The 458,622-nt window shown below is 43.4% G+C and overlaps 6 protein-coding genes, 1 long non-coding RNA gene, 1 other non-coding gene and 1 pseudogene across 21 annotated transcripts; 5 read left to right on the top strand and 4 right to left on the bottom strand.

Annotated features, from left to right (window-relative positions):
* Nucleotides 1-6,038: 6,038 nt before the first annotated feature.
* On the bottom strand, nucleotides 6,039-7,451 carry LOC121476462 (proto-oncogene FRAT1-like). Its single transcript, XM_041730508.1, has one exon. It carries the CDS (start codon nucleotides 7,415-7,417, stop codon nucleotides 6,572-6,574), a length of 846 nt encoding a protein of 281 aa, XP_041586442.1. The 5' UTR covers nucleotides 7,418-7,451; the 3' UTR covers nucleotides 6,039-6,571.
* A 14,691-nt stretch (nucleotides 7,452-22,142) lies between these two features.
* ARHGAP19 (Rho GTPase activating protein 19) lies at nucleotides 22,143-87,273 on the top strand. 2 transcript variants are annotated; one of them, XM_041746006.1, is made up of 12 exons: nucleotides 22,143-22,230; nucleotides 49,234-49,499; nucleotides 50,789-50,869; nucleotides 52,809-52,916; nucleotides 55,093-55,319; nucleotides 57,946-58,032; nucleotides 67,462-67,527; nucleotides 69,129-69,320; nucleotides 74,476-74,574; nucleotides 78,183-78,293; nucleotides 78,941-79,019; nucleotides 82,938-87,273. In XM_041746006.1, exons 1-12 carry the CDS (start codon nucleotides 22,175-22,177, stop codon nucleotides 82,946-82,948), a joined length of 1,383 nt encoding a protein of 460 aa, XP_041601940.1. In that variant the 5' UTR covers nucleotides 22,143-22,174; the 3' UTR covers nucleotides 82,949-87,273. The 2 variants fall into 2 exon arrangements, with proteins under 2 accessions (XP_041601940.1, XP_041601938.1); XM_041746004.1 differs by having other exon boundaries at nucleotides 52,707-52,916; nucleotides 82,938-87,272.
* A 34,752-nt stretch (nucleotides 87,274-122,025) lies between these two features.
* SLIT1 (slit guidance ligand 1) lies at nucleotides 122,026-292,642 on the top strand. The gene is made up of 37 exons (XM_041746170.1): nucleotides 122,026-122,541; nucleotides 144,959-145,030; nucleotides 147,317-147,388; nucleotides 152,293-152,364; nucleotides 235,388-235,459; nucleotides 236,561-236,632; nucleotides 237,268-237,339; nucleotides 237,882-238,045; nucleotides 239,389-239,536; nucleotides 240,018-240,089; nucleotides 240,579-240,650; nucleotides 243,041-243,112; nucleotides 243,838-243,981; nucleotides 249,233-249,396; nucleotides 250,106-250,129; nucleotides 250,267-250,411; nucleotides 250,670-250,744; nucleotides 250,922-251,065; nucleotides 253,465-253,608; nucleotides 253,894-254,060; nucleotides 256,543-256,675; nucleotides 259,373-259,441; nucleotides 262,169-262,240; nucleotides 264,804-264,875; nucleotides 265,676-265,747; nucleotides 274,585-274,748; nucleotides 276,256-276,380; nucleotides 276,646-276,743; nucleotides 279,685-279,824; nucleotides 279,979-280,072; nucleotides 282,639-282,776; nucleotides 284,113-284,350; nucleotides 285,819-285,949; nucleotides 286,541-286,695; nucleotides 287,764-288,052; nucleotides 288,385-288,596; nucleotides 289,378-292,642. The coding sequence occupies exons 1-37, from the start codon at nucleotides 122,345-122,347 to the stop codon at nucleotides 289,614-289,616; spliced, it is 4,605 nt and encodes a 1,534-aa protein (XP_041602104.1). The 5' UTR covers nucleotides 122,026-122,344; the 3' UTR covers nucleotides 289,617-292,642.
* LOC121485593 lies at nucleotides 283,432-289,268 on the bottom strand. Of its 2 annotated transcripts, none has more exons than XR_005986318.1 (4): nucleotides 289,137-289,268; nucleotides 284,573-284,789; nucleotides 284,300-284,432; nucleotides 283,432-283,746 (listed from the first exon to the last, which is right to left on the bottom strand). It is a non-coding gene; the product is annotated as an uncharacterized LOC121485593 (long non-coding RNA). The 2 variants fall into 2 exon arrangements; XR_005986319.1 differs by lacking the exon at nucleotides 283,432-283,746 and adding an exon at nucleotides 283,962-284,042.
* A 2,716-nt stretch (nucleotides 292,643-295,358) lies between the features above and the next one.
* Nucleotides 295,359-444,488, bottom strand: LCOR (ligand dependent nuclear receptor corepressor). 12 transcript variants are annotated; one of them, XM_041745461.1, is made up of 10 exons: nucleotides 444,266-444,481; nucleotides 443,157-443,230; nucleotides 442,765-442,829; nucleotides 371,764-371,829; nucleotides 371,344-371,423; nucleotides 343,071-343,203; nucleotides 337,306-337,593; nucleotides 334,110-334,203; nucleotides 330,594-331,598; nucleotides 321,924-327,943 (listed from the first exon to the last, which is right to left on the bottom strand). In XM_041745461.1, exons 3-9 carry the CDS (start codon nucleotides 442,808-442,810, stop codon nucleotides 330,629-330,631), a joined length of 1,677 nt encoding a protein of 558 aa, XP_041601395.1. In that variant the 5' UTR covers nucleotides 442,811-442,829; nucleotides 443,157-443,230; nucleotides 444,266-444,481; the 3' UTR covers nucleotides 321,924-327,943; nucleotides 330,594-330,628. The 12 variants fall into 12 exon arrangements, with proteins under 12 accessions (XP_041601384.1, XP_041601383.1, XP_041601385.1 ...); XM_041745450.1 differs by lacking the exons at nucleotides 321,924-327,943; nucleotides 330,594-331,598 and adding an exon at nucleotides 295,359-309,951 and having other exon boundaries at nucleotides 444,270-444,488; XM_041745449.1 differs by lacking the exons at nucleotides 321,924-327,943; nucleotides 330,594-331,598 and adding an exon at nucleotides 295,359-309,951 and having other exon boundaries at nucleotides 444,266-444,488.
* Nucleotides 345,054-345,158, bottom strand: LOC121485898. Its single transcript, XR_005986404.1, has one exon. It is a non-coding gene; the product is annotated as a U6 spliceosomal RNA (small nuclear RNA).
* Nucleotides 355,671-356,173, top strand: LOC121485289 (annotated as a pseudogene).
* LOC121484522 (60S ribosomal protein L30-like) lies at nucleotides 377,612-378,052 on the top strand (the record flags this gene model as incomplete). Its single annotated transcript, XM_041743905.1, has 1 exon — nucleotides 377,612-378,052. A coding segment is annotated over one exon (396 nt), but the record flags the coding sequence as incomplete, so codon positions are not given.
* On the top strand, nucleotides 413,036-414,301 carry LOC121485288 (eukaryotic translation initiation factor 4E-like). The gene is given in 1 exon segment (XM_041745462.1): nucleotides 413,036-414,301. A coding segment is annotated over 1 exon segment (672 nt). The 5' UTR covers nucleotides 413,036-413,053; the 3' UTR covers nucleotides 413,726-414,301.
* Nucleotides 444,489-458,622: the final 14,134 nt, after the last annotated feature.

Below are 458,622 nucleotides of genomic sequence, written 5' to 3' on the forward strand. Positions count from 1 at the left end.
AAACTGCCTGAACAGCCTATCAGTTGGGGGTTGTGAATTTTGCCTCCTATGAGTCAGTTAATTGATAAGGGGGAGCAGTTCATAAACTCCTTGATATGAGACTTAGCTTCCATTCTACTGTGGCGTAAGTTGCAGAGAAGGATTCCTTCACACAAGAACCACAGGCATACCGAGCAATCCCAGGCACGCACAAGGGTCTCAGCAGCCAACTGTCAGGCTCCTGGCCCACTGTGGTAGGACAGTTTGTGACAAAGTGGGACAGCCATCCCTATAACCTCCCTGACCCCTGCCGTTCAAACCTGGCCAGACTGGGCACCTGTGCCTTCCTGCCGCCTCAGGCACCCTTATCCCTTAGAGCATCTTCCCCTTGGTTTCTCCCCCTGCATGTCCCCTGGTGACAGTCAGACATGCACAGATCTCTCCTGGTTGAGCAAACCCTTCCGTTGGCTGAGTTTTTCTTTTTTAGCTGCTGTGCTTCCCTTTCCATCTTCTTTGAACTTCTAGGAACCACAACTCCTCACCCCAAGCACCCCACTCCTCCTACAAGTCTGTTGAAATTGCCCCGTTTGTTTGCTCTGCAAATATTTATGAAATGCCAATACCCAGGCAGCGTTACTAAATGCAGCTCTGTTTCAGGCAGTGGCCTCAGCATTTTTACTAGCATTAGCTCAGTGAATCCTCACAACTCTGTGAGACAGAGACTTGATTACCATCCGAAATCACAGATGAGGAACTCAAGGTTAGGTTAGGTGAAGTCACCTACCTGCCCAAAGTCACAGGAAGGAGCTTTAAAGGAAAGCGCCAAAATTGCCCCCCAGGCAGTATGTACTGCTCTAGAAGAGATATTTTAGAGGCAACGGGGTACTATATGGAGGCCTATGGGTTTTTTTTTTTTTTTCTTTTCAAAATGTGTCTTTCTTGTCTTTTCTTCTCTCTTTCCACCAAGGCCCTTATCACCTGGTGCCTGGATGTTATAACAGCTGACCATAAGTGTTCTCCCCAACTTCAGACCATCCCCCATGCCCAGTGGCCTGATAATCTGCCCAACACATCCTCCTCATCTTGTCCTCTGCCATCAAAGAATAGCTAATCTCTTTGGGAAAAGAAGACATTCATATATGAGCTCCTAAGATAACCCTATGATGAGTAAATAAAATGAAGAGTAAGAACAAAATGAACTCTGAGATCACTCACTGCGAAGAAATTGCCTGCTTTTTCTCAGTACAAATTATGAACAATAGTGGACAAGGTGGGCACACAGAACTTCAGCTGAGTGTTGAATCTGAATTAGAAGGGAATGGTTTTTCTGATGGAGGCATTAAGAGCTGTTGTCCAAGGCTGTTCTCAGCACAAACCCTCCCCTTTGTAATATTTCCTGCTCCTCTGGCTCTACCAGCCCCAATCCTGATTGGCTTTCAAGGTTTGGGAGGAAGGGGACTGCCACCCTTTGAGACTAAATCTCTGAGTATAGACTGAGTATTCCCTTCTTCCATTCTTGCCTTAGCACTTACCTTTACAACAAGGGTGTGTACTCAAGCGACTGGTCTTCAGAGGAAACAGGTTTATGCTTTTTAAGAGACAGACTGAAGAAGTATTTAAAAGGTAGGATTTTCCACAGAAAACAAAGTAGTGGCCTTCATGCAATAGCTTCCAGAAACGATGTTTTATTATTTGAGTGTTTATTATTTGCTTCCCTTACATTATCTTTTTTTAAATTTTTTTTAAATTTTTATTTATTTATGATAGTCACAGAGAGATAGAGAGAGAGGCAGAGACACAGGCAGAGGGAGAAGCAGGCTCCATGCACCGGGAGCCCGATGTGGGATTCAATCCCAGAGCCCGATGTGGGATTCAATCCCGGGTCTCCAGGATCGCGCCCTGGGCCAAAGGCAGGCGCCAAACCGCTGCGCCACCCAGGGATCCCTCCCTTACATTATCTAATTGAGTACTCACATCATTTTTCAAGATAAGGCTCTTTTCTAACCCCCATTTTGCAGATGAGTTCATTGAGATCATTGAGATTAAGGACCCTGCCCCAAATCACACAGATGCCTGTGTGGAGGCAGTGGACGGCTGCCTGCAAAGCCTGTGCTCTTATCTATCATGCCTTCTGGGAAACTGTTAAGGGTAGGTCACTTGTTCTCCGGTTCAGTTATGGATGGAAGACCAGGAGGACGTGCTGCATGGGAAAGGTTTTGTCCCTTTGCCTGTACCAGCCTGCACGGTGTTCCGGGGAGCGCACCACTCTGGGCTTCCATCGCTAAACGAGGCATAGCACTAGACCGCCTAAGGCTGAGCTCTCCCTGGGCTGACATTCTGTGATTACTGAGCATTGGTGGAAGAGGGGGGAGCTAATTGAGTGAGTTAGTAATTTGGTTGCCAGGGTAACTCTTTCCTGATTGGAAGGAAGGGATCACAGGGTTCAACACAGACTTTGCTGGATAGGAAAGTGGTGTCTGATCTTCGTTCCATGTCTCTGCTTATGAGCTGAAAAAGGAAGGGTGAAAATTGAATCCAAATATTGTAGCATTTTTGCCTAATTTAGAATGGAATCTTGGGGTGGCAGTCTCTGCAGTCCTCTCAGAGGCATGCCATTCTTTTCTTCACATCATTTATTTGACACTTTCTGTGTTTTATTTATTTTCATTGACTTTCTAGCTTGGTCTTTTATCTCATCCAGGTCATTTTCTGTGGCCAGTTAGCTGTCTTCATAGGATGCTGAACATATTTTGAAAGATAATGGTTGTGGCATACCTGGCTTTCCCTAAGTCAGCCGAACAATCTGGGGTAGTTTCTTCCAGGTTCCAGTGGCAGGGCTACCATGTTGGACAAGAGCAGGGGTGTCATTCACATTGTAGTCTATGTGTGGAGTTGTGCAGTGAACACTATTGGACTATGTGTGATGGTATTAGGTACTGGAAAGAGGCCTGAGCTGGGAGCCCAGAGACCTGTGTTCTGGACTCTGATAGGCCTTTGGCTTCATTAAGTGACTTCAGTAGGTCACTCTGCCTTGTCCCCTCCCTGGACTATTTTTCCACCTACAAAATGGTCTAATATCTTAAGGGGCAGCCTGGGTGGCTTAGCAGTTGAGCGTCTGCTTTCAGCCCAGGGCGTGATCCTGGAGATCCAGGATCGAGTCCCATGTCGGGCTCCCTGTGTGGAGCCTGCTTCTCCATCTGTATCTCTGCCTCTCTCTCTCTCTTTCTCTCTGTCTCTCATGAATAAATAAATAAAATATTTTTAAAAATCATTTGTGTAAACCTTGACCTATTCCAAAAAAGGATTTTGGGGTGACTAGTAAGAGCTGCAAGAATATTTAAAAGATGGACAGTTAGGGTCATAGTGTATTTAAAGTTCCTGATAGCCTGATAGTAGACATTAGTTTTCTCCAGTCTTTTTTTTTCTTCTTTAAGATGTATTTATTCATGAGAGACACAGAGAGAGGCAGAGACATAGGCAGAGGGAGAAGCAGGCTCCCTGTGGGGAGCTGATGCAGGACTCATCCCAGAACTCCAGGGATCAGGACCTGAGCCAAAGGCAGATGCTCAACTATTGAGCCACCTAGGTGCCCCTCCAGTCTTTCTTTTTTAAGGAGGGAGTAGTACTGGGTGAGCCCCATAGTTGAGTCTAGCCTTAATCATTACAAGAAGCCAGCACAGTTTGTGCAGTGGCATGGAATCATGGCCAGTTTGGCCCTGGATTGCTCCTAACCCTTTGACCTCCAGGAAATCCCATGCCCACTAAAGTAGTGGGGCTGAGGACCTCAGGGATACCCCAATGCCAGGGAAAGTCAGCACCTGACCACTTTCCACTTTTTTTTTCCACTTTTGCTCAGTGCCCAGAGGTGACAGCTACCTGCACTGTTGGACAACTCCCCCCCCACACACAAACCCCATCTTCCTCAGTTATGTTAGAGTCTCCATAATCACCCTTCCCTTGCTGAGTGGCACTGGACAAGCCTCCCACACTTCCTGCATAGGTTGTGGGAAACAGCTGGGTGTGCTCTGGAGGTACTTCTTATAGACCATCAGGGGCTGTGTATATTTGAATGGGGAGATACAGACAATAGGCATGGAACCCAAAAGGGTGTTAGAAAATCAGGACTGTAACATACAGTAGTCAATCTAGAAAGCATTTTTGGGATCATGGCATGGTCTTCTTTTGTGATAAACTGAGGACCTAGTGGTCTGCCTACCAAAAGGCAGTCCTGGGAAGGAAGGAGGAGAGACTAGAGACTGTTCATCTTCAGTATGTGCCAGTCACCATAAACCTCTTCCTCATCCCATTTCTTGTCTATTGTACGGATGAAGAAACCAAAGCTCACAGGGGTTGAGCAACTTGTCCAAGGACCCCATTTAATAAGTGGCCTTGAATCCTGGATCATCTGTTGCCTAGTGTGGCTCCTTTCTGGAGAGAACAGACTGAAGTAACTCAGGGAGGGGCAGAGATGGGCTGTTAGGTCACCGCTTAGGGAGAGCATGGCAACAAACATGCCAAGGGCAGAGAGAGGAGTCCTTTCAGACACTGCCAGCCAGCTTTCCCACTGTGGGTTTGTATCCTGATCAGCCTCTAACCAAGAGCTGTCCTAGCCTTAAGGACCGCATGTGAAACAAGTCCACTTAATGACCACAGTCAAGAGAAAGAAAAAAAGTCCCAGTTTGCAGTGACCAGCTGATCTGATGCCCTTTGCTAATACAGTCAGAGGCAGCTTCATAAAACATCTCCATCACTGGTAATCCAAGGGGCTCTAAGGTTTTAGTGAATGGGATTGGTCCAAAACCTGACCTCACTTTCATTTAATTTCATGCCAGCACCAATACACACCCAGCCACGCAGACCCTGCTTAACTAGTGAGCTGCTCAGACACAAAGGCGCTCTAATTACCATCCACAAGCCAGGCTGACAAGGATTTCAAGTGTTTTTAGGTTTATGGATTAGAGAATTGTGCTCTGTGCACCTTTCCCACCGAAAGCCAAGAATAAGATAAAACCAAACAAAAAACCCCAACCAAAAAACCCAATGCATTTATTAAAAACAAGTATTTCAGTTAAGTTAAAATCCTATAATCAGGATAGCCACAATTCCAGACACTCCGGTGCGAAGTGTAGATACCTCAATAGCCACATCTGGATGATGAACAAGCCATTGAATCTTTTAAAACTTAAACACCAACAAAACGGATTTAGATCCCTCAAGAGTAAGTGAAAAGTATGCTAAACGCACTTCACCACGGCTCACAATGGCAAAGCCTGCAGCTTCTCCGTTTGGAGGGTCACATTTTCTACTCGGTTTCCTTCACTTACAAAGGCGAGCTGGCATGGCTGGGGGAGGGGCGGAGGGAGGAAACCAACTCCGTGTATCCAGGGAATTGCAGCTGTTATTGCAAATGGCCCCGGAGAGTCCATTATAAGCTGCTGTGCGAGCCTGTGTCCCCGGAGTGCCCGTCACGTGGCGTCTCCCCAGCCCCCAGCCCGGGCCCCTAGGAGCGCCAGCGCCACCCGCTTGGAGTGGGACCGCGGAGCCGAGCCGAGGCGGGGAGGTGGGGGTGGGGTGGGGGCTGCCCGACCGAGGCTGAGGCTCCGGGCACTTTCTGAAAGCCCGGGGCGCGGCGGGCCGCGGTGGGCACCGGCCCGGCTCGTCCCCTTCGGCCCGCAGCCGCGGCGGCCGCGGGGCGCGCGTCCTTAGGAGACTCCAGCACTTGCACAGCACCGGGCGCTTCTCCCGGGTACAGGCGGAACCCGGCAACTCTTCCGCTCTCCTGGAGCCCCGCACCCCCGCGGGCGCTGGGGGAACCCTGACCTTGAACCCGAGGAGGGGGACGGCAGTGAAAATCTCCCAGAGAGGAAGACTTCGCCGACTCCCACTTCCCCGGGCCGCGGCACCGCGCCCCCGCCTCCCCTCGCCGGCGCGCAGCCCCCCCCGCCCCCCGCTCGCACAGCGGAGGCAGCGCGAACCTTACTCCCATTCAACTCCCAAAAAAGGTCCTTTGATGGCACCGCGTGTTTTGCGTTAAGAACCAGCACCCACAAGACACAAGATGGGTTTTTTAAAGAGTCGTAAATTTTTCAAGTCTGGCAGTTTGAGGTTCTCCCTGAAATGATGGTCTGACTCATGTTCCCCTCCCCCAAAGTGGATCAGGAACCAGCCCCGAAAAGGTAAAGCAAGTAACTGGGGCCATCCTCGTCCTCTGGGCGCGCGGCGATCCAGAGACGCGTGGAACGTGGCCACATGGTCGCTGGGCTGGAGGGTCCCACTGGCTCGGCTGCGTGGCTCTGCTCGCTGCACCGCTGGGGCTGGCCACGCCGAACGGGGAGTACCACTGGATGTGAGCTCGGGGTGCGCTCTGTAATCTGCCTCAAATAGGGCACCCAAGTTCTTCTGTTTTTCAAACGCATCGGGGGCCCTCCGTTAGTTCCCCGCGAAAACATTCGCGGTTTTTCCATTCCTCGTCTGCATTAGCTTATTTTCCCGCTTCCAAAACGCGAGTTCACCAGTGCGAGTAGGGATGTAGCCCTCAGGGGGCTCCCCGGCCCTCCAGGCAGAGGCTGGCGCTGTGGCCACTCCCGGGGTGTTAGCTGCCAGGGACAGGAACGCCGTCGCCAGTTCGGGGCTGCGCCCTCCTCCCGGACGCGCCGGAGTAGCTGCAGGCCGCCCGGGGGCTGCGGGGAGAAGGGGGCTCATGCACCGGGGCCGACAGCGGCCCGGAGAGCGGGCGCTGGGGAAGCTTTGCGTGTATCTGCAGCCGTCGCGAATGAAGCCTCCGCACCGCCTCCTTGATGAGGTTCCCCGAGAGCACCAGCTGCTGCAGGAGCCGGTGCGGGTCGTCGTCGCCGGTGCGGGATTCGGGCTGGGGCCCGCGTCGCTGCTGGAGGCGGCGGGAGGCGGCGGCGCCCCGCAGCCACCCTCGCCGGCACGGGCCCGACAGCGGCTGCGGGGCGGCCCGCTTGTCCGCTCCCGAGGGCCCGTCAAGGCCGGGCTGAGGGGCCAGCGGCGACGACGCGCTGGGGCCCGCGGCGAGCTCGGCCACGAAGTAGGGCGCAGCCCGACCCCGCACGCGGCCGCGGTCCCCGAGGGCGCAGCGCAGGGCCCCCGGGGGCGCCGGGCCCACCGCCTCGGCCGGCGCGGGCGGCAGGAGCAGCGGCAGCGCGGGGGGCCGGGCCTTGTCCGCCCGCACGGCCGCCGGGGGCCGCGGGGGCTGCAGCGGCGGCCCCGGGGGCGCGCACGGGGAGGCCGGGCTGTCCTGCGCCGCGTCCAGCTGCAGCGTCTCGCCGATCTGGGCCACCAGCAGGTCCACCTCGCCCGAGCCGCCCAGCGTCACCGACTGCTCCAGCAGGAGGAAGCTGTCCTCCTCCTCCTCCTCCGCCTCCCCCTCCGCTTCCTCGCCGGCTTCCTCTTCCTCCTCCCTCCGGCACGGCATGGCCCCCCGCCCGGGCACCCGGCGCTGTGCGGCCGGCGGGGCTCGGAGGGCCGCGGCGGAGCGGGGCGCGGGGCGCGGGGCGGGGGCCGACGCGGGGGCGAGGCCGGGGCCGGGGCCGGGGCCGGGCCGGGCCGGGCCGGGCCGGGGCGGACGCGGAAGCCGGAGCCCGCCAGGCACTCGCGCCGCGCGCCTGCAGCAGCGGGAGCCGGAATCCTACCGGCTCGGGTTGATTTGTAAACAATGGGTGACGTCGCGGCCGGGCCCTACCACCGCGCGGGGCCGGGGGGGCGGGGTACGGCTGGGGGGCGGGGCGCCCGCCCGGCCGGGGCGCAGGGTGAAGCCCAGCAGCTTCGGAGCTGCCCCACCCGGAGTGCTGCGTGCACGGGGGCGCTGGGGTGCGGCTCGTCGCTCTGTCAGCCGGGCGTGGTTGGCATTTCCCGAAAATGAACACCCGCGTGGACTCGGTTGGTTTCTTCCACACACCAGCACAGACACTTACACCCACACACTCTCCTCGTCTAGGCGCGTCAACTCGTCTGGTTTTGGCATTTGCACTTTGGAGGTCCGGGTGCCAGCGTCTGGGAAGGGCTGACCCGGCGAGCGAGGCGCGGACGGAGATCTGAGGCTAGGGATCGGTCTGGAGATTAGGGAAACAAGGCTGACAGGGACGAAAAGGAAGACCGGACCTCGTAGTTGGATGGGGGTCGGGGCGTGGGGAAGCGGTGGCAGCGTTAGAATTGGCAGAGAAAGGCCCGATGAATGCTTCTTGACCCGGAGCATGGGTCTGTGCGGGCCTGGACTGGGGCTGGCCTTCCTGGAGAGGAGGAGGTCGTTGGTCTTGGGCGGGGTGTGAGCTGAGCTAGAAAGTTCTTTTAAGAATGCCTCAGCAGCTGGGGAGTGTCTTCTCTGAAGGGGAAGCAGGAGAGGAAAACGAGTTGTTTGGATGGTAATGGAGATATGGATCCGTTTAACTCTTCAAGATATCATGGTTGGCTTAATGATCAACCAAGACTTCATTTTTTTTTTTTTTAAAGGAAGAGGGATGGAAAAATGATCCTTTACTGTCTTGTTGCCTGGAGGTATTAGACTTATTCAAAAATCCCAAATCAGTGACGCCTGAGTGGCTCGGCGGTTGAGCGTCTCCCTTCAGCTCAGGGTGTGATCCCGGAATTCCCAGATGGAATCCTACATCTTGCTCCCTTCAGGGAGCCTGCTTGCTTCTCCCTCTGCCTACCTCTCTGTGTCTCTCATGAATGAATAAATAAAATCTTTAAAAATCTCCAATCAGACCTCACTTTCAAACTCTACACTTGTAGATGGACTTTTGGTGGCCCAGTCTTTAAGAGCCAACCAGGGGAGATACATTATTAGCAGGATAAATATATTCAAAACCGGATTATGGTGATGATTGAATAACTTAGTAAATTTACTGAAAATCATTGAATGTTCTCTTAAAATGAGTGAATTTCATATATAAATTATATGTCCATAAAGCTGTTTTTAAAATTAGCCACGATGGGATGTGTATACACACAAATACAGAAACCAGGCTGTAGGGAGCTACTTTATTTATTTTTTTTTTTTAGGATTTTATTTATTCATGAGAGACACATGGAGAGAGAGGCAGAGACCCAGGCAGAGGGAGAGGCAGGCTTCCACGCAGGGAGCCTGATGTGGGACTCAATTCAGGGTCTCCAGGATCACACCTTGGGCCGAAGGCGGCGCTAAACCTCTGAGCCGCCGAGGCTGCCCCGGGAGCTACTTTAGAACACCCAGCAAGAGAGGAGTCAAATTGATAAAGGGAGTGCAGAGGAAGAGACTGGAGCCTGGGGTCCAGATAAAGAGAAACAGGGGTCTTGGTGGGCAGTTTCAAGATGGGTTATTACAGGAGCAAACCTTTAGGGAGAGATGGGATGGAGGCAATAGTTGGGTAGTGGTTTATAAAGAGTTGGAATAGGGACCCCTGGGTGGTTGAGCGGTTGAGCCTGTCTGCCTTAGGCTCAGGGCGTGATCCATATCCGGCTCCTTGCATGGAGCCTGCTTCTCCTGTCTCTCCCTCTCTCTCTGCCTCTCTCTGTGTCTCTCATGAATAAATAAATAAAATCTTAAAAAAAAAATAAAAAGAATTGGGGTATTCTTGCCAAGTGAGGAGAAGAATGTAGAAATAAAGGAAGAGGCAGTTTGTTTTTTTTTAATAACTTTTACTTATTTATGATAGTCACACACAGAGAGAGAGGCAGAGACATAGGCAGAGGGAGAAACAGGCTCCATGCACCGGGAGCCCGACGTGGGATTGGAGCCCGATGTGGGATTGGAGCCCGACGTGGGATTGGAGCCCGACGTGGGATTGGAGCCCGACGTGGGATTCGATCCCGGGTCTCCAGGATCGCGCCCTGGGCCAAAGGCAGGCGCCAAACCGCTGCGCCACCCAGGGATCCCAGGAAGAGGCAGTTTGAAGAAAGCCAGTGAATTTTTAAATCTTGGAAATCTGGACTTCTACAGACTGTCATAAAATTCATTACCTCTTTTTAGTAGATGCTGTAGGATTTTCTCTATGTATATGATCGTAACATCTACACATAAAGATAGTTTTACTTCTTTCTTTCTAGTCTGGATGCCTTTTATCTTTCCTTCCTAGTTGCAGAGCTAGAACCCCTAGAACAACAAGGAGTAGAAATGGTGAGGGCAGATATCCATGTCTTGTTCCTGATCACAGGGGAAAGCATTCAGTCTTTTATCATCAAGTATAATGTTGGCTGTGGGTTTTCCTAAAAAGATTGGCTTCATCAGGTTGATGACATTCCCTTCTATTCCTGGTTCGCTGATAATTTTTTTTTCATTGTGAAAGAGCCATCCTCTCATTTTAAATCATTATTCATTTGAAAGTATGGTCAAGACAGACATTTATTAGCTACAGTATTCTGAGCCTATTTATTTAGCCTAATTATTTAAACATTTAAGATAGTTATAGAAATAATTAGTAGCAGCTTACAATCTGTGCTTTTATTTTTTGGTTCAAAATTTGTAAGCCTCATCATCGTTTTGGATATGAAAAATAGTACAGCCACTTTGGGAAGAGGCCTGGCAGTTTCTTACAAAGCTCAACGTACACTTATCCTCTAACAGAATTTCAATCCTAGGCATTTACCTAAGAGAAATAAAAGCATAAGTTCATATCCTGGCCTATGGCCAATGATGAGCATAGCAGCTTTGTTCATAAAAGCTGGAAACAGCATAAAAACAGCAGCTCCGGTGTTTATCAGCAGGAGAATGGATAAACAATGGTACAGCCACATGATCATGGTGGCGGAAAACTCTTCAGCAACCAAAAGGACTGAAGTATTGCTACATGTGGTAACATGAATGAATCTCAGAAACAGTATGCTGGGGCAGCCCGGGTGGCTCAGGGATTTAGCACCGCCTTCAGCCCAGGGCCTGATCCTGGAGACCCAGAATTGAGTCCCACACCAGGCTCCCTGCCAGGAGCCTGTTTCTCCCTCTGGCTATGTCTCTGCCTCTCTCTCTCTCTGTCTCTCATGGATAAATAAATAAAATCTTAAAAAAAAAAACTAAAACCAGTATGCTGAGTGAAAAGAAGGAGCACATACTGTATGATTCTGTTTATACGAAGGCAAAATTAATTTTTGGTGAAAAAATCAGAAGATAGATTGCCTTTGGAGAGGGTGGGGTGGGGGCAAAGACTGATCTGATAGAGGCCTGGTGGTTGGGTTTCACTGTGTTAAAACTCATTGAATCAGGGCAGCCTGGGTGGTTCAGCGGTTTAGCGCCGCCTTCAGCCCAGGGCCTGATCCTGGAGACCTGGGATTGAGTCCCACATCAGGCTCCCTCTGCCTGTGTCTCTGTCTCTGTCTCTCTCTCTGTCTCCCATGAATAAATAAATAAAATGTTTAAAAAAAAAAACTCATTGAATCGTACTTTAGAATTCATAGTATGTATATTTTACCTGAAAAGAAAAAACTAAATAAATACTGGAATTCTAGTCAATAGACATACTAGTGAGTTTAGAGGTGAGGTGTACTGATGTTTGCAATTTGTTCTCAAGTGTACACAAATTGAGATGGAGTACTGTGCTGTTAGAAGGATGCTTAAGAGAGAAGACAATAGATATATGGGAAAGCATGAATAGTGAAATGTTAATGTTACATATGACCCAGCAATTCCACTCCTTAGATATGTACCTGAGAGAATTGGAAACATATGTCCACACAAAAAAATTGCACAGAAACATTCATGGCAATATTTGGAAGAGCCAAAAAGAACAACCCAAATGTTTATTAGCTACTGAATGGAAGAATGAAATATTGTCTGTTTATATAATATACTATTATTCACCATTGAGAGGGAACGAAGTACTGTTATATGCTACAACATGAGTGAAACTTGAAGAAGACTAATGCTAAATGAAAGAAATGAAACACAAAAGGCCTCATACGGTATGACTCTACTTCTATGAAATTTGCAGAAAAGACAAACCCGTAGAGACAGTAGATTAATGGTTGACAGGGGATGGGAAGAGGGAATTAGGGCTAAGTGCTAATGGGTAAGGGGTTTCTTCTGGCGTGATGAAAACATTTTGGAATTGGTGATGATGTATGTATAATGCAGCAAATATATTAAAAGCTACAAGTGTATGCTTCAAAAGCATATATGTCATTTTTTTTCTTTTTAGATTTTATTTATTCATGAGAGACAGAGAGAGGCAGAGACATAGGCAGAGGGAGAAGAAAGCTCCCTGTGGAGAGCCCGATGTGGGACTCGATCCCAGGACCCCGGGATCACGATCTGAACCAAAGACAGATGCTCCACCACTGAGTCACCCTGGTGCCCCTATGTCAATTATTTAAATACTAAGAAATATTAATGGTAGAATCTAAGTGCTGGGTAAATAGGTCAAAGTTCATGGTCAAAGTCTTTCAATTCTGTTGACTGAAAATTTTTAGAATCAAATGCTAGCAAAAAATAAGCCACCCATAAGAGCTGATTAATTTTATGACTTTAGCTCTGCCCAGTGCCTGGAGGGGCTTAGGGCTAACCACTGGGAAGGAAGGGAGCGGGGAGACACCCGGCTGCCTATCACGTTGCCTGTCGCCCAGCAGGGGAACTGTGTAGACTCATTTTCCAGGGCAGAGAGGATGATGCTGCAGGTTGATTAAATTCTTGCCCCCACTATGGAGGATTTCAAAGTAGGTGGCAAGAATGGGGCTTGACACTGTTTTCAGAGGCCAGCAGTATCCCTGAGTGCTGAGCCATGGGCCTCTGCAGCATCAAGGCAGACCTCTTTCCCAGTCCCTTCCTCGCTGCCCTGCGCCCAGAGCAAGAGGCTCTAGGAGCTGAGCTGGTTGGGGAGAAGGGATTTGCACAGAGATTTTAAGAGATTAGGGGATTCACACTGTGATGCAAAGAGGTACTAATGAGATATTAAACACCTCACAGTAGAGTAGCACCTGAGGAAACTGCAAACAGAAATCAGAACTTGAAAATGTGGGCAGCCCTGGTGGCGGAGCGGTTTAGCGCCACCTGCAGCCCAGGGCGTGATCCTGGAGACCCTGGATCGAGTCCCATGTCAGGCTCTCTGCATGGAGCCTGCTTCTCCCTCTGCCTGTGTCTCTGCCTCTCTCTCTCTCTCTCTCTCTCTCTGCATCTCTCTCTCTCTCTCTCTCTCTGCATCTCTATGAGGAAAAAAAAAAAAAGAAACTTGAAAATGTCTTGAGGCTGCTGATAGGAAGGGAAAGATAACTGGCCCCTGGTTAAACAGGGTGCTGGGACCAGTGGGGTCTGTAACTTGGTAGTCACAACGGATACACAGCTTTGAGCTCACATTGATGTAGCAGTGTGAAATATTTTGCCATTTGTAAAAGTAGAAAGGACTCAAGACAGGATGAGGTTGAGAGAGACACAGACCAGGTGGAGGCTTGAGTAGTACACTGAGTAGGACGGGGTTCCCTCCAAATTCCTGTCTGATGGGAACCTGGAAATGGGACCTTATTTGAAAAGATCTCTGCAGATGTAATTAAGTTGAGGTGAGGTCAGAGTGGATTGGATGGGCTTTAATGCAGTGGCTAGTATCCTTATAAAAGAGGGAAATTTGGACACAGAAACAACACAGGGAGAATACCATTGTGTCTATAGAGGCAGAATTTAGAGAGATGCTGCCACCAGCCTGGGAACATTAAGGATTGCCAGCAATCGCCAGAAGCGTACAGAGAGCACGGAGCAGCCTCTCCCACGGAGTCCCTAAGAAGGAACCAACTCTACTACCTGACACCTTGATATTCAACTTTTGGCCTCCAAAACTGTGAGAGAATCAATTTCTATTGTTTTAAGGCACCAGGTTTCTGGAAATTTATTACAGCAGTCATAGGGAACTAAAGAGAGGAATTTTAAGAAACTGTGTACAATGTATAAGCCATGGAGAAATTTATTTTTATTTTTATTTTTTTTAATTTTTTTATTATTTATGATAGTCACAGAGAGAGAGAGAGAGAGAGAGAGGCAGAGACATAGGCAGAGGGAGAAGCAGGCTCCATGCACCGGGAGCCCGACGTGGGATTAGATCCCGGGTCTCCAGGATCGCGCCCTAGGCCAAAGGCAGGCGCCAAACCGCTGCGCCACCCAGGGATCCCCCATGGAGAAATTTATTGAAGCTTCTGGGGAGTTCTGAGAATCAGTGGAAAAGTGAAGGGCTGAGGGCCTCTGTGCTAGCTGTTGGGTTATGCTGGACCCAGCGACATCTACCATTGGAACAGGAATAAAGACTAAAGAAATAAAAGACAAGGGGGCCATAAACTCTTATTGTGTGTTCATCATAGGTAAAAAGTGATCATATCATATTCTCCCTTGTTGATGCCAACCAGAAACTTTTTTTTTTAAAGATTTTATTTATTTATTCATGAGTGACAGAGAGAGAGAGAGAGAGGCAGAGATACAGGCAGAGTGAGAAGCAGGCTCCACATAGGAAGCCCGATGTGGGACTCGATCCCAGGACTCCAGGATTACACCCTGGGTGGAAGGTAGGCACCAAACCGCTGAGCCACCCAGGGATCCCTCAGAAACTTTTTATAAAAAAATATTTTATTTATTTATTCATGAGAGACAGAGAGAGGCAGAGGCACAGACAGAGGGAGAAGCAGGCTCCCCGCAGAGACCCAGATGTGGGACTTGATCCTGGGATTCCAGGATCATGACCTGAGCTGAAGGCAGACGCTCAATTACTGAGCCACCCAGGCATCCCAACTGGAAACTTTTTAACAATAATGCTAGCATAATCAGAAAATCTGCACGGATCCCTGGGTAGTTCATTTAAGCATCAAGCTCTTGATTTTGGCTCAGGTCATGATCTCGGGGATGTGCGATTGAGCCCTGCTTCGGGCTCCATGCCAGCAGTGGAGCTTGCTTAAGATTCTCTCTCTACCCCCTTACCACCTGCTCTCTCTTTCTCTCTCTCAATCTCTCTCTAAAAAACAACAACAAGGAGGGATACCTGGATGGCTCAATGGTTGAATGTCTCCTTCGGCTCAGGGCATGATCATGGGATCCTGGGATCCTGGGATCGAGTCCCACATTGGGCTCCCTGCAGGGAGCTTGCTTCTCCCTCTGCCTATGTCTCTTCTTCTCTCTTTGTGTCTCTCATGAATAAATAAATAAAATCTTTAAAATAACAACAACAAGGAAATCTTCAAAGGTGCTTTGGGAGCAGTGCCGGCCAGGCAGGCCTATGAGAAGTACTCAGATCAGGAGCTAAAGCAGATCATGATAGTAGCTACCACATACTGATTATTCTTTTTAACAGTTTTATTGAGATATAATTTACATACCATAAAATCCACCCATTTAAATTGTACAGCTCAATGGCTTTTAGTATATTTCTGGAGTTGTGCAGCCATCACCATAACATAACTTAAGAACATTTGGATCACCCCCAAAAGAAACTTTGTACCTACTAACTACACCAAAAAGTACTTTACAGATATTATTTCCTTTAGTCTTCCAATAACCTCTGAGTTTGGTTTTATCCTCTTTATGGCTAGGAAAACCAAGACCTACAGATAAGAAAACTTGCCCACAATCACACAGACTTCCCATGCCAAAACCAAGATTCAAACTCAGTTTTGGATGATGCCAAAACCAGCCCTTCTCAAACCACTACCCACATGCTGTTACCCAGGTCCTGCAACCTGGTCTTTTGACTCTGTCAGTTTTTATTCCTCCAGGCCTTTGGTGCCTCTGTCAGTAGTCATGCCCTATTTCTGGTCCTTTCGCTGATGTCCTTCGTGTTTCCTTGACAGGGCTCATGCAACTTGTGTCTGGACCCTAGCCTCATATCCTTTAATCCACTCTTCTGGTAGATCAACTTTCTAATGCCCAATGCTGCCACTCTGAATATGTCCACATTGGCTCCTGAGTAAAACCCTCAGCTCCTTAGCACAGTATCCAGGACTCTCAGAGACCTGCCCCTGATCTACTCTTCCAACCTTCTCTTGTCTCCCCCCACCCCTCCACACACAGAAATTCATTGCTACAGTCAGACTGGGCCCTTGTCAACTTCCAAACACACCTAATATGTTCCTGTCTCCCATGTTTGGGCCTGTTCTTTGTACAGAGAATGCCTTCTCCCAAATCTCCAGCCATCTAAGTCTTGCTCAGGCCATGAAGCTCCTCCATGAAGCTGTCTCTATTCTCCCAAGTGGGTGGTGGTTCCTCCACCCTCCACTCTCCTATCCCATTCAGTTCCCTTAATGGTGCTCTTATAACATTCTTCATTTCAATAGTTACTTGGGCTGGTCTCAACTAGAAGACCCTTGAGCCTGGAGGTTAGAGTCTTCTGATTGGCTAGGGCTGAGTTGTTTGCCTACCTCTATAGCCAGATCCAAAAACTCGTACTGAGATAGGGAAGCAGAGGACCCTTTAAAAGATTCTGGGTACATCAAAACAAAACCTACATCCAGTATTGGCAGGACGTGATTTTTCCTCAAGGCCTGAGTAACCTCATTGTTTCATTTATTACTTCTTTGATTTAATTAATTCATTTTGTTTCTTTATTCATTCAACAAATAATTGGATAAACAAAACCAAATATAGTCCTTAACTCACAGAGCTTACAGTCTAGTGGGGTAAGCCAAAACTAATAAAAAAAAATCTATAAACAAATTTAGAAATGCAGTGATGGTAATCTGAGACACAACTGAGTCTGCCAGAAGGTTTTCATGTTTCCTAATCCAAATGGCTATGTGAAGTTGTATTAACTGGGCAAATAAGCCTTTTTATTTCACAATTAGAAGTGGTCCTTTACATTCACATGTTCCAAAAGAAGTACCCTTGGATTTAATTCACAGTGAAGTGTGAATAAATGAACGAATGAATAAGCAAGGCAGTTCTGTCTTCCTACATCCTTGAAAGAAGATGGATCATATCATTGGGGATGATTGTACAGGCCTACAGAAGGCTGAAGGACAGTTTCCTTTACATTCTGATTTTGAATGGGGGAATCTTGGAAGCTGACTCTGAAGCCTCCTGCCTAGAGAACAAATAGGTAGGAAAAGCCTTGGGGCCTTTTCTGACCTTCACTCTGCTTCCTGATAGGTATAGACTTTATGTGCAAAGTTTCTCTCCGGACCAAAACAATCCCCCTGAGAATGGGTTATAATGGCAGCAAAAAGGATCCCTCTGGGCCTCAGCTCACATGACTGTGGAGATAACACCCAAAGCAGGGAGTTCATAATGTACCTGCCCGTTCCTGAACATCACATATATGTTACTGCTTTGAAACTTACCAACACTGGGGCCTCCTGACCTGAGGTCTGGATGTTTTTGATTAGAGGGCCAGAAAGATAACAATTCAAAATGATTTGGTCAGTTTTCAGAACTTTCAACTCACCCTGCAAGACTCAGGACCACCCCAAGTTTCCCTCAGATCCAGCCCCTGCACTGAGCCTGGCTGCTTGCGGTACTTTCATAATGCTGCTCTGAGTTTGTTTCTTGCCTCTCTTGAGGCACAGGCAGCAGGGCCCTCTTACCCCCCAGCTACAGCCTGAGGTAGGATTCCTGGCTCAATGTTCAACACTGAGTTCAGTGCCTGACAGATGGTGAATCACAATCACAAATGCTCTGTGACTGCATGTACTTCCAGTGTTTTCTCTCTGCCAGCCTTTTGCCAGTGATCTGTTTCCCAGCTTGTTATCCTGGCTGGGGCAAACGACCCCCAAAGTTTTCCTCCTGGGGTTCCAGCCCTCACCTAGGTCATTTTTGGCTGCACAGAATTGGTTCCTCTTCTCTCCACCTCATTGAGTTCCCTCCACCACTCACCCTGTGGCCAGTCTTGAAGAGAATTCTGCAGCAAAGCTGAAGATAGTTTTCTTTTTCTTTTCTTTTTCTTTTTTGCATATGGAATAATATAGGTATTAGTCTATGGTGTGTCTGAAGGAGACTGAATGGTTAAGCTTTGCCTCAGTCCACAATAAACAGGTGTCCCAGGAAGCAAGAAATTGGGAATGATTTGTAGCACACATTTGTCTTTTAAAATTTTCCCCCTTAAAAAAAATAAAAAATAAATAAAATAAAATTTTCCCCCTTTTGTGGGTAATTCCCCACTGGAAGAACTTTGGTGGGAAAAGGGCTCTTTTTCTGGCAGAAAGGTAGAGGCAGGTGACTGTGGTCCAGCCAATCAGATGTTCTCACCCATGACTCTTTCTCTCCAAGAAGTGATGCGGAGACCCAAGGACGGATGGGAAAACAGTAGAAGGGTGACTAGGCTGAGTCAAATGGCACTGAATGGTGTGAACTTGGCTGGGTTTCTGGCTCCCTAGCCCCCTTCTTTCCTGCCAGCTCTTCAACCTAGTACCCTTCCAACAAATCCAGTTTCCATTCTGTGAGCCAAAGTAAGTTTCCAGTGCTTGCAATCCAGACTGACATAAACCTATTTTATGTCTGGAGGAGGTGGTTTAAATAATTTGGGGAGCATCTGTGAAGTAGGATACTGGGGCAGCCCAGGTGGCTCAGTGGTTTTGTGCCGCCTTCAGCCCATGTTGTGATCTTGGAGACCCAGGATTGAGTCCCACATCAGCCTCCCTCCATGGAGCCTGCTTCTCCCTCTGTCTCTCTCACTCTGTGTCTCTCATGAATAAATAAATAAATAAAATCTTAAAAAGAAAAAAACGAAGTAGGATACTACACAGCGGTTCAAAAGGGTAATGACAGGTCTCTATGTACTGCCATAGATCTCTGAGATGCACCTGTAAAGTTAAATATATCACAATTTATCTAAAAATTAAGGGGTGCCTGGCTGGCTCATTTGGTAGAGCAAGACTCTTGATCTTGCCGTCATGAATTCAAGCCCCATGTTGGGTATATAGATTACTGAAAAAGATTAACTTGGAAAAAAAAAGGAAAGAAATGCCTCAAGAGAAGGACTTTGTTTTGTTCACACCTATATTTCCAGGCCTATAACAGTGCCTAGCACATAGTAGGCATTCAACAAATATTTTTTGAATTAATGTACTATACAGGAAAAGATCTGGAAAGACACATATTAAACTGAAAATGGTGTTTTCTTAGAGGATGGACTATAATGTAGGGATGGTTGACAAGGGAGATTTTATCTGTGTTATTTCTTTTTTCTTTTTTCTTTCTTTCTTTCTTTTTTTTTTTTACAAGGGAAATGTCTTCATGTATTATTTGTGTAACTAAACAATATAAAAAGATGTTTGAAGTTCGTTGCGGGATAGATAGATGGATGTGTGATGACATTTGTGGCAGACTCAAATCCATGCCCTGGGTCTTATACCTTCCTTTGGAGCCCTGGCCTTCTTCCTTTCTCCATACTTCTGAATTCCTCAGGGTCTTTTTCTGCTTTAATATTTAGTCCTCTAACCTGCCTTCTGTTGTATGCAACTTATGTGTGTGTTCATTTTATCTCCTCGAGTCTGTAACTCCTGGAGGGCTGGGGCCACTCTTCTGTGACCTTTTTGTTCAGCTAGACTGTTGGAAACAAGATGACTTCCTGAACTTTTCACGAATACCTGCTGTACAGCCATGCTTATCACCAGGCTGGCAATCAGTACTTAGATAGAATAAGGATGATTTCAGAGGAGCCATGACACCCTTGCAGAAACAGGTCAGGCTTGTTGGCTGGGGAGTACTTACAGTACTCGGCAACAATACTTGTTTTTAATCAGAAGTCACAGCAGAATAGTTGGTTTAGAGGAGAAACAGTCTCCTCTCCAGGGTAACTGATTAAACTGTAACTATAAGTGTAATGTATGGTCCTTATCACACAGCAATGGAGATAGAAGTGTTATCTGAGAAGGGAGTTTAGCATTCTTAACATTCATCACATTACCTTGAACATATATCTAGTCTTAGTATGTGCCAGACACGGTGCTACTAAGCAGCTTTTCAGAAATTATCTCACCTAAATTTTTACAATACTGCTCTGAGAATTATTATTATCCTCATTTTACAGAGGAGGAAAAGGAATCAGAAACTTAAGTAAATTTCTGGTCACACAGAAGTAATGGAACTAGGATTTGAAAGCAGGCTTACCGACTCCAGAACCCAGGCTCTTAACTATGTGCTGCATTCCTTCAAACATGAAGGACTTTGTATAAAATGTCATCCAAACAGATAAACCAGAAATAGAGCTGTGTGGTGTTCTACCCGGTTATAGCAGTAATACTTTAAAATTTTGAACATTTCTTCTGTGTGAAAGCATCATTTTAGTCCAATCAGTCAGTCAACTGATGCTGGGTATCAGGGTGTGAGGACAAAAACTTGTTCATACTTTGGAGAAATCCTTTGCAGAATTTGAGCCTTGTATTCCTTGCTTTGTATATGACCAAATATGCAGACTGGATTTTTCAAGGCTCTCTCGGGTTCAATGAATAATTTCACTGATACATGTTTGTTGAATTTTGTGTTTCTTTTCATGTATTTGCTCAATAAAGATAATCTGTTAAACCTAGAATGCAGGGATGCCTGGGTGGCTCAGCGGTTTAGTGCCTGCCTTTGGCCTAGGGCATGATCCTGGAGTCCGGGGATCAAGTCCCACATTGGGCTCCCTGAATGAAGCCTGCTTCTCCCTTTGCCTCTCTCTCTGTATCTTTCTTTCTTTCTTTTTTTTTTTTTAAAGATTTTATTTATTTATTCATGATAGTCACGCACAGAGAGAGAGAGAGGCAGAGACAGGCAGAGGGAGAAGCAGGCTCCATGCACCGGGAGCCCGACGTGGGATTCGATTCCGGGTCTCCAGGATCACGCCCCGGGCCAAAGGCAGGCGCCGCTGCGCCACCCAGGGATCCCTCTCTGTATCTTTCATGAATAAATAAATAAGATCTTAAAAAAAGAATCTGTTAAACATAAAATGCAGAATAAACATAAAATAAAGCAATTTTATTTTGACACTTTCATCAAACTTTTAATATGAATTCATCAATTGAAATAATCTATTGGAACATGTGATTCAATTTTTGTTTTGGATCATATAATCTGAGGACTTGTTTATTCATTTGTTTAGAAACTATTTATGAAAGGTGACTATGTGCCAGAAACCATGGGAAGCAAAATAGATGCAGGCCTTGCCCATGTGTGATAGGAAGGCTAGTTGGGAACCATCACGTGAAGTAAGTAGGCACACAAGGAACTTTACAGGGAAGTTTGTTCAGACACTAAAACACAGGCGGGTAGAGCTTAGTGAAGGAGGAGAATCCTGGGAAAACCTCAGGTGAAAGCAAGTCAGAAGGAATTCCAGGAAATATATCCCTAGAAAAATCCAGCATGGTAAAACAGTACAGAAAAAAAACTTAATGCTTTAAGTTTACAATGTTCTCACATCTGTTGCTTCCGTTAATTCTCACCAGAAGCCTATGAATCAGGGAAAGCAAGCATAATTGTGATTATTTCTATTACTAAACATTAAAGCTCAGCCAGGGACAAAGCTATGCAGCTTTTGTATCCTTGTTTCAGACAAGGCAAAGCCTGTGGGTTCTCTGGGTAGCCAGAAGGGAGCGTGTAGAAAGAAGCAGAAGTGACAACCCCTACTCTGCTGTGTGGCTATCTGAAAAAAAGCAGGCTGTGGAAGGGATTATAGGCGAAAGGAGAGAAAATGAGTGGGAAATATCATGACAGAACATGAAGGACTCCTAATTCTGGGGAACGAACTAGGGGTAGTGGAAGGGGAGGTGGGCGGGGGGATGGGGTGACCGGGTGACGGGCACGGGGGGGGGGGGGGACACTTGACGGGATGAGCACTGGGTGTTATATGTTGGGAAATCGAAGTCCAATAAAAAAATATACAGGAAAAAAAAAGCAGGCTGTGATATAATAAATAGTTAAGTACTTCTTGGTGGCAGTGTTATACCTACTCTTCTTGGCATCTGTGTCAAGACAGAACACGAATCTAGCATTTTAGAGAGTTGTTCAATTTTGACAGTTGTGTAATTCTGATATTTCATATCCAGACATAATCTGAGCGTAGTCTAGGGGCTTGTGACCAGATCTTCATGGGTGGAATTAAAACAAGACACTACAACTCCCAGCAGGCCTCGGGGGCAGCGTCTCCTCCCTGACCCTTTTCCGCCCCGGCTGGGGGTGACCAATAACCGTTAGTTATTTGAATAGACCAATGATACCATGGAACTGTTTAGCCATCCAATCGCATGGAAGAAGGGGGAAACACCTTAGCCAATCCAAAGGCGAGGGGGCGGGGCCGGAGATGGGGGCCGTGAAAGAAGTTTGCTGACTAAGATGGCGACTGAGGCGCAAAGTGAAGGGGAGGTGCCAGCCCGCGATTCTCGCCCGAGGTGAGCCGAGTTCTTGGTCCAGCTGCCTAGGAAACGAGGCCGTGGGCTGGTCGTACTGACGCTTTTCCTTTGGGTCCTGGTGACCCAGTGGGGCCGGGCTTTGTTCCTTCCTCCTCCGGCGTTTCGCCTCCTTACGCCCGCTCTCTGGCCCAGGAACTGAGATCCAGCCTGGCCTCGGCGTGGTCCCGCTGATGCTGGACCGAGGGCCGCCCGTGTGGTGGCGGCGGACCCTCCCGGTGCCGCTGCGCTGAGACCCTGCTTGGTGGTGAGGAAACTCACGTCCAGAGCTGTTAAGCGGACTCCCTAACGTCACACAGGGCTGGGAGACAGCTCTATTACACTTTCTCATCTGCTTCGAGGCAGTACGTCTTGAAGTCGGATCAAGGGTTGGACTGTCCGTTGGAAATGGGTCTGAGTTCTTGGGCCAATTAAAACAAATTTTTAAAAATTTTGTATTGTGGTTTCGAATGCTTACCATGAGTTCTACCCTCTTAGGAAATTTTTAGTGTGCCTGACAGTATTGACTATAGGTGCAGTGTTGTACAGCCTATCTCAAGAGCTTAGTCTTGCTTAACGGTTCCTTTATGCCTCTTAAGTAGGAAGTCCCCATTTTCTCTCTCCTGGCCCCTGGCAACCAGCATTCCACTCTCTCATTCAATGAATTCGACTATTGTAAATAATCTCCTATCAGTGGATACCACATATATATAAGTGGAATCATTTGCCTTCCTGTAACTGGCTTATTTTACTTAGCGTAATGTTCGTAAGGTTCATCCATGTTGTCCCCTATTGCAGAGTTTTCTTCTTTTTCAAATAAAAAAATATTTGAGAGAGCGAGGGAACAAGAGAGCATAAGCAGGGGGAGGAGCTGAAGGAGGAGAAGGGGACTCCCCTTGAGCAGGGAGCTCCTTGCAGGGCTCATCCCAGGACCCGGAGATCATGACCTGAGTGAGCCAAAGGCAGACGGTTAACTGACTGAGCCACCCAGGCAGCCCACAGAATTTTCTTTTTTAAAAGCTGTAATATTCCATTCTATGTATATACCACATTTTGCTCTTCCATTCATCTGCCCATTGCCATTTAAATTGTTTCCAGGATCCCTGAGTGCCTGCCTTGGGCCCAGGGCATGATCCTGGGGTCCTGGGATCCAGTCCCGCTTTGGGCTCCTTGCGAGGATCCTGCTTCTCCCTCTGCCTGTTTCTCTGCCTCTCTCTCTGTGTGTCTCTCATGAATAAATCAATCTTAAAAAAAATAAGTTGTTCCCATATCTTGGTGATTGTTAATTGTGCCTCAGTGAACACGAGAGTGCTGGTAAATTGTTTGAGATCCTGATTTCAGTACTTTTGGGTAAATGTGCAGAAGCAGGATAACTATAAATAGTTATTCTATTTATAAATTTTTGAGGAACCTTCATACTGTTTTACATATCAGCTGCACTATTTTGCATTCCCATCAACGATATACAGAGGTTCCAATTTCTCTACACTTTGGTTGTCTTGTTTTTGTTTTTTGTTTTTGATAATAGCCATCCTGACAGGTGTGAGGTGATGACCCACTGTGATAAGGAGCAAAGCAAATAGTCCCAGCCAGAGCAGTTAGGCAAGAAAATGGGTTAAAAAGGCTACAAAATTGGAAAGGAAGAACTAAAATTGTTCCTGTTTGCAGACAACATGATCTTACATAAAGAAAAGACGAACAGACAGAACTAATACATTTAGTAAAGTTGCAACATACAAAGTCAACATACAAAAATCAGTTGCATTTCTATATATTTGCAATGAGCTATCTAAAAAGGAAATTAGGAAAACAATCCCATTTACAATAGAATAAAATGAATAAAATACTCAGGCCAATTTTTAAACCTCCCTCAGCTTCACTTTCTCAACCTATAATGATGTCTACTCCAGAGAATGTTAATATTAAATTAGAGAGTCCTTTTTGAAGTGCTAGCCCTGAGCCTAGCAGGTAATAACATTCAGTACGTGATAGATTTTCTTTTTCCTGGTAGAACTAAAGAACAGATCAAAGGGATCTGCAGTTTAGAAAAATCATAATTTCTACAAGCATACCAAAATGTACCTTTTCCTAGAAAGAATTTCCAGGTAGTCTTGTTACAGCCTTGAGACCTTAGTTGTCTTAACTGATTAAATACATATTAGAATTTATTTGTTTATTTTTTAAAAGTTTTTTTTTTTTAAAGATCCTATCCATTTATTCATGAGAGACCCGGAGGGAGAGAGAGAGAGAGAGAATGGCTGAGACCCAGGCAGAAGGAGAAGCAGGCTCCATGCAGGGAGCCTGATGTGGGACTCCATCCTGGGACTCCAGGATCATGACCTGAGCCGAACAAAGGCAGACGCTTAACCGTTGAGCCACCCAGGTGTCCCTATTTTTAAAATATTTTATTTACTTATTCATGAGAGACACACAGAGAGGCAGAGAGATAGGTAGAGGAAGAGGCAGGCTTCCTGCAGGGAGCCCTATGTGGGACTCGATCCCAGGATCCAGAACCACACCCTGAGCTGAAGGCAGAAGCTCAACCTCTGAGCCACCCAGGCATCTCTATATTAGAATTTATAATAGAGTGAGCTTATTTTCATTGTCTCAGTGTAAAGTGTAAACCCTTTGGTTTGATGTCATTTGGTGCCATTTGTATTGAATAGGAGATTCCAGGTCTTGGGAAGCTAGGTTTATGAGTGGAGATTGGATTCCTTCCCTAGCTGAGATGGACATGTTTGATTGAATGTGTTAATATCTTATAAGGCAGAATTTTTCACCACTGGAGGTGCCTATAAAATGGTCTATCATTTTTTGCCTGGAAATTGTAGAGAGGATTGATAAATTCAATCACCTCATCTCTCATCCTGCTCTAAAATCTTGAATTGTGATGAGAACCTGAAGACAAAACATTATTCTGTAGCAGGTGGAGTTTGCATTTGCCAACTGAATTTAAAATTTTTAAAAAGATTTTATTTATTTATTCATGAGAGAGAGAGAGAGACAGAGGGAGAAGCAGGCTCCATGCAGGGACCTGGGACTCAGTCCTGGGTCTCCAGGATCACACCCAGGGCTGAAGGGGGTGCTAAACTGCTGGGCCGCTGGGGCTGCCCTGAATTTAAATTTTAAGTGCTGGGGATCTCTGGGTGGCTCAGCGGTTTGGCGCCTGCCTTTGGCCCAGGGCGTGATCCTGGAGTCCCAGGATCGATTCCCACTTCGGGCTCCCTGCATGGAGCCTGCTTTTCCCTCTGCCTGTGTCTCTGCCTCTCTCTCTCTCCCTCCCTCTATGTGCATCATAAAAATAAATAAATAAATAAATAAATAAATAAATCTATCTTTAAATTTTCAGTGCTAGTATTAGTTACATGATCAACACATATTCACAGAATCTCATCTGAATTTGAAACTTTTATTAATTTCATGTTGTAAAAGAGAATTTGGGTTTATGTAAGCCTTTTTTGAGGGCAGGACATATATATTATTATATATTCCCAAAGCTTAGCTTTGTGTAGATGGTCAATACTGAATAAATAATAGTCTTTTGTAATACGTAAAATATTCCTTGTGGTGATAAATACCACACAAAGTATTTTTTTTCCCTGCAGATATTAATCTTTCTAATGTTCTGTTGGTGGTGTGGCCCTTAGTATTCATTCCATAAAGAAGAGGAAAGAATGGTCTGATTTGCACAGATCAGTTTTTATTTGCACGTTGAATGGAGAATTCTATGCTTGTCCATTAAGAACTAGTTTTCTATTTCTTCATCATTATTTTAAGCCTGCTCCTAGTAATTAGCAATACTTTTAATTTTGTTTTAGTCAAAGAAATAAGAAAAAGTTGCTCTGGGGGTGCCTGGGTGGCTCAGTCAGTTAAATATTGACTCTTGGTTTTGGCTCAGGTCATGATTTCAGGGTGGTGACATCAAGCCCTGCTTCCCACTCCATGCTCAGTGTGGATTCTGTCTCTCTTTCCCTGATCCTCCCGCTTGTGTGCTTTCTCTCAAATAAATAAATCTTAAAAAAAAAAAAAAATTGCTCGGCCTGTAAAGAATTCTATTTTGACCTGTTGATGGTAAACAGCTTTGCCCCTCTTTCTGGTCTTCATCAGGTGGAATAATGCTTTAAAATTTAACTAACTTTAGTTATACCTTCAGGTTACTTTTAAGTGAATAGTTCTAAAGAGGAATCCACAAATAGAAGCTATCCTCTCTACCAATAGCAATATAAAAATAGTTAAGACTCTCTGAGGCCAAAGAGAGAAAAAGCTAAAGCAGGAAAGGAATTAGAGCCACCTCCCCACATAATTGGCAGTAGAGAAATACAGCTCAGTACTTTTGGATTGAAAAGATATATAAAAATTAAAGTGCTAACTATTATTAGATGAGGAGGGGAAATTGATGACAAAGAGTCACAGGCTTTTTAACCTCAATATTCACAGGGAAAAAAAGAAACCTGCTGTGAACCAGGAAAAGCAAACAGGAGTATATACAGGGTTGGAGGGAAGAAGCAAAGCAAGCCGTTGTAGTGATAATATTTGTCATAAGTTGGTGACAGCAGTGTCCAAGTTTTGGGGCTCAAGCCTGCTCCTAGAATTTAGGAACAGCAGGAAGCTTAGGAACAGACTGCTGGATGCTTGCATGCCATTTTGAAAGTGTTTTTGGAGGATAAAGAAGGTGCCTTTAGATCTGTGGGGAAAGGGTCCTGCATTCTTCTAATTTACATACACTGTAGAGTATGGAATAGGGTTACTAAACACATAATTTCCTGAAGACTTCTTCTTTTTTTTTTAAGATTTTATCTATTTATTCACAAGAGATACACAGAGAGTGGTAGAGACATAGGCAGAGGGAGGAGAAGCAGGCTCCATGCAGGGAGCCCGATGTGGGACTCCATCCGGAACTCCAGGATCACGCCCTGAGCCAAAGGCAGATGCCTATTTGCTGAGCCACCCAGGGGTCCCTCCTGAAGACTTTTTGTTATATTGTTCTTTACCTAAAAAGTAGTGTGGCATTCAAGAAAAGTGATAGATGGAACCTTTACTGATCCTAGGAAGACTTCCCTGTTCTCATATGCACAAGTGGGAGAACATGATTTAAAATATCTGAATCTGGAGGCAGCCGCGGTGGTGCAGCCTGCGGTCCGGGGTGTGATCCTGAAGACCCAGAATCAAGTCCCGCGTCGGGCTCTCTGCGTGGAGCCTACTTCTCCCTCTGCCTGTGTCTCTGCCTCTCTCTCTCTCTCTGCCTCTCATGAATAAATAAATAAAAATCTTAAAAAAAAATCTGAATCTGGTTTTGTATTTGTGCTGTCAAATCTTACCTGAAGGGTAATGACAAATAGATTATTCAGTAGTCTTTCTTGAACCTGAATAGTTTTATTTATTTATTTATTTATTTATTTATTTATTTAATCAATTACCTGACCTAGAGTGTTTGATCATTATACTTGTAGATAGGGCCAGCCTTGCTAGAAAGAGAGGGGAAGAAGAAATATAATTTTAAAATTAATCCACATAAACTGGTAAGTAGCTTACATTTCTTTGCCTTTAATCTTTGGTAGAATTTGTGAAATTAACAAGTGATTAAAGATGGAGGTTGCTGGTTGGTTGTGTGTAAGGTCATCAGAGAGTGGCAGTCTGTTTTTGTTGTTACTACAAGTCCAAGACACTATTTTATCCATTGGATGGGTTTGAGGAGGGATGCCTGGGTGGTTCAATGGTTGAGCAGCTCCTTTTGGCCCAGGGCATGATCCTGGGGTCCTGGGATTGAGTCGGCATCTGGCTCCCTGCATGGAGCCTGCTTCTCCCTTTGCCTGTGTCTCTGCCTCTCTCTGTGTCTCTCATGAGTAAATAAATAAAATCTTTAAAAAAAAAAAAATGGGTTTGAGGAGACTCACTCCATTCAGGCTCACAAGAAGCCAATTGATAAATGCAAATTACCAAATATACAAAGTAGGTATATCAGCTGGTCTCATTAAAAAGAAAGATTTTAAAATTAATTAATTAATTAATTTGACAGCGAGATAGGGAATGGGAGCTGGGGGGGAGGGGGGTAGAGGGAGAGGGAGAAGCAGACTCCCCATTGAGCGGGAAGCTCAAAGCTGCTGGATCATGACCTGAACTGAGGCAGACCGTTAACCTACTAAGCCACCCTCAGCTTGTCTCATTTTATCTTTGGGGCACACAGTTGATTAGATTATTGCTTTTTCTTTTTCTTTTTTTATTTTTATTTTATTTTATTTTTTATTTTTAAAATTTTTATTTTATTTATGGTAGTCACAGAGAGAGAGAGAGAGAGAGGCAGAGACATAGGCAGAGGGAGAAGCAGGCTCCATGCACCGGGAGCCCGACGTGGGATTAGATCCCGGGTCTCCAGGATCGCGCCCTAGGCCAAAGGCAGGCGCCAAACCGCTGCGCCACCCAGGGATCCCCTCTTTTTCTTTTTTTAATCAACAATGATCATTTTCAAGATACCTCTGGTTATCTTGCCTGAACCTTCTTCTTCTTCTTTTTTCTTTTAAGATTTTATTTATTTATTTATTTGATAGAAAGAGAGAGAACACAAGCAGGGGGAGCAGGAGAGGGAAAAGCAGGCTCCCATGGAGCAGGGAGCCTGATGTGGGGCTCTATCCCAGGACCCTGGGATCATGACCTGAGCCGAAGGCAGACACTTAACTGACTGACCCACCCAGGCTCCCCTGGACCTCCTTAACTACATTTTTTATTAGCCATCTTTTAGGATGGTTATTTCTAGAAATGCCAGTGCCCATCTATTTTGTGCTGATGGTTTTCTAGTGTTACTTGATGTATCAGTCAGAGTTCAACTAAGACACAGAAACTAATATAGTAATTTGAACAAAGGATTTTTTTTTTTTAAAGATTTTATTTATTCATTCATGAGAGAGAGAGAGAGAGAGAGAGAGAGAGAGAGAGGCAGAGACACAGGCAGAGGGAGAAGCAGGCTCCATGCAGGGAGCCTGATGTGGAACTCGATCCCGGGACCCCGGGACTACGCCCTGAACCAAAGGCAGAAGCTCAACCGCTGAGCCACCCAGGCATCTCCAAAGGTTGTTTAAAATAAAGAATTATTAAAAAATAAAGAATTATTAACTATAATGGAATTAGGGTAACAGGGATTAGCTAGTAAGAACTAAAAGAGATTTTTTTTTTAAATTTTAATTTATTTATGATAGTCACAGAGAGAGAGAGAGAGAGAGTGAGAGAGAGGCAGAGACATAGGCAGAGGGAGAAGCAGGCTCCACACACCGGGAACCCAACGTGGGATCCGATCCCGGGTCTCCAGGATCGGGCCCTGGGCCAAAGGCAGGCGCTAAACCGCTGCGCCACCCAGGGATCCCCTAAAAGAGATTTCTAAAGATTATACTATATTATATAGTAAATATCAGAAACAGCTTTTATATATCAAACTCATTCTGTTGTACATTTTAAATATCTTGCAGTTTTATTTGTCAATTATACCTTGATTAAACAAACAAAAAAAGAATCCAGTATAATTTTTAGGGCTGAGTAGAATGTACCAGGAAGAGGTCCAGACCTTGTTTAAGGCTTGGCTGTGGCTCACATAGAATGGCAGAAAAGTTGCTGTGGTAGAATTTGTTGGAAATTCACCTCATAGAACTTCATCCACTCTTTAGGGGACGCCTGGGTGACTCAGTGGTTGCGTGTCTGCCTTTAGCTCAAGGCATGATCCTGGAGACTTGGGATCAAGTCCCACATCAGGCTCCACACAGGGAGCCTGCTTCTCTCTCTGCCTATGTCTCTGACTCTCTGTGTCTCTAATGAATAAATAAATAAAAATCTAAAAAAAGAAAAAAAGAAATCCACCCTTTAGGGTACTGGGGAAAGCTGTTCATAGGGAGGTGTCTTGGAGGGAAGCTACTGGTTTATGGATGCTGCTGAGTGCTGAGGATTGCAGGAGCAGGAAGCTATCACTGGAGAAGCTGCCCTTGCTGTGAGAGCTGGGAGCTGGAGAAGCTGTGCATATTTAGGAGCTTACCTAGCCCGAGTGCCCTGGAACTAGAAAGGGAGGGGTCTTCTTCCTGCAGTGTCTCTCCAATGTTCTTTATTAATAATGCTCAATATTGTGCTAGCTGAAGGAAATATAAAGGCTCCAGCTCCATTTTTGCAGAGTGGCCAAAGATGGGTAAGAGGCATTAAATCCATAACTGGCATATGTGGAGAATCATCTCCCTCCAGTTCTGTGCTTCCCTTGCTGCAGCACTTCCTAAGACTTTTCTAGAGGAGTGAGTATGAGATAGTGTGTAGGATCTGAATGAATGAAGAGGGACCGAAACAAGTCAGAGAGGACAAGAAAGTGATTGGTGGTTAAATTTGTATTGATAGACTTATTTGCATGTAGGCTTGTTTTTTTTTGTTTTTTTTTGTTTTTTTTTATGATAGGCACACAGTGAGAGAGAGAGAGAGGCAGAGACACAGGCAGAGGGAGAAGCAGGCTCCATGCACCGGGAGCCTGATGTGGGATTCGATCCCGAGTCTCCAGGATCGCGCCCTGGGCCAAAGGCAGGCGCCAAACCGCTGCACCACCCAGGGATCCCTGCATGTAGGCTTGTAAAAGTCTATATGCTTTCCAAATAGAATAACTGTTTCCTGGATTAAAGAATCTGGAACAAGTTGTATTTAACCTAATAACTATCGTTTGTCTGAATTTTATTTTTTGAGGCATGCTGGTGTTTAAAGTATTAGTAATACCTTATTGATCTTGTCAGTTTCAAACTTTTAAATATCTCGGAGGGGGTGTTTATTGATACCTTTCTCTCAATTAAAGCCGTGTGTGTTTTTGAGCAAGCTACTTTTACATTTCTCTGTCTTTTTACCTAGAGCTTCTGGTAGGTAGTTATATGAAGTTTTAGAAATTGGTGGTTTGTAATGATCTTGAAATATATATAATTTTAAAAGAGTTAATGCATTTCTTCCAAGGTCTAATGTACAGTAATTGCACCTGAATCTTTATTAAAAAATATATTTTTAAAAGATCTTCTTTATTTACTTGAGAGACAGAGAGTGAGAGAGAGCACAAGCCAGGAGGGGGGCAGAGGGAGTGGAAGAAGCAGACTCCCTGCTGAGCAGGGAGCCCAACTGGAGTGGATCAGGGACTCCTGTACCATGCCCTGAGATGAAGGCAGACGCCCAACCAACTGAGCCACCCAGGCGCCCTGCACCTGGATCTTTTGAACAAGTGTAGTTTTTAGTTATAATTACTAGAGTAATACTCTTTTATCCTGAATTTACATTTAACATCAACATCAGTTATTTGGCATAACACAGCATTAAGCTAGAAATTTTGCTACCTTTTTTTTTTTAATTTTATTTATTTTTTCATGATAGTCACACACACAGAGAGAGAGAGAGGCAGAGACATAGGCAGAGGGAGAAGCAGGCTCCATATAGGGAGCCTGATGTGGGATTCGATCCCGGGTCTCCAGGATCACGCCCTGGGCCATTGGCAGGCGCTAAACCGCTGCGCCACCCAGGGATCCCAAATTTTGCTACTTTTTAAAAAAGATTTTACTTATTTATTTGAGAGAGAGGGCCTGAGCAGGGAGGGGCAAAGGGAGAGAGAGAAACTGATTCCTCATTGAGCAGGGAGCCCAGGACCCTAGGATCGTAACCTGAGACGAAGGCAGATGCTTAACTGATGAGCCACCTAGGCACCCCCAGAGTTTTGCTGTTTTTTAAAAGAACCTTTGAATAATGTGGAACAATGAAAATTGCTGAAATGAATTGAGCTGAAGAACCAAAAGTTACATGCTGTGATTGGTGTATTTGGCTGAACAAAAGTTCACATCTGTAAGGAAAACCAAGATTGGTTTGTGAAAAACTGAGAAGCATTGGGAAATTGGTACAGAAAAGAGAAGCATAAGAGATAAGACAAAATTTAAAAAGGAGAATATGGAGAAGAGGAGGTGACTTTTGAGTAGAGGCTGCCAGCCACAGCCACAGGGGTAGGCTTTGGAGGCAGTGGTGATAATGAGCCCAGCAAGAAGTGATCTTGGAGAATAGAGATTTCCTAAGTAGGAGGTAAGGAAGTAGAATAATCAAAATGACTAAAAGGGACTGGGACTTATTTATATAGTGGGACATTTTAAATATTTGTATATATATATTTATATATAAACTTTAAGATTTTATTTATTTATTCATGAGAGATACAGAGAAAGGCAGAGACACAGGCTCCCTGCAGGGAGTCCAATGTGGGACTCAATCCTGGGACCCCAGGATCACACCCTGAGTCAAAGGCAGATGCTCAATCACTGAGCCACCCAGGCGTCCCTATGTGACAGAAACTTAAGCTAGCTTAAGCAAAGAGATGACATTGATTGGCTCAAGAAACTGAAACATCCTAAGGGTAGATCAGGAATGGCTTAATCTGTATTGAAATTCTCAAATCTTAATGTCACTAGGCATCTGCTTCTTGCTTTCTTAGATCTGATTTTCTCTGTATTTGCTTTTGGAAAATGCAGGTTCTTCACTAAAGATGGCAGTAATGGACCACCATTGGTGGCATTCCACAGGTTTAGCAATCTTAGTATCCAGCAAGAGTCTTGGAATTGGGTCTTTTTTTTCTTCCTGATTTGACTTTGTGGGCCTTTGCCTCAATCAATGAGGAATACAGAATGTTTCGATTAGGTAAGCCTGTGCTCACACTTGCTATTAGGGAGTAGGGTCAACCCACCAAAACACATATACTGAAAGATGGGACGAGGTTATTGCCCAAAGGAAAATAAGGGTGCTGTTACCAGAGGAAGGGGAAGATAGATGTTGGGTATGCAAAAATAACATGTCCACTGTACTATCTTAGTAACCTCTCTGTACACCCTCCTTTATTTAAGATTATGTTTTGCAAAGGGCTTGCCACTAATATGTGGAGAACACGTTTTATCTTCCTTAAAAAACCAACCAAACAAACAAAAAAATCAAACAAAAAGGCCCCTTATTTAAGTATTTATTTTTTCCACTAAACAAACCCTTTTCATCTTTAAGACCTACCTCAAATCTCAACTCCTGTATAAGGGTGAAAATTTCTCTTCTCCTCCTGAATTTGTACATCGTTTATTGTTTCTACTATGGATTTGGCAGTTAATGATCTTTTTTATCTTTTGTGCTGTAGTCTTTAGCTATTACTTAACATCTTGTAGGAAAACTATCATTCTTTTCTGTAATTAAGTATAAAACTACAATGATGTAAGTGAGGGGAAAACAATTTTGTCAGATGCTCACAAGTTTTATGATCTATCATAAGTAATTATTCAAGTATGAAGTGGGTTAATGATAGAATTTTTATATTGGGAAATGTATTAGTGTCAATTCATAACTAACACTATATAAAGCATAGCTTTTAGGATAATTATAACACTATACAAAGCCATAGCTTTAAGATAATTGGATGAAAACATAATAAATAACAGTATCAGTTGCCAGCTTAAATACAGGTTATTTGTCAAGATGAATTATTACCTGAAAGCTAGACACAGTTTTTGGTTACTCCAAGAAAGAAATAGAACCACAGAAAAATTCAGTCACTTGCCTGCTGAATTTAGTTGTGCTGAACTATTAATCCTTTGGCTTTTGAAAAATTAATACATAACTAAAACATTGCTTGTATACACAAGTATGGAAATGAAATGTTTCCTTTAAAGGCAACATAGATCAGTTTCAAATAAATTTAATCAAGTTTGGGTTTTATTTCTCTTGCTTCCTGACCAGAGTGTATTACACAGTATCAAACTAATTTCTTGAGACTCAGTAGGATTACGGAAACACAGTAATAGGGGCTCCTGGGTGGCTCAGTTGGTTGATGGTCTAACCCTTGATTTTGGCTCAGGTCATCATCTTGGGGTTGTGAGATTGAGCCCCATGTCAGGCTCTCCAGGCAGTGGGGAGTCTGCTTGAGATTCTTTCTGTCTACCCCTCCCCCTGCTCATGCTCTCTCTTTTTAAATAAATAAATAAATAAATAAATAAATAAATAAATAAATAAATCTTTAAAAAAACTACGATAATAATCTGAGCCAATCTATAACAAATAAACCTCCCCCAATTAAACAGAAAAGATCCAAGAGGTCACATAAAGCTATATCCACTTCAGACATATTCCTGATTATATGATTTCAATTTTCTTTTTTTGTTCTTCTTATTTTTTCCCCTAGAAAATTAAAATGGCTTGGTTGTTGATCTTTGTCCAAGTTTCTACGATGTGTTATAATAAAGAAGTAAAACATTATTTGACAGCTTTAAGATAATAGGTCATCTGATTAGAGATAAGGTCATCTTAGTTGGATTCTATCAATATAAAAAAAATTCATGAGTATAGAAATCACATAGTTGTAAATATTAAATTTTTATTTATTTATTTATTTATTTATTTATTTATTTATTTATTTATTTTTAAATATTAAATTTTTAATTGTATGCCACAATAATGAGAGCTATGTTTGCTAAATGTATTTTAATTATACCTTTGAGAGGGGAGAAACTCATTAATTTAGCAATTAACCTAAAGGTACTGGGATAATATAATTAAAAAGTTCTTCATTTGTTTTGTTTTCATGCTGAATATAATTGCAAAATTAAACCATGTAAGTAATAACAATGAAACTGAAGAATAACTCACCAAATAACAGGAAACTTAAGAATTAGGGGAAGATCAGAAACTGAGAGAGTACACAGTGATACAATTTAGTAATATTATACTTGATATTATCATCAGATACTTTCCTTTAGACTTTATTTTTTTTAAAGATTTTATTTATTCATCGTAGACATAGAGAGAGAGAGGCAGAGACACAGGCAGAGGGAGAAGCAGGCTCCATGCCAGGAGCCTGATGTGGGACTCGATCCCGGGTCTCGAGGATCGTGCCCTGGGCCAAAGGCAGGTGCTAGACCACTGAGCCACCCAGGGATCCCCTCCTTTAGACTTTAATTGGAGAGCACTACATGCACTATAAGCTGTGCTTTGAAGTATGGCTAGTTTTTGTATATGTAAGTCCATCTATCATTTTAACAAATTTTTGCATCAAATTTTTACAATCCTTCCATTGGTTGCAATAATAGTTTCTTCACTGAAGTACCAAGGCCTACTTTATTTTTTTTCTTTGGGTAAGGTCATTTTGTGGGAGCTGTCCTTGTGACCAAGCTCTCTCAATCGAAGTCCACTGATGTGAAACGTGTACTTACATCATTACATCATTATATTAAGATTGTACAGAGGATAAAGCCTAAATTTTATTAAAGCATAAATATTTTAACTGATACAATAGATTCTTTTTAGGTGTTGAGAAATAAAAGTTTTGAAAAGACATTAGAATATTTAAATTTTTAAAAAGTATTTTTTCAGATACTTCAAAATTTTCTTTCTTCCTTTCTTTCTTTCTTCCTTCCTTTTTTTTTTTTAATTTTTTTTAAATTTTTGTTTATTTATGATAGTCACAGAGAGACAGAGTGAGAGGCAGAGACATAGGCAGAGGGAGAAACAGGCTCCATGCACCGGGAGCCTGATGTGGGATTCGATCCTGGGTCTCCAGGATCGCGCCCTGGGCCAAAGGCAAGCGCCAAACCACTGTGCCACCCAGGGATCCCTCTTTCTTTCTTTCTTTCTTTCTTTCTTTCTTTCTTTCTTTCTTTCTTTCTTTCTTTCTTTCTTTCTTTCTTTCTTTTTTAAAGATTTTTATTTATTCATGAGAGACACACGGAGAGACAGAGAGAGGCAGAGACACAGGTAGAGGGAGAAGCAGGCTCCATGCAGGGAGCCTGACGTGGGACTTGATCCCTGGTCTCCAGGATCAGGCCCTTGGCTGAAGTTGGCGCTAAACCGCTGAGCCACCCCAAAATTTTCAAAATATTATATACTCTATGCACCATAAAGTCTCATATATTAGAATGCTATCTTTTCAACATTACATCATCTCAACAGTTGGTGTCATTCAGACTGAATGGGAAAAGTATATTGTGTTTCCCCAAAGTGGGGGTTGCTTAAGACTAACTACAGTGAAAAAAATCTCATAATTGTGTCCCATTTCAAAGGATTTTTAGCAGTTACCCAAAGATCTCTTTAAAATAGTGCTGCTTCACAGGCTAATACATATATATATATATATATATATATATATATATATATATATATTTGTGTTATTGGTATTTTTTTATTTTTTTAAATTTATTTTTAAAGATTTTATTTATTCATGAGAGACACAGAGGAGAGAGAGGCACAGACACAGGCAGAGGGAGAAGCAGGCTCCATGCAGGGAGCCCGACGTGGGACTCAATCCCGGGTCTCCAGGATCAGGCCCTGGGCTGAAGGCGGTGCTAAACCGCTGAGCCACCAGGGGTTCCCGGTACTTTTTTTTTTTTTTTTTTTTTTTAAGGATTTTATTTATTTATCCATGAGAAACAGAGAAATAGAGAGAGACACACAGGCAGAGGGAGAATCAGGCTCCGTGCAGGGAGCCTGAAGTGGGACTCGATCCCAGGTCTCCAGGATCATACCCTGGGCTGAAGGCGACGCTAAAGCCCTGAGCCACCCAGGCTACCCCAGGTGTTATTGGTACTTGGAGGAAGTGTAATTATTTTCTTGAGTGAGAAAACATTGTGTGTCATTCCATAGGGCAAAATCTTAAGTCAGGTTTCCAAAAAATGTTGAGGTGAGGAAGATCAGGAATTCTTTAATTTCTAAATAGTTTAATTCAGATTAAGTTTCTCTAGTACTTCGAAATTAGTTTGGAATCACATATAGGCGTCAAATACACTTTTGGAGACTTTTGGAGTCTTAATTAGAGGGAAGAGGTTCTTTTTTAAAAATATTTTATTTATTTACTCATTCATTCATTCATTCATTCGAGACACACACAGAGAGAGAGGCAGGCAGAGACACAGGCAGAGGGAGAAGCAGACTCCATGCTGGGAGCCCGATTCGGGACTTGATCCTGGGACTCCAGGATCACACCCTGGGCGGAAGGCAGGTGCCAAGAAGGCAGGAGCCAAACCGCGGAGCCACCCAGGGATCCGCAAGGGAAGAGGTTCTAATTTAAAAACCTTGGACAGCTACTCTAAGGGCAGACCTTAGAATGTAAATGTTTCACAATTTTTGTCTAAGAAATTGAATATAATTCCTTGAAATATTGTGGTACTACTTACCAACTTTGAACGGTTTCTGTTTAAAAATCCTGCCAGCTTGGGCACATGGGACCTGTTTTATCCTTTCTCTATATATAAACTTTCATGACACCAGTACACCAGTTTAAATTTGATATATAGGAAAAGAAAAAATAATAGCTTCTTGTTTAATACTTATATGTATTCCTGTCTAACAGCTCTCCCAGAAAGTGACACAATGAAAGCCATGTTTCAGAGCCAGAGGGTTGAAAAAGTAGTAAGAGAGTGCATACTTCTCTTAGGGTGGTAAGTCAGATTTAGACAACATTAAATATAGCTCCTATTTTGATAGATGTTGCCAAGGTTGTGGTTCTTGGAGAACAAATCAAGTTAAGCAATTCACTAGGGAGGAAACATTTAGTTTTGTGGGTATGCAGTTTTGGTAGCAGTCAGCCAAAAAATACATCTGCAGGATACGTTTTTTCCCCCCACTGCCTTGAATTTTGCAGATTCATGGGTTCAATATGCCTCAAAAGCACTTGCATTTCATTATTCTATAATTGATTTTTCAGCTGCGGATTCTGTTTGTAGTCCTTTCACTAAGCAGATCACCTTACATGTAGAGTTCCATCTAGTGGTAAGAGTAATCATAGCAGATGATAGGTAGGTTATACAAATTATCCTATTCTTTTTTTTTTCTTTTCTTTTCCTTCCTTCCCTTCTTCCTCCCTCCCTCCCTTCCTTTCTTCTTTCTTTTCTTCATTTTCTTTCTTTCTATGTGAGTTCTACACTGAACTTGAAGCTTAAACTCAGGATCCTGAGATCAAGAGTTGCATGCTCTACTGACTGAGCCAGCCAGGTGCCCCCAAATTATCCTTTTTGATAAGCTTTGCCTCTTAACCTTCTTTGGGATGGTTGCCTAGTATATGCATTTAAATACAAGCCCTTGCTCTCTCTTTATGCCTACCTACATACCTAACTACTAATTCTCCTGGTTCTGGTCATCTATGCAAAAACTTTTATGATGAGGAAATTAACCTTTACTATTAACTTTGATTTTCTGTGATACTTTCATCAAGTTGTAACAAGATTTAGGTTAAAGCTACTTGTTTTTTTTTTTTTTTAAATTTTCTTGAAAGACTTGATTCTACATACAAGTATGTAGAATAATATAATCAATATTTTCCCAGCTTTAATAAACCTTAACATTTGCCATATTTACTTCAAATTAATCTCCCTTTTCCCGCAGCTCCATGATTTATTACAAGAATATTGCTAGCACCCTAGATATTCCCCTCATGCCCTCTTGCCTCCTCTTAATCACTATCCCCCCAAAATAGCCATTATCCTGAATTTTATGATAAATATATCTTTCGTTTTCTTTGCAATTTTACCACTTAAGCAAGTATTGCTAAAGAACATGCTTTTGTCTATTCTTAAAATTTGATGTAAATGTCATTGCATACTCAGTAAGTAGTGTGTGGGTGGGTGGGTGGGTGAGCGTGTGTGAGACGTTTTTGCTCATCATTATATATGATTCATCCATGATGGTGCATATGACTGGATTTGTCCATTTTTGTTGCTGTAAAATACACCATTATATATGCCACTATTTAAAAAATCATTCTGCTGGATGTTTTGGCTGTTTAGAAATTAATGTTTCAGTGAAGATTTTTGTTTGTAATTCTTGGTGCACTGTGGCTGCACATGTTAAGCATGTTTTAGAATTCATGGGGTCATAGGACAGTTTTGTTCAACTTTAGTAGATAAGACCAAGCAGTTTTTCAAAATGATTGTACCGATTTATAGCCCCACTATCAGTATAAAAGAGTTAACCATTCGTTTCTCTAAACCTTGGTATTGTCATTCTCTTAAATTTTAGTCCTTCTGTTGGATAATTGTATGTTATTGTTTTAAAATTTGCAATTCCTTGATATCTATATATATTTTTAAAAGATTTATTTATTTTCGAGGGAGAGAGAGAGCATGAGTGGGAGGGACAGAGGGAGAAGGAAAGAAAATCTCAAGCAGACTCCACACTGAGTGCAGAGCCCGACATGAGATCAATCCCGTGACCATGCAGTCACCTCCCAAGCTGAACCCAAGAGTTGGGTGCTCAACTGACTGCACCACCCAGGCATCCCGATATCTAATGATATTGAGCAGGTTTTTTCCTTTGTCAATATATCAGCCATCTAGCTACTCTTTTTTTTGAAGATTTTGTTTATTTATTTGAGAGAAAGTGAGAGTGTGTATGTGCGAGTGATTCGGGGAAGAAGGGTAGAGGGAGAGAGAGAATCTCAAGCAGACTCTGCGCTGACCCTGAGATCATGACCTGAGCCAAAATCAAGAGTTTGGTGCTTAACTGACTGAACCACCCATGTGCCCCTATGCTACTCTTTTTTAATGAGATTTTTATTGAAATTTCATGCCTGTTTTTCTATTGGGTAGTTTGTTTTTTTCTTATTGATTAGTAGGAATTCTTTTTTAAAAACATTTATTTATTTATTCATGACACACACACAGAGACAGAGACACAGACAGAGGGAGCAGGCTCCTCGCAAGGAGCCCAGTGTAGGACTCTATCATGGATCCTGGGATCACGCCCTGAGCTGAAGGCAGATGCTCAACCACTGATCCACCCAGGCATCCCAATTAATAGGAATTCTTGGGATGCCTGGGTGGCTCAGCTTTGAGTGCCTGCCTTTGGCTCAGGGTGTGATCCTGGAGACTTGGGATCAAGTCCCACATCAGGCCCTGTGGGGAGCCTGCTTCTCCCTCTTCCTATGTCTCTCTCTCTCTCTCTGTCTCTCATGAATAAATAAAGTATTTTTTTTAAGTTTGAAAATTTATATGAAATACACAAATTCCTAGAAATGTCCAACTTACCAAAATTAATATAAGAAGAAATAGAAAAAAAATTTAAAAAGATTTTATTTATTTATTCATGAGAGATACAGAGAGAGAGGCAGAGACATAGGCAGAGAGAGAAGCAGCTCCATGCAGGGAGCCCAATGTGGGACTCAATCCTGGACCCCGAGATCACGACCTGAGCCCAAGGCAGATGTTCAACCGCGGAGCCACCCAGGTGTCCCAGAAATAGAAAATTTGAATAGTCCTATAACATAAATTGAATGTATATGTAAAAAACTCATAAAGAGAACTCTAGGTTCAGACGGCTTCATCAGCCAATTTGAGCAAGCATTTTTTTTTTTAAGATTTTATTTATTTATTTATGAGTGACAGAGAGAGAGAGAGAGAAGCAGAGGGAGAAACAAGCTCCCCACAGGGAGCCTGATGTGGGACTTGATCCCAGGACTCTGGAATCACGACCGGAGCCAAAGGCAGACCCTCAACCACTGAGCTGTCCAGGTGTTCCTTGAGCAAGCATTTATTTATTTATTTAAAAAATATTTTGTTTATTTATTCATGAGAGAGACAGAGAGAGGCAGAGACATAGGCAGAGGGAGAAGCAGGCTCCCCACAGGGAGCCAGATACAGGACTCAATCCCGGAACCCTGGGATCACACCCTGAGCCAAAGGCAGATGCTCAGTCACTGAGCCACCCAGGTGTCCCTTGAGCAAGCATTTGAAGAAGTAACACCAATCTCATCTTAAACTTTTTCAGAAAATAGAAAAATAAGACATATTCCCCAACTAATTTTATAAGGCCAGCACAACCTTGGTATAAAACCTAATGAAGATAATATAGTAGTCTCCCTCTATCCTCTGTGGATGTATGAACCTGTGGATAGTACTGAAGCCCATATATACTTTTTTCCTACACATACATAGCTATGATATAGTTTATAAGTTAGGCACATTAAGAGATTAATAATGATAACTAGATAAAGGAGAGCAATAAATAATAAAATAGAACAATAATAATATAGTATAATGAAAGTTAGGTGAATGTGGTCTTTCTCTTAAAATACTTTTTTGTGCTATACTTAAGATCATGCGAGATGATAAAATGGCTGTGTCATCAGATGAAGTGAGGTGAATGATGTAGGCATCTTTGATAGTTTTTAGGTTGCTGTTGACCTTCTGATGGTAGGTCAAGGGGGGATTATCTGCTTGTGGACCACAGAAAGTGAAACTGTGGAAGGGGGGTCGCACTACTGTACATGTATCCCCTGCTTTTTGAATATTTGTGTTAGGTTGTTTTGATTCTATTTTTTTTTTTTAATTTTTTAAAATTTTTATTTATTTATGATAGTCACACAGAGAGAGAGAGAGAGAGAGAGAGAGAGAGAGAGGCAGAGACACAGGCAGAGGGAGAAGCAGGCTCCATGCACCGGGAGCCAGACGTGGGACTCGATCCCGGGTCTCCAGGATCACGCCCTGGGCCAAAGCAAGGCGCTAAACTGCTGCGCCACCCAGGGATCCCTATTTTTTATTTTTTAAAAAGATTTTATTTATTTATTCATGAGAGACACACAGAGAGAGGCAGAGACATAGGTAGAGTGAGAAGCAGGCTCCCCAGGAGAGCCTGATGCAGCACTCAGTCCCAGGACCCTGGGATTAGGACCTGAGCCAATCCCAGACCTCAATCACTGAGACACCCAGGTGCCCCTAGGCAACTTTGCTTTTAGGAAGGACCTACATTTGTATCTGGTTTCACTAACCTAAAGAAATCCAAAGAGGATTTCCACTTTTTGAAATAAGACAAAAAGTGAAAATAGCATTTAGCATTTGTTTACCAATGAGCCATTATAGAGGCAGCTCAGACTCTGATCAAGGAGAGTGGCTCCATCAAGCCCCTTCCCCAAGAACTATGCTCAGCATACTCAGCATCTCAGCAGCAAGCTACGGTAATTTGAACTGTGTGGGCATCTGTGCTTTATCTTGATTTATTTTGTGCATCCACTAGCAAAATAGGTCTTAAGGGATCAGAAAAGGCTAAGAGGGTTATTTTTGGGGTATGGGGATGCTAAATTTTCCATATAAGTTAATGGTAATTACTTCTTCACTTTATGCCATTTTGGCTTATAAAAGATTTCACAGGAACTCTACTTTCAGAAAGCAATTCCATGACAGTCTCACTTATGAATGTATATGGAAAAACCCAAACTATTAGTAAACCAAATTCAGCAATATATAAAAATGATAATATAACAACATTCAGTATTCTAGAAGTGCAAGATTGGTTTAACATTAATCAGTGTCATTCACCACATTAACAAAATAAAGGAGAAAAATCATATCCTCAATAGATGCACAACAAATTGATAAAATTAAGCACTGACTCATGATAATAAATAAATAACCCTTAGCAAACTAGGAATAAAAAGATATTGCCTGAATCTGATAGTTTTTCCCAAAATGATGGACAGGGAAAGATACCATCCTTCAATTTGCTAATCCTTGTTTTTTTTGTTTTTGTTTTTTTGTTTTTGTTTGTTTTTTTTTGTTTTTGAGAGATTGTGTGCACTCATGTGAGTGAGCGAGTAGGGGCAGAGGGAGAAGCAGAAGCGGACTCCCTGCTGAGCAGGGAGCCTGAGGCCCCAGGATCATGACCTAAGCCAAAGGTAGATACTTAACAGACTGAGCCACCCAGGTGCCCCAGAGAGAGAGAATCTTAAGCAGGCTTCACCACACAGCACAGGGTCTGGCTCGGGCTCAATCTCACAATCCTGAGATCATGACCTGAGACGAAATCAGGAGTCAGAGGCTTAACCAACTGAGCCACCCAGGTACCCCTACCCTTGTAAGTTTTATTTAATTTTTTTTTTTTTTATCTTTTAAAATATTTTATTTATTTATTCATGAGAGACATACAGAGAGAGGCAGAGACATAGGCAGAAGGAGAAGCAGGTTCCCTGCAGGGAGCCTGATGTAGGTGGGACTTGATCCCTGGCCTCGGGCACTGAGCCACCCAAGTGCCCCCCTACCCTTGTAACTTTTATTTTATTATTTTCCCTTGTAACTTTTAAAGTTGAGATTCCTTTCATGTTTGTTAGTCACTTAGGGCTCCTAATTAATTATTTGAATTAATTGATCATATCTTTTGTGAATTATTTGATCATATCTTTTGTCTAATTTTCTTTGAGTGTATTTTTTTTTTTTTAAGATTTTATTTATTCATGAGAGACACACACACACAGAGAGGCAGAGACACAGGCAGGGGGAGAAGCAGGCCCCTGGGACTCTGGGTATGCGCCCTGAGCTGAAGGCAGACGCTCAACTGCTGAGCCACCCAGGCATCCCTGAGTGTATTTTTCTTATAAATTTTAGACTGATAAACTCTGAATACTAATCCTTTTTTTTTTTTTTAAAGATTTTTAAAAAATTTTTATTTATTTATGATAGTCACAGAGAGAGAGAGAGGCAGAGACATAGGCAGAGGGAGAAGCAGGCTCCATGCACCGGGAGCCTGATGTGGGATTCGATCCCGGGTCTCCTCCAGGATCACGCCCTAGGCCAAAGGCAGGCGCCAAACCACTGCGCCACCCAGGGATCCCTACTAATCCTTTTATATGCATAACATTTTTTCCCCCAGTTTATGCCTTTTTTATTTTAATGTTTTAAATCATTCATTTATTTATTATGAATGGGTAGTATGTTCATATGAATCAAAAATCCAGAAAATACAGGGGGATCCCTGGGTGGTTCAGTGGTTTAGCGCCTGCCTTTGGCTCAAGGTGTGATCCTGGAGTCCCACATCGGGCTCCCTGCAGGGAGCCTGTTTCTCCCTCTGCCTGTGACTCCTCTCTCTCTCTTTCTCTCTCTCATGAATAAATAAATAAAATCTTAAAAAAAATAATCCAGAAAATACAAAAGAACATACAATGAGAAATTTTTCTCCCACTCCTGTTTTTTTCATCCAGTTCCTCTCTCCAGAGGCATTTTGACTTCATTTTTAAAGACCTTTGTTCATAATGTCATTTGTTTTACACACATTTAAAATTTTAATATAATTAAATGTATCAATCTTTTCTTTGTGGATTGTGCTTTTTATGCCTTAAGACACATTTCCGCTGCCTCATTTATTCTTCTTTGCTCTTGTCTAAACTTTTTAAAGTTTGGCTTTTCTTTTCTTTTCTTTTTTTTTTTAAGATTTTTATTATTTATTTATTCATAGACACAGAGAGAGAGGCAGAGACACAGGCAGAGGGAGAAGCAGGCTCCACGCAGGGAACCTGATGTGGGACTGGATCCCAGGTCTTCAGAATCACACCCCAGGCTGCAGGCAGCGCCAAACTGCTGCGCCACTGGGGCTGCCCAAAGTTTGGCTTTTCAAAAATATTTAGATCTTTATTCTATCTTTTGTATGTGATGTGAGGTAGGGATAATCCTTCCTTCCATACTGTAAGAGTACTTGTCCTTATTCTCTTACATTATGTGATTGTTTTGTCTAATACAAGTTTTAGCATGATGGAGACTACTATTGAGCTTCATCTACGCGTTGGCAAATACAATGAACTGGTCCAGTTTTTTACTTCTGTTTTGTTCCTACTTGCAGATGACTGCCTAGAGTTCTGATAAGTACTGCCTTTCAGGCCCCATAATGTGTCCTTGTGTCCTCTAACATGTCTGGAATTTCTGTAGGCTGTGATGGGGCAGGGCAAGGAGGTTCCTTTGTCACAACAAACAAGGAGAAAGCTTTTTTCCTGTCTCTTCGATTTACCAATGCCTCATCAGAAGCTTTCAGCACTTATGTAAGAAATTAATTTTTTTTCTTGAACTTAAGCAAACTTAGACTTTGTTTTAAAATAAGATGCTATAGAGTAGGAAGTTGTTCTTGCTTAAATATAGGGTTCTTTTCTTTGTCCTAGAAGTCTCTTAAATTCTTAATCATGTTCCTTGGTATTCTCAGCTTTATGTTGTGATATTGTATAATCTGTGGAACAGGATTAACAGGCTGTGTGGTATGGAAGTAATTAAAAAATGTAACCCAGTGTATCAGTCTTTTCCATCTCCCATCTTCCATTTTACTTCTTTTTTAACTATTTCTCTGTGTTACATCCTGGCTTACTAGATCCTTCACTCAGAAAAAGTGAAGAAGGGGAAATAAAACACTGGGTTAAAGACATTGAAATGGGGCAAGGGGCAAAACAAGAGTGAATGATCACAGGAAGGAAAGAGAAAAGCTGAAGGAGAAAAGAAACAGATTGCTTGTTACCTGTGGGTTAGCACTCCAGGGGAACTTTTTCTGGTATTTGTGAACAGATAGGGGAGCCTTGAACTTACTTATTCTTCTACCTGTTTTACCTGTTTAGGAGAGGGCGGGCTTGGGGGTGATGGCTAGCTAGGAAGGACTGTATTGAGAAACTATTAGTTATTGCTTTGTGCATCTAGCTCCTTATTTTTGTATTTGATCCGGTTTAGTGCTGAAAGGTCATCTGTGATGGAAGTTTTAGAATCTTAACTGAATATTGCTCCAGATATTAATAAAATAAAGGTCTGAAGGTTATATGTCTATATGTGTTTCTACTTCAGGAATATAATGGATGCTATTCATGTATATTTATGTGTTAGAACTAATTTGATCTGAAATCTGTTTTTCAGAATTAAAAGGGATTTGAAGTCCATAAAATGATAGTTTATTTTTTAAAAAAGATTTTACTTATTTATTCATGAGAGACACACAGAGAGAGGCAGAGACACAGGCATAGGGAGCCTCCATGCAGGGAGCCCGATGTGGAACTTGATCCCAGAACTCGGGATCACAACCTGACCCAAAGGCAGACGCTCAACCACTGAGCCACCCAGGTGCCCCATAAAATGATAGTTTAGACTCAGTAAATTATAAGACTCTTTTCAGTGCTAACACATTTCATGATTTTTTTGGCTCTCAGAGTAGTGATTTCTCATTGGCAGTGATTATAAACAGTAGTTTTATATTGACTCATGTTTCTTAAAACATGTTTCTTAAATCAGCTGACACTAAAAAAGAGGTTTTGTCAATGGCTTAGGATACAGTTGCTTTTGATTTTAATTGCTTTATAATCATTGGCACCTTTATAGGGAAAATAATCTTTCCTTGTGTGTAAAAAGGTCAAGTCAATAAGCAGTTTAAGGTCTTTCTTTAATGATTTTTTGGTTTGAGAATACATATTCATAATTTAAAATTTTTTTTTTTTAATTTTTATTTATTTATGATAGTCACAGAGAGATAGAGAGAGGCAGAGACACAGGCAGAGGGAGAAGCAGGCTCCATGCACCGGGAGCCCGACGTGGGATTCGATCCCGGGTCTCCAGGATCGCGCCCTGGGCCAAAGGCAGGCGCCAAACCGCTGCGCCACCCAGGGATCCCTAATTTAAAATTTTTATGTGAATTCTTATATTATCATTTCAGAGAAAAGGAATTTAGTAGCCACCAATTGAAGATTTGGACTGTTGATTAAAATTATGTAATAATTTTTCAAGGAAGTAGTGACAAACTTTGAAGCTTCCCTGTGCTTTGTTTTCATTATACCATTATTAAATTTCTTTTTAAGGTTTTGTTTTTTCATGAGAGACAGAGAGAGAGAGAGAGAGAGAGAGAGAGAGAGGCAGAGACACAAGGCAGAGGGAAAAGCAGGGTCCATACAGGGAGCCTGATGTGGAACTCGATCCTCGCATTCCAGGATCACGCCCTGGGCTGAAGGCAGGTGTTAAACCACTGAGCCACCCAGGGTTCCCCCTTACTAAAAATTTTTCATGTAGTGCTGACAAAGGAGATTTAGGTTACTGATATTTAATATTTAGAATGTAATTTTTTCCTAGAACAATGTTTTGGTACCTATGATGTTGTGGAAGACTTTTAAGTTGTGATATTTATTTATTTATTTATTTATTTATTTATTTAATTTATTTATTTATTGGAATGTTTGTACTGTCAGGTGAATTTCAACTTTGCCTGACAGATGTGATGACTTGTCCTTTTTGGCTTGTGTTCTGTCCACTCATTGGTTATATAATAGGTGACTGTTTATATAATAAGGATTAGAACAAGCCGTTAGAGATAATTGATAATGGATACAAACAAGTGGTGTTTTATCTGCTACCAGAGATGGAATAATATAATTCTTATATGTAACATGTTAAAAGTACAAAGGAGTATAGCAGTTAGGCATTGGAAAACAATGAATAGGGAAGAAAATATTTCTTGAGAATCAAGGGAGTTTTGCTAGGAATATAGCCTGAGTAATGTAGGAGAAAACCAGCTAAGATCAGGGGCCAACAGAACATATCTGCTTAGTATTATTCAATGACAGAAAAGTGAAATTAGGAGCAAGATAGAGTGCCCTAGAGAGAAGAATGTGTCTGAACAAAGGTTGGACTTAAATGATGGACAGAGGCATCAAGCGTTGAAGGATTTTAAAATAAAACCAATTTCTGGACCTGGTTAAGGTAGAATTAATATCTATTTATTCTATTTTATTGTATTATTATTATTATTATTTTTTATTGTATTAGTTTTAAACAGTTTTTTTTTTTTTTTTTAAAGGTTTGGTTTTTTTAAGATTTTATTTATTCATGATAGTCACACAGAGAGACAGAGAGGCAGAGACACAGGCAGAGGGAGAAGCAGGCTCCATGCAGGGAGCCCGAAGCGGGAGTCGATCCCGGGTCTCCAGGATCAGGCCCCGGGCCAAAGGCAGGCGCCAAACCGCTGCGCCACCCAGGGATCCCTATTTTTAAACAGTTTTTGAAAAAGATTATTTATTTATTTGAGAGAGAGAGAGAGAGAAAGCATAAGCAGAGCAGAAGGAGAGGGAGAAGCAGACTCCTTGCTGAGCAGGAAGCCTGACATGGGGCTGGATCCCAGGACCCTGGGATCATATCCTGAGCTGAAGGAAGACCCTTAACCAACTGAGCTACCCAGATGCCCCAATATCTATTTTATATAACTATAAATGCCTTCCATTCTGGTGAAGGCTTTTCAATTATGAGAAACAGAATCCAAGGGCAGCTGGCTTAATTAAAACCGGCTGATACTAGAATATGCCTATGTATGCTCCCTGGTTGGAAGGAGGGTCTGCTTCTTACTCTCCCTCTGCTTGTCCCCCCTCGCCCCTCCAACTGGTGCTCTCTTCCTCCTGCTGCAAAATAAATAAATAAAATCTTAAAAAATTTTTTTTCTGTGTAGGGACCCAGGAACTAAAGAACCTTATGGGTAGAGTAAATGTCTTCAAAAGGTCTACTGCACTGTTTAGATGTAGTTTTAGCTGTTATATAAGCTCATACTATTGTCATGTGGTTTCTGTGGCATTTGAGACTGGCCTAAATATGGTACTGTCAGCAGTTGGGACACTACATGGGAAATACTGTGTAGTACTGGCTGTATTTCCAAGAAGGCTTTAATTTGATATTACCCATTGTTGTGTTAGGGGGAACAGCTGTAGGTCTAGTGTCTTACAAGTATTTAACAGTAATAATTCAGGCTTTGACTGTTTTAATAAGGAAATATGATCTATATGACTACCAAATTTAATATACTGTTAGACTTGGGAGGCTGTAAGAATCTATATCTTTTTATGGCATATGCCTGAATTAAGGGGAAAAATTGGGTCATATTTATTAATTAATTTATTTTTAAAGATTTTATTAGAGAGAAAGAGAGAGCATGTGTATACGAGCATGCATGAGCAGTGGGGAGGGGCAGAGGGAGAGGAGAGGTAGACTCCACACTGAGCAGGGAGTCTGGTCTTATTCAGAGGTTATTTGGTCTTTTCATTAAATGAACTTCCTAAGTATCTAGATGAGTATAACCTAAATAGCAACAAGCTTAAATTGTCTTCTTTTGTACAGTCACTAGATTAAGGATTAGGTTTTTCAAAAGACCAATATATAGATTAACCCACAGAAAGAGTGAATAATTGTATGGCTTAAAGAGCGGGAGAAACTTGCAAAAGCGATCCTCCTAAAGTGTCTTCTGTTTCATTTTTTTCAGTGATGCCATCTGTAATTTTGTTATCTGCAATGACTCCTCCCTTCGAGGGCAACCCATTATCTTCAATCCTGACTTTTTTGTGGAGAAACTCCGACATGAGAAACCTGAGGAGTTCACCGAGTTGGTGGTCAGCAATATTACAAGGCTCATTGACTTACCTGGAACCGAGTTGGCTCAGCTGATGGGGGAAGTGGACCTTAAATTGCCTGGTGGGGCCGGCCCAGCATCTGGATTCTTCCGGTCTCTAATGTCTCTTAAGCGAAAGGGTAGGGGATGTGTCTGTGAAGGGTGAACAGGTCTCAGCTGCTCCCTGGACTTAATCTCCTAACATTTGCACATTCACTGAGTTGCTATTATGTACAGTATTTTTTTGGTCATTTTTCTCATTTTCATAAGTAGTAAAATCTTAAATTAGCAATAAAAAATTTAAAAAGTAGATAAATTGAAGTGAGTATATCAGTTCCTGAGAGAGATGACATGATTTAGTTTAGGTAGTTATCAGGGACACCTTGATTTTTATGCCCTATGACATAGCTGGAGGGTACAGTAAAGAAAGTTTGAACATTTTTTTATTGCAGTTCTCAAATGTTTTCATTCCATAGAATGCTTTGATAAGGCAAATACCTATGAGTCACCCAAAATATAAGCCTTCCTAGAAAATTAATTATAGCACTGCTTTTGATAAGATATTAAAGAGGTACTATCTTATTAAGCATAAGAAAAAATTTTATTTTTTATTTTTATTTTTTTTAAAGATTTATTTTTATTTATTTATGATAGTCACAGAGAGAGAGAGGCAGAGACACAGGCAGAGGGAGAAGCAGGCTCCATGCACCGGGAGCCGGACGTGGCATTCGATCCCGGGTCTCCAGGATCGTGCCCTGGGCCAAAGGCAGGCGCTAAACCGCTGCGCCACCCAGGGATCCCAAGAAAAAATTTTAAAGTAGAAAAAAAAATTAGCAATACATCAGGCCCTATACCAATGCTAGTGGATAATTTGTAATACTTTGACAATTGTGGCTCTAAATTCTATTTGTTTCTTTGTTTATTTATTTATCTATCTATTTTAATGGTTTTATTTATGATTCTTAAAGAGTATGGCTATGAGCTGGGGGAGGGGCAGAGAGAGAGGAAAAAAGAGAATCTCGTGTGGACTCTGCACGAGTGCAGAGCTTAATGCAGTATTTGATCTCAGGCCCCTGAGATTATGACCTGAGCTGAAATCAAGAGTCAGATGCTCAACTTCCTGAGCCACCCAGGCACCTCCCTGGTTTTCACTTTAAAGTTAAACATCAACAAGCATCAACATTGCTACTTAAATAAGAAGATGGTCTTTGCCTTTAAGGAACCTATAGTCTAATATTAAACTTGCAGAGAATTGATTGAAAGTTGTTAAATTTTTGGATGTACTTCCAGCTTTAAGGTTTTTGTTTACTAAACTTGTGAAAGTATTTGCTGAACTGTAACATAGGATGCTTGAGTGGCTTTAAGAATGATGATTTTTGTGCTATTTGTGGAAAATATAGCCCTGTTCTGTCATATGATTTTTTTTTAGAAAAAGGAGTGGTATTTGGATCCCCGTTGACAGAGGAAGGCATTGCCCAGATATACCAACTGATTGAGTATCTACACAAAAGTAAGACTACTCAAGATTTTTGTTCTTTGTTAATGAAGAGTTGTTAGTTTTGTTGAAAGCTAACTTCCTTGAGTTAGTAGGTGGCAATGAACAAAAGACACTAACCAATGATAATTTTTAAGTGGCATGTTTCTAAATATATTTCCTTTTATTTAATTAATTTTTAAAAGATTTTATGTATTTATTCATGAGAGACAGACACAGGCAGAGAGAAAAGCAGGCTCCACCTAGGGAGCCTGATGTGGGACTCGATCCTGGGACTCCCAAGATCACACCCCGGGCCGAAGGCAGGTGCCAAACTGCTGAGCCACCCAGGGACCCTCAATATATTTCCTTTTAAATTTCATCTCATGGGCAGCCCAGGTGGCTCAGCAGTTTAGTGCCGCCTTCAGTCCAGGGCCTGATCCTGGAGACCTGGGATCAAGTCCCACGTCAGGCTCCCTGCATGGAGCCTGCTTCTCCCTTTGCCTGTGTCTTTGCCTCTCTCTTTCACTCTCTCTCTCTCTCTCTCTCTCTGTTTCTTATGAGTAAATAAATAAAATCCTTAGAAATTTTTTTCATCTCATATATTGATTTGTTTTATACTCTCAAAGATGTAGATAAATTTGATAGTATCTATGAAATCATATTTTCCCCTTGACTCAGGTTTTTTTTTTTCCTGGAAAAATACATTGTTCCTAAGAATCAATTCTTTACTCAAGGGAACATGATTTATCACCAAAGATACTTTTCATTTCTGTAATTCTATAATTCAAATACACTCTTTGCTTAATTCCTATTCATTTTGTGGTAGTCCTGCTGGTTATGCCATTGCTCTAGGTGCTTGGTACAGTTGAATGTATGTGAAATGTGTAGTATATGTGATGCTTTGATAAATTCAATACAAATGTTTATTTATGACATTTTATGTGGGGCACTGTGGTTGGAGCTAGAGCAGAAGTTGTAAACTGATAGTGTAAGGACTGGAGTCCTCTGTGTTCATGTTTTGTTAGGTTGGCAAAGGATTAAATTAAAGAAAAATCAGTTATCAGTGAGGAATAAGGAAAGTCCAGGTTTTTGAATTCTTTGGATGATAGGAAGATCTAGTACCTGGGGGCCCCCACTTGGACACAGTCAGCTAGAGCACAAGTATGTGCTCTCTAGTTTGTTTTGATTCCCTTTCATTCATTTACTATTACCTGTCTGGCCCTCTGGGCATTTGAACTTGAACCCCTGAATTAGGGGGCTATGTAAAAATAAATACATGCCTAAGCTGAAAACATGAACTCTCATGGTTTTCACAGATTGAACCAAAACTATCATTCCCATCTTTTTTTATCCTCTTATATTAGCTTAGAACCTAGTTGGAAGGGAAGAACAGTTTGGTTGGAATGATCCTAAGCTTCTGGAAATCTCAGACCAAAAGGAGATCTGGTAGGTTAGAGTTCTAATTTCTGGGGCAGTGCAGAGGCTCTCAATTCATTTTGGACTGGGAAACCATTTAGAGGAGGAGCAAACTTCTACAGATGAATTCATCCCCTCCAAAGTCTGAGATGACCAGAGGGGAAGGGACCTTCTAGGAGATTTGGCTTTCTTCCAACTTATTTTTCAAGCTCATCCAGTCATTCAGTCTCCAGATGTGCCTGGTCCTGGGCAGACCATTTTCAGGTACTCAGGGATGTTCAGATAAGTCTTGGGGGCTAGTAGGTTCAAAATTTTTCTGGGAAAAGGGGAAAAAAGCCTCCTTCAAGATCTTTATAAAGGGTCTTTCAAATATAAAGTAGTCTCTTAGATGACTTAATTTTAATTTCTTTTTGCTTCCTTTTTGCATGTCCTCTGTTTTTTCCATGCTAAACAGACTTGAGAGTAGAGGGTTTGTTTAGAGTACCAGGGAATAGTGTCCGACAGCAGATTTTAAGAGATGCTCTCAATAATGGAACTGATATTGACTTGGAATCAGGGGAGTTTCATTCAAATGACGTTGCTACCTTGCTGAAGATGTTTCTGGGAGAGTTACCTGAGCCCTTGCTGACTCATAAACATTTCCATGCGCACCTCAAAATTGCTGGTGAGTATGGGAGATGAGAAGAAGATGTAAATAAATATCTTTTGACTGAGTAAAGTTGTTTGGAATTTTCTGTTGTTTGTACAGCAGTACTTCTAAAATTGGTTAAGACTTCATGATATTTTGGGCTCTCTGGATAGTACTGGCCAATGAAGTTTGATTTAATCAAGTGTTTTTCTTGCTAAATCAATTTCTTTGATGATAAATTCTGGGTTTTATTTATTCTTGTGTCCCTGGTGGATCCTAGCGTTGTGCTTTGAACATTTTATTTGCTCAATAAATGAGTACTTTTCATTGGATTGATTCACATACTCGAGATGGTTACAGATTTGCTATATTTGCCTTAGTTTGGGGCTTTTGCTAAGTATTACTATGCCTTAATTGAGATAATTTCTAATCTTGGAAACTCGGTTTTTGAAAATAACTTTGTTTTCTAAATAGGCAATACACTCACATGTCTCAAAATTCAAAAGATTCAAAAGAGTATACAATGAAAAGCCTGTCTCCCACCTCTGTTCCCCAATTACCCAGTTTTTCTTCCCAGAGGCAACCAATACTATTGATTTCTAATGTATCCTTCCACAGGTATTTTATACATTTACAAACAAGTACTTACATATATTCTTTTTCCCTCTTTTTATGCGATAAGAGGGTATTAGATACATGGTTCTGTGGTTTGCTTTGTTCACTTATGTCTTGGAGGATGTTCCATTTTCAGCTCATATTTTCCTCATTCTCTTTTATGTCTGTGTGGTAGGGAATTCATTCTTAAATTGCATAGCTCTTAGGCTGCTATAGGCTCTAAGTGCACACAGCATCAAAATCTATACTGCATTTACTTGGTTTTGTGCCCATGGGCATTTTCCTCTTCTAATTTTAAGGAAAATAGAAGTTTTTTTTTTTTTTTTATGTTGAGTAATTTTTATTACTTAACTAGCTTTAATTTCTAAAATCTAATGAGATTTGATTTTTTTTAGCACTCTCAGTGACAATCTGGATTATATAAATGAATACATGTTATTAGAATGTTATATAACTTCATAATTATTTTGGAGTGAAAAAAGTTGGATCTTGAAAAGATATGGAAAATACTGATATGTTTTTGATAAGTGTTAACACGAAGAATGTTTATTCTGATTACTTTAGTACAATATTTGAAATCCTCTGCTCCACCACCCCATGACTCAGTGTTCTTTGTAATCATATTGAGGTGTGGCACAGTTGTAACATTTGCTATGCCTTGGTGATAACTGGGAGGGAATTTTGTTTTCAATTTCATGTCAACAGGGAATAGTTTCTAGAAATATTACCTACCTTTCCTAACATTGGAATTATTATTGAATTTAAATAGTTTAAACAACACACTATAATCATTTTCAGGTCTACATGAATTATATCCAAATCATTATTATTTGTGTTCTTTGAAGTTCCGATTATTCAGGGGACTGTTTTTTATTGATAACCTGTATAGCCTCTTAGGGGAGAAACAGTGATTCTGATTCCTTGAGGAGCTGTGTGGATCATCCCCATTATCAGTACATTATTCACTGTCATACTTCTTTTAGCTGTAAAATATCTGGGTGAGGAAAAGTGAAGGGGGTGGCATAATCAAAGATCTGTGTGGACATGTTTTCATTTCTCTATATACCTAAGAATATATCCACCTAAGAATGGAATTGCAGCGTCATATGGTAACACTACTTTTAGCTTTCTGAGGAACTGCCAAACTGTTTTCCAAAGTGCACCATTTTAAATTCTCACCAGTAATGTAGGAGGGCTTAATTTTCTCAACATTCTTGACAACACTTTTTATTTTCAGGTTTTTTTTGGTAATAGCCGTACTAGTGGATATGAAATAGTAGCTCATTATGGTTTTAATATACTTTTCCCTGATAAGTAATGATACAGAGTAAACAAATGCTTATTGGCCATTTGTATATCTTATTTATAGGAATGTCTATTCAGGTCTTTTGCCTATTTAAAAATTTTTTTGGTCTTTTTATTATTGGATTGCATTGACATTATACTTTGTTATTATATTTTGCAGTAATCTCTGTTTATGCCTGATTCTTTTTTCTTCTTTTTTTGATTGGAGTTGAGGGGAGGATAATAGTGGACATGTTGATTTTTCTTACTTGTATTTTTATCCTCCTTTGCAATAATTTCTTTTGTTCTCAAGATTTGATGCAGTTTGATGATAAAGGAAACAAGACCAATGTACCAGATAAGGAGAGGCAAATTGAGGCTCTCCAGTTGCTCTTCCTCATTCTTCCTCCACCCAATCGTAACTTGCTGAAGTTATTGCTTGATCTCCTGTACCAGACAGCAAAGAAACAAGACAAGAATAAGATGTCTGCCTATAACCTTGCCCTTATGTTTGCACCCCATGTCCTGTGGCCAAAAAATGTGAGTGTTGAGGGGAAGAGCAAATACTGCTTGGTTTTCTTGGGCTGGGCCTCATCCTCTGGCTATACCTTGGTGAGGTTATCAAGGGTCCAAGGTCTACTCTTCAGCTTTGCAAGGTTAGAAACATACTTTATTGGCTCATTTAGGAGTCATCAACTGGAAGGGGCCAGTTCTTGTAACCTCATGTATAAATCAATCTCATAAACCTGAAATACAGTTTATTAGTGGAAGCTCTTAGTGGAAAATTATAGCTACTAACTAAACTAGAGGACTCATTTTGGCTGGTCACTATATATTCCTTCTTGATAGGAACAAATTGATTTCTGAAGATTGCATGGTATAAATTTAGACTAGAGCCATACAGTTTTACAGGTTAATGTTACTAAGCTTTTAGGTAAGGTGATATAGAGCAATCCTGCCTTATCCTAACTTTTCTATTTCCTGTAGATATGCTCTCCTTGGATAAAGCTGAATTTTTTTTTTTTTTTTATATCTGAGAACATGGCTTTCTCACTGACTTATGTGAGAAATAAATGATTAGAAGTCATTTATTTATTTATTTATCTTTATTTATTTATTTATTTATTTATTTTTTAAATTTTTATTTATTTATGATAGTCACAGAGAGAGAGAGAGAGAGGCAGAGACATAGACAGAGGGAGAAGCAGGCTCCATGCACCGGGAGCCCGACGTGGGATTCGATCCCGGGTCTCCAGGATTGCGCCCTGGGCCAAAGGCAGGCGCCAAACCGCTGCACCACCCAGGGATCCCTATTTATTTATTTTTAAAATTAGAAGTCTTTTAAACTAATTTTTAACCTGGAGGGACATAGCTTTATGTTCCTGCCCATTCATAATATAGGCTTTACTGTGTAATGGAATCGGGAGCCAGAATATTTGCGTTGGAAGTTGCATCCTTTACCCTTTTTATGCTTAGGCTCTTCCTCTGTAATCTGGGCATAAATTAGCACTTTAACACTTATAAAGTTGTTAGAATATAATAGAAATAGATAGGATATAGTAATTTATAAAAGATTTTTGGGATTATAAGAGATGAGAAAAAGAAGATTAAGGAGACTAGTTGTGGGGTGCCTGATTGCCTCAGTTGGTAGAACATGTGGCTCTTGATCTTGGGGGTCGTGAGTTCTAGCCTCACGTTGAGTTTCGAGAATTTACTTTATTAAAAAAAAAAAAAAAGGAGGACAGTTGTGTGGAACACTTTACCTAACAATTAACTAGTGAAAAAATGTAATGTGAAAAAATGTCATGTTCTAGGCGGGAAGAACCTCTTCCCAGACGGAGGTGGGGTGGGGTAAGAAGAAAAGGACACATCAACATTTATTCATGTTAAGGAGATCAAACCTCCTAATGAAAGAATTTTAGAGCCAGCCAACTGAAATTTTGAAAAAAGAGTGAGTAATCTGTGCCTATACAAAGAAATATTAAGAGATCTTGGTAAAAGCAAACAGATTAAGTAATAAAGATGGATGTTGAGAGTGAGGGCTTTGGGACAATAGAGATGCTCAAATACTTTTAAAAAGAGGCAGGAGAAACAAAAAGAAAATGATTGACCATTTGTGTTTTTAAGAAACAGATGTCACGTTTGGTATCAATTAGTAGTGACAATTCTCTAAAACCCTTGGAGAAATTCCAGTTTCTCCAAAGATGCAGTGTCCTTGGTGGTTGGTATAGATTCTGTTCTCCCTGCCCATTAAAAAAAATATTTGGGGGATCCCTGGGTGGCGCAGCGGTTTGGCGCCTGCCTTTGGCCCAGGGCGCGATCCTGGAGACTGGGGATCGAGTCCCACATCGGGCTTCCGGTGCATGGAGCCTGCTTCTCCCTCTGCCTGTGTCTCTGCCTCTCTCTCTCTCTCTCTGTGACTATCATAAATAAATAAAAAAAAATATTAAAAAAAAATATTTGGGGGGGAATCCCTGGGTGGCTCAGCGATTTAGCGCCTGCCTTTGGCCCAGGGCATGATGCTGGAGTCCTGGGATCAAGTCCCACTTCAGGCTCCTGCATGGAGCCTGCTTCTCCCTCTGCCTGTGTCTCTGCCTGTCTCTCTCTCTGTATCTATCATGAATAAATAAATAAAATCTTTAAAAATAAATAAATAAAAATAAAAAGAAATTTAAATTTATTTATTTGTGAGAGACAGCAAAAGGCAGAGATGCAGGCAGAGGGAGAAGCAGACTCCTCGAGGGGAGCCCGATGTGGGACTCGATCCTGGGACTCCAGGACCACACCCTGAGCCAAAGGCAGACACTTAACCACTGAGCCACCCAGGCGTCCCAACTTCCTGCCCATTTTGAATCCCAGACTAGATTTTCTTTACCAACTCTGCTTGCATGTATTCTCAAGCAGAATTAGGAAACAAAGATTGGTTCTCAAGGATTTCTTGAGATTTCTTGGTGATTTCAGGGATATGTGGTTTCTCCTAGTTTATGTTATATTCAGTAGAAACCTGCTGAACCAAAAAGCCTTTCCAGAATTATTATTTTAGAGGCACCTTTGTTAGAGAAGGAAACCACTATACCTCTGAAAGACTTATTGGTAAGTAAATGGAGTATCTCTTCTACCTCCCAGCTCTTAATCCCCCTCTTTTGGTTTCTTTTCCTCTGAATAGGTCACAGCAAATGACCTCCAAGAGAATATCACAAAGTTGAACAATGGGATGGCTTTTATGATTAAACACTCACAGAAACTTTTTAAGGTAGGTTAAGTGTGATGGGATTTTGTTGGTAATAAGACAAGGAGGTTGAAGCATGGTGGGATCGTCAGCAGCACTAGAAGGATGACTAATAAGAAAGGTCTTGACTGGGACTTGAAACCAGATTGGACAGTGGCAAAACCCAGAGAAAATAACCAAGGTGGGGAAGAATAGGAAGGTACCTGGAGGCTGAGTAGGATAATTGGTTCTACCCTGAGTCATCCTTCTTTTTTATGAAAGTGGGTGTGTATTGGCAGTTGAGTGAGTTTATCCTGGTTACTTGCTACCAGTAGAATTTTGAGGGTCTGTACTAGTGGTCTGACAAGTGTACATTGTCTCCTTTCATTTTGTACCCTTTGTCCCTTTTAGTCCAAACTTATCAGTGTTTCTGCCCACATAGTTTTCTCAGCTGTGTGGTTCTGTCGATTTCAGAGGGATTCACTCCATTAGACAAAAGCTACATATACAGATCTTTTGAAGACAAACCCTTTTCCACCATGGTCTCTTGCAGAGAGACAGGCTGAAGTTGAGGGACAATACCTTTCATCTTCTTAGAGGTCCTCTAGTTTGATTGAGAGGATCTTTATTCTCTTGAAAAGTTCCTTTGTATGACTGAAAGTTGTGACCTTTTGATGTTTATAAGATTCAAACAAAAAGTTGTATAGTCATATCCTTGGCCTTTTCTTTATAGCACACTTTCTTATAATGAATTTCTTAATTTTAACATCTTGCCATCTGGAAAGATTGAGAATTAAGAGAGCATTTCACTAAGTACTTCAATAAGTAGAATCAATTTTTTGTGATTGGCTTATTTCATTTAGCATGCTTTCATCATTTAGCACAGTTCATCCATGTTGTACCATTTGTCAGAATTTCCTCTTTTTTTTTTTTAAGGATGAGTAATATTCCTTTCATTCTATGCACCACATTTATCATTTGTTAAGGACACTTGGATTGCTCCCATGTTTTAACTCTTGTGGATAATGCTGCTATGAACATGGGTGTACAGATAGCTTTTTTGAGACACTGCTTTTAATTCTTTGGGGTATATACCCAGAAGTAGAATTACTGGGTCATATAGTAATTCTATTGGAACTGCCATACTGTTTAATATAGCAGCTGTATCATTTTACATTCCTGCCAGTGATGTACAAGGTTTCCCATTTCTTCACATCCTCACCAATACTTATTCTGTTATTTTGTGTTTTTTTTTCTTTTTTGGTAATAGCGATGAAGTGGTATGTTGTAGTTTTGGTTTGCATTTCCTTAATGATTAGAGAGGTTTTAAATATCTTTTCACATGCTTATTGCCTATCTATATGTCTTCTTTGGAGAAATGTCTATTCATGGCCTTTCCCCATTTTTGAATTGGGTTCTTTTATTGTTGAGTTGTAGGAATTCTTTATATATCTGGATAGATATATGATGTGCAAATATTTTCTCCCTTTCTGTGGGTTGCCTTTTTACTCAGTTGATAGAGTCTTGCTATACACAATTGAAAAACTTTGTGAATTCCCCATTTGTTTATTTTTTTCCTTTTGTTGCCTGTGCCTTTGGTGTCATATGCAAGGAATCATTGCCAAATCCAGAAGCTTTTGTCCTATGCTTTTTAAAAAGAATGTTATAGTTTTAGGTCTTATATTTAGGTTATGAATCTATTTTAAGTTAGTTTTTCTTTATGGTGTTAGGTAAGTGTCCAACCTTATTCTAATGCTGTATCTAGTTTTTCTAGCACCATTTGTTGAAAACCTGTCCTTTGTCCATTGAGTAGTCATGGCACACTTATTGAAAATCATTTGACTGTATATGTGAAGGTTTATTTCTGGACTTAGTTTAATCAGGTAGTCTGTGTATTTGTCTTTATACCAGTACCACAGTATTTTGATGACTGTAGCTTTATAGTAATGTAGGGTATGAACATGGAGGCCACCCTAGGATTTATCAACTCTAGAATGGGGAGTGATCCAGGGTCCAGAGTTTAGAAATGAAAGATCAGAATCTTAGTAGGCTGGAAAATAAAGGGTCAGGGCCACATCAGGGGCTTGAGTGCTGAGGTCAAAGATTATCATCAGTTAGAGGTCAAGATCTAGATAGATAAGTAAATTAGAGTAGTAGACAAAGGACAACAGGACAGAGATTTTTTTGTTTATTTGTTTTTGTTTTTTTGAGAGAGAGAGAGCATGAGCACGCAGTGGGGGTGGGCAGAGGCAAGGGGAGAGGGAGAGAAAGAATCCCAAACACATTCTGTGTTGGGCATGGAGCCTGATATGGGACATGATCTCATGACCAAAATCAAGAGTTGGACGTTCAGCTGATGAGCCACCCACGTGCCCTGAGTGAATGATTTTTAATGATGAACAAAGATCTTTCAAACCTGTTCTTTATATACTTCCTATTGAGGGGAACAACTAGTTCTAAAGCATGTGATTATGGAGAGGAAGGCAGTTACCTGACAGTAGTTGTGAATCAAAATGGGGAATTTCTAGTACCTAATAGAACTCTCCTTCATCAAATTCTCTTCTTACTATTGCTATAGGTTAACTTTTCATAGTCTACCACTCATAAGTTAAAAAAGAGGTGGGATCTCTGAGATCTCACTGTACCCCAGGGTTTCTAGCCTTCCACCTTTGGATCTCTCTACCTGTGGAGTCCTTTCTCCCTTGTCCATTGTCTAGTGTACATAATTCAAGTATACAATGGAGTTGTACTTAACTATGAAGGATTTTAAGTGACTTAACACAAATTTGTTATCCTAACAGTTCTGTAGGTCATAAGTCTATAGGAGTCTCACTGGGCTAAAATCAGGGTTGGCAGGGCTGCATTCATTTCTGGATGTTCTAGGAGAGCATTTGTTTACTTGCCTTCTCCCAACTTCTAGAGGTTACCTACATTCCTTGGCTCATGGTTCCCTTCCTTTGTCTTCAAGGCTAGCAATATTGTGTCTATCTGTTATTTCTAACTACAGCTGGGAATGTTTCTCGGCTTTTAAGGACCCATGTGGATAATCTAGGTAATCTCCCCATTGCACAGTTCTTATCTTAAAAAAAATTTTTTTTTAAAGATTTTATTTATTTATCCATGAGAGCCACAGAGAGGCAGAGACATAGGCAGAAGGAGAAGCAGACTCCTTGCAGGGAGCACGATGCAGGACTTGATCCCCAGACCTTGGGATCATGCCCTGAGCCGAAGGCAGACGCTCAACTGCTGAGCTACCCAGGTATCCCACAAGGTTCTTAACCACACCAACAAAATCCCTTTTACCATATAATATATCACTGTGAAGGGTTTTTAGAATAGAAATCATACAAATCTTAGAAATAAAACAAGAGTATGGTCTTCTAGATGTAATTCAGCTTGGTATAGTTCTAATTATTAGACCCTTTCAAACATTCTGTTTTTTACTCTTTTTTTTTTTCCTTTTCTAAGATCCCTGTTTCAGCCCCTCATCTTTTGGGCTTTGGTTCTTGTTTGCTATTTTATCTTTGTTTCCAGACTAGCATGAGGACTCTATGAGCCTCTGTTGATCTCTGAAGGAGAGAAAGAACATTTCTTTTGAGGTTTATTTTGGTCTTAGGTCTCTCCTCTTTGATATTCCCATCAGACCTGTTGTCCTTATGGGCCCCTGCCTCACTACTTTGTCTGATTAGGTTCTTCCCTGAGCTTTTCCTTTGGATGAAAAATGATTGATTGTTCTCTATGCTCTATCACTTTTTCTGAGGTCCTGTTTTATCCCAGGTTTGTTGTTCTTGTGCTTTGTTGTGTCTTCTTGTTCTCAGGCTTCTTTGGATGGACTTTTTACCTCCTAATCCTCAGATTCTGTGTTGCCTCATTCTGTGTTCTTTGTATTTTTTTCCCTTAAAATTCTTCCTATTTATAGTTCTAGCCTCTGCTATTATCAGTCCTTGTGACCAGCAGTTTGAAGTTTAGTTTTTAGTTGTTTTTTTTTAAGATTTATTTATTTATTTGATAAAGAGTCCCCTTCCCCCATCCCATGCTTTCAAGGGGGGGCAGGAAAGAGATTCTCAAGCCGATTCCCCACTGAGTGCAGAACTGGACACGGTGCCGGACTTGGGGCTTGATGCTTGATCCCACAACCCATGAGATCATGACTTGAGCTGAAACCAAGAGTTGGAGGCCCAACTGATTGAACCACCCAGATGCCCCTGACCCAGTCTGGTTTTGTCTCCCCAACCCAAGTCACAGTATCTTTTCTTAGGGACTTATAACCATCTACATTTAAGGCTAATTCCCATTTTATGTGGGAAGGCCTTTTGTTGATTCTCCCTGAACAGTAAAATACTTAACACCTCCAGGTTTTCTTTTCTTTCTTTCTTTCTTTTTTTTTTTTTTAAAGATTTTATTTACTTATCATGAGAGACACACAGAGGCAGAGACACAGGCAGAGGGAGAAGCAGGCTCCATGCAGGGAGCCCAATGTGGGACTCGATCCCGGGTCCCCAGCATCATGCCCTGGGCCGAAGGCAGGGGTTAAACTGCTTAGCCACCCAGGGATCCCCACCTCCAGGTTTTCATTTAAGCCCATCTGCTGGGGCACCTGGGTGGCTCAGTGGTTGAGCGTCTGCCTTCAGCTCAGGTTGTGATCCCGGGGTCCTGGGATTGAGTCCTGCATCAGGCTCCCTGTGAGGAGGCTACTTCTCCCTCTGCCTATGTCTCTGCCTCTCTTTCTGTGTCTCTCATGAATAAATAGATAAAATCTTTAATCCTTTGGTTTTTGAGCTCTACCTTATAGTTTACGAAGGTAAAAATTAAACTGTAGATGTCATAAAGTTTTTGTCTCAAGACTCTTTTTAAAACTTTATTATGAAGTTTTTCAAATATAGATAAAAGTTGAAAAACAGTGAATACTCATACAACTCTAAGATTTAACATATGTTACTATTGGCCATATTTGCTTTATCTTACTCCATATATTCATGCTTTTGTTTTTGTTTTTGGTTGAACCCCTGATGTAAATTGTAGATATCATGGAACTTTACATCTAAGTACTTAAGCATATATTTCCTAAGAATAAGAACATTCTTATAATGGTTAGAGTACCATTATCATGTCTAAGAAAATTATTAAGAATTTCATATTAGCTAATATTCAATACAGATTCAAATTCCCCCAGTTGTCTTAAGAGTGTATTTCATAGCTCCTGTTTTTAATTATGAAAGCTAATCGAGGTTTATGTATTGCTTTTGATTATTATGTCACTTTTAATCTGGAACAGCCCCTATGCTTTTTCTTCATGTTATTGATTTATTGAAGCATTCAGGCCAATTTGGGTTATAGAATTTTCCATACTTTAAATTTGTCTTATTTTCTCAAGGCTTGTTCCTCTGTCCTTTTCTTTGTAGTTCCTGTAAATTGTAAGTTAGGTCTAGAGGCTTGATTAGATTCATGTTAAACATTTTTGGCAATGATTCATAGGTGATGTTTGTGTACATCATATTGCATCACATTAGGAAGCACAGAATGTCAGATTGTCTCACTCTCAGTGATGCTAGTTTTGCTAACTGCCACATCTCAGTTATAAACGTACATTTTCCCTTTTGCAATTAGTAAGTAACCTGCAGGGTGATTGCCTAATGTAATGATTTTAGCATTCATTGGTAATCCTGCTGGAATCTATGATTATATTGAGTGTTACAAAGTAGCATTTTCTAATTCTATTGTTTAATCTCTATTAGCTGACTTTTTTCTTTTGTTTTTTTTTTTTTTGACTTTTTTCTTTTGAATAGAGCTTTCCTTTCCTCTGTTTCATTCTCTTTTTTTATTAATATCTCTATAGACTCATAGGTTTGTAGTTATTCAACGTGTTAGTCAATTGTAGTTGTTAATTTTAATTTTCAAATTATCTCAAATTTGGCCAGTGAGAGCCCTTGCAAGCTCTTCCTGCTGTGTCTTTTTGACAGGACTCCATTAGTCTGAATGTTTCCTTCCTGGCATAAAATGTCCTCAGCTCACTTTGCTTTTGCTCTGCCCTGGGCCTGAAATCAATTATTTTCTTCAAGGAGCCCTGGTTTCTTTGAGTAACACGAGATTTACCCATTGTTTCTGGGGTATCATTGCTCTTAGGCTCTTTGAGGGCAAAAAATCGACTAAAATATTTTTAAAAAAGAAATCATTAGTTCATATTAATATTTCCAATTCAGATTTAACATCCCAGAGCTTTTTATTGACTTCTTTTACTTTATTTTTATTTATTTATTTTTAAAGATTTATCTGTTTATTCATGAGAGAAAGAGAGGCAGAGACACAGGCAGAGGGAGAAGCAGGCTCTACACAGGGAGTCTGACGTGTGACTCGATCCCGGGTCTCCAGGATCACGCCCTGGGCGGAAGGCGGCACTAGACCACTGAGCCACCCAGGCTGCCCGACTTCTTTTACTTTATATTTGTATCTGTTTTGCACATTGCAAATTCCAGATTTTAATAGCATTTATATGTTATTTGCATTATCTTGCAATATATAAAATATCAATATATGAAAAATTAGTTTTGGGACATCTGGGTGGCTCAGTCAGTTAAACGTCTGCCTTTGGCTCAGGTCATGATCTCAGGGTCCTGGGATTGAGCTCCACATCAGGCTCCTTGTCAGCTGGGAGCCTGCTTCTCTTTCTCCTTCTACCCCACCTTTGGGTATTCTCTCTCAAATAAACAAAAGAATTAAAAAAAAAAACTTTAAAAAATTAGTTTTAAAAGTAAGCCTATGTAAACCTGCTGATTGAAGTTCACAATTTAAGATTTGCTTACAGTTCCTTTTCCCTTGAATATATTTCACTAAGGATATATAGTCAGAATATAATTTTCAAAAGTTAGGTGGAATAATTCTTTTTATGTGTTTATCATATACACAGATATTATCATCTACACGTGTTATATATATAGATATATTCATTTTTTTCCTGTTTGTTTTCAGTTTTAGGGTTTGCTTTTTTTCCTTTTGGATTTATTTATTTATTTATTTTTAAGATTTATTTATTTATGATATACAGAGAGAGAAAGAGAGAGAGAGAGAGAGAGGCAGAGACACAGGAAGAGGGAGAAGCAGGCTGCATGCCGGGAGCCCAACATGGGACTCAATCCCGGGACTCCAGGATCGTGCCCTGGGCCAAAGGCAGGCGCTAAACCGCAGAGCCACCCAGGGATCCCCTCCTTTTGGATTTAATTGTATTTTTTGAATCTTTAGAATATTTACATGGTTCAAAAGTCAAAACTACACAAAAAGATATACTTACAGAAAACTCAGTCATTGTCATAACCATTTTCATTATTTTCTGGTTTATCCTGCTTCTGTTTTTTTTTTTTTTTTTAAGATTTTAAAAAATTTATTCATGAGAGACACAGAAAGAGAGAGAGGCAGAGACACAGGCAGAGGGAGAAGCAGGCTTCTCACAGGGAGCCTGAAGTGGGACTCGATCCCAGGTCTCCAGGGTCACCCGTGGGCTGAAGGCAGTGCTAAATCGCTGAGCCACCTGGGCTGCCCTATCCTGCTTCTTTTTGTGTTTCTTTTTATAAAATCAAATAAGTGTGTGTGTGTGTGTGTGTGTGTGTGTGTGTGTGTGTGTGTGTATGTTCCTTCTCTCTTACACAGGTACTTTATATACCATTCCATAATTTTCTCACTCAACAGTAGATACTGGAAATCACTCCTATAAGATCATAAAGCATTTCTTCCTTCTTTCCTTTTCTCCCTCCCTTCTTTCATTTTTAATGACTATCTAGTTCTGTGTTGTATGAATGTGTAAAAATTCAACTCATTCTTCTATTAATAGACAGGTTATGTTTAATCTTCTGCTTAATCTCATCCCATTATTTTTTGATTTCTGGAGTTGGATAATCAGGATAGTTTTCTAGAAGTGACATTTCTGGGTTAAAGGGTAAATACAAATGTAATTTTCTTAGATGTTACTGAATTCTCTCCCACAGTGATTGTATTATTTGACATTTCTGTTAGGAATGTATCAGGGTATGTGTCATAGGATTCTGGGCAATATATCAGTAAGCTAAATTCTTTCTTGTCTCTTGTTACCCCATAGTAATTCTAAATGGTATTTTTCTCTGTAGTGATTTTAAAATGTGACTTAGGGACTACTTGTAATTTGTAAGGATTTGGGGGGTGGTTTTTATTTTTATTTTTTTAAGATTTTATTTATTTATATCTGTCAGAGAGAGACAGAGAGCATAAGCAGGGGAGGGGAAGAGGCAGAGGGAGAAGCAGGCTCCCTGCTGAGCAAGGAGCCCAATGCAGGACTTGATCTCAGGATCCTGGGATCATGACCTGAGCCGAAGGCAGATGCTCAACCGACTGATCCACCCAGGGACCCTATTTTTTTTTTAACTTACATGTTAGCTTGCATGTATGTGTGGGGAGGGGCAGAGGGAGAGAAACTCAAGCAGACTCCCCACTGAGAACAGAGCCCCACATGAGGCTCAATCCCAGGACCCTGAGATTGTGACCTGAGCTGAAATCAAGAGCTGGCTACTGGGACACCTGTGTGGCTCAGAGGTTGAGTGTCTGCCTTCGGCTCAGGTCGTGATCCTGGGATTTGGGATCGAGTCCCACGTGGGGCTCTTGCGAAGAGCCTGCTTCTCCCTCTGCTTGTCTCTGCCTCTCTCTCTCTCTCTCTCTCTCTCTCTGTATCTCTCATGAATAAATAAATAAATCTTAAAAAAAAAAAAAAGAGCTGGCTGCTTAACTGACTGAGCTACCCAGGTGCCTCTTTTGGGGTAGTTTTTGCCAAAGATAAACATTACTACGAATGTCTATATTTTTGTTTCTGGTTCATTTGAGTATATACATGCCATACCTGATTTTTAAAATTACGGTAGTGTCGGGATGCCTGGGTGGCTCAGCAGTTGAGCGTCTGCCTTTGGCCCAGGGCATGATCCTGGAGTTCCCGGATTGAGTCCCACATCGGGCTCCCTGCATGGAGTCTGCTTTTCCCTCTGCCTATGTCTCTGCCTCTCTCTCTGTGTCTCTCATGAATCAATAAACAAAATCTTTAAAAAAAATTACAGTAGTGTCTTCTCAAAAACAGTTTTCCTGTCAGATTTGTTGAAATATCATTTTGGTGGCAAGAGAAAGGAAGCTAAAATAGGACATTTTGAGGATCCTTTATTTTTCTGAAATAATCTGCCAGCAGATTATTTTGAGAATCACTGTTCTGGGACGCCTGGGTGGCTCAGTTAGTTGGTATCTGCCTTTGGCTTGGGTCATGATCCCAGGGTTCTGGGATCGAGTTCTGCATTGGGCTCCCTGCTCAGCAGGGAGTCTGCTTCTCCCTCTGCCCTGCTTGTGCTCTATCTCAAATGAATAAATAAAATCTTTAAAAAAAAAAAAAAGAGAATCACTGTTCTTGTGGTCTGAAATAATTTTAGATACTGCTAACTCCTTGTTCTTGGTTTTCTTTTATATTCTGCCCAGGCTCCTGTTTATATTCGGGAATGTGCCAGGCTGCACTATTTGGGCTCCAGAACTCAAGCATCAAAGGTAAGAAATGGCTTTTAGCCCCAACAAGGAAAGAGTTAATTAAGATTAATGGAGTTAAAGTGTGAAATCAAAGTAAAGCCATGGAAAATAAAATGTGTTATAGTTCAAAATTATCTAGTCAGTTTGAGATGAGGAAAAAGACTGAGAGGAACATTACATGTTGAAATAAAAGTGCCTCTGCATAGTCTTGTTTCCTTTCAGAGGTGCTCCACTGGTAGATGGGATCCTCTACATATGAGTGATGGCATAGATTGCATGTTTAAAGATTTTCATAAAGCCCCTGTGCATTCTTAAGCATATGATATAACAGTCTGTAAATAGCAAATGTATTAAATATTTTACAGCAGTAAATCACAGTTTTCTTTTCTTTTTTTTTTTAAATATTGTTTAATTTATTAAAATAAGTGACTGCCAAATGTTGTACCACATTCTTAACTTGCAGCTATGCAACTTGTCCAGGAAAGAAGACAAGTGGGAAGGAACATCTGTCCTGCAGGCAGCGCTCGGCGGGGGGGGGCTCCATGGGCCTTTCCTGGGAAATCATAGTTTTCTATAATACATTCTTGTTTCAGGTTCAGTGGTAACACTGTCAAACATTTCAAAGACTTGAGACCATGTGAGCTTGGAAAGCAAATGTGTGATGCTTATTAATAAGATTATATATAATTATTAAGCTTTAAAACTGAGAAGTCTAAAGAACTTCACAAGTACTTTTTGATGATCTCTTATTTAGTCTGTCTTGGTTAGAAACTTAAGCTGTTGGGGATCCCTGGGTGGCGCAGTGGTTTGGCGCCTGCCTTTGGCCCAGGGCGCGATCCTGGAGACCCGGGATCGAATCCCACATCGGGCTCCCGGTGCATGGAGCCTGCTTCTCCCTCTGCCTGTGTCTCTGCCTCTCTCTCTCTCTCTCTCTTTGACTATCATAAATAAATTAAAAAAAAAAAAAAGAAAAAAAGAAACTTAAGCTGTTGTCTTACGCAGTTGTTTCTGTTGTTTGTTTCTGCCTCTCATTCAGTAAATATTTGGTGTGACCAGGACAACAATATATGATTTCAACTTGTTTCAACTGGAGTGTAGCTTCTCTTAGAGAGTTGTTTCTGTTCCTCAACCACTGTTGTGTAGTTATCCCATTATGTTCCTGTGTGTAGGAAAGAGCACTGGCCAAGAGTCTGTGCACTTGGTCTCCAGGATGAGTCTGTCACTTTAGTATCCAAACGACTTTAAACTTAGAGTTTAACTTCAATTTTTTCTTCTATCAAATGGGAATGATGATACTTTCTCTGCTTACTTCATAGGATAGCAGTGAGAGTTATGTGCAATTAAAAGATGCTTTGAAAATTGAACTCTTTATAAATATAATTTTTGGTGGTAATATTCTAAATGAATTTAGGTTCTCTAGGCTGTCTTGGGAGTAGGCTATTTATATAGTCTATAATTACAGATTTTTCTTCATGTGATAATTATATTTAGATTTTTCTTATTCCTAGGTATAGGAGTATACCATGCTCCCCACTTCTTCCTCTTTTTTTTCAGGGTTGCAGGAACCTGAAAACAAAGCTGGCAGGATATATTAATTTGCTTTTCTTTAAAATTTTCTCTAGGATGATCTTGATCTGATAGCTTCATGTTCTACTAAGTCCTTCCAACTGGCAAAATCTCAGAAACGGAACTGGGTGGATTCCTGCTCTCACCAGGAGGAGACCCAGCAGCGTACGGAAGAGGCATTGAGAGAACTGTTCCAACATGTTCACAATATGCCAGAGTCAGCAAAGAAGAAACAACTTATTAGACAGGTACCTGAAGGCAGGGAAACAGTGTCAGGGCTTTAGCAATATGATTGAGGTTGTAGAATCCCTAGGGAATGTTGTTAAGCATCTCATTTAGAGAATAAGATTCTCTTATTGGCCCCAGCTTGGCTCAGTCAAGAAAGCAAACTAGTCAATGGAACCTCAATGGCAGTCTCTGTCCTCCTACCCCACTACAGAAAGGAGTGGAGATCTAGGATTTCTAGAATTAAACAGAAAGATCTAAGTATGGTTAGAGTTTCTCGGATTTTGGTCATGTACCAAGCATGCTGAGAGAGAACCAGCAGTTGAGATATATTGTTCCAAAGTTTAAATCCTTCAGATTTTCTTAGCAAATAATTTAATCTTTCTACATTTCAATTTCCTTGGTTTTTTTAAAGAGGTAATTGAAATGTCTATGCTTCATGACTATATAAAGATTAGAAGGAATATGTAAAGTGGCTGGTGTAGCAGAGCAAAAGTGGTAGCTTTTACTAATGAGTTGTTTGCAGTTAGAAAACACTATAAATTCAGGGGCCTAAGTTGGTGTTAGAAAGTAGGAATTCTGGTAGCTAAGTTTGTTTATTTTGGGGTTATGGAAGTAAAATTAGGTCTCCATTTGCCATTTTGAGACTCAAAGTGTAGTTTGAGTAAATCCCAGTGACTTGGTTAGTTTCTTTCTTGGGAAATTTATTTTGTCTCAATCCCTCTTGAATTTGAGCTGAACACACAGGTCAGCCTCTTGACTTCTTAGTCAACTGGGCCCTTCTTGAGGGAAGTCTCTTTTTATTTATTTTTTTATACTTAATCTGAAGTGTAGGGTCAGACATAACCATGTGCTTAGAAAACGTTGAACTGAGCTGTTCTTAACAATTGACAGTCCTGGGGGATCCCTGGGTTTGCTCAGGAGTTCAGCGCCTGCCTTTGGCCCAGGGCGTGATCCTGGAGTCCCGGGATCGAGTCCCACATCGGGCTTCTGGCATGGAGCCTGCTTCTCCCTCTGCCTGTGTCTCTGCCTTTCTCTCTCTCTCTCTCTCTCTCTCTCTATGTCTATCATGAATAAATAAATAAAATCTAAAAAAAAAATTGACAGTCCTTCAAGAGAAGTTTTCTGTTAGATGCTTTGAAGTTACTTTGAGATCTAGCAAATTGTGTTAGGACTCGAATTTTCAAAGATGTTGGCCTAGTATTATTGTAGATTCAAAGCAGTGTAGTGATTTAATTCTTGATAGAAACTAAGAGCAATTCAGGTAGGACAAGTGTCATGACTTCTGTTATCAAGAATAGAATGTTAAAGACATTACAAGGAAAAACTAACATTTTTGCTCTTTTTAGAAAAATAGGAAATTATAGAAAAGGTTAAGAAGAAAATAAATCATTCATTCCACCAGTGTTTACATTTTGGGTGTTTCTTTCAGGCTTTTTCATAGCGATAAATTTCTGCATAGTTCGGACCATGCCACATACTTTCTTTTATTTTTCTCATGCATGCTTATAAATTCTTGCATACATTTAAAATACTGCCCTTTTGGGGGCATTTGACTGGATGAGCACTGGGTGTTATACTATATGTTGGCAAATCGAACTCCAATAAAAAAAATACAAAAAAAAAATAAAATATTGCCCTTTTGTTTTGAAGAAACTATTAATTTTACTATTTCCTGATTTTTCTCTTAGTGATTATAAAAATAATAAATATTCACTGTAGAAGCAGCATGACTTCCAGTAGAGTATAAAGAAGAAAAATCACCTGAAATCATCCTGAGATAACCACTGATAAAAGTTTTGGAGTATTTTCTTCTAGTGTTACTTTCCATGAATATGTATTTGACATTTTTTTCTTTTGCTTGAGATCATAATATATGTTCAGTTTTTAATATTCCTATTCTTTTCATTTAATATTATATCATGATCATTTTCTGTATTGTTAAAAGGCTGTGAACAGGGATGCCTGGGTGGGTCAGTGGTTGAGTGTCCATCTTTGGCTCAGGTTGAGATCCTAGGGTCCTGGGATTGAGTCTCGCGTTGGGCTACCCACAGGGAGCCTACTTCTCCCTTTGCCTTTGTCTCTGCCTCTCTCTCTGTGTGTCTCATGAATAAATAAAATCTTAAAAAAAAAGAGGGGGCTGTGAACATTTTTAACAGCAACTGGACATATTTGGGAATTAGGTTATTTTTTATCTTATAAATTTTTGTTTATAGGTATTTTCATTGCAGATTTTTTCCTAGAAGTGACATGACCAAAGAGTGTGCTTTTTTTTTTTTTTTTTTTTTTTTTTTTTTTTTTTTTTGTGGATACTGCTGTTTGGTCCTTTTTTTTTTTTTTTTTTAAATTTTTATTTATTTATGATAGTCACAGAGAGAGAGAGAGAGAGAGAGGCAGAGACACAGGCAGAGGGAGGAGAAGCAGGCTCCATGCACCGGGAGCCCGATGTGGGATTCGATCCCGGGTCTCCAGGATCGCGCCCTGGGCCAAAGGCAGGCGCCAAACCGCTGCGCCACCCAGGGATCCATGTTTGGTCCTTTTTAATGTATAGGTTCCTCCTTCTCTCTCCTCTTTTTCTTTTCCCCTAAAAAATTGCCAAACTGGGACACCTAGGTGGCTCAGTGGTTAAGCCCCTGCCTTTGGCCCAGGGAGTGATCCAGGGAAGGAGTCCCGGGATCACGGCCCACATCGGGCTCCCTGCATGGAGCCTGCTTCTCTCTGCTTGTGTCTCTGCCTCTCTGTCTGTGTCTGTCATGTATAAATAAAGTCTATTTAAAAAAAAATTGCCAAAAAAAATTGGCAAACTTTGTTTGAATCAACTTAAATTTGACATAATTTAGATTTAGAGAAAAATTGCAAAGATAGTACAGAGAATTCTCATATACTTTTCATTTCTAATAGTAATATTGTTAAAACTAAGAAATTAGCATTGATGTATTACTATTAATGTGAGAGATTTGATTCAGATTTTAGCAGTTTTTTGCTAATATCCTTTTTCTGTGCCAGTGTCTAATCCAGGTTATCACACTGCATTTAAACATACACATCCGTACATTCTCTCTCTCCCTGCACTTTATTTGTGAAAGAAACTATATAGTTTGTTTTCCACAGTCTAGTTTTGCTAGTGTCACCCTTGTGGTGTTAACACATACCTCAGTCCTCTGTATTTATGATAAATTTGTAGTTAGATCTAATTCTAGAAGCTTGATCTGAATACATTAGATTTTTTTTTCTTTTTGGTAAGGACTTCATAGATAGTGTGTATTTTTCTAATGCAGTAGTTCCTGCCCTTTATCTGTGGAGGGTGCATTCCAAGACCGCTAGTGGATGCCTGAAAACCATGGATAGTATTGAACGCTATATATACTGTTTTTTTTAAAAAAAATATATATATATATTTATAATAAATGTTTAATTTATAAAATAGGCACAGTGAAAGATTAACCACAATAGTTACTAAGAAAATAGAAGTATGTTATAGTTGTTCTATTATAATAGTATACTGTGGTGAAAGTTCTGTGAAATAAAATAAATATCTCTTAAAATATCTTACTATATTGTACTCACTCTTCCTGTGATGATGTGAGATGATAAAATGCTTGTATGATGAGATAAAGTGAGGTGAATGATGTAGATATATATATTGATGTAGATATATATATTGTGACATAACGTTAGGCTACTACTACTAGGCTAGGAGAATCATCTGCTTTTGGACTGTGGTTGATAACAGGGTACTGAAGCCACAGAAAGCAAAGCCACGAATAGAGGGGGACTACTGTATGCATTTTGAAAAGACTGGGCAAACATTGCTAAATAGCTTCCCAGAAAATTATTAATGCTCCCACCAGCTAGGTACAAGACAGCCCCCCTGTTGCATCTGGCCAACATTATCAGGAATGATATATTGGAGGGATGCTTGCTTTGTAAACTCTTTAGAAGTGACTAAATTTTCTGGTAATTAACTTTGAGAACTTTTTGGTACCTGTATAATATGTATGAAGAGTGTCATTTTTTTTTTAAACCTCCAGAACTGAACTTGAACTGGTAAAAATTTGCAAAATTACAATTCACATATTTAGAAACTACAGTTAGAAAAGGCAGACAAGTAGAAGAGTTTTAAGTATTATTTTTATTATTTTTTTTAAGATTTTATTTATTTATTCATGAGAGACACAGAGAGAGAGAAAGAGGGAGAGGGAGAAGCGAGGGACTCCATCCTGGATCCCGGTCACGCCCTGAGCCAAAGACAGATGTTCAACTGCTGACCCATCCAAGTATAATACTTCCCAAGTATTATATTTTTTAACTGAGGAGATAAATTGCTAATCAAAGCATTATAAATAAGACTATACAGTGTTTTAGGTTTTCTATTTTTCCATGTTAGATACCATCAAACAAAGAGTTGATATTGATGAAATTGACCACTTTTTATTTTATTTATTTTTTTATTTTTTATTTTTTATTTTTTATTTTTTATTTTTTAAAGATTTTATTTATTTATTCATGATAGAGAGAGAGAGAGAGAGAGAGAGAGGCAGAGACACAGGCAGAGGGAGAAGCAGGCTCCATGCACCGGGAGCCTGACGTGGGATTCGATCCCGGGTCTCCAGGATCGCGCCCTGGGCCAAAGGCAGGCGCCAAACCGCTGCGCCACCCAGGGATCCCCGACCACTTTTTATTTTGATATATTTCTTCCATTAATAGTGCTGACAAGCACTCATAATAAATGTCCATTTAAAGAGCTTTAGTAACTTTTTTATTCTGTATGCAATTAATGTTAAATTAAGGATTGTTTTAGGTTGTGCTGGTCACTCTTCATGTCCAAGATATTTTCTGCAAAAAATATTGATTACCAGCTGGAGATCTTGGGCAATTTGCTTAACTCTCTGGGTCTTGGTTTCCTTGTTTATAAAATAGAGGTGATGCTACCAAACTTACAGTACATAAGAAAAAGGAAAATGAAGTACAGTCTCCTTATAGTAATTTAATAAATTTGAATTTTTTTGGCAACATCATTTCTGCTTTTGAAATTTGCTTAGTAACCTACTAATCCATATGTGTACAGACTCACTTATTCCTGGACTTTTCTGCATATTTACACTTAGCTGTTGATTATCACAGAATCCTATCTCCTGGTAGAGTAAATAATAGTAAAATGTTTATGTTTTCTCTTAGTTTAATAAGCAATCTGTGACCCAAACACCAGGGCGAGAATCTTCTACTCCTCGGGTACAGAAAAGAGCCCGTTCACGTTCCTTCAGTGGCCTTATTAAGGTAGGTATGCTGTGTTCTCATTTTTAGCATTGACTTAGAGAAAATTTAACAGTCTGACTTTTCAATGCATAAACAGTTTTATTCTCTTCTTTGGGATCCTATAAAGGGTTTATTTGTAAGAGGATAAGGATAGAATTTGGAAAAACTTTGTGTTTTTATAGCATTTTGCTGTGTTTCGAATTGGAGAAGGAGCTGTATGATTAGAGAGTAAAAGAAAGGTCCTTCCTTCTCTTTGGGCCTGAGGACAGAGTCCCCAATGTGGAGAGTTCTTTACTTTGTGCTACAAACCCCACTGCACAATTTGCAAAAGCTATGAAGAAATGGAGTTGACAGACTTATGGAAATGGTTAGGAAATGGATTTTCTGAGCCTAGCAAATTTTAGGTGACTTAAATTTTTTGTAAGCTTAATATTTTAATCAGTTGTATATTCTCTTCCTTTGCAGCAAATTACTTAAAAACCTTGTTTTAAAAACAAGTACAATATCTACTGGTCTGTTGCTGTCATCACTATACTTGTGGATTCAGTTCACACGTCCTCGCGGATGATATGAACTTGTAGTTAAGGCATGTTGCCATCAGGTGGCAGTAGATAACGTAATAATGGGATTAGAATTTTCAGGCATAAAACTAAGGCAAGGTTCTGGTTAACTTGGAGAGAGATTAAGCACAGTTCTGTGTTCTGCTGTGTTTCTTTTAAAATTATTTTAACATCTATAAATTTAAAATCTATAAATACAACAACAGTAAGGAGGTCTGATTAAAATGGAAAATAAAAATAAATACCTTGTAATATATATTTTTTCTTTAAGCTGCAGTTGTTAGCCTGCAGTTGTTAGCCTGTGGGGGCCATTAGTCTGTGAGACATTAGTCTTGCTTGACATCAAAATGTCCTTTGTGATCAACAGAATGAAAAAACAACTCAGAATGGAACAAAATATTGTAAAATATATATCTAGTAAGGAGTTAATGTCCAGAATATATAATGAACTCCTACAAAAACGGGAAAAAAATTTAAAATTTTTTTTTAATTTTATTTATTTATGATAGTCATACAGAGAGAAAGAGAGAGAGGCAGAGACACAGGCAGAGGGAGAAGCAGGCTCCATGCGCCGGGAGCCTGATGTGGGATTCGATCCCGGGTCTCCAGGATCGCGCCCTGGGCCAAAGGCAGGCGCCAAACCGCTGCGCCACCCAGGGATCCCGGGAAAAAAATTTAAAAATGGGCAAAGGACGTAGATATTTCTCTAGAGAAGATAAACAAATGAAAAGATGCGCAATATCTCTTATCTTTAGGAAAATGCAAATCGAAACCACAGTAAGATAGAAAATAACAGTAGGATGACTATTATTAAAAAACAAATAAAACAAAATAACAAGTGTGGGTGGGAACATGGAAAGAGTGAAACCCTCATGGGCTTGCTGGTGGGAATATAAAATGGTGCACCTGCCATGGATAACAGCATGGCAGTTCCTCAAAGAATTAAGTAAGATTACTACAGAATTCAGCAATTCGGCTTCTGGATATGTACCCCAAGGAATTGAAAGCAAGGATATGAACACATATTTGTACACCCATGTTTATAGCACTATTATTCACAGTAACCAAAAGGTGGAAGCCATTCAAATATCTATTGACAGATGAATGGATAAACAAAATATTGTGTGTATATATATACACACACATATACACACATACACATGCAATGGAATATTATTTAGCCTTTAAAAAGGAAGGGAATTCTAACATATGCTACAAGATGGATGAGCTTTGAGAACATTATGTTAAATGAAATAAACCAGTCACAAAGAACAAGTACTATATGATTCCACTTATGTGAGATACCTAGAATTGTCAAACTCATAGAGAAAGAAGTAGATTGGTGGTTGTTAGGGTCTAACGATTTGGGGGAATTGGGAATTATTGTCTAGTATGTACACAATTTGGGGAATTAAAAAGTTTCTTGAGATGGATGATGGTGATGGTGCTCAACAATATGAATGGAATTAATGATGCTGAACTATATACTTAATATAGTTAAAATGATAAATTTTGTGTTATGTATATTTTACTATAATTAAAAGGTAATTTATTTTGCTAGAACCCCTGCAGTACATTCACCTCCTTGGGTATAGTTCATTGTTGGTTCATTTTACTTGGAAGTCTTTCATTCTCTCTGACTTCCTGTCATTGAGATGATTGATAACAAGAAAAGTTATTAGTCAAATAAAGGTTTCTCTATGTGTCAAAAAAATATTTCTTTAACTGGAGCTAGATGGGTGTAGTTTTCTCTGCCTAGTAAGTTCTTCTGCAGTGGCTTTAGATGTATTGCTAAATGTTGATTTGAAATGTAAATATGGGGGCAGCCCTGGTGGCTCAGTTTAGCACTGCCTTCAGCCCAGGGTGTGATCCTGGAGACCCAGGATCGAGTCCCATGTCAGGCTCCCTGCATGGAGCCTGCTTCTCCCTCTGCCTGTGTCTCTGCCTCTCACTCTCTCTCTCTCTCTCTCTCTCTCTCTCTCAGTGGGGAAGCTTCTTCTCCATCTCCTGCCTGCTTCTCCCTTTCTTCCCCGCTTGTGCTCTTCTCGCTCTCTCTCTCTCTCAAATAAATAAATAAAATCTGAAAAAAAAAAAGTTCTTTGGAAGCTTTATAGCCAGTCTTTTGGCTCCTAGCATCCCCCTTTCAGCTTAACTCTGAGGTGACAGCTGATTTCTGAAAGGAAGATGTAGTAGTCTCATTTTTCCAGCATTCCTGCATTTTAGCTATTTTATTTATATTCTGCTTTGATTCCTTTCGTGGGCTAGACTTTTTCCTCCAAAATTTCTCTTATTTGACATTGAAATATTCTTAATATTGTTGCTGATTCATATTATAGAGTTTAATGTTCTAGTTTTGTTACATTTTTTGGGATTTAAACTATCCTCTAAGAAGAAAAAGATAAGAATTCCCCAAAGATGGTAGAATTGTCACTATCAGCTGTTATAGTAGGTTATGTCAGCTTCTAAGCTGTTCAGGTGAAAGGTCTTTTAATCCTGCTCTGAATGACAGTATAGTCATGTGAACCTCTTAAGAAGGCCTGTACACTCTTGTGGCTATATTAGAAACTCTTAAAGACTTTCTTCAAATTTTCTAATCCTATACAAGGACATGACAGGGAAGCAGCCTTAAGGTGGACCCAGAAGAAGTTTCCCTGAGTAGAGAGGGGACTCTTAACAGCTGCCAGAGACAACACATATTTGGGGAAAAAATTATACTGGTAAATAACTGGTGGTGGTTGTGTTTTTTTTTTTTTTTTTTTGACTTCAGAAACACACTGTAATTGGCCTGTTTTGCTAGTTTAAATCAACTATAAACCTGCTTCTTATATTTCAGCTTTTTTTTTTTTTAAATTTCAGCTATTTTAAATATAGAGGAAAAGTGATCACCTAAAGAAAGGCAATAACTTCATAGTTTTTGGTAACATGCTTTGACATCTCTTTATAAGATGGCCTTGGAGAATTTACCAAAAAGCTGAAATTTTTTTAAACTAAGGAACTATAGATTTAAAGACCAGTAGAGCTGTAAATAGTAGATCTTTATAAATCACATATTTTCTCTTCCTAAATCAGCGGAAGGTCCTGGGAAATCAGATGATGTCAGAAAAGAAAAACAAGTACCCTACTCCGGAATCTGTAGCCATTGGTGAATTGAAGAGAACCAGCAAAGAAAATATGAACTTAGTAAGATATTGTTCTTTGGACTTCATCTTTGTGGACATTGGTAGAAAGGAGAAATATTGATATACCGTCCTCTGTTATACTGTGTTTCTCTAGGTCATTCAACTGTGCCTTTTCTTTAATCCTTTAATTTATGTTGACAGTCAAAAACAAACACATGTGGAGTTCCAGGAAGCTATAGCTAGTATGGTACAGCTCTTCCTCTGAAGAAGCCATGTGGTCCCCTGGGAGGACCAGGGGATTTGCCGTTAGACCTGATTTGAGGCCAAGGGAAACCATTCATTCTCTCTGAGCCCGTCTCCTCCTCTGGAAATAAGGATAATAGTTATATATGTCATATGCAGAGATGACAAATAGAGTGAAAGAGCTCCACAAAGTGCTGGAGGGATAGTTCTTACTGGCAGGTAACATTTGAGCTGGGCCTTCTTGGCACTGCATTATATGTTGGGTGGCACTTCTAGTTATCCCAGATATGCTGCTTCATTAAGTCAGCAATAAAATCAGTTAAAACTAATGATGTAAATACAATCAGCCTCAGTAAAATGCTTCACATTGAAATTGAACAAGCAAATAATTCTGTTAATAAAGTCTGTCTGTAGGAATGACATTAATTAGCACATTTAAGCCACTATAAAATTTTCTTGTTACAGTTATTTTCTGGCTCTCCAGCTGTCACGATGACACCAACAAGATTGAAATGGTCTGAGGGGAAGAAAGAGGGGAAAAAAGGTATTGATTGTACTTATCCCATGTTCTTACTGAATATAAGTCCTTTCTGCCTCTAGTCCATCAGTAGCAGTTTTTGAATTCCCACTGTCAAAAGCAATGTAAAATTGCAAGGCTGGTCAGCAGATGATTACTGATCATCTACCCAGCACTGTCCCAGGTGCTGAGGGGTAGAGCTGTGAAGATGGACACACATGGCCCCTGCGTTTTTGGGCAGATGGGACACATATGAAAAAAATCTTAAGAATACTTGTTGAGTAAATTAAAAGCAAGTGTAAACTAATTTGAAAGACCAAGTACAGAAATGCTAAGAATATGCTCAATAAACATAGAATAGTTACGTTCTTTTTCTGTGTAGACTTTCGCCTTGTTTATTCAGTGATGCTTCCAGCTAATAAATAGCTGCTGGACCCTGGAAATCATATCATACAACATATTTTTAGGACAAAAAAGATTATGGTGCTGGGACTGCTGGTTGCAGCAGGCTGTTCTGGTAAAAGGCAGCCGCTGCTGTGCTTTTTTCTGAGGAAGCCATGTGGTCCACTGGGAGAACCAGGGGATTTGCTGTTAGACCTGATTTGAGACTTCATTTTTCTAACCAAGGAAAACCATTCATCTCCTCCTCTGAAAATAAAGATAATAGTTATATCTAGTTCACAGATTTCTTATGAGGCTTAATTGAAATAATGTCTTAGAAGCATTAACAAGTAGTGATAGTTATGACTAGAGAGGACTGGCAGAGACTTGTCTGTTTTGTAAGGCTCACGTGGCAGATGAAGCGATCTCTGGCTTGATGTGTGCATTTTACTACTGAGACATGAGCTAATTACGATTTGAGACATCAGCAATAGAAAGAGAACAAAAGTCCAGCCCTTACGGATGAATCTTTTTTCTTTTCTAGAAGATTAGATTTCAGTGTGGTCTTGTTCCTTATTCTTGAATGAATTATCTGAATGCTCTTTGTTTCCATCTTGCTTCTGACTGGGCTGTCAGAAGCAGAGCTGTCTTTAGGCAAGTTGAGTGTTTGAGTTATGTGTGTCTAAATATTTCTACGTATATATCTGTAAATCAAAACTAAGCATAAGTTATTTTTGTAGGATACATTGTTTTATATAAATTATACCTTTTGTGGCTCTCGTTTTTGAAAATAATCAAGAGGGGCACCCATGTGGCTCAGTAGGTTGTGTGCCTTCAGCTCAGGTTATGATCCCAGGGTCCTGAGATTAAGCTCTGCATTGGGCTCTCTGCTCAGTGGAGAGACTGTTTCTCCCTCTCCCTCTGTGATCTCTTTTTTTTACTCTTACTCTCTCTCAAATGAATAAAAAAAAAATCTTTATTTTTTTATTATTATTTTTTAAAGATTTTATTTATTCATGGAGATAGAGATAGAGGGAGAGAGAGAGAGAGAGAGAGAGAGAGAGAGAGAGAGAGGCAGAGAAACAGGCAGAGAGAGAAGCAGGCTCCATGGCAGGGAGCCCAATGTGGGACTCAATCCTGGGACCCCGGGATCACGCCCTGAGCCGAAGGCAGACGCTTAGCCGCTAATAAATAGCTGATGGCATCCCTAAAAAAATCTTTAAAAGAAAAGAAAAGAATCAAGAAATAGTAAGTCTTTTTTCTACTTTCAGAAGGGAGAAATGCATTAAAGAAATAAGCCAAGTTCATGTTTTACCAAGAAGATTTAGAGCAGAGATTCTTGAGCTGTTATGTATGGACCTCCTAAAGGCTTTAATCAAGTTCTTGGTATTGTTGATGTCATTTTATGTGTTGGTGCCTATGTACATTTTTCTGAAGGACAGAACATATAGTTTTATTAGATTCTCAAATTAATGAATCAGGTGTCCCAGCTGTCTTGGTCAGCAGAGCATGTGACTCTTGATTTTAGGGTCATGAGTTCAAGCCCCATGTTGGATGTGGAGCCTACTTAAAAATAAAAAAGTTGGGATCCCTGGGTGGCGCAGCGGTTTGGCGCCTGCCTTTGGCCCAGGGCGCGATCCTGGAGACCCGGGATCGAATCCCACATCAGGCTCCCGGTGCATGGAGCCTGCTTCTCCCTCCGCCTGTGTCTCTGCCTCTCTCTCTCTCTCTGTGACTATCATAAAAAAAAAAAAAAAAAAAAAATTAAAAATAAAAAAGTGATTCAGAAAATTGGGGGCCCACACATAATGAACACCTTTGATTGGATTAGGCAGTGGCATGTTCATACTGCTTTCTCCTTGGTCACTTCCTGTATTCTGAAAGGCCTGCCTTGGCTGTCATAATGCTGCCCTATTGTTCTTCCTTCTGAATTCTTTTCCATCTCTCTGGTAGCTTTCCTGTTGCTGGCCCACCTCTCTTCTTTCTTCTTCTTCTTTCTTCTTTCTTCTTTCTTCTTTCTTCTTCTTTTCCTTCTTCCTTCTTCTTCTTTCTTCCTTCTTCTTCTTTCTTCTTTCTTCTTTCTTCTTCTTCTTCCTTCTTCTTCTTTCTTCTTTCTTTCTTCTTCTTCTTCCCTCTTCTTTTTTTTTTTAAGATTTTATTTATTTGAGAGAGAGGACACGTGCATGAGTGGGGTAAGGAGGAACAGAGGGAGAGAGACAAGCCGACTCCATGCCAAGCATGGGGCCCAATGCAGGGCTTGCTCTCACAACCCCAAGATTACAACCTGAGTGAAACCAAGAGTCAGATGCTCAACCAACTGAACCACCTAGGTGCCCTTCTCTTTGTGTTTTAAGCGCTCTATCCTGAGTTTCTCTGCTTATCTCTGCTCTTGCTTTTTACCTCTCAGCAGCCTGGGCTAACCCACAGCTTTATTCTCTCAGTTGAATAACTGCTCCTAAACGTGGCATCTCCAGATGGTGATTTTATAAAAAGGAATATTATTTGAGGGAAATAATGCAATTTTATTATCATCAAGAGCATGCTCCAAAAAGACATTTATTTAGCATAGGGTTTCTCAACATGGCACTGTAGACATTTGGGGTCAGATAATTCTCTGCCATGGGGAGCTGCCTTGTACATTGTGTCATAGTTAGTAGCTTCCCTTGGTAGCACCCTTCCCCGGTTTTGACAACCCAAAATGCCTCCAAACATTGCCAAGTATCCCCTGGGAAGGAGGTGGCAAACTCACCCTCAGATGAGGACTGCTGATTTGTCACCTTCTTATTATTGGGCATTATTTTCAGTAGTGAGAATCTTACTTCCTTCAAAGCCCAACCTAAACCACATCTCCTCTTTGAAACCTTTGGCTAACCCAGCCAGATGAATGTTTTCCTTTGAACTCGTACTGACGCTATTAAAATGTTGACATATTTAGTATGATTTATTGTGGTTATTTACTTCACATGTGTTGTCTGATATCTGTAGCTAGTTTCTCTTCTGGAAGACAAAGGCCAGACCTGAGAATATATTTGTGGCCTCCTGTCTTCTGTTCTTCTCTTCCTCCCAGTACTGACAGTGCCTTGTAGGCATTTAATAAACATTTGCTGGTAAGAGGCATAGTTGTGGTAAGGCTTTGAGCTCTGCATTCAGTTATACTTTGGTTCAATTCCCAGCTTTGCTGCTTAATATCTGTTAATCTTGGAGCAAGTTAACTTGTGTAGGCTTCAGATTTTTCACTTGTAAAATGGCAAGAGCATTACCTCATGCACAGATTGTTGTGAAGATAAATAAGATAATGTACATAAGGAGTTCAGAGTGGAGTCTGGTGCAAAATATGCACTTAGTACATTGGTAGCTGTTATTGCCATTAAGTTTTAATGAACTGAGATTAGGGTACATGGACAAAGAGATACTTACTTGATAGAAAGTCAAAAATTCTCAATTAAGCTCTTTAACCCTCAGTTTGTAGAAATTAAGTATAGATTCTCTAGCTCTTATGTGAGATGTTTGCAAAAAGAGATATTTATAAATATGCTTAATGTTTTTGTTTCTCTTTCAACCTAGGATTCCTCTGAAGGATCCAGAATTCTCCTGTTGTCCATCCAGAATTTTCTCATTAGTGGACCAGGCATCATTATTGCTCACAGAGAAGCTTGGACTTGCAGCTTGCATGCTGCATTTTGCATTGTGAAAGTCAACTAATCCTATGAGCTGACTGATACCTCTAACCCCACTCACTGGATGTCTGCAAACTCTGTCTACTGAATGGGTGCTAGCATCTCTCTCTCTTTTTGAAAATATTGTGGAGAAACCACTAACCAGCCAACCAGCTCACATAGCACAGTAAATGGGCAGAACCAGGTGGGCTACAGTGCTCATTCCATGTATTTGTTTGATATTATTTTTTAAAATATGAAAGTTGTATTCAACTACCAGTGATTTTTTTTTTAAGTACTGTCAGTCCTAGTGGATTAATATTATTTTCAACTGATACTTGAGGCTTTTCTCTGTTTTGATGGTATGGGGGGGTATTTTGGTTGTTTCTTGTTTATTTGTTGTTGGTTTTTTTTTTTGAAGCCATTTTTTATTTATGTCATCTAAATTGCATCTAAGACAGATGTATTTCCCTTCTTTTTCACCTTAAGCTTTGGGAAAGCTTTTTATCTCATGAGGCTGTATTCCTCAATACCATTTGTGTTCAAAGAACTTACAGCTTTCCTAGAAATAGAAAAATTATTTCTTGGACCTGAGTTATTGAAAAAGGAGAATTCAGAATGATACCATATTTTAACAAATGTCAGTTTTTAACTTTGTCCCTTCCTCCCTCCTTTCCTCTCTCCCCCTTCTCTTTCTTTCCCTCTCCTCAGTGATGACAAAGTAATTGTGTGGTTGTGGAACTTGTCTCCTTCATTCAGTCTTTCCTCACCTAAAACATCTCTGGTGCCAGTATTTCTGTGCCAGATCACTGTGACTCAAGGAAAGTCACCAATGGCTTGAGAGAGATTTACTGAAATATCTGAATGTACTGGAAACTCTGGAGTGTGACTAGGTTGGGGCCAGCTGGCTTTATGTCCAGGGTGACACCTTGTGGTTGGGATGATCTTTCACCTTCTAAGGGATTGGGTGTGAGGCTAGCCGGTCTCCTGAGAGTAGGAGTCATGGGGGGGGAAGTGAGCATCACTCTCTGCATGGCTGAGAGGATTTCAAAGAGCATATTCTCCCTTGGAAGCTGTTGTGGCTCATCATCAGTGTTTGAGGAGGGTTGCCGCACCGCCCCCCTCCTTGTCAGGATGGGCGCAGGAGTAGTTTGGAGGTGGGGCTGGGGCTTTGACTGGGTTGGGGATGTTCACGTGTGTTTGAGGTAAGCAAGCAGTGGCATGGCTTTGATCTGTTGTATATACTCACTGCCTAGAGAGCAGCATGTGGCAGGCGAGAGCGTTTGGAATGGGCCTGCTTTCTTAAGCTGTGTAATGGCTCAAACTCTGTGCAGGAGCTCAGTCAGGCTCTGTGAGGAAGCAGTGCCCAGCAAAGTATGACTTGCTGACTATCTTGAAACTCTTGAAAGAGCTGTGTTTCTGCCGAAATGAAAGATGACTCTGGGGGTTCACAGTTTGGTTTTGTGGCCAGCTATCCTCTCTTCCATACTTTCCTGTTTCATTTGCTGCTTAATAGCAGTAGTGAAGAGAAATGTAAAATTTGGCCTTCCAACTTGGATTGTGAACAATAGATGGTGGGGTATATAAGCCTGCTTAAAAGCCCCTTTCTCTAGAGCAATTTTATATCATTCTTAAAAATACTTATTAGCAAATATATTTGTGTAGGTTTCTATTTGGCTTTTTTATTATTGAGAAAATAAGGACCAACTACCAGTGAATGCACAGAGAGACTGCTTTTGATTCGACCAGACTGGAATAGTATTCTCCCTTAACCTGATACTTCCTTTCTTTATTTGTCTAAGTGTTTCATCCCATAGTGGTATGGTCTGTTAAACATGCCTGGCATCAGGTGGAGACAGCAGTGCAGTGACCTGATATCTTCCTGTCTTCGGCTTTGTTCTGGGGTTCTATTTGAGGGAGAGGTAGCTGAGATTTAGAAGACTTTGGTTGAATGGAATTGGTAACCTAGGTGTTGTGCCAGGGCTAGGGTGGTGAGAGAGATGCTTACCACATGCACATGCTTTTGTACAGCTTGCCCTCTTGGGCACTTTATGTGTGAATTTGGGTATGCATGTTTCATTTAAGTTATTTATTAAATATACTTTCCCTTGCTTAAAGGGTGGGATAGGTCATTTTTAAATAGAAGTTGTGATCCAGTTGGAATCCAAATTTGAGAAATAAACAGCATAACCTTCTGCCTTGTAATATGTGAGTGTTCTAATCCTGTGGAATCTTTTGGAGAACTCAAAGACAAAAGCTCTTTATCATTTGCCACAGCAGGATACTGTCTCCTTTCTGACTTGGTGAGGGGTGTATTTTTGAGCCAGTATTTAACAGTTTTTTTTTTTTAATCTATAAGATGTTGTTGTTGTTTTTTTAATCTGCTATGTTTATTTTTCATGTTGGAACAGTCTCTTTGGAAATGCTTCCTTTTATGGCTTTTAACATTTCATTTCTTTCTGGGGTCAGTTGTGATGGATTCTGATGTGATGTTAGTACAGGACAGTAGACTTGTGCCAGTGGGCATAAATGTGAAGACACAGAGCACCTCCTCGATTCAGGTCCAGGGTGAGCTACACTAGTTGAATCAGTGAAAACCACAGACACTGGAATTTCTAACTTTTTATGATAGACTTTTGCACTGAGACCAGGAAATCTGGTTTGAAAGACTCCACTGCCACAGTGAAAGATTAAAAGATCCTGATTGTACCTGAGTGCCAAAACATGTTAAAGGAGCTGGTACTTAATTGGTTATAACTGAAACCACAGTTGGTCCTCCACCAACTCTTCACCCTGAATATCCTTCTAGGGAGCACCCTTGGGAAATGGAGTAGTGCAGGGCTGTTGACTGTGGTGACCACTGGGAGATCTAGAGGTGGCCGTTTTCTTGACCTGTAAGGAAGCCAGCAGATCCCAGAGTGTCAGAGCAGAGCCTTTCTTTCCTCCCAGATACAGTGTTTTTGTGTAGTTTCCCTCACAGGAGACTCTGTTAGGATATGGTTTAAAATACTGCCTTCTAGGAGAACCTATGATCATTGTTCCTGTGCCCTACAGTGACCAGCTGTGTGGTCCATGCATAACTGGGGAAGCCGTCTTTGGGAACAGACTTCTCTAGACACTTGCTGCTTCCTTATATCGTACAGGGCCTCACACACATGCTGGAAGGTCTTTTCTAAATAGAACTTCTTTTCCCAGAGAGAGCCTCATCCCTGTCCCCTTCACCCTGAAGCTTTTGTACTGAAGATGGGACCTTGTTCTAAACCTGGATATTGGCATTTGGCAAGATTGCTCTAGAATTTGGGGAAAATTTGGGTTCCTAAGATGCACAAGCTTTTCAAAACCAATCTAAAACTCCCCTGGAAAAGCTAGCTTTCCTACACAGCCAGTACTGACATCTTTCCACTAGTGGAGAATCAGTGTAGGGGCTAGTGAGGTGAGTACATAATAGCCTGAGTGCTTGGGTTGCCATGGAAACTGGAGTGTGCGAGGCCACAGCCGGGGGGCTGAAGAGCCATTGAGCACTCCCTCAAATGCTTGGAAACTGGCAGAGCCTGTTGGGAAAAACACTCCCACCCGGAGCCCTCCATAGTAGGGGTCGCCCTTGGCTCTCCCTGATCTTGCTCAACAAGAGAAGCAAGGTTCCTTAACTGTTTCACCATTTTTTGGTATTTCATTCTTATTTGACTATATATCAGATATATATATATATATATATATATATATATATATATGTAAGTATAAAGAAACAACCATATGCATTGTCTTTCTTTGTTATTCATGTAATATTCTGAAATTAAATTTCTTTTGTTTCATATCCATAGACTCTGACTGGTCTCTTAATTCCTGTTTTGACTGATAGGTTATCTTAAGGAGAGGTTGCTTCTTTAAAAATACCCCCCCCCCCGGTTTTATTGAGATATTATTAACAGGTTGCTTCTTGTTCTGAGGAATATGCCACTGTCTAAGAAAAGTACCTCTGCCTTGTTTTTCATCTGAGCAGGTGAGTTCAGGGGGAATGGGCCTTTGGCTGATAGGAAATGAGACTGGAACCTCTGGGAATTCTAACCTTTCTCATGTCCTGTGGCTGAGTCTAGAATGTTTTGCACAGATTTCAGTTTCTCACATAATCTTATTTCCTTGTTTAAAAATAAGGAGTGAGGGGGCAGCCCCGGTGGCACAGCGGTTTAGCGCCGCCTGCAGCCTAGGGTGTGATCCTGGAGACCCGGGGTCAAGTCCCACGTCGGGCTCCCTGCATGGAGCCTGCTTCTCCCTCTGCCTGTGTCTCTGCCTCTCTCTCTCTCTCTCTCTCTGTCTCTGAATAAATAAATAAATAAATAAATAAATAAATAAATAAATAAATAATCTTTCAAAAAAAAGAGTGAAAATAAGTAGTGACAGTTATAATAACAGTAGAAACCAAATGACATTTTCATCTAGGGCAGCAAGTAGTGTTTAGACAACCCTGGTTGAAATGTTTCTGCCACTTATTATGTATGTGACCTTGGGGATGTCCTCTCATCTGTAAGGTGGGGATAATGGTATCTTGTCTCAGTAATGACGTGCTCTTAGATATAAGGGCTTAGCACAAAAAGTTTTAATCTGGAGTCTGTGATTGTGCTTTGGAACACAGTTTGCCCTTGTGAGTCTATGTAAAATTTTGTGTACATGTGAATTTTTCTAAGGGAGAGACTTTATAGCTTCCATAGGAAGCCCAGAGGAGTCCTTGACCACTAAAATACTGAGAGCCACTAGCCTTGCACAGTGCCCGGCAGATGGCAAGTATTCATTAGATGTTAATTCTCTCTCTCTGCCAGAATATATTTTATAATCAGCAGGTTATTGATGCTGACGTAGTTATTTTTGATAACAAAGGAGTTACTTAAATCTGGAGCACAAATAAAAACCCTCCGGTTGTCTTTACTCCATTACCTACCCATGCGGTCCTTTTTTGCCATGTTGGCTCTCTAGGTGCTGCTCAGAACTATCTGTCCCTTTCCTAATCCCCCAAGGACCAGCTTATTATTTACTGTAAAGAAAGGAGTCATGTCTTGTTCTTGAGCAGGAAACAGAGGGACTCTTACAGATAGCACACGGGAAACTGAGTAATGCAAAAGAAAAGAAAAACGGGATGGAGGAGATAAGAGTTACTTTGAAAAAATAGGGCGATCAAAATGCCTAGTACAGTGCTGAGCACATAATATGTGAATTGTAGAAAGGAATGAAGAAGCAGATCTGCATTAAACAGTAGGAAGGGAAGATGGAAAAACAGGAGTTTCCCCGGGAAGAGTTTTCCTTAGTTTCCTTTTCTCCTGAGCCAGTTCTGGGGCCTCTGTCCCCTGTGGCTTTTTTTTTTTTTTCTTTCTCCTACCTACATTTCTGAATTTAAAGTCTATGGGGGTGGGAATGAATAGTAAGGAAGGCTGAAGCCCAGGTTAGAGGGTTGTAGTATAGCATTCATCATGACTGTTTAGATATTTTAAAGTCAGCCTTTTAATTTCCCCATAAAAAATGAAAAAAAAAATAAAAATAAAAATTGGGGTTGAGCAATAGCCAAGTCTTGGTCCAAATTGGTCATTAATTTCTTTTACTAGCAGCATCCAGTGCCCAGATTCAAAGAATCTTCCACTTTGGAACCAGAATGGAGGTTAACAGGAGAGGCCACTGGTGTCATTGCTAGCTTTGCCCTTTCATTCCCAGATATAAGCCATTTAAAATTGTTAGTGCCTTGGTACTGAAGACTGCTTAATTCAGTTGAATTAATACCTGTGGGCAGCAGAAAGGAAACAGGTTGTCTAAAAATTGTGAGTGTAGAACCCATTCCTCAACATCTATGTTTGCAAATAAATGAAGGTTGTTTTTGAGAGCTGCTGCTATGCATGTACTTCTCAAATTTCCCATATTGAAATAGGACCATGGTAAGGGCTCTAAGGAATTCATGCCTCCTGTGAATGAAAACTAATACCCACAATTTACTGGGTACTTACTATGTACCAAGCTTTGTGCTAGCCAGTTAATTCCTTATCTCACTCAAGTTAAACATCTCTGTGAAGTATTGTGATCTCCAGTTTTATAGTAGAAGACATATGAAGAATTGTGTATCCAATGTCAGCTAAAAAATGGTAGAGTCGAGATTAACATCCAGGACTACCTGACTTCAAGAACTGTGTGTGTAATTTAATATTACACATCCAATGTCTATAAGAGCCAGGAAGGAAATATAAAGCTATGAAAACAACAATTACTCCAAGAGATTGAAAACACTGTGGGAGCCAAACACAACTCCTCCATGGCCTGGATTTGGCCCATGAGCTCCACTTGGCATCCTCTGTATAGGACACTGTGTGGTGCATCTTCTGGCTGGGCTCTGGATCTGCGCAGGACATTCTCCTGAGCTGCCCAGGGTTGTCTCTGGGAGACAGCAGTCTCTGTGCCTGCCGGGAATGATGTTGAGCTGCAGGACGATGGTGTCCACATAACCACTGCACTCCACCCCCCGCCCCCAACTCTGGGAACGGCTTAGGAAGAGTCTATCCTCATTTCTTTGCTCTCTCATATGCACTGTCCAATATGGTAGCCTCTAGACATGTGAATATTGATTACTTGAAATGTGGCAATCTGAACTGAGATGTGCTCTCCATGTGAAATACATGTTAGTTTTAAAAAAAGTTTAATGAAAAGCTAGTGTGAAACATGTTAATATAAAAAGAAAAGAATGTAAAAATGTCTCATTTTTTATAAATATTGCATGTTGAAATGATTTTTTTGATATATCAGGCTAATAAATTATTAAAAGTAATTTTGCTTATTTCTTTTTACCTTTTTAACATGGATGCTGGAAAATATTGAATTACATAAATGGCTCATGTTATATTGCTATGTTCCAGATCCACTGGGGCTCTAATCCTAGGCTGTCTTCTCCTCCAGAACCTACTCCTCAATTCCACTGGCACTTGTGGCCACATCTTCTCTTTTCCTTGAGTCATGAGACCACCCTGGAGAGGGGAGGGAAGGTTGCGAGAAAGGTGGTAAAAGGTTTATCCACCAGCTTCTCTGGAATTGGCTTGTGCCTGCCATGACTGGCTACGGGAATGCCTCAGTGTGATCTAGCTCCTGGGAGTACACAGCCGTGGGGACTTCACATAGCTCCTGGGAGTACACAGCACTACAAGGGGACTTCAAGTCAGGGTGTGCACTGCCTGCCTCTTCTAGAGGCAATGCTGTCCTTCAGTGTTTGTGTTGTGATCTATCAAAATATTTTTAAGTTAATGAAATCATAATAGCATGTGTGTGTGTGTGCGCATGCGCGTACACACTATAGTTTCTATATGGATAAAAATGCAGCTGTAAAGGGTAGAAACTAAAATTTGTGGGTGTTAAGAAGGGTCTTCATATTCCCAGATGCAGGGAACTAGTGATAAATTCTCTAAAAGCAAGATGACCACAAGTTAGGCTGGTCAGAGCAGAAGAGGAAACATTAAAAGTGTGACCTCCCTCCCCATGACCAACTATCATGGGCATAAAGACCCATTAATTCTTCTCTTCATCTTAAAGGCCTGGGGCCAGGGCCTCCTGCCTTTCCCTGATGAAAAGGCACTAGGATTTACTGGAAACCTAATGACCCAGTAATCCAGGCTTTATTAAATACTTTAATGTAACTGGAATTGACCATTAATGAGAGGTTTCGTGTTGCAGCCACTTCTCGAACACGCACGGTGGGTATTATGTGGAATGAATCAGGAAGAGGAGGAGAATGGAGAGGAGAGGCATGGCCCTCTTCCTTGTCTCTGCTTCCCTCTTCTATGGGAGCACAGAAGCCTGTTCTTTCCAGAGGAATCTAGAAATCATATGGTATGGAGGAAAAGGATATATTTAGTCTGAGGCAAATCCTCAGCAGAGACAGAAGCAGTGCCTATCAGAGCTAGTTGGGACTTAGAGACAATGGCGCCCTCTCACTATGAGGAGGAGAAGAGGTTGGAAGGACACCATCAGATTGCCCGTGGCCACTTCAGCCAGGAAGCTAGCTCCTTTGTCTCTGGTTTACAGTAAGAATTTACTTAAATACGGGGCCTGAAAGTCATAGAATTAGCTCACAAAAGATGTTTTACAAATAGAAATGGAGATTTTGAAAAGTCGCGACTTAGGCCCGAGGTGGTGACACATCTCATGAGTGGCGGTGAGTGCATGCATATGGACAACCCATCTTCCCTTTTTTTTTTTAATTTATTTTTTATTGGTGTTCAATTTGTCAACATCAGAATAACACCCAGCGCTCATCCCGTCAAGTGCCCCCCTCAGTGCCCGTCACCCATTCACCCCCACCCCCTGCCCACCTCCCCTTCCACCACCCCTAGTTCGTTTCCCAGAGTTAGGAGTCCTTCATGTTCTGTCTCCCTTTCTGATATTTCCCGCTTATTTTTTCTTCTTTCCCCTTTATTCCCATCTTTCCTTTTAAAGCAAGTCTAAGCATATGGTTTGATAAGATGTGTACATCCTGTAACCACCACCCCAATTAACATGTACATTTCCATCATTCCAGAGAGTTCTCTCATGCCACTTTATAGTCAATCCGCCATGTGCCTGCCCTAGGCTACCATTCTCATTTCTATCATGGAGATTATTTTTGTCTTTAATCCTATTGCCTGATTTGCATTTGGAGTGTTGACTATATCCTTTCACTGCCTGGATGACTTTTTTTTCTCAAAGATTTTATTTATTTGAGAGAGAGTGAGCAAGAGAGAGTGGGCAAGAGCTAGAGCGAGAGAGAGAGAGAGAGAGAGAGAGAGAGCGAGAGAGTACATGCATGAGCTGGGGAAGGAGCAGAGGGAGAAGCAGACTCCCTGCTGAGTAGGGAGCCTGAAGTGGGGCTTGATCCCAGGATCCTGGGATCATGACCTGAACCAAAGGCAGACACCCAACCAACTGAGCCACTCAGGCAACCCCTGACTTTTTTTTTTTTTTTTTTTTTTAAGATCTTATTTATTTGGGAGAGAGACAAAGCAAGCATGAAGGGGAGTGCAGGGGTAGTTAGGACAGGGTAGAGGAAGAGGGAGAAGCAGACTCCCTGCTGAGCAGAGAGCCCAGTGTAGGATTCCATCCCAGGACCAGGATCATGATCTGAGCTTAAGGATCAAGACATTTAACCAACAGTCATGCAGGCACCCTGCCTGGCTGACTTTAAATATCTGAGTGTTCCCATGTGGAGGAGGAAATGTTAAATGTTTCTGTGTCTGAGGCCAATGGCAGAAAGAGTGGCTCTAGCTTGTGGAAGCTCAGGTTCCTTGAAGGTAGGAGCTGTTCCTTATTTCTGTTTCTGCCGTACTTAAGATAGCACCTGGCACATAGGATGCTCTTAGTAAATGTACTGAACTGAATCAGATCTGTCCAATAATGGAATACTCGTCAGCCTTCCTGGATGAAAATGTGTTGGTAGCAGTGGTGCCCATCACCAGTGAACACAGGTGAGTTTGAGCTTTCTGACCTTGAATGATAGATGTAAGGGCAAGAGCTATGTCCAATCATCTTGGTTTGACCCTGGTGGTGCAGGGCAGTGGAAGAGATGATGGGTTCTAATATGGTGTGGTAGGTTCTAGGTAGTGCCTTGTGCTGTGGAAGCAGAGAGGAGGGGCACAGAGTCCAACTGAGAGATTTGGGGAAGCTTTTCTGGAGGGCACATGCCATGAAGGGCAGTGCGAAGTAGGCCTTCGGAAAGGGATTTTGGTGCTGGAAATACAGTCTAATAAAGGCGCAACAGCTTGAGAGACCATGGTACCTGTGACATAATTGCTCTGAGTGGGAAGATGGAATACACATGGTCCCTAAAATTGCTGTCATCCTAAGATATTGTACCTAATAGGTTTACCTGAATGGCCACCAGTGCCCACAAATATCCATATAGATTTGAGGTTCGGGTCAGAAAATGCCCTGAAAATGGCCATTTTCTCCAACAGCAGTCTTCCATCCTGGGAACAGAAATGGAAATGAATGGATGGTCAGGGTGAAACATTGCTGGGCCCTGTAGACATGAAGGCAGGCAGAGTGGTAAGGAGGTCCCTGGTGTCAACAAGAGCTGGGGGGAAACGCCAAGTGTTGCAACATTGAGCACAACTGGAATTCGAATGTGGCTGGTGGGAGTGTTACATGGGTTCAATCACTTTAGAAAAATTGGCAGCATCTACTAAAGTGGAACATCTAGGCTATAACCTGGCTGTCCCCCTGGATATGTTTAAACCCAATGGAAGTATGCTCACCACAGACTTGTACGGGAACCACCCAGATGCCCAGCAGCAGTGCCATGGATACCGCGCAGTGGATGTGGGAGGCAGAACAAGGCTGTGCTATGGATGTGTTGTGTTACTTAGCAAGGGAGGATTGGGTAGCAAATGGGAATAACAGGTCTATCAGCTGACCTTAAAATAAAGAGATTATCCTGTATTATTAGGGTGGGCCAAATGTATCACACGGTTCCTTAAATGAGGAAGAGGGAGACAGAAGAGTCAGAACTGGAGGCAGCAGTGTTAGAAAGACTCAACTGGTCATTGCCGGCTTTGGAGATGGAAGAGGCCACGAGCCCAGGAGGCGGGTGGCTGCGGGAAGCTGGAAGAGGTAAGGAATCATTTTTTCCCTAGAGCCTTGGGAAGGAATGCAGCCCTGCTGATACCTGGATTTTAGGCCAGTGAGACCCATTTCTGACCTCTGACCTCCAGAACTGGAAGATAATAAATATGTATTGTTTTATGCCACTACATTTGCGGTAGTTTGTTACAGCAGGAATGAGAAATGAACACACGGCACATTCATACAGTGGACTACTACACAGCAGTGAGAACAAATGATTTGCAATTACATGTAACAATATGACTGAGAACATATATTGAAGGTTTGCTAATGATAGGGTTACTCAGCATTACTGTAGGTGGAGTGGGCAAGGGGAAGAGTGTGGGATGGTTTTAGGTGCCGGGAGAGTTTCTCCATAATAAAATGGGGGGTCACTGGATGGAGGGGGTGGCAGGGAAGGTAGGACCTGAAAGTGGGACCCAGGAATCTAAGAGGAATAGGCCTGGTGGAGTGGGGGGCTTTGTAGAGCAGCAGTTCTCTAATTTCATGTGTCAGAGTCACCTGGACAACAAGTGGCAACATTGCTAGGCCCTACCCCTGGAGGGGGAGGGAGCTTCCAGACGAAGGCCTGAGGCCAGAGGGCATCTGCAAGCTCTGGGATCTGAAAGCCTGGGTAGCAAGTGGGCAGAGAAAGTAGAGATGGGCTAGAGGAGGAAGTGGGAATAGCCCAGCAGATCATGTTAGAAGACCGTCCTTGATACAGAAGACCTGTGAGCACGGAGCTCTTATTCAAGGGACTCAAACAGGGCATGAGCCCTCTGGACTGGGAGAGGATAAGAATGACAACAGGGAAGATTAGTGAGATATGATGGGGTTTAGGTGCCGGGACCCAATGGAAGTATGCTCACCACAGTTGGTTGATCTGAGGCTCAGGAAGTTTAATTTTTCTTTCTTTCTCTTTCTTTCTCTTTCTTTCTTTCTTTCTTTCTTTCTTTCTTTCTTTCTTTCTTTCTTTCTTTCTTTCTTTCTTTCTTTCTTCTTTCTTTCTTTCTTTCTTTCTTTCTTTCTTCTTTCTTTCTTTCTTTCTTTCTTTCTTTCTTTCTTTCTTTCTTCTTTCTTTCTTTCCTTTTTCTTTCCTTTCTAGATCTTATTTTATTTGTGAGAGAAAGAGAAAGAGGCAGAGACACAGGGAGAGATACATAGGCAGAGGGAGAAGCAGGCTCCATGCAGTGAGCCTGATGCTGGACTTGATCCCAGGACCCTGGGATCACTCCCTGAGCTGAAGGCACTCAAGCACTGAGCCACCCAGGTGTCCCATGAAGTTGCATTTTAACAGGTTACCGGGTGATGCTGATATTGTTGGTCCAAGGACCACCCTAAGAACTGCTGATGTAGAGGTGGCAGTGGGTGAACAGTTTGTGACCTGTCGTGGGTATGGAATACGGGGGCTGGAGGGGCAGCTCCCTGTAGCAAGGGGAGGAGCAGGTGTATGGGCCTGGTGACACATAGGCAGAATGTGGAGCGAGCTGGTGCTGGTGTGGGCACCCAGTCAGCACCGAGTGGGGTCCCCAGGAGGGCTGCAGCTGGAGCTGGTCCTTTGCAGTTGGGGAAACTAATACCCAGCCATGGCACCCGCAGCTTAGCAATAACAGGAAAAGGCAAGTAAATCAAGAAAATCCTCTGCTGGTGCCTGGGGAGACTGCTTGCTCTAGTTTTTCTCCCATTTTGATCAGCTCTGAGAGAAAGAGAACCAGCTTCTGAGCACCCACTGTGTCTGAGGAATTATATATGCCTTATCACATTTAATCACAATTCCATGTTACAGGTATCATTAATCCATTTTAAGAATGAGGAAACTAAGGCCCTGAGAAGTTAAAGAACTTTCTCACTGTTATTTAGGCACAGCTTGTTACAGTCGGCCCTGAGGCTGACCAATTAAATCTCCTGGTTGTTTCCCAGGCACCACCACCCGCCCCCCCACCCCGCAATATTATCATTTCAACACATGCAATCCATTTTACGTTCTTTTTCTCATATTAAGTATGCGTGCCTGTAATCATCACCTCTACCAGTAGATGGCGCAGGTGACCTTCCCGCAGTTAATGCATCAGGCCTTAGCGGTTGGGTGGGCAGGGACCAACCACTCAAATCTCCGTGTCTTTTTCAATTTACTTGTTTAAATTTTACTCAGAAGTGAGCTTGAAAGATTGCAAACGTACTATAGAAATAAACACATACAGCCGGATCTGTGTGTGTCTGAGGCCAGTTGTATAAGCTGGGTTTGCTCCAAGTTGACAATCATGTAAAATGCAATGTTTATTTAAAAGATAGTAAAAGTTTGCTTATTTAGAGCTTATAAATATATTACTATAATTTAATAGTAATGGTAGTGATTGTTTAGAACCTAGGCATACAAAAAGTTTCTTATGGGTGAGGAGTATTCTTTCACTGATACTCTTTAGAGTTGCAAGTACATGGTGACAATAAAAATGTAACTAGCAGACCAACTGCTAGTACATTATTTAAAAAAATAAAAATAAAAACTATCCATAAACAACTGACTCCCTGGTTGCCTGCACCTAAGGGGAACCAATCTGATCACCCCAACTTTGGTACTGCTGGTACCTTCTATCCTGGGGCTTTCCCTCTGTTTGTTTCAAGATTTATTTATTTATTTGGGGGGGGGGCAGAGGGAGAGGGAGAGAGAATCTCAAGCAGACTCCTTGCTGAGCATGGACCCTGAGATCATGACTGAGCCGAAATAGAGAGATGGACATGTTACCGACTGAGCCACTCAGGTGCCTCTCACTCTGTTTTAAGAATGGGGAGACTGAGGCTAGCAATGTGCCTCTATTCACATGACAGGAATGCTGAAGGCTGGTCTAGAGCTAGAAGTCAGGTGCTCCAACTACCTGTCCCGTGCTCTCCCCATCACATCACTCTGTTTGAGAAGTGGTGGCAGCTGCAGCCATCTTGTATTCCTGTCTCTGTGTACCACAATCTACCCGCCCAACCCAGCCTGATGTCATGGCCAAGAGCTCAGCCCCTGCTGTGCCATTTATAGAATAAGCATAGGGCTGTGCCTGGACCCCGGGGGACACTCAGAAAATTATTGTAGAATGAGGAAAGGAAGGAAAGAAATGCCCTCCATACAATTTAGAAGCTTACCACTCCTGGGGGGGCGGGGGGCATCAGTTAGCCATCTGGTGGCAGATTGATTATGTTGGATCCCTTCCATTGTGGAGGGCATCAGTTTGGTCATCACTGGAATGAACACTTATTCTAGATGTGGATTTCCGCTCTTTCCTGAATACTTCTGTCCGCCCAACCATCTGTGTGCTCACAGAATCCCTCATTTACCATTATGGTATTCTACATAACGTTGCCTCTGACCAGGGATCTCATTTCAGAGCAGTGTAAGTGTAGCAACAGATTTGTGGGCTCTTACCCACATGCCCTTATAACCCAGAAGCAGTTGTTACTGATGGAACATGTGATGGCCCTCTAAAGGGTTGGTTATGGTACCAGTAGCCTGGAAAGGTTGAGCTCTGTCTTATAGGATGCACATTGTATGCTCTGAGTTTGTGCCTGTCTCCCATGGAAATGGAAGGGCCCTTCTCAGTCCTTTAACTTACCTGCAGAAACTTGAGCTTAGCTTTTTTGAATGCCTCAGTTCTTTTTTTTTTTTTATAAATTTATTTTTTATTGGTGTTCAATTTGCCAACATATAGAATAACACCCAGTGCTCATCCCTTGAATGCCTCAGTTCTTTTTTTTTTTTTTGAATGCCTCAGTTCTGATGGAGGTATGCTTTCTTTCTTTTTTTTAAGATTTTATTTATTTATTCATGAGAGACACAGAGAAAGAGAGAGGCAGAGACACAGACAGAGGGAGAAGCAGGCTCCAAGCAGGGAGCCTGATGTGGGACTCGATCCCGGAACTCCAGGACTGAAGGCAAGCGCTAAACCACTGAGCCACCCAGGGGTCCGCCTGGAGGTATGCTTTCATTAGGGGACACGACAATGAGTCTATTGAATTGAGACAGCCATCCAACCATGCTGGGCTCTTTGTGCCTCTGAACCAAAGGGAAACTGGATTGCTGTTAGAAAGTGGGAACAGAAGAGCTATATCTGCAACTTTGGGGTACCTCTGGGTACAGTTGATCCTTGAACAATGTGGGAGCTAGGGGTGCTAACCCTCCTACACACACACAATAGAAAATCCATGTACATAATATGAAGTTAAAAAATAAAGTCCTCTTTAACCCAACATTTCAATTGTGGTGATGTCAGTCCAGTCCCCATCATATCTCACTAATCTTCCCTGTTGTCATTCTTACCCTCTCCCAGTCCAGAGGGCTCATGCCCTGTTTGAGTCCCTTGAATAAGAGCTCCGTGCTCACAGGTCTTCTGTATCAAGGACGGTCTTCTAACATGATCTGTTGGGCTATTCCCACTTCCTCCTCTAGCCCATCTCTACTTTCTCTGCCCACTTGCTACCCAGGCTTTCAGATCCCAGAGCTTGCAGATGCCCTCTGGCCTCAGGCCTTCGTCTGGAAGCTCCCCCACCCCCAGAACTGCACCTACTCTTCATCCCATGGCAAGCTGGACGTCAGCTCACGGAAGCCTTCTTGGGCTCCCAGCATCCTACATGATTCCTTCATAGCTCTCACTACTTTTGGTAATTATAAACTCTGGGGATTCTTTGTTTTTCACTGATGTCTGCCTCCTCTACTAGACCATGGGCTCCCTGAGGGCAAGAACTGTGTCTGTGTGTGATTTACTGTTGCATCCCAGAGCCAGCACAGACACTGGCACATAGTAGGCATTCATTATTTAGTGGACAAGTTAATATAAGAGGAGGGCATGTGTTGGAATAGTCTTGGATGAAAAAAGTGTATGATGTCCTGGGAAAATCCTGCATGGTTTCCTGAGAATACGTGGTCAGAAATGTTAGGGGGGGGGGGCATATCACAGGGGTCTTGTTGGCCACATTAAGGGGACAGATTGGAGTTGTTCAGATCCAGAGAACCATAGGAGGTGCAAATGGAGGAGTGATGTGTATGCCAGGTAGCCCCTTTGACTGTCTCTATGGTGGCAAAGGGGCCAGGAGATGAGCTGGGCTGGCACCACAGTCCTGATTAGGGTCCCAAGGGCTTGAGTTGGGCTCATGGCAATGATGATGGCATATAGAAATGGAGTCAGCATTTGTGGCAATTAATCTAGCTTAGCAGCTCTTGGCTCCTCTTCCCTGAAAAACCAGTATGTCTGTACAAGAGAGATGGGAGTGGAATCCCACAGGGGCCTGAGTGTGTTCTACAGACACATCCGTTGATCACAAAGAGATTTTCGCAAATGGTCCCTCCAGAGGTGGTCACCAGGACATGATTAGAAGCCCGGAGGCTGGGGACAGAGGCAGAGGCAGGGGCAGGGCCCTCATCCCTAGGCCAGAAGCTGTGGGGACAGCAGAACCTGGCAATGGTGAATGGAAAGTTGGCTTGTTAACGCAATAAATCTCTCTCCAGCACTTCTTCATTTAGGGTTTGACACAGAGCCAGCGGAAGGAACCCGAGAGACCCTGGAGCCCAAGAAGCCCCTGGAGCCTCAGCTGGAGCCAAGAAGGGGCTGCTGAGAGCTGGGTGTGTGCCATCCACCAGGAACAGGCTACCCTGGGACCTGCTGTACTTTGCTGTCCCAACACATGCGTCACACTTTCTCTCCATCTCCTAGGAGGCTTGTAATTGGTTGCAGAGATGGAGAGCAGAGCCACTGGTTCACCTAGCTCTTCTCGTACTAAGGCGCTGTGGGCATGAGGTGACTGGGAGGATGCCAAGGGAAAACTTATATAATAGCATAGACTGGATGCTTACTCCACACCTGGAGTCAGGCTTTTTAATGCTATGCATTCAATCTGAGCTAGGTTCCTTTCTTTCTCTCCCACTGTGTTCTGTATTTATTCTTTAGAACACTTAGCAGAGTTGTAACAGATATTCTTTCATGTATTTGTGTAGTTAATATCTGTCTTTCCTGCTAGACTGTAAACTCCATGAGGGCAGGGATTGGGTCTCATTATCCTTTACTGTCACCCCAGCACCTACTACACTGCCTGACATGTAGCTGGTGTGCACAATGTGTTTGCTGGACATATGAATGACCCTCCCCATAGCCCAGCAAAGCCGGTGCTGTGACTCTGCTTATTTCAGGACAGGCAAACTGAGGCATAGAGAGGTTGGAGTGGCCAAGCCACAGAACCCAAAGGTGGCACTCAGGATCCAGACTTATAGTGAAGATGTGGGGACCTGCATTTGGCTGATAAAACTCAAACTGGGGAAAGTGAGACCCCTGTCCTTTTTGGCCCGTAGCCTTTGGGATGTGAGACCAAGGCTGCTGGTGGCCATGATTCCAGCCTACTAGGGAGCTGGTCTGAGGGAATGGTGTCAGAGAGGAGCAAAGATAAGGGAGAAAGTGTTTCTGAGTTCCTGGAGACAGTCATCCCTTTGCCCTGACTGCTCTTGGGAATGGAGTCAGTACATGCCTTTTAAGCTTAGGCCGGCCTGGCTTCCGCCCCTTATACTTGTAGTGGAGAGTTCTGACCAACATGGTGACCAAACCCATCTTCTCTGGGCTAGTGTGGCCGAAGGAGAGTAGACAACCTGGGTTTTAGCTTCAAGTCCACCGGCAGTCAGTACATGACAAAGCAAGTTCTCCTCCACCTCTGGGTCTCAGCTTCCTCAGCTGCAAAATGGGCACGATCACTCCAGCTCTCAGGGAGAAGTGGGAGGTGCTGAGAGAGGAATACTGAGAGAGTTGTACTCAGAGCCTGGTATCCTGCAACTGCTCAGGAGGTGTTGGCTGCCTGGGCTGCCTCTGTAGGAGGCCTTTGGCTACAAAGGACAGAAAACTCATCAGAGGACAGCTTAAACAATGAAGGGTTTTAGCACCTCGTGCCACGTGCCACGAGGAGATCTGGGCCAGGGTGGTTCCAGGGTGGTGGATTCCAAAGCCAACAGCGTTGTCAAGGATCTAGGCTCTTCCTGTCTTTCAGCCTGTCATTCTCAGAGTGTCAAGGTGGTGAGATGGCTGCCCCTGCTGCAGGCATGACCCAATGTAGGCCTGAGAAGGAGGTGTTCCTTGTTTGTCTTGCCTTGTAAGAGTGAGGAAAACATCCCTAGTAGCTCCCCAGCAGACTTGCCCTCAAGCTTTGTCAGCTAAAATTGTCATATGGCCTTTGTTAAATCAGCATCTATGAGACACGTTTGTCCACTGAAGTGCCCTGTCTCCCATGGCACCTGGCCATAGCAGGTGCTATGTCCTCACTGAACAAGTGACTCTGGGAGCCCTCTGCTCTAGCCATCAGAGTCGGGTGGAAGGAGGAGGTTCTGGGATTATTTATTCACGAGAGAGAGGCAGAGACATAGGCAGAGGGAGAAGCAGGCTCCCTGCAAGGAGCCCGATGTGGGACTCAATCCCAGAATTCGGAGATCATGACCTGAGCCGAAGGCAGATGCTCAACCACTGAGCCACCCAGGTACCCCTGAAATGTCTTTAAAAAGAGAGCTTGGCTCAGGGTAAGTGCTCAGTGCCTGTCCTTATTTCACATAAGGGCACAGCCCCAGGCTCACAATGGCCAGGCCAGAAAAACAGGGAAGAGAGGAATCTATCCATCTAATATAATAATAAATATAATAAATAAATAAAACCTTTTAAAAAAGAGACATATGTCAGCATGATGAGGCCCTATAACAACCCTATAGAATAAATACTGTTACAACCCCCCACTTTACATATGGGAAAACAAGTCCAGGGATTGTAGGGAGCTTGTGGCGTGAGGTCAGGGGGCAGAGCCCAGGTCTGGACCCAGGCAGTCTGAACAAGTCTGCATTCTTATCCACTGCTGAGCACCCCAGCATCCTCATATGCATGCTGGGGGCTGTGTTTGTGTGAGCATTAGGGACTTTGTGCTGGGACACTTGTCACCACAGGTTGATAAAAAGCTGTTCCAATCCTGACCCTGTGATGGTACATTATGGTGACACAAAGATTTTAGCAGAATTCACATTAGCGAATTTGGGAACCAGAAAATGAAATTGGACAGCTGACGACAAAGGCGTTGAGTCTTAACTTTGTGTACTCGTGGCTGAGACCCTGGGTTGTCCTGCTGCTGAGTACTGTTTTCCTGTGACCCCTTGGCAGAGCTCAACTGTTTGGGCTCTGTGAAAAAAGTCCCCAGGGGTAGGGGCGGGCTGAGCACAGGACCTGGGGTTCGGATGCAGGGAGGAGACCCGGTACAGACAGGGCTTTGCATGAGTATTCAGCAAGGGAGAGGTGTGGAAGAGCTGGTGGGCCCAGCTTCAGGCTGCCTTGCTCCCAAATTCTCTTTTCATTCAGATGAAGTGGTTGTTTTACCCGAATATGTTGGCCTGACAGGATTGTAGCAGCTTTCTTTCTTCTCAGGTTTTCTCCCCGCTTACGTTTGAATTATACTTGAAACAGAAAAAAACCACAGATGGCAAATGCATAGCATAGTGAATTTTTATAAGGTGACTACTCTGGTAAATCAGCACCTGGATTGGGTGCCTGGGTGGCTCAGTCAGTTAAGTGTCTACCTTCAGCTTAGGTCATGATCTCAAGGTCTTGGGATCTAGCCCCACATTGGGCTCACTGCTTAGTAAGGCATCTGCTTCTCCCTCTGCCTCTGCTGCTCCCATGCTTATGCTTGTTCTCTGTCTCTCTCTCTCTCTGTTAAATAAATAAATAAATAAATAAATAAATAAATAAATAAAATCTTTAAAAAAAAAAATCAGCACCTGGATCAAGCAGTAGAGCTAGAGCAGCCTCTCTGTGCCCTGTCCCAAAGACACCTCCTTTCCTTTCCCCAGAATGTAGCTCCCCACCCCAACATTTATGGTAATCACTTCCTCACATTTCTTTGTAACTTTACTACCCAAGAGCACCTACTTCGTCTCTACCATTTAGTCTTACTCACTTTTAAAAATTAAATAAAAATTTTAAACTGGGGATCCCTGGGTGGCGCAGCGGTTTGGCGCCTGCCTTTGGCCCAGGGCGCGATCCTGGAGACCCGGGATCGAATTCCACGTTGGGCTCCCGGTGCATGGAGCCTGCTTCTCCCTCTGCCTGTGTCTCTGCCTCTCTCTCTCTCTCTGTGTGTGACTATCATAAAGAAATAAAAATTAAAAAAAAAGATTTAAAAAAAAATTTTAAACTGTAATAAAAAACACACAGCATAAAAGTCACCATATTAAGCATTTCAAATGTCCAGGTGTACAGTACAGTGGTGTTAAGTACATTCACATTGTTGTGTAACCATCACCACCACCTACCTCCAGAATTTTTCATCTTGCCATACCAGAATTCTATTATCTATGTGACAACTCCCCCCGGTCCTTCTTCCCCTACCCCTGGTAACCTCCATTCTACTTTCTGTCTCTATGAATTTGATGACTCTGGGCACCACATATAAGTGAAATCACATAGTATTTGTCTTTTTATGACTGCCTTTTTCTACTCAGCATTCACGTCCTTAAGGTTCATCCACATTGCTGCATGTGACAGGATTTCCTTACATTTTAAGGCTGACTTATATTCCATTGTATGTATAGACCACATTTTTTTTGTCCACTCATCTGTGGATGGATACTTGAGTTGCTTCTACATCTTGGCTATTGTGAATGATGCTGCAATGAACATGGTGTGTACTTACCTACTTTTTAATTTGATACATCTTTTTTTTTTAAGATTTTATTTATTTATTCATGAGACACACACACACGCACACACACACACAGAGGCAGAGACACAGGCAGAGGGAGAAGCAGGCTCCCTGCAGGAAGCCTGATGTGGGACTTGATCTGGGGAGTCCAGGATCACACACCATGGGCTGAAGGCGGTGCTAAACCGCTGAGCCACCTGGGCTGCCCTTGATGCATCTTTAAAGTCTCTTTTAACCCAAAGATTCTCCCTCCATCCCTTTTGCCCCCTCTTTTAATTACATGTTGAAGATTCCAGGGCATTGGACCAGTAGACCTTCCCCAGTTCGGATTTTGCTGACGGCCTACTGGTGATGCATACAGTTCAGCATTGGTATTTCCAGTAATTGGGTTGTTGGACACAGAGGATTGATCAATTCAGGTTGTGGTATTTTGGCAACTATAGGTGGTGGTGTGTTCTTTCATTGAAAGATGCACACAACGTCGTGTTGTCATTTTGTGTGCATGCAAGGGGTGATGCTAACAGCAGCTGATACTCAGTACCTAGATCCATTAATTAATTTATGGGTACAAAATGGTGTTGTTCTAATTTGTCCATTCCGTTTTCATTAATTAGCTGCAGCAACTTTCTTAACAGTTTATCAATGGAGAGAAACCATACCACAACCAACGGTGTGTTTTAGATATTTGTTTTTTACATTAAGATTTTGTTTGAAAAAAAAAAAAAAGATTTTGTTTGAAGACAGGATCCGTTGCTTTAAAAATAATGAATAAAAAAGCAGAGAAATTCTGGATAGTGATAATTGACTGAATATATTCATTTTCACCCTCTTAAAATTCTACTAAATTGACAGAAAAATGATATTTTGAAGGTGCAAGATCTGTAGAGACAGAAAAGAGAAGAGGGATAACAGTGACATAATTGTGAATCTGTTATAAAGGATTTGGCATTTTCCGAGAGCTTCCTGAGAAAAAGGTATGCGAAAAGTCAATATTTTGAGACATTTACTATATGAAAATGTCTTTATCTTACCTTCACATTTGATTGATAGTTTGGCTGTGTGTAGAATTCTAAGTCGGGAATCCTTTTCCTTCACAATTTTGAAGGTGTTGTTGCAGTGCCTTCTGTGCTCCAGTGTTGTTGCTGTGGAGAGAGCTGAGACCGTTCTAATCCTTAGCTCTCTGTAGGTAATGTTATTTTTACTGTTTCTGGAAGCCTGTAGGATCTTCTTTGTGTTCTCAGTATGCTGAAATTCCACAGTGGCTTAAGGAGGCATGGATCTATTTTCATACATTGTGGAGATAAATTCCAAAATGACCAGTTGTTAAGAGGTGAAAGTTGGTAGCTCTCTGGAGGGGAAATGATGGTGGGAGTGGGGGTGGGGTAGGGGATGACTGCCATTTTCATAACTAATCTTACAGAATGATTTGACCATTCTTATGCACATATAGCTTTGATGTTAAAAAAAAAAAGGAAAAAACTACAAAGGAAAAGACAAAGGAGCATGGGTTTAGGAAGGCAGAGCTGGGTGTGAATTCTTAATCCTTTACTTAGTTAACAGGGTCTTTAAACCACAAACCCCCAGGTTTGTGGGTCATACAACATCTCTGATCTCTGAACCTTGGTTTTCTTACTTAAAATGGGAGTGGGTATTCCCAGTCTGTCCAGATCACATGGTTGTATGATGAAGGATGGAGGGGATTTTGTAAGCTGCGAAGAGTGAACCCACAGGAAGTCAGCATCACTGAAAAGACCTGACGGGAGACTATCTTTCCAGCTGCTAGAGGACTTTGCACAAATGAAGAGGCAGTCATTTCCTGCAGTCCAGACTGTGCTTCCATCCTGCTCTTCTCCTTTCCCTGCTGCTAGAGAAAAGCCAGTTTGTTCTACATTGTAGAACGCGGGCCCCTGTCTAACTATAGCCTTTGCTGGGCCCCAGTGTTAGCTGGGGTGCTGAGTTAATCACCTTACTCTGGATAGTTTCGTACCCCTCATGCTCTCATTCTCCAGCTTCCCAGCCTGTCGCCCCGAAGCCATCTCCTCCTGGGAACTGCACCTGGAAGTCAGGGAACTTGCCGCCAGCTAGCTAGCTGAAGCCAGTCCTCCCCAAAGCATGGCCAAACATCGAAGATCATGGCATATCTTAATTAAGGTACTTGTGTATACATGAGAAGATGCTAATTGTTTCTGATTCAGGTCAACCTGGCTGGAGTGCTGGATTGAGAGCAGTTCTAAAGCTGAGTTCAGGGTGGCTCAGCGGTTCAGCGCCGCCTTCAGCCCAGAGCATGATCCTGGAGACCCAGGATCAAGTCCCACATCGGGCTCCCTGCATGGAGCCTGCTTCTTCCTCTGCCTGTGTCTCTGCCCCCCTCTCTCTCTGTATCTCATGAATAAATAAATAAATAAATAAATAATAAATAACAAACATCTAAAAAAATATAAAGCTGAGTTCAGTGGAGTATGGTGGTTAATCAGTACTGATGGATGAGGGAGGGGATAAGGCACCCCACCCACCATGAACTGGTCATCCCCCACAGAAATGTTCTTTTCTTTTTTTCTTGGGGCATAACCGTCATAAAGTACATTAAAGTTAAGTGTGCTATTTGGTGTCTTTTTACACTCACACACACATTACTACCATCTAGATAAAAATACAGAGTATTTCCGGAAGCCCAGAAGAATTTGAGTCACTCCTCTTTCAGACACAACCATTTTTTTTACCTCTATCACCATAAATTAGTTTTGCTTGTGTTTTACTTCATATAAATTGAATTAAAAAGAGGTGCTCTAGTGTCAAGCTTCTTTCACCTGGCATAATGCCTGTGTGATTTATTCCTGTTCTTGCTCATTATTCCATTGTATGGATACACCACAATTTGTTTATCTATTTCCCTACTGATGAGCACTGGAATCCTTTCCAAGTTTGGGCTATTATGAGTGAGGCTGCTATAACTATTCATGTACATGTCTTTTTTTTTTTTTTTTCATGTACATGTCTTTTGGTGGACTAAACCCCTCTGTTTCTGTTGGGTATTGTTATGGACTGAATGTTTATATCCCCCTAAACTCATATACTGGACCACTAAACCCTAATGTGATGGTATTAGGAGGTGGAGCCTTTTGGAGGTGATTAAGTTAAGATGGGGACAAAGGGGGCAGCCCCCATGATAGGATTAGTGTCTCTATAAGAAGAGGAAGAAACTCCAGATGTTCCTCTCTTTACTGTGTGAGGATACAGCAAGAAGGCAGCTGTCTGCCGGCCAGGAAAAGGGATCTGAGTGTGCAGGCACGTTGATCTTGGACTTCTCAACCTCCAAAACTATGAAAAATAAGTGTGTGTTGTTCAAGCCACCCACTCTATCCAGTCTGTGATATGTTATTGTAAGACAATACTTTATCTCTATCCATATCTAAATCTGTAGTTCTTTCTAGATCTATAGTTCTACCTAGAAGAGAACTAGCTGGTTCACAAATTAGGTGAATGTTTAGGTGGATTTCTACTCAAAGCACCAAATTGCATCAAATGTGAACAGAGACCGTGCATATCAAACATGGTGCTGGGCTCCCAGTCTACATGGAGCTGTTGATCTCTGACTCTGAGACAAGGCATCAAATTAGCACAAAACTTAAAAGCAAACCCTTATACAACCAGGCAGCTTGTTCTCTGACCTTTCACTATTTTAATAGTTTTATAATATTTCATATTTTCAATTATGTAATTGAACTTTGGTTTTCTGCAGGCTTGAATAAATCTTGAATTCCCTCTACTTCTCTCTTGACTTTTGAGGGGGCTTGTCTAGGTTTGTTTTGCCAGATGTCAAATCTTCAGCTCTCTTCAGTTGTCCTGATGCAGATCTTTCCTGTATTTTCTGGAAAAAGGCTTGGGATACTTCCCCAGCCCACTAATCAGCTCTTTATACCTGGAAATTATCATTTTTTTCTATCCAGGAGGCAATACTTTCTCTAAAAAATGACCCCTTTTAACCTTAACTCTTTGCTTTTTGAAATAATAGCTTCTGTATGTACCATTTACATTGAACGTTTAATACGTTTGCTCACTAAATACTTCTGGTTGTAGAACATTCCTGAGTTATAAACTTGCGTCTAATTTTAACAAAGATTACACTTCTTGTTTCAGCAATACAGACCCTTGTTCATGGTGGATGGACAATAAATATTTATTGAATAAATTAATGAAAATCATTTAAGAAAACATTACATAGAACTGTAACTAGAGGCTGTGGAAGCTTCCTTCCAGCTCTAAGGTTTTCAGGTAAAGTCCTTGGGTGATTTCCTCACCCTAAGTCCGTGGAGTTGGCAGCTGGAGGAAGAGCTAAGTAACTAGTTTTCACAGCGGGATGGAGTGGAGCTGCCTGGGCAGCAGTCCAGGGTTGGTGGTTGGGCACATTTATCCACCACCAGCTGCTCTGGCTCTTACTGTTATTATACCTGGATTCCTAACTTCCATCTTTCCTCCAGGATTGAGGACCTGAGTTTTCAGCTCCCATTCCAGTTCATTTTGGCTTCACAAACATTTATTGAGCATCTACTAGGTCCCAGATAGTGGACAAGGTGCTAGACAGCAAACCTGAACAGTAGGCAAGCTGATAGTCTACAAGCTCTGGGACCCTGGGCTAGTGATTTCTCCTCTAGAGAATCTATTTCCTTATCTGTAAAATGGGGCTAAAGTGGGGGGATTGCATTCAGCTGATACTATGCATCTGTCCTCACAGAGGGAAAGAGGACAGGGTGGCTGGAGTCACTGGACTGGTCACAGAGCTGGACCAATTTGGGGCTTCCCTGGGTACAATCTGCACCTCGGCTCCGGCTCCTCGCAGATGGTGCCTGAAACCTCCCCGAGGGCCGCCGCGCCCATCCCCATTCGTCCAGAGGCGCTGTCCCGATTGATCCAACAAAAGTGCGCGCTTTCCGGTTTGTGGGGAGCCCCCCTCGGGGGACTCCCCCCACCCCCAGGGGGCAGGTCCAGATGGCCCCACCTAGCCCCTCGCATCCGCGCAGCCAGGACCAGTCTCTCTCCCTCCCGGGAACCCCAGCACCCGCAGCAGCACCCCATCCGTGTCCTCCCGGGTGGAGCTAGAGGGGAGCGAGTGTCTGCGAACCCACTCAGAACCCGGGCAGCCCAGGGCCAGGGGACACACCCTCCAAGGACTCAACCTGGCTGAGCAGAAACCCAAAGCAACCTCATAGTTGATTTTAGAAACTCCTTCTGCCTGGCCTGGAAACCCTCCAAGCCTCTTCCAGTCCCACCCCCTCCCTTCTTCCAGTCCCCCCCTCCCCCTCCAGTCCCGCCCCCTCCCCCTCCAGTCCCCAACTCAATTTGAATACTGCGTCGGTTGTTCTGATCTGCATCACTCACCCACACCGTAGTTAGGCCTTTGCAGGCTGCGGCCTGGGTCTAAGAATGAAACTCCCCTCCCATCCCCCCCCCCCCCCCCAAAGCTGGATAACTCGGCAAGCAGCTCGCTCTGAGCCTCAGATTTCTGTCTGTAAACAGAGCAGCACTTCCTTGCAAGGTTACCTACAGACTATTCGTGTCACATGATATCGACAGCAGACAGTTCTGCCTTGTGGAGTGCAATAACACGGTTAAAGGTGTGACATCTGGAGTCACATTGCCTGGGTTCAATCCCCTGTCCCGGAAGGTGAGTGAGGGTGAGCAGCTTATTTACCTCTGGGCAGCAGTCGCTTATTGTTAGTGATAACTGCTGTTTTCATCATGTATTGAGTCCATCCTGGGCAGCTGGTGACAAACCAGTGTTGGACAGGCATTCTGTAACACAGCCTCTCCCTTCACTGAGCCATCACTTATTGTGGTATCTATCTATCCATCAATCTATCAACTAGCTCCATAGTAACTATTTTTAAGTGTACAATTCAGTGCCATTAATTACTTTCGCAGTGATGTGCAACGTCATCCCTAACTGTGCCCATTAAGCAATAACTCCCCATTCTCATTCCTCCCTCCCTCTGGCCCCTGGTGACTTCTAATCTGTTCTTTCTCTTTGAGTTTGCCTATTTTTGATATTTCATACAAGCCATCGCTTATTTTTAAAGCATCCTTTGCAGATTTATAACAGCTCTTCAATCCAAAAATGTAAAATATATGATTTATTATTTCATTTGCTCATAAAATAAATAAATTTGAAATGTTAAGTTTAATGGTAATTTTATTCAGGCAATATCTATAAATTTTTTTTTAATTTTTATTTATTTATGATAGTCACAGAGAGAGAGAGAGAGAGAGGCAGAGACATAGGTAGAGGGAGAAGCAGGCTCCATGCACCGGGAGCCTGATGTGGGATTCGATCCCAGGTCTCCAGGATCGCGCCCTGGGCCAAAGGCAAGCGCCAAACCACTGCGCCACCCAGGGATCCCCCAGGCAATATCTATAGATTTAAAATTACATCTTTATTTCTAAAATAATGTTTTTTTTTTGTTATAGCCTGTTTATTGCAGAAAATATGGAAAATACAGACGAGTATAAAAGAAGAGGCTATCCCAGTAATGTTAATATTTAGTATGTTTTTTTAAAAAACAGATTTCCAATTACTTAACATAGTACTGGAAGTCCTAGTCACAACAATCAAACAAGAAAGAAATAAAAGGCATCCAAATTGGTAAGGAAGAAGTAATACTCTATTTGCAGATGACATGATACTATGTATAGAAAACCCTAAAGACTCCACCAAAAACTATTAGAACTGATAAATGAATTCAGTAAATTTGCAGGCTACAAAATCAATATACAGAAATCTGTGAATTTCTTTTATACACTAACAATGAACTAGCAGAAAGAGAAATTAAGAAAAAAATCTTGGGGCACCTGGGTGGCTCAGCGGTTGAGCGTCTGCCTTTGGCTCAGGGCGTGATCCAAGAGTCCTGGGATCGAGTCCCATATCGGGGGAGCCTGCTTCTCCCTTTGCCTATGTCTCTGCCTCACTCGGGGTCTCTCATGAATAAATAAATAAAATAAAATAAAAAGAAATCATTTATAATGCATCAAAGACAATAAAATACCTATGAATAAATTTAACCAAGGAGGTGAAAAATCTGTACTCTGTAAACTGTAAGACATTAATGAAAGAAAAGAAATTGAAGATGATGCAAATAAATGGAAAGATATACCATATCTATGGATTGGAAGAATTAATATTATTAAAATATCCATACTACCCAAAGCAATTTATGGATTCAATGGAATCTTTCAAAATACCAGTATTTTTCACAGAACTAGAACACATAATCCTAAAACTTATATGGAATAAAACTCTCTGAATAGTCAAACCAATCTTCAGAAAGAACCAAGCTGGAGGTATCACAATCTCAGATTTCAAGATAAACTACAAAACTATAGTAATCAAAACAGTAGGTACTAGTACAAAAATAGACACATAGACCAACAGAACAGAATAGAAAGCTGAGATATAAACTCACATTGATATGGCCAATCAACCTGTGACAAAGGGGACAAGAATAGGGATCCCTGGGTGGCGCAGTGGTTTGGCGCCTGCCTTTGGCCCAGGGCGCGATCCTGGAGACCCGGGCCATGTCGGGCTCCCTGCATGGAGCCTGCTTCTCCCTCTGCCTGTGTCTCTGCCTCTCTCTCTTTCTCTCTGTGACTATCATGAATAAATAAATAAAATCTTTAAAAAAAAAGAAAGGGGGACAAGAATATGCAATGGGAAAAAGATAATCTCTTCAAAAAGTGGTTCCGGGAAAGCTGGACAGCTACATGCAAAAGAATGAAACTGGACCAGTTTTTAACACTATATACAAAAATAAACGGAAAATGGGGGCACTTGAGTGGCTTAGTTGGTTAAGCATCCAATTCATGATTTTGGCTTAGGTCATGATCTCAGGGTTGTGAGATGGAGCCCTAAGTCAGGCTCCACGCTGAGTGAGAAATCTGTTTAGGATTCCTCTCTCTCCCTTTCCCTCTCCCCCTCCCTTCTACCTGCTTGCTCCCTCTCTCAAATAAATAAGTAAATAAATAAGTAAATAAAGTTCAAAATGGATTAAAGACCTGTATAAAACTAAAGAAAACATAAGCAGTAAACTCAGACATCAGCCTTAGCAATATCTTTCTGGATCTGTCTCCCCCAGACAAGGGAAGCAAAAGCAAAACTAAATAGTTGAGATTACATCAAACTGAAAAGCTTTTTGCATAACAAAGGAAAATATCAGCAAAATGAAATGGCAACCTACTGAATGGGAGAAGATATTTGCAAATGGTATCTGATAAGGGGTTGATATCCAAAGAATATAAAGAAATCATATAACTCAACACCAAAAGAGTAAGTGATCTGATTTAAAAATGGGCAGAGGACCTCAATAGACATTTTCCCAAAGAAGACATACAGATTTCCTACAGATACATGAAAACATACCCAATATTACTAATCATCAGGAAAATGCAAATCAAAACCACAGTGAGCTATCCCCTCACACCAGTCAGAATGGCTAGTACCAAAAAGAAAACAATTAAGTGTTGGTGATGATGTGGAGAAAAAAGAACCCATATGCACTGTTGGTAGGAATGGAAACTAGTGCAATTACTGTGAAAAACAGGATGGCATTTCCTCAAAAAATTAAAGCTAGAAATACCACACTGTCCAGTAATTCCACTTCTGAGTATTTACCAAAGAAAGCAAACAAACAAAAAAACAAATTCAAAAAGATATATTCATCCCTATGTTTATTGCAGCATTATTTATAATAACCAAGGTATGGAAGCAATCCAAGTGTCCATCAGTAGATGAGTAAAGAAGATGCCATCTATACATATGTTTGTATATATGTACATATATGGAATGGAGTATTATTCGGCCACAAAAGCAAATGAAATCTTGCTGTTTGTGGCAACATGGATGGACCAAGAGGGTATTATGCTAAATGAAATAAATCAGACAGAGAAAGACAAATACCATATGATTTCACTTATATGTGGAATCTAAAAAACAAAACAAATGAACAGATAAACAGAAACAGATTCATAAATACAGAGAACAAACTGGTGGTTGCCAGAGGGGAATGGGTGAAATAAGTGAAGGGAATTAAGAGGTACAAACTTCTAGTTATAAAACAGGGATACCTGGGTGGCTTAGTGGTTGAGTGTCTGCCTTTGGCTCAGGTCATGATCCTGGGGTCCTGGGATTGAGTCCCACATCAGGGGAGCCTGCTTCTCCCTCTGCTTATGTCTCTTCCTCTCTCTGTGTGTCTCTCATGAATAAATAAATAAAATCTTAAAAAAATAAGACAAATCATGAGGATGAAAAGTACAGTATGGGGAATATAGTCAATAATATTACCATATATACCAATTATACCATAATTACCAATACTACCAAAATATAGTCAATAATATCACCATGACTTTGTATGGTGATAGGCAACTACACTTATCATGGTGATCATTTAGTAATGTTTATAATTGTGCTCGCTTCGGCAGCACATATAGTAATGTTTATAATTGTCAAATCACTCAGCTGTACATCTGAAACTAAAATGATATTATGTCAACTATATTTCAATTTAAAAAAGGCTCAAGGGACACCTGGGGGGCTCAGCAGTTGAACATCTGCCTTCGGCTCAAGGCATGATCCTGGGTCCTGGGATTGAGTTCTGCATTGGGCTCCCTCCCAGGAGCCTGCTTCTCTCTCTGCCTGTGTCTCTGCCTCTCTCTGTGTCTCTCATGAATAAGTAAATAAAATCTTAAAAAAAAATAAAAATAAATTTAAAGGCTAAAAAAATTAGATTTACATTAAATTCATTTGATGTTTCCAAGCTATAACCTGCTGAACTTGGGTATTTTGCTGGTTTAGAAGAACTCTCACATTTGAGGTTAGGAGATCCTTGTACCCTCCAATGGCAAAGAAATTTTTGAGGATATCGGGTCTTTGTATGGGTCATTCGCCAAGCAGACTCAGAGGGCATTCATTTGTAAGAGCTAAGGAAAAAGGAGAGGAGGGAATCCTCCAAAATTATTTATCAAAAGAAATGTTCTCTAGATAGACTTTTCTCTAAGCTGTCATTATTACCAGTTTGGCTTAAAAAAAAAATGAACACACTTCCCACGGGTCAGCACAGCATAGGTGCTTTCATTCATACTTTTCATTCAGTTCCACTCCCGTTCCAGGAGGTAGATCTTATCCCCATGTTACATCTTGCCTCTGCCACTCAAATGTTGTGTGACCTTCGGCAAGTTCCCAAACCTGTCTGTGCTTCCACCTTCTGGTCTGTAAAAAGTACCTACCTTATAAGTTTTTGGGAAGACTAAATGATTTATTATGTAAAACTCTTGGAATAGTAGAATGTATAGGCACAATGGAAGTTTTTGGTTAGCTGTTAACAAATGACACCTCTGAAACTTGGGAGGTAATAATGAGCTCCCTGATGACAATTTCTTTCATCTTCTTGGATTTTGCAGAGAATAGTTAGAGACTACCTCCCCCTTTTCATGTCTTGATTTGGGTGCAGGATGTGCTTCCAAGCAGGGCCTTTGCTCTCCCATATGCCACAGGAGGCAGAAGATCTGAATCAGAGGATGAGTAGAACAGAGAAATGGATCATGTCTCACTTCTCAGCTTAAACCCCCCAGATGGCTTCCCATTCCCCTTGGGATCTGGCCTAACTCCTCAACAGCCTTTCAAGATCTGCCCCTCCTGGACCACCACTCCAGTCTCATCTCCAACCTGGAAAGCTACTTCCAGTTCTGCCAAAGGCCGTGTGCCTATTTTTGCCTCTGGATCTTATCTTACCCTGTTCCCTCTGTCTGGAACACTCTTCTCTCATTTTTGCTCAATCGACTAATTCCTAATCACCCTTCAGGTCTTAGCTTATACTCATTCCTGGAAGCTTTCCCTGGTTCTATGGCCTAGCTGCCCATCCTGTGGGCTCCCCTGGCCCCATGCTACTCTGTAAATGGTACTTACATATGTGATATGGTGGATGCTCTGCTGCAAGGCCCAGATCTACCTTCAGGAATGAAGGACTTACCCCAGCTGCTGGCAAAGTAGCCTTAGGACATACCTCAGCTGTCAGCCCTGTCTGAGGGTTGCCCTTATGTGAAAAACTGCCTCACACAAGGTGACACCTCCCTTTAGGAGCAGCCTTGGTCCAGTGACTGGTCAATGCCATGGGATAAAGGCCTAGCATTCTTGCCACAAGTTGGGACAGTGACAAAGTATCCTCTCTTCAGAATTCTCTGTGGAGTTTTACGATCCACTGAAATGGTATTGCGATCAGCATTGCCTCTGTGCAGTCTTGCCCTGTTCCTCCATCAACCTTTATCTCGACAGTATCCCAAATAAATGCTCTGTAGGCTCTTCTTCATCCCAGAGGCTCTTCCCAGAGAACCCAACCTATGTCCTATGGTGACTGTTCCCATCCATCCAGTGGCTCGTGAATGCCTCCAGAATGACATCCAAGGGTCTCAGCCTGGCTTCCAGGTCCCACAGCATTCAGCTCTCTCCCCAGCAGCCTGACTCACTGCTCTCTGGGGAATTCTCTTTCTAGCCAAACGTGACTCTTCATTGCCCTGAATTTGACAGGAGACCTGCCTTTTTTGCAGCTTTATTCTCAAGATGCATCTCTGCTGAATGAGCCCCCGTGTTTCAGTAAAAAATATTTATTCAGCATTTTCTATGTTCCAGGCCCTAAACCAGGCATTAGGGAACAAGATTGATGGGAACCTGCCCTTGTGAGCTCCAGCCTAGGAGGGAGAATAAACATTCTCTCTATCTCTTATATATAACAAGTCATTATCAAAGACAGTATCAGTGCTCTGAAGGGGGCACAGGGAGCCAGGAGATTGCATGACTGTGGAGGGGGCAGACTCAACCCAGGGTCAGGGAAGGCTTCCCTGAGTAGGGGCTATTTAGGATGAGGATGACTAAGCCAGGTTGAGAATGGCAGAAATAGCATGCTGGCATAGGGACTGTCCTGAGCATGGAGCGTGAGGTGCTTTATGAACTGAGAGAAGCCTTGTGTGGCTGAGACTCTTTCCTCTCTGGCCAACTTCATGGTACTTGTCAGAGTCAAGTGACTGTTTGCTTGGCTGTACCTTCCTAGCATGCTGGGAATGTTTAAAGGGTACAGAGTGTTGCTAAAAATCTTTTACAAACTTCTGTTTCTGTGCAGGATGGAGTAATGGGCCAAATTTACCCTTCCGCCTTAAACAACTGAAAAAAACAAACAAAAAAATGAAACAACTATTTTCAGAAATTGGACAACGGGTAATGTGGGATGATAACTCCTCTGAGAGGGAAAATAAGTATGGTGAATGTAATAATTGCCCTGGCTTATAAGCTAGAGAGAGAGTTTACAGGCCAAAGAGCAAGAGGGGCACCCAATGATAACCCAGCATGAAGCTGAGTTGTGGAGTTGAAGCTGAGAGTTCAGGAGGCCAAGGTGGCTAGAGTTCTCAGGGAGATGGGAGAGGAAATTGCTGCAGAGAGAGAGCAGACAGGGATTTGCAGATGGTTCCTCCCTGTGATCCATCCCACTCCCAGTCTTCAGCTGAGCACCAATTACAGCATGCTAGCATGCTGTAAACTATCTGTAGCTGGGGAAAGTTCCAACCAAATGGAATGGGCAAAACAATTCTTGGAGCTCCTACAGAGTCAGTGTCTGCACTGGCTAGAGTGGAAGCTTCTGAATTCACAGGCATTAGGTAGAATATTCAGAAGGGTATATCCTCAGTAGTGGGAAATTGGTCAGAGACTAAAGGTTCCTCTGGTCTTAAGAAAGCTTAAAAGTAAGCCTTGAAAGGATCAAATATTTGACTTGACTCTGTTCTAGACCCAAGATTATTTTTTAAAATACGAGAATATCCAGGACACAATAAGATAAAATCCACAACATCCGGCATCTAATCTACAACTAACAGGATACAAAGTAGTAGGAAAATGTGACCCAAAATGAAGAAAAGAAGAAAACAATAAAAACTGACCCAGAAATGATGCAGATAATAGAATTCACAGACATAGTTATTACAATTATATTCCATATGCATGAGAAGGCAAGGAAACATAAACACATAAAGAAGATAGATGGAAGAGAAAAAAAACACCCAAATAGACCTTCTAGAGATGAAGACCATGATGTTTCAGATAGAACTCTGCTGGATGGGCTTAACAGCAGATTAGTCACTGCAGAAGAAAAGATAATGAATGTGAAAACACAGCAGTAGAAACACACCAAGATGAAACACACAAAGAAGACTAAAAAAAAAAAAAAAAAAAAAAAAAGAAAAGAAAAAAAAGAAAACATCAATAAGCTTTGGAACAACTTCAAGATATGTGTAAGTGGGGTTCCCAGGGGAGAGGATAGAGAGGAAGGGATTAAAAAAAAGTTTGAAGAAATAATGATTGAAAGCATCACATCTGATGAAAACCATGAGCAAAATACAAGAAGCCCAATGAACCCCGAGCAAAATATCTCTTATATTCCAATAGTCAGCATGCAATCAATGTTTGATGAATAAATGAACAAATTGCTGCCTACACAGACTCTCCCTCTTGCTTTCTCCCTTTGTTTCCTTTCCTTTCTCCTCTCCCCTCTTTGCTTCTCTCTTGCTTCTTATCTGTCAGAGTCATCCTGCATGCGTATGGTAGCCTCTACAAAAGCCACTGATCTTAAATCTGGGAGCTTGTTTCTGCTTTAGGCTTTGTCATTGAAAGCCACAGCAGTCCAGCCAGCCTCCTTCGAATTTGAGTACATTAAGGGGTTTAGAGATTAAAGCTAAAATATCCTGAGCCCAGCTGACACTACTTCCCCAGGACCTCTGGTTTTTCAGTCCCTGTGGGGGTTGCAGGGGCAGGAGGAGTGCCCAGTGTGGACCGATTGCTGTGTTCCCTCCAGGTGTATGGCCCAGCAGAGCAAGATCCACCTCATTCATGGCTCACCTCTGCAATTCCTTTGCTATGTGAGATCAGGCTGCTTGCTTTACTTCCCTGGGCTGCCAACTGTACACAACTGTACATGGTGATTGGATTTGAGAATTTCTTTATCCCCTTCCAGCTCTGACATCTTGTGATAGAAGCTTCGATGCACCAGTGTCACATGGCTCTGTCCCCTCCCCTCCAGTCCCCTGTGGCTTTTTCTTTGATGTGTCTCATCCTTGCTAAGAGTGTGTGGAAACTGGAGAGGAGGAGCAGACAGGCCTCAGACCCTTTGTCCTTGCTGGTCCCTTTCCTTGAGTGGTTCCCAGAGTTTTTATTATTTTTTTTATTTTTTATTTTTTATTTATTTATTTATTTTTTCCCCAGAGTTTTTAGATCCAAGTTCAAACTCATTAACCCTGAATGAGGCACACCAGGCCTCCATTCTAGAGCATGATCTCTGGAGCCACATTTGTCAGAATCATACTGCCTCACTCCCCAGTGTGTTAATAGTGCTTATAGTGAAGATTCTTTCGTTTTTTTTCTTTTTTCTTTTTAAAAACATTTTATTTATTCACAATAGACAGGCAGAAACACAGGCAGAGGGGGAAACAGATACCCTGCGGGAAGCCTGATGCGGGACCATCCCTGGACCCCAGGATCACCACTTGAGCCGAAGGCAGACACTCAACCACTGAGCCACCCAGGCGTCCCAACAGTGAAGATTCTGATTAATCTAGTCTAGGTGGGTCCTGGGAATTGGCATTTATAATAAGCATCCAAGGGGATTTAAAAATGTATTGGTGCGGGCAGCCCCGGTGGCCCAGTGGTTTAGCGCCGCCTTCAGACCCAGGATCGAGTCCTGTATCGGGCTCCCTGCGTGGAGCCTGCTTCTCCCTCTGCCTCTGTCTCTGCCCCTCTCTCTCTCTGTCATGAATAAATAAATAAAATCTTAAAAAAAAAATGTGTTGGTGGTAAAAAAAAATGCATTGGTGGTGATGGAGAGGTTAAGGCATACTATACAGGTTTTAAAAAAATCCTGGGCAGCCCAGGTGGCTCAGCGGTTTAGTGCTGCCTTCAGCCTAGGGTGTATCCTGGAGACCCAAGATCGAGTCTCACGTCGGGCTCCCTGCATGGAGCCTGCTTCTCCCTCTGCCTGTGTCTCTGCCTCTCTCTCTCTCCCTCTCTGTGTCTGTCATGAATAAATAAAAAATAAAATATTAAAAAAAATCCTAACAATGGAAGCATATGCTGAGACTGTCCCCCTGCCATTATCCAGGCCCTTCCCTGGGAGTGACCACTGTCACCGGTTCCAGGGATAATGTATTGCAGGTACATACATATATGGGCTTGTGTTTTAGCACAGCGACAGATGAGGGAATTCTACAAGCCCAGTAAAGCCAGAATAGCTGCAGGAGGGCATCTGGGATGCTTCCTCTCCCCCTAACCCAACTCTCTGACCTCTGCCTGCACTTCCTACTTGAACCCCTGCCACATTCCAGCTTTGCTGAACTTGGACCAGCTCAGCCACTGAGAATACCCACTGTGGGCCTTACCTCTGCACTTCTCTTTGCCCAGGAAAGCTTTTCTTCCTCTTCTACTGCCCAGCCAATTCCTATTTATCCTTCAAGATTCAGCTCAAGTGCTTCCTCTTCTAGGGAGCTTTCTGCTACCCTGAGCCCCACATTCTGGGTTCTCTGAAGTTCCACACTCCCTGTTACTAGACTCATCATGTAGCGTGGGCTTTCGTCTTTCTGCTCCCCTTGGACTGTGAGCTCAGTGCAGGCCAGGGCAGTTCTTATTCCCTGTTGGATTGCCAAGTCCCAGTTCCCTGTCCACAAATACTTCATAAGTGGTGTTTAACAAATGCCCAGGCAAATGCCCAGGTACTTCTTTGTCTCATTCTTGCCTTTTGCAGGCCAGAAATCCAAAGCACAGTGCTCTACAACTTCCCCCAGGCTCTCTGCTTCTCGGTGGGCGGCTGGAGGTGGAGCAGAGGGCACTGAGCAGAAAGCTGGAAGAAGGCACTCCCCAAAGCCTCCCCTAGTCCCAGGCAGGAGGTGGTCCTCAACTCCTGAGCAGGCTGAAGGGACTGGAGAAAATTCACACCACTGGGATGGGGACACCCAGTTCCAAGTGGAGCCCTCCGCGACCCCCCCCCCCCCACCAGCATGTTGCCCTGATGGTGGCCAGTGGGCTTTGACAGAGCATTCCTGGCAGAAGCAATGTGACAGGGCTGCCTCCTCCCCACCCCTGCAGAGGGAGCAGGTGGCCCTGCTGTTGGGAGGGGGTAGGGAGATCCAACAGAGGGAGGGGCCTGGGAGAGGAAACTGAACTAGCAAGACAGTGTGGGGGTGGAGGGTGAGCTGCTGGCCAGGCGGTTGTTTCAGGAGTAAATGTGCTAGGAACGCTAATGAGCTGCGTTCATTCATGGCTAGCTGCCTCCCAAATTGGGGAGCCAGCCAGGTTCTGGGGTGGAGGAACTGGGGATAGGAGCCAAGTTGGGGAGCTGCCTGGCTGCTGGGGCAGAGCCTCCCATGACTAGGCTGTTGGGGGGGGGAAGTCTTTGTCCTGGGTCTGAGGGGTCCTTCCTTCCTCTCTTCTCCTTTATAGGAAAGGGCAGGCTTTGCCAGGGGCGTGATAATTTGGGATTCACTGTCCAGGCTAGTCTAGAAGCTTCCAGGGCACTGGCTGGCTCTTGGGAGACACAGGCAGAGCTGATCTTGCAGCCCCCTGCCCTCTCCTATCCCTCCTTCCACCACTTCACCAGAACATTCTGAAGCCCCAGGGCATGTAGCCCGGTTAATCAACACTCTCCCTCTTCCCCACATGGGTCCTGGCTTCCGAGGAGCCCTCTGAGGTCTGAGGAGGCACCGCTGGAGCCGAAGGCTGGAAACTGGGCATCTTCGGCACTCTGAGTGCAGCCTGTGATGGGCCTACTAAGTGCCAGGTGCTGGGGTAAGTGCCAGAGTGAGGGAATGAGTAAGCCGCGGGGGAAGAGGCAGGCTCTGCCCCCCAGAGGAGTGTCAGGGAAGGAGCCACATGTGTAAACAGCTCCAGCCAAGAGGGGATAAACAAAGCAGCAGGCTCAGAGAAATGAGGATTTAACTCTGCCTCAGGCAGCTGGGGAGGCCCTCAGAGGCTGAGGAGCTCTGGCTTGTTCCTGGGAAGCTTCTCTAAGATCACACCCCCTGGGGATCCGTGAGAAGGCCCCGTCCCCCTGAGTTGTCATTGAATTGATGCTGAAGAACCCATGGCCTTGGATGGAGGTCAGGACAGGAGTGTGTAAAACTTGTAAAAGAACTGTCAAAAGCCCATAACACCAGCCATATTTGTTGTGACATGCTGGCCACAGTTCTGTCTGTACTATGTACGACAGTAGAAATACTGTAAAATCATCATGATGGAAAAGGAAAACAAAGAAAACCCCTGCATCTTGGATACCTGGTAGATAAGGCTTTAATCTTGTGGCGATTCTCCGCATCCCACCAGCCCCCTCTGACCAGCTGTATCCCTGCTGTGCCGATCCCTGGCATCTCTTGGACCAGTTACCTCTCTTTCTGGTTCCTCCCAAGGGGAAACCCAGGGAGCCAACTCCTGGGAAGGGAGGTGCTTCTTGAGCTTTCTTGAGCTGCTCAGCCATTTTTTCTTGTCAGCCTTCCTGTAGGTGGCCTGGAATCAGAGGGACAGATGGACAGAGGATGTCTGGGTCCTAGATGGCACAAGCGAACCATGGCTGTTCTTGGTTTTGGGGAGGTCCTTCATCTTTTCTGGGCTGGAGGCTCGTTCTCTCCCTATCGATGTCCTGTTCACACACATATCTACACCTGCCTTAGAGTAAGAAAAGTCACTGCCTGAAGGAGGCTAAAAGTTTGGAGTCTGACAATGGTGTCCCGTGGAGCTTCTCCCCCAAGCAGGCCACCCAGCCTTCTTCCAGCCCTCCTGCAGTCCCTGATGGCAGGACTGAATACTCGTTTTCATCTGCCAGAAACGGAAGAATGCTGCTGTGAGAGGAAGAAGATATTTGCTGGATTTCCAAACACCCCCCCCCCTTGATACTCTGCAACCCCCACCCTCCCACCTGGGAAGCCAGGGTAGCCCAATGCGCAGAAATAACATCTCCCCGGGGTGCCAGCGTCCAAATCAGAGTCATTTTCATCTGGGTGCAGCTGGCTTCGGTCTTCTCATCGGACAAGTGGGGCTGCTGTCATCTTGGTGGAGGGGGGCGAGAAGACAGTACTTGGCTTAGGGCTTTTGTGCTTTCCCTCCCCCCACCGCCAGGCTCCGTCCCTCCAAGTCCCAGGCTAAGTAAGGTAGGTGGCTTAGAGACCCGGGGCAAGGGGTTTGCTTTCACCAAGTATTGACAAAGCCTCCCAAAGTCTGGGAGGCCTGGCAAGCATTTCTGCCGTCGGGGAAAGCTTATCTATGGCCCCGGGACGGGGTGCGGGCGGCCGGACAAGCTCTCCCTCCGCACTCTGGCCCAGCCGCCCAGGCTGCGCGTGCTGGGTGCGTGCGTCTAGGTGTGCACACACTCGCGGGGTGTGTGTGCGTGTGCGTGTGCGCGCCTGCAGCTGGCCAGGGCCGAGACTGAGCAGGTCCGGCGGGGGCCTTCCTCTCATCCCCGCCCCCTCCCCCGCAGCCCCTCGACGGCCCGCGGCGCCCCGGAGGTTCCACCTCTGAAACCGTACGCTGCTCGCCGCAGCCGCCGGCGGTCGTCGGGAGGCGGGGGCGGGGTGTCGGGGGAGGGCGGGGAGGAGTCTGGCCTGGGTGTGCGCCTTCCGATTGATGGATGAGTGCTGGGCGAGAGCGAGCGTGCGGGGGTGAGTGTGTGCCTGTGCGTGTGTGCGCGGGGTGCGTGCGCGCGCGGGGCCTGCCCATTTTCCTCCTCGCAGCAGTCGGTGGGGAGCTGGAGGGAGGCAGAGCGGGAGACGCCGCCGGCGAGAGCCGAGGAGGAGCCGAGCGCCCTCCGCCAAGGCGCCCTCGCGCGGGCCGCACAGGGCGCCGTCGCCTGGAGAGCAGGGTGCCTCCAGCCGCTGAGGGCGGCGCGGCCCGGGCTGCACCTGGAGGCCCCCGGGCGGGGATGGTAAGCGGCTGCCGCCGGCCGGCGCACGAGCGGACGCGGCGAGGGCACCATGGCGCTGACGGCCCGGAGGGGGCCCCCGGCGCGGCTCGTCCGGCCCGAGCTCTGGCTGCTGCTGTGGGCGGCCGCGTGGCGCCTGGGTGCCGCGGCGTGCCCCGCGCTCTGCACCTGCACGGGCGCCACGGTGGACTGCCACGGCGCGGGGCTGCAGGCCGTCCCGAAGCACATCCCGCGGAGCACCGAGCGCCTGTGAGTACGGCCCCAGCCGCGCCGCCGCCGCGCCGTGGCGCTGCCCCCGACGCCGAGGGGCTGGGGCGGGGGCGGGGGCGGGGGCGGGGGCGGCCCGGGCCGGTGCCTGCGGGGCCCTTCCCGACCGGGCCGGCGCGTCGCTCTTTCCCTTCCCCGGGATTCAGAGGGCCCCGGCGGGGCTGCCAGCTGCACCCTCACACCTGCACCCTGTGCTCGGCTCGGGCGGGCCCTCCCCGCCGCGCCAGCACTTTATTCCCCGGGGTGCCCGGGGATTGGTGCCAGGGAGCCTTCCTGGCCCCCGGGGGGAGCTCCTCACGCTGCCGGGCGCCGCATCTCCTTTCGGGCACGTGGGGCTTGGGCTGTGTTCGGAGCATCCAGCGCGGCCCGGCGCGGAGAGCTAGCAGGCAGGGGATGGGCAGCAAGATGGGATGGAGTTGAAGTTTCCAGCCTTCCCCGTCCTCGCCATTGTTTGCCCCAGAGCCTTAAGAATTCTTCTCTTGCAGGTGTCAGGCACTGGCCCCCCACCTCACATCCAGCCAGCCCCAACCCAGACAGACAATGGGACCTGAGGGGTTTGGGTTTGGGGTCTGGGGTTTGTGACATCGACACCCCGAAAGGGGTAGGTGTGAGTTGGTCTGGGAGCCCTGTGAATCATGCCGGGAGATCAGGAGCCTGCAGTGGAGACACTGACCATGAAAAGTCATTAAAAAAAACCCCCATTTCTCTTCCCCTGTCTCTTACTTCTAAATTCTTGAGGAAACTCAGCCCTTTCTAGACCCAGAGAGCTTTGTAGGGTGTGTGTGTGTGTGTGTGTGTGTGTGTGTTTATGGACCTATATAATTTGCTTTCCGAGATTCTCCTGCAGAATGTGTGATGTGTGAATTCCTAGTATCTGTAGTGTCACCTCAGTAACGGGAGGTTGTAAGAGTCCCTGTACGTGGGCCATGCGTGTGGATTTTTGGTCACATGCAGAGCCTTTGTGCTGCCTGCAGAGGTGACTGCCTCAAGAGATTTTTGAACCGGACTTTGGAGAAGGCTGCTGGCTCCTTTGAAACCTGCATACTCCTGCCCACACTCCTGGGCGATGGCAGTGGCTCTCAGGAAAGGCATACATATTTCGATAACTTGAGTACATTTTCATAGCTTCTAGCTGGCCAGAGCAGAAATTTGACCCTGGGGAGAGCTGTCTCCTGGATCAAACTCTCTACCAAGGTCAGCAATTAGTGAGCACACATTTGCCCCAGACTCTTCTTGGCTGAGTCTGAAAAATGCCCGTGGAGGTTTCAGAGAATTTGCAATCTAGATGCAATCTAGATGGGAATTGGTGTGTGTGTGTGTGTGTGTGTGTGTGTGTGTGAGAGAGAGAGAGAGAGAGAGAAAGAGAGAAAGAGAGAGAGTGTGAGGCCAGTGTGTGTTGTGGGGCTGGGGAGAGATGCTGTGTGGAGAGAGGTTGGACCAAATCAAGTTTCCTGTGCATTATCCTATGTGGCCACGGGGCAGCCTGTGCATTATGCTCTGTGGCGGTGGAGAGGGACTGAGGGGCAGAAATCTACCCAGAGGAGCCTTGAGGTTGCAGGGTTACCCTCCACACCTGTTCACTGTGGACCTGTTCTCTGTTGCTTTGCCTCATCCACAGGGCATTTCTCCTTCAGTTGTTACCCTGGTAGCAGCCTAGGTCTGACACACAGTAGCCCCTTGCCTTTGCTTCTGGATCTGAATCTTGAAATTATCTCATTCCTTGCTCTATCTCTCCATCCTTAGTTTTGAGGACAGTATCTGTTTTGATGTTCAGGAACTCTTGGGCTCTCTTATAATCAAAGTGGAATGGAAGTGAAGTTTCCTAGTGCAAAAGAAAGAGTCGGGGCAGCCCTGGTGGCGCAGTGGTTTAGCGCCGTCTGTGGCCTGGGGTGTGATCCTGGATACCCTGGATCGAGTCCCACATCAGGCTCTCTCTGTATGATGCCTGCTTCTCCTCTGCCTCTCTCTCTCTGTCTCTATGAATAAATAAATAAAATCTTTAAAAAAAAAACAAAAGAAAGAGTCGGGGCTCCAACTGCTAGGTTTCTGTGTGACCTTGGGCAAGTGACTTAACTTCTCTGAGCTTAGTTATTTTCTATCCAGAAAATGGGGCTGCTGATACTAAAGTCTCTGGTTCAGTCCTCTGGTGAGGACTGAAGATAATATGTGGAAAGTGCCTGGTTCATGATGATGCTCACTGAGTGAGAGGCATTATTATGATAGGATCAGGAGAAGAGTCTCATTATTTAATTCAGCAAATGTTCACAGAACCAGGAACTGCCCTCAGCTCTGAGGCTCCAGCAGGGAGTGAACATGTCCCTGCCTTCAAGGGGTGTACAGTCAAGAGGCCTGGGCAGGGGACACCAAACTGAAAGCTTTTGGGAGAGGGTCAGGCTGGCAGTGTGATGGGGAGCACTGGGGTGGGAAGCACTTTTCTTGAGAGGAAGGTGCTTCTTAGAGGATGGGCCATTTTATCAGCACTTGGTGGGACCCAATAGTGGTTGGCGGGAGCCTGCTAAGCAGAGAAGGCAGGCAGCCCAAGCTGAGGGGATGCATGAGCAAAAGGCCTGCAGGTGTGCCTCTGCCAGCCTGATGGGTGAACAGACTAGCTTTGGCCCTGGGCTGCAGCATGCTGTGTCTAGTTGGAAAGTGATGAGGCTTGAGGCTGGGAAGGTTGGGAAGAGTCAGGAAGCCTTCCCTGGATTTTCCCTTTGGGGACTTCAGAGATGGAATCCATGGTGCATTATTGTAGAAGAGCCAGGGGTGTCTGGTCTTTGCTATTTGCAAAACTTCTTGGGTGGGGAAAGGATATAGAAAGCAGAGGGAGCCTGCCTTTGCAGCAGGCAGGCCTTGAAAGAGCCATTTGAGGAAGAAAGGAACACCCAAAGAGAGGGTGAGAGCCCAGGCAGACTTAAAATAACTGTAGCAAATGCTCTCTCTAATCGATATGGGTGTCTTGCAGTTCTGGGGGCCGAAACAGCAAGTCTGAGGCTGTGAAATTTGGAGAGACTGCAGCTGTGCATTCGCCTTTTGTCTTCTGGGCAGTGTCTATGACGGCCTGCGAGGCCCCACAACTTTATGGTCCTGTATCCCATAACTCTGGGTCCAGGCCTATCACCCCAAGTGGGAAGAAATTGGTGTGCTGCGGAGACTTCTGGGAAGAGACTGTGCAGGCCCCAGAGCTGTTGAGGAAATTGGCTCAGCCAGAGGGGCTGTGGGGCTGGTGGGCTGGAAGACGAAGGGATGCTGAATAATTCACTGTGATGGAACAATTAAAATACAGAGTGAGGGTTAGGGGTGTGGTGGAGGAGGCCTGATCGCTTCATCTCTTTGTAGAATTCAGGCTCAGAGGGACCTAGCCATGGCCACTATTAATTGTCTTTTCTTCCACTCAAGGACTTTGACTTTCAGTTGAAAAAAATTTTTTTTTAATTAAAAAAGCCTTTCAGACTAGAGCATCCAGGAGTGTGTGGTAAGAGAGTGTAGTATGGGGGGGGGGGACACCCCATCTCCCTTCCACCCCCAGGCACTTGTATTCTAGGCTTACTACAGATTCCCCTTGTAGGTACAGGGTGCAGAGAGGAGAGAGGCCTGAGGATGGTCAGGCCAGGACGGGCCCTGGGGAAGATTTACTGGCTTCCATTTGCACCCCCAGCCCAGTATTGTCTGCTGTTTGTCAATTTCTGGGGCCCACTCTCTTGCATCCCGGCCAGTTTGTCCACTGCCCTAGCTCCCTGCCTGCTGCAGGGGCATGGAGGGTCCTTGCCTTTTCCTGGCTCGGTCCCCTAAAACTGGAAGCCCCATTAGATGGGGCTTGGTGGTCATGCCCAAGGAAGACTTCCCCGGACTGATTGTTTGGGAGCCTGTTTGGAATGCCAAATAATGATTGGGTGGTGGTCATGGAGAGGGATCAGGGGGCTGGACGGAAGCCATGTCTACACTGTGGTGTTCTGTGGTGGAGATCTGTGCTGTGCAGGGGTGGCTGCATCTAGGTGGGACTTGTGTCTCCAGTAGCAGGTGCTCTGGGCTCATTGCTGGGTTCTGCATGACTGGTGGCAGGCCCCTGGTGCTGTTACTCCATCTGCTATGAGACTCTGTTTCCCCATCTGTAAAAGGGAATGATGACTGTGTTGTGGGTTGATGAGGGTTAAGTGAGCAAAGGCATTGTAGAGGGCCTGGTGGCGTGCTTGGCACAGGGCTGGTGTGTGAAAATGCTTTGTGATTTATTTTAAAAATTTTGTTTATTCATAAGAGACACACACACAGAGAGACAGGCAGAGACAGAGGCAGAGGGAGAAGCAGGCTCCATGTAGGGAGCCTGATGTGGGACTCGATCCTGGGACTCCAGGATCACACCCTGGGCTGAAGGCAAGCCCTAAACCGCTGAGCCACCCAGGGATCCCTATGCTTTGTGGTTTAACTAGATGATGTTATTATTATTTTTATTACTTAAGAAGCTCAAGCAAAGGTTTGAGGATTTGGTGGGGCAGGAGAGAATTTGGGAGGTAAGTATGTGAATTGGCCATGCTGCAAGCCGCTGTCCTGGAGTCTGGCTGCGCAGAGTGCTTGTTCCTTGTCCCTGGGTATCTTTGTCTCTGGCTCCTGCAGTTTGGAAGAAGGAGCAGGGTGGTAGCATGCAGGGATTCTCTGCAGGGTAGATGGTGTGATGGCATGGCTCTGGAGCCAGACTGTGTGGGTCGTTAGCCCCACTCTGCCACTCAGCAGCTGGGGGGACCTTGGACAAGTTATGGAGCTTAATTAATTCATTCAACAGATAGCTGTCTATCGAATGTCTGCATGGCACCAAGTGAATAGTGCCGCACAGAAACCCAAACCGCCTGTCTCTCTCTGAATTTTAGTCCAGCAAGGGAGGAAATGATGAATGGCACAATGTGAGAATAAACACATTTTGCAAACTGGGGTAAGTGCTCTGGAGGAAAGTGTGACTTCTCAGCACTCATGTTTCCTTGCCTTTAACGTGGAGACAATGACAGGACCTGCTTGCCAGGCTCATTGTGAGGATTAACCACAGCAGTGCTGGAAGCAGTGCTTTGCAATGGGCCTGGCACACAGCAAGTGCCCCGTAAATGGTAGTATTATTATTGTTATTAAGGTGACAGGATTGCAGGGACAGGAAAGGAACTGGGGTGCCACTCAGGGCTGGATCCCAGCATGGCCCTGTTCCCTCTTCCCTCACTCTGCAGCCACTGGTGCTCCAGATCCCCTGCGAACCCCGCCCCTGCCTCCGAGGTGTGGTCTTTGAGGCAAGGGGCTGGTGCTTGGTGGCCCTGGCTGCCAGAGGCTGCCAGCAGGGGTGGCCGAGCCCTTTGGGGCCGGGTGAAGGGCGGCCGGGACAGGCAGCTCCTGCTTTATTGGAAGCAGACGGGAGCTTGGCGGACTTGCTGCCTCCAGTTCTGTGCCGGCATTAGCAGCTCGGCAGGGCTCTTGCTTAATGGGATTTTCTCCCCAAATGCTGTAATTATCGCCATACAAATACTTATTACCCAGAGCAGATGACGGCCGGGCCTTGGGCAGTAGCCAGGGAGCTGGGCTGTGCTTGGGGGTGGAGAACTGGCTCCTCTTTTTGATGGAGTTTACGACCCCCCTCCTCTTCTTTCTGGAACCCAGCCTGTGGCGGACAAACAGCTGTTGGGCACCTGCCGTGTGCATAGTGTTGAGAGAGGTCCAGAGTGTGGATCCGCTCCCCAGGGAGCTTGCAGGCTGGTGGGCGAGAAAGGTCTGTCTGCAGAAGAACAAATGTGTAAAGATGTCTGTAGGGACGCAGAGCACAGTGGCTACCAGCACAGGCTTTGGTGTGAGAATGGCCTACTTTGAATCCTGGCTCCAGCGACTACCACCTGAGAGATCCCAGCTGGCTCACTAGTGACTCAGTGTCTTCATTGGTAAAGTGGAGCCAATGATAGCACTTAGCTTGCAGGGCTGTGAGTTTGAACAAAATACTCTATGCAGGGGCATGTGGGTGGTTCAGTGGTTGAGTATCTGCCTTTGGCTCAGGTTGTGATCCTGGGGTCCTGGGATGGAGTCCTGCATCAGGCTCCCTGCAGGGAGACTGCTTTTCCCTCTGCCTATGTCTCTGCCGCTGTGTCTCTTGTGAATAAATTAATAAATCTTAAAAAAAAAAAAAAACCTCCGTGTAGAGTGGTTAGAATAATGTTGGCATGTAGAAAGTACTCTGTCAGTGTTAGAGATGAGGAGATGGGCTTGGGGGTGGGAAGGAAGGGCTGAACCCCTGCGCTGATAGGGCTTGAGGCTGGGCAAGACCCAGGGACAGACAGAGCTAAAGTGAGGGTGGGGGAATCTGGGGCATCAGAAGGTGTGTGCCATACATTTGAGGAGGAGAGTAAGGAGCGGATCCAGCCGGTGGGGTGCACATTAGTATTGGTGAGTTCTGAGAGAGGAGATTAAAGTAATGGGTGAGCAATCAGGTCATGGGGCTGGGAAATAGGGAGCCATCAGAGGGAGTATGTGTGTATATACAATTTTTATAAAAATGCTTTTTTTAAATTCAGGGATTTTATTTTTTTATTTATTTTTTTTTAATTTTAATTTTATTTATTTATGATAGGCACACAGTGAGAGAGAGAGAGAGAGAGAGAGAGGCAGAGACACAGGCAGAGGGAGAAGCAGGCTCCATGCACCGGGAGCCTGACGTGGGATTCGATCCTGGGTCTCGAGGATAGCGCCCTGGGCCAAAGGCAGGCGCTAAACCGCTGCGCCACCCAGGGATCCCTAAATTCAGGGATTTTAAAAAATCTCCAGAGTTGTGCAAACATCACCACAATCCAGTTTTATTTTTTTAAAGATTTTATTTATTTATTCATGAGAGACAGAGAGAGAGGCAGAGACACAGGCAGAGGGAGAAGCAGGCTCTATGCAGGGACCTGATGTGGTTCTCGATCCCGGGACTCCAGGATCACACCCTGGGCCGAAGGCAGGTGCTAAACCTCTGAGCCACCCAGGGATCCCCTCACAATCCAGTTTTAGAATTTTTTTTATTACTCCAAAGAATCCTTTGTGCTTGTTGTAACTTTTTATTTTGCTAAAATTTCAAATTTGTAGAAAAGTTGCAACAAAAGTATTAGGAACTCCTATATATCTGTTGTCCAGATTCAATTGTTTATATTTTTCCCCATTTGCTTTATCATGTATTATGCACATGCACAATTTTTTCAGAACTATTTAAGATTAGGTTGGGGGGCACCTGGCTCACTTGGTCAGTAGAACATGTGACTCTTGATCTCGAGCTTGTGAGTTCAAGCCCCATATTGGGTGTTGGGCATAGAGTTTACTTAAAAAAAACATGAAAAAAAAAGATTAGGAGTGCCTGGGTGGCTCAGTTGGTTAAATATCCGACTTTTGGTTTCAGCTCAGGTCATGATCTCATGGATCATGGATGGAACCCTGCATCAGGCTCTGTGCTCAGTGGAGAGTCTGCTGAGATGGTCTCCCTCTGCTATCAACATCCCAAAATTTAACACTGATACAGTACCGTTATCTTCTTCATTGTTGATGTTTGCATTACATCAGTTGTCTCAACAGTGCCTTCTGGGGTGATCAGAAGGTGTGTGTGGGATCACACGTGACATTTACTTGTCACAGCCCTTTAGTCTCCTTTAATTTGGACTAATTACTTGGCCTTTCTTTGTTTTTCTTGACCTTTATGCTTTTGAAGAATACAGGCCATTTATTTCATAGAAGGTCCCTCAGTTTGGCTTTGTCTGCTTTGTCCTATCATTACACTGAGGTTATGTCCTTTTGGCAGGCGTGCTAAGTTAGTGATGTCCTGCCCTTCTCAACGGGTCATGTCACAAGATACATGATGTCAATTCGTCCAACACTGGTGATTTTCATTTTGATCACTTGGTATGTGGGTGTCTGCCAGGCTTCTCTGCCAAAAAGTGACTATTTTCCCCTTTATTGTTAATAAGTCATTTGTGGGGAGGTACTTTGAGGTGATGTAAATATCCTGTTCTTCATCAAACTCTCACTAGCGTTAACACCCATTGCTGAGACATTTCTAATTTTCTCATTTCTTCTCTGTTTATTAGTTGGCATTCTACTGTAAGAAAGAACTTTTCCTTCTCCTCCATCTGTTTTTCTGTTTATAACATTATGGACTCATGAATTATTATTTTATTCTTTGAGTTATTTTTATTTTGATGTTTGGCTGGTGGAAGCCCCTTCAAGCTGCCTGTGTGTCCTTTTGAAAAGATCCTTTGAGCACGTACCCCCAGGGGTTTTGAATGAAGGGGACAAGTGCAAAATAGTGTTTTAAGACATTCTGTTGTCTGGCTTTGGTGTGGAGAATAAACGGAGCAGGAGACCAGCTGGCAGTGGGGAGACCAGTTGGTTATGGTGACGGTGACTATGATTTCTGGCTTGTCTATGACAGTGGTTTAGCTGCCATTGCTGTATTTTTATTCTTTAAAAAAAATTGAAGACTTGTATTTAAAAATAATTTTAGACTTGCAGAGAATTTCCAAAAATAGTGCAAAGAGAGTTGCCATGTACCCTTCACCCAGCTTCCCCTAGTGTTCACATCTTTCTTATCTAGAGCACAATGATTAAAACTAAGGAATTAATATTAGTACAAGACTATTAACTAAGCTACAGACTTTATGTGCATTTTACCAGCTTCTCCACTAAATGTCCTCTTTCTGTTCCAGGATCCAGTCCAGGATTCCACATGGTGTTTAGTTGTCATTTCCCCTTATTCTCCTTTTAGTCTGTGAGAATTTCTTAATCTTTTCTTGCTTTTCATGACATGACCACTTTTGACAAGTACTGGTAAATTATTTTGTAGAATGCTCTTCAGTTTGACTTTGTTTGGTGTTTCTTCCGGACTGGATTGAGATTATGGATTTTGGACGGGAAGGACGTAAGGATGGTGTCCTCAGGGCATCCTATTGGGATGACACTGATACATCTCATTGCTGGTGGTGTTAACTTTAGTCTCTTGGTGAAGATGGGGTGCAGCCAGTTTTCTTCCCTGAGTTTGCATCTGAAGTTACTAAATATCTGGGGGAGATATGTTGAGACTGCCATGGCCTTTTTTGTCCTCATATTCTCACCCTCTAATTTTAGCACCCATTAACGGATCTTGCCTGCAACCATTATTATCCAATTTTGATTTTCCATTTCCCTCATTCCTTCTACATTTATTAATTGGAATTCTTCTGTAGGGGAGAGCACTTTATTGCTTTTTAAGAAGCTGATTTGTTTGATGGGTACCTGGGGTTTTGATTTTCCTGAGGGCAGAGGCGGTGTCTCATGTACCTTTGTATTCCTATTGCCTGGTACATGGTAGGTGCTTAAAAAATGTGTGTTCAATGAGTTTTTTTTTAAACACTTGCTAAGACATTTTATGTTTCTGATCTTTGCTTTAGAAAATAAAGTTGTTGTGGGTTGAATCATGGTCCCCAGAGATGTCTGTGTTCCAATCCCTGGAACCCATGCATATGTTGCCTCACATGGCACAAGGGGCTTTGCAGATGCAGTCAAGGATCTTGAGATGAGAGATGACCTTGCATGATTAAGGTAGGCCCGTCATCCCAGGGGCCCTATAAGAGAGAGGCAGGAGGATTAACCCTGGAGAAACGGAAGCAAGAGGTGGGAGTGGTGACCGGAGGGACCACAAGCCAAAAGAGGCCTCTAGAGCTGTAGGATAATACATTCGCGTTGGTTTAAACCCCAAAGCGGGTAGTAATTTGTTACAGCAGCAGTAGGCTATGGCCACAGCCCTCATGGAGTTAGGCCACAGAGGCCGAGCCGCAGGAGGAAGCAGATCTGGACCAAGGTAGAAATGCAGAGAGAGAAAATAGGAGGGTTGTGGGGCCTCAAGGCTCCAGCCTGGGAGAATGATCTTGTGAATGGAGTAAATGTAGGGAAGGTGGCTGATCCTGGAGGGGAAGCCACTAAGCTGGCATCTACCTCTTTTGTTTGAATTGCCAATAATCAGCTACGTGAAAAAGATGTAGGGGTTGGTTACTCTGTAGAGTATGTGGACTAGAGAGACAGTTTGGCAGGGCCTCCTGGGGAGGAGTTGGAACAGAAACTTCAATGGGAATAAGAATTTACTGGGGTGGCGGGGGGGGGCACCCAACTGGCTCAGTTGGGAGAGCATGCAACTCTTGATCTCCAGGTTGTGAATTTGGGCCCCATGTTGGGTGTAGAAATTACTTACAAAGATAAAATCTTAAAAAAAATAAAAGAATTTCCTGGGAAGCTGGTATGAAATACAGATTCTGAGACTCATTCCAGAGATGTTGATTCAGCAGATTTTGGGCGAAGGCAGTTCAGGTGATTCAGAGGTAGGAGGTGCCCAGAACACAATCTGAGAAACACTGCTTATTTCTGGGGGTTTCCTGGTGAGGAAAGTACATCCTTGGTTGATGCATGAAATTACCTTTAGTTTTTGCCCACATTAAAGTGGTAGGAGGTGTAATGGCTGAAGGTGGGCAAAAGGTACTGATTTCCAGTTATAAAGTCAGTAAAGTCCTGCGAGGTAATGTATAGCATGGAGACTGCAGTTAATAATACTGTATTGTATATTTAAAAGTTGTTAAGGGCAGCCCAGGTGGCTTAGCGTTTAGCGCTGCCTTCAGCCTAGGATGTGATCCTGGAGACCTGGGATCAAGTCCCATGTCAGGAGGCCTGCTTCTCCCTCTGTCTGTGTCTCTGCCTCTCTCTGTGTAAGTGTGTCTCTCATGAAAAAATAAATAAAATCTTAAAAAAAAAAGTTAAGAGAGTAGATCTTAAAAGTCCTCATCGCAAGAAAAAAAAATATTGTAACTATGTGAAGTGACAGATGTTAAGTAGACTTACTGCGCTGATCATTTTGCAATATATACAGATATCTGATCAAAATGTTATATGCCTGAAACTAATATAATGTTGTATGTCAGTTGTATACCTCAATTAAGAAAAAAAAAAAAAAAAAAAAGAGGGCAGGCAACAAGAAGAAGGTGGAGAGGCTGGAGGAGCTCCTGGCCGTTTGTGGGTCTGGACCTGGCTCGGTAGTTGCTGCCCAGGTCAGAGGAGTTTGGAGGTGGGGAGGCTTAGCCTGGGAGAGCAGCCAGGCTGTCTGAGGACGAGGACTGAGGACGGCTTCTGGACCTGTGGTGGGGTCACCAGCCAAGCTGGGCAGCCGGTTTCCTGGGAGAAGTGGGAGGCGAAGGCAGATGGTTGGGGAGCGAGTGGGTGGTGAGGAAATCTGTGGGAGGACAGAACACCAGGAGCTCTGAGGGGGAGCGGGCTTCAGAGCCAGTAGCTGGCAGTGTAGGGGCAGGTGGGCCAGAGCATGCAGGGGAGGGGGGCGATTTGGAAAGGAGGAGCCAGACAATTGGGGGTGGAGGATATGGGTCAGAGGAGGAGCGTGGCAGTGAGGGATTGTGGTGGTGTCAGCAATCACCCCAGAGAGCCCCCCACCCGGGCCAGGCCCAGAGTGATGCTTTACCCTCCACTGCCCTTTCCCTGCTCACAACAGTCCCGGGAGGAAGGTATATCAGCACTCTGCTGCTGAGGAGAAGGTTGGGGAGGCACATCATCTGCTCGGTGGCACAGGCTGGTGAGTGGGGTGCCTAGGGTCCCCGAGCCTTGAGGCTCTGAGACGTGTACATGTTTAGTTTTTAAATCTGACTACTGCACCACGTATCTGAATAAGGCCTGGCTTCTTTCATTCATTCATTTATCAAACATTCATTCAGCACCTATAAAACCCCTATAGGGCTTAGCACAGGAGCATAAAGGCAAATTGGCCATGATTGAGCCCAACCTATACATGTTTACAGGGTGGACCCAAGTGTAGGCTGGCATAGGGAGGGGTGTCCAGCTTCAGGGTAGGGCTGGTGAGCAGAGTTGGGGGCAGTGGTGTTACAGGTGGAGGTCAGTGTCAGGGAGTTAGGAGCCTGGGGTAGGCGGTGAGTGGAGAGAGGGCTGGCAGGCAATGGACACAGAGGCTGGTGGCTGACAGTGGGGCACTGGCTGTAGGCTGTGCTTTAGGGGTGGGCCCCAGACCTGGAAAGGGGATTGGCAAAAGCAAGGGCAGGCCTTGGTAATGAAGAGACTGGGGTGCAGTTTGAACCTCAGAATAGAACACACCACAGAACTGGGGTTAACACCTGGTCCCTGACCACCTCATACCCATCAGGATGGCTGCTATCAAAAAACAGGAAATAACAATTGGTGGTGAGGATGTGGGGACATTGGAACCCCAGTGTACTATTTCGGGGAATGTAAAATATGCAGCCCCTCTGGAAAATATTCTGATGATCTCCCCCAAATTAAATAGAATTACCATATGATCCAGCAAATCCACTTCTGGATATACACCCAAAAGATTTGAAACAGGGTCTCAGGGATATTTGTACACCCATGTTCATCGCAGCATTATTCATAAAAGCCACCAGAGGGTGGAAGCAGCCCACGTGTCCATCTACAGATGAATGGATAAACATAATATGATATAGACACACAGATAGTGGAATATTCTTCAGCCCTAAAAAAGGAAGGAGATCCCATCATATGCTGCAAAGAGGACATTAATGCTGAGTGAAATAAGCCAGTCATAGAAAGACAAGTACTGTGTGATTCCACTTATATGAAGTATCTAAAATAGTCAAATTCACAGGGCACCTGGGTGACCCTGTCGGTTAAGTGTCTGCCTTTGGCTCAGGTAATGATCTCAGGACCCTGCTCAATGGGGAGCCTGCTTCTCCTTCTCCCTCTTCCTCTGCCCTTCTACCCTGGTTGTGTTCTCTCTCTCTCACGCTCTCTGTATCTCTCTCTCAAATAAATAAAATCTTTTAAAAAAAATAGTCAAATTTGTAGAGACAGAGAAGCAGAATGGTGGTTGCCAGGGTCAAAGGGAGGGAGAAATGAAGAGTTATTGTTTAATGGGAACAGAGTTTTGGTTTTTCAGGATGAAAAATCTCTGGAGATCTGTTGCACGACAATGTGAATATGCTTAACACTACTGAACTGCACACCTAAACTAGTTAAAGTGGTAAATTTTGTTATCTATATTTTATTGGAATTAAAAGAAAAAAAAAAAAAAAAGGATCTGGGCCCTGGAGTGAGACATGCTTGGGCTTGACTCCTCAACCTCCTTACCAGCTAGCTGATCTTGAACGAGTTACTTAAATGCTTTATGCCTCAGTCTCCTCATAACGGGAGTCAGAACTGATAATAAACCTTTGAGCCAGGTGCTATCCTGAAGCTTAGATTAGCTTGGTTGTGATAGTACACATATTGCTGGTATTCAAGCCAAAGTGACAAGACAGGTCCTCAGGAGCCCAGGGCAGAGTGGGACTGTAGCAGCTCTGCCCCCTGCGTGGGGCCCCTGGTACTCATCCCTGGGGCTTCTTGACCAGTGGTGTGCTGGAGGCCAGTCCCAGGGCTGGGGTTGATTCCGGGCCTGTGGGCTCTGCTGGGTGTGGGGGGTGTGAGGGGCTTGGGGGGCTCCTGACCCTGACCTGCCGGTGCCTGAGGATTGTGGGCAAGGCTCAGCCAGCTGATGGGAGTGTGTGCTGCACTTCGGCTGAGATATGCCAGCAGCAGCTGGGCTTGTGGGCAGGGTCGCTCCTTCAGCCTATTTTCTCTCTGTTCAGTGAACATTTACTGTGTTGAGGGTGCTGGGCTTACACAGGGAGCAAACCAGATGTGGCATCTGCCCCTGTGAGCCTGGCAGGAGAGACTGGCCTTCACAAAGGACTGCATGTTGCACACAGCTCCAGATTCCAATCCTAGCTCTGGCGGAGGAGCCGAGTGAACACACCCGGGAGGCTGGTCTAGAACAAGTGTCTCAGGGCAGCCCAGGTGGCTCAGCGGTGTAGCGCCACCTTCATCCTGGGGCATGATCCTGGAGACCTGGGATTGAGTCCCACTTTGGGCTCCCTGCATGGAGCCTGCTTCTCCCTCTGTCTGTGTCTCTGCCTCTCTCTCTCTCTCTCTAAAAAAAAAAAAAAAAAAAAAAAAAAAGAACAGGTGTTTCAACTGAAGCCCTGAAGGGCGTTAGGGATCAGTCAGGTGTATGTGTTGGTGGGCAGGACTGTTCTGGGCAGTTCTGGGCTGAGAGAGCAACGTGGGCAAAGGCTCCAGCTGAGACAGGAATGCTGGTGTGTTGAAGGAAGCAGAGGAGCAGAGCAGCTCAAGTCCTGAAGGCTGGTATTTTCCTCTGAGAGCTGCTGAGGAAAAAGCAGTCTTTTAACCTGTGGGCTCTGTGGGAAGTCATTGGTAACACAGCAGCATCCTCTGTGTGTGGAGCTTTTCTTGGTGGATATCCATTTGGGGAGAGCATTTCTTTTTAACTTTTATTTTTTTATTTAAAAATTTATTATTTAAAAAATATTTTTAGGTAATCTCTACACCCAGTATGGGGCTCGAACTCACAATCCTGAGATCAAGACCTGCATGCTCTACCAACTGAGCCAGCCAGGTGCCCCCCCGCCAATTTATTTATTTTTAAGTGAAATAATTGACATACAGTGGTAGATTAGTTTCAGGTGTACAACATAATGATTTGATAAAGGAGAACATTTCTTTTCCTTTTCCTTTTCTTTTCTTTTTTAAATAGTTCCCAGCGTGGAACTCAACATGGGGCTTGAACTCATGACTCTGAGATCAAGACCTGAGCTGAGATCAAGAGTTGGACACTTAACCAACTGGGGCCACCCAGGTGCTCCAAGGAAGAACATTTCTTTTTTTTTTTTTTAATTTATTTTATTTTATTTTTTTAATTTTTATTTATTTATGATAGTCACAGAGAGATAGAGAGAGAGGCAGAGACACAGGCAGAGGGAGAAGCAGGCTCCATGCACCAGGAGCCCGACGTGGGATTCGATCCCAGGTCTCCAGGATCGCGCCCTGGGCCAAAGGCAGGCGCCAAACCGCTGCGCCACCCAGGGATCCCAGGAAGAACATTTCTTAATTAGTGTAGTTTTTTTTTTTCTTTGTGTTGGGGGGCAGGGAAATGTAAAACCCCCACAGCACATCCTGTTTGGAATATGTCCATTTTAATGCAAATCTGTTCATGCATTCAAGAACTACTTCTTGCAGCATCTGTGAGGTGCCACTTAACAGTGTTAGGCCCTAAGGATACAATACTGAGAAAAAACCAACAGGGCGCACCTGGGTGGTTCAGTCAGTTATGGTCTGCCTCCAGCTCAGGTCATGATTCCAGGGTCCTGGATCCTCGAGCCACATTGGACTCCCTGCTCCGTGGGGAGTCTGCTTCTCCCTCTCCCTCTGCTGGCCACTCTCCCTGCTTGTGCTCTCTCTGTCTGTCAAATAAATAACTAGAATCTTAAAAAAAAAAAAAAAAAAAAAAAAAAAAAGAAAGAAAGAAAGAAAGAAAAGAAAAGAAAAGAAAAGAAAAGAAAAGAAAAAAGAAACCACAATCCATGTCCTCAAGTAGCTTATAAATTCATGTAGGGGCTGAGATAGCAGTCAAGGAAGCTCCCAAATCCAAATCTGTTTGGTGCTGCAGAGGAGGGGCTTGGGGGTGTTCTGCAGGCCTGTTATAGGGAGTTTGATCAGCTGGAAGGAAAAAGTTGGAATCAGGCAAAGAGGAAGGACTATTCTAGGCAGAGGGGATGGCAGTTCAAAGGCCCTGCCACAGGAGGGAGCGAATCAGAACGGGATGGGGGGCAGGGGGGCGGCAGCGTGTGGGGCAGGCCACGTGGGCCTTGTAGTTCTTGGTAAGGAGATTTTTTTGTATCAATTCCAAGAGCAATGGGGATTCATTGAAGGGCTTAAGTGGGAGTGACACGATCAGATCTGCATCTTGAAAGGATGCCTCTGGCTGTGGCTAGGAGAACAGATTGGAGGGGAGCCAGAGGGGATGTGGGGCGCCCAGTTAGTTGGCTCTGTGGGGGCTCCAGGCACTCCAGGAGCAGTGGCATGGGTGTGCAGCTGGGCGGCCTGTAGGTTGGGGTGTTCAGCCTGTCATTCAGGGGGCCCTGGCTGGGTAGGACCCCCTCCGTTCTCCCTTCTGACTGCAGGCTCTCACTGCCCCGGATTTGGCCAGGTTAAGATTTCAAAGGACAGAGCCGAGGTGTACAGTTCCCCAGCCCAGACACCTGTCTCAGCTCCAGCCAGAGCTGCATGTTTATTTTTTGGAGATCCAGCAGGGAGGGGTTCGGAGCATCCCTGGGCCTCAGCCTCACCATGGCCACACAGGCTTGGGGCACTGTGGAAAGGTTCTGGTCCCTTAGGGAACTGGTGCTGGAAGTGGCGGAGCTCTAAGAGCAAGAAATGCTCGCAAGGCATGTGGGACCCCCAGGACACGCCAGGAGGGACCCAGGCTGTTTATTCCTGCAGCGTTCAGAAATCCGAAGGGGTTCTTTCCGTTTATCACCAAACACCCAGATGCTGGGGATCAGAGTTTTGTTTCCTGAAAGGATTTAAGAAATCCTTGTGTGTTTTTGTTTTTATCTTGGTAACTTCGCCTCAGAGGATTTTCTCCAAAACCTTTTACCACTGAGGCTTTTCTTTCAGGGTAAGACCACACAGGAGCTGATGGATATCAGGGCGATTTGCCACTGGAGTGTATTTCCTTCTGGGGGAGAAGGATGGATGCACACCCCTCACTTTTGGAAGAGAGAGAACTGTCTTAGGCCATCTTCCCTGGGCCTTACCGTCCTGGCACCTGCAGGGCATGGGCAGCTGCTGGCTACCCCCGGCTCAGTGGGCTGCCTGTCCTGCACCAGCCTGAGCGGAGCCTGGGGCACTGTCCTCCTGGTGGAGCCATAGCCCTTGAGGGAAACCTCCGCAACAGTAGTAGCAGTGAATTAATCACAGCACATAATACTGATGCAAAGAGCCCTTGTGTGTGCCAGGCATTGCTCTCCGTGTTTTAGAAATATTGTCATTGAGGCACCTGGGTGGCTCAGTTGGTTAAGTGGACGACTCTTGGTTTTGGTTCAGGTTGTGATCTTGGGGTCCTGAGATCAAGCCCTGTGTTGGGCTCCAGGCTCAGTGTGGATTCTGCTTGAGATTCTCCCTTTCCCTCTGTCTGCCCCTCTCTAAAATAAATAAATAAATAAATAAATCTTAAAAGAAAGAAATATTACGTTATTTACATCTCACCATACTTCTAAGAAGTAGTTACTGTCATTATCCTCATTGTGCAAATGGGGAAACTGAGGCATAGAGCATTTAAGCAACACACCCAAGGTTACACAGCTAGGGCAGGAATTTGAAGCTGGACAGTTTAGGCACAAAGGCTAAGCTCTTAGCCACTAGGAACACACATGGCTCAGCTGGCTGAGGACCCCCTGATGTTGCCGGTTAGGCAGAGCACATGGTCTTTGTACAGAGCCCCAGTGTTTCCTACCCAAAGCCTCCAAGTTGTTTCTCATGAGCATTTGGGGTGAGGGGTGGGCTTGACAGAGTTGGCAGGAGGCATCATGATTGGGGGGAAAGAACATGGAATCACATCCGCCTGGGTTTGATCGCAGCCCTACCCCTAGTTAGCTAAGTTGCCCTGGGCAATCGCTTCACCAGGTCTGTGCCTCAGTTTTCTCGTTAGCAAAGTGGAGAGAACACGACTCACCTCACTGTGAAGGTGAGGATGGAGTGAGATGAAGGGTGTGTGGAATTAGGCTCAGAACCTGCACATAGTGGGTGTCCAGGGGTGAGGAGAGGTGGATGTAGACTCTGGTGGCGAGAACCTCAGGGAGCCTGGGTAGCTCTTGGTCAGGGTTCTTCCTGGAAACCAGGCCTGGAACTGCACTGGAGGCCCACCCCATTTGGCTGGTCTGGCTGCAAAGGTCTTAAGGTCATAGCAGCTTCTCCCAGCTTCTTTTTTCCCCAGGCAGCTCGCTGGGGAGGGAGTCTCCATGGCAACACTCAAGGACCACCTGTTGGAGGAATCAGGCCCTGGAGAAAAGTGACCTCCTTGCCTCATTCCCGCAGCCTCTGCTGAGGTTTTGAGGGGAAGTGGTCGGCCCACGTTGGAAACTCGGTCCAGATGGGCTGCTCTGCAGACCGAGTGAGGGTGGGCTGCCCAGGGGAGGTCATTTCCTGGGCCCAAGTGGTGACAATGCCTTTTTAGCAGCAGCCCTCTGCCCTGGTGCCTGATGGGAGTTGCCTCTGCCTCCTGGTCTGCCTCCAGAGTGCTCTCCCCTGAGAGGAGGCACTTGGCTCCTGGGTTAGAGAGCAAGGCTGATGGGATGGGGTGGGCAGGGGCCTGTGGGCTTAGGTGTCCGTGGACATTCTTGTCTGGAAGCAGCAGGGCCTCCTGAGAGAGAGGCTATATTTGCCTCATTGTTTGCCTGTCTATCCCACGTCTTTTCTTGCATAGGGGTGGAGTGGGGTGTAGGAAGTGAGGAGGTGAGGAGGGGTGGGGAAGAGGGTGGGCTAAGGGAGGGGTCCAGAGTCTGAGCAGTGGGGCTGGCACAAAAGGGTGAGAAGAGAGGCATGTGACTGTGACATGACACCAGAAGTCCCTGTGAGCCCTCCATCCCACCCAGACCCACCTCAGGGAATTCCATCCTCAGGGATTCCTTCCTGACTTCCATGTTGGGCCTTGCCTTGTTCAGACAAATCTTAAAGTTTCTCTTTGCCTCAGTTTTGTTGTCTCTGAAGTGAACAATTATTGAAGTCAATTGCCTTATATGTGGTTGCCATGAGGAGGAATGAGCCAATTGTCAGGTCCTCATGACTTGTGACTGAGTAATTCCATTTCTAGGAATGTATTCTTTCCACCATACTTTGTGTGGTGGTGTTTATAATTGAACGATATCAAAACAACTCAGGTGTCCAGTAACCAGGGATCAGGGAATGCCCCAGTAACTTGATAGATCTAAATCCAGGGATAATTGATGACCAGTCAAAAATCATCAGTGGGGAATGAACAGGGTAGAACCTTGTGGAAGGAGTACATACCATGTATATCTCAGTCATCCTCATATCTTCAGGACCTTGCAAAATGCTTTACAAACAGTAAGTCTTCAATAAGTATTTATTAAATTATTTCAACCATTTAAAAATTGTGTCCAAAGAAAACAGGGTTGGAAGAAACTATTCCAAAATGTTAACAGGGGTTAATTCTAGGTGATGAATTTATGTGTGATTTTTTTTTTTTATTCTTCAGAAAATTGAAACAATTCAACAATGTATACGTATTACTCTTTATTTTAATTTTTTTCTTTGAGAGAGAGTGTGCATAGGTGGGCGAGGAATAGAGGGAGAGAGAACCCCAAGCAGGCTCCACACCTAGCATAGAGCCCAATGTGGGGCCTGATCCCAGGACCCTGAGATCTTGACCTGAGTGGAAATCAAGAGCCAGTTGCCCAAACAACTGAGCCACCCAGGCACCCCATATTACTCTTTTTAAATGCAATAACTTGAATATTACGTTGCTTATAAAATATAGATATAATTTAAAAATTCAAACAGTGCAGAAAAGTGTACAAAAGAAACTAAAGTCACCATTTAGCAGTTATAGGCATGAATATGTGGTAAATAGCCACCAGGGACCTCGCTCTATGCACATAACAGGATGGACATGCGTGGGATTTTGCATTAATGAGCTCATAGAATACAAGCTCTCTTGTGATCATTTTACCACAAACTGTATCATGGACATCTTTCCCTGTCAGTACAAACTGATTTGTACTCTTTTAAAGTCTACGTAGTGGGCAGCCCGGGTGGCTCAGCGGTTTAGCGCTGCCTTCAGCCCAGGGCCTGATCCTGGAGACCCAGGATTGAGTCCCACATTGGGCTCCCTGCATGGAGCCTGCTTCTGCCTCTGCCTGTGTCTCTGCCTCTCTCTCTCTGTGTCTCTCATGAATAAATAAATAAAATCTTTAAAATAAAAAAAATTAATAGACATCAGAGCAACACTCGGTTGACCTTCCAGCACATCTGTGAAACCAAATACTATGTAGAGTTTTTTTTTTTTTAAGATTTTATCTATTTATTCATGAAAGACACAGAGAGAGAGAGGCAGAGACACAGGCAGAGGCAGAAGCAGGCTCCCTGTGGGGAGTCTGATGTGGGACTCGATCCCGGGACTCTAGGATCATGCCCTGAGCTGAAGGCAGACACGTTCAACCGCTGAGCCACCCAGGCATTCCTGTTGACATCCATTTAAGTTTAACATTTTTGCTCTTGTGATCAGTGCTGATGGATCTTTATAATCAAAAAATTAAAACATTCAAAAATTCCTTCTGGTTTTGGGTTTGGGGATGAAAGTTTTGGCAGGAAACCAGCTCTGCTTGCAGAGGGAACCAGTTTGAGGGCTTGTTGAGGAAGTTCTCGATGCTTGAGGCACGACTGTGTGCTGAAGGGGTGGGTTGGGGTGCAGTGCAGGTGAGGCCGAAGGGTGGCTATTTCAGGAAAGAATGTTTGGTTCAAGAAAAAAGACCCTCAGGTTGAAAAGAACCTGTCTCAGGTGGAGAGGGCCTCCTCACAGCATCTAGGGTGGGAAACAGCTTGGTCTGGGGTACTCCTCAGTGGCTCCGTTTCCTTAGAGAGGCCTCAAGCCCCTCTGAGAAATCCTGTTAGAAAAGAGATGAGCAGGGAATGAGTTTTTCCAGGTGCTCCTCAGGATCAGGAGCCAGACTCAGGGGAAGGGCAGCAAGACTGATGGGTTGAATGAGTTATCAGCTTGTTACCAGGCTGGCCTGCTGGAAATAGCCTGGGCCCTAGGATCAGACGGCATGTCCAGAACTCTGCTCTGTCTTTGACCAGCTGGTGACCTCTGGAAGACACCTCACCTCTCTGAGGCACAATTTCCTCATCTGTAAGGTGGGTGCTGTAATTACTTTCCAGCCCCTTATGAGGCTGGAACACAGAGCCTGGTTTCTGGAGTATGTGAAAACTAAAATATGTGGTTTGTTTGTAGTAGATGCAACTCTAGATCATTGTCTAGGCCAAACACACTTCCTACATGCTTACAGGAGAGGGACCTTGCTGTTTTTCAAAGTAGCTGGGATTTGGGTTGACCCATGTTGGTAAGTGAGGAAGCTGGGCTGCAGGGGAACATTGTGTGTGTGTGTGTGTGTGCGCGCGTGCGCGTTTGCTTGTGCCCTTGTGTGCATGTGTGCGCTGGGATGGGGGTAGTTACGTTGTTGCCAAGCACATAAGTGACTGTGACGTGGTGAGAAAGTGGAGGAGGTGGCGTGGATGTGAACACGGAGCTGCCACAGGGAGACCGATGAAATGCGGAGGTGACAGCTGGGTGTGGGGCAGGCCTGATTGAGATTTGCTGTGTGAGGCCTAGTAGAAGAACTTTCTGGGGAGTGTAGTAGCTGCCTCCTGGGAGCACCTGCTTTTCCAAGGCTGCACTAGCTCCCTGTGAAGAGAAGTAGCCTGGCAGAGGCAAGTGAGCTTCCCTGGGAGGCTCAGCAGGGGCCAGATGGCCTTAAAGGTGGGGTCCCTGTCCAAAGTGCCCAGGTCATGGTTTGATAGGGCCAAGGAGGAACATGTGTAGCCTTGGAAAGGGGGATGGGCCAGAGGCCAGGGTGGTGTGGGGGGAGGAGCCCCTGCAGTTCAGGGCTGGCCTTGGGATCCAGACAATGGGCCCCCTCCCCTCCTTGACCTTGCCCTCCTTCCCTGACTTTGTGGTGGGCTCCTGCCTGCAGACCTCCCTGGCTCCCTGGCTCCTCTACTTGCTTTCACAGGCCCCTGTGATCTGGACTCTCATTCCCCCAACCCTGCTTCCCCCAGTTCCCGACGCCCAGCCTGTCTCATCCCTAAGCCCCCAGATACTCTGGGGTGTTCTTTCCTGGAACATCCACCCCATCCCTCTCACTAGGCACATCTGCCTAGTGTTGTAGGCCTTAGCTTGAGTCCCACATCCTCAGTCTCCTTAAAATGACCCACCAGACCCACCAGGCTCTCTTCTGCTCAGAATCTGTACAGCTCCAAGGAGCCTGTGCCACGAGATGACAGCATTGGTGTCTGTAGGGGGCCCTTTCCCAGCACAGGCCATGCTCTTTACTGGTTTAGGCCCCATGCTACCCAGTGAGATAGTCACAGTTTTTATCCTCACCTTATAGATGGGGGGATCCTCTTGAATAGCCTCCAGTTGGCTAGTTTACAAATTCCTCCTTGCATGAATGTCTTGGCTGTCCAATTAGCCTGAGCTCTTTCTGGGCAAAAGCCATGACTTCGGCTCCCACAGCTCTCCCAGCAGCAAGCCTGTGCCTTGTGCATTTCCCTGGCTGGACGTCTGCTGCAAAGATGGGCCTCAGCTTTTTGGGCCTTGACATAGACTTGAGGGCCCCAGGGCTTGGCTGGGAGGCACCCAGCCCTTGGTGAGATGACAGGCTGGAGTCTGGTGGAGAGGGAATGTGGAGCTGAGCCCTGGCTTGGTGGCCTGCCCTGGGCATCTCACTACTATCTCACTATTTCATTTTCTTTCCTCCACCAGGGAACTCAATGGCAACAACATCACTCGGATCCACAAAAATGACTTCGTGGGGCTCAAGCAGCTGCGAGTGCTGTGAGTATGGGCTGTAGCCCCACTTGTTACCTCCCTCCTGCCCCCTCCCCCCTTGACCATGGCCCTGTGCATCTGAGGCAGAGCCATAGCTGTGGGTTGTAGAGTCATAGGCCACCATGGGCCCCTCCCTGTGGAGTCAACCTTCGGAGGCCCTGAGGGAGGTGGAATGGAAGTCATGGTGAGTCCTGAGCCCGAGCAGCCATGACCTCGTACATGGCTGAAAAATTGGGCATGGCATAGGCACCAGTGGCTGCTGCCTAGCAGGACCTGGGCTGGACAGATAGGGAGTCTTGTCCTGGAATGAGGGAAGACTGGTCGACCGTGAGGAAGCTTTAGGTCTCTGGCTTAGTCTGCTGGGGCCACCAGCACAAGACCACAGACTGAGTGGCTTAAACACAGAAACTTATTATCTCACAGTTCTTGACACTAGAAGTCTGTGATCAAGGTGTCATTAGGGTTGTTCCCAGTGAGGCCTTTCTTCTTGGCCACCTTCTTGCTGTGTCTTCACATGTCCTTTCCTCTGTGTATGTATAGAAAGAAGTCTCTATGTCTTTTCCTCTTCTTTTTTTTTTTTTTTATAAAGATTTTATTTATTTATTCATGAGAGACACACACACACAGAGAGGCAGAGACACAGGCAGAGGGAGAAGCAGGCTCCATGCAAGGAGCTCAACGTGGGACTCGATCCGGGGTCTCCAGGATCACACCCTGCAGCACTAAACCACTGCGCCACCGGGGCTGCCCTCTTTTCCTATTCTTATAAGGATACCAGTCCTATCAGATTAGGGCCCTACCCTTTTGACCTCATTAAATTTTGATTACCTCCCTACAGGCTCTGTCTCCAAATCACATTGGGGGTTAGGGCTTCAGTGTGTGAATTTTGAGGGGATGCATTTCAGTCTATAACAGTCTCCATAGTTCTTTGGATGCTGTGCCTCAGAAAGACTCCCCAGCGAGGCCACAACTACCCCTGACTCACCCATAGGTGAATGGGGACAGTTGAGGATAGAGGTGGCTGTCCTCAGGTGCCTGACAGTAGCAGATATTGGAGGTGGCAGGTGTGGGCTCTTTTGGGGTTGACCACTAGGCACCAAAGGAGCCATCTGCAGCATTTCCCTTGTCAAACTGGGCAGGGGTGAAGAGTGAGGAGGGGAAGGAATGGATCCCTTCATCTCTTCCTTGGTCTGTGGCCCTCAGACACATGCATACATTCTGACACATTCAACATCAGACAATCATAGGGTCCTCACTCCCTACTTCCAGAGTAGTGCAAGGGTCCTTGGGCTGTAGTTTTTCAGAACTACTTTGCTGCTTTGAGAATCTTTGGTGGGGCTGGGGACTCTCTATCTTCTCTGGGGTCATAGCTGTCAGTCACTAGGCAGGGGTCTCTGCTGCTCTAGAACCCACTGACCTTTAACTCCTTCCCAGGCTCCAGGAATCTCTTCTGAATCTGGGAAAACCCTCCCTCCCTCCTGGCATCTCTCACCCACCCTATCCTCCAACATGAGTTCCTTAACAGCTCAGGCTTTTGGAAACAAGGTGGAAGAAGAAAAGTGTGTGGTTGAAGTTTCTGCCCCCTGCACTACCCCAGACCTCATCCTCTGAGGTCCACGTGGGACCTTAAGCCACCTGCTTAAGAATGGACAGGGGAGAATGAGGGGAGAAAAATACACTTGACCATTCAAAAATTACCACACAACAAGCAAACTGCTTGCCAGCCGGATGTTCTGGGTTGTAGGGAGCGTTGGTGGTGAGGAGGTACAGTCTCATGGAGCCAGGTGATTGAGTTGGCAGCAGATGGGGCCAGGCGGTGTAGGGGTGCAGGCAGAGGGGGTGTTGTCTGCCAACTGCAAAGTGTGTTTGCTTCATGTGTGGGCTTTGCCCAGTTGGCACAGACTCCCCTCCCCCTGTTACTGACCCATCCCCCTGCTCTGCCCCTCGGACATGGGCGGAAGGAGGGCACGGGTGCCAGCAGCCTGGAGTTGGCCCCTGCTCCCTGGGTCCCAGTTCCTGGAACATGGAGCGGTGGCCTGGTATTCTGGTGTGCTGTGGCCACGGTGGCTGCAGAGAGGTCTGCATGGGCTCAGGGGCTGGAAGTACATCTTGCCGTCAGGGCTGGGTATGCTGAGGATATCTGTTGGGTTTGTGGGGCAGTTTTGTCAGCTCAGGCCAAGACCCGGGTCTGTGCATGTCTCGGGCCTTGCTCCGGCTTCACTGCCTTGCACCAGATGTTGCTGATAGTCCTTGTCCAGCGTCCTGGAGCTGTCTTTGTCTCTGCTTCCTCAGGCAGCTGATGGAGAACCAGATTGGAGTGGTGGAACGGGGGGCTTTTGACGACATGAAGGAGCTGGAGCGGCTGTGAGTATCTGTGGGTGCGGGCTCAGGGTGGAGGGGCCGTGCTGAAGGGATGCAACAGTTGAGCCTGGCAGCAAGGGCAATGTGCAGGGAGGGAACCGCATGCCCCACCTGCCTCCCACCTGCTGCTGGGAGCCAGGGGCAGCCACAGCCATGGAAGTGGTCACAGCATCATCACAAGGTGACGGCGAGGACAGTGCAACTAAATGCAACTCTCTTTGTTGTTTTTGTCTGATAATACATTATGGCAAAAAATCCATGCAGTACAGAGGAAGTGAAATTCCTTCCTATAATCTTATATGCTGGGTGTGACCACTGTCCACACTACTGTTTGTGTGGCAGGAAGGAAGAATTTATGTGCCAAGGGGACTGTCAGGGAAGACCCAGTGGCCACCTGTGAAGCTGTGTCTTGGGTGTTCAGTGCTACAGTACAGAAGCTAGAAGGTGGAGATGTTTTTGATTTACATGATTTGCTCCATATAGGGCTTTTGCATTTGAAAATGGGTCTTGATCTAGTTTTGCATTTCAGATTGGCAATAATGAAAAAAAAAAAAGGGGGAATGTGGTATGAGTGAGGTGAGGGGTCACACATTCACAGGGGTCACTGGTTTCACTGTTTTGCTTTGGTTTGGCTGTCAAAAGGTGCCAAGAGTCCTTGAGTTTGTATGCTTTGAACCAGAAAGTCCATTTTACTTTAAGGAAGGAATCAGAGATGTGGCTAAAAATTAATATGTCAGGATTTTCTATGCACATTATTTAAATACAACAACCAAAAAAATGGAGAAAGCCATTCTTGTGGAGACACAGGATATCAAGTCACATTTTTGAAGAATATTTAAGGCCATTAGAATGTTCTCACAATATAATATTACACGGAAAGGGCAGGAAATGACATATTTAAATCACATCAACTTACATGTATATAGAATACAGGAGGAGAGAAATAATTGGGAAGATTAATTTTCATTACATTGAGTGGTGGGATATCAGGTAACTTTAATTTTACTCTTTGGGCTCATGTTTTTTATGGTTTTTTTACAGTGAGTTTATAAGTATGATTATAGCTACAACTGATTGCCTTACTCTGTGCCAGGCACCAAGATAAGCTCTTTGCCCCACAATATCTCGTTTAATCCTGAAAACAACACTGTTCAGTGGTATCTTACAGATGAGAAACTGAAGTGCTTGGAAATTAAGGCACTTGTGTTATTAAGTGATTAAGTACAGAAGAGGGAATTAGAACCCAGATCATTTTGCCTCCAAAGCCTGAGATCTTGATGACTATGACCTAATACCTCACTATTGTCTTTTACTTCAAAGGAAGTAAGATATAAAATAAAGGGAGGAGAATATGGGTATCTCCTTGCCTTCCTGCAGCCTGGAAGAAAATCAAGTGGTCTTTCTTTTGAGTTCTTCATCCAGGCCTAAAAGTGAGTGATAAGGAGCCTGCAGCTAGAACAGATGATTAGTGCTGTGTTTGTTTTCTTTCAAAGGCTCCGAACAAAGTACATATTCCTGACCTGGCTGTGAGGGCCTGATTGGGACTGAATCCCCCTGCAGCTCTAGCCTTGGTGCTGCCATGCCCTGCAGGAGGAGTAGGAGTGGGCGGGGCCTTCCTTGTTGAGTCATGACTTGCCCCTGTAGAGTTTGTCCTTTTAGTTCCTTTCTTCTGGGGCAGGTTTTCTCCCCAGCAAGTTCATAGCAGGTGGTCCTTCTTGGGGTTTGTGACTGCCATGTCCCTGAGGCTGTCAAGTGCTTACTGCGGATGGCTGGCACCCTCTCCAGTGGTAGATCTGTTAATCGTAAAAGTTGGGTAAAGCAGGCAGTCATAAAAACCACACATACTCTAGAAACATTCCATTTTAAGCTCAAACATGTAAGTGTGCATTTATTGACCCTCTTCCCCCACCTTTTTTTGCCAAGTCTTTTCTTCTTAGTATGAGACTGGAGTTCTATATTGTTTTCCTTGCCTCCACTTCATACAAATTACTTGCTTGTGATTTTGGTTTTGGTTTCTTTAAGGTGAAGTGAGGTGTTTAAAAGGCCCTTAGAGGGGCACCTGGGTGGCTCAGCTGTTGAGCATCTGCCTTTGGCTCAGGGCATGATCCCAGGGTTCAGGATCGAGTCCCAAATCAGGCTCCTGCAGAGAGCCTGCTTCTCCCTCTGCCTATGTCTCTGCCTTTCTCTGTTGCTCATGAATAAATAAATAAAATCTTAAAAAAAAAAAGGCTCTTAGAAGCAATTTGGGTGAAGAATTCTGAGTTGCTTCTCTTTTTTGAGATTTTATTTAATTTTAAAAATATTTTATTTATTTGAGAGAGAGAGAGAGAGTGAGAGAGCACAGAGGGGCAGTGAGAGGGAGAAGCAGACTCTCTGCTAAGCAGAGAGCCTGACTTGGGGCTCGATTCCAGGACCCCAAGATTGTTACCTGAGCCAATGGCAGATGCTTAACCGACTGAGTCACCTGGGCAACCCCTGAGTTTCTTTGTGACCCTCCTCCTGCCCCTGACCCAGTTTTTTATTTAATTCAACAGCTCTTCAATGAACAGCTTTTGGTTTATTGACTTTCTCCAAAGAGTCCAATTTAATTTTCACAGAGATGGCCTCTTCACATAACTATAAGCACCTCTGGTGTAGAGAGGTTTGGGAACCAGACGTACCTGGCTCTTGTAAGTGGTTACTGCAGACTCAAGTACAGAAGTGGAAGTGTGCAAGCCCTCTGGCCATGAGGGTCAGTGTGTCCTGGGCACAGAGGGAGTGTGGGATGCTCAGCCACCCTATGCCAGCTGTGGGGCAGTTGGTGTGTAATGTGGGGGAGAAGCTGTCTCCAGAACCTGGCTCTAGTACTTGGCGGTCATGAGGGTGAGTCACTCACCTCTTGACATCCCAGTTCCTTCAGCTGTCACAGAGACAGCTCAATAGAGTCCATGAACATTCAGAGCACATATAAGAGCCAAGCCATGTGGCAAGATGGTAGCAGTAAAACTTGCCCTCAGTGTTATTGCAAGGAAGAGACAGGAGGGTCTGTGCATGAATGGAAGCCGTTGTTGTCATACTCAAAAAACAAAACAAAACAAAACAAAACAAAACTGCACCTGTGCATTCTGCTTTCCCTCTGATGGTAAGATAATGTCTCCAAAACACTTGTCCCAGTGCCTGGCACATGGGGAGGGCCAATGGGGACTGGTGACCACTACCACTGTCACTGTTCTAGCTACCATGCTCCTTCACCATGCTGGGCCCTCCTTCAGTGTCCTTTGGTTTTCTCCTTTAAACTGGCTGTTGAATTTTTTTTTCCTCTTCAGTGTTTTCAGAAATTGAAGCTGGAAAAATGAGAAAGTCTTGGGGGAAAACAAAACAAAACAAAAACCAGTGATTACCCGGCAGTGTAAATACAGGATTAATTTATTGGACAAGGTTAAGGAACTTGGGGTGATCTGATGTCCACTCCTGTTGCTTTAAGGATTATATTGGTGGTCCCTTTTTTCCCAAGGCAGTGATGTGTTTCCCTAGGAGCCTGCCCTTTTGAGTGAACTTATTCCAGCTGGTCTACTTGTCTGTGCCATGCTGGAAAATGGTACCTTTCTCACGTATCAGATGAAGGGCGACCTTCTAGGAGGTAACCATAGACCAGTTACTGTTGGCCACAGACAACTTCATTACTTCCTCCCCCCCACCCCCTCGCACTTACCCAGCAACAGAAAGCTTTTGCTGAGTTGGTTTATCATCATCTGGCACTGTTAAAGGAGATGGTTGTATGAGATCCAAACTGTGCTGTAGTCTGGAGGGCAGGGGGTTGGATTTTACTGTTGCTTCTCTAGCCTTGACATGCACTTGGGGATCTTGCTGAAATGCAAAATATGAGTCAACAGATCTGAGGTAGAGGCTGGGATATTGTGGCTCTTATCAACTCCCAGGTGAAGCACTTGCAGATTCAAATGGACAACAGCATGAGTACCAAGGTTCCATACTTGTAGGTGTCACACCCTGGATGGGCTGGAGTCCTGTACTGCAGTGACAGAGAAGTAGTTGCTGATGGTGGCAAAATGAGTCTGGTTAGGTGTCATGGCTTTCCTAGGACACATCTGGGTTCTTTATAAATTATATCTTCTTGTCTGGGCCACATCCAGAACCAGACTTACTACTCCTGCCTGTGTTTATAAAACTGAAAAGTTGTTCTGTCCACCAGTAGAGCAATTAGAAATGATGGACATACTAGTCAGTCACTAAAAGTAAAGGAGTTATTCTCTATTGTTTAGCATGAGGAGACATCCACAAATTGTTGAGTAAGGAAAATGCAGGTGGCCCAATACTTTTTCTTTTGTTATTTAAGGTTTTTAAGGAATTAAGTATGTGTTTTCATAGATAATAAAAAAATCAATAAAGTTATTTTCATTTTGAAAAAAGACCTAAAGCAAATAATAAAAGAGAACTAAGTTGCCACTGAGTCAAATGTGGATGAAAGCAGTGAGGAATCAGAACCAGGGGGCTGGTCTTACCCATTAGGGTGTATCTCATATTTCAAATATAGTCAGGTGTTCAACCCATAAGCCAAGATAATATTTCAATCAGTGCCTTATGAATTACAGTGGGTCTTGCAAATGTAACATGATGATGGCGATAAGCATTAGGAGGAGACCATTTAAGGCGTTTACTGCCCATCAGCTTCTTGGCCAGGAGCTTCCACAAGTAATCTGTGCTTGTCCTCCCCAAGTGTTGGATGGTGAACTCCCACTTTATAGAAACTGAACCCCAGAGAAGGTCATTTCCCTGGGGTTACACAATGACCTTTTTAGGATTTGAACCCTGTGCCCCTATTGCTCCAAACCCAAGGAGTTCTGAAAAGTTTTTTGATTTCCTGGACACCGAGGCACCTTCCAACTCTTCCTTTCTTCTTTCTTTTTTAGACGACTGAACCGGAACCAGCTCCACACGTTGCCAGAACTGCTGTTCCAGAATAACCAGGCTCTTTCGAGACTGTGAGTGACACTGTGGCCAAGGCTCTGTGTGTGGTCTTGTCCCTCACCCTGTGGGAGGGGCAGTGTCTGGTCAGAGTGCCCATGACCTCCAGCTCCTCACCCATCAGGAATCGTGCCAGGCATCAAAAGCCAGGCCCTTTCTCTGGAAGGTGCTGTGCAGTGTGTTTCTCTGTGGTTGCACCTGCCAGAATCCACAACTCATTCAGTGCTGTGTGTTGCCCCTGACAGTGCGGGTGTGAGAATGTTCTGGGGCAGGGGCAGGGGGAGGCATTCTTGTCAGCCATGATGCCAGGCTTTCCAGGGTTGAATATTTATTCATTCAGTGAAACCCTTCTTGGACCTATTTCTGTTTTCAGATTGGAGTAATGAAGTCTGGAAGCTTATCCACCATAGCATAAATTCATACTTTTATTTGCTGTCAGCATACTTCTTTCAAACTTAAAGGGTAGTCGCTAATTCTGCTGCTCTATGATTTGCTAAATGTGGCTATAATTGTTTTACCATCTATTTCATTTTGTGGGATCTTGGGCTGGACAGGATCTCAGAGATTATCTAAGGAATCTCCTCTGCAGTTCCTTAGCCTGTGGTCCTTCAGTCTTTGCTTGGCTACTTCTAATGATAGGGAGGGAGTTCATTACCTCCCCAGACAGTCAGTTGCATTATTGGACAGATTTGCATATTAGAAACATTTTCTAATTAGATTTGAGCCCTAAATCTGTTTCTCAACAATTTATGTTTTTTTAGCTTTGCTTTCTGTAAATATCTAGAACAACTATGTACTCTTGTTAGATTTAAAAAAAAAAAGATTGATTTATTTATTCCAGAGAGAGTGAGCACACAAGTGGGGTGAGGGGCAGTGGGAGAGGGAGAGAGAATCCCAAGCAGACTCCACGCCGGGACATGGTTTTACTGCTGAAGAAAGTCAAGACAAAAGTCAAGGCTGGAGAGGTGAAGTGACCTCCTCGGGGTCAGTAGTAAAGCCCCTGTTGGACTCCCCACCAGTGCTCTTCATGGCTTCATATTTTACTGGAGAAAAGTGGTTCTATGCTTTAACAAATATTAGATAACTGGATTTTATATCTAAAGCGTGGCACAAGGAACTCCATTCAAAGAGTGGAAAAGCCATTGAAGAGGACAGAAGTCGGCTTGACTCCTGGGCTGGGAACCAGGGGAGGCAGTGGCCTTTAGAACCACTGGATGTCCTCACCCCTGCGGCCTGGGGTTGTCTTGGGGAGGGGGCCAGTCACCACTGAACAGAGGGACTTCCAGGATAAAGGCCTGCCTGATAGAAGGCTTAGTGGTTCTTTGGGGCATATTTCCAGGCTCTAGAGCCAGAACCTTTCCCCTGTGCCTGTTGTTTTTTCTCTTTTAGGCAATTGGTCCCTAACTCTTGGCAGGAGATGTTTCTTATCTAGGAGCATAGCCGGACCTGGTGGAGGGAAACTATTTTCTCTAGCTCTGCTTAATATGTCTTAAGCTCATCTGTAAGTACCAGTGTGCCAGCCAGCAGGACTTTGGGGAGGACTCCTGTGCAGTGTCCCTGCTTACGTCAGGCTGGGACTTGAGTTCATGACTGGGCCCAACCTGGTTCAGGGCAACCTGGCACCCCTCCAGTGCAGGCCATCTCAAAAGAGCACATCCTGGGGGAAATGGTTACACAAACCCTTTTACTGATCTAGTTATTTGTCCCTGGTGTCTGGCTCACTGAGTTTTTTTGTTTTGTTTTGTTTTTGTTTTTACCTTTGTCATTGTTATAGGGAAGGATGGAGGAGCAAGTGCTTAAAGATTTATTTGCTAATATTCTTTGTCTTACCTCCATCCTCAATCTATTGACTTGAGCATCTGGCATTGCCAGGCATCTCTGTTAACTCTCCCAGTCCACTTGGTCTGGCTGGGGAACACTTGGGCACTTCCAGTTCCAGAAGCAAAAACCCCTGCAGGCTGGTGATGTTAAGAGTGATCAGGTATTGTAAGGGAACAACTAGAAGACTTACAGGTTTCTTAGGACAGGAAGTGAAATATTGCTGGGACCAGACTGAGACGTGAAGGGTGTTTGCAGTTCTTTCTGAATATCTAATTATTGTCCTGCTGCTCCCTGCAGACCAGTGTCCTGGGCTTATGGGCAACATCTCATTTCCGCCATGATTTTGGTTAGCCTAAATGCATACTCCCCTCCTCCTTCCTGTGACCTTAGAGTTAATCCCCATGTCTCAGGTCTCAACCCCAGATTTCTGAGGAAAGAACCTGATTGGTTCATCTTTGGTCATGCAGTCATTCCTGGGCTGTGTTGGGGGTTTGTGGGACTGCCTGGTGCAAACTTAATAGGGACCCCACTCCTCCTCCAGGAACTAGAGGGGGACTACATTTGCTTTGGAGGCAGGGTAAGAGGGGAGACAGGGCCTGGTGCTTCTGGTCTCTCACCTGTTGACCTCCTCTCTGCTTTGAGGGAATCCGTTGCTAATCCTTTCCACCTGGAGCAAATCATGGACTTTCAGCAGAGACCGTTATGCTAAATCAGCATGAAACAGGTTTGACAGAGACCAAATGCGTCGGTAAGGTATGGTCACAGAATGTGTCAGGTGGTGCAGTCCATATTTAGGCTGACTTTGTGTGTGTGGCTGCCAGATGTTAAAATCCTGTTACTGGCCATTCTGCAGTTGTATTTCTGCAGAAATACATGTTGGGTTTATCTGTCCATTTCATTCTCCTTGTGGTACCTGAGGCCTAGAGAAGTGACTTGCCTTGGACCACAGAGCAGTTTGGTGATAGGGTTGGAATTAGATACCAGGCCTTCCAGAGTCCTGAAATCTCACATTTGGGGATCTAGCCTAAGGGAATAATAAAACGCAAGCACAAACATGTTCACTGCAGCATTATTTAGATTTTTGAAATATAAAATATTCCTATTTTGATATATAGAATATGCCTATATTGAAATATAGAATATTGATTATAGAAATATATGTCCAGCTTTAGGGGAACAGTTAAGTAAATTATGGTATATCTGCTTGATTAAATACTTATATCATCATCAAATGTGTGGTCTTTATGGAAGATGTAAAGTAATGCAGATAAATGTTTGTGTTATCAAAAGCCAGGATAGGATGCAAAATTGTACTGACAATATAATCACTAAATAAATCACTCTAAAGAAGGCATGGAAAAGACTGTGAAATGCCAACGGGGGTTGTCTCTGGGTGACTTTTTTCTTTTCTGTGTTTCCCAGATGTTCTGTAAAAAGCATGTGTGATTTTTATGGTAGGAGACCTCCCAGCTTTTACAAGTGCTGGAAAGCCTCTGTGGTTGGGGTTACAGTAAGTGCTAGCTAGGTGACGTTGGAGGCCTTCCTCTAGCCCCATGGAGCCCTATTTTGCTCTTCTATCAGATAAAGAAAATTTTGGCTACCTCACAGGCTGTTGCAGGGATTTGAGGAAGTTGTAACCCACTCCCCTCGCAGGTGTAGACTCTGTGGCCTGTAGTAGATGCTCAGGAAATGTTAGGTGAATCCACATGAGAATTGCTTTGGAGGCGGCACTACAGCCTCCAAGCTGACCCTGTACTGGAGCATTTTGTCCACTGCTGGTGGTTCATCTGTACCTGTCTTTTATTTTTTTTAAGATTTTAATTTATTTTTCGAGAGAGCTAAAGAGAGCGAGCATAAGCATGAGTGGGGCAGGGGCAGAGGGAGAAGCAGGCTCCCCACTGACCAAGGAGCCTGATGCAGGGTTTGATTCCAGGACCCCGGGATCATGACTTGAGCTAAAGGTAGATGCTTTACTGACTGAGCCACTCAGTGCCCCATTCAAGTCTGTCTTAATGTAGAACCACCCCCTTGATTGGCAAGGACCTCCCGCAACAGGTTTAAACTTTTTCTTTTCACGAGACGCTGTTTCTCATGAGGTGCACCTTGCAGAGGTACCCTAAGGGCTATCGAGGGAGGCTAGTGTGCTCACCAGCCTGCAGATAGCCACTTAAATGTGGCCTGGGACAGTCATTGCACAGGCTCGGGAGTTAATCTGCCTTTTGTACTTGTGGGTACTCTCCTGGGCAAGCATGGAGCAAGTAGATGAAGTCACCTCAGAAATACTTCTTAGGGCCCTGGAGTTACCTGTGTGTTCCTTGCTTCCTTGGAGATGCCTCCATTGAGGGTGAGCCCCGAGTTCCTGATCAGCACCCTCACTCCATCACCTCTGTAGAAGAGACCGCCTGCCCACCTCTTGTCTGCAGGTGGAGGGAGTCAGGGCCCTTGCAGAACTGTGCCTATCCTGTGATGTCCTCTTACTGCCTGGGTCTCCCAGGACTGCCACGAAAGGTCTTAGGAACCACAGTTACAGTAATGATTAGAACAAGTGGAAGGTCATTCTGTGCCAGGCTCATGAGAGACAACCTACAAACATTATCTGATTTCATCATCAGACCTCTCTGAGGTCAGCATTTTCCCCATTTTACAGATGAAGACATGCCAGCTCAGAGGGTTTGTGATATGCCTAAGGCGCTAAGCCAAATTTGAACCCTGGTCTCTCTGATGCTAAAGCTCATCCTTCCATAGCTTTCATCCATCCTCCTTCACCTATCCAGCCTCTACTCACCATCCATCCACCTCCTGCATTCCTTTACCTACTTATTTACCCATCTACCTACCAATCCTCTCAACCCCATCAACCTGTCACATACCCACACCCCACTCAGCTGCACTCCTGCTTACCTATCTACCAGCTCACGGGTAAACCCACCCATCTGCCCATCTCTATACCTGTACCATTCCTCCATCCTCCCATCTCCTCCCACCCATCCTCCCATCAAACACACTCCCACCCACCTAATCCATCTGCCTACCCATCCATTCTTCCACTCATTTACCCTTCAACCTCCCTCCCCCTATCCAGCTCCCCACCCATCCAACTTCTCCCTACCCATGTACCAATCTACCTATACACCTATGCATCCACCTGCCCACCCATTCATCTAACAGTTACCCACGGCCTCATATGGGTGAGGTGCTGTTCTCGGTGCTGAGAACACTTGGACTGGGCTGTATAAAGCAGATGGGTAGGCACTGTCTCTGCAGGAGGGGAGAGTTTATCACCAGTGCTTTTTGAGAGCTATCTGCTAGTCTCTGACCAACAGCAGGATGGAGTGGGTGGGAGAAGATTCTTCCCTGGCTGGACCCCTGTCTCCTGCCAGGGTGGTTATATCCTGGTGGCAGGTTACTTGGATTTGGGCTGAACTTTATCACCTGACAGTCAATCACAAGAGAGTGTGGAGATGTTTCGTGGATGCACACAGGGGTCAGACATATTTGAACCTGACAGCTTCTCTTACATAGTAAAACCCAGTCTCCATGTGTGTTTGGATGTTGGAGCACAGTGAGTGGCACCCTCTGTGCCTCTGTCCTCCCCGATCTGGGGAGGGGTCTGTGCTGCTGCCCTGCGATCCCACCTCTCGTGGTGGCATTCCCTTCCTCATCCAGAAGCCACTTCTGGAAGCCCAAACCCAGAGGAACTGGGCTTCTTTTTAGCCTTGAAACCAATATGCGTCCGGACAAGATCAACCTTTTGTGTCTCTGCTGGACCTGGAAGGGGTAAGGATGGGTGATTAAGGGCAGCAAAGGGCATTTATTTCCCCTTATTTATATCCCTGCTGTAAGGACCAGGATAGCTCATTAACAGGGCCCTGGTGGCTGGAGAGGCGTGGATGTGATATTCTGCAGGAGTCCTGTTGAAGAATGCCTGACCCTGCTGACCCCGTCTGGAGCTGGGTTTAATTAAACTGTCAGCACTGGTCAGAAGAACAAAGCCTCCCTTCCAGTCTTGGTCCCCAGCCCCCATCAGAGGCGAGAGGGCATTCTCTGCTGAAATGAAGAGCTGTTAAAAATGGATCTGTCTTGCCTCCAAGGGAAATTACCCGAAGCAGGAAGGTGACCTCGCTATTGTGACACGTCCACTCTCGGCAGCAGATCTTTGGAACTGAACCAGCTTACTGCTGAGGACCCTCGTGCATAAGGAATGGGGCTCCTGAGGCTGCCCCTGGCTGACTGGGGCCTCCTTCCTCCCAGAACCATTGCCTTAAGATATTGTCCCTTAGTCCCTAGGCTTCATTTTTTCCCAGGAAGGACGACCTTTGAAAGCTTTTCTCATGAGATATTAAGTCTGTGAGATGTTTCTGGTATTAACAATGGAAAGAAACTTCCTTGGTTCGACAGTTTGGGAAGTAGTGGGTCAAACAGGGTTCTTTGTAGAGGGACTATTCAGCCCCTCTAATCAGCTATGTGCCCTTTAAAGCACTTGTCCTGGGGGACATGTAGGGTGTTGCAATGCTCAAACTAGATCTTATGGGTCTAGTGTCAGGAACTTGCTGAGTTCTGACGATAGGGGTCAGGGCTGACTCAAACTCAGGTCCTTCTGACCTCAAACCCATGCATCTACCTCTAACTGTTAGTACTCTAATTAGTGAATAAGAGTTGTCTAGGGGAGTTGATTAAAATGCAGTTTATCATCAGAGATGCTGAGTTAGTAGATGTAGAAGGGCCCAAGAATCTGCATTATAATCAAGCCCCTCTTTATCTGGTTCATACTTTGAGAGACCTTGCTCTCAGCACACTTGGATGAGTCTTAGGTAGGTACTCTTGTACGATTAGAGCCATGCTTAGCCTCTGCCCGGCCTGGTTCTGGTGTGAGAGCCACACTAACAAAGACCCTCCCAAGGGCAGACACTTTACCTCCCGCAGCCACACAGAGAACAATTTGGGGATTATGAGTTAGCAATTATGGAGCACTCTGAGAATTCAGAGTGCTTTCCAATCATTAAATCTGTGCCTGCTGTCAAGGCTCAAGTGAAAAAGGCAAGCGTCCCACTGGGCTGGCCGGGAGCCTCTGCAGAAGAGGGCAGCCAGCCCAAGATTGACATCCTGAGTGCCAGAGAGGGCTGATGCGCCCAGCATGGTTTAATGTCCTAAACACAGTGCTGGCCCCTGGGTCTGACCCCGCTGCTTCAGAACCACACAGGCCTTCACAAATGAAGACAGCCAAGGCCTGGAGGAGGGCTGTGGGGAAGAGCAGTGGATGGGTCACCCCCTGGGAGAATGGAGAGTGCTCTGCTGGGGGCGTTTTACAGAGACTCAAAGGAATGAAAAGTCCTCTCCTACACCATTACAAAAATCAGCATGGAACAAACTGAATTCATAAGCATTGAGAAGATTCTGAACAGAGAAGAGTGCACACAGAAGGGGGCTGTTGTGAATAACTTTTAGGGGAGTGAGGGTTTTTTAAAGCCGTTTCAGAAATTTTATAAATAATTTTGCCATGCAGAAAGATAAGGCTTTAAAAACATTAAATAAAGCATTTACAAATGCTTGAGCTGCCATTCAAATATTTTTTAAAAGTAAAGTTTAAGGGGGGCCTGGGTGGCTCAGTTGTTTAAGAGTCTGCCTTTGGCTAAGGTCATGATTTTACAGTCCTGGAGAAGAACCCCACGTGGGGCTCCCTGCTCATTGGGGAGCCTGCTTCTCTCTCTCTCTCCCTCTTCCCCTCCCTCTTGCTTGTGCTCTCTTTCATGCTCTTTCTCTCAAATAAATAAATAAAACCTTAAAAAAAGTTTAATACCAAAGCAACATGTAATTGCCATAGAAATAGTATTTAGCATTTGTTAAGCCCTTATGCACCAAACATTTTCTGTGGATTTTCTCATTTTAATAGTCACAGTCCTATGCAATTATTATTCTGTTTTACAGTGGGGAGAATTGATGCATAGAGGGATGAAGTAATTGGTCGCATAGCTATTTGTTGGCAGATCCAGGCTTTGAATGTAGGGCATGCTCTAACCCTCCACCCTCTAACCTTCCTATTGTTATAGGAAATAGAGAAATGGGAGGAGGAAAGAGATTCCCCAGAGTCTTCTGGGGAGATAACTTTTGAGTCAGGTGTTGAAGGATGTGGGAGATATGGATGGATGGAGAGGATGCAGTTGCCCTATGTGCAGGGGCCCCACAATTCTGGAGTGTTTTTTTTAATTTTATTTATTTTTAAATTTTTATTTATTTATGATAGTCACAGAGAGAGAGAGAGAGGCAGAGACATAGGTAGAAGGAGAAGCAGGCTCCATGCACCGGGAGCCCGATGTGGGATTCGATCCTGGGTCTCCAGGATCGCGCCCTGGGCCAAAGGCAGGCGCCAAACTGCTGCGCCACCCAGGGATCCCCAATTCTGGAGTGTTATATGGACCTTGGCCCAGAAAGAGGTATAGACGGTCTCTATTTTCTAGAGTGAAGAGTTTGGAATGGGTGCTAGGCAGAAGGGGACACAGAGGATTCTTATGAGCAGAGTGACTGAACAGAGGGTAAATGTCATCTTTCCTCAAAATCCCACTCCTTCAACGAGGGCCTCTCCTCCTCCTCTTTCCCCTCCCAGTTTCTGTGCCTGAGAGGTGAGGGACAGATGTGCCTCCGTCTCTCCCTAGGCTGGCCTGAAGTGCCACTTCCGAGTCACAGATCCTCAGTTACCCCCTCCCCAGGCAGAACTGACTATTCCCTCTTCAGAGCTTTCTATGTTTTCCTTTATAACTTTTTTTTGGTGGCAAAATAAACATAACCTAACACTTACCATTTTAACCATGTGTAAGTGTGCAGTTCATTGGCATTAACTACACTCACATGTAGGGTGGCCATCGGTGTCTGTGGCCCAACTGCCTCTTCACTCCCAGTAGAAACTCTGCGCCCGCTAAACTCCCCATTCCTGCCTCTCCGCCAGCCCTGGTGGTCTCTCTCTGACTTTCCATCTCTATGAATTTACCTATCCTAAGTACGTCATCCATGAGGAAGCAGACAATATTTGATCCTGGGCCTGGCTTATTTCACTCAGCATGGCGTTTTCAAGGCCCATCCATGTTGTAGTGTGTGTCAGTCTCACTCCTTTTTACCACTGAGTTATCCCCAGGTGGGCCCTACTGTATTTGGTTTCCACCAGGTACAATTGCTCGCACTTGTCTGAGCACCCCTCGCCAGGTTCCTCATGACCCCTGTGTCCTGCTTCCTCTATCAGACGAGGCAGGGATGAAGGCCTGCCCGTCCTTATTTCCACAGCACAAGTGGGTTTAGCAGGGCTGGCAAGCCGTGTCTTTCTGGTGGCAGACACTGTCCTGAAGGCGGTGGGAGGAGAGTGAACATCTTCTGCTCATCGTACGGGGCGCAGGACTTCCTCCCTCCCTTCTCAGGGCTCTGTGCTTGTGTGTTGTGCCGCCGCTTCCTGGATTTGAATGACTCAGTACCTGCCAGCTGATCCCTGTTCTCCTTGACCTGTGTTTTACCTTGACCTGTGGCCTGGAAATTTGAAGCCAGTTGTTCAAGGGCTTAATGATGGTTTGTAAGAGAAGTAAAATCTACGGAGCGTCGGCTGGGTGGAGTCTCTGGAGAAGCAGGCGGGGGTAGCCCTCTGCTTGAAATGGGATGTGGAGGGTAGTTATAGGGAGCCCCTACTTCCTGGGAGGAAAAAGTACCCAAGAAAATTTCAGGAAAGGGTGTTTAACTCCTCAAGAAATATATGAACATGAGCGTAAATGTGTATATGTATACGTATGTGTGTATATGAATGTATGTGTATATATGTGTATGTGTATGTGTATATATATGTATGTGTAAACACATATTTATTTTAAACTAAACTGGGAAAATGTATTAAGAAAAATGTTGAGAATAAAATACAATATTTAAGATAGTGTTCATATGCTGTTTATGTGAACTTTGACCTTTCAAAATGAATGAATCAGAACTTAAGGGAGGAGGAGGGCATTAAGGGGGGAACATGGACCTTTTGGCTGGTGGAGATGGACATGAGTTGGCAAGAAGCTGCACCCAAGTGACACATGGCAGGGTTTGACTGACTCCATTTTTTATTAGGATGGGCCAGGACCCTGCATGTCCTGGTGAGACCCTCCCCTACACTGAACACTGTGGCTTTGGTGGTTCTGTTTACTACTTGGGATTCTGGCTGGGTGTCCACAGGGCTTGAGAAGCTCAAAGAAGAAACCATGGGGTTCCTTAAGCTCTTTGTGATAGGTGCAGTCAGGCCAAATGAGCTAACTCAAATAGATTTCCTTTGATTTTTGACTGGAGTCATATATCTGGTGTAACACTGGCTGTCTTTTTGCTAAAGAGAAGCCCTGACTGGCAGTGGATTAGTGGCTCTTGAGTAATAATAAAAATACAGAAAGATATATTATTAATAAAGATATTTTAATGGTCCAGACATTTCAAATGTTTGGAGGGTGTGATGGGGAGGCATCAAAAGGCATCCTTTCGGTGAAGTGGTTGGGAATCATTGACCTACACATTTGGACCTGTTCCTGCCCCCCACCCCCATCCCCATGCTGGAGGGCTGGGAGTCCTTGATTGTTCTTCTCCATGGTTAGTCTGGCTTTGGCCCCAGTGTTAATGTGGAGCTTCTGGCAGAGGCTCTGTCTTTGTCCCAGGACAGCTCTGGGTCTCCTGCTCTTTTGTGGGGAGCCTTGGAGTGGGGTGGGTAGAGAAGTAAGGAGCTGATAAACCCATTCCAAGTCCTTCCTAAATCTCTGGCTCTTTCTCTCATAATTCTGTGGGGTCCAGAATTTCCTGAAGAGATGCAGCCTTCTACCTGGCCAGTTGTTGGCACTGAGCAGACCCTTATGTAGACTGTGGGTGAAAGAGTGGATTCTGGCCAGGGAGGGAGGGGTTGGGCTTCTTGGATCAGAACTGGTCCTGACCAGAGACTTTAAAGGTGGGCACTAACCTGAAAGGAAATGCTTGTCTTTTATGAAAAATGGGCATCATAAAGTTAACATTGTATATTTTTAGACCACTTAACACTTTGCAAAAATACTTCTTAGCAAAACTTGGAGTTGGTATATGGTATATTTTTTCACATCTTAATGAGGCAACTTGAGATTGGCTAAAGCTTGCTAACTCTGCTGAGTGGATAAAGAACACGTACACCATCTCCTCATACTGCCTTGTCAGTTTAATGAACCTGGAGCCACTTTGGCCTTTAAGGACGGTGACTTGCTGGATTTTCCTCACTTGGCCAGGGCGGAGGGAGGGGGCGGTGGTGGGATGTGGGCACAGCTACAGGCAGCTCTGCCCTTTTGTCTAGGTTTGTTTCCTGTTGCTGCTGTGACGGATTGTCACAAACTGAGTGGCTTAAAACAACACAAATGTGTTATCATAAAGCACTGAAGTTCAGAAATCTGAAACGGTTCTCAACATGAGGCTCAAGTCAAGGTGTTGGTAGAGTTGTGTTTTCTTCTGGAGGCCCAGGGGAGAATTTGTTCCTTTTCTTTTCTGGCTTCTACAGGTCAAGCACATTTCTTGGCTGCATCATTCTCTCCACCTACTTTAGCTGCCTTCTTTCCCTCATAAGGCTCCTTGTGATTACATTTGGCCTACCAGGAAAATCCAGGATAACCTCCCTGTCGCAAGATTTATAACATAGGCACGTCTGTAAAACCCATTTTGCCATGTAAGGTAACATTCATGGGTCTCAGGGGATAAGGACAAAGACATCTTCTGGGGACATTATTCTGTATACTGCATTGTGGCTTCCCTTTGGAGGACAGTAACTCTCAATGACCAGAAGCGTAGTGTAGCTCCTTCCCCTGCCCGGGGTTATGGAATTATGGGCACACACCCTCATAGTTCCAGAAGCCCACCAAAGAAGTGCACCTCTGGGCAGCATTCCTGGCTCTTCCAGGTTGTAGGTAGGCTCACTGGCATTGAGTCCTTTCTTTCCCTCCAATGATCATTGGTACTGATGAGCTGTGACTCTGGGTGAGTTACTTAACCTCTCTGCATCTATTTCATCATCTGTAAAATGGGAGGGGGATGTTGTGAGAATTAGGGGTGATTTGTACAGACCACCCTGTTCAAGTGCTGTGAATGCTATCATCACCCAAACCATTATCCTGAAAGCAATGGAGGGAGTGGGCAGGCATGCCCCAACCAGCCACATTACTTGGATGTAGAGGACAATCTGCCATTCTAGAAGTCTTCATGGGTTGCCCCAGGCTGGTGGGCTTCTCTGGCTCCCCTTTCCTCATGGCCTCAGTGGGAAGTTCAGGGTAGGCCTGATGTGAGGGTCCTGATTGCCTTTTTGCTTGTCTCCTTGGCTCAGAGCAGGGCCAGCTCTCAATCCCAGCACCTGTCTTCTCTGTGGACAGAGCTCTTCACCTCCCTTTGCAGCTTGCTGCAGCTCACTCTGGATTTGGCAGGCAGCTTAGCCTGTTGCCTGAGAGTTTTACTCATGCAGTCTCTTCTTTTCTTGGTTTTTGTAGACAGAAAATGAGATGATGACTTCATCCATATGGAGGAATTATTTCTATAGCCTCTTTCTCTGAATGCATTCCCCAGGAGTTGACTATAATGTAGAGCTTTTTAATAGATTAACTTGATGTGACTATTAACATGATTGAGAACTCATTACATTTTAATTTTTGATCTGTAATAGCACAAGATTTAAGGAAATTATCACTGGATCTTGTGCATTACCTTTTTCTTTAATTCTTGATAGGTAGCAATCTCTGCTTAATCTAATCTTAACTTTAATAATGTCGAGCCTCTTAGCATCAGGAGTTTTTCCTAGAACACACACATGGTTTTATTACTTTGGGACTTGAGGTCATCATGGCACCACAAGTCCACAGGGACAGTAAAGGTTGTCTCATGTGAATAAAGGATTGGTATTGATATTCCAAAAGACTCCCCGGCTTTCACGGATGTATCTGTAACTTGGTTCTGCTTCATTAAAATCTAGGCTCTCATTTGCCCTTCTCAGTTCTAGTGTGTCAGATAGAGCTTTTTCAAAAAAAAAGTTGTGACTCAAAACATGTAACATAAAGTTTACTATCTTAACCATTTTTACATCTACAGTCCAGCAGTGTTAAGTATGTTTATATTTTCGTGAGACAGAGCTCCAGAACTTTTTCATCTTGCAAATCTGTACCCATTAAACCCCTCCTCGTGGCTCCCTTCACTGGCCCCTTGTAACCACCATTCTGCTTTCTGTCTCTATGAAGGCAACTACTCTCAGAACCTCACTGAAATAGACTCATACAGTGTTTGCCTTTCTGCAAGGGTCTTCTTTCACTCAGCATGATGTCCTCAAGATCCATCCATGTTGCAGTGTGTGATAGCATTTGTAACTTTTTAAGGCTAAATAATGTTCCATCACATATAGAGACCACATCTTGTTTATTCACTCATGTGTTGATGGGCACTTGGACTAGTGCTGCTCTGAACATCAGTGCACAGATATCTCTTTAAGACCCCACTTTCCATTCTTTTGAGTGTATCCCAGACGTGGGATTGTTGGATCATATGGTAGTTCTATTTTTAATTTTTTGAGGAACTGCCAATGCTGTTTTCTATCATACTTATACCAGCTTCCCAACACTTGTTATTTTCTGTTTTTTTTTTTTTTTTGGGTAGTTGCCATTCTAATAGGTGTGAGAGGATATATCATTGTGGGTTAGATTTGCATTTCTCTGATGATTAATGATTTTGAGTATTTTTCCATATGCTCACTGGCCATTTGTATGTCATTGTTGGAGAAATATCTTTATATGTTCTAGATATTTAACTTTTTGTCAGATGTATGGTTGGCAAATATTTTTTCCCATTCGATAGGTTCTCTTTTCGCTCTATTGATTATGTCCTTACATGCACAGAAGTTTTTAAGTTTGATGTAGTTCTGTTTGTCTGTTTTTGCTTTTGTTGCCTGTGCATTTGGTGTCATGTTGAAGAAATCATTGCCATGTATAATTTGGTGAAGCTTTTCTCCTGTTTTTTTTTTCTGTTTTATAGCTTTAGGTCTCACGTTTAAGTCTTTGATCTGTTTTTAAAAATACTTTATTTATTTGAGAGAGAGAGTATGCAAGAGAGAGTACAGGTAGGGGAGAGGCAGGGAGAGAGGGAGAAGCAGACTCCCTGCTGAGCAGGGAGCCCAATGTGGGGCTTGATTCCAGTACCTTGGAATCATGACCTGAGTTGAAGGCAGACACTTAATCAACTGAGCCACCCAGGCACCCCAGTCTTTAATCCATTTTGAATGAATTTTTATATATGGTGAAAGATAAGTGTCTGACTTCATTTTTTTTGCATGTGGCTATCCAGTTTTCTGAATGCTATTTGATGAAGAGACTGTCCTTTCACCATTGGATGGTCTTGGTATTCTTGTTGAAGATCACTTGACTCTACAGGAGAGGGTTTATTTTTGGGCTCTCCATTCCGTTCCTTTGGTCTATTTGTCTGTCTTTATGTTAATACCACACTGTTGTTTTGATTACTATGGCATTATATGTTTTGAAGTCAAGAAGTATGAGTCTGTCAGCTTTGTTCTTTTTCAAAATCATTTTGGCTATTTGGAGTCCAGTGATGGCTTTTTACTTGGAAGCACAAGGGATCTGTCACAGCAGAAAAGAGGCTACAGAAATTTAGAACCTTGGATTCAAGTGAGACAAAAGTCATTTGCTCCAACTTCCACTTAAATGCTTTGCTGATGGGGAGCTCACAAGGCAGCTGGTCTTGTGGTGACAAGCTCTGATCATTAGGAATTCTCATACTAACCTTGACCTGTTTTCCTGGCATGTTCACCCTGCAATCTTGATGTTTCTCTCTTGAATTATACTCAAAGCAAAGAGGTATGCCTAAGGTCAATCCTTTAACTTATCGTTATCATCAAGGGACCATGCAAGACTTGTTTATAAGAGGCTATAAGGCTGAAGCTATCTTTAAGTGACTGTCCATTATATAGATTCTTTCTAAAGTTCAGAGCTAGCCTCAGAATCTTTGTAGGCCTCCTATTCTAACCCATTCATCTCAGGCAGCTTTCATCCCAGGACCTCTTTACTTTCCCAGTCCTGTTTGGATTAGTCTGTTGGGTGGGCTGCTTGAGGCTCCCTTAATAGCATAGAGCCATAGCTGCAGGAAGCGGGCATAATTTAACAAACTAGGATCCTTTAGGTAGGGGGTAATTTCCCCATCTTCCTCTCAGGAAGCCAGTCCTTACAAGACCTTCCTGTCTATAATCAAGGTCTCTTGGGATAGACCAGTAAGGAGGTGGGGTGGTAGAGGGCTGGAGAGAGAACAGTCTGAGAAGTCCTGGGGACTTTTTGGCAGAATGTGACAGAAATGAGCGTTGGATTGAGAGCCAGGACACTTGTGCTATAGACCTGGCTCTGTCCCCATCTGGCTGTGACACCTTGGACAAGTCATTAGCATCTTTGGACACTGCTGTGTTTATCATTTTATTAATGAATTGAATGAGCATATGTAAGGGATACTCAGCAGATTTGCAGGTGGCACAAAACTGCAAAGGGATGGTCATTGTACCCAAGGTGACAGAGGATTGAAAAAGAACTCCATGAACTAAGCTGGAATCAATAGGGTGAAAGTAAATACTGATAAACATGAAGACAACTTGAAAAATGTGAATGAGGGAGACCTGGTTTGGGAGCACTTCTTAGAAAAAGGGCCTGTAACTTTAAGATGGGGATGAGTTGAGTGTGGTAAGGTGGCTAAAAGAGGGAATGTAGTCACAAGCTGAATTAATGGGGGCAAGGTGTCTTCTCTAGGGGAGGGGATAGACCTGTTCTAGTCTGTGCTGACTTGAGTACATACAGAGAACAGCGTTCGGTACCCGAATCTGCGTTTTGTTATGGATGGCTGAGGAAGGTGGCTAACACCATCTGGAAAACATTTCATATGAGATGTAGTCAAGGGGCCTGGGGCTGTTTGGTGTGAAGAAAAGAAATGTAGAGGAACTCTGAGAGCAATTTTTTAATCTATGTGAAGGGCCGTCATGAGAACAAGGGAGCTGATTTGTTACAGAAGCAGAACTGGGTATAGTGGGTAGAAGGTGGGGAAGTGGATTTTGTTCTGTACGAGGCAGGTTTCCTGAAGAGCTGGCTGCAGAAGGGTGGGTTGCTCTGCTTGTTCCCTCATCCCTGGAAGAGTTCAAGGCAGAGCTGAGTTGGCATCTGCTAGGACTCTGTGCCCAAGATGCCTGGGAGACTGGATGTGATAGCCTCAGGTGCTTGTAGATGTAGTGCCACGGGACCAGGTTCATGTGGATGGCCAGTGAGCAGGTGAGAGGCTTGCTCTGAATGGCGTTCCGATGGGTAATCTGCTTGCAGACACATGCCACTGGCAGACAGTGGGAGCCTGGAAGGCCCTTTGCCTGAGCCTCTGTGCTGGAAGCTACCCCTTTACAGCAAAGTGCTTCCAGCGAATTCTGTAACAAAATATTTACCAGACCTCGGATTCTGGCCCATGTTTTGTAGTCAGTTTTGGAACTGTAAAAATCAACAGATAGCTCTGAAAAGGGTGTTGCTCTGTGAGGAGACACAGAAGGTTTGTCCTCAGGAAGAGTCTGGTCCTAGAGGTGATCCGAGGGGTGGCTCTCCCCATTGTCTCCCCTCCACCCCAGCTTGATGAGCAGTGACTCATTTCCCCCTTTGAAGTCAATATGTTGTCTTCAGAGCCCTGCTGTTTGCACCCTCTGCTCCTTCAACAAAGGCCCTTCTGTCAGCAGATCTCAGGGGCCAAGCAGGGAAGGGTCAGAAAAGGAAGGTATTGACTGAATACCAATAAGGAAGGGAAGTGTGTTCATGGAGGATGAGGGGTGCCAGGCAACTCAGAGGCCCACTCGTGCTGTGCAAACAGAGCAAGAATGCCCTTCGGTGGGTTTGTTTTACTCAAGGCTCCGGGGTGGAGGGGGTGGGGATGGGGCCCTGGAGTGAGGGAGGAAATATTTCCCAGTGTGGGTTTCAGCTCAGCCCCTGACTGGGGAGGGCCAGCCTGAGAGCCTGGGCTAACAAAGAGGCAGTGTGGGCTGGTGACAGTCAGGGGGAAACACAGGGCAACTAATGGGGTAGTAATGGGTGGGGAGGAACCTGGGAAAAGCTGGTACAAGGAGAGCTGGCACATAAATTCTGGTGGCGTGACATCCCCCTTGGCAGGGAGACAGGGCCCACTCTTTCCCCTCCCGGTGCCAACACCAGAGATGTTCCCGCTCCCAGGGATGAGGCCAGGGTGAGGGATGACTGGAAGGGGAAGAGCCCACTGGAGTTTCAGGGCCTGCAGAGCCCCGGGAAAGGATGGATAGGAAGGGGAGAGTGTTCTCTGCAGAAGCCAGAGCCCTGGGCTGAGTGCAAGGAAGAGTGGTCCACGCTGCTGCCCCTCCGAGCATGGTAAAGGGCTGATGCGGCCCTGCAGATGCCTCAGTCTGTGCTGGTGCCACTGCGGACACCCACTGTGATGGTTCGCACCCAGGCCAACCCTCAGGAGTCCCCATTTGGCCAGGAGGAGCCAGAGGCCCATGTCCCAGGCCCAGCACTGTCATGGAGGAGGACCTAAGACACCAGGTTCCTATTCACCACCCCCATAACTGTGGCCATTTCTACAAGAATCTTTTGGACATGTCAACTCTCAAGGGAACAGTACTCATTTCCTGGGGACTTTTGGAGGAAGCCGTTTAGCAGGTGCTATGGAGACTTTTATGGCTTCCATGAGATTCCCCAAACAAACCAGGGGCATCCTGGAGTCCCGAATAGTGGCTCACTGATGGAGGTTTTAGTTCTTTGTCTGTCATAGAGCAACCATTTTTTGATCATGTAGTATTCTTTTGTTAGAAAACAAAACAGTAAACCAACTTATTTTTTATTTGGGTGTGTGACAGCACTGCTCTTCAGAACATTTAGGAAACATATAAGAAAGAAGAGAAGACCCAGGATGGGGGCACATCTGCCCCAGGTGCAGGTCTGGAGCATTACTAAAGGGGCATCACATTGGGATCCTCTCCTCCTTGGTGCTCTGCTGTGGGTGGGAATCCTTAATGCAATTTCTGGTTGATATTTGAAAGCAGCATAGGCTCCTGAGTACTTGCAAGTTCTTATGGTGGGTGTCCTTCCTGAAGGAAACAGGAGTTCTGGAGACATCCCCAAGCCTTGCTGCCTGGCTGAGAGGCAGCCCTCCTTCTGCATGTCACTTTTCCCAGCATGGCAGTGGGGACTCTGGGCTTAGCTTCTCCTGATGGATGGATGGATGGATGAATTCACCCAACAAACTTATTACAAGCCTGCTGTGTGCAGTGATTTGTTGGGCTCAAGGAATATCAGAGTGAATTAGCTATGGTCTAGGGCTTGGCTGGAGCTTGACTGGTGGTTCTGTGATTGCTGATTCCTCAAGAGGCTGGTGTGCATGAGCTGTGAGAATTTAATGGTCGGAAAAAGCCTGGCTTTTCCCCTCTCTGTGCCCACGAAATGGAAAAGAAAGAAAAAAAGGAAATGTGAAAGAAAACTAATAGAAGTGAAAAATCATATTTCATGGAGACAAATGGACATATATCCATTATACTGCTATTCAAACATAAAATTCCCCACACTGTTCGTCTTCTGTCTCGGATGTATTGAAATGTCACCACACCTGGGCATTTGAAGGTCTCATTCCTCTAAAGGCAACTGGAAGAAAACCAAAACCATTTCCTACAGTCATCAACTCCACTAATAGGAAACAAAGGATAAGAAATCATTGTTGAAAGGTCCATACAGTAAACTGTGTAAGCAGAGGCTGGAACTCATTTATCACTGACTTTTAATAGCCTCTTTCACAGCCAGCTGGACCTGGCACGAGACCTCCATTGTCTCTGGGGGAGAGCTGTGGTCATTTGAACATTGACCACAGGCTGCAAAGGGCTCTGTCCCCCGGGGCTCCCTGCAGGAGTGCAGGCCTGGCCGGTGAGCGCCATCTGTTGACAGCAGGGGTGCACACGGGTGACCTCAAGGCCCTTGCGTGGCCTTGTGCAACTTCCCTTTGGACTTCTGTGGATCCTCTGGGCTGCTAAAATACCCAGAGTTGATGGAGCAGGCATAACATGGAAGTTAAGAGTTTGGACTCTGGAATCGCACAGCTCTGCTGTGGCTACCTAATTGAACTGGGCCCATGGTTTAATCTTGCATGGACGCTGTTTGCTTATATGGGAAAAGAGCGTAATAAAGACATCTCAAATCGCTGAGCACAAATTAAATAAGATGATTCCAGGGATGGGGGCTGGGACTCTGGCCCACGTTCTGTGTGCGGTGAACCATCAAGAAACACTGAGCTTGTTCTTTCCTGGATAGTTAAGCCCTAGTTCCTGGAGCAGTAGGAAATGCAGGAAACAAAAGAAAAGTTACATCTATATTACCTGGTAATCAGCATCTTAGTATCATTCTATACCTAGAATTTGTCAGAGCAAAATTTCCCAAAGGCATTTTTTTTGCTGATTTGTAATTTGATTTTTTTTTTTTCAAACGAAGATAATTGGGCAGCCAAAGGGGGCTGAAATTATGGAAATTCATTCTGGATGGTAAACATGTTGGAGTCTTTCAAGCAAGAGGGAAGTGAGCCATAAAGACAATGCCTCTCTCCAAAGTGGTTCTGTTAATACCTAATGTTTCCTGACTGAGCGGCATGGTAAAAAGAATTCTCTTTATTATTTAGGAAGAGAAAACCACATTTTTAAAGAAATAAAAATGTGGTGGTTTTTTATGCTGGCCATGGGACCTGGAGCTTAACCAGCAAAACAGTTCTTTTTTTCTAACGTGACTTCACAAGGCATCCACTTGGCCCAGGTTAAAGGATGCTGATCTTTATAGCTCACTGAACTCTGAGAGCATCATGCGTAGTTGAGGTATAGGCCTTGACAGTTATGTTTGACTCTAACAGGGAGGACTTGGCCTCGTTCGGTGTGTTCCAGTCCCTGTCCCCATTGTGAACATCAGCTTGCGCCCAGGAGGCACTGGGGTGACGTTCCTCCTGTGTGATGGAGGCCACTGCCTCCAGGGATGTCACATCATGCCCTGATGACACGGTGTTGCCTCTTCTACATCAAGAATGTGCCTCCAAATCTTGAAATTAGGGGCTCTGTTAACATGGGAACATCATTCCTTTCAGCTCACTTTGCAGCCTTGGCATCCCTTCATGGGGAGCAAATCATGCCCCTCAGCACTCTGGGAAAAGCCCAGCAGAGATGGTTGGTTTGTATTTTCATCTAGGGAGATGGGTTGTTTTCTGAGTATGGTTTTATTAGTGTATCCCTGTTCTTCATCCGCAATGCCAAGTGCAGATGCTGAAGCCTCAGGCTAGCGAGCCCTAGAGTCCTTTCCAACATGTGCACCCCAGGGACCCCAGAAATTCAGGAGTCCATTCAGGGGTCTGGAGTGTCTGTCCAGCCACTATCTCTGCTTGAAACCCAGCCAGGGCATGCTGTGTCAGTTCATGAGGCGTTTTTCTGAAGGGCAGGCAAAATAGGATTGTTGAAAGGAAGCATTTCCCACCCCCAAACAGCCCCAGTCATTGCCATTTTTGGAAAAACTCCCATTGGTGGAGTTTAGATGCACTTTGGAGCACAGGGTCCAGTGAGATCTGCAGAGACTGAAGGCGTTCCTCAGCTAAGGTACCTCCCGCACTCCTCCTGGGTTTATCTCTGCTCAGGTTTTAGATTTGGCCATTGCCACCCAGAACCTCAGTGCTGCCCACCACCGACTGGGCATTGTCACTTTTGCTCTAGTTTCCAAGGTGTCAAACTCATTCCCTCATCCTTGTTGATTCCAGTTTGTCGTGGGATCTCTGCTTCTCACTCTCTGCCTCCTAAGGGAATCCTACACTGGGGCCCAGGGTGTGGGGGTTGCCAGAGAGGGCTTTGGAGTCAAGTTCCCTGGCTGCCAATTCACTGTAGCAGTGTAATCCCCCAGCCTATATCCTCATCTGTGAGGGGGGGATAATAACAGACTTCCATCCTAGGGCGAAGTGAGGATTTGGGGGGCACTGCCTGGGTGTCTGTCAATGCCAGCTCTAGTATTATTAGCTGTGGCTGTTCTGTAGCCCCAACCCTTCAGGTCCACTGTGGTCTGTAAGGGGCTTCCCTCCTAGGGAAGAGGCTGGAATGGGTTGGTCTCTTCTATATTCTCCCAAGGAAAAGCTGATGGGGTCATATGGTGGATGGCTGTGGGGCCTCTGTATGCTGGAACATACATGGAACAGCATGTTAGCTGGTTGACTAGTTACCATCAAATGAAAACAGGGGGCACCTGGGTGGCTCAGTGCTTGAGCGTTTGCCTTTGGCTTACATCGTGATCGGGGATCCTGGGATCCAGTCCCATATCGGGCTCCCTGCAGGGAGCCTGCTTCTCCCTCTGCCTGTGTCTCTGCCTCTCTCTCTGTGTGTTTCTCATGAATGAATAAATAAAATCTTTAAAACAAAAGAAAACAAAAACTTCAGTTGGCTGGTTGTATGGGACTGTGTCACGAAGGGCCGAGACAGCCATTCGTCTGGCACTTTAAACAGTAATGGTGCAACAGTGAGGGTGATGAAGGCAGGGACTGCAGGATGAAGGCAGGAGCTAAGGCAGGGATGCTGGAGCTGAGGATGGGCCACAATGTTGAGGTCCAGCCCTCTGTCTTCCTGTTCATTCGAGCTGCTCTTTCTGACTCTGTTGCCTGTGCATCCTGCCTTGGGAGGTCAGATCTGTGACACCTGAGGTCTTGTCCCACCTTCACCAGCACTTCAAGACGCCCAGAGCCATCCTGCTTCACTACATCCTTGGTCTTGGCATCTTCTGACTATAGCACTTTTGCTGCTTGTTGCTGTGTCTGTGATTTGGGGGTAGGCTTGCTCCTCTGGTCCAGGCTGCTGCTGTCTCCCACTCTAACCTGTGCTCTGGGCTCCTGTCTCTGCTCCTGGCACTCTCTGCCAACAGGATGATGGATCCATGTGTGCATGGCTGCTGCCTGGTCCCAGCTGTGACATTACCCAGCTGAGATGCTGCTGGCCTTGAGGGTCCTGTACTCCAGTATCCCATGTGTAAAATAGGAGCCACGCTGATACTCCCTCCTTGCCTTCTTGGGGATGGGTGGCAACACCCAGTCCCAAAAGCTAAAACAAAATGATGGCTAGAGAGAAAAGACATTACTCAAAGTTCAGTTACTTGATGTTGCAGAAACTGCCTTGTGGGTTTCAGTCAGAAGGAAGTTTTTAGATGAACAGGACTTGAGTGAATTAAAAAAAAAAAAAAGTGTCATCTTTTCCTAGCATGTAGGCAAGAGTTATTTCACAAATAGCAGCCTTTATGGCACATTAGAATTCATTAAAATTCCTGTTTTATTTTGTTTTTTAAGATTTTATTTATTTGAGAGAGAGAGCAAGAGAGCAAAAGCAGGGAGGAGGGGCAAAGGGAGAGGGAGAAGTAGACTCCTAGCTGAGCAGGGAGCCTGATGAAGGGCTCAATCCCAGGACTCTGGGGTCATGACCTGAGCTGATGGCAGACACTGACTGAACCACCCAGACTCCCCAAAAGTTCCTGGTTTTGAAAGGAGATTTCTGAGACCCTCCTCAGAGCCTCTTGCCTCTATGGGGAGCCTGTCGGCTGTGATTCTGCACCCAGGAAGTTCAGCCCCGCCCCAGATGTCTGCACATTGAAGGGCAGATGGTGAAAGGCAGAGGTCAGTGGAGAGAGGGCAGGCTCCTCAGTCTCTTTCAGGGTACTGGTTCTCTGCTTCCACTGGGAGACAGTTGTTACTCCAGAAACCAGAAAGTGGTCTTGACAACAGCTGGTCTGTACTGAGCACCTGCTGTGCACCTGAGTTGTTAATCCTCTTAACACTCTTTGAGGATATTTAAGGGGATAAGAGAATGTGGCTTCTGCAGGCAAAAGGTGACACTGGGAGTCACCAGAACAGAAGTCTGAACGCTTTGAGTCAGCTCCGGGAACCAAGTACAACTGGGGCCTGGCAGGGAGGGCTGCCCTGGGGAAAGGAGGGGCAGTGAGTCTCCTCAAAGGGGCTTTTGTCCCATTAAGAGGCAGCCCCAGGTGGGTGAGCTCGGGCTGGCCTGGGAGACTTCCTGCTGCTTGGGGTTCGGGTGGGGAGGTGGGCACGGGAGGCCCCAATACTCTCATGGCCTGACTTTCCCTCCAGACTTTGCCTGCAGAAGTGGGGAGTTCCCTGTCTTACCCAGGGGCGCAGAGAAAAAAGGCTGCCCTTTCCCAAACTGTGTGTGCTTTTCCCAGGGGCCATTGTTCCCAGTTGCCAGGAAACTGGGGCCTTCAGGTGTCACCCGGGAGACTGGGGCCTGGGTATTTGGGTTTAGGTCAGGCACAATAACGCCTACAGAATGAAGTGGCGTCCCCGGGACCTCCTCAGTCATTTGTCACGCAATTGCGGTTCCCAACGACAGTGGAGACACGGGGGTTTGGGGGAGGAGGTGGGTGGGGGCTGGATGGGGCGAGGGGCACGAGATGGGGCAGGCTAATGATCTCCCCCCAGAGAGAGCAAACACACCCCTTTGAGAAGAGGAAGTGAGGCCACCCCAGCCTCTGAGGACTTCAGGAGGCCTGTGAGGGGTCTGACGAAGGTCCAGGACTGCCTGCTGGGAGCTGGGGGCTCGCCAGACCTCAGGCCTAATGATGCTCCAGGAAATGCTCAACCACTGAATGGGACCTCTGCTCCCCGGCCAGATAGCCCAAGGGCACAGCTCCGCAAGACACTGTCCAAAGCCACTAGGCTGTACAAAAATGATAGCGAATCAGAGACCCAACAGTGGGCAGGGGCCGTGGGAAAGCTGCAGTAGTACAGAGCCATCGCATTATAGCAGGTGCACGGCATACCTAGATCCTCCGCCAACCCTCATGCATAGCTTCTCATAAATGTGATTTAGAGGGCACAGAGAAGAGGTAGGGTATGTGTGATCACCTTGCAAAATAGCCCTCTCCCCACTTTGATTTTATTGTATTTGTCTAGATTTTTAATTGTGTCAAAATATACATAACATAAAGCTTACTATCTTAGCCATTTAAAAGAGTACAGTTCGGCAGGGGCAAGTGCATTCCCATTGCTATGCAACCAGTCTCCAGAGCTTTTTTATCTTAAAACGGACACTCTGTCCCCATTAAACAACTCCCCATTTTCTCTGCCCCCAGCCTCTGGCAGTGCCATTCTACTTACTGTCACTGAGAATTTGACTACTTGAGATACATCCTCAAAAGGGAATTTAGAGCATTTGTCTTTTTGTGACTGGCTTATTTCACTTAGCAAATGTCCTTAAGGTTCACCCGTGTTGCAGCATGTGTCAGAATTTCCACCTTAAAAAAGGTGGGAAAATATGCCATTGTATGGGTATACTACATTTACTACATTTTATTTATCCATTCATCTGTTCATGGGTTGCTTCCATCTTTTGGCTGTTATGAACTTGCTATGAACGTGCCTCTCCCTGATTTCAAGGCTCACTCTGACTTCCTTTATGACCTAGGGACATGAGCAGGTGACTGTTTTCCTTGTTCCTTATCCAAACACTCAAGCCTTCCTGAAAGCAGGCCCATCAGTAATTCCTTTCTTGCCGACCAAAGATGCTCATCTTTGGCTGTTTCCTTCTGCTTGACAACTTTTCTGTCTTAATTCAGGAAGGGAAGGGGGGTGGGCTAGGAGGTGGAGTGCTGGCTCAGCCAACTGGGGATGTTGGCAGGTAGACAAGGCACTGCATTTCAGGCACAGGACTCCCTAGCATGTCTGGCAGGTGCCAAGGAGCGTGGTAATAGCTGAGCCCCCTTTAGGTAGAGGAATACACAATAAACAGTTGGGGTGTATGTCCCTTGGAGATACAGTGACGGGGGGGCTTTTGTTTTTTTATGGTTTTGACCAGTGATAGTTTGGAGTTTAAAGAAAGGAACAGGGGCGAGGAGGATGGGCTGGTTATTGGACTGGTGGCCAGGGGTGAGAGGCAAGGTGGAGCTCACATGAAGAGTTCAAGTACAAGGTCTTGGCCGTGGGACAGTGGCACAGGCATCTGTTATATGGTGGCAGCTTTGAAGGTGGCCCGAGGTTAAGGAAACCTACTTTTAGGGGTCCAGGCTGGGATGTGGCACCCTGGGAAATGAAGGGGTCAGCTTTGGGACCCCTAAGAGGGCAAGCATGCTACAATTCTTTTTGTGATTGGCTTATTTCACTTAGCAAATGTCCTTAAGGTTTACCTGTGTTGTAGCATGTGTCAGAATCTTAAAAAAGGTGGGAAAATATGCCATTGTATGGGTATACTACATTTTATCTTTTTATTTTGCCATGGTGGAGAGGGAAGGGGCTGAGGCTGTAGGGGTACCCCGAGTCGGCTGTCTGGGAATTGGGTTTCCCTGAGTTGCAAACTCAGGGGCCAGCCTGGAGTCTGGAGAAGGCAGGGAAGTCAGAACCTCGGTTCACCATGCTTAGAACCTGAACTTTGAAGAGTTTGGATGTCCTGGGGCCAAGTCAGGGAGCCAGTCTGGGTATGCAGTCAGTCATAGGGCTAAATGGGGCAATTATCCTGGAGCTTCAGTTTTACTTAAAAATTTGGGGGTGGGTGGGCATTTAGTAATTAAACACAGTTTTGCATATTACATTTAGATAGTGGTGAAAGAAGTGCCCTTGGGGGCCAGGCTGGGTTCCCCATCCCTGCTCTGCCTTTTGCAAGATATGTAACCCGGGCATGTTGCTTGACCTGTTTGCCTTGGCGCCCCTATCTGTACCATGAGGGTGCTAATAGTGCCTGTCTCACAGTCTTCTTACAGCAAATGAAGTGATACCCATGCAGAGGTCAGAATAGCACCTGAACAAAGCCGGTTCTCCATGGATAGTGGTGGTTAGTGGTAGGACTATTGGTAAAACCAACTGGGACATGGAGGAGAGTGCAAAATGGGCTAGAATGTGTGAGATAAAACACAAGACCTCCAAGAAGTTCTGTACTTGGGGTGGCTGTCCTTGGCCTTGAGGGCATTTTGGTGGAGCCATCTGAGAAATACCCCAGGCTCCAGAGGGCGTGTTGGCAGGGGCTCTCCGGTGCCTGGCTCTGAGTGGGGTCGCCGCAGATGCTCGTTGCCTATGATGAATGTGCCATCGGCCCATGTCCCGCATGACTGGTGGCAGAGCCGGGGCCTGTGTGCCCAGGGCTGCTGCTCAGCCCTCCTGCCCCATTCAGGGCTGGGTGGGTGGCCTGAAGAGGCCTCATTTTTGCCTTTTCCTGGCCACCAGAGGCAGTCAGCACCCAGGTGGTATCTGTGGAGATGAGCTGCTTGAGTGGGCCTTCTTGGGAGCAAAGTGTGTGGTGAAAGATGTTGGCAGAATTTGACAGGGGTGTTAGGAGGTGCCCCATCGGCCCTGGAGGGACAGCTGTACACACAGTGAAAGGCTTTTTCTGGCTGAGTAGCCCGTTGGGACAGAAGGAAGTGTCCTGTATGGTGCTGATAGGGAAGGTTACAATTGTCCAGGATCCCCTCACTTAACCTGCTCTGTACTTTGACCCTCACCTGACACGGTCTGCTTGGGCTCCCCGGACTCCATCCAACATCCTGGCCACCCACAGTCTGATGGCCAGGACTGAGTTTGTCCTTGTGGCTAAGGGCTGGCCCACTCAGGGAACATGGGCTCCTTGGGGGTCCGCACCACAGGATGGGTGCTCTGAGCAAATCCAGGGGAGAAGGAAGGAAGATAGAAATGCCCTATCCAGACTCTGGGTAGAATGACTGTCACCACCAATCACAGGAACAGTGCTGGTGTGGTGTTTCCATGTCCTTCATGTTCTAAATGCTTGATATACATCAACTCATTTCATCCTCCCATTGCCCTCCAAAGTAAGTGCAGTTATCCTTGTTTTATAGGTGGTGAAGCTGGGGACCAGAGTGGTTAAGTAACTTGCCCTGGGTCATACAGCTAGAAAGTAGAAGAGCCAGGATTTGAACCCAGGCAGTCTAGTTTGGCTCCAGGATTCATGCTGTTTCCCATTACATCTCTCATTATTTCTTTAATTTTCTTAACACTTCTCTAGAGTTGGGATCATATTCCCTGGTTTTCAAATGAGAACAGTAAGCCCACAGAGTAACTGGCCTCTGCGGTCACCCAGCTGGGTGGCCTGTGAGCCCCAGGCTGGGCTCTTTGTGCGGGACTTTTGGAGCTCTGTCTGTGCGGGATTTCCTGGAGGGCACTCGTGCCTGGTACCTGGGCTGCTTGCTTAGCAAGGACTCTCTGATCTCCCTCTTGCTCCCTTTTCTTACCGTCAGTGGCCAAGGACACTTGTTTCCTGCTTCTAGCTACTCTGGAGGATGTGGGACTTAGGAGTTGGGCACTCTGTGAGCTTTATTTGAGGGACGTTTTCTGGAAGTTTCCATTTCACAGGTGCAAAATGACCCTCTTGTATTTTCTGTGCTATTCCCAAATGGCCTGTCATTTGAGTCTTTTCAAGAAGGGTACGTGATCTGGTTGGGAACCTTTGCCAGACTGTTTTTGCATGTATGGTAAAATGGATATAACATAATATTGACCATTCTAACCATGTCAAGTGTACAGTTCAGTGACAGGAAGTATATTTGCATTGGTGTGGCTGTCACCACCATCCATCTGCAGGACTTCTTTCATCTTCCCTGGTTGACATCTGTACTCATTCAACACTGACTCCCCATTGCCCCCGTACTCCCCAGCTCTGGGCCACCCTATTCTACTTTTTATCTCCATGAATGTGACTACTCCAGGTACCTAAGTAAGAAGTAGAATCACACAGTATTTGTGTTTGTGTGACCAGCATAATGTCTTCAAGGTTCATTTGTGTTGTAGCATGTGACAGGATTTCCTTCCCTTTAAGGCTGGAGAATATTCCACTGCATGTATTCACCACATTTTGCTTATCCATTCTTCTGTTGACGGGTCCTTGGGTTATTTCCACCTGGCTGTTGTGAATCATGCTGCCATGAACATGGTGTACAAATCTGTGTGAGTCCCTGCTTTCAGATCTTCTGTGTCTATGCCCAGACATGGAATTGGTGGATCAAATGGTAACTCTATGTTTAATTTTTTTGAGGAACTGCCACACTGCCAGGCTTTTTACACACACAAAAAAACATGCATCAGAGAACATGCCTGATTAAGGATTTAGAAGCTTCACTTACCTGGACTACTTGGGTGCTGTCCAAAACCTCTCCCTTTTTCTTGGAGCTGTGTCCTTGCCCTGGTAGCCAAGAGATGGCCCTGACAGGAGTGTGTGTCCTTCCAATTTCCCTCTTCTTCTTGCCTTCACTGCTTTTGGGATCTAGGGACCATGCCAGGGCCAGGCAGGTGTGTGTATTGGCTCCAGATGTGCCCTTAGTCTTGGCTGAGGGTCTGGTTGGGGGATTGGTAGTAGCTGGGCTGCATCTAACTGTAAAGGAACACGTGCAGGGTTCATCAGTGGTAAGCTTGTGGGTAGGGATCAGAGCTGTGTCCCATTCTTCCCATGCCGTGCCCAGGGCCAGATGTGGTGTCAGCTGGGCAGAGATGAAAAAATGAAGTGAGGAGATCAGGCTCTGGTGGTAGTGGCTTGGGGTTACCTTCTTGACAGGCTGGGGAGATGGGCTGCTGCCTCTCCCAGGAAAAGGGAAAGAAGGTGGAGTGGTATGGTGGCATGGTGGAGTGGCATGGAAGCAGCCCTCCCTTCCCTAGCCTGGTTTGCATCAGTCACAGCACTCCTGGTTTGGACTTTTAAGCTCAGATTCTTCAGCTCAGAATAAGGAGCCCTAGAAGATCCAGCTCTGACAATCCATGTTTAATAAAAGTGAACATCTGTTGGTCTTAACTGAGAACCAGGGGCTGTGCTAAGTACTTTACATGGGTTACTGGATTTAATCCTCACAACACTTATATTTGCTCCATTTTATGTAAGTGAAAATTGAGGCACAAGATGGGTTAAGCAGTTTTCTAAAAAACACACAGCAGTAAGCAGAGAAGCTAGGGTTGAATGGAGACCATCCAAGCCCATGGATTGGACTTGAAGCTACTTCTCTGCAGCACTGCACCTTGCCAAATAGAATGACTAGCTTCTATCCCCTCCTAGGATTTTTTGGGGGTGAGGCAAAGGGGCTTAGTTTTGGGGGGCATATATTTGAGGGATAGGGAAAGAATGGGGCTTATAGCTTTTTCTGCTGCCAGAAGGCTAGAAAGACGGAACATCATTGGGTATAATTCCAAGTGAGATCTTTTCTTCCTTTGGCAGGATCTGGTGGAGGCTGAAATTCATCACAGCGAACACGTCCTCTCCTTTCCTCTTCATCTTGCTCTTACACAAACAAGAAACCTCAGTCACGATTCCAGCTGGGCATCCTCTGTCTCTTAGCAACCACCATCAGCCCTGGGCTTTGGGCTCCAGGCTCCAGGCGTGCCTTTCTTTGCTCTAATACTTTCTGTGGATTCTACACACACAATGCAGGTTGTGGGCTCCCTCTTGGAGTTAGAGTGGGGAGGGGAGGGCCTGCTGGGAAGTTAGGACGAAGAGCTTTGGGGGAGGTGAGCTGATGGGCACCCACTCCCAGCTCTTTGCTGAGGAGGAGCAGGACTGGAGCTGTGTGTGTGTGCAAGTGTGTGTTTGGAGCCAGGGCAGCCTGGGCTGCCTGAGGCAGGCATTGTGCCAGGTGAGAGAGGCAAACACTCCTGGTTCTCCTGCTGGGCCCATCTTTACAATTACACATGTCTGTTCAAAAGGCTTGTTTCTTAAATGCAGTGAAGAGCCCCTTGGGACTCTGGCTCAGGCTCTGTGTGGAGGGCCGGGGCCCTGGGACTGGAGAGGTCTGCTGAGAGAGGGCAGTGTGGACGGAGGACCAAGAACAGGGCCAGGACTGAGGCTGGCTTCACTTGGGGGAGGTAGTAAGGCAGAGGGCCTGGCCTCCTGATGGGTGGACTCTTCCTGATGCTCCACAGTCAGTTCCCAGGGGCTTCTTTGCATTGTTTACGAGGCTGGTGTGGGGCTGGATCTGTCCAGGACCATAGCTCGTCAGTTCAGTGCAAATCTTTGCCCTTGGGGTGTCTATCTCTCATTGTTGAGGAATCGCTGCTTTAGTCTTATATGAACTGGAAAGAACTTGAGAGAGGTTCTAATCCGTATCCCAACATTACAGATGCAGAAACAGAGGCCCAGAGATGTGATGTGACTTACCTAGAGTCTCCTTGTGTAATGGGAGCAGAGCTGGGAGCTATACCCCAGACCCACATTTCCACGCATACATAAAAGTGAGCCAGTAGAGCCTGCTGGGCTCATCTTTGTACCCAGAGGACATGGTTTCTGATGGGGCCCTTACAGGGTTGTTTCTATACCTTCAGGTGATCTGACCCTGTTGGGGAGAGACCTTGAGTCCACCCCTTACAGAGACAGTGAGCTGCACACCCTTGGTATCTTGCGGGGCCTGGGAAGACACGGTCTAGTGAATGCACTGTGTGGGATGGCCATAGGATTTCCCTAGCCTTTGCCTTTTTAAATAAGCCCAGGTCGATGACTCTGGTGGGTCTGGATGCTTTACAAAAATCTCTGACTGGAGACCAACTTAAAAACCTCTAAAGCCAGGCAGCCCGCATGGCTCAGCAGTTTAGCGCTGCCTTTAGCCCCAGGCATGATCCTGGAGACCTGGAATCGAGTCCTGAGTCCCACTTTGGGCTCCCTACAAGGAGCCTGCTTCTCCCTCTGCCTGTGTCTCTGCCTCTCTGCCTCTCTGTGTGTCTCTCATGTATAAGTAAATGAAATCTTTAAAACAAAACAAAACAAAACAAAACCCTCTAAAGTCTGAGGATGTGGTGGGTGGAGGGAGCATGTTGCCTCACGTTGGATCTGGAGCAACATGATTTCTGTTGACACTCGGGGAGCAGGCAGGGTAGGAAGCTTCGAGGAGGGTTGCAGATCATGGGCTTCAGCCTTGCCTCTCTCTCGTTTTACTACTGGTCTTGAGCAAGTCACACAAGCGCATGGGGCTCAGGGGCTTCCAGAAAGGCCTTCCAGATCCGATTGTTTGTGAGCTCCTAGGCAGGTTGCCCACTCACGGGCACTCATTCATCCGTTCTACAGATATTTGCTGGGTGGGTGCCTGCGCCTGGCACCGAGCCGGCTGTCGGGAGCTGGGGAAGAATTCCTGCACCAGCCGTAAGGTGGCACACACAGGCAGCCTGGTGTCGGCGTCCGTCAGCCGGCAAGACAAAACCCTCAGGCATCCCTGCACCCTGCGCTTTGGGAGCCAGCCTCTAGCCTGCAAGTGGGTCCATCAGATGAAATATATGCCTCTCCATCCCTACTGGAACCTGGTAAGGGACAGTGCAGACCCTTTCATTTTCAGTGGCTCCTGAAACACCACTGGGGATGAATGAGGTGTGAGCTCCAGGAAGCATTGAACAGTCCATCCGAATTCATTGGTCTCCTAGATGCTCAAGTGGTTTTCTTCCTTAAGAAATGCCCATGTTGCATGTGGGAATTGATGTGTGTGTGCAAATGAATAGCACTCTGCCTGTACGTGGTCCTTTACAGTTTATGAAACAACTCTCATATCAGCTGCACTTAATTTTCACACAGGCAAGATGTTCCCTGTCTAAGCAGAACAAAACCCTCCTGTCTTTAAGTTATTGAAAATTCAATACCTGGTTTAAAACATGAATTAGGACAAAAGCATATAAAATGAAAAGAAATCTGTCCCACTCTGGATCTCCTGGTCGCCTTCCCAGATGCAGCTACTGAAACAACCTCATGTGGAGACTTCCAGAAATATTCTGTGCATGTAAAAACAGATGTACTCCTCTCCCACTTCTCTTTTTCTGCCCTGTTCTTTTCATTGCAGCAGAGCTCCGGGTTGCTTCACATCAGCGCATTTAGAGCTGCTGTTCTTTTCCTTGGCATTGTGAACTCTCATTGTATATTCATCGAGGGTCACTAAACTGTTTTTAGTCTTTTGGCTTTTATAAACAAAACAAAAAGAATATCCTTGTCTGTCTGTCGCCCTTATATCAATAAGTCTACAGGATAGACTCTTAACAGTGGAGTGCTAAGTCACAATGCATTTTATTTTATGGTGGCTGTTGCCAAATTACTGTCCAGAAAGGCTGTACTGTCTCCACCGTATATGAAAAGCTGTTTTTCCACACCCTTTGGGCATCATTAATGTTTTTCATTTTGGCCAACTTGATGGGCTAAAAAAAAAATCTTGTTTCAATTTATATTTCTTTAATTTTGAGTGTGCTTGGACATCCTTTTTCATGTTTTTAAGGCTGGTTGTGTTCGTTTTTTGTTAAACTTCCTGTTTGAGTCCTTTGCCCATTTTTCTATTCCATCTGTATTTTATATAGTACACTGAAGCTCAGAGAGGTTAATCTAGTTATCTTAGGCCACACAGCAGGCACATGGCAGAGCTGGGACCTGAATTCACTCTTCTGATTTCTGATCTAGTGGTTCTTCTAGTTCCCAGGCTGCCTTTCTGTCCGAGAGCTGGACTAACCATACCTTGTGTTCCTGGGATGGGGATAGATCTCATGCTGGGCATTCTCAGGAATGAATACCTTTGGCCCTGAGAAGAATGTAGGGGTCTTTAAGAGTGTTTCCAAAGTTAAGCCTTCTCAGGCTGGACCTTGACTCTTAAAGTGCTTTTAGGTCCTATCCCTCTCTGGTAGGCAGAGTGGGCACATGTGTGGTTGTTTGCTTCTAGTGGTTAAAGGTTTATCCTGCCAGCCTCCTCAGAGGCCCCTCCCCCACCCAAAGAGAATATCCAGCTGGCACTATTGTTTGTACCCGTGAATTATTGATAAGGCATGAAATGGCCTCAGCCTTGGAATAGCAGGGCTTGAGGGGGGACAGCCGCTGTGCTGAGGAGGAGCACAGGGCTGAAAAGCCCCCTGTCTGGGTCCAACCTTCCCAAGGCCAGGGGTCTGTTCTCAATGTAAAGAGACTTCACAGACCTTCTTTTCACTGTCCTGTCTGGTCATAAGTGGACTTGGAGCATGTATCATTTCAGAAAATGCAGGAACAAAGCTACCATGAATTTAATACCATTTTTATTTAGATTATTTAAAAATTTATGGTCATACATACTCATTTAAAAAATTTAGAGATCCCAGAACCGTACCATATAGAAAGTGAAATCCTGTGTGGTCTCATCCCTGAGGCTTCCATTGAGGAAAGGCTTTTAAGGGAGTTTGTTTTTTACTCAACCCCCTGAGTCTGTGTATGTGTGGAAGGCGTACTGTTTATTCAGGTGACACTGTTTGATGGAAGGATTCAGGACTCCTTGGAGTGTGTCCTATGCTGCCTCAGGGTTGGTGGACCTCTGAGAATGAGGCTTTAGGGCTTTGCTTCGATGTGTAAGTATTTCTCGTATTTTAGTTGCCAGTGGTTAACTCCTAATGAACAGGGCTCCTGTGCTAGGTTTCTCCTCTGTCTCCCACTGTGCCCGGAACTGGGCTTTGCACGTAGTAGGTGTCTGTTCTGGATTGTCCAGACTTAGTCCAGATGTTCCAGAGAAGTCTAATTGTCTAGTCTTCCTGTGCGTTATGGTGTTTGTCAGATGAAGGGAGGTCACATCCCTTCTGCTTTGCTGAGTGGTTCACCCTTTTACATTCCACAGAACTTTTGAAGGAATCCATTTGTTTTGTTAAAATGTGACATGCTGATAAGTGATGTCAGGTTTTTAGGGAGAAGCTGGTTAATGTCTGTGACTTTTCTGCGGTCCCTTCAAGGAGGACAGGACATTGGCTTCTGCAGATCATTTCTTTGGGAAAGATGGAACAAGGAATGCTGGGAAGAGCATGACCAGCTCTGTGATGTGGTGCAAACGTCACCCAGTTCCCTGAGCCTCAGTTTCCGTAAATTGAGATAACAGGCCTCATAGGGGCATTGTGTGGGTTCAGTGGAGGGTGTTAGAAGGCCCTGGTGCAGGTCTGGCTTTAATGAACATTATTAGCTTGGCTCCATTCCTGGGTTAAGGGGCTGTGGCATCTGTTGACAAGGACCAGCATTGAGGTTCTAGGAGGTGTTGGAAGGGATGACTCTGGAGACAGAGACAGAGAAAATAGACTTCAGGGAGACCTGTGAGTGGGTGAGGCACAGACTCAGAGACTGTTTGAGGAGCCCAGAAAGTAAGGCAACTCTGGACTGCCTTTCAGAGCCAGACCAAGTTTGCCACCTAGCAAAGCAGCAGTCAGACAAGAAAATCCCAGGGAGCATTTTTGACACTCGATGTGACACTCAGTATACATTTGTTGGATGAATGAACAGGCTCTCCTGCTGCTGCAAGGTGGGAGCAGCCTCCTTGGGTTCCTCAGAGGTGCCATCCTTCTCAAGGCTTGCTTATGCTATTCTCTTGGCCTGGAATATGCAGTTCCCTGGAGAGATGCACTATATACTCTCACAGATACACAGAAAAATTCACACACTCACATACTCACACACATCATCTGGACAGGTTCTGTCATCCTCTAGGTCTCACCTGAGTCACTGCTTACTCAGTGAAGCCTTCTCTCATCACCTTGTGGGCTAGGTGGGATCCCCCTAGGGACCCCCCTAGGGTCAGGGATGCCCTGACCTTCACATGTGTTCCCTCAGTACTCTTGACTTCACCTTTTTATAGGGTGCATCAGGCCTTGGACACTTGTTTTGTTTTTTCAAAGATTTTATTTATTTATTCATGAAAGACACATAGAAAGAGGCAGAGACATAGGCAGAGAGAGAAATAGGCTCCCTGTGGGGAGCCTGATACAGGACTCGATCCGGATCACGACCTGAACTGAAGACAGAGGCTCAGCTGCTGAACCATCCAGGCATCCTTAGGCCTTGGACATTTGTAATGATCTGTCCAGAGTCTGTGGCCCCTGAAGGATGGAATGCACATCTATTGTCCTCAGTGTTCTGAACACCCAGTGTAGTCCTTGCTCTCTAATGGATATTCAGTAGATGTTTGTTGAAGGAATGCTCTAGAAATCTTCCCTATCAATTATTGTTCACTTGATAACAGAGATTCATGTGCCCATAATGGAGTTGTGGGAGTCTGTCTGCACTCACTTCGTGACATGCTTAGACCCATCTTCCTTATTGATCAGGGTCCTTATGTGTGTAGCAGCCTCTCAGAAGTATAGTTGGTTCTTTCCTTGTGAGGGAGGATGGCTTAATAGACTGGAGTCAGAGTGCTTGGGTTCAAATCTTTGTTCCATAGGCTATTACTGGATGACCAAGGCCAGGGCTTCATCTCACCTTGTTGTCAAATGGGTATGATAATGCCCATGGTCACATGCCTTATAAGAATGTTGTGTGGATTAAATGAGATAATCTAGGCATTGATGATAGCAACCTCATAGAACTATAGGCACACATACAAGCATGTATAAGTAGCATCTACACTGGATCTGGCACCAGGATGGGCTGAGTAAATGTTTAAGAGGACCAAGATGGCAGGGGCTCCCAGAGCAGGGTGGACCAATATACTTGTCCTGGTAAGAGATCATGTAAGTCTGAAGAAAGGCAGGGTGAGCCGAATGCGTTCAGCATGGCTTCGCAGGGTGACACCACTTATTGTGTAATTAGGGAGCAACTTGCATGAAAATGAAAATACTGGTCCAGATGGCAGGCCTTCCATGCTGTTGAGAGGCAGAGCTAATGAACTTAACAAATCACTGATAATTAATTTTCAAAAGCCAAAGGAAATGGGCGAGCGATGAATAGGTCTACAGAAGGAGAGAATGTAGAGTAGTGCCAACTGTCAGTTGGGAGAAAGGTGTGAGATGCTGGCACTTTCAGGCCGGTGAGACAGATCTTGATGTCTTATAGACACAGAGGAAGGTGGAGGGAGAAGGCTTGCAGGTAATGTAGTTCTGACAATAGCAGCCAACCTTGCCTGGGCCCTTCTATAAGCCAGGGACTGTGTGGAGCATTTTATCTGGACCAGCTTTGTTTCAGATAGGCAGCTTCTCCTGCTGGGTAGGGACGGGAGGTCAGAGGGTCGGGCCAGAGTCGGGGCTGATGGCAGCCTTTATTTGAGCACCACGGGACAATGAAACAAAACAGTGATAATAGGTACTATTTCCAGAGCACTTGCTGTGTGCCAAGCACTCCACTGAGCACTTCCATAGGTGTTGTCCACTCAGAACGACAAACGACCCAAGTAGGAGGCACAGCCCATGAAAATGTAATGTCAGGGAAGGCCTGCACCTCTCTTCAGAGCTTCCCCTGGACATGGTGTGAAGCACAAAGGATTGGAAACATGGGTTTTTGTTCCTGTCTTCCGAGACAAGTCATTGCACTCTCCCATATTTTTGTATCTTTCACTATAAAATGTGAGTAGTAGATTTGAATCAGCAGGGCACAAATTTTATAGGTGGCAGCCTGTTCGTTCAAAAATAAATCTCACAGGGAAACTTGTAAGATAAAACAGACATTGTGGGGAGGGCAGGGGCCTGGTCCACTCCTTTGGTGCCCCTCGGCCTCAGGCCTACCTCCGAAGCTATGTGGATTATAGTTGGATGGTCACTGCTGATCTCTGGGGTATCCTCAGCTCTCATTGGTGACTCGAGCATCCCCACCGCTGGCAGTCACAAGGAAATGGTTGTAGGGAGCTACGTGTGTTAACAGGAGCTTGGTACATTGCCCTCTTTTGCCTGATCCTGGGCTGAAATCTGGCTCTGCACTTGTTAGCTGTGCAACCCTCACAACTAGCTTAACCCCTCTGGGCCTCACTTGGCTCAACTATAAAACGGAAATAAGACTTCATTATGTTGGTTATAAGGATTAAATGTTGTAATGTATGTAAAGCTCTTAGCTCTGTGCCTGGTGCCTAGTAAGGATCAACTATGAAAGCGACTTACTGATAAATGATTGTTAAATAGCTAAGTACTTGTGTATATATATGATTTTCTTGTTTTAACTTTTAAGGCTATGTGAGGAAGAATTAGAAGTGAGGAAGATGTAACAATGTGCCGGCATCAGGCCAGGTGGGAACAAAACGACTGCTCTGGCTGATGGGGCTGAAATGTTTGGGTCTCTTTGTCTGCCTCTTTGGCTGCCAACACAGAGCAGGCGGGCGTCAGCTGGGCCCCTCCCAGCTGCTGCTGGGCCACCTCCTGCCTGTCCTCTGAGGGTCAGATGACAAAGCCAGGCGCCATCTCAGAGCCCTTCTGGACACTCCCAGTGACCTCTGCACCCGCCTGCCACACACTACCTTCTGTTCACGGCCCGTCAGCCGGCTTTCTCCCTGACTGCGCTTGGATTTGAGCCTTTGTCAATTCATGTTTCCAGATTAATTAGCGAGGCCCCATGTCAGATGCTAACTGAAACCCAGATGTCGGCTTGGTTCCTCTCATCAAATCATTTTGTACCAGTAATTGAAGAACACAGAGGCAGTAGTTAGGTTGGCCAGGAGCAGCTTACTTTCTCCCTCCCGTTTCAATTAAAAGATAAATAGACCCCCCCTCCCCCAATCCCTGAGAGGATCGTGGAAAGGGGATTTGCCTGCCATCTCGTGTAATAATAAAGATGGTGAAGAGCTGATGCCCTGACCTTCACATTGAAGGTCGGGTTCCCTGGAGAAGTTTCCTGTGGGTTTACAAGAAGGTGACAGGGGCAGTGGGAAAGGGGAACTCTTTCTAATGTTAACTTTAGCCAGGAAACCTTTTCCCAGGCTATGAAACTGGCCCTCTAGCAGACAGATGTGAATCTAGCACAGTGCCTGCCCATAACTAACACAGTGTCTGCTCAGCAAGCATCGTTGTTGGGTGTGTGCATCCTTCCAGCTTCTGGGGGACTCTGTGTATGTCTGGGTAAAATGGACAGGTCAGAGCAGGGATTTATTTACATTTCTGTCTAAGCCACATGTTGTGAATGTGTGTGAATATTTTTTTTAAGCTACCATTTATTGAGTACTTACTATATCCTAGTTATCATGGTAACACCTTATGTATATTATCTCATTGAAATTTTTTTAAAAGATTTTTATTTATTGGAGAGACAGGGAGCATTAATGGGGAGAAAGGCAGGGAGAAGCAGGCTCCCCACTCAGTGGGGATCCATGGGGTTCGATCCCAGGACGCTGGGATCATGACCTGAGCTGAAGGCAGATGCTTCACTGATTGAGCTACCCAGGTGCCCCATCTCATTAAATTCTTACGACAACCCTGTGAAATCAGATTTCTTAATTCACATTTTTTTCCAATGAGGAAACTCTGGCTCAGAGAGAGAAAGTTGCCCAAGGTCACATAGCCAGTGTGCAATAGAGCTGGAGTTTGAATCACTAAGCACATTGCGTCTATCTGTGAAGTATAGACAGCTATTGTAGGAAAGACTAGCCACGTTTTCTTCCTCAAGTAATGTGTGTTCTCCTGGACAGATGAGATGAGCACAGGTTTTGGTTATACCCTTGCCTTTCTCAGTTCAATGTCAAAACCCACAGTGACCACTTTGGAGCTAGAGGAGTGCTTTGAAGGATGACATCAGTTGCTGATGTTCTGTTGGCTTGGGCTGGAGTCTGAAGTATGTCCTATAGAGCTGATGAAAGCTCTTGAGAGCTGGGAGCAGGCCCTGAACCCAGTGCTTGCTGGGAACCCCAGCCACACCACACTGAGAAATGGAGGATAGAGTCAAGAAGGCTTTGGGTTCCTTGGCAAGTTGATGTATATTCAAAAAATGATTTCAGACCCAGCTCCCTCAGCTTGTGCTCTTGGGCCATTCATGATGGCTCTTTGAGCCTCAGTTTCTCCATTAGCAAAATGAGCCTCTAGCTGTCTTACACTATAGAGTCCTTATGAAGCTGCATTGAGTATTGTGTAATATTCAGGCTCTCAGGAAATGTTAGGGTGTCATGATATGCCCAGACATCTCAAAATTTCTAGATTTAATAAAGGAGCGTCTTAAATATTACATATGAAGACTTGGGGTAGCCATTCTCAAACATTAAAGAGATAAGAACCTGCTTGTTAAAAATGTGAATATTGGAGCCTTTCCTCAGATATTATAATTTAGAATCTGAGGCTGGAACCAGAAATCTGCATTTTAACAGACACTCTTAGAGGTTCTGAAATACATTCATATGACTTCCAAATGTCAGAGCCAGCAAAGATCTTTAAGATCTTTATTTTATAGACAAAGAAAAGGGTGGGTTGTAACTCAGAAATAAGTTGCCTTCAAAGGTCCCTGAGAATGGACCTTTGTTTGCGGAATTTTTTTTTTTTTTTAGATTTTATTTATTTATTTATTTAGAGAGTGAGAGGGGAGGGGCACAGAAAGAGGGAGAGAGAGAATCCCAAGCAGACCCCAATGCACAGAGCCCAGTGTGGGGCCCGATCTCACAACCCTGAGATCATGACCTGAGCTGAAATCAAGAGTCAGCCACCCAGGATCCTCAGTTTGCTGATTTTTCAAAATTGTTGCTGGTAACTGAGGTGTGACCTGCATGTAGGTGATATGACAAAAGCCTCATGGCTTTTTTCAGATATACTTCTCAAATTCTGTCCCTCCAATTTAGGTACACTGCCACGAGGTGGCAGTAGTGTGCTCTAGGCTCTCAAGGGTTAAAATACTGGAAATAGTCACATTGCGGTTTTTTCTGTTATTGTTAAACACAAAGATAAATAGCTTTATTAAACTTGCAAAATGCAAGCAAACATCAATCAAATATTGAAATGGAGAGTATGTTTATAAGCAAGTAAATTATTAGAGGCAAGAAGCTGTCTTTCGGTATGATTTTTTATTAGATGTTCCCAGTCTTCTCCCTGTATTTAGTTCCTTTTTTAAAAAAATTAATTTTATTTTATTTATTTGACATAGACTGAGAGAGAGAGTACAAGCAGGGGGAGCAGCAGGCAGAAATAGAGGGAGAAGCAGACTCTTCTTCACTGAGCAGGGAGCCAATGTGGGACTTGATCCCAGGACCCCAGAATCATGACCTGAGCTGAAGGCAGCTGCTTAACTGTCTGAGACATCCAGGCTCCCCGGGTTCCCTTTTTTGCCTAAGTAATTTTTTGCACACTCCATTCGTGGTTTTATTCTCAGACTTGCCAGGGTAGATTTCTTGGTATCAGAGCCTCTTTTACTTTTTTTTTTATGCCAAGTGTTTTCCTTTCAAGCTGGTCTCTCAGAAGCAGAGATAAAGTTGCTTTTCTGTGTGTGCTTCTCTCTCTGCAAAGCAAGGTACTGGCATGTTTCTGCCACCAACTCTAAATAGGGATGAGAAGGGGAGAGAGGAAACTAGCATGTCACTGGGTCCTGACTGTGGACCAAGTTCCAAGCCATGTGTCTTCATGTTACTTTATGACAACATTGGGCAGAGCGTGCTATCATTTTACAGGTGATAAGCTGGGACCAGCAGTGAATCCCAGGTCTACTCTTTCCAGAGGCCACCCAGTGTCTTGTCTCCATGGTGTGCATGTCACAGAAGGGATGTGGTTGCCAGATGCTCCCCTACCCTTATAGAGGAAGCCCAGATGCCCTGGGGTGGAGCCTAGGCCTAGTGGCAGCCCTGTGGAAGGCAAGCCATCCTGCCTCCTCCACTCCTTGGCAGCGCATGGGACCCCCCTAGCCTGTACCTGAGAGGAGGCAGGAACACCTGATGGTTCTTTGAGCCTCAGTTTCTCCACTAGCAAAATGGGCCTATAGCTGTCCCCCTCCCTGGGGAATCCAACTGCCACCTCAGCTGCTCCACTGGCATTCTTGAGAGTGTTAATTTGGCAGGGTGCCCAGCCCCTGGTCCCACTGTCTCCAGAAATGAGCTAGCCAGGGAGAGAACCTCATTGCCACCACAAGTAAGGGAGCCAGGACAGGCTCCTTCCTGGTCAGCAACATTGGGGAGAGGGTCCAGGAGGCCAGGCTTGGCCTGTGGGGAGTGAGTGCCTGCTTGTCAGTGGTCTCCACTCTTCCAGCATCTGTAAAGTGGGGTAGGAATTTTGATCCCAGGCTTCAGGACAGCTCATTGTGGGGAGGAACCTGGAATGTTTGCAGTGGGCTTCCAGCAGTTCAGGAAGCAATCCTCTCCAGTGGGGGTGGGGTGGTGTGATGTGGAGATGAATGATTATTTATTTTCCTTCTCCTTCTGGTTCTTTATCACCATCACACTGGAGACTGTTATTCAGTGCCAGTCCTAACCTGGGCCAGCCAATGACTCTCCATACATTATATTCCTACAACAGCCCTGTGAAGTACATTTTGTTGAGTCTCCTTTCACATTAAGGCTCAGAGAAGTCAGGCGACTTGCCCAAGGTCATACAGCAAGGAGCTGACACAGCCAAGGCTTGAATGCAAGTTTGACTCCAGAGCCTATGCTAGGTCCACTCACCCATGACACTCACACTCTACTGACAAGGACAGAGCCCCTGCAGCCTTCCCGAGCTGCCCTGTAGTCCTTTGAAAGAAGTATATGTTACTTTAGTTGTCAAAAACTTGGAATTTGACACAGGCTTCTTCTCTGAGCCTTGGCTCCTTAGAAGGAAGGGCAGAAAAATACTATTTCCACAGTGCTATGGGAGATTGGGATGGTTCATAGATGGGGATTAGATTTCTAGGAGAAAGGTCCCAGCACACCTGGGTGTCCAGTAATGGGTGTCGCTTATTGGTTGTCCCCCCATCAATGACCTGAGTCATTGACATGACATTGACATCGACATGACCATGAGTGACAGAAGACCCCTGTACCCACAGAAGGATGGGAGATACTCAGGGAACAGAGTTTGTAAGGGTATTCCCGGCCTGGGACAGGGGTCAGGGAGGCTGGTGGGGAGCTGAGGGCTGCCAAGGAAACCTCCTTCCCTAGCATGTGTTACCAGGCTCCATACTCTCTCCTGGGAAGTTTGCCAAACCCACAGGCACCCAGCATCAACCTGTGAGGGGTCAGTGAAAAAATTGGAGAGATTGACATCTCTAGTCATCACCCAATGACTAGAAGGTGAGGGGGTGGTCCCCAGGGCTGCTGAGAGCGTTTGAAGGAGTGGGTGCCAGGCACAGGAGGGCATGGCTTATTTCATGTTCTCCAGAAGTAGGATCAGCACTAGCAGGTGAGCTGAGGTCAAGTCCGAGGAAGAGCAACCTGAGAGAGGGTCCCTGGCCTCCTGCAATAGCGAGACCTCTGGCCCTGGGCACGTGCATGCAGAGCCTGGGTGGGTAGCCCATAAGCCACCTCCCAGGAAAGCCAGGAAGGGGCTCCTGGGTCAGGCTAGCCCCCACACTCTGTGATCCATGTATTTCCTCCCAGGCTGAATGGCCTCTGGTGGCCTGATGGTTCAGTCATTTGCTATTTGCTGAGCACCTAGTCTGTGAGCAGGCATTTGATAGTGACAAGGTCCCCATTCTCATGCAGCGTACAGCTAAGAATCTTGCCTGTAACAGCAGAACTTCCAAACAGTAGGAGACACTCTTTGTTAGGGGTCCCCCATGTGCTAAGGGATTTATATGCCTTGTCTCATTTAATCTTCTCAAAAGCCTATGAGGTTGGACTTGTTTGTTATTATCGGCATTTTATAGAAGAGAAAACCCAGTCTCACAGTAGCCAGGGATAAAGGAGGCTGGGAAGATGAGCCTCCTTGGGACTCTTTCTGAGCTAAGGCATGACTCCAGGTGCTGGCCATAGTTCTCCCAGGCCTTTGCTGTCCTTACTGGAAGATTTGGGACTGTACAATAGTGATTCTGTCTCTGCGTCTGAGCTCACTTGGGCCCCCTCTAGGTGGGCCCTTGGCCAGGCCCCAGAGTTGGTGCTTCTCAGGTGGACATACCACCATTGCCTTGGCCCTAATGCATCCTGTGTCCAGCCACATTCATTCTGCAAGGGACTTGGGGCCCTGGCCACCCCCACGTTGACCCCAAGGATTGTGGTGAATTGCTCTGCCTACCTGTCCCATGGGTCCTTGGCTTATGCTGCTGCTGCCATGGACAGTCATACTGTGAAGTGGTCAAGAATCAGGCAGATGGTGCTCCTCTTCTGAATCACTCATCCTTATCTCCTGCCTTGCTGGGAAGGTCCCTGGTGTCCTGAAGGCCCAGGAGGGGTGGGAGTGGCCTCAGGCATAGAAGGCCCAGAAAGCTGGATGGGGCGGGTTACGCCACCATCCAGCCCCCACCAGGCCTCACTGCCATCCTCTGTCTCACCTGGAGGGATAATGAGAATCTTCATGTGTCTGTGGGCAGGTCTTTGCATTGGCTTGTGCCACCCTTGGGACAACCTATAAAACCTACCTTAAAAGTCCTCAAAGGCAAATTTTCAGAAAAGCTGATTTAGATAGAAAATCCTTTGAAATTACAAGGTGCAGTACAAAATCTCTAAGGTGTTGTCATTAGTGCATCTTTGTAGATGATTAAAAAATTAAAAAAAAAAAAAACCTCTCAGGGGTACAAAAATGACCATGAAAATTTGTAACTGCTTCCCAATGTGCTTTTCAGGGCTTATATCCTCTGACTTCCAGATTCTGAGGGCATTCAATTGTTTATTCCAAAAATTAATCACAGATCATGGGCTTTGGAGTCTGATAGGCGTGGGTGGTTGGCTGCATGATTTTGTTTCCGTCACTAGACTCTTTGAAAGCTCATCTCCTCGTTGGTGAAGTGGGGATGGCTTTGCCTCACGGTGTGGTTATGAGGATTAAGTCAGATAATGCTGTCAAGCAAGGCTCAGCACATTGACATGGATTACCTGTCCCTACCCACTGTTATCTTCTGTGGCCCTGGGGCAGGAGGCTCAGGTGACAAGGTGCATTTCTTTATAGTGAGCTCTGAATTCATATCTGCCCAGCCTAGAGGCTGGAGATGCAGAAAGAGGAGCTCAGGGTCTGTGGAGAAGGATGGACCAGAAAGCAGAGCTGGTGCAGAGGAATGAGTACCAGGGGGGCAGTTTGTGCAAGAGGGGTGAGAGCTCAGCAGTGAGGCTCAGCAAAGCTCCCTCCTGGAGGAGGCATCACTGCTGGGCTCTGAGCATGCAGTGGGTATTGACTAGCCCAGGAGAGAAGTGAAGTGGAGAGGGCGGAGGGAACGGCCGTGCAAAGACAGGTGGCGAGAGGGAGCACAATGCATTTGAGAACCTGCCCCTGGAGCCCAGCCTTCCGTTCAGGGTGTGGATGTGAGCCGTGGGCAGGAAGATGTGAGTTCAGCCAGGACGTGTCATTCTGCTAAGGGGTTTGGATTTCATTCTGAAAGCAGTGGGGAGCCTTTGGCAGATTTTAGGCAGCAGAGAGGCATGAATTCCCTCACAAACACGGCATCCTGTGGTCGCTGAGCACCCGAGTCTTATTTTCATGGTGTGTTAAATTGATGATGATGAGTAACGGGGCAGAGGGCCATCTGTGTAGGATGTGAGCGCAGACGTAAGTGTGCATTCATGGAAATGAGTTAATGTTCCCAGGTGAGCCACAGCCTGCTCCCACAGAAAAAGCCCCGTTTGTCTGACGCCAGGCACTTCAGAGAATAGGCCTTATCAAAGCAAAACATTTGGTTATAAATATTTATAAATATGTGTTGGATTGAATTGCGCTTTGGTTCATTCACCATTTATGTCTATAAATATTTGAGAGGCTGCTTGGCATCATGGAAAGATGCGGTCTTTGCAGGCACGGACAGATGGGGAGCATTTGCTTTCTCACTCAGCGGCAGGACCAGTCTGATGACCCTGGCCTTGTCACTTCACCTCTCAGAGCCATATTTTCCATGGCGAGAATGGTACCTATCTTCCACAAATGGGAATTAGAATAATCTCTGTAAAAGAGACTAGCATGTCCAATGACATGGTGGGCACCAATAAAAGCAGCTTTTATGATTGCTCATTTGTCTCTATGGTTTTTATAACCTGAACTCTCAGCAGGCTGGATGTTAGTGATCATCTGGTTTGGCTTCAGGGTTCCTTGGAGCTTCAGTCCCTTTTTGCCTGCATATGTCCCTACCAGTATCATTGCCAGCCCTCTTTTTGAAAATGATTTTTAAGTGAATTTTTCATAATACAAAAGAATATTTATAATGTGTTATAAATAGTGTATATGTTAATGGCAAAGGATAATAGTAAAACAAGTATCCATGAATTCACTGACTTATTTAAGCAAAAGAGCATATGGTGCCATTGGAAGGTCCCCCTACCTTCCCCATCCCATCCATGCTCACCCTAGTCTCCCAGGAGCAGAGGGGGAACCACACGCTGATTTTTGTGTTTGTAATTTTCTTCATTTTCTTTGTATTATTACTACATGTATATATATTTTTTAAATTTACTTATTTGAGAGAGAGAGAGAGAGAGAGAGAGAATGAGCAGGGTGAAGGTCAGAGGGAGATGCAGACTCCCCGCTAAGCAGGGAGTCCAATGTGGGGCTTGATCCCAGGACCCCGGGATCATGGCTTGAGCTGAAGGCAGGCACTTAGCCGACTGAGCCACCCAGGTGCCCCTACTACATGTATATGTAAACGTGTTATCTTAAGTTTTGCTTGCTCTTTAAGTTTTTATAAAAGGAACCAAACAATGTATACTCTTCTACGATAAGGTTTTTGTTTTTTTTAAACTTAGCATTATAGGGACGCCTGCGTGGCTCAGCAGTTGAGTGTCTGCCTTTGGCTCAGGGCATGATCCCGGGGTCCCTGGATTGAGTCCCTGAATCGAGTCCCACATCGGGCTCCCTGCATGGAGCCTGCTTCTCTCTCTGTGTCTCTGCCTCTCTCTGTGTCTCTCATGAATAAATAAAATCTTTAAAAAAACCTTAGCATTATGTCTCTGAAATTCACCCATGATGATGTGGGTGGCTGTGGTGTGGCTCATGCATTTTCACCACTGTATGAATTTCTACCATGTATCCATTTTCTTGCCAGTGTATATTTGGCTTGTCTCCAGGTTTTTTGGCTGCAAACTGTGCTGCCGAGAACATCCTCATGTGTGCTTCCCGGTGCACCTTGGAGAGAGTTTCTTAGGTGAATTCCTGGGAGTGGGGTTGCTAGGACATGGGCATGAGCATTGTCAACTTTACTGGCTCTTAGCAAATTGTTTTACAAAATGGTTATATCAGTTTGTCCACTTTCACCCTTTGTCATTCTCAGGGTTTTCAGGGGATCCTCTGTCACTGTGACTGTTTTGACTGCACCTTGAGTGAGGGGCCGAGGGATAACTTTGTATGGTTTCAGGCCATAGAATTGCCTCTGTACCTTCTCCCCAGGCGTGATTCTCAGAGGGGCAGAGGATAGAGCCAACAAATATTTTTATAGGTAAAATCTAATTGCCATGGTTGTTGAATGGCCAGTGGATCAATGATCAAGCGATTGATGCTTTTCTGTGCCCCTGGGAGGTCAGTAGCTATCTGACCTGATGAGCAGACTGGGCTGAGTGAACACTGTTCTCTTCCTCCCAAACCCTGGCCCGTCCAGTTTGACAGAGGTCTGCAGGAGGAGAGGCCAAAGCTGTCTGCATCTCTTCCTGAGAAAGAAGACAGAGCTGCATTTGAATGCTGGCTCATCTAGGCTGGGGCAGGTTTGTCAGGGATGTCTCTCTTTCATGTGCTGCGGCTAGAAAATGAGAGATGACTGACCAGGCACAAAAGCTGTGGGGACCACACATGCCGGCTCCGCCCCACAGCCCTCCTCTGTGCTGGGGCTCCCGCTCTTGCCACTCTTGCCCCTCTGAGCGGAAGCAGGAGGCAGCACTCAGCCAACATTGACTTTGAAATGATAATTTCCAGACTCCAACCTTTCACACCTTCCTCTCTGCGTGACCAGGCTAACAGTGTAAGGAGGGAAGACAGCAGAGTTAGCGGAAGAGGTGCAGGGAGCTGCAGGGGCCCACAGCTTCTCCCTGGAAAGGGTCCTGATCTGGACCCTGTGTAAGCGAGTCTCCTCTCTTAGCATCTCAGAGGCAGTCCTTCGGTTCTGCTTTTTTTCCTTTAAGTTCCTCTTGAGAGAGTAGCCGTAGCTGCAAATGACTTCAGGGTAGTTAGTGTTCATTATTGATAGTAACCCCGCATTATTAGTACTAAAAATAACAGAACCCATTACATGTATTGAGACTTACTGTGAGGGGCAGCCCCGGTGGCTCAGTGGTTTAGTGCTGCCTGCAGCCCAGGGTGTGATCCTGGAGTCCCGGGATCGAGTCCCACATCAGGCTCCCTGAATGGAGACTGCTTCTCCCTCTGCCTGTGTCTCTGCTTCCCTCTCTCCTCTCTGTGTATTCTCATGAATAAATAAATAAAATCTTTAAAAAAAAAAAGAGAGACTTACTGTGGGCTAGGTACTGTGGTAAGTTCTTTAGAAACATCCTTTCATTCACTCCTGCAGTAACCCTGTGAGGTTGTCACTTTTATCTCGGGTTTAGAGATGAGTCCACTGAGGCTCAGAGACCTGCTCTTGTCACAGCACCTGAGCCCAGACCCATTCGGAGCAGGACTGTGGAGTCCACTGTGTGGCTCTTAGTTATCACTTGTATCCCTAACTCCACTTCTGACCTTTCTTGATGGCCCTGTGGAGTGGTCGGTTGTTCCAGGTTGCTACTGGGGAAGTGGATTTGGCTCTGGACTGGAGACACGGGTGTGGGTGACACACAGCCTACGCCCCTGAGGAGCTCTCCATTCTGTGGAGGAAAAGGACAAGTTAGAGATACAAAAACTCACGTTTATTGCATAAACTGGGCGCTGGGCCAGATGCCTCCCCTGAATGATTTCATTCATGCCTCAGCGCCATTCTCCCCATTTTACAGATGAGGACTGTGAGGTACAAGGAGGGTAAGTGGCTTGGTTAAGATGATGAAGTGGCAGAGCTGTAGTGTGGCCCAGGTAGCCGAGGAGAGCCCACCTTCCTACTTCTTCTGCTTCTTACCTTCCAGAAAGTGCTTCACATAGGTACTACCAGGTGCTGATGTAGCCCTGGTAGAGGGAACGTGCGGAGGGGCTGGGTAGAGAGATGAGGAGGGTGGAAGGAAGGATCTCCTGGGCAGATGGGGGAGGAGGGCAGTGCCCCAGGGCAGGAAAGACCCACACACAACTGTGCCTCACTTAGGATTTGGTTTTCTCCCAATTTCTGCCTTCAGTTTCTCTTCACACATCAGTCTCTGGCTCTGCCCTCTTGTTAGCAATTCTGTACATTTCTCCTGTGGGTGAAATGTGGGTGGGGTGCTTGAGGCCCCCTCTGCAGGGGGCTGGGACCTCTCTGCCCCCAGCCCGGCTTCTGCTTTATACTGAGGACTGGCCCTACTAGTGGGCTCCCTGTCCTCCCTGGCTCGCCCCACTCTTAGCTGGGATGGCAACACAAGGGATGGGGCAGGGCCTTCCAGTGTTGGGTGGGGGTAGGGGGTGCCATCAGCAGGGTGGGTGGCCAAACTTTCCTAGCCACACCCTGGAAGAGGTGGCTTCTGTGTGTCCTTGCTCTTTCCTTTGTTTTTTTGTTTGTTTGTTTGTTTGTTTTGTTTTGTTTTGTTTTGTTTTTCAGTCTTTCCTGCAGTTCTTGATTATTCCTCTTTGGGCAGTAAAGAGCTCCATTTTAGAGAATAAGAACTGGCCCAAGACCAAATGGGCTTGAATGTCAAGGGGAATCAGCAACCCTTTGGGGGCTTGGTGATATAGTTAGGTGTGAGGTACCCAGAGACAGGGGAGACCCAGGGAATAGAGGTAGCCTCCTTGGCAAGCTGCCCCTGCCCTCCCCAGGGAAAGACTGCAGTATCATTTTAACAAAGAGGTTGAGTCTTCACAAACCAAGCATAGAGTTAAAATGCCACTGCCTCACATTTTACAAACACATGCGGTTGTTGGAACACACTGCCAGTGGCATTTCCTTCTCCCCCACAGCTGATGGGGCCAGGAGGCACATCTTCAGTAGCAACAGGGTATTTTCCTCCCCCATGTAACATGCTTTGTCTTTTGTTTCTGACACCTTCCTGTTGCTGTTTACTGCTTTGTGACTTTTCTGGCTTTGGCCTGTATCCTTGGCAATCTCCCTGGAAGACACTGAGAGCTCCCTCTTGCATTATAACTGATGGCTCTGAGTCACTGCTGTTCAAAAAGTTTAGCTTATTGCCTACTCTGTACCAGAGGACTGTGTGCATTCTCACTTGTCAGTGGCTCTTCTGCAGGCTTCTGTAGCCCAGAGAGATCTTTCTGAAGCATATTCCAACATATGTGGCATTTGTCTCCTAAAGAACATTATGCCTGTTAGTCCCTCACGCAGATGTTTCACTGGCAGCCCTCCTCTGGCTCAGTTATCAAAATGTGAACTCCCCTGGGTCCACAGCCCTCTGAGGATGCTCACCAGAGCTCTGGCCTATCAGCCCAAGGGTAGAGTCACACAGCATAAAGATCATAGCCTTGGAGATGACCATTGGTTGTGGTTTCACCTATAGTGAATCGGCTGACCTGGGAGTGTTTAAAAAAACCTTTTTAACTTCAGTTTCCTTGTTTGCAAATTAAAAAAAGGGGGGAAAGAAGCCTGTCTCACAGAGTTATTGTGAAGACTAAATGCAGTGACATTTATACCATGTCCAACAATAAATACTCAATACCCATTAACTTCCTTCCCTCCTTTGGAATCGGGTAGACCTGAATTTAAATCAGATGAGGCCTGATCAGGGGCTCAAATGATGATACCAGGGTGTTTCGTTCAAGTAATGATTCATTCATTCATTCACCTATCCATCCATCCATTTATTCTCTCTGTCTCTGTCCCTCCTCTCCTAATCTCTTCCACACTGGTCCAATCCTCAGCACTTTCTCCATTCATGCTCTAAGGTGGCTACAGAAGCTCCAGCCTCTAGCTCCAAGTCCACCAGGAAAGAATGTTAGCCTCTGTCCCAAAAGTCTCACACCATTATATTGGCTTTGATGGATTCTGTGGCCATCTCGAACCAGCCCCCATGGCCAGGGACATGATGGGGCGGGCCTGGAGTTGACTCATTTCTACCTGACCATGAGAGCAGAGCATGGTAGGGATAGATTCCCAAAGAAAAAAATTGGGATTATCACTGGGAAGTAGAGTGAGCAGATGCCGCAGATAAAAACAAACAGAACAAACCCCACAGGATGTCCATTATAGGTGCCATTTATGGGACCAGGGATCTAACTGATTGTCCTTTGGTAGGGCCTTTTGATCATATTCTGGGCACCAGTTACTTGTCTGGCCGGTTGCTTTGTCTATTGGGTTCTTGGCCCTGGGCAGGGGCTAACCTGGCAAAATCGCTTGAGAGAGAGGAGCTGGAGCCTCCCTGAGAGGCCTGAGTAACAAGAGTTCATGAGTCCTGGCCCCATTTTCACCTTGAGTTCCTTAATTCAGACCCTCTGGAGGTTGCTCTATGGTCCTGTGATTTATCTGCATCTGGTTAAGCAATCCTCTTGAAGATTCTGACCCCTGTTTGATCTACCATCTCTTCTGCCTGCTTCAGAAAACCATGTGGGAGTTCAGAGCTCTTTAATACGTCTTCTGTAAAGACAGGTGGTGAGTTGTGTTCCCTCTCCTCATTACCCTGTGGTCACTGGAGGCCTCTGTGATATAGATGAAATGCTGCTCATCACTGACTTTGCAAGGATGGCCCCACTTCCTTTTCATCTGGTTCATGCCTGGTGGCAGCTTCGGGACTTCCTGGATGTGTGAAGAGGTCTTTTCTCCAGAGGCAAGAGCTTGGCCTGTGCATGTGTCTGCGTGTGTGTGTGTGTGCATGTGTGTGTGTGTGTGTTTGGAACCTCCTCCTCCTCTTTATCATGGCTGTTTTTTATCTTGGGAAATACCTGCATCTGTGATCACAGGTGGGGGCCGGCGCCTTTAGGCTTAAGGGGTGATGAGAATAGCTCCAATCTGGGCAGCCTGGGTGGCTCAGTGGTTTGGTGCCACCTTCAGCCCAGGGCCTGATCCTAGAGACCCGGGATTGAGTCCCATGTCGGGCTTCCTGCGTGGAGCCTGCTTCTGCCTCTGTGTCTCTTATGAATAAATAAATAGAATCTATAAAAAAGAAATGGATCTGAGCAGTTGTTGAATTTATTTTTCCCTATTGAGTTTTTATATTTGAAGGAAGAGAAATGCCCCCTCCCACCTTTTTTATTTATAATTAACTGGCCTGTTGGACAGCCTGGGAGAGCAGGCTGCCTCCTTCACTGCTTTGCTGAGCCTTGGCCACTTGAGCTTTGTCAAGTGGGTGGGGTAAACAGGGGCTGTGCATTTATTGTGTTATTCTGCTGATTGTCAAACAGGCTTATCTAGTGCTTTGTCTAAGCCCTGCAGAGGAGCGTGCTAGGTAGCTTCTTCATGGATGGTGGCAGGGGCTGGAGGCAAGGTTTGGTGGGGGATGAAACCAGCACCAAAGATAAGAAGATCCATGAGTGGCATAGCATGCTTGGCTAATGGTGGAGACTTCAAATCCATCTGGGGTTGCCTGAGAGAAGACTTCATGGAGGAGGTGGTCTTTGAGATGGATGTGACATTGGGCAAGCAAGGGCCTTCAGGAGGAAGGGAATTGTGTAGGGGAAAGCAGAGAAGAGAGGAGGCATATGCAGATGTAGGGAGAGCCAGTCTGTAGCTGGTAGCTGGAGGTGGCATTGGGCCTTATGATAGAGGGCTTGAAGCCCAGATTGAAGGACCCGGGACCCCTCAGAAGGTGGAGCAGCATTACTGAAGTGTCCCGAGTGTTACATGCATTTGCATGTGTGGAATTCATACGTGGAAGCTTAAGGGGTAAAGTCTGACAATAGCTAATATTAATTGAACACTTACTCTCTGCCAGGTACTGTTCTTAATGACTTAAGTATGTCATCTTATGAAACAAGTTGCTCTTCTGTTCAGAACCCTCTGATGGCTTCCTGCTTCCTTCTGTGTGATATCCAAAATCCTTAACCTGCCACTACTCTTCCCCTTTCTTACCCCAGCCTCCCTGACACTCTTGCTTTTCCTCGAACACTATACTCGTGCCTCAGGACTTTTGCATTGGCCATTCCCTCTGCCAAGAATATTCTTTCTTCCAGATACCCACATATCTTGCCCTCTCCCTTCTTTCAGCAGCCAGGAATGGCTGGGCCTGCCCGCACCTGAGCTGTCCACATCACCCGCACTGGTCACACCCTCTTGTCCGTTGGTTGTGACCAGGTGGCAAACATTTAGGACAGTGTGAGGTTTTGGGGAGTCTGTGTTTTATGGTGTCTTTGTTAGAAGGAACTTTGTTCCTGGAGGGTTCATTAATCCAGGGCATGGCAGTCTGTGAAGAAATTGCTAACTTGGCTTGAATTTCCACTGCGTTCTGTTTAGCTGTGCTAAAATGAACATTTCGAGGAGAGGAAAACAAGAGTATGGTTTTAAAAATTAAGCAGCTTGCAGGGAGACCTGGAAGCTTGTTAAAATCACTACCAAGGGGCCTGGGAAGTGGTCACTAAGGAGGCCTGTGGCGCCTTCGTTTTTGGTTCCTGGTTCCGTGGTGAGAGCTGCTTGTCAGCTGCTGCCAGTGAAAGAGCTTTGGGGGCTTTTGGCAGGTTTGCTGTGTCTGCTCTGGTGCAGCTCCGTCCTTCCCTGTTGTGCTGCAGGCAGAGAGGCCGTGGGAGATGCCTGTTGGCATGTTGGGGGAAGCTGTGCCCTCCCTTAGAGCAGCGGAGATGCGGAGATGAAAGAATGTCACTCTCCATCTCCCTCTCCTGAACTCTAGCATGTGCCATGCACCAGCCCCTGCTGGCCATTTGTCGTTGGAGAGCTCACAGCTCATGCTTTTCCCATGCATGAAGCCTGAACTGCTGTCCTGGGACCCAGTGCTTACCGTCCCAGATCTGCCCCCTGAGGATATTTGCCGAAACAGTCTGTCTCCCTACCCCAGATCACAATCATAGCTGTCACTGCTTAAGCACACATCAGGAACCAGGCTGGGGCCAGCTTTTTACCTCCAGGCTCTCCTGGCATCCTTATGTCACCACGGAGATGTGGAAATGAGACCTAGAGACTTCAGTGGACTTGCAGCTGTCCTGGTGCTGAGGGATAAAGAATAGGTGGGCAGACCCAGCTCTGGGAGCCCAGAACCTATATTCCTTACACAGATGCTGTGTAAAGGAGGTTTCCTGACTTGTGGCTGGCTGCACTCCGACTACTCACACTGGAGCATGTCTCCTCAGAGACTCAGAACCTCTGCACCTGAGCTCTTGCCGTGATGGACCTCTCCCATCCTCCTGTTCAAGAGGAGAGGGACAGTGGCACCATGTCACACATTCTCTGTGATGGTCTCTGATGGTGTGCAGGGTGCTGGCCTGTCTCTAGGGTCATCATCTTTGAGTTTCCCCATGGTGTCCTAAACCAGGGCCTTCCAAGCTCTAAGGCACATCCAAGTCACCTGGGAGTTTGTGTCTATGCAGATGTTGATCCAGCAGGTCCAGGAGGGGCTTGCTGCCCTGCCTTTCCATCTAGCTTTCCTAGGTGATTGGATGCTCCTGGCCCAAGGATTGCATGTTGAGAGGCGGCAGTTGAACCCAAAGTAAATCAACAGTTGAACCCAAGAGCCTGGAAAGTACTCTAAGGGCAGGATCACAGCTGTGTCCAGCACAGTTAGTGTTTTCCAAGACTCTTGATAGTCCTGAATTTAATGATAGTCCAAGCTGGTTCCAACAGTTATCAGGCAGCATGTATTGAAGGTAGATACTTGGTTTTAGTGGCTGTGACTCAAGCATCCCCGATACGCAGTTTCCCACCCCCGGAGCAGGGCTATGCTGTCTGGGCCCAGGGCACTGCACAGCTGCTCTAACAGTCAGTCCCACCGCTAGTCCAGGCTGCTCCCTGAGGCCGTGCAGCACTGGTGGTGTAGTCCACATCACACGGCTGTAAGATGAGAGTGGGATCTGGCCCTGAATCTGCTGACTGCAAAGGCCCTATGATATCATGATGCTTCCCAGCAGCATGGCAGGCGGGGGGGGCGGTGGTGGTGTTGGTGGTGGAAAGAGCATTAGCTAACCAGTTGGGTGACTTGGGAGAAGCCACTTGACCTCTCTGGGTTTTTTATATTGGTCAGAAGAGAGAGCTGAACTCTCTCTGTCATGTTAAATTCCCTTCTAGGAAAAAAAAATAAATAAATAAATTCCCTTCTAGGTCTTATTCTTTGTGTGCTCTCTGCTAGGGGTGTTCCATCATGGCTCTTTTGGATGGCAAGAGAAAGTTCTAGAAGGGGAGACAGAGGAGCAGCCTTGTGCTAAGAGTCTGTCCTGGAGCGAAGGGGGAAGCAGTGTTTTGGGTCGTCCCAGGAAGAGAGCTCTGACCCAACAGGAGGAGGATGTGGGAGGCCTTCCTCCGTGTTATATTTACAGAGGCTCCACCTGTGCCCCAACTGGGACCATCCAGGAATCCCTCCCACCTGAATTTAGTTTCCTTGCAGAGGCTTCTGTGTGTCTCTTTGGGGTTTACCCTCCCCTCGCAGCTCTGAACGGCCCTCACCACCCACCTGGAGCACCTGGGGATGCTGGTGATATTATGGCCCCTGCTGCCAGCCGGATGGAGTGCAGCTTTGGAGGCCCATGCAGAGATCACTTCCCTTACTGTTTCCTGCTTCCACAGGGGAGCAGAGCATATTGATGGGGCCAAACCCAGCCCGTATCCATCCAATCCCTGTACACATGCAGAGCACCTGTCCTTTCCTCCCTCTGAAATGATTTCTCCTCTGTGGTCTCCTTCTCCTCCCTGCGTCTTCCAGGCCATTTGTGCTTGTGGTTACTAAGGCTGAGGCGATGGTGTCCCAAGGGGGTGGCTGTGGGAGCCTCCTTCTAAGTAGGGAGTAATATTTTATCACTGATATTCTTTAGAATTTCCTGTGGATGGTGGTAATGGAAATGAGAACAACGTTCATCATCATCATTATTATTATTAAAATATTTTATTTATCATTTAAAAATTTTTATTCTTTACAGACAATGCACCTCTTTTGGCTACACTCAGGCCAGCTGATCCCTCAGCCCCTCCTCATACTGCATGAGGGCTGCAGGTCCTTACCTGTTCCCCTGCCTCCCAGCTCAGTGACTTGTGAAGGAACATATCATGGCAAGCCTGTTTCTGAGTCTGAGTCTCTCTGTGCCACATCGATCCAAGACCTGGGAGGAAGAGTCCCCCTGCCTCTGGAACACTCAATACAAATCATGTGACATAATGTCACTTATTGTCAGTGAGGGAGATTCTTGGATTCAAATATTGTGTCTTATAGGGTGATGGAAGTGAGAAAATTTGTTCTCTGGCCACACTCTAAGTATATATTGTCAGAGGAATTTAAATACAGATAAGACATTTAATTATTAAATGGCTTCTCAACGTGAGGCTCAAATAGAGCTTTCTAATTAGCTGTCAGTTCTGTCAGAGCCAAGCCTGGGATGCCCGGGGCCGCTTCTCTCCTGATTTTCATGTATAAATTCCATTTCATGGCAACCAGCCACTACAGGGCCACTGCCTGGGGTGTGCTGCTTCCCCCAGGCAAGAGGTTGCCAGAGTTTCCTTCTCCTTCTGGGACTGCCTTTCTCCCTTCTGGGTCAGGGCAGCTGCTCAAGGGCCATCAAACTGGATTTGCTAAAAAAAAGGACAAGCAGAAGAAAAGACTGGAAACGCTACCTCCCTGAATACCTAACATGTATGTGCAGACAGAGGGCCAGGGCCCAGCCACGGGCAGAGGTGGCAATGGGAATGAGCCAGCGGTAGCTGGGGGCAAACAGACACCTAACCAGATGCACTTTTGACCTTGACCACTGGAGAGTCTCATGACCTTTGTGGCATTTTTGCTTTTGGAACCTCACAGGTGGCAGGGGCCGCTCCAGCTGTTGTTTAACCTGCTGCTCCGGGTGGCCCCTGTGTGACTGAGAGATCTGACACCCTCCCGCCCTCCTGTGGCTTCAGCCTTTCCCTTCTTGTGGTGACCTGCAAATCAAGACCCCTCACCCTGCCTGCGGTCCTTAGGCCCCGCTCCCGCTCCCAGACGCCTGCTGGAGGAGCGCCACGGCATCTCCCAGGACCTCCCGCCGGCCTGTGCTTCCACTGACCTTAGCTCCAACGGCTAAGCGCTTCACACACGCGGCCCCGTGCGAGCGGCTACAGTTATCCCTGTCTCACCGCTCAGGAAATACGTGACCAAAGGGGCTCGGGGTCTTGCCCAGAGCCGCCCAGCTGGGCGAGCTCTAGCGCTCGTGCTCACGGCCACGTCGAAGTGCTGCCCTAGATGTTTTCACCTCTGGGAGATGCTGGTCCTCCACGTTGGGAGCCCCGTCACTAGTGCCGCGAGGACCGATGTGGCTTCCCGAGGGGCCCCAATCCCTCCCTGGCCCTCCCCAACCCCAGCCATCCCTCCAGGGTGCCAGGCATCGCGTGATCTTCCATGCGGTGTTCCAATCTGTTCAATTTTGTTTTCGAAACTACAGTGGTCTTTTTGTCATCTTGGCTGGGGTTCACCTTTCTTTTGCTGGTTTTCTTTTTTTTTTTTTTTTAAAGAATTTTTTTTTTTATTTTTTTATTTATGATAGCCACAGAGAGACAGAGAGGCAGAGACACAGGCAGAAGGAGGAGAAGCAGACTCCATGCACCGGGAGCCCGACGTGGGATTCGATCCCGGGTCTCCAGGATCGCGCCCTGGGCCAACGGAAGGCGCCAAACCGCTGCGCCACCCAGGGATCCCATCTTTTGCTGGTTTTCAAGGGTCCCCTGGCACCGGGCCCTTTCCAGGCTTGCTTCTCCCCATTTGTTCCAGCAGACCCGATCTTCCGCTCTGTCCCAGCTCACGCTCAGCACCATGGATGCGGGCCACCCTCTCCTTTCTGAATCCTCACTTTCCCCTTGACACTTACCTCACGTCCAGACACCCCCCCGGGCCTCTCCAGGCCAGGGGCTTGCTTCTCTATGACTTCCTTCCATAGTTAGGTCCTTTGTGTAGCCCTGTCTGTGAGAGCTGGGTGGCTGTTACACACTTGTCCTTCTCACTCAGAGTCCTGTCTCTCTCTCACTGAGAGTCCTGTCTCTCTCTCACTGAGAGTCCTGTCTCTCTCTCTATCAGGGTCCCCCCCCCCCCGTGTCAGGGTCCTGTCTCTCTCTCTCTCAGGGTCTTCTCTCTCTGTCTCTCAGGTTCCTATCTCTCTCTCCAGTTCCTCTCTCTCTCTCTCTCTCTGGGTCTATGGTGGTAGAATTAGCGTCACGGTTAATACTTTGGTTCTGGAGCAGGAATATCGGGGTTGAAAAGCCAGCCTGGGCTGCCAGCAGTGAGTGTGGCTCTCTGGGTCACCACATCTGAAGTGAGCCTCGTTTCCCCACACCTGCACTGGGGGTAGTAATAGCACTGAACTGTTGGGCTTTTGTGAAGATGAGACGTGGTGGTGTGTAGTGCAGAGCGAGGGCTCCAGAGCTCTTAGCTATCAGGGTCATTCATCACTGTTAGTTTTGTTGGTGAACTCCACGAGGACAAGGACTGTGCCTGCGTGTCCGTTTGTATCCCTTACACAATCCAGACACTGTGTTTTATGTGGAAGGCACTCTGGGAATAGTTGTTCTAGCTATGACAGTTCAAGGCGATTGGTTTTGCCAGGCATTTGATAGCTGGCAGTGCAATCAGAATTTTCAAACTGAACTATATAAATGGGGCTTCCTGATTCACTTGAAATGATAACATCAAAACAATTTTTTAAAAAATATTTATTTATTTATTCTTGAGAGACATGGAGGGAGGCAGAGACACAGGCAGAGGAAGAAGCAGGCTCCCTGTGGGGAGCCCGATGCAGGACTCGATCCCAGGACCCCGGGATCATGCCCTGAGCCAAAGGCAGACGCTCAACTACTGAGCCACCCAGGTGCCCTCCTCTCTGCTTTTAACAGCTCATTTCTCCTCCCAACAGAAGAATCGCCGAGATCCTAATTCTCACCTCTAAACCCCACCCCACCCCCACCACCCTAATGAACTGACATTTTAGAGCATTGGGTTGGAAATGCTTTCTCTGTAAAAATGATTACCTCTGTGACCCAGGAGTAAATTATTTAGCGGTGAGTCAGATGCATTCCCATGAACCCTGACCTTGCTGAGCAGACATAAAACACGACCCTGACTTTCTTCAGAGACAGTCAAGTGTCAAGGCGCTCCTTGCTCTTGTGTCTCTTCTTTCTGAGGCTCAACAGTTCAGCAGCTTGAGGGATCAGATGTGATTGTAGCATTTGATGTCTGATGTGTAAGATGAGGGAGGCCCCTAAGGCAGAGGGCGGCTGGGGAAGGCGGGGCACTGACGGAGCCTGACCCCAGACACCTGCCTCTTCTCATTTCACTGTCCCAGTAGCCCTATGAGTGGGGATGACGTTCCCCTTTTAGAGAGGAAGAAACGGAGCTTCAGGTATCCCAGAACTCAAGAGAGAAGCAAGAAGTCTGTAAGTTCAGCAGAGCAGTGGAAGGGTGGTTTACATTTGTCTAATGTTTAAATGAGGATAAAGCTGCCCAGGAGGGGCTTGTTGGTGGCTCTCATTGAATACACGACTAAATGGGATTTAATTTTTCTGCTTCTATGAGTCTTTTCACATCTGTGCGTTTCTAAACATACCACGTGTCCTAATTCTTGGGAGAGGAAATGTGGTGAGGGGAACAAGAACCCACTGGCCGTGAGGAGCTGGGCTGGTGGGGGGCTGGTGGCCTGTGCCGCACCGCGGTGAGGTGGTGGGACAGCTCCACAAGACACAGGAGTGTGGAGCTGCTGACATTTCATTCCTGGCCCCTCCTGCTCTGTGAAGCCTTTTTAGCTTGGCTGCTGGAAGCTTCGAGCTGATAATGATGAGGGAGTGTAAATGTCAGCGGGATCCTAGCTTCAATCAGAGCTGTTAAAAATAAGCCTGGCAAGCCTCTGCTAGAGGTGAGCTCAGAGAGCGGAGGGGAGGGCCTGAGGAGTTGGGAGGACCCTGTCAGACAAGGCTGCTGGTGCAGGGGCTGGGAAAAAGGACAGAAAGATAGCAAGGCTAGTTTGGCAAGTGGTAAGTAGGGGTGGGAAGCAGAGGAGGAGGTGGAGGAAATACTTGTTTTCTTTTCTCAGCTGTTCTGTGATTAAAAAAAAAAAAGTGACATCTCAAATTTTGTTTGGAAAGGGAAAAGCAGAAGGCAGCTGGCTAGGTCCCTGAGCTCTGTCCGCAGCTGGCTGTTTTGTCTGCTGGGCTGAAATTGTAGAGGCAGGAGAGGGGCCAGCTGCCAGGCTCACTCAGGCAGAGGCTTTCCTTCTCTGCTTGGTCGCTGAGAGACCAGAGAATGAGAATGAGGCAGAGGACCAGTCTTGTCAGAAATGCAGACTTTCAGGCCACCTTAGGATGTGAACAAGACCCCAGAGGACCTGTGTGCATTCTACAGCTCAAGAAGCACTGCCTTAAATATAGTTAGGGCCTTCATTTCGTAGATGGGGATACTGAGGCCCAGAGGGGCAGAGGGACTTGCCCACAGTCATACAGTTAGCGTAAGAAACAAAGCTGCTAAATCAGGGGCCAAGGCAGCCCGGGGGGCTCAGCGGTTTAGTGCCTGCCTTCTGCTCAGGGTGTGATCCTGGAGTCCCGGGATCAAGTCCTGAATCGGGCTCCCTGCATGGAGCCTGCTTCTCCCTCTGCCTGTGTCTCTGCCTCACTCTTTCTCTGTGTCTCTCATGAATAAATAAATAAAATTCTTAAAAAAAAAAAAATAAAAGGTTTAAAAAATAAATAAATAAGTCAGGGGCCAGAGCATTTTTCCCTGTCAGCTTCACAACAGCATAACATCCATTATAGCGCCTGGCATAATGGCAAGTTCAACAAGTATGGTTGTCATTTCTCTTCCTGCTGCAGTGAGAAGGCTTGTCTCTGCCCTGGGGACTAGTTTCAGGAACTGTTTGGCATTGATAGGTGAACCGCAGCTCTTCTCATTAAGAATCTCCCTGGCACTTGATTCAGTCCCACCCCGTCCTTTATCTGAGACCTGCTAATTTCTCCTCTCTTGTCCAGAGTTGACATGGAAGGTGTGAAGGGTAACAGGGGTGTGGTGGGCCTGGGGAGCCACAAGTGAAGTGACTGTCCCCAGGAAAGGTGTTTGGTCTGCAAGAAGAGCATCAAGGTGTGGAGAGGTCAGCAGCTAGAACCTGGCTGGAAAGCATAGATGCAGTTTAATTCATTCTGGTTTGGTTTGGTTTGGTTTTAGTTTTGGGGGCTTTTTTGGTAGTTGGGGCAGGGGCAGAGAATTAAGGTTGGAATAATTTATTTATTGAGATCTATCATTTGCTTTTATTTATTTAAAATAGTTCTATGAATTGTAAAAGTGCTTCCCTCCCTCCAAGGAAAAAAATAGACCAATAAAATGACATAAAGAAGCTTTCATTAATTATAATAAAATTCATTTATCATGCATTGTTGAAGCCCACAAATTATTAGACTGTGATTTCTACTTAGGCCTTGTGCTTGGTCTTTGTTGCCTCATGGAGAAGGGATACAGTAACTTTTGATTTTAGTGTAGATGTTACCTATTCCACATAGCTGCTTTTTACTTATGAATGACGTTTAACCACATGCTCAAACTTGACATTGTATCTTTTTTTATGGTGGAAATATCTCCTGCCTTTTTAATCAAGGTCCACATGGCTTTATGTAATCATCACTTAATAAGGTTGAGACATCCTTAGGAACATAGCATTCAGGCAGTTTTGAAGCCATGCAGTTGCAGGTGTGGTGGGACCAGGTAGATATGCAAAGTCACTCTGTGGTTGTACAGGCTGTGCACTGTCCAAGGGCGCCATCTCTAAGGATACCATTCACATCATAGATGTAGATTTGTATTTTATTTTGATAGTTTCCAAGTAAATACAAGTGTTTTAAACAAGGGGCACCTTTCTCCAATTCCCACAAAGGTCCCCTATGGGTTGGCAGTGGTCCTGAAGGTTCTGACTCCAGAACTAGCCCTGGAACTTGCTGCTATGGTTATTCCCACAGATTAACATGCTTTTTGAACCTTCTGAAAATCTTCATCTTTGAAGTCATCAGCTTCCGTGGCATTCACTCTCTCTTTAACATCATTGCTTGTGTCTTCCCACCCTCCATTGTTACCTGCCTTAAGAGAGTCTGGGGTATGAAGGAAGCATATACCCCTCATCTCAGGACTTTGTCTGCAGTCATCAAGCCCAATGTCAAAGACTGCAGATCCTCTATCTGATGTTTTTGCAGATAAAGTGCTGGATGCTGCACAGCTCTGCTGGTCTTTTCCCCAGAGGTGATTTCTATGCCAAATGGGAGGATTGAGTTTGGGTCTATATAAAGAAAACTAAAAAAAAAATTTTTTTTTAAATATTTAAAAGGTGGCTTAAACTAAGTATAGGAGTTTCTCTCTCACATCAAAGTATGGCAGTTCCAAACTTGGGAGTCACGGTCCCAAGGTCTGTCTATCTTTTGTTTCAACCTCATGGCTCAAGATGGCTGCTGGAGCTCCAGTCATCTCATATAAAATAGAAGACCAGATAGATATGCAAAGTCATTCTTTGGTTGTACTGTCCCAGCAGAGTTTTACAATACAGATCATGTCTTCTGGACTGTTGCACTGCCCTCTCCTCACTCCACTTAGTGGTTCCTTTCTCCCTGCTGTGGCTCTCTCCTCTGCCACTTCCTCCATGAATCCAGGAAGGCACTGTTGTGTCGTTAAGATCTGGACTAAGACAGACCTGGTCCAAGTTGTCGATTTGGCTCCCCAGCTATGTGACCTTAGACACATGTTAGTTGCTATTAATCTAATATAGTCTTATTTTTGGGCCTTGTCCTTGGCATGTCTTTTGTAGGTTTCATCAGTCAGTAAGTAACATGTCTCTTTCCTCCTGAGCAATTCTCATTCAGTCAGCAATTATTTATGGAGCATCTAGGATGGATCCTAGGGTAATCGACTGACAAAGCACACAAGAGTCCCTACCTCAAGGAGCTGATTTCTATTTTACTGGGTGAGGTCCTATGGCCCTTGGCTACTCTTGTGCCACCAAAAGTGGCATCTGAGTGAGTATATATGTCTCTAGGCTGAACCTCTCACAGGCAGTCTTAGATTCTGAGCCTTTCAGGTACTTGACCAATGAAATGACCCAATTTAAAAAAATGACTTTTCAGTTGCTTCGTTCCCATAGTCACAAATGGACCCATGTGGGCAGGCTGACCTATGCAAGTGCTTGGAGATTAATGTGTTTTCCTTCTCAGGCAACTCATTTGCTTCTAATAGGGGCCTTCTGCAGACAAGGCAGGATGCTAATTTTTTGGAGTTAGATCCCTTTGAGAATCTGAGGCACCATGCACATAAGACAAAATTTGCACATAGTTCCAGGAGATGCACAGACTTTGGGCAGTCCCTCTTTGGTCCCCTGGGGCCTCCATGGTCTCTGGGTCAGTGTCAGAGTCCTGTGGACACTCTAAGAAGTGACTCTCTGCTGGAGATGCCTTACCTCTCTAGCAAGCAGATGATATCTCATTGTGTGGCTGGCATTCTTTTTTGCTCCTTGTGGGTGGCCTTGACTGAGCAAAGACCTGAGCTAAATGTCAGAAGATGAGGCAGTCGTTAATAAAGAAACATCTCTTCAGAGGCAGTTGTCCCTTGTCCTTTACCAGCATGCAATTGTGCGCAAGGCTTCCCACTCCCCTTGGTCTCAGAGCCTGCCTCTGTAACATAAGGAGTTTGGTCAGGTCATTTTGAGATACCCTGTCCACTGAGGTGACCCCTGAGGCCTGCAGGGGCAGTTAGACTCTGGCATCAGACTGCGGGGTGTCTGAATCCTGCCTGAGTATCTGCTGGCTGTGTGTAACTTCACTAGTTCACCGGCTTCTTTTAGCCCCACTTGTCTCATCTGCAAGATGAAGATAAAGGACTCCCCAAGTATAACTGCAAAAGAGAAACACGACTCTTATACAAATACAAAGTGGTTGTGTGCCAAAGGTTTATTTACATCGTTAATGAGAAAGCCAGCGGGATGGTAAAGTTGTTTTAAGGAGAGTTTGAGGCACTGAGAGCTTATAAGCAATGAAATAAAATTACAAAGTTAGACACAAAGCTGGTTAGTGTCCTACAGGGCAATAACTAACCCTGGAGATTATCTTTGCTGCCAGGCAGTAATAATTTGCTACTCTACCACACAAAAGTCTCCAAGTTTGCATGTAACTTCACAGAGTACAGGCCCTAATTGGTAGTAGTGAGATGAACAAAGGTTAAGTTCCCTAGGGAGCCTGGCGAGCTTCCTGGAGACATCAGGAGAAGCTCCTTTCCAGGGAGAGGATGGTGGAAATGATGCAGGGAATGTGTCTGAACAGGCCCATGCTGATGGGTTTTCTGATGCAGCTGTGAAGGTAATGTTAAATGGAGAAAAAAATCAAAATAAATTCGTACTTTGAATTTATAGCATTTGCCTTCTGCAAGAGACAGATTCTGAGTTCTGGGGAGAGGGTGATAGAATCTCACTGAACCAGAGTACACTTCTGGTGGGACCGAAATTTGGTAGGTAAGTAGGTGTCTTCTTGACTTAGGTAAATGACCTCAAATGCATCAGAAAGGGCTTTTTTTGCCCCTCGCACCACCCCTGACATGGAATGACTTTTCTCCCATCCCAGCGGGTTGTTTCCATCTGTGATGTGGGCAGGTGTGTGAGGATTGGAGCAGGAGAGAGCTCGTGTTCAGATCCAGGGCCCCCAGGGATCTTCTCCCCTCCCTCAGCACCAGTAGAGGGCCAGACTCGGGTGAGGGGGGCAGGCGTGTGGGCTTTGGAGCCAGCCAGACTTGGGGCCTAACCATACTCTGGACCAGCTGGGTGACTCTGGGTTCCCAACTGAACCTGTTCTCTAAGTAATGACAGTGAAGGTACCAAGTCCTGGGAGATGTAAGCACTCTATAAATGGTAGTGCTGTGGGCCCTGTACTCCTCTTATCCTGCGGCCTCCATCCAAGCCTCAGCTTCCTCATCCTAAAAACCCTCCCTCCCCGGTTGTTCAGAGGGCTCAGTTCTTGCTTCCACTGCCGCCTCCTTCCCCCCTTCATAATTCATTCACATCCCAGCAGCCAGTTCTCCTTGAAAATGTCAAAGGATCCTGTCTCTCTCCTACTGAACACCCTCTAACTCATGTAGAGTCCAGGTTGTGTCCTGGCCATGCTCATGAGGTCCCTGCCTCTATTCCTAGCCACATCTCCTTCCTTGCTCGTGGCACGCTGGCCATGCAGGCCTCCTTTCTACTCCCCGACACTTCATTCCTGCCTCATTTTCTCTCCCTTGCTGCTTCCTTTGCCGAGAATGCTCTTCCCCAGGACTCCGCCCAGGTCCCTCCTTCTCACCATTTGGCTTCCCCTTGGAGCAACAGGGCAGCCTTCCCTGACCGCGCTGGCCACTGAAGCCTTGTCCCACACAGTAACTCTTCAGTATGGTACCTTGTTCTAGTTTCCTCATGGCACTCATCTGCCTTGGAAATCAACCTGATGGTCTTTGGTTGTGCTATTTAGTATCTCTCTCTCCCCAACCTGAATGGAAAGCCATGGAAGCGTGGACTTCATCTGTCTTAGTTGCTGCTCTGACAGGACCCCCAGCCCAGCACCCAGCACTTACAGGGGCTGAATAACTGCCAGTAGCAAGAAGGATGATAGCTTACACACAAACCATCTACCTTGTGCCCATAGGGACTAATCTGAACACTTTTTACATATTCGTTCATTGAATCCTCAAAACAGCCTATGGGCTAGATGTAATTATTATTTCTTATTCCCACTCTATGGAACAAGAAAAGTGAGGTACAGAAAGTTTAGGCCACAAGCTCAGAGTTACCCACTAGTAAGGGGCAGAGCCAGGATTCAAACCCAGATGGCCTGGCTCCAGAGTCTCTGTTCTTAACCTACATGTAAAGTATTTGTTGGACTTGTACAAGAGAAAACATGAATGGTACGCACCCAGCACACTGCCATTTCCCAGTGCCCCCCACCCGTCTATGACAATCGCCTGTCCCTACTGTCTCTGTCCCCTTGCTGTCCTTCTCACTGCAAAAGCTTTCCCTCTCCAGCCATGGTGAGGACAGCACCCTCCCAACACACACACACACACACACACACACACACACACACACACACACACACACACAGGGTTTGATTCTGCTGGGAAGAAGCTGCAGTAGCCGGAACTCCATTCCCACCTCTGCTGGGTGATTAGTCACACAGGATGTGTCCCTGAGGGCAGGTCACCTGCAGGCTTCACACTCATCATCAGAGCCTGACACCTCCAGCCACAGGCAAATTATCCCACAGCCACCGAGCTTGCAAAGGAAAGAGGCCAGGGGATGTTAGAGCCCAGTGCCCAGAACCCAGGGCCCCCATAGGCTCACACGCTGGTTCTTTTCATTTGCACCTCAGCTGGCTGTCAGTGTGACACAGACTTGCCTCTGGCTGCTGTGAAAAGCCAAGTCCCTGCCTCAGAGCCTCATCTTCAATCAGGGATCTTGGGCCCTCTTTCTTTTTCTGTCTGCCTTTCTTTGTCTTTTTTCTCCCATCTCGCTTCTCTCTCATTCTCTTTTTGCCCATTTCTCTTTGTTGGTCTCTCGTCTTTATCTCTCTTTCTATCTCTGAGTTCCTTGCCTTTCCACCAGGTAGCTTTGCCATGTCCCTTGAGCCTGGGAGTTGGGCGCTGCCCCTGTGAGTCTACAGCCCATTGCTTCCCTGCAGGTTCTTCATCTGGGTACCTCCCAAGGGTGTTCTGGTGGGCTCAGACCATGTTGCCTGGGATTCTGGCTTCTGTTCAAGCCTCTGCTGCTCATCTGATAAATAAGCTTGGTTTGGCCTCTCCCTTCCCTTGGTCTCTGGACCCTCCCGTGGCAGCTCATGAGTCTGAGGAGAGTGTATTTGTGCAGAGACATTTGTGTGCACCAGAGTCACCACAAAGTATGATAGATGTGGTCACCTCCTGATCCTGCCACCCATGATGTTAGCCCCTAGCCTCTGCTCCTGACTTCTGAAAGTACCCTCTTACTCTCTCCCCTTTCTTTCTTCCTCTCAGAATATCTTGGGACAGTCCCTCATCAGTAGGAGACAGAAAGTGGCACATAAACACAGGTAAACAGGCAGGTGTCTTTGCTCAGCCATCAGCATTTAGTAGTAAACTTCTACCCATGCTATAAAGTATATATATAATAAGTTTAGCTGAATAGAAAAGGTAAATTCATGGAGACCAGGAAAACCGACTCTACTTAAAGTGTCTCCTTCATATTCCTCAGTCTGCTCAGATGTCACTAATGATGAAAGTTGAGTCAGGAATCCTCTTCTAAAAATGCACATACTTCACGGACGTCATGGCTGCCAGTCACTTACCATCTAGTGTGAACTACTTTCCTCAATTCTTGATTGGTATTAGTAATCCTGGGGGATTGGAAATCCTGAAGATGAAAGGGTTGGAGAAACAAATCCCACTCTAAGGGGAGGAACATTGGGTGTGGAAGGATAAGACAAGGGATGGGAGGGGGCAAAGATTGCAGGGTTAAAAATCACATATGTAAAATAAGGATTCTCCAGTCTGGCTATACATTGGAATAGCTAAAGTGGGTTTTGAAAAGTCCTAGTGCCCAGGCTCTACCCCAACCAATGAAATCAGAATCTCTGAGGAGGTGGGGTCCAGGCATGAGGATTTTGTAAAGCTCCCCTGAGTCTAATCTGCAGCCAGGTTTGAGAACTAGCCCTCTATCCCATGCTTCACAACTTAAATGTACATACAAATCACCTTATTAAATGCAGATTCTGATTCTCTTCCTCTGAGGGGCCTGTTCCCTAGCAAAGGGCAAAGGTCTGGGATGGATCTGAGGTTCAGCATTTCTACCAATGCCAATACTGTGCATCTCTGATCACATAGTAAGTTGTAAGGCTGTAGTTTTTACTGCTTATTTTCCAACCTGGCTTTGTTCTCAAACAATGACAGATGGAAAATGGGGAATATTGACTATGCTGATCCACACAATCCCTCCAGTGCAGAGCTCTGGCAGGCCTGGGTTGGAGCACAAGGTTAGGTTGGAGGCCCCGGGCTCTGTGAGCTGGAGTCAAATCCAGGATGTTACTGTCTCCTGGCTAGATGCTCAGCACAGGAACTGAAAGCTGTGATTAGCAAGCTTAAACAGGCGTGCATTTGTGTGCCTGGCATCCATGGTGGTGTGTCTGTGCCTACTTGTAGATGTGGCCCAAGTGCTGGTATATCTCCTCATGTTCGCATGCCTTTCTCCAGAAGACAGGCAGAGGGCAGATGTATCCTTCCCAACAGCTGTGCTGTCCTGATTGTCAGGAGGCCAGAGGCTCACAGACATGCAATGTGACAGGTGTGGTCATGGGAATAGCAGAGGGTTTTGTGAGACACAGAGGAGTGGGTAGGTGGTGAAGAGAGTGGAACAGGGGCATAGTGAGAGCCCCAGAGACACTCCTATCTGTCCTGACTTGGACTGAAGCCCCTCACCACGGGATTCCAAAACTCACCTCTTTTTTCATTCAAACATAAAGGGGCTTGGAAGGAGTGACAATTTCTGAGATACTTGTAGGAATCCAGGTGCAAGAAGTCCCTGAACAATGCTCATCCCAGGCAGGTGCTGACACTCTCTACCCATGCCATGAATGCTCAGGGAAAATACTGAAACCTCATGCCATTTTTTATGAGCTTTGTATAAAATTTCCTGTACAGTCATCTCAGTTCTTAAACAGAGGGCCCTGAACGAAATTTGACCTTTTTTGATGACTCAATGTCAACATTATGAATGTTCATTATCATACTCTGCTTTTAAGGTTTTCACCTCCTTCTCCCAAGTTCATAAATGTCACTGCTGACATATATATGCTTTTAGATGCCTCCCCGCCTATCTGCCCATCTCTTTGACGATTCTAACATGTGCTGAGCCATTGTAGTGTAGTGGGCTAGCTGTGGGCTCTGCAGTCAGAAAGCCTGGGAAAGTTACTATGCCTCAGTTACATTGTCTGGAAAATAGGTATGGTGAGAATTTTTCTAGTTGGCTTTATTTTTTTAGAGCAGTTTTAGATTTATGGCAAAGTTGAATGGAAAGCAGAGTTCCCCTATACTCCCTACCCTCTACACATGGCCAGCCCCCTTCACTGTCAACATCCAGCACAGCAGAGTAGCGGCAGTATTTATCTTAGAAGGTTGTTTTAAGGATTAAGTAAAATACTGTATATAAAATATATAAAATACCTGGCTCAGTGCCAGGCACATAATAAATATGCTCATTATATGTAGTTATCATCATCATCATTAATTATAATTGTGTGTTATACAAGAGTCCAAGATGACCCTTAAGGTCCTAAGGATTAAAGTGAGTAGCTTTGGTGGGAAGATCTGGGGTAAGGTATTTGGGGCAGGGCATTTTCAGCACCTCTCTGTGCTTGGGTCTATGTCTAGGCAATGGGAGGTCTGACTTCTGGAGAAGTGAGACAGGATCAGACTTCACTCCTTATCTAGAAGTAGCTTAGTGGGATGGATTGTGCTCAGTGCATGCCTCTCTTAAGTCTTAGAATGGATCCCTTGCGATTCACAATGGTGCTCACCTGACCCTCTCTGTGTATGCTATGATTTGAACTCCCTGTTGGCTTTTTGGGGAAAGAAGCTCAAGCTCAATAGGCAACGTCTGGTATGTGGGCCAGATGGGTAAGGTTGAAGTTGGATGGGATCCAAAATGTGTCTTTAGCTGAGACCACAAGAAGAGCTGCCAAGAAGGTTCAGAACCATGGACAGCTCCTCCAGGCAGCGGCTCCTTCTAGCTCCTGAGCTTTCCTTCTGTGGCCACTTGTGGATCACACTCAGCCACTAGAGACTTGCCCTATAACCTGGCAGAGCCATTTTTCTGCCTGCCTGGGAAGTGGTTAGGGGTCTTATACCTTTTGGGCACCCCTGTGTGTCTATGTGGAGGGAACCTAAGGGGCTGCAGATGTGCTGGGGAGGCTGACCTCTCTTTTGCCATTCCAACCCCTCAAGTTCCCCTTTTCTTCTGAGCAATTCCAGAGACCAAGATTTACAGTGCCTGGAGTGCCCTTCAAGACGTGGAGAGACAACAGGTGTTGTCTTTGGTTAAAAAAAAAAAAAAAGGTCAAGAAATAGAGCATGGGTAATGCCCTAGGGACTCAGTAATCCTCTGTTGGCTTCCTTGCTGCACCTCTCCTGCCACAGGCTTCAGTCATACAATGAGATATCTGTTCTGGCATCAGCTGCCCTGTCACATTGGCCAGGGCCCCCATCTTCTCCCTGGGGAAGCTCCCGGGCAACTTGGTCACTGGCACTGAGTAGAGCCCCCTTCCTCCATACGCCTGAACTCTACTTGCCCAGCCTTGTTGCTCTTCTCTTGGTTCTCCCCAAACCACACCGAATCCTGCCCATCCCACTCCTAGGTCCTTATCAGGGAGAACCCAAGGAATCTGCCCCTCAGATTTTTGGTAAGCTTACCTGAGGAAAGTGATACAGAGGAAGGATGGCCTGCATGTTATGCAATGTGTGTATCTCTCAAAATATTCTAACTCCACCTTGTGTTAGGCCAGTCTAGGGAAGAGCAGTGTATTAATAATGTGGGGTGGATCTGTCTGCAAAATAGCTCCTGAGCTCTGGTACCAGACCCTGAGTGTAAGTAATTGCCCTGTGAAACACATTGCTATGTCAGAAGCAGACCAATTTAAACCAAATGTCATTTTGCTAAAAGCCAATTTGCCAAAAGTCAATTCACTGAATGGCCAATTTGTCAAATGACTGATTCATCACATTGACTTACTTCCTTTAACTATTTGGTGTGAGTTGACTGGTTTGCATTTTGTCTTTATTAGAGTATTTGAAGGACTGTTCCATTTGTCTCTGCCCCTGCTCCTGGTGTTTAAACTGTGGGGAAACTTCCTGTGGCTGCAGAGCGGGGAGCTAGGGTAGGGAAAATCCAACCAATTCTAAAAGGCCATTGTGAAGACAAATGGGGAACCACCCAACTAAAACCAAATTGGTAAGGAAAACAATACAATTTAGCAAATTGACCCTTTGGAGAATTGGCTGATCTGTGACTTGGCTGAAAAATGACTGAGAAACAAGTGACCTAGCATACTTGGGCCTCCTTTGGAGATACTGATGAGGGTCTTGCTTTTCCATCCTTTGGCCCCCTCTTCATGGGGACTAGTGTGAGGCCTGCATGCTTGGTTTTAGAACAAGGAAAGGCCATGCATTTCCCAAGCTTGTGTTCATCTGCAGACTTCGCAAGGTGCCTAGCACATTGGTCTCCACATTCCCTTAGGTTGGGAGAAGCCAGGGCACATGTGTAAGCAGATGCAAAGGCTTTTGCAGAGTGTGTTTCTCTTTCTTGTTTTATATTTCTACCCATTTCTTTTTTTTTTTTTAACCTCTTCTGGTTTCTGTTACCTGACTCCATTTAATAATATATCATTAAAACTGCCTTAATTCCTTCTTGGAACAAGACAGAAAAAGAATCCAGACCTGTTCTGAAGGCTGTTCCATTGGTCCATTTTTCCACCACTACTGCCTTGCATTCCTCAAGATCTTCACCCCTCCAGCACCAGCATCTTAGCTTACCCACTTGATCCTGAGGTCTGGTCCTGGAGCAGAGAACAGACCCCTCTCTTCAGGAAGATATGAAACCCAAATATGCACTGCTACATTAGAGACAGATGCCATGCTTCCCTGGGAGATGCAGCATCTTTGCCCAGCAAAAAATTCTCATGTGCCCGTGGAGTCTACTTCCCCACCTTGGTGTCTGAGGTTGGTCGCTAGTTGCTCTTCACTTTGGAGTGGGCATTCTTCCTGCCACACTCTCCCCCTAGTCCTCATATTTCCCTACTGCTTAGGATCATGAGCCCCAATTCTTCTGGAACCTGTCACATTGGAAGATTCTCTTCCCCTTTTACCTCCTCCAGTGAGGGATCAGGGAGGCAGGGCACTGGCATTGGTTGCATGCCTACAAAGCACCAGGTACTGGAAGCAGTGCTTCATGTGTTGTTTGAAAAAAACTTGTCACTGAAGTGTAACATACATACAGAAAACTGCAACTATCTGTGTATATGTTATGTGTTTTCATATATATAACTCACTGAATTTTCACAAAGCAAACATACCCATTTACCCAGCACCAGGTCAAGAAATAAAACATCATGAGTACCCACCCAGAAGCTTCCTGTACATCCTTCTGGTCATTAATTCTCCCACCCCCATCAAGGGTAACAACATAATCTTGACTTCTAACAGCATTGATTAGTTCTGCCTTTTTTGTGCTATATATATATATATATATATATATATATATATATATATATATATATATATATAAATGTATATATATATATGTTTAAGATTTTATTTATTTTTTCATGAGAGACACACAGAGAGAGGCAGAGATATAGGTAGAGGGAGAAGCAGGCTCCCTGCAAGAAGCCTGATGTGGGACTTGATCCGGGCACCCCGGGATCACGACCCAAGCCAAAGGCAGACGCTCAACCACTGAGCCACCCAGGCATCCCTGTCTTGAGTTTTATATAAAAGGCATGTCTGGTTTGCAATCCTCATTAACTCAGTGAAAGGGAGCTGTGATTAACCCTCCTGTACACATGAGCAACCAGACTCAGATAGGTTGAGTAACTTGCCTAGGAGCACACAGGCAGTAAACAGTGGTGGAGCCTGGAGTCAAGCCTAGAGTTGTCTGGCTCCAAAGCTCCTGTTTTTCTTCTATATCTTGATTCTTGCTCCTGCTGCACCACTCCCCCAACCACCACTGTCTGTCAGGTTTGGGAGTGCTGGAAGTTATTGGTTCTAACAACCCACAGGTCACCAGGACAAGAGCTTTGTTTCCCCCTGTGCATCCTTGCTTGGGATCAGTAGAATGCCTGGCACTTCCGTGGGGCTCAGTGTGTAGTGGTTGAGTACAGGGCAAGCCTTGCCCTGGCACTCAGATCAAGAGGGGCCTTCCCTCCCCCTGCCTTCTTTAGCTATCCTCTTGCCATTACTGTGTTCTTGCCATGGTAGCTGGGATCCATGCCTGCTAACTCTGTTTTCTGTTTGTCCCTGAGCTACATACTCCTGAATGGGACCCCAGCCTCTGAGCAATTTTTCCTTGGCAGGGCTCTGAGGTTGCTTTGTGTGTGTGTGTGGAGTGCATCTCATCCAATATCTCTATTGTGGGAATTGATTACAGTGATGCTCAGTAGCTGCATAACAAACAACCCTGTTGGAGGAAATGTTACCCAGGCTGGTTTTATGGTGCAGCCATCCAGGGCTGTATAATGTCTCTTCTAATGAAACCTAATGAGGTTTCTGCAACATTAACTTCTCAGGGCTGGAGGGAAGAGGGGTGGGCAGCCATAGGAGGGTGCATAGCTTCGGGGAAGTATGGTGGGCAGAGGAGGGAGGACATCTCTCCAGATGACAGCATCTGGCATGTACTCTTCAGACCAGCCCATTTCTCCTGCAAAGCTCAAACTCCACCATCAATGATGTCAACCTTTAAAACTACCTATAGGAGTTTGGATATCAGGGGTTCCTTGGGAAGAACCTGGGTAGTCAACACTTGTTAAAATATCAAGATCTCACAGAGCATGTGTGAGCTTTAATTCTATGAATCTTAAAACCAGCCTAGGAGGGGAATGGGGTGGCATAGTCGGTTGAGCACCCAACTCTTGGTTTCAGCTCAGGTTGTGATCTCAAGGGTCTTGGGATCCAGCCTGCATTGGGCTACACTAGGCGTGGATCCTAGTTAAATTCTTTCCCTTTTCCTTTCCTTCCTTCTCTGCCCCTCTCCTGAGGGAACCCATGCCTGTGCTCTGTCTCTCAAATAAATAAATAAATAATTTTTAAAAACTAGCTTAGGAGAGGGAGAGGAGGGGAAGAAGAGGAGACACATGGAATTGCCCAACAATAATTACCAGGGGTAGTCTGAAGCCTTAGTAACAGTACCATTGATTGTCACCTACTGTGCAACAGACATTCCTCCAGATACTTCCACATACTTTTGTTTATTTACCCTTTGAACAAGCTTATGTTACAGATGAGGAAATTGAGGCACAACGAGGCCTGCTTTTGAACCCAGGTCACCTGGCTCTCCTCTCAGAGTGACTACTGGCTGGTCAGCTCCTCACCATCACTGAAGCCCCCTTTGGGGATACTGGTTTACCTGTTGGTCCTGCCATTTGCTGGCTTGCTGCTGATGGCTGGGAGAGCAGAGGAAGGGGGCTCATGAGGGCACGCAAGGATTAGCAAGGGGAACTGGCCACTTAAGAGGACAGGCAGGACACAAGAAGCAGGCAAAGGCAGCTCCCTCAGTTTTTCCTTTGTTTCGACAATAGCAGGGGGACTTGGCTGAGGCCAGAGGAAACTGATTCTCTGTGCCCTTTGGCATTACTCCCTGATCACTTCTGCACTGTTCTCTTTCCTCCTCTTCACACTTGACTTGCGGAGACAATGAAACAAATTCATTCACACCAAGATGAGCCCTGATAAACACAGTTTGCATCCCCTGGGAGTATGTGAGATTTATAAGCAGACAAGGTCCCTATATTGAGGTCAGAGCCTGAGGCAGCATGGTTCAAGTCCTGCCACCAAATTCTCCAAAAGGCCCACCTTGAAGGTCACCTGGAGACAGATGCACACATATGTAGTCCCCCCACAAGGTAAATCTGGGGCATCTGAATGCCATCACCTGGGCTTGGGAGAGCAAGCAGAGAGGGATGATTACAGAGTTGATTTCCCTCCTGAGGGGAAGGGGTAGAATTTGAGGGCAGCCTTGAAGAACAGGCAGAGTCAAGGGAGGGGTGAGCACCTCAGGAGGGTGTGCATCCTGTGTCCCACCCAGGAGGCACTGCCACCCTCTTCCCTGACGGTGCAGAGTAGCCCTGGGGGCTCTGTCTCCCAGGAGCAGTGACTCTTGACCCCCTGGCACTCTTATGTGCTGACTGCCACGGCACCAAAGTCCTCAGGCAGTGTCCCTCTGTCCTCAAACCCCATCTAGAAAACAGTAAGGCAGTGGGGTGAATGTGGCCATTTCTCTCTCCATCCCACATGTGCCTCCTCTTTTCCCCATGCAGTTGGGTAGTGGCATGCTGCAGGTGACAGGTCAGAGGCTGCTGCTCCTCCCTCTCTCCACTCATTGTGGACAGGCAGTGACCATGTCACCCACCCCCAAAGAATAGGAGCAGGTGCCTCTGACTCTTGCTTTGAAATGTTGGCTGGGAGCAGAAACTACAACCCGTTTACTTCAGCCCTAGCTGGCGACTGGAGAATATTTTATTTTATTTTATTTTATTTTATTTTATTTTATTTTATTTTATTTTATTTTATTATTTTATTTTATTTTATTTTATTTTATTTTAATTTTATTTTATTATTTATTTTGTAGATTTTACTGATTCATTTGACAGAGTGCGCCCACAAGCAAGGGGAGGGGCAGGCAGAGAGAGAGGGAAAAGCAGACTTCCTACAAAGAGCCCGATTTGGGGCTCAAGCCCAGGACCCTTGGATCCTGACCTGAGCTGAAGACAAATGCTTAATTGCTTAACCGACTGAGCCACCCAGGGGCTCCTAAAGAACATTTTAAACTTCCTTCTGTCTGATGAAGGGCTTCTCAAACTATAATATGCTTATGAATCGCCTGGGTGTCTTGCTGAAATGCAGATTTTGATTCAGCAGGTGGGGCTCTAACAAACTCCCAGGTGGCTCTGCTACTATTGCTGCCTAGGTGCCAGAGGGATGTGGGCGCTGAGTCCCTGTCTGGGGTCGGGTGGGGGGCAGGGTACTCACAGCAGCTGTAGTGTGAGCCATCCCATCTCTCATGCTGGGCCGCCACACACTGTGTGTAATCCAACCCTCCTGATGACCTCCAGACCTTGCAGGGAGGGCAGTGTTGTTGGAAGGTGAGCCTGAGGGGCTGAGAACCAACTGCAGGTCACTAGCCCAGGTGGGCTAGTGGCAGAGCTGGCCTCGAGTTTCAGCCTCTTGATTCCCAGTCCTGCATGTTCTAACCCAGACCCCCTCCAGTCCCACCCCTCCCTCCAGGGCCTCGTAAAGACAATGATAAATGCAGGCAGTGGCAGCTGCCTGTGCTGGCCTGCAGATAGGCCCTCAGAGAGCACTGCCCGCAGCCTCAGGGAAAACCACAAGCCCACGATTATTCCCGCTTCCCAGACAAGGAGCCTCCAGGTGTCAGGAAACTTGTGCAGTGGGTACATGACCACCTTTGTCTGCTCTGGGGCCCAAGTCCTCATCTGACAGTCTCACAACCAGGAAGACACGGGTGAAGTGACCTGTAACAGGCGCCCTGGTTCCCTCCCCACTAGGCCCCTTACTGGGTGGGTTTCTGGTAACCAGTCAGGCTACAGGGGCAAGGGGACAGGCCAGGCTGCCCAGAGCTTCCTTGTGGCTTGAGAGGCAGACTGAGCAGGCCCCGAGTTCTGCAATGGGGTTGACAAGCTGGCGGCAGGAACCCAGGGCTGAGTCTGGCCTTGGCTGGTACCCAGCAGCCATGGCTGGGCCCCCTGCTGATCAACTCAGAGGCCAGTCTGCCAGCAGGGCCCAATCTGGTTAGAGCGTGAAGGGGGATTAGCAGCAAGAACATGGGGTCCCGACCTCGACTTCCCAGGCCATGCTTCCCCAGCCCTGGCAAAAGCTAGAGGGATTGGCAGAGTGTGCAGGCGGAGGGGGCCCCTGGGATAAAGCCCAAGTCAGGGTGTAGGCCTGGTTGCCCCTTCTCTTCATAGAGAAGGGGTCTGGCTGGGGTCTCTAGGGGTGTTCCCAGAGCTAGGGGGTGCTGCAGTTTTCAGCAGCTTGCCTCTCAAGGCCCTTGATCTTGGGTGGTGGGGTCCAGACCATGAGGATCTTGGCCTCCAGACTCTTAACTGGAGCCCCCTCCTGCCCCATGGATTCCTAGGGGCTCCAGCTCCCTCTCTTCTCTGTGGGGTCCCAGGAGAGTCATTCTCCTCCAATGCTGTCCAAACCTCCCTGCTCATGTGCTGGCACCACCTCAGAACTACCAGGGGGGTTCGGTTACTAAGGTTCCATAAGTATGTGTGATGGGAAGGGTAGGTTGATTATAAAACAAGAGCAACAAGTGCTTCTCCAGCTCCTCCCTTCCCTTTCAGAGCCCCTGCTAGGTCTGCTGCCACTGCCATTAGGCAGAGGAGATACAAGGATACCTGGTGCATGAGGAAGGAGGCTTGGTCTCTCACAAAGATGATGCAGAACCAGCCTGTCCAGCTCCAAGCCCCTGGCTTCCCCTCTCAGCCTCACCACCTTACTGGGTGAAGAATAGAGGAAGAGTATTCTAGGCAGAGGGACTGGCAAGAGCAAAGGTCCTGTGGCAGGAGGGATTTGAGGAACTGAAGGAATGACAGCATAAGTGGAGTAATAGTGGAGTAATCTGTCACATCAGATCCTGCAAAGTAGGTGCCACTTCTCACCTCACCCCGTTTTGCAGATGAGAAAACTGAAGCAAGAGAGTTTAAGTAACTCAGCCAAGACCACGTGATTTAAGTGGGTAAGTCAGGGCTTGTTGAACCCATCTTTATTGTGACATTCTGCTGTGGGCTTTCTCCTCCACACCTTGGCCTCTCAATGTGTGCTCCCTGGGCCAGCAGCATCCACATCACCTGGGAGCTTGTCAAAGTCTAAGACCTCATCCTCACCCTTCGAATCTGTCCCCAGGCTTGTATTTATCTCCCAAGTCTGTCTCTTGTCTGGCTGCTGCATCCTTGCTCTGGGAATCTGTTTGTCACTGTCCTGCCTGGGACTTCCTTCTGCACCCCTGTTTGCGCCCTCTGCTGGCCCCTGGCCCGGGGCAGGCCACCAGCTGCTCCCAGTGTGGGTTTGTCTTTCCAGCTCCAGCACCCTCCCTGTCCCAATGTTATTTCATTCTGCCCTGAGGTCAGGCCACGCTCACTTCAGGGCCTGTGACAAGGTCACCATGGGATGAGGATAGAACAAAAATGTAAGAGGTAGGTGGTACCTTTTGGGATCCCATGCCAACCTGGTGAAAGTGGAGAGGAGAGTCATTACATCAAAGAGGTTTGAGAAAGACAAGACAATTGTTGACCGGATAGGAGGTCAGCTGGGGGGGAAAAAAAAAAAAAGAATTCTGCTTTGGGTTTGTGAGGTGGCAGAGAGGGCCTCAGAACCCAGGGAAGGCTTCTGGTGCCCCCTAGTGAGCATACTGGAGACAACAGTCTGGCCCTCAGGAAAGGGACTGGCCCGCTGTGTTTGTGTTTGAGGAGGGCCAGAAGCCGCTTTCTGAAATATTGCCACAGAGGGGCTAGGACAGAAGCTCTCAAACACCAAGAACTTATCTTCTCCAAAGTCGTGTGGTTGGTATTTTTATCTCCATTTTACAAGCAGTGACACTGAAGCGCTCAGATGCTTACCTTCCAGGGCCCTGGCTGGTAAGTGATGGCAGCAGGCTTTGAACCCAGATCCTTCTCCTCACATCGTTCAGAACTCTTCCCAGCACCTCTAAGGCTGCCAGCGTACTGCCTTATCCTCAGGCTTTCGAGGCTCACCCATTTTCCTCTGGTCTAGGGGCCGGCTTCTTCCAGGGTCTTAAGTTCCGTTTTCTTTCCTCATTTTAACCATGTGAGCGACTGGCTCCTGTGGGCGGCTCCACACCCACCCCTGGACCCCCACCTCCTGGATGGGCTCTTCATGTCACATCTCCTGCCTGCCCTGGGGGCAGCATCTTTCCTCTGTAGGCTTTGGTTCCCCGCCCTGACGGCTCTACCAGGATGGGCTCAAACACCTCTCTGGTCTAACCTATCACCTTCCCTGGCCTCCAAAGACTTTTTCCTGCAGGCACATTCCTGGCACTTTCTGTTCCAGGCAAATCTAACTACTCCTGGGTCCTGCCTTTGCACAGACTATTTCTGTCCCTTTCTTCCCCACTTAGCTCCTGGTGTGAGTCCTTATAGAATTGCATTTCCTGGGACACCTGGGTAGCTCAGTGATTGAGCATCTGCCCTTGGCTCAGGGCGTGATCCCGGGGTCCCCACAGGGAGCCTGCTTCTCCCTCTGCCTGTGTCTCTGCTTCTCTCTCTCTCTGTCTCTCATGAATAAATAAATACAATCTTAAAAAAGTTTTTTTTTTAAAGAATTGCATTTCCTGAATTGTACTTTGCTGCAATGCTATTATAAGAAGATACTTGAAACCCATTTATTGGAACATTTGGGTGGCTCAGCAGTTGAGCGTCTGCCTTTGGTTCAAGGCGTGATCCCCAGATCCGGTTCAAGTCCTGCATCGGACTCCCTGCGAGGAGACTGCTTCCTTCTCCCTCTGCCTGTCTCTGCCTCTCTGTGTGTGTCTCTCATGAATAAATAAATCTTGTGGGAAAAAAAACTCATTTATTATAGGAGTCTAGTATTATTGATTAGGCCACACTGTCATTTTTTATAAAGATCCCTGGAGAATTCTTGTGTCATCTTAGTACCCCAAACAGCTATACTCCTGAGAAACTGGTCCTTTTAAATATATACATATGTTGGGGACACCGTTAAGGGACCAGTTTCCCCCTTTCCCATCGGCTCTCAGGAAGCCTAGAGCCCGTGCTCTGCCTGGTACCTGGCAGGCCTACGGGTGACATTGTGCTGCATTCTTGATATCTACCATTGATTTTTCTTTTCTTTGCCCCACTTTTCACTCTTGCTCTCTCGCTGTTTTGTAAATCCCTATAAGCCACCTTAAAGCCTTTGTGGAACAAGGTTGGCTTGAATCAATAAACTAATCGATACAAATAAAAAACCTTCCTTGCAGGGTTGTGGTGGGGATTAAACAGAATAATGGATGTGAGTTGCCAGCCCAGAGTTCCCTCCCAGGCTTGGTGAAGGGAGAACTGCCAGCTGGGGCCGAGACAACTGTCCTGCTGGAGGTCCCCACCTCCTGTGTGCCCTCCGTCTTCCTGACTCTGTGGAAGTCTCCAGGCTGCTGCCCCTCCCTGCCTTTGTCCTGCCCTCACCATCCATGCTTTGTTCTCCTCAGATCCCCGTGGGGAGGAGAAGGCAAATGACTGTGTCTGTCCTCTCTCAGAAAGTGTGCTGTCAGCAATGGGCTCCCTGTCCGTCACCAGCCCCTGGGATCTCAGATGCCCTAGGAACCAAGCTTGCTGTGTGTTGGAGTAATGTGGCTTGCGGTGTCTTGCTCTGTCTTGGAGTAGTCAGCATGTGGTGGGACTGTATTGGGCGGGAAGACAGTAGGAGATCATCTGGTTCAGACCGTGCATTTGACAAATGAGGAAATTGAGGCCCTAAGTGTGAAGCAATGGGGCCGCATCGTGAACCTATTTCAGCTCATTCTTGTCAAGTCTGAGCATGACCTTACCTTCCTCAGTGGCTCTCAGGGGCCCTCATGCCCTCAGAGGCAGACCACACACTCTAGCATGGCTTCCAAGCCTCTCTCTGAGACCATTCTCCCATTCTCAATTGACTGTTGAGTAGCCAATTACCTTGAAATGCAGTGGCCGAAAAGGACAGCAAACATTTATTGTCTCACAGTTCCTTAGGTGGCAGGGTGGTTCTGGTGTGGGGTCTTGAACAAGATTACAGTCAAGACATTGACTGGGGCTGTGTCTTAGGCTGTTTGGGTTACAATAGCAGAAATACCATAAGTTGGGTAGTTTATAAACAAAAACTACTTGTTTCTCACAGTTCTGGAGGTTGGGAAATCCAGGATCATGGTGCCGGCAGACTGGTATTTGGTGAGGTCCCACATCCTGGCTCATGGCTGTGTCCTCCCACGGTGGCGGGGATGAAGGAGCTCTCGCAGACCTTTTCTGTGAGGCCATTCATCCCATCCAGGAGGGCCCCACTGTCCTAAGCTAAGAGCTCCCCAAGGCCCTCACTTCCTAACATTGTCACCAGCCATCAGGATCTCAGTATCTGAATTTTGGGGGCACATCCGCATGCAGACCATAGCTGGCTACAGAGTCTGGAAGCTTGGCTGGGGCTGGAGAATGTGTTTTCTTTATCTATTCATAGAGACACACACATAGAGAGAGAGAGAGAGAGAGAGAGAGAGAGAGAGAGAGAGAAGCAGAGACACAGGCAGAGGGAGAAGCAGGCTCCATGCAGGGAGCCCGACATGGGACTCGATCCCCGGTCTCCAGGATCACACCCCGGGCTGCAGGCGGCGCTAAACCGCTGCGCCGCCGGAGCTGCCCGAGAATGTTTTTTCTTGATGACTGACTGACATTGCTGGAAGCCGGTGCTGGCCGTTGGCAGGAAGCTGCAGTTTCTCTCCATGTGGGTCCCTTCAGAGAGCTGTCAGAGTGTCCTTGACATGGTGGCTGGCTTCTCCCAGCGATGGTGCTAAGAGAGAACTGAGGTCTCTGTGAGCCCCTGTGTGCCGGCAGTCTCTGGTTTACTTGTGGGGCCTGCACAGCCCTGGCTCCAAATTCAGTAGTTGGCCTGTCAGACCACCCTGCTGAATGCCTGAGTCGACTTGAGAAGAGGGAGGGATCAAGATCACAGACCAAGGGGACAATAGGGCCATACAGGGTGTACCGTCACAGTAGCAATTGCCCACGTGACAGAAACTGGGCAGGTGACATAGCCACCAAGGTGCTCTCTCCAGGCAAGGAGGAGGTGATGATAGGATTAGGCAGATAGGTAAAGGGTGAAGTGGTCTCCTGTCCTCTTAAGATGGAGGGGCTGGTGAGAATTGTAGAGAAAGGGGAAAGCAGCTTGGCAGGTGGCATGGAGCAGTTGGGGGTGCTGGTGGTGGCTCAGCAGGTAGTGTGGAGCAGGTGGGGGTGCTGGGGGTGGCTCAGCAGGTAGCATAGAGTAGGTAGGGGTGCTGGGGGTGGCTCGGCAGGTAGCAGGGAGTGGGTGGGGGTGTTGGGGGCAGTTCTGGTAACAGCCTGTCAGTGGGATGTAGAGAATGTCTCCGGGAATAGGGACAGACCAAATGGGCGCCTGAGATACACACAGATAACTGAGATCAAAGACCCCAGGGAAGAGTGTGATGACTGGTATGTGGGGTGGGGGAAGGAGAGGAAGGTGGACACAAGTGTCTCCCAAAACCCACTGCCACCTGTCGGGAGGTAGAAGGGGCAAAGCAATGGTTGCATTAAGGGACAGAAGCAGCTGGTTGTAGTGAAACAGGGCACAAGCTGTCATGGAAAATAGTAGAGGTTTGGAGGAGAGAATGTCTAGGTCACAGACTTGAGATGCCTTCCTTCAAGGAGAGAGAGAAAGAAAAAGCATGGAACAGGGTGTTGATGATGAAGTAGCTGTCAGACCACAGGTGCCTGGAGCCAGTTAGGGGGCTGGGGGCCAGGAGAGGCTGGGGTTTGGGGGAAGGAGCTCATGCTCTATGCAGAGGGACAGGGTGGAGGGGAACTGGAGGACAGTCTTTGCCAGGCTTGTATCTGCACTTTGTACATGAGGATGCTGTGGCTCAGGCGGGAAAGGGGCTGACCCACAGATGCACAGCCGGGAGGCGGGGGAGCCAGGATCAGAACAGGATTTCAGAGCCCGGGGCCTGTGCATGCTGCTACACTGCTTCTGTTTCTCTGTCTCAGCAGGAAAACCTGGATAGAGGGGGTAGTGGCCCTCATAGCCCAGGGACTGTGTGCTGGGAAGCCCTGTGGGCCATGCTAGTGGGGCTGCCAATGAACCCTGAGGCCTATGGAGTGAATGGCTGAACGGGAGGACATGGTCAATGCCCTGTGGGCCTAGCCCAGAGGGGCTGGGTGTCTGTGGGACTGCCCAGCATGGGATCCTACGTCAGGATAGTCAGCCCCTGGCTGTCCAGCTTAAGGACGCTGAGGGCACATCTGATGTAGGGCTCTCTTGTAAACTGCCTGGGTCCCCATCCTGGTTTAACCTTGGGCAGATTGCTTCACTTCTTGGAGCTCAGTTTCCTTCTCTGCAGAACAAGGGAGGACATCCATTCCCCCACTTCTAGTTTCTGGTCCTAGGGCAGCTGTTCTGAGGGGTGGCTCTGGGACTTTGACTGCCTGGGCTCAGATTCTGGAGCTACCACTCACCAGCTTTCCCTTGAATTTCTCTGAGCCTCCCTTTGATCCTTTGGAAAAGAGGGATGCTAATAGTATTAGCCCCATGGTTAGTGCAAGGGTCCAGTGAGTTCATGTATGTGACATGCTAGGCAGTGCTGGCCTCGGGGACATGCTTGGAACACAGTGGCAGTTGATGCCACCACTGTGGCAAGGAAAAGCTGCCCCAGGGGACCCCTGGATAGCTGAGTGGTTGAGCATCTGCCTTTGGCTCAGGTTGTGATCCTAGGGTCCTGGGATCGAGTCTTGCATTGAGGGGAGCCTGCTTCTCCCTCTGCCTGTGTCTCTGCCTCTCTCTGTGTGTCTCTCATGAGTAAATAAATAAAATATTTTAAAAATGACTTCAAGTCTCTGGAAATTGTCTCAGGTCAACACTTAATGAAGAAAAAAAAATAGATTTATTCCATAAAACCTACTAAATCTCAGGAGGGGAGGATCCCTGGGTGGCTCAGCGGTTTAACACCTGCCTTCGGCCCAGGGTGTGATCCTGCGGTCCCGGGATCGAGTCCCACATCGGGCTCCCTGCATGGAGCCTGCTTCTCCCTCTGCCTATGTCTCTGCCTCTCTTTCTCTCTCTCTCTCTCTCTCTCTCTCTCTCTGTGTGTGTGTGTGTGTCTCTCATGAATAAATAAATCTTTAAAAAAAAAAGTAACAAACCTGCCCCAGAAAGGGGCAGGGGGCATTTATAAAAATCTGTAGTAAGGATGTGGAGAGAGGAAGGGAGAGGCTGATGTGCAAGTGCCAGAGTCTCTATCTGCCAGCAGAGCCAGAGGGTGTGTCCAGAAGTTGGTCTGGGGCTTGTGGAGGCCAGGAATTCGCAGTGTCCCTGCAACTCCTCCTCCCTCACATCAGGACATTACCAATGATGAGACAGGGAGGTCCTTGGTGAGAGTGAATCATGGGTGTACTCACCATGGGTCCCAGAGTGGCTGTGGGCTCATCAAGAAGCGCCTCCTTTGCTTGTTCCTTTGCAGCCCCGGATGATGCCTCAGGGGCTGAGCTGACCTCTGTAGGTCTGTGGGCAGGGTGGTGGTCTCGCAGGGTTGTTCACGGCTGCCCTGGGCTTGTCCCTCCAGCTGCAACCTCCTCTGAGCAGAGAGGCCAGATGTTTAGGGACAGATCTCCTTCCAGGGCAGGGTACCTCCCTCCAGCCCCACCATTCATTCCTTCATTTATTCATTCAACAGATGCTTACCAGGCAGGCCTGTGTGTGCCAGGCACTACCCAAGGAGCTAGAGCATTGTCTGGCCATCCTGCCCTCCCTGACTCATCAGGGCACTCCGGAGAAATCTCTTCTGATCAGTGTTTTTCTCCCTCTGGCTTTATCCTCTCAGGGACCTGAGTGAGAACACAATCCAGGCCATCCCCAGAAAAGCTTTTCGTGGAGCTACAGACCTCAAAAATTTGTAAGTACAGGTCTAGGGGGAAGGAAGAGGTTAGAAGGGTGCAGGGGGTGGAGGGCCACCCTTGCAGTGTCCTTGTGCATCTCCCGAGCCCTGCGGTCCAGGGAGCCAAACAGCTGGTATGGGCTCTGAGATGGCTGGTGCCAGCATGGTCTTCTAGAACAGTCTGGGATCAAAGGAGACAGCCTCTGGGGACTGGGCAGAGAAGGGAGTATCATGAACTGGCTGCTTATGGTTCCAGGTACCTAGGTCCCAGGACCCAGGCTCATGGTCCATTTAATGGCACAGTGTCCATGCTCTTGCCCTTGAGTAGATTGGGAGAGCTGGGTTTGAATCTTCTTTTGCAGGTGCATACTGTAGAAGTGGCTGCAAATTGCTTAACTTCACCGAGTTTCAAGATATTGTTCTGTAAAATGGGACCATCATATTTATCTCATAGGCTTGTTCTGAAGTTTGCATGAGACATGGAAATAAATTCACTTTATCAAGTGTTATTTAAATGTAATGGTTTATCCCTACTATTCAAATTTATTCTGGTCTGAGCTTATCACCTCCCTGAGTTCTGACTGTGGCAGGGATGGCAAGTGAATGCCCGACATGCTTGTCACTCCCTGACCCCATGTCTGTAGTAGACAATTGAGCACTGCCTTCCTTCCCAAGGGACCCAAATCATAGCTTCAGTTTATTGCCAAAGCAGCATTCCAGGTGGCCACAGCTAGTCAGTCTCGCTTGGCGCTCGGGGTGAAATCTGTGTGCCAGCTCTGGCAGCTGCTGCCTTCGGGAGAGGCTGTCTCCTTTTCCAGCTGCCACCACCCTCCTGGTGGTCTCCAAAGTGGGGCCGAGGGCACAGGTGCCTGCTCCCTCAAAGGATATGCCAAGTTAGATGGAGAACTATAATATAACTTTTATTTATATTTATTGTTTTAACTAAATAAGAAGGAACATAAGCTTTTATTAGTTACTATTTGGATTAACACATATATACTGAACAAATGATTGGGGCTGGGCCTCTTTGCTTTAAACTAATGGAGTGCTTGATCACAGCGTTGGACACCCCTGCTCTAGGCAACATGCCTTCCTGTACAGCTTTCTTTTGTTTCACAGACAGCTGGACAAGAACCAGATTAGCTGCATCGAGGAAGGAGCCTTCCGGGCTCTGCGGGGGCTGGAGGTGCTGTAAGTAGAACATGGGGAGAGGCAGCAGAAGCTGGAGAGCTGAGTAACTTGGGAGCTAGGCCCAGGAAGCTGGAATGGGGCTGGGAGCAGCACGGGAGGCAGGAGACTTGGGAGGTGATGGTTGGCCCAGGACAGAGGCCATGCTCTCTGCTTCCCTGGACTTGCCACTCAGGATGGGGGGACACAGGCTCATGGGGTTGTACCCACAGCACATGACCCAGGCTTACCCTGCTCACGATGAAGCCCAGGCCAGGGTCTGAGTCTTCCAGGACTTTCTGACCCATGAGGCAGGAATGCCTCCCTGTCTCCCTCTGTGAAAGCCCACACTTAACTCCCAAACCAGCTCAAGCCTGCAGGCAGCCTTTCCCTCTTCTTGCTCTACTGCCCTATCCCGACTTGGACTGTGGCAGCTGCATGATAACCACTGTCCCAGCCCAGGGGTTTCTCTGGGGGTGGCTCTGTGCCTCAGGCTCTTCAGCGGGTGTACTCTCCGGAATCCAGCCCAGTCCTGGCTCCCTTGGAAGGTAGATCAGGGTGCAAGAGTCTGAGTGCTTCTCAGAGAGAAGCCCCGTCTCTCCTTCCAATGTCAGTTCCTACTGCACAGACGCTGAATGACTCTGGTTTCCCTCGAGCAGGACCCTGAACAACAACAACATCACCACCATCCCTGTGTCCAGCTTCAACCACATGCCCAAGCTGCGGACCTTGTGAGTCAGCCCAGGGGCAACCAGGAGCACAGTGGCCAAGTGTGGGGCGGTGCCAGGGGTGGTGGGAGGAGGCTGAAGGCTTCCATAGGCAGGAGAAAGAGCTCCTTCTTTGCATTCTCAGTGCTCATCCTGGGGGTGAGGGGCAGGGGGAGGGGTCAGGACTCCAAGGGGGAGGGAAGTGACCTAAAATGGAAGGATGTTGAGTGTCATTTGTATTTGATTTTTCCTTGGAAAACAATTTGTTTTTTTGTGTGTGTGTGTGTGTGTATAAAAATGTGATTTCGGGCAGTGGGTCTGTGTGAGCTCAGTGGGATGAATCATTTGCTGGTCATGCTCCAGCCAGCAGCTGCCCCGAATGAGCTGGGAGGGAAGTGTCCTGCTGCTGCAGGTGATTCCCGAGTTCGCCTGAGCTCTGACTGCTGGGGTGGAGTGTAGCACTGGAGGCTTGACCCACTCCCTGGTAGGGGGTTCCCACTGTTGGGTTGGGCCTGGGGGCCCAGGTAGGTGGGTTGTGAGCTGTTCTATCTCCCTGCCCCCCACAGCCGCCTGCACTCCAACCACCTGTTCTGCGACTGCCACCTGGCCTGGCTCTCACAGTGGCTGAGGCAGCGGCCAACCATCGGGCTCTTCACCCAGTGCTCGGGCCCCGCCAGCCTGCGTGGCCTCAACGTGGCTGAGGTCCAGAAGAGTGAGTTCAGCTGCTCAGGTGGGTGCAGGTCCTGCTGGGGCTCTCAACTGCCTATCACCTGCCTTCTGCCACACCCCACCCCCAGCCCCACTCCCCACATCTGGTTCCCTCCCATTACCTCCTGTGACCATGTGCTAACATCTGGCCAACCCATGACCTCCTCTCTTCGCCCATCACTTTCTGCTCATCACCTACCATCCTTATCTACCACCCTCTGGACCACCCACATCTCCAGTTCTCATCCATCACCTCCTGCCTTACTCATCACCTCCTGTCCCTTCCCATCTCCTTCACCCACTCCATCCATTATTTCCTGTTCTCACCCATCGCAAAAAAAAAAAAAATGTTCAAGAATATTCAAGACAGCTTTTTTCCATAATAGCCCAGATTGGAGACAACCCAAATGTTCACCAGCAAGAGGATGGATAAACTAATTATGATATACCCGTATAATAGAATACTGCTCAGCAGTGACAAAGAACAGGCTACTGATACGCACAACAACATGGGCGAAGCTCAAGATTTTGTATTGAGTGAAAGAAGCCAGATGTAAGAGGACCTGCTGTCTGATTTCATTTATGTGAAATCCACAAATAAGCAGAACGGATCTTTGGTGACAGGTCTCAGAATAGTGTTTGCCTTGGAGGATGGGCACAACGGAGCCTTCTTGACTGATAGAAAGATTCTCTGTCTGGGGAAGGTTCTGTGGTGTACCCATAGTAGCAAGTCAGCCAGCTATGTGCTTAAGATGGTGCATATGTTATATTATATGTTATATTTGATATGTTATATTTCAATCTAAAAATTTTATATCAGCCATTAGGCTTAATCTGGGTTTTACCACCTATTAGCTGTGTGATTTTACACAAACTAATTAATATCAAGGACTCAGTGTTCTCAGCTGTAAAATGGCCCCAAGGATATCACACCCATAATGGGCTGAGCAGCAGGATTAAATGAGATAACACACGTATCACATTTCCCACAGCATGTGGCACAGAGTGAGTGCTTGATAAACATAGTCCTTGTCATTCTCTGGTGACCATTAGGAGACTCAGGCTCAAAAGTGTTGAATGACATTGACTAGACCTGGAGCTTCAGAATTTAGGCTAGGATTCCCTAGTGTGTGAATCACGCTGTTCTGCAGCGTGGCTAGGTTCAGATTCAGGTTCAGCAAACATCTAGCGGGCACGTGCTATGTGCTAGGTACCCACAGAGTTACACGGTAGTCCCTGGTGATCCCCTCAGGTTCATCCACATTCAGAGAGACACTAGATGCCCTGTCCCCACCTGTGATGCTGTATCTGGGGTAGGAGGTGCTGACATGGGACACCCCAGGTCACAGCCCACTGTTTACTCAGGCCAAGGGGAGGCGGGGCGAGTGCCTTCCTGCACCCTTTCCTCTGGCTCCTGCCCGGCCATGTGCTCCTGCAGCAACGGCATTGTGGACTGTCGCGGCAAAGGCCTCACCGCCATCCCCGCCAACCTGCCTGAGACCATGACGGAGATGTGAGTACAGCTGGGTGCTGGGACACAGGCCCTCAGCCTGGGCCAGACTCTGGTGGTCCAGTGAGGAGCTGGGCAGGCTCTACTGAGGCACCCCTGCCCCAGACCCTTCCGAGGCCCCTCAGTACAAATGGAGGAGAGACAGCTGGCCTCGACTAGTTGGAGCCCTCTACCCAAAGCTGGATAGCTCTAGAGAGTTGGGGAGGGGGTGTCTCGTGATCTGTTTTTCCAGCCCAGCTGGTTGAGTCTGTTGAAATCGGTTTCTTAGTATCAGCTTGATTTGTGGGCCTCTTTCAGCCACAAAAATCTGGGGTAATGGGCTCAAATACAGCAGCTCCTTTCCTCTGCCTGTGCCAGCCTGTGTGCTCCAGATGGAGGATGGGAGCAGGGGCAAAGGGCCTGGTCTGGGCACGTGAGCCCAGTATGCAATGGGCAGGACTAGGGTAATTGGACCCCGGGCTTCCTCTGTGTTCTCTCTCTGCAGCCGCCTGGAGCTCAATGGGATCAAGTCCATCCCCCCAGGAGCCTTCTCTCCCTACAGAAAGCTTCGGAGGATGTGAGTGTCTCCCGTGCTTCCTGGGAGTCAGCATGGGGCAGGGGGAAGGGCCTGGAGTGGGCATACCACAGCCACGGGGCAGGTCTTGACTGCCAGGTTGATGGTGGCAGTGTGACCTCCTCATGGTGTTATCGTGAGGCCTCAAAGGGTGTTGAGCCCAAGTCTGGCCCATGACCAGAGCTGACCGTCATCCTCCCATTTCAGCCAGGGCACTCCTAGGAGCAATTGTGGATGTGAGGTGGGGTGTAGGGAACCTCTGGGATGTGGGGTGGAGCATCCTCAAGAACGGACCAAGGCTGGACTGCCCAGCCCGAGCATGGCCCTCAGAAATAGTGGCTGGGGGCTTTTCAGGTGGATGGGGGAAATGGCCCCTCATTTTTCTAATGTCAGAGAAATGCTTGCCCTTCCAAGGCATCTGGGAGGAGGGTCCAAGCATGGCTCCGTGGCGGCTGGGGGATTCAGCAGTCTTCCCTCCTGCTCACCTTGTAGAGACCTGAGCAACAACCAGATTGCAGAAATCGCGCCCGATGCCTTCCAGGGCCTCCGCTCCCTGAACTCGCTGTGAGTAGCAGTGCTGAGTCTGCCAGGGTCCAGGGAGCCCCCTGCCCCTGTGCCAGGGCCCCTCAGCAGGGGGATGCTGTGCTCAGCTCCCCCTTCCTTGCTGGTGGATGCTCTGCAACTGGGAATGGGTGGAGGGAATTCAGGGCTGAGTGCCTGGAAAAGCCAGGCAGAGCTGTTGCCCTTGGCAACTCTGATGCTCTTTCTGCCACCAAGGGGGTTTTCGCAACATTCTTTGGGGCTGTCCCCTGACTTGGCCCCGCCTCCATGCTGGCCCCGCCTCCCCACTGGAGCCCAGCATTCTATGCTCCTGAACCTTCCCCAGCTCAGTCATAAGCACAGCCACTCCCAGCTCCAGTCGTGACATCTGCTACACCTTGTGCTCCCAAGATGTGGTGGGGTGGGAAGAAAGTGTTTTCCTCTACCTCTCCCCATTTCCCTTCCGTGGAGAGTTTATTGGCGGGGGTGGGGTGGGGTGTGTGCATCAATCTACAAAATGCCATGCAGCATCAAAAGTTCATCTTGGAAAAAAAAAAAAAAAAGTTCATCTTGGAAATGTTACCTCATCTCTCTTTTCCCCAGAGCCCTTGCTTGCAACCCTCGCCAAGGGCTCTGTGAGGTCTCAAGCATTTTGTCTATACTGAGTACACTCAGGGCACCCTGTGGTTGGGCAGGCCCCTCTTGGCAGGGGCCATTTGTTACTCTGAGGAGTGAGTGTTTCTGCTTATCCTTGGCAGTACTGGACGTATGCCTTGCATAGACTAGGGACCTGGGAAGTGAAATAGGATGGAACTCTGTTGGGAAGTTCCAGCGGAGGAGGATGTAGGATGTAGGAGTAACCTCCTCCAATGTAGGAGGCTGCCAGTTCAGTGCCTCTGTGTGCACCCTCTTCTCTTGGAGTGGAGTCTGATGTACTGAGAGGGGCCAATCCTGAATGGCATCCCTTAGGTTGTGCAGTGTATAACCTACACAGCTGTACCTGGCAGCCTGGTGGGGAGTCTCTACCATCAGATTCTGGAGGTGGCCTGGCAAAATGCAGGGCTCTTCATCTAAGAAGTGAATGAAACTCTTTCTAAATTGGAACATGACAATAACCCATTCACGTGGGTTCCTGTTACTCATGGATACGTGGCCAAGCTGTCTCCCACCATATTCTCATTTGTTTTTGTTTTGTTTTGTTTTTAGATTTTTATTTATTTATTCATGAGAGACAGAGAGAGAGAGAGAGGGGAGAGAGAGAGAGAGAATGAGGCAGAGACATAGGCAGAGGGAGCAGCAGGCTCCATGCGGGGAGTCTGATGTGGGACTGGATCCCAGGTCTCCAGGATCAGGCCCTGGGCTGAAGGTGATGCTAAACCGCCGGGCCACCTGGGCTGCCCCCATATTCCCATTTGTGCTGATGTCATGCTAATAGCCTTCATGGACAGTGTCCACCTTGGCAGACTCTGATCTAGTCTCCCTGCTTCAGCCCCTGCTCCCTCCACTCTGCTCTCCTCACCTCATTTGCAGATTTCCAAATGCAAATCTGATCCTGTCTCAGAGGCTTCCTTGTGCTCTCTGGGTAAAATCCAAGCTATTATTCCTTTTGTCTCCTCTATTTAAGCCACACTGAGTTCACCACGGGCCAACCTGGATCCACTGCAAGGCCTTTGCTTCTGCTGTGCCCTCCTCCAGAAAGGATCTTGATTGTTTTTACACAGGCTGAATGGTTTCCAAGGTGGCTTTTGGGGGCTGCTTGCAATATTGTCCCCAAGCCCCATTGTTACGTCCCCTCTCCAGATCCCATTCCTGCCTGCATGGCTTTTTGGAACCTTTCCTTTTTTCCTGATCATACATGGAATTCTTGGTCAACGCAGAGAACTAAGGTGAAGAAACCCATTGGCCTAGGCCTACCGCCTGGGCCTCCACACAGCTAAACTTTGATCTGTTTCTTTCTGGTGTTATCTGTTGCTTGATGTCAGAGCTCATTCCATGCGTGCCGTCTGTTATTCGTTGTTTTTTCCCTGTAATTCTCTGAAAATATGTTAATTATCTGGCCCATGAGATTTTCTCCTCTTTGAACAGCCTCCTTTTACATCCAGGGCCAGGTTAATTTCCCATGAGGTTCCCCAAAGGGCTCCTCTGCTTCTGTGGGTTCCGTGCATGAGGCAGAGAATGGGTATTGGGGGGCTGCTCCTTCAGTAGTGGGGTTCACGGCTGCCTCTCGCCCATGGAGTACCTCAACACACTTTACTGCCACCTGCTGGCCACTTGTTGCAACAAACCTACACCACTGTGCTGTGCCCTGTGAATGGTTTAGGGGTGGTGCCACTGTGTGGCTGCTACTTACAAAGTAATGTCCCACCCGCTTGGCTGTCTTCTTACTCTCTCTTTCTGCTGCCTTTTGTCTCCAGGGTCCTGTATGGGAACAAGATCACAGACCTCCCCCGGGGTGTGTTTGGAGGCTTGTACACCCTACAGCTCCTGTAAGGACCCATCTGCAGGTGTCCTGGGTGGCGTCCAGGGAGGGGGCTTATATTCCTCTGGCCTCTCAGACAAGCCTTGCTAGCCTCCTTCAGGTACAGGACGCAAGGACCTAGGATGATGGCAGAGCTGGGGATGCCATGATGGACTCTGGGGCTCTGTTGAGGCCAGGGAGGGAGGGGGGTCAGATTCAGAGCTGATCACAGGATGCCTGAGCTGAGAGGCCTGTGCTCCCAAGGAGGTCAGCATGGCAAGGGACAGAGTTGTCTCCTACAGGGGGACACCCAGACCCAGCTCAGCCTCCTTGAAACATGAGCTTTCAGGTAGGGGTTCTCTCCCAGGATCCAAGAGCACAGAGCCCAAATGCTCCGTCTTAGATGCCTGGAAACCCAGCAGTCTCTGGAAAGGAGAAGAGATTCCAGAATGCCTTTGGGAGGTGGCCTGACCACTGTGCTCTCTGCTTCCCAAGAGCCCTGTGAGCCCCTGTAGCAGTTCCTTGAAAGGGAAAGGTGCAGGTGGAGCAAGACGGTCCCCTGCACAGAGAGGGCAGTCGCAGTTCTTGCTTCCTGTATGGAGTGGACATCCAAAGGGCTGGACTCCCTTCCCCTGCTTCTGTGCGCTTCTCCCCAAGACAATACCTGCTTGGTGCCAGGGAGGTGCCCAGGGCGTGTTGATGTGGCCGATTCTATGCCTCTCCCCTCACCACCTGGCTCTGGTCTGCCCACAGGCTCTTGAACGCCAACAAGATCAACTGTGTCCGGCCCGATGCCTTCCAGGATCTGCAGAACCTCTCACTTCTCTCCCTGTATGACAACAAGATCCAGAGCCTTGCCAAGGGCACCTTCACCTCCCTGAGGGCTATCCAAACCCTGTGAGTGGGCCCTCTTGCCCTCCTGTCCTCAGTCCCAGCAGGAGGACCTAGGGAGAAGTGACAGCCCCCGGGGACAGGCAGCTGTTTTGTCCTGTGCCTTTGGCTCACCAGGAGTGGCCTCATATAGAGCACAGACTTTGGGTTGGAATGTCCTGGGTTCAAATCCCAATTATACCTCTTATTGGCTGTGTGATCCTGGTCAAGTTAATTAGCTTCTCTGGGCCTCAGTTCACTCATTTGTAAAATGAGGATATGGTTTTCTTCATAGGGTTATTATGAGATAAAAGGGGATGTTTGTACAGAGCTAAGTTCATTGTAAATGCTTCTTGCATGCTTAATGGGCATTTATATTTTTGGGGGGGCATTTATTATTAATTTTTTCATGACCATTGTTTATCTGCTGGACAGTGCTCTCCTTCAGATAATATCTGCATGGTGGGGGGGCTGCATAGGTGTGAAACAGGTCAAACAAAAGGCAAAAAGGCACAACTCCTGCTCAACAAGGACAGTAGCCACGGAGACAAACTGGTTAAAGCCCATGAGCCCACCTACAGCCCTCTCCTGCTAATTAATTTACTTACAGCCAGGGAGAGGAAGCTGGAGCGCTACTGGGAAATCTTGCCAAGTATGTGAAATCAGAAGTTATAGGGAGACACGGGCAAGGTAGATTATTTTACACAGCCAGCGGGAAGTCTGAGAGAAAGGCATGAAGGAGATTCCCAGGGCCCACACACAGGAGAGCCTTGGGGATAGGGGTCAGGACTGAGGGTCTCATATGAGGAGCTTGTCTCCCTCCCAGGGCAAAGGAGAGTGAACACATCCAGTGGATTGCCCTTCCTGGGGGTGGCTCCTGTCTTTGTGTCCATTTACCTGGCTGGATTTCAGAGAGTGCTTCTGCCCACTAGACAGAGACCTAAGGTCTTGGTCACTGCTGGCAAGGGCACAAGTGGAGGACAAACTTGGAGCAGAATGTCTAAACAGGAAGTCTTCCCACAGGCAAGGCAGGAATGGTGGGACACTGAGAACCAAGCAGCCACTGCTGTTCATCGAGCCCTGACCCAGTGCCAGGCCCTGGCTTGTCCCATGTGTTATCTTACTGAACACTTTAAGTGGCCGGGGGTAGTATAGTCTGTCATCCCAACTGCACTGATGAGGACACTGAGGCGGGAGGTCATGGGACTCACTCAAGGTCATACAACATCTAGTAGAGCAGGGATTTGGTCTCAGGCATCTCTTCACTGTCACCAAGAAGTTAGTTAGCTTTCTCCTCAGTTGTGCTTTTTCTGTGAGAATAGACCTCATTACTTAAGGCGGGAAAGCAGAACTGGACTTTCATAAACAATTATATATTAACAACCAGAGTACAGCTTGGAACAAGAGTAAAAGAAGCACAGATCCAGGAATAATCCGATATTCTCAGTATAGGTTTGGATGTTAAACCACTTGACGGAGTCGTGGATCAGGCCTGAGCAGATTGAAACTCACCGCATCCTGCTTGATCCTCCAAGATCTGCAGCCAAGTGCCTGGGCTAGGATACTGATTTTGCAGCAATTTTTCTCGCTCCAAGAGATTTTTAAAAGTTCTCTCTCTCTCTCTCTCTCTCTCTCTCTCTCTCTTTAAAGATTTTATTTATTTATTCATGAGAGACACAGAAAGAGAGAGAGGCAGAGACACAGGCAGGGGGAGAAGCAGGCTCCATGCAGGGAGCCTGACGTGGGACTCGATCCTGGAACTCCAGGATCATGAGCTGAGCTGAAGGCAGACACTTAAGCGCTGAGCCATCCAGGTGCCCTTAAAAGTTTTTTTAAAAGCAGCTTTAACAGTGGCTCAACGGGTGGCTCAGCTATTTAAGCATGTGCGTTTGGCTTACGTCATAATCCTAGAGTCCTGGGATCAAGCCCCATGTCAGGCTCCCTGCTCAGCAGAAAGCCTGCTTCTCCCTCTGATGCTCCCCCTGCTTGTGCTCTCCCTCTGTCAAGTAAATAAATAAAATCTTAAAATAAACCCAGCTTTAATGAGGTATAACTTATATACTATAAAATCTACCTCTTCTAGGTGTATGACTCAATGATTTTCAGTATATTACAGTTGTTCAACTCTCACCACAATCAAGTTTTAGAACTTTTCCATCACCTTCCCCAAATCCCTTGTGTCCATTTTACAGTCCCTATTTCTGGCTGACCCTCAGGTAACCATTAATCTAATTTCTGTCTTTATAGTTTGCTTTTACTGAACATTTCATAAAAATGGAATCATCATGGGGTGCCTTGTGGTTCAGTCGGTTAGGTGTCTGACTCTTGGCTTTAGCTCAAGTCGTGATCTCTGGGTTGTGAGGTGGAGCCCTGCGTCAGGCTCTGCACTGGGTGTGGAGGCTGCTTGAGACTCTATCCTTCTGCCCTTCCCCTCCCCAACCTCACCCCTGCTCACTTGTGTGCCTCTATTTTTTTTTAAGATTTTATTTATTTATTCATGAGACACACAGAGAGAGGCAGAAACGTGGGCAGTGGGAGAAGCAGGCTCCCTGCGGGGGGAGCCTGATGCGGGACTGGATCCCAGGACCCCAGGATCATGATCTGAGCTGAAGGCAGATGCTCAACCACTGAGCCACCCAGGTGCCCCTGCACCCCCTCTTTAAAAAATGGAATAATCATGGTATATCATCCTTTGTGACTAACTTCTTTCATGTTTTTGAGGTCCATTCACATTATAGTATGTGACAGTACTTAGTTCCTTTTTATCACCAAGTAATTTCCCACTGAATGGATGGACCACATTGTGTTTATCTTTCCTGGTTGATGGACATTGGATTTCCACTTTGGGATCATTATGAATAACGCCACTGTGAATATTTGCTTATAAATCTTTATGTGGACAAATGTTTTCATTTCTCTCGGGCGTTCTGGTCACATAGGAAATTTATGTTAACTTTTTAAGAAATTGTCAGTTTTCCAAAATGGTTGTAAATCCCATTTTATATTCCTACCAGCATCGTGTTAGCAAGGTTCCAGTTTCTCTGCATCCTTGCCAGTACTTGTATCACTTGTCTTTTTGATTATAGCTACTCTAGGGGGTGTGAAGTGGCATCTCATTGTGGGTTTATTTTTTTGAAGAATTTATTTATTAGAGACACAGAAAGAAACATAGGCAGAGAGACGACCAGGCTTCCCGTGGAACTTGATCCCAGAACCCTGGAATCACGACCTGAGCCAAAAGCAGACGCTCAACCACTGAGCCACCCAAGCGCCCCTCATTGTGGGTTTAACTTGACTAATGATGCTGAGCACCTGCCCCCAAAGATTTCTAGTTGTGACTTCTTAATACATATTACAAGAAGGACAGTGAGAATACAGTCTTTCCTTCTGCCTTCTACTATCACAAATGTCCATGGAGGGAGTGGCATGGCCACACATGCAGCTCATTTCTGGGTGTGCCTTTCACATATTTTTCCCAAGCAGATATTTTTTTCCTTCTTCCTGAGCATTTCCCTTCTCAGCTCTCTGCTCTTTGCAATTATTAAAAATTCCAATTTGTGTCAAATACTTAAGCCACTTGTCTCTGTGGTGGTTCAAGTTTTTTTTTTTTTTTAATAAATTGGCATTGACACAAATAACCTGTTCTTAAAAAGGATATATCCTATCCCACACCCATTGAACATTAAATACATGCCTAAATAATATACTTGAATTGATTTTGAGCAGAAATTTCTACCAAGATTGTGATAAAAGGAAGCAATTAGTTCAGGCAGAGGCCAGGCAGTGAGACATAGGCAGATGTGGCTGGGTAGCTGGGTGGATCCCAGAGCAAGCCCCAAATCCTAATGTATTTTCAACCATCAATGGACTCTGTCTGCCGTGGAGTGTCAGCAAACACATCTTCTCTGTGCAAATTGACAGTTTAAAAAGGGAGACAAATGTCCAACCAGATGCAGAAGGGGTGGGAGGGGCCTGGCCCACTGGATGATGCTGACAGGAGCCAGAACTGAGACAGGAAAGTGAGTGTGCTGCCCAGGGAGGCAGAGACATCTGGGCAGAGAAATCTCCAACTAAGTATCCCAAACAGGAACCAGAGCCTAGGAGGTGACAAATAGGAGAGAGGGTGGCTAAGGTCAGAGCTGAGCTGGGTGCAGACCCTGGCAGGGCTCATGCCTCTGCTTACACAGCCCTGGAGCCCCGTCAGGGCACTGGGCTGAGGCCAATAAGTAGATGGCCGGAACTGATGGCATTAGATGAAGTGGCCATCCGTGGCACATCCTCTGAGCTAGCCCCTGCTGTGTCTTCCTGTACTTCCACGCAGAAGCATTGACTTTCAGGTACAGGTGCTAGAGAATTCTTCCCCGGCTGTCTCAGTTTGGAAAGCAGGGCATGTCCGATGCTGTGATGACCAAGACATAGGCTGGCAGGCAAGCTGGCTGCTGGAGTGGTTCGGATGCGGCTGGCTTGAGCCTGTTGGGGTGGGGAGGCCCCACGAATGGCAAACCCCCCCGGGTGGTTGCTAATAGAGGTTCCTACAGTCAGCATTACCTGTGAGCTGTCCCCTCCCCACATTTATCCTGCTGGTCACAAGGGCTGCCTGGCAAGAGGATATGAATGGTCTCCCAATAAGTAGCTTTCAGCCATGTTTTCTGAATTCCCCTTGTGACAAAAGACGGAGTAAAATGGGCAGGGGGAGGCAGCCCTCACGGCCTGGGGTGGGAATGGAGATTCCCGTAAGTGAGGGGCTGCAGCAGGCACGTTGAGACACGCTCAGCCCGGCTGCAGGAGCAGCCTTGCCGCCTCTGGCCCAGACCCCTTCCTGACAAAGGCTATGGAGAGAAGCTGCTATTGCCCGAGGCCACAGGGAGAGGCCAGCCCCTGACAAAGGCCTCTGGGCCCTGACAGGCCTGGGTCCTAGTACCTATTCTGTCCCCTCACCCATGGAAGGCTGGGGTGGTCTGGCTGGTCTCCAGCTCACTCTTGCCTCCACTCGTGTTTGTGAAATGTCCCAGGGTGCAGTGTGAAGGGTATGGGTACAGGTGAGTAGATGGACAGGGGACAGAGTGAGGCTTGAAGGAGAGAGTGGAGCAGGGCCAGCTGGAAGCTCCAGAGCCTGCAGAGAGCCTTCCCTGCTGGGATGTTCCGGCAAGACTTCTCCATCGGTAGGTGTACCCAGGCAGCAGACCAGCCACCAGCGAGCAGCAAGGCCTCATCCAGGCAGAGGTCAGCACAGGTTTGCAACCCTGTCTCTGATCCCCACTCTGCCCCCTCCGGACAGGCATCTGGCCCAGAACCCTTTCATCTGTGACTGTAACCTCAAGTGGCTGGCGGACTTCCTGCGCACCAACCCCATCGAGACGAGCGGGGCCCGCTGCGCCAGCCCTCGACGCCTTGCCAACAAGCGCATCGGGCAGATCAAGAGCAAGAAGTTCCGGTGCTCAGGTAGCTGCACACTTGGCCACCTGTCTGTCCACCTGCCTGCCTGTCTTCAGTCAGCCCAGGGACGAATGATGTTTCTGGATGGCTCCAACAGTGTGTCCTAAACCACTCTAGACCCTCACCAGAGGGTGTAGTTCCCAAATTGTAGACTTGGATCTAAATGGTTGGCCAGCCCCAGCCCTCATTGTACTGAGGCTTAGGGAAGAGTAGGGCCAGCTGATGGTCCTTGCAGGAGGCCTGCCCAGACAAGGACCCGGGTCCCTCTACTGCCAGATCAGTGCACTTTCATGCCACTGCTTTTCAGACTCGAGAAGCCTGGGAACTCTCCCCAGTGAGAAAGCTGCCTCCTCCAGGCTCCCAGGCAGCAGAAACTGGCTGGGAACAGTGTGAGTCAGCTTCTGAGCCTGTATCCAGGTCAGGGACCTGATGCCTCTCTGCTCCATCTCCATCTTGGGCCATTACACATGTTTTTGGTGCTCCCTGAGAGGTTCAGTTGGGGGTGCTCCTGCCCCCAGCATCAGCCTGGCCAAGGAACATCTCCATAGCAGGCCTTCTCCACCTGGGGGCTGGGCAGGTGGGCTCTGGGGCCCAAATTTGGGGCCCCAGTATTGTTCCTGGGATGCCTTCATCTGCGCAGTGGGGTTGGGGCCTGGGCTCTTCCTGCAAGTCCTAGAGGATTCTAGCTTCATGGTGTTTCTGCTTCTCTCCCCAGCCAAAGAGCAGTACTTCATTCCAGGTAGGAGAGCAGGGGGTGGACTGAGGGCAGCCTGGGTTGGGCGGTGGCAGTGGGTGGGCAGGGGCAGCAGGCTGAGGGGGGCCGGGGAGGCCCTGCCCTGGGCCCCTCAGCCTCCCGCCCCTGCCCTGTCAATGCAGGCACAGAGGACTACCAGCTGAACAGCGAGTGCAACAGCGACGCGGTCTGTCCCCACAAGTGCCGCTGTGAGGCCAGCCTGGCCGAGTGCTCCAGCCTGAAGCTCACCAAGATCCCAGAGCGCATCCCCCAGTCCACGGCTGAGCTGTGAGGGCCCCCAGCCCCTCCGTGTCCCTCACTCGCCCCCAGCCCCACCAGCCCTCCCGGATCCACTCTGGGTTTTCTTCTGGTCCAGCTCTGTTTGGGACCACTGGAGACCCCAACCTTCCTTTGAAATAGGATCAGTTTGCCTTGCCAGATAAATTCTTCTGGGAGCCCCTTTGAGTCCCAAATATTCTCAATTTGGAAGATACTCTAACATCTGTCATTGATGAATGTGTAAATGCTCTTCATTGCCTCTTACAGACGACTAAACAACAATGAGATTTCCATCCTGGAGGCCACTGGGATATTTAAAAAACTCACTCATCTGAAGAAGATGTGAGTTACCCATTGGCGGGGAGGTTGTAGTCAGGACTCTAGCTGGGGAGGAAGAAGGAAGATACTGGGTGTGGGGGAGCTCCCATGGGGAGGCAGGGCTCCCGTGCAGGGGGGCAGGGGGCAGGAAAGTGAGGGAGGGTCCTCAGCTCTATAATTCTTCTGCCGCCCCCCATCCAGCAATCTGAGCAACAACAAGGTGTCGGAAATCGAAGATGGGGCCTTCGAGGGCGCCGCCTCTGTGAGCGAGCTGCACCTGACGGCCAACCAGCTGGAGTCCATCCGGAGCGGCATGTTCCGAGGTCTGGACGGCTTGAGGACCCTGTGAGTGTGCGGGCCGTGCCCGGTGATCAGGCTGCAGGAGCACCCACGTATGTTTAGTCCAGGAGTGGCCCGCAGGGCTGCAGGCAGGAGGGCTGGATGGCCCCCAGGCAGGGATATTGCCGAGGTGACTCAGCCGGTGCAGACTGGGGAGCAGGGACGCCCGTTGTCTCTGGGATTCTAGGATCCCGTGGCCTGGAGCCCAGCCAGAGCTCACCAGTCATCTGACCTCCGTGGCTGCTGCAGGGAGCCCCCTCTCCCCACCCAGGCAGCGCTAGCTCTTCAGGTGACCACACGGACCTGGAGAGGGGATAGTAGCAGTGCTGTCCAGTCGGACTTCCTAAAGGACAGAAGTGTCCCACGTCTGCACTGTTTAGTCAGTAGCCACACGTGGCTATGGAGTTCTTGACATGTGGCCAGCGCTACTGAGGCACAAAATTTTGAATTTCATTTCATTTGAATTAATTTGAATCTAAACAGCTACGCATGGTTAACGGCTACCATGTGCGGCAGCACAGCTCCAGATGCCACCTGGCTGGGTTTAAGTCCCAGCCCTGCTGTAGGGCTCTCGATCTGTTTTCTGAGCACATATCATGGGATTTGTGTAAAGGAAATGAATATGAAGGGGTTCCCTGTGGGTTTTTGTGTTTTGTTTGTTTGTTTTACAAAAAAGGAGATTGTCTTTGTGCTGTGTTTTGCCAGTTACGTTTTGCACATGTGAATCTAGTGTGGCTATTTTCCTGGGCTGTTCATGTAGGGCTGCCTCATTCTATATCCTTGCCAGGTGGGCTCTTCAGCCAGGCGCTTGGGTTCCCTCTGAGGAAGGCTTGGAGGGGGCCAGAGGAGAGGGACAGGGCAGATGCTGGGGCAGGGCCAGCAAGCACACACGAGCGACAGCACAGGCACGGGAGAAGAAATGCCATAACTCCGCCACCACACACAAATGACCGCTGTTCATTGTTGATATCAGCACTTTCCAGTCTTGTGCATCCACATGCATACTCATGCACATGTGCACCCAGACACGCGGATGCTTACATGTAGGTATTTCTGAACAGAATCCTATAATCCATTTTATTTAGTGACCTGCTTTGCCCTTAAATGCAACATGAGCACCTTTACATATTAAAATTTCTTCTACAATGGAGAAGAAATGTGTGGGAAATATCAGAAAGGGAGACAGAACATAAAGACTCCTAACTCTGGGAAATGAACTAGGGGTGGTGGAAGGGGAGGAGGGCGGGGGGTGGGGGTGAATGGGTGACGGGCACTGAGGGGGGCACTTGATGGGATGAGCACTGGGTATTATTCTGTATGTTGGTAAATTGAACACCAATAAAAAATAAATTTATTATAAAATAAAAAAAAATTCTTCTACAACATCATTTTGAAGGACTCCGTATTACCTAATCATTGGAAATTTAGGCTATTTTAATTGTGGTAAGTGATGTCGTGGTTAATATCTTTATCATGAAATTCTGTGCCCATCCAGGATTATTCCCTTTTGACAAATTCCTAAAAGAAGCCTGACTGAATGAAAGCCTGAAGCCATTTTAGGGTCTTCCATGCCTCTCACTGCCAGGGAGGCTGCAGGTCACTCTCCTGCTGGCCTAAGTGCCCATTCATACATTATATTTTTAGTTATTTTGCAATTTGTCAGGCAAAGATTCAATATGCTTACATGTCCTTTTTTTTTTTAACCTGTCCTTGATTACTAGTAAGTTTAGACTTTTTTTTTTTATCAGTGTTCATAAGCCATTTTAATTTCTTTTGTGAATTGCCTATTCTGTGTCCAGCTTGGTTTTGTTTTAGTTGGGGAGGGGATTTGAGCCAGGGTTTTGAGGGTGAACAGAGACTTTCTCAGATATAAATGAGGAAAGGGGTCATTCTAGAAGGAAACTGTAGCCAGGGAAGGCCTGGTGATGCAGGCCCTTGCAGCATGCCCGCAGACAGAAGAGGCAAGGGTATGTGGCTCTCTAGGGAGGTGGGAAGGTGCTGGTCTGGGGCTCCATTAGACAGATTCCTGCAGGTCACAGTAAAGTGTGTAAACATTATTCTGCAGGTAGTTTGGGGGCCCCTGGGGCTTCAGGTTGGACAGGAACATGACTGGGTGTAGATTTTAAGCAAGTGTCTCCAGGGGTTGATATGGAGCATGGCTGGAGGGTGCCGTGGGCACCCAAGGAACAAAGGTGGGCACTCTGCAGGCAGGAGGGACAACAGGAGAGTGTCTAGGAGGGGGGCTCTCGAGGGGAGCATGGGTGCGGGGAGTCCTGGTGCTGTGGTTCTCAACCTTCGTTCCTTGCCTGGAGAGGAGAATGTGGAGGGGGGAGTCGTGGTGGGCAAAGCCCAGGCAGGTAGATGGCCACAGGGCACAGCACAGCTGCCCCTTCCCGCCCCCTCAGGATGCTGAGGAACAATCGTATTAGCTGCATCCACAACGACAGCTTCACAGGACTGCGCAACGTCCGCCTCCTCTCGCTCTATGACAACCAGATCGCCACCATCTCCCCCGGGGCCTTCGACACCCTGCAGGCCCTGTCCACGCTGTAAGTCTGGGCCTGGGGGGTGAGTGAGTGGGAAGACCTGGGGCTCTGGCACCAGTGTCTGAACCCCGGCGGCACCCCGCCCCCCCAAGGGTAGTTACTCTGACTCACTGGGGTGAGTGGTCTCTGGGTTCCCACTGCATCAGAATGGCACGTCTTCATCACTGCTGGTCATCTGGTAAAGAGTGCTGGGTGGCCGCGTGACCAGTATGTGGCAGCCTGAAGGGGATTTGCAGGGAAACCGAGGCTGGCAGGGTATGTTGGTGGTTACACAGCCGCCTCTTGCAGAAACCTCCTGGCCAACCCTTTCAACTGCAACTGCCAGCTGGCCTGGCTTGGCGACTGGCTGCGGAGGAGGAAGATCGTGACAGGGAACCCACGGTGCCAGAACCCAGATTTCTTGAGGCAGATCCCCCTGCAGGACGTGGCCTTCCCTGACTTCAGGTGTGAGGAAGGTAAGTCGTGTGGGGCCCTGGGCAGGAGGGGAGGCCCCGGGCCAGGGCCGAGACCCACTCTTGGCCTCGTACCTACCCCTGCCTGGCAGCAGCTTTGTGTGACTTGAAGAGCAATAACATGCTTACTGTTTAAAAAGTGGGAAAGTATGGATACAAGAAGGAAATAAATGTTACCTACTACTCTGTCACTTAGAGAAAAGCACAGTTAACTTCTTAGTGTCTGCTCTGTCTGTAGGTATGTGTAATGCAGGGATCTGCCTCCTGGCTGTGCCTCAGTGCTCCGGGCTTATAGGTCAACCCTGTAACACTGTCCGTGAGGGGCAGCGTGGCCTTCCTGGGCCCGCATGTGGGAAACCTGGTTGCTTCTCATGCCCCTGTCCTGGGTCCTCCAGACCTGCAGTCTCTCTCTGGCTGTCCCCCCTCCTTTCCCTACACGAGTGGGATGCAGCCATCCCTTGATTCACCCACGGAGCTCCCCGCACACCGGCAGCTGTTGGGGGCAGACTCACCCAGCGTGACAGAGCAGGCTGCGGTTCAGCCCAGCCGTCCCTGTTCTTGGGCCCTGCCCCTGCTGTGGGCATCCAGCCCGCCTGGCCCGCCTGCTCCAGCCCGCTTCCAGGCAGTACCTCCACTCCCAGACTGGCCCATCCAGGCCAGGGTGGTACTGGGTGAGGAGCTTCAACTTTCACACCAAGAAAGCTGGCCAGGGTATTTTTCTAAACAAAATCAATGGATTTTTCTAAAGCAATTTTACGTCTTATTTTTTTTTAATTCCATACTACTCACATAAATATTTTTATATAGTTTTATATAATAACTTGCTGGCCTTTTAAAAAATTCTGTTTTTTAAAATATTTAATTAAATTTTAAATTCCAGTATACTTCACATACAGCATTATTTTAGTTCCAGGTGTTTGATACATCACCCAGTGCCCATCACGATAAGTGCCCTCCTTAATCCCCATTGCCTATTTTACCCATCCTCCACCTAAAAATTCTGTTTCTTTCTACACCTGACTGTATATTTGGGGCATTTTCTTATGTTATTAAGTATCCCTTGAAAACACTATTTTTTCCCCAAGAAACAGTTTCTTTTTATTTTTATTATAAAGTGAGGCATTATCATTTATCCAAAAAAAACAGCCACAAGAGACAATCCAACAGAGTAAAAAGATCGCGAGTGTGTCCCTTGCTCCTGCTCCCCAGCCCTGAATAACTCCTGTTAATATTCCACTGTGTGACCTTCCCGAGCTTTGTGTGTGTTTGTGTGCACATGTGTGACACACATAGGATCTTGTAGTACCGCCTGTGCAGACATTTTTGACATGATGGACATTGTCTGGAGAGTGTCATGATTGACTGAACCAGCCTGGCTGCGTGGTGTTCAGACACTTCCAAAGTTCTGCTATTATGCCCCACGCTGCCAGGAACATCCTGGTAGTCAGTTCTCTTCAACTTTCCCCCTTGCATAACTTCCTTGAGATGAAAGGATGTGGACACTTTTGAGACATTGTTGCCAGGAGGCAGTGGGACCAGTGGTGGAGAGGGCAGGCTCTGGCGCCAGCTGGCTTCCAGTCCTGTGCCACCTCTTCCAGGCTGGGGGACCTTGGGCACGTCACTTAACCACTCAGCCCTCAGTGTCCCCATCAGTGTGCTGAGAGCACACCTGCCAGAGAGACGTTTTGAGGGTTCAGGAAGTTCAGCTCTATCACACAGTGCCTGCCTACAGCCACCCTCCATAACCGACAGTCATTGTCACCTGCTTCCTAGGGCCCTCAGCAACTCCTACCACGGGATCCTTATTGTTCCTCCTACACCTAGTCAGAAGAAAGGAAGGCAGACTGAGACCTCTCAGCACTATTTACTGAATAAATGAATGAATAAATGAAGGAGGTGTGATAGGAGGTCAGATTCTGTGTCAGCTTCATGTGGGTAGAGGTCCTCTGTTGCCTCGGACCAGCCTTCTGAGCTTAGCAAGTTATGTAACCCCTCCAGATCTCAGTAAAGCATAAATTCATTCATTTATTCATTCAACTGATCTATTTTGAGGGCTACTGTGTGCCAGGCTCTGCTCTATGTGCTGGGCTCCTTCTGTAAGCAAAGAAGAAGAAACAAGTCTCTGTTCTTTTGGTGCTTGCATTCTAGGGGTGCCAGTGCCCCCTCTCTTACTGCATTGTTAGAGAGATGATGTTCGATATAGTGTCTGGTACACAGTAGGTGCTCAAGAAATGATATGGTTGCCATCCTCTTCCTGTGCTGTGCCTAGGCTCACCTTGGATCTGAGGCAGAAGAGATTGACCTAAGACCCATCTTAACCTCAAAACAGGTCCAAGGGGCTTTGTTCCTGGTGGGGAAGGGGTGAAGCCAGGAGACTTACTGGTGCCTGGGATGGTATCAGAGAAAGTCTTCTGAGGCACCATGGCTGCGAGAGGCCCTAAGAAGGTCTGCCCCTCACTGATGTGGCTTCATGCCTTCCTCCCAGGCCAGGAAGAGGGGAGCTGCCTGCCCCGCCCACAGTGCCCCCAAGAATGTGCCTGCCTGGACACCGTGGTCCGATGCAGCAACAAGCACCTCCAGGTCCTGCCCAAGGGCATCCCCAAGAATGTCACAGAACTGTGAGTAGCCTCAGGCCTGGCGTCAGAAGGACACGGTAACTCGAAACAGATAGTAGCTGACTAGGGCTTGGAGTTAGGGCGTTGCAGGAGATGCTGGTTCCAAGAAGGTGTTGAGCTTCTGTTTGACCCCCACTCTGCAGTCATTGGATGGCACGGTCACCCACAGCGAGTGCTTCCTCACTTTAAGCTAATGCCTGCTTTTTTTTTTTCTTTACATTTTAAAAAATATTTTATTTATTTGAGAGACAGAATAGAGAGTGAGAGTGAGAGAAGGCATGAGCTGGGGGAGAGGCAGAGGGAGAGGGAGAAGCAGACCCCCTGTTGAGCAGGGAGCCCCATATGGGGCCAGATCCGAGGACCCTGGGATCATGACCTCAGCAAAAGGCAGATGCTTAACCGACTGAGCCACCCAGGCACCCTGCTAATGTCTGCTTTAAACTAAGAAGTAACGTTATGAATTTCACTTCACATCATCTCATGAGCATCCCCTTCTGTCATGAAAACTCTCACAGAAGTTTATTTTGCTGGCCGCATACTATTCCACCATATGAATCTACTGTGGTCTATATAACAAATCCCTGTTGGTTGTATAATTGTTTTCCAATTTTTTACTAAATTGTATTATTATTATAAATAGTGCTGAGGTGAAGATCCCTTCAGTGAAGCTGCTGGTCAAAGAGTGGTCCATTGTTAGGACTCTTGCTGCCTTTGGCATGATGGCCTTCCAGAAAAGTCATTGCCGGGCAGCCCGGGTGGCTCAGCGGTTTAGCGCCTCCTTCAGCCCAGGGCCTGATCCTGGAGTCCTGGGATCAAGTCCCGTGTCAGGCTCCCTGCATGGAGCCTGCTTTTCCCTCTGCCTGTGTCTCTGCCCTCTCTCTCTCTCTCTCTCTCTCTCTCTCTCTCTCTATCTGTGTCTCTCATGAATGAATAAATAAATCTTAAAAAAAGAAAGAAAAGAAAAGTCATTGCCTTTGCACCCCTACTGGCCAGGTGTGGAAGTGGCCTTCCCTCCCACCATCCCTCCCCACCCAGCCCCAGCAATACTGGACATCATGGTGCTAAAATCTTTGTTGATTCGGATGTGGGATCTGAACTTATGTGGGGGTGTGGATGTCAGTGTGTATGACAGAGACAGAGAGCTGGGCTTCTTCAGCAGACACCTCCGAATAAGAGGCTGTGGTCAGTCCCTTACTCCTCATATCCCCTGGAATTGATCCCTCTAGGTCTCCATAGCTGGGGTTTCCTTTCCCTGTGGGGAGTGCATGAGGTTTTTGTTTGTGTGTCTTTCATTACCAGAGGCAGGCTATTTCCTCACAAGCGCATCAGCCACTGCAGTCCTTGTCCTGTGACCTGCCCACCCTTCCCTTGTCTAGTTTTTGATGTTTTCTCCTTGGTGCCTCATAGCCACCCTGAACTTAATGACAGGTGGGACAGCCTGCTGTCTTTGACCGAGGATGCTGAAGTTCAGAGGCTGGGAAGATCACTACTCTAAGCCTTCATTTTCCCAGCTGTAAAATGGGGCCACTGGGTGTATTGGTCAGAGCCGTTGAGAGGGTCACGTGAGATGGGTGGGAAGTCACTTTGTATGACACAGTGATGAGTCAGGGTGAGTAATACAGCCCTGATTTTGCTGTTCTCTGAATCTTTGGAGGGTGGGGGCGAGCCATCCTGAGGGCTGTAGTCGGTGGAGGTCCTAGGCATAGAACCCATCCGGGGCTTCAGCTTCTGGTCCTTGGGTCACTGCTTAGCAAGGATGGCATGGGGGGCGTAGGGGATCTTCACAGCATCTTGAATCCCAAGCACTACCCTGCAGACATGTGGAACCTTAGAGAGCATTAGAAGGATTTCTGGTGGGCTTGGCTTGAGGACAACTTGGGTGGCAGTGTATATAGTGGGTCCCAGAAGAGAGGCCAAGGTGGAGAGACAGATGGAGGCAGCTACAGGAGCCCAGGCCTGGGTGACGGTGTACATTCCGGGGAGATGTGAGACTGGAACACAGCGAATGAGTAGCAACCAGTAGACAGGAGAATCCGCGGTGCTGTGGAGAGGGCAGAGTCGTCATTAAGGTCCTGCGCCTGGGTGGTTAGGGTGTGAGTGTGATGCTGATGTAGTCAGGGGAAGCTACTTTGGGTGTAAAAGCACCGAGCTCCGTGTTGTTTGGGCCTGTTTGAATCTGGGGCTTCCATGGGGAGACCAGCTTCATGCACCTTGCCAGCAGGTGGAGGGGGGCCCTGCTAGCTGGCACGGGCCTGACAGGTGGGCCTGGGAGGGACTAATGTGCAGATCACACCTGTCTGGCCAGGATAACCTCAAGGCAGAGAGGGGAGGGCGAGGAGCCCAGGACTGAGCCAGGGTTATGCCTGCTAACAGGGAGGAGGCTGAGCGGGTGAGGCAGGGGGCAGGAAGGAAGCCAAGGCAGACTTTGTGTCTCAGGGCTTTTACCAAGTTCTTAGGCTGGCACCTACCCAAATGCTTGCATATTTTCTCCTCCGGTTAGTGATTCTGGGCTAATTGTGTGGTCTGCGTGGAGAAGAGGAGAGGAGAGGAGAGGAGAGGAGAGGAGAGGAGAGGAGAGGAGAGGAGAGGAGAGGAGAGGAGAGGAGCCAAGCCTAGCCAGGAAGGCCCAGGCTGTAGGGGAGGCTTCTCCAGTGCTTGCTGCCACTGCCTACACACTAACTTTTGTGTTCTCTCCTGTAGCTACTTGGACGGGAACCAGTTCACACTGGTTCCGGGACAGCTGTCCACCTTCAAGTACCTGCAGCTTGTGTGAGTATGCAGGCCTCTTGAGGACCCCAGGGTGGCACTGGTATCTAACCATCAGGCTCCAGTTTTCCTGGAATTCCCTACCACTCCACTTCTGGCCTATGGGTTTTTAATTTTGCCCCTTCCCTCCTGGAACTCCTGTGCATAGAGCTGTGTTGCCACCTAGTGGTCATGCTTGAGAATGGCATGTTCCAGGCTCCCTTGGGTTGGACCCTGTGGGCTTCTGCCCAGCACATCACCCCAAGCCTACCTCTGGGCTGACAATGATCATTAATGAGGGTCATCCAGGCAAAGGAAGGAGCCAGAGCAGAAGTAGAGGCTGTTGGAAAACCTCTCAGTCCAACCTTGGCTCCCAAAGCAAACAAATTTGGCAGCTAGGAAGACACGTCTGTAACTAAGTTTCTCTTTAGGTTAACATCTTTTTCTGTTATTTCCACCATTGACCCTTTCCACTCCATGAACGTATATGAAATAAGCCTCCAAATAACCTTAGTTCCTCCTAACCCAGCCTAATTAACACCTCACCTCACTTGTCTTGGTCTGTTCGTTGGCCAGTTTCTCCCTAAAAGAAGTCCAGATAACATTCCATCTTAGTTTGGCTTGCAGCAGTGCTCTTCAGGTGTGGTCTGTGGACCAGTGGCCACTAGAGAACTGTTTGTAATGGGTCCTCAATTAGATAAGAAACTTGCACCAGAATGTAAATCAATGTCTTGCTTCTTTCACTGAGAAAGTGTAATTACGAAAATAATGTTAGCTAAACTAAGTTGTGTGTTTAGTGTCATAGATGATTGCACTTTGGCATAAACTCCTGGTTGTAGGACATCAGTTCAGGGACTGGCTTCTCTGAGTGACACTGGATTACAGGATCTTGAAGCTCTGATCCTAAAGACCTAGCAGATGTATTTTGATTGTTCCCATGGTAAGGGGTAGGGAGGGCAGGGATTTGGTGGCCGGTGACAGGTAGTGAAGACATAGACAGCTGGTCTAATTTGGGGCAGCTGCACTGGTGGCTTGGATACCTTTGGGAGGCAAGGAGGGAGAGAGGACCCACGTGGGGCCCGTCCTTGCCCATTACACACCCAGTGTGCTGAGTGCTCAGTGAAGAACCTCAGTGTGTCCTAAGAACAGTGGATCAGTCTTGAATGAGATTAGTTAGAGGAATGTTTACAAAGAGAAGATAAAGGCAAGGCATATGGTTTCTTTCTTTTTTTTTTAAAGATTTTATTTATTTATTTCAGAGGGGAAAGCAAACATGAGTGGGGGGAGGAGCAGAGGGAGAAGCAGACTCCCTGCTCAGCACCCTGGGATCATGACCTGAGCCGAAGGCAGACACTTGACTGACTGAGCCACCCAGGCGCCCCATATGGTTTCATGTTACGAATATTTCCTGAGTGAAGAGCTGTATGAAGCAAGGGGATATGAGGGCCCCTAAGTCAGGGCCCTCCCCGCGAAGGTGGTGGTCCGAGGGGCATTCGGGAGAGAGACTTGGGGCATATACAGTCATGGAAGTGATGAGTGTTCCAACAGGGGTAAATGCACATTAAGGGTGATGAGCCCAGTGTGGGAGGCTGGGGCAGAGGCAGAGCTCCCCAGTGGGCAGAGGGAAGGGTTTTAGGCAGTGAGAGGGTTTTAGGAAGAGCAGCAAATCCTCAGCGGGGCGTGGAGGAGGCAGTGAAGGAGAGGCGGGCACTTGGAGCACCCCCCTCCCCCCGCCCCCAGCAGGTGGCTGGGTTAATATTTTAGGCACATGGAAACCACTGTGGGATTTGGCAGGGAAGTGACATAGTCAAATTTGTGTCTTAGAAAGATTACAGTGGTGCCCACCCGCGTGGAAGATGGATCGAAGGGGGGCAAAGCTGTAGGTGAGAGATGAGGTTGAGCCTGAGCCAGAAGCTGGGAGAGAGGCGGCTTGAGCAAGCAGAAAGGGGGGAGGAGGAAGCTGAGAGAGGGGTGAGTCTCTGGGCTGTCAGGGCTGTGGGGGTGGGGGCAGGGAGCACAGGACGTGGACTGGAGTTGGAGCTGGAGTGTCCCTGGAGGGGAGTCATAGGCGCGGGCTGCTGGGCCCACGGGGAGGGCCCTGTCGCCTGCCATGGGGAGGAGAGCCAGGAGCGTCCCCGAGGCGCCCAGAGTGGACTGAAGCAAGAGGGTCAGTGAGGTGGGGTTGGCTGGAAAAGAAGCTTCGCCAAGGGACTGAGAGGCACAGCCAAGGAGGTAGGGGGAGTGTGGGTGCCAATCAGGGACCTGAGGAAGGAAAGACAGAGAGGCAAGAGATTTGAGAAGAGGGGTATCAGTTGTGACCTTGGGTGGGTTACTTCATCTCTCTGAGACCTTGCGCCTTAGTTTGAAAGAAGGTGGCCACCATCTCCTCGCCCGTTGGGTTGTAGGAGGGCTACGGAAGGAGCCTGTGGAACGTGCCAGAGGGAGAGGAAGCACAGAGGAGCTGCTGGGTCTGGAAGTCTGGAGGCAGCCCCTCTCCCTGGTGGGAGCATTCCCATTGTGCAAGTGGGCAGAAGCCAGGCCCTCTCTGCCTGAGGGGGGGGGGGCGGAGACAGGCAGCCTGGGGATGCAGGCGGAGCTCGGAGCTCGGGGAGCAGCGCGGAGGGCCCCTCCCTCCCTGCCCCCCCCCCCCAGCTGCCACCTGAGGGAGGGCAGCAGGGGAGGGGAGGAGCCCCTTGCAGAGAGCCAGGGTTGTTCTTTCCCTCTCAGCAAGGATGCTTTTGTCTCTTCCAGGGACTTGAGTAACAACAAGATCAGCTCCTTAAGCAATTCCTCCTTCACCAACATGAGCCAGCTGACCACTCTGTGAGTCCCTGGGGTGGGGAGGTGAAGGGAGGGCATGCGCGCTCTGGCCACGGAGACCTCCCCAAGCCCTGTGGGTCACTCGTGGTATCGCCACCAGGGAGTATGCCAGGGCCTGCCAGGGCCTGCCAGTCGAAAAGAAAAAACCTGAATTTTTTATTGTGACCATGCATTCATACAGAAAAATGCGAAAAATATATGTATCATATCATATAACAAATAGTCATGATGCTAGCACATGCATAAATATCTAAGGCAAAAACCAGAACATAGCACCCCAAAAGTCCCCCATCCCTTCCCGCTCATTCCCCCTCTCTCCCATCTCCAGGCAGTGCCTACCCTGACCATTATGGTGATCAGTTTCTTTGATTTTCTTTATAGTGCTGCCATTTCTATATGATGCACTTCTATGCAGTGAAGTTTCATTTTGCCCATTTTTGAACCTTATATAAATTGAATCATACAGGGTATTTTTTTTTGTCTCTGGCTTCTTTTATTTACCATTATGTTCCTGAGATGCACTCCTGTGTGGAGCTGTCTAGTATTCCTTTGCAGGACTATGCCATACTTTCCTTATCCAATTTATTGTTGGACCGTTGTAAACAGTGGCCCTCTGAACATTTTTGTGCTTATAGTCTGAGCTATTCTATTTTTTTAAAGATTTTTATTTATTTATTCACGAGAAACACAGGCAGAGACATAGGCAGAGGGAGAAATGGGCTACCTGCAGGGACCCGGATGTGGGACTCGATCCCAGGACTCGGGATCACAACCTGAGCTGAAGGCAGATGCTCAACCACTACCCATGTGCCCCCAGTCTGAGCTATTTTAATAATTGCTTTAATTACATTCCAAGAAGTTGGTTGGAAAGTATAGCAGGCATCGCTTGTACTGGCCTGCGGCTGAAGGCAGGTATCTCACTCACCTTCTTAACACCTCATTTTACAGATAATGTGCCAAGAACTGAAGAACTTCCCCTTAGGCTCTACTGTGGTCAAACAGTAGAGCTAGTACTTCCCAAAAAAACGACTCAGCCAGACCCCCAGGAGCAGAATATGGGCCCGAGGCCATGAAATGCTCTTCTAGGTTACACACCTGTGCTTATTTGCTCCAGGGCCTACTCATCAACTGGGTCCCATTTCAAGGTCTTTGTAAGCCTATGTGTGAAGCTGCCATCAACTCTGGGGGACATTTGACAATGTCTGAAACATTGTTGGTGGTCACGGCTGCAGGAGGGCAGGCACCCCATGGACAGAGGCCAGGGTGGCTGCTAAACACCTAACAAAGAATTGTCAACAGTGCTGGGGCTGGGAAGTCCTGGTCTCAGTGATTCTGGCAGCTGCAAGGAGAACCAGGGCCCATTCCTGTGACAGGAGCACCCCTTTGCTCTCCTTATTTTAACAACAGCTCTATTGAGGTACAGTGAACATACAGTAAACTGTACGTACTAAAGCATACAATTGGATACATCCTGACTTCCATTCCCATCCACGAAACCATCACTACAGTCAACACAGTGACCACTTCCATCACCCCCAGAAGTCCCCTCCCGGCCTGTGACAACCCTTCTTCCGTGTCCCCTCCCCATACCCCATCCCAGGCTGCCAGCTGTGGGCTTTCTATGACTGAGTTAGCATCCTAGAGTTCTATGTAAATGGAATCCTACGACACTACTCTTTTTTATTTGGCTTCTTTCAGCCAGCATAGTGATTTTGAAATCCCGCCATGTCACCGCAAGGGTTGCTAGTTCCTGCGGGTCAGTCAGTAGTGGCGTTCCACTCTATGGCTATGTATCCATCTGTCTGCTGACAGACATTTGGGACTATTATGCGTATCATTTCCTTTATTGTCGACCTGCCTACCTGCCCTTGATGGATTCATTGATTTGGAGGCACTGGGGGAGAGTGGTTTAGCCTGTGGAGCCAGGAAACTGAGAAGCTGAGGACTTAACTATGCCACCATGGGGACCTTCTGTCCCCCTGCAGGGAGGGCCTTGGTCTCCATCTTTATAACGGGGGTGGACACGGTCACAGCGTCTTCCCAACAACACCACAGCTTCCTACTGGTCAATTACTAGGCAGGCCCAGACTTCACCTGTCCAGCCCAGGCGTGAGGCAGGTCCTGGCCAGGTGTCAACTTCACAGGGACTCCACCTCTGGCCCTCACTGGGGCAGCCTCCACAGGAAGTGCACCCGGCCTCCTTGCTGAGGGCTTCTCCTGGGCCACCTCCCCTTACCTGCAGAAAAGCCCTGTCAAGTTGTTATTGTTTTTGGCCCTGCCCTGCAGCTGAAGGAGCGCAGCATGAGGCATGAAAGGGTTGGGGGACATACTGGGTCCGTAGGCTCACTAGTCCAGGGGCTTGGCCCCTACCCTCTTCCATGCTCAGGCTTCCCTCGGTTTGCTGCTGAGCAAAAGGCCCCTGCACCCTGAGCCAGGCAGCAGGGGTCTGGTCCCTAACTTGGTGCCTGCCTCCTCCTCATCCTGGTCTCCCCTCCCTCCTTCCCTTCCCCCTTCTCCCTTTCCCCTTCCTCCCCTCCCTGCACTTGTCCTCCCTCTCTTCCCACAGGATCCTCAGCTACAATGCCCTCCAGTGTATCCCTCCTCTGGCCTTCCAGGGGCTGCGTTCCCTGCGTCTGCTGTAAGTCTCCCCTGCTCTTCATTCCTCCAGGAAAATGCACACCAAGAAGGGTCCTGCAGCCCACCTGGTGGGCAGAAATGTCTCTGCATCTGTGACCCCTGCAGGGCCAATAGTGACCAAAGATGGGAGGCTGGTCCATTCTCATTTGAGCCCCTAATGGAGGCTGAAGAATGAATAGGAAACTCTGAGAAATGGGGGTTGCTATCTGCCCCACGTTGTGTTTGGGGAAGCAGTGTGTGGGGGGCGGATGGCATCCAACATAAGGTAGCCCCTTGTTTGCATGTGAGTTTCCGCTTCAGGTGAAGAATGTTTGAAAGGGATTTGTGAACTTCTTCTAAGAAGTCCCACTGGGAGGTTTTTGCCCTGTGATCAAAGCCCGCTGTCATGCCTGTTGCAACGGCCTCTTGGGTATCCATGCGTGGGAATCCTCCAGCAGCCCTGCCTGGGGCATGGGGACATTCTTTATCCTCATCCTATGGCTTGCCATAGTAACTTTTTTACCGAGAGGGAGCCTCGGCCTCAGGCTCGCTGGCCAAGGGAGGGAGGGCACACATGTTCCATTTGTTGTGTAAACAGGAATGGTGCTTTGAGTTATTTGTGATGGGAAACACAAGTCCTCCAGAAGGGCTGGGGTACAGGATTGTGTACTTGGAACTTGGATTATAAGGGGCTCCCTCTCCCTTGCCAGTGGCCAGCAGGGCAGGGTTTTTGAACTGGGAGTTGTCTCCCTCTGACATTGACATACATGACACACTCCTCCATCAGTTCTCTGAGGCACCGATGGCCTCTTTTCTCCCCAGGTCCCTGCATGGCAATGACATCTCCACCCTCCGAGAGGGCATCTTCACAGACGTGACCTCCCTGTCTCACCTGTAAGTAACTTTGGCCCAACCTCTTTGGATTTAAACAGAACTTGGATTCTGGGAAAGACCCTCCCACCAACCTGCTGAGACTGGCAAAGTTTGTGGCTTTTGGCCCTGAAACAAACTGAGCTTGTGAACTTCACATACTCCCCATCTCAGATTCTGACACATTCAATGTTTCATCAGTCACAACAATGGGATTTGAAGACAGTTCCTCATAAGCAACCATAAAAGTAGTAATGACCCTTACTGACTGCATCAGCTGATTTAATCCTCACAGCAATCCTACAGCATAGGCACAATTATTCCATTTTACATATGAGGAAACAGGTCTAGAAAATGTGAGAAGCTTGCCCAAAGCTGCATAGCTGGTAGGGGCTGGAGTCTTCTGTCTCGAAAGCCAATGTTCTTAAGCATGACCCTACTCCTGTACCTCTGACTTCACAGGGCGGGGGATAAACTCTGGAAATTTATTACCCCCAAGAAGTGGTATTATTTGATGTAGAATTGCTTCCAAAACCATTTAGCTGGCAGTACCATGTGGATTTTTTTAAAAGCAGTATGATCAATTCCTTAAAAGGCTAAATGTAGAATGACCCTGTGACCCAGCGATTCCACTCCTGTGTACCCCAAATAATTGAAAGCAGATACTCAAAACAGACACTTGTACACCCTTGTGCATAGCAGCATCGTTCACACAGTAGTCAAAAAGCAGAAATAGCTCAAGTTGTTGGATAAAATGTGGTGTCTACATACAATGGGATCTTTTTCAGCTGTAAGTGGGAAGGAAACTCTGGCACCTGCCACAAACATGGATGAGCCTTGGAAACGTGCTGAGTGAAATAAATAAGCCAGACATTAAGGGGCAATACTATATGGTTCTGCGGACATGAGGTACAGAATAGTCAACTCCATAGCTACAGGAGAAAGGTGGCTACCAGGTACCGGGAGTGGGAGGAAATGGGGAACTTCTGTTTAGTGGGTACAGAGCTTCTGTTTGGGGTGATGAAGTTTTAGAACCAGAGAGCAGTGATAGTTGCACAACATTGTGCTAGTTGATGCCACTGAACTGTACACCTAACATGGCCAAAATGGCAAATTTTATGTTATGTACATCTTTACCACAATTGAAGAAAAGAAATAAAAAGCAGTGGGCCAGGACAGGACCATCCTACTTCTGGAGGGGGCTGGGGGCAGAGCATTCTCTCCCTGCATCCCAACTTTGGGCCCAGGCAACAATTGGGACAGCTGGACTGCAGCTGGGACCCTGGGTGTTCTGCAGCCTTCTTCTCTCTGCCCACACTGAGTGCACAGGGCCCGAGTGGGCAGGCACGTTCCAACCCAGGGCCTTCTGGAGCCCCCAGTGGCACCACCTGAGGTTCATCCAATAATCTCACTGGATTTTCTCAGTTGGAAGACTCACCTTTTCTAAATGTTAGTCTCAGAAATCATAGTGTAGCTTACAAATGATCTATAATATTTAATATGGTGATATTTCTCCACGCCTCCCAAGGCACGTTAAATCAGTAGTGCATTAATAATCTTAGACTTGAGGAAATAAGTAGTAATACGTACTATTTATTGAGGGTGTGTCTGGGACAAATACTTTACAGTCTGTGAATACTTTATCTGTGGTGATTCATTTACTCTGAGACTAAAGTGAGAAGTAGGTATGGTGCTCTCTTCCAGTTCCCCAGATTTGACAGGGACTGCCTTGAACCCACAATGAAGATTCCAGTGCTGGCCTGGACTCAGTGGAGAGTGTGCAATGATTGATTAGTGATGTCTGCCATGGGAGTGAAATGGAAAAGGGCTCTTGTCCTAGGGGGTAGGATTTATTTTTCCATTTTTTATTTATTTGCATTTATGCATTGACATTTATTATTTGTATTTATTTACACTTATCATTCACATTTTCCATTTAGGCCCAGGCTCTGAAAAATGAAGCAGCTCCCCTAGGTCCTAAGACCAGGAAATGACAGAGACAGGACTGGAACTTAGGTGTATCTGATTCCAGAGCTATTTATTTATTCTATATTTCCTCAATAATACATCCTGAATAACCACAGTGAGTCAAGTGGTGAAGAATTTACTACCACTGGGTTTCTGCCTTCTGGGACCATCTGGATATTATAAAGCAAATTAAGGCAGCAGTGACTAACTTTGGGGAAATCTGAGGAGCTTCACAGAGGAGGTGATGTTGATGCTGCCATTGGAAAGGGACTAGCTAGGGGTTTGCCATGGGAGAAGATAGGGAAAGACATTCTAGGAGGAGGGAACAGCATGTGCAAAGGCAAGATGGCAAGAGAGTAAACACATTCAGGGATGTTGTCCAACATAGGCTATAGGGGGTTGGTTGGGTAAGGAGTGTAGGGTGGGAGGACATGGCTCTGGAAGGGGTATTGGAATTCCATTGTGAGGGGCCCTTTGTGCCATGCTAAAGAGTATAGATTTTATTTGACAGATATAAGGGAATTGTGCAAGAACGAAGTCGTAGAAAACTCCTGGAAAACCATGGTGACATGTGGAGGCTGGCTGGCATGGGACGAGGCTGGAGGGAGCCTGGCTGGAGATGGTGGCTCTAGACAAAGGCCAGGCAGGGGACGCGTTGGTTATTGCTCTTGACTCTTTTTTTTTTTTTTTTTTTTTTTTATTGCTCTTGACTCTTGTTCAACAGGGCCTTGTTTCCATCTGTGTCTGGTGGTTAATGGTTCTGAACTCATTTTTTTTTTTTTTTTTTTTTGCTGCTGTTTGGAATTCTAAGGGCCTAAATGAAATATACTTCTCTCCAGAGAGCATCTGTGCTGTCCCTGTGGGAACCAGGGTCTGTGGCTGCTCTGGGCCCAGGCACCTCCTTTGCTTGTCCCTGACAAGTGTCCGCTCCAGCTCTCCACCCCACCAGGCAGGGACCTTTTCAAGCCTCCGGCCCACCTTTCCTGCCTTTGGATTCCCCCTTCATGTATCTCTTATACGTGGGGTTTCAATGCATGGTGGAATACTCTTCCTCCTTCCTGATGAAAACTGAATGATACCCAAGCACATTCTGATTTTGTCTCCAGCTCAAAATCTAGAGGCTTTGTTTTTCAAGTGGGAAGTGAACAAACAACATGTTTTTTAGAAACAAAAAAAACCAAAGCTGCAGAAACAATTGTTGAACCACACTGATCTATAGATTCAGACTTCTCTTTTTTAGATTCAGACTTTTTTTTAAGAGAACAGTGACGTCAAGCCAAAAGCCAGATCCAGTTTGTAAGAAATAAACCAGTCAATAAAGCTCCTTTAAGCAGTAATTGTAGAACAAGGTCTCAGCATTACGATCAGATGTGTTTGCTCATTGCATCTAAGCCCGTCTCTCTCTGAGACAGCATCTACGTGAAAGAAACCTTCCATTATAATGAAGCAACCCCGTGAATAAACTCTGCCCTTTATATCCGGGGTTTCAAGTGGAACTAGGCAGTAGCCTGGGAATTGTGCACATGCTTAGATTTAAGTGTGTGAGTGCGCTCCCATGTATCCACCATCTGCTCTGCTCATAAGAACTGTAACTGTTTTATAAAGAATTCTTGAGCACCTGCAAGGAGTCAAGGAATGATAAAAGGACCATGTAGACTCACTACATTCACTCTGGCTTCACAGAGGTGCAATCTGAAGGGCGGGAGGCACCCATGGCTCTGTAACAAGTCAGAGGTTGCCTAGGAGTTAGCATCCAGTGTCCCTGGCTCCTGGAGTGCCCTTTGCTCCTAATGTGACTCTGGCCTGGGCGTCTCTTCTTTGCTAGTGGTATGCGGGAGGGGGCGGTGGGCAGAGGGTGTGGTGGAGGCTGAGGTCCACCATCCACCATATTTGAATCCCTTGAACTCGAGAAATCAGGATGTGTGGGGTTAGGTCCTTATTCTGCCATCAACTTGCAGTGGGATCTCAGACAATTCATTCATTCCTTCGGGCCTTTCTCCTCAGCCGTACAAAGGTTATTTCTAAGGTCCACTATGGCCCACATGCCATTGTGGGCTCCAGTACCCTGCACACTTCTCTACTGCTATTAACTTCCATATTTACTTTGCAGTTAGTTCATCGTCCTCCTTTTGTCTGTCCATCCATCCATCCATCCATCCATCCATCTCTTCCCCAGAAAATATTTACTGTCTGCCAAATCCTGTGCTAAAGTTCCCCAACATCATTCTTCATTTCTATAATCTGGCATTTTGTTGCCTCTGATTTACTGTGTGCCGGGGGGCTGGGGGGCTGGGGGGGGGAGGGCTAGATTACGAATTCATTAAGAATTCAGTGTGAAGGGCAGCCCAGGTGGCTCAGCGGTTAAGCGCCACCTTCAGCCCAGGCCGTGATCCTGGGGTCCTGGGATCGATTCCCACGTCGGGCTCCCTGCATGGAGCCTGTTTCTCCCTCTGCCTGTGTCTCTGCCTGTGTTAATGTAAACATAGCATAATTTTTGAATTCCTATTATTTTAAAAAGGTCTTTAAAACACACACACACACACACACACACACCTCTCTCTCTCTCTCTCTCTGTGTGTGTGTCCCATGAATAAATAAATAAAATCTTTTTTAAAAATTCAGTGTGAAAAGTAAATATGGAATGATTAAGTAGATCACAGTATGCCCATAGGACAGAATAGCAAGTGGTTAGAGAATTATAGTATTGTAGTTTACTATTTGTTTTTTTTAAATTTTTATTTATTTATGATAGTCACACAGAGAGAGAGAGAGAGAGGCAGAGACACAGGCAGAGGGAGAAGCAGGCTCCATGCACTGGGAGCCCGACGTGGGATTCGATCCCGGGTCTCCAGGATCACGCCCTGGGCCAAAGGCAGGCGCCAAACCACTGTGCCACCCAGGGATCCCTGTAGTTTACTATTTGATGAAAACATAGGATAAAGAAGACCATGAACTCTGGTTTCACTGATGTGCATGTGTGAACACAAGAACTGGAAGGGAATACAGAAAAATTAGTTACATTTATGGGATGCTGGAGGATTATTTTCTTTTTGAATTTCCTTTGCTTTCCCACTGAGCTTTGTGCATTCCTCATGCTTTTAGAAACATTCATGGGCTGCCTGCTGGTATCAGGCACAGCAGGGGACCGTAGTTCCTCCTCTCAGGAAACTTCAGTGCAGTAGAAGGAGACAGTGATGTACACAAATAAATTGCCTGAGAGGAGAATGGGCAGAGGAGGTATAGCTCAGGTGAAGGGGATTTTGAAGTTTTAGTATGTGCTAAACTCTATAGTTGGCAGTTCTGTGAAACAGCCATGGGAAAGCTATTTTAGTCCTGGTTACATTAATAGAAGCCCAGCAGGGCCTTGGCATGAACACACAGAGTATCTCCTGTTTCAGCTATTTCCAAGTTACACCAAAGATCAACAACAACACAGGATTATTTATATAAGCTCTTGCTAGGGTGTCAACCTGAATCCACAGCCCTTTTGGATGGACAAGCAGCCTGGCTGTTGTCTCTACCCCAGTGCCTCAGCTGGGCCTGGGACTCTCCACTCACAGTCATTTTCGGTGGGAAAAATGGTCCCCAGGTGAAAGTGAACCCAAAACTACTACAGTAGTCTCAGAAACCCAGTCTTTGGGTAAATGAAAGTGTGAACGGTTAAAATCAGGTGTGGCTCAGAGGCTGCTCTATACAGAAACAAGGAAAACATGTTGGTCAACCCAGAATTTACTTTTGAATAGCGTTGAGTTTGGAAGTTTTATATTATTCTTTATTATTATTTTTGTGTAATGTAGAGAGTCAGAAAGGGACACTGAGATTGGAGGTGCATACAGGGTGCCTGGCTGGCTTAGTTGCTGGAGATTGTGACTCATGATCTTGGGGTTCTAGGTTTGAGCCCCACTTTGGCTGTAGAGATTACCTAAAAATAATTTTAAAATCTTTAAAAAAATGATTTGAGATGCACTTTTGCTGCCATTTATGGGGGGACTTTCAGAGAATTGGAATTGTGACAGTCCTGATCTGTCAAGGTTTCCACATTCCAATGGCCTCTGTCTGGGGGCATTTTCTCTAAATGAGCTTCGGGACCGAAAGAAATTATTCATAATAAACTTTAAATTCATGGCTCACTCCTGCAGTACACTCCAAAAAAATATTTTAAAATAAATTCTGTATTTATATTTTGAATAACATAATCACATTACCTTGTACTTTTTAGGTTAAAACTATCAAATATCTGGTTAATGTAAACATAGCATAATTTTTGAATTCCTATTATTTTAAAAAGGTCTTTAAAACACACACACAGGGATCCCTGGGTGGCGCAGCGGTTTGGCGCCTGCCTTTGGCCCAGGGCGCGATCCTGGAGACCCGGGATCGAGTCCCACGTCAGGCTCCCGGTGCATGGAGCCTGCTTCTCCCTCTGCCTGTATCTCTGCCTCTCTCTCTCTCTGTGTGACTATCATAAATAAATTAAAAAAAAAATTTAAAAAAAAAAATTTAAAAAAAAAAAATAAAAAAAAAATAATAAAATAAAACACACACACACACACACACACACACACACACACTGCAGCTTCAAAAAACTGAAAGCATCTGAGCTTCCTTTATGTCTAAGCAGCCCGGGCGCTGTTCAGTGTGGAGAGAGGAAGGTATCTCCCTTGTCCCATTAGTCAGGATGGATGCTGTCAGCAAATCAGGACAGAAGAAATGAAATACACGTCGAGGTTGAACTGGCCCTTTCCACACTGCATTATTCCCTTGGTGCCCATTTTAGGTTATTTGTGCTTGTCTTTCTGCCCCTCTCCAGATCGCAGGCTCTTTATCGAGTTATAAAGTGAGCCCCAGAGATGTGACGCGGCTGCGCAAGGTCAGCGGGCAGGGAGCAGCTGCGCTGGGGCCCGAGGCCAAGTCTTGCTCAGCCGCCTTATAAGACTGTGCAGTCAACAGCTGGGCTATTTGGGGTGATTCCTGCTCAGAATTGCTGCTGCTTTCATCAGACCAAACACACCTCGGGGGAGCCACTTCCTCTCTCTTGCCCAGAAACAGGTGGAAAGGGGCAATGCAGCCATTTGTTACTTAATAAATGTGCCTGTTCTCATTATCATCACACAGCCTTTTATTTGCAAAATAGTGTTGAGAGAAATGAACTGCAGGCCCCAGGCTCTTGTTTTTCTCTTTGCTGTACCGAGGAGCTCTGGCTCCTTCATCCCCCCCGCCCAAAAGGGATCTCGTCCATCTCTCAGTCCCCCACTGTAAGTCAGGAATATGTCAAGTGTGTTGGCTCTGCAGTGGTAGGTGGGGATGCGAGGAAGCAGGCCTGGCCTCGTGCTGCCCATGAGCTGATACAACCTTTTTTGGAGGGCAGTTGTAAACATCCTGCATGTTCTTCCTCTGCGACCTGAAGCCTACTTCTAGGCACCTGTAGAGAAATGCTCACACTATAAGAGTGTTCACTGCTGTTAGAAACAACCAGAATATCTGGCAACAGGGAAATTGCTCAGTAAGCTACGAGATACCCATTCTTTGGGATGCTACGGAGCACTCTGACCAAATGAGGTGGATCCATTTATGCTGACCTGGAGAGACATGTCACTTAGTGACAAGAAGTTGCTCGGTAATGATCTGCAGTAGGTGGATATAATTTGTGAAGAAGAACCCTAGGTGTAAATTTGGGAGAGGACTGGAAGGCTATAGGCCTGGAGTGTGGTGACCATGTGACTACAGGTCCTTCTGTGGTTGGTAGCGACACCGGGTGCAGCTTTTCTTTGTAACATGGACGTATTGTAGTTTATTTCTATTACAAACAATGCTGCAATCAATACCACTGCACAGGTGTCTTTACACAACTGTGCAGGTGTATCTGTGAGGTAAACTTCCAGAAACAGAATCACTAGGTCAAAAAGCCACTGCATGTGTGATTTGATAGCACAAAACTCCCCTCTGTCAGAGTTACAGGAATGGACCTTTTTGAAAAAAATTAAGGTGATATTCCTATAAGATAAAATTAACCGTTTTAATGTGTACAGTTCAGTGTCATTTAGTATGTTCATCATGTTGAGGTGGAGAATTTTGTTTGTAGTATTTAAAAGTGGGTTTACAATGATAATGCATTCATATGCTCCTTAATTAAAAATGAAAAGAAAAATTAAAGAGTATGGGCTTCAGAGTCAGACAGCTCTAGGTCTGGATCCAGGGGCTGTCCTTCAGTTGTGCGACTCCAGGGAAATTACTTATTCCACGTGAGGCTCAGTTCCCACTGTTTGAGATGGAGAAGAAAGCTTACACCGTGGGGCTAATGAGAAGATTCGATGCAGGGCCGTGGGAAAGCAGCTGGTTCATCCCAGTGGTAAACGGTGGCTCCCCGCACCCCACCCCATGCACTCTGGAGGCAGTGCACTGATAGGTCCATGCTCAACAGCTCCAGTTCAAATCCCACCTCCCCCCTTTCTCTGTGCAATCTTAGGCAAGTGTTCAACCTTCTTGAGCCTGTTTCAACATGTGCAATTGGGAGAGTGAGGTGTGTGGGGGGGTGGCTAGGAAGATGACACATAGGGGCGCCTGGGTGGTTTACTGTGGTAAGCATCTGCCTTCAGCTCAAGTCATGATCTCAGGGTCCGCATCGGGCTCTCTCTGCTCAGTGGAGAGCCTGCTTCTCCCCCTCCTTCTGCCCCTCCCCCTGCTTGTGCTTGCTCGCTCTGTCAAATACATAAAATCTTACAAAAAAAATCACACACAGGAAGTGCTTAGGGCAGCACTGGCTGCACAGTAAAGCCTCGTGTTATGGGGGCTGTTAGGATTTTGCCAGCCCCTCGCTGAGTGCCCAGCAACTCAGTGCCTAGTGGGTGAAGGACCCCATTAGGGTGACTGCCTCTCTCTGCTCTCTGATGCAGGGCCATTGGCGCCAACCCTCTGTACTGTGACTGCCATCTCCGCTGGCTGTCCAGCTGGGTGAAGACAGGCTATAAGGAGCCAGGCATTGCCCGCTGTGTGGGGCCCCCAGACATGGAGGGCAAGCTGCTCCTCACCACACCTGCCAAGAAGTTTGAATGCCAAGGTGAGCCCAGGAGCACGAGAGGAGGGCGGTGTGTGGGGAGGGGGTGGTAAGCACAGGGTTGCATTCCCCCCACCTGCTGCTGGGGGCCCACAGAACCTGCCTAATCCTGCCAGGGCCTTCCAGGGGCTCCTGTGTCCCTGCGGTGACCGCCTGAGTGGGGGGTCAGGTGGCAGGAGTGAAGCACCTGCTGCTTGTTAGTGCAGCTACCTTCTAGTCCTGACGTACAGCGAACCAGGAAAGCTGGGCAGAACCTCAGGCTGTGAGGGCCTTAATCCCTCCCAGGGGTGACCTAAGGCAAATCAAAACAGCAGCACTTCTGGAAGCTCCCAGCCTCTCAGTGGCGAGTGCTCGGGCCTCCCGCAGCAATGAGCCTACGCCCGAGCCTGCCCCAGCTGCCCCTCTCCGGACACTGGCGGAACTCCAGGGCTTGAGCGTGATGGAGACTCCTGCACGCTTTGCTCTGAAGCTGCCTCACCGGCGCGTCTGTACATCCTCCTCACCAGAGCTTGACTGACTGCCTGGGCCCAGGAGCCCAGCTGAGCCGAGGGAGGTGGCTGAGGGTTGCCCCAGGGCCAGCTGCGTGTGCTGGGGCCCAGCCCCTGCCCTCCGCGGGCTCACGGGCCTCCATGGAAACGGAGGTGCCCGCCATAGGTGACCGGCCACCTAGCGTGAAGGATGCTGTCTCAGGGGTAACGGTTCAGAAGGGCGTGGCTGTGGCTTGGCTGTTGGGAGCAAAACATTGGCTCAGTATTTATTTAAGGGGTAGGGCTGGTGTTGGCAAGTTAAAGGGTTTTCTTGACCCAGAGCACGCGTACCAGCAAGGTACACCGTGGCTCGCAGAACTCTCAGGCCGCGCGTGGGCAATCCCGGGAAGCCCTCTCGTGCTTCCTTCCAGTTGTTACTGCAGAGTGTTTCTTGGAATGCTCACGCCTCTTCTGCAGGACCCATATTTCTCCATTTCTAGGAGTCCTAAGTGGGAACCTGAGTTTACCCGATGGCTTTTGTTCTTGTGGGGTCCTCGTGCACGCAGGTGCCATGCCCCAGGCGGCCTGGCTGCCGGCTCCTCACCTCCCCGAGGGGCTGCAGGAGGTCTTGCCTGTGGTGACAGGAAGGATCCTCCCCCATCAGCCTTGGAGAGAAACAGCTTGAAGGCAGATGGACTTTTTCCTCACAGAGCCGCGTCCCCTCCTGCTCCTTGTGACAGGGCAGGGCCGGGAGCCAGAGCCAACCTTGGTCACAGCAACCGTGGTGCCCTCACGCTGCCGGCTCGGCCCTGACCACCGCGTCCAGCGCCCATCCGTTAAGGCTTTTCAATTAGCTTATTTAATCCCTAAGGCCTTTGAGGCAGCTGCTGTTACTAAACTCCTTTTATAGGCCGGGAGGCAGGCTGAGGAAGGAGGGTGGGAAAGTGACCCGGGAGAAATACAGGGAGGGCCTGGATCTTGGGGAGAGGGCTTCCACCCCACCCCCCGACCCGAGGACTGCCCTGCCCCCTCCCCCGCTTCAGGTCCCCCCACCCTGGCTGTCCAGGCCAAGTGCGATCCCTGCTTATCCAGCCCGTGCCGGAACCAGGGCACCTGCCATAACGACCCCCTGGAGGTGTACAGGTGTGTCTGCTCCAGTGGCTATAAGGTGAGTGGAGGCGGGGGCGGGCTGCTCTTTCCAGGTAAGATGGGTTGCGCAGGGTGCCCAGGGCTGCAGGGTGCCCAGGGCCAGCGCTTGAGGGAATGTTTAATCAATGATGTAGCATGTGAATGAGCGAATGAATGAATGGATGAATGACTGAGCAGGTAACTCTGGGGACAAGGAGGCACACTGCTGAGGGGGCGGGCTGGCTGTTGGCTCACACCAATCCCTGGGTGTCTCTGATGTCCTGCTCACTCACTTTGTTCCCCAGGGCCGAGACTGCGAAGTATCCCTGGATGGCTGTTCCAGCAGCCCCTGTGGAAATGGAGGGACCTGCCGCCCACAGGAGGGCGGGGACGCCGGGTTCACGTGAGTTGCCTGCAGGGCTGGAACCTGGTGGGTAGGAGTGCAAGCCTGGGTGCCTCCTGCCCCAAGTGGGATGGCCCAGGTCTCCCTGTGCTGAGGAGGGGCAGGCACTCCCTAGAGCGCCCTCCATGCCTACCCAGGCCAGGCCCCTGTTGCCCAGAGAGAAGGCTGGGGCCTGGGGCTGCATTGCTCACTCCTGCTCCAGGCATCTCCCTGCTCACGCTGGGTGCCAGAGGGCCTTCTGATGGCCTGGCAATTCGTGGCCAAGGGCATATGCAGTGGCAGTGCTAAGGGGTAGTTCAGGGGTGGTTTAAACCCCTATAATCTCCACTGTCCCCCAAGGCCTCCAATTGGAAGTCAAACATCCGCTTGCTGTGCCAGTGCTGCGTGGAGGCAGGGCCCCTAGCCAGTGCCTTGGTATCAAGCAGCCCCTGAGACAAGTGGGGAGACCTTCCCAGAGGTGGGAGTGAGGCCCACTTGCGCCCCCCGGGGCCTGCCCTCATGGTCTCATGGGTCATACTGGTCACAGCTGAGCAGCTGTTTCTCCCCTCACCTTGGACTCCGTGAAGGGCCAGCCCTCCCGGCTGCTGTCTGACCTCACCATGTAAGTCCCCACCTCCCATTCACCCTGCTTTCCCCCAAGACCCCTCAATGAGCACCCCCCCCCCCACTTTCTCAGAGTTCTCCTGGGCCCAGAGATTTTTCAGAGGAGTATATAGTACTTAGTCGCTGAAAATAAACTGCCAGCCAAACAAATTTACTCTTTGAAAAATGCTGTTGAATCTACTTGGCGGGAATGGCCAAACGTCTCTCTGCAAACCCAAACTGCCAGAGGTAAAAAAAAAAAACAAACCACTAAACAACTGCTTACAGGTCATCACCTTGGAAATGGCATCCTTAAAATAGGCTCTGTCATTGTCTGGATTTTGGAAGCCACTCCATCCAGCCCCCCACTTCCTGCAACCACCCTCCCCTGCCCTGCCCCACGCTAGACTCCTGGACGGGGCGGTCTGTGGAGCTTGGGGGGCTGAGAGGACCCCTCAGAAGAGCCTGCTAGGTGGAGGGTGGGTGCATCTGGGTAGCCCCCTCCCAGCTGGAGGGTGGACCCCAGAATTGTGTGCTTCATACCTTTTTGCTCACATACCACCACCAAACAGATGTTTTAAACTACATCCCCTCTCACACATTCTTAGAGTGTTAGCTAGAATTTTTCAGGTCAGTTGAACTTCTCATTGCAAAGGAGATAGTTTCCAGGATATTGTAAATATTAACATTTAAAAATAACTCATTTTCTAGTTCATTTTTATCATTTTCCAGTGGAATCTGAATAGCACAGCAATTTGATATCACTTTAAAAAATCACATCAACAAGCTCCTGTTTAACAGCTGAAACATTTTACCTCTTTTTCTCCTCCTACTAGTATTTCCATTTTACTCCCCACCCCCACCTCCATTTCTCTTCCTGTGTCTATGTTCTGTGCTGGGGTCCACTATCAAGCCTGCAGCCATACTTCTCTGCCACCAACGTGGGGGTGTAAGTTTGTAGAATTTTTTTCTTGTCACCAAAATTAGAGGTTTCTTTTGCAGAGTTGTCATTACAAATATTAATAATATATATATGTCAGAAATAACTCTACTATAAAATTTTATTGATAATTACCACCCATGAAAGTAAAAGTTTATTAGACTCCTAGAGAGATAGGTGGAGCTTTTTTGTGTGTGTTCTTCTAAACACACAGGGTGAATGTGACAGCATTAGAGCAGGCTCAGCATCCAATATATTCCTTTTTAAAAATCTATGTATACAGCTAGAAATGCTGTATATATAGCATTTGTGAAAGAAATTTGAGAAAGTTTGTGCAGATAAGCCATTGGGATTAGAATTTTTATTGCAGCGTGTCACTCAATTATTTGAAACCCTTCCGAGTTTATATGCCAAAAACCCCAGAGTAATCCGTCATCAAAAAGTATTTTTAATGCTCTATCGGCTGACAATTCCACTATGTCTCCCTTTAACGATTTATTTAAAAATTTTTTAAAATTCAGTTAGCCAACATAAAGTCCATACTTAGTTTCAGATGTAGTGTGCAATGATTTATCAGTTATATATAACACCCAGTGCTCATCACATCATGTGCCCTCCTTAATGCTTGTCACTCAATTACCCCATCCCCCCACCTACCTCCCCTCCATCAGCCCTCAGTTTCCTATAAAGAGTCTCTCATGGTTTTTCTCCTTGGATGACTTCCCATTCAGCTTTCCCTCCCTTATCCTGTGATCTGTGCTGTTTCTTACACCTTTAATGATTTTTGATGCACAGAACTAGAACCTCTTGCAAAAGCATTTGTCCAGTTACTTTGGAAACCTCTATATTCCTAATAGTCCCTTTATTTGGCGCTAGGGTTCTAGGCTCCAGGCACGTCCCACCTTGCACTCAGGTTGGGAGAGGTGTATGTGCCTTTCTAAAGCTCTGGGTAGGTCTGTTCAGAGTGCTGAACTTGAAGATCTGGCTGGAAATTAATTTTTCAGACCTCTCTGACCCACATATGGCTTGGAAGACCCCAGGTGACCCCTGGGGGAAGGTGTACACTGGCTGGAAGATCATGGATTCCCAGGACCCTCTACAAGTTGGCTCCTGTTTACCCCCTACCCCCGTTGTATGAGCCAAGTGTCCCCTGCCTCTGTCCACCTGGCCTCAGTGTGGCACCATCCTGGTACCTACCAACTTTCCTCTGGTGGCCTCACAGCTAGACTGTGAGTCCCCACGGTGCAGGATGGTCTTATTTAGTGTGACCCCAGCAGCTAGCAAGGGCCTGGCCTGGCCTAGGGTAGGGGCCAAAGTTCTGGGATGACAATAGTCACCTGCAGACACAGGCTTCCATCAGTGCCTCAGGAAGGCTGCTGCCCTGGCCCTGGGCCCACCCACCCTCCCTCCTCCCCTCAGGTGTTCCTGTCCCCCCGGCTTTGAAGGCCCAACCTGTGAGGTGAATACGGACGACTGTGTGGAGCACACATGCGCCAATGGGGGTATCTGTGTGGATGGTGTGGGCAACTACACCTGCCAGTGCCCCCTACAGTACACGGGTAAGTGGGGCGGGGCGGGGGTGCACAGGCCCTGAGCCCTGTCTTGTGGGCAGAAGGGCTGAGGCCCCCACTCAGCGTCTGCAGGGGTTTCTGCTAGCCCAGCTACCTGGCAGAGTCTGGGGGCAGCTTCTCTCCTTCCTCACTCTTTCCCCAGGAAGGGGCTGTGAGCAGCTGGTGGACTTCTGCTCCTCAGATTTGAACCCGTGTCAGCACGAGGCCCAGTGTGTGGGTACTCCAGATGGGCCCAGGTCAGTGTTGCCTGTTTTCAGGGCCAGACAAGGGCATGGGCCTTGAAGTCAGTCCCCTCCCCTCCTATTTCCTTACTTGTCAAAAGTGGGTTTGGTCTTGGCTATGCAGGTTCCTGCAAGTCTGGGTGGGGATAGGGCGGTAGTGGGTATAGCTTTGGTCAGCTAGACCTGGGTTTACAGTATGACCCTGAGTGGATGCCTTGACCCCTCTGAGCCTGTCTTCTCATCTGCAAAGTGGGCATCCCATAGCTCCCTCCTGGGGTAGGTGTAAGGGTCAGATGAACAAATGTACTTTGCTCCAAGTCTGACATCTGATAAGTGCTCCATAAAGGGGCTGTTATCTTTCCAGATCCACAGTTTCTCCTCCCCAGTTACAAAATGCACAAAACTCTGAAAACCAGAAGCCCATTTGGTAGCAAAACCTGGTTTGACTTGAACGTATTTGGTAATAAAACCTGACCCCCACCGATATGAGGTTATGTATAGTCACTATTCTTGCCATGTAGTGTGAACGTGTATAGATTTTGCTGCAGAAATGTGAACATGTTTAATTAAGGGGCTGCCCCAGATCCCATTGATGTGTTACATAATGCTTTAGACATTGTTATAAATAGCCTTTCCAAAATCCAAAATCTTCTGAATTTCAAAACCTATCTAGCCCCAGGAGGTTTGGATAAGGGGTCATTGACTATTGTCACCATCATTGTTAGAATATATAGAAGTGCGCTGTCACCTGAAAACTACATGAAGGTCATGGGTTTTTTAAATGTTTCCATCTGCAGCTTTGTAAACATTTCTGGGACCCTTGTTCCACTGGTCAGGACAGGTGGTCAGGGTTGAGGCCTGAGGCTGAGGGACCCAACCCCAGCCACTCAGGCCAGAGTGGGGAGTGGAGCCTCTCAGGGAGCCCACGGTCCAGCAGGGGCCACCCAAGGACAATAGCAGGAAGCAAGAGACAGGGGTTACTGAGATCGAGAGGTGCATGGAAGTCTCCACCCAAAAGCTGCACAGCTGCCATGCTTGTGGGTGAGCTGCTGGGGTGGAGTTGGCACAGCCGACCAAGGAGCAGTGGCAGATCAAGAGGTAGCCCGCTGCTCAGAGGGGCTGGACCTCAGGTGGTGGGAAAAAGCAGGACTGCCCCTCATCCCTCACACTGCGCCAGGAAGAGTCCCCGATAGCACCAAAAGTGCGCAGACAGCAGCTGTGTAGCGCCGGTTCTCTCAGCTTCCGCCTTGGAGGGAAGATGTAAGGACTCAGCTGTGCTTGGAACTCAGCAGGTTTTTGGTACATTGGCTGAGTGAGGGAAGGAGTGAGTGTGAATGAGTGGAGTAGGTGGAGGGTCAGCTACTTGCAACATTTTTCAGACTGCAGCTCAAGACTCAGTAGTGGATTATGACCATAGGGTGGGTCGATTAACTCAAAAAACTAAAACAGAGGCGTATAAGCATGGCTTAGTTGGTTAAGTGTCTGGTTCAGGTCATGATCTTGGGGTCCTGAGATCAAGCCCCGGGTTGGGCTCAGTGCACAGTCTGCTTGTCCTTCCCCCTCTGCTCCTCCCCTGGCTCGCTCACACTTTCTCCTAAATAAATAAAATCTTAACCTAAAATAGAAGAACTGTCAGAGCATCATGGCATTTTATGTAGTAAGGAGTATTGTGTCATTAAGCTGGCTTTAGGGTGTGTGTGCCCATAGGTGTATGTATTTTCACTTGGGTAGAAAAGTATTTCTTACAGCTTAAAAAACTGAGAATGAATGCAAACATCCAGGCAGGAGCACCTGCCTGCCAGGTTGTGTGGTTGAACTGTGGAGTTTGCAGTTCAGTTTGGAAGTTTCCAACAGGGATCACTTGATGATAGCTGGGAGGATGATTCCTGGAGGAGGTGTGGTATTGACCAGAGTGACAGAGGCAGGGAGAGAGAAGAGGATGTTCCAGAATCAGTAGGTGGTGGCAGCTGGGAAGTGCTGGTGAGGTGCAGGTTGCTGCCAGTAGAGACAGGTCCAACCACAGGGTGGGCCCTGATGGTGGGGGCAGGTGGAAGCAGGACAGGGGGCATCTCACAAGGCTGTGACTGAAAAGTAGGTGGAGGAGTATACTCCTTGATAGGCAAATGGTTGATCTCCAGGCAACCAGTGTAGCCCATTGAGGGCTGGGGGCTGGTCTCGTGTCACTTGAGTGGGGGCATGACCTTTGAAGGGGGAGGGCTAGGAGGCCAGTCCAGTGGAGTTGGGAAGGCTGGAGAAAACAGCTAGTTGAGCCCTAGGATTCAGGGCCTTGTGCTGTGGAAAGGCCCTGAGTTTGGCCTCGGATGTGCTGTCAGTGGTCAAGGTAGGTCTTCCATGACAAGATCTGTTCTCATGCTCCCGGCCCAGAACCTGCCCCCACCCAGAGGCCCACGCAAGCTCTCTTCTTGTATCAGGAAAGGGTCCCAGGATGTGCTGGGAGGCAGCTTTTTCTCCTGGGCTCTGTTTGACCTCTTGGGTGTCCCATAGTCACACATCCCCCAGACCCCATGGGCTTCCGACTGAGTGAGGGACTGACTGCCCCCCATCCCTGCATGCATGCCAGGTGTGAGTGTGCACCAGGTTACGTGGGTGACAACTGCAGTGAGAACCAGGATGACTGCAGGGATCACCGCTGCCAGCATGGGGCCCAGTGTGTGGATGAAGTCAACAGCTACTCCTGCCTCTGTGCTGAGGGCTACAGGTGAGTGGCCCTGGGAGAGCACGAGTGAGCATGAGTGACCGAGGCCTCCTGGCCTCCAGCCCTGGAGCTGGCAGAAGCCCCCAAGCACAGCGGGTGGGAGGGAGTTAGGGTCAGAGCTTGGAAGTTGGATCCTTGGGTTTTGACCATGGCGATGCCAACCCCAGCTGTGTGGCTGTGGGAAAGCTACCTAATCACTCAGGGCATAAGCACAAGGTCCCTAAACTGTTTGGTGGAGGGAGTGGGAGGTGGGTACAGATTACTGGCCAGTGCCCACCACATACCTGCCCAGCAGACCTCTGAAGACACATCCTGGCATAAAGGTCACTTATCTTCACAGCCTGACTTCTGAAAGGTTTTTGGCCAGGGTTGGGGTTGGGGAAGAAGGGCTGCCTTCCTGGCCACCTACCTCCCATGCTCTGCTTGGGTCTTTTTTTTTTTTAAACACTTTAATTGAGCTATAATTCGCATGCCCTGAGATTCACCCAGTTTCAATATAGGATTAAGTGGCTTATAGTATATTACCAGAATTGTACATACATTAACCATAATAATTTGAGAACATTTTCATTACTCCAGAAGGAAACTCCATACCTATTATCTGTCACCCTACCCCCTCCCATCTCAGCTCAAGGCAACCAATAATCTAATACTTGTGTCTATAATAGAGTTGTTTATCTTGGATATTTCATATAAATGGAGTCATATGATCTTACAATCATGTTTTTGGGGTTCATCCATGTGGCAGCATACATCAGAACTTCATTCTTTTTTGTGGCTGAATATTATTCCATCGTATGGACCACATCTGTGTATCCATCCACTGAGAGACATTTGAGCTGTTTCCACTCTTGGCTGCTGTGAAGACTGGTGCTATGGGTGTGGCTGTGTCAGAACTCCCTGCTGGTAGTAATGTCCCCTCTTTTATTTCTTTAGTCATTTGAGTCTTCTCTTTCTTGTTTGTGTCTGTTTTCTGTAAAATGGACAATAGTGAGTTTGCTAGCAGACTTGACTGCCCCGAGCCTCGAGTGCTTCTCAAACTATAATGTGCACATGATCTTGGTAAGAAGTAGATTCAGGTTTTCCATTTCTGACAAATGCCCAGGTGACAGCGATGGTGCTGTTCCAGGGACCACACTTGCTTCTCACCTTGTTTTCAGTGTCCTTCTGGCTCATAGTTCTCTTGGGGGAAAAAGTGTTCATTAGGAGCATCTTCTATTGCTTTAAGGATCTGGTTTCCCAAGATGTTCAGCAAATTTCTCTCCAGGACTGTGGGACAGAAAGATGTCCCCTTGCTCCTTTGCCCAGCCTTCTCTGACCTGTATCTTTTCCCTCTCAGCGGGCAGTTCTGTGAGGCCCCTCCCCGCCCTCCTGCCCCCAGAAGCCCCTGCGAGGGGACCGAGTGCCAGAATGGGGCCAACTGTGTGGACCAGGGCGGTGGGCCTGTGTGCCAGTGCCTCCCAGGCTTCGGCGGCCCTGAGTGTGAGAAGTTGCTCAGTGTCAACTTTGTGGATCGGGACACCTACCTGCAGTTCACTGACCTGCAGAATTGGCCCCGGGCCAACATCACGCTGCAGGTGCGTGCCCAGGGTGGCCAGTCACAGAGGCGAGTGGGGCGCCAGGGGGTGTGGCCTCGGGTCAGAGCACTGAGGGGAGTCCCTGCCCAGGAGGACAGGGAGGAACCTGTGTTAATCAAAACTCTTTGGATGTGGGTCAAGCACATGAAAGGTTATCTGAAACCAGGGTAGGATGAAAAGGGTGGATAGGTGACCGGATCCTCTCCCGCCATCCCGTCTCACCTGCTCCTCAGCTCCAGCCTCCAGTGCTGCACACACACTTCTCTATGGCCTGGGACATGGCCGGATTTGGCTCTGGGCTTCAGCTCTGGCCTTGTATCTTTAGCCTCCTGGCCCTTATTTTGGGGCCCTTATTTTGCCATTTCATGTCTTAAATTTCGTCTCAGAGCATTGGTTTGTTGAGGGCAAAGGCACATCGCACTTGGATGGCAATGTTTACCTGGAGGGATGGGGGTGGTGCACATCACATGGAAAATGATCAAAGTCTGCATCTCCTCTTTGGCTCTCTTCCTCCAACTGCATTCCCTACCCCAGCAGTCGCATCTTTCTCCTCCTTCTCTCACAGAGCCCCTCAGCCTCCCAACATGCTTACCATGCCCCCCCCACTTCATCTTGCCCATGCACACTATCTACACTGCAAGAATACAGCTAGCCTAACTGTTCAACAAAGTAACATTCACCCAAACCCTCCCAGCCACTTCCTCAGGCACCTCCTTAAAGAGGTGAGGTCAGCCCCACTGTCCCTGTCACAGGCTCTGCCCTGCCAGCTGGTTGGACAGCAATCACAACTTCAGGGAAGATCTTGGATTGGCCTCCCTTCAGCCACGTGCCCATCCCTGGCCCAGCCACTGAGTCCAGCGAGATGGGGTGCTATGATGCGTCCTCCCTGGGCCATGTGCCAGTCCTAGGAGACCAGGGAGTCAGGTTCTTTACCAGAAGAAACAGAAGAGGGACAAGGAAGGATCATGGTTCCTACAGCATTGTAGAGTGATCTCCCTCCTAAGGTAGCTCCAGCTTTTGCTTGCACAGCTCCAGAGACAGGCACTACCTCCTGAGTGGCTCTTTTCAGGTTTGGGTGGTCACGGCTGTTAGAGAGCCTTCTTAATTTGTCCTCTCAGTGGCTCCAGAGGCCCGCAGAATAGGCTACCCCACACCCATTGGACTTTCTGAGCAGGTCGCCCTAAGGTCTCTTACCTGCTCCTCCTAGCAAGTGGTTACCAGGACTGGGCTCGTCCATCTGCCTTCTCTCTGCAGCCCCAGCCAACCTCGCAGTGGATGGCATGTGAACCAGGGGCTACTAGCCTCTGTCAGCATCCCCTGGAGGATATGTCCCCTGGGCAGGCTACATAGCCAGGGGAGGACAGCTCTGCACACAGCATTCCTCTTCCAAATGTGGGTCCCCCACCTACCTGTGCCATCGCTAGGTGGGGTGGAGTGTGGTGGGAGAAAATGTGTCCTTGCCCATCAGGTCTCCACGGCAGAGGACAACGGGATCTTGCTGTACAATGGAGACAATGACCACATGGCAGTGGAGCTGTACCAGGGTCACGTGCGTGTCAGCTATGACCCGGGCAGCTACCCCAGCTCGGCCATCTACAGGTAAGGCTTCCTCATGCCCACCACCCTCGCTCAGGGTCTCCCAGGGCAAAAGCAGGTGGTTATTGGGACCACTGGCACCTGGGCTGCCCAAGCGGGAGGGAGGGCATTTCTTTTTCTTTTTTGGTATATTTTTTTATTGGAGTTCAATTTGCCACCATATAGCATAACACTGAGTGCTCATCCCGTCAAGTGCCCCCCTCAGTCATCCCATCCGCCCACCCACCTCCCCTTCCACTACCCCTTGTTCATAGGAAGGGCATTTCAACCATCTAGTGAGGCCCCAGCTTGGGGCTGAGGCCTGAGCGGTGGGCTCACCCTTCCCTATCCTACCTCCTCCTCACAGTGGGAAGGGAGAGATGGTAAGATGGCAGCCCTTGCCCCAAACTTCTCAGCTTTCCCCAAGGAGTCCCAAGAAGGGAAGCAGGAGGTACCAGGCCCTACGCCACAGAGTCGACACACCCTCCTTCCTTAGAGATGTTATTTCCTGGGAAGCAGCTGCTGCATCAGTGGCCTTTCTAGGGAAGGGACCAGGCAGAGATGGGCCGAACTGAAGCCCATTCCCTGGGGTGGGGACACCCCATCTTCTTCCAGTGCCGAGACGATCAATGATGGACAGTTCCACACCGTTGAGCTGGTCACCTTTGACCAGATGGTGAATCTCTCCATCGATGGAGGCAGTCCCATGACCATGGACAATTTTGGCAAACACTACACACTAAACAGCGAAGCTCCCCTCTACGTGGGAGGTAAGGACCTGGCCCAGATAAAGGCTGTGGCTGGCTCTCCCCAGGCCTCCCCATCAGGTGACGGAGACAGCCGTTTCAGGTGGGGCATCTGTTGCTCTCCAGCCTAAGGCTTGCCAGGAGGGCTAGTGCCCCAGCCACTGGATTGAGGGGGTATTCTAAGCCACGGGTGGATTGTCCTACCCAGCCTGGAGCCCAAGCTGACCAAGAAGGATGCGTACCTGGGTTGTCTGTGGCCTGGTCTTGAGAGGAACCTCGAGCTTTCCCAGCTGTCTTCCAAAGTGGGCACCTTTCCTCTTGGCTTTGGGCTAGAAGGGCCTTGCCAAGTATTCAGGGTCTGTTCCTAGTCCTGGAGCTCTCAGAGCCTGCTGTAAGAGGCCCAGACATGGAGTCCCTGCATCAGCTGGGGACCTCCCAGCTGGCTTTACATGCTTTGCAAGCTAAATGACCTTGTCTACCACCTGCAAACATTTCCAGGTCCAGACAAGTCAGGTTTCTGCAATAGTGGGGCTTTCTCCGTGCCGCAGTGCACCATGGTGAGACTTTGGGCAGGTGTGGAGAGAACCGTTGGTTCTAATCCCAGATCTGTGGTTTATTAGTTGTACAACTTTGGGCAAGTCGCTGAGCACCAGATGGGGTTTAGCCAACCTGACCTCAGAGGGTTGCTGTGATGACCACAAAAGCAGGTGACAAAGTGGCATACACATTAGTTTTAGGCCTTTTCTGCTTTTGAAGTAAGGAGGTAAGTGCTGGTGTCCCACAGGGCAGGAAGGAGCCTTGGGTGAGGGCAGCCAGACCTTAGGTACCCAGGGCTTCCTTTGTCAGCTGGTGGCTGCTAGGCCTGGCGCCCCTGGGCTGTGGTCATAGAGGGGGCTGCTTTTCTATTTCTTCTGGGAAAGGAATTTGGACCCTCCAAGGTGGCAAAGGACCTTGGCTCAGGGTTGCAGAGACAGAACAGAGGCTGAGGGTGGGAAGAAACCCTGTGCAGTTGCCCAGTGGACCTCAGCGGTGAGTGCCAGGCATGGTCTGAGCCTGACCCGGCCCAGCTCTGCCCCATCCTGCCCACCCCAGGGATGCCAGTGGACGTGAACTCAGCCGCCTTCCGCCTGTGGCAGATCCTCAACGGCACCAGCTTCCACGGTTGCATCCGAAACCTATACATCAACAATGAGCTGCAGGACTTCACTAAGACGCGGATGAAGCCAGGCGTGGTGCCAGGCTGTGAGCCCTGCCGAAAGCTCTACTGCCTGCATGGCATCTGCCAGCCCAATGCCACCCCGGGGCCTGTGTGCCATTGTGAGGCCGGCTGGGGGGGCCTACACTGTGACCAGCCAGCCGATGGCCCCTGCCATGGCCACAAGTGAGCATGGACTGGGTTCAAGGAGCCCTCATCCCCTGTCCACCTGTAGGTTCCTTACCTTTCCCTATAAGCTCCTATCCCCAGGCTGCTGCATGGATTGTATTTTTAAATCCCCAAATTAGAACATGTGGCCCACAACAGGGTTTTACTTTTTTTTTTTTTCTAGTTTTCAGTTTTTATTAACAGGAGGATGTCCCTAGGGAACAGTGTCACATTTTGCTCCCTTTTGCTCTTCGGAACAGAGCAGCATCCCATGGTGCCAAGGCTGGGATTGTGTAGGATTGGACTGGCTCCAGCCTATTCTCACAGTACCTTTTCTCTGTCCCCTCCAGGTGTGTCCACGGGAAATGTGTGCCCCTCGACGCTCTTTCCTACAGCTGCCAGTGCCAGGATGGGTACTCGGGGGCTTTGTGCAACCAGGCGAGGGCACCTGCAGATCCTTGTGGGGGCCTGCAGTGCCTACATGGCCACTGCCAGGTCTTGGCCACCAAGGGGGCACACTGTGTGTGTGACCCCGGTTTTTCGGGCGAGCTGTGTGAGCAAGGTCAGGGGCCCCCCTCCTGACATGCCCTCTCCACAACCTGCAGTAGTGACTTGACTTTTCCTCCTCCAAGCTTGGCAACCCCTCTGTGCCCCCTCCCCTCTCCTGTACCCTGGACTGCTGTTGGGCTGTGGTACCCCCCCCCTACCCTCTGGACTTTGCGCCCCACTTCCATACAAATGGCCCAGCTTGCCCTGAAGCCCCCTTATCTGGGTCAAGTGCTGCCTCCTGGCTGGGGTCTCCCCTTACAGAAGGGACTGCCCGGGGTAACAGCTCCTGCCTGAACCTCCACCTCTTGGCCCCATTACCTTGGGACGCCGGGAGCAGCAGGAAGTCTGAGGGTTACGGAACTCTTTTCCAGGCCCATGTGACCAAGATGCTTCTGCTGGGCTGGAGACTAGTGAGGCTAGGCAGAGGGAAGCTGAAGTCCAGAACTCAAGCCTTCTGGGTCCCCTAGGCGCACCCCCCCCCCCACGCTCCTGGCACACATTCCTTCTCTATTGTGTTTGCCTTCCCAGCCTCCTCTGCTTGGAGCCCACTTACCTGGCAGCTCCATCTGTCCTGGAGGGTCCCGGCAGCTAGAAAGTTCTTCCTTCATACTCATTGGACCATGGGCCCAGGAGGAAGCCTGTGCATGTGCATGTCTGGTGGGGACGGAGGTGGAGTCTGAGCACTAGAGGCCCTGGTCCTTGGATGCTGCCTCTCCTCCTCCTGCCTTCCCCCTGGGCCAGCGCTGGCCCACGGGTGTGCCCTGAGGCCTTCTCTTGGTGTCTGTCCTATCCAGAGTCCGAGTGCCGGGGGGACCCTGTCCGGGACTTTCACCAGGTCCAGAGGGGCTATGCCATCTGCCAGACCACGCGCCCGCTGTCGTGGGTGGAGTGCCGGGGCTCCTGCCCAGGTCAGGGCTGCTGCCAGGGCCTGCGGCTGAAGCGGAGGAAGTTCACCTTTGAGTGCAGCGACGGGACCTCTTTTGCCGAGGAGGTGGAGAAGCCCACCAAGTGTGGCTGCGCCGTCTGCGCCTAGCGCCTGGCTGGACGGGGAGGGGTGAGGCGGGCAAGGGGGCAGGGCTGCGGCGGAGCCCGGGGGCCTGCAGCCCGCTCGGTGCGGGCCGGCGTAGCTGCTCCTGGGCGCCCGCGGCGTGCGGTGGGAGGGGTGGGCCGACCTCCCGGAGCGCCGGCGCTGGGGGCGGGGCGGGGCCCGGGCTGCAGGCCGCTCTCCCTCCCGAAGTGCCTTGCACAAATAGGCGCTTAATAAATATTTGTTGAATGAATGTGTGCTTGAGGTCAGGCCAAGAAGTGCAGAATGGTGACACCCCCTGCTTGCCTACTACTTGGGTCTGAAGGAGGGACTGGCCCCTTCCCAAACCAGCTTTTCCCTGGCTGCAGAAGCTCCTTATCCCCCTGCAGTTGATCTTGAAGCCTCCCCTGGGGCAGCCAGCCTGACTCTGCTCTGTATGCTGCTGTAGCATCTGCTAGCAGTAGGCCAGGCTGCTGATGGGACGGGCCCCTCCTGCTGGCCAGGAAGGGGCTGACCCTTACCCCCTGGGCTGAACAGCACAGCAGCCACTGCTTGATGGGGAATGAGGCTGGAGAGAGAGGTGAGTCTTAGGACCAGACCTCTGAATCCTGAAGTTATGGGTTGACCATTGTCGCTTCAAGGAGGGGGCTCTCAGGTGGAGGAAATGCCCACTGGGTCTATTTGGGGTGGTGAACAAACCAGAGAGGATGGTGTGGGATGGGAGGGGGGAGGTTGGTTCTTGATTCCAGCTGAATAATCACCAAAGGGGCATTTGTCTTTGGCTATCCCAGCTCATACCCGGCCACAAGATACTGGCAAGCCATTGGCAGGGGTACAAGATCAAGGGGGTTTGAACTAGGCTGCTTACCCAGGGAGGGGTCTCCTCCCAGGGACACTGGGTTCAGATCCTTTCACGGCATAGACCAGTAGGGAGCAGCCATCCAGGCACCAGGAAACCTCTGCTGCCTCTGGCACTCTGGGCAAACTTCTTCCCCACCGGCCTCAGTCTCCTCAGCTATCAAATGTGAAGTGGCTTGACTGAACATATGTAGAAGCAATGCAGACCCTCCCACTGTGGCTCCAGAAGGGAGGCTGGAGGAGTTAGAGGATCCATTTTCATTAATCACATCAACAAGTATTTATGTGCCTAACCGGGCTGGGTACTGTGGGTGTTCTGCTCATGTGGACAGACATGAACTAATCGTAGAGCATCACAGGAGTAGCCAGGATGCCTGGGAAGAGATGAGCCGAGGGCTCCAACCACAGACACTGGTCCAGGCTAGAGCTGCTCACCCTAGGCATTTGCAAGGAAGGACTCTGTCTGAAGAGTCACTGAGTATGTGGCCATGTGACTACAAATGCTTCTTTTTCCATGCAGAATGAAAACATGGAAAGCTTATATTTGAGCTTAAGTAGCGAACTGGCTAGACGGTCATGCTCTCCTGCCCAGATGTCTCCCCAAAAGTGTGTGCCCCTAGGGGATCCCAGTGGGTAAGAGGAGTGAGCATATCTCTTTCCTGGCCCTTTCTATCTCCAAACAGAAGACAGGGTTGGGGGAGCAGGCTGTGGTGTGACTGAGGTGGTATTGTGCCTATATCCTCAGCCACTATGGACACTGGGAGGAGGGACCTCTTGATGCTGAGCAGTAGAGGGCTGGAGCCTCTTACAATTGAGTAAGCCTGGCATGTTCCACTACACTGGGACTTGGGCCAGTGAGTTTGAGTCCTGGAACTCCTGTAATGTGAAGGTGATCTTGCCCTGCCCAACTGCAGAGGTGTTTTCATGGCTGGATCTGTTCTTCACCAGGGATTGGGCTCTACTGTAGTTCTGAGCAAGGCCACAGTGCCCGTCCCCTCCATGGACAGCAGCCTGGGCCTTGAGAGGCTTCTCATAGGGCTGCATAGCATCCCTCTCTTACCTACAGTTTGCAGGCCACTGGGGGACCCTGGAGAGCAGCTCTAGCACTAGCTCTAGCACTATTTCTGCTAGGCAGGTGCTGAACTACTGAGGAAAGCTCAAGCATAGCTGGCTCACCCCTTCCACGGAAGAGAGGTATTCTGGGACCACCAGCCTCGAGACACTTACCTTCCTTTGGCCATCACTTTTCCCCACTGCCCTGGAATAGAAGTGGCTCCCTGAGCTTGAGGGGCACTGACAGGCAGCAGCAGATTGGGTGATGGCTGCCAGGAGTCCTGTACTCCCAGTGCCATGGGGTTGGGAGGGCAGAGTACGGGGTGTTTGTACACAGGGAGTACCCTCTGAGCTGGCCACTGCCCCCACTGACCCCTCCACAATGTCCCACATCCCAGCCTGCCCCATGCTCACCCTTGGTCAAGCCGGAAGATTGGGATTCACCACAAGAGTAAGGGCAGCAAGGGGCTATGTGTCCCAGGATCAACACTGCCTCAAGTTAACCACCAACCTGCAAGCTGCTAAGGAACTGGATCACCACTCATCTTGCCTGTTCACATTTAGGCCCAGGAGAAGGCTCTGGTGAACTCATCTCTGATAAATCATCTCCGTATCTTGTCACCCCTTCAGTAAAGACCTTCCTTCGCTTTGATGTCTCCACTGGCTCTCTCCATCGAACATGCACTGAAGAGACACAAGCAGGGCAAGTCAGGAGGCTGCTGCTGCCACTGCTGGCACCACGGCCCCGGGCTCCCTGTGAAGGTGTCAGGAAATGGAAAAGGCCAGACTCGTCTCCTTTTTGCCTGCTATTAGCCTAACCGTGAAAGTATCTCTTTATACAGAATACTTAACAGATTCTAATATATATTTGTATTTCATTTTGTTATAGTATTTTTATATGTTAAAGTCAATATCCGGTGTCTCATTTTGCTTTTCAGATGTGGTGTGGTTATGGCATTTTGTTTAGGGGTTTCTGTAGTCTTGTCTGGATCACTCTTTTAGAGAGACTGGTTTAGAACAGGCCCGTGAGGGAGCCACACCTGCCCTTTCCCTAGAATTGTTCTAGAACGTGTTGGATATTGTCTGTTGTTCTCCATGTGAACATGACATTGTTTTGCTCAGGTTCTGCCTTGTGGATCTCTTTTTCTGCACCAAGGATGAACCCATGGCTGCTGACATGCCCCCCTCCCAGGGTTTGAGGGTTTCTGAGCTGTCCACACTCTGGCCACAATTCAGGGATGGCTCTTAGAGGCAGCACATGTAGAACATCTTCCCTTGGAACGCTCTGATCCTTCTGAAGTGGCAGAGGAGGTGGGTTCCTCCTGGAGGAAGGGGAAGTCTCGGGGGATATAGCTTGGTCATAACTCCCTGGGGATGTCAGGGCAGGGGCAGACCCTGACATGGCATAGCACACATGGAGATCTGGGGAGGCTGCTTAGCTTCATTTCCCTTCAAGTGTCTGCAGCTATACCCAAATTTTGTGTTTGAAGATAGAGCCGCAACCACATTTAACCTGGCTCTGAGGTTTCAGTTCATCAGGGCAACAGACCAGAAAGCAGTGGGGCTTCTCAAACTGTCCTGTAAGGTTAACCTGTCCCCAGTACAGTTGGTTCATAGGGATCAGTGGAGAAAGAAGGCAAATATACTTCTATAGTAGTTCTGCTACAATTTCAGACTGCAAAATTGCTCTTAGGAGTCTTCCAGGATGCAGGACCTGAGCATCTATGTGAGATGAGGCCAGGCCCTGACAGTCAGGCTGGGCAAGGTCACTACTACCAACGGGACCCACCTGGCCCTCCTCTGATGCCAGTACTACAGACTGATTTCCCACTAGATCATGATGATGTTTGCCCAGGTCATACCTTAACAGTACATGGTCACCTTGAAAAGGGGGGCAGTGATGGTAACTGCAATGCCAGCAATTAGGGATTTAGTAGGAAATGTAATGAACCAGTGCAGGGGAGAAAATGGTTTTAAAATAGGGATTGTGGGGCAGCCCAGGTGGCTCAGCGGTTTAGTGCTGCCTTCAGCCCAGGGCGTGATCCTGGAGGCCTGGGGTCGAGTCCCACATTGGGCTCCTTGCATGGAGCCTGCTTCTCCCTCTGCCTGTGTCACTGCCTCTCATGAATAAATAAATAAAATCTTTTAAAAAATAAATAAAAAATAAAAACAAATAAATAAAATAGGGATGTGGGACACCTGGGTGGCTCAGTGGTTGAGCATCTATCTGCCTTCGGTCCAGGGCATGATCCCAGCCAGGGTCCTGGGATTGAGTCCCGCATCAGGCTTCTGCATGGAGCCTGCTTCTCCCTCTGCCTGTGTCTCTGCCTCTCTGTGTGTCTCTCATGAATAAATAAATAAATAATTCAAAAAATAAGATAAAAAATAAATAAAATAGGGATGTAAGCTCAACTGGCCATTAGGTTACCTAAATAAGTCAAGTGGGCCCATGCCCTTCTGGCCCATCATTTGTATCACCACTTCTAATAAAGGTAAGAGACTTATTTCCCTACTGTTAAAGAAAAAAGGGACGAATGGTAGCTGACAGAGACTATGGTGACCTTAAAGGGACATTTTCCAATCTACTGACCTCCAGCTGATTCTTACCATGTTACTCACTTTATCAGATTGTCATGTCTTAAAAGAGAAGCCAGAAACCAAATTTTATGTAAATACTCATAATTTTTAAAACACTAAGCTAAATGAAATACATCTGTGAGCCACCAGTTTATAATCTCTGAGTTAAAGAGAAATAAGTGGCAAATTTTACAGGTAAAAGGAAATCCCCAGGAAAGGAAATGGACATAGCAGGGCTTGGCTGGGGAGTAGAAGCAACAGAAAGAATGACCAGGCTTCCAATTGGAGTTGCCAAGTTTTCCTGAGATTGGTGCTAACACATCTCTATCATCCCACTGCTCTGCACTCTCAGAGTTAGAGATGTCCCCTCACCTCTAGCCAGTCTAGTCTGCACCTCTTAGACATATTTTCGTTATTCTACCATAGGATGAATATGGGTGGAAAAGAAATTTAACAATGGAAAGTCCTAATCTGGAACAAGATGATTCTCCAAATATAAATTAAGAGAGGCAGCCCAACTGTCAGCTGCAGGGTTATTTTTACTAGCTATAGTTCCGCATGTTGATGGCTGCTGTCATAGAATTTATTAATGAAATCACTGGCCCACTGGACGCTTACAGAGACCCTCTCCAGCAGAAGTGAAAGAATACAGTGAAACAGGCCACGAGGCTAGGAAATAAAAGATTTTCCTGTCAACATTCTGCTGTGCCCCAAGACGGGCTCTGGAGAGCTGGAGCAGCCTTCCCTGGTGGCTCTGTATACCACTCCCAGAATTCAACAGTGGCTTACCTGATTCAGTTGCTCTCTGCCTCTCAAGATGAAGCACTGGCACCTTTCCAACTCCAAGGCAGAAATCCCCAAGGATTCATCCACAGTGTTTTCTTTTCCCTGAAGTTACGCATACCCCACAAAATGGCCACAGATCTATCAAACAAAGTTCCTCTGAGTCCCAACTCTGTGGCTGAGGCAGAAGGATTAAGAAGTATTGCTTTTTGGTTCCTTCTGGCAACTTCTCAACTTTGCCATAGGCTACAAGTGGAATACTGGGCTTCCATGCATTGTTCCCTGACCAGTAACTACACAAACACACTTTAATATCAAAGAAGTTTAATACGCTGCAATAAAATAAGCGCCTAGAAAAAGCTCATGTAATAGATGTCAATGTTAGAGAAATCCCTCCCACACATCCTCTAGCTCCATACCCCAATCCCTCAAAACCAAACAAGAAAATCTGAAACAACAAAAGAAATCCTTCCAAGCTTGGATTTCAGTGAGGGCCCCTTTACCAATAACAAGAACACAGTTTCCTACATGGCCTAATAGGAAAGTAAAACACAGAAGCACAAAAAGTCCACAGATTTCAATATTTAAGAGACTCGGTACATATTCAAAGTTAAAATAACTCCAACTTTTATAGCTATACATATTGTTTTAAAGCAACTTAATATATTTTTAAATTTCATATATACACTCTCAAAGGTTCTTCAGGTGAGGTATGTAAACATTGTCTAATGAAAATTTTTCAATGTTTCAAACCAACAAATTCACAGCATACATTGAATTTTTCATCCATTAAAGACACAGTATTTTCCTACACTCACTAACATAATGGAAATCCAGGCCCAAGAGATACACACCAATCATCCAGATTACCATTTGCAGAATTTATCAATTCACTGCTTTTGGAAAGACCACCTTCGCGCAGGTTGGGAGCACACACTTGGTACTGGGAAGGGGCTAGGCCCTCTGGAGACTCTCTCCTTGGGCATCTGGATCACTGGCTAAGACTCACAAGACAGCAAAAAGGAGCACATCTGAACAACTACAAGATTGACCTCGGCAATGACAACACTGGGAGGAACCAGAAAGACCTTAAAGGAACGGTAGAGATTCATCTTAGAGCTCCCTGGATCCACAGCCGGATCAGCAGCCCCTGCCCTAATCTCATTCTGAAGGGTTGTGGCCTAAAAAAGAATAAAAACCCAACACGGCACCTGAGCTTCAGTTAAATTGCATGGGCCTCCTATGCCCCCCTGGCCCCTGAAAGGCATTAACTCTAGCCTAAAGCAGGACCCTGGGCTGTGCTTTTCATACAGGTTGGGGTTGAATTTCTTAGTATCATAATGCATATGGGGAAATAATGCCATGAGTTCACAAAGACAACCAAGGCCTGCACATAGGCACTGGCCAGTGACCTTGGAGGAGCTCAATTTTGAAAACTACTTGTTCCCTGAGGGTAAACAGCAGGCTTCTATTGAGATTAAGTGAGGCTAATAAGGGGATTATTTATTACAAGGTAATAACACTCGGGGAGCCTCAGGCCAGAGTTCTATTTTACTCCCACATAATCTACAACGCCCCCTCCCCTCCCTCCCACCACCACAAGTAGTCACCTTCCCAATGACACAATATAGGTCAGTACTTTTCCCCTTGCTGGCTTTCAGGCTCAGCAATGGAAAGCTTTATCCTAATGCACCCACTTCAATCTAAAAAAACACTAGTGAAAAATTCCAAACACCATCATAAATACAAAAGAGAAGACAGATTCCAAAAGCTAAAAAACTACATTATTCTATTCATGGTTATTTGGGTGTGGGGTATTTTTCATAAAGTTTAGGATGGTCACAGGAGAGGCTGCTCAACAGCTTAGAAAGCTGTGGAACTGGACACGCTAGGAGCCGCGGAAGAGAGACTGCCTGCCTTGCTTGGATCTAAACGTTTTGACCCCAGACATTTCAAACTCAGGCACAGAGGAAGATCACAGGACATGGGCTTAGCTTTCAAAGGCAGAGTAGACAGACTCAAAGGACTTTTTAGCAATTTAAATTTCTAGTAGAAAAAATTCTTATGTTTACAGCCAAATGAGCTTTGCCTCAACTAGATTCTGGAAGCCCTACAGATTCATGGGAAAAAAAAAATCATTTTTCAATCTCCATGCCCAATTTTTGATGTGTCTGGTGCTGGCAGATTTCTCATCCATTTGCTAGAGTTGTGTGACATAAAGAAGCGTGCAGACAAACAGAAGCAAAAATTCAAGTACAGCCACCTCTCCAGCAAAGGCAAGAGGTCTTAGCAAGAGCTGTTCTACCCCCACCCTATCCTCTGAGACAAGGGCTAACGCAGAGCCCAGAATAAATGTTATTTCCTAGGATCTTATTGCTTATGGGCAACACATCAGAAAGAACACCTGGAAATCTGCTCTGCAGATCTGGAACTGACCAGTTTATCATATATTATATATATTCATATATATAATATATATAATATATAACATAACCAGATGAGAAGAGGGGGCAGTTAAAGCTTGGATTGATGTAGCATTACAGATCAAATGCCCCAAACGGCTCTCAACCTAGTTTCTGTTCTTTCTCCATGTGTGAACTGTGTTATGAAAGTAAGTCCACTGCTCAAAATATATCCTTCTACAATACTACAATGCAGACCAACACCACTCAGAACATGAATCTGTATACAGCACACATAATAAATATTTTTAAAAAACTATTTACAACATTACTTCTTGTGAACATTAGATGAGAGCAAAATCTATTTCCTCCTGCAAAGGTTAAAAAAGTGTTGACTGTCTAATTCAGTGCTAAATTCCCTGGCACCTAGTTACTCATTCACATTTCATCTTAAAATCAAATTTGCTTACAAATAGTATCTTAGAAAAAAACATTCTCCAGCATTACTGTTCAAGTTTCCTCCTCATTTGTTAGAAAAGACAAAGGGAGGCCATAAGAAAATATGCAAATTATGGTTCAGATGGAGGACAAAACCCCCTGTGTGTCCAGTCCCAAGCCCTCTGCAGCCCTGGAGCCGCAGTTCTCAGGCCAGCCAGCTGGGCGGAATGAGAAACATGACTCAGAGGTGCCCGGGAATGCGGCACAGGGGAGATGATCGTGATCATAGAGCCATCAGTTCCATCACATCGAGGGGTGCTCTGAACTGCAGACCAAGACTCCTGAGAAGTAAAGCTGCACACATCTTAGAACAGATGGTCTCATTCTGTAACCATGGGTTACAGGTGGGACTGGCCCACATCTGCACAGATGCTTGCTGAGACAGGGAAAAGGGGGAGGATGAGGAGGAAAGGGGAGAAGAAGAGAGAGCTGAGGCGCTCGTGAGTATTGTCAAGGTGCAGAAGGAAACACGCTTCTCTCTCCCATGGTTAATGACTATGAACAGGTGCGTGTCTTTCATAAACATGAGAAAGACTAAAATATATCTTAATGCTTACTTTAGGCAACCAGTGGTTTCTCCATATCCCACAGGTTTGGGTTTGGATTTCCTTGGGGTTACAACTAAGGCTCATTTCCCTGCACAGGTTGTTGGATAGCTGGAACGTATTAACTGTGTATGCAAAGGTGGGCTGCTTGAAGCAAGCCCTGATGCCATGCCTGGCACAGCCATACCCGTTATGGGAGACCCACTTTGTTTTGTGATGGGATGACAGCGGGGGAAGCACTCAGGTTCCCAAACCACATTGCATATGCCCAAACAGAGTGAGAGTTTCAAGGCTGCATCTTCTGCTTTCACTATGTTGTTTGGGGGAGGGGGTACAATGGATGAGCATGGTAATTGAGGAGGATGGATGGCTAGAAAGAACACTTTATTGGAAAGCCCTTTTGACAGTTTTTTTGTTGTTAAAATAAATACTTTGTATAGAAGCATTTGAACAGGAAAATATCACTATTTACACAGTGGAATAAATCCCACAGTGGTGTGTATAACTATGTATTATACAATGTATTTGAAACCACAGTCAACAACACAGTCTCCTAGAACACTGTGAAATGAATACCCTTAAACTACAGTGGCTCTAAAACGAATCCCTATCTGTGGTATAAATACATAAAATTATGCAGATCTTGTTTATATAGCATCTTTCTCACAAACTACCTCTCAAATACTACAGCTTCAGCTGCAAGACAGCATGAGGTGCAGATTACAGAAAACAAGTGGGTTGAAAAAGTTGATAAACTGAAGAGCATTTGGACCCAATGACTACATTCCAGAAGGAAAGTCAAAGTTATGGAGAGAAAGAGGCTTCTAGTATGACACGGCTATGGCCAGTGACATGCTTGGGAGATGGGAGACTGTCCCAGAGAAGATACCTAAAGGGGGCTGGGTGGCCTAAGCAGAAGAGGAAAGAGGTGAGGTGTCAAGAATGGCTCTTCAGACTGAGGTGAGCCAGGCCAGAGAGCTCTGAGCTTCTTCAGTCTACAGCTGCTGGTGTGCCACCAAGGTGCCATCAACATGCTGGTGTTTTTAAGAGAGCTGAGAATGGCCAGGCTGGATTCAGGGTTCAAACAGGTACAGGCCAACCATTTATGCTCACAAGTAGTGACCAAAACTTGAGGAGTGAGCCTTCAAATATACCACACACGAAAAAGAAAAGAGGGCTCTAGGGGGTAAAACGATCCTGCCTGTGCTGACAAGGAGAGGCACTATCTAGGCTTTAGGTTTATTACTAAATCTGTTTGCCACAGAGGAAGACTTAAAAGGCTTTGCAATTCTAGTTTTAACTACTTATCCTAGTAGATAAGATCAACAAAAGGGGATACTTTTTCTTTAGTTCATAAGCATACTCAGAAATAATGTGCAACAGCAGCTTGTGTGCCAAGATGAACAGGCAAGACACCCTCAAATCTAAAAGGATAGAAAATGGTGCAAGGATGGATTATGTGAACAATGTTTGTGCCTCACTGTCCACATAACTGATCTTGAATGACATACTGAAAGGGTCGGTAAACCATTTTTATAAATAGCCAGGTTGTGGATATTTTATATTTTAGGCTGTGATCAGCTACATATGGTCTCTGTTACTTTCATTTAAAAAAAATATAACCCTTTAAAAAAAGGTAAAATGCATTCCTCTAACCTCTGGCATATTATAAAACCACAAACACCTGTTTTTTGTTGCTGTTGTTGCTGTCTTATGGGCAATATGTACTCTCATGTTCCTTGCATACTGCTAAGCACCTTGTGTTACGTGGACTGGTCTCAGGCAGGGGAGAAAGACTCTGTGTATCACTGTGCTCGCCAGGTGGGTGGAACTACACAATTGCTCCTCTAAACAATGAAGCAAAGGAGGTCTCCTGAGCACTGAGCGTACACCACCAGCACTCTGGGAAAAGGAAGATCAGACAGACAGGAGGTAATGGAAGTAACTGAGTGAGCAGTTCCCAGAGCAAAAGCATGAGCAAGCAAACCCTCTGCAGAAGTGCCCCAGGTGGTCCTCTGGAACCCCAAGCACAACATAGCAAAGCCCTAAGTCAGAAGCAGCATCAGAGAGCTCTGGGTTTCTGCCTGAGTATGACTTAATATCTTTAAAGGAAAGAGATCAGACCTTCAAGTCTTCCAATCCATCCACTGTAGAACAAGCAGTCTGTTTTGACATTTCAAGGGATGGACTATATTGAAGGTTGCCTCAAAAGGCTTTCCACAATTCTGCTTGTTTTAAATACAATAATCTTTTTAATTTTTTTTCCCTGAAAAAGAATTTGGGAGCAAGCCTGGGGAAGAATACTTCTGCTGGGCTATGAGGACTGCCTTGTCAATGGGATATACAGAGACATGATTTCATACTTGTAGAAAGAGTTTCCAGTACTTCAGTAGATATCAAGCCATAAGAGGACAAAAACTAACAGCTGAGAAGTCAAAATGATAATTATCTGTTTCAAAAGAACTGAAACTATCACTGTTCTGGGGCCACTGAAATAAATTTTTTCACTGATATGACACAGTATAGAAGCTTATACTTGAGTTGTGGGGGTGAGGAAAGACCAACAGCTTGGAGGTTGACTGGATTTGATCCAAAGGTACAATCTACAACTTCTCAGTCACACTCAGGTTCTGATATGCTCCAATTTCCTATTCTTTTCTAAAAGCATGTTCAAAGCAAGCCCTTATTTTTTATTTGTTGGCTTGCTTTTAATAAAGTTATTTTGAAAGGAGAGTATGTGACTGAAAAAAAATCAGTGCTGATACATTTTTATTTTCCTAGAAGCTGCCCCAAAACATTACATAATATTTCCTTTGGGTTAGTGACTAGACTCTGTTTCCCTTCCGTGAAAAGGCTTTTTCCATATCTAAACATGTGGCTCAGAAAACTGAACCTCTAACTAAAGTATTCTCAGCTAATTTTGAAAAAACAAAACAAACAAAAAAACAAAAAAACAAAAACAAAAAACAAATCTTGGCTTGCTTCAGTAACACACAAGATGTGAAGCCAGAGTCTGGTCTAAGATAAGGACGGAGTGAATTGAGAGGCCCAGGCCATCCTGAGAAATCTGAAGCTGTATCTGGCTGTGGGGTCTAACTCCTCAGGCTAAAGACAGCCCCACTGTGGCCACAGTGATGGGAGGCTCCAAGAAGGAAGATGTGAGGCTACGGTAGCTCAGGTGTCTCTTCCATAGCAAGGAGAAATAAAGAAATGTAAAAGAACAAAACTGAGGAAAGATAAGGCGGAAAAAGAAGAAAAGAAGAGGACAAGGGAGGGAAGGCAAAATTTGTTCCTGAAAAAGAATTATTTTCTTAAGCAAGGAGGGTCAACAAACTTTTTCTGAAAAGTCCAAGTCAGTAAATCTTTCAGGCTTTGTAGGCCAAATGGTCTCTGTCATAGATACCCCACCCTGTTAGAAAGCAGCCATGGAAAATACATAAACAAATGGGCATGGCTATGTTCCAATAAACTTTTATTTACAAAAGAGTGACCAGCCCATAGTCTGCAGACCCTTGATAGGGTGTCTGTTAAAAAGATAGCTTGTGTGGGTTGATAGGAAACCAACAGGAACGAGTGTGGCTCCCAAGCCCAGCACCTTGGGAAATTCCAATACAGTCTCAGGTGCAGTGACAAACCAACCACCAGATGTGCTGTTGGTGACACCTGCATCGTGTTGTATGCTGTCCTTTCCTAATTAGCTCTTAGGTCCTTCAATCAGCAGGCTGCTGTCCTTAGAGGAAAGCAACAGCTTTAGTCCTCACCACAGAATCCACCACAAGACAGGAAAGAAACCAAACTTCAGTTCAAAGCAACTGTCTTGAAGTGATGTGTTTTACTGATGTCCTATCTGAATGGTGAGTAATGCACAGAGGAGCCCGTCAGGAGTAACACGCCTGTGAAGGGATGGTGAACTGTACCTCTCCAATCCATACTACTACAAGAACAAAACCCACAGCCTAAGAGTATTGTTTTTTAGATAAGGCTTGTGTAGAAATCTTTCATGAAATACAGATACAACAGAATTGGCCTACCTAAGGGATCCAAGAGACTGGCAACTGCAGATTAACAGACACCAATGACATTGCTATGCAGGAAGCTTTAAGAGCAGAATAAAGGTTCATGGCCTTCCTGCTGTGCTACAGATTGCTAAGGGTCTGAGGGAGTGCTATGGGTGAGGCTCTGGGTCCTGACCAGGAAGCAGTCTCCATGTCATCCTCCCAAACCCAGGGAGCCTCAGGGGCTAGAAAATGGAAGCCAGAAGTTGGGTCTCCTAAAGAGGGTCCAGCTCTGCAGAGCTATGGTAGAGCTTCGGTGATTGCTTCCCAGGCATCCTGCAGCTCTCCCAGAAGCTCAGAGGTAATACCAGTGTTCTCTGATCAGCAACTTTAGCTCCAATGCTGGGACAGTCACTGCACTGAGGATGGGCCCAGGAGCATAATTTTTTTTTATTATTTGGAATCTGGAATGTGGGACAGACTGCCTTTGCATATGGTGGCCAGCCATACTGTGAAGATGGCTATAAAAAGGAGGTCTTTGCAAGACAGGTAAAACAACGGGAAACAAGTCAGTTGCGAGTCTGGCGTGGAGGCGTCTAGGAGACAGGTTTGCCAGCACTGGCTCTAAGTGTAAAAGGGCATTCCAGAGCTAGCCCTCAAGTTCATATTTTTTTCTTCCTTCTATTAGCAAAATTAACTGAATCAGCAAAAATGAGATTTAACAAGTATAAAAATACTTCTAAACTTGTAAGTGTTCTAATTATGCAGAACCCCAGTCTATGGGAGTGTTGTTACTACAATAAAATGTAAGTTGATTTTAAAGATGTATTAAAAAAAATGCATACACATTGCTACCTTTTCTTAAATACTGCCTAAAATGGGAGAAAGGCTATAATCTTGAAGTAAGCTCTTTAAAATGAAAAAGAACTTAGAAAATTAATGGGATGAGTTATAGACCTGGAACTGGATGGGCTCCACCTGTTCACTGCCTCACACCTCTCCCTGACCTAATCCAAGCACCACTACAAGGTAGTCTACACGCAGCTAAGGGGGGTGCCTGCAACATACGTGCAGGAGTCAGCACATGTGACATCGGCAAACCTCTGCTGTTGAAGTCACCACAAAAACAGTATCCAGTGACGACTCTATGAAAATATTTTTTTTAAAACTTCAAAACCGCTTTTCAAAGATTAACTGAACCTACTAAAACATACTAATGCTTCTGTGCAACTTAATGCTGAGAAAGGGGGCTGCCCAGCATACACACTCAGCAGTCTCATTAATATAGGTAGCTCCTGAACGGCCAAAGTCAAAGATATTCAAACAAAAAAAAAGAGACTCATGGGATAGAGGAGACATTGGTGGGGGGGGGGGGGGGGGGGGGGGAGTCAAGGCTTCATTGAAGACAGCTTCACTGTCTATGAAATTCAACACTTCTCAATTTCCCATGAATCAAATGTTTCTTTCTCTCCAGTCCTATCCAGTCAGCAGAAGTTCTCATTATATATAGCAAACCTTTAACAAAATGGGAAGAAGGCCTGTTTTTATCATGACTTGATCAAACTATGCATGAAAAAAGTTCATCTGGGTTTACCTAAACAGATCTGAACAATCTAAATGGAAAATTTTTAATAAAAGGACAGAGTAGCACCTGTCCATACAAGCCTACTTCTGTGACAGAGCACATTAGAGAAGTTGGTTGAAGCATTAACAACCAAGCCTTTTGTGTAGAGTGGCCCAGTGGAAATATTGAGTATACACTATGTTATAATGGAGCAATGTTATAGGCACCAAGGTAAAACCAATGCAACCACCTCAGGTGTCACTCAGGAAAGGCAAACATTAGTTACAAACACTGCAGCTCTCACTTTTGAGCCATGGAACAGAACCTGACATGACAGAGGCAGGAGTGCTACTACAAGCATTAACTATCAGTATGGTGCTAATCAATCAGAATGCTAATACCCACTTTAAGCATGTACATTCACATTGGGATATGCCAACAGAACATGAGCTCCAGGTGAGAGGATGGGTGTGGGCCCACGAGGAGACGCTGGAGCTGTTTCCTCCACCGCAAGGCTGCTCTGACCTTAACATAACTGTGCTGTTTAGACCTTTCTGAGCCTGGTGCCCAACTGGTTTTGGGGATACTCATAGAGACTCTGGGCCACATTTAAACCATCTAACCTGTGCTAACTACCCAGCTCACTGCATGGGGAAGAAAGAATTTTACTGTAGAACTGGGGCTGGCAGACATCTGTGGCTAATAACCACAGGCAAATGCACCCAAATGCACATGTACACACAAACTCTTAAACTTTTCTATTACTGGAAATAACTTGGCTTTCTTTGAATATGGAAGTTTTCAGGGTAAGAAAGAATATTAGAACAGTCACTCTCATCCTAAATGTCAAGTTACAGTCACAAGATGAAAAAAAAAATCCTGTATTTTTTTTCCCCCTAAAGTCAGGTGAAAACCTCGTTAGAATGCTAGCAAGGCCAAAAATGAAAAGGATGGTAAGAGTCAGTAATGCAAATCACCTGAGGGGGTGTAAATAATTTTTAGAGATCATAACCCAATATTAACATCTTGTGACACATCTTTTGTCCCATGGGCATGTAATTTAGAATACATTTTCTAAATGACAAAGGATCAAAAGTGAGAGGAGTGACCAATAATGAATATGATTTTTTTAAAAGGATAACAGAAATATTCATCTTTCATAATAATCATAAATTCCCTCTGCATTCTCCACATACCATAAAAATGATTTGGTTTAGCTTTCGAATATCTTTTAAACAAACAAGATAGAGAGGGAAGTTCACTGCTAGGGTTTGCAAAGATGAGCATCTGTTCATGTACAGACACTGCAGGGTGGCTGCTGAAAAGCTACTTTTATGTGCATGATGGTGGTCTTCTCGGCTACAGTACAAGTGCTTGTGCATCAAGTATAAAATACAAGCCTTTAATCACATAGATCAGCTTTTTAGCTTTTGTAAATTTAAAAACAAAAAGGATAAATAAGGCACTGTACTTTTAAAAACTAAAACTGCTTGGTTCCAAGTTTAAAACCCAAGGAACAACCAGAATATAATATATAACTTCCCTTACTCAGCCTCAGAGAAAGACTCTGCAAGTTCCCTTCTCCATCTGAGGTGCATTTTCTGACATCTTCAACTGTGGTGTTCTTCATTAACTGCAGATTTGAAAGGCTGGATAAGCTTATAAAAGCAGATTTAATTAATGCAAAATGAAGGGTTACTTCTGTAGGACAGTTTAACTCGTGGCTGCCAGCCTTGTGATCACTTTGCATCTAGCCGTCTCCGTTTGCCATGAGAAGAGTCCAGCTTTGCCTTCAGCTTTCGCTTTCTCTGGGCTGCACTGTTCTCAGGGGTTTTTGTCAAGGGTCTGGCCCGAGTCTTTCCACTGCTCTGCCTCCTGTTGGTGGCTTTTTGTGGCCTGGAAGAGGATTCACCTACCCCCTTTTGCTTTGCAGGTTTTGTCCCTGTCTCCGAGGCAGCGGGCGGGGTGGGTCTTTTGTTTGTATTCTCTTTTTCCCTCCTGGAGGGAGGGCAGTTCTTCCCAGGAGACTTTTTAGGAATCTTCACTTTATTCTCTTTCAAGGATGTCTTTTTGGGCAGTTGGCTGACTCTGTCCCTTGCAGCTGGCTTCTTGGCTGCAGGGGTTTTGGTGGATCCATCAGGATGCTTTTCTTTGCTGGCTTTCACCACAGGGCCCTTGTCCTTCCTGTCCTGAGTGCTGCTCTCTGTCCTCTTGCGTTTATTCTGCACTTCTGCTTTGGGTAAGATTTCTGACACATGCTTCCCTTTCTTTCCCTTCATTCCATCAGTACTCTTGGGCTTAATGGGAAACCCATCTGCATCCACTTGCAGGGCAAGCTTGGGGGACATCAAAGGATTGATGCATACACTCTTACAGCTCTGTTTACTTTCCACAGCCTGTCCAAATGGGCTTTCCATTTTCTCGTTTTTGATTAAGCATTGCTGGGCTCTGAGCTTTCCTCGAATATTGGAATATTTTCTGAGGATCCGGGTACTTGCTGGAGTAGGCGAGTTTGTAGGAGGATGGCTATTTCGACCTTCCTTGACTTCCTCTATGCTGTCTTCAGAATTGAGGCTGAGGCTGACATCACTGCCATCCTCTGGCTCCACTTGATCAGGATTTTCTCGAAATTTAGCCCAGAGCTTCTGTGTTTTCCAATTGTTCCTAGCAGGAGTAGCTCCAGGAAATTTCTTCAAGTGTTTTTTCAAGCGCTCAGCCTGTAGTGAACTGGGATACAGGCTGGAAGGAGAGTACTTCTGAAGAGAATGCTTGACAGGGGGGATGTCTCCTGGAAGACGAGTATTGAGCTTCTTCACGATCACCAGAGACCGGGTTTCAGTTGTTTCTAAGAACCATTTGCAAATATTAGATAACTTAAAGTGTGTCATAAACAGCATCTGAACAGGAGAAAACTTTTGAACCTCCAACGAACCCCTACATTTCCGTGACCTTTTCTTGCTTTTCCAAATCTCCTTCAGTTTATCTGACTTGTTCCTTGATCTTGGTGTTGGCTGTGCTTCTTTTTCCAACTGAATCCAGCCTTTCTGAACTCTCATGTACTGGGCATTGAAGTTGGCAATAAGCTCTTGGTTCTCCTCCTCTGCACACCATTCCACAAACTTTGGCTGGTCATCTACCACCGTGTCCACATCATCATCATCTAAGGGATCTCCACTCTCTGAAGCTTCATTTTCCTTTGGCATTGGGTTTCCTTGTGCTGCTTCCTTTTCTGAAGTCACTTTTGCAGTATCCAAGGAGTCCAGAGAATGAGCACGTCTTAGGTTATAGGTCGAAGAGGTCAGTCTTGTAAGCCTTGGTACCCATCTGGGGGGCCCAGCAGTATCACCACTTCCACTGCTTGACAACCCAAGTGCACTGGATGGTGCGTCACTATCGTCATCTTTATCCTGGGTGTTTGCAGTGCCTACCTCATTCACAACCTCCTCCGTATCTTGTGCAGGAATTGGTTCTGGCTTCTCTTTTGATTGTTCTGGGAAGGTATAAGGAATACTTTCTGAGGGGTCATGAGCATTTTTCTCACCTAACTTAGACTGAACATAAATTTCCAGTCTCTCTCCAGGCAGGGACTGGCCAACTGTGGATATAGGATCACTGCTAGGAAAAATATCTCCTTCTTCCCCCTTCACTTGTTTTGCTAGCATGTTCTTAAAAGTCTGCCTGGTGATGATCCCACCTCCTTCACCCTCCTGCTCAGCATCTTTCTCACAAGGATTTTCATTGACATCTGGGTTTTCAGTATCCTCCAGAGCTTTTGTATGGAAACTGTCAGCCAGAAGGCTCTCAGGTGCCATCTCACCAGGGCACCCTTCTCTTTTAGAACGTTTCGTACCAGGATTTTTGGAAACCTTGATCTCAGGACAAGCAGAGGAAGAATCTGAACTTTGACTTCTTAGGCACCTATCGACAGAGGAGGGATCTGAAAGCTGACTCCTTAGGCACCTGTCAGAGGCTTCAGGAGTTTTTTTACCTTTTTTCTTCTTGTCCACATTCTCTTCAGGTGAGTCAATGTTTTGATCACATACATCTTTTTCTGAAGAATGTTTTAAGTCACTGCCCTGTCCCTCTAATTTTCCTGTACCACCTGCTGCCTCACTGTCCTCAATTTCACTGGGGTTTTCATTAGTAAAAGTGCTGCTTTCCTTCAAGAGTGGGTCAGTATCTAGCTCCTGAGTGTCTTTAGTTGTGGCCTCAGTACTGATGCTTTGGTTGTCTTCAGCTTTCCCCAGGCTCAGAGGAGGCTCTGAGCCCACTGGGGGACTTTCTGAGCATGGAGGATCTTCCTCTCTATTGGCTTCTTCAGGAGAAGAATGAGGCCTAGAAACATCTTCACTGCCTCCCTCAGAAATGTTCTCAGTAGAGGAAACCAGGTGACCATCTTGGATAAGAGTCTCCTCCTTGACATCCTTGATACCCAGCAGCTCGACTTGTTGTTGGTCTTGTTCAGGAGAAGCTATCCCACTTGCAGTGGGAATTGAGACCGTGGAGCTGCCTTCTGGCCTGTCCTCTTCAGGAAGGTGAGCAGGTAGAGCAGACACCAGGCTGGGGGCTGTCATTTCCTCTGACTTAGGAGAGCTGCTTGGACTTGGTTTATTTGTCATGGGGCAAACCTCAGGCTCTTGAGATTCCTTGTCAGAGGAAGCTTCTCTTTCTCCTTCATTGAGGGAGGTTGTTTCTTTACTAGGTTCTTCCTGGTTGTCTTCTCTGGGATCCTGCATATCCACTACAGGTGCAGGTGCTGAAAGTGTAAGGGTCTGCTTGGGAGTGACCACTGTCTCTGGCTCCACTGTTGAACAGCCCGCTTTCTCTTGGGAGTGTAAATTTCTGGCCAGTGTGCGAACAGTTGGCAGCTCACAACAATCACCATTGAAAAAGTATCCTCGAGTACTCTTCCTGGCTGTTTTCCGTGAAGATAATATTGATCTTTGATTCTCAAAGTGGCATTCTGTTATTGGCTGACTGATATAAACGACATCACACTGGTTATCATAATCGTTTATCCTCAACCCTGATGCCCTTTTACTTTTTCGAGCTGTCTTAATGGAGGCTGATATCATCTTGGTTCGTGAATGTCCATTGGATGCTTTGTGTACAGCTGGCATTGGGCTGGGAGCTAACCAACCATCTTTGGAATGATCAAACTGACCCTTATCACTGGGATGTAAATGATAACTCACCTTATTTCTTCCTAGTGAGTGAAGATGGTTCTCTTGCTTTGGCCTCGAATCTTGTTCACTGGACTCTAACTCCTGGCGCATAGGTGTTTTTGAGCTACAAAGTAAAGCATTCTCTTTGTCAGCAGTTCTAGGTGAATTCCCCATAAACCCTGAGTCCCAAGCCTCTTCTGATAAAGCTTTGAATGAATTTCTTTGAGAAACAATACAGCTGTTGCTCTCCTCACTATTCTCAGTGGCCACTTTCACTGCAATTAGACTTTCTACTAAAGCTGAGCTCTGCATATGGTCTTTCCCATCCTCACATATTTTCATATTCGTGTCTTGCTCCTGTCCAGTGGTTTGCCCCTCCAAGCTCTTAGAGTTGTGGTGGAAGCTTAATGAGGAAGAATTAGATGCAGTGAGGTATCCCAGAGTGGAACTATCCATTGAACTACCAGAATTAGGTTTAGTGGTTGGAAGTTCAGAGGAATCTTTCTGGATAACAGTCAAGGCATTCTCTCTTCCATCTACAGAGTTTGTTTCAGGAGGAGGCTCCTTGAGGGCCTGTTCTGTCAAATGTAGAGGGCTGTGTGAGCCTGATGAGTCTACAAACAAATCTACAGAAGTAGGAGACTTCATATTGAGACACGCAGCATCCTTTTCCTTATGTTTTGTTCCTAGCTGGGCACAGCCAGCATTGCAAGTGGATGTATCCATTGCTCCAGAATCAGGTTGCAAGTCCTCAGTGTCTGGCTGGGATTCAGTGTACAGATCGTTCAGGACACGGATGAACTGCTTCTGATGATGAGTGCACAGTTTGACCATAAACTTCTCCAGCGGGGACTTCGACGGATTGTTAGAATCTACTGCTATAGCCTCTGTTGAGTTCTCACTAGACAGACAAAGAGAAAGGAGAAATTAGTATGGTCATTTTCCAAAGAACATATTTTTACATTATGAAACTCACCAGATGTTACTCATGCTATAAAGAGAATGAAGAGACACTCTCAAACTGCTTCTAAGCGCCCATATTAATTTGATTTAATAAATGAGGAGTATTTACCTAATTAAAATACAAGGCCAGCCCTGTTAGATTCTCAAATTTTAGTAACATCCTTCTTACTTGTGATCATTCACAATAATTTTTATCTTATAGAGAAGAAATATCATTGAGAATTTTTCAGAAAATAAAATTTTGGACACATTATTAACTCCAGTTAGTCAATATATGCTTTTGCTTTAGGCCTGGATATTCCTTTTTACTTTTTTTTTTTTTAAGATTTTATTTATTTATTCATGAGAAACACACACAGAGAGAGAGGCAGAGACACAGGCAGAGGGAGAAGCAGGCTCCATGCAGGGAGCCTGATGTGGGACTCGACCCCAGGTCTCCAGCATCAGGTCCTAGGCTGAAGGCGGCACCAAACCCTGAGCTACCCACGCTGCCCTAGGCCTGGATATTCCTGTTAAATAGCCATTGATTTATAAGTCCACAACACTCACAAAAATTCAGATACTGTATATTACAACTTTGGCTTAGATATACTTAGAGAAATTACAGTTTTATCATGGTTTCTCAGCATGACTAATTGGCTGGGCTTACAATTCTGCAAAGAGTAATGCAGGAATCCTTCTGCCCCCTCCCGGGGCAATAAGAAATAGAATTGGTAATTTCAGATACAATGAAAGATGAAATTACAAGCAATTAGCAATTGCTGATTCCTAGGCTCTAAGCAAGGAAATCGGGGATCCCACTGCAAGCTGCAAGGTTCTGTCACTGCAAGGAGGCAACATGATGTCTTCTCAGTCTAGGCCTGTCTGCTACATTTTCCTAGACCTTCAATAAGTATTTAACGGTAGTTCATAAGGAGTCATTCTACATCAGACAACCACTTCTGTAAGTTATCCAGGACAACTCTGAAATTTAACCTGCAGTGTGAGGTGGCAGGCAAGGATGATACTAGATTCAAGATAAGCTAAAAGCAATTCCTACCCAGACAGCTGAGTGTTTTCAAGAGCTGCTGTGTTTCTGGATTTCACTAATAAACACAAGCAGTTGGAGTACTCCAATTTCCTAGAGTTGCTGTCTTTTTTATTTTATTTATTAATTTGAGGGAGAGGGAGAGGGAAAGAGAGAGAGAGAGGGAGGGAGGGAAACACACAAGCAGGGGGAGCAGCAGAGGGAGAGGGAGCAGTAGACTCCCCACTGAGCAGGCAGCCAGACATGGGACTTAATCCCAGGACCCGGGATCATGACCTAAACCAAGGCAGATGCTTAACTGACTGAGCCACCCAGATGCTCCATCCAATTTTCTAGAGTTTTATAGAGCTTCACAATTTCTTTCTCTCTGGACTGTAATTCCTCAGGAGACTATTATCTGACCATGAAACTGGCAGAGCACTGAGGGCAGCTTAATGTATTGAACAGATATTATTTGACAGTATCTTCCAGCTGATTCTTCTTTCCTTCAATCTCTGACTTTATGTCCCAGCCATGAGGTGCCTTTCCAGGAAGGCTTGCCCTAGACGACCTACACTGGCCTCCTACCTTCCTTACCCTTCTTGTCACTATGTCTGTCAGTCGGTACCAACAGTGTTAGTATGTAATGAGATATAGTACTGTGAGACAGTAGTGAGTATTCTTCTACTTACTAGTTGTATAACCTTGGCCAGAACACTTAACCATTGTCGGTCTTAACAGAGCATGTGCCCTCTCTTCCACTTAGGATTAGTGCAAAGGAAAATCTACGAAATTATCAGTTACCATTATTGTCAGCCAGTCACATTAAACATACTTCAATAAAAAACATACTTCAAAAAAAAATGTGCACTAATGCTTTCTTATAACCTAAAGTGAATTTTCTTTTTTTTTCCTAAAGTGAATTTTCTATATAAAGTTTATACTTCAAGTACTGAATATTTAAAAATTTTAAAATATTTTTGATAGAAGTCTTTTAAAAATTGATATCCTGCTCCAAATATGATTCAGGATTGTTACCATGTTCACTAGTATTAAAGTTTAGCTGTTAGTATTATTTTTTGAGAGACAGAGAGAAAGCATGTGAGTGGGGTGGAGGAAGGGCAGAGGGAGGGAGAGAATCTTAAGCAGGCTCCACACCCAGTGTAGAACCCGATGCAGGGCTCAATCTCAAGACCCTGAGATCATGACCTGAGCCGAAATCAAGAGTTGGGTACTTAACCTACTGAGTCACCGAGGTGCAGGGAACCCGATGCGGGACTCAATCCCGGGTCTCCAGGATCATGTCCTGGGCTGAAGGCAGGCGCTAAACTGCCGAGCCACCCAGGCGTCCCTGAACTAAAATAGATTGATAGCTTTGGGGGCTGCTCGATTAAGTACATTTGACTGCCTTAATACAAAATGTCATGCTGGCAGTCTGTTTGTTATTAAAATCTTTATTATTGGCTTCCAAATAACAGCTCTGTTTAGGAGCTCTACTTTGAGCATGAGAGTGGTACTTTAAAAATAAACAGACTCTGAATGAAGGTTTCAGGAATATTTTATGAGTAAAGCACATGGATTTTCTAACAATTTCAACTGTTCAGTGGCCTTTATTTCTGGTTTGGTTTTTGGATGTTTCTGACATTTCTGAGAGAGGTGACTATAAATAAGTGGGATATCACTGCCTTCTCAATGCATCAAAAATGTGCATTTTAGCAATACATGAAAAATGTAAAACTGATCAAAATTTATGAAAAAGATGAAGAAATATCATGGCATCTTACTGCAGAAAAAAAAATGAGATAAAGGGTTCTCCCAACTCAAGAAGCACCATCATCACCAAAGTGTGAAAATCTTCTGGACACTGCTCCATGCCTATGGCTGTGCTCTGGAAGCAGGCTTTAAGTATTTGGGGTTAACAATATGCTTACAGGTTAATGAAATCAGGATGTGTACCCAATAAGATGGCAGAGTACTCTAAAAGAAACTGAGAAAGCACTTTTTCTTAAGTGATATTCACACAGAATAAAAAACTGAGTAATAATTAATCCACAGGTGAGATTTAACCTCTTTTATGATGAGACATCTGCTGTTGTCCCATGTTTCAATAATTTAATAGTGCTTCAGTATTTTAATTAGCCTCAACTAATGTTAGGTTTTCCAAAGGGCCATGAAACCAACCCTGAAGCAATGGCTGTGACAATATGGCTTAGTTAGTTCCAAAAGACAAAATAACAACTAGAGGTAGGTAGCACTACGCAAAGGGAAGTGGGGTCTTCACAACAAGGCATACATACTGCAGAAACATCAGTACCCACTGAACACTAACCTGGAACAGCAGTCTAGCATTTGGGTTCTGAAAACAGCATCAGAGAGGGACTCACAGGCTATACTAACCTGAAGAGGCATATATTTACAGCAGTTTTTTGGGCAAGTTCAAGAGATGGAAAGATTAAAGCTGCAAATGGCATCCTTGCTTGAAAGAAAGAGACATCAACAAAGGCTCATTTTTATGTGTCTTTTACTAGTAAAAAGGAAGAGGCAGAAAGTACCGGTGAACCACAGGTCACTGGAGCAAGAAGTGGGACACTCTTTATCAGTTACATCCTGGGCCACTTCAGAACTATCCCCACCTGGAGTGACTGTATCTTTTATGAAATCCTAAACCATAAAGGTTTGTAAAGTACATTGGCAATCATAAGGAATCGTGTATATTTTATCCTATACATCTTGTATCTTATCTCTTTTACTGACTTGCCTTTGTCTTAGCTTTCCAAGCAAATATATAAGCTACTTGAGCAACTTGAGATGTAAACTAGGTAAGGATCACATTTCGTACTCTTAAGGTTTTTTTTTTTTAGCAAAAAAGGAGAGAGAAAAAGAGTATCAAGGATGCTTCCTGGGAGCACCTGGGTGGCTCAGCTGGTTAAGTGTCTGCCTTTGCCTTTGGTAAAGTGTCATGATCCCAGAGTCCTGAGAACTGAGCTCTGCATTGGGCTCCCTGCTCAGTGGGGAGTCTGCTTCTCCCTCTGCCCCTCAACCGGCTCATGCTCTCTCACTCTCAAATAAATAAAATCTTTAGAAAGAAAAAAAAAAAAGGAGGCTTCCTGGGCAGCATCATTTACTGAGATAGGAACATGGGGAATTAAGCTGGGGGCTAGTGATTTCATTGAGGTATGTATGTGTCTGATGGGTTCCTTTCTGCACACTGAATTGAAGTATTCATAAGATTCTGAAACGTCTGAACCAGGAGCTTCATTTGGACCGGAGAACATTCACATTAATACTAACCTTTGTCCAAGTGCCATTAAATGGCCCTTTTATAATAGCTAACTTTATAACTACAGTAATAAAATCAGTTTTGTGCCTCTAACTTATCAAGCTTCCTACCGTGTTTTTCTCTAGAAATTTTCTCAATACAATCTTAAGTTTAGATGATTTTTAATTTCAGATTATTTGAATATTTAATCTTACAAATTAACCTCAACCTCCTGAAATTTAATTCTGTGACTATTTCATGTTTTTTAAAAAATAGGTGCAGTTTAAAGAAAAAAAAAAAAAGGCTACTTTTGCCTGAGTTTTAAACAGTCTTTACCTTTGCTTCCAATTATTCCATTTTTTTTCCCTATAGTCTTAGGCCTTTGAGAAAGCCTAATTATGCATTTGCCCTGATTTAGAATACTCTTAGACACTAAGAAAGTAACCAATGAGAGGCTTCTGTCCTTCAGCCCATTCACTCAACTCGACTGAAGGGGAAGCACTATTTTTTAGTTCAGGGATTACAGTTGGTATGATGGTATGTCCCTCACATCACACTATGTAAGATCTTTACAAGAACAATAATACATCACAGGTTTCAAAATCACTTGTTTGATTTCATGTTCTTTCTGTTCAACAAGAGTCTGTAATAGTTAAGTGAATTATTTATCAATCAGAAATACTTCAGCACCACTAAAGAGCTGTAAGGTCCCAGGGACTGATAAATGGTAGGTAGGGCTACAGAAGAGGGAAACTTGACTTCCAAATCCAATTCCAATTGATTATTTCTGACTGGCTCTCCTTAGGAGAGAAATAGCCTGCATGACCTTGACCACTTTGTCCTTCTATCCCCAGCTCAAAGCCTAATTCTTAAGGGTGTGGTCAAAGGATAAGATAATATTCTTAACAACTTTGAAAGGCACAGTTTAAGAGTGTTGTGTTGTTTCACAACCCTATCTGTAATGATTTACTCAATGATGTTTTTCTAGATCAGAGGTTAAACATAGTTGAACTCCTACTTTGCCAATACTGCAATACTTAAATCCGTAGTAAAGTATCCCTGTGGTTAATGTAAATGGTGGATCGTCAATGCTTATGTTACTTTAGGAAAAAGAATAAAAATGAGAAGAGATGTGGGTAGAGAGCTGAAAGGAGTCGAGAATCTGGGATTGATGGATTCAGGTAGTCTCCTTCAGTATTTGCTAACTACCAACAAAACTCTTGATGGCAAGTGCAACATCAGTGATGACCAAAATACAAAAGAGCAATAAAGACACTGCATGATGTTTGGATGGGAGCTGATCCTAGCAGTAGAAAAGGGTAGTCCCAGGAAAACAGAAGGGGAAAGAAAGCTAGAGAAAATACTTGACAGAGTAGACCAAATAATTAAGAAATATACATTAATTTGGCTTGGTTCTTCTATTTAAATACAAGAAAACATAAAAATGCATCATCATTTCCCCTCAAGGCAAGAAGAGCTATATTTTTTTGCTAGACAATAATCTGAAGTTATGTTCCCTAATTCCTTATTTCTGGTCCTTTAAACACAGAAAACGTGTTTCAAGGGCCTGGATAAGTCTGTTGACAAGTCTTTGTTCTGCACTGGGAAATTTATCTACCCTGTGGATTTTCCATACTTGGATATGGGACTATTCCAAGGGCTATGACATCTACTGTGTGTATGTGTGTGTGTGTGTGTGTGTGGAGTAGGGGAGAAGGTGGACAGCAAGGGGTATGGAGATTTTCCAAAAGCCATGTATAGTTTAGCTGAACCTGTAAATTACTGAAGAACCAAGTTTTCCTTCCACAGAACTTCATGAGGAGAAAACATAAAAAGGTACAGTAGATAAAGATAACAAAGAAATGTGAGAACTAAGATCATAAGATCACAGAACAAAAAGTGACCTCTTAAAGTCAGGCAGTTTAATATCTGACTTCCAGGTGGCCGAAATCCAAATTCTGTGACACAGAATTTAGATAAATTTAGGTAGAAAAAGCAATTCTCAAAACTGGGATTAAGGAGAATGATCATTCCCCCCATAGATCAGAATCTTGGAGAGGGTGTGTGTGTGTGTGTGTGTGTGTGTGTGTATTTTCAAACCCATGGTGATTGCTGATGACAAAAGGCATCTTGTTCAAGTATGAAGTAGAAAAAGTCAAGAATTACTGATCTAAAACAAGACATGTAATCCCTTTGTAACACTTCTCTAAGTTTACTGTGTTCCTAGCCAAGTTTAGTAGAAGCAGAGCAAAACACAGCTTCCAAAAATTATGAATAATCTCAATTGGGGGACAGAAGAGGTGCTTCAGGGGGTGCTTACTAAAGCCAAGTTTGCTAGTTTTTCTGCATCTTGGGGCTTAACATCTTTGATAAAAGAATTATTCAGAATAATTCTAAATATGATAGAAGTCTTTTAAGGTTTGTATCTATTTCTTTTCAATTTAACCAGACTGTCAAATTACAACAAGGCAGGGAAAGGAAAGAGGGAATTTTGAAGATAAGACAGTAAAAGGTGTAGGTTCCTAACTATAAGCACACAGTAGGCTGCTAACATGCTCTCCAAGATACCAGAATTACTGGGATGAAAGGCATGGTTTACATAATGGCTTTCAAAGCCATGAGAGTTTTTTGACTGCAAACCAGAACAAGAAACACTTTTTACAAAGTGATATAGTACAAAAAAAAAAAAAAAAAAGTGATATAGTACACATATCTCACTTTACGTATCTATGATGACACACATTTCAATGAAACAGTTTTATCCTTATTATATGATACGTGCTCTCTTTTTCTTGATTTCTTTTTAAAATGTTAGGACCCCCCCCAAAAAAATAAAATAAAATAAATAAAATAAAATGTTAGGACCCACTAAACTCATCTTACAACTGACTAAGGTTGCAACTGGTTGATCCAGTTTAAAAAACTCTTCTACAGACTTAACCAATTCCTAGCACCTCATAAAAATATGCTATCCTGGTTATTTTCTTCTTAATTCATCTTTATCTAGCTAATGCTATACTGCCAGGTTTTCCTGGCAAAAATGTTTCTAGTTGATTTAATAGATGTAAATAGAATGTAAATAGAATGAACACCTCTAAACTGGTGCTAGCTATGATCTGCCTGTTTGAAATGCTCAGAACTCCCATTTAATAAGAGTTTAACTAAAATCGTTAAATATTTGGCAGAAGATTCCCTAACTTCTTTCATTGGAAAACTGATGGTTTGACGATTAAACACATATGCACACACTTATCCATACTCCCACGCTTAGGTCTTACATTTTGTTATTCAAACTACCACCACGTAGAAAGAAAAATCTTCAAAGCATGTAACATTTCAACCTTGACTATACAAAATACTCAGTGTACAATGGAAATGCAGATAAATTCTACACAACTTTGTAATTTTTAATCTTAAACACCTTCTACTTTCCAAACAACTTTTAGTCTAGTCTTTGAAAAGAAATGAAGAATGACTAATAGTCTGATAACATGCCCATGAACAGGACCAAGAAATGTAGAAAAGTAGCATTCCAGGTTTTAATCATTGTTTCAACATTTTTATGTCTTTGACTGCAGTGAAAAGACTGGCCACCCAGTATCCCTGTCTAATACAAACTCACCCGCCCCTCTTTCAAAGTTCTAATCAATACAAACAACTTCCTCTACAATTTTCAATCTGATTTTCTCACTTTCTCTATCCCTCACTAAATTAATTCTTGCCAGATTTGCAAAGAGCCCAGCATAGTACTAAGTATCTTATATACAGAATTTCATTTGAGCCTCATAGCAAATCTCTGAGGCAGATGGTCAAAGATTCATTTAAAAGATAAGGAACCAAGGCTCAGGAAACAAAGGGCTGCAGAAGGGGAGGTGGATCAGAGGATAGGGTAACTGGGTGACGGGCACTAAGGAGGGCACTTGATGGGATGAGCACTGGGTGTTGTACTGTAAGTCGGCAAATTGAATTTAAATAAAATATTAACAAACCCAAGGTTCAGAAAGTTTCAATAACTTGTTCAAAACCATGTACGGAGAAACTAGAAGAGCTGAGATTTTAAAACAGGCCCATTAAATTCTGTCTCTTAAACTTGGAGTAGATATCTCTCCTCTCCTCTCTATGCCTTACCTACTCTTCAAGATCCATCTCCTCTAGCATTGAGTCAACAATGGTTCTATTTAACAATGAAGTTTATAGGTTTCTGATGTAATTTCTTTTTTTTTTTTTAATTTTTATTTATTTATGATAGTCACACAGAGAGAGAGAGAGGCAGAGATACAGGCAGAGGGAGAAGCAGGCTCCATGCACCAGGAGCCTGACGTGGGATTCGATCCCGGGTCTCCAGGATCGCGCCCTGGGCCAAAGGCAGGCGCCAAACCGCTGCGCCACCCAGGGATCCCTTGATGTAATTTCTTAACTGGTAATTTCATATATGAATTTCATTCTCTTCCTAAAAAGCAATGTACATCTCAGCAAGAGTGAAACTAAATTAATATTTGAGATTTAATTAAGTTAAAAGTAAACCTAAAAGAAAATTATTAGCAGATTAAAACCCTTATTCTAATTCTAAGGTTGAATTATGAGTGCCAAAGTGGTATATGGTTTGGAATCATGTGTATCAAGGGCAACCCATTATGTGAGGAGGACAAGTCCCTTAAGCTCCCCCACATTTCACGTTTTTCATTAAAAAATAATAAGAATAAAAGATTAGAATGGAACAAACAGTAATCAGTGGACCAATCAAAACTTCCTATAATATGAATATACTTAACACTGCTGAACCATATACTTAAAAAATGGTTGAGATGGTAAATTTTACATTGTGTCTCTGCCACAAGAAAAGACCTAATGAATAAACTTTAATACAAAAAGAAAAAAAAAAAAACCCAAGCGAAAAAACCTCCTGTGCTACATTTTGAAAATAAAGAACATGTTCAGGCCTCACACTAATAAACCGATTGAATGGATCTGGTGTAGGACCCAGGCATCTGCATTCTTAAAGACTGATTCTAATTGAGACTGAGTATATCCAATGATTCTCTGAACTCTTTGTGCTCAAATATTCAAGACAGAACTAGCCTGCACACAATGGAAATAGACATTATAAATAACATACTTTAAAATTAACATATCTTATAATTTTTGCAAAAGTATCACATTCACACAGTTCATAATAAAAACTTTAAAAGAATTGTTTTAAATAAAAGGTATCTAAAATGAAATCCAGATCTATTTGTTTTTCCTTTAGAAAATGCTACAATGCAAAGGGGAGACCCTAAGGTTTATAATACTTTATTATTCAATAAAGGGTTGCTATATATTTCCCAATGTTAGAACAGATAAATATTAGTGTGTTTGTCTCACATTTAATATAAGATTGTACTTTTAATAGACTCAGAGGTCTATTACTCAACAGCATTCAGGTGACCACTATGACTTCCCAGATGAAAACATGAGTGAGTGTTCTAGTTAGAATACCAAGTTGACAGAAATTTAAAGTACCAAATAATCCCTTACCACTCTGTATTGGTGGTCAAATAAGGTTGGTGAAAGTACCATTACCATCTGAAAACTACTAGTCAATAAACAATAGTATCTGTACATGACTATAAAAAGCCTCAGACTCCAGATTTAATACTTATGAGTTTTTAGGTATTTTTGCTTACTTCCCAGGTTACTTCCCAAGTTGCACTCTAACCAAATGATGGCTTAAACTATTAACTATATACACATTGATCAACGTTTTATTATTTATTTTTTCTTTTTAGGTTTTAAAAAATTATTTATTTATTCATGAGAGAGGCAGAGACATAGAGCAAGAAGCAGGCTCCCCCTGGGGAGACTGATGTGGGACTCAATCCCAAGGACTCCAGGATCACACCGAGTCAAAAGCAGACGCTCACTACTGAGCTGCCCTGATCAACCTTTTGAAATGTTTTCTTTTGAAAACATTTTTCTACTAACCTCTGAAAAAAAGCTTTTCTACTCCAATTGTAAGTGATGCTTGATACATTACCATTTCCTCCAAACATAGCAAAAGTCCAAAAACCTGTAAGCTGAACAAGATTAATACAACCCTCTGCTAAATGCTCACCATTGGAAGCAGCTAATGACAAAGTGTACACTCAGAATACAAGAGAACAGCTATCTACTGCATTACTCAGTAAATTCTGTTAAAAGATTTTGCACTCTTTTCGGCAATGAGATTTAGCACCATATGACGTAACAATGTATTTACATTTCGATAAAAGTATCTGGTGAGAGAAAGTTTTTGAGGAAAAATGACTATACAACTCGGGAAGTGGCAGAAAGCTATCCCATTTTCCATTTTTCCCACTCCATTTCCCATATGCAATTTCCCTGATTGCAACACCTTGATAAGACATCAGAGTCCTTGAATTAATTCCGAAGTATCAACAGAATCAGAGAAGAAAATTCTGGATTAGAAGGAGTAAGTCCTTTTTAAAAACAAAGTTATAATAACTGGAGAATTAAGTATCAATTCATAAACAAAATCACTAAAATGAATTCATTTATGAGATGTCAGATTATAATCCTACCATATTGATCTGGTCACCAGTTTAGAATGGATAATGGCAAGAAACAAGCAGTTATAAGCTTTCAAATTTATAAATAAGTAGTAATTAGGTTTCCAGAAAAATGTTCTATAAATAATGTGGCATGACTGAGTAAAGGGAACAAATGAAGCCAACGGACAAACCTTCAGTACCAACAAAATTTCCAAATTTATAAACATCGGACCAAAAAGCAGAGAGACAGCCAAAGAAGTAAGACAAAAATACTAACTAAAAGATAATCTGGAGCAACTACCAACAATAGCATCATTTTTTAGTATAAAATGCCGTTAGAAATGATCAGAAACCCCTTCAACCTACATTAATTACACATATTTCATGAGCTTGAAAAAGCTTTCTCCAATACTTTGCTATACCATTTCTAATCTTTATCACCCTAATTCAGATGTTCCCCTCACTACAACAGGAATCATTTTATAATACTTCTTTATACACCTCGTTTCTCAAAAAAACAAGTAAGCAACACATATATTGTTCTTTTTTGTCCAGGTAAAAGGAAATGCCAGCATCTTCCCAAGAATCAGAAAACTATACTGTAGAATACAGAATACTATAAGAACCTCAACTGACTATGTTGCTTTCATACTTGTACTTCAAGAAAGGAGCAAACAATACTTAGTAAATCATCATTTTAGCAAGCAATTCCAGCATAATGGTTTACTCTGACAAAACTATGATTTTGAGAAAATAATTACATAAGCCCAGCAAGCAGGTATTATGAAAAATATAAATATGTATCTTGTCTAGCTGAAACAAATTTTTCAAGTGAATAATCCCTGTGAGGTAGGGGAGTATCAAACTATAAAGGCATAGAGTTATTAGGCAGTGTGGCACCCAAATACTGAAGCACAATTTTGAAACAGTAACTTCTAGTCATCTAAGAGATCATCTGGAAAGAATTTACCATTAAAAAATTATCAACTTCTAAAAAAAAAAAAAATTACCAACTTCTTACCAAGTACATTTACAGAACACTTGGAAATCTTACCCCTTCTGTGGATTTTTAAAAAAATATTAAAACCTTAAGAAGTAGAAACCAAGCGTTTAAAACAGCTTTTCACAACAAAATTTATTAGAAGAATAGTGGTTTTGAAAAGTCTAGCATCCAGTGAGAACTACCATACACAACATTACAGCTGGGAATGTTTCTCCAAAATGTCATGGTCAAATAATACAATGGAACCATTAAATCTTACACATGCACGAAAGAACTAGCGCTTCTGACATACAATGCAAAAAAAAGGGGACCACATGGATTAAAGTTTTAAGTACTCATCACATACATTAAGACACAGCTTATTTTAGTCCAGTCAAAAAATCAGAACTGCATTAAAAAATTTAATGTAGTGCAATCAAACCAAAAAACTTAATTTGTGATCATAAGTGCTCTACTACATAAACATTGATCATAGCAAGGAACAAAAAGTTCAAATCACACAGTACAAAAAAAAAATCTGTAAATAAATATAAACTACAGTACAAGAGAAATATTAAATTATACAATTCCGTCAAACTGTAAACAGTATATTGAAATGAGGTCCATAAGAGTAAAGGGGGTTCCTGTTTTGTTACATGACACTTGAACTTCTAGAAATCTGATGCCATTTTCCGTATCTTCAAAGGCTATGGGTTTTATATATGGAGAGTTCCTTTTAAATGTAAGATATCAAATATTAAAGCAGAGGAATAATCTATTTTGTTAACCACAGATAACACTGTAGAAAACAAAAGGAGTCTTAAAGAATAAAGATCTCTAGTAGACAAGTCTTAACATTAAAGATGCAAAGTACTAAAACACTGGAATTAGAACTTCACATCATTAGAAACTTGTCACTGAGGACTTCAAGGCTACAAAATATACTGACAAAATTGTCTGTTGATATCCAGACCTAGACCTCTGCTAATTTTTTTGACATTTACATACTCATGTTACAACACCAACTTTGGCAGAGTCACTACTAATAAACTCAGAGCACTACTGGCCCAACGGTTCCATCACAGTGGCCAGTGCACAGAATTCTCTAAAGACATTGCATAAACTAGAATGTAGAGGTCAGACACCCAAGGACCAGTGCTTGAATTTAGTAGTAGTGTGGTGAAGAAGCAAGAGCCACATCGAGGAGGAACTGCATCTGTTATAGTTTACAGAAGCAGCAAGGAATGTCATTTAATTGTGCTGGCTATTAGTGGCATTTAAAAATATAGTTTGTGTGTGTGTTACACATGTGCTGGCTATACATTTATGCACATTTTGTTGTTTTAAATACACTGTTAACAGGAACCCCCATATTATCTGCTCAGTAGTAATAACTGAATATATAGAATGCCACTATAAGAGTGTGAGGCACCGTGTGCTGGAGAGTTATATGCAGCTTTAAAATCTGTTTGGCTGAGTTATACCTGGATACCTGAACTGAGTTTTTAAGTTGACATTCATCAAGGATGTGCTACCAGCACGTCGAAATAAAAGCAAAACAGAAAAATACAAGTCACTGTTAGGTTTAAGAATAGCATCAAAGTACCTGAATTGAGTGAGAATAGTGTGTAAACTGTCCCTGAGGGTTTTTAAACAGTGTGTACAAGTTGGATTCCTAAGAACATTAGTTTTATTTAACAATGTGGACTGATAAAATACCAATGTCTGACAGTTCAAAGTGGAGGTTATAAAGAATTATATGCAAAACACTCCAAATGTATAGTTTATACATTTCTTCTCAAAGCAGCAGCAATAAGCTGCTGTAAAGTATATATCCCATCAGAACAAGCAACATGTGGGAGTCAGATAAAGGTTTCTATCTTCGTCTGGTTTTCTGACAGCACAGCATATCAATATCCAATGACTATTATCTTTCCTAGATCAGAATGTAACTAATTTCGACTAGCAATATAGGATTAGACTTTTAATCAAACACTTTGCTATTACATACTAAAATTCCTTAAACTTACTAATGCTGGTATACTAACCTAGTTAATTATCCCCCCCTCATTTTAGAAATATACCCTTCCACAACTTAAAAACATTAAGATCCATTTTCAGTCCTCTGATGTAAAAAGCATGTCAGTGAATTAATATTAAAAATTTACACAGTAAAAAGGCTTGAATTTCAGCCAAAGATTCTAAATACTGCTCATTCCCTGAAGACTTAAAGGGAGAGAGAATCCCTACCCATTTTCCTAGTGATTTTTCTAAAATGGTCTGACACAATTTTTCATTTTGGGGAATCTTCCCCTCACCTCCTCTCAAATTCCAAATTCTTAAGCCTGAAATGCTTAATGAAACCAGAAATGTGAGGCAATCATTTGGAATTGCTTGAAAGGTACAGAATGTTGTTGTCTTTTTTTTTTTTTTAATAAGAAGTATTTATATAAATGTGATCTGACCCCGTATTATGTAGTTATGCTTTATATTTTTAAATAATCACGCTAAAACTTACAGTACCTAAGACTCTGAAGATAAATTAAGACTTTAGTGTTGTAACAGAAAAAGTGCTGAATTATCCCTTTTCTAGTACTTCAAACATTTCGGACAAGTGCTTTCCTAGTGACAGTAAAGTTTACTATATACCCTTCCACCAAGCAGGAAAAAAAAGTTAACCTGGATGAAAGAAAAGACTTTTAGGAGTGTAGCACCGGGTATTTACCAAATAATAGATGTTTCACTTACTCTGAGGGGGTAAAAATATTCTAGATTGAAATTCTATTTGGCTATTGAATGTTAAAAATCCCTGCTCTACTGTGTCAGTGTCCTGTGGCCAACCCCCCACCCCCCTCCCCCAGTCCCCTTACACACTATCCACTGAGAATCTAATCTCTAAAGAGATTATTTTAAAATTTATGTTTTCAGGACATACCTGAGAAAGGGTGCAATTATGCAGAACAAGGAACCCAAGACTGCACTAATACTGGTTATAGGTTCATAAATTCTTTCCCAAGACAAATCTAAAAAGTCTAAGAGGTATGGATCTTCAAATACGTCTTACTGCTTTAGATTTTTTTGGTATGTGTGTAGGGTCATTTCCAGTGTTGAAAAGATCACCTTGAGTCTGTTCAAAGACAGTTCAAGATGGGGTAAAGAGTTCATTTCCATATTCAAACTATAAAGATTAAATATTATGATTATAATATTTGCTACATCCAATAAATCGATGATTAACTAAAAGTGCTTGTTTTTCAGCGCTTATCGACACAGCTCTAAATGAACTGGAAACCTTAAAATTACCCCCCAAATAGTTGCAGAATTAACTCATGTTTTATTGTCAAATCAACATTAATTAGTCTTGATTCTCATTTTCAAATCATCTAAAAGATTTCTCTATCATGAAATGAAGGTGGCCCAACTTTACATTATCTATCCTGCGACTCATTGTTAGTACTGTAGAAGAGAATCTTTAGCTTCTTCTCAAGTCTACATACTTTCCCATCCTACTCCTTGCCCCCTCCCCCAATCTCCTTCATAACATTTAGGGCACACAGCTACAGGGCTAATGTCTGCTTTTTCAAAAGGCAACTGTGAGTTTATCTGGGAACGAGAGACAGAGGATGGGCAGAGAATTTCCTCTATTTTCCCTTCAGTCACCATGTCACAAATCCTGTAAGTCTCAAGGACAGAAAGAAAACTAAGAAGACTTTGGAGGTCTGCATTCCTTGTACCAGAATTATACTTCTTTCCTTTTCAGTAAAGTTTGAAAGCCATCACTTTTTTTAAGCCCCTATATAGCTTAATAGTCTCCTAAATGGGCCATTTGGCTAAAGCCATTAAGTTTCTAATAGCACTGGCCTGACCACAGTAATAAAGACCTAATTACAACAGAAAGGTAAAGGTAACAAGGAAAACAATCTTTGATATCTTCAATGAAGGTCAAAATTCAACCTATAACTTTCAATGTTTTCCATAAAAGATTAAGTGGAGCAATTCAGTCTATTGCCATATTCTATCACCAATGACAGCAACCTGAATATATAGAAAAAGGGTGGCTCATATAACTAGCATTTAAAGAAAGAATTATTACAAAAGCAAAAATACGTGGTCTGTCTCAAAATTAAATCTATGGGGACAACAGCTGTTAAAGAAAATGACACTGACCATTTATCTGTTAAAACCCTTCAAAATAATTTCAGGTTCTGACATTGGACAGAATCATTAATTTTTTTATAAAAATAACCAACTGAATCCAAGCTTTACTAATATGGGTCAATGAAATGTAAGAGAATCACAAAGGCGAACCAGGCCTTGCACCATGTGCTTATTTGAGCAGGGGGAGAACACATAGCTCACTAGCAGCTCAAAGGTTGCTAAGTACTGCCTAATGACAGAAGGTAGTTAAGATATGGGCCTTTGCAGGTAGTCATTTTTAGTCTAATTTAGAGTTCTCTCCAGAAAATTGGGAACTAAACTTCTCATTGTGCCTTATTGTTTTATTATCTGATCCCATATAGCTCATATTATAGCTCAGGTAAAATGTTGGGGAATGAAAATGCCAATTGGTTGAGGTAATGGTTTATATAAGATAACCAGAGTTCTAAAAGCACTTCAATATTGTAAAGTAAAAGTGTACCAAGTAAAGCTAATACACACTTCACACTTGTTGAGCTTGCTCACCAGAACTGAACAGTAATTTACTTCACATAAGGACCCCTATTATCATCACACAAAGCCTTACTCATATTCATGATCTGCTGCAGCAAAGGTTTATCAAGCAACACCTAAACTTCAGAGTAACAACAAACTTAATATTAAAAAGTATTATACACAAATATAAATTATGTTTCTTGAAAGAGAGACCTTGTCCTTCATGGTATTTGGGGAGCAGAAAAAAGTGTATAGCTCATCACAAACATAGTTCAAGAGTCACTTGAAAGCCTACTGAACAAAGTAATATAATATATTACATTTCTGTCAAGCTTCATGACTCTACTGTCTGAGACATGAGAATGCTAATGATAAAAATACCAACTAGATATCCTTCCACAGGATTATTTAGTATTTTTGATTTTATAGTGCCATAGTATATCTACTCTACAATACCAATGTTCTCTCATAAAAAACTCAAGAATTGGATTTTCAATACATTATCTCCTAACATTAGTTTGAGTAATGTCATCATCTGCCTACTGGAAAATGATAGGAGAAAAGGCTTTTGTGACAAAGACCACTGTGAACTATACTTTCCCATACCATAAAAATGGTCAACTGTTGTTTGGGCCATGCAAAACTCTGATCAGCAGAAATTAAGCATGCGAATAGACCAATCTCTATTACACACTGATGAGGACGTCCCCAAACTAGAATATCTACACTGAAAGTGCCAATACAGAACAGTGGCAAATCAAGAGAGAAATCAAATATTAAAAGATCACTGCGGCACCAAGACTGACAGCCAGCCATGTGATGAGCCACCTCCGAGAAATACATGGTATAATGGAAATCTGAACACAAAATTTAACATTAAAAGTGCACCTGAATATTACCAACTAACTTTACAAAACCTACAATAAGGTAAAATATATATCTTTTGAAATATTCAGCAGCTTTCTGTATTTTTTTTTAAGATTTTTATTTTTTTCTGAGAGGCTCATGAAATTTAAAAGGGACCACTATCTAATTTCAACCATGCTTCACAAAACAATAATGGCTATTTTATATTGCAGTTACCAATGTAATGCAATTAGTGCTTTAAAATAATCTACACTCAAAAAGGAAAAAAAGAGAGAGAGAGAGAGAGAGAGAGACCGACCGACCTTTGGAGGAAATATGCTTATTCAAAAGCTTCTTGGAAAAGAAAATTTACCTGAATATCAAGTCATGACTGATCTCACGTGTAATGTTTAAAAGCTTCACAGACATGAATATTACAATCTTCAGGTCTCAGGACTTTTAATCTGAGAAAGTTTAGAGTTTGGTTTGTTTTTAAATTCACTTTCTAACCAAAACAAATAATAGAAGTACTCAAATTTTCACTATTTACAAGTCTCAGCCTACAATCTGAAATGACACAATACAAGTTCTCTTATTTAAACTGCAGCATTAAAGGGTAGGCACACCATTCTTCTGCTGCTCGATTGTCATCCACTGAAACACACATAGAAAATATTTATGTTAGTAAAATGATCACTCCATGTACACTACAATGACAAAATTTACATAACTCAACTCATACATCACTTTATAGACTACCACACAGGATTAAACCTCTCTGAACAGTAAAACTACAAAAGTTGAACTTTTAGGGCCAGATTTTTAAATGGGCCTTTAATGATGCCTTTCTGAGAGGGGATAAAAGCAAGCACAAATTAATTGCTCAAAGGACCCTTTTGCAGGAATTCGGGCTACCGAATACCCCCAAACATCAGGCAAAAAGGTACCATGGCTGCAATTAATTGTGTGTAACAAATTACTGAGTGTGGAACAAAGGAGGCATTCCTTCACAAGCTTAGCCCTTTGCTTTCAGCAAACTTTCTACAACTTCCTTCAACTGCAGATGAAAACCATATATTTCATAAAATATTTTTATTGCAACTTCTAGCTAGGCTAGAAAATATTGCAGAGTCACATACTGCTCTGAACCCAAGCTGCTTTTTCTGTTGAGAAGACCAGAAAGCTAAGAGGAAACAGGCTCAGTCATCCACAGATTAAACTGCTACACAAAATAACCAAACCAAAAGAGAAACCCAAGCCCAGGCTATGTCAAGAATGAGCAGTGCATGTATTTTAATAACAGCAATGGTGTGCCTAACCTTTGAAGAAATAGGTTGCTGAGGAAAAACTATCCTTAACCTAATTAACTGCTCCAAAGTTGCCAGGCAAAAATTTATGCTTTGGGAATATCTGGACCTACTTCTCTTCAACTCTTAGTATCCATCTGAAATCATTGGCCTCAATTTAATGCTCCAAGTTTTACTTTATTTTATACAAAAATTCCAATGACTTTTTGCTTATTTTTGGTTAAGCATTTAGAAGGGCCTGACCACCTTTCTCAGCAGATTAGATTAGATGGGTGTGTGTGGCATGGATTTTGTTTTTACACCGAGAGTAACTTTAATTTGGTCAAAAGTCAAAATTAAATTTTATGGGCTTTATTTATCAGTTATTCTTGCAAAAATTGTAGGAAATAAATACTATGAATTTCACTACTATAATTTGAAAAGCCCATCTCAAAAAAAAGCTTAGATGCTCTTCAAGGAGTGCTTATATAAACATGATCTGAAAAGTCCTGAATTGTGTGCTAAACAACCATGAAAATCAGCGAAATATCAGGAAAAGTTAAAAAGGGGATAGAATGCAGGATGCCAAAAAAAGGAGAAGGAGAAGGAGAAGGAGAAGGAGAAGAAGAAGAAGAAGAACTGAAAGCAACAAATTAAATAAAAACTAAAATACAACCCCTCTCCCCTTGTACTAGTACCTGGATTAGTTAAAAAAGAAATTCTGAGCTTGATTGCTAATTGGATTATCATTAGATGTCAAATGCAACCTAAATCATATTAGGTTGCCTTGGGTTTTTTTTTTTTTTTTCCTCACCACAAACATGGATCCTTCATTCATGTGGATATTTGGGCAGACTACTGAGGCTGTAAAATCTAGATACCACTTTTGCAGTATTGTAATTACTTAAACACACTTTCCTCACTTCTCCCTTTCCCCAATAAACAGATTTTGAATATATTAAACTAGTTGCTGCAATGACATCCAGTTGTTAGTTAGCACATGATCAATCTGTAAAAGGTTTTAAGAATACAAAGAAACTGTTAAAATGAGGCATCCTCTATTGTTTTATGTAATGTACCCTGACTGCTCCTGAGTAAGAACGGAGCTCGTCCTCCATGAGATAAGGCTATATCCTCACTTGTTGGTGAGACCAAATTCTACCCTTAGAAAATCCCAAAGAAAATTACAGCAAAGGTAGTGTTACAAAGGAATTAACCGAAGCATTTCTGAAGGTAGTGTGTGCACATTTTCCACCTCCTTTCCCTCTGGGTGAGCACTAAACAGATTGCTGATTTGTTAAGTAAATTTAATAGTGAGAACAAAATCATAAAATGTAAATTGACCTAAATAATTACACTGAATAACCAAATTTCTAAAATTCGAAGGTTCATTGTTCTTAGGATATTTTTCTTTAATCTTTCAATTAGTTGAAATGCAGAAGAGAAACATGAATGATTTTATAAGATGGCTTTCTAATTTGTAATGATAAAGCTCCCAGTTTGACAGAGGTGGTTTCTAAAAGGGGGCTTTTTTATCTTTTTTTTTTTTTAAATAAAGGCAAATATAACTTAAGAGGAAAAAAAAAGAAAGAAAGAAAAGAAAAGAAAAGAAAAGAAAAGAAAAGAAAGAAAGAAAGAAAGAAAGAAAGAAAAGAAAGAAAAGAAAGAAAAGAAAGAAAAGAAAGAAAAGAAAGAAAGAAAGAAAGAAAGAAAGAAAGAAAGAAAGAAAGAAAGAAAGAAAGAAAAAGAAAAGCATGCAGGCTCTACAGGCAAGGAGTCCACTTCCATGTATCTGTTCTCTGTGAGGTAACTCAATTCTCTTTTGTAGAGAAACATGCAAAAAGGCCAAACAATATCCCGAGCCATACTGCACATGAAAATTTTAAAATATGCAACATTCAGAATGCACCTTTCACCTCTGTACACACAAGTCAATGCAAAATCTGCAAAGAAACAAGTGTCACAGTAAATGAAGTCAGGTGCAAGCAATGATAGCTGAACAATGCAGTAGTGCTCACCCAGTTTGTACAGTAATTGGCACTCTACAGTATTCCTACTCATTTTTTGATTCATTTGCACTTTGTGCTGCCTCTCCCTGGGGATCTAATTCAATCTTTACAGAAACATCTGGCCCCTCCGACCTCATTAATTTCATCTTTTTCTTTGGAGGGTTTTTCAAAGTGCCCAGCCTCTCCTTTACTTTGTACTCCAGTGTACTGTGGGGAATCCCATAAATACTCTGAGCTTTGGAAACACTCATTTTTCCACTCATAACCACTGAGATTGCTTCCTCCAGTATCTCACTGTTGTACTGTCTGTAACGCCCTCTTTTCTTCCGAGGCTGCTTGGAGCCAGGGTCTCCTTCTTGATCCGATGTGGGATATGGCTGTCCAGAGGTAGACTGCTCAGCATCTGAGCCCCAAGAATCGGGTCCAGCATCTAACATGCTTTTTCTATTTTGTTTTGGAAGAATAGCCCTTAACTTTTTACTAAGCGCGCTCTCCGTTTGTGAACCCATTACCAAAGAGCTATAGCTGTACTGATCACCAGTGCGAGACTCCCAAGAAAGATCCATTCCTCGAACTTGTGGTATCTTTAAATCTACAGGAGATGCATGGCTCCCATCCTTTTTTCCATCTTGTTTTGCTTGAAGTGCCATTTTTGGAAAGGCAGAGTTTTCTGCAAGAAAAGGAAGGTCACTGATGTTGCTGAGTGCACCATTTCCCCTGAACTTCATACGGCTGAGGTTGAACTCATAATGTGGTTTTGCCCAAGAGGCTTCCCTGGATAATATTAAGTGTTGTCCATGATTCTGTAATCCAGATGGCCCAAGGCTGGCAGCTGTGGACAATTGGTTTCTGCTCAGTAGCTCTTCACTAATCTGCAGGGATCGAGCCAATGGAACTTTGAGTGATGTGGAGTGTCCAAAACCTTCCCTGGTTCCATCCTGTAAGCTTCTTGGAGGTACCCCATCACCACTCCGAAGTCCGTCTGGGCGGTACTGGCTGGGTCTCCCAGGTCGCCTAATTGGATGGAAGGAAACTGATGTGAGCAGGACTTGCACAGGTAGGGAGGGATGGGTGAGGGGACCACTCCTTTATTAGAAGGCCTTGCTTGGGTAACATCACTTTGTGTTATTTATTTATTTTTCTCTAAAATTAAAAAAAAAAAATGGTCTCGGCAGTTAGTTTTAAAACTTGTTCACAAAAAAAGAAAAAGGAAAAAAGAAAAAAAAAACAGTAGCTTTTTGGGCAAAGAAAAATTAAACCTGTCAGCTGGTCTCTGGTTGGGTTCACAAATTTTCGGAGAAAAAGTTTCGCGCAACTGTCTGAAAATAGCACCTTAAATTATTAATTACAAAGTAATCATCAAGTCTCCATAGATCTACACAGAATTGTGTTACCAATGTGACGTTACCACTAAACAAGTACAGTAATAAAAGAGTAAGCCAAATTATTTATTTTAATGCAACATATTCAACATTCATGACAACCAGCTATAAAACTGGAACCATTTACAGTGGTGGAACCCATATATAATTGCTCATTTATCCCACAAACAAGCTGATGTTCATTATCAAAAACCAAACAAGTTCAAATAACATTTCTTATTTTGCTTGGGAAAAAAAGATGGCTACCAGCCCCAAGGGTGGGAACCCAAACCAAAACACCCATTGCATTATAACTTACCACTTCTTCATTTTAAAAACTATTAGCTGCAGACACATGAGTACCACTAATTTTCCATTTGAAATAATTCAATCTTTAAAGAAACTGCCCTTTATTTTCCCCAAACTTTGTTTCTTAAATTCTACTCAAAATACTGTCAAAGGTATATAAACAATTTGTAGTAGTTCTTTAGTTAGAAGTGTCTCTTCTTAAAGTATCAAACGTCAATTTTGAAATTTTAAGTGGATAGCTTTCAAATAATGTTTAAAAAGTCAACTACTAACACAAAGCTAATTCGTAAGGTTTCCATTTTCACAATAAAGATTATCAAAGATAAAACTGGCAACTGGGAAAGCATGCCAGGGGAATAATTACATTTAGTAGGCACAAAATGAAACTCTGAAGAAATAATGATAAACCAACTATGTTCTCCAAAAGTCTACTCTGTGCTGTTATCAGTAAAAAACATAATAAATATAACGAATAATATTCAACTAAAAGATGGGCAGGCTTGTCGGTGCTTTTGTCGTCCAGAAAATGATACCACATAAAAAACACTTTCTTTCCATTCAAAGGGATAAACACAGCAACTTCAACCATATCATACATGGACTTGGTGGCCAAGTTTAAAGGAAATTGTAAGCAAGGGACTCATTTATGCAAACCACACTTAGGCTTCTCCTACATGTGTCCTTAAATTACACAATTCAAGTTTTCTGATATATAAATGGGACCCAATGACTTGGGACCACAGTAACTTGTATCTAATATAAACTATAGTGAAAAGGGGCTTAAGGAAAAAGATTAGTAAATTATGCAAACTGCATTAAATCAATGTTACTTTTAGACTGAATAAAGGAGAGAAAAAGGAAAATGATGGAATTTTAGAGAAAATAAAGGCAGCATTTTAGAAGTCAGTAAAGGAATCTTTCAATCTGAAGGAAACTAAAAGTTGAAAAAGGTTAGTCTATTTAGTATGTACTTATTCCTTTAACATCTAAACAACTTCCTTCTGTTGGTATTCTAAAAGTTAAATAAACCTACATATTAACTAATTTAACTTGCCAAAGTTACTTTTCATATATGAAGCTGATTTTTGGTTACAACACAATTTTATGGAAATTCTTCCCAAATACGGTATTTAAATGTCTTTATTGATACCTGACTTTTCTAAATTGTTTCTATGTACATGTAAAGAGAGAATTAAGACAATTCTTAACACTATAAAATTAGGTGGTCAGAAAATTCACTTAATCTGCTAAGAGTTATCAAAGCTGAGCATGTAATAATGTCTTGGTAGCATAAGATGGTTATCCCAACATCTACAGTCTTAACCACTTAAAAAACAAAAAATACATACAATTACATTTTCTGAACTGCCACACAGAGTTAAAACTGCAGTTCAAATCAACAAATGAAACAAAACCAAAAACAAACAAGAAAAAAATGAACAGCCCCCACATACCAGCACACTCCATTAGAAATACCAAGTTAAGTACTGGAGCCCAACTTTCATTCAACAACTTCATCACACATAATACTGCTTTTACATCTGAACTCTGGAATTATTTAGGTTGGGTTTCCCACTCCCAAACACTCAACAACAAAAAGTCCAAAGACATTCTTGCCGTATTTTCATTCATTCACTGTATGTACTAAACTGGCAAAACTTATCTACACTAGTCAATTCTGGAGTTCACAGATTGTGCTTTTACTGGAGTGGTGGACTAAGTAATTTACTAAAGGCCCACTTATAAGACAGTTACTCTGAAGACTTAATTTTTAAAACATATAAAGGAGACTGCACCAATCTTTGATGAACTGTCCCCTATAAAACTGTGGAAGGCTACAAATATTTTCCCTTACCCGTTCCCTTGAGTACTGGAGCAACCTGGAGAATGGCTCAGGGAAGTGCTGCCAGCACATGGACTTTTCTTAGTGGAGAGATCAAGTACACCGTCTGTAGAGACACAAACACCTGAAAATATTAAAAACTAGGAACAAATGTGAACTGAATAGACTAAAAATGACAAAGCAATATAGGCCTAATCAACCAAGCAGATTCACCAGCCATATATGAGTTATGAAGTCAATTTGTTAATAGAATCAGGATTATTTTCCTTCCTAAAGTGATATACACTTAACCAAAGCTTGTTATAGCTATTATCTCCAAGAGTTAAGTATTTTATTAATAGGGCAAAAGAAAAGGTATGGCATATCACTGAAGATGTTAGGATATAGTGAGATATTAGAAGTTGCAGTTTACACAGTATGAAGTTTTGCAATAGAACTACAGACTCCATTTTCCAAATTTATCTTTATCAAAGCATGTGAGTTTTTAATGCCACATCATACAAATTTAAAACCAAATTCCTCAAGAGCTAAGTCTACCTGAAACATTCAAAGTACACAAAAGTTGGATTTAGGAAATTTATATAACAAATCATTTTTAAATATGTTTATATGGTTAAATTACATGTATATAAAAGATAGTCTGTAAGATGAATCAGATGCTATTTATAAATTTCATATGTCCTAAGTACTCCTCAGACACATCTGCAAAAAACTGTGTATTTGGATTCAGTCTTTTAGAAATAAATCTGCAAAGTTTCAAAATTCCCTTCATGGTATCTATAAAGGCAGGGTTTTTCAATTAAGCTATTATAGGGACTCCTGGATGGCTCAGCGGTTGAGTGTCTGCCTTCAGCTCAGGGCGTGATCCTGCAGTCCCAGGATCGAGTCCTGCATCGGGCTCCCCATAGGGAGCCTGCTCCTCCCTCTGCCTGTGTCTCTGCCTCTCTCTCTATCTCTGTGTCTCTTATGAATAAATAAATATTTTTAAAAATTAATAAGCTATTACAAACTGGTCAGCAAAGTTTAAGGAAAGAAAGAAGAATGAAACAGTCTTGATACTGAAGACAGCCTAGACGTTTAGCCATTTTATTTATTTATTTATTTTTATTTATTTATTTATTTTTTTTACTGAAGCTGGACCAAATAACAAATTTGTTCTATTAGAACATAAAATTAGAAGACCTTCTTTTCCCACAAAGACTTTTTTCCCCTCATAGACATATCTAGAAATGCAAACTGATCATCTGGACAATTTTTAAAGCTGTCATTCTGTTCAAACTTAACAGAGCAAGCTGATATGCAATGCCTCTGGTTTTCAGTTGGTCAACAGACAGGATTTTTCTATCTAGTTATCCCCAATCTAGAACCTACATAGGACTTGTAGACTTTTCTCTGAAGACATTGTCACTCCTGGTTTCAGGCTGTTAGAAATAAATATGTGATTGAGTTTATAAATGAAAATCCCACACTCATGCAGAATAAGTGCTGTCCTTGAGTCACTAATATTTCTAAAAATATAACTGTAATCATATAGAACCAAGTGTCCTATTAGACACCTTAACCCAATTAGATATCTAACAAGCAAATACACTGCTTAAAATATTTCCAACCAGAGACACTATTATTTAAAGATTCCAAGTCTGTCTAATCAAACAGGCAATATATTTTAAGTCTACTTAAATATACTAAATATACAGTGATTCACTGAAAATACCTGAAAATTCATTTGGGAAATATCATTTTAAAAATTGTTTCACTTAAAGCCTATACACTATAATCCCATCATTTAGCTCAAAGTTCTCTTAACAAAAACATACCATCAGTACAACATATTTCTTAAGCACAGCACCAACTAGAAGTCAGATTAGACTACGCGGTATCTTTATATGCTAATCTCCATTATTAATACTTTAAAAAACAACCTCTATGCTGTCATTCTCCTACTGTAAACCTGAAGTTTTTAATACAGTATTTAGAGCAAAGAGATTAAGGAAAGATACCAATCTTTGGTAGAGATAATCCTCAATAAAAAGAAAAAGCACAGAAAAGCACAATTTTGTTTTGGGTAACCAAAAGTAAAAGTACACTGATCAATGTGAGCATATGTTAGGAAACCTCTCAGAATTCTGAGATTGAGACTATTCATTACCAGAAACAGGAAAAAAAGCAAGAATTACTATTCAAAACTACATTTTTAATAAACTAAAAGCCAGTCTAACTGTAAATCCCTCTTAAATTAGTTAAAATAAGCAAAAGAAAGTCCTTTGAAAGAGGTTCTTTTACGAATTTAACTTTTTGCAAAATGAACATGTATTTCTCACCAATAAATCTACACATCTCACAGCTTTCTGCTCCTCTTATGAGCTCTCTATGACAAGGAACTCTCAGTAGAATAAACATCTCCAATTTACAATCTGTATTGGGTCAAACAATGGCAGGATTGAATGCTCACTTCATCTTTGTGAAATTAAAGGTAAAATGAGATCACAAAGCAACAAAAATATTTAATCTGAGTCAACTCTTCATAAATTCAAGAAATATGTGCTAAGCATAACTAACAACCTCCTAACATTTTCCCTTAATTAGGATCCTCACCAACAAATTAAAATTACCTTTTGAAGCTATTCTAAGGTTAGTTTATAATACAGCACATACATGTGTGGATGTGTTTGTGTATTAATAAAATACTGAATATACTGAACCACCAATGGTCTAATGTCTTCCTCATTATATCTAATCCTAGGAGTTTCTTTTTAAAGATACAAACAATACAAATTCTTTCTTGACTTATAATTTCATTTGTAGAGTATAACTTCTATCTAACAAGACATTTTTATTTCTCAGGTGCTAATCCTGGAACACTGATGGATAGGGGGAAAGCTTTTTCAAAGGGGTTTTAAAAACAATGAATATAGCAAAGCTTTGTAAAGTATAAAATACTTATATAAATATCAAGTAACTTAAAGATCAGTAACAACTGTAACCACCTAACTTTCCTGGGTGGTAAATTAATCTAATGGTGACTATGAACTATTGATACATAAGGTAGCCATTTCATCTGTACTTCTCTATCACTGCAGAGTCAGGAATAATTTAAGAATCACATTAGTCTTTATCCTATTATTGTTACTGGTGCCCTATTTGCCAATAATTTTTTTTCTCCAAATTATTCTGATTGGACAGAGGAGACCTTAACATCAAACCATACCTTGTTCGCTAGGTTCTGACTGAGACTTTCTGACAGTAAGGTCCAGAGGTGAGTCTTGGTCAGCCATGAGAAGTTTGCTGAGCACAGGGTTCTGAGTAGTTGCAGCCGTGGGAGAGGTGGTGACTGGAGATGCTTTCGGCAGGCTTTGGTTCTTTGTGCTATTGGGCTGGCTGGGGTCCTGAGTAGAGCTATTTTTTGAGGTATATTCAGCAGCAAATTGTTGGATCATTCGCTGCATGATCTCACGGGCCACTAGGGGAATATTGGGGTCGGAGACCCGGGGACTGTCTGTAAACAAAGATTTATTTACTTTTAAATTGGGACAATGTACTAAAAAAAAAAAAAAAAAAAAAGACAGCTTTCAAGCAAACATAAAATTTCATTTTATTTTTTTCCTTACAATGCAATATCCTAAAAGTAGTATTCCATCTCAGAATTACATTTTTAATCTCTAAGCCTGAGTTGAAGTTTAAAAAAAAATTTTTTTCATGAAATCATTTATAAATACCACCCCCCTCAATATTATGGAATTAAATAAAGGGATAACAAATAGTATATCTTATGGGCAAGAATCACTTACCTGATACAGAATACATAAAACCCTTCTTTTATGAAATAATTACTCCTCTGTTTACCACTTATAGATCATATCTGGTTTCTCCTAGACCTTTCCTCATTTATCTCTTCCTAAATTGTTGAAGGATGGATTACTTAGTTCATGAGTGCTTAATTTACCTTCTGTTAAAGGCTGAAAGCATATCAAAATTATAAAAGATATTTAATATAAGATCCATGATAGACTGAGGCAATAGCCTCCCATTTTCAGGCTCATTAGAATTACTTTGAGGGCTTGTAAAAACAGATTGCTGTGTCCCAAACCCAGAGTCACTCATTCAGCAGTTTTAGGGTGAGTTCAAGGACTATCATTTCTATTAAGTTTCTAGATGGAACTGGACAAGGCACAATTTTAGAACCCCTAGGCTAGGAGTTTAAATGCCAAAAATCAAAAGCTTAAGTCCATGTATTTTCCATGAGTTCTTTAAATACACTCTACCAATCATTAAACAGCTAGGGAAGTAATGAACACTTATCAATTTTGAATCATTGTTAATTTTAAAACATATGAATTCATTAACTCATAGAACTTTCAGCACTGGAAGGGATCTTGAAGGTCAAATGGGGAAAATGTTTGGTATAACTATATCATCACATCTCTACTGTTACCATACTCTCTGGGAGACTAAGTTTCTCAAGAGCAAAGATTATGTTCGTTTACCTCTGTACACTCAGCACCTAATCTTGCTTGGTATAAAGTATTCATTCATATTAGTTGACTAATAAATGGGTCAGTTAAATCAATTAATCATCTTCAAATAGTTGTTTTTCTTTAGACAAATGAGCTTAATGTATCTAAAGAATAAGTGGCCTCGGGACACCCGGGTGGCTCAGTGGTCTAGTGCCTGCCTTCAGCCTGGAGCGTGATCCTGGAGTCCTGGGATCGAGTCCCACATCGGGCTCCCTGCATGGAGCCTGCTTCTCCCTCTGCTTGTGTCTCTGCCTCTCTCTCTGTGTGTCTCTAATGAATAAATAAAATCTTAAAAAAAAAAAAAAAAGAATATAAGTGGCCTCTTCAAATCTGTATAGATCCCTGATTAAAACTCTCCCCCTGGGCAGCCCTGGTGGCGCAGCGGTTTAGCGCCGCCTGCAGCCTGGGGTGTGGTCCTGGAGACAGGGGATCGAGTCCCACATCGGGCTCCCTGCATGGAGCCTGCTTCTCTCTCCGCCTGTGTCTCTGCCTCTCTCTTCGCTCTCTCTGAATGAATGAATAAATAAATCTTTAAAAAAAAAAAAAAAAAAAAACTCTCCCCCTGATCTTAATGTTTCACCGGTGACCTTTACTTCCCACAATACTTCAGAGGTTTTGGAAGACAGTTCTCAGAAACCTGAGTTTCCTTGGTTTTTTAAAGATTAACTATAGAAGGTAAATTACTTTATCCTTAATACAGTTGGAGCTGGAAGGGAATTAGGTTGATTTATAAATTTAGAGAAAAACTGAGTCATTACACAATTAAAATCTAAAATCTCCACAACACACACACATCATCATCATCATCATCATCATCATCATCAACACCTCATGGGACCCCTAAGAATATTTTTTTTCCCTGAAAGACAACATTCAATACTAGAAGATAGTCTAAAGTCAGAATATTTAATTCTTTGAAGTTTAATAAGTTTTGCTCTATCGATTGTTATATTTCTGTTCTACTAAAAAGTATTTCTAACCTCACATTTCTTCTCTATAAAGAGTATGCTAGATGGTTAAAAAAATTAAGGTGTTTAATTAGGTAAGGTTCAGAAATTATTACAATCACTGACAAGTTCCTCAAATGTTTTAATAAACATTTCAGCCACACTGCTTTTTTTAAGTCTCTCTACCCACTGAATATTCTTATTAATATTCATTTAACTTTCCACTTAAGATCCATCCTCCAAATGAGAGACTATATAATTTCAAGTTTTAATGTATCAGTGTATCTTCTTATCCACAGCAACACATAAAGATACAAGTTTCCAAACAGGAAGTGAAATGAATTTATGAGATCTCTGTGTTTAATTAGATTCCTAAATATAATTAAAGGGATTTGTGAAGAGCCAGAGATTTTAGGATAAAGACTATAAATTGCTACCTCTGAGCTTTAAATGCCTGCAGTCTATCTTGCCTCTTTTTTGAATAAAGAACAATCATAAAACAATTCATATTCATTCATATATTAATGGCATCTGTGCCTTTTAAATTTCTGCATCTTTTGAAAGGTTTCCTGAACACATTTCATTCTTTCACTTACTTAAAACTTAACTTCTATAAACCATGCCTTGGGGGACATTCACAATAGAGTCAAATAAAAACAAAAAATCCAATCAAAATTAAAACTACAGGAAAACATGTAAATGGTACATCACCAGCCACTTGGGTGTTTTAAAAATGCAAATCTGGGGCTCCTGGGTGCCTCAATCATCTGATTATCTGACTCGGTTTCAGCTCAGGCTGTGATCTCAGGGTCATGGGATTGAGCCTTGTGTGAGGCTCCATGCTCAGCGTTGAGTCGGCTTGGGATTCTCTCCTCCTTTTCTCTCTCCGAGTGCCCCCTTCCCCATCCTCCCCACTCTCACGCATTTTCTTTCAAATAAAATAAAATCTTAATAAAATAAAATAAATATGCAAATCTAACTTTCAGAAAAGGGTCAAATCTTCTAACACAAGTGAATAGTCAAGCTTAAAAAGTATAATAATGACACAGTTGTAGAAGGTATACTGTTCCTAAGCTGAAATTCATTATAGAGTCCATACCACAAAGCCTACTTTTATTGCAACTATGTTCCTACTTAGTTTATAGAACCTTTTCATATGCAATTATTTAAAACACACAATTTGCAGGGCTCCTGGGTGGCTCTGTCAGTTAAGTGCCCGACTCTTAATTTTAGCTCTTGATCTCACTAATTTACGGGCATGAAGCCTGCTTAAGAATCTCTCTCTCCCTCTGCCCCCCTCCACCCTCTCTCTATAACAAAACATATATAATTTGTAATACTTAGAAACAAAGAACTAAATCCAATTTCTAAACTATTTATTTGAAAAAAAAATTCCCCTTCAGACTAAACTGCCTGTCATATCTCTGCATGACATTTCTGATATAACCTGAAGAGCACTAATCTCTAAGACATTTTCATGAAGATTAATATATCTAAAAATAACAAATATTAATACATAAAACGAGGAAAGAACTTCCAATACCAAAGCAATAGCTCTTTTTGTGAACATCATATGCTAGTATACAAATATACAAACTCAAAAAGGATTCTCATCTCTTGAAGTCTACCCTAAGACTGATTTCAAGATTAAAATTCCCTCATGTGCCAAAAAGTTTAATGTTTAACTAAGAAAACTAGTAGGAACTTAAGTTGTTCCTCCATGACAAAGGGACAGGATTAGCAGAGAAGGCGGCTAGAATTCTCTTTAGGAATATGCTTATGATTGACTTTGTTAACTCCCTGTAAGCAAAGAGTAGATGACAAGTGATTTCTCCGTGTATATTAGGGAGAAGAGTTTCTCTTTTTAGATCATGAGGTTTGCGGCAGCATTAGACCTCATGACTCAGTACACGTCCTAAAGGAGAGGAATAGCAGAGGGGCTGTAAAGATGTTTTATTTTTTTAATAAACTGACAGAACTGATCATTTATACTTTAAATGTGAATTATTTTAATAAAACAATCAAATGTTTATAAAACTAACAAAGTCAATTATTATTCTAACATAATTTTAGAATTCAGAGTACCTTCAGGAGAAGATGAAGTGAACATGGGAGCTTAGTTGGGAGCTTTAGGTCAGAGATGCTAGAGGGTATTAAAAGAGAAGTGAGGATGTACTAAAAGATTTAATTTTGCATCGGGATCTGATGGAAGGAAAAAAAGTGCCACTGAAAACAATAATCTTCACTCTTTAATTTTATATAGTGCTTAACTTCATACTCCATTTTGAAAATACTGACCACATTAAGCAGAACATCAGCTGGTCTCCAACTGTAACCAACCAATTAGAATGCACTGATCAGACTTTCAACCAGTGTACAGGCAAAAATCACCCTTCAGACTTTGGAGGGAAGGAGGGAATTCCTAAAAGAATGAGAGGTGTAAACCAGACATATAAAGAAATATTTAAGAAAGCAGAATCACTGAGTCTTCTGAAGATTAAGAAATATTCAGGATTATGAGGCATTTGTAGGAAACATTTTTAGAACCTCTGTCTTGGATCTAGAGGGAAGACATAACCATGGAATACAAATCCATTCAGAAAGAATTTCTTAAAAGTAAAGACTTCACTAGAATGAATCTTGGAGGGAAGCTTTCTGAAGGTCTTGGTTGATGGCAGAGAAAAGAAATGAAAAACATGTTTACACAAGTTTCGAGGAGAAAGATAAATTGAAAAATATAAGCGGTGGAGCTATTAAATACCCAATATATGGGTAAGTTTTATTATATAAATGAATTTCTTTCTCCAATTTTAATAATTTAATGAAATTTTAGTGAAGAAATATTATATAAAATAATCTTGAAAAACAGTCAAAGAGGGATCCCTGGGTGGCGCAGTGGTTTGGTGCCTGCCTTTGGCCCAGGGCGCGATCCTGGAGACCCGGGATCGAATCCCACATCGGGCTCCCGGTGCATGGAGCCTGCTTCTCCCTCTGCCTATGTCTCTGCCTCTCTCTCTTTCTCTCTCTGTGACTATCATAAATAAATAAAAAAAAAAAAAAAAAAAAAAAAAAAGAAAAACAGTCAAAGAAAAAAATGCTTGCAAATCTAATTTTAAGATATAACCTTCATCTATTTTCCAAATGAATTTCAGGGAAGAATTTCTAAAATTTTATACAGTTGGTTTTCTGGTTATCTGTAATTAAAACCGCAACTATTTATGTAAGAATATTTGTCTGAGAAAATACCATACTGCTGATACCTTAGAATTTTCAGATGTTCATAATACTTTCAGGAACTATTTAATAAAAGTTACATTTCACCATACCTTCAGAATGAAAAGGAGGGAGAGGTTTGTCTTACCCTATTCCAAATTTAACTTGACCAAAGGAATATAAAGTATATTATCAATAAAGAAAAATATTTTAAAATAACTTTTTAAAAATGACATCAAAATTAAGGAAATCAGTATAAGACAAGCAGATGCTAAATGCCATTCTTCACTAGAACCAACCTTTTCTATAAAAGACTGCATTGAGGAACTCTTCTGCTTGTCTCTCGAATCGAATGATTTTTGCTTGCTCTTGTTTAAGCAGAGCTTCTTGCCCAGCTCCCGCAGCTGGTTCATCCAGACCGACTAAGTGTCCCTGTAAAAATATTTGGTGAAATATTTGCACAAAAATCCTTCCCCATTCATTATCAATAGTACAGATGCAAAATCAAAGACAAATATTAGTAACAAATAAGACAAATAAGTTTAATACAATTAAAATATTTTAAAACTTCAAATCAGAATAAAATTTTATCTCCACAAAATATAAAAGCAAAGTGAATGTAAAAATATACTTTGGGCGGTTTTTATTTATCTTATGAATTATGTTTAAAATTTGCAGACAGATCCTAATTAAACTAACACTACAAAAGAAAAAATATTCCTGAGCATTCAAGTATATTGGTTCTTATTATACTATATAGCAATAGTTCACAGGCAATTCAACTTAGACAAAAAGATATAAACCCTAAATATTATTTGAGAATCATGTTTGCACTCCTACCTCAAGATGTTTTTTCCAGACACAAGATGAACATTTTTTAAAAGGGCCATAAGAAGGGAAAACTCAAAAAGAATGTTACCTGAATTCATAATTCTGTCCCTAGAATACTATTTCATAAACTATAGCTTTCAAATGTTTAGAGTTGTGAAATTAATAGGTTAAAACTGGTTCTAGAAAAAAAGAACTTTAAAACCATGTATCGCATATTCTAAAGGTAAATATTTCTAAGTACAGTTAAAAATGTTTACAATATAGAAATTTAAGTCCTGATCATAAAGTTTCAAAATGCTGCCTAGACTCATCCTAAAGACTCCCAGAATCTGTTCTCAGACAGCAGGAGCAGCAGACTAGGTTAATAATGCTTTGCACTTACTTCCAAATCAGGTAGCTAATAACAGAAAACTATGATAATAAAAAATAAAAGTATAAAGAAAATCAAAGTCCATGTTTTAAATGTTCTTTATGTTCCAGTGCATATAATTTACTTCAAATCACTGCAATGTATCATCATGTGCATTTCCTTATGTTATGGGAAACTTTAAAGTACTCTAAATAAGAAAATGGGGACATACTTGATAACCACGAAAAGGAAATAATAAAGACACTGAAGGAATGTTATAGTCCACAATTTCCTTAAAGATTTCAAATATACTCCATGATATTTGCAACCAGCTTTTTATAATTTCCCCCATCATCCAAACTGTGTTGACAGCACAACCAAAATAGTATTTTGCAAAGACACATTTAGCATCAATTACATATTACAAATAAATAGTTTAAAGGAAGAACTCTCTTGCATAATCAAACTAAAACAATCAGCCCATAAATTTCCATATTACACATAAGTCTGCCACATAAAGAAAATATTGTGATAAATCATTACGAAAATCTTTATTATAGTTGTATTCGCCAACATTCTCTCTTGTGGCCTACAGAAATTATTAACTATCTTTTTTAAATGAATCAAAAAATAATGTAATTCTGATACAGACTTAACGTTTAAAGGGTATTAGGAATAAGTATTAACTAGAGTCCAATAAAATCCTCAACTGTATTATACTTTTAATGCCATTTCATTTTAATGTCATGTTGATTTTTAAAATTCAACATTATTAAATGGCATGAACTGTACTGTTCACTCCTACATTCAGTCAGTTCAGTCAGACTTTGAGCAAAATATCTATTTTTCAGGTTTAGGAATACTTATATCTTAGTGAGAGATGATGTTAGTTGCAGAATGCATTGTATACAGTGTAGTTTCAGTGAGTTAAGCATACAGCTTTTCCCATTTGATTCTACATGTATGTTTATAAATTCATGTATCTTTTTTTTCTTTCCAAGTTCTTACTTAAATTCCTGCTGGTCAATATCCAGCGTAATACTAGTTTCAGCTGTAGAATTTAGTGATTCAACACTTATATACAACACCCAGGGCTCATCACAAAAATATGGAAGACTTCACAAATTTATGTCATCCTTGTGCAGGGGCCATGCTAATCTTTTCTGTATTGTTCCAATTTTAGTACATGTGCTGCTGAAGCAAGCACAGAATATCTATATTTCAACCCTGTTTCATGTTGCATTCAGGCTACTTCTTATCTAAATCATAAATCAACTCATAGCAACTAAAACAGCACTCAGGAAGGTGCTACCTGTTTTTTCTTGAACTAAACAATTCTAACCAATGTTATCAATCTGGACTCTAAAACATACAGAAAACTTTCAGCTGGCTCATATTAATTATAGTTGTACCTATTTGTTTTGTTTTTTAAGTTTTATTGAGATATAATACACATACCATACAATTCACCCACTTAAAGTATAAAATTCTTTTTTGGGGGGGGGGGGTTTCACCACTCACTATGATACATTTTAAAACCTTTCTGTACACCAAAAGCAAACTGTACCCACTACCAGTCACTCCCCATTCTCCCATTTGCCCCCAACCTAGGCAACCATTCTATTACTTTTTGTATCTACTGACTTACTTATTCTGGATAGTTCATACAAATGGAACTGTGCAATATTCATGTGTGTGTTTGTGTGTGAGACTACTTCCTCCTGGAATAGTTTTCAAGGTTCACCACGTTGTAGCATGCATCAGTACTTCCTTCCTTTTTAGTGCCAAATAATACTCCATTATATGGATATAGCACATTTTATCCAATCATCAGTTGATAACCATTTGGTTTTCTACTTTTTGGCTACTATGATACAAATAATGCTGCCTTTAATATTCGTGTGCAAGTTTTTGTGTGGATGTATATTTTCATTTCTCTTGGATATATACTTAGGAGCAGAATTTCTGGATCATGTGTTAATTGTTTACCATTCTGAGGAAGTACTAAACCATCTTCCAAAGCAGGTGTACCATTTTATATTCTCAACAGCAATGAGGGTTCCACATACTCATGAACACTTGTATCTTTTTTATCATATCCATTCTAATACACAAGAAGTGGTGCCTCATGGTTCAGATTTGTATTTCCCCAACGACTAATGATGTTGAACATCTCACTCGTCATTTAAATACATTCTTTGGAGAATGGCTATTCATATGCTTTGCCCAATTTTTAATTGGGCTATCTACCTTTTTAATGATGAGTTGTAAGAATTCTTGATGTATTCTGGATACAAGTCCATTATCAGATCTAAGATTTGCAAATATTTGCTCCCATCAGTGAACTTTCTTATCACTTCATTGATGCTACTTCTGTTAGCAGTATAAAAGTTTTTAATTGTAATGAATTTCAATTCATCTCTTTTTTTTGGGGGGGGGGGGGTCATTTGTGCTTTTGGTATTATATCTAAAAAACTAGTAGCTAACCCAAGCTCATGAAGATTTACTCCTATGTTTTCTTCTAAATGTTTTAAATTTTAGAACTTACTTTTAGTTATATGATACATTTCAAGTAAACCTTTGTGTATGGTGTAAGGAAGGAGTCCAACTTCCTTTGTCAAGAATCACTAGCCATAAATTTTACTTCTGGACACCCAATTCTATTCCCCTGATCTACATATCCCACCTGTAAGCCAGTAACACAATATGTTGCTCACTGTATTTCTGTAGTAAGTTTTGAAATTGGGAAGTGTGAGTCCTCTCTTATTAGACTGTTTGGCTATTCATGCATCCCTTGAATTTTCATATGAATTTTAAGATCAGTTTTTCAATTTCTGCAAAGAAGCCTACAGAAGTCTTAACAGAAAATGCACTGAATCCGAAGGCCATTTTGGGGAGCAATGCCATCTTTATAATATTAAATGTACCAATCCATTAACATGAGATATTTTTCTATTTATTTAGATCTTCTTTATTTCAACAAATTTTTGTTTTTTTAAAGATTTCACTTATTTATTCACGAGAGACACACACACACACACACAGAGGCAGAGACACAGGCAGAGAAGCAGGCTCCATGCAGGAAGCCCGATGTGGGATCGATCCTGGGACTCTGGGATCACGCCCTTAGCCGAAGGCAGAATGCTCAACCACTTACCACTTAGCCACCCAGGCGTCCCGTATTTCAACAATTTTTAAAATTTACAGTGTACAAGTCTTAAACACGTTAAAATTATTCCTAAATATTTTATTCTTTTGGAACTAGTAAATGGAACTGTTTTCTTAATTTTCATCCTCAGACTGTTCACTACTTGTACATAAATACAACCATTTTTTTTTAAATGCTGTAGTCTATAACCTTGCTGAACTTATTAACTCTAATAGTGTTCTGCAGATTCCTTAGGATTTTCCATATTCAACATGGCATCTACAAATAGACGTTTTTATTTCTTTTGTAATCTGGATAACTTTAGTTTATTTTTTACTGCCTAATTGCCAAGGTTAGAGCCTCAAGTACAACACTGCATAAAAGTAGTGAGAATGGATAACCTTGTCTTGTTCCTAATTTCAGGAGGGGAAATGTTCACTTTTCCACCATAGCTATGTACTTTTGTAAGTCAGGCTGAGGAATTTCTCTTCTATTTCTAGTCTGTTGGGTGTTTTTTTGTTTTGTCTTTTAGATTTTATTTATTTATGGGGGGGGGGGGGCGCAGAGAGAGAAGCATGAAGCCCAATATGGGACTCGATCCCAGGACTCCAGGATCAAGCCCTGAGCCAAAGGCAGACGCTCAAATGCTGAGCCACCCAGGCATCCCAGTTGTGTGTTTTTATCATGAAAAAGTGTTGGATTTGGTCAAACATTTTTTTTGGAGGACATCCATTGTGATGATCATGTGGTTCCTTCCTATCACTTATTCCACTAACGCACTGTATTACATTAATTGATTTTGTGATATAAAACCAAGCTTGCATTCCCGAGATAAATCTCATGGTAAGGGTATGTAACAGTTTTCATACTTTGCTTGATTTGGTTTGCTAATATTTTGTTGAGAATTTTATTATTATTATTGGTATAAATAAATGATACTGGTCTGAAGTTTTCCTTTCTTGTGATTTCTGTGTCTGGTATTGGTATTCAAGTAATATTGGCCTCACAAAGTTAGGAAGTCTTTCTCTAAATTTTAGGTAAGTTTATGAAGAATTGGTATTAATTATTTAAAAAATATCTGGTAGAAATCACCAGTGAAGATATCTGGCCATAGGTTTTTCCCTGATGGAAGTTTTAAAACTCCAAATTCAATCTCTTTACTTATTCTAGGTTGCATTATTTTCCTAGGGCTATCGTAATGTATTATCACAAACGGAGTGGCTTAAAACAGCAGAAATTTATTCTCTCATAATTCTGGAATCTAGAAATCTGCAATCAACGTGTCAACAGAGCCATGCTCCTTCTGAAGGCTCTATGAAAGAATCCTTCTCTGCTTTCTCCTAGCTTCTGTTGGTTTCCAACAATCTTTGGCATTTCTTGACTGTGACAGCATAACTCCAATTTGTCCTTCCATCTTTACATGGCTTTCTTCCTTGTGTGTCTCAGTCTCCAACTCTCTCTTCTTATAAAGATACCAGTCATTGGATTTAGGACGCACTCTAGTCCAGTGTAACTTTAATTAACTTGATTAATTTGAGAAAACCCTATTTCCAATAATACTTCATGTTCATAAGTACCAGGAATTAGAACTTCAATATATCTTTTTTGGGGGTGGGGGAGGTATTTCAATCCACAACATAGTTCAGTTTAGATCTTTTCCTCCTTATATCAGTTTCAGTAGTATGTGTCTTTCTAGGCATTTGCTCATTTCATCTAAATTGTCTAATCTGCTAATATATATATTGCTCACAGTATTTCCCTTAAACTCTTTTTATTTCTGTAAGATCAGTCGTAAACTTCCTATATCATTTGCGATTTAATAAGTTTTTAAAAAAGATTTTATTTATTCATGAGAGACACAGGAAGAGAGAGGCAGAGACACAGGCAGGCAAAGAAGCAGGCTCCATGCAGGGAGCCTAATGCGGGACTCAATCCCAGGTCTCCAGGATCATGCCCTGGGCAGAAGGCGGCGCTAAACCGCTGAGCCACCGGGGCTGCCTTGTGATTTAATAAATTTGAGTCTTTCTCTTGATTAGCCCTACATAAAATATTTACCAATTTTGTTTGATTTTTTCAAAGAGCCAACCTTTGATTTTTGTTGATTTCTCTATTTTTCTATATTATTTCATTTATTTTTGCTCTTATCATTATCTCCTTCTTTCTGCTTTATTTTTTTTCTTTTTTTTTTTTAATTTTTATTTATTTATGATAGTCACAGAGAGAGAGAGAGAGAGAGGCAGAGACACAGACAGAGGGAGAAGCAGGCTCTATGCACCGGGAGCCTGATGTGGGATTCGATCCCGGGTCTCCAGGGTCGCGCCCTGGGCCAAAGGCAGGCGCCAAACCGCTGCGCCACCCAGGGATCCCTCTTTCTGCTTTAGATTTACTATACTCTTCTAGTCTTTTAAAGGAAGAGAGGGTATTGAATTGAACTGAGCGCTTTTAAAATACACACATTTTACAAGTTCTGGTCTAGGTGCTGTTGGCTACATAAGTTTTGGTATATTTTGGCTTTGTTTTAATTCATCTCAAAATATTTTCTAATTTCCTTTATGATTTCTTCTTTGATCTAATTATTTGGAAGTGTTATTTAATTTCCACATGTTGGTGAATTCCTCATATTTCCTCTGTAATTTCCAATATCATTCCTTTGTAATAAGAACACATATTTTATATGATTACACTCCTTTAATTTTTTTATGGCCCAGTAAAAAGTCTTTCCCGGAGAATGTTCCATGTGCAGTTGAGAAGAATGAGTATTTTGTTCTTTTTGGGTAGAGTGTTCTATAAAAACATCCTGTTAGGTCTAGTTGATTCACAGTATTGTCCTAGTCTTCCATCTTTGTTGATCTTCTGCCTAGATGCTCTATCCGTTACTGAAAGTGGATTATCAACATATCCAACTATTGTCAAATTGTCTATTTCTCTCTTCACTTCTGTCACATTCTGCTTTCTGGGGCTCTGTTGTTCGGTAAGGATATAATTATGTCTTCCTGATAAATTGTCCCTTTTATCATTAAAACTGTCCCTCTTTATCTCTAGGTTCATTGAAGTCCATTTCCCCAGCATTGAGCAGCCCCTGATATCACTTCTCAGGAGATGCTGTCTTGAGCATGCAGTCTCCCTGTCCACCAGGAATGACTACGTGAAGGTTTGATTAGGGACTCTGGCAGCGTCTTTTATATATTTTTTTAAAGATTTTATTTATTTATTTATTCATGAGAGACACAGAAAGAGAGGTAGAGACACAGGCAGAGGGAGGAGAAGCAGGCTTCATGCAAGATGTCCGATGTGGGACTTGATCCTGGGAATCTGGGACCACGCCCTGAGCCAAAGGAAGGTGCTCAATCGCTGAGCCACCCAGGTGTCCCAACTCTGGCAGTTTCTTACTCAGATCTTCCCTTTAGAAGTTTCTTGCTGATCTGCCTATAGCAGTATCACACATCCAGTTGTTTCTACTAATTTGTTTCATTCGTGTGTTTTCTGTCACACCATGGTGCATAAATTGTACCATTGTTCCAATAAAAGTGGGATCTCTGCAGGGGCAGGGTTTCTTGGCCAGTCTTTGAGGCTTATTCCACTCCCAAGAGGGCTCTTCTTAGTGCTATCTTTTCTTCTGGTTCTCTCTGTAAAAATTCTAACTGGTCTGCCATTTCACTTGTTGCTACTAGTATCATGGAGCTGCTAGCCTCCTCTTAATTGTTCATCACAAAGATCTTCATCATTTTCAACAACTTTTTGTAAGCTGTTTCAAATAAAGCCAGTCACCTTAAGAGATCTACAGAGTTCTCTGTTCTCAAGACCTGCCTTTCCCTTTCAAAGAACCTTTGTGCCATGCACAGAAACTAGGGGCTGGGACAATGACCCACTTCTGTGCTTTATGAGAGGGGGTGCTGGATGACTTGCCTCTCCTGGCACAGAACTTTCTGCCTTATGAATGACACCTAGCCCAAAGCTCAGTATTCTCAATCAGCTATGCCTGGAGTAGACTTGCACTCTGAGTAAAGGATGAGTGAATTAAGAGAGCACTATGCTTTTTGACCTCAGCTGCCTGGAAGAAAGCATCTGCAACAAGAAGCCAGAAGGTATGAGCAAAGCCTACAGTCCTGCTCCTCCTGTTCAGAATTGCGCTTCCCTCAAGCCGAGCTCAGTGAAGTAGGTGGGAGTGGGTCATGGGTCCCACTGCTCTTATTGAGATTTAGTAGAGTTTTTTGAACTGATTCTGTTTGGAAATAACTAACTTAAGGCATACAGCAGAGTTTAAATGGTGGTTTTAAAATAATTTTTTGCCAAATGTTTATTTGCTTATTTTTATCCAGAATAACCAAAGATGAAAAACATTAAAACAAAAAACCACATATTTTTTCCAACTACATATGGCCACCAAGTTAAAATTTTATAGCAGTGATGTGGGGCTCCTGGATGGCTCAGTGGTTAAGTGTCCAACTCTTGGTTTCAGCTCAGGTCATGATATTGAGCCTCCATCAGGCTCCGTGCTCAGGGCAGAGACTGCTTCAGATTCTTTCCCTTTCCCTCTCCCTCTGCTCTTCCCCCCATGCGCTCTATCTCACTCTCTCTCTCTCAAATAAATAAAATATTTTTAAAACATTTATAGAAATGATGTACAAAATATAGGTCATTCTCCCTCACTATATGTACTATATACCAAAATTAAATGAACCAACAAGAACAAAAAAAGTTCATATGACACAGAGCTAATAAAGTTAATACAACAGCTGGGAAATATGAAGAGTAAATTCATGTCATTTCCCCTCACCCATATCTGAATTTTAAAGAGTCATTATGTACGATATGACAAAAAAATTAACAAAATGATACGACATACTCTTCTGTAAATTAAAAAAATCACTATTCTTCTTTACAGTTATTATCCCTACTTATTAAAGAACAGTTGTTGGCTCAGAACATAGTAAGAATAAAGCTGGAGATACGAACTGGAACTTCTATCCCCTAGGAATTGCTTCCTTCAAAATTCAGGAATTGGTCCCCTTTGACTGGTTTGTTCGTACTGTCACATTACAATCTACAGCAATAGACTGCTACTGCTTGCTTTCTCCCCCCACCCCCCCATCCCCTTACTATGAGCTTCTTAAAAGATGCCTAGAGCATACTGTCAAAGCCTTAGATTCTATAGCTCTGGGGTAGGAAGTAGTCACATTTTTTAAAAGCTCTCTCCTTGGGCAGCCTGGGTGGCTCAGGGGTTTAATGCCACCTTCAGCCTAGGATGTGATCCTGGAGACCCGGGATCAAGTCCCTCGTTGGGCTCCCCACATGGAGGAGCCTGCTTCTCCCTCTGCCTGTGTCTCTCATGAATAAATAAAATCTTTTTATTTTTTTTTTAAAGTTCTCTCCTTAATAAAGAACTGAAAAAAAGCATCATTAATTATCATACTTTAAAAATTATTATGTATTTATAATAAATATTTGGGAAGGCAAATCCCCACTCATTATTCATATTTTCTAAAATGTCTTGGTCATTTTAGCTTTATTCTTTCAGATTATATTTAAAATAATATAGTCAACTATTTTCCCACCACCACCAGCTCCCCAAAGAAGACACTATGGTTTCGATCTTAATAGCATTATATTTAGAAAGTATTTCAGGGAGAATGTCACCCTTAAAAATATTCAGTCTTCTCTTTGAGGAGCTGCTTTACATTTATCCAAGTGGGCTTTAATGGATCTTAATTAAAATTTCGTTGTTTATTCATATAGTTCCCACATATTTATTACTTTACATTTTTATTGTCATTATGAAAAATATGTTTATTTTCTAATTGTTAGTGCTGGCATAAATGAAGAAAAATGTGTGTGTGTGTGTGTGTGTGTGTGTGTGTAAAAGTTAATTTTGTGCACAGCTTTCAGAGAAAGTGTAGGTCATCTATCTTCAATTGCTATGTTTTCCGGTAGCCCCACAAGTTTGTGTCAATTTTCTAATATCCTTTTATTGATATTTCTTTTAAGGGAGTTGTGAAGGTGATAAGGAGAAGTAGAGGAACAGAGAGCTACAGAAGCCACCAACACTGCGTGGTATTATGATCCATCACCCAAAGCAGGAAAGGAGTCTTAATACCCAAAGGGTTGGGATCTTCAACAGAAAAGACCTCTCAAGTTCTTTATTAAGCTTTTGATTATTTTTACCTAGAAAATCCATACAATATACTTTTTAAAATCATCCTTTACTACCTTTTTGGGAATGGCAATCAAACAAATATCCAAAAGATGTTTTCAAGTCAGAAAGTTTATACTTTTCCCTACAACGTAAGAGTTGCTATATCTCTGTACTACTAAGAATGTTTAAAAGAAATTCTTCAGGCTGAAGGAAAGCAATACTACACAACAGTTCTGAGGCAAATTAAAGAAGATGTAAAGATAATATTAGCCATGATCATAAACTGGAAGACTTTATGTTGCTAATATGGTACTTCTATCAAAATTGATCTACAGACTCAATGCAACCCTAACCAAAATTCTAAAAAGATTTTGAAAAATCAATATATTGATTTTAAAATTTATGTAGAAAGGTCAAGAACCTAGATTAGCAGACCGAGTCTGAAAAACAAAAACTTGGAGAACTAGAACTACTTGATTTTCAGACATAAATACATAGAACATATAAAGAACTATTACCACTTTATAAGTTTTTAAAAATGAAGAAAAGATTCAAACAAATGTTTCACATAAGATATGAATAAAGATATTCAACATCACTAATTAACAAGGAAATAAAAATTAAAATCACAGTGAGATACCTCTACAGACCCACTAGAATGTATCAAGTTAAAAAGGACTAACATATCCAGTGTTGGCAAAATGGGTAACACTAGAACTCCCATACACTGCTGATGGAATCACAAAATGGTTAATTCAATTTGGTGAGCCATATGGTAGTATAAGGTTAAATATACAATTATAATACTACCTAAGTAAACCCAATTGTAGATATTCATCCCAGGGAGATGAAAATATATGTCCAAAGGCTTATATGTGAATAAGTCTAATAGCCAACATCTGGAAACAATTCAGAACTCCATAAAAAAGTGAAAGGATAAACAAAGAATTGCAGATATATGCTATGGAGATCTACTCTGCAATAAAAAGGAACATGAGTATATACAAAAATAATAAATATCAAAAAACTACTAAATGAAAGAGGTCCAATATAAAGGACTACATACTGTATGACTTCTATTATATAAAATTCTAGAAAAGGTAAAACCACAGTGATTGCCTGAGTTAGAAGGTCCAGGAAAGTGACATGAGAAAGCTTTTTAGGGTGAGGGTATTGTCCTGAACTACCTGACTGGTAGTTATACAACAGTATACATTTACTAAAATCTATTAATTTGAACTCTTAAATGGATTAATTTTATTGTATATAAATATTACCTCATAAAAATTATTAAAAATAGGTCCAAGGTATAAAAGATACTAGATACTGAACATATCATTGATTTTTGGCTCTTGAATCTGAAATCAAACAAATGATCCTTACTAACATTTTCTGAGTCATGAAGTAATGTGACACTTATTTTCAAAACTTCATATAAATGCCCTCCTCAGGGCAGCCCGGATGGCTCAGCGGTTTAGCGCCGCCTTCAGCCCAGGGTCTGATCCTGGAGACCTGGGATGGAGTCCCACGTCAGGCTCCCTGGATGGAGCCTGCTTCTCCCTCTGCCTGTGTCTCTGCCTCTCTCTCTCTCTCTCTCTCTCTCTCTCTCTCTGTCTCTATAAATGAATGAATGAATGAATGAATGAATGAATGAATGAATGAATAAATAAATAAATAAATAAATAAATATCCTCCTCAAAAAGCATACTTTTTTGGTTCAGAACAGTATTTTTTACTTGCCATCTACTTTTTGCATAGTATTCTGGATATACTGTCACCATGAATTGTTGGCATTTCACTATTTTTGCTATATCTTTAGATATAAATCAAGATAAGGAAGCTAAGTCTTACCCAAAATCTGGTCTTTGTTAATGAAGCTGTATGCAGACTGGCCAAAAATGGGGGTGCGTGCATCACCAAAGGAACCAGAATCCCTTAAAAAAATGGAATCCAGTACTAGAGAAGGGAAATGTAGGATATTTTGTTGTACCAGAAGTATTAAAGTGCTCAAAAAATGATGGGGGCATGTCAAAAGGACACAGCAGGTGCCTTGAAGGGGCTAACCAAATCTGGGACATCGGATGATATATCTGAACAGAATAAGAATTTTGTTTCCCAAAATGACAGAGGGAATGGGAATGCGCTTCTTCACAGTATAAAGTGAACTGAAAAATGTAGAGGAATAATAGAAAAATAACAATTTTCAAGCCATCAGAAAAATACCTGATTTCAGAAAGAAATTACCACCAATACCAAAACTAAAGTGGGTAAGGGTTTAGTAAAGAAGAGAAATTTACATAGTCTCAAAGTATCTCTTCACAAATTATTAATTACAAGGAGGAAAAAAAGTACCATTTCAGCAGAAAAATCTAGTGAACATCAACCTTGTCAAGTGATCAAAGTAAACATCATCTACTAAACTAACTTTGTGGAAACGGAAGTGAGCGGCGGGGCCGGCTGACAGTAATAGGGCCGAGCGGCTGTTCACAGAGCAAGTGAAGATGAATACCAGAGGACTTGGATCTCAGCTGAAGGACAGTATTCCAGTTACTGAACTTTCAGCAAGTGGACCTTTTGAACAGCATGATCTTCTTCGAAAAGGTCTACCTTGTGTGAAAAATGAACTTTTGCCCAGTCATCCTCTTGAATTATCAGAAAAAAATTTCCAGCTCAACCAAGATAAAATGAATTTTTCTACACTAAGAAACATCCAGGTCTGTTTGCTCCACTAAAATTACAAATGGAATTCAAGGCAGTGCAGCAGGTTCAGCGTCTTCCATTTCTTCCAAGCTCAAACCTTTCATTGGATATTTTAAGGGGTAATGATGAGACTATTGGATTTGAAGATATTCTTAATGACCCGTCACAAAGTGAACTAATGGGAGAACCACACTTGATGCTGGAATATAAACTTGGTTTACTGTAATCTGTTGTGCTGTTCATGAAAATAGAGGGGCTGCATGTCGTTTATAGTCATCTTTTTACTATAATTTGATGTATACAACATTAAAAGTACTGACACATGAAAAAAAAAATAAACTAACTTTGTGTACTTCATGATGTGATGCACTGACAAGGATACAACATCATTTATTTAATACTCCTGCTAAAAGATCATGACATGAATTTTATCATGAAGAAACATCACAAAACCTAAATTGAAAGACACTTTACAAAACAAATGGCCTATACTCTTCCAAAATGTCAATGTTAAGTCAGTGTAAAAATTAAATTTGGAAAAATAATATAAAATGAAAACAGAGAGGAAGGCAAACCATAAGAGATCTGTAACTGTAGGAAACAAACTGAGGGTTGCTGGAGGGGAGGTGGGTGGGGGAATAGAGTGATTGGGTGATGGGCATTAAGGCGGACACTTATTGTAATGAGCACTGGGTATTATTATATGCAACCGATGAATCACTAAATTCTACCCCTAAAACTAATAATATAGTATATGTTAACAAAATTGAATTTAAACTAAAAATTAAAATAAATAAATGAGTTTGAAGAGCCATTCTAGATTAAAGGAGACTAAAGAGTAGAAAATCAAATTCAATGAGTGATCCTAAATTGAATTTTGAACTAAAGGAAAGGGTAAAAAAACAAAAACAAAACAAAACAAAAAACCAAGCCTATAAGGTCATTGAGACAAGTGGGTCACAGATTAAATACCGTATTGAAGTTAACTTGCCTGGTTTTTGGTAAATGTACTATATACTAAGTGGATAATCTTATTCTTAGCAAATAGGGAAATATACAATCTTAGAAATATTGAGGAATAGAGAGGTATAAGGGGTATGATGTCTGTAACTTCTGATATGCTTTAGGCAAATCTGTGTATGTTATATGTAACATCTCTAAGAAAGAATGAGAATAAATAGTAAGGCAAACGTGGCAAAATGTTAATTGGTAAATCTAGGTGAAGGGTATTTAAAAAGTTGGGGTTTTTTTTACTGTTTTTAGAACTTTTCTATAAATGTGAAATTATTCCCGGGGCACCTGGGTGGCTCAGTCAGTTAAGCATCTGACTCTTCATTTCATTTCATTTCATTTCATTTCATTTCATTTCATTTCAGCTCAGGTCATGATCTTAAGGTAATGAGTTCAAGCCCCACACTGGGCCCTACATTGGGTACTACTTTAAAAAATAAAAATAAAAAAGTGCCTACTTAAAACATAAAAATAAAAAAGTGAAATTATTTCAAAGGAAAAAGGTAAAAAAAGGTAGGATGGACAAATGCTAAGCCATACTTTCCTCCCACAAGCCAAGATCTCCCTTGTCACTCTTCCATCTTCTCCTTCATAACCCCACCTCTCTTGACATTAAATTGTATCTGTTTGTGTTAGAAGTTGCTCTGATAGAAAAGCAAAAAGAATAATAAGTAAGATACAGAAGTTAACAACTTTCGACTTCTCTTAATATAACAACCTGATGAAGATATCCAAAATAGAGGAAGACATTTTCTGTTAAGGGCCAGATGGTAAATATTTTAGTATTTGAAGTATATATACAGTCTCCAGTGAGTGCATCCCTCATCTCCTTTTTTAAAAACAACTCTTTATCTTTAGCCCATAGGCATTACAAGAACAGGCTCTGAGCTGGACCTGGAGACAGGCCACAGTTTGCTGACCCCTGACAGAAATATTAGATTTCTCCAGGAACTGTAACAAAAGTAGTTCCACTGGTCCCTGAAATAGCAAGGATAGTAAAGTAAAGTAACAAAATATGTCAGCATGGAAGTCTGCTCTTGGGGCAATAGTTAATAAAATTAAACTTTAAACAAAATAGAAAGATTAACATTTCCTCAGGTTTCTTTTGTAACTTTAACATTTGTTACCTTATGAGTTTTGGAGGGTTAAGAATGAGGAAGGACACTTACATATTGCTGATTTTCTTTATGAGAGACAACACTTCAGGAAAGAAAATGGAAGAAATAACGACAAATTTCACTTAGGAAAAGTAGGATGGCCTAAATTTCAAGAGTGTGATACAAAACAGAGTGGGTAACATATTAGGCCCACATCCCTAACTAAATTCAAGGCCATTCCTCACTTTGTACATGTGTTATCCAAACTTAACTGACTTAAAAAAAAACATTCATACGATACGGTATAGAAAACCTGGGGATTAGAAGCATGTGCATGCATGCAAGTTTTGTAATAATTATGTTAGCAAGCCTACCTACCCCAGTGGATCATGGGCCTGTAGCTAAAGCCATATTCACTACCCATGGCTTACTGACATTTCAAGCAATGAACTAAAAAGAGCTGACAAGATGCAACTCACTGATTTAAATGCCACTCTCCTGCATCTTATTATTTTAAATGCCAGCAAGTCTTAGGGAAATTGGCTCCACCATTTTAAAGGCTCATACTCTTTACGGTCAGTTATCTAAAAAGAAACCTTACTTCATGTAATTGTTGCTTTTTACACTAACAAAATAAAAATTGTGCTTAATACAATTCTTACCATATGTCAATTTTGTTAAACCATCAAGCTAAAGAATAGGAAAAAACAAAATTTGAGGTTTGACTACATACCAGGAACTAAATATGGTATTCAAAATATACAACAAATTACCATGAATGACTTTGATCAGGGTATCTTATTGTTATTACTTTTCATGGAAATTAAGCCTAAAATATAAGTGGCAAATGGCTGTTACTATCACTACACTTAATTAGCCAGTATCTATAGTCAGAATTTGCAGTTATAGCCTTCCTTCCCTTATACATGTACAGTTATTAAAAATATTAAAAGACAAATGCAAACCTCCTCCACAGTCAAGAGCAAGAGTTTCTCATATCCTTCCACTGGTTGGAAATTAAAAGTTTATACTATTCTCATTCTCATCCACAACCTATTCTCCATTAGAAAACTTCTGAATTTCAATCTGCTGTCCATAATGACTATCCATGTCCCTAGAAACCCAAGAACATTATAAACAGAAGGATATCGAACTGCATGTTTGAAGTAACAATAATATAAAAGCCTAGCTAAATGTAATCTTGCCTTTTTCCAAAGTCTTATAGCATGTTATCTATACTACTCTGACAGTACTAGTTTTATAACTATTTATAAATATTATAATTATTTGTATGTATACATGTATGTGTATTTCGTACCTCCTCCACTAGACTATAAATTTCTTGAAAATAGCATCTGTGGCTAAAACTACTCTTTAATCATTCACAGTACCTTTATTTCAACCACAGTGGCTGGTACTTTTGACATAGTAAAAGCGAAGTACGTAGCTATTGATTTTAACTTCAGAAATATGGAACGGACAAAATTTTTTGAAAGAAAGGAAAAAAGGCAAAGACAATATTGTTTAGATGTCAATTACCCAAAAACTATATACAAATTTAAAACATAAAAAAAAAATAAAAGAAATAAAAATAAAACATAACCCTTGGGCAGCCCTGGTGGCTTAGTGGTTTAACACCGCCTTCAGCCCAGAGCCTGATCCTGGAGACCCGGGATCGAGTCCCATGTCGGGCTCCCTGTGTGGAGTCTGCTTGTGTCTCTGTCTCATGAATAAATAGATAAAATGTTTTTTTAAAAATAAATAAATAAAAAATAAAACATAACCCTTACCAAAATCTCAATGGCATTTTTTGCAGAAATACAAAAATCTACCCTAAAATTCCTATGGAAACTCAAGGGACCCCAAAAGAGCCAAAACAACACTGAAAAAGAAGAAAGTTGGAGGTAGCACACTTCCTAATTTCAAACCATATTAGAAAGCTACCGTAATCAAAACAATATCATACCGGCGTAAAGACAGACACAATAGAATAAAATAAAGAGCCCAGGGGTGCCTGGGTGGCTCAATTGGTTAAGCATCTGTCTTCGGCTCAGGTCAGGATCTCAGGGTCCTGGGATTGAGCGCACTCTCTCTCTCTCTCAGATAAAAGAGAGAAAGAGAGAGAGAGAGAGAGAGAGAGAGAGAGAAAACGCCCAGATATAAACCCCCATATATATGATCAAATGACTTTTGACAGGAGTGCCAAGACCACTTAATGGGAGAAAAAGACGCTCTGTTCAAATGGTGTGTGGGAAATGGATAACCACATGCAAAAGCATGAAACTGGATTCTTACCTTCTAGTATACACAAAAATTAACTCAAAATTGACCAAAGACTTAAAACGATAAATACTTAGAAGAAAATATAGGGGGAAAAGATTTTATAATACTGGATTTCATAGTGAATTTTTGAAAGTATGACATACCAAAGAACCAGCAACAAAGATAAAAATAAACTGGACATCAAAATTTTAAAAGCTTCCATGCATCAAAGGACATAACCAAGAGTGTAAAAAGGTAACCTACAAAATGGGGAAAAAAATACTTGGAAATAAATATCTAATGAGGGCTTAATATTTAGAAAGAACTCCTACAAACTCAACAACAAAAACAAAACCGCACTTGATTTAAAAATGGGCAAAAAAATGACTTGATAGACATTTCTCCAAAATGGCCAACAAGCACATGAAGAGATGCTCAACATCAATAATCATAAGGGAAACCACAATGAGGTTACCACTTTACACCCATTAGAATGGCTACTACAAAAAACCCGCAAATAAACAGAAAATAACTAATGTTGGATAGGATGTGGATAAATTAGAATTTTTAAGCACTGCTGTTAAGAATATAAGATGGTGCAGCCAATGTGGAAAGAGTCTGGTGGTCCCTCAAAACATTAATTCCATTGTTGATCCAGCAATCCCACTTTTGGGTATAAACCCAAAAAAACTGAAAGCACGGTCTTGAAGAAGTATTTATACATCAATGTTCATAACAGCATTACTTCCAAAAGGTGGAAGAAACCCAAGTGTCTACTATTGGTGGAACAAACCTAAATGTCCATTGTTGGATGAATAGAGAAGTAAAATGTGGTACAAACACACAACAGGATATTAGTCTGCCTTTAAAAAGAAGGGCTTTCTGACATAAGTTATAACACAGCAAACCTTGAAAATGTTATAGTAAGTAAAATAAATAAGCCAGTCACAGAATGACAAATACTGCATGATTCTACTTATATGAGGTACCCACAACAGTCAAACTCAGACACAAAAAGTAGAATTGTGATTGCGGGGGCTGGGAGAAGGGGGAATTGTGAGTTATTTAATGAATATAGCTGCAATTTTGTAAAATGAAACGAATTCTGGAGATTGCTTGCAAAAAAAATTGTGAATATACTTAACACTGCTATATTTTAGCACAACACACACAAAAAAGAAATATAAAAGGCATAATCTAAATGCAAACAACTTCAAAAAGGACAGAAATTTAATAGATAGGAGAAGCACACCAAGCTCCACACTGAGCACACAGTCGGCTCTAGATTACTCTCTCTTCCTTCTCTTCTCCACACCACCCCCCACCATCATGCTCCCATGTTCTCTCTCAAATAAATAAAATCTTAAAAAAAAAAAAAAAAAAAGAATAAGGGAAGAAAGAGAAGCAGAACAATTATGCTCTAAGGGGGGTGGGGGTGGGGTGGACGACAGCCTAATATGCAAATACTAGTTCATAAGAAATGAAAGAAAAAAGAAGTGAGACCTATACTCGTGGCCAGAAAGAAACGAAAGACTCACTCAACACACGAGATTCAAATGAAACACTGAGGGGAGCTCTAATATGAACCTTTCTAACCTAAATTTTTGTAGAACCACTAATATTCTAAACTTGTTCAGGCTTTAATTTTAAGAATCTTCTCCTCAATAAAACAAAGACAAAAACAAAACAAAACACAACAAACCTCAACAAGATTTCAAAAACATATTTTTCAGAGATTCATAAAATTGTAGAGTTGGAAAGTAGCTCAAAAATATTCAAATACAAACAACACTGACAAAAATAAGGTGTTTTTTTTTTACACCTAGACTTCATTTATTAATTTCTTCCTACTTAAAAATGCATCACTGAGAAAAGAGAACAAAGCTGGAAGCCTCACACTTCCTGATTTCAAAGGATATTATAAAGCCATAGTAATCGAAACAGCATGGAGCCAAGAATGTACAATGGGGAAAGGGCAGTTTTTACAATAAATGGTGCGGTGCAAACTGAATAGCCCACATTACAAATAAATGAAACTAGATCACTGTCTTACACCATAAACACAAAACTCAAAATGGATTAAAGACTTGTACATAAGTCTTGAAACTAGAAAACTCCCAGAAGAAAATATAGGCAGTAAAGCCCCTTGATATCAGTCTTGAGCAAAGGCAACAAAGCAAAAAGAAACTATATCAAATAGGCTACATCAAACTATAAAGCTTCTGCTCAAAAAGGAAACTATCAACTAAGTGAAAAGGCAACTGGCTGAATGGGAGAAAATATCTGCAAATCACAATGTGATAAGGGATTAATATCCAAAGAAATGGATTAAAAAATGGGCAGAGGATCTGAATAGACATCTCTCGAAAGACATACACAGATGGGCACCTGTGTGGCTCAGTAGTTGAGTTTCTGCCTTTGGCTCAGGGTATGATCCCAGGGTCCTGGGATAGAGTCCCACATCGGGCTCCCCACAGGGAGTCTGCTTCTCCCTCTGCCCATGTCTCTGCCTCTCTCTGTGTCTCTCATGAATTAATAAATAAAATCTTTAAAAAAAAAAAAAAAAGACATACACAGAAGGCAAAGAGGTACATGAAGGTGCTGAACATCATGAACCATGAGGCAAATGCAAATCAAAACTGTAATGAGGTATTCACTTCACATAGAATGATTATTATGAAAAAGGCAAGAAATAAGTATTGGTGCGGATGTGGAAAAAGGGAACCCTTGTGCACTTTTGGTGAGAATGTAAACTGCATATTACAACCACTATGGAAAACAGTATGAGGTGACCCCCAAAATTAAAAATAGAACTGCTATATGATTTAGCAATACCACTTCTGGGTATATCCAAAAGAAAACAAAAAAAACTAATTTGAAAAGATATATGCACCCCTATGTTCATTACAACATTATTTACAACAGCTAAGATAAGGGAGCAACCTATGTGTCACTGACACATAAAATGGATAAAAATGTGGTCTAGGGGTGCCTGGGTGGTATATTTGGTTAGGCATCTGACTCTTGGTTTGGGCTCAGGCTGTGATCTTGGTGTTGTGGAATTAAGCCCCATGTCGGACTCTGTGCTCAGAGCAGAATCTGGTTATTTTCTCTCTTTCTCGCTCTCCCTCCCCCCCTCCCCAACGTGCTCACATCTCTCAAATACATACATACATACATACGTACATAGGGATGCCTGGGTGGCTCGGTGGTTGGGCGTCTGCCTTCGACTCAGGGCGTGATCCCGGGATTCTGGGATCGAGTCCCACATTGGGCTCCCTGCATGAAGTCTGCTTCTCCCTCTGCCTATGTCTCTGCCTTTCTGTGTGTGTCTCTCATGAATAAATAAACAAAATCTTTAAAAATAAATAAAAATAAAATTTAAAATCTAAAAAAAAAAAAGAAAGAAAGAAAAGAAAATGTGATCTATCTATCTACACACAATGGAAAAGGCACAAAATTCCAATTACATGTATAAGTCCTGGGGAGGTACTGTACAGCATGGTGACTATAATGAATAATACTGTATTACATATTTTTTTTTTTTGTATTACATATTTGAATGTTGCCAAGAGAGCAAATCTTAAAAGTTCTCACAAGAAAAAAAAACTATCACTATTTGTGGTGATAGATGTTAATTATGTATGGTAATCATTTTGCAATATATACAAATATTGAATCATTATTATATACGTGAAACTAATGCTATATGTCAATTATATCTCAGTTTAAAAAAAAAGAAAAATGGTAAAAAAAAATAAAGCACTGTCAGAAAAGGTAATCTTATTTTCTTGAAAGTATCTTTTTTTTTTTTTGCTAGTATAACTAGAAAACTGTAAGCAGCAATTCAAGTGAGAAAAGTACAGTTACTATAGCCTATTTCTCCCTTAATATTTTTTTAAACATCACTATCATATCTGAAAATTCCTCACTTTCCTTTGCCCTTAGTGTGAGCAAGTCAGTTAGCCAGGATTCTTATACTTGGGTATTCTTGCCTTGTTTATTCCTTGCTAACTATTAACTCCTACAATTATACTCAATGTATCTAATTTCAACAGGAATGTCCCCATACCACTCAGTAACTAAATTCTTATTTTCTTATAATCTTGCCTTCTTCAACTGTTCCCACCTTTTAATAACTTTAATGTCTTCCTTTCTTCCAGCTTTTCTTCCAAGGGTATAAACATTACTTAAGTTTTCTCCTCCTCCCCCAAAACCTTTACTTAAACCCACTGCCCATTCGTTCTCTGGTCAAAGCTCTCTGACAACTTTTCAAACTAGTAGACTATATCCATTTCTTAACTCCCACAACATCCACTTATTCATTAACCCTGTCAGACTTATAACTATGGCTCCCACAATCAATATTCTTGAGAAGCTATTTTCTTAAAGTCCCCTATAGTATGTTCAGGAGTACCTGTCAATCCATTTAGGGCCTATCTGGGGAAACAGCATAGGAGTCCATGTTAGTACAACAAATACAACTCATCTACATGTTCATCACACAGTATGGGGCCAGGGAGATAGCTGATCTAAGATGGGCAACTCACTTATTCTACGTTTCTATCTTCCTTTCAACCTGATTCTTCTTACTTCCTAAATGAAGGTCTTCAGCTCTTACTATTTTGCACTTTATCCCTTACCAAAAGATTCATCTGCTCAAGTATTCCAATCACTACCTGTATTTAGAAACCCTACAAATATGTATTCAGCTATCTTATTTCAACCACACTTCCACAACTGTATTGGACACTTAAAATTAAATGTTTACTTTCACCACAAACTACTTTCAGCTAAATAATCTCATTATCATCACTATAAAAACTGGCCACCATACCTTTCTTCTTCTCATTTCTCGACTTCTATGAATTTGCCATGCTAAGTCATCCTAGCTTGGAAAACTTAACGTCAGTATCATTTCCCTTTTCCTTACTCATATACTCATGTAATCACTATTTCGACACTTCCTTTATTCTAGATCCCTTACATACATACCTTCCTTATATATCTCCGCAGCAATGACCCTAATTCAGGCTCATTTTCTGGATTACTACAAGAGCTTTCTATAATTTTATCACTATAAATTCCTCTGCATTATAACTTAAAAATGACTACCAAATCAATCACTCTAAAACATAGAGCCTTTTTAAGGTTCAGGATGAGTTCTATCTCCTTGATTAAGCATCATCCACTCCCCCTCTTAAGTGCTATAGTACCTAAATTTTCTTGTATCATCCACTATCTCTTCAAATATTATATACTAGAATGAAGGAGGGGATTTTACTCTCAACATTTCCTACCTACATCAGAGCTCTGGTTCTGAGCATGTCCGATGGATAATTTAACTCTCTCTAATTTGATCCCTTAGCCACCGGTGGTCTCACAAACAACCCATAAGGAGAAATCAGTGTTTTACTTCTTTGATACACTCTCTGGTCTACCAAAGATCCAGACATTTAATAAATTAAGGGTATCTATATGATCTGGCCCCAATCTTATCTCTGGTTATATCCAAAAATAAAAGTTCTGTTCCACCTAGGATATACCCCTCTCATCTCTGCTTAAGTATTCTTCAAAAATTCAGCTCAAGTCCTATGTTCTTAAAACACTGCCCTAAAATGCTAGTCAAATACTAAATTACTAAGAGTCTTATAACAAACTTTCTACTAACACAATTATTTTATATTTTGGTGTAACATCGTATCTCCCATCATCCCTAGTGAGTAAAATATCTATGCTCTTTATTCTACAAGAGTTATCTCATTCTATCTCAGCCAGACAAGCACTGACATATGATAGATTTTTTTATTATTTAGAAGTAGCCCATTTTTAGGGACAATAAATACTGAAAGCAATTTTTTATTCTTCCTATCTCTCCAACACCCTTTCACTAATACTGGATCAACTCTTCATACTATCAACACAATTAATAAAAGCCTCACAAAATGGTTTTTAGTAGATATAGAAAAGAATATAGGGATCCCTGAGTGGCGCAGTGGTTTGGCGCCTGCCTTTGGCCCAGGGCGCGATCCTGGAGACCCGGGATCGAATCCCACATCGGGCTCCTGGTGCATGGAGCCTGCTTCTCCCTCTGCCTGTGTCTCTGCCTCTCTCTCTCTCTCTGTGACTATCATAAATAATCATAAAAAAAAAAATTAAAAAAAAAAAGAATATAGGTGCGTATGTACATATATTTAAGTAAACATTTCCTCACTCAGACAACTGAGAAGACCCAAGGTAACAATACTCTAATACCAATGAAGACACCCAGTGCCTATACCCTGCTTTCTTCTACAATTCTCTAAAATAAAAGAAACTGGGCAGCCCGGTGGCTCAGGAGTTTAGCACCGCCTTCAGCCCAGGGTGTGATCCTGGAGACCTGGGATCAAGTCCCACGTTGGGCTCCCTGCATGGAGCCTGCTTCTCCCTCTGCCTGTGTCTCTGCCTCTCTCTCTGTCTCTCATGAATGAATAAATAAAATCTTAAAAAAAAAAAAAAAAAAGGAAAGAAAAGAAACTAAGGTTCCTTGGAGAGATCCAGAGTTGAGACAGAGAAAGCAAAGATAAGTCTAGGATATTTTTTGGTGCCAAAAAGAAAAGTGCTATTCAAAAAAGAAGAAAGAAAGAAAGAAAACATATCAAAAAAGATGAGGAACCAACTTGAAAGAGCTCTCAATGGCCAAATCTAGGACAATTTGAACCACAAAATAAAAAAAATGATTGTAATGAATTATGATCCATAGAATAAGAATCCATGATTCCATATTGATAAACAAATAAATACATACATACAAAAAAGAAGGGAAAACTCTTCCTTAGAGTAGAATTCCAACTAATAGACGCAGAAGAAAGAATAGAAAATCAACATTCGGTAAAAACTAGGTAGTAATTTTTCAAGCAACATTCATCAACGCATGCTAAAATTAGTAATATGATGAGAAACTAGTATGATGAGAAAGATATTTACAAAATCTCAAAGCACCTCTCCACAAGGTATATTAAGTATTAAATGGAAAAAAATAGAAACCTTACAATAGAGAAAACTGGTCACCTTAACTGACTGATGAAAGTAAACTTCATTATATGCTTCCTGATAGGGTGCACTAACGATGATACAATACCACTCTGGAATTCTTGCCAAAAATGCATAACCTAAATTCAATCATGAGGAAATCATCAGACGAATCTAAATCGAGGGAACATTCTACAAATCAATTTGTCAGTATTCTTCAAAATTTATGAAAGGCAAAGCAAAAAATACTATTCTAGACTAAGAATACATAACAACTAAATACAAAGTGTGATCCTTGACTGGATCCTGGACCAGAAACATAACATTACTGAGATTACTGGCTAACTGTGAAAAGTTTACAGATTAAATAATATAAGCTCCAACATCAATTTCCTGATTTTTAGAATTGTACTATGGTTACATAACATGTTAACATTTGGAGAGTCGGCGTAAAGGTTATACAGGAACTCTTTCTATTGTTTTTGCAATTGTTTATAAGACTAAAATTATTTCAGAAAAGAAGCTTAAAAAAAGTATAAAATCCTCATGAGTGAATAAACATGGACAACTGTGTATATCTGCTTGTCAAATGTAAGCACTCAAAAATTAGCTATTAATATAATTCTCCCAGCCTTATTTAGTAAAGTTACTCATTTAGTAAATATTTTACATAGTGCCTACTATGTGCCAAACAAACAGAAAAGAAAGAAGCCAGCTCGTGAGGCAGGTACTAACAGATTCCTAGGCATAGCTGAGGTTGGTTATTTCAAATAAACTCATGTCCATCTACACTGTTATTCTCTCTTTCGAACTGAATGATTCCAAGTTCTACTTTAATTCCTGCTCTCCACTTTCTGTGATCCTGTTCCTAGTTATGTTATCAAAATGCACATATTCTAAAAACATGTATCAAATTCTAGCCATGTGATATTACCTGTAACAGTCTCTGCGACCCTTCCAATTTCTTATTTTCAAAACTGGGATGCCTTTAACCAACTTTATACTATTGTTTTGAGGATTTAAATGGGAACAAATAAAAGTAACTGGCACATAGTAGATGCTCAAAAAAATGTTATTTCCTATCCCTTAAAAACTGTATTTTCTAACCACTATAGGATCTTGAAGGATAGGTCAACAATTGCTGTACTAATTTAAAGGTGAACCCCTGTTCTATTTTCCAAAGAGCTTACTTTGGATTTTTTACCTATATATTTTATAAAGTAAATATAGATAAATCGATAAGCATTTACTTTTATCCATTTTAACAGTTTCAGTATCCACTGAAAATCCAAAATGAAAAAATATGCATAACCTCCATTTCTTTCCCAATTATGAGGCCAATATTTCTAACAGCTTTCCCAAATATCTGAATATCTCACCTTGCCACCCTATCTTGTTCTATGCCGCCACCTATTAGCTATTACCACACGCCACAAAGATTTCCTCCTTTTCCTCCTTTTGTGGAATCTTAAAGCCAGTCTTTAAAAAGTGCAAGCTTCAAACCAGTGGATCTATTTATTTCCACATTCTAGTCCTTCTCAGATGAGATATTCCAAGTGCCTGCAAAGAGTTTCAGTTCAATCTCTTTAAATCTAACACCATTAGAGATACACATTTGACTATTTATATTTTCTAATAAGCTCTCTCTTTCCCTATTTTCCACTATAGGTGTTATGGCTGTCTCTGAAAAAAATAAATGACAAAGTTATGTAGTTAAGTGTCTAATGGAAAATACCAGCTTTGCCAGAACTAGCTAAATTGGAAATATTCCTTCTAATTAGGAAAACAACTAGAAGTTGAGGGACTAAAACAATAACAGCTGTGTTAAATGCCACATGGTTCCATGCCTTGCCTTATCTTCTAAAAATATTCATGTAATATTTTACCCTCATACAATAGAAAACTCAATCATATTACAAGAATATACTATACTCAATTATTGAACATAGAAGGGCTTTCCTCCCAATCTTACCCCTAAAAAAGGTAATTAATATTTGCTCCTTCTATTTTACCAAAATGCCTATTAAATGACTTGCTCAACAGTCACAACATGCATGCGTGTGCACACACACACAGTTTTAAATGGTCAACTTCAACTTCACTGATACTTGCTTAATTTCTGGTTTTTCTCAAACCACATTAAATTTCAGAACACTCTCCACATTAATTCAATGACAAGAGACCATCCTGAATAGTCACAATAACAACTTTTTCATGTAGTAAGAAAAGGATGCCACAAAGAACACTGAAAAGCTCTTAAACTGGCTTTCGGATTTTAAAGCAACTTGCGAACAATGGTGAATAACGTACAGTGGTTATAAAAGCTAGGGTAACATAGAAGTATATAACATGGTTCACAGTCTTCAGAGGTTGACAATGTAGTCAAGAACACAAGACATAAACACAGAAAGCCAGGAACAAAATAAGGGAGACTATTAATTGACAAATAATTGTTATAAATACTACAACAGTGTGAAAGGTTGAAACAGCAATAAGAGCAGAGATACACTACTGATACTGACAGGAGGGTGAAAGCTTAAGCTAAGAGTAAGGGCAGGAGAATTTCAAGCTATAGAGAACAATCAGTATGCAATGCTGTAGTCTAAATAGTAAAAGCATGTTGTTTACTACAAATGATTGCACCAGTTTAGCTGAAAGAAAACTGTATAGGAGACTTGTTGGGCAGCATTACAAAGAGAAATGGACGGAACTGTAGAGAGTACTGAGGCACAGAACATTAGGCTAATGAATCCAGAATACAATTAAAAAGTCACTGGAGACTGAGTGTGGAATAATGTTTCCACACTATGTGAAGGATGAAGGTTGGGGGCGGAGTTTAAACTTGTAGCAGTGTTTAAAAGACTGAAGAAGGGACTCCTGGGTGGTTCAGAGGTTGAGTGTGTCTGCCCTCTAGCTCACGTCGTGATCCTGGAGTTCCAGGATTGAGTCCCGCCTCGGGTGCCCTATGGGGAGTCTGCTTCTCCCTCTGCCTATGTCTCTGACTCCCTCTGTGTCTCTCATGAGTAAATAAATCTTAAATAAATAAATAAAAGAATGAAGAAAACTGAGAGAGACTAATCATGTTATTTCAATAATCTAGAAATAATGCTAAGTATGCACTAGGGTAATGACTGTGGAAAGAAAAAAGAATGAAACTCCATATGAGGGAAGAACTTCTAGGACCGGTCAATGATCCTGTTAGAAGTGTGCAAGGGGGAGGAAGGAATTAAAAACATTTCCAAAGCTTTAAAACAGGAAGCAGGGGCGCCTGGGTAGCTTAGCTGGTTAAGCATCCAACTCTTGAATTTAGCTCAGGTCTTGATCTCAGGGTCATGAGTTCAAGCCCCACATTGGGATCCACGCTAGGCTTGGTGCCTCCTTAAAAAAAAAAAAAGAAAAAAAAAAGAAAAGAAAAGAAAAGAAAACACCAGGAAATAGAAGTACTATAAAAAGAAACATACCATAGGAAACCATTATTAATAAATGTTTCCAACAACTGAAATGTTGTAAACCAAAACTCCATTTCTGTTTAACACAAAGCAATAAAAATAGAAACCTAAAGGTACGGCCTACTTCTACAATTGAATATAAAGAGCACTCATGTTCAAATATTATGAAGAAACATCTTATACTACAGCATAAACCACGGTTTGTCATAAATCTACATAAATTAGTAACTACTTGATCCAGATCCATGTTATTACTCTTCTTTTTGTACAAATGACTTCCATCATTTGAATTATCATATATTTCATATTTAAAACACATTCAACAGTTTGAGATCTAGAAATTATTCTGCTTGGTGAACTACATAAATAAAGCAATGTATGTTGGGATACAGATTTCTCAATAGGCTAATCAACGTACTACCAACAACCTAAATAGCAAAACTGAGTTACTATCAAATCTTTTGTAAGTATGGAATCATGTCTTCTTTTTCCTATAAATCCTCCAACAAAGTAATCAAATTTTGAAAAAATAAAAACTATAAAATACCATACTAGGTAAGTTACACAAGTTTTTTGGTTACCTTTACTTTATCTCTTCTCAAGCAACAGAATAGGCAATTTTCATCAAAAGTCCAATCAGAAATGCTTTCAGGTTCACAGTCTGCAAAAATAGTTGGAATACTAAATTAACAGTCATGAAAGGGAATTTTTCAAGAAACAAATGAGAATTCAAAAATACTTAACAACAACGAAAAACCTGTAAGTAGTTGACAGGTTATTTGTCTTAAAATTCTTAATAACTGCTCACTAGTTACTATATCTTATTAATAATATATATATATTTACATTATCAACTAACAAAAAGATGCTTACAGGGATACAGATTTAACTCACATAAAGTTGAATAAAAAAGAGAAGGAGATGGGAGGCTTAAATCACAAAAGTATATATATGTCACTAGGAAGAATTTGAATATCCCCCCCCCCAAAAAAACTGTATACCTTTAAATAAACTGAGATCTTTTAATAATGCAGGTCCAAACAGCCCTTCAAGAATACTTTCAAACCCTGAAAGGATGAAAAAAAATCCGTATTACAATAATACTCCCTACAGTACTGTAATATCAATCTGTTGCTAGAAAAACGATAGTGTATTTTTCCAGTTCTCAAGGATCCCCAGGTTATTACTGAAGGGATGCTGAGGAAAGAATGTCAATGACAAATCTAAAAGAAGCATTTGCATTTTTGTCCATGATTAACAAATTAAGAGCACTTTCAAGAACAATACAAAACAGACATCCCTGTAATCAATGAAAGAATGGAAATTCATTTTACAAAATACAAAAATTTTATTTTACAAATAGGATATCATTTACAAAATCCCAAATACCTTACATAAATGCCCAAACTCTATTTTTAAAATGGCGACTTTCCCAGAGTCAAATCATTCAAATTTTCCACAACATTCTACATTAATCTAAATAGCATGTTTGAGTATCAACTGAGATTATAAGTTTTTCAAGCTAGTAGTTTTTTAAAGAAGAAAAAACCTCACCAAGAACCCCTCTATCATACACAAAAAAGGTCATAAGGTAGCATTTTAAAAGAAAAAGACCTTTGTAATTATTTCACGTTGCCATATTAACTACTTGCTAGTTCTTTAATGAAGGTACAACTCACTAATTATACACACAAAAAAAATCCAAAAATACCTAAACCTAAATATTTAAAATATTATAATCTATCAGTATTTAAAAAAAAAAACTTTTCTGGGCAGCCCCGGTGGCGCAGCAGGTTAGCGCCGCCTGCAGCCTGGAGTGTGATCCTAGAGACCAGGGATTGAGTCCTATGTCGGGCTCCCTGCATGGAGTCTGCTTCTCTCTCTCTCTGAATAAATAAATAATAAAATCTTTAAAAAAAAAATTTTCTGATCTATTACTTCAAACATTGCTGAACAACTCAATGAAAAACAATTTAAAAATCTTGGCCATCTTGCTTTTTCCTATGGTTCATGAAAAGAAAAAGGAGGGAAATGAAGAAAGGAATTATCTTTATATCACAGCAATAACGGATTAAAAGCAGTGGTTCCTAAACTATGGACCTCATTGGAAGCTCAAACAGTTACAAGGGATCCATATGTACTTAAAGCATGAGCCTCAGAAAGAATATGCCTTGTGCATTCAGTGTACATAGTACTTTTCAAATGCATAAAAATTTTATTGTAATTAAGAAAATACAGGAGTGCCTGGGTGGCTCAGTTGGTTAAGTATCTGCCTTTGGCTCTGGTTATGATCCCAGAGTCCTGGGATCAAGCACCTCATCAGGCTGCCTGCTCAGGGGAGAGCCTGCTTCTCCCTCTCCCTCCACTATTCCCCCTACTTGTGCTCTGTCAAAAAAATAAATAAAATCTTTAAAAAAAATACAAAAATGTTACTGAATTTCTAGTATGTACTATGTATTTTGGAGCACTATGTATTTTGTCAAATAGTCTACTATGACTTACAGGTTTATAATTTTTTTTTTAAAAAGGCCATAATGGAGTATCACTCAGCCAGCAAGAAGAATGAAATCTTGCTATTTGCAGTGACATGGATGGAGCTAGAGTGTATTATACTAAGTGAAATAAGTCAGAAAAAGACAAATACCTTATGATTTCACTCACATGTGGAATTGAAGAAAAAAACAAATCAACATATGGGAAGGAGGGGGAAGGGAGACAGGGAAATAAAACATAAGAGAATCTTCATGTAAAAAAAAAAAAAAAAGAGAGAGAGAATCTTCATGTGGGACGCCTGGGTGGCTTAGTGGTTAAGCATCTGCTTTCAGCCCAGGGCATGATCCTGGAGACCCGGGATCCAGTTCCACATCAGGCTCCCTGAATGGAGCCTGCTTCTCCCCCTGCCTGTGTCTCTGCCTCTCTCTCTCTCTGTCTCTCTCATGGATAAATAAAATCTTTAAAAAAAAAAAATAGTAGTTAATAATAGAGAACTGAGGGTTGATGGAGGGATGTGTGCAGGAGATGAGATAGATGATTGAAGGTATTAAGGATAGGGCACTCTCAAAAAAAAAAAAAAGGATAGGGCACTCTCTTTGATGAGCACTGGATGTTTTATGTAAGTGATGAATCACTGAATTCTACTCCAGAAAACAATATTGGACTGTCTGTTAACTGAGTAAAATTTAAATTTTAAAAAAAGTTTTTACTCTTATGCTCAAGGGGAGGGAGAACCACTAATTTAAAATACAGCCAGGTGAGATCCATACACAGTCAGCATTTCCTTACCACAAATACAATCACCAATCTGGGAGATAAAGGAGTAGAAAAGATGGTCCTTAGAAACCGTATTTTATCTCATTATAAGAATAATAATGCAGGGGCACCTGGCCAATTCAGTGAGTGGACCTTGATTTGATCTCAGGGCTGTAGGTCTGAGGCCCATGTTGGTTATAAAGATTACCTAGAAATAATCTCTTTAAAAAAAATAAAAAACACGGGCAGCCCAGGTAGCTTAGTGGTTTAGCATCGCCTTCAGCCCGGGGTGTGATCCTGGAGACCCAGGATTGAGTCCCACATCAAGCTCCCTGCATGGAGCTTGCTTTTCCCTCTGCCTGTGTTTCTGCCTCTCTTTCTCTCTCTCTCTATCTCTCATGAATAAATAAATAAAATCTTTAAATAAATAAATAACAAGAAAGATTGAAATTTTAGAGTAAGTATAAATTCTTGAAAAGGCAAAATGTAAATGCAGCAAGAAATACTCGGAACCAAAAAAAAAAAAAAAGCAAATAAAAGCTTTGAGAGAGACAATTATAAAAATTATAAAAGATAACAGAATTTGGAATAAGAAAACAGAATAAAAACTCCATCAATAACACAAAGACACTAACAAAAACTGAATCACGTATCAAAAAACCCTGAAAGGGGGCAGCCCGGGGGGGGGGGGGGGGGGGGGGCTCAGAGGTTTAGCTTAGCGTCGCCTTCAGCCCAGGGCGGGATCCTAGAGACCCAGGATCGAGTCCCACGTCGGGCTCCCTGAATGGAGCCTGCTTCTCTCTCTGCGTCTCTGCCTCCCTCTCTCTCTCTGGGTCTCTCATGAATGAATGAATGAATAAATAAATAAATAAAATCTCAGAAAGAAAGAAAGAAAGAAAGAAAGAAAGAAAGAAAGAAAGAAAGAAAGAAAGAAACCAACCAACCCTGAAAGGGAAAGACCAAAGGGAATCAAACAGGAAAAAAACTAGTATTTTAATCATAATTAATTCTAATCAGAAAAGCAACTGTAAATAGGTCACTCTTATATTGCTCATATCTGTAACATACGTTAAACCTTACAAATATTGCCGATTACAAACTATAAAGCTATATTTTGCTACTCTTTATTAACTGAATTTAATGCTACTCAGTTTTATTACTATTAAATATTGAATTTAGTAGTTGCATAGCAACAAGAAATGGCTCATGTGCTATACTTGACATTAACAAAAGGTAAGTAAAGGAAGAATAAATGTATTCAAAATTTATAACATGATCTCACAGAAAAGCCATGAGATCAATAACAAAATGCCATGGAAAATTAAATAAATACTGAAAAAGACAGCTATGTCATTATGTTCAGTCACTAGGGCTTATAAAGCATCTTTATGTTATATGTTACATACAAGGAAATATTAATACTTTTTGGACATAACTAGTGTCCAAAGAATTCCTGTCCAACATTACAAATGATCTCAAAGTTGGTCTCCAGTCTCTTCCTCACAGCAACCACTGTGGTTTCAGACTATTCCTAAAACACTGCTTTTTGACAATCTGTTCAGAGAAATTCTACTTTATTTAAAAAACAAATCCAAAATTCTTAAGCCCAACAACCAAAGCTTCTTATAATTTGGCTCTGAACTACCATTAGAAGCCTTATTTCTCAGAACTTTGTTCTCAATTCTCACAGATCCATTCACATTAGTATTCTGATGTAGCTGGTCATCACTTCTAATTCCTAATATTTTCTCAAGCCTTTGCATCTTCTTCAAGGTACTCTTCAATTTGTTCAATAAATACATAAGTTTTATTCATTATACATTAACTGACAGCCTACTACCTATCAGGGACAGTGGTAGGCACTTAGGCAATGGTGAACAGACATGGTACCTGCCCTCATGAAGCTTGGGTTTCCAGTTTTCTTACCCTCAGAATTCACTTATCACTCTTATCTTTTAAATAAATGTCAATTGTTTATGTTTTGTTTTCCATCACATGTGAAGTGCTGTCTAATGCAAGTATTCTGTAAAATAAAATTTGCCATAGGCTATCTAAACCTTTTTTTTTCTTTTCTTTTCATACATTTATGTCTTATCTCCTCAAGGAGATTTAACACTCTAGGAAGGCTAGACAGGTCTTCCTGTTTCCCACATTTTTTTTTTCTCTTATCCTAGGACTCTACATGTCTGGTTTTTAGCTTCTAATTTAATCATACAGCTCTCAAAAACAAAAGATTAAAAATTTTCATATATTCCCTCTTCAACCAAAATCATACTCGCTACCCTCTTTATTTGTAACCAATAAAGGAAATGCAAGTTATGAAAAATTAACAGGACAACACCATATCAAATCATAATCAACTTCAATAAGCAATATAGCCTGTACTTCTGAAATAAAGAAAATATTATGGATGGAATGAAAAAATGGCTCACGAGTCTTGGGAACCTTTTCTCTGAGGTAAGAGTATAGAGATTAGCAGTTTGAGAAACAAAAAGGCACTCAAAGAAAACTAGGAACACAACAGAAAACTAGCAATTTTTACATCAAGGTCCTTGGTATCTTGTAAAACTTGATGCTTGGTGTAAAAGAGTTCAATCTCTAACAGTATCATTTTATATAATACTAGTTTGGAGGTACTTGCTGGTAACAATCATCACCTAATACCCTGGTAAAGAGGGGACTGACAGTATCTGGAGTTCTTTGCTTAAAATTCAGGTATATAACTTGCCATCACCAGACTGAACTCCATTATAAGGGAACCCCAAAACAACTGAAAAGCACTAGATTGTATAATCATTTCTATTTCATCCAAGGTAATATAAGGCAAAGAACCCCTCTCTACAGATGTTTCCAGCTTTCCCAGTGTACTGTATAACCAAAGAAATGTGAATGGACTTCTATAGGTAATAAAGAAAAGCCAGGCTCCTCTTCTCATTACTTAAGGCAATCCACCTCCTCCCCCACCCACCAGTGCTGGACAACTATGTTCACCAAGAATTCTTCCTCTCTCCCTGAGCATCTGCTCTTAGCCCATGCTTTCTGAAGAGCCCATCTATGGCACAATTTTCACTCTCCAAATTACCAAGCACATGAACTAATGAAAAAAGTAAAAACCTGACTTGATACAATGAGGAGAAACAATAATCTAATTACAACTAATGGCCCAAACTGAAACAGAATTAATGAAGAAAAAAAATACTAGAAGAAAAAGTATAAATAGTATTTCTACTGGGACCAGGGAAGAATATCTTATTTTTTCCTTATTTTTTTAAAGATTATTTATCTGACAGAGAGCGAGAGAGTGAGCACAAATAGAGGGAGTGGCAGAAATAGCAGGACAGACTCCCCACTGAGTAGGGAGACCAACGTGGGACTCGATCCCAGGACCCTGGGATCATGACCTGAACTGAAGACAGACACTTAACCAACTGAGCCACCCAGGCACCCAAGAACGGCACTTTAAAAAGACCATACCACTTTGAAAAAAGTAGAGAATATGTGCTTGGGAGAGAAGGAAAAAAGAAAAAACTGTCCAAATAACCAAATAGAGGTATTATGTAGAAAAAATATATATAATAAATTACTGATTTAGAAAACTAACTTAAGGCAGCTGCTGTTGGTTGGGGCCATCCTGCATCTAAGGCAGGAAGATGGTGGCCGCAAAGGACGAAAAAGTCACTGGAGTTGATCAACTCTAGGCTCCAATTGGTTGTGAAAAGTGGAAAGTATGTGCTGGGGTACAAGCAGACCCTGAAAATGATCAGACACGGCAAAGCGAAATCGGTCATCCTGGCAAACAACTGCCCGGCTTTGAGGAAATCTGAAATAGAATACTACGCCATGTTGGCCAAAACCGGTGTCCATCACTACAGCGGCAATAATATTGAATTGGGCACAGCATGTGGTAAATACTACAGAGTATGTACACTGGCTATCATTGATCCAGGTGATTCTGATATCATTAGAAGCATGCCAGAACATACTGGTGAAAAGTAAATCATGCAAAATTTTTCTTTAATAAAACTGGCCACAGCTTGTTTTTTTTTTTTTTTTTTAAAAAAAAAAAAGGAAAAGAAAACTAACTTAAGAAATATCCTAATAATATATAGTGAATCTAAAGACCCAGAAATCATGAGGTGGCCAGGACATTCAATAATGTAAAACGTGATGGGCAGCCCTGGTGGCTTAGCAGTTTAGTGCCGCCTTCAGCCCGGGGTGTGATCCTGGAGTCCGGGATCCAGTCTCACATCAGGCTCCCTGCATGGAGCCTGCTTCTCCCTCTGCCTATGTATCTGCCTCTCTCTCTCTCTCTCTCTCTCTCTCTCTGTCTCTCTGTCTCTCATGAATAAATAGATAAAATCTTAAAAAAAAAAAAAGTAGGGATCCCTGGGTGGCGCAGCGGTTTGGTGCCTGCCTTTGGCCCAGGGCGCGATCCTGGAGACCCGGGATCGAATCCCACATCGGGCTCCCGGTGCATGGAGCCTGCTTCTCCCTCTGCCTGTGTCTCTGCCTCTCTCTCTCTCTCTGTGACTATCATAAATAAATAAAGATTTAAAAAAAAAAAAAGTTAAAAAAAAAAAGTAATACAGGATTTTCAGAACAAGAAAAAGCAAAGAATATAAATTTTTTAAAATTTTTTTGAAAAGGAAAGTAGAGAACAAGAAGAAAACTCCCTAATGCTAAATACTATCTTGAGTCTTCATATCAAGTGGGCTCTGAGGGCAGCCCCAGTGGCTCAGCAGTTTAGCAATGCCCTCGGCCCAGGTCATGATTATGGAGTCCTGGGATCGAGTCCCACGTCGGGCTCCCTGCATGGAGCCTGCTTCTCCCTCTGCCGGTGTCTCTGCCTGCCCCTCTCTCTCTCTCTCTCTGTGTCTCATGAGTAAATAAATAAAATCTTTTTAAAAAGTGGGCTCTGAGAAATATTAGTGCAGAATACTCAAGGAGGAAAAGCATGTATACATAGTACTTTCCTGGTAAAATATCTCAATTTCAAGAATAGAAGTTTAAAAGCTCCAAATAAGGGAAGATTTTCCTTTTTCCTTAAGAGAAAAAGGATTTAGACTGTCAGTCATTACATCAGTAAAAGTAAATGCTAAAAGCCAATGGAAATATGTTCACAAAATTCTGAGTGTAAAACAAAACAAAAAGAAAACAACATACTTTTTTTTTAGCCAGTCTATTTTCAAAAAGGCATAGGTAAAAGAAAGAAATTACTGGATATGTTCTGATTTGAAAAGCAGGACAGCATTCACACTGGGGTAAGTTACTTAAAGTAGTTTAGCTAATAAAAAATGATTCAGAACAAAGACTTCCTAAGAAAACACTGTTTAGGGGCACCTGGGTGGCTCAGAGGATTAATAAGCATCTGCCTTCAGCTCAGGTCACAATCCCGGAATCCTGGGATCAAGCCCACATTGGGCTCCCTGACCAATGGAGAGTGTGCTTCTCCCACTCCCCTCTGCCCCTGCTCGCTCTTTCAAAGAAAAAAAATAAAATCTTAAAAAAATTTGTTTATATAAAAAATGGTAAGCAACATACCAGTATATAGTTAAGTGTAAGAAATTTTACTAATACAGGGATTTGGTTTAATTTAAAAGATTCTTTAAATAGGTGAACACAATATAATTTTTAAATCAATGATTTAGGAATAACATCCCAAATTATTACAATGAAATCTGAGGTAAAGAAGTAAGAATAAGATATGCTTAAGTAATAAAGTGTGTTAAGATCAAGTGTGTATGTGAGATGAGGGATCAATGTGTAATAGTCACTCATCTTTGATATTAAGGAAATGTAAGCTTAAGATAAGTTTTCTTAAAATGAGTAAAGATGAAGAATTCCAAATCACCAGAAGAAATAAAGAACAGTAACCAAAAAAAAGGTCAACTACAAAAGTAAAAATTAAACAAAAAGCAAGCATACTAAATAAGAAACACAAAAAACAATTTCAGGAAGAATATCAAAGAGGTACACGTTACCTCCAGTAAATATTAACTGACTGGATTGAGTGAAAGGTTGTCACATAGGGTACAGCAATATGCAGTTTATAATGAGCTTAAAGTGACACATATGTTGAAACTGAAGAGGCAAAGATATGAGAAAACAAGAAAGAAAGCAATAAACTAGGTGGCAATAACACTATCAGAAGAATTCAAAGATAAAGGCATAAAACAAAATAATAAAGAATTGTTTCTTTTACTAAATGGGTAATCTGTTTCATGAGTAAAACAGACCTGTAACTTTTTTCTCATAATGTCTCTCTGTTTGGGTTTAGTATCTGACTTCATAGAAATAACTCTACTCTCTTCCTTAAAAGTTAAGATAAACCCACATGAGGGACACCTGGGTGGCTCAGTGGTTTGAGTGTCTCCCTTTGGCTCAGGGCGTGCGTGATCCCTGGGGTCTAGGGATGGAGTCCCGCAGCAGGCTCCCTCTGCCTACGTCTCTGCCTCTCTCTGTGGGTCTCTCACGAATAAATAAATAATATCTTAAAAAAAAAAAAAGATGAACCCACATGTAAAACCAACTGGGGTGTTTTCTTTGAGAGAAGAGCTGGAACTATTAAACTTATTTAATAGTTATAGAACCATTCGAGCTTTGTATTTCTTCTTGAGTCAGCTTTTGGCAAGTTATAGTTTTCTTTAATTTCAAAATATTGGCATGAGTGTTGGTAGTATTTTCATTCTTTTTTGTACTTGTAAAATATACATAATATAAAATTTACCATTTTAGACATTAAGTATATCATTAAATATATTTGTTTTTACATCATCCATCTGCAGAACTTTTTTCATCTGGAAAACTGAAACACTATTAAACAATTACTCCCTAGTCCCCCTAACCCAGCTCTGCCAACCACCATTCTATTTTTTTGTCTCTATGCATGTGGCTACTCTACCTACCTCTTAAATAGAATCTCACAGTATTTGTCATTTTGTGACTGGTTTATTCTACCTTAGCATAATGTCTTCAAGGTTCATGGATGCTGCAACATGTGACAGGATTCCTTCCCTTCCTTTTTAAGGCTGAATAACATGCCATTAATACATAGATTATATTTTCGTAATCTATTCATCTTATCTGTGGACATTTGGGTTGCCTCCACCTTTTGGCTATTATACGTAATGCTATAAATCTCTTATCTTTTAAATCTCCTACTTTATCTCCTTAGCCTTCAATTTTTGTAACAGTATTTTTGTCTTTTATTCCTTGATCAATCTTGTCACAGTATTTTCTTATTCCCCACTACCCACCCCCAACTCACCTTTGAATTTTTTATCTTCTCTATCCTTTCTTTGTTTCCTGGTTAATTTTCTTTTTTTTCCTTAAGATTTTGTTTATTTGAGTGAGAGAGAAAGAACACAAGTCAGGGGAAAAGGCAGAAGGAGAGGGAGAAGCACACTTACCTCTGAGCTGAGAGCCCGACACTGGGGTCAATCCCAGGACCCTGGGATCATGACCTAAGCCAAAGGCTGGTGCTTAACCGACTGAGCCACCCAGGTGCCCCTGGTTCATCCATTTTCACTCTAAGTTTTATTATCTTTCTTTGTCTTTGGGTTTATTCTGTTGTTTTTTTTCTAACTTACGACAGAAGCTTAATTCACTTATTCTCAGGTTTTCCTATTTTTGCTCTAAAGAAAACATTAAGTATAAGAATGATTTAAGGGAACTAATCCTTTAATTATTTTGTATTAAGAAGTAATTCAGCATAATACAAATGGAATGTTATTACAGTATGGATGGATTTCAAAGCCTATGCTAAGTGAAAACAGCCAGAAATAAAAGACAATACTATATTAGATTCCATTTATTTTAAATGTCCAGAAAAGACAAATCTATGGAAAGTAGGTTAGTGGTTTCCTACAGCTAGGAGTGAAAATGGGAATGACTACAAATGGACACCTTATTTCTTTTTGAAGTGATAGATACATTCTAAAATTTTATTTTGGTAATTGTTACACAAGTCTGTGAATATAATAAAAATCACTTAAAATGGGTGAATTAGGGGATCCCTGGGTGGCGCAGCGGTTTAGCTCCTGCCTTTGGCCCAGGGCATGATCCTGGAGACCCAGGATCGAGTCCCACGTCCGGCTCCCGGTGCATGGAGCCTGGCTTCTCCCTCTGCCTGTGTCTCTGCGCCTCTCTCTCTCTCTCTCTCTCTGTGTGTGTGTGTGTGTGTGTGTGACTATCATAAATGAATAAAAATTTAAAAAAAAAAGTTAAAAAAAAATGGGTGAATTATAAGGTGTGTAAATTATATCTCAATAAAGCTGTTAATAATAAGTAATCTTGGGATCCATGGGTGGCTGAGCGGTTTAGTGCCTGCCTTTGGCCCGGGGCGTAATCCTGGAGTCCCGGGATCAAATCCCGCTTGGGGCTCCCTGCATGGAGCCTGCTTCTCCCTCTGCCTGTGTCTCTGCCTCTCTCTCTCTCTCTGTGTCTATCATGAATAAATAAATAAAATCTTTAAAAATAATAATTATAATAAGTAATCTTGATTGATAAATATCTATAATGTTTTGGGGTGCCTGGGTGGCTCAGTTGGTTAAGCATTTGCCTTCAGTTCAGGTCATGGTCCCAGAGTCCTAGAATAAAGCCCTGCATCAGGCTCCTTGCTGGGTGAAGAGTCATCCTCTCCCTCTCTGTCTGACTCTCCCTCCTGCTTGTGCTCGCTCTCTCTCAAATGAATTTTAAAAAAATCTTAAATATAAAAATTTTAATTCACAGTTACAGATTAAAATGTTTTAAAAAGTTAAACTAGGGATCCCTGGGTGGCTCAGCGGTTTAGTGCCTGCCTTTAGCCCAGGGCATGATCCTGGAGTCCCGGGATCAAGTCCCACATCAGGCTCCCTGCATGGAGCCTGCTTCTCCCTCTGCCTGTATTTCTGCCCTGCCCCCATCTCTCATGAATAAATAAATAAAATCTTTTTTAAAAAGTTAAAATATTTATTACAAGTTTAAAATTAGAGCAAGATCTGTATTTTAGGAGAACTAGGTTCTAAATTTATGACTAGGTAAAGTGAACCTTAAATTAGAAGTCAAAGTGACTATGCATTATCTTTTTTTATACAAAGCCACCCTAAAAGATACTATTTTTTAAATCTCACACATTTAATAACAAGAACCAATCAAGTATTATTACAGAGCTCAGTAGTGTGGGAATAGAGAATGTATTTAAAATATATGCCCTGCCATTAAGATTTACACACATTTCTGCTGCCATGCATATACTGATAACTCTCCAATCTCTTATCTCTTGCCCCAGACCTTATTGCTAACTGCCTGCTTCATTCACATCATCACCAAGATATCCCAAATACCTCAGAAAGTCCAAATCAAAATCATTTCACTTCTTTTACCTCAGCTCAACCAGTGATTCCTCCTGTATTTCTTGCCAGAAAAATGACATCCCTAAACCCTTCATCCCAAATTATTCAGATTACAAATCTGTCTGATTCCATTCTTTCCCTAAATGAGTCATCAAGTCTTCCAGTCAGTGAGTCCTATTCATTCTAATTCAGAATGATCTATCCAAATCTATTCTCCCTTCCATCCCTAAATTGAGGCCTTCACCATTTTTTTACCTTAATGATTACAGTGTATGTAGTTCAGAATATCATTGAGTCCTTAGCTGGCATCAAGCAAGCACTCTATCAGGTACTTCATACACACTGTAACTAACAAAATCTCCAGAGGAACACTGTGAAGTATTATTACAACCTCATACAGATAAGAAAGTGGAAAATCAAAGAAGCTAATTTTTTTCATAACAACTACAAAGAGGCAAAGCCAAGGTTTAAAACCAGGACTGTGATTCTACAACCCAGGCTCTTTTCAAGTCACCCACTACCTATTAATAACCTAACTTTTCATTAATTTTACTATTCCAGCATCCTCTATACCACCAATTTTCAACAGAATCCATTCTTCACACTGCTGCCAAACTTCTTCCATCTTTTCTCAGTTTTAAGAACCTTCAATGGTTTTTAATACTAGTGAGGACTTCAAATTCCTGGATGACATCCAAGATCACTGACTGTCTAGTCTCAAACTACCTCTTCCATCTCCCTTGACACCTTTTCTATCTACATACACTATGCTCTAGTCAGACTGATTTATCAATTACTACATACATGTCAATGCTTCCATGCCTTTTAAGCATAGCATGTCCTCTGCCTAGAGGTTCTCCTACAACTCTCAATCTAGTTCATTCTGAGGCACCCTTTATCTCATCCCTCAAGCCCCAAAGTTAGGAACATCCTCATCGGTGCTACTTGCACTATTATAAACTATACTGTAATTATTTTTGGCAATTTTTAAAAAAGATTTTATTTATTTATTCATGAGAGAGAGAGAGAGAGAGAGAGAGAGAGAGACAAGCAGGCTCCATGCAGGGAGCCCAACGTGGGACTTGAACCTGGGTCTCCAGGATCGCACCCTGGGCCAAAGAAAGGCAGGGCCAAACCACTGAGCCACCCAGGGATCCCTATTTTTGGCATTTTTTCCACTAGATTTTGAGCAAAGAACTGGAGTTTATTTATCTTTCTCTTAGTATCAGTCTATTCCTTAACCTATAGTCAATAAATGTTTGTTGAATGAATATAAACATACACTTCCTAATTCCTATACTCTTTTATTTACCTGAGTGGTTTGAGATATTCTATTTAGAATGACTCCATTTTGGGATGCCTGGGTGGCTCAGCTGTTGAGCCTCTGCCTTTGGCTCAGGGCCTGATCCCGGAGTTATGGATCGAGTCCCACACCGGGCTCCCTGCATGGAGCCTGCTTCTCCCTCTGCCTGTGTCTCTGCCTCTCTGTCTCTCATGAATAAATAAAATATTTTTTTTTAATTTTTGTCTGGCATGTTAAAGACCCAAAGAAATAGTTAAATAAAGTAAATAAAACAGAAGCGTAATTGGTATCTGATAAAAAAAAGGGATGATTTTCTGTTCCAACTCAACTAAGTTCCCTGTATCTATGAACTAAAACCAGAACATAATTAATGGCTTGTTTTACTGGTCCATGAACAGAGATGACAGAACACGTTTTTCTGTACAAAGCTGTAATCACAGTAAAGACAAATAAATTGAGAAAGATGAGGTCCTGAAAAACAGCGGTATTACTACATTAAGAAGGGAAAAGGAATATGTATTGAGTAGCTATACATTACCAAAATAATTTCATATAATTATATTTACATATATAATGCCATAAATGAGATTTCAAGATGTTCAGTAACCAAAAGCACAAAGGTAGTAAGTAGCTAGGTCAGATGAATTTAATTCTTTGGAAATCCAAGGGCAGTTTGGGTTCATTTTTTCTGTTATATCAAACTGTCTTGGGTAGGGTAATTATGCTAAAAAGAAGCCATTTAAATGCAAATCTGAAGTTGATTAGGAATGAGTCAATTACACCAGGAGTTCACAATCTGTGGGCCACAATTCCTTAGAGGAACTCCGTCATTACAAGGTCAGTAAATCCATATGAGCACTGTCTGTAAATTAAATAAAAATGTGCTTGTATATACAGCCACTATTTCTCCAAACGCCATTATGCCATGAACAAAATACATATTTCCTTAAAAAGCATTACTGAATTCATAATAGCCGTTGTCATTACATATTTTCTCAAACATACAAAAAACGTAATACAAGGTGGGAGACTGACAATTTCTTTTGCTCTCTTGTTTTTTTAGGTTAAATAAAGTAAAAAAGGTTTTCAATTATTTCTGTGCCTCCTTTTCTTGGCGAACCAGAACCATATAGATATCGAGTGTCTACTATGAGTCAGACATTAGGGATGCAGCTGTGAACAGTACAGACAATAGTTCCTATTATGGAACTTCGTAATTCTGGCAAGGAAGACAAATGATATAAATGATGATGATCATGATGATAAATGTATGATAAGGAGAAGTAGAAATAGTAATGGTTGAAGAAAAAAAAAGCACAGTAACAGGATAACAACTAAGTCTTGATAAACCCTAATGGATATGGAACACCGGGAAATGTTAGGCAGGGACTTAAGAAGAGATTCCTTAGAGAGGTCAGGAAAAGACTTTAAGAAGCAACATTTTTGAGTACTGAATGAAGTGAGGAATACCCAAGATAGGAATATTCTAGACAGGGAACAGTGCTGAAGCAGCATATAGTATGAGCTATGGTATATTTGGGAAAGCAAAAAAGCTGGAATGGTCTTAGCAAAGTGAGTAAGGTAGAAAGTAAAAGATGAAGTCAGAAATCTAGAGGTAAGGGATCCCTGGGTGGCGCAGCGGTTTGGCGCCTGCCTTTGGCCCAGGGCGCGATCCTGGAGACCCGGGATCGAATCCCATATCAGGCTCCCGGTGCATGGAGCCTGCTTCTCCCTCCGCCTGTGTCTCTGCCTCTCTCTCTCTCTCTGTGACTATCATAAATAAAAAAAAAAAAAAAAAAAGAAATCTAGAGGTAAGATCCTGTAGGCCATAGTTAGGATTTTGAATTTAACAAGTCATCTAGTTTTACATTTGGGTACTGATGGAGGTGTAACACAAGCATATTTATATTGTTTAAGATCACCAGGTGGGTGCACAGATAACGGATTACGAGGAAAACAACATTAAAGGACTATTATTACTATAGCTTTGGCACAAGATAAATGGTGGCTAGAACGAGTATGGAAGTCATGAAGGTAGAGAGCAATGGCTGGATACAGAATACATTTTGAAGATAAAACCAACTTGCTCTGATGATGCACTAGTTATGGAATGGGAAGGAAAGGTGTTAAAAACAGTACTTAGGCTTTTGGTTTGAAAACTGGGTGAATAGTAATGTAACTTCCTAAGACAGAGAGGATTAAAGGAGAAACAAGTTTGGCAGAGAGAAACCTCATTTATTTTGGACACATTAAATGTGACATGTGTCTTAGAAATCAAAGTGGATATGTGAAGGAGGCACCTGGATAGGTGTGTATGAAGTTAAAAGGATACACTAGGATTAGGATATAAAACTGGAAATCTCCAAGTAGAGATAGAATTTAGAGCCACAGAACTAGATGAGATCACATTCAGTTAATATGGGCAGATAAAATGAAAAGAGGGAAAGGACTGAATACTGGAGTATTCCAATGTATACCAATTAGGAAGAAACAGAGAATGAAAATATGGCCAGGTCTCATTTATGGTTATATTTCCAGTGTCTGGCAAACAACTTAGTTGTAAACATTCAAAAAATATTACAGCTGATCTAAACTAGCATATGACATGGAATTAATATAAACGCATATCATACCAGACTATTTGAAACTGTAGTAGAAGCACTCCACCTCTCATACAAGAGATGATCTTAAAAGGAAGCACATGCCTTTCAATATAATCAAATATATTTCCTTAAATATTTCTAATATGCATTTTTTTAAAAATCACTACTTTTTAACATATCTCTAACATACCTTCATATATGGCAGTACAAAAGAGCAAACTTTAATCTGGTTCCCACTTAAATAAGCTTCCATATTTTCCAAAATTTTAAATAACACCAAAGTCTGAATTAGCCTTCATATTTATATACATATTTACATATAAGGCAAATTCTTTTTCTTTTTTATATATTTTTTAATGTTTTATTTATTTATTCATGAGAGATACAGAGAGAGAGGTGGAGACACAGGCAGAGAGAGAGAAGCAGGCTCCATGTAGGGAACCCGAAATGGGACTCATGGGACTCCATCCTGTGTCTCCAGGATCACGCCCTAGGCTGAAGGCAGGCGCCAAACCACTGAGCCACCCAGGCGTCCCCATATAAAGTAAATTCTTCATAGTCTTCTTCTGCTCAAAAACGTACAATGACTACATACACCCTGCAGAATAAAATCCAAACTATGAAGTTTGACTTTTAAATCATTCCAGAAATGAACCTTTTTAACACTGTCTCTCCTAGTTTCCTTCAAGCACACTCAACTATTCTGTTTCTTGAATACAACTTGCTGTTGCTTGTCTTAATCCCTCTTCTCATCCTGTTCCTTCTGTCTAAAAAGCCTTCTCTCAAATCTCAGTAGTCTTGATCCTGCTTTGTCTTCAGGGCAACAGATCAAAAGCCCCTCCCAATTGTTATCTTTCCTTTCAATTGACTCCCAATATCCCTCACTTTATCTGTCCTGAATTTTCAACATGAATGCATATGTTTTAAGTATCCTACTGAATTCTACACTCAATGTTATAATGTTAATAGAATCAACACTTATACTCAGAAAGTAAAAGACTAGTGGTTCTGGAGCCAGATAACCTAGGTTCAAATTTCTAACTGCCTTTTAACAGTTCTGTGGCCTTAGGTAAGTTGTCTTATTTATTCTTCACATTTCTTGGCTATAAAATAGTTTTAACCTAAAAAAAAAATTAGGATAATCAAATATTTTCAAACTGGAAGACTATCTGAAACTGTAGTAGAAGCACTATATTACAAATAATATAAGGAAAGGAAGGAGTGTTCGAGGAAGGAAAGAAAGGAAGGAGGTTGTATTTTAGTGACTCCTCTTTTTTTTCCCCTTAGGATTTAAAAGACAGCTACATGCAACTATAAGTTTATGTTGACGGGTGTGAAAATCACAAGGAAAACTGGAAAACACAATGCCACATTTCTACCTAGGAGAACGGGCAGCTAGCTAACAGTGTACTTGGGAAATAGGGGAAAGGAAGACTACAGATACTACCTAGATGTTGGTAAAGTTAAAGAGCATATTAAAATTAATGCTAATCATCATAGCTTATGTAGGAGTAGACTTTCTAAACTGCTGGGGAGAGGGAAGGAATCTGTCAATGTAACCATAGGAAGAGGTGGGGTGAAACTTACAGCAAAGCACAGGAAAAAAGATGGCAGGACAAGTAGAAAAAGAATGCTAAAGTTGAACTTTTATTAAGTGAAGGGTATTCAATTTTATGATTTGTTGTGATGTGAATCCTGAATCTTTATATTAAATCTTTTTCATTTGAAAAAAATTAACTTAGGGACAGCAAGCACCAACAAAGGCAACAGCTCTTTTTTTGCCCACAGGTCCTGTCCCTATGCTTTAATAAAACCATAATTTTTGCACCAGAAAGAAAGAGAAAGAAAAAAATTAACTTATGTTGCTGGGCATATAACGCATAAAGATGTAATCTGTGACAATAACAGCATAAAATAAGGGGACAGAATTACATAGGAGCCAAGTATTTTGTATACTATTGTAACTAAGTTGTTATTAATTTGGAATAGAATTTTATAAATTAAGATGTTAATTATATATCCCCAGGGTAAGCACTAAGAAAAAAACCATAAAACCTTAAAGGATGCCTGGGTGGCTCAATGGCTGAATGTCAGCCTTCAGCTCAGGTCATGATCCTGGGGTCCTGGGATTGAATCCCACACTGGGTTCCCTGCATGGAGCGGAGCCTGCTTCTCCTTCTGCCTATGTCTCTGGATCGCGCTCTCTCTCTCTCTCTCTCTCATAAATGAATAAAATATTTTTAAAAACACACACCAAAAAAAAAAAAATACAGTAAAAAAAGGGGGGGGGGTTAAAAAAGGTATACTAGAAAGTATATAATGCAAAAGAAAGCCGTAATGAAGGGTTTTGAGAACAAACTGATAGAAGACATGTAAAAACCAGCAAAATGACAAAGATCCTTAACAGTAATTACATTAAATATAAATGGACAGATTAAGCTCTCCAAATAAAAGGCAGAGATGGGTAGAATGGATAAAAGAAACACAATCCAACTATATGCTGTCAACATGAGACTCACTTTAGATCCAAAGACACCAAGACTTTGAAAGTGAAAGAAGACACTACATGAAAATAGCAAGAAAGAGAAATGGACTGCATACACTGATATCACAGAAAATATATGTTAAAACTCATTACAAAGATATATGATAAAAGAGTCAATCTATTAAGAAGATTTAACGATTAAAAACATAAATGCACCTAACAACAGAGCCCCAAAACCTATTAAACAAAAAAAATGATAAAACTGAAGAGAGAAACAGCTCAACGATAATTATAGACTTCAGCATCTCACTTGCAATGGATGAAAACAGGTAAAAGATACAAGGGAAAGAGGACTTGAACACCATCATAAATCAACCTAAAAGACATACAAAGAACACAGCACCCAACAAAAGCAGAATATACATTTGTCTCCAGTGCACGTGAAACATTCTCCACAGCAGACCATGTTAGGTCACACACAAAAAAACAAAAAACAAAAAACAAAACCTCAATAAATTTAAAAATCTGGAAATCACAGGAAATATCTTCTCCAACAGTAATGCAATGAGATTAGAATCAAGAATTGGGGAATTGGAAAATTCACAAATATGTGGAAATTAAACAACACATTCTTAACCAATGAGTCAAAAAAGGTAACCAAAATGAAAATTAGAAAATACAGTAAGAAGAATTAAAAATAGCCACAACATGCCAAAACATATGGGATGCAGCAAAAGCAACGCTCAGAGGAAAATCTACAACTCTGAACACCTTCATTAAAAAAGACTATCATGGGGATCCCTGGGTGGCGCAGCGGTTTGGCGCCCGCCTTTGGCCCAGGGCGCGATCCTGGAGACCCGGGATCGAATCCCACATCAGGCTCCCAGTGCATGGAGCCTGCTTCTCCCTCTGCCTGTGTCTCTGCCTCTCTCTCTCTCTCTCTGTATGACTATCATAAATAAAAAAATTAAAAAAAAATAAAAATAAAAATAAAAATAAAAAAGACTATCATGGGCTCCCTGGGTGGCTCAGCAATTGAGCGCCTGCCTTTAGCCCAGGAAGTGATCCTGGAAGTCCCGGGATCAAGTCCCACAACGGGCTTCCCGCAGGGAGCCTGCCCATCCCTCTGCCTCTGTGTCTCTCATAAATAAATAAAATCTTTTTAAAAAAAAAAAGAGTATCACAGGGCAGCCAGAGTGGCTCAGCGGTTTAGCGCCACCTTCAACCCAGGGCGTGATTCTGGAGACCCTGGACGGAGTCCCATGTCCGGCTCCCTGCATGGAGCCTGCTTCTTCCTCTGCCTGTGTCTCTGCCTCTCTCTCTCTCTCTGCGTCTCTCAGGAATAAATAAATAAAATCTTAAAAAAAAATAATACCACAAATCAATAACTTTATACCTCAAAGAACTAGAAAAAGGTGAAGAAACGAAATGTAAAAAAGCAAACAAAAAAGGCAATAATAAAGGGCAAAGATTTTAAAAAAGAAAAAAATCAGTAAAAACAAACCTTCTTTGAAAAAAATGCAATGTTATACATTAACAAACCATTAGCTAGAGTGACCAAGAAGTAGAAGAGAGAAGACTCCATTCACTAAAACCAGGAACAAAAGCAGGGACCTCACTACTGACTTTACAGAAATATAAAAGATTGGAAGAAAATACTATGAACAACTGTAGACCAACAAATAGATAACACAGATAAAATGGACAAATCCTACAAACTACCAAAAGATGACTCAAGAAGTAATAAAAAATCTGATTTATAACAAGAGATCAAGACCCACATGGCTTCAGTGATAAACTCTCCCAAACATTTAAAGAATAATACAATGCTCTTCAAAATTCTTCCAAAAAATAGAAGAGGAAAGAATACTTCCTAATTCATACCATAAAGTTGGTTATTATCTTAATACCATAAGACAAAGGCTTCACCAGAAAACCACAGACCAAGATCTCTCATGAATATAGATGAAAAAATCCTCAACAAAACACTACCAAACCAAATTCAACAGTGTATTAAGAAGACTATACACCATGGATTTATCCCCAGAATGCACAGGTGGCTCAATCAACTAAAAAAAAAAATCAATCACCATATTAATAGAATGAAGGAGGGAAAAATAACATGATCATCTCAATTGACACAGAAAAAACATTTGACAAATTCCAACACTCTTTCATGCTAACACTCAATAATCTAGGAATAGAAAGGAGCTTTCACAACCTGATAAAGGGCATCTATGAAAAACTCATGACTAACACACTCAATGGTAAAAGACTAAAAAGCTTCCATTAAAATGAAGAACAAGACAAGATGTTCATTCAACATTGCCTGAAGTTCTAGCCAGGGCTATTAGGTAATTAAAAGGCATCCAAATCGCAAAGGAAAAAGTAATACTACCTCTTTTCACAGATATGTTCTTACATATAGAAAATTCTAAAGAATCCACATAAAAACTTTAGAACTTAATAAACAAACAAACAAAAAAGAACTTAATAAACAAGTTCAGCCAAGTTGGAGGATACACAGGAAACATCCAAATATCAGTTGTATTTCTAAATACACTAAATGAACAATCTGAAATTAAGGAAACAATTCCATCCATAATAGTATAAAAAATAAAATGCTTAGGAATAAATTTAATCAAGGAGGTAAAAGACTTGCACACTAAAAACTACACATGTAAAGAAAAAAAACTACACATGTAATGTTGGAAGAAACTAAAAACCTAAGTAAATGGAAAGATATCCCATGTTTTTAGATTAGAAAACCTAACATTGTTAGGATGGTAATACACCCCCTGACATACCTGGCAAAACTAATCTATAGATTGAATGTAATCCCTATCAAAATCTCAATTATGTTTTTTTACAGAAACTGACAGGCTGATCCTAAAATTCAAATGGAATTGCAAGGAAGCCCGAACAGCCAAAACAACCTTGTTTAGAAGAAAGTTGAAAAAACAAAACAAAATTGGAGGATTCACACATCCTGATTACAAAAATTATTACAAAGCCATAGTGTTGTCAAAAGATAAACATATAGACCAAGAGAATAGAAGTCAGTGTCCAGATATAAAGCACATATCAATGCTCAATTGATTTTTGCCAAGGATGTTAGGACTATTCAGTGGGCGAAAGAATTGCCTTTTCAACAAACAATGCAGGGACTACTGGACAACCACGTGCAAAAGAATGAAGTTGAACTCTTATCTAATACCATACACAGAAACCCAAAATGTGGGGTGCCTCGGTGGCTCAGCTGGTTAAGCATCATGCCTTTGGCTCAAGTCATGATCCCCTGCTCAGTGGGGAGTCAGCTTCTCCCTCTCCCCCTATTCCTTCCCTCTGCTTGTGCTCTCTATCAAATAAATCTTTTTTAAAAATGCCGATTTTTCTGCATGTTAATTTGAAAAAAAAAAGTATTACAAAAAATCCACTAGTCCATTTTGCACTTAGAAAGGATCTTTAACTAATGCCTGATTTGTAAACATCAGGTATTGGCCATTTGGAAAGTACTAATTCATTGAGTTATGTAGATCTCCAAACATATTTCATTGTACAGTATCTCACATACACAAAAAAAAGTTTGTTAATATCACCACCAATTTCAACAGAAAGGTTTTTTTTTTTTTAAGATTTTATTTATTTATTCATGAGAGACACAGACAGAGAGAGAAACAGGCTCCATGCAGGGAGCCCGATGTGGGACTTGATCCCGGATCTCCAGGATCACATCCTAGACTGAAGGCAGCGCTAAACTGTTGAGCCACCCAGGCTGCCCTTTTTTTTTTTTTTAATTTTTATTTATTTATGATAGTCACACACACACAGAGAGAGAGAGAGAGGGGCAGAGACACAGGCAGAGGGAGAAGCAGGCTCCATGCACTGGGAGCCCGATGTGGGATTCGATCCCGGGTCTCCAGGATCGCGCCCTGGGCCAAAGGCAGGCGCCAAACCGCTGTGCCACCCAGGGATCCCTCTTTTTTTATTTTTTAAGATTTTATTTATTTATTCATGAGAGACACAGAGAGAGAGAGGCAGAGACACAGACAGAGGGAGAAACAAACAGAAAGGTTTTTAACTGAAGTTGTCACACTCACAGTGGAAGATAATATATTTTCTAGTATTCTGAATTTTCTCCCGAAAGCTGGAATGTTATCACTGGCACCAAAATGGTCATACTTTTTTTTCCTTGATGTGACAGGCTCACTTCAATCATTTTTGAGAAAATGTCGGCCAAATACTTAAGTCTGAAAAACCAGTCTGTCAGACAGTCTTCCAAGTAAAGTAGTGTTCCACGAGAAAAGTACCTAGTTTAGCTCACAACTCAAAACAGTCACATAAGTGCTTTATGCATACTTTCCATTTCATCAGACAGAATATTAGCACAACATGTACTTGTGATCCAGATTTTGTAAAAGCAACATTTCTCACTGTCTCATCAAGGGCATTCTTATGTGAAACTGTTTTTTGTTTTTTTTAAACTGTGTGTGTGACAGTGAAAGACTAGAAAGACAAAAGTTTGGTGCCACTGCCTTGATTTGTGCACCAGCAGTTTTAGCCACCACACTCTTACAACAGAAGTACAAACGTCAACACAAACACAGTGCAAAGGGCAAATAATATCTTACTGTAAGTATGCAAATAGTTTTGACCTTGTAGATCCCAGAAAGTTTAGGAACAGGGAAAAAGGATATATCACACTTTGAGAATCAGAATGATCAAATCAATCCATCTTTGTCAGTTTTCTTGCCTTATTTATTATAGTTACATTTCCAGAATACTGTAGCATTTTTTAGTTCTCACTATACTGAAGACTATATAAGGTGATACGGCCAGAAGACTGGTTTAAAAAATAGGAAACAAATGGGTACTCTTGACTAGAGAAGTGTAAGTGGTAGCATAATTAAGCATTTAGTCTAATTATTACAAATGTTCAGAGAGATGCAGAGTATAAAGTTTACAAATGGTACACAGGACTAGATAAACATTCCAGTAAAATCTCTTAAGGCTGTGCAGAAGAGAAGAGAAACTAATACTCTGAGTGAATAAGTACAATTAATACATTTAGAAGAAAAAAAACCAAAGTGTATTTATTTACACAATAACTGACGCTGAGTAATCAGTGAGTACTAGATATCACTGTATAATCTCTGAACCTACAATTACTAAAAATAACTGTTTTTAAAAGAGAACACCAAGACTCCTGGATACCAATGGGAAAAGTTTCTGTATTAAATAGTATCCTTACTACATACTGATCAATTGATTCTTAAAATTATGTATGTAGCTCAAGAACAGCAAATACAAAGGACTAGAATAATATATGACAATCTTCAAAACTGTTAAGAGGAACACATAATATCAAGAAATATTTTAACAAAGCATTCCTTTTGACAAAATGTAGAATACACTTTAAAATACCACACAGTACAAGTTTATGAATGCCTTAAGAAATACTTAACGTTCTAATGCTAAAAGATAAATGACAAGTCAATAAACTATTAAAAATGTAATTTTAGATTTATTGTTATACACTAAGCTCAAAACAGTCCAATTCTGAAAGCTTTACACAACTATATGGATATTCAAATAAAAAATCATATTCTAAATAACTATAAAGCACTGCACTTACTCGAACAAGGTATTATTTAAGAAAGTTATCCCAAAAGGCCTATAAAAACTTATAGGAAACTTCTAGTTGCTCAGTGATAGATTTATAGATGGGACAAAACTAATCAGAGAAAAATGTCAAGAGAACTTAAAAGTCCTGTTATTATAAATTCCTAGATAAAATACATGATATTTTAGTGCCTGGGCTGGCTTATTCAGTGAAGTGTGTGACTCTTGATCTCAGGGCTGTGAACAAGACCAATGTTGGGTGTTGAGATTTTTTTTTTTTAAACATTTTTTTTTAATTTATTTATTCAGAGCGAGAGAGAGACTGAGAGGAAGAGACACAGGCAGAGGGAGAAGCGGGCTCCATGCAGGGAGCCCGACGCGGGACTCGATCCTAGGTCTCCAGGATCAGACCCCGGGCTGCAGGCGGCGCTAAACCGCTGCGCCACTAGGGGTGCCCTGTGCCACCGGGGGTGCCGGGGTGTTGAGATTTTAAAAACTTAAAAAATCTTTTTTAAAAATGTAGATATTTTATTTATAATGAATAAAATTTGTGTAAAGGCTATATATACTCTTGTCTTTCTCCTGATCTCAAAAACAGTCACATTCTCTCTCAATGCATAGCTAAGCTCAAAAGGTTGGCAGGAAAGTCCTCAAGTGCTAAAAATGAAAGATAATCTGGAAGACGGATCCCTGGGTGGCTCAGTGGTTTAGCGCCTGCCTTCGGCCCAGGGTGTGATCCTGGAGTCCCGGGATAGAGTCCCACATCAGGCTCCCTAGCCTGCTTTCTCCTTCTGCCCGTGTCTCTGCCTCTCTCTGTCTGTGTCTCTCATGAATAAATAAATAAAATCCTTAAAAAAAAAAAAAAAAGCTGGAAGACAGAGCTAAGAGTGTGCTGATACACTGAATGGATGATGATTAAGTATAGGTAACCTAGTAATTTGGATTTTTAACACTGATGCAGGGACAAAAGAGAGCCCTTAATTAAGGATGTTAAACTGAGGACTCTAAAGCAATGCTACTCAAAAGTGTGGGCCACTGACCTGCCACATCAACATCTGGCAATTTGTTCCCTAGAAATAAAATTTCTTAGTTCCCAACCCAGACCTACTGAATCAGAATCTCTATAAATGGAACTCAGCAATCTTTGTTTTTCTCCTCCTAGGTAGAGAGACTATAAGGGAATCTCCCTGAAGAAACTGAATCCCATGCTTGTGACTTACATTGGTTTGGAATTCAAATATAAAGTACTTCAACAGTTTTCAAACATTTTAGTTCCAGGATCACTCTATAGTCTTAAAAATTACTGAGGACTTAGAACTCTTGATCTCAGGGTCATGAGTTCAAGCCCACATTAAGAATAAGTTTACTTAAAAATAAAATAAAAACAAATTGGGGGTGCCTGGGTGGCTCAGTCGGTTAAGCATCTGCCTATGACTCTGGTCATGATCACGGAGTCCTAGGATCAAGCCCCAAAGTCAGGCTTGCTCCTGTTCAGTGGGGAGTCTGCTTCTCCCTCTCCCTGCTGCTCCCCCTGCTTGTGCTGTCAAATACATAAATAAAATCTTTAAAAAAATAAATTAAAACAAAAATTTAAACAACACACACAAGACTCACACTCTATCAGAGTAATGATATCATATCTGATAACCCCTGGAAAACTCCACTAGTGCTTCACTAATGAAGAATGAAAAGGCAAATAACATCTGAATCTTATTATGAAAATAGTCTGACCTCCAAGACCCCCAGGAGTCTCTGGACCACACTTTGTGAACCACTGAATCATCTAGGAATCCCCTAACTATAAAAATTAAGTTTCTCTGGGTTTCCGAAAGGGGCGTGGGTGGCGCAGAGGGGAGGCAGCAAGCAGAAGCAAAGGCAGATCTTCCCTAGAGAGAAGTTCTCATGATCTGCCCACATAAGATTCCTACAGAAAAATAAATAAATAAATAAATAAGCCATGTCAAACATGAGCCCACTCACAATGAAAAAAAAACTATAAAATCCAGAGAAAACAATTTATCAAAAGCGAGAATAAGCAGACAGTAAACAGAAGGATTAAAGCCACAGGAACTTAAAATGTTATTATATTTTTAAAAGTTATTTGAAATGAAATAAGTTATAATATTTTAATGAAAATACAGCATATGTAAACACTTAAATGTTATATGTGGTATATATTAAAATCACAGTATATATACACATGTATATGCATATATAAAAAATACAATTTTATATGAACTATGTATACCAGTGTTTTAAAATTCCACATAGCAATTAAGAAACTACCACTCAAAAGAATAAGAGGACAAGCCACAGAATCAGAGAAAATATTTGCAAAAGACACATCTGATAAAGGACTTATGCAAAGTATGCAAAGAATTCTTAAAACACAACAATAAGAAAATGAACAACCTGATTTTAAAAATGGGCAAGGGATCCCTGGGTGGCGCAGCGGGGATCCCTGGGTGGCGCAGCGGTTTGGCGCCTGCCTTTGGCCCAGGGCGCGATCCTGGAGACCCGGGATTGAATCCCACATCGGGCTCCCGGTGCATGGAGCCTGCTTCTCCCTCCGCTTGTGTCTCTGCCTCTCTTTCTCTCTCTGTGACTATCATAAATAAAAAAAATAAAAAAAATTAAAAATTAAAAAAAAAGAATGTACAAAGCTAACAGTGAACCAGGATGTAAACTATGGACTTTGATAGTAATAGGTCAATGTAGGTTTATCCATTGTAACAAAGGTACCACTGAGGTGCCAGGTTCAGATAATATGGAGGTTATGCTTATATGGGAACTCTGCATTTTCCCCACTCAATTTTGGTGAACCTAGAACTACTCTTAAAAATAAAGCTCATTAATTGCACACACACACACACACACACACACACACACACTCTAGTTACCAAGTTTTGGTGTTAATCCAAGAAAAATGTCTGCAATTATTTGAAACACTATTAAAATGTTTTTCCCAGGATGCCTGGGTGGCTCAGTGGTTGAGCCTCTGCCTTTGGCTCAGGGAATGATCCTCGAGTCCCAGGATTGAATCCTGCATCAAGCTTCCTGCATGGAGCCTGCTTCTCCCTCTGCCTATGTCTCTGCCTCTTTCTCCGTGTCTCTCGTAAATAAATAAATAAAATCCTTTTAAAAAAAAGTTTTTCCCTTTTCCAACAATCTTTCTATATATGAAGCTGGATTTTCTTCATACACGTCAACCAAAATAACATTATGCAACAGGTGGACGAAAAAGTAAATATAATGAGGCAGCTATCCTCTTTTAACCCAGATGTTAAAAAATTTGTAAAATGTAAAAACAATGCCCCTTTTCTCATAATGTTTTTGTTTTGGAAAACAATGATTCACTAAAATGTTGCCTAACATGTAACAGACTGTTTATGGTTATTTTCAAACAAATTATTAATATAATAGCTCTTTAAAAAGCTAAGTTTTAAGGAGTCTCAAGACCAGAAAGCTTGAAAACTGCTTTTCTAAGGCATCAAAACTCAATAACAGGAAAAGTCAACATACAAAACAAAAATGATTAAATTAGTGCTAGCCAAAGAGTAGGCTACCTTGAGAAACACTGAATTATCAAACACCAAAATGTGGTAACATTTCATGGGTAACAGATTAGATGGCTTTTAAGAGGTTATTCCTATGTAAGAATCTGTAAAGTATCATGGCACCACAAATACTGGTTAATATTCTCAACTGAAATACTATTGCTTCATATCACAATATAAGAATGGGCTTGAGGGACGCCTGGGTGGCTCAGCAGTTGAGGGTCTGCCTTTGGCTCAGGGCGTGATCCTGGGATCCAGAATCCAGTCCCACACTGGGCTCCCTGCAGGGAGCCTACTTCTTCCTCTGCCTGTGTCTCTGCCTCTGTCTGTGTCTCATGAATAAATAAACAAAATCTATTTAAAAAAAATAATGGACTTGATATTTGCTATGTATCATATTAATAAACATAAATGTTATTTTATATGTTAAATAGCAACTAACATTCATTAAGCTGTATTCTAAAACTTGACATTATTTTTACATAAATATATTTTCACAACTCTGAGGTAAGTACTATTACTATACCTCATTTACATAGTCAGATACTGAGAACAAAAAGCTAAAAAAAAGAGAAGCTGGGATTCAAATTTAAGTATTACTCTGTTAAAGGACAGTTAGAAAGGCCAGATAGTAAATATTTTAGTTGCTGCAGACCATATACCATCTCCAATCTCTTTTTTTTTTTAAACCAGTTTTTTAAAAATCATCCTTAGTTCTTAGGCCTTATAAAAACAGACCACAGCCCAGATTAGCCTTTCTCAACCAGGTCCCCTTGAAAGAATTAAGCCCAAATGCCCTATAGCATCCTTGTATGTAATAAATTTGCTTCTCTCCTATGCACTTAGAATGGGATTCATTCCTTAATACAATCTTCAGGAGAATCAAGAGAATTTAGACAGTTACTCAAATAATTGTGCTCAGGGGCCACAAGCATTCAACTGGTCCACTTGCATTCAATACAAAAAACAAATACCAACTGTTGCATTTTCTCCATCTGGAAAAATAAGGAAATTTTTCAAAAATTGTATTTGATAGCTCACTAATGCTAACAAAGAGAAGCAGAACTAAATCCTACAGTGTTGATCTACCTTTATGTATGGTCCTCATTAAGAATACTAATAACTGGGACACCTGGGTGGCTCAGCGGTTGAGCGCCTGCCTTCAGCCCAGGGCATGATCCTGGAGTCCCAAGATCAAGTCCCACATCGGGCCCCCTGCATGGAGCCTGCTTCTCTCTCTGTGTGTCTCTGCCTCTGTGTGTCTCTCATGAATAAATAAAATCTTAAAAAAAACACTAATAACCTAAAAAAGATGGCCTTTAAATATATTTTCTCACTGCTTGAAGGTCAACTACCAATATCACCACCTTGTAGAGTCTGGTTATATCCTCAAGGTAAAACAAATGATATAAAACACTTTGCAAAGTTACATTATTTTAAACTGACACCTATAAAGATTACCGAGAATATTTTTTTTAATTTTTTTAATTTTTTAATTTTATTTATGATAGTCACAGAGAGAGAGAGATAGAGAGAGAGAGAGAGAGAGAGGGCCAGAGACACAGGCAGAGGAAGAAGCAGGCTCCATGCACCGGGAGCCCGACGTGGGATTTGATCCCGGGTCTCCAGGATCGCGCCCTGGGCCAAAGGCAGGCGCCAAACCGCTGCGCCACCCAGGGATCCCGATTACCGAGAATTTTTTTTTTTTTTTTTTTGATTACTGAGAATATTAAAGAGGAATCTGAACTTAAAAGCTACACTCCTTTTGGGGCAATGACAATTGAGCCAAACAGAGCATAACCAATACCTGAATGCAAAAAAGTCAACACCTTAAGGATTTTCAACATTAACAGTCAAGCAACTGAGACAACATTTGTCAAACAAAATATATGGAGCCCCTGGAATACCAACAGTCCACAATTCCAAATCAATACCTCTTGCAACGCATCAGAGATGTAAACACAATCATAAAGATGCAATACTGACAGATACTTCCCATCGTAAGTAACTATTACACTCCAAAAAGTCTCATATAAAAACCAGCACAGGTTAAGAGTACCTTAAGATATAATTTCTAGGGCTTCTGTGATCAACCCTTGCAGTCTCACAGGTTCACTTTATATTATGAAAATAACTGTAATTTTTAAAGCTATGGAAATACCCATTAACCACAACCTCTGTGTACATGACTTCAAATAAGCTTTTGGGCCTTTGCTTAAATCCTCTCTCTCCATTCATAACTACAATAAAACCATGGGGACCTGAAACTAATGTAAGATTGTTTATCAACTACACTTCAATTAAATCAATCAATCAATCAGCATGGGGGATAATAAAAAGGAAAGCAGTATTCTACAGTGGTTTAGAACACTCTGGAACCAAACTATGTGAGTAGGAGTCTTAATTAATTCTCCCTTTTCTAGCTATGTGACCTTAGGTAAGTTCCTTAATTTCTCACTGCCTCTTCGGTATAACAGGCATGTTAATAAGTCTTACTTCATATGGTTTTTATGAGGGTTAGGTAAGTTAATATTTGAAAAATTAGATAGAACTGTACCTAGCATAAAGTAGTTCCTATATACACATCTTACATGGAAAAACAAAACAGATACACAATACAGAAACAACATTAAGCTGATATGAACTCACACAGTTAATGAACATGAGACTGACAATGAATGTACCTACTATGTTCTAAACCTGTTCCACCCACAGCGTCCTACACCTTGGTTAAAGACAACTCTGCTTGAGTTGCCTGAACCAAAAACTTTAAAAATCCTCCTTATCTTCTTTCTCTTACTCCCTACATTAATCCATGAGGAAATTATGTTGATCTACCAATTTTCTACCAGTCTAATATATTCACAGTCCTAACCACTTCTCCCTTCCTCTACAGCACCTAGTACAAGCAACCTTCACCTCTCACATGGACTAATGCAGTAGCTTCAAACTTGGCATTCGTGCAAATACTCCTGCTCCTCCTGCTCCTGGCCCATTCCTGACAATAGCAGCCAGTTACTGTGTTAAACTAAGCCAGATCATCACGTCACTCTCCTGCTCAAAAGCCTATAACACTCCTTAATTTAATCAGTAAAGCCTACCTTTCCCTCATTAAAACTGTCAAAATGCAGCTGAGCTTTCCTCAAAGTATACTAGAGAGGAAAACAGACATTAGAGACAACATACCCAACACCTCATACATACATACACATGCACACAAAGCAAAATCCCATAATGGCCTACACACTTTATATGTGATCTGCTGTTCCTTTTCTTAGATTGATTCTGACTCTTTTAGGGCAGAATACCATAGTCCTGGGTCCTTCCTATTTCATCAAAAAGACATAGGTCGGCCTTTTCAACTTTTTTTTTTAAAGATTTTATTTATTCATGAGACAGAGAGAGAGAGGCAGAAACACAGGCATAGGGAAAAGCAGGCTCCCTGCAGGGAGCCCGATGTGGGACTCATCTGATCCTGGGTCTCCAGGATCATGCCCGGAGCCAAAGGCAGTCAGTCGCTCAACCGCTGAGCTACCCAGGTGTCCCTGCCTTTTCAACTTTTAATGATGCTAACATTAATCAGTGAATTCATGGTATTAACTTGATCCCATCATTATGGTCAACAATCATCTTCACCTAATAATTTTAGCATATAAAGAATCTGTCTAGATCTATCATTGTGTCATGGGCACAAAACGGTGATTTTTCTAATACTTTCATTTTTCATTTATTAACTGGAATTCTTCAGGAAAGAAAACCTTTCCACCATCAACTACTTGGTTTTGTTAAAACACATTTCATGGGACGCCTTGGTAGCTTAGCAGTTGAGCATCTGCCTTTGCCTCCAGAGTTCCGGGATCGAGTCCTACATCAGGCTCCTGCATGGAAGCCTGCTTCTCCTCCCTCTGCCTGTGTCTCTGCCACTCTGTGTCTCTCATGAATAGATGAATAATTTTTTTTTAAATTTTTATTTATTTATGATAGGCACACAGTGAGAGAGAGAGAGGCAGAGACACAGGCAGAGGGAGAAGCAGGCTCCATGCACCGGGAGCCCAACGTAGGATTCGATCCCAGGTCTCCAGGATCGCGCCCCGGGCCAAAGGCAGGCGCTAAACCGCTGCGCCACCCAGGGATCCCGATGAATAATATCTTTAAAAAAAAGACACATACACACATTTCACAATGAAATGCAGTATAAGTGCCTCCTTCTCTCCATGTATAAATTTTCAGAACAATGAGCTGACAATCTGAAACCTCCAAAGGTGATCAATAGTGATTTCGTTTTTTAAAGTATCATTATAGGGGCAGCCCCGTGGTGCAGTGGTTTAGCGCCGCCTGCAGTCCGGGGTGTGATCCTGGAGACCCAGGATCGAGTCCCACATCGGGCTCCCTGCATGGGCCTGCTTCTCCCTCTACCTGTGTCTCTCTCTCTCTCTCTCTCTGAATAAATAAATAAATAAATCTTTAAAAATAAATAAATAAATAAAAATCTTTTTTAAAAAGTATCATTATAAGCTCCTGGATTTTAATTTTGATATAGTTCAATCTATTAATTATTTTTTTATATTCAAATTTTCCATCTTAGGCCAGTGTAAATACTCTAGATGGCCACTGTGAACTTTGACACTTCAATTTATCTTAGCCAACCTAATAGGCAAAGATTTTAATGTGCAGCTTAAATTTGCAATTCCTCCATTATAATTAAGATTAAACAATTTTCATGTTTATTGATCTCTGAGTTTCCTATTCATTTTCTTAAAAAAAAATATTTTATTCATTTATTTGAGAGCGCACGCATGTGTGAGAGAGCATAAGGAGGAGGAGAATGGCAGAGAGAGAGAGGGAGAAGCAGGCTTCCTACTGGGCAGGCTCCATCCCAGGAGACACTGGCTGATGATCCCAGGACCCTGGCAGATGCAACCTACTGAGCCACCAGGCACCCCTCCCTATTCATTTTCTTATCCATGTTTCTAGTGGGCTATTCCCTTTTGCTTTCTGAATTTTAAGAGTTCATTTTAAAATATGGCAGAGTTTATGTACTAAAAGCTGTAATCTTTTTTCCCTATATGCTTTTTTATTTTATGGTTTTTGTCACCTAAAATGTTTAATTTTTAAATAAAACAATCATTTCATTTATACCTCTCTGTTATATATTTAAAGGACTTTCCACTTCAATATGTTCAATACAACTGAAAAAAAAAAAAAAAAACTGCCTAACCTCCTTCTAATCCTTCCTCCCAGGACACCCGGGTGGCTCAGCGGTTAAGTGCCTGCCTTCAGCTCAGGGCATGATCCTGGAGTCCCAGGATTGAGTCCCACATCGGGCTCCCTGTGTGGAGCCTGCTTCTCCCTCTGCTTATGTCTCTACCTCTCTCTCTGTGTATCTCTCATGAATAAATAAATAAAATCTTAAAAAAAAAAATCCTTTCTCCCTTTCTCCTTCCCACCTCTCTTTTTCTTTAGTATTTACATCTCTGACCCAGTAAGATATAATCAGCTGCTTATAAGTCTGTCTATCTATGAACTGTCCTTACTGCAGGAGAAAAGTTAGAATGGAGAGAAAAATTGTGTTCTGCTTTATACGAGATTACAAATGCAGTGCTCTGACATCTCACTACAGTTTTAAGAGTGAGGAGTGAGGTGAGATAGAAAAAGTGAATGTAGAAATTCAGCTTCCAAGAAGTAACATCTAAATGGAATCTCAAAGAACAAATAGGTATTAAATAAAGAGACTGAAAGTATTTCAGTCATGGAGTAGAGGATGAATAGATGAATAATATTTTTTGAAGTATGAAGGTCAGGGTACATGATTTATTTGCATAATTACAAGAAGTTTAGGGGCCCCTGGGTGGTTCAATCAGTTAAGCGTCTGACTTAATTTCAGCTCAGGTCAGGATCTCAAGGTTGTGAGATCAAGCCCTGCATTGGGCTCTAACATGGAGCCTGCTCGGGATTCTTTATCTCCCTCTACCGGTCCACCCCCACACTCTCTCTAGAAAAAAAATTTTTAAATAAAAAATATCAATCAAAAAAACTTACAAGAAGTTTATTATGACTGCCTAGGTCAGTGCTTTGCATACAGGGTAAGTACTATATAAACAAACATTTGCTATTATGCTGATTACTGGAAAATGCAAATAAATTAGGTAAAATCATTAAGATATAGGTAAGATGTCCCTGGAAAGTCAATTAAAGTTTAAATTTTACCCTGAAGCAATGGGAGCCACTGAAAGACTTCTGACAGGAAAATGGCAAGTGCCATAAAAACTACACTGGCAGTGTTAAAGACTGGGTGGAATACAGACAAGCAAAAATTATAAAAAGAATTAATGATGGAGAATGCAGAAGTGATAAAAAAAAAAACTTTTAGGGGCCTGGGTGGCTTGGTTAAATGTCCAACTCTTGATTTTGGCATGATGTCAGGGTTGTGGGATTGAGCCCCACATCAGGCTACAGACTGGGCATGGAGCTTGCTTAAGATTCTCTCCCTGGCTCCTCAAAAAGTTGAAAATAGAGTTATCCTACAACCCAGCAATTGCCCTACTGGGTATTTACCCAAAAATACAAATGTAGTGATCCAAAGCGGTACCTGCACCCCAATGTTTAGCAGCAAAGTCCACAACAGCCAAACTATGGAAAGAGCCCAGATGTGCCATCGACAGATGAATTGGTAAAGATAATGTGGTATACTTTATAACGGAATACTATTCAGCCACCAAAAATGAAATCTTGCCATTTGCAACATTGTGAATGAAACTAGAGGATATTATGCTAAGTGAAATAAATCCATCAGAGAAAAACAATTATCATATGATCTCCCTTGTATATGGAATTTAAGAAGCAAAACAGGATCTTAGAGGAAAAAATAAAACAATATGAAATCAGAGAGGGAGACAAACCATTGGAGACTCTTAATCATAGTAAACTAACTGAGGATTACTGGAGGGGAGGAAGGTGAGGGAATGGAGTAACTGAGTGACAGACATTAAAAAGGGCATGTGATGTAATAAGCCCTGAGTATTAGAGAAGACTGAGGAGTCACTGATCTCTACCTCTGAACCCAGTAATACATTACATGTTAATTAATTGAATTTAAATTTTAAAAAGATTCTCTCCCTCCCTTTGCCCCTGCCCTGTTTATTTATTTATTTATTTTTATTCATGAGATACAGAGAGAGAGGGAGAGAGAGGCAGGGACACAGGCAGAGGGAGAAGCAGGCTCCACGCAGGGAGCCCAACGCGGGACTTGATCCCGGGACTCCAGGATCATGCCCTGGGCTGAAGACAGGCGCTAAACCACTGAGCCACCCAGGGATCCCCAACCCCTGCCCTGTTTAAATAAATAGATGATAGATAGATAGATAAATAAAAACCACTTTATACTATAGAGGGAAATCTGCCAACCCCTGCCCTGTTTAAATAAATAGATGATTGATAGATAGATAGATAGATAGATAGATAGATAAATAAAAACCACTTTATACTATAAAGAGAGGGAAATCTGCAAACTTCTTGCAAAACCTAAGAGGTCAGCATACTGATTTTTACTAAAAGATAACAGGTATCTAATAAGATGTATAGAGATATATATATACACTTAATAGTAAATATTCCTGGACTGCCTGTAATGCTTTCTTTACATTTCAGTAAAGACACCTCCAGTAAAAGTAAATAATTTTCAACAAAATGATTTCAAGGTAATGAAATGCCCTATGTTCTCTTTTTCACAAGCAAGAGAAACTGATGAAAGCTCATGAATGTCTCCCAGAAGGCTGGTTTTCTAAAGACTCCATGATGTAACAAAAGCTAAATTACAGCTGTTGCTGCTGATGGTACCCTGACCCAGCTTCTTTAAATTTTTGGGGGGCTCAGTAATACTTTTTACTGACACTACAGTAATTTTATGAGCCTCATGTGCCCTAACAAGAGAGTACACACCTAACTCCAGCTATATGGACTAACAGATATGAGATATGAGTTAGCTACATAGAATGTAGGACAACTTCTGGAGAGCAAAATACAGAGCCAGTTTACTAGCAGTTCCCATCTTAAGTGTTTTAGAGGTCAGAAGGATTGCTTTTGTGGCATGGACTACTTGGGTCCATTGGAGACTGTACCCAAAGTGACAAAACTTCCTGCAGAGAAGATGAGTTGACAACCATGGTTTTACCATGAACTCTATGGAACAGCAGGGATTGTGACTTCTGAAAATTACTAAATTGGTTTGTTGTTTTTTATAAGGTATACCTCCTCAAAGCTGTTGTTCTTCTTGCAAGGAATCATTTCATGGTTCAGAAAGAAACCAACTACTATAGCAATCTCCTTAGAAAAAGTCTAAATAAAGTGACCTTTTTCTATTCTGATTCTTTAGGAAAATTTGAGACTAAAAAAACTCCATGTTACAATAAATCCTCCACAGATATCTATCTTTACATTTATTGAAGAGCAAATATCAATTATATAACTATACATTATTTACATAAAAAGTTCTCACAAATCAACAATAAAAAGACTAACTCAATTTTTTTTGGGGGGGGGCAAAAGACTTAATAAACTCTTCAGAACAGAACATATATGAAAGTCCAATAGGCACATGAAAAGCTATCTTTGGGATCCCTGGGTGGCGCAGCGGTTTGGCGCCTGCCTTTGACCCAGGGCGCGATCCTGGAGACCTGGGATCGAATCCCACGTCAGGCTCCCGGTGCATGGAGCGTGTTTCTCCCTCTGCCTGTGTCTCTGCCTCTCTCTCTCTCTCTGTGACTATCATAAATAAATAAAAAATTAAAAAAAAAAAAAAAAAAAGCTATCTTTAGTCATCAGGGAAATTAAAATACCACAACAAATCAATGAGATACCACTTCACAAATGCTAGAATGGTCAAAATAGAAAAAAATGACAAAAACCAAATACTGGTGAGGATGCACAGTAACTGATCCCTCCATACACTGTTGGAGAGGAATGTAAAGTGGAGATATAACCTCTTTGAAGAGCTCTTTGACAGTTTCTTAGGACGTATAAACATATATCTCTACCCTATAACCTGGAAACTCCATTCCTAGGTATTTACCCAAGGGAAATGAAAACAGACTGATATAAAAATGTTTATGGAATAGCCTTATTTTTTATAACCCCAAACTGGAAACAACACAAATGTTCATCAGCAACGAACAAATTGTAGTGTACCCATACAATGGAATGCTACTCAGCAATAAAAAGTAATGAATTTATGTCCAGAATAAGCAAATCTCTACAAACAAAGTAAATTAGTCATTGTCCATTGTTAGGGAATGGAAAGAGAGGGGGACAAGATAAGGATTGCTCATTGGCATGGGTTCTCATCTATACTGATACTCACTGGGGTGAGGAAAATGTTCTAAAACCTGATAATGTTAATGGCTGCACAACTCTGTGAATGTAAAATTCACCGAACTGCACACTTTAAGTGGGTGTATTGTTTGCTATGTGAACTACATCTCAATAAATACACTTAAAAAAGGGAATCAACTATCAACACACACAAATGTTACATGTAAGCAAAAGAAGCCAGACCAAAAAAAAAAAAAAAAATACATATTGTATGATTCCTTTTATATGAAATCCAGATGCAGGCAAAACTAATTTATGGTAACAGAAATCAGGTATTGCAGTGATGGGCAACTGGCTGGAAGAGAACATAAGTAAACTTTCTAGGAGGCTGGAAATGTTCTATATCTTGTTTTGGATGGAGATCCAGGGGAATTGTCAAAATTTAAGAGTTGTAAATTTTATTAAAAAAAACAAAAAACAAAACTCTCCTATTTGAACTTGGAAAGAAGGTAAAAAACTAAGAGTACCTGAGGAAGAATGCCTTAATCCTTCCCCAGTAGGAATGGATTGTACAAATGTCTGTTTGCAGAAATATCCGAGGCCTGAGTATACTGTGTTTTCTTCCCATAACATTTTAATAACAACCTCATCCAGTGCTCCATGCCCCAATTTTCACATATCAGTTTCCCTAATTTTTAAAAAATACTCACAGAATATTCCAAACAAGGCCAAAACTGAGCCTTGTTAAAGCATGTATAAGTGCCACCAAGTGTTGAAAAAGAAATATATTTACATAAACCAGATCCTAAGAGGAAAACCAAGGTCTTTTTCTGTCTTCTGAAAACATATTGATACCCTGTCTAAAAGAATCCTCTCCACCTACCACCTTTTTTTTCTTTCCCCTAGTTAACTCATATTCCACCTTCACCTCTCAAATGAAAATTTATTTTCTTAGAAATTCTTCTGATTTTGTTATTCCAAACTCCCCACCTCTACAAACACACACACACACACACACACACAAACACACACACACACACACACAACCACATCTCTTTTCAGAGCTCTTATCTTGTGTAGTTATAGGTTCTACGTATGATTTATGTCCCTATTTCTCTTATTGGAGTCTAAGTGCCATGTGAACAGGAATAGTCTACTAAAATAAGTTTAAAAAGTAATTCAACCAAACCATCTAAAGGTCATCTAAATGATCTAAGAGATTGTCCCCAAAACAAAGAGGCCGTCCTTACTTGAGAAATCCATTATAAGTCAATATACATTTATTTGACAGGGACATTTATTTTGTATCAGTATCTATGAGTCACTGAATATCTACTTCCTTGTCAACCTGGCTCTCAGAATATAGGGATTCTTCTGAGTCATTGGTTTCTATGCTTATTTTGCCTGTTGATCCCTTAATTAGGCATATGTATTCTTAACTTTAATTTCTGTTGTGTGTTTTACTATATGTTTCTCCTGTAGTTACTAAGATACCAAATTTTAAGACATTAAACGTTTATAAACTACTAACAAGATAATATTTAACAGTAATAATAGCTGTAGACACAAAACTGCTTAGGGATGGGGGCTTCAGTTCAGAATGCAAACAAAGTGACATTACCACCCAAAAGCTCAAAACAGTTCTTCCATCAGCCATTAGAAATGACAAATACCCACCATTTGCTTCACCATGGATGGAACTGGAGGGTATTATGCTGAGTGAAGTAAGTCAATCGGAGAAGGACAAACATTATATAGTCTCATTCATTTGGGGAATATAAAAAATAGTGAAAGGGAATAAAGGGGAAAGGAGAGACAATGAGTGGGAAATATCAGTGAGAGTGACAGAACATGAGAGACACCTAACTCTGGGAAATGAACAAGGGGTGGTGGGTGGGGAGGTGGGCGAGGGGTTGGGGTGACTGGGTGATGGGCACTGACGGGGGAACTTGACAGGATGAGCCCTGGGTGTTATGCTATATGTTGGCATATCGAACTTGAATAAAAAAATATATACAAAAAAAAAAAAAACACTTCTTCGAACATTCAAGTAAAAGAATGCTGACACAGAAAGAATGAAGTGCCAAAAAAAAAAAAAAGTAACAATAGGCAAGTTGGAGATGAAAAACAGCATCATGAAAGAAGGCAAATAGTATTTTGTAGAATACATTAAATAGAAGAAAAAACGTTTATAGAAATCAACTTATGCCAACTAGATAAGTACTGTACTTTAGCAAATGCCCATGGGAAATACAAAAGAAGGCCTTTGGGCAAAATTTACTTTTCTACAATCCTTTGAAGCAGTTTAAAGAAACTGCATACCAATGTATGCTTTCTTGAAAAGAGTGAAGAAGTCACACTCAGAAAAACCCAGATGGTTATGCTGTGCCAATTACACACTGCAGGCCTCCTAAAGCAGTAACACAGCAATTGAACTTTCAGAATCAATTCTGTAAGAACCAATTCTGAGCATGTGAAAATTCCTGAGTTGGAGAAAAAGGACCCAGAAGTCTTTCATTTAATAACAATCATCTCCTCCCTTCCTCCCCTACTGAAACATTATTATTACTTTCACCATTGACAATGTATCATAATCATTGCAAGATATTAACTAAAGATCAAAAGTAAATAGAAATTTCCTCAAAAATAAGAGGCTCAACCTCAACCTCACTCATACAGGAAATGCTAATAACTAAGTCTATACTGAGAGTATTTTTTACATACCAAATTTGCAAAAATCCACAAATCAGACACAATACTATATTGGTAAGGATGTGGGGATACACTCTCCTAATGGATGCTCTCCTACAATGATGAAGGGACTACAAAATTGTATCACCCATATAGAAAGGCAATTTAGCTATATCTAGCAAAATTACAAATATATTTTACCCTTTAACTCAGCAATATCACTTCTGGGAATGTATCCTACAGATACCAGCACACATACAAAATATCTTACGTACAGTATCATTCACTGGAGCATGGTTAATGACAAGTGAAAAGTGAAAACTTATGTTTGATAACCATCTAAATATATTACAGCATATCCACACAATGGAATCCAATGCAGTTGTGAAAAAGAATGAGGATGCTTTCTATATACTGATACAGAAACATAGCTAAAATACATAAAGAAAAAAAAAAATACAGAACAAAGTATTTTCTATGTATTGTCTATTCATTGTTGTATATGAGAAAAAAGAAAATATTAACATCTGCTTTTATTTTTATAAAGAAACACTGAAAGAATACATAATAAAAACGGTTAGAGAAGCAAGTAAAACTGGAGTAGATGAGGCATGGTGGAAGCAATATTTGTCACTGCATACTTAATAAATGAGTTCTGACTGAGAAAATATTTCTAAACTTAAAGTAAGATACCACTGTCAAAAATATCTACAATGAGGGATCCCTGGGTGGCGCAGCGGTTTAGCACCTGCCTTTGGCCCAGGGCACAATCCTGGAGACCCGGGATCGAATCCCACGTCGGGCTCCCGGTGCATAGAGCCTGCTTCTCCCTCTGCCTATGTCTCTGCCTCTCTCTCTCTCTCTGTGTGACTATCATAAATAAAAATAAATTTTAAAAAATCTTAAAAATATCTACAATGAAAATTATGGGGTGCCTGGATATTCTTGATCTCAGAGTCATGAGTTTAAAATCCACATTGAGTGGCATACAGCTTACTTTAAATAAATAGAGAAATAATTATTTTTAAAAATTTACTACATTCATCATTACTAGTTTAAGATAGGACATTTTCTTCCCATTTGCTTATTGTTCCTATTTCATTTTAGTGAATATAAGAGGGTGACAAATATTTAAAGTGCCTGGATAAGTCCCCCAAACTATTTTTCCAATAATCTTAAGTTCCTTAAAATAATGAATCTTTATACAAAGGTTCTGAATGAGAATTCCAGTACCTACAGAAAATATCCACTTACTACAAATTAGAAACTAGAAGGATGTTCATAAGATCTTATTTTTTTTCAAAGTCTAATCAGACTGTGGAGGTATTATCTGACTCTCTCAGTTTGCAAAAAATGAACAAGAGTTCAGAAATGCCGTTAAGCTACTCTTAGGTTTTTGTTTAGTCTCACCAAAATACTAATTGTTTCCATCTTGATAGCCAGTTTCCCTAAGACATATTCTTTCTTTCATCTTCAAGCTACTGGAACATATTTACTCTAGGTGCTTCACTTTAATTATTTCTACTCCGATTCTCACATGGCACTGCACTATTTGGAAGTCAAACATGTTAAGAAATACTGTTTAGTTGTACATTAATAACAACAATGGCTTCAGCTAAACTACAATTACAGACTCTGTAGAATATAGAAGTCAATAAACATTATCAATTACAAAGTACCATCTCACATTATTATGGATACGATAAAATTTTAACAAAATATATTTTTAAATGTCAAACCCATATAATTCCAAAGGCATCCCAAAGCCCCATAAAATCCATTTAGAATGTAAAAGGTATTCACTGGAAAAACTAATGGTCAGCATTTTAAGAAGATGGGCTGAGGGACGCCTGGGTGGCTCAGCAGTTGAACATATGCCTTCAGCTCAGGGTGTGATCCCAGGGTCCTGAGATCGAGTCCCACATCAGGCCTCCTGCAGGGAGCCTGCTTCTCTCTGTGTCTCTCATGAATAAGTAAAATTAAAAAAAAAAAAGAAGAAGAAGAGGAGGAGGAGGAGGAGGAAGAAGAGCTGAGGGGCATCTGGCTGGTTCAATCAGAAGAGCATACAACTCGATCTCAGGGTCATGAGTTCGAGCCCCATGTTGGGTATTGAGATTACTTAAATAAAACTTTAAAAAAAGGGATGGGAGTTCGATCTAAGATGGCGACTATGGAACTGGAAACCACCCCTACTCCTAATCCCCCGCCTACAGAAGAAGAGAAAACAGAATCTAATCAGGAGGTAGCTAACCCAGAACACTATATTAAACATCCTTTACAGAACAGATGGGCACTCTGGTTTTTTAAAAATGATAAAAGCTAAACTTGGCAAGCAAACCTTCGGCTGATCTCTAAGTTTGATACTGTTGAAGACTTTTGGGCTCTGTACAACCACATCCAGTTGTCTAGTAATTTAATGCGGGGCTGTGACTACTCACTTTTTAAGGATGGTATTGAGCCTATGTGGGAAGATGAGAACAACAAACGAGGAGGACGATGGCTAATTACATTGAACAAGCAGCAGAGACGTAGTGACCTGGATCGCTTTTGGCTAGAGACACTGCTGTGCCTTATTGGAGAATCTTTTGATGACTACAGTGATGATGTATGTGGAGCTGTCGTTGATGTTAGAGCTAAAGGTGATAAGATAGCAATATGGACTACTAAATGTGAAAACAGAGAGGCTGTTACACATATAGGGAGAGTATACAAGGAAAGGTTAGGACTACCTCCAAAGATAGTGACTGGTTATCAGTCCCATGCAGACACAGCTACAAAGAGCGGCTCCACTACTAAAAATAGGTTTGTTGTTTAAGAAGACACCTTCTGAGTATTCTCATAGGAGACTGCATCAAGCAATCAAGATTTGGGAGCTGAACCAAAGCCTCTTCAAAAGCAGAGTGGACTGTATTTAAATTTGATTTCCATCTAAATGTTGCTAAGATATAAGAGAAGTCTCATTCACCTTTGTCTTGTACTTCTGTGTTCATTTTTTTTTTTAATTTTGGCTAGAGTGTCCACTATCCCAATCAAAGAATTACAGTACACATCATCCCCAGAATCCATAAATGTGTTCCTGGCCCACTGTGTAATAGCTTAGTAGAATTACCATATAAACACATTTTGCCCATCCACAATATTCAAAAAAGAACTTCCATTTCTATACCTTACAGGAAAAAAATTCTGTTTATGTTCCATTGTATGCAGGAGCATATTTTGCTGGTTTGAAAGAGTATGATGCATACAGTTTTCTAGCAATTTTCTTTGTTTCTTTTTACAGCATTGTCTTTGCTGTACTCTTGCTGATGGCTGCTAGATTTTAATTTATTTGTTTCCCTACTTGATAACATTAGTGATTCTGATTTCAGTTTTTAATTTGTTTTGCTTGTTTTTTTCCTCATGTAACATTGGTGAAGGATCCAGGAATATGACACAAAGGTGGAATAAACATTAATTTTGTGCAAAAAAGGGGGGGGGGGCTGAATTAAAAAATTTTATAGGTACCAAATATGGTCTATATTAGTTTTCTGGTTGCTGAACAAACTAGGTGGCTTAAAACAACAGAAATATATTCTCTCCCAGTTCTGGAGACTGACAAGGCAGCAGAAATCAAGGTGTTGGCAGGGCTATTCTCCCTCCAAACAGTCTGAAGAAGAATCCTTTTCTTCTTTGCAGGTTCTGGTAGTTGCCAGCAATGCTTGGCATTCTTTGGCTTATGGCCACATAACTCCAATTTCTGCCTGTATCCAATTTTCCCACTTTCTGTAAAAAACATCAGTTATTGGATTAGGTCCCAATCTAGTATGACCTCATCTTAACTTGTTTGTAACTATAAAGACCCTATTTCCAAGCAAAGTCACATTCGAAGATACTGGGTGTTCAGACTTCCACTTTTTGCAAAACACAATTCAATTCAACATGGCCCAAATCAGTCCATTTTTTCGAAAGTAGATCTGGATTTATATACGGAATATTTACAGATTTTGCCTAACCTACTACTCATTTCCCTTTCTTAGGGAATAGCATCTGATTTTCTTTTGAAGAATCAATCGGTCCCTCCCTCAAGCCTTAAGAGAGGGCCAATCTTAAGCCTCTCTCGAAAACCGGGCACTTGTCCTTGGTCAGGTCAGAGGATCATACTCTTCTATCTAGCCTTATGGTGACCGGTCCAGAGGTAGGCCACATTGGGAAGACCCAAGCTTGGTCTTCCCTCCATCAATTTGTTGCTATACAGAAAAACATATGTGGACTTTAAGAATTATGTAAGTCTAGGGGTGCCTGGGTAGCTCAGTCAGATAAATGACTGCCTTCAGCTCAGGTTGTGATTCCAGAATCCTGGGACTGAGCGCCATGGGGGGGGGGGGGGGTCCTGCTCAGCAGGGAATTTGCTTCTCCGGCCCCCTCTCTCCTTACTTGTGCTCTGTTGCTCACTCTCCGTCAAATAAAAAAAAATCTTTTTAAAAAAATTATGTAAGTCTAGAGCTGCTACTAATCACCTTTACCATCATACCTCAAGGAAACCAAAATTGATAAAGAATGCTTAGAAAGGGACATTCCTGATACCATCAATCAAACTTCTGATTCCAGTTACAGAAGATCCTACCTATAACTTTACCCTATGAACCTCCCAGTTCATAAACCTACAAAATGACCTTTTGACTTATAATTTCAATTGGCTTTCTTAACTTACAATAGAAAGAGTCCTGATAGATATAGGTAGAACACTGCAAAGTGCCATATGATTGAAAACAGGGCCTCACTTTTTTTCAGGTTATTTTCTCAAACTTGGCAAAGAGATAGGAAGAGCCAGTAGAAAAAAAAAAAAGTAGTTTGTATCCATTTTTCTTTCCCAATCTATCAGGGCACCTCCCAAGATAAGTTTTAGAATCTAAAAGTTACAAACAAATTCATTCATGCTTGTTAAGGTATGAATCTGTGAGCTCCTTATAGCAAAACATAAATATAAAAAATTACATATAATATCTCAGAATTATAAAAATCTAAGCACCATTATCTAAAAACAAAGCACTAATAAAATCTTTGCCTCCTTAATGACATTCCACATCACTACCATCCCTAAAGCAATGACAGTCCTAGATCAACCAGTGATGAGAAAGTAATACTGAAATTATCTTCTCCACATCACCACTGTGAGAACATTCACAACAGTCTTGCCCTTTAAATTGGTTTTGTCCACGTTTCATTCGTTTCTATCTCAAGCAAACTGTGTCATACACATAATATGTTAATATGTCTCCAGACTATTGGAAAAACCATCAACATCTTATTCTCATATATAATCTAAATACTCTTTCTTCACATACACCCACCTCCAACTTTTACCCATTTATCTCTTAGAAACTCCTATCCCTTTCACTAGTACTTCAGAAATTTCAAAGTAATATACACATTAACAAAAGGGAAAAATTACATTTTGAAGTGATACAAGACAAAATTTAAAAATATGTTTCACGGGCAGCCCTGGTGGCGCAGCGGTTTAGCGCCGCCTGCAGTCCGGGGCGTGATCCTAGAGACCCAGGATTGAGTCCCGTGTTGGGCTCCCTGCATGGAGCCTGCTTCTCTCTCTGCCTGTATCTCTGCATCTCTCTGTCTCTAATAAATAAATAAAATCTTTTAAAAAAATATATATGTTTGAAAAAAAAAAACCAACAAAAAAAATATATATATATATTTGACTTGTTAAAAGCCAGGTTTAACTAGTGTCTCCACACAATTCATGAGTATAGAAAACTAGTCCTTAATATAATACAGTGGTTCTCACTTCTCCCACCCAATCTCCTTTAAAAATCACTGTTCAAGCCATTACAGTACTACACATTGTGTCGAAAATATCTACACTCCCTCTTTCTCATACTAATTTTTTCCTTAAGTAACGTGAGTTACTAAAAATAAAACTGTCTCTTACTCAATTTCAGTCACTTAGTTTGTAATATGTCAAAGTACTGTTTTCTACCTTCCCACAAATCTTTACTGAGCATCCACTATGTGCCAGTCACTCTGCCAAGTACTCAAAATATAAAGAAAAATATGACATGGTGGCTGAATACAAGGGTCTCTCAAATTAGAAGAGGTAGAGTTGCAGAAAGGGAAGGAGATAAAATAATATAGTAATACTTGCACACTAGAAAGAGTGACTTGTATTTTGGGATAAGAAGACTTCAGGGATTAGAGTAGAGACTGAGCAGAATGTAGAGAACTGAGACTAAAGTAGCAGGCTGGATCAGATATCCGGGAGTGTCTTATGTGCTGGTTCAAGTAACCTTATCCTACATGTCTGTGGTTTTCAAACTTCAGTATTTCCAAGAATCATTTGAGGTATGTTAGAAATACAGATTTCCATGCCATCCCTAAGATTTGGAATCAGCAGATCTGGAGTAGGACTTCAAATTTTACATTTTTACAAATAGGTCTGTGGTTTTGGTCAATGCTTTCAAACAATGCCTTAAGTATTTTTCTCCAGTTTTCTTTTCTTTTCTTTTTTTTAAGATTTTATTTATTTATTCATGAGACACAGAGGGAGGGGGGGCAGAGACAAAGACAGAGGGAGAAGCAGGCTCCATGCAGGGAGCCGGACATGGGACTCGATCCTGGGACTCCAGGATCACACCCTGGGCTGAAGGCAGGCACTAAACCACTGAGCCACCCAGGGATCCTCAATTTCTCCAGTTTTCCAAGGACTCCTTGGGGTAAGAAGGAAAATGATGGAGGACTGTTCACTTTCGATGACATCGATTTTCACTGTTCTATAGGTGACGAGATCAGCTGAGAGGAAAGTATGAGGGCAAAGGGGCTAAAAGAGAGCCACTGTAATAAACTGCAGGAACTGACCAAGAATGCCCACACACAAAATCCCAGTGCTGAATGAGAGTCTAGCTGAGGCTGGACACCGTAAAGCTGTAGTAGCATCAACCTACACAGATGTTTATCCATCTCTAAAATTAAAATAATACCCACTTAGTATGATTATTCTGAGAATCAAATTACATGTAATAACAGACGTAAAACAAAGGGATAATGGCACATTAAAATTCAAGATTTCAATGTTTTCAAGTAATAAAACGATACAGGGAATGTTGTTGGAAATGGATGTCTCTTCTTTTTATTTCAAGAATACACTATTTAAACTCTTCAATCTACTTAAATCCTGCTTGTATGTTGACTTGGTATCATGAACAATGATTATAATACTTTCTTAGTTTAAAACATCGCATGAAATAGAAATAATCAAAAATATATATAAGATAAATAAACACCCAGATGTGCAATATATATTAATATCATACTTGGTACTCAAAATGGTGATTGAAAAATTCACTAAGAAAGAATGAAAGAAGAAAATGCCTCACAGTGTTGAGTCCATTTTCTCAATTTACAACTCAGTAGTTCATCCCCATGCTGTACCCTATGTTCCTTTCTGGTACAATATTACTCCAGTTAAATCATCCTCCCCCTCCATTTCCACAAAACCAGAGATTTTTTACATTTTCTACCTATATACTAAGCTATACATGGTCTGTTCTCCTTTCAGAGATATAATCTACCTAGAACTTAAATACAGTGTTAGGACTTCTGGTAAAAATTCAACCTAAAGGGACCTTAGCAAAAAAGGGTAATTATTGGATCAAGTAGGCTTTTCAGAGTTCCCCTCATGCAGTTGGATCCCCGTGCATAGCAGTACTTCTCTCTTCATGCATCACTTTGCTTGTCTCAAAGGCTCACTGCTTCACTCACAGGCAAGCTCCCCACACATGGTGGCTGCTTCTTGCTTGTAAGCTATCAGCTTAGCTACTACCCCCACAGAGAAGAGATCTCTTTCCCAAGAACTCCACCAGCCAGTTTCAAGACGGATCCCTGAAGCATTCACTCACTATGATAAATGGGCAGACATGAGTTACATGAGTAAATCAGACTCATCCAAAACATACAGAACTCAAGAATGTTAGCAATGGGATGCCTGGGTGCTCAGTGGTTGAGTGTCTGCCTTTGGCTCAGGGCATGATCCTTGGGGGGGGGGGGGGGGGGGGGGAGTCCAGGGATACAGTCCTGCATCAGGCTCCCTATGGGGAGCCTGCTTCACCCTCTGTGTCTCTGCCTCTCTCTCTCTGCGTCTCATGAAAAAACAGGAAGGAAGGAAGGAAGGAAGGAAGGAAGGAAGGAAGGAAGGAAGGAAGGAAGGAAGGGAGGGAGGGAGGAAGGAAGGAAGGAAGGAAGGGAGGGAGGAAGGGAGGGAAGGAAGGAAGGAAAGAAAAGAAAGAAAAGAAAGAAATATGTAAGTAAGTTAGCAAAGTTGGCTCCCTAAAGGAAAATCAAGATGCCAGTACCAAAAGTGAGAAAAGGTTCTGGGAGAGCAAAAACAAGATTGTTGCACAGAAGCCATAATAAAACAGAAACACAGTTCTTCCCAAAATTAAGGGAGAAAAAACTTATGGGGGAAATTAAAAACATAACTTAATAAATTGAGAAACAGAGAGAGAGGCAGAGACATAAGCTCCCTGTGAGGAGCCTGATGTGGGACTCCATCCCGGAATCACACTCTGAGCCAAAGGCAGACGCTCAACCACTGAGCCACCCAGGTGTCCCATAACTTACATGTTATGGCCATGTGAAAGCATACAGACTCTGGAGTCAGTCTCAAATTCAAACTACCTATTCTGTCACATTTGTAAGTTATTTAATCATTAATCATTCTAATTATTTCTTCTTAGTATGGAAAAAAAAAAGACCACAACTCTTTGCAGGTTGACTAAAAAATTAAAATGAGAAAAATAGTTGTTAGGCACATACTGTGCACTTGAGAAGTGCCTATTGCCACAAATATTCACATGAAAAAGTAAAAATTGATGCTTTCGGGCAGCTTAGCGGTTTAGCACCGCCTTCAGCCTGGGGCCAAATCCTGGAGACCAGGGATCCAGTCCCACGTCAGGGCTCCCTGCATGGAGCCTGCTTCTCCCTCTCCTGTGTCTCTGCCTCTCTCCCTCTCTCTCTCTTATGAATAAATAAAATCTTAAAAAAAAAAATTGATGCTTTCTATTTTGGCCCCGATTCTTCATCTCTCACTATATACAGTCCCTTTGTCAGGTAACTTAATAATCTTCTCCCACCATGACTCTGGGGCTGAATTGTGTAACTTGCTTTAGCCAACGAGATATTAGCAGACATTATATAAGCAATGGCTTGAAAAAGTGCTTCCTCACTTCTATTTGCTTTATGCAGTTGTGCACTTCTACCATGCCATAGTAAAAGCCTTAAAGTACCTTGGCTAAAGGTTGAGAAAAGTGGAAGAATCTAACCACCATAGTCATCCCAGCTTACATCAATCTCTATCACCCAGTTTATCCCAAGTCTAAGACATGGAGCCAAGTCCAGCCAAGAGATTAGCAGAGCTTGCCTACCTCATTCACAGCTGACTACATCAGGAAGCCAGCCCATATAGCTGAACTCAATAAATAACTGAAACATCATCTTATGGTGGTAGGTCCATTAAAAGAGTAATGTTTATGCTTTATGTTGTTAGAAAGTGATTTGATTATATTAACTAAAATTTATTCCTATTATCGTTACAAATTTACTATCCAAGCATACTTTTAAACTGTTGTAATGGGGGATCCCTGGGTAGCGCAGCGGTTTGGCGCCTGCCTTTGGCCCAGGGCGCGATCCTGGAGACCCGGGATCGAATCCCACATCGGGCTCCCGGTGCATGGAGCCTGCTTCTCCCTCTGCCTGTGTCTCTGCCTCTCTCTCTCTCTCTGTGACTATCATAAAAAAAAATAAAATAAAAAAAAATAAACTGTTGTAATGGAAGAAAAATTTGATAGGCTGCTTGGATAAGCATAAACATTTGGGAGACAACCAAGAACTGAGGCAGGATTGAACAACAGGGTTCATCTCCGGCACAGGGCTCCTTCAAGACGAGGAAATGTGGTTGTTTCATCAAATGTATAAAAACACACAGAGGGCAGCCCCGGTGGCGCAGTGGTTTAGCGCCGCCTGCAGCCCAGGGTGTGATCCTGGAGACCTGGAATCGAGTCCCACATCGGGCTCCTTGCATGGAGCCTGCTTCTCCCTCTGCCTGTGTCTCTGCCTCTGTGTGTGTGTGTGTTTCTCATGAATAAATAAATAAATCTTAAAAAAAAAAACTAACACAGAGGGGTGCTTGGGTGGCTCAAGTGGTTAAATGTCTACCACTGGGTCAGGTCATGAGCTCAGGATCCTGGGTTTCCTGCCCACAGGGAATCTGCTTCTCCCTCTGCCCCTTCCTGCCCCTATTTACACGGTCTCTCACTTTCTCTCTCTCAAATAAATAACACCATTTTAAAAAAGTAAAAACAAAACAACAGAGTCAAGAAAAATGAAGACACAAAGGAGGAATATATTCCAAACAAAAGAACAGGTAAAAACTCAGGAAAAAACCTTAAAACAGAGATAACTAATTTACCTGATAAAGGCTTCAAAGTAATAGTCATAAAGATACTCACTGAAGTTCAGCAAGAACTTCAACAAAGAGAAGAGATGTACCAGATAGAAGTTACAGAGCTAAAGAATACACACAATTGAAGTAAAAAAGAAACTGGAAAGACTCAACAACAAACTAAATGAAGCAAAGAAATGGAAAAGTCCAAAAAAAAGTCAAAAAAAAAGACAAGGCAGTTGAACTTACCAGAGCAGCAAAAAGAAAGAAAAATTAAAAAAGAAAGAAGTAACTTAGGGAACAAATCAAACAGACTAATATTAGCATCATAGAGCTCCCAGAAAAAGAAAGGGGCAGAAATTTTAATAGAAGAAATTATAGCTATAAACTTCCTAAACCTAGGGAGGAAATAGACATTCAGATCCAGGAAACCCAGAGAGTTCCAAATAAGAGAAACTGAAAGAGACCCACACCAAGATGTGTTATCATTAAAATGTCAAGAGTTAAAGGCAAAAAAAAGAGAAACTATTAAAAACAACAAGAGAAACAACTCATTATGTACAAGGAAACACCCAACAGATTTTTCAGCAGAAACTTTGCAAACCAAGAGAAAGTGACGTGATATATTCAAAGTGCTGAGAAAAAAGAAAACAAAACTTCCAACCAAGAATACTGTGCCCAGCAAAGTAATCATTCAGAAGTGAAGGAGAAGGGAGCCTGGGTGGCTCAATCAGTTAAGTGTCTGCCTTTGGCTCAGGTCATGATCCCAGGATCCTGGGATAGAGCCCCACATCAGGCTTCCCTGCTGGGGGGGGGGGGGGGGGCTGCTTCTCCCTCTCCTCTGCCTGCCACTCCCCTGGCTTATGTCCCCCCCCCCCCCAATAGAATCTTTTTTCAAAAAAGTGAAGGAAAGATTAAGAGTTTTTAAGACAAAGCTAAAGGAGTTCACTACTCAACCAGCCTTACAGGAATTGCTAAAGAAATTTCTTTAAACTGAAAAGAAAGAGTGCCAATGAGCAACAAGAAAACATATGAAAGGATAAATCTCACTGGAAAAGTAAATATATAATAAAGGTAGTAGATTAATCATTTTTAAAACTAATATAAATATTAAAAGGCAAAAACAGTAAAAAAAAAACTAGGATTACAATAACTGGTTAAGGGATAAACAAAAAATATAAAATATGACATCAAAACAAAATGTTGGAGAGAAATAAGGTTGAGCTTTAAAATGAGATCAAACTTAAGTTACCAACTTAAAATACTGTTATAACTTACTATATGTAAACCTCATGGTAACCACAAAGCAAAAACTTATAGTAAACACATAAAATACACAGAAAACGAACATAAACATATCACTAAAGACAGCCATGAAACCACAAAACAAGAGAGCAAGAGAAGAAAAAAAGAAGAGAGAAACTACAAAAGTAGCCATTATTATGAATGGGGAGGGGAGAAGTTAGAAGACTATATGCTGTGTATGGAAGACTTCAGACACACACACTGAAAATGAAGGGATGAAATAAGATACTCTACACAAATGGAAACTAAGAGAGTGGAATAACTATACTTATACCAGACAAAACACTTTAAAGACTGTGATAAGAGACAAAGAAAAGTGTTACAGAATGATAAAAGGGTCAATCCAACAGGAAAATAAAACATCTTTAAGTATTTATGATCTCAGGGTGTCTTGAGTGGCTCAGTGTAGTGTCCCACTCTTGGTTTTAGCTAAGGTCATGATCTCAGGGTCCTGAGACTGAGCCCCGCATGGGGCTCCAAACTCAGCACAGAATGTGTTTGAGACTCTCGCCTTCTCTCTCTACTCCTCCCTCCATTCATGTACATGCACACGCTATCTCTAAAATAAATAAAATCTTTTTAAAAAACACTTATATGCTCAAAATAGAAACACCTAAATATATAAAACAAATACTAACACACCTAAAGGAAAAATTAACAGCAATACAATAATGATAGGGAACTTTAATAACCCACTTACATCAATGGATAGGTTATCCACACAAAATCAATAAGGAAACACTAGTACTGAGCAAACATCAGACCAGATAGTTTGTTTTTTTTAAGACTTTTTAATGTATTTATTCATAGAGACACAGAGAGAGAATGAGAGGCAGAGACACAGGCAGAGGGAGAAGCAGGCTCCATGCAGAGAGCCCGACGTGGGACTCGATTCAGGGTCTCCAGGATCACGCCTGGGCTGCAGGCAGCGCTAAACCGCTGCGCCACCAGGGCTGCCCCAGACCAGATAGTTTAACAGATATTTAGAGGACATGCCATCCAAAAGCAACAAAATATACATTCTTTTCAAGTGCACATAGATCCAAGGTAGATCATTTGACAGATCATTTCCCAAAACAGACCACGAAACAATTCTTAATAAATTTAGGAGGACTGAAATCATATCAGGCATCTTTCCCAATCACATGGTATGATACTAGAAATAGAAACTACAGAAAGAAAACTGGAAAATTCACAAATACGTGGAAATTAAACAACATGCCAGAGCAACAAATGGGTCAAAGAAATCAAGAGAGAAATTTAAAAATATATGGAGATAAAATTAAAATATAAGTAACTAAAAGTTATGGGATGCAGTAAAAGAAATTCTGAGAGGGAAGTTCATCGTGACAAATGCCTACCTCAAGAAACAAGTATCAAACAATCTATTATACACTCAAGGAACTAGATAAAGAAGAACAAAGCCCACAGTTACTGGAAGGAAGCAATGGATAAATTTTGATAAACATACAACCTACTAAAAAAAAAAAAAACATACAACCTACTAATATTGTATCATGATGAAATAAAATATATGAACAGACTGGCTACTAGATAAGGAGATGGAATCAGTAATCAATTACCTCAATGAACAAAGTGCAAGACCACGGAGCTTCACTGGCAAATTCTACTAAACATGCAAAAAAGAACACCAATTCTCAAACTCCCTCCAAAAGATAGAAAAAGAGGGAACTCTTCCAAACTCATTTTAGGAGATCAGCACTACCCTAATAACCAAAACCAGGCAAGGATACCACAAGAAAACTACAAGCTGGGATGCCTGGGTGGCTCAGTGGTTGAGCATCTGCCTTTGGCTCAGGGCATGATCCTGGAGTCCTGGGATCGAGTCCCACGTGGGACTCTCTGCATGGAGCCTGCTTACCCCTGCCTGTGTTTCTTCCTTTCTCTCTTGTAGTTTTCTTGTAGAAAATTACAAGCTAATCTCCCTGATGAACATAGATTGAAAAATCCTCAAAATAGTAGCAAACCAAATTCAATAATGTAGTAAAAAAAAAAAAAAAATCATTTACCATGATCCAGTGGGACTTATTTCAGGTTTGCAAGGGTGGCTCAACATCTACAAATCAATCAATGTAATACACTACAGTAACAAAATGAAGGTTAAAAATTATATGATCATCTCTACAGATGCAGCATTTGACAAAATTCGGCATCAATTTATGATAAAAACTCTCAACAAAGCAGGTAAACCGGAAATATACCTCACCATAATAAAAGCCATATATGAGAAGCCACTTACTAATTTCATATTCAATGGTGAAAAGCTAAAAGCTTTTCTTCTAAGATGAAGAAAAAGATAAAGATGGCCACCATTACCACTTTTATTCAACATAGTATTAGAAATCCCAGTCAGAGCAATTAAGCAAGAAAAAGAAATAAAGGGCATTCAAATCAGAAAAGAAGAAATAAAATTACCACTATTTGCAGATACCATGATATTACACAGAGACTCCTAAAGATTCCATCAAAAACCTATTAGAATAAAGAATCTGCAGGATACAAATACACAAAATCTGTTACACAAAAACCTATTAGAATAAATGAATCTGCAGGATACAAATACACAAAATCTGTTTCATTTGTATACATAACTAATAAACTACCAAAAAGAAATGAAGAAAACAATCCCATTTCCAACTACACCAGAAAGAATAAAATACTTAGCAATAAATTTAACCAAGATGATGAAATATTGAAGAAAACAAGACATTAATGAAAGAAACTGAAGAAGACACAAATAGAAAGTCTGTGCTCCTGACTGGAAAAAATACTATTGTTAAAATGTCCACACTACCCAAGTCAACATACAGATCCAAAGCAATCCTTACCAATATTCCAATGCATTTTTTACAGAAACGGAAGAATGCTAAAATTTGTATGGAACTATAAAAGACCCTGAAGAGCCAAAACAATTTTGAGAAAGAACACAGCTGGAGACATCATGCTCCTTGATTTCAAACTGTACTACAAAGCTATTAGGGATTAAAACAGTATTGTATCAGCATATAAACAGACACAAAGATCAGAGGAACAAAACAGCCCAGAAATAAACCCATGCATATATGATCAATTAATTCATGGCAAAGGAGCCAAGAATATACAATGGGGAGAGGACATTTTCTTCAATAAATAGTGCTAGAAAAACTAGACAGCCAATGTATAAAATGAAACTCCCCAAAAAAAAAAATAAATAAATAAAATAAAATAAAAAAAAAGAAACTCCCACACCATACACAAAAATCAACTCAAAATGGATTAAAGACTTGAACATAAGATCTGAACCATAAAACTCCTAAAACTAAACAAAGGCAATAAGCTCCTTGACATCAGTCTTGGCAAATGATTTTTTGAATCTGACACCAACAACAAAAGCAACAAAAGCAACAAGTTGGACTACATTAAACCAAAAAAGCCTCTAGACAGCAAAGGAAACCATCAACAAAGTGAAAAGGCAACTTACTGAGTGGGAGAAAATATTTGCAAATGATGTGTCTGAAAAGCGGTTAATATTCAAAATGTATAAAGAAACTATAAATCCAAAAAAAAAAGAATCCATAAATCAAAAGTAAAAATAAAAACCCCAAACAGGGGATTCCCTGGGTGGCTCAGCGGTTTGGCGCCTGCCTGCCTTTGGCCTAAGGCGCGATCCTGGAGTCCCGGGATCGAGTCCCGCATCGGGCTCCCGAAAGGGAGCCTGCTTCTCCCTCTGCCTGTGTCTCTGCCTCTCTCTCTATGTGTCTATCATAAATAAATAAATAAACAAACAAACAAGCAAGCAAACAAGCTTAAAAAAAAATCCAATTAGGAAATGGTCAGAAAATCTAGATATACATTTTTCCAAAGAAGATATATAGATGGGTATACATAAAAAAGATGCTCTACATCATGAATCATCAGGGAAATGCAAATCAAAACTACAATGAGCTATCACCTCATACCTGTTAGAACACCCATTAAGACTAGAAATAGTAAGTGTTGGCAAGGATGTGGAGAAAAGAGAACTTCTGTGCACTGTAAACTGATGCAGCCACTATGGAAAACAGCATTAGGGAAAAAAAAAGAAACCACATTTACATTATATGAAATACAAAGATAAAATTATCATTAGCCAAATGAGGCAAATCTTCTCCCACCTTGTGAGTATACAGCTACATATTCTTAGAAAAATTAGTTACATATTTTTGCATGACCTTGGGAAACTATTGCCCATTCCTTAACATCCTGCTTTGTCCTTAAAGATTAATAAATAGTCTTTATTCTCATGAACACTTTTTACAAGGCAACCATCTTTCAGTGCATTATTTAGTTTAGTTCTCGTGCCCCAATATGTAAAATATTTCCTAATATCATGACAACTTTTGTCATGAAATGCATGGGTCTATTCAACAATGAAAATCAACACAATTTTCCTTAAAATATTATTAGAAGGCTCTCCAAGACTTTATTTTACAGATAAGGAAACCAAGGTCCAGAGAGATTAAGTATGTTTACTCAAAACCACACAGCTATAGTCATAACCAGAACCTAGTGCTCCACCCCCAGGGTTTCCCCCACTCCATACCACTGCCTAAAATGGAACTATTTTTTACAAAGAAAAAGTATGGAGTAGTTCTATCAATTGGCAAAAAACAGTATTTTTGCCACCCTATTCTATAGAATGTAGCAATAAATGTGGTAATGATGTGTAAATTGCCATCATCCAAACCATTACAGAGAAGCTGTAAATATTTAGAAGTTTTGAATAGACCAAACACAATACAACTTAAATTCCAGAGAGAAGAATCATTGTTCTTTATTACAAAAATATTTAAAAGAAACTGTTATGATGTTAAGATTGTATCTAAAAAGCATATTTTGTGAATCAGCTTCAACAGATTTCTTTCAAATGATCTATTATTTATTAAGCAAAAAATGAAAGTCTTTGCCTCTTAGTCAATTCTCACAACCCTCCTACGCAGTATTTACTATTAATACTATTTCATATAACAATGAACTAAAATTAGTTCTCTCTATATCCCATAGTTGGTAAAGCGTGAAGATAAAATTTATACCCAGGTCTGCCTGAACCAAAGCCACATTTTGCTGTTGTTACACACAAGTGCTTCCAGAATGGGCCTTGGAATGTGATAAACAACTGGGAGAAACAATGAAAGAAATTAAACTTGTAAATGCAAAATACACTTAACAACCTCTTCCAACCTATCAAGATACAATTTTTAAAGGGTTAACTACACATGGTTAATATTTGAAAAGCATGTAAATTCATGTCTAAAATTATTTTTGTACATTATGTATTTTCTCTAGAAATACAAATGTTCTTCATGTAACTTGGGTGTTACATGAAAAAAGGAGGGCAACCCGGGTGCCTCAGCGGTTTAGCGCCACCTTCAGCCCAGGGCCTGATCCTGGAGACCCGGGATCAAGTCCCACGTCCAGCTTCCTGCATAGAGTCTGTTTCTCCCTCTGCCTCTCTCTCTCTGTGTCTCTCATGAATAAATAAATAAAATCTTTGAGAAAGAAAAAGAAAAGGAGGGGCACCTGGGTGGCTCAGTGGTTGAATATCTGCTTCAGCTCAGAGTCATGATCCCAGGGTCCTGGGATCGAGTCCTGCATCACATTTCCACATCAGGTTCCCCACAGGGAGCCTGTTTCTCCCTCTGCCTCTGTGTCTCTCATGAATAAATAAAATCTTTAAAAAAAGAAAAAGAAAAGGAAGACTCAATGGTTAACTTCAAGAGAGATGGCAACTTTTAAGTTTCTTAAAATTCATAAATGGACAAAAGCAGGAGAAACAAAACTATCTGCATTGTATCAAAATAAAATTGTTTTATGAACTTAATATAAACAATCATGCAAACAGAGCAAAAAGCATTCACTAAAAAAGAAAAAGACTTCATTGAATATGTTTCATTACTGAACAGTCTAAGTTCATATCATTCTCTTAACTATAACCACCATTGTTTCCACTTCTAAAGTCATTCTCATCTCTATGAGCCTCTGAAGATCTGTTTCCCCCTAAACTAAAATACAGGCAACCCCCTCCCACTTTTCAAAAGTTTGCATTACACCATCCCACTTTTATGAAAAATGGCAAAAAGTGAAACAGCGGTCAGCATTTGTTTCACAGCAAGCTGTTACAGAGGCAGTGTGCACCCTGAGCAGCTAGAGTGGCACTACCAAGCTCCTTCCGCTGAACTACACTCAGTGTCAAGCCACCATAATTTGAACTGTGTATCTGTATTTATCTCAATTTATTTCTTGCATCGATTAACAAGATGCATCCTAGGGTATCAGAAAAACCCAGGAGAGCTTATTTCTTGGGTGTGGGAATGTATAAAATTTTTTCCGTATAAAAAATTGATAATTGCTCTTTGCTCTATGCCATTTCAGCTTACAAAAGGTTTCACAGTGATTGATGCTCTACTTTCAGATAAGAGAGGGGAACCTCCATATGCATACATTTATTTTAAAAGTTAATTCAAAAAAAAAAAGTTAATTCAGTTTACTTAATTTGATGCATTTCCAAACATATATCTTATACACACAAAAAGAAGAAGAAACATAAAAGAAAAGATGGAGCTGTACAGATAAGAAAGATGAATGACAACCATACCATGAAAAAGCACGTTACTCATTCCTAAAAGTACGTTCTTGGCAGAATCCTAGGCTGCATTATTGGACCAAACATCTGAAGATCCTGTATATTCTCCCATCTGAGAGCAAACATCCTTTAAGCATCAAGTTTTATTTACTTTTTTAAGCATCAAGCTTTAAAGTATGCTACTTATTTCATACTCCATTCAAATATAATAGCAACAGTATCATTACTATTAATGCTTATACTTCTGATGAGTCACAAAAACCAGATGTTGATAGCAACATGATTTGACAACAGATCCTTCCTCCTTAATACAGCCCTTACTCTTTACCTTTTCTACCTGCAAATGGATATATATTCATATTCCTCAGAAGAGCTGATATCATCTGGATTACTTGTATCTGACAAAATATGGGTTACAATTACTAAAGATATTTTTTTTTTTTTTTTACTAAAGATATTCTTACCTAAACATCCTTATACGGTTTCAAGAAACAATTTTTTAATGTCTGACAGGTAATACATAAACATCTGTTAATCATTTAACGAGAACAAACTTTCCACTTTTTCCAAAGTAAAGTTTAAATCCTTAAAAAAAAAGAAGAAAAAGGGTAAAAGTTGTATGGGTCATCAACATCTCTGGTCCCCTGTCTTTGGCAATGTCAGTTTTTGTATTTTCTTTTAATCGATATAACTACATTAGAATAACTCTTCTTCATTAATTTACATTTTCTTGCTTTTAAAAGATCTAAATCTGTGGATAATTTAATCTTCTTGAGAGTTTAACAGTCTTGACCAACACAACTCATTCAAGGTTGGACTGTAAACTATGGCCTATTGTTTTTTTTAGAAAAATTAAGTCCCACAGTTTTATTGCTCCTGACAACTCCTAACTAGTCATCTCCCCTAATATGGGAAATTCTAGTTTCTCTTCTCTTTCACCCATTTATAAATGTGCTCTTGCTTTTCATCAACAAAATGTACTAATCTTTGATACAGATATTTTGGGATCCCTGGGTGGCGCAGCGGTTTGGCGCCTGCCTTTGGCCCAGGGCGCGATCCTGGAGACCCGGGATCGAATCCCACATCAGGCTCCCGGTGCATGGAGCCTGCTTCTCCCTCTGCCTGTGTCTCTGCCTCTCTCTCTCTCACTGTGTTCCTATCATAAAAAAAAAAAAAAAAAAATGATACAGATATTTTATTTAAGATTAAACAGAAGTTCTTTGCCTAAGGAGAAAGGGGCCTAAAGGAATGTTATCTTTTAGATAAGATTATATGTTGGTAGCCATAGCAATGGGTCTTGAAACTGCTTTCGGTAGATATACATGTGGATTTCTGACTCTCTGCATATGTCTATTTATTTTAACATGCCAAAATCTATTTTAATAAATACAAGAAACTATATATATAGCAACATACACACAAAAATTAGTTGTACAAGTCTCACATGGAAAATAGCTTTATCACTCTAATCATACTTGTTCTCAAAAAAAAAAAAAAAATCAATAAAGCAAAATTCTACTACCTCTTAAAAAACTGTTAGAAAATAACCCATATAATTTATTTTCGTCCTGTAAATTCTTTTTTTTTTTTTTTGATGTATTCTTTTTCTTGAACAGAAACCAGAGCGGCTAACATAGTATCATAATATTATTGCCAAAAAAAATTTTCCAATAGATAAATAAAATTTTAGTACACTATTGAACATAGGTGATATATTAAATCACTTTTTTAAAAAAATATTTTATTTATTTACTCATGAGAGACACAGACTGAGAGAGAGAGGCAGAGACACAGGCAGAGGGAGAAGCATGCTCCTTGCAGGAACCCGATGTGGGACCTGATCCCGGGACTCCAGGATCACACCCTGGACGGAAGGCAGGCACTAAACCGCCGAGCCACCCAGGGATCCCCTATTTTTATTTTTTTAAAGATTTTATTTATTTACGAGACACAGAGAGAGGCAGAGACATAGGCAGAGGGAGAAGCAGACTCCCCACGAGGAGCCGGATCCAGATTCTGGATCACGCCCCAAGCCAAAGGCACAGGCTCAACCACTGAGCCACCCAGTGTTAACCGAAATCATTTTGAAAAAATATATCAGTCGTATTAAACGCTCATAAAAAAATGACCAGCTCAAAGTTTTTTTTTTTAACAATAATTCTCAAAGATTTATGGACTTCTTCAGCCTATCCATAATTAAAATATTATTGTATTGTGATCAGGATAAGTTAAATCAATGCTCATTCATACAAACTTTTTCTACTTCCTCACCAACTGAATGAAAATCTAACACTTATGAGATCAGTACTTATATTATTAATCATTTAATTAAAAAGCCTCCTTTCAACACAGAGACATTGTCACAAACATTTATGTTCCTCTTTTTATTCTCAGTAGAGGCAAGGAGTTTCCCATTTTATTTTGATGGGAATTTCTCCATCACCTTTGTCACATTCTTTCTATACCTACTACTAAAGCATTTTATCTAAAACCAGTGATGTTTGAATTACCAAAACAGCATATTTTTTAAAAGATTTTATTTTTTAGTAAGTAATCTCTATACCCAACGTGGGGCTCAAACCTACAACCTCAATATCAAGAGTCGCATGCTCTTCCAAATGAGCCAGCCAGGTGCCCCCAAAACTGTGTATTATTTTTAAAATTTGCCAAATCACTCCTTCTCTTTATCAGTAATTATACACAACTCAGCAACTTCCCCTTTTAACACACATTTTAAAATATTTATTGCCAAAAAATAAATAAAATGAAATATTTATTGCCAACTGCACCAAATCTAAGCCACAGAAGGTTAAAACTGAGAAGGCATTTGGCTAAAGTCCAGGAATCCTAAATCCTGACCCCAATCTGCTTCAACCCTGTTTGCCCCTCCCCCCTTCCCCCCCAACCCTTGAATTCTCTAGGAAGGATATGAATAGAAGAAAAAGCCAGGCACCTACACAGTCACTAGAAGGCTTTTGTTACAAACTTCAAAGTGCTTTGAACAAGGTCAGTCCAAATGGAAGGCTCATCAAGCTTAAGGCCCAGAATCACTATCACTTAGATAGCCTTTGCTGCCATTCCTCTAGTCAGCCTATGCTCAAATCTCAGCCAATGGTGAAGAAAGGCCAGTCTAGCAACATATGAAGCAAAACGTTCAGCTCAGAAACCTCCTTAGCTCTGAGTATCACCAAGAAAACTAAAACACCAAGAAGAAGCAAAGCCAAACAGTATGATAACGCAAAAGAGAAAGGGGCAAGGCATTTCAAGACAGAGAATTGAAAGAATAGTTTTGTTACCATTTATGGTAAAATTATGGACAGAGAAACCAGAATTCCTTAATGTAATATAAATCAAATATGCAATTAGAAGTTGCAAACAGGGAATCCCTGGGTGGCTTAGTGGTTTATGCCTTCAGCCCAGAGCGTGATCCTGGAGTCCCGGGATCGAGTCCCACATCGGGCTCCCTGCATGGAGCCTGCTTCTCCGTCAGCCTGTCTCTGCCTCTCTCTCTCTGTGGCTTTCATGAATAAATAAATAAAATCTTAAAAAAAAAAAAAAGTTGCAAACAAAGAAGGGGCAACTTGGTGGAACCAAATAGGAAAGTCAAAAAGGAGAGCATATGCTTGAATGTTTAAGGTTCAAGAAAAGAGCACAGGCTTTTGAATTCCAATTGTGGGTCTACCACCAATCATTAGCTAAGTGATCATGAATGAAATCCTTAATCTTTCTAAATCTGTTTCTCCACCTGTATAACAGATACTAACATCAAAGGGTTCTTGTTTGGCATATAGGAAAAGCTCAGTATCTGTTAGCTTTTCAAAAAATTAGTAAAACAAAAATTTGTTTTCTTTATACTCAGATATATTATTTCTTTAAATTTATGTTGGGGATGGGAAGCAGAATGAGCAAGACTGTACTATACAAAAGGCTGCAAGAAAGATTCAATAGTAAATATGAAACCTGAGATTTGCTTCAAAATAATCCAGTGGGAATAAAACATTGGCCTAAAGTTGAGGTAGCCAGGGTGTTTGTTGTCTTATTCTTTCAAAATACTTTCCTACATGTTTGAAGTTTTCCAAAATAAAAGATTTTTTAAAATTTTTCTTCAACCAATATGGTTGAAAAATAAAGTTCTAGCATCCTTTCTATCTTTGACAAATCATAAATCTAAAAGATAGAAAAAAAAAAAGAGGAAAATAGAAGTATAGAGGCAAATATCTACAAATGACCTAGAAAACATGCTTCCACTGATTGTGAAGGGGAGTATTCGGGCAGGAGCCTAGACAAATACCCAGACAATGGAGATAATTAAAAAATATGAAAAACAAGAGCACCTCAAACTGAATATAAACATATCAGTTTAACAAAGTCAATAATTCTCTCTTCTACATACTTCGTACACTTTTTTTTTAATTTGTATAAACCAGTATTTAAGTATTATTTAAGTATTAAACAGTATTTAAGTATTTAACCAGTATTACTTAAGTATTAACCAGTTAATTTATCTAAGTAATCTCTACACCCAACATGGGGCTCAAATTCAGGAGCCCAACATCAAGAGTTGCATGCTACTCCAACTAAGCCAGCCAGGCACCCCTAAACCAGTAATTCTAAACATATTAGTAGAGCATACTGCTTATGTTAAATTAGATGTGAGTTCTGCTATAAAATAAAATAAATTTCATTGTGGAAAATTCACATTTTCACATGTGGGATTTCCTTTTACTAAGCAATATACACCCTATAGATTCTTTTAAAATTAGTTTTTCTTCCCCTTCACATTATGCATCTAGGAGAGAGAGAACAGGCCATTACTCTTTGAAAACAAACCTCTAAAAAGCCAACTAGTAAGAGAAACACAGTAATCATTTATTGATGATAATGATGGTAAAAAATGATTCAGACTTTATGAAAAGTAAGCCAATAGATCAAATAATGGTTCCAGACTATCTAGTATTACTAATGAGAAACATAAGTCTTGAGGTGTTAGCATATTTAACAGAGGTAGAAAACTACTATGTAACTTCATATAGCATTTGCAGCAAGTTAAATAAAAAGTTTGCTTCTGAGAGAGTTCCATTCTGTGTTTTACCTGGTAAGTTAGGTAAATATTTCAAACGTTAAAATATCATACAATTTTTCTGTGGATAAAAGGAAGCATTTATGGTAAAGGAAATCCCCTGATTGCTTCAACAAGAGTTATTACTCAGTGTTTCCCAACTGACCAATTATTTTTTAATACCCATCTTTATCTTCCTACATTCCTAAATAAAGGCAGTAAGAATATGTATATAAAAGAAGGGCTTTTTTTTTCTTTTTATTTTATAAAGAAGGGCTTTTTAAGTATAAAACATGCTATGTAGGGGATCCCTGGGTGGCGCAGTGGTTTGGCGCCTGCCTTTGGCCCAGGGCGCGATCCTGGAGACCCGGGATCGAATCCCACGTCAGGCTCCCGGTTCATGGAGCCTGCTTCTCCCTCTGCCTGTGTCTCAGCCTCTCTCTCTCTCTCTGTGACTATCATAAATAAATAAAAAAAAAATTAAAAAAAAAAAAAAAGTGAAACTTTGGCACAGATGTGTTCAGGTTTCATTTAAAAAAAAAAAAAAAAAAAAAAAAAAAAAAAACATGCTATGTAGATATAGGTGGGTGCTATGTTGATGCGGGTGACACCATTAAAATATTTTTCTAAAGCCTTCTATATGTCAAGTGTTGGAGAGTTTAAAATCTTGTGAAATAACTTTGCTTCTATATGATCCGGTTCAAACTTTGTAAAACAACTGTGATAGACTTTTAATGATTTAGAAGTTATAAGAAATACTCCCTTACTTCAAATGGTAAAGTACAATTACAGTTTTGAATAAAACTCTAAGATACAATTGAGTAAATTTTCTTACTAGAATAAAATATTTCAAACATAATTTGTTTCCAAATACCAAAACCTCAAACATAAGTCTATAAATTACTGTTACATCCATTTTTTTCTTGTAGCCATTCCCTTTGACTTATCCTGCACTTACAATTCAAAAGTACACATTACCCAAAACTGAATTTTAAGAACTTGATTATTATAAGGTCACTCAACAAAAACTGGCTTTATACATATAACTTTCTTAGACTGCATAACATGCAGAAAACTGATTACGTGATAAATCAAAAGAATCCATAACCCATAACCAAAAGAATCCAATCCATTTCTCTTTAACAAAAAACAAACATGTGGAGCAAAAGGAAAAAGGAAGACAAAAAATTATTACAAGGTATTAACCATACAGCCTTTCTAACATACCCCTCACAATCCATTAAATCAAGGATTCTCAGACTAATTCTCCCACTTACATCCTAAGATTCTCAATTTTTTTTTAAGACATCATTACACCAGACACTTTGTGACACCAAATCTAACCAATTCAAAAATCTGAGAAACTGACACTAACCACAAAATTCAAAAGTCTTTTAAAACACTATAGTTTAGGGTGGCTCAGCAGTTGAGCGTCTGCCTTCCGCTCAGGGTGTGATCTTGGAGTCCTGGGATAAAGTCCCACATTGGGCTCCCAGCATGGAGCCTGCTTCTCTGCCTGTCTCTCGTGAATAAATAAATAAAATATTTTTTAAAAAATAAATAAAACAGCTGAGGGAAGTAAGTCAATCGGAGAAGGACAAACATTGTATGTTCTCATTCATTTGGGGAATATAAATAATAGTGAAAGGGAATATAAGGGAAGGGAGAAGAAGTGTGTGTGAAATATCAGAAAGGGAGACAGAACATAAAGACTCCTAACTCTGGGAAACGAACTAGGGGTGTTGGAAGGGGAGGAGGGCAGGGGGTGGGGGTGAATGGGTGACGGGCACTGAGGTGGGCACTTGACGGGATGAGCACTGGGTGTTATTCTGTAAGTTGGCAAATTGAACACCAATAAAAAATAAATTTATCATTAAAAATAATAATAAATAAATAATAAATAATAAATAAATAAATAAATAAATAAATAAATAAATAAAGCGGTATAGTTTAGTGCCAGAAAATAAAGTCATACAGTAACTTGCAATAAATACAACCTACCAAATATCTGAGTTTCATAAAATGCAACCAAAAAGTACAATTTTAAATTTCAAAAATACTGCTATTGGGCCGCCTGGATACTTCAGCTGGTTAAGAATTGGCCTTCAGCTCAGATCAGGATCCAGGGGTTCTGGGATCAAACCCTGAATCAGGCTCCCTGCTCAGCAGAGCCTGCTTCTCCTTCTCCCTCTGCTGCTCTCCCAGCTTGTGCAAGGGTTCTGGGATCAAACCCTGAATCAGGCTCCCTGCTCAGCAGAGCCTGCTTCTCCTTCTCCCTCTGCTGCTCTCCCAGCTGTGCTCTATCAAATAAATAAATAAATAAATAAATAAATAAATAAATAAATAAATAAATAAATAAATAAATATTTACAAACTAGTATGGTACAGATTCCTCTCACTACTCAAACTCAGAATAGATTCAGACAAAATATCTATATAAAGGTATCTATCAGGGATCCCTGGGGAATCCCAGGGATTCCTTAGCGGTTTAGCACCTGCCTTTGGTCCAGGGCGTGATCCTGGAGTCCCGGGATCAAGTCCCACATCAGGCTCCCTGCATGGAGCCTGCTTCTGTCTCTGCCTGTGTCCCTGTCTGTCTCTCATGAATAAATAAATCTTTTTTTTAAAAAAAGGTATCCATCTGTAGCCAAACTTTTGTTATTAGTACTCAAAACTCAAGCATGGAACAGATTTAAATAATGTGGTTTACCACATTTTCTGAACTTGATATATAAACCCTCACCAGGGAAAGGCAGGAATTTCGAAGACTTGGATAGCAAAGTATACCTGTGCTGTGACACAACTCCATCAAAAACCAGCAATTTTCGGGTCCCTGGCTGGCTCAGTCAGTAGAGCACGCAACTCTTGATCTTGGTTGGGATCGTTGAGTTCAAACCCCACGTTGGGTGTAGAGATTACTTAAAAAAGCAACATGGGGGCACATGGGTGACTCAGTCAGTTAAGCTTCAGACTCTTGGTTTTGGCTCAGATCATGATCTCAGGATTATGAGATCTAGCTCCAAGTGGACCTCTGTGCTCAATACAGTGTTTGCTTGAGAGTCTCTCCCTTTCCCTCTCCCCTTTCTAGCCCTCCCCTTGCTTGTACTCTCTCTAAAATAAATAAAATCTGGGCAGACCCGGTGACCCAGGGGATTCGCGCTGCCTTCAGCCTGGGATGTGATGATGGAGACCTGGGATCGAGTCCCATGTTGGGCTCCCTACATGGAGCCTGCTTCTCCCTCTACCTGTGTCTCTGCCTGCCCCTCTCTCTCTCTCTCTCTCTCTCTCTCCGTCATGAATAAATAAAAATGAAATCTGGGATTCCTGGGTGGCACAGCGGTTTGGCGCCTGCCTTTGGCCCAGGGCGCGATCCTGGAGACCCGAGATCAAATCCCACGTCGGGCTCCCGGTGGAGCCTGCTTCTCCCTCTGCCTGTGTCTCTGCCTCTCTCTCTCTCTGTGTGTGTGTGACTATCATAAATAAATATAAATAAATAAATAAATAAATAAATAAATAAATAAATAAATAAATAAAATAAAAGTGAAATCTAAAAACAAACAAATAAATAAATAAATAAATATCGGGCATCCCGAGTGGCTCAGCAGTTTAGCGCTGCCTTAGTGAAGGGACAGCAGTTTAGTGCTGTCTCCTGATCTTGGAGACCTGGGATCGAGTCCCACGTCAGGCTCCCTGCATGGAGCCTGCTTCTCCCTCTGCCTGTGTGTCTGCCCCCCCCGCCCCAGTGTCTCTTATGAATAAATAAATAAAATCTTAAAAAAAAAAAAGAAAGACAATAACAAGTGTCAGCAAGGTGGTGGAGAAACTGGAATCCTCATACATTGCTGGGAGGAATGTAAAACAGGGACTGCAGCTGGTTTAGAAAACAGTTTGGAACGAATGAATGAATAAAAAATAAATAAAGCCCTTGGGTGGCTCAGTCAGTTAAGCAGCTGCCTTCAGCTAAGGTCATGATCTCTGGGTCCTGAGAGACTTAGCCTTGCTGAGCAAGGAGTCTGCTTCTGCCTCTGTGCTCTCGCTCTTGCTCTCTCAGGTAAATTAATAGAATATTTTTTAAAAAACTAAAGAAGTTTGGCAGTTCCTCAAACATTAAGTTATATGACCCAGCAATTTAACTCTTAAATACACACTCAAGAAAAGTGAAAACAAATGTTCACAGAAATATAATTCACAACAGGCAAAAAGGGGAAACAATACCATTGCCCACCAACTGATGAATGCTAAAACATAGTATGTCCATACAATTGCAATATTACTTAGCCATAGAAAGCACTAAGTGCTGATACATGCTACAACATGGATAAATCTTAAAAACATGCTAAGAAGCCAGACACAAAAGGCCATATACATTGTATGATTACATTTATATGATATATAGAAGACTGACAGAAAGCAGATTCGGGATGCCAATGGCTGGGGTCACAGATGGAATGGTAAATGACTGCTAATGGGCATGGGGTTTCTTTTTTGGGTAATGAAACTGTTCTGAAATTATATAGTGATTTTTTTAAATATTTATTTATTTATTTATTCGTGACAGACATAGGGGGAGAGGGAGAGAGAGGCAGAGACACAGGCAGAGGGAGAAGCAGGCTCCATGCCGGGAGCCCCACGCGAGACTCAATCCCCGGACTCCAGGATCGCGCCCTGAGCCAAAGGCAGGCGCGCTAAACCGCTGAGCCACCCAGGGATCCCCTATATAGTGATGTTTAAACAATGTAGTGAATAAACTAAAATTACTGAATTGTATATTGTAAAAGGGTGAATCTTAAAGTATGTAAATTATACCTCAATTGAAAAAAAGAAAAACTTCAGGGTACAAACCACCGTATTGGAATATTTCCTGCATACAAGAGACTTAAAATCAGCTAATAATTCACACTGGGATTATCCCCAAAACAATGTGCCATTGTAAGGAACAGTAAAAGGACTTTTTAAAATACTCGCAAATAGAGAAGATGATAATTCGGAGAGTAGTGATGGTAAGGTTTTAACCTGAAATTACAAAACAACAGCTTTGTTTATTAACATCTAGCCAATATCCAGATTCCATACAACAGATGGGTAGACATAAAGAAATTAAGAATCAAAAGAGAAGTTCTGAGGCATATCAAAACAAATCAAACCCCTTTGCTGAGCTTCACAGCCAGCTTGCAAATCAGCAAAGAAAATCAATCTCATTGTTTAACATATACCTGTATTTGCCACGAAAAATGCTTTTGGACTATGTTTGCAAATACCAAATGCAATCTTTAAGGATGAATATTTGGCAATACAAGAGATGTTTCAAGAATACATATACCACTGATTTTAGACAACTGCAAAAATAGGTTTTGTGCAATGTAATACAGTACAGCCTCCAAATGAGAAGAGACAGTTTTGTATAACATCATTCCCGTGGGATCCCTGGGTGGCGCAGCGGTTTGGCGCCTGCCTTTGGCCCAGGGCGCGATCCTGGGGACCCGGGATCGAGTCCCACGTCGGGCTCCCGGTGCATGGAGCCTGCTTCTCCCTCTGCCTGTGTCTCTGGCTATGTCTCTGCCTGTGTCTCTGGCTCTGTCTCTCCTTCTATCTCTCAAGAATAAATAAATAAAATCTTTAAAAAAAAAAAAAAAACATCATTCCCGTGAAGGTGATTTAAAAAACAATTATGTGTCATTGTTGAGTTCCAAAATGAAATCTTCAAATAAAGGAAACATTCATCTCCTGAGCTAACGAGTGAAATGCAATGTAAACCCCAAGGTGCGTAACAAAGAGACCCCACTTTTTAACCTGCATTAGAAAATCCTACAAGCTACCTTTGCAAACCTATCATCTATACATCCCCTACATGAATCACGGTCTCATCTCATTCTTCTTTGCCACTTTTGCTTATTTGTTTTCTCTGGACAGAAGTGACTCTTCTGTATTCATCAAATAACGCTAAAATCTGCCACCTTCTTCATGAAGCCTTCCTACATCATTTCGAGAGATTTCTTTCACTTCTAAACACCCCTAGGACTTGCTTGCACCACAGTATGGCACATTTTGCCTTGTACTATTATTGAACACACTATATTTTCTCTAAGTACTAAAAGTTCCTGAAGATTAGGGTAGATTTCCCAATACTCTCATCTCCCCACAGCAGATTCAAAATTAAATGAAGTCCTTACCTAAACCGCCTTTGATTCCTAAAAACAGCACTAATATAAGTAGCTAAGTAATTATGTGGGTGCTCAGAGATGGCAAGTCCCCACAGACACTGAACACCTAATTCTCACTCTGAAAAAAATTACAGGCCATCCAGTATAGCCCATAAGGCTAAATAAAAAAAAAAAAAAAAAGAAAGGAAAGGAAAGGAAAGGAAAGGAAAGGAAAGGAAAGGAAAGGAAAGGAAAGGAAAGGAAAGAAAGAAAAGAAAAGAAAAGAAAAGAAAAGAAGAAAAAAGGCATTATTCAGAGATTTCCTAGAATTGTTCTGGTTACCAGCACATCTGAGGGAATCAGGGCAATATGAAATAACATAGTTAAGTCAAAGAGACTTAACTCTGCTATCCTTTTCAGCCAAGCTAGAGCTAAGGTGAAATCAGCAAAACTTTCCCTACATTGAGAAGAGCTTTTTAAGAATACAGCAAGGATGAGGAGCAGCCAAGCAAAAGGTTACATCACACCAAGCAACATAGAGAACCTCAATCTTCTTGAAATATGGACTGCCATAGTCTCAGAGGACACCTTAATAATCACCTGGTTACCAAATATCTATCTTGATTGATCATAATCACTGTCTGAAACTGCTGACTCCAATTCAACTAAAATGTAATAATGGAAACACAAACACCTCCACAATCCTGATGCACCCACTACAAACCCCCCAAAATAAAAGAATTAGATTTTGGGAATAAATGAGAATTAAAAATGAATTCATTTTAAATCCAAAGACTGCTGTAAATTAAGTATCATTTAGAAACCAAATGACCCTCAAGTACTAAGATAATCAGTCAACAGAATCAAATAGAAGGTTAACTGTTCAGAACCAATCTCATTAAAATAAAACGAGGAATTATTTCGTCTGCTAGTGACTAACCACATAGCTGCCTTTTCCTTATATGAGAATCACTGCTAACCTTTGTAAGTAAAGAAAGTTAACACTACTATTGATTTACTTAGAACCATTCTTAAAGAAATTACATATAATAAAAGAAAAATATGAAACCTAATTGATTTTAGCTGTGAGACTATCAACTATGTATTACTCCTCTGCCCTCTGGACTTTAAATATCTCCTGAACTTTACCACCTTCAAAGTGGAAATTTGGAGTTAAAAGTATGCTTTAAGAAAACTGAGGACTAGATTAAAAACCCCCCTACAAAAAAACAAATCAAAATTTGATATTCATATATTTACACAATTTTGTTGTCATTAAGAGAAAAGAAAAAATAAAATACAACCTTGTCAAGCAGCAATAAGTAACCACTAACACTAGCAATGACCGATAAAAAGGGGGCCTGAGGCAGAAGGCAAGGTATTCAAAGCAAACAGAATAAGACCAACAACACGTTAAAACCATCTAGAGTAACAGTAACTTAAGGAATCTACAGGGCTAAGTCAATTTCAAAATCTTTTAAAATCTAAAAAGCCCTACTGAAAAAACCAATCATGAAAAAAGAGAAATAAATACAAGAACTAAAAATTCTTCAAACTAATTTCACGATTTTATATTCATAATTCTGAAAACTCACTAATTTCACTCTTCTCAAAACCTACATGCCTTCATAAACTCATATGATGATTATAATAAGTAATTCAAAATGAGCTTAATCTGATGTAACATTTTAGCAAATATACTACAGATTTGAAAAAAATACAAGCAGAGACACAGTAAATGATAACCGATAACCAAAAGGCTTTTTGGAGAGCAGAGCTGGGCTTGGATTGGCAGGAGGGAAAATTTAAAATACACCCACAAGTCAGCTTATATCAAAAAAAATTGATTCGTGCCTTTATTACTTACATAAGCATATTTTACAAATGTACTTTTAACCTGTGGACAACCCAAGTGATATCAGATACCTTAAAGGGTTGCTGCATATTTTAATTTTGATGTTACAGCTTAAACGTTTAACAAAATTCACATAGATCTTCATAATGAAACACTTCAGAAATGGAAAGGCTTATATTCTCTAGGTAAAGGTTACCTTATGTTTCACTTAAAGTTTCAGTTTTGCTTTTTAATCTATTACAGAAAACATCTCTTGTGGGACATTGTAAAGGGCATACCCTCCTGTCAAGCCAGAAAGCTCAAACACAAAGACACCGAGCTAACCAAGTGCTGTAATTCTTCCAAACTGAGCCTCTCCACACCCCCTCCACCCTTCCCCCCAACAGATATGTCTATTAAATCAGTGTCTGTTCTCCCCCTCGCACAACAAAGAGAACTTCTCACCGCATGAAATTGCCGCTGAATGGACACCAGAAAGCAGGATTTGCATAATTCCTTCCAACGAAACCCTGTCGGGAAGGAGGGGATGAGGGGCCCAAGCGTACGGATAGAATCTCCTAGATTCTGCTGGGGAAGACCTGGTTCCCAAGAATATTCCCCACGGGGGGAGAAGGGGAAAAGGGGCTGGAATTCTGCGCCTCCCCGAAGACCGGGCCTGCGGGACGGAGGAGCACGAGAAGCATCTCCCCACGCAGCAGCAGCAGCAGCAGCAGCAGCAGCAGCACCGCACCAAAGATGGGGAAATAACAATGCTGGGGGACAGGAGAGTCAGACACAAGGATGGACTGGGGCTAGGGGGCGGCGGGCGGAGCGGAGACACCACACGGGCCACTTACTTTTTGGAGGGGGGTTAAATATATGAGTTAAGCCCTTATGGTCCCGCCGGCCGCCGCACAGAGGGAAACGGGACCTTGGGAGAGAAAAACAGACAAAACACACAGTGTGAGAGGCGCAGCTCAGCCGCCCGGCCCCTCCCGGGGCGCCCCCGTCCACACTCCCTCCTGCCCGTGGGGTAAGGGCCAGCCGGGGCCCGGGAGCTGGGGGACTCGGGCGGTGGGCGGCGAGGCTCTCGGCGAGGCGGCGGCTCCAGCAAATCCCTCGGGAGGGGACAAGAGCGACCCCCGCTCCGGCTTCTCGGTCGGACCCGGTTCCACCCCCTTCCTCCCCGCCGCGCACACACCGAACACAAATACACACACACACCGACCCGAGCGTCGAGGATTAACTCCCCGGCCGCCGCCGCCGCCGCCGCCGCCGCCGCCGCCCGCAGAGGAAGTGCAGCCGCTGCCCCCCGCGGCCATGACACCCTACTTGGCTCGGTCAGGCGGACCCGGGGCCTGTGACAGCTCCGGCTCCCTCCGCCCCCATCTCCACCTCACGCCTCGCACACGCCCGAGCGCCGGGCGCCCGCCCGCCCGCCGCCGCCGCCGCCGCCGCGCGTGCACGCGGGGACCCGGGCGCGCGCCGCCGCCGCGCGTGGGGGAGGGGAGGGGAGGGGAGGCGCCCGCCGAGCGCAGGCGGCGGCCGAGCGCGCCCCCCACCACCCCCGGCCCCGGTGCCCGGCTCCGCAGCGCCCGAGGCGGCGCCCCCGGCCTAGTGGCAGCGCCGCGGGGCGAGCTTCCACAATAAGCCGGCGGCGGCGCCGGGCCGCCGGGCGGGGAGGAGGGGGGGGACAGGGGAGGGAAGGGGCACGCGCTCCCGCCCGAGAGCCCGCCCCGGGGAAGGCGCGCGGAGGGGAGGGGAGGGGAGGGGAGGGGCCGGGGAGAGCCCGCCCGGAGGTCGCGCGCGCCCGCGCTCCGGGGGGTGGGGGAGGGGACGCCCGAGCCAAAGAGGGCGGGCGGGCGGCCCGGGGCGGCGATTGCCCGTGCCCCGGCTCCCTCCCTCGTCCGGGGCAGCCGGTGGCGGGGCGGCCCAAGGGCCGGAGGCGGCCGGGGGAGGGTCTCACCTACACAGTGAATGAGCTTGTGGCGCCACGAGTCCAGTTCCTGCCGAAAGCCGCGTCTCTCAACGGAGCATTGCTGCCGCCTACACACCCTCGCCATCTTCTGCCGCCCGCCCGGCCCTGCCTCCGCCGCGGCCCCGCGCACGCCCAGCCGCGTCGCCCGGGGCCGCGCACGCACCCGAGGCCTGGGCGTCGCGCCTCCCGCCGGGGGCGGCGCGGGGGCAGGGCCGGCCTCACCTCGCCGTGGCCCCTGCGCGGTCGGCGGGGCGCTCGGGCGTGCGCCGGCGGCGAGCTCGGCGGGCTGCGCGGCCGCCCGGCGTGCGGTGTCGGCGCCTGTGCGCCCGGGCCCCCGCCGCCCCGCCGCCCCGCCGCCCCGGGAGGCTCCTGCCCGCAGCAGCCGCTCGCGCCGCCCCCGGCGCGCCCCACGGCCGCCGCTGCCCTTCCCCTCCCTTCCCGGAACTTTTTGTCTCTCAAACGAGCCCCGTTTGTCACTTCTAACCTGCCTATCGCCCGACACCAACTGTTGCGAGTTCCGCGGTAACTGCTTCTCTGAACTTCTCGGCCTCAACGGCTCCTCTGGGGGGGAACCTGTTTGAGAAGCCGAGTTCAGAGTAGATGCCCGGGGGCGCCGGGGCGGCTCAGGCCGCGATCCCGGGATCCGGAGTCGGGCCGCACATCGGGCTCCCTGCGCGGGGCCTGCTGCTCCCTCCGCCTAGGTCTCTCCCCTGCCTCCTTCTCTGTGTCTCATAAATAAATAAAATCTTAAAAAAAAAGGATAAATGCCCGGATGCCCGTGGAGGCACTGAGCCCCAGAGTTTTTATTAAAAACTGAAGCGGATCTCATCTATAAGTCATCGAAAGACCTGGCCAATGTGTGCACACCCAGCAAAAACTGAATCAGGCGTTTTACACAGAAAACTGAGAGGTTTCTACTAGCAAGGCTGAGCATAGGCGAGATACTCCAGGTGGCACATTCGAAACCTCTCCTGTGTGTGTAGAAAGAGGTTTAAGAAAATTGTGCCAAAATGAGGATGGTATTTCAAAAAGAAGGTTAAATTAGCAATACTTAAAGCGGAGTGCTGGAAAGTGGCATAATTCCATATTTCTGGAGACACTCGAATATTTTCAATGATGAAAGGGATTTTCAGGTGAAAACCTTGGGATAATTAAATCACCCTGCGTAGAGCACTACCTGTTCCGTTTAAACATTATTCTCATCTGAATGACCTGTTATTTGGGACAGAAAGAGATAATGGAACAAAAGGAGAAAGCGGGGGAATGGGGGGTGCAGGGACAGAATACAAAAGCAAAAAAAAGGGGGGGGGGAATAGGTCCCTCTTTACCAATAAACCCAGTACCCAGGATTTTTTTTTTACCTCTTAAAGACGGTGTATTCCTGCTTTTAGATATATAAATTTAATGTGAAGACTTAATTTTTTTTAAATATATATTTTTTTTAATTTTTATTTATTTATGATAGTCACAGAGAGATAGAGAGAGGCAGAGACACAGGCAGAGGGAGAAGCAGGCTCCATGCACCGGGAGCCCGACGTGGGATTCGATCCCGGGTCTCCAGGATCGCGCCCTGGGCCAAAGGCAGGCGCCAAACCGCTGCGCCACCCAGGGATCCCAAAGACTTAATTTTAATTACTGTAATAGGCAAAACAAAATCAGTAAATACTTGCAGGCAAGAATCACATTGGTGTATTGATTTCTGTCCTTTCGACATAGCGGTCCTGATCTCAACTAGGCACTTGTGGAATGCCCTGTCTATCCATAAAGAGATAGAGTAGGTGGGCTCTTGGGTGGAACTGGTTTGCAATGTATGTAGACAAAGGTACCTCTGCTCCCCAAATCTAACACCAATGATCCTTCCACAATTCTCAGAAGTCCACAATGTTTCACCTGCCAAAGAGAACTGTCAAATGAACAAACTATTAAGTAAGGAAGTATTGAATTTCTGTGTACACAAAACTATCCTGAGTAGTGAAGGAAAAGGAAAACATTAAATGAAAGATTGCTGAGGACACCCACCCTGCACATGTGATGGCGGGACATCTTCTGTCTTCAATCTGTATTTTCTTTCCTTTACCACTAGGTGGTAGGTTTGAGTCTTGTAGCTTTTAACCAAGTTGATACAGTTTTTTGGAGAAAGTCTGCTTCATGAAGTTTCAAATAAATGAACAACATGTAACTATATACAATGAATTAATGAATGTATTTTCCAGTTACTCATATAATCTGCTTGAAATGATCAAGCCAAGCGTAATTCTTCCTCAACATAATTTCTTAAAGAGTCTCAGACATGTAGATTAAGAGGATCCTAGAGACTTCAGAAATTGACTCTAATTTGAGGTATGGAATTACAAGCCCAGACAAGTAAAGTGACTTGACCAAGGTTGCATAGCTGCTAGGTAGAAGGAAGGCAACAAAAGCCAGAAGACAGATTTCCCAATTCCCAGTTCAATGCTATTTTTATTACTCCACTTTGAATTGGGATTGTTGCTTCACTTATTTTAAGTTATGAACCAATATATAGTTGACCTCTCACAAAGGCTTATTTGGAAGAAAGGATGAGGGGACAATAGTAATAACTATCATTTATTGAGTATCTACTATATATCTAACACTGCAATTTTATTTCATTCCATCGGAATGACTGCCAAAAAGGAGGTATTGTTTTTACCTACTTTTTATATTTTCCAGATTAGAGATTCAAGATTCAGAGGAGTTAAGTCCAAAGTCACAAAGTTACCAAATGCCAAAACCAGAATTCTAAGATCTCTCTGACTCCAAAACCCTCTAATTGTCGTGCAAGTAGAAGCAGGACTCTGCATGCAGAGGATTCATTTAATTCCATGTGAGAGGTTATATTCCATTGCACAGCTAAGCAGTTTGACAAAATTGTCGAGCTCCCATCATGTATCAGGCAGTGTCCTAGGCACTTAGGACACCTAGATATCTAAGACATAATTTCTAACCCTTAACTCTTTTACCTACCCTGGAATAGAATCTTAGTGGCAAGTTCTTTCCCATTCTGGGGAGCATCAAGCAATACCACACAGTGGTAAGAGAGTAGAATCTGAAGATGCAGAAAGATTGATTAGAATCTTCGTTCCATCCCTTAGAACCTGTGTGGTCTTGACAGATTAACTTCTCTGGTCATCAGTTTCCTCATGTGACAAAGAGGATAGATAATAGTGTACAAGATGGAGGTTGTGTGAAGATGAAATGAAACAATCAAGCACAGTGGCTGGCACATTGTTAGCACGAAATGACTATCAATTCCCATGATTTGGCTTCTGTCTGCTCATCCAGTCTGCAGGGTGACAAGAAACCAAGATGTTTGTACAGTTTGGGGTGAATATGTAACAGCATGAAGAAATAGTAACAATGACCTTGGCCTTTGAAAACAATGGTCCCTGAGTCATATTCTATAGTTCTTGCAATGGGTAGATGATAGGGGAAAATGGAACACAGAAAATGACTATAAGAGAGTAGGGGTAGCCTCTGTGAACCATAGGACTGGTTGGTCAGCATTATATTAAGCTTGCGTCTGGTCTGATTAGAGGTGGCATGTAATATGGGAAAGGACGTCAGAGAAATGGGAGAATGAAATGGATTGCAACCTTTTTAAGAAACAAGTCTCCTAATGAGAGACTTGTTAAAAAACACGGTCAACTTCTCATGAATTCCCATAACACTTTCCCACAACTATCCCACAACTTTTTTTTTTTTAAGATTTTATTTATTGGGATCCCTGGGTGGCTCAGCGGTTTAGTGCCTGCCTTCGGCCTAGGGCGCGATCCTGGAGTCCCAGGATCGAGTCCCAGGTCGGGCTCCTGGCATGGAGCCTGCTTCTCCCTCCTACTGTGTCTCTGCCTCCCTCTCTCTCCTCTCTATGTCTATCATAAATAAATAAATAAATCTTTAAGAAAAAAATTTTATTTATTTATTCATGAGAGACACACAGAGAGAGGCAGAGACACAGGCAGAGGGAGAAGCAGTTTCCATGCGAGGAGCCCAATGTGGGACTCGATCTGCGGGCTCTGGGATCATGCCCTGAGCCAAAGACAGACGCTCAACCGCTGAGCCACCCAGGGGTTCCTGTAAACACATTTTTGTGTGAACATATGTTTTCATGCTTATTTTAAATACAAATATGCATATGTATCCTATTTTGAAATAGTTTCAAATTATAGAAAAGTTGCAAGAACTCCTATATTCCCTTCTCACAGATTCCTCAATTGTTAACATCTTACCACACCTGCTTTTGCTATGTATCTACATATATGGTTTTGTTCTTGTTGAGTCTTTTTATGAACAGTCTGATAGAAGCCTACAGACTTGGCTCCTGTCACCCCTAAATAACCACTGTGAATGTCCATAAAGTAGAGACACTCTCCTTCATAACCATCATATAACCCTCCATCACATCAGGAGATCCACATTGATACATACAGACCCCATTAAAATTTCACTCTCTCTTTTTTTTTTTTTTTTGAGTTATACAAACATGTACAGAAAATAGTTTATTTTCTCTCTCAAAAATTTTTTTTAACAAGAAAAAGAAAAAATATTTCAAAATAGGTGCTAAATTACTTAGGGCTATAAAGTTATTATACTCTAACTTGTTCTTTTTTTTTAATTAATTTTTATTGGTGTTCAATTTACCAACATACAGAAAAATACCCAGTGCTCATCCCGTCAAGTGTCCACCTCAGTGCCCTTCACCCATTCCCCTCCAACACCCGCCCTCCTCCCCTTCCACCACCCATAGTTCGTTTCCCCTAGGAGTCTTTATGTTCTGTCTCCCTTCCTGATATTTCCCAACATTTCTTTTCCCTTCCTTTATATTCCCTTTCACTATTATTTATATTCCCCAAATGAATGAGAACATACACTGTTTGTCCTTCTCCGATTGACTTATTTCACTCAGCATAATACCCTCCAGTTCCATCCACGTTGAAGCAAATGGTGGGTATTTGTCATTTCTAATTGCTGAGTAATATTCCATTGTATACATAGACCACATCTTCTTTATCCATTCATCTTTCGATGGACACCGAGGCTCCTTCCGCAGTTTGGCTATTGTGGCCATTGCTGATAGAAGCATCGGGGTGCAGGTGTCCCGACGTTTCATTGCATCTGAATCTTTGGGGTAAATCCCCAACAGTGCAATTGCTGGGTCGTAGGGCAGGTCTATTTTTAACTCTTTGAGGAACCTCCACACAGTTTTCCAGAGTGGCTGCACCAGTTCACATTCCCACCAACAGTGTAAGAGGCTTCCCTTTTCTCTGCATCCTCTCCAACATTTGTTGTTTCCTGCCTTGTTAATTTTCCCCATTCTCACTGGTGTGAGGTGGTATCTCATTGTGGTTTTGATTTGTATTTCCCTGATGGCAAGTGATGCAGAGCATTTTCTCATGTGCATGTTGGCCATGTCTATGTCTTCCTCTGTGAGATTTCTCTTCATGTCTTTTGCCCATTTCATGATTGGATTGTTTGTTTCTTTGGTGTTGAGTTTAAGAAGTTCTTTATAGATTTTGGAAACTAGCCCTTTATCTGATATGTCGTTTGCAAATATCTTCTCCCATTCTGTAGTTTGTCTTTTAGTTTTGTTGACTGTATCCTTTGCTGTGCAAAAGCTTCTTATCTTGATGAAGTCCCAATAGTTCATTTTTGCTTTTGTTTCTTTTGCCTTTGTGGATGTATCTTGCAAGAAGTTACTGTGGCCGAGTTCAAAAAGGGTGTTGCCTGTGTTCTCTCTAGGATTTTGATGGACTCTTGTCTCACATTTAGATCTCTCATCCATTTTGAGTTTATCTTTGTGTATGGTGAGAGAGAGTGGTCCAGTTTCATTCTTCTGCATGTGGATGTCCAATTTTCCCAACACCATTTATTGAAGAGACTGTCTTTCTTCCGATGGATAGTCTTTCCTCCTTTATCGAATATTAGATGACCATACATTTCAGGGTCCACTTCTGGGTTCTCTATTCTGTTCCATTGATCTATGAATTTCACTCTCTCTTAACAACGATGTCTCGGGATCCCTGGGTGGCGCAGCGGTTTAGCGCCTGCCTTTGACCCAGGGTGCGATCCTGGAGACCCGGGATCGAATCCCACATCTGGCTCCCAGTGCATGGGGCCTGCATCTCCCTCTGCCTGTGTCTCTGCCTCTCTCTCTCCTGTGACTATCATAAATAAATAAAAAAAAAAAATTAAAAAAAAAAAAAAAAACAACGATGTCTCTTTTCCTTTTCTGGTCCAGAATCCCATTCAGGAAGTTACACTGAATTTAATTGCCTGTATTCTCAGTCTCTTTGATTTGGATACAATTCCTCAGGCTTCCCTTGTTATTGTTGTTGTTGTTGCTCTTGTTTTTAACCATGACAAATCTAAAAAGAACAGGCCTCTCATTCTATAGGATGATCCTCAACTGGGTCTATGCGGTGTTCCTCATGACTAGACTCAGGCTGTACATTTTGACAAGAAAACCACAGAAATGAAGCCGAGTTCTCAATGCATCTCATCAAGGGCTCATGATGCCAACTTTTCACACAAATATGATGAGAATTTTGCTCATCTGGTCAAGTGGTTTTCTCCACCGTAAAATCACCATTGTTTCCTTTGTACTTGATAAATATTTTGTAGGGAGATATTCTGAGATTATGCCAATGTCCTGCTCTACCCACCAGCCTTAACATCCGTGAAACATTACCTGAATCACTTACCAGAATGATGATGGTCAAAAGGTGATTTTCTTACTTCATCATTTCTTCTGGATTTACTAATTTACATTCTAATATAAGAAAGAATTTTTCAACGTCCCCATTTTACTCATTTATTCATTAATAAATGATTTGTTATGGACTCATCATTTCCTTCATTCAGTGGGTTGTAATGTATTGCTGTAGTTATTTTCATTGTCCTAGATTTGGCCAGTGGGAGTCACTTCAAGCTGACTTTTTTTATCCTGTTCGCATACCTCCATCATTCTACAAACAATTTCCTTACTTTCTGGTACAGCTAAATGTTCTAGGCTCATCCTGTATTTTTCCTGCCTCAGCTCTAGAATAAGCCAAAGCTCAGAGCTCATAATGGCTACTTTGGGTGAAGGATAGTATTTAGAAATCAAGATTTGGGCTCAGTATGTGCATTCCTACTGGAGTGTCACAGGCTACTAGATCTCAGCAGTCAAAGCAAGGAAATATATGTATGCATATACATAATGTATATATACACATATGCATATATTTATTTCTCTTTCTATATCTATCTCTAAATATACTTAAACATCATGAGTTACACTGATGCATTTGATTCCAATCCAGCATCTCTGAATACTTGCAAGCCTTTCCCTGCTATACATCTATAAATCCCCTTTTGATAGTGAGAAATCAGATTCCCCTATTTTTTTATATTGACTTCAGTATACTTATTTGCTTGATTCCTACTGTATTTAACAATCTCCTGACCACACTGGCTGCCCCTTTGGCCTGCAACCTCCAGGAACCTTTCTCAAGAGTTTCATCTTCCAGCTACCCAAATGTCATCTACCTGGCACACCACCATCCAGGGATGTCAATTCTCTCCACGTTGAATGTGATACATTCTGTGCCATTCCAACCAAAATTCCAAAAGGACCTCAAAAAACTTTCCAAAATTTATAAAGAAAAATAAAGATCCATGAATAATTATGATGTCAGTTTTGAAAAAAAAGAACAGGGGCTCAGTCGATTAAGTGTCTGACTTGATTTCCACTCAGGTCATGATCTCAGGGTCAGAGATTAACCCTCACACGGGGTTCTGCATTGGACGTGGATTCTTCTTAAGATTCTCTCTTTCCAGGCACCTGGGTGGCTCAGTCAGTTAAGCCTCAGCCTTTGGCTCAGGTCATGATCCCAGGGTCCTGGGATGGAGCCCCACGTGGAGCTCTCTGCTCAGTGGGGAGCCTGCTTCTTCCCCTCCCTCTGGCTGCTGCTCCCCTTGCTTGTGCTCTGTCAAATAAATTAATAAAATCTTTAAAAAAAATTCTCCCTCTGCCCCTGTCTCCTCCCCACAAGTGTGTGTTTTCTCTAACAGCATCAACAAACCTTTTTTAAAAAGAAAAAGAACAGCAAAGAATAATTTGTTAGACATGGAAATGTGCAGCCTAGATCCTCCTTCAAAGAACTCAATCTGGCTTGTAGGGAGTGTGATCACTACATAGCCTCCAGCTGTCAGCTGCTTCAGGGTTAGCCTCAGCTGCTGGGAGCTATCTTGCCCAAGGTCACATCTTTCTGGGGCTGCCAAGATATGGTGACTAAGGGCTAGCAGGCTAGAGCCTGGTCATTTCTGCCTGATGCTGGACACTGTGACAGCTAACATTTGTTCCAAAGTATTTCGCTGGGTTGGCTGAGGCTTTGTCGATCTGCACTAGTTTGATTACTTTATCTGCCCAATTCTACTCCACACCCCCAATTCCCTTTTACAAATGCTAATCCCTATTAAACCTTTTGCATCCCAGAATCCACCTCCAATTCTGCTCCAGGGAATTTGACACATAACAAGGAGAGATTCACTTTACTAGATATTATAAGGCCACAATAATAAAATTACTATGGTGCTAGCATAGGAAAAGGGAGATGATAGAAAATAGTATCTTTGTGGCCACTAATGTTAAGAAAAATTTTAAGTTTATGAGAAAATTTTCCTAAATGATGGTGGAATTAAGTAACTAAGATACAGTTCTCAGAGGTTGTAGGGATAAAACTTAAATATCTTTAGCATTATTTTTTATTTTCTTTAAGGAGTAAGTGAGCCTTTTTTTCTATAAGCCATCAGAATCATATACTATTTTAATCTTTATGCTGATCTTTTTACCTGAACACATGGTATTTTGTTCATCTGGATCTCAGGAAAAAACAAACAGTTCACCACTATCTTTGTTAGGTGACTCTAGGGGGAAAAAAAGTATAAGCAGAAAGGAGTTATTTATAACTAGATAGCAAATGAAGGTTGTTTCCATGGAAAATTTGTTTCAATTTTTAAGCCTGAAAAGGTATAAAATGCATCTGAGTTAGCAAAATGAAAGTGTTTAAAGCTAAAGAAGCCTTCAAAGAAAAGTTTAATTAAGAAAAAGAAAGCTTGGTAAAATCACAGAAAGTACCTAAATATTCTTGCTGAGCTTTGGCAAAATGTACATTTCAAAATTTGTATATGACACTCTTCCCATCTAACAAAGATGTTCCCTCATTACTGAGCAGCCACTCTAATCTGTGTCGTGTCATCTTTGAAAGATTGGTTATACAGAGCCTGCTATGTACCAGCTACCCAAATGACTGGATGACTTGTTCTGGTCAATGAACTAATTGTGAGCAGAAGTGAGACACTTGACTTCCAGGCCAGGTTATTTTCATGGGTCTGGAGATGCAGGTGCACAGTCATTAGAGATTTAAATGATCTTCAAGGATGGAAGCAGAACAGACAGAGCCAGGTATAGAATTCAGATCTACTCAGTCCTTATACAATGGTTTTTCAATACTGGCCTCCAAGAGTAATAGATATGATACATGATAACACTTCTAACACTAGGTTGTTATAAGAAATAGTTTCATCATGTAGATGAATCTCAATTATTCCTGGCAGATAATACAGTAATTATTACTACAAAAAAAAAGCCACAATACAGATTTCTTTTCTTTTTTTTTTTAGATTTTTATTTATTTATTTGACAGAGAGAGAAGAGAGCACAAGCAGGGGGAATGGTGGGCAGAGGAGGGAGAAGCAAGCTCCCTGCTGAGCAGGAATGGATGTGGGGCTTAATTCCAGGACCCTGGGATCATGACCCGAGCAGAAGGCAACTGCTTTACTGACTGAGCCACCCAGGTGCCCCTAAATTTTTTAAATACCTATCATTTTAGGGGAAAAAAAATCAGAGTAACTTGTATGAATTTGTGGAATAATGACACTATTTATTGAGTGAGGACTCCTAGTCTTGAGCTGAGCACTTTACCTACGTTATTTTATTTCATACTTAAAACAATTCTACAAAATAGGTACTATTTTTAAATCTCCTTTCAGAGATGGGAAAAATAAAATGCACAGAGTTTAAATATGTTACTCAAATTCATACAGCAGGTAGATGGAAAAATTTGAACTCAAGAGAGTCTAGTAATTTGGTTTTTATTTTTTTCACTGTAGTGTCTCACAGATGAGGGTAAATGCTACTATGTCTTTGTATGTAATTAAAAGCCAAGTTTCCTTTTTATTTTTTCTATATCAACTTAAACATCATGTTATTGATATTTAGCAAATGCTTACCCACTAAGTCTTTGTAGTCCTACAGCATTTAATTGGGATTGTTGTTTCTTCAAAGCATAAAGGCTCCTGGGCTGACTTATACAGTTATTCTTGAGAGACAATAAGAGCATTAGCATATATTTAATAATTCCACTAACCAATCCACACTCTTTTAAAAAAAAATCTTGCTAATATTCTTTTATTTGTGATTTCTCATAAGTTCAAGCGCTGTCATTTGTCACGAAAGCCATGTTATGCTGAAAGTATTATACAATTACATATGCTTCTGACTTATTATTTTGCCTGCAGCACCAGGCCTGTAATTTCTTCTCAAGTGTTGTCTTATTGATCTAATAACAGTTCTTTCCAAATCAATTGAAATGCAGAAGTAACAAATTCCAAACATACACTGTAGAAGACTTGAAATAAACTGGTACCCATAAAACAAAGGACATGTTCAAGGAACCGTTCAAGGACTATTTGTAGAATGGATGACATTTCACATTCAGAGAAAGAGAGTAAGTATACTCAAGTGATGAATGACATCTTGATCTTTTCCACACATTCACTTAAAAAAAAAAAAAAGAAAGAAAATATAATCTCCACTAGTTGCTTGCAGCTGATGTTACCTTAGCATAAAGTCCCCATTATAATTCTTCTTGAAAATTACTCTGTAACATCTCTCTGAAAGCTTTTATTCTTTCAGTCAGATTCTTGACAGATGCTCTCCGATGCAGTGTTAATGATGCCAATAAACTCCAGGTATTCCAAACAGGTAGTGATGAAATGTTCTTTCTTATTGTGTGATTTGGATTCTGGCAAACACTATTGGCCAGTTCTTGGAGCTATCACACCTTTTAGAAACATTAGGACCATCGTCATTATACTTTTGAAGTTTGTTGGACATCTTTGATAATGCTTTATGACCTTCAACAAATCACTGATTTTTCTGGCCCTCATTTTCTACTTCTTTGAGAGAGTTGGACTAAGTATTCCCAACTTTCCTTAGAGCTTGAGTTGCCTTAAGTTAACAGAATTCATCAATGTTACATGCTTGAAAGTTTCAAACATTTTACATTTATAGATTTTAATAGAATACTACAGTATATAAAAAAGAATCACAAAATTTTGTGGTACACACCATAGAATTATGTAAAATCAGTAGACTCAACTTTGGATAAATCCACACATCCTAATTTGATATAATTAATATTATAGTAACTGATATTTGTTCTTCATATATGTGCTTTGCATTCAGAGTTTAAGACATTAGGAGTTTTCTAGGAAGGAGATAGTACATGTAGGAAATTTATGCTTACCTCTTGATAAAAGCAAAACTCAAAATTTGGTACATACCTTACAGACTTCTAGTCTTAATAAGTCTTCATTTGACCCCTGAAATATCCAATGTCTTCCTACAATCCCATATATATATACCAAAATCTTTTGCTGTTCCCTGCACTGGGATCTTCTGCCCCAGGGCCAATCCTGGACTCTTAGCCTCCAACTATAGTCAGCAAATGTCCTCAGGGCGAACATATCTATAGATCCTCAGTGTCATTCAGTACTCCTTCAAGGCCATCAACTGTTACCTATTTTGGTTCAGTCTCCCACTACTAGTAGATACTGTGTTATGCTTTCTTTTCAAATTCATATCTGAAACTTTAGTCAAATGTATACTTTGCCTTGTTTACTGTGGTTTCACTGTTTGGGGAAATATATCTCTGAATCAACTTTCAAATGCATATTTTACTTTATTTACTCTTAATATCCCACGTGGCCCACGAATCACTTTTCAAACAAAAGGAAAAAGAGGGGCATCTGGCTAGCTCAGTTGGTACAGCATGTGGCTCTCAATCTCAGGGTCGAGTCTGAGCCCCAAGTTGGGCAAAGAGCCCAACTTAAAAAAAAAAAAAAAAAAAAAAAAAACAGAAGCAGCAGCAGCAGCTTTCAGGACTTTGACTTCTGTCAATATGGGAGGATAGGCACCATAAAACATCTCATTACTCCAAAGCAAGGAGATTCTGGAAGAGGCTAGTTTTTAATATATCACTTGGGATTGCAATAAATAAAGAAAATCTTCAAGTGGTCCATAATAAAAAGTATGCTAAAATCAGGATGGGAGTGTGAATAGCAGAAGTTTGGAGGTTGTACTACCCTGAGGGTAAATGTATATATATCAGTATATCAATGGATCAGAGACCAAACCTTGGGCTAGTTCCAAATAGACTTCTTGAACCTGAGATTCTTAAATAAAGAAAGACCTTTGAAATAAATCGAAAGTAGTCCCAAGATGGTAGTTCCTATTGGCTCCTAGCAGAAGCCTAAAAAAATCCCCAGTTTAGACCCATAGGCTGGCTCCCCAAAGATAAATACATATTATCTTACTATAAGAGATTGGCAAACATGAGAAAATAAGCCACTATGACCTACAGCAAGAAAAACAAATGACAGATTTAGACTTCTATGGTCTTTTTTTTTGTTTTAAAGATTTCATTTATTCATTCATGACAGACACAGAGATACAGAGAGAGAGAATGGGAGAGAGAATGGGAGAGAGAGAGAAAGAGAGAGAGAGAGAGGCAGAGACACACAGGCACAGGGAGAAGCAGGCTCCATGCAGGGAGCCTGACGTGGGCCTCAATCCCCAGTCTCCAGGATCATGCCCTGGCAGGAAGGCGGCGCTAAACCGCTGAGCCACCCAGGCTGCCCTTCCATGGTCTTTAGATATTGGAATTACAAAATCAAAATATAAAATAACTGTATGAAATTTTAAAACTGAATTACAAAAATGACCAGGGCAATAAGAGATTATCAAAAGTGACTGGGAATTTTTGAAACAGAGTGTACTTGGGGCACCTGTGTGGCTCATTTGCTTAAGCATCTGCCTTCAGCTCAGGTCATGATCTCAGGGTCCTGGGATGGAGCCTTGAGTCAGGCTCCCTGCTCAACGGGGAGTCTGCTTCTCTCTCTACCCCTCCCCCTGCTCATGCTCCCGCGCTCTCTCTCTCTCTCTCATGCTCTCTCAAATAAAGAATTAAAATCTTAAAAAAATAATAAAGGAAGACAACAAAATCTAGCTGCTCTATAATATAGTGTTCACACAGGATGCCTGGGTGGCTCAATAGTTGAGCGCCTGCCTTCAGCTCAGGGTGTGATCCCGGAGTACCAGGATCGAGTCCCACATCCAGCTCCCTACATGGAGCCTGCTTCTCCCTCTGCCTATGTCTCTGCCTCTGTGTGTCTCTCATGAATAAACAAACAAAGTTTTTAAAAAAATAATAACATAGAGTCCACAATGCACAACATTCAATAAAATTTACTACATGTGAGAAGGAAGAGAATGTGATAAATCACCAGGGAGGAGACAAAAAATAGAAATATATCCAGAGATGGTAGAGATTTTTTTTTAATTTTTATTTATTTATGATAGTCACACATAGAGAGAGAGAGAGAGAGGCAGAGACACAGGCAGAGGGAGAAGCAGGCTCCATGCACCGGGAGCCTGACGTGGGATTCGATCCCGGGTCTCCAGGATCACACCCTGGGCCAAAGGCAGGCGCCAAACCGCTGTGCCACCCAGGGATCCTTTTTTTTTTTTTTTTTTTTAATTTTTATTTATTTATGATCAGAGATGGCAGAGATTTTTAAAGGACCTCAAAATAGGGGCACCTGCATGGCTCAGTTGGTTAAGTGGTTGCCTTAGACTCAGGTCATAATCCCAGGATTCTGGGATTGGGCCTCACAGGAGGGGCCCTGCTCAGCGGATGGCTCAATGGGTGGCTCAGCTGTTTAAGCATGTGCCTTCAGCTCACGTCATAATCCCAGAGTCCTCGGATGGAGTCCCATGTCAGGCTCCCTGCTCAGCAGAAAGCCTGCTTCTCCCTCTGCTGCTCCCCGTGCTTGTACTCTCTCTCTTCTCTCTCACTCTCTTTGTCAAATAAATAAATAAAATCTTAAAAATAAATAAATAAATAAAACTGGGGCTCAAAATAGCTATTATAAATATGTGAACTCCTGGAAGGTATAAACCATGCCTTCTTCCAAAGAGGCAGTGTAGGCTGAAGGCTAAGAGT

Source organism: Vulpes lagopus, chromosome 2 (assembly GCF_018345385.1).
Source record: "Vulpes lagopus strain Blue_001 chromosome 2, ASM1834538v1, whole genome shotgun sequence".
NCBI classification, from domain to species: Eukaryota; Metazoa; Chordata; class Mammalia; order Carnivora; family Canidae; genus Vulpes; species Vulpes lagopus.

What these genes read in the sequence shown, in the direction of transcription:
- ARHGAP19 (XM_041746004.1), top strand. Translation starts at nt 22,175, where the DNA reads ATGGCGACTGAGGCGCAAAGTGAAGGGGAGGTGCCAGCCCGCGATTCT. An exon ending in AATGTCTCTTAAGCGAAAGG is followed by an intron (nt 49,500 to 50,788) that starts GTAGGGGATGTG and finishes ATTTTTTTTTAG; the next exon opens with AAAAAGGAGTGGTATTTGGA. An exon ending in CCTTCAGTGGCCTTATTAAG is followed by an intron (nt 74,575 to 78,182) that starts GTAGGTATGCTG and finishes TTCCTAAATCAG; the next exon opens with CGGAAGGTCCTGGGAAATCA.
- SLIT1 (XM_041746170.1), top strand. Translation starts at nt 122,345, where the DNA reads ATGGCGCTGACGGCCCGGAGGGGGCCCCCGGCGCGGCTCGTCCGGCCC. An exon ending in CCGCGGAGCACCGAGCGCCT is followed by an intron (nt 122,542 to 144,958) that starts GTGAGTACGGCC and finishes TTCCTCCACCAG; the next exon opens with GGAACTCAATGGCAACAACA. An exon ending in ATGCCCAAGCTGCGGACCTT is followed by an intron (nt 237,340 to 237,881) that starts GTGAGTCAGCCC and finishes TGCCCCCCACAG; the next exon opens with CCGCCTGCACTCCAACCACC.
- LCOR (XM_041745450.1), bottom strand. Translation starts at nt 442,810, where the DNA reads ATGCAAATCCTGCTTTCTGGTGTCCATTCAGCGGCAATTTCATGCG. An exon ending in TGAGAAGAGATAAAGTAAAG is followed by an intron (nt 343,204 to 371,343) that starts GTAACCAAAAAA and finishes ATATTTTTACAG; the next exon opens with GGACACTTAGTCGGTCTGGA. An exon ending in GTCAGAACCTAGCGAACAAG is followed by an intron (nt 334,204 to 337,305) that starts GTATGGTTTGAT and finishes GTGTCTCTACAG; the next exon opens with ACGGTGTACTTGATCTCTCC.
- LOC121476462 (XM_041730508.1), bottom strand. Translation starts at nt 7,417, where the DNA reads ATGCCGTGCCGGAGGGAGGAGGAAGAGGAAGCCGGCGAGGAAGCGGAG.